At 40.8% G+C, this 576,716-nt stretch overlaps 7 protein-coding genes and 2 long non-coding RNA genes across 37 annotated transcripts in view; 3 read left to right on the top strand and 6 right to left on the bottom strand.

Annotated features, from left to right (window-relative positions):
* SH3BP2 (SH3 domain binding protein 2) overlaps positions 1-27,273 on the bottom strand; it is a 29,067-nt gene extending 1,794 nt beyond the window's left edge. The window contains exons 1-15 of one of the 5 annotated variants that reach the window (XM_054825254.1): positions 26,704-27,273; positions 22,229-22,307; positions 19,487-19,517; positions 10,825-10,964; positions 9,643-9,745; positions 7,804-7,921; positions 7,125-7,195; positions 6,649-6,737; positions 4,620-4,685; positions 3,460-4,048; positions 2,249-2,357; positions 1,837-1,892; positions 1,316-1,397; positions 1,001-1,060; positions 1-563 (exon numbers count right to left, since the gene is read on the bottom strand). The exon at positions 1-563 is cut by the window's left edge and continues 1,794 nt beyond it. In XM_054825254.1, coding sequence (XP_054681229.1) covers positions 426-563; positions 1,001-1,060; positions 1,316-1,397; positions 1,837-1,892; positions 2,249-2,357; positions 3,460-4,048; positions 4,620-4,685; positions 6,649-6,737; positions 7,125-7,195; positions 7,804-7,921; positions 9,643-9,745; positions 10,825-10,960 — 1,617 coding nt within the window. In that variant the 5' untranslated portion in view covers positions 10,961-10,964; positions 19,487-19,517; positions 22,229-22,307; positions 26,704-27,273 and the 3' untranslated portion in view covers positions 1-425. Of the gene's footprint in view, positions 564-1,000; positions 1,061-1,315; positions 1,398-1,836; positions 1,893-2,248; positions 2,358-3,459; positions 4,049-4,619; positions 4,686-6,648; positions 6,738-7,124; positions 7,196-7,803; positions 7,922-9,642; positions 9,746-10,824; positions 10,965-16,517; positions 16,787-19,482; positions 19,640-22,228; positions 22,308-26,703 lie in introns of those variants that run through there. The other 4 variants (XM_054825255.1, XM_054825251.1, XM_054825256.1 and 1 more) reach the window with 4 other exon arrangements.
* A 68,589-nt stretch (positions 27,274-95,862) lies between these two features.
* On the top strand, positions 95,863-103,994 carry TNIP2 (TNFAIP3 interacting protein 2). The gene is given in 7 exon segments (XM_054825131.1): positions 95,863-96,441; positions 98,827-99,132; positions 101,043-101,126; positions 101,687-101,968; positions 102,344-102,463; positions 102,930-103,025; positions 103,027-103,994. Coding segments are annotated over 7 exon segments (1,473 nt in total). The 5' UTR covers positions 95,863-95,961; the 3' UTR covers positions 103,132-103,994.
* On the bottom strand, positions 99,146-101,689 carry LOC129206251 (uncharacterized). Its single transcript, XR_008577069.1, has 3 exons — positions 101,551-101,689; positions 100,967-101,084; positions 99,146-100,476 (listed from the first exon to the last, which is right to left on the bottom strand). It is a non-coding gene; the product is annotated as an uncharacterized LOC129206251 (long non-coding RNA).
* Positions 103,995-154,167: 50,173 nt separating the features above from the next.
* Positions 154,168-234,628, bottom strand: FAM193A (family with sequence similarity 193 member A). Of its 5 annotated transcripts, XM_054824351.1 has the most exons (23): positions 234,129-234,628; positions 202,900-202,965; positions 199,907-200,152; positions 197,479-197,645; positions 197,099-197,266; positions 193,984-194,218; positions 190,601-190,725; positions 186,515-186,659; positions 181,345-181,422; positions 179,623-179,735; positions 179,227-179,469; positions 177,171-177,324; positions 176,906-177,085; positions 172,933-173,184; positions 170,317-170,515; positions 168,775-169,047; positions 168,120-168,402; positions 167,980-168,036; positions 165,671-165,857; positions 163,588-163,818; positions 160,907-161,750; positions 157,821-157,902; positions 154,168-154,303 (listed from the first exon to the last, which is right to left on the bottom strand). In XM_054824351.1, exons 1-23 carry the CDS (start codon positions 234,399-234,401, stop codon positions 154,210-154,212), a joined length of 4,695 nt encoding a protein of 1,564 aa, XP_054680326.1. In that variant the 5' UTR covers positions 234,402-234,628; the 3' UTR covers positions 154,168-154,209. The 5 variants fall into 5 exon arrangements, with proteins under 5 accessions (XP_054680326.1, XP_054680327.1, XP_054680330.1 ...); XM_054824352.1 differs by lacking the exon at positions 167,980-168,036; XM_054824355.1 differs by lacking the exon at positions 181,345-181,422.
* A 27,799-nt stretch (positions 234,629-262,427) lies between these two features.
* Positions 262,428-267,599, bottom strand: LOC129206376 (E3 ubiquitin-protein ligase RNF4-like). The gene is made up of 7 exons (XM_054825445.1): positions 267,397-267,599; positions 267,134-267,254; positions 266,132-266,211; positions 264,957-264,966; positions 264,360-264,462; positions 263,531-263,579; positions 262,428-263,183 (listed from the first exon to the last, which is right to left on the bottom strand). The coding sequence occupies exons 1-7, from the start codon at positions 267,403-267,405 to the stop codon at positions 263,034-263,036; spliced, it is 522 nt and encodes a 173-aa protein (XP_054681420.1). The 5' UTR covers positions 267,406-267,599; the 3' UTR covers positions 262,428-263,033.
* Positions 267,600-272,310: 4,711 nt separating this feature from the next.
* LOC129206046 (E3 ubiquitin-protein ligase RNF4-like) lies at positions 272,311-288,855 on the bottom strand. Of its 5 annotated transcripts, XM_054824663.1 has the most exons (10): positions 288,756-288,827; positions 284,002-284,193; positions 282,899-282,936; positions 282,433-282,601; positions 281,811-281,931; positions 280,809-280,888; positions 279,634-279,643; positions 277,800-277,965; positions 275,506-275,554; positions 272,311-275,158 (listed from the first exon to the last, which is right to left on the bottom strand). In XM_054824663.1, the coding sequence occupies exons 4-10, from the start codon at positions 282,439-282,441 to the stop codon at positions 275,009-275,011; spliced, it is 585 nt and encodes a 194-aa protein (XP_054680638.1). In that variant the 5' UTR covers positions 282,442-282,601; positions 282,899-282,936; positions 284,002-284,193; positions 288,756-288,827; the 3' UTR covers positions 272,311-275,008. The 5 variants fall into 5 exon arrangements, with proteins under 5 accessions (XP_054680638.1, XP_054680637.1, XP_054680634.1 ...); XM_054824662.1 differs by lacking the exon at positions 282,899-282,936; XM_054824659.1 differs by lacking the exon at positions 284,002-284,193 and having other exon boundaries at positions 282,899-283,028; positions 288,756-288,771.
* Positions 288,856-289,014: 159 nt separating this feature from the next.
* On the top strand, positions 289,015-300,172 carry LOC129206311 (uncharacterized). Of its 2 annotated transcripts, none has more exons than XR_008577089.1 (4): positions 289,015-289,148; positions 289,684-289,820; positions 293,104-293,267; positions 294,468-300,172. It is a non-coding gene; the product is annotated as an uncharacterized LOC129206311 (long non-coding RNA). The 2 variants fall into 2 exon arrangements; XR_008577090.1 differs by lacking the exon at positions 289,015-289,148 and having other exon boundaries at positions 289,626-289,820; positions 294,468-294,563; positions 299,367-300,172.
* CFAP99 (cilia and flagella associated protein 99) lies at positions 291,902-350,669 on the bottom strand. Of its 8 annotated transcripts, none has more exons than XM_054825287.1 (17): positions 350,519-350,662; positions 349,008-349,182; positions 347,531-347,658; positions 335,539-335,683; positions 332,564-332,658; positions 326,223-326,335; positions 323,871-324,045; positions 318,696-318,776; positions 316,451-316,516; positions 315,396-315,455; positions 311,372-311,460; positions 308,982-309,186; positions 307,397-307,538; positions 306,078-306,229; positions 302,647-302,852; positions 294,372-294,534; positions 291,902-292,437 (listed from the first exon to the last, which is right to left on the bottom strand). In XM_054825287.1, the coding sequence occupies exons 3-17, from the start codon at positions 347,648-347,650 to the stop codon at positions 292,270-292,272; spliced, it is 1,980 nt and encodes a 659-aa protein (XP_054681262.1). In that variant the 5' UTR covers positions 347,651-347,658; positions 349,008-349,182; positions 350,519-350,662; the 3' UTR covers positions 291,902-292,269. The 8 variants fall into 8 exon arrangements, with proteins under 8 accessions (XP_054681262.1, XP_054681263.1, XP_054681269.1 ...); XM_054825288.1 differs by lacking the exon at positions 349,008-349,182 and adding an exon at positions 347,744-347,804; XM_054825294.1 differs by lacking the exons at positions 349,008-349,182; positions 350,519-350,662 and adding exons at positions 340,943-341,061; positions 341,974-342,028 and having other exon boundaries at positions 347,531-347,660.
* A 479-nt stretch (positions 350,670-351,148) lies between these two features.
* Positions 351,149-508,263, top strand: ZFYVE28 (zinc finger FYVE-type containing 28). Of its 9 annotated transcripts, none has more exons than XM_054824997.1 (14): positions 351,149-351,502; positions 425,203-425,343; positions 446,769-446,906; positions 449,704-449,906; positions 451,617-451,706; positions 453,611-453,700; positions 456,861-456,962; positions 464,439-465,800; positions 475,445-475,549; positions 491,121-491,272; positions 491,832-491,948; positions 493,580-493,684; positions 504,921-505,024; positions 505,958-508,263. In XM_054824997.1, the coding sequence occupies exons 1-14, from the start codon at positions 351,464-351,466 to the stop codon at positions 506,087-506,089; spliced, it is 2,880 nt and encodes a 959-aa protein (XP_054680972.1). In that variant the 5' UTR covers positions 351,149-351,463; the 3' UTR covers positions 506,090-508,263. The 9 variants fall into 9 exon arrangements, with proteins under 9 accessions (XP_054680972.1, XP_054680970.1, XP_054680975.1 ...); XM_054824995.1 differs by having other exon boundaries at positions 491,118-491,272; XM_054825000.1 differs by lacking the exon at positions 425,203-425,343 and having other exon boundaries at positions 491,118-491,272.
* Positions 508,264-576,716: the final 68,453 nt, after the last annotated feature.

Below are 576,716 nucleotides of genomic sequence, written 5' to 3'. Positions count from 1 at the left end.
GTCAGAGTATTAGTATTCCCTGTTACAAGTGAGTTCTGATATACTTCCAGAAGTTTCCCTTTTCTGTATTGGTTGTATTCAGACCACTTCTTTGTTCGTGTCCATCTTCCACATTCCAAGGAGATTATTAGTAATAGCAGCAGTTTTATAAAAGGTGTAGGTATCATCGACAGCTTTCACAGCATGATCAGCTCAGATCTTTTAAAAAGAAAAGACCATAAAATTCACTGATCTGGATTGTAAGGTTTTACCAAGAGTTCATTAAATGGAGTCTATATACAATTAATGTGAGAATAAGCGTTTGAAACAGACTCAGCTTCTGTGTGCAAACAATGGGATGTCCAACAGTGGCAGGAGTCCACATTTAATTCAAGGGCAGCAGAGAACCCACTTGTCCTGTGCGTCAGTGAATTACGCCAGTCATGTCACCTTGGTTTAGAGTAACCATAAGGATACCGAAGAATCAGACTGTCATGACTAGGTAAGACATGAGTGCTGTAGTATTCGACCAAACTTCCCACGTTCAAAAACATGATGCCTGAATCCAGGTAAAACTTGCAATCCTGTTGTAGAACAAAACCATATGTAATCATTGACCGTAACTTCTCCAACTCAACATTTAAAAAATCCCACATCATCAGTTCTTTCAAACAAGCTACTACTTTGCAAACTAGTCACCTACACAAGTAAGTCCAAATTAAAGTCAGGAATTTAATATTCCTTCCTTTAGGATTTGCCTGGAGCTGAAATTTAAATGTGAACATTTACACCTAGTTTGTCCTTTGCATGATATGCCAAATCAAAAGCCCAGACCTGAGTACACAAACTTCCATCCTAGACTAGATATTCGTAAATCAGCTTATTTTTACTTTTAGGAATAGGAAGAAGTTTAGACTTTAACTTGTTAGTTCTGATACATACCTATATACAAGCACACTTTATACACATATATACATGAAATTCATACAGGCATACATGCACACACAGAGCAGCTACTGACCTTTTCAAAGATTCTGTAGTTTCTCACTTTTTCTGCAGATTCATCCCATACAACCAATACCTTTAAGAAGAAAAACGCAACATATTCAGTCTATGCTAATAAGCTCTTCTAAGTCAATGTCTTATTAATGAATTAGTTACAATCCAGTCTAAAAAAAAATAAAAATCACTGAAGTTACAATAGTGATTGTCTCAGATTTACTTGCTTTAAGGAAAAAGCACATCTAAATTCTTAAGTACTTTATTATATATTGAAGATACAGTATCTCTGAATTGAAAAGGGTTTTGGGGTGTAGATTCAGCAATTGCAAGTTACCTTTCCAGGCTTAGTAGATGAGTTCCTAATACAGTACAATCCATTTTGTGGTTGTCCTCGTGGGCTACTAGCTTTAAATGTCCTAAAAAGAATACAGCAATTATGTATGTTAGCATTTTCCAAATCAGATAAGTAAAATGACTCGATTCTTAAAATTCTTATGATGAATCTCTGTTTTGGTTGTATTAATTCATAGTACATCATAGCTAAAAGAATTTCACTGGTCTAGCATCTGAACCAGCAACACAGCACAGAAAATCTGGCTTTCTGTCCCGTCTAGTATCCTGGCAGAACAACCTTCTCCAGATGGAGTAAAATCACTTTGCAAGTAGTATTCATTTTCAATTGATACAGGAGCACTGAACTAACTCCTCTGAAGAGCGATTTCCATATTAAAGGCATTGAAATACTTTTGTTTTGTTTTTAAACAAAAATGGTACCTATCAAAATGATCTTTGGACTACTATTCAGTGCAGGTTTTTGTAGGACTTCAAATCCACTATTTTAAAGTAACACTCTACCTTTCAACTTCAAAGGATTCGGAGGTATTAAGAAATATTGAAGCAGGCAGACCAACCTGTAAAAAAAAAAAAAAAAAAGAAGACAATAAATCACTGTGTAAGTCAATGACAACTCAAAATGCTAGTGACTTATTATGCAAATAAGCTACAGCCATCGGTATCTGAAATTATTAATGGTGATTAATTTTTACTTTATGCTTCTTCCTCTATTACATCCAATATTAAATGCCAGAATTTATCAAGGCATTCTTTAAAGCTCCAAAATAAATAAATAATAATTAAAAAAAAAATCACATAGTGCTGCATTTTCAGAAAGTTATTTTTTTCCTGAAATATGCATTTAAAATGTTCCCAAAAGCATACATAAGCAAGAAAAATACTGTTTGAGAATAGATCATTTGCTTGATCTTACTTTTTCATAGTCATCATCAGAATCATCATCAGGTTGGTTTGGCTTGGAAGGTACTGCTGGTTTTTCAAATGAGAAGCTTCTAAAACTCTGTCCATCTGGTGGTGATCTCCTGGCAGAAACAGAACAAAAACTGAAGGACATCTCCTCAGGAAAATAGAACAAGCATACACAAAACACTGAAGGGATAATAAAACTAGAACTGAAGAGCAAGTTTCAGTTTAGTCCCCAAATCACATCTTAATTTAGGTTGGAAAGGACCTCTGGAGATCATTTAGTCTAAGCTCCTGCACAAAGCAGGTCCAACTAGATCAAGTAGCTCAGGAAGCAGTGTCCTGTCAAGTTTTGAGTATCTCCAAGGATGGAGATTCCATTACCTTTCTGCAGCAACTTGTTCTGTTGTTTCACCATCCACACGGTGACAAGTTTTTCCTAATACCTAGCTGTAATATCCCAGGTTGCGACTTCTGCCTGTGGCCTCTTATCCTATCACTGCAGGCCTCTGAGGTCTTGCTCTATCTTCTCCATACCCACCCATTAAGTAGTTGTAGACAGCAGTGATCTCCCATTAGCCTTCCTAAAGGTTGAACGAATCCAGTTCTCTCAGCCTTTTCTCACCTATCATGTGCTACAGCCCAAACACCTTGGTGGCCTTCCACTGGACTCACTCCAGTATATATGTCTTTCTTGGACTGTCCTTAAAGTGTTTATTACTTGTTCTTCAGAGCTGCTAAATGATCCAATGGACAAAAATATTTTCATCTGACTCAGCACCGTAACTAGTTCAACATCCCTTACTAAAGCTGATCTTAATATAAAATGAAACACTTCCTATCTCCACAAAAACCTAAAATTGTTTTTGCAGTTCACTGAGGTTCTGACATAAAGGCTTCTTATTCACTGTGATCAAAGGCTTCTAAGTCTTTAAGACAGACCTGAAAACAAATGAACTATAAAATTTTGGTATTGGGTTTTTTTTTTTTAAAAAAAGTTTCGTGTATCTACTATTTCTTTCTGAATTATTTCAGAAGCTAAACTCATTGCAAAATTTTCAAATAACAAATACAGAGGCAAAAAAGCACAACACTGAGGAAGAGAGGGATGGTGCAGGGAAGAGCAGCAGATGTCAATGTGAATCTCAGAAATATGCCTGCCAATGAGTTGACTAATCCACAATGGAAAAATGTAATAGTGCATTGTATTTTCGTACTTACTGTAACTGGGGACATGAAGACTTCTCTGGTCTAGGCTTGATTCCAGGGGGCTGGTGGCTTGGCACAGGTGGCTTTGGGAGCACTGGTGGCACAAACAGTCCAGGTTTGCCATGTTCTCTTGGCACTCTGGGCTCTATTGGTTTTTCAGTTAACTGTGACAGCTTGGGTTTACTGCTTGGTAGTGGAGGAGGGGTTCGCGGTGAAAGGTTTAAGGTTTTTAGCTTCTCGCATCCTTCTGAAGTAGCAAGAACTTGAGCTAGAGGCAGAGGCTCTGGAAGCAGCGAGCACGATTCTTTGACACACTGAGGCTTTTTGAAAAGAGGCAGAGGGGGCACAGGGGGCAGCTGTTCACTTAGTCTCCGGCTTGAGGATTGAATCTTTACATTAGGTTCAGCTCGGCACTGTAACTGATGTTCTCTCACGTTTAAGATCTCCTCTAGTTTGATATCAGGTAAGCTTCTTTTAGGAGGCGGTGGTGGTACTGGAACAGTAGATTTTCCAGCAAAGGAATTTGCCCTTGATTCTGAATAGGCAGCTTTTCTGACATGAGGAACTGGTGGAGGCGGGTAGGCTGGGGGCAGGACCATATCTACAGAAAGAAAACATCCAAAACACATGACACACTGAGGGGAAACACAGTACATCAAGAAACAAAACTTTTCAGATTTATTTTCCATGTGAATTAAGTTCGTTCTTTGTCATCTGATCTGATAGTACCCAAAATACTGAATAGGCACTTAACTTTCAGCACAATTCTGAATGTTAAGTGTAGTAAACTCCTGCAATTTTTATTCAGGCATGGCTTATGATGACTTCGCAGAGTTTTCCCTTGGCTAAAAATAAAGAGACCACATTAAAAGCATTACCCCTCCCCCAGACTGATGACCAGATACAGGTCCTTCCAGGGCAGGAGGTCTGCAAGAAAACATGCCCTTAAAGGCATGTAACACACTGTAAATTGTTACTGCTGTTACTAGGAACTTTTGACCCTAAATACCTCTCAAGATTAGATACCTGTGCATTACTTCAGTTATTTTACCACCTGCAATGCTTAAGATATGACCAAGCCAAAATAATAATCTGGCATTCTACATGAACATTGCCTTCATTGGTGGCTGTTCATGGGGCCTTTTGTGAAGGGAATGAAAGAAATCACAAACCATCTTTGACTATGTCAGAAGTATCTGGCTGCAAGTAAGACTCATCATCCTCCTCCTGGTCGTAATCTGCAGATTAAAAAAAACCCAACATTAAAAAAAATAAAATAATCAGTGTGTCAGACTCTGATAAGTACACCTGGAACCAAGAAAGAGTATTGAGTATTTATTGCTTTTTAACAAACAAATATTTTTGAGTTAATTTCTTTTTAAAAGAGGTGGAAAAAAATTTAAAAAAATTTTGGTCCACCTCTTTGCTATTTACAATAGGTGTTTCCTTAAATTTTGATGTAAATTAAGAAAGCCATCTCTTACAACAGTGGGACTACACTGCACATTACTTTCTTTCCATCTTTCAAGTTAAAATTTACTTTCTGGCGACACTTTCTAGTGTTACAGCCTTTCTGAGAAAAATTCAAATCAGTTGCAGACATACAACCAAATGGATGCACTGGCAAAACCAGTTGGAAAAAATAATTCCCAAAACCTAATCCTAACGCAGAAACACTGATGATTTTTTAAGCCTAAGCAAGCCTAGTGATCTACAAAACAATTAATTTTCCTTGCTCTGGCAACAACATGAACAAGAAAAGGACCACAAAAAGTGGCTTAAATGGTTTCAATGTTGCCTTTAACTGTAAGTCAGAATAACCAAGACATGAAAACATGCTACTTCTAGGCAATAATTTCTCATCATTAACTATGATACGAGCCTCAAGGCAATATGCAGTATTTTCCCAGAGAGCATCTGATAAAAATTAGTTTAGCTCTTCTAATTTTCCTAATGTAAACTCCTGCTAGGCCCCCTAACATAATTCATATTGTGTACAACCCTTCCCACCCATGAACACAGAAGTACTAAACTACAATCCTACATGAAATGCTGATGAGTCTGTTTTTCTCTGCTTTGCAGTAATTGAACCGGATTTCCTAAAAAGACTCACTCCTGCCTTTTTGTCCTACTCAGGAAAAATAGCCAGGAATTTCCTTACAGGAAATGAGAGTACTTGCTCTAATCAACCCTGCCCTTAGCAATCTGAAAGGACAGATGGGAAAACGCCTAGTAAAGGAACTATGTTGAACCTTGAGGCGAGGCTTTTCATGTTGGATTTTACTAACACATTTCTTGACTAGGAAGTCCGTTGCTGAAATATGCTGTGAAAGCCTATCTGACAGGCTTTCTGTAATGTCCTCACTTCTAATTAAAAAAATAAACACACTTAGCCAGGACTGTTTACTGTGAAACAACTAGAGCAGTGAACAGGTATCAAACTTTGATTAAAAAAGGCTATGCTGAGAATGAGATTTTCAGAGCCTTACTTTAAATAGTTACTCAGTTTGACAGTCATTGAAGATGTTATCCTGTGTGTTTCACATAGGCCCATCCTATGCCTAATGTAAGATCTTCCTGAACTGGAGGGATGATCAGTTCTGTTTCATACTAAACAGACTACAACACAGATGCAACAACATGCCATTATGGGTGGCTGCTTGTTTTGCAGGACAGGTGAATTAATTTTACAGTCTAGATAGGAGGTAACTAGCTCCACAGTGTTTTACTACATTGTATCTGCGTGTTTTCAGAACATACTTTTAAGTGACTAGTATCTTATTATTATAATTATATTCAATTATTGTCAATAATATTCAATTGCCATAATAAAGACCACTTTGTATTTCCACTCTAGGACCTATGGACATACTCAAAAGTTTTATCTTTTTGCTAGATCTACACTCTCTCCAACATGTAGTCTTAATAAAAATTTTAAATAATATTATTAGGGTGTCAGATACTTCCTTGAAATAATTGAATTTCTTGAGCTACCATTTATTTTTACTAATGGTTTATGGCACAGAATATCTGCTTCTGATTTAAAATTACAACTACACATCTTGTAAAAACAAGAATTTACAGTTGCAAATTAGATCGCTTTGCTTAAGCTACGGGAATAGTTCCTGCAGAATCCTAAAGAAATAGATAAGCAAATAAATCTTATTTAAAATTCTAAATCTAAAAGTCTAAATTTGTCACCTTCATTATCTGCTGAATGATGAGAATACTTGATATCGATGGGACGTTCTACTGAGCCGTAGAAACTGTCTGCATCAGAACCAGAGTCACTGCAAAAGAAAAGACAGAGTACCTTCCTTCATCACTGTGCTATGGATCTTGGGACAGTAAACATGTCTGGTAGCAGGACTGCAGCAGTGGAAAAGCAGAAGCAATCTATTCCTGTTTCCTAATTAACAGCCAGATACATTGCTACTGTCATTTTAAAGTTTTTATTTGTTTTACACAAAGCTGACGTTTAAAGTTCTCTTAGTAAAAAGATTTATTTTTGTCTTAGTATTCTTTAAACTATGTGCTAGGAAGGCCTTTGATTCTTACCTCACTGCACCTGTTTTTATGTAACAGTGAATTACTTGTAGGTGCAAAGACCCTAAAACACTATTGTCAAGAGCTAGTGCAAAAGAGATAAAAAACAAATAATGATTAATGGTTGATACCTGAATTCTGTTATTGTTTCTTTCTTCTCATGGTAGTGATCAATTTCCCTCCTCAGGGATAGCATCCAGTTCTAAATAAGAATAAAAATACAACATTCAACACAGTCATCTTTAAATCATTGAACAAAGATGCACAGTACCTGTCCTCTGTAAGAGCAGAGTAACTGTGCAAGGAACCCACACTGAAATAGTGTTTATCCGTGACTTTATATATGTGTTGAGAGGACTTATCAGTCAAAATGTTTTGACTATCTAAAATGCTATAAGAACATATTAAAATATTAAAACTTCCAGTTTGTGAATTTCAAGCTGTTATTTCTAAAGCCAGGTACTTGTTCATAGTATGTTTGTGGGTGAGAGATTTCACTAAATGGGTTTTTCATACTTTGTCAAAAAAGTTTAACATAGAAATATTTGTTCCTTGGCTAAAAATAAAACAAGAAATATGGAGAAAACCATGACATCTAGTATGTCACTTACAGCCATTCCCTAAATTGCAACTTGAACTAACGCTAACTTAATAGTTAAAACTTCAGACGTGATTTTCAGAGGAACCCAAAGAACTAGGTATACAAATTTCAGTGACAGCTGCGTGTCCAGTTCATTTAGATTTTAGGGAAGTACAAGATTCGCTTTCTGCTTCAAGGAAAATTATACTGCAAAAGAAGAAGAAAGTTACCTTTCTTTCATCTTCAGAAGAAGCTGAAAAAAACCATGTCCTGTGCTTCTTGCTAATGTGAACTAACTTGAAAGGAAACACATTGCTTGATGTTGTCTCTTCAGCTGCCCGCATAACCCTGAGAAACAGAACAACCAATACATGAAAACCTTATTCTCTAAATTAATTCTGCTCTGCAAGTCATAAAGCTCTGACAGAAAGCAGTTTTACTGGTCAGTTTTGCCTTACCAAAAATAACCCCCAAGCCCAGGAAAACGCCACCAAAATCCCCATATGTGCATTTGTTATACTTCTCCACTAAAGTGGTAGAAAGGACAACGTAAGAGTGCTGACAGGAGAAAAAGCACTAGTTAAACCATAAGCCACTTAAAAATGGATGCTTTCACCTGTACAATAGTTTTAATGAACTGCATTAATTCACAAGCTTCACACCATGGCAAGAAGGATTTAGGGTGCCTGTGGTCCTTATTTCAGAAAGGTACAGAGGAGAAATCAAAACACAGGCGGTCCATGAAAATAAATGAGAACTAATATTAAAAGTTAAATTAATTTTGACACTTTTCCTTTTTAAAATAATAAAGTGCAAGAAATGTTTATAACAAGCATAACTCAGCCTCTTTCACAAAATGCATTAGATATGTTTGTTTCGTTTTATTTTTTTCCCCCGGAGGAGTCTCAAATGAGGAAATTCCTTACACACACAAAAATTTGGTTGTAAATGCTCACTATGAGGCTTTGGAACAAATAGGGAGACTAAAACCCTAAGACTGTGGGTAATCTAAAAGTAACTTTAAGATTTATTCAGCATAAGCCACAGAGAAATCTTATTAAAGTTTTTACCATCATTCTTGTACACTATTTCCATAAGTCCTTAATATTTAGGGAAGGTGGTTTGTAAACATAGGAAAAAAAGATTGTCAGAGACATTTGGTTAGGTACCTAATCAAGATGACATTGTTTTGGCCTTTCAATACTTAAAGGGGGCTTATAAGATGGGGACAAACTTTTCAGTAGGGCCTGTTGTAAGCATTCCTATAAAATACACCATTGTTGTGGTCAGTCAGGAAGCTCTTATGTTCTAACAACAGATATTTCCTTATTCCAAAAGTCTGAGAACATTATGCAGTACAAGAATAACATACATGTTTACAAATACAATAAAATTGCAGTGGTTAGGACCAATAATGTGGTATTTCTCCAAATTCTCATCAATTACAACAGCAATTTCCCAAAGTTAGGTTGGACTTCTATTAGTAGGCCTTGTATGTAGCTGCACTCAGTCAGATTCTGATAGTGCTAGTTAACTTGAAAGTCATTATTTTTGTCTTCGACTTAAAAAGCAAATATTAAGATTTATAATGTGTAGCAAAATGAGCCAGACATTTTGCAAATGCATTCTCTCATTTTTCACTCTTGTAGTTGATTCAATTTTGACGCTAATTAGCGTTACTGAATCGGTAACTCCATAAAAATTCCTTTCTGATTCCCTTCTGGTTTTGTGAGGATCATTGAAATCACTAGAGAACAAAGATTGTTTGTGTGAAAGAACCCACGTGTATCTGCACGTGCAAAGTCTCCATTAAGTCAGTAACAAACGTAAGCCCATTGCAATTTTAACAGCTTTACTGATTAAATTACGAAAGATGAAAGCTATACCCTTGCAAAGCACAGGAAATGTCATATATACAATCTGAAAGGAATACATCTCTTGGAATCCGAAATCAGTGCTTAACCCAAACAACAGATGTAGTTGAGTTTAACTTAGTTGGAAAGGAAAGCCATAGCCCTCTGCATTAAGTAAAAGGAGCTTGGGTGTTAAATAAGTTCTTTGGCACTCACCTGTTGTAACCATTCAAAGAAAATGCACCCTGTGGAGATGCAGATGTGCTGCTCTTAAAATAGTAAATACATCCCTCATGGATAATCACAAATCTCAATGGCCCTGAAAAGATAAAGAAAAGAGTGAGCAAAATATAAATCCAAAGGCAGTACATTAATTAAAAACTCTTAACTTGGGTAGAATTATTGTTAGTAATTTTACTAATCATTACAAAAGAGCACAAACTAGTTAAGTGACAGCTTGTTGATGAGCAGCCATATTGTAAAGCTTTCCATTCACAGAGTTTCTGGAGTAAGGGTAGTATTTGCTTCCCTCATTTGAGGGGCAGCTGATCTGATAACTTGAAAAGCAGCCTATGAGACTGCAGGTCTGACCTCCACCTGTGCTCCTTTACTGGAGGAATAAGCTACTGTAAGGATGCAACCTAAAACAAAGTGGGAGAAAGGCAGCCACAGGCTACAAATACATATTTATGTGCATCCCAAAACCACGACAGTATCTCCCTCTCTTCTTTCACCGCAAGTACATAAAGCTGCCAATAAAACGTTTTCTTTTCTTTTTTTAAAGGGGCCAGTATTAATTCCTTTATCAAAGGTAGCAATCTTTGTTCTTAACTATATAAATATAGTTTAGTTATAAAGAAATAGCAAATGAACAGCATATAAATAAACTCCAAATGTTAAGTTTTCTCCATGTAAATCGATTCTGATTCCAGAAGCAATTACTGTTTTTAAGTACAGCCTAATGTTGGCAGTAAGAATGTTTCCATTTCACAACAGCAGTAGGAGATGGGGATATTTTTACAGTACAGAATAACCAACTGGAAAAAAAGCTGAGTACTAATTTATTTTAGAAAAGAATATTTGAAATTGATACATATCCTGGGAATTTGTTTCTGTCTTTAACATCTTACTTGTGAAGGACTAGACAAGAGATTTAACCAAGTAAAAGAAAATCAACCACAACATTTATCACATAAGATTTACAGTTCCAAAACAATTAAAGGAAATTCTTTCAGTATAGGTCTTTCATACATATATTCCAAAAAAATTGTAATCTATTACAGATAAAGTAAGTGGAAGAACAGCTTCATTAAACAGTCTGCTAACATGAAATGTGTTAATGGCCTCAAAGGCAAGCATTTAAAACATTTAATTTAGGTAATAACTCATTCAACTTACACTTTAAGATCTGCAGCTGGGTGCCTCCTTTTTTATGAAGATACCCTGATTTGGTCACTCCTCCAGGCATTGTCAAAAGGTTTTGTGCTCCAATTGCCTTCATTGGGACTGGCCAGACCTGCTCCTGCAAGGCCATCGTTCTGCAATGTAGAATAATTAAAAACAGTTTAAAACTTAGATTTTACTTTAAGAAATAAGTACCAAGAAACAAAGCTTGTTTCCTTAAACAAGTTTTCCAAACAACTAACACGGTTCAGCAGTCAAGTATGTAGCACAGACGGGTGTTCATAGATTCCAGGAAGTTTGTAATGTATAAAAAACATGGTTGCAAAAAGTCCCGATTTATTTTTATACAGCTCTCAAAAGTGATTGACAGTTGTTGAAACAATGGAAGAGTGCTTAGTAAATGTTAAGTATTTATGTTTTAAAAATGCCTCAGATAACACTGTGAGACTTAATCAGGCAGGTGACTAGAAAGAAAATCAGTTTCTTCTCCAAAGTTCCATGCTACACACGTGTACACAATATAATTTTCTGTATAATGAGGGAATCAATAGCCATATTTTAGTAACTGCAATATCCAATACTACTTACTCCTTATATTTACATGTTTTATTCTGAATGAAAGCATTAGCATATAATCCCATACAGGATATGTGACAGCATCCTGTGCAAATGAAGTTTAGCTCAGATTGCTGCAGACTGCTGTTTAATTTATGTATCAGTTATTAACACCATGCTTTATCAAGCAGCTTTGCAGTTACCACTCCTTCTGCTATCATCTTAAACAGGTTACCAAAAAATTAGTTTCTTAGTAGTAGTTTTTCTGTCTGATATATCACTATGATATCTTTCTTTCTTCAACTGGCAACCAAACCAGGCTAAAAATCCTGCTGTGTAATAGAGAAAAGAAATCATGCATGAACTGAATGGGAAGTCTGACCTAGACATAAAATGGTCTGTTATCCTCAGGTGAAGGGCTAGAGACCTTTGCTGGTAAGAGGCAAATTAATGACGTTCCAGTTAATTAGATTCTGATAAAGGAATGATTGTTTAGAACTGAAAAGCTTTTAGTGGAGGACTGAAATCTAGTGGATCCTGTTTGCTGCTTCTTTCCCCAAAAGGGACCGCAATGGAAGTCAACAGTGTAGCTTGGTACAGGAATCCAAGAGCCTACAGCACAACACACCTTCTCGAGCACCAGTTTCTCCAGCCTAAGATGGCAACTTGAAGTACCCATACTGAAAAGAGTAAGCAAGTGATACAGTTTTGTTGAGGGATTAATTGCAACAGTATATATCCATTGTATATGTGTTAGGAAAAACAGAAACGCAAGTCAGTTGATCTTTTCAGTGGATCAGCTTCGGATTTAGATCTAACTGCTCGCCCTTTGCTCATGATGCATGTGTGAGGAGGGGTGGAAATTACTAACAATTTCTACCAGGAGAGTTTAAACTCAATTAAATTCTCTAGGCAGCCTAGAAAACTTCATCACAAATATTAGGTTTTAGTCCCTGGTGTTCTAAAACAGGCACAAGCAGAAAAGATAGGAACCAAGGCCTAGAAAGGTTCTCACAGCAGACACTGCAAGGCACCATGGGTTCCCATTTTCCTCCAGGACCTTCCTGCTCACCAAAATGCAAGTTACTTTTAATGTATTCAGCTATATCCTTCCTTCTGCTATTTCCTCCCTGTTCTTATTATATGATTGAGATCTTTCCAAACTGAGTTGTTCCTTCCTCCTCCTCCTCCCCCACAGTAAAATTTCTAGCAACAGCAATGTGTTAACAGGTCCAAGAAGGGGCTACACACAGATATTTTAAGCTTTTAAGAATTAAAAAAGTAGTAACAAAAGTTATTCTTCCCCCCCCCCCCAACTAGAAAAAACAACCACAAAACAACCTTCAAATTATTTCCCACATCTTGCAGAAAAGTCAAAGTGAGGGAAACGGAACCAGCTGGCTGCTGACGCCAAACCACACGGCAGTACTGCTAGGAGTGATTTCCTTGAAATGAGGAATGCAAAGGCAAGTCCTGGGCTAAATTTTTCTTTTAAGAACAGGCACATCAACATTCAAACATTATAAATTCATCTATGGCTAAGTTATATCAGTCTGTTTCTAGTTACATTAAAAAAAAGATTAAGTAAAAATGGAACCTTTTTATTCAAATATACTCTGATCTCAGTTTTCTTGATCTAACTCTAACATTAGTCTCAATGCCATCCAGCAGTTTCAAGTTTATCATGGGTCTTCATATCCTGTGTGCTTTTACTACAGAGAACGGACCAAGAAAGGACTTAAGCACCCAGTCTTTGGTGTGAAACTGTTCCTGTGATATGCACTTGCATTGAAAACATATCAGAAGAGGCAGAGTTAAATGTCTCAGAGAGGTTATCCAAAACAACCAGTAAGCTGAGATTTCTAAGAAGCCAATGACAAACACTGGGGACAAGAGTTTCCCACCCTAAGTCAATACAGAAAACAGAAATATTTGACTAGGTCATGTTGGCCTGTGCTGCAATAAACTAGTTAGACTACTCACTAAAGCATGCCTGGATGGGGCACCTTCTCCTCCACCTGAAAAGCCCAAATATCAGGCAGACAGGAAAAAAAAAAAAAAAAAAAATCAATCATGGAAGCTGATGAGCAAGCAGGGGAAAAAAAATAAAATTCCAGTTCTACAGTGTGATGACTATAGGATTTAACTGAGGGGGAAGGATATTTCTGCTTCCTCTATTCACAATCATTTCTTACTTTTGACTACTCACTATAAAACAGTCCTGAGAATAGAGACTAAACCTCAGAACTTCCCCATCCCAGCTAAGTGAACAAAAGGAGATGTGGCTGAACTCCATGCAACCAAGTATATTTTATGAGCTAAAGAGCCCACCTAATATACCATGCTTTTCAATAGATTTAGAGGCTGCTATGCCTATTTTCTGGATCTCACTGTGGCTTACAGCACTCCCCATCACATCTGTATGCTCTTCAAGCACTTTCATTTGCAGACACATAGGGAGAACTTTGGCATTCTGAATTGAAATGTTTGAGTTAGGTTTCTAAAATCCATTTAAGTACTTTGAATCTAGTCCCAAGCAGATTTTCTTCTTTTCTTGACAGTACAAAACAATCCTGGAATGACAAGAGATGCTATTTTGCATCAAGCTGCTAGGAGAAAGCTGTCAAAACAATGTAACTGCAGGATCTTTATTGTAGGGGTGGGAGGAAAGAAAAATGGATGCTCTTAAAGATTTTTCTGGTCTTAGCATCTGCTATATGGTTGCCTTTAGTTCACTGAAATGGTTCCTTTCACTCCTGATATTCCTTTAATAATTTTTTAATCCATTACATGAAAAACAGATCAATAGCAAGTACTGAAGTCACTGTAGAGCCTGTTAGCTCCGTGATCATTAAGAACAGAGAGCTATTTTCAAGTTGTTTGTTATGCAGTTACATTCTTGCACTACAAGTCAGAGACCCCACTACAGATTTTCACCCCAGGTGCATAAGCAGAGTCTCTTCCATATTGCTGACAGAGAAGTTAATAGAAAGGGCCCACCAAGTGCAATCAGAGTCAAGCCATGCTCTCTTTCTGATGCCGGTCCTATGTTACAAACAGAAGGTGACGTTACTCATGGATTGTTCTGTGCAAGCTCCTAGTAATAGTTACACACTGTTCTTCCCACTCACCAAGGGACTAAATGCATATTTTTAAATTATGTTTTCAGTTAAGCCCCAAACCCCATTATAAGCGGCTATTGAATCAACCTTCTCCCCCACTGGAACAGCACTGAACTGAACCCTCTGAACCAGAAGACGATGGCAGCAGATAGTGAAAGGCCTTGCATCACTATTTCTCAGATGATCTGCACGATAATTCTATGCCTATGAGGGAGATGATAGGCCTTAAAGTGTAGTAGTAGAAATGGTGGAACAGCAGTTTACAGGATTTGCTTCATCATTCAGCAGTGCTTTTGGAAAGATAGAACAGTGCAGTTAGCACTCTGGAGCATGACAGAGCTTATACAATTACTATTGTAACTACTTCATATATATAAACGGGTCTGCCAGACTGAAAACTGAGCCAATTTGCAGTGTATTGTTAATGTATCAATAAAGTCAGTCCAAGTCTATCACATGAGGATACTTTTCTCAAACACTACCACAATCAGCTGATTTTTATTTTAAAGTACCATGAAAGTCACAACAGCATGAAAAAATATGAAATTACACACTTCTGTAACCTAGATAATGCCAGTCTGATACAGAAGTTTCTTCTGAATCATAACAATACTGTTACCAAGCTCAAACTCCAAATGGAGAGTAGACTTATGTTATTGTATAGTATGCAAATGTATACATCTGTGAAGGAATTTTAACCTATTCACTCAGTCAGCATATGTAGAATAGCTAGATAGGAGGCTGGGGCATAACTTTACAGGCTAGAAGTCCCTCCATGAGTAAAAATGAAGTTCTGCCACATTAAAAATCTGGATTACATTACAGAAGAACACTTATCCCTTTTGGCCTTAAGAGCTATTGGCATTCAGCCCAACTAAAGCAAATACAAGCTGATTCAACTAAGGATTGTATCCTGGAAGAGCCATAAGAACTCAGTTCCTGCTTAACTTCAGCAGGACATGTGGTAGATGTGATCATGTCCACATCTTACAGTATATAGGCATAAAAACACATTACCCTCATCTCTGAAACTACAGCTGCCAAAAGCTGTATTAAAAGTTCTCACTTGTAATAATAATATTTATGGTCTATTCTTGAGCCCAGTTTAGTCATGCTGAAAACAAATAAAAAACAGTCTCCAAAGTTGCAGTACAAAAATTAAGCCTGATCTGAATTTGTTACAAGAACCTCTACACCAATTATGCCTGAGAACTTTTTAAACTCCATAATCTCATAACTTCTAGTCTTTAAATTCTATTTTGAAAGTAAAACCTAGTAAAGCAAGATGCTAGTTTCCTTCTGAATATATAACTTATATATAACATTACATATATAACATATAACTTACAGAAATGAATGTATTCCTCATATAATGCAGAGGGAGACTGAAGTTTCAGTCTCTACAAAAGGCTTAACCAAAAGTGAGCAGCATTACATGCAGCAAAACTAAAATAAAAACTTCCCCAATGTGCTCTCAGCAATTCTGAACAAAAACTAGTTCTCCAATTCAACCATCTAAACATTTACCATCTTTTCTTAAAACTTCTTTCTGCAAAATTTTCAGGTCTCTTCCCTTTATTAACCATTCTCCAGTACTTCTGAAATACTCTTCCATATCTCTCCTACTTTTTTGGTTACACATTCCATTTCTTAATACTTCTAACAGCCCCTTTCACAATAGTCTCTCAGAAGGATTAATAGCACAGTACAAACTGTGTGCAATCAAATAAATCTTACAGGACAAAGAGAATGGAGAACTAAGCCCGACTGAGATACACTGTTCTAAGTAAGTTCACTCAGTTTAACTTGCTTCAACTTGCTTTTCTTTTCTGGCAAATGTTACCAACCAACGCTCGCCTCATCTCTTCCCCCTTCATTTCTTTACCCTTGAATTTTCTGCATGAGCTAAAAGTATTTTACCCCAGGTACAATATTCTACTCTTAGTATTAGTCTGCTCTCTACCTAAAAGAGAAAAGACAACAGAAATACAAGCACAAATATGCACTAACCTGGTGACCGTGCCTGATCGACACATAGTTTTTCTGCTGACAGATTCACCAAACGATTGATTCCTTTGTGATGACAAAGCCATTAATAACTTATGACCCCTCTCAGGCATGACAGGAACATCTCTGCACTTCTCCTCGTTTTGTGTAATTTACGGTTGAAAGTGACTGCGGTAGCTGCTGTACGCTCAACGCACGAAAGGAAAAGAAACCCTGCCCCAACTGCTTGTGCATCTGCACTGCACTGCGGCCAAAAGGGACGCCTAGGCAATGACTTGTTTCCTTTGTTACTTCCTGTTTCCCCCAATGTTAGTGGGCAGCACTATCTTTGTCAGATTTCCCAACTTCCCAGAGAGGTTATAAATCAAACCATGCATACCTCCGACCTCTGTCGGTTGGTGAGCCAGAAAGCAGAGGGGATTTTCCAGTGCTCACTTGTTTCCTACTCACCTTTCAACCATCTACTTTCCCTTGGAAGAAAAAGAAAGTAGCCCTTTTTTTCTTACAGTGTACTCAGGCTCTCACACCAGCAGAGGCACAGCTCAGAAATGCTGCCTGTGCTTTTGAAGAGCTTCAGGTACTGGCACTGCACCACAGAACTATGGTAAGTATTTCATCTCTCTTTTCTCTCCTGTAGCTGGAGTTTGTCCTTCCCTTCTCAACCCAAGAAATTAAAACTAGCCATTTTGAAAGACTGTGCAGCATATACCTGCTTTAGAGCAAGTCTTGCCTGTACATTTGACGCTACACAAACCACAAAAGGCAATAAAATTCAAATCCAAGAGGCTCACAGTGAAAGGGCAACAATTCTACAGGACAAGTATCACCAGCTGATGATGAACAAATGCCATTGTTTTACACTTGTTTTCATACAGAGCTCTTAAAAGGATTCAAGCATTTCACTGACTTTGTCTAGTATTAACCAACACCCTGGGCTAGAAAGTTCAAATAAGACAAAAACAACTAGCAAGTTTCAGAATGATGGACAAAACATGAATATGCCAACTAAATCTTACTTCACATATTTTTTTTTTGAAATTGACACAAATCTGTACTCCAAAATACAAGGAAGAAGTTTCTTTATAATGTCTTTTCTTTTTGTAAACTACCCAACAGTCAAAGTGCAGAAGAAAATAATGTTTCAGATACTGGACATGGCTGTATTGGCTAGAACAGCAATTCTCAGTCTTCACCATAGGGCGCCCATTTGCACTCCTTCCATAGCCAGGCTATGTAGGCAGGGGAAGCAAACCATAAATATCACACACCTGTTGTTACCTAAAGGATCAGCATAGCAACACAAAATCCTGACATTATTTAATAAAAATCAATACCCAGCTGTGTCAGTGGCTTAATTAACAGATTTTTCACACAGAAAAGATGTAAAGAGGAGTACACCTCAGCAGTTTTTTAATTAAATTCACTTGCTGTATCTGCTACAATATCAGTTACCAATTTAGACTTCAAGCATTAATACACAATGCTTTAAAGCAATCTTTCCTCCCCTAGTTCTCTGCTTTCTAAGCATGCTCTAAGTTTGCATTACCATCTTTTCAACCTTGATCTCTACCTCAGTAAAAAAGCTACAATCAAAATGACAGCAGTTGAGTATATGTAACAGTGTGTGTGTGGGGGAATCAGTGGTTCTTTCCTCTTTCTGGTCTGACACACCTAAGTCTTGGTTTTCCCCTCCAAACTCTGCAACTATAGTACTCTTTGGCCTCCACAGTCTCATTCTAATTAGGTCTCACTTATCCGACACATGTTCCTGAAGTACTGCTTTTCCATTCTAATCTTTCTGATGCTGTTCTCTCCCATTCTTCACTTAAGCACTCAGAAAAACAGAATTTTTTATTTCAAGTTCCAAGATCCTCTTTTGATTTTTCTGGTGATTTCCAACACTGTCAAGATGATCACAGAGTTAGAACAGAAGCAATTTCACAAATGCACACACACAAGCTGGTGTTCCACGGAGGAACATATAAAAAAATTTACATGTTTCACAGGTTTGGATGAATGAAAAATTTAGCTTAACTTTCTAGACCAAACATTAATCAGAAGGGTGGTATTTTAAAATTGCAAATAAAGAGTCTGAAGACACATGAAATCCTTATGGATTTAATTAACATGTCTGTCAGGGAAGTGAAAGAATATTTAATTTATCCTTCTTCACAATGCAAAATTCAGTTTTGCAAACAACTCTGGTATATGGTTTTCAGACCACTAATTTTCATTTATCTCCACAAAATCAGTGGTGAGAAGCAGCTTTGCACCAAGGTAACCTAGGGAGAATTTCATTTGGATTTAATTCCAGCAGGGCCACTGTCTGAGGAAGTCAGCCAATCATCTCTGCCATGGTTAGAAACAGTTCTTGCTCCTAGTCAAAAGCAGTCCTACTTATCTTTAGTCAATGGAAAGCAAAAACAATAAAACATACATCTAGCACTATGCTGTCCTTGCCAGTATAATTTCACTAGTCTAGGTGACGGGTTGAGTTGTCTCTGCAGCAACAGAGCTTCCTCTTGCTGACCAATTTACAGGAAACTGCAAGAATGGACTGCAAATAAAAGCAGTATGAGAAGAACACAGCAAGAGGTGAGGCAGAAAAATTAACAAAGCAACAAAAAAAAAATTACCATAGAAACTACTTTCCTTCAGCTGCAGCAAGTAGTCAGCTCAGTAGTCACATTCCAGTCAGAAATATAAGAGTTCATATACTATACATTTCCATAAAAGCCTACAGTATAGTAAGGCATTAAAGAAGGCCACATTCTGTTAACGTTTTACTGACTTTAATGAGCTTGAATCAGGAGTAGATTATTCTGAGTTCTATTATTAATTCTACCAAACTAGTTTAATCCCAAGTTTCTAGATCATAGTGGAAACACATCAACTACGCTGAGAGATGATATATCTGTCAACTGTATACTCCACAACTGCAGATTGTAAAAGAACAAGTGTAAATTACTTGCCTGAATCCTTCATCTGCTAGGTAAGGCAGTCCTGTGAAAAATATGAATAACCACGCATCAGAATTACTTCTGCTGGGTGACCTCCAGAACAACAATAATAATAATAAAAAACCCAAACAAAACAGCAACAAAGGGGAGAAATTAGGCCAGAACTTCCAAAAATCCTTTCAATGCGAAAGAATTCCTATTCTTTAAACTTCAACTATCATAGAATCACAGAGTGGTTTGGGTTGGAAGGGACCTTAAAGAACATCTAGTTCCAACCCCCCTGCTGCCATGGGCAGGGACACCCTCCACTAGACCACATTGCCCAAAGCCCCATCCAACCCGGCCTTGAACACTTCCAGGGATGGGGCATCCACAGCCTCTCTGGGCAACCTGTTCCAGTGCCTCACCACTCTCACAGTGAAGAATTTCTTCCTAACATCTAATCTAAATCGACCCTCCTTCAGCTTGAACCCATTCCCCCTTGTCCTGTCACTACACTCCCTGATAAACAGTCCCTCACCATCTTTCCTGTAGGCCCCCTTCAGGTACTGGTAAACCACAATTAGATCTCCCTGGAGCCTTCTCTTCTCCAGGCTGAACAATCCCCACACTCTCAGCCTGTCCTCATGGAAGAGGTGCTCCATCCCTCTGATCAGCTTCGTGGCCCTCCTCTGGACTATCACTCCCTCATTCAGTTTACTTAGGAAGAGCTGAAGAAGCCTTAATAATATATTTACTTATACATATTTTAAAAAGTAGCTGAAGCCTTGATAATATATATTCAATCAAAAAGTGAGAAACACTTCCGGTCAAAAAGCTTCCGAGTTGTTATTTATAACCCACTGCTTTTAAGCTCTGAACATCTATGGACATATTGTTGGCTTGGAATTTCAAAAGAGCCAGCCAGCGGTGGTGTGCAATAAATAAGCCATACTTAGGAGAAAGAGCACATCAATTTTAAAACAAAGTTGTAACTTTTCTTGGTTGTTTCACCAAACAGCTTGGCACAAGTCCTAGAAGACGATATACTGACTTTGTTTTTGGGATATGGTTAATGTCATATACTGCTCAAACATCTGTACACCAAAAGTACAACCGCAAAGTATTTGCGGTATACACATAGCTTGTAAAAAAACAAATTACGCTGTGCAGCTGGAAGAGAAGAACCTTCTGCAAACTCTCAATAAAAGAACATTATCATTTAACAGATTCCTTTACATCAGCTAGCCTTGAAAAATAACTTAAGACTTCATACTGATGTAAATAAGGGTTGAATTAAAATCAACAGTACAGCTACCTTAGCATAATTTTCTGCTGGCAATTTTATTATGACTAGCTTTTTGAGTTAAGTTTAAGGGATTTCCACTGAATCAAAAGGCCCCTCAAGACTGTATAGGAGCATTCACTCAGCAAGTTAGCTGGATGTCAAGTCATGCCAGACCAACCACACCAGTAACAAACACTTGGTATAAGTAACACTTAAAATAGAAGGCAAGTTCTTAAAAATTTTTGCTGCTTATCATGTTTCTTTAAAATAAATTCAAAAGATACATCACCAAGGCAAGTCTTCGATTCTCATTTACTATTCAAACCAGATGGAGAGGTTCTTTGTTCCTTTTAACTGTTACCTATATACATTCTTGTAAAAAGGACTGTAAATGCTATGATTAACTGATATCTTTCATCAGTACTCGTAGAACAATTTGAACTAGACCATACTTTAAAAAAAATCACGTAACTGAGCAGAAATACAAACATGATTGCCAAAGTCCTATTCCCACAGTTGTGCTGCTGACAGCTGCAAAGGGAGTTTCCCCAAATACACGTAGACACTTAAAGTGGGAGTTTCCACAAATTATTTATTTCCTTGGCAGAAGTTTTTAATTTTAAGATATTACAGTTGAAACAATTTTACTGCTAGGCTGATTTGTGATGTACTGCAAACAATTCTATCACTAATGTACTCATAGTTGATAATTTAGGAGACACTATTGGGCCACAAAATTTCTGCTTACATGTCAAAACACCTTTAAGCATTTAAGCTGGTAAACCACTGAACTTTAGTAAAAGCAACATCTAAATAAAGGCTTTTAGAAATTGACAAGAGGGATTCAAATATCCATTACCGATTATAAAGCATATCTGATTGGTACATTTAACCAACAGACGTCTTGCCATATAAAGTTAAGTCTGTTGTTAGGAAATATTTTTCTCTGTCTTCTTAGAATTTTACTTAAATCAATTTAAGGAACATCATGAGTCCAAAGGAGAAGAAGAAGAAAGGCAAAAAACCCACCTGAGAGGCCTACACTTGTGTTCACCATTTTCTAGCATTTCCGATACTGAAGCATTTTGGCAACACACACAACATCTATCAGTTCATTGTATACTGTGCTTGTACAAGACCACCAAAACTTATATCCAAGACTACTATTGCCAGTTAAGGAGAGTATTTCATGTGAGTGTACATGCAAGTCAACAGAAGAAGTACTGAGTATAAGCAATTTAAAAACATTCCTGCAGCAGGATAAGTAAAAAACAACACATCAAGCTTATAGAGAAAATCCTTTTGAACGTCTATCAGTAAAAAAACTGCAATGAGTAAATTTATAAACTATATTGCTGACCCCAATAAGAAGCTACTAACGGAATACTAAAGAAATTCAGCAAGCCCTGGTATAGAGGAAGCATTTGGTGATGTCATCCATGAGCCCTTCAAGCTTGCATGTCCCTCTTCTGGTGGACTGCACGAACCTTCTATTTAAGGAAATATACCTCTGCAGGCAAACGGCTGCAGCCAGCACCAGAGAGGAAGCTCAACTTCTGTCAGACCCTGGCAAAACAAAACGAGATAAACATTTCCTATTTTTATTTTGCTTGTAAAGAGACTATGTGATACAATTTAAAGACAAAGCATAACTGCAAAGACTCATTCTATACTGTAGTGCTGTACAACACAGTAGATGGTGCTGGCTTTTAAGTAGTGATGCAGTGAAGCATCTCAGAGTTTGCTCTTCTCATACTTGGAAACTCTGACTAGGAACCAGAATCTCAAAATAAACTAATAAGCATGAAAATGTAATTTATAGAATTAGAATGCCCAACTGGGCTGTATTGCTAATGAGTGGTCGCCACCTCCAACAGTTTTGAAGCTCCTTGTTGCTCAAAACCTCTTACAAGCAAGTAGGTGTACCAGAAACAAAGTTTCTTTATTCAGATTCCAACGACTGTTCCCTTTTAAATCACGATAGGGACTTCTCTAAAGGATGTTGTAAGGCGTAAGCATTTTGCCACTCCCACTTCCAACCACTCGAAACACTCAATCAAAGGACTGAAACAGGTAGCAGCATGGATGACAATAATCAGGATTTAAGGCTACCATATATTTCATCACTTAAAAAAGATGTAGTATTTCCCTCTTTTTTTCTTTTAGCACATACTGAAAAGAAGAATTTCTGCAAGCTCATGCTTACTTCTACAAAAGCTGAATTTAATTGTAACCACCAGATCACATGTAGTTGGGATTTTAGGTCAAGATTTTAAAATTAAAACAAATGTACTGCAAGGCTGTGCCAGAAAGACTGCAGTAAACAATTTTAATTTGGAAGACATGAGAGGGAACAGTCATTCCATGTCATGTAACCCTAAAAATGTATAATCAAATGCAATGGGTTTCTTCAACAAGACCAGTTGGACAATGCCATTTTATAATACAATTTCTTTTATGGAAACCACTACTTGCTTCAGAAATATGACCAAAAGGAAAAAAATTATTCCCCTTTAAATCCTGTTTAAATGAACTCCAACAGCAAGGGTTAGCCCAACATCGACCTACGCCTCCAAAGCTGTAGAGTTGCATTCAAAAGTGAGTTCATGCAGGTCTATTTTCAAGTACAGAAGACATACATATGGAATACTTCATAGGACATGAAATAACAATGTTGCTGTTCATTACAGATTACAGTTTGCCTAATAAAATATATTATTGGCATAGTGCCAAAGTTTGCAGAAAGATTTCACAAAAAGCCCACAACGTACTATTAGTGTAACAAACACCTCACAGTAAGATAGGCCAAAGCCAAGGAGCTAAAATACAAGTTCTAGATCCTTGCTTTGCATCTGATCTTGATGTCACTTAACTCTTTTCTTCAAATCGTCTCCTTTTCTGACCTGTCTTGAAAGTCAAGACATACTCTTACAAAAGCCTTTGTAAAGGTTAACTCATTCACACTGGGAAAAAGACTTCAGAAAACTAAAGATAATGGGGATGGATTTATTGGTACGGCACATGTAAAAACCCTTCCTGGAGCTGTGATCATTAATATTTCAGAGGAGGGAAAAAACCCAAAACAAATAAGCAAAAGAAAAAATCTGTAATGCATCTAGCCTAGTGCAGTGACTGAGAAGCTGGAAATACAGAAATCCATCTCAGACTCCAAGATCTCAGTCTCTGGCACTTCAAATGACACCAGCAAATTCTTACACTGGAAGAATATTCTATGTCTTTGTCCAGTTCTTACCCTCTTCCATAAGCACTCCTCAGATCTAACTCCATACAGCCAATCCTATTGTCCCATCAAGTGCTCAAAAAAAGTCTGTAAATGGGAACATTCACTTTAAAAGATATTTCCATTTCCTTCCCATCAAGTCTTCTTTTATAAATTAAGACCTAAGGACTTATTCCAGCCAAGGTTTGAACCTAGCAGAAGCCTGGAATTTTTTTATATATATACACACTCTATAGTCCAGTTAGATTATTTCCCTCCCTCCTCCCCATTTTAATTTGAAGATGCTTCCTGGCATCACATTAACCTATCCTATCTTAGGATTTGGAAAGAAGCAAGTTCTCTTTCTGAAACATCTAATAGCATTGTCTGTTTTTTCCATTCTTATGGTCACATCAAAGCTGGTCCAAAGAACATTTGGCTGACTCCCGGCCTCATTGACTTTTCACCTCCAAAGCTTATTTTATTTAATACACACACTATAAATAAATATATATACATTAAAAAAATAATATCTATACAGTTCTTAAAGAAATGGTGTATGTTATAAACTCCAACAACCCTACTAATCTTCTTAGCAAGATAAGCTACAAGGAATACTTTTAAGAAAGAACGGTGCACAAATGCAATGTTGTTTTTTTAAAAACTCTTTCAGAACAGTATAGCCAGACTCCTTACAGACATCAGCTGGTTATGATATAAGGGCATTCTTCTTTATGACCTTCAAAAGCTTATGTTTTGTGTACTGCCTAGAAATAACAGCCATTATCTCCAGGAAGCCTGTATAGCATTCTTTCATTTTTGGTACTCCATAAAATTCAAGTTTACTCTTACATATGGAGCACATGCCATTTCCAGAAGAAGCTTTTACAATATTTACAGATTATCTTCCTTCTATACACATCCTAGATATTCTTAAGGCATTCTAAATACAAGTCACTTGTTGTACACAATGAAGAGCTGAAGCTGGATTTCACTTGCACAAAGGAAACTGAGGAATTTGGGTCAATGGAATTAGTCCTGTTTCAACCTAACTAATCAAACCTGACATCTTCATACAGTAAATACAACAACAGTTTGCACAGACCAAAGCCAAACGACAGATCATATGTATCACAGATACACTGACTCAGCTGTGTGTGTGTTACTGGCACCACAAAATAAGAGATCTACAGAAGCTGAACTTCAAGGAAAACCTGCTGTTTCTACACACTTTTTAACTATTTAATGGTATTTGTGACTTTTTATATAGCATTTAAAACCATACAGACCGATACATTTAACATCCTCTAAAAAAACCTGCACTTATTAACTACCTCAAACATAGACATGCATTACAAACATGTTTGTATCTACAGCCACAAAAAAGAACTCTCAGCTTTAGAGATGTGCTAGAAGGTGTCAGAAGTGCACTCTGTCCAAAAAGCCTCCCCTTCCTCCAAAAAATATCAAACAATCTTTCATGCATTGTAGTCATTTAATGTTAACTAGTAAGCCATTATTTTAATGAAAAACATTTCCTGGGTTATAATGGAGTTCATTTTCAATTTCTGTCATGTACATCTCCAGCAGATCAAAACCTAACAATCCCAATGCTTCAAACTTAAATTATCTCATTACATACTTGAAAAAAAAATTGTCTACAGAATTGTATAAAACATTTCTAAATTTAGCATCATAGCAGGTTAGCAAAGATGTTGATACAATCACAAAAGCACATAGAGTTTACATGATAAACCAATGGAGATACACCACGAGTAGAATTTTTGCTCCGAAGAATCAGTTTAAGAAAAGGAAAATTACAAGAAGCAGTTTGATTGTTCAAAAGTCTTCTCATACCAGAGAAATAAAAGCATCATTATGGTTATCAAAGGCACATTCTGGAAAATAGCTTGTTTCAAGCAAAACTGCAGACTCTTTCTACCGCCCATTATTCAGGTTATATTCCATCTGTATCTGTGCAGATTTATATACATATACACATTGTATATATAGCATAACACGTGGGAATATAAATAAAAACTATTAATTGGAAAGAACCACCTTTAACAAAAAGTAGCATAATACTACCATTTTATTTAACAATGCTAATCTTTAATTTATTGCTATTTTGGTTTCTTGGAAGAACCATAACAGATGGTGGTTAAATTATGCCAGCTATAACATGGTGCCAATTTTTTTCTAACTGTACAAACAAGTACATCCATTTTTATTTCCATCTAAGCAAGAACAAATATTAAGATATCACACAAGTAGTTGTTCCCCTTCCAAAGATCTCTTGCATGGATCCTCTCCACAAGAAAAAAAAAGTAGCAAAAGCATTAACTTGCAGATTCAATAATCTTCAGTTGACCTATTTTAAAAACAACTAAGTCAAATTGTTCACAAGACATACTAAGACATGTTTACCTTTTAAGTCCAGATAAGACATTACTAACTGTTATTACAATTATAATTTTTTTTTTTTAAATGGGCCATAGGAAAGTAAGAACAAAACCATTGCGCTTCACTTTCATTGCTCCAGTGCCACTTCCTCTCCTGTGCAGTCTACCAGAGAACCAGTAGCTGGCATGGCACAATCAAAAATAATGCATGCAAGGACTGTAATATAGTTTAACTGAATGTGAAAAACTAAGCCTTAAGTCAGAAAGGATGGAGAGAATGCTAGAAAGTATTAAGACTAAAGTATACACAATTGATCTTGAAAGAGTTCTTGCTACATACTGTTGTTGTGGTTTTACCCCAGCCGTCAGCTAAGTCCCACACAGCTGCTCACTCACTCTCCCCTGTCAGGATGGGGGAGGGAATTGAAGAGTGAAAGTGAGAAAACTCATGGGTTGAGATAAAGACAGTTTAATAGGTAAAGCAAAAGCCACACGTGCAAACAAAGCAAGGCAAGGGATTAATTCACCACTTCCCATGGGCAGGCAGGTGTTCAGCCATCTCCAGGAAAACAGGGCTCCGTCACGCATAATGGTTACTTGGGAAGACAAACGCCATCACTCCAAACACCGCTGCTCCCCCTTCCTTCCTCTTTCCCAAGCTGAGCATGACATCATATGGTATGGAATATCCCTTTGGTCAGTTGAGGTCAGTTGTCCTGTCTGTGTCCCCTCCCAACTTCTTGTGCACCCCCTGCCATCCTGCTGGTAGGGCGGTGTGAGAAGCAGAAAAGGCCTTGACTCTGTGTAAGCACTGTTCAGCGATAACAAAATCATCTCTATATCATCAACACTGTTTTCAGCACAAATCCAAAACATAGCCCCATACTAGCTATTACGAAGAAAATTAACTCTATCCCAGCTGAAACCAGGACAACTGTATACCTTGAAGTCTTAAAACTTTAATTTTTTGCTGGTTTGGAATGCGATATATTTTTTCTTTATCGTTTTTCATTCCACTTTGTTAGAGATGTAACTGTTCAGTTAGAAGTCACTAGGAATCTACTCTCCAAGACTCACCATCCCTTTTGATATTCTGGCTGTTCTACAGAACACTGTCCTCAATGATTTTCGTTCTACTATCAGCTCCCTCTTCTTTTTCTAGGTGATGTTGCCAAAATATGCAACATAAAACCATCAGACCTTAGGACACAACAGTTAAATAGTGAATGGTGATATAGTTTATCTTCTTAGTACAGGATTATCAGGAATAGATCAGGTTTGTATTTGCTTTTTATGTGGACTCATGCCTGAATATCAGGCCAAGTTAATATTTTGTCTTTACCTGTGAGCTGCTCAAAAACTTAAAAACTCAACAGTAAGAAACTAAAAAAAAAAAAAAAAGGAAGACTGGCCAACATCATTGCTGTGACTAGTAAAGACTCTGTGGAAGACAGAGCTTTCTCACAACTTCTATTTCCATAAAGGCAAGAATGACACTTCACAACTCCCAATTCATGTGCAAGGTGCATTTCTTCCACACACCTTCTCAATTAACACAGACCAGCAAACACATTTAGAGTAAAATCGTACCAGACCACCAGACCATGAACTTTTCATCATCTCCTTAGGGGTACAAAAATGTCAGGGAATGAGTAACACATGGCAGACTTAACATGTTGGCCAGAATGGTAGAAATGGCATAGGCATAAATCCACTTATCTCATTTGTTTACTCCTTGCTATCTAAAATGGAAAAGAACACTCCAGGACAGAAAGGAATGGTATATGTATAAAGTTGGCAAAAGAAGAGTCTCAAGCAAAAAGACTTCCACTTGCCACATTTCATAGCAAAGACACTGCTGCAAATCCCTTCTGCTTGGCACTCTCTCAATAAACAAAGCCCGTCAACCAAGTGCCACATTCCTTGGAGTAAGATCTCCAACTCCGGACAAAGAGACCTAGCTCCCAGTTCAACAGCCCAGCAGTGAGCTTCCTACTACCAACTAATTATTAAGCAGCACAATACTGTTGCAGCCCATTAGATCAGAGGTTAGTACATCTTTAGTAATTAACAGATTTGTCACTAATCCCTTGCCACCTGCCAACCCAATTTTGCTGGGGAGCAAGCTGCAAGTGCACAAGTGGCATCAGCAACACTGTGACACCCTTCTCTTCCACTAAGATACCCTTCTACCCCCATCAGTCCTCCCATTCCTGTAGGGCCAATGAGCCACAGCATCAGCCAGCTCAGTTAAGCAGAAGAGCTGCCAGGCAGCAGGGAGGAGGAGAAACACAACTGCTCTCCAGTGCAGGAGTAGGGATGCCATGCAGCTGTGGAGAAACAGTCTGGCAGCAGAGGCGCAGCAGGCAAAATGCCAATACGGCAGATAGCTTCCAGACTTAATCACTTTGATATCATTTAGTACTGCATACATTGGGAACTACGGCATTCCCTCTTATCAGCATTGTTTCCATCATTATTAGAAAGGTTATCTGCACCTCAAAGCAAAAGAGGTGAGATTCAGCACATTCACACATTCCTCTGATAATGCTTCAATTTGCCTCTTCAGACACTCAAATCAGTGGCTTTCTGAACTACAACCATCTTCACAACAGCTGTGATATTTGCCCAGGGACAGAAATAAGGGCCAGGGAGGGGAGAAGGAAGGGGAAAGAAGAGGGGAGAAATGACTCACTGAGGCTTTGAGTTCAGAGGGGAAAAAAGAATTTCACTGTGACTTCTTCCCATAACAGCTTCCCACAAATAGAATCACAGAATCATTTTGGTTGGAAAAGACCTTTAAGATGACCAAGTCCAACCATTAACCTAGCACTGCCAAGTTCACCACCAAATCATGTCCCTAAGCACCACATCTACACATCTTTTTAAATACCTGCAGGGATGGTGACTCAGCCCCTTCCCTGGGCAGCCTGTTCCGATGATTGACAACCCTTTCGGTGATGAAATTTTTCCTAATAATAATCTAAATATAAATAATAATCTAAACCTCCCCCGGCATAACTTGAGACCATTTCCTCTTGTCCTATCACTTGTTCCTTGGGAGAAGAGACCAACACCCTCCTTTCAGGTAGCTGTAGAGAGTGAGAAGGTCTCCCCTCAGCCTCCTTTTCTCCAGGCTAAACAACCCCAGTTCCCTCAGCCGCTCCTCACAGGACTTGTTCTCTAGACCCTTCACCAGCTTTGTTGCCCTTCTTTGGACACACTCCTGCACCTCAGTGTCCTTCTTGTAGTGAGGGGCCAAAAACTGTACACAGTACTGGAGGTACGGCCTCACTAGTGCTGAGTACAGGGGGACGATCACTCCCCTACTCCTGCTGGCCACGCTATTTCTGATCCAAGCCAGGATGCTGTTGGCCTTCTTGGCCACCTGGGCACACTGCTGGCTCTTATTCAGCCAGCTGTTGAACGACACCCCCAGGTTCTTTTCCGAGCAGCTTTCCAGCCACTCTTCCCCAAGCCTGTAGCGTTGCCTGGGGTTGTTGTGACCCAAGTGCAGGATCCAGCACTGAGCCTTGTTGAATGTTATATAACTGGCCTTGGCCCATCGATCCAGCCTGTCCAGATCCCTCTGTAGAGCCTTCCTGCCCTCCAGCAGATCAACACTCCTGCCCAACTTGGTGTCATCTGCAAACTTACTGAGGGTGCACTTGACAGAATAGTTTCCTCTAAGTGGCTAGAGAACAGTTAGGTTATCTAACTCTGTTCTCCTAATTTAAACATTAAAAGTACATTTAAAATATTCCTCTTTCCCTTCCAAATTTCCCTCCCTCCCCCACCACACAGTCACACATCAAGTACTTAGCTAACATAATTCCAGTCATGGAATTCCAGTCAGCCATGCTTAATTTACTTCTGAGTAAGAGTACCCACACAAGCTTATTGATGGTGGGACTAGAATAAATTTGGGCCAGACTATTCATCATCATCTTCTTTGTTTGGGTTCTGGTAAATCCAGGATCACAATTCTGTTGCATATAATCCCATTGGTATTCTTCAAGGTAGTTTTCTATCTCCAGGGAAGAGAACTACTAATCTTACAGCAAGACACATTTGCCCCTGCTGCAATGAGTATTTTGTCTTCTCAGAACACTCTTTCTAGTTAGTGTTCTGTTGAGCATATTTACCTATTTACAGTCCTAATGCAAGTCTCCAATTAAAAATCAAAGGTAAGTACCTTTTCCTAGATACCAAACCACGGAGACTACACAGGATTGATTATCCCACGGTCCTACAGGTGGTATGCCCACTTTGCCAACAGAAAGCGTATTTCTCCACACAAAAGTCAGTATACACAAGTCCCACTCCACTCACTTAAAACTGCACAGTGCTTTGGAAACATACCTACCTGGCATGATAGTGGAGTCTGATTAACTGACTGAAAAATTACAGTGGAAAGCTTGAATGTTTAAGCCTGACTGATCAAATGCGATTAACAGCTGCAGATGCTCAGCAGCTGTGTAAGTCAGGTCACTTTTGCCCAAACATACCTCAAAGTGCCTCATTTTGATTAGTCAAGTTTACAGATCAGATCAGTCTTGAATTAGCTCATTTTAAGCCTTTCATCTGTCAATAAGACCTGTAGGCTCATAGTCTAGGTTTCTTTGTGCTAGATTTCTCTCTACATTATTATCAGGACATAAAGCAGAAAAAATGCTAATCCTTCCAGGAATACAGGAAGGTACAGAAAACAACAAAAAGGAAGAAGACTAGCTCTTACACAAGCCTATGTATCTAAAGTGTACAGTTTTATTAGTATAAGGAAAAAACAGAAGCTGACTTCAGTACATAGCCTTGGTCAAAAAAGCGCAATTGCTAGATTTGTGTAAAATGTTTAAGAGTGCATGTAATGAAAGAACAATGCTCAGTAACAGCCTATGCCATCTCTGCAATAAGATCATACCACAGCACTCTGAGATAAGAGATGCTCTCACTTGAGGAAGTAACTGTCTTGCAATTGTAATATATTGAACTTGGTCTCTTCAGAGTGTCTAACAAGTTCCAGCCTGGTCTACGAGAAACAAACAATTATGTGACATGTTGTAATAGAATTACTGTTAAGCAACATCAAGGTAATGATTTACTCTTTTTAGTAGAGTTGTCACAAGATTAGAGACTAATAATTTAAGCCTCTGCTGCTTGGTTGTAGGAACTAGCTCTTAAGGTTAACTACATTCCGGCTTGAGTGCCAACCTCAGCACTTAGATGGATGCAAGCAACTTCTGCTGAAATTAAAGAGAACTAGGTAGACTTCGAGGTGAAATTTGTAAGGATGTGGCATTTAAACCAAAACTTTAGAAAAGAGTTTTAACAAGTTTTACAAATATACCAACAGAGATTGTCCCTCACTCATACCAGAATGTTAAAAAGTACAGTAAGTCTTGTAAAAAAATGTGAGAGCTAATAAAACATGAGATGAAGGACAATTTCAAAGAAATTTTAACTTGGAATAAGATTTACATGCAGACATTGAAAGGAAATTGCAGGTTCAACAGGGCATAATCCCAAAAATCATAGTTCATGAGACTTTGAAACTCAAAGTGAGGGGTTTTTCCCCACCTCAACAGACTACCATTTATTTAATAGGAAACTATGCAAATATTTATAAAAAGGACTGTTTCCAGAATGATGATTAATGTCTATCATTACAGCAGCTGAGGTTAAAAATAGAACGAGGAAACAAAGCTTCCTACCAAACCACTTTTTTTTTTTCTCATCTTACAAGCCATATTTCACCAGACAAGACTGAGGTATTCACAACATTATCTACTTCCGTCTCTTTTCTTCCTTTTTGGTTACTAAACAGCTATTACATGAAAAAATGAAAATGAGTAACACATGCTTTTAAACTTACTAGAATCTGTTTCAGGATCTGACATGCTGCCCTGAAGTGCTGCATAAGTAAAGGTAAAGACATCTCAGTGACTGATTTCAGCAAAGTAAAGCTCTCCTGGAGAGTAGGAAGCTTACTTGTCTGGAAATGAACTGAACATGAAAGTGGAAACTGATATGTTAAGTAAGATTTCCCTCCTCCAAGGGTTCTTGGTTTTTATTTTGCGTATCTTTAAATGAAAAACTCAATGCTAATACAAGATGAAGCTGGAGTTATTTGAAGTCATCTCAAGTTAAGAACATTTAGAATTAAGACTTGCTTTTGTTTAAGGATTAATAATTAAATTGCACAGCACAAGTTCATGGTTCATCTAAATAGGAAGATTGCCAACTAAACTAGACCAGACCTTATTTCCATCTGTTAAAGTAGAATAACACCAAAACATGCAGTTCAGCTAGCAGTTCCAGGTTGGCTAACTTGAACAATGAAAAAGTACATTTATACTCAGTAACAACGGATTCAGGTCACTGAAGCCCAATCTAAATTCACATTCTTGTCCTAAGAGAGAGAAAACCCACACATGCAGACTACATTTCCATCATCCAGTATGTTTTATTTATTTATTTTTTTAACCACACAAGTACTAAGCCTAGGAACCCTAAATCCTCCTACTTCCTTCCACTATTCTCTCTCTCCTTGTTTATTTGGATACACTTCAAACTCCTGAGAAATCTTTTGCTTTTAGTCATGTCTCTGTTATGCGTAAATCACCTTTCATGATGAGTCTTGCAGCACGCTTCCCATCATCTCTCCTTCTATTTAACACTTAGACAAAGATCTCAGAGGTAGCAACAGTTCGAGACACGCACACTGGTGCCATTGGACTCTCCCAGCCTTTTCTTGCCAAGTACTGCCAGAAGCAAGAATGAGGAAAATAATTCCAACTCCAAAATGCAGGCTGTTTTTCTACAGCAAGTTAGAACTAATCATTTAATTGGAATTTAGTAACCAGTGTTAAGTCAAGGTGCTGGTAATTTACAAATTAGCTGTAAGACAGGAGGTGAACTGTAACATGGAAGACAAACAGCCAATGCTAAGAACAAGGTCCTTTAGTAAATTTCTGATCCTCCTCTGCTCTAGGTGTGAGCAGCTACTGTCTAGAAGCACTAGTCAGTCAGTGTGGGGTTTCTTATTTTAAACTCACTGAAACTATACTGAAACTAATACGGTGCCTGAATTCTAGCATCATTGCAATACTGCTCCGTATACGCAAAAGGCATATTGTGGTATTGCTGCACAGCACAGTTAAAAATAACTGCTAAGATAAATAGCTGATCCACCTCCAGTCTTTCTGTTCACACCATTGATTTTGACAAAGGAAGGAGAAAAAGAAAAAACCCATCTCTGCCTGAAGACTCAAGCCACAGACTGTTACCAGTCTCATAGGTATGCTGAAAAGAGAAAAAGACAGCGATACAGTTAGATAGGGGAAAGAGGGGCAGAGAAGGTGAACAAACAAAAGAAGGTGAACATGCTAAAGAAAGAATGACTACACCCATGTGACAGAAGGCAGCTGCTCCAGTTTGTAAAAGTTACCTCCTTTACTGGGCAAAATGATGCTCTATCTGTACAGAAATTCATAACTGAATTCAAACTCTGAGAGCTGAAATAGTTTGATGAACTGTCAACTCTGCAAAAGTGTTCACAGCCTTGGAAAGGCATCTTTAAATAGTAGTGAATGTACTACTAAATTTGAGTCTTGCTTCTTTTGAGGCTCCAGCTACTATGCTGAAGGATTTTAGCTTCTGGGTTTTTAAAACAGCATGTTATCCTTCCAATTGGTGGAAAGGCTTAAAACATACAGTACATGCACCCTGAAAAAGTGAATAATAAATGCTTGCTTAAAATATATACAACTCCTCCTTCTTAGGGACCTCATTCATGACCTTCGCATATTTGTGCCAAAAAGAAGAGAATTCTAAAGCTTCAGGGTTTTGGTGCTCACAGAAAGTTACATACTACTCAGCATGGCCACCAGATTTAAAAAACAACAACTTTTAAGGCTGATGCTTTGCTCAGTTGTTGCTGCCATATCAGTTCCAATGAAAATTCCATTTTCATATTTTGAGGAAACCATCTGGAATGAAAGATTTCCTGTTTGAAGAGCCCTTACAGGTGAGTTCATGATTAAAGGCATAAATGCGAGTTTCTCCTAGTACTCTTGTTTATGGTAAAGCTGAAGGGATAATAAAATAAAAGCCTTGGTTAAATGTGTATGGTAACTTTCCTCTTTGGGGTTGTAATATATTCCCTGCAATGAAACAATCAAGAATATCAATGAAGTGTTTTACAGTGATATACACAAGTCCTTTGTGCATGCATGTGTCAAGAGGCAATGATGTTGTACATGTAAATAAAATTTAGTTGCAATGTCTGCTACATCAAGCAACAATAATCATAATCTGTTTACATGGACCACTGTAAAGTTTTTGTGAAGTGATCTGAAATCTATGTGCAGGTATTAGTTTTCTAAATGTTCTGTGAGAGAGTGAAAGCCATTTCCATGCTGTAAAAGTCTCCATAGGCACCTAAATCCATTTGGAATTAGCAGGAATTACCAGTCATCCCTAAGTGCTCACACACTACAATGTACAGTATCACTGCCTACATAAACTAGAGTCCGTCATACTATAAAGAACAGAACCAAAACTCCTGTCTTCCTGCCCTAACATATCCAAGGAAATGGCCTACAATGACCAAAAAAAAATCTCATGTTTTTATAAGTTACAGTAGGGTGGTTGCATTTAACTATGAAAAAAGTGGTTATCTTAAAAATTTAAGGATACAGAGCTAGCTTGAATTGGAAAGTTCCTTCTTTGACAAGTTACCACTAGAAAAGCATGGGGAGGGATTAAAGACATATGCATTCCCTGGAAGACAGAACAGACCTAATGATTCAAATGTACCTACTGTTCCATTAGGACAGAAGTGATCCTGACCGTAAGTGATTAATGATGTACAGTTTGTCAGTCAATGTTGTAACTTAGCACAAATAAAATAAAAATTCAGGAAGCTTTAAGCATAATCAGTTAACAGTGAGAATTTTCAAACAGAAGGAGGATTAAACCAGGAGTTCCCTTGCCTTCTTGGAGTTTTACTTTCTTACAGTCTTATCTTCCTGGAAAAGGTACAGGTAAAGGTCTACTTTCCCTACCTCTGGGCAACCACAGCTAGGAAGATTAATCCAGCAACAAAACTCAGCAAGCAGCTATTCCTAAACTTAGCCAAAGATTTGCTTATTTCACACCAGCTATCTAGCTCAGCTCTTTACAACCATTTTAGGAGACAGATTCAGAATGTCCACTTTCCGTGACACTAAGATTTGCCAGAACTACTTTATGGAGAGCCCCAGCTACAGCTTAGGTGTCCCTGAATTAGTCTAGTTAAAACAGCCTGTGACTGCAGCAGAAAGATGCAACAGGAATCCTTACAACAGTCATGCAAGCTATTCTCTTCTTGGGTTCTAAAAAACAGAGTTTGCAGGAGCTGAAGACTTTGGCAATATTTATGTCTGATTTCTGAATGATGGTAATTCCTTCTCTGCACTGTACACCATCTTTAAATATCTTTCGGCCAAAGATATTCAGATATGCATAACCACTGCAGTAACATCACCTTGGAAGAGATAAGAACTTGGTCATTACTGGAAATGAGCTGGCACACAAGTAAAATAGATTATTTCAGTTGCTGGTATAGGGGGAGAACAACATTTAGGTTTGTTTCCACAGGAAGTCAGATCTCTGCATTCTCCCCTAACTACTGCCCTATTTAAAATTCATCCCTTAGCTCAGGAAAAATAGTTTTCAGATTCCTGCATGTGTTAAATGAAATGTGGACTCTTCAAGCCCCTTTCTTTTTAACAAAGAAATAAGAAATTCAACATAGGAGCTCATGGAGAAGAAGCAAGATAGAAAAAACCTTCAAAAATCTTCAAACAGGTCTTGGAGAAATACTGTGGAGACAGCATATTGCTCTTAAAAAGCATGGTGTACTGAGAATTCTGTTATATGCTCTAGTCTAGTCATCTATCTTAAGCAAGCAATCTGATGATACATATGCTTGCAATATATAGCATGATAAATAATTCCTTAAAGTTTACAACAATACCCAGTGTAGTTATACTGATCAAAACTTCAGTGCCTTCAATTCTTTCCTCAACACACTGCAAAAGGCTTAATTTGTCTAGACATTCTAGCATAAGATGAGTAGAAGGTGTTGATTAACAAGAGTTAGCAACTGTCAGTAAATATTAGAGGAAAAGACAGTGAGATATGTATATGTAACAATAGTATAAAAAAATGCACATTCCATTCAGTATTGTATTTACAGAAATGCATTGTGTGTCTCAGACTACCTTTAAGCCTGTCCCTCTGATTTCCAGACTCCCAGCTCCTTTCCAGATACTGTTTGTTCCACTACAGCACAGGTTCAAAAGCAAATGTGAAGCAATGTCATCAGGAAATACCTTCCTGGAATAAGCTTACCTTAAAAAAAAAAAAAAAAAAAAAAAGGCAGAAGAATGCTTAGCTACACAAGAAAGGAGTGGCCATCAAGGAGGTTATTTCCTCTCCTCCCTCAGAAATCCCCATCAGAAGACAAAACGTATTATGGAAGAATCATTGTATCATCCAACACTTTCAAATCCAAACAAAACCAAAATACTCTGGAAGTCCCCTGGTAACTGTTATGAGTCCTCACCGTTGTTTACAGAGCTATCCATCAATTCTGCTGAGAGTCTGAGCTTGTATGAACTTTCCTGGAAGGTCCGATAGATGTTATAAGCCAAGATCCCAATCCTACAGTAATACAAACTAAAGTTTTACAAATAATAGGGTTACTTACATCTGCAAGTACTTTTAAGATCAGTGCTTAAGCCAGCAACAATTAATTGACACAATACTTGCAGGGCTGCACATTCCAAACAACTTACGAAAATGCTGGATAATCTGACGAAAGCACAAGTTACCCATTGTCTAACATCTCATGTCAAACAGACTGGGAGATATACCACCACTAAGTGACTGTTGTCAAGTTAAAACTCACACTCCTCTGTCACTGCAGTCTTACTGTATTGTAATGCATAGCAATATACGTACTAACAATCTACAGGGTGAAGAGCAAACAATGTAACCACCAGGGTTTGAGTGTCAAAAGCACTTTTCCTACAGGTAAAATGACAAATATGTATGTGCCTTTTGGTCATCCATGTTTGTGTTTTAGTGTTGTGAAGAGTAAGTTAACAGTTCCTAATGCATTACCATTAGTATTACTTAGTATTAACCACCAAATTGGCTTTCATGTTTGGTTTTCTGTCAGAGACTGCTCCATGTCCACTTAAATAAAAAATTGAAGGAGGAAACTTTTCACGCCCCCAGTTTTTTTGGCTGTTATAACTAAGTTTTCTAACAATAAAATTAGATTGAAAGTCTGGTCTTAGAAGCATAGGGGTTTCATCTGCCTATGGAAGCTTTCAGATTCACTGTCAACCAATCAGATTGGCCTCAGACACAGGAATTGTCACTCTGACAGCCCGACCTGAGACGCCTGCAGGAATTTATCTTGGTGTATTCATTCTTACGGGTTTGAAAACTTTAACCCTTTTCCAGAACTGGTGTCTCTATATCTCCCTCCTTTATAATGTCAAAAAAAGCTCTTTATTTTCTGGACATTTTAACATGAAGTTTGTCAGCCTTTGTGAAGATGTTCATGGAGAGCTGGAAGATTTTAAAACAAAAAAATTACAAACAGGAAACAGCATTTAACCCACTGCTAAGCTGACCCAGTACTGACTCCTCAGTAATGGAATATTGGCAAAGGGTATCTATTAATCAGCTCTCTTGCAACAGCAAGATGTCTCCAAAATACAGTAACAGGAAGGGAAAGAAACATGTGTTATGCCTAAAAGAAAAACAGCAAGTTAATTCTACTTTTGTCTGTAGCATGAAAGAGGTACGTGAATGAAATAAACTGCAGACTCCAGCTCTACGTTTCCTGTACAATTACAACTATGAATAAACAGAAGAGGTGTATAATTATTCAGATCCAAATTTGTTTACTAACCCCTAAGACACTAACACTAAGAGAAGAGTGAAAGTGGAAATTTGCTTTTCACAGTAGGAAAGATACCAGTTTAATACAACTAATTTCACACAGGAAACTGAAGTCCTGCCTATGCACAGGCCAGCCAGAGCACATACACCAGCAGGAGAAGCTCTTTGACATCTGCTTAGCGACATCACATCATCTGTAATGATGAAGTTAGAGAAGGTACAAGGCTGATTCAGTCCCACTACTGACCTGTTCTTTGCTAGCATCAAGACCCATGGAAAAGAGGTCTTAGCAGACAGAATGGTAGGAGGGGAAACATTTATCCACCTTCTCAACTCATTCTGGGTATCAGTATCCTTAAGTTGCTAACAATTTGCACTGGGCACTCGTGGGATAAAAGCTGACAAGTTAAACAAACACATGCCAGGTGTCCTTGTCCTCTACTGATACAAGAGGTACATACATAGTTTGCACAGAGCCTACATCTGTAGATGAACAGGAACTTTAAACCTAGACAGAGGTGACAGCATGACCTAGATAAGGATGAAGAGGCTTCCAAGACTGAAGGGGCTTGAAGAGGGTGATAACACTACAGAAAATGCTGTCAAAAATGCATTTGTACTCTATATTTCATCTATAAAAAGTCTTACCTCATCCTTTAACATACATTTATATTATCACTGGAAACATGCTAGGAAATTACTGCTGATGCTCACAACTCAACACCAAAGCTGCAGCTCAGCACAGGCGGGGAAACAGTACAGCTCTTTCATGTCTTCCTGAAGGAAAGCACCTACACTTCTTTCCCCCCAGAGAGCCTTTCATTCTCACACAGGTGGACTCACACTGCCAAACTCACTCCATCCCACCTTACACCTGCAGATAACCAAAGCGGCACTGAACTGAAGGTGTCAACACGCGGGACAGAGAGACACGACACATCTTTCCCCTGCTCCCCTCACAGCAGTGGGAATGGCACCTTCCCCAGAGCCGCGGTGACAACTACCCACGTTCCCAGAGACGCGCGGCTGCCGAGGGACACGGACCGAGACCGGGGAAGCTTCCAGAAGTCCAGCGAGGGAAACTGGCGGCTCCCGGGGGCCGCCCGACCCCTCGCCTTTCCCCACGAGGCCGCAGCCCTCACACGGGGCAGGAGGGCTCTCCCGCGGGGCGGCGGCGGCGTTTCTCCCGATGACTCACCCGAGGCGCTTCCCGGCGCCCCTCGGCACCGCGCTGCGGCAGCGGGGAAGGGGGACGCGGACACGTGCGAGGCCCCTTCACGCCCCCACTCCCCCCACGAGCGAGAGGGGAAAGGAGCGCGCCGGGGCCGTGTGAGGGAGCGGGCAGGTCGGTTGCGAGGCGGTTGGGGGGAACGGGAACGCCTCCGCTCCCCCCCCGATCCTGTCAGGAGGGCGCCGTGAGGAGCGAGAGGGCGCTTACCTCAGCTCCACGAGCGGCAGCCGCCACGCCGGCCGCTCATCCCCGCTCCACAGCCCGGCCCCGCAGCGGCCGCCGCGCCCAGCGCCCGCCCCTTCCTTCACCTGCCGGGACGGTCCCGCCTCCCTCACCCGCCCTACGGCCGCCAGTACGGGGCTGCTGGCAGCCGGGGCTGCGCCGTACCTCCTGGGCCTGGCGTGGGGCGGAGGCCGCCAAGGGGAGGGCTGGGCAGGGAGTGGGCTGGGCTATACAACCGCGCCGAAACAGCGGCCGTTTGTGCCTGAGGGGGCTGCCTTGCCCTCGCAGGGTCCGGTTTAAAACCCGTAGCCACCGCTCAGCCCTTTTAGGACTGTGCGTGCTGAAAACTCTCTTGGTGGTCTCGTGAGCCCTGTTAGCGGCGGTCGCAGTCTCAGGGCTTTCAAACGCAGGGGTAAAAGTCACAGCCGCGGAGGATGTGACTTGGCAGGATCGGGTTTTATCTGACACCAGGGTCTGCCACAGGTCCTGTGACCTGGAAGGCACCAGGAGTAGGGAGAAAGCAGGTTGTAACGTACCTGAAACTGGTGAAGATGATTTGTGAGTGCCCTGTCCTCACGGGTAACTAGGTGGAGGCACTGATTCGGGTCTGGCCAGACTGCAGCAGCGTGGCCCTGCTGCCGGGATGCCCAGCTCAGGTCGGGGTATGGTGCAGCGCTAAGTTGCAGCCTGGCTCAGGTGGGCACAGGCTGGCTCTGCGTGAAGCAGCTGGGGTGCTCAGGGCCCTGCTTCTGGTACCGGGAGCGCTGCAGTTAGCCGGGGCCTGAAACAGCAACAGCCTAGGGCCCTGCCAGCCACGCTGGCTGCACAGGGATGCTGGGTTGCCTCTGCATTCAACTCTCATTTTATCCAGGTTTTCCACATATCCATGATAGCTAGACTGCCTTACTCTGAAGCTTACCTGTACCCCCCAAGAGACGTTACATGGTTGCAAAGGTATTTTTAAGTGTTCTAAAAGGTGACTTTTGATAAGATGAAGTTCATTCTCACATGTTAAATGTTAATTTAAGATATGCTTTTATTTCATTCAGTATTTTGGATTCTCTTGGGCTTTTGTTTGTTTCTGCATTTGCCTTTTCTTACTTCCCAGATTTCTTTTTCTAACTGAAAAAAGTAAAATAGTGGTGTGGTTTTTTTTAAAGAAAATGAGCAGAAAATTGAAAAAACAAAGTGACATTTAAAAATACACAGAAGCAAAATATGAAAAAATCTATCAAAAAGCTATTTAAAAATGCTCAGCAACTTAGAATGCATTTTTTTTGTATTGTAAAAATGATACACAAAGTAGTATTACCACTGTGAGAATACTGCTATGAGAGGTACAAAGTGGTCAGTTTTAACTCCGTTTACTTTTGTAATGAGAATGTAACTGGAAAAGAGCACTTAATAAAGCAATATTCCTAAAACATTGATCTTTGCATAATTCTGTGGATTCATTTGAATAAAAAGCAGCAGATTCCTTTGGTGATTAGTCATCTAATACTTCAATTTAGTTTTAAAGCCTCTAACCTTTACAATAGCATGAGAATAGTTTCTGTGGTCAGAAAATAAGGTGGTGTGATATTTCCTGTGAATGCCATTTATTAGTATTTTTCTTTGTCACTCACAGAAATTTGTAATATGAAGTAGCAAATAGAATCCCTCGTCTGAATACAGAGAGTGTGCTCGGTCTGTGAAATGAAGCCCTGAGTGTTAAGTACAACAGAGGCTAGCAAAAGCTGGTTAGGAAATGTGGTTTAGTGATGAGCTTTGATTCATTTAGAACATAAACACAGCACTGTTAACACCTGCTATTGGATTTGAAGGAGTCTCTATCTAACGAAAAAGAGTATTTCTGAGTACAAGGGAGTAATTGTCCTGACAGGGCCTAAGGAAAATGAAGTTTCTTAAACTTTCCCACAATATATATCTCAGTTGCAACCAGGAGCAGTCTTTACCCTGGCCTTTGCTTTCTGTTGCACAAAGACTGCCAGCTGTGTACAACTGTGGGCAGGCTATGTAACACAAATAAGTCCTTTATGAAGACTGCAAGCAGGAAAGCTGTTTGTATGTAGCACTGCCACTGATTTCGGTGCGACTTCTGTGTCAGAACATCCTGACTTTGTTGGTGGAAATTACAGCGTTCATTTTCCTGCCTGACTAAACCCAGAACTTTCAGTCTCCGGAGAAGACAGATTAGTGCACTGACAGCATTAAGCTAAAGCAGGTGTGGGGAAACCTTCGTTTCGTTGGCTTAATATGCCCTGTGACTTCATTTTATAGGGTACAGCCCATGATTAAAAATTAGCCTGTGTGTTATTACTGGATAGCAGAGCATGTTAACGTGCGGTCTGCCAAATGTGTTGGAAAGGCATATTTGGTTCTTAGCAAGGAAAAGGTTCCCCACCCCCAAAGTGAAGGCTCAGCTGACAAGCCTTTAAACAAACTGTACTACAGGGTAACAGGCCCTTCTCCATCTCTCTCCGGAGCTGAGTTTTCCTTTTGTACAAGCTAAGCTTTCTGTGTGACCTATATTGCACGCAGTGATCCAGCTGAGAGGACTCAAACGCTTGCTTATTCCTCCTGGAAACACTGTGCCCAGGACCTTTTAGGATCACATTTGTGTAACGTCAGGAAATCATAGTTATTTTATGAGCTTGCTCTTTCTCAGTTGTCTCAAACTGATGAACTTGTTACTTGTATCTAAAGCTTTTACCACCTCACAACTGTATTATGCACTGTTGAACTTGCATTATTCTACTCATTGAAGCCACCCAGCTATTTTGAATTGCAATAATCTTCTGTAGTAAGGAAACATTCCAACTTCATTTCATCAGTAAATGTAATATTACCTTCATCTAAAAAATCCGTGCTCTTAGCAAAGAGAATGGTCATACTAGTCTGGCATGATCTGCTTTGGGGATCCCATTTACCTCTACATCCTTAATTATTTTTTTTTCTTCAAATTTGCATATAAAAAATCAGATTGAAGGGACTAAGGCTGTAATGCTGCTTTCAACTCCATTCTTCTTAAATACATAATTTGCATAAGCCTCATTATGAAAAATAGTATGTGCTTTTAAGCTGGACAAGATACCAACCTAACAGACTTATCAAAATATTTATTTGTGATTTCATTAGCCATCTCACCCAGAATTCTGAGAAAGATGCTGTTCCTCGCTGCATTGTGGCCCTGCTTCCTCTTTCCTTGTTCTCTTTTTTTTTTATTTTTAATTATTTATTTAATGTGCCTGCAAACCCTTGGTCTATTATAATTGTCTTTGCATTTCTAATTTAGCTGGGCTTTTGGCAAGTCTCATTTCCTGACCTCGAGACATGATTTACCTTTGCTGGTCAGTCTTTCTTTCTGTTTCTTGCAGAATCCCTGCTTATACCGGATTTCCCACTTGTGACGGCTCGCTACACACTTTGAGCTCTAGCTGCCCTGCAAAAGTTTCTTTCCTTGTTTTTCATGCAGCTACGTGGCACAGAAGCTGTGAAGAGCCCAATGTAAGCTGTCTGCACCGAACCGAGGGTCATCCAAAACACAAACCTGAGGTGGGGGTAAGAGTGGGGTGGGAGGGTTGCTTGGTTTTTAGTTTTGTTTATTTGTAATTCTAACAGTTACCCTGTAAAATATGTGCTAAAACATACTCAGTGCCAAGGAACAAAAGCATTTGTGTCAAATTTCAGGAACTTGTATTCTGCTTGAAAAGCATCAGAGAATTGTATAACTACAAAAATAGAGAAGTGCCAGATTAAGAGCCGGTACTGAGATACAAGATTTCTGACTATGGGATTCAGGCCTGGGTTACCTATTTAAATATGCAACACACCTAATAGTTTAAATATGCTCAGGTATTTCTCAATCTATTGTTCTATCCCAGAATCATGGCCATGTTTGATTCTGCTTGCTGCTGTTCCTTTGAGTTGCTATCCCAGAATGCAGACTGGAAGCACACGAGGCTGGCCCCGGAGACGCTATCACAAGGGGCCCTGACGGGGGCTGCTCCATAGCACCGCAGTACACATCAGTAATAACATTTGCTCCGAGAGGTACCAGAATTCTGATTGTTCTCTCCAAAAGGCACGCATTAAACCAACAATATATTTAGGTGCAAAAAGGGTACTTATCTTTGTTAGAAGTACCAGAGAAACATGAAAAAATTTAAATTCCAATGATAGAGATCTAAAAAAGATCAAATGTTTTCATTAATGGCATTCTCTGTTGTGTTTATCGGACTCTTACCAAGCCTTTGGTAAAAACAAAGCCGCTGTTTTGGCTTTTTATGTTGTTGTTTTTTAATGCTGACAAATACTGCAATTAATTTGAGTTACATAACCTATTCCAGGGCCCAACTGTATCCCTGCAGAGACAGAACAATTCATTATGGATGGAGGAAGTATGCCAGAAAAAGCAAGGCTTCGTGAAGGCATTTTGCCTATTTCTGTCACGCTTTCCGGCTGAAGCTTTAAGGAAATAAACTCACTAATACTTCTCCAACGTATTTGGTTGACAGCTAATACTTCCCTCCTTGTCTTCAATATTACAGTCTTGCTGATGCGGAGGAGGAGAGGAAAGTGATCTGTCTGTGGTCATTACTGTTGGTGGCAACAGAGATTATTCCCTTTCTTTTTTGCTGCACTGCATTTGCAATCAAATTGTATCATTCTTCGCTACAGAAGACAACAATCTCTTCTGCCTGGTTTTCTGTGTGTTTGTGTGGAAGCAGCTATAATTTTGGTTTGGCCTCTACATTACTGAGTTCTGTCATGGCAGACGTGACATGTGATTAACATGTTTTGCAGTTGCATGCAATATCTAGGAAAAACATGAAAAGCATTTGAAAAACAGTGATTCATAAAAATTCCAAGAAAGTAATCAGTCACCCAGCTGGTCTTCAGAGGAAATATCCACACTCTGGAAAGCTGGGATTTTCAGCCTGCATGATTATACTTAAGTGAGGCGAAGGCCATTATTGAGATTAGAAGAGTACACTTTCCTTAACTTGCCTGCTGTTATTAGCAGAAAGTGTGAACTTTTCCCACATGACCTCATCTGCTAACCTGTGTTCTGATAAGATAGGTGAGAAACATCAGTTTCCATTGTATGCCAAAGGAATATTTCCTTACAATCCAGAATGCAGTAATTGGTTTCACACTAAGCGCGAGTGACAGTAAACACCAAATTTATAGTGACAGTGAAACTTGTCTCCAGACAAAGTGCTCTTTTTTTTGCTTTTGAAACTGAGTAAATGAAATCTAACCATAGCTGCAGGGGCAGAGAATCCCAAATAACACGCTGCTAAACCTCCGACATACGATTCGTGATTTGAGTGCACCACACTGTGATCTCCTCCTACTCTTTCCAGTCTCTTACAGCAAACTGCACGGTAACGGAAATCATCAGAACAATTCCAGTCTGCTACTAGTGAGTAAAATTATTTTCATCTTGTCAAAGTGATATAACTTACATGGTTGTGAAGTTTCCAGCAGGAAATTACTACTCACATAACTACAGTCTTTTTTTATGATGGCTCATACCAAAAAGAGTGAAGGGCAAGACATAAAATCCTACACAGGAATAAAACCTTTCAGAGCTGGTCAGCTCCAGACATGCTTATGAAGGTATTGATATAGGGACTTGTTAGAAAACAATATGGTAATTAATCTTAGGCTGTATCCGTAAAGTTGAATGGTTAGAATCTTAGGAATGTGCATGAGTTGTAAAATTAGTAGAACAGGAATGTGTTTATGTACGTGTTTATGACCGAACATCCTCTAAGATAACTTTGGAAAACAACTTCAAGGATGCTGATGACGCATAATGAAGAGGAAAACAGGAGAAGCTGATAACAGAAGAATGAAATCGACCTTGGACTCAAGGGAAACATTGACTAAGGGAGGAAGAGAAATTGCTATAAAAACCTTACTACGATGTAATTCGGTGTGCACATTTGGAGGAGCGATCCCCTGTGCACCCAGCGCTGTAATAAAGTGCTTTCCACTAAACCGAACGATTGCTTCACTTTGAAACAGTATGAACACTAGAAAACTTGGTGGCTAATGGTTTCATTATCACGTAGGCAGATTTAGGTACGAAATCATCATTAGAAGAATGGGGAAGCAGGCATCTCTCGGGAGCAGGGCTGATTTTAGGCACAACGAAAGGAGGGAACAGCCCAGAGTGGAAGGCGGCAGCAGCAGCGTCAAAATCCTTCTAGTGTGAGGAAGTGTGGAGCTCTTGCCTACGTCTGCCTGGTGGAGAGAGCTGAAGTTGCTGGTGTGGGTGGCAAGTATTGCTAGGGAAACCAGAGCAGTTTCCAGCTTTGCTCCCTAACAACCTGAGTCACTGAGCCTACCCTTACCCTGCCCTTTGTGCTGACATCTTTATGCCCCTCCTCAAATCTTTCTTCATATGTAGGCTATGTTTGTTCTGTTTATCCCATAGTTGTCTTTAAATCCTTGTTAAACAGCATGAAGACTATTTACCTCTCTTAACTTTGAGAAGCTTTGAGCTTCTTTCTGGCAAGAATCCTCACTGTAATCATCCTTTTGAACTGAGCAAAACTGTAGGGTATTTATTGCTTATTCATCCTGCAAGGATGAATACAGCATCCTTTAAAACTGATGCATATCCAAATGAAGAAAATTAAAAAATAAAAAAAGCTTAAAAGCAAAATAAAATAAGCTAGAACTGTTGTTCAAGAGCAATTTGCAGAAAACTATAAAAACCAACAGTAAATCCTTTTCCAAATGCATCATGAGCAGGAAGCATACCAGAGAATCAGTAGAGTCAATATGTGATTAAGGTTTAAAGGAAGCCTCAGAGAAGATAAGATCATAGCAGAGCATTACAGAAAAGCTGAATAAATGTCTGCTCGAAAAGAGTTAGGGAAATTTCCATGCAAGACCCTTTCTTTATGGAAGAGTTATTGGAGATCAGTGACACATTGAAGGATCAGTAGGAAAGGCTATGGTTTAAATGCACAAGATAAAGAGATAATCACCAGAACAAGACTGTATTATCTCAAGAGTTCTAAGTGAATATAGGTTAAACTATGGTGCATAACCTCTTGCTTAAAATCAGTATTTTATCTGAGAAGAGAAAAGCAATAAATGTGTTTATGATTTTTTTTTTAATGGTTCCAAGAGAGAGTCAGGGATCTACAGAGATGGCATCTGAACCAGGGTGAATTAATAAACAGTGTAATAAAAGAATTAGGAGAGTCAATAAAGATAACATGTTAAGGAGGAGTCAGCATAGCTCTTGGAAAGAGGACTTAAACCTCACAAGTAAATCTGTTGGAGTTCCCTAAAGGAGTCACTAGGCATGTGAAAAGGGAGATCTGGCTGATACAGCCTATACAGATTTCTAAAGTACCTTCAGTGCAGTTACTTGTCAAAGGCTTTTCAAGAAGCTGAGCACCAATGGCAAAAAAAAAAAAAAAAAAAAAAGGCTAAAAGATGGGAAAAAGAAGGCAGGAGTTAAACAGAGTTTTCACAGTGAGGGAAGGCAGCTTCCTTCCTTGGGAACTGGCATGGAAATAAAGCTGTTCAATATAGTCATACACGATATGATAAAAGTACTGTAATGCAAAACTTACTGTGAGAAGGGAGGTGATAAAATGTGCTGATATCTACTTATTTGGGGTAGTAAAGATAAGTGCTGACTGTAAGGAAGGACTTAATAATCCTGAGCAATGGAGCAAGCTGAAACACAGTGCAAATAATTGCAAAAATCTTCCCAACTTAGCAAATAAAATGATGGGTCCTAAGCTGGTTATTACCACTGAGGAATCAGTGCTTGCTTGGGCTGTAATACTTCCAAAAAGCTGGTTCAATGCTTAGCAAGAGTAAAACAGCAAACAGAACATTAGCAATTATTAGGAAAGGAACCAAGAACAAAGCGGAGAACAGCCTTATGCCACAGTGTAAATCCTTCAAGCCTCACAGCCTGGAAACCGTGTGCAGTGCTAGTTCCCCCATTGCAAAAATGGTCTAGACAAATACCACAAAAGGTGGTAGTTGGGCGATTAGGCTGCAGATCTCCTTGCCTCAGGATGCTGTGGATGCCAGGAGTTCAGATGGGTTGCAAGTGAGCCTGGACATACCTAAAGCAGCAAAACTCATCATCCGTTGTTAAAAAAACATACCACTTCTTCCTCCAGAAAGTTCACTCCTTTCTAGATGTTGGAAATAAAATACTGGGCTAGACAGAGCTTTCCTATGACCAGCACAAGTATTCTTACATTATCATCGCTGCTCTCAAAATATATTATATAAATTGTTCCCTTGTCACTGTGAGAATGCCTCAGCTGATATTTCTGCAGCCACCTGATAAACTGTACCAGCAGATGGGTTCTTAACACCTGAGCCATCATGTTATCTTTCATCAGGCTCAATCCATTGCCTGCTATGTTCAGCATGAATTTTGCTGGGACTTTCTGTAAGATCCAGGTGAAGCTAGTACAAACAGTAAAAGCTGTGCAGATGTGCACCTCTGATTTATTTTTTGTCCTTTTCATATACAGCTCCAAGTCTTGAATTAGAAATATCTGTGGACAGGATACAAGAACTGAAATATTGTGACATAGCAGCGCTATCAGGATGACAAAGTTCTATACTCAGAATTATGTAGAAAATTGCCTCGCCCTTTGGAAAGGTGGTGGAGGGGACAGCTATGTCTCAAAAGGGCACAGACAATAAAAAGGGAGCCGAACGCTCCTTAGAAACCAAACCTAACAACCCGAAGCCTCAAAACAGTCTTGCGATTGTGACCGCTGTGGACATCTGTCCAACAATTGTGCCAAGAATTCAACTAATAAGCAAAAAACAGAGCCAGAAATGAACAAAGGAGTGTTGTCTCCTGGGGAAGCTGTCTGGTACCGTGCAGTCTAGCTCTGAAGAGCACATACTCTGTGACAGACATAATACAGATGACTACAAACCCCGATAGCCCACTTTAGATTGAAGAACGTATTTGAAATGCAGTGTTTTCAAGGCAAGTTTACACACCAAACTGTAACAGTCCTGATGAAATTATGTGAGCCTTGAACCAGGAATAAAGAAGCAAGAGAGACATGGGTTGGCATTTTCTATGACTCATCACTTGAAGACAATTTTACTATTCATAAGTGAGCATAACACTTTACAAGAGACAAAGTTATTTAAATGATAAATTATATCCATGCCCCACACAGTCTTAAGGCTGAAACAGATACAATATAGGACGGATCACTATGAACAAGTACAAGAGATGCTGTGGAGTTACAGAACAGAGCTGATGCTAGGACCGTGGGTTGTGAAACACCGCAACATGAAGTAAGAATATAGGAGGAATTACTCCAGTCTGGTCTTTGAAGCCTATCAGTCATCTCTATTATAATATTTGTCCGAATATCGAGAACAGATAACAATAATGGTAAGAAAAAATAGTAGCCACAAAACATACAGTTACTTGAACAACTGAAAGTCTATAGGAAAACTTTTAGAAAACATATACGCTACCAAAACGCTGGTGAAATGAGGTAAGAAAAGTTTCAGCGCAGAATAAAATTGTCATTGCCTGCAAGGTTTCATTCCTACTGCCAAAAATCTGAAGGGTTTGAGCTGTTCACATCTCAAACTAATTTGTAAACAGTCAGTGCTCATTTTGTTTCTCCATAGGTTTTTTTTTTTAATATCATTATTATTATTTCTGTTCTTGGTACAATAATAAGGGAGCTTGCTTATTTTTCCAACCACATATTTTCAGTATGAAATGAATTTTCCTTCACCTTGCTTTACATCACCAAGTGTTATGAAGCTGATTTTCTTACTGTTTGTACTGCAATTTTAAATCTTCTCATGAAAGATATACTGTATCCAAGTAATTATTCGTTAACTTCTGACATCCCCATTCAATGCTAAATCTTCTCCAGTGCGTCAGGGCAGAGTTATCTGGTGACATATTGAATGACTCAGAAAAAAGAGGCATTTCTCCTCTGTTTCTGCTCCCACAAAACTCACTGATGCCACAAAACATTTCCAGTGATTTTTCCCTCCAGGAAAGTGGTGAGGATTTTGCCTTGATCAGAACTGATGTGTCTGCAGAAGCGGAAAGACTCTTTGCTGTGAACAGACTGGTGCCTGGAAAAGTCTTTGCAATATCCTCTTTTATCGCAAAACATCACTTTGCATTAGGAATAAAGGACAGCAAAACTGAGGTGACAGAAGCTGTTATTTATATTATAAGGGCCAATCATATAGCCTTGCAGCTTCTTCCTCACATAATTTTAATGTGCCTCCTTCGCTTCATGCCGTAGGTGTACACTGCTAGGTATGCTAATACTCTCCCCTCCCTGTCCTCACTACTGTGCATAAACACTTGAGAGACTGCTGGTCTCAGTGGCGTGAAGGACAGAAAACTGCTGGTAAATTCTGCTTCTACAAATAGAGCATCGGAGCCTATGACATATCCTGTTGGGGTTTAACCCCAGCAGGTAACTCAGCACCACGCAGCCACTTGCTCACCCCTCCCCCAAGGGGATGGAGAGGAGAATGAAAAAAAAAAAAACTCGTGGGTTGAGATAAAGACAGTTTAATAGGATAACAAAGGGAGAGAATAGTAATAGTAACTAATAGTAAAAAAAAAAAGAAGCAACCCCCCCCAAAACAACAAACAAACAAAAAAAAACCCAAACAAAAAACAAGTGATGTACAAATGCAATTACTTACAACATGCAAAAGGAAAAAAAAATCCGATGCCCAGCCTGTTTCTGAGCAGCAATCCCACCTCCCGGCTAGCTTCCCCAGTTCTATACAGAGCATGACGTGCTATGGTATGGAACGTCCCTCTGGCCAGCCTGGGTCAGCTGTCCTGGCTGTGCTCTCCCAGCTTCTTGTGCACCTGGCACGGCCTGGGAAGCTGAAAAGTCCCTGACTTAGTGTAGGCACTACAACTACCCAGCAACAACTAAACACATCGGCATGTTGTCCACAATATTCTCATACTTAATCCAAACCATGACACTATACCAGCTACTAGAAAGAAAATTAACTCTATCTCAGCCAAAACCAGGACAATAGGTTAAAAAATAAACCCCACGAAGTATTCCCTAGAGTAGCTACATTTTGACATGCAATCTAGATATGATATGTTTTGAGCCAAACTAAGCACAACATTAGGCTTATAAATAACAATTATTTTAACCTATGTGAGTCCTGTATCAAACACAGCAAGTGAGATTCAGCTCCAGATTAAGATACAGAAATTTAAACATCTATATGTCAGCTAGCTGGGTAATGTTCCCTTGCAGCCAGGGGAATTCTAGGGCTTGATTATAGCTTTCCTGTTGCCCACACATAAATGGCTAATGTTATTTAGGATGCCCTACAGTATCTGTGACATTTGCACAGGGTAGCTATTACACAGGGCCTGCACCCCGGGAGCTGCAGCCAGGGGAGATACCCCAGGCATCTAACAAGCCACGACGTGCCCCTGTTGAGGCAATAGTGACCTATCCCTGGTCGGTATTTCTGAAGAGCTACTGAGCTTATCCAAATGTATCCCCCTATTCATCAAATTACTAGAGTGCATTCACTAGATTTCCACTGGTTATGAAGGAAGCTTTATTTGCAAATAAGATACCTCCACTTAGCTACCTCATTTAAGGTGTATTAATCTGACTCTCACTCAATGGGCTTAATTCAGATGCCAAACATTTGCATTTTTTTGCCATTTGAGGTGCCTTAAGGTGTCCTGAACTTTCACACAGAGCTGCCAGGTATGACATAGGAGCTACGAGATACCCATGTCCTTGGAGCTGCAGCTGGAGACATGGCCCTACAGCCTCAAATGGCAATTGGTGCTCACATTTAGGCAACCAGAATCATAGAATCCTAGAATGATTTGGGATGGAAGGGACCTTCAAGATCATCCAGTTCCAACCCCCCTGCCATGGGCAGGGACACCCTCCACTAGACCACATTGCCCAAAGTCTCATCCAACCTGGTCTTAAACACTTCCAGGGATGGGGCATCCACAGCCTCTCTGGGCAACCTGTTCCAGTGCTTCACCACCCTCATAGTAAAAAATTTCTTCCTAATACCTAATCTAAATCTCCTCTCCTTCGGCTTAAGGCCAATCCCCCTTGTCCTGTCACTCCATGCCATTGTAAACAGTCCCTCTCCAGCTTTCCTGTAGGCCCCTTTAGGTACTGGAAGGCTGCTGTAAGGTCTCCCTGGAGCCTCCAGAGTGCTCCATGCCGTCCGATCATCTTCGTGGCCCTCCTCTGGACTCACTCCAACAGCTACATGTCTGTCTTGTACTGGGGACCCCAGAGCTGGACGCAGTACTCCAGCTGGAGTCTCACAAGAGCAGAGTAGAGGGGCAGAATCACCTCCCTTGACCTGCTGGCCACACTTCTTTTGATGCAGCCCAGGACGCCTTTCTGGGCTGCAAGCACACCTTGCTGGCTCATGTTGAGTTTCTCATCCACCAACACCCCCAAGTCCTTCTCCTCAGGGCTGCTCTCAATCCATTCTCTGCCCAGCCTGTAGTCGTGCTTGGGATTGTCCCGACCCATGTGCAGGACATTGTACTTGGCCTTGTTGAACTTCATGCAGTTTGCATGGGCCCACCTCTCCAGCCTGTCAAGGTCCCTCTGGATGGCATCCCTTCCCTCCAGCATGTTGACCGCACCACACAGCTTGGTGTCCTCAGCAAACTTGCTGAGGGTGCACTCGATCCCACTGTCCATGTCACTGACAAAGATGTTAAACAGCACCGGTCCCAGTACCAACCCCTGAGGAATGCCACTCATCACTGGTCTCCACTTGGATTTCGAGCCATTGACTACAACTCTGAGTGTGACCGTCCAGCCAATTCCCTGACCACTGAGTGGTCCATCTGTCAAATCCATGTCTCTCCAATTTAGAGACAAGGATGTCATGTGGAACAGTGTCAAATGCTTTGTACAAGTCCAGGCAGATGACGTCAGTTGCTCTGACTTATGGAAGTTCCATATGTCTGTGTGCTCTCTCTCCTTTCCCCTCTACTACAAATCAATATAGTCAGTTTACGAGAACCACATCAAGCCTAGGTTCTGCTACTGTGCTGAAGGTGTGATGTGTTAGCCATTTCCTCTCTTTTTTTTTTTTTTTAATCTCTGTGGCTTGTGCAAATGGGCCCTTCACTGCATCCTCCACTGCCACAGTAGTCAGAGACACTGAGGTGAAGGTCATGTTCTCAGGGTCTGGCAGGTTCATGAAAAATCACACCCTGACCTCAAGGCTTTCTGGAACATCAAAGGTTTGGTTACTTCCTCACTGAAGACATCTTAAGCTTGTCATGGGATCAGTCAGTATACCCAGCAGCACCCACAGGCAGTTCACTCAGATGAATATATAACATACTAAATTCCTTGAGCTCAAACGGGCACTGCTTATCATAGAAATTTTTATTCCCCACAACTGAAACCCTACATACAGGTATGGATGGTCTCAGCAAACAATTACCAAGGCTTTATGTCTTCTGGGTTGCAGGTGACTCAGGTCCTGCTATGTGTGAGCGGCCTTCTCTCCAGGAAGCACGTTCATAAGAGGATTGTTTTACAGCCTGCCAGAGACAGGTTTTCATAACAGGTTGCCTTGGGGTGGGCAACTGCTAGAGTATGGTAGAAAACTGTTAAAAGAGACTAAAGTTATGAAGAAGTTGGGAGTGAAATTAAGATAGCAAGAAGAAATTTTATACATGCATTAGGAAGAAAATAAGCCCTGGCTGTCATAGAAGTCCTGTTACTCAAAGGAAATGATAGAACTGTCAATAATGATTCAGAAAAAGCAGAAGTACATCAGGGTTTTAGTTTACATTTGGAGGAAGGGATATGATGTACCCAAATCACATGAAGATGATGAACTGCAGTCAAATTAGCAAATAAGTCAGATGATGGTAAAATACTGCAACATCAACCAGCCCGTGTTATTTGCACCTGGGAATTGTAAAAAAGCAGGCTAGGGAGTACCTCTGGCCTACTGATATTTCTTGATATATTATGGCATTAACAATATCAAATGCAACTAGAGTGAAATTCCAAAAGTCTGGAAGAGTGCAACTGTTGCAGCAACATTAAAACCAAGCAAATGCGTTGTGGTGGAGATCTGTGCAAGAAGGGATTTAGGTTTGTCAGTTTCAGGTAAAATAATGGAAAACAGATAAAGAATTAAATGAAAGCATGAGTATGTATTCAGCGTTTCAACCTTGACATCCTGATACAAATATGGCAATATAAAATACAAATAAACTAAACAGTGCCCAGATTCAGAACTGGCTGAAAGATTTCAGCATGTCCTCAGTGGCGATCATCATCGAATGGTGTGTTTCTAGCAGGGTTTTATGCTGGACTAACACTACTGAATATTTCCATCGTTGACATGGAATTAAAAAGAACATTACCATGGATAAATCTGCAGATGACACAAAGATGGGAGTCCTAAATGAAGATGAGCCGAAGATATTTATATTAATGGTATGGACCACTAATATGGACAGAGTGGAACAAACTAGCTAAGGAAGCAAATTTTCCTTCTGTTGATATCAGAAGATTAAGACCAGTTGCCTTTCTGGTAAGGTTGCCTCAGGTAAGTACAAAATATGCTCCACTCTTTGCTAGCACCAATTATCATTTAAACAAATACAAGTTATTGCTTACCCACCTTCCCGACTGAGGGCTGACATCTACACGAACATTTGCACAGAATTACAGCTATGATTGAAAACTCAGAGTAACTTCCCTAGAACACATTTTCTTATCTGCCTCCAATATTTGTTATGCTGCGTGTGACACCTGAGGTCTTGAGAAATTTCTCCGAGAATTTCCTTGTCTAAATCTAAATTCATTACCACCTCTCAGGCTATTTGCTACAAATTCCTAGAGATTTCTCTAAGCCAGATTAGGCGTCATGGAAACAAGGCTTTGGCACCAGCGTGCCCTTTTCATCGCCATATCTGACTCTAATGCTTCCATCTGGTGAACACTCTGCTGGTCAGCACAGTCCTACAGCATCCTCACGGCTGGTGAGGGTACCGCACCCTTGGCAAGTAAACAGCCAAAAGGACACATCCCCAATTTTCTGCAAAGGCATCCTTTCTCCATGATGGCAGAGGGACATCTGATGCCTCTTCTTTGACGACTGTGGTACAGATTCAGTTTCTCCACCTCCACTCCTTTAGGTTTTGAGTTCACTGACATTTATTACGGTTTTTTGTATAGATTTCAGGACAATTTGGTATACTTTATTCTTTTCCCAAGACTTTCCTATCCATTTTCACTCCAGTGCTCCATAATCTCTTTCTAAATTGTAGTTTATGTTTTTAAAGGACAGCTAGAAGCCAAAAGAAGGAAAATTATTAGTAAGTAGCTATCCTTGTTCAACCCTTAAATAATCGATCATAGCTTTAATGAATAATATTTCATTTTCTTCCCTCTATGTTTTATATCCATGTGAAGATGACCCACTTAGAAATCTCTTTCTTTTAGCCTACTTCTTAGTCTGCTTTGTACACTGCTGTGTAGACTGTTTAATCTTCACTGGAATATATGCTTGCCAACACCGACAGCTACATTAGAAATAATGAATAAAATATGCTGATGTTGCAAAATAGAAGTCATCTCACAGCAGCATTAAGGAATTTTCATATTAAAAGTCATTAAAAATCAGATGTGATCTAGATCATCTGGGGTAGGAAATACAAACTGTACCAGTAAATAACGTGGGGGAAATGGTGCCTTTTTCACTTGTAGATCCCATACAAGGGGTCCCCAGGACATATAAAGATATGAGTCAGCAATGGCATATGCGGTCAGTAAGGGTGTTAAAAAGTGATTTGATTTGCAGCATGGAGAATATATTTACACAGACAATGCTCTACTGTGTAGAAATATCAGAGCTGGCTCTGAACAAACTGGCTCAGAAAGCAGAAGCAGAGTGACTGCATTAGTATTGCTTTCCATCTGGGCTAATTAGTCCAGCTAATAGACAGGCTAAATCAGCCGGCACGCAGCTCTACAGCTCTTCATGTGGTTTGTTACTCAGCTTGTTCTCAGAGCCAGCTCTGATAGTGCTGCTTGAAAATCTGTTGGGCCGCAAAAGCACAGATTTACTGCTGCACATCAAGTCTCCATAAGGTATAGAGTGATTATGAAGATAAACCCTTGTATTGGGGGGGATACAGCATGGAGGCTTGGGTTCCTGCTGCAGGAGGATGGTGCATTTTGCACAGTGTCATACGGTGAAGTGCATGGAGAACCCCATGGGCAGAAACTGGAGTCCAGGTGGCCAGTTCCTGTTCCCAGCGTCTCCTCTCATGAGCAGCTATACAGCAGGGGTTTGCATCACGCCAGACACAAAAAACCAGATTTGAACCTGGATTTCCCACAGTGTCACTGGGAACACTGCCACCACCACTACTGGAAAAGATAATATTGGAATGAAAGCTGCTAGGTGTCTGATTTCAGAGGCGGCCATCAGATTTGTTTCCTACATGGAAGAAATTGTGTCCCAGAAATACTGACTGCAGTGCCCAAGGCCAAGTGTGATTCAGGACACACGCCTGTCGGCTAACGTGAGCAGTTCATGCACTCCCAGAGCCGTGAACTTATCCTTTACTCCCGCTCACCATCAGAGAGGTGCTGAGCCTGCCACTGAAAATATCTCCCTACAGCCTGGCATCGGGCAATCCTTTGCCCCAGGCTGACCTTGGCAAATCCTTCCTGAGATTTCCAAACTTGCAACATCACACAGACTGTCCTTGAAAGCTGCAAACTTCTTCACGGGGACACCTGGGGTTCAGGTGATGTTTCTCCTCACCTTGCCACATGCCAGAGAGCTTCCTCATTGCCATTAGGCACTGGGAAATGCTGCTGCTTCTGCTGATCTCCGCAGCACCAGCTCTCAAACTGGCCTGTGCAGTTCCTGTAGACAATATTCTCTTACCCTCAGGGAATTTCAGACCAGCATAAGAAAAGCTGAGAACTTGCTTGGGGTGTTCCAGTGTAAAGGATCTTTATAAGGAAAGTTAAGATTAGGCAGCTACTTTGAAACCACCCTTGTCTCCAGAGAGATATAGAGAAACGGGAAGTAAAAATATATGCTTACAACATTCAAGCCAGACAAGAAAATAAAAAAAATGATAAAATATTTGTGAAAAAAACAGAAAAAAATGCTTAATCAACAACAAAAATGTCTTCCCGTATCCACTCAATTGCTTGTGCATATTCCTTGACCCCCATGGTTGGGAACTCTGCTGTCCTTTACATTTCACGTTGGAGGATACATTCCTCGGAGAGACCACGAACAACGGTAGCTGTTACAATCGGTCTCTTCCCCAGACACTTACAGGAACTCCCTTCCCATGCAATTTATCTCTGCAAAATGTCTTCACTTCTAAGCCGTCAGTAGCGTTGCGCTGGGGGTGCGAGCGTGACTTTGGCAGAGAGGTGCCACCTCCTGCCAGCAGCCGACAGCGTGAAGTCAGGTTTCCCCACCTGGTGGGAGGACACGCAGGGAAGGGAGTGGAACTGGGGCTAAACCCACCTCTTTCAGCACAACAGTTAAAGACTTCCCACTCTTACGCCTTTGCCCTGCACTACGCACCGCCACGTCCATAAGTAATTCTGTACCTATACTTGCCTAAGGTTTATGAATTAACTTCATCCACTGAAAGTTAGATTTTATGCATACGTGTAACTTAAGAAATGATACAAATATATAAACAGAATTAAAGTACATGCTAATTATTGGCTTTTTTTAGTGAGACGATAAGCTGCTGTTCTGCAACAATAAGCATTAGGGGAAACCAATCCCCAAAATCTGTCTTTGAGGGATTTTGCAAGAACCCTCTGCATGCAGGGGTCTCTGATTTCACCCAGAAGATAACCTCACAGATAAAGCACAATGAGATATTTCTATCAAGAAGAAATGGTTCAGTACTTGGAGCTTTTGAAAGCTTTCTGTCTGTTGAAAATAGCACAAAATAAGATGCACTGAGGCCAGGACATTCCCTCACCTTTGAGATAAGCAGTTGTAAATCTGCGTTTTCTAGTAAGACTGGAGATACCATAGCTGCTATACCAAGAAAAGTGCATGTCCCCTGCATGGAAGCACCTGCCTTGACAGAAACCAAGAAATATTTCTATCACTGCTACCTTTTGTGTCCACTGTAGCTGTCAGTGAAATGAGCTCCCATGGCAGAGAGCTGCTGCCCCGACCCGTGTGTGCTATCTGCTGACACCAGCAGCGTGCTGAGGCCATCTTCAGACCTTTGAGCTGACGCAGCCAGCTCGAAGCCCATAGGAGCTGTAACCCGCAAACCAAGACCCCTTGGAAATCAAAAAAAAGAAAACCTGAATAAAAGTGTGAGGAAAAGCTGTGGGAGAAAATAATTCAGGACTAAATGTTGGTGACCAGGCATGACTAGCCCACCTGGTGACAAGGTATGAAATGCCATATCATTTACAGGATTTAAGAGCCACAGGTTGGGTGTTCAAAGCAACCAGACTGAATGAACAACAACCTTTCCTGAAATGACTAGAATTACGACCACCTGATAGGGGAAATTGTCTATTGTCAAACTATCTAAAAGAACAAGACATTGGGAGATGCTTTTAACAGAGTTAGGGAAAGAAACGAAAAAGAAAGGTGAAGGAGTCTGGAGACAAACTGATCTTTGGTCTAGCTGCTTAGGGCCAGGGCTTGAGTGGCTTTAGAGACTGAATTATCCTCATCTCTTAACAAATGATTCCTTCAGGTTATGCTTCAAGAACATTGGCTGGGCAGTATTTCAGTATGTGCTCTGTTCGCAGAGGCTTTGATGTCCAGAGTGTCAGCCCAATGCTTTTCAGAAGGCACTGCTATCATTAGGAAAAAAAATTGCGAAAGGAAAAAAACCCACCAACAATCCACATAAAACCCCCTCACATAGAAGAGTGACAGGAAAGCCTAGCTAAAGATGTACCTCATAAAATTATTTAGAGCAACTGAGACTGAGTTCAGTGGAGTTCTTCCACACTTCCACCATCCCAGCTGAGGTAGGAGTTCAGCCTTCAGTCTTCGGAGAATTGAAACACTATCTTGTTTCAAAGGCAAATCACTGAAACTCAAGCTGTAGGGTTTCATATCATGATGCAGATAGAAAGGCCAAACAAAACAAACATCAGAACAGTTCTTGAGAGTCAACAGAATCTAAATTATATTCTTCTCTCATTAATTCAAGTTTATTTTAACCCTCTTTCCTCCCAGCTCATTTTTCTCTAAACAAGAACACTTAGAACCAGAGACTCAGACCAGCACCTTTTAGTCTTCCTGCTGTTTCAGTACCAGTTGAGGCCAGTAACAATCCCTAATTATTTGGTGGCCTTGAACTGCTTTCCAGAAAAAACACGTAAGTCTTAAAAATGGGAAGTCCTGTGATAAGATCTTTGTAACCTACCTTCAGCTCAGACACCAGGCATTTGGGTTGGACTAGATGATCTTTAAAGGTCCCTTCCAACCCAAACCATTCTATGATTGTCTTAGCACAGAATTTCCACTTCTCTCCACCGTCTCCTTAGATTTGAAGGAGAGAAGCTGTGTTTTCCTACCATTCCAATCCACACCTAGTAGATGTGTGCCTGCATGCAGACAATATAGCAATATAAGAGCGCACACACACACAGATGTAGGTGGAAGACTACACAAACATAAACCTACAGCCATATGCAGGGATACGCAATGGGACTAAGAGTGGGGAATCGAGGCTGAGGGGTTCAGCAGGCTTTAGGGGCAGGGCTGGCAGCAGCAGTCAGCCGCTCGCCCCCACAACAGGAAAGTCAGCCTCCTCCTGCCCGGAGCAGTACAGCTGGAGCTCACTTTAGGCAAGTGCAAAAAATCCCCAGGCCAAAAAGATCCCTGCCAAGGGCTGCGGAGCAGCACGGCGTCACGGTGCAGGGGCAGGAACATCTGCTGTGCATGGGGTGGGTCATACCGGGAGAGAAAGATGGGGGCAGAAGGGAGGAAGACATTGCGACATAGCGGCTTTGCTGGACCCGGGAGGTGCCAGCTGTCCCTGCGCTGAACGGGACTCTGCTGGGAAACACAAGCCTTCGCTGAGCTGTTACTCTGAGAGGGCTTTCATTTCCTGGTAGGAATCAACAGAAACATAAAATTAGTGGTTCAATGTCAGCTAGAGTATAAAGAAACTGGTATTGAAGCTGCTTTGCACGTCAGGTTTGGGGTTTGTTTAGTTCACTGTTCACAGCGAACAGTAAACAGTTCCACTCAGGGAAATTTCCCTCTGAAGCCCCAATAGCTTTGAAGGTGCCTGGGTGCCTAAATTGATCTTAGACTAAGCCCCCAAGGTTACACAGTGTGAGGCCAAACAGAGCCTCATCTAACATCTTCACATACTAATGAGACATTTAGTACTTTTGGAGGGACTTAAACACATGGAAACGATGGTGGAGTAAGCAAGGACAAGTTCAGAGAGAACTGGCAACTTCACTCTCCATGTAAGGGTAGAAGTGTCCTCATGGGGAATGAACATGGGGTAAAGAGCAGATTATCATTTAATTCCTTAATTTACTGTGCACTAATTTTCAGTCATAAATAGTCCTTGCTGCATAAAAATATGTGCCATGCTAAACCACATTTTTAAACAAGTAATAAAGTCAAAAGAAACACTAGATCCTCCTAGGGCATCTTGAATTAAGCACCCAACATACTCTCTAAAAAATATAAAACGTAGGTGTACAGTATGTGAGCTTTACTAATATGTTCCATTCAATTGTTATTATAAAAAAGGAAATGATCAACACCTAAAGATTTTTTAATTTGTTTCCTATATTGTTCTTCATTCTCAAAAGTGACTTGCTCAAATCATCATCACAGCCCACGCACATCCACTGTTCAAAAAAAAAATAAAAAGCAAGAGCCCAGATTTGACCTGTTGGCATGACTTCTATTATTTGTAGTAACAGCCTTTTATTTTTGGCCTGTGGCTTTTAAATTTGAGACTAAAACTAGCAACCACCCCCAGAGTACCATTTGCGTAGGGGGAATGTTTTGTACACAAAACTGTCTATGTCCCTTCCTCATATCACTCACTCCACCTACACCTCTTGTCATCCAAGACTATTTTCTGTGAAGATTAGTGAGACACATAAAGCAGAAGCCCAGCTCTTGGTTAGCAGCGTTAATATGAGGAAGTTCAGTCATGCATGTTAGCTGTTGACTACTTGTTTGACATTGCAAATAACAGGATGGTGCTTTACAGCAGTTAGGTCCTGTCCTGGAAATAGGTATGCAAGTGGACAGTTTATTCATTTCAATAATATTATCTAAATCAAAGGAGTTATACATTTAGTTATATGGGAATGTCCTGACTAGATAATATGAATTTTCCACTAAGATCTCTAGCAGTACTCAGCATTAAATACTGCTGAGCAAAGTGCAACAAATCATTCAGATGGAAAACTAAAAAATAACTTCACCATAAGTAACATTTCCATTGCTAGATACTTCTTTCATGCACTGAAGTATTTGTGTATCTCTGAAAAAACCGACCGCCGTCTAATATCATGGCATTTATTCTCAGCATTATGGATTCTGAGCGCTGACTCCTAGTGTGCTACTGGCCTCAGTGAAATCTTGAGGCAGGTATGAGCACATGAACCTAAGAACACATTATTGTGATAATTTAGCATGTCACCTGCTCTGCACTATTTGCCCGTGCACACCATCCCTTGTGACTAATCATTTCCATTGCCCGCTTTATATCTTGAATTCTTTAGAAATGAGTAAAACTACAAAGAACATGCCAGCTGAAGCCACTCCCTTGAATGTGGCACTGTATTTTTCATTTTTTTAATGCATCCAAGGATTTAGGTAATTTTTCTGGCTGGTGCTCCGTACTGAGGTAGCGTTTTCCATTGTCAACCTAGGGTTACATCTGGAGTTAATTAGTAAGTGATGACAATGACTATAGGAATTAAGGGCATAAAATAATAGTTTAAATTATTCCTTCCCTTGTGATAACTTGAAAATTTCTTTGGCCATTGCATATCCCATTCATCTCAATGAGTTGGGTTCCTCGGCAGTTCTCCCCAGCATTCCAAATGGTGTTTAATCTAAACTACGTGTGTTTGTCATTTTATCTAATGCTTCTGTTCCTAAACTGCCACAAAAGAGCAAGCTAAAGAACCTGATCCATCTGAACTGTGCTTAGTGCAATATTGCATTGGGAGGCACCAACAGGACCTTGCCTACTCTGCTTTACGATCTCCCAGCACACCTGAAATGCAGGGACAATCTGCTGTGCTCCGTATCCATGGGGGAAGCATCTCCTGTTGGCAAGAGGCATTAGCTAAGCACCTCAAAAGGGTTCTCCATGAAAGGAGAATCCCATGATAGCTCTTCCGATCCACCAGAGATCAGGTAAGGAGAGAAACAGCTCATTGCTTCTAATCTGATACCACATGCTGGTAGTAGAAAAAGAGTTGGGTATTTTCCAGTGTCTTTGGCTGTATGTGAAATATGATTCAGGGGAAGTTCACAGTAAGATAACAAGGACTGATTTCTTGGGGGAATGCAATGTTTCACTATCATCCTGAGAGTGTTTTTCCTCTTCATTCGCTCTTTAAAAGAAAAAAACAACCCACACATCCCTGTCACTTTTTCATTTTATTGAAACATAAAGAGTTTGCATTTCCTTTTGAACCTGCTCTTGTTTTCTGTAACATCCTGCATGTTATTATTTGGTCCCCAAGAAATGCAAATTCCTGTGAATGTCACTTCTAGTTAGGAAGTATGAGAACTGGTTATTCAATATCTTTTTAAAATTTTTAGCCATGTTTCTTGATGAATTATATGGATTACCAGAAGGAACATTTCACTTTTGAGAAAAATGATGCAACTTTACTAATTTTCTCATGAGACCTCCTATTGTCAGCTCAAAATAAGTGCTATCTTGAAAAAGCGCATCTGAGCTGTCTATCAAAGTGTCCACGTGTGTCACGCACAAAAATAAACCCTGTCTTTGCACATTAAACAGCACTTTTTCTGGCAGTGGAAATAGGACCCACTCTGTTTCTAAACCTCTTCATTTTGAATTTTTCAGCTATAAAGGCTCTCAGCTGGAGTTTCACCAGCTGCCAGCTGCTGCCATAATGGGAACCTCCTGCTATCTGTATATGCTGGGTAACAGCTAAACCTGGTACAGGACTCCCTGAGCTTGCTGGCTCTGTGTCCTCACGTTCCCTTATGTTCAGGGAGAGCTCAGTTCCTAGGGAGCAACAATGTACGATATAAATACCTTGATTTATCTAGCTGGGCCTTGAAGCAGTATTACTGAATGTGAGCAAATAAAATCTCTAGAATTGTGCTGGCTCTGTATAATGCTTCCTAGCTTAAGACCATGACTTCAGCCACATAACTAGATCAAGAGTTGGGCTGACGAGTCACAGTAGGCTAAGGTTTAAGGTTCAGATGGACAAGAGCTATGATGTATGGTTAAGGGTGGATGCAGAAGGCTTTACTAAGGTTATGTTGTGGCCTGTTCCATATGACAACCCTATCTAATTTTAGGTCTTCATCTTACAGAAATTTGGATGTTAAGATTAATTCTAAGATTTTTGTTGGGAAAAAGTTTAGGCCAGCAGGGGCTGATGAAGAAAGAGCAGCACTGGACTGAGAAGAAGCCTCTGCTAAATTTAGGCCTGATGCTAAGAGAAGCATGGATGCAACACCAGTGCAAATCCTTCCTTAACTTTAACACAGTGAGCCCTTCCAGCCTCATAAAAACCAAAGATGCCACAACCATGATCAAACCTTGCAACCTTTGACAGATCCAGAACTAAATAAAAGTCACTGACCTTGCTTGCCTGTGCCCTCTTCCATCACCTAAACCTTAAGCCCAGCCCTCTTCCAGCAGACCCAGCCACCCTCAGCCATTCCTAGATCCAAACCTGGTTCAGATTGTCAGTCTGGGTGGCAAATTTAACTCCAGGACATGTTTTTTGTCCCATCCTGAATTATAAACACCCTTGTGATCCAAAAAACAATTTAAGTTAGTCCTAAATTTAATCTTACTGGTTCCTGCCAGCCCCAGATCCCAAGTAGGGTTGATATAACAGACTTCGCATGGTGTCTGAAAGGACTTGATAAGCTAGTTTAGAGTTGGTGCTAAAATTACAGGGTTTGGCAGCAAAGACCATGGACTTCAGTTTGTGGCCGTCTCCAGCAGAAATCTGGCTGGCATCAACATGGGCCACATCACTAATTTCAGAGCTGGGGCTGAAAAAAAGTCATTAGATTCCAATAGTCTGAAGAGTCTACAACTGCTGGAGTATCTACTCTTCCAAAATCACGCAACAAGTCCAAAAATATAGAGTCTATATATTTCTGGCCATTAACATTAAAGGCCTCTTCTGTGGTATTTGGTATACACACTTATATAAATAAACTTCACAGTGAGACAACCTAGGAATAAAATCTGAGTGACAGAATACTTTTTAATGATTACATTTTTTTAAACTACTTGGAGAAGTACAAAGATTATGAAGTCCAGGCCTCCAAAGCTGAGAAACAGAAATGAAACTTAATTAATTAAATTCATTAAGTGCATTACAATTCAGCATTTAATTGCATGACAACATAGTGGTTTTGCTTGTGTTATTGAATGCACTGGGTGAATAATCCTCCTTGGTGTAAGAAGAAACGTACCAGGGCTGGGTAGCTAATAATAGTATAATTAGTAGGGTCTCTACCTTAGATGCTGAAAAAATTGTAAAATGTCTAGTGAATGGGGAAAATTATTTCAGAAAGGAGAAATAAAAACATCCCAATTAAAGAAAATAGAGAATTTGAACACGCAAAACACTGTGCTCACTTATGTTAAAAAAAAGTATTTTAAAATGCTCCAAATCATTAAACCAAAATGATGGTCATCTGACAGTTAATATCTCCAGATTAAAGAGCCTAGCTGTAGGTCAAAGATAACAACACTACCTGAATTCAGAAGAGTGTTATGAAAACAATCCATTTTAATTAGTGAATCCAGATTAATTCAGATATCATGAAGACAGAAGCACAAGACTGCCTGCAAAGAAATACATCAATACTGAGCTAAATGTATTAAAAAAGTGTTTGCAAGACGAATATTGGAAGAAATACTGACAAAGTACACATTCTCATATTATAGGGGAAAATAGCAAATAAGAAAAGAATTTTTAAAAACCCATCTACGTGCCTTTGTGCAGGTATTCTGATATTAAAAAAAACCATAAAGACATAAAATTGTTCCAGGAAACATGTAAAGAACATTAAAAAAATCTAGATGTCAAAGTTAGCAATGAGTCACTCAAGCTTAACCAGGAAAAAAAAGATCAAAAGTAAAAATAAAGCATTGAGACTATCTGCATGCTTAAAACAAGACAGGTTCATCTTTCTGTGCTGAATTTGGACCTGAATGAGGACTCAACGGAAATAACAGAAGCTATCGCACATTTTTACACTGTAGTGACATCAGCACATACGCTGATGAAACGCTTCAGTGCCCAGCACTTGTGAGCTTGGTGTGCCTCACTTAACCCACTGGTCCAGGTCCATACGCTCATGAAATCATGAGCACTCTTGCTCACGATTCTTTCCAAAGGCATTTTATTTGCAAAAAGATCAAACGGGCACTTCAGTCATTCACATGAACAAGCTTCACCTGTAATACCTATAAGGACAAGACCAGAAGCTATGTCTGGTTTAAATAAGATTTAACTTCTCTGCTTCCTTGTGAGAGCAATAATACATTCATTGTCCCTCTCTTGAAAGTGGTGGTTGTAAGGACTAATTAATGTGTGCTATATAATTCTGCTAAGACCGAGAAAATTGTTTAATAAAACTGAATTCCTGAGAGGTTTATGACTATGACTTGCTCACTCAGGACTTTCATTAAATAACAACAAAAAGCTACAGTGTGTGTTGGATATTAAACCAGGCTTTAAGTAAGGACAGGGTCTGCAAAGTGCAGCATTGAGCATGGACAGTAGTTGTGAAAAACATAGGGAGGGATGGCTTTCCAGCTGGGCCCGGGAATTGGAGCAGTTGGGAACGTATTGGGAATTTTTACATTCTGTTTATTACAAAGCAAAACAAACTGATAGTTCCATAAATATTAAATGTATCAGTGAGAACTGTATGAGTTACTGTAATTAAATATATTCTAGACATAGACAGCTTCTTCATCCTTCCAGTCTATTGTAAGGATGAGAGTTGCATACAGTCCATGGAAAGTTCTTTACTATAAATCTCACAGAGACGACTCCGTAGCCTCATACACAAAGTGCTCTTGCAATTCTGACATGTGAGAGTATTCTCAGGCAAAAAAGCAATAGCAATTTAGTATAAGGAAAATTTGCTAAATTTTATCCTTCTCCAAACTAAGTAGAGCTTCTTTAGTCCTACCAAACACACAGATTTGATAGTTTTGACTCGGAAAACTGGAAATAACTTTCAGCAGCAATCCCACCCCAGTATGTTCAAACATAAGGCATAAAGCCTAAGGTTCTTGAACTCTGTTTCACAATGCACTGAGCTGACTTTAAATTGAAAAATCAACATGGCTGTGTGTTGGGTTTGCGTGGCAGGGTTTTGGTGGCGGGGGGGCTACAGGGGTGGCTTCTGTGAGAAGCTGCTAGAAGCTCCCCCTGTGTCTGACAGAGCCAATGCCAGCCGGCTCTAAGATGGGCCCGCCGCTGGCCAAGGCCAAGCCAATCAGCACCTCTGTGATAACATATTTAAGAAGAAAAACACTTAGGGAGAGAGCTTTTGCAGCCGGAGAGAGGAGTGAGAAGATGTAAGAAACTCTGCAGACACCAAGGTCAGTGCAGATGGAGGGGGAGGAGGAGCTCCAGGCGCCAGAGCAGAGATCCCCCTGCAGCCCGTGGTGAAGACCATGGTGAAGCAGGCTGTCCCCCTGCAGCCCATGGAGGAAGGATGAGGGGGTGTAGAGATTCTACCTGCAGCCCGTGGAGGACCCCACGCCGGAGCAGGTGGAGGCACCTGAAGGAGGCTGTGGCCCATGGGAAGCCCACGCCAGGGCAGGTTTGCTGGCAGGACTTGTGACCCCGTGGGGGACCCCACACTGGAGCAGTTTGCTCCTGAAGGTCTGCACCCCGTGAGAGGGACTCCATGCTGGAGCAGGGGAACGATGAGAGGAGTCCTCCCCCTGAGGATGAAGAAGCAGCAGAAACACCGTGAGATGAACTGACCGTAACCCCCACTCCCCGTCCCCCTGTGCCGCTGAGGGGGGGAAGGTTGAAGCCGGGAGTGAAGTTGAGCCCGGGAAGATGGGAGGGGTGGAGGGAAGTGTTTTAAGAGTTGATTTTATTTTCTCATTCCTCTACTCTCTTTTGCCTAGTAATAAATCAGATGAATTCCCTCTCTCAGTTCGGTCTGGTTTGCTCGTGACAACAACTAGCGATCTCTCCCTGTCCTTATCTCGACCTACAAGCATTTCGTTATGCCTTTTCTCCCCTGTTTGGTGAATGAGGGGAGTGAGAGAGCAGCTCTGGTGGGCACCTGGCCTCCAGCCAGGGTCAACCCACCACAGGCTGTCAAGCAAATCCTGTAATTCTTTAGTAGTAGTGTAGTAAGCCCCAAAGAACTTCATTTATAAATGTAGACATCATTATTCTAGATGCTGTACAATCAAAAATAATGGTTTCTGTGTCAGAGTTTCATGTGCAAGGGTAACGTGAAACACAGCAGAAGGATAAAGAGAGGAAATATAAGAAAATAATTAGGTTAATTGCTGCAACAGCATCATCATGCCACCATATTGACTGGTCTGCTCCTCGTGGAGCACAGAAAAGGAATGTTAATGACCAACCAGCAGAAGATGATGATGTGTCTTGGTAAGCAATTACAAGATGCCTAAAGGGTAGACTAGAAAAAAGCCATTGAAAAAGCTAATGAGTAGGCAAAGGAGACACCACGAGTCAGTTGAAATCAAGAGTCAGTTACTCATTTTTCCCTGCCTTTAACTTGCTATGTGACTTCAGACAAAGCACACCGGTCAGGATTTCCAGAAGTAGCTTCAGTGACTCAGTTTTTTAGATGTCTCGTTAGAGACCCTTTAGAAGGACCTGACTTTCAGAAAGCATGTATCATCTCACCTGCTTTGGAAAATCAGGTGTCTTCAGGTGGCTTATGTTGGACACCAAACACAGCTACTTGTCCAAAAATCTCAAGCCACTTCTGATATTCTTGGCCTATATAACACTTCAGTATTCTTATCCCTAATGCTTGCCTGAGCTGACTGTTTCGCTGCACTAGTTACTGAATGCGTGTGTGAAGTGATGGATGAAAGGCTACCAAAAAGTGAACCATCATGAACGTCTATTAAGCACTGTTTGCAAAAGGCTGGTACACTCCTCTAAACAGTTACATTCAAAAAGATAATTAATATGGTAAGACTACAGTAGATGCATAGGTGCATAGGCCAATAAGGCCAATGCCAGATAGAATATTAGGGACAAACGAAAGTGAGTCCAAAGATCACATGTAGTAAACTTTCTAGGTATATCTGAGATTTTGAATCTGTTTATCACATAAAGTAAAACATATTATTTTGCAGGGAATCAGAGAAGAACAAAACTGCAATTCTCCAGTCACATCAGGAGACAAATATAGGTGAGAGAAGATTTGGGTTTTGTAGATTGCTCTATCCTAGGGAGCCAGTGTCATGTGAACATCAGAGAAACTCTTTTCTATGTTATTTCTCTATCCTGCTTTTAAGCTAAATGCTAGAGAAGATTGCTGCACATTAGTTATGTTTCTCATGAGTAATAAGGGACTAATCATGCAAATTTACAACATTACTAGAGCAATCACACCTAAATTATAAGCAAAGTCTGTCTTATTAATGACTATGACTCAGAACAATTCCACCATCTCTTCTGCCGTGAGAGCAGCTTACAAAGACCAACTGCCTTGTAATCCGTCTGTGAACTGATAAATCCTCACACCTCAAAGGTGCCTCTGCTGCCACGTCCACGTGATGGGCAGACTAACCTCAACCCATCACTCAGACCTCTGGCTCAGGAAGGACCTACTATCCCAAATAACTGAGTGGATGATGCCTAGCAGCACATCTCCCATCACGTCGCAGATCACAGTACATACAAGAGAGGACTGCTAGCCCACAGGTCCCCGTGATGTGACTCAGTGCCATGCATTACAAGAACAAGCAACTCTTGGGGCTGGAAGAATTGTTTCACTTTGTTGAACTCTAGATGGTATTTTGCTACCACATTTTACAAGATTTGTAAATCACGCATTTTCATTTCAATAAACACTTGCACTTCAACAGCTCAGATTTTTACAAGCATTGTGAACACGTTTTCACAACAAGTGGTGCTTATAGGAAAAGATTGGTACGAAGGGGCATGAAGACTGAAAAAAGATAGTTAACTGCACTCCATGAACTTGCGGCTTTTCTGACTCAGGAATTTCCTCAGCTTGCACCTGGGATGACATTTACTTGAATTACCTTACAGAGAGGAGATGATGCACCAAATAGCTGATTGACTCACTTATAGCCACAGTGATTCAGTAAAAGGTCAGCCTCATACCATACGTAGGCAACATCAAGGCTTCGTCCTACCATTAATAAAGTCAACATCAAAAGTCCTATGGACTTCAAAGTGTCAGGGAGGAGGCTTTTACTCTAGGATGTTTAGCAATGTCTCATGAGCTATCCAAACAAATGCTCAGCTACTGAAAGACAACTCTGATGTAGCCATTGATGACATAGATGCTTGTAATGTAATTTTACTGCAAGTGGCCACAGAGCTATACCTGGTGAAACATAATAGGAGATCCAAGAGGTCCTGGAATTCTGGAGAAGGAGCTATAAAATGCCAAAGCAATGTGAAAAAAAAAAAAATCTATTGACTTTATGTCATATAGCAGTACGTTAAACAGGGGGATTAGGAGGTTTGGAAAGCAGATTGTGCAACATGAATTTTTTTTCTTTCGCTATTTTTGCCTCTTTCAGCTGCTTGTGTAATATATTGCATCAATCTGTGCGCATATTTTACTTGCATCCCTGCGGCTGAATTGACTTCATCATTATCTACAAGACGAAACGTCTGTACTGATTATTAAGTCTAGCTGCAGGGTCTGAAATCCTTAATTAAAATAGAGATGAGATAAAGGAAAACCCCGGCAATTGCATCACCATTTCTAGGAGCAATGGCTTAATGTTCAGTGCTATGAACTGGGATTCACCACCTTTATCAAGAGGTTAGGAAGCACGTGGAATGAAATAAAGATCAGGGTAGCCTTTTTACCTATTCTGCCTCAAAACAGCAGCTCTCAGTGAAAGTTTCCATGAATGTGATTAACCCACACAGAAAAATCGCCCAACCGACCTGAAATGCGTCTCTCGAGGCAATTGCACCACCTGCAGGCTGCACTTGGAGTAGCGGCGGAGTAGGGACGGAGCAGCTCCTGCTCTGGCTGTGCCGGGTGCGCAGCAGGCTCGGTTAGGGCGGTTCATTCCCTCCCGGCCTTAGAAACCCTCCTGTCTCCACCCTAGCCATGCCAGACACGATCCCCCCCATTTCCATGCCCTCCTGCATAATACTTCCCCCATCCCTTTGCTCTTCCAGCCCTTCGCGCCTGGTCCCTGCTCCTCTCCATCCAGGTTGGGACAGTAGCGCCTTCCCAGCTGCATCCCGCACCATCCCACCGGGCATCTGGGGGTGGGGGACCACGGGGTACGAGCACACTACTCCCCCCTCTGCTTTCTGGCACTTCAGAGGGACCTTGTCAAGGTCCCAAAAGGGCGAGAGGACCCTACTCAGAGAAACCAGCATTTATCAGTTTAGCTAATCAAAACCTGACTATTGTTTGCTGAACCAATAAATAGCAAATTGATGACTAATTAACAGCTGTAGACTGGTGACTGACAATTAGATTCAGTTAGAGTTAATAATTAGATTAAACACTTTCAGTCTATCAGCTGGGCATGCCCACTCTCAGGATAAAGTCTTTGTGGGTACAACATGAAAAATCAGTTTTCTTCTCCCAGGGACTGGAAGAGGAGATGAAGCCTTGCTTTTCCCAACTAGCTCCTGTATTCCTAAGTTATCTTTGCTTCCAGTTTTTATTTACTATTACTACTTTTAAGGAACACAAACGCTTTATTTCTTTTTGAAAGAAATCTGTCACGAGCTTTACTGGGATCAGGAGCATGTGCACGGGTATCTGCGGGGGGTGAGATAAGGGGAACAAGTGAACATGAAAGATTTTCTCCTTTCTTAAGGAGATCAAGCTTCAAATTTTTTTTGATGTAGGGAATCAAACTGTTCACAAATTGATTTGCTCTCAACCTGGTCAGAGCGGGGCTGGCCTTTGCTTCCATCTTTTTTTCTCCAGCCCACGGCTATTTCTTCTTTCCTTTGGGAAGAACTGAGCAATAAATGACTCTTCCTGGTTTTCAGTTGCTTCTAACAAGCATCCATGCTGTTAAATTCAAAGATAGATGACCTCATATATAAAAGTTCTGGAAGGAAAAAGGAAGATGTGGTCTGACTGTTTTTATCATGTCACTAACGTTAAAATAAAAAAGGAGGAGATGAAACAGGCACCAGCACCAGGACTGTTGCCTGGAAAGTCATTACCAGTTACCAGAAGAAAGGAATTCCTTGGAAACAACAACTTTAGAAGGCAGAAGGAAATTGCACAACTGTCAGCGGCGAAGGCGGTAGTTCTCATAACACAGCAACAGGCTAGAGACATGACCCGAGCAATAACATCTCATCAAGATGTGTCTGAAACCCTTGTTATTACAGCCCCCGGAAACCCATCAAGCTCTCCAGGCTGCAGACAGCCAAACTGCATAACTACCAGGAATGGTATCACAGGGTATTTTTATAGCGCTTAAGAGTCCTTAAAAAGGATTAACAACCCTGCGAAGAGGGTAATTATTATTTTCTCCACCTGACAAACCAGGAAAATGAGATAGGGAAACTTTAACTGACATACATAAAATACTCCATGTTATAATTAAAAGATCAGAGCTCCTACCTTCGGAGTCAAGCTGCTGAATTAGTTTATGTTTATATATTATGTAAATTGGATTATTTTTAAAGAAAGTTTAAAATTAATCTTGTCTCCTGAATTTTCCCTCTGGTTCTGTCACTGGTCTATTTAACAAAATGCAAAAGGCGTATGTAAATCAAACCACACCAGCCTTTAATCAGCTGAGGATTATGAAGCTTTCTGAGTTCCTACGATGAAAAATATTTAACAGCAAACATCCTTGCCATTATATATATGTTTATACAGAAGTATGAATGTCAAGAATTGGGAAGTTTACTCAGGAGTGACAAAGCAGAAGGAAATGGGTAAGGGACTTTACAGAGTTTCTCACTCTATTGAGATATGGTAAGTGTGGGAGATGTATTTCTGATTTTGCCTGGAAGCAAAGCGCATCCTACCCCCTACACCTATTGCACTACAAGATTTGAAGCAACATCACTGAACCTTCTGTTCTATGAGCAGCAAGAGTTTTGGGTACTACATGCACTGGGAAAGATTCACACTGCTCTAAATTCAGTTACACTTCTGATCACATGAAAATGTGGAATTTCTATTCTCTTTTATTCCGTATAAAGTGTAGAATATATGGACTACTCTGATATATTACTGTTTTCTGTAAGACCATGACAAATATCTGGTTTTTTGTAAGCTGTTTTCTCATCTTTATTAGAAGAACAAAATGAGTTTTGAACTAACATATTCAGGACAGCTGTGAGATAAATTGCTGTCAGACGGTTATAATTCTGAATGCATGATCCAAAGATCAACAGCTTCTTGATAGACAGATAGAAGTTCTGTACTAGCCCTTTTTTTGATCTACCATGTAATTAATCAGGCTGATACAGTGTATCAGCACCTGTATGTGTTATCTTCTGATGCAGTGAAAAACGTACAGCCCATGCTTCTCATGGTCTAGAGCTCCAGCACATTCATGCTTCCTGTGACCTGAGACCATCTACGGAATCTCCAGGCTCCATGAACACACATTATCGTCAGCCTGCGGAGGATTTATGAAAGAAAAAGCATCCTTCAGGCAGACCTAGGAAGAGTTGTGCACCATCAGAGACAAGGTAAAACTTGCTATGACGTGTGACTGGGATAAGCACAGCATGTGTGTGTTGGTTTTTTTCAAATCTGACAGGCAGAGTCACATTAGCAGACGCTGTGACGAGTCCCGGGATTTTACAGCATTAGCAAATGATTACCGTAGAAGTAAGCATTGGCTAACATCGAGCTCACGTATGCTCGTGAACTTTTGAACTAGTGCAGTAGACCCGCAAAGACACACAGAATGACATGTAAGGAACTGTATACTTGGGGTGATTATTTCTCACCAATCACCAAGACAAGGGTAAAGAGCCACTGTGTCCTAAGCAGTGAACACCATAACTGCAAGGTTTGCGGAGACGACTCTTACGTCCACAGACAGTCGGGGTGGCAAGCTCCATACTGATGATTATGACTCATGAGGAACTGAAATTTTTTTTTGCTGTGAGTTGGCTTAATGATAATGTAAAAGCAAATATTCTGAAGACTGAGAGAGGCAACAAAAAGATTCTTGATCTCAGGTGAGAGTCTTTTATTGTGATCGGCATCTCAAAGAGGAATTCAAAGCTCTACAGACAAGGAAAAATTCTTAGTAGAATAAAATATGAAACATCTTTTTGTCATGTTTTCTGCCCTGTAGGTAATCTGCAATGAAAATGTAAGGACCAAAGACCTTCCAACACTTGTGGGCAGATGGAGATTTCCTATCAAAAGGGCCTCTAAATGCAGTTACATTTCCCCTTGTTCTAGGACAAAAGGCATGAGCTGCTTTTGGGTGGCACACATATTGGTGAGACAGAAACTCCTGGTGCTGCATGCCCTACCATTGCCAAAAATCTGACTCTGTCTCATTTTGCAGGTCATCAGCATGATTCATGAGCATAGTATCATAGCAGGTCATCATTCCTCAGCAACAACAATATAGAGTTATGAGTAATTTATCTTATCCTGAGGGCTCCACTGCCGAGAAGCGTGATCTCTGTCCATGCAGGAGCAGGGATTGGGCTCCTCTCGCAGACAGAACATGTTGCACAGCCATGTACCTGGGGAGCACGATTGTCCATGATTACATGCAACTTAAAGTCAGAAGCTAGGGATGCCACAGGAAAATCCAGTGAAAATGAGACTATTCCTTTATCATACAAAATAAAGCCTGCAAATAAGCAACAAAAAAAGTAAAAGGGCTACAATAATCTCACTGCAGAGAAGCTGAAATCAGCTGCGGACTGGGATGCACTGTGGCTGGAGAGTGCCCACATCCCACGGCCGTGGTACGAGGCAGGCTGAAGTACGGGCACTCGCTGCACATCCGCTGTGGTTGGAGCTGGTCTCCATCCCGGGTGACTGCAAGCACATATAGCCACGCTATGAATTTGCATTCTCAGAAAAGAATGTGGTGTACTGATATAAACTCCTTTGTGGTAGTTAGTGCAGTCCAAACAGAGCAAGGATTTAAACTTTGTCTAAATTAGGGCCTGCGATTCATACTGACACAGATATCAGTCCCAGCACCGGTGTAGGTATGGTGGTATAAAAGTACTGCCTAAACCAGTGGTAAAAGTGCTAAAATTTATTTCTGAAATTCAAATAACATTGTATCAGCAAAAGCCTTTTTGCCTCCTTGTCTGACTATCAGTTGCTTCCACCTGGACTGTTATCAGTGCTGCTGAAGCTGTATTTGCAAACCATTCCTAATGAAGGCAAGAGGATAACGGGGATTTCAAACATAGCTGCTGATCCCAGCTGTCTCCCCTGTATCAGCCGTCGCAAAGGAACTCATTCTTAACATTGAAGCCATTACTGTTTTGTTACTTATTATTTCGGCAAGAATACTGTAAATATTTAGACATTACAGCGCGGGCTATCATCCAAGCAATAAAGATACCGCTTCTAACCAGCTAGTAAATTGACACTAATAAAAAAAAAAGCTTACTACAAAAGATGACCGGGGATAAACACTAAAGAAGCAGAGAGAGAGGTACATGTCTGTGTAACGATTTTTAGTTCCAAATGCTTTATTCCCCTCCCGGGCTTGTCACTAGAGGGCAGCGGAGGCTTCGAGCAGCGCGGCGGGGAGGCGGCTGCGGAGCCCGGGCTTCCCGGGAAGCGCTCGTTCGGGCTGAGCGGGAGTCGGCCAGAGCCCGCAAAGCCGGGCGGTGTCACCTTTAAATCCTTACATTGCGACATAGGCTAAACGAGACGTTACGGGGAAACGCGGCAGCGGGAAGCCGTGGGAACGCAGCTATCCTCTGCCCCCTCCTTCTCTAGCTACGCTCTTTGTATTTAAAAAATAACCAAATGCCGCTCGGTTTGGCTTTTAGCCCTGAGGTGCATGTCCCCAGCCCTCTCCAGCATCCCTGGGAACGCTTAGGCATGACTGTGCTGGCTGGGACACGGGTACATCTTGGTGGAAGGGAAGGGGCAAGCATTATCCCACTGGTAGAGGCCTTTGCTGCTCAGGTGCGATACACAGCGGGGAAGGAACAGCTGTGCGTGTAACGTCTAGGTAAATGGTGTGAAGCAGATTTCACTTTCTTTACAACCGCCAGGCAGAGACGCAATGCAGCTGCTAAGTTTTGACTTGCTGGGTGGCAGGGGGGCTCTGGGGATGGGGTTGCATCCTGCATTAAAACCCTGTGGCAGCTGCACGCTCCTCAGGTGGAGCCCGGCGCTGGGTCTCAGCCCGCAGCACGTGAACCGAGACGCTGCAGGTGCACCTCTTGCTTCCCCCCCTCTTGCCCTGCCAGTGCAAAAAACCTAGGAAACAGCAAAATTCTAGAAAGTCAATCCCCAGCGAAAGATTGCAAGCCAAAAGATTGAAAGGTCAGTTATGGCCTTAGGCAGGTTCATAATAAATTAAAAATAAATAATTTAAAAAAAAAAAGTGGGAAGAGAAAGGATGAGATCATTTGTTCTGAGCTTTCCATACAGGTGGGATGGGAGAGGGGAGGCTGGGGAGGTCTGATGGGACCTGCTGACATCCTCACCCACCGCGTGACCTCACTTCCCCTTCAGTGGTAGTTGGGCTGAAGCCAGAGAGCTGCCCGGCTGCCCTTTCCAAGCCAGATAAACAAGTGGTATTTATTTATTACTACATTATTATAATTTTTTTATATTGCAGTCAGGTCCCAAGAGAGTGAGGGACTCTGGCGAAGAGAAGGAAAGAAAAGATCATTGGTTATTTATGAAATGAGGCTTTTAATAACAATTAGAACAGATGAGATTAGAAGCATCACAAATACTGGACTTGCCATTTGTTCTGTGTTGATTTTTACATGCTCTCTATTTTTCCAAATACCATATTTATTACTTTTCCCAAAGTATCATACATAAGAATGGGAAAAGCATGTGGTCGTATCACTACTGTGTGTGTACGTATATATACATATATATGTATATTTGCACATATACGATTAGGTATATGTTTACACTGTGACTTCTAGTTCACAAACTTGGCATTTTTCCCCAGTAACTTTCTACACAAGTGTGGGAAAAGAATGGAGAAGTTGTTACCTAAATATGGTTATTCTCAAGCACTCTGTAGATATTAATTGAATAAATGGGCAGTTTAAGTAGAAAAGAAAATCTAGAAACCATTTTTCTGTAAAAGTACCTTTAATGCTGAATAGTGATGGTTTAGCTGCTTCTAATTTAAAAATACCCTTCTGCTTTTATTTGCCCTTTTCTTTATTTGGGGTTAACGGAAATATAATTTCATCTGTCCAAACAACATCAGCACAAATACTGAGGCCTTATAATCTTGCAAAACACTTTACTTACAGAAAATGTTAATTTTATGCTTGTGAGTAGCACAAACTGATTTCAAATGGGCCAATAGTACACAAATCTGTCTTTAATTTCATGAGTCATGGTCTGCAGACTTATTCAACTGGCAAAATCCCCACTGGACTCTAAAGAGGAAAATTGTTGAACAGGAGAAACATTTTATTTCAGCAAAGATAATTATTAGATCCATTAATTAATACTGTTGTGTTTATGTTGTTTTACAATAGGGCAAAGGCTTGACGAGGAGTCACAGATCTAATTTCCATTGCGCCCCAAGACCAGACAAGATAAGGTAAGATTCATCTGATAAAATAGATAAAATGGTGAAGAACTGAAAGAATGGAAGGGGATGGTAAGCCAGAGGACTAATTTTATGTCAAATCAGTGAACTTCAAAGTTGAAAATATCTAGTCTAAGAAGAAAGACATATGAGGCAAATATGTTAATAGAACGTATGAAAACTTGGAGTACATGCCTCAAAGCACAGGGCTGACAGGAGCCTGAGGGACCACAAAATATTCTGAAATCATGAAAGGTGGCATTTTTGAAGTGAGCCTTGAACACCTCCAGGGATGGGGCATCCCCAACCTCTCTGGGCAACCTGTGCCAGTGCCTCACCACCCTCACAGGGAAGAATTTCTTCCTAACATCTAATCTAAATCTCCTCTCCTTCAGCTTAAGGCCATTCTCCCTTGTCCTGTCACTCCATGCTCTTTACAGAATGATAATCCATATTCTTGCACTCCAGCCACCTAATTCGCCTGACAACCAAATCAGACTCACCAATTGCAGAGCTCTTGAGGAAACAGGCAGAGTGATTATATGAGCTAGAAGCTCACAGCTAATGACACCAGAGAAAATTGTATTGCCAGTGACACCACACACATTCACCCTGATCATATGATACTTTTATAAGCAGTTTCAAGTCAGTGCGACCACAACTAGAAGTTACGCTGATGACTGCTGTGACATACAGACGTACAGTACATGTTTCATTACATTTACATAACGTGTGTCCTGGTTTCGGCTGGGATAGAGTTGATTTTCTTCCTAGCAGCTGGCATAGTACTGTGTTTTGGATTTAGGATGAGAATCACGTTGATAACACACTGATGTTTTTAGTTGTTGCCAAGCAGTCAAGGGCTTTTCAGCTTCTCGTAATGCCCTGCCAACGAGAAGGCTGGGGGTGCCCAAGAAGCTGGGAGGGGGCACAGCCAGGACAGCTGACCCAAAGTGGCCAAAGGGATATTCCACACCATATGATGTCATGCTCCATATATAACTGGGGGACTTGGCCAGGAGGCAGTGTGGCTTAGAAACTAGCTGAGCATCAGTTCTGGGTGATGAGAAATTGTGCTGTGCATCGCTTATTTTGTATATTCTTCTATCATCATCATCTTCCTCCTTTTCTGTCCTATTAAACTGTCTTTATTTCAACCCACGAGTTCTACCTTTTTCTTTTCGATTCTCTCCCCTATCCCACTGGGTGGGGGGAGTGAGCGAACGGCCATGTGGTTGTTTCAGCTGCCAGCCGCGTTAAACCATGACATGCGCTACGTGAAACTCCCCATGCACTTCACAAGTCCTTCCCAGGACAACCCAGCGTAAGGGAAAGCAGCCACTTGATGGGGAAAAATGACAGAAAGATGATGATAAGTCATAGTGAAGAGCTGGGCCTCACAAAATATCCTAACGATTAACAAACCCAATATTCTAACAATTAACAAATCCAACTTTAAGCCTGTTCGAATCCACTAGGCAAAGTTACTAATTGTAAAGAGTGTGTCATCACAGCTATGGTTTCATGAAGATAAACCTTGGACACACAGTAGATTTCGACCAAAAATGTGCATTTGAATCAAATGAAAACTTCAGCTGAGTGACTCCGCTAACTGGGTAGGAATTCTTATCTTGTGAGGATTGATGCTCTACGTTGAGTATCAAAGGCAGCACCCAGAAAACCACACTGCAGTACATGCGAAATGCGGATGATGATGATAACAAGATCTCTGTAAGTCAGGAAAAATGACAATGTCTTTACTATTACAGTTCTGATGAATGTGTGGGAAAAGCAAATAAAGCAAAATTCAAAATACACACAAAAATGCATGTCCAGACACACATGCCTGCTACGCAGTCATGAGCTAATAACGATCACGGTTAGCAGCGTCACCACCTGGGACATACGTCGGAACCCATTTGTGACAGGGCCTGTCCTGATGTCCCAGGCAGGCAGGGTGCAGACAGGAACCACCGATGCTCCGGCCGTACGGGCAGAAGCAGCGTTACCCAGGCGGCCTGGCTACTATCAGGTGAGGGACCCACGGGTTCTTCAACAAAGCCAAACGCAGCACTTGCAGCTCTCGGCTACGGGATTGCTGGATCACCAATACCAGCTGAAAGAGCGTGTGGGCTGGGTGATGTGGTTCTCCTGGCAGGATTAAATTGTGAGAGTTCAAGGCAAGGAAAGCCTAACCAGCCTGAGCACGGCGTTCAGGCACCAGCACGCAAAAGCAGGACTGATCTGCTCAGTATTTTATGCTTTCGCTCTCCACTTGACATTTTATCAGTTTATTTTTAAAGCAACTTCTGCCTTTCACTTACCGAGTTACATTAACGAGGTGGTATTTGTATATGAGGATGTCGCACAGAATCACTTTGAACTGTCCAGGAACCACTGTGTTTGTAAAGGCCATGAGATCAAATTACTTTCCAGCTGAAGATACAAAATAGCTGTGTTCTTGCTGGGGATGAAAAAACCCGACTCCACTGAATGTCAATACCCGACAACCTGGACAAAGATCAGAACTTCCCTACACATCGGGAAAGAAATGCGTGCTATAATGTATGTGGGTTTCCAACACTGAAGAACAGAAAAATGCTGTGAAAAGGGAGTAGAAGAGTCAACATTTCCACTGTTTCCCTTTGCTACCATCCATTTCTGTAAGACCAAACAAGGAAAGCAAGAAAACTTTTTTTATATAAAAATACAGAAAAGATTTGATTTACCTCTTCAGTGTCAACCTATTATTGTAAAGGACATTTTATTAAAAATCTCACAGGTGCCTTTTGGAAATGAAGGTGGCCATGGGCTGGCAACGTTCACATACAGCGCTCAGTATTTTACTGAAACCGATGAACAGCAGCTGAGATTGTTTTTTTTACCAGCATCACTTCTCAGCTTCTTCCATAATGTTTGACTTCTCAGCAGTCAGACGGAGTTGGTTTTTTTTTCATTCTTTTTAAAATAAATCAATATTAACTCTGAATATACATCAACAGGTTTGGTACTATCATAATAATAGAAGGGAAGTGGCTGAGAACTAAAAATGAAAAAGCTCAGGACAGAAACCGAAACCTGAGCAATTGTGGGAAAGGACATCAGATTCAGGCTGCGAGTGCAAGCTCAGATGAACGATAAATTTAGTTTCAATGGCCTTCCCATGGTGAGTTTAAGTTAGCTGGTTCTGAAGCAGAGGTTAGCCTTATGTGAAACGACACCAGAAGAAGTCTGTGAGAGGAAGAACTGAATCGCTGGTACAGAATTTGCCTCCTTCTCTAGAACAAAAGTTGGAGTTTTTTTCCTACATTGGCTACAGTAAATAGCATTACTAAACCCACGGTAGCTTTTACTGGTAGTAAAGAAGGAAACTGAGAGGCAGCGTGTAAAATGTAACATACATTATGGGAAAATGATGACACAGATGAAACTTGTGAAAGAGCACATTCTCCCATTGATGTGAAAGCGTTTATTTGCTTTGTGTTTTTGATTCACCTTTATCTTCTTTCTAGAGAAAAACACACGGAAATAATATGGAAAAATGAGCAACACTGTCGGAACTGGCTTATGAGACAGAACTGTGTGTCTTTACAATGAATAGGTATTAGAACAGATTTCACTTTGTCTCATTATGTTATTTCTGACACCCCACCCCCCAACTTATATCTAGATTAAATTTCTCTATTTGGGCTCCTTTATGGTTTAATACACTTGTTTTTCTCTGCTTATGTTTTTTTTTAATTGTCTCTTAATTCGTCTTCTTCCAAGGCTTCCTATCACTAAAAGGGGAATAAAAATACTTACCTTTGTAAACTGTTTGAAAAGCAGATGAAGAGTGCTAGGTAACATTATTACTGCTAAGAAATAGCAATGTGCAGTGTATTTCTACTGAGCCAGATAAACATTCTGTATTTTTTATTAGATGTAAATCAATAATTTCAGCAAATGTTAATGTTTAAGCAATGTTAAATGAAATCTGCAGCACTTTCCTGGTAATTGGATCAGTTATGACGAATGTTTTGCTTTATTCAACATTTTATAAAGGGCTCTACTGAACACATTTGTTAATTAGGCTATAGGGATTTTTCTTCTTTTTTGTATTGAATTAGAAAATTCTTGGGAGAGCGTGGCTTCTACAAAGATGAGGCAAGTCAATTTATTAGCTGGGTGTGACAAACCTGGTAAACTCACTGTGTGCACTTCCTTTTACTTTTCTGAAAACCAACCATGTCAGAGTCCCCTATTTAGATCACAAAAAGTACAAAAATGAGACAGAGAAAAGGAACAATTGGTAATGGGGAAATGTTTACAAATCTTACTGTAAAATATGATTTGGACCTCTTTTTATTACAGCTTTCATACAGCTGTTTTAAGATGTAATAAAAATGGAAATAACATGTTTTGAGAAGGATGTCAGTTCAATAAAAACCTGTAGGTTACCAGAATTGGCTGGTTTCATTTCTTGAAGCCCACTGAGAACTTTTCTCCACTAGAACCACTATGGAAATGCTCCTGTAAATAACAAAATCCTGTTGACTGAAAGTAAACAAAGCCCACAGGCTTGCTTTCTTGTGACTAATCTACCTTGAAGATTTTTCACTGGTCATTTTCCTGCTAACCCCTACAGTAATCTTCCTATCCCTCTTGGTTTGGGGGTTTTGGGGTTTTTTTGGGTGGGTTTTTTTTTTGTTATGTTCATTTTTTAATGGAGAAACATAACCAGAAAGTGATTTTAGAACTGATTATAACGTGATCTTTTTATCTTGGCTTCCAGCCATGTGGAGTTAGAACCTTGATCTATGGTGCTTGAGTAACATGTAAAGAGCCTCTGGAGCTCTGACCTGTCAGTGAACTATCTGGGTACTAATGGAGTAAAAATTGATTAAAAAATATTAGCAGGGTGATTTCAGTTTCAGTTTCTCTGCAATGCAGTGACTCACAGGATTTCTGAAGTAAATGAGTGCCATCCATAATCTTTTGATATGAAAACTCTTTCAAACAAGACCAGACAGTTAATGGCAGGTTGAAATATACTGCCTTAGGTCAAGTTGTGACATACACAAAATAAATCTGACAGCCCAAGTTCAATAACTAAATATCGATGGTTCCACAGTAACTAAAAAAAATCACTAGCACTCTCAACAGAATGAGGGACTCAACTGAATGTACAGATTGCTGCACTTTATCATCTAGATTTCTCCAGCATGTTGTATCAGTTTTGCACTGTATTTGCAAAGACTGTACAGGATACACTGCAATGTGTGAGTGCCTACACACGCACACAAGTGTGAACTAACAATATGCTATGATTGTAATATAATTTCTATTTCTAAACAATATTTTATAATGCCATGTAAACAAAGCTTTTCCTCTGGAATGTTTATATGAAAAGGTTTTTTCTTTTAAAAGCCTTGTAAGTAACTCTCAGGGAAAATCTGTATCTACATGGAAATGACACACTGAGGCAATGGGATGTTCTGTATGCTGGAACAACCCCAGTGGGCACGTCAGTGCCTATGAAAGCCGTGTGAGCTGGACAGATCGAAGGGAATGCAAACTAACAACCTGTTCTCCCAAAGAACCCAAGTTACAGAAACACAGGACTGGCATCGCCCTGGCAAACGGCACAGGAAGAAGAAATGGCTGGACCTCGTGCCCCAAGAAATACTTGATCCCACAAAAAGGAGTAAGAAAAAAGAAAATGCTGAAAATGAGCTGTAAGTGATCTCCCCATGTTTTTTTACTTTGCTTTCTGTTTGCTGTTGGTTATGGGAAAGAAGCACTAGGTGTTCCACTGAGCGGTATTTTTCTGCAATCATCAGCTGCATCTGAGTAAGCAGAGCTATTTTTACACCACCAGCCATCTCACACAGTAAAGCAGTCGCATAACTGCAGAGTCATGACCAGCACGGGGAATCACTTCTCTTGGTTTGCAGCGTCATACAAACGGGAAAGGCATACAAACAGTATCCTATAAATTTTCAAGAGTCTGTGACTAAGTCTCAGTTTCAGACTCCATCCTTACCCACACCAAAACGTTCTCTGAAATTTTCCTATAGTTGCGTTAACATGGTTAAGTCCAGGCTCAGTCTGATTTCCTTCTGTGGAGAGAAAATTTCAGAAAGTCACGAGTACAGCTGTGACAGCCACTTTCCTGGCTGACACATCAAGGACCGGACTGGGGACCTCCAGAACAAGAAACGTGACAGTCTTGAGCACTGAACCCTGATAGTTCAAACTGCTGGGTTACAGCTTCTGCTTTTTCTTGATTGGCGCATAGACTTAAATACTCGCTCTGCTTTGTTACACAAATACAACTAAAACCAAAGTTCAGAACAATGCAAACTGAAAGAAATCAAACACCACGTCCTACAGCTATTTTCCCAGTAAGCGTCAAGGAAGTGATGTACCTGGTTCATTAAACAGATATTAAATAGCCTGACTATTGTATGTAAATCAGCACAAAACAAGAAGAGATACTCAACTAAACATTATCGTGACTCACAGATTAATATGAAAGTTGAATGCATCCAAGTAGAAATGTTCTTCACAGAGGTGTGCTAAGGGAGCCTGGCATCATTTATGGAAGGACATGCACATGGCAAGATGTCACTGCATATATTCTGACCTCCTGACGTAAGTTTATTCATGTTTGACATCAGCCTTTAGAATTTTAAATGGAAACACTAGAAGAGCGACAGTGATGAATGTTGCTGACCCTCTCAGTATACACAGGCTAATCATTTTCAAGCATATGACAAATTTTCAACTTTCACTTCTCCCAAATACAGCGCAACACACAGATTTTAAACAAAAAGCAATAGCAGCCATGTGGCAAGTAAAACAAGCCAAGCTTTTCTTAGGGAAAATATAATAGAACAAATGCCATAAGGTCATTTGTGTTACTCTGTGCTATTAGCAGCAGTTCAGATACTATGATGAGCAAGTTCTTCACAAAGATTTGTGGATTTATTCCATTATGAGGTTAGTTTGCTCCTGCACCCTGATCTCCCAGTTATCCAGTCTGCATCTGTGCCAGCATGCTCCTGGGTGTCTTTTGGGGATAAAATACGCTGTAAGAGCATAGTTCAGGGGACTATTTGCTCAATGGTCAGACAATATGCACATGACTCTGCTAATGTTTTTCCTCTTCCAGTAGCCTCACTAGCAGCCTCCTCTGAAGGAGGAGTGTGCTCAACGGAGGAGTTACATACCCAAAACCATGTGCCAGGGCATGTGCTATGTGCCTCAGGCTATAAACACAGAAATCTGGAGGATACAAATCAGTACTTTCATTATTTTGGATACTTTAACAAAACAAACAATACTCCACCCTCAACGCCTCAGGGCTGTAGGACAAGCTCTGAATCCAGGGTCTTAATTTGGTCCTGTTCTTAATACGTTTCCAACATCAGGGAGCTGTAAAGGTGTCTGGCTCGTTCATCCCTGCCCACTAACAGGAGGTGGCCGGGCAACTCAGTGCTGTGGGTGTCAGGGAGCAGCAAGAGCGAGCTGCTGCACGGAGGAAGATGCCCTGGGAACCAAGGGGGACAGCAAGGCAGGCAGGGGCAGCGTCCTTACCCACGAAAGCCATGGTCCCGCAGGACTCAAGCCAGAAGCAGAGAGCAGCTCCCCTGGCAGGAACCAGGGTCAGCTAGCAGTCGGGTATTCGCCAGATGAGTCCCTGGTGAGGCAAGCCGGGGTCCGACAGGCTGGGTCAGGATCAGCAAGGTCCACGGGTGGTGTGCCAGGCATCCCTACAGTGCTGCTCAGGCAGGGACCATGGCTGTTGGCCTGAGCTTAAAAGCAGCTCTCGCTGCAGAGCTGCTGGTCCACCCATCACTCCAACAGCAGGTTACACATACAGTACTGCTTGGAACAGAGAAAGTTAAAAGCTCCTTGCATAAAAACTAGGGATGTGAACCAAAGACTGGCTGTGTCTATGTACAGTTTTTAAGCTATGTCAGATCTGTATGCTCGATCCAACACCTGGATGCTGCATCACATGGCCTAGGAAGCAGGGCGATCTGCCAGCCCGATACACAGATGAAAGATGTGTGAGGGGGGCCTATTCTCAGCCCCTTTTGCTATGACCCCCCCATCACTACAAGCCTCCACAGTGTTGCTGGGTGGTTTTCTCTGCTTCAGTGAACGAGAAAAAATATGGAAAAGCAGCCTTTTTGACTGGTTTGCTCCATGTAAGTGGCAGGATGGCTTCTGCATGTTAACAAACTACATCACACTTTGGATCACCACCAGCCAAGAGTACGTATTTGCATCAAACACAAGCGGTGCAGGTATTTCCCAGTTTGCTTCCATACCAGTTGCTATGTGCACGTCTTCCCATCTTACCTTCTGCAAGAATCACATAACATCATATTACTTTCAAAACAGCAGTGCACATGCTGGGAAAACTAAGTACATGTCTCACGAAGATTTGAAATCAATAATCATAAATGGCAGACATTTATTCAAATTACTCAGCATAACCCTTCTGAAGTAACAGTAAGAATACACTTTTGCCACTTCCCATCATATTAAGCATGCTACACTTTGAGAAAGGTATCACTTCCCCATTCTACCACTTTGCTCCACCACATCTCATCATGTATTTAGCTAAACCTATCCGGTCTATGGACAAGCCAAATGGGGCATAGTCACTGCAAGGCTGACACTCTCAGAGGGCTGGGGAGAACTATGGACATTATCCATTTCCACACATGGGGAAGCCTCTGTATGGAAGGATAGGAGCAGAGTGATTTGGAGAGCCTGGCAGGGCCCTGTTCCCCTACCTGCCCTCACGGATCCCAAAGATTCCAGCTTTCTTCGTAAGACTAAGGCCATAGCAAGACACATACAGACCAAATCGGCATCAGGCTGACTCCTCTGGCAAGGGTCACAACATTTGTACGCTAGTAAGGAACAGCCTGTGAAATTCCAGGCAGTCCTCGCAGCACCCCAGGACAGACAGAACAGCAGCATGGGGTTCACAAGCTGCACAACAAGCAGGGATGGCACTTCACTGCTCCATGGAACAGCATCTCTTCTTTCCAGCGAGGCTCCTCAAGGAGCACAGCTCTCAAAACGCTCCCCACACAGAGCAGCCACGAAAGCCCTTTTATCATGGTGGTCCTCATACAACGCACATGAAGGTCAGTCTCTCAATTCCATTTGCCTCTGCCCAAGCTTACTAGGTCCCTGTTCTGCAGTCCCACATGCAGGCTGCTGCAGGAATAAATACCTAGGGATCACCCTGGGGATAACAGCACTTTGAATGTCATGTGCTCTGTCAGAAGAGCTACAGATAAGCCATTGACACGACAAGTATCATGGTTCCCTTGTGGCAAAACCGTCCTGTAGTTGTTATTGAGATATGCTGGCAAATTTTGAAGGTGCTGCTCTGGCAGAGACCAGTTCCATTTGGCTTATATTGCTTGTACGTACTTCTGAGAATTTTGGAGACGTTATTAATGAAGATGGAAAAAGGAGAGGCTGGAAAACATCTTCCAAGTATAATCTTCTAGTATAGATTGGCATTAATCCATGAGTGAACCTGGGAAAGAAACAAATCTTGTTTTCTGAATATTCTAAACACCATTTTTTCTATTAGCAGTCATCATAAATGAATTCTGATCCTATTATTATCAGACATTACTATCTATAAAATTGCCTATATATTTGTACTCATTTTCAAAGTCTTTTCAGTGTGTTGTAGCTCAAGCATTTTATGCTTCTTCAGCTCATAGCCTTTTGATGTTGTATGTAACTTTGAACAAATCTCATGATATCTCACTGCTTCAGGTTTCCTCATTCCAAAATAGAGAAAAAAATCCTTTCCTGCTCCTATCACATGAAAACTGGAACAAAATACTGGTGTCCTCCCCAACCTCTTTTTTGGACTAACACTTTGCCACTTACTTGTTGTACTGGGTCCGGTTGCGATGGAGATAATTCTCTTCACAGCAGCCCATACGGTGCCATGTTTTAGATTTGTGACCAAAACAGCGCTGATAACAGACCAGTGTTTTAGCTATTGCTGACCAGTGCTTGCACAGCGTCAAGGCCCTCTCTGCTTCTCGCTCTGCCCCTCTGAGGAGTAGGCTGGGGGTGGGCAGGAGGCTGGGAGGGCACACAGCCGGGACAGCTGACCCCAACTGTCCAAAGGGATATTCTATGCTATGTAACATCATGCTCAGCAATAAAACGGGGTGGGTGGTGTATCGAAAGTAGCCATCGCTCAGAGGGTGGGTGGCTATCAGTCTGCTGGTGGAAGGTGGTGAGCAATCGCCTTTGCGTCAATTGTTTGCTTTCTTTTTTTTTTCTTTTTTCCCTCTCTTCCCTTATTTAACTGTTCTTAGCCCACAAGTTCTTCCTGCATTTCCGATTCTCTCCCCTCATCCCGCTGGGGGTGGAGTGAGTGAGTGGCTGGCTGGGGGCTTACCCGCAGCTGGGGTCAACCCACCACACTCCTCCAGTTCCTCTGAAAATCAATAATGCCCAAAGCACAGTTGTCTTCTCAACTGCTAATCAAGCATTTGGCTACTCTCATTATCACGCAAGTGAACTCCTTCACTCCACTTCCTTTAAGTTTACAAGAAACCTATAATTTTGCCTACAGGAAAGAACCATGAACCAAGAGTCGGATTCATTATCTGGCAAATTCATAGCTTTTCTTTCATTCTGAGACACTTTCTGGATAGCTCACAGGAAATAAGAGACGGGGGAGATTATGTTTCATTTTTTAAGCTGTTGGGTCAGCTAATGGCCATAACCATTGTTTCAGATCTCAGATAAAAAAAATACTACAAGAAGTTGTTTTATCTGTAAGTCACAGTAGTGATGGTGCAAATGTGATGGTCTACAGATACAACAAAACCAAAGTTTGGAGGGACAGACAGACCAACTAATCGGAGAAAGTAGAGATGGTCTCAGAAGGTCTTTGTTTTTTTCCAGCTATATTCACCTAGCAAAAACATTCCCTCTCTGCCCAAGACATACCTCTCTTGTAACAGCATCTTTAAGTTTGTTAAAACAGCATAATTTCAGTAAATATGAGACTATGGCAGTATTTCAATCAGCCCTCAGAGATACAACCATATTTCCTAAGTCAGTTACATGGAAACCATGACTTTGGTGGAAATCCTTAAAGTTCAAAACCAGTGTTTCTGAAACTTGTCCTTTTAAAGGTGTCTATGTACATCCACACACTTGAACTGGAATGACACAATTATACTATATATGACTTACTCAAGACTAGCTCCCAAAGAAGCCGGTACATAGAATATTCCAGTGTAGATATCATTTGGTATTTTGTTTATGCAAAGCCTAACACAATAAACTTTCTCACAGCTCACTTCTAAGCATTTCAGTCATAAGCAGGTAAGTGTATCAATAAAAAAGTCATAATGGGTCAGATACTGATGTCATTCTGTTAACCAGTTTTAAGTCAAAACTTTGAGATTTTCTCTAAAAATTAAGTAAAAATAAGTGAAAACTGAGTATGGTCTTAATTCCATGGACCAAACACTCAATATTCTGCAGCCTTTTTGCCTTTAAACCATCTACAACAATAAGTCACTATTATCATTACTGCAAGCATAGAAGTTAAAAGACTTACTCAAAGTCAAGCCGGAAACTCAAGGGAAGAGACACTAGAAATCAGTGTCAATCAATTCTCAAATTATATTCTCAAACTCAATCTATTAGACCGTGGCCTCTCTATTTGTTCAGTTAAATATGTTGGTAGTTCTCAGCAGAAACTTTAATGAAAATCATACATCTAGGATTCCCTGTGGTTCTTCCTTTACAGTGTAGGGCAAAAAGGTAGTGTAATAATTTTGCCAAACAAACAGCCATCTGCCCTAAAATGCACATTAACCCAGCAACAATCGTAACATATTGCATAAATATAATATTATTGCATGGAGAAAGTGTTTCATTTAGAGCCAAAAAGATTTATTCCTGTTGAAACAGGAATATTTCACTGTACCACAAGTGTAAGTTCCTGTGCCACTAAGTGATATTTTCAGACAAATTTAGCCATGAAAAATAGCTGCAGTGGTTTTTTTTCAGGAGTTATCACTTTCAAGAAATATGTTATTTTTTCTTATGGTTTCCTGATTTAATCTTCTATAATCCACATATATCTGCATATCCACATTAGACTCATTTATTGTGCTAAGGCTGAAGAGATACTGGTATACAGACTCCTTGGAAATACTATTTTTTTCATGTTCCCTGAATTCTGTTTGAGAGCAGAAAGTGTCAAAATGCTTGTCCACTTCAAGTGTGACAGACAACTCTTCCACAATTAAGCATATGCTTGCTCTTGCTTACAACAAAAATATATTCAAACAAGAGCTGAAGTTTTCAGCACTTGGTATCTATATGGCATTATTTCTTCATTTCACTCTACAGAAGACTACATTAATGACTTGCATTCAAAACTTTGCTGAAAACTGCTTTTCCCTGTCCTGCCAGGAGGATTGATGGATTTTCTGATTTACAGATGGAGCTCCAGAGGAACACTGCTATACTGTTTCTTGCCTCTCAACCAGACATTAATCAGGATTTTGGTAAATGTTGTTATTTATGTGGAAATGGCATGGTGTGTGGGAGGGGAGTGAATGGTGTGGCAAGGACACTTCCACTTTCTCGTTCCATTTACTTAATTCCTCCCAATCCTTCTTCAACATTCTAGTTCTGAAAACTATTTCACCATCTAGTACCAAGGACATGCTAAGAAGCCTCCAATATTTCCTATTTCCTGATTTATATATATAGAATTTCTACTCAACTATGATTTCTTTTGAGGTTCCCAATAGTCTTAAGAAGTTACCTTGCCCAATCATCCTTTAAACACAAATATTTAAATTAAAACATTTAAATCAAACACTTCTCAACTGTAAAGGTATGTTTGATGTCTAGGTCAGAAAAGCTAAATATCAGAAATGTGTAAACTGATTTTGTTCTAGTTAGAATGAGTGGTCTGGATCAGAGACACCTCAGAGCCTGCATTAGGAAGCTTCATCACACAATATTAATTTATAAAGCAAATCCACAAACAATTAGTTTTTTACCTGCAACCTTTTGTTTCAAGTCTTGCAACCAAATGCCTGGCATTTAGTCATACTTAATAATTATCCCCCCCCCAATTTAGCTTTAAAACTGCCTGGCCTTTAAGGAAAGGTGAATAACAGAAACCAGAAAACTCACAGCACTGTAATAGTGAAAGCAGAAAATTAAATCAGTATCTATAGAATCCCTAAAGAATCTGTAATATGGATCATATGTTAAGAATGTCAGAGTTGGGGAGTGTTTCCTGCAACTCCCCAAAAAAGGTTTGTCTTGAGTACTTCAGGGCATCAGTTTTTAGGGAAAAATGTCCTATGACAAACACAAGCCGGCGTACCCTGCACTGCCCACCACGAATAAAGAGAAATGGGCAACCCCCTGAGTTTTATAAACTACAAAGAAGTAACTTGCTTCTAAGTAGGAGTGGTAGCTGTAGTAGTCTAAGGCTGTGAGTATGAAAACTGTCTCCAGTTGTTGATAACTTGTGTTCAACAGAGAGCCTTCTACATTCCTGTAAATAAAATTACAGCTCAAAAATCAGTTATGTCATGATAGAGTTTCCTAAAGGACCAAGCACACTGCTTGAACTTCTCAGATCAAGAGACAGCATCAGCAACAAATTCCAGTTTGCAAGGACAGACCCAGTGAACTGGTACTATTGTGCCATGGGCAAACAAAAGAGAAACTGCCAAAAGTAAAAATATCCGGAAGGAACTAAAGCAGGGCCTGAAATACCTAAACACTTGGGGGCGGGGTGGGGGGCAGGATGCCTGCACAGAAAGGTGAATTGCAGCACAGATCTAAAGCATTAAAGAGTAACAAGGCGTAACGGAAGGCTGCTGCCTGGCTATAGACCTGACGTGATCAAAAGACTTGTGAGAGACACATACGAGTGTATATCCTGCTTATCTACCAACAACTATAGAGATGAGACTGAACCATCCTAGTCCAAATAAATGTGAAGAAAACACTTCTTAAGGAAAAGCAAGAGGACTGCTTTGGATCTGACCAACGTCACGGCTCTTCATTCTGATTTCTGTGATTTGGAACACAGGTCCTGGGACTCTGCCCTACGCATCAAAACACTTGTGGTTTTGACATCCACCAGAATTCAAACTGTGCAAAAAAACCCCCACCAACATGTGAGGAAAAGCTTACATTAGAAATAAATAAAAACCATTCTACTTCTCCTAACTACACTAAATATTTTTATGTGTATAAACAGAAAACAAGACTGAAAGAGGAATGTTGTGATCCAAATCAGAGCCTCAATGCAGAGAGATGGCTACACACGTATGTCATAGCAATGAGTTCACCTAGTTTCGGGAATTTTGAATGCCCTTGAGCTAACCTCTCAATGAGTTTGCCATTCCAACTATAAAATATGTAGAACATCAAACTATCGGAACATCCAATATAGTAATATATATAAAGGACGTTTACCCCTTCCCATGTAAGAAGTGTAAACACGGCTGCAGCTTATAATTATTGTTAATCTATGAGTCACAGAAGCATAAACATTCTATTTGCTCTGCACGAAAATGAGATTCTCAGACGCACATAGAGCTCTAAGGCGGGCACCTGTTATAGCGGTGAGTATATCAAATGATTTCATTGGGGAAAATAAACCATTACTGGCTTTTATTCCCTTTAGCATGGTACAGTCAACAGCGAAGGAAGTGTGAACTGCTATTGATTTTTTTTCAGCCTGCAGCAGCAAGAGGATCACTTACTAATTTCTAATCAGTTCTACTTAGGTAAATCCGCTCAAGGTACAGAACATTTCGTAAATGTTATGAGCTCATGACTTACCCCCCCAGGACAATTAGTGGTGACTTAAGACATTGGGAAAAATACAGCTTGATTGGCTGAACAGCGTCTGGAGTTCACAAGTAAAAAATACAGTTTCTTACAAAATGAGCATACGTCACAGTTTGGAAAAATGACAGAACCCTCCCAAATACGTTTCATAGTCTTGTCCACACAGAATTGCACTTTTAAATATAGAGACTCGTTCTTGTATTATTTGCACTAATGTTACAGAGATGTTAACTAGTAGGTTCAGAGGAATTATTCTTACCAACTCTACAAATTACTCATGTTTTAAAATAATTTTTAAATATATCTATGCCTATGCTTAATCTAATCTAATTATACTGTTCGCTTTTCCTTTCCTAAGATCTGCTTCATCTCCTTTTTGTTTCTAGGTAGTATCTACTCACTTTTGCTCCCACACTGTATGACACTTCTCACACATTATAATAGTTGGTTGCAATGTGCATAGAATTACTTATTCAAAATAACCTTTAAGATTTAACAAAACCTAATTTGAGATTAATTTTTTCTCACATGGCTTTAATATCCTGTTACATCCTGTACTGAGAAAGAGTTAAACTGAACTTCAACTTGCATTTCAAGTTGAGACTGGTAAGGTACAGAAAATAAAGGTTTTTTTCCTTATATAAGTAGCACAGAGCATAGCTGCTGTTTATGCAATTATTTGCTGGCCAGAATTACTGTACTTAATAAGCCTTAATTTGATTGTCTAAAACCAAAAAAGGACAAACGTGCCACTCCACAGACCAGCTGCTTTATCAGCAAATCTGATGAATGGCACAGGAGAGGCAATCCAGGAAAAGCCAAGTACGCTAAGAAACACGTCTTAAGATGTGACTCATTCTCTGGCACCAGCTTCTCTTAATGAATTCCCAGGAATTCCTCCATATTTCAGAACTGACAAAAGGAAACAGTCATCTAAGGGCATTCCCGAGAACATATGGGATCAATTTCTTAGTCAAGACTTACACAGGTCAAATTTCCCTTAAGTCGGCGGTGTTTTCCTCGGGGGAGTGCTGGCTTTATCCAAAGCACTATTAATACCAAATTTTCAGTAATCAGATGCAATGCTTGATTTTAATACACTGATATGATACTACGAGAAAGCCAGAGAGGGACTTTTTACACTGGCATGGAGTGATAGGACAAGGGGGCAATGGCCTTAAGCTGAAGGAGGGTAGATTTAGATTAGATATTGGGAAGAAATTCTTCCCTGTGAGGGTGGTGAGGCACTGGAACAGGTTGCCCAGAGAAGCTGTGGATGCCCCATCCCTGGAAGTGTTCAAGGCCAGGTTGGATGGGGCTTTGGGCAACCTGGTCTAGTGGAGGGTGTCCCTGCCCATGGCAGGGGGGTTGGAACCAGATGGTCTTTGAGGTCCCTTCCAACCCAAACCATTCTGTGATTCTATGGTTCTACAAATATAACTGCATTATAAAGTATTCTGTTTGATAGCTAAGTTCCCTGATGTTTGGTCTAAGGACATCACTGCCCCATCTGCAGACACAGGATTTCTGAGTTTCCTTGCAGTTTACTATTTGAACTGGACGGAAACCAAACAGATTTCTCCATTACTAGGGCTTCATCGTATGTTTCTACAGAATATTTGACACTCAGCAAAAGCAATTTTGCTCCAAATTTTCCACTTAGCTCTGACTGTAGCATGATGATGCTGAAAATATAAAATGAAATCTGTGTAGTTTTTTTTACTTTTCCTACTAATGTATATGAAAACAATAAAGCAGGGGTATTTTAAAGCAGGAACTTTACTTTCGTCACAGCAAAACCAGTGTCTTAAGGTTGTAGGATATAACGCTCTACAAGTAAAAAGCCAAAAATTGTATTCCTTCAACTTCCACACAGATTTTTCACTGTCCTCCATCATGGGGTATTTACATTATTTATAAGATGAAATAGCAAATACACCACAGACCTGTACCTTAGGTGTTTTACACTTTTCTGTCACATAGGATCTTCTCTGCACATAAAATTCAGTTATATTTTTAGAAATAGCTAAGGTAACGGACCATTTTGAATGTATTACTCCTAATCTTTTGGATAACCCTTCCTAGCATAACTGAGGTGACAAAATAACAGCTTTCAACCTTGAAAAAGCTGAATTGAATCGTAGGATAATTCATGCTGGGAGGGACGTCAGGAGGTCTCTAGCCCAAAATCCTGCTCAAAGCGCTTCCAGTGGTTGATTACCACTACAGGGAAATAGTTTTCCATATATTTGATTGCAACCTCTCTTGTTTCAACTTACACCCACTGTCTTCATGAAAGACTGAAACGTTATATCTTGCATTTCATCCGCACCACTATCACAAGGCTTCCAATCCATCACCAGTGGAACTGAGCATCTTGACTTTGAAGTTCAGGATCTCCTTTCATCATGTTCTGGTTCCTGTAAATTCTTCCACACAAATTCTTCATCGCTCTATCTTTTTTACCCGGACTGCTACGAATAGCTAAGGTGCCAACACAGGAGGCTGCTCTCACACTGACTAAAGTCTTCTATTTTGCCCCCTCTTAACACTTGCATGCAGTGATTTTCACTTGCTCTCTAATTGGACAGACGTGCTTTTTGGTCCAGAAACATCTTCTATGATTGTGCTGAACCTAGTGCAATAAGGCTGCGTGCACATACAGAGCTCCGTGTTATATACATTATTATACACATGCATACATATATACATAATAAACATTATTACAAATAACAACCAAACGTGGCCCAGGCATTAATTTGGTACTGGTTTAAGTCTTCCTCCTCCCCAGCTATTCTACCGGGATGATAACGTAGACATAACTAAACCAATCCAAAACACACTTTACCATACTGCCTTCCTCCTACGAGAAATACTACACCAGTGCAAACTCTCGAATAGCTATATCCTTGCTTACAGGTCGCATCACTATGCTGCTACCAAAAGTCATCCGCCACAGGGATGGCTGACAGGTCTGTCCAGGGTCAGGCAGCTGGATTTACTCTCACCAGCTCTGCACATCCCCACATGCAATCCTGAGGGTATAAACACTAAGCCGTTAACATGAATTTTGATGACCAGGTCCAAAGCCTTCCCGCTGCTACCGATGCAGATCTCTTACAGGATTTTCTGGGCGTTTGTTCTCTGCTCGCCCTGGCAAAGCCAAAGCGGGACCCTGGTGCCGTGCCGCCTCGGGGGAAGGCCGGGCAGGCGGCGGCACTGCCGCGGCCAGGAGGGCGCCCCCGCCAGCCGTGGCCCGCGGCGCATGCGCCGGCCCGGCCACCTCCGGGGACTCTCGGGGAGGCGGAGTGGGGCGAGCGGCCCGGCGGCGGGGGTCGCCGCCGGCAGGGAAAGTCCCCTTCCGAGCCAGGAAATTCCCGCAGCGGCTCCTGCTGGGACGCCGCGCTACGGAGCTTTCGTAATGCGGGGCCGGCCTCGACCTCCAGCCCCTCGAAGGACCCTCGCTCCCCCGGGCCCCCTTGTCCCCCTCAGCCGCCTCCGGCCGGTCCACCTTCACCATGACGCCCTCCTCCCCGCGGCCGGTCGTCGCTCCGCTCGTTGGACCTGCAGCCCCCTCACGGCGCCTCGTGCTGCCCCCACCCCGCTCCCCCCTCAGCGGCCCCTCCTTCGGCAGTCGCCCCCCTCATACACCTCCCCTCAGCGGCCCCTCGTTCAGCCTGGACTTCCCCCGTCCCCTCAGCAACCCGTCGCTCGCCCCCAGGTTTCAGTCCGGTCTCGTTACCCCCCTGGCAGCCCTCGGCCGCCTTTCCCCCTCTTCACCGCTCCCCGGGGATCCCCCGCCAGCCTTGCCCCCGGGGCCAGCTCCCGCGCTGGCAGCGGGGAAAACGCTGCCCTCCCCCGCGGCGGGGTTCCCCCCTCCGCAAAGGCGGGGCTCGGCCCGGCCCAGCTTGCGCCGTAGCAAAGCGGCGGGGAAGGGCAACAGGCGGGTCCTGCGAGCCCTTAAAGGAGAGCGGCCATCCTCCTCCCCCGGCGGGGAAGGCGGAAGAGCGAAGCCGCAGCAAGAACAGCCCCGGCCCTGCCTGGCTCCTCTTCGGATTTATATGCACCTGGCCGGATTACTGCTCGCCCTGGAGAAGAAAGAGAAGGGCCAGCAGCGTGACCGCAGCTCACCTTCCCCGGCCATGTGCTCGGTAAGCGAGGGTAGCAGTACAGACCCCTTGGCGGCCCGCTTCAAACAGGTGGAGGAGACGCTGGAGAGGCTGCACCGGGAAAACAAGAGCTTAAAGAACAAAGTGCCTCGGTACAACGCGCTCTGCACCTTGTACCACGAATCCGCTCAGCAACTGAAGCACCTCCAGTTGCAGCTGGCTGCCAAGGAGGCGACGATCCGGGAGCTGCGGAGCAGCCTGGCCCGGCAGCAGCAGCAGCCGGCGGTGGCGGCAGGCGGCGAGGCGGGGGCGGCGGGCGCGGAGCCGGCCCCCTCGCTGGTGGAGAGCCTGCTAGAGCAGCTGGGCCAGGCCAGGGAGCAGCTCAGGGCCAGCGAGCGACTCTCGGCGCGAAGAGTGGAAGATCTGAGCCAGGTAAAACCGCGACTGCCCTCGAGATAGCGCTGCGAGGCAGCGCCTCGCCTCCCTGGGCGAAAGGGTGCATCTATACCCGAGGAGGGGGAGCAGCAGTCACCGCGGTAGCGGTGTTTCCGCACTCCTCTCTAGAAAAATGAGTAATTTAAGCTTAGTAAGTCCAGCAGTGTTGTTCTTGGATGGAGGATGCAGACGTTTTGCATTGAGACTGCTCACTCGCGTTTATGGAAGCAGACGGGGTACGCTGGCATCAGCGCTGACAAGGTGGTTTAAGTGACTTGCCGGGGGTGGCAGTGCAAGCTGGTGGTGGCAGAGCCCGGACAAGACAGCAAGTGTTTTGACCCCAACAATGTAATGCTCGTGCGTTTAACAGGACTTGCTCTAGCGCTGTGTGCCCGGGGTTGGACTGTGCCCAAAGCAACTTGGTGTCTATATGCAACAGTAGTTCCCACTGCATTAGGTTCAAGAAAGTAATCCATAAAATCTTAAACCAAAAACTTTGCATGGCATTAGAAGTCTTCATACAACTATTTTCACAAGGAGAAGAAAAAATAGTAAAACCATCTAAATTTCAAAGTTCCATATTACTTACTGAAGACCCTCCTCTTTATCAGATGCAACAGTTTTGTTCTGTAAGATAAACAACTGATGCCACCACTTTTTCTATTAAAGTATGGCTTTTTTAGAAAGTGCATTTAACAATGGATTTTTATATTGACATTAAGGGAACTTGTTAATACTTGGGGAAGTAACTGGCAAGTCTGGATTGTGAGGAGATAGATTAGGGAAATTGGCATCTTTTATGATAGAAAAAAGTCTCAAAACTGCGCCCCCTCCCATCTGCCACAAGTGCTATTTTTGTTACTGTAATTAAGATTTTCCCATGTTCAGGCTGAAATACTTAAAGAATTTTAAAGCATTTCTTTCTATATGAAGTTGCATAAAGGAATTTCCAAACTGAGCAGTAGTACTTAAAATTGAAACAAGTATTTTTGTCATAAGTAATCTCTTGACCTAATGCTTATACAAAACATTTTCCATGTATGACATTCACCTAAAATACATTTAAATAAGTTCAAGTTTGGAAATTTGTAATAAAAGAGATGATCTTACTGACACTTTGCAGACAGATGACAAACCTGTGGTATCTGAAAATATTTGAGGTCTGATGCTGAATGTCTTTATGGCGAACGGGAAATTTAGCATGATGCTAAAGAATTTAAACATCAGTAATAAGAACAAGTGCTATTTCTGCAAGTTAGATATTAATTTTATTCTTTCTAGAAGTATTTTATGCCCAATCGGAAACACTAAAGTCATTGTCACTAAAAATAACAAAAACAACAACAGACATTTTGTGAAGTCAGAGGCCTAGGAGAAGAGTGCTCCCTGTGATTTACAACTCCAACAGCACTCCCCAAGAACTGGAAGGGTAGAGTGAAGCTTGTACCTCTCTCATGGTCTACGCTGGCATCCAGGGCATCATTGATTCTGGAGGAGCAATGCTGCAGGGGTTTCTGTTACCAGCATCTGCTACTTTTTGAGGATAGCAAGCACAAGCTGTTTTTGACAAAGTGAGGACCGGTGTACTTCAGGTGCATGGTACTACAGAGTGGTTGTACCTCAGTCAGCAAGCAAACTTCTCAAAACACCTGCAGAGGCGTTAACATCATGCAGTGTGGATGATCCCAGAGAGCTTCCAATTCAACAAGAATGTGTGGCAACGAGATACAGTTTCCTAAGAATGTGTCAGCCCTCCCTTGCCTACTTTGGAGAGTCGGCTATGGCCAAGATAGCGTAATTGCTGCCACACAGATTTCATTTTCTGTTTGCTTGTCCTTACTACTCATCCTCTCCTAGGTGAGAAGGTTGCTGTGTATGCTCCCTCTGCTTTGTCCTTGCGACAGTGCCAGGCAATGAATACACTTCACAGGTTTTTGATAAGATGACTTTCCAGGTTTTTTTTTTTTTGAGGAAAATCTCTACAAACTGGTAATTTAGAATGCAGGACCAGTAAGCATTTTGCAGTCTCCATAGCTATTCCTTTTAAACTATGTTGTTTCTTGCAAGTTCCCTGTTTAATTTGTTGCTTCTGTGTATCTTTTCGGAAAATCTATCTGAATTTTTGCTTGTTGTTTCCAATTTTTTCATTCTACTGACTGGGAAGTGCTTGTCTAACTGTCTGAGCAGTTCTTGATTTTGATTGACTGATCTGTCAGGTTGAGTGATTATTTAGAAATGAATTGTATTTATTTTACTTTAAGTACTTTGCAGTGAGTATAGGAGCAATATGGAATCACTGCAATATGGAATTCAGTTTTAGGAATATTTTGGCTTTTGAGCTCACTTGGCTTTTAAATAACTTCCCCTCCCCCTTATGTTTAGGAAGTGCAGAAGTTGAATCAGCAACTAGAGGAGAAAAATGGAGAGATACAGCAGATGATAAATCAGCCTCCATATGAAAAGGAGAGAGAAATTTTACGACTTCAGAAGAGCTTGGCAGAGAGAGAAAAGGCTCAGGCCACCAGCGATGTTTTGTGCCGTTCACTCACTGATGAAACTCACCAACTTCAACGCAAATTAGCGTCCACAGCAGAAATGTGTCAACATCTGGCAAAATGTCTAGAAGAGAAGCAAAGAAAAGAGAAGGGGAATTCGGATGACCAGATACTTACTGAAAGATCTAATCAGGTATACTTACTGCTGCTATGCTTCTTTAAAGTCTTATTAACTTTTGAGCTGTTAATTACAATATGATAGTTGTAACTGGGGAGTAATAATTTAAATAATTTCACGTAGAGTGAAAAGAATACCATAGCAAGCTCTAAATAATTCAAGTACCAAAAATTTAGGATGGAACCAGTTGTCAATCACTTGCTTTTTGGCCATCTCACTTATCTCATGATGAGAGGCTTTTTCTGGAGGGGAGAGGATCTTGAGAGGTCCCTTCCAACCTCAGCAATTCCCTGATAACAATTCTTCCCTGCGTATACAAGAGACAGTACCTTCTTTATACTGCACCATGCTTCTGTGCATCACTAGATGGTGCTGTGCTTTTGAAGGTGGTATCTCCTGGTAACTTGTTTAAGCATCTAAATCACAAAACAAAGTAGAGATATTTTAAAGTAGTATTTATATTAAGAACTCTGTAGCACGTGATCTTCTCAGATCAGGATTTGGCTTTGCACACGTAGTACAGACCTACAGAAAGTTGGTTAGGGAAGAATGAGTCAAGGTGTCTTACTTTTTCTTTTTTTGCTCTGGGGTTCCCCTTAGCCTCCCAGTGCAAGGCAATGTTTCTCTCCAGCAGGGATATTTAGAAAAACTGCTTCACGATAGGCAGGTGGCAGAAATGCTGCTGAGGGGCACAAAGAAACACCTGGATTTGGGTGTACTTTGCTAATGGCTGGGTGGCTTTGCCACATCATCACCTTAGCTGAAGCTTTTCAGCATAGGGTGGAGGTAGATCATGTTGTTCTGTTGTTCCAGAAGTCATGATGGTTCAGAGTCATTAGGTAATTCATGATAATACCATAAGGAAATAACATTAGAGGTGCTGCCTCCAGTAACAGGTCCTATTGAGTAGGATGTTACAGCCAATTCTCACAAAAAAGAGTAATTCTGTCTCATGCTATTACTGCTACGTAGCGGTAATGCTGTGTTTCACATGACCACTCATCTATGCTTTTATGATAAACTCTATACATGCTCACTTCTACTTTGTAAAACATCCCAGGAGCATTTCCAAAGAAAACTTAAAGTTACCTGTAAGAAATAGAGGTTGACTAGATATAAGAAAAAAGGACATTTAAGGGACTTGAAGCATTTAGTATTATCATATTTTACATATAATTGATAGACAGGAAACCTGATTGACTTTGATATATGTAATAAGTAGCTAACCTTGTACAGTGGGGACTTCCCTGTTGAAGAAGAGAAATTTCAGATGCAATTACTAGCTGATTCTAGGGAATTTTGTACAAAAGTGTTCTATATTACTCACGTACACCGGGGTTTTTTAAGCAGATGTCACAACTGTAAAAAAAGAGGTATCATTTTAGTCAATTATTTAGCAAGCAGGGTTTTTTTTCCCCTCGGTAATTTCTTCCTAGTACTGGTCAAAATTGACAGGAATAACAAAGCAAGATGAGGGCATAACTGGGTCTTTGTCATGCATTCCCCCACTCCAGATAAATAGTTTCCAAGGAGTTCTTGTAAACTATTAAGCTCAGTTATCATCAGCATAGACCCTCATGCATGTAAAATACGTGGTATTTTTCTTGTCACCTTTAGTAGGCTCAGAAGTTGGCAGGACAGGTTTTTATGACGCCACACAGATCTATTTAAAAACAATGCTAAGTTGGTAAAGACCTGAGTACATTTTTGCTCTGGTTATTAATAATAAAAGCTGTAAGCTATATTATTAGTATTTAGAAATATACTATGTAGAAATAAGTAGACCTAGATGTATGTATTTGTTTCACTGATAGCAAATAGTTTTAGAGGAATTAAAAAAAATACTTACACAGTTTAACAGCATAACTAAGGAGCATTTGGGATTTTTATGTTAAAGTAACACTTCCTTTATCTGAAAATTACAGCTTTTAGACAATGAAACTTCACTTCAAGCTCTTATCTGCAACCTACAAGATGAAAACAGGATGTTAAAGCAAAAAGTAGCTCACGTGAGTACTTTCATTCTGTACAAGATTAAGATTTGATTAAGTATTTTGAATTACAGTAAATTTGGAATAGGTAAGGCTTGGTTAATCTAATTAAATGGCAGTTTGATGTGAGTTCAAAACTTTTCTTAGTCGTTTCAACATGTCACATAGTCTTTGTTCCCTTAGCTAAGAACAACTTATTACATTATTTTTAATGTATTGGGGTTTTGTTGTTAAAAATACACTGCAGAAGAAAGTTTTTGTGTTCCTTCCATGCATCAGTATTCCACCCCAGGAGAACAGCACTAGGCCCAGGGTGATTGCCCACCCCGTCCATTCCATATTATTTAATACTGTCCCTATAGATTGGCGAATGGGGAAGGCTGCCCATGAAGAGTCTGGCTTATGGCATGGTAATCTTCTGCTCTCCTGTAAAGTGGCTTACCCGCACTCAGTGGTTGTGTCAGCATATTATATTTATCTTTTAGAGAATTTTGGTCCTGCACGTATATACAGTCTATGAAAGCTTGGAAGTTTGTGTCTTCACATGTTCTTCATGACTCTCCTGGATAATCTTTCAGGTGGAAGACTTAAATGCAAAATGGCAGAAATATGATGCAAGTAGGGATGAGTATGTGAAGCGACTCCACTTGCAGCTAAAGGAGATGAAGTCACAACTGGAGCAGCAGCACGGTGTAATTTCCGCGCAAACGAATTCTGACCTGATGCACAAGGAGATATTCCGGTTAAACAAGCTACTGGAAGAAAAAATGAATGAATGCATAAAAACAAAGAGAGAATTAGAAGACGTGAAGAAGGCTAGTGAAGGAGATAACGAGCGCATACAAATGCTGGAGCAACAGGTGATTGTTTCTTTTTCCTAGAGGTGGGAATGCTTTGTTTCTCCCCAGACCACTGAAGTCCAAGGGAGGAAAATGAAAGTATTTCTTTTGACATTTGCCACTTGTCTTGCCACATTTGGCTATACAGATAACTAACAGAGATTTAAAGGAAACTCACTACTTAAGGAACTGCATGCAGTACTGATGGCTTTAATACAAAATACAAAAGATCTGAAAAAGAACGACAAATACCTTCAAAGTACAGATATGATTCCCAGAATCTCAGTATTATCTTCTCTATAAGAATTTACAAAAAAAAAGGAATCACAGCCTCAATATTTTAACCTATCCTGCCAATGCTCTAGTTTATAAAATATTAACATAATTCTTTTTCAGGTCCTAGTTTATAAAGATGATTTCACATCTGAGAGATCAGACAGAGAACGAGCACAGAGTAAAATACAAGAGCTTCAGGCAGAGGTTGCATGTCTACAACACCAGCTAACAAGACGACAGGTAAGAAAGCAACATGCTGCTTTTTCAATTAAAGCATGTCAACAGGATTCAGGACTAAAAGATACTTTTAAATATATTAAAAAAATATCTTAGTACTTCTAAAACCATTTCAGCTCAGTGCAGCTATCAAAAACTTATATGTGGAGATGTTTCCCAATACACATGTAATAGCCCTTCCCAGTCCATTTTCCTTCTGTTTTGGATCAATATAGTAAGGTTGAATTCTTAGAAGGACAGCCATGACTCTTGTAACAGTGGCATCTTTAAAGTAGCATACCAGCTATATTTTGTGTTTTCTACAAGCCTTTACAACTATATTAATAAACCTGCAAAAACTGATGCATATTTTATTTACAAATCTTCTGATAAAAACACGAGCAGTGTTTCAGATAAAGGTGATAAAATATTCTGTTAAATAGTATCTTTTTACTGCGTCTTTTTCAAGAGCTCTTCTTTCTCTTTTTAGGACTTAAAAGACACAAGTAGTCATTTCAGAGTTCACACTGGTAACCAAAATCGTATGTACGTACACACAAATGTCGAACATTTACGAGGCAATAGCCCACGCCAGCCAGGCAAGAGAAGAACATCTTCACAGTCTGAACAAGCTTCTCCTCCTGCGGACAATGGAAGCTCAGGATCTGAGGGCAGGGCACAGGGTGAACTAAGATGCCCTCATTGTATGAGGTTTTTCAGTGATGAACTCAGTGATGAATTCCTCAAGCATGTTACTGAATGTTGTCAGTGACCATGTGATCTGAGGCGTATAAATCAATCACTACTTTATAGACAGTAAAACTTTGCTCTATGCGTATCTCCTACAGTCCTAAACCAGAGTAATTCAAATGGACAGCTCTTAGGAATTAGGAGGATGAACAGTATCTACCTCTTATTTGATTTCATCTTCTCTTGGACTGTATGAAAGACTTCAAGATAAAGCAAAGTGTTTTTATGAAGAATTATTTTTGACAACTACAAAGAAGGCAATCATAATGCAAGTTCTGCTACAAACTAAATTGAAATTTACAGTGTTAGTTAGCTTCAGAGTGCAGCTTGACTCGTATTTGCGTCTAATTCTTTACAGCAGTCTGAAGGCTTGTGAAAAAAATTACTGAACTTGAAATTTTCCTCCTCTTCTGAAAATGTAGGCTGAAGAATGGGGGAGGAGCATTTTGGCAGAAAATAGGGAAAAGTCTAACTGTGCTTTATCTGGATTAAAAGTGAAAGTATTTTCTTGCCTATTGAGGCTGAACTTTCAGACATCTCATCTGAAAATCTTTGTGTTCAACTGAAATCAGGAGAAGAAAACAAAAGGGCTAGTTATTGACTAAAACTAGCCTGTCTTTTTGCACAGAAACAATGTACAGGGATATTTATTTTTTTCTGTGCTGTAAGCAACTATTTACACATTAGTAAATGTGTATTTTTGTAATTATTAATTGTATTCCTATTTTGCCCAAGGATTATTTTTATAATAAAAGTGATTGTGCAGTTGCTTTACTACATTAGTAAAGTGGTCAAAAAAAAAAAATCTCTTTCAGTGCAAGTATTTAAATGTGAAATAGTCCCGGTAACTATACTAAGGGCTAATTAGATGTCATGGTTTCAGATATGAGTTATTTCATTACTTCAGTGATAAACAGTGTCTCAGACTATTTTTCAAATATGTTGAAAAGTCACTCTTCATTTAGGAGAGGAAGACAGACCTTTCAGATGCACAGGAACACATTTAACGCCCTACCCTGCCACACATCTGTGATGACACCAGTGCTAACAAATTTCTTCTCATCCCATCTACACTGGAGGTAGCTTCAACAAAGAGCAGGGGGCTGTTTTGAGAAGTATCAGAAGTTGAAGTGTACAAATGTAACAGCCCCAGGTTTTTCCAGCCCTGGCTCCAGGTGTTCCTCAGCATGTGAGAGCTGGAGTTAAAGATGGGGTTAAGGCTTAGTACAACCATGACCTTTCATAATTAAAGAAAACTTACATTGTATAACAACGCTCCTGTCTTTGCTTCCTTCCCAGTACCACACTTGAGGAAGATTGTGGATATTTTCCTTGATATGTGATCCCATTACAGCCCCAAAGGAAGATGATGGTTTATGCCAATGTTGCCTTAGATGGGCTATTGCCAAAAAAAGATGCATTGCTTGCAGTGTGCAGGGGCAGTGATTCTTATTAATCTAATCTTTAACTGATTGCTAACCTGTGATTGATTACTAGCTTGTTTTTACCAACACAACATGTACAGATTTTTCTTTTTTCTTTTTTTTTTTTTGTGCGACCATTTTATACATCACCTTTTAAGGTCTCAGAGATCAGATGCAGCCTACAGAATATAGGCTGAGAAACATATGATTAAACTTCCTGTGGCATAAGCTAATCTTACTTTTTCTGACTGTTCTCATTAGACAAGCCTTGTTTACAGCTTCAGTGTACACCAGTACTATATTGCCAGTGATTGATACAGCAGAATATGGACCATTTTTTAGTGATTCACATTACAAGATAGTTACAAAGACAAACACAACAGTAAAGTAAGTTGGATCTTGGCAGTGCATTGTTCTTTACTGCATTGAGATGGTCACTGCTCTAATATAGATCAGTGAGAAGCTCAAGTCTGCTGTAGGTTTCCACTCGTGTTAATCCCTGAGGGTGTAGTTGGACAGACTGACCTACAACTGTTAGAAATAGATGCAAGAATTAGCTAAGAGTCTGCATCTGCAGTACACACAAATTATTAGTACATACTCTTGTGGTTTTAAGACCTGTGAATTAGTCCCCTTGCCAGAGCAGAGATTAGTCGGAATCCTGGGAAAGGAGGGCACTTCAGTGCTGGGAAACTGGAGAGCTCTGTAGAGGACCACACAGGACCAATAGACACGAACAGGTGAAGTTACAGGTCAAGCACGGATTACAGCTACCACCTAAAGCTATGCAATAAATGACTGGAATTTTAATGCTTGTGGCAAAAATCTAGGACAGATCTGCTGGTTTTCAGTATGAAAATACCTCACTTCAGAGCTATTTTACCATTTCCTACTGACTTTTTTTTCTTTCTGGCTGGTAAAAAGCCTTGCCTATTTCTTTCTGGTTTTGCCTTAACCAAGAAACCAGTTACACACCATATAAAGAACTACCAGTGTCTTACATGCAAATGTTTGTTTCAGATTGTAGGCCATAACCTATTCCTCCTAAAAAACCTTGTCTACTACCCAGTGCTTTGACTTTTACACCAAAGTACCTGGTAGATCTCTTGAAGAAACAGTATAAATTCTTTTCTTGCCCTCACCAGGCAAAGCACACATATCAAGGCATCCCAGGCAATTACGACCTACATTCACAATTGAGGTTCTTCAACCTGCAGACCAGAATGCATTAGAACTGTCAGCTCCGCTGCCCCAAGACTGAAGTGAAGGCAGCCACGAGTTCCCAGCATTTTTTTGAACTCTCTAAATTAAGGAAAGCTCCTTCTGGCCTCACGCTTGGATGGCCATCCAAGTAGTGCGTGTCTTTGGTTAAATGGTAAAAGCAGCCCAGCTCCTTTCCCAAAAGAAAGCAATAAAGGTATAAGAAAGTAACTCCATGAAATGAGCTTCAGCAGCACAAACTTTATGAACTTGCAATATCCATTTGTACCACACTTGGTCACTGAGACAGCATCTGTAAAACTGCAGAAACAGGTCTTCACTCAAGAGACTCTTGAAACCATACAGAAAGACCACGTGACCATATGGGGCTCTGTTCCTTACTGGCTGTATTGGTAACTAAAGGTATCCAAGATAAATAACCAAAGCCTGTTCTCAGGCAAAGTTAACACCCATTTAGGCTTCTGTAAATCTCTCATTGCTGGGGGGCAATGCCCATGCTGGAGAGGTGTGCCAATACAGGTACCTCTGTATGTCCAGGGAGGCTGGGAGGAGGCAGGATAACTGTCTCTTCCAGGACTTGTAGGAATGTGTTTTACCATATTAAGAGCTGCCAAGATATATTTGCCCAATTACCTTCGTGATCCCTTCTCCTAAAATTTGTCCTTCATTAAATTACCTTCCCTTGGTTTTGCTCTCCAAACCAGCCTGAGTTCGGACCCAGGATAAGCTCAGAGCTCCCGAGCAGCTGTCTCGCCAACAATGAGGTTCTCAGACCATATATCTTCCAAGTGCTGGCAAGCTGGTTCTTGTTACTCCTGGACCTAATTATAATGTATTTTTGCTTGGGATTTTAAAGTAAATGGTGTTTACTAATAACTATGCTGGTTGCCACGCAGAAGTAGGCCCTTAGCACACAATCACGATAGCAGCTGTAGGCAAGACTGACTCACGGAATCTCAGAAAATAGAACTGGGAGAAGCCTCAGAAGTTGGTCCCTACCCCAAAAACCCCAAGGGAGAGAAGCTCAACAACAATGCTGTCTTCTGCAGCAGGGGCTAAAAAGCTTCTCTGCAACTTTTAAGGCAATGTCTGCTTCCCCCTCCAATGATTTAGGACATCATATCTTTTAAAACAAGCCTCAAATGATGCCTCAAGATTAAGTGCTCACTAATAATAAAACTGACTGAATAAAATTTGTTCGAGAAGCAGATACCTATGCTGTATGGTATTTTTTTTTAAACTTCCATTTCCTGTGGCTACGCTGCGTGTGTATATATAGAAAGCAAGGGAAATTCCAAACAAGATGCCACACCGTTGTACTCAGAACAGCAGTGCTTCTCATTCTAAAAAAGGGAAGTCTCAAATTCTTTTTCTACAAAATCTATGTGAATTCAAAGTATGCTGTAGTAATATTTCCTAGTACCATGCTCCAGCAGCTATCAGCTGGGGGGGAGGTCAGCTAAAAACCTAAAGCATAAGAAATACTTACAAAGCACTAGGTCAACCCAGCAGGACCTCAGCAGAGGGATGGAGTACCAGATTAAGCACTCCTGCCTTCTCACCTGATACCCCAAATCGCTCACTAAGGACCAAGCACAGCCCAGAACCCTCACTGAAGCTTTCCCTGCCAAGGGCCATCCTAGCCAGGGGATAAGAGCTCCGGCAAGGTCGGGTACGGGTTTACAAGGTGCCACAGTAACTGCTGAAATGGGGTCCTGAAAGGCACCAACCGTCCCAAGTGGCACAGCCTCCACTCCCGTGGCTGCTCAGTGCTTTCTTCCCCTTTCTCTTTAGTACATCCACTTTTTCCTCCTTTTTTACATTTACTGGTAAGAAGCTGTTGGTGGAGGAACTCTTCCCAACATGCACTGGATGTATGGTGTCTATAGTGGCCAATAGCCTCCTTCAGGAGCTTGAGGTATTTTCCATAGCACGTGGAACTCCATTGTGAACAGCACTGAACCAGGTAGTGGGTTATGAGACAGCTTATTTCTAGAAGGCACCAAAAAACCCCAAACTCAACCATTTGAAGCGTGTACTTGGCTTAACCACACTTGTTCCCCTGACTGTCCTTCCCCGGGCCAGCCCTCCAGCACACCTTCTGGAGACCTGGTTGATGGATGGGCTGAGCACTCGTGAGCAGGGCAGCTCTGGCTGCTCGTGCTGATGCCCACCTTCCCGGTGTCACGTGAACTCACCTTGCCCGAGGTTTTCACGCTCTCATTTCTCAAGGAGTGGGAGGAAGGAAAGAGCAGTGGGACCTTGTTCTGCAGCGCCTGCAGATCCACCTCCATCCCTTCCCTGTCACCACTGCAACCCTCTCTCCTCCCCCCTGCCATACTGCACTCACCCAGTCTCTTTGTCAAATCTGTCTGCATACAAAAAGCATTTGATTTTGGGGGTTTTTTTGTTGTTTTTGTTTTGTTTTTTTAATCACCGATAGACACCTCCTTGGTTACATGCAAATACCACAGGCAGTTTTTACAGGAGGAGCACGAGCGTTACCAGGCAAGCCTGGCGTCTGCCCTGCCAGCTCTAGCACACCCCATGCCTTGCTGAGCTTCTTGGTTCCTGCTGCAGCCAGACTTCCTCCTGCCACATCCCAAACCTCCCCTGCACAGCCCAAAACGGCATGGCTGAATGGGACAGTGGGTTTCACCGCCCGATGTCCTGCTCCACAGCGCTCCAGGCTTGGGCGATGCCCAGGGTTCCCCTCTCTGCCAAGACAGGAGCCCACGCCAAGGGAGTAGCAGCTTGCTGGCACAGAGGGCAAGGTGCCAACCTGTGGTCTCCCTCCAGCTGTGCCCACGCAGCCCTCCCTGGGCTGGGCCAGCTGCAGCTCATGTGAGCCAGCCACCTGCACCCACCACCTGGGCCCTGGGCTGGGAGGAGAGCCACAGGCACACGTACCAGCTCTGGGAGCAGCCCCACTGTGAGCAGTCCCACTCTCAAAGCCCTGGGGCTTTTCCTGCCTGGTGTGAAGGAGGAGGCAGGACTCAGACCATGCTACAGGGCAGGGTCTCCATCTCTCTCGGGACACACAGTGGGGGAGGCGAGAGGAGCTCAGATCTCCTTGGACTAAGCAATCCCAGCTCATACGAGGGAGAAAAGGAGTAAAGAAAGGAGCTCAGACGCCCACAGAGGAATCAGCCCTCATTCTGATCATCACCACCACGTCTCAAGGAAGCTCAGGTATCCAGAGATGCATGCAAAGGTCCACAGAGATTCGAGGAAGAACATAATCTACCAAAAGAAAGGAGGACTCGGTGGGACGTGAAGTGACTCATGCACACCTCAGCTGAGCACAGTCTAGAAGAGCATCCTACTCCTTCCCACCATCTGAACTTGCCCTCAGTGATGCAGATCTAATTCAGTGGTTTCTCATCTCCTCTTCTGACAGCACTGAGCACCTGCTCCACCTTCTGCAAGGCCTGTTCTTACCTCCCCAGGTGGAAGGACAGAGTTTTCCCATGTGCCACCCCCAACAACAGCTGGCAGATGGGAACCAGACATCTCTGGAGGGAAAGGGGTCTTCCTTTGATCCTGGCTGCTGTGATAAGGGGCGCCTCTGCCCTCCACCAAAACCAGTCCTAATTTGAGCCCTAAACTCGAGTAGTGGTTGATCCTTACCAGCAGGAACATCTGTCTCCCATGAGACACACCAGGCGGGTGCATTTTAGGAACTGCTCCTTGAGCATTGGCCACTTTGTGCTGCCAGAGCCACTGAGCAAGCCCCGTACCAGACCTGGTGTACGGTCCCTGGAAAACAAGAGTGAGAGCGTTTCCCATCGCTAATGGCATCTGAGACTTGTCCAAGCACTTTGCAAAAGCCCACCTCTGCCCCTCACATGTCACAATGGGACAGTCAAAGCAAACAACCAGAGGAGCAACAGCAGCACAGAGAGGCAAGTGGGGCAGAACTCCACCAGCATCTTCCAGACCCCTCCTTACTCACAACATGGCATGATCCCCAAAACACACCATATTTTCCAGGCAGTTAAGTGATGCACTGAAACAGCACCTGTTATACACACACACGTGGTGGGCACAGGAAAGGATGTGTTGTTAAGGGGGACATCCTTCCCCGTGTTTGGCCACCTCAGTGCAGGCCCACCTGGACGCAGCAGTGGGGAAGGTCTCCTTCCCAAGCAACAGCTCTCCAGCAACACACGTCCTCTGCCACAAGGCCAGCAAACCTTCACCTGGGAGGGACAAGTTGTACCTGTAGTTAAGGATCAAACAGATACCAACTGTGAATGTACATGAGATGATTCTTAGGATGAGGGACATTTCCCTGTCACAGCAGCAATGAAGCAGAGAGGTACAGGAAGTCTGTCTGTCTGTGCTTCACTGTTGCACAACGCAGAGGAGGAGCATCACACCAAGTGCCTGGAGAGAGTATGAGGTCTAAATGTTGTTAAAACTTACATCTATCAACGGCAGGAGTGGGAAGATATAAAAGTCTCTTCATTTACTGCAATTACAAAATTCATTAATGAGGTCCATGGTGATCTACTCTGATGCTCTTAATTGCTCTTAAATGAACAGCCTCCCAGTTACCAGTATTCATTTGTCTGGGATGCTCCTTGCTGGGTGAGCACAGTGACAGAGGAAGAGATGCGGGAGTCCAGAGCATGGGAAGATCCTACACAACGCTGGCTACAGCCTGTGGGAACAGCAAGCGAAATCCAGGAGATGAACCTCGTCACCACAGAGCTGAGTCCTGACAGCAGCTTTTAAACAGGAAACTGAAGCTCACAGTACCAGGAATGGCAAGGTCAGGCCTAAAATTAGCCATGAAAAGCAACCCTCTGAAGAGGAGCTGAAGGGCTATAGATGAAGGTAACATGGCATCCCCGGGGAGCGATCGAGGAAGGCAGTGGTTTGCAGGGAGTTGGAAGTTTGGGAATAGCAGGCAATAAGCATGCGCGTGCAGCTACACACACTTTTTGTGCTGTAACAAGAAGGGATGTTAGCCTGTATTGGAGGGTGAATGATGCAAAACAAGCTCTGTCTGCCTCCGAGCTTGCACCTCTTGCTTTCTTACAAAGCAAAATTTTGACAGCTCCCCCATGACTCTAAAAGAGCTTTAAAACCACATGTAACAACTTTTACAAGGAGTGAGCAGCCCACTTACAGATCATCAGAGCCCACTTTTGCCCTATTGCAATCACACTCAAACACAAAACCAGTTCTGGGGGCAGGACCCAGGGCCCGTGACACTGGCCACCCCAGTCCAGTAGCTCTAATCACCAAGTGTGTTGGGTTTGCGTGGCAAGGTTTTGGTAGCGGGGGGGGCTACAGGGGTGGCTTCTGTGAGAAGCTGCTAGAAGCTCCCCCTGTGTCTGACAGAGCCAATGCCAGCCGGCTCTAAGACGGGCCCGCCGCTGGCCAAGGCCAAGCCAATCAGCGCCTCTGTGATAACATATTTAAGAAGAAGAAAAACACTTAGAGAGAGAGAGCTTTTGCAGCCGGAGAGAGGAGTGAGAAGATGTAAGAAACTCTGCAGACACCAAGGTCAGTGCAGAAGGAGGGGGAGGAGGAGCTCCAGGCGCCGGAGCAGAGATCCCCCTGCAGCCCGTGGTGAAGGCCATGGTGAAGCAGGCTGTCCCCCTGCAGCCCATGGAGGAAGGATGAGGGGGTGTAGAGATTCCACCTGCAGCCCGTGGAGGACCCCACGCTGGAGCAGGTGGAGGCACCTGAAGGAGGCTGCGGCCTGTGGGAAGCCCACGCTGGAGCAAGTTCCAGGCCGGACCGGTGGACCCGTGAAGAGGGGAGCCCACGCCAGGGCAGGTTTGCTGGCAGGACTTGTGGCCCCGTGGGGGACCCCACGCTGGAGCAGTTTGCTCCTGAAGGTCTGCACCCCGTGAGAGGGACTCCATGCTGGAGCAGGGGAACGATGAGAGGAGTCCTCCCCCTGAGGATGAAGAAGCGGCAGAAACACCGTGAGATGAACTGACCGTAACCCCCACTCCCCGTCCCCCTGTGCTGCTGAGGGGGGGAAGGTTGAAGCCGGGAGTGAAGTTGAGCCCGGGAAGATGGGAGGGGTGGGGGCAAGTGTTTTAAGAGTTGATTTTATTTTCTCATTCCTCTACTCTGTTTTGCCTAGTAATAAATTAGATGAATTCCCTCTCTAAGTTTGGTCTGTTTTGCTCGTGACAACAATTAGTGAGTGATCTCTCCCTGTCCTTATCTCAACCTGCAAGCATTTCGTTATGCCTTTTCTCCCCTGTTTAGTGAATGAGGGGAGTGAGAGAGCGGCTCTGGTGGGCACCTGGCCCCCAGCCAGGCTCAACCCACCACAGTCTTTTTGGCGCCCAACGTGGGGCACGAGAAAATCGAGATAAGGACAGTAATTGGAAGAGGTAACGAGCAAAACATTGACTGAACGTAGATTGAGAGTGAAATAGCGGTGAAGGGATGAGAGGTGGATTCTGTGTGTATTGTCTACTCTTGTTTAGTGTTGTGACAGTGTTGCTTTGATTCTGGTGGGGGGAATTCTTTTTCCTTGTAGATGTGATTAGTGTGTGTGTAGTTTTTCTGTTGAATATGTTTTAATAATTCTTAAATATGTGATTCACAGAGGCGAGGGGTGGAATGTGTTGGGTTTGCGTGGCAGGGTTTTGGTAGTGGGGGGGCTACAGGGGTGGCTTCTGTGAGAAGTTGCTAGAAGCTCCCCCTGTGTCTGACAGAGCCAATGCCAGCTGGCTCCAAGATGGGCCCGCCGCTGGCCAAGGCCAAGCCAATCAGCGCCTCTGTGATAACATATTTAAGAAGTAGAAAAACACTTAGAGGGAGAGAGCTTTTGCAGCCGGAGAGAGGAGTGAGAAGATGTAAGAAACTCTGCAGACACCAAGGTCAGTGCAGATGGAGGGGGAGGAGGAGCTCCAGGCGCCGGAGCAGAGATCCCCCTGCAGCCCGTGGTGAAGGCCATGGTGAAGCAGGCTGTCCCCCTGCAGCCCATGGAGGAAGGATGAGGGGGTGTAGCGATTCCACCTGCAGCCCGTGGAGGACCCCACGCTGGAGCAGGTGGAGGCACCTGAAGGAGGCTGCGGCCCGTGGGAAGCCCACGCTGGAGCAAGTTCCAGGCCGGACCGGTGGACCCGTGAAGAGGGGAGCCCACGCCAGGGCAGGTTTGCTGGCAGGACTTGTGACCCCGTGGGGGACCCCACGCTGGAGCAGTTTGCTCCTGAAGGTCTGCACCCCGTGAGAGGGACTCCATGCTGGAGCAGGGGAACGATGAGAGGAGTCCTCCCCCTGAGGATGAAGAAGCGGCAGAAACACCATGAGATGAACTGACCATAACCCCCATTCCCCGTCCCCCTGTGCCGCTGAGGGGGGGAAGGTTGAAGCCGGGAGTGAAGTTGAGCCCGGGAAGATGGGAGGGGTGGGGGGAGGTGTTTTAAGAGTTGATTTTATTTTCTCATTCCTCTACTCTGTTTTTGCCTAGTAATAAATTAGATGAATTCCCTCTCTAAGTTTGGTCTGTTTTGCTCGTGACGATAATTAGTGAGTGATCTCTCCCTGTCCTTATCTCGACCTGCAAGCATTTCGTTATGCCTTTTCTCCCCTGTTTAGTGAATGAGGGGAGTGAGAGAGAGGCTCTGGTGGGCACCTGGCCCCAGTCAGGCTCAACCCACCACAGTCTTTTTTGGAGAATTCCCCCCATTGGAGCACTGCCTGAGGAGGTAGCTCGTGCCCAAGAGGCACCACCATATAATGAGTTACCAGAAGATGAAAGGCGTTATGCTCTATTTACTGATGGATCCTGTCGTGTTGTAGGAAACCATCGGAAGTGGAAAGCTGCTGTATGGAGTCCCACACGACAAGTCGTTGAGGCCACTGAAGGAGAAGGTGAGTCAAGTCAGTTCGCAGAAGTGAAAGCCATTCAGCTAGCCCTAAAGATTGCTGAACGAGAAAAGTGGCCAGTACTCTATCTCTATACTGACTCCTGGATGGTGGCAAATGCCCTATGGGGGTGGCTACAGCAGTGGAAGAAGACCAGTTGGCAGCGCAGGGGTAAACCCATCTGGGCTGCTGCATTGTGGCAGGACATTGCTGCCCGAGTAGAAAACATGGCTGTGAAGGTACGTCATGTAGATGCTCACGTACCCAAAAGCTGTGCCACTGAAGAACATCAAAACAATGAACAGGTAGACAAGGCTGCCAAAATTGAAGTAGCTCAAGTGGACCTGGACTGGGAGCGTAAGGGTGAGCTATTTGTAGCTCGATGGGCCCACGAAACATCAGGACATCTAGGGAGAGATGCAACATACAGATGGGCTCGTGATCGAGGGGTGGACCTGACCATGGAGGCCATCACACAAGTCACTCATGAATGTGAAATATGTGCTGCGATCAAGCGAGCGACACGAGTAAAATCTCCCTGGAATAGAGGGCGGTGGCTGGGTTTTCGATACGGTGAGGCCTGGCAGATTGACTATATTGGGCCACTGCCACGAACACGCCAAGGCAAGCGCTACATACTCACCATGGTGGAAGCAACTACTGGTTGGCTAGAGACATTTCCTGTAAACCATGCCACTGCCCGAAACACCATCCTAGGCCTTGAAAGACAAATTTTATGGCGACATGGTACCCCAGAAAGGATTGAATCAGACAATGGAACTCATTTTCGAAATAACGTCATAAGCTCATGGGCAAAGAAACATGGTATTGAGTGGGTGTATCACATCCCCTATCACCCACAAGCCTCTGGAAAGATCGAGAGATATAATGGACTGTTAAAGACTATGTTGAGGGCATTAGGTAATGGGGCATGGAAGCACTGGGATACAAATTTAGCAGAAGCCACTTGGCTGATTAATACCAGAGGATCTGCTAACCGTCCTGGTCCTGCCCAAACGAAACCCCTACATACTGTGGGAGGAGACAAGGTCCCTGTAGTACACATGGGAAAGTGGCTGGGGAAGGCGGTGTGGATTGCTCCTCCCATGGGAAAAGGCAAACCCATTTCTGGGATTGTCTTCGCTCAGGGACCTGGGTGTACTTGGTGGGTAATGCGGAAGGATGGGGAGACCCGGTGTGTGCCTCAAGGAGATTTAACCTTGGGGTAAAATAATCTGTAATGTGAGTTGTACGTTTTAGGAAGTAATGTAGAAGGAATGACCCAAACCAACGAAGAGCAAGTTTCACAAGGAGCCAGATGAATGCAACAACAGCCCGAAGCAAGCCGGTGTTGGTGCCCAACAACTGAACCTGAACAGCCATCCTGACAGATTGGGCCCAAGTCATAGTCGGTTCATGAACATCTGGAGGAGCAGAGGAAGCTCATGGAACGGGAGAGTAACATCCATCTATTAAAGGACTGGAGATTATAGTTAATAAGAACTAAATACAATGAAACGGTTATAAAATATATACATATATGTATTAAAGTGTGTGGAGCGTGAGCATGACACAAATGGTATGGAATAAGGGGTGGAGATTGTATTGGGTCTAGCTGAGATGGAGTTAATTCTCCCCACAGCAGCCCTCATGGTGCTGTGCTGTGTATTGGTAGCTAGCAAACTGTTGATAACACACCAGTGTTTTGGCTACTACTGAGTAGTGCCAGCACACATCAAGGCTGTCTTTCCAACATTTCTTTTTCCCCAGCAGCACGCTGGGGGTGGGCAAGATCTTGGGAGGGGACACAGCTAGGACAGCTGACCCAAACTGACCAAAGAGATATTCCATACCATATGACGTCTGCTCAGCAATAAGAAACTGAGAATAGGGGGAGGAACAGGGCGGGGGCATTCGTTGTTTTTTTTTTACAATGTTTGTCTTCCGGAGTAAGGGGTAGGCATACTGAAGCCCTACTTCCCAGGAAGTGGCCGAACATCGCCTGCTGATGGGAAGTAGAGAATAATCTTTTGCTTTTTGCTTTGCTTCCGCGCGCGGCTTTTTTTTGCTTTAGCTACATTAAACTGCCTTTATCTCGACCCACGAGTTTGGGGTTGTTTTTTTTTCCATCCTCCTTTCTCCCCTCCCTGCCTTACTGAAGAGGGGAGTGATAGAGCGGCTCTGGTGGGCACCTGGCCCCCAGCCAGGCTCAACCCACCACACCAAGACACACAGCTTGGCCCCACAAGCACCATACAATTGCCCTTCTTGCTTCTTCGAGTACCTCTGGTATTATAGAGACGAGTGGTCATCAAAAGGCATTTCAGCTCCAGAGGTGACATCACCACCTTCCTCATGGCACCCACGAGGTTTTATACCTTTTCAAGGCCAGTCTTCTTGCAAGAGAGATACTCTAAAATATACAGGACACAGATTGTGCCCGGTGGTGTGCTGGGACCTACGGGAGGCCTTTGCCAGTCCAGAAGATCTGTGCTACATGCAAGCCAGGAATTCATCTCCCAACAGAGAGGACACCTCTGCAGCACTCGCCATCGAGCAGAGAGGGTGTGAGAAGGGGAGTAAGGTGGAATTTGTTTTAAAGAGACACTGAGGCAAAGAGGTGCACTTGACCAGGGTGTTTTAGAGACAGTTACGTGTACTAAGTCATCTTTTTAGATGAATCTCTGTGGTGGAGACAAGGAGCCAGTGTTGGGTTCAGGCAGGCTTTCCCCTCCCACACAAGATCCATCCTTTGATAACCAGACACGGAATCCCCTAAACTCTCTGCATGGTGACAGCTCCTGGGGAGGGACAATGTACAGTGGAAAAAATTGATGAGCACAACCACTTCACCACCATCGCCCAAAGAACGGGTGACAACTTATTTTGTGAACTGTTTTGAGGCTTCTTTTTTTTGCACCTACACACATGGGTCACACAGTACGGCACCCCCTCCTACAAAATGTCAAAGTCTTCAACTCCTAAGAATAACCATTGGGGGGGAAAAACAGTGTGTGCAGTGGGGATTGCAATGGTCTTGCCCTTCTCCTCAACTCAGGGTTTGTGCTCACCTTGTCCTAAGTTTCCTCCTGGTGGCATCTCCTTTGACAGGTAGTGGGCAAATATTAATTTTTACCTCTGTGGTTTCCAGGTGACTCTCTCAGGGAAAGTTTACTGGAGCTTTATCCTTCCTGAAATGGCAGCAAAGCCGAATAACCACTTCCTCTTAGCACAGCTGAGGAACTTCAAATGTGCAGCGTTGCAAAACAGTGTGAGGACACTCTCTCTCCTGCCTCTGCTGTACTCTTGCGTGCGTTAGTATCAGTTGTTACACACACTGGGCAGTGACAAGGTTGGGAAATACTTGAGTAGTAAAAGCCAAAATGATGCCTCCACTAAACGTACTTGCAAGTATTTCTGTTTTGCTGCAATAATGCAAAAAAAAAAAAATAGTGAGAACAGATAACAACTCCTAACAGATTTTCACAAAATTGATTTCTCTGGTTGCTTCCTTAACGAGAGGAGCACATGATGTCCCCACCATCTACAGAAAAGGACCCCAATGTCTGTAAGAAGCTGGGCTTGTGTAACTCTTCAGCAACTCTTCTGAATCTTTGAGCAGTTTGTCTAAAGCTGGTGTTAATACTGTTATAAGGTTTGATATCAAAGTGGCTAATGTTTGACTGGACTTCAAAAGTCAAATTCCAGCTTTCAACTCAGGGAAGACAGAGACTGTGACTCATTTAAACGCCGAGTTTCGTGGCGCTCTGCAAAACACAGGGGCATCCCTGCAGTTTTTCTAGAGGTGGTGCTAACACAAACCAGAACAAGCATTTTGCAAGCAGTGCAACTGTTTTGACATCAGTTCAATGAGACAATCCTGTGATTTCATGGAGAAAGCCCTGGGCTGAGTACACTAAAAATCTCAGCCTCAGGTCACCTGCACAGCCACTTTGTGTGGTCACAGGCTGCAGGCTCCACTGAGGCTCTTCTTTCCATAGTTTTCCACATAATTTAAATGTTTTTCCTCCCTGTGGCTGACAAAGAACGAGGAAACAGGAAGGCCTAGTTTTGTACCCGAGTTGTCTCGGCTGGTTTTTGCAAGGATCAGCAAGTTGCAACCACCTTCACTTTTAGGCAGTCACCAATCCGACACGCCAGGGTTGAAGAGGCTAACCCCGAGGCCTGGTGCACTGCTACGGTTTAAGGCTGTGCCCACATTTAGGGGTTATGTACTTAATTACAACAATCATGCAACTTTTTAAGTGCATTAAAAAACCCCCACAACTTTGAAAGCTATGCTGACTAAAAATCCCAGCTATAGAACAACGAGTGAGTCTCCAGCACAGCCACCCCATCCCATCACTTGATGTCCATGAACAGGCTGTGGTTCCAAACCTGCCTCACCCAATACGCCAACATGTCATTAACACCTATTTCCAAACAGGCATGGTTTGAATAGTGAAAGTTCAGGGAGCACCTGTAGGAGCAACACAACCTGCAACAGCCTTTCAGGCCTTCAGTGCACCAAACCAGTACAACCTGTAGCTACACAGTTGTTTGTAGTGGTGCAATCACTGCAATCATTGATGTAATTGCTCATGAGTCACTATGAGTCTGATCTACACAAGAGGCTGACAGCTGAGGCACATAAACTCAGACCCCAGTGTAAGCCAGAATCTCTTGGAAGCAAGAGCTGTGGACCACAGGTTCAGGAAATGTCAACTTGTGTTTCTGTGTCTGGAGTTTGGGACTTTCACTCCAGCTCTTTGCAAGTGAGAGGTCAAATATGAAAGAGGAGAATATAAACACATCAAAACCCCCTAAAAGCTTACTGATTTGGAAGCCAAGACTGACCAGGAAGCAAGGTACTTTTAGGAAATAAACAGTAGAATAGCTTTTAAACATGCATTAAATAAAAAATGGAAAATTCTGTATGCATGCAACAGTACTGACAGGAATTAAGCTTCACAGAAAAGGACACGGGCACGGAGCCAGCACCTAAAGGAAATACAGAAAGAAACTTACTGGAACTTCTGAATGAAGACAGCAGGTCTAGGCATGAATTATTTTTGTCTATATCAAATTTATGACTGTCACAATCAATGGCAAGTTTGCAAAAATCACTGAATAGTTGAGCTTGTGGAGAGGAAGGTCTGAAGATCGTCTAGTCCAACCTCCTCCCACTCAAAGCAGGGTCAGCTAGGGCAGGCTGCCTAGGGCTGTGGCCAGTCAGGTTTTGAACATCTCCAAGGATGAGGAGTCCACTACCTCTCTATGCGACCTGCTCCTGGGCTCAATCACACTTGAAAAGTTTTTTATTATGTTGAAACGGAATTTCATTTATTTCAACTTGTGCCCGTTGCCTCTGGTCCTGCCACTGGGCACCACTAAGAAAAGTCTGGATCAGTCTTCTGTACTGCCCCACATCAGGTGTTCATACACACTGGGAAGACCCCTCCGAGCCTTCTCCAGGTTGGACAGTCCCAGATCTCACCTCTCCTTGTTTGACGGATGCTCCAAGGTCTGAATCATCCTTGTGGCCCTTTGCTGCACTCTCTCCAGTACGTCCATGTCTCTCTCATACTGGGGAGCCCAGAACCGGACTTGTCGCTCCAGATGTGTCTCACTGGTGCTGAGCAGAGGGGAAGGATCACCTCCCTCGACCTAACAGCATCCACCTTTAGTACAAGGGACACACTGACGGCTCCCATTCAACTTGCCTACCAGGATGCTCAGGTTAAACTCAGCTTGAGCTATTTGACACCAGTCAAGCAAAAAAACCCCAAACAAAACCCAAAACACTTGTTGATTTTGATGAATTATTATTGTTAAAAAATAGACCTGTTTCTCCCTTTCTCCTGCCCCCTCGTAGTCCCCAGTCCTGAGAGGGATTTTATATATTTATTTATTAACTGTCACATTCAAAGTATTCAAGGTCTACAGGTAAATAAATACCCTATGGAAATACAGAGGAGACATCTAAAACACTAGACAAAGAAGTGACACACTTATCTCAGGAACCAGCGCTGGATATTCAGAAAAACGACGTATTTGGCATGGTCTCTAAAACAAACACTTCTTGAAGTGTTTATAAGAAAGATGACACAGTTCGTTGTTGGCAGGGATGGAAGTCGAAGAGGAAGGAAAGAAATCTTCAACATTTTTTTGGCAGCCTCTAGAAATTCCTCAATTCAAACGCACAGGCTTGTTTTGAAAACTCGGCTAACAGACTGATAGAAAGTGAGAGAGCCTTGAAAACCTGGGAGGTCTAATGCAGGTACCTCTTTTATAACTAGGTCCTCTAAATCACAGCAAGTTAAAATCCTGACAGTATGGGTCCACTATACGTACATTAGACCCTCTCCTGGCTGGCTATTGATCAGTTATCCCCTCTCTCCTGACTTCAGTCCCTGACATTTGTATTTTTTTGCAACTTGTGAAGGTTTTACAGTAAGCCTGGGGTACAGCAACTGTTTCCGTTCTTTTGTTACATCTGATTTCCTCACAGTTCAGTTGGATGAGATTTGTCAATCGCTTTCTTTGTAGCTGCTCTCCCATTTTGTGAATACGATGAATCACACCAGGCCATCTGCAAACCAGTGGGTGATAACATAAAAATCCCTCACACTTATTTTCACCACTTGTAGCATTCCCTCCTCTGTTTTACAACGCCAGTGCAGCTCCATTGCTCACAGAGGTGAGGAAACAGCGGCACTGACTAAAACCAGGCAGTCATTTTGGAAACTCTCCCATGAGTTTGTGAGTGCATCACATATGTGACCTGCAACCTCTGCGCTTTCCTAGGCTGCACAAAAGCGGCCCGGAGATGTTGATCTACATCTAGTGAAGAACTAGAGCAAGACCAAGCACAAAACAGTTCCGTTTTCTAAGCCAGGATCAAATTGCTGGTACTTACAGTGAAGAAAAGGAGGGCGTTACTCACCACCAATGTTACTGAGTTTCTGATCTTTGTATGACAGTGAATCTATATACGATTACACCGGACTCCAGCGTGTCCATCTGAATCTCACTTGCGTGCATACCACATTCAGGACCCTGATATTAAACTGAAAGAGGTAAGACAAAGGAAGGAGTTGGACTCTGACCAAAAAAAAAAAAAAAGGACTGACAGAAGTGCACAGCTCCTGCCGTCTTTACGAAAGTCAGCTGTAATAGGGCAGTTACACAACAAACACGAGTGATAACAAGGGAGCATGAACTTAAACTAGGGATTTGTTGGATACATTATGTTTTTTAAAGTGCCTGGGCTGAGGCTAATCATCACAAAGTTTATAATAAAAATAATTGGTTGAGTTTTTTGAATTCCCAAAGATACTCAGTATCATTTGGGAAGTCACAGATGAAACTCCAGAAGCCCAGAAAGGATAAACATCTTTAAAATGAAAACTGACTTCAATCCCTCCTCAAAGGAACGAGCAGATAATTTTTAAGTGCCTACCTGACAACAAGGAGGTGATTTATTCTTGACAAATCCACGCTGGCTGCTACTCATGGTCAAACTGTTTGTTTCCTCCTTTTTCAGGATAACAGCTCGTGGACAGAAGAAAAACAGTAGCTGTCATGAGAGAGACAGAGTTTCAATGCCATTTTCACATGACATTTCAGTAAGCCAACCCTGAAAAACTATTTCAAGGGATGCAAAAATCAGTCTGGAGGGGAGAATCTATCAACAAGGCTCCTCAAAGGTTGGTCCTGGACCTAATAGTCAAGTATTTTCATTATCACTTGGGGGATGGGACAGAGCAGATGTATTAAATACGCACGCAGATGCCAAATGAAAGGGTGCCAGTGCATTGGTGAAAGAAATCAGAACAGATTTGGCAAATTGGGTAGGTGGTTTGGAAAACGCTGGCAATTCAGCACGGACAAACACAAAGTTCAGTAGTTTCAGGACTAACGAATTGCACAAACGTATGACAAGGAATCACTAACAGGGCAATTCCTCAAAAAGAGGCTGGATTGAATCACAGGCTGCTGTGAATCAGCCAGACACCAAAGTGCAGAGGATAAACAGGAGAGCTGTCAGCTGGATGTGAAGAAATCCCACTGCTCTGCGTGGCGTCAACATTAAGTGCAGCTGAAGTACTGCACCATGCTTTGTAAACTGTACATCAAGAAAAACACAGGGGAAAAACAAAACGGACAAAAGACCTCAGGACTTTAACAAAAGATGATAAAATATGGTAACAGAGCAGAAGATTGAGGGAAGTCCTGCTGCATCCTTTGTCCTGGTTTTGGCTGAGATAGAGTTAATTTTCTTTCTAGTAGCTGGTACAGTGCTGTGTTTTGGATTTAGTATGAGAATAAAGTTGATAACACACTGACGTTTTAGTTGTTGCTGGGTAGTTGTAGTGCCTACACTAAGTCAGGGACTTTTCAGCTTCCCAGGCCGTGCCAGGTGCACGAGAAGCTGGGAGAGCACAGCCAGGACAGCTGACCCAGGCTGGCCAGAGGGATGTTCCCCGCCATAGAACATCATGCTCTGTATGTAACCAGGGAAGCTAGCTGGCATCGCTGTGCAGAAACAGGCTGGGCATCGGGTTGGTTTTTTTCTGCATGTGGTGAGCAACTGCATTTGTGCATCATTTGTTTATTATTATTATTACTGTTACTACTGTTATTCTCTCCCTTTGTTATCCTATTAAATTGTCTTTCCCTCAACCCATGAGATTTTTTCCATTCCCCTCCCCATCCCCTTGTGGGGTTGGGGGTGAGCAAGCAGCTGTGTGGTGCTGAGTTAGCGGCAGAAGGCAAGGAAACCATGCAGCCTGCCTTCCAGTCTTTCCAGTGCAGCAAATTTCATTAGTTTCCCTGACTGGAAAACTCCATACAGTGTCCACTTGGTCCCTACAAGAAGTTTACCCCCTTTTTCTACCACTGTGCTGTGTATTTCCCTCCTACAAGGAGATTTTGCAGCCTGGGTGAGTCTGTGGAATGGGCTGCAGCTCTCTGCCAGGCAGCAGCCCTACCCTGCTCTGTGGGAGCACCTCCAGCCCCAGCACAGGCACCCCCAGGGATGGAGCAGTCCCTCCCTCCACAGCACTTCACTTGACCCCAAGCAGCCTCTCCTGCCATCCTACCCATTTCAGTCACAATGCGCATCATGCAGTACTTCTGCAACACTGTGTACCACCTCCCACAGCTGCTCACTAGATTACCTGAAAAAAAAAAAATCACCAAAATCCATGTATGCATATAAGAGAACAGTTTACATTTGATTAAATCATGCACACATGTGCGTCTGTGTCTGATGGCAGGGCAGGAACCTTTCCTGCCACGGGGCAGTGCTCTAAGCAACAGGTTGTTCCAAGATGCCTCTTCCATTCTGTCCTGATGACCTTTTCCCACTATACCTGCAAATGCTGACAGGGGTACAGACAGACTGACCAGAAGGAGACTTGAACCTGACTTTCTCAACCTGCAGATGGGCTGACTGGTTCATAGGGCTTGCTCTTTCTGCATGTCCCTTGGAAGAGCTAACAGTTCAACTGAGGTTAAGTTCCGATAAAAGTTTTGACTCTGCTAAGGTAGCTTTCTCTAAAAACAGCTTTTCAAAACCTCCCAAGTATCTCCATGCCTGGTATTTTCAATTCTTTCAAATATCTTACCCTGTTTTAATTGATTCCTCAAATACAATTTGGAAATGACTTGGTTCCGTGCTCTGCAAAGTGCATGTCTGGGAGCTGCATCATTTACATGCTTCCTCCAATCCAAGGACACCAAATAGAGACAAAAACTTTGCATCCCCATTGCACTAGTCAGGATTACAGAAATTATAAAAGAGATTTTTTTTTTCTTCCAGCCTCCAAAAAACCTTCAGCTATGCAGACCCAAGTCATGTTTTCATGAAGCTGCACGTTTACAAGAAGCTGAATCCCCTTTGCCAGCTCTTCAGTTCCTCCTTGCGCCCACCTCTTCCCTTCTCCACTGTGGTGGGTTGACCCTGGCTGGAGGCCAGGTGCTCCCACAGCCCATCTATCAGTCCTCCTCCTTAACATGAGGGGGGAGAGAAAATGTAACGAAAGGCTCCTGGGTCGAGATAAGGACAGGGAGAGATCACTCACCAATTACTGTCATGGGCAAAACAGACTCAACTTGGGAAAATTAATTTATCACCAAGCAAAACAGAGTAGGATAACGAGAAATAAAACCAAATCTTAAAACACCTCCCCCAACCCCTCCCTTCTTCCCAGGCTCAACTTCAGTCCCAATTTTTCTTCCTCCTCCCTCCAGTGGCACAGGGGGGACGGGGAATGGGGGTTGTGGTCAGTTCATCACACATTGTCTCTGCCGCTCCTTCCTCCTCAGGGGGAGGACTCCTCACACTCCTCCCCTGCTCCAGCGTGGGGTCCCTCCCACAGGAGACAGTCCTCCACCAACTTCTCCAACATGACTCCTTCCCACAGGCTGCTGTTCTTCACGAATTGCTCCAGTGTGGGCCCTTTCTATGGGGTGCAGACCTTCAGGAGCAGACTGCTCCAGCGTGGGTCCCCCATGGGGCCACAAGTCCTGCCAGCAAACCTGCTCTGGCGTGGGCTCCTCTCTCCATGGGGCCACAGGTCCTGCCAGGAGCCTGCTCCAGTGTGGGCTTCCCACAGGGTCACAGCCTCCTTCAGAGAATCCACCTGCTCCAGCATGGGGTCCTCCACAGGCTGCAGGTGGATATCTGCTCCACCATCATCCTCCATGGGCTGCAGGGGTACAGCCTGCCTCACCATGGTCTTCTCCAGGGGCTGCAGGGGGATCTCTGCTCTGGCACCTGGAGCACCTCCTCCCCCTCCTTCTGCACTGACCTTGGTGTCTGCAGAGTTGTTCCTCTCACATCTTCCCACTCCTCTCTCCGGCTGCAGTTGCTGTTGTTTTTTTTCCCCCTTCTTAACTCTGTTATCCCAGAGGCGCTACCACCGTTGCTGATGGGCTCGGCCTTGGCCAGCGGCAGGTCCGTCTTGGAGCCGGCTGGCATTGGCTCTGTCAGATACGGGGGAAGCTTCTGGCACCCCTGTAGCACCCCCGCTACCAAAACCTTGCCACATAAACCCAATACATCCACCCTTCCAAGCTTAACCTTTTGTTCCTTTTTTCTTGGCTCTCGCACAAGCCTTTCTACTAACCACCACCACCTCAGGTGACTGACAGAGACACCTATTGTATACGTACGATTGGACTCAGTGATTGCGTCTCTCTATCAGCTTATACCTTCCTGTTCCTTGACACAGTGGTAATGGAGTCACCTTAATATATTTAATCTGGGCTGGGCTTTAATCAGCACCGGTGACTAATGCAAAACAATTGGAGACTAGGAGGCGAAAAAAAGAAAAAAAAAGAGTAAGTGCACTCGCTGTGCCACCCCCTATCTCTAACAAAAAATCCCTGATCCCAGTGAACAGAGTTCCTGGATTTGTAATGCCTCAATCCAATTTCTCAGGCTCCTCTTTCTAGATCTCACCCTCACAGCAGTGGGGCAATCCTGCTCCTATTGACAGAAACTTGTGGTTAAAGGTCCTACAGTTGCCTTAAAACACAGCTGAGAGTGGAGTGACTTAACACCCAAGTGTGACTCCGAGAAGCCCTCACTGCCAGGGACTGCCCAGTGCCTGTAACGGGTGGGGAAGGCGCAGCAGAACGTAGGCAAGCTTCAGAGCTTCCCAGTAACCCTGACTTGTCCAGTTTGGTGTTGCTAAAGGAGCACCCAGCATTGCTAAAAAAAAATAAATTTATGGACAAGATGATGATGAGTGGAAGGGCTGACATGGAAGAAATGCCAAGAAAGCAATCCTGTCTTCAGCAGCGCTGGTGAGAACTGCACGTCTGGGTTCACCTCCTGCTTCCCTGCAATGTCCCTGCACAGGTAGAGGGTGGCTGTCAGAGCAGGGAAGAGACAGGGTGCTGTGTGCACCCTGCTACAGCCACCTCCCAGCTAAGCTCTGGCTGCAGCTGGGTGCTCTGGCTTCATAAGCAGAGGTACCTTGTACCCAAAACCAAGACACATCTGCCTCCAGGCTGTCTCTTCGGCTAGAAAGAATAACCCTTGAGAGGGCTGAGAAAAGTAAATAAAAGGGGCCTGGGGATCAAAATAAAAGGCAGGAAAACAAAGGAGATTTTTGCCTGATGAAGATGAGAGGAATGCCAGGCAAAATCATCCAGGAAAAGAATAACAATCAAGTGTAACAGAAGAAAACACGATGCATACTTAATGCTGGCTTTGCATTGCAGCCCAAATACAACACAACTTCACACACAGATGCAGCAGAGGGGCTCGAAGGTAACAGTCCTGCAGGAATGGAAGTTAAACACTGTCGACTAAGGTCTGATGTCATCTTCGATGTGCTGCTTATTTCAGGACAAGAGTTTGTAGAAAGACGATATCTTTCACTAGACTGACTAATACCTTGGAAAAACAGCTAAGCCTCTATCTCAGCTTGGTCTGAAATAGCACTTCATCCTTTTCCACATAATGAACGCAGCCTGTCCCATCTTTCCGGGACAGCAGGGCCCCAGCATTGGCCTTACCACAAGTAAGGCTGAAAAATTAGTTAAATTTTTCCTCCAATTTTTGCAAGAAAGAAAAATATCAACAGTTTCAGAATAAGACTAGTGTTTCAGAACGCGTTAAGATTCTCTAAAAAAATTCATGAAAAACTGCAACAATAGCACTGCAGTTAATCTTCTCATAATATAAATTTACCAGAGCTTTCCTGAACACCTACATTTCTTAGCATACATTTGGACCTTCCAGTACACTCGAACATACATACAAAAGAGACTCGATACTTAAAGTTTCTGTAGGATCAAGGATGTATCAGCACATATCATCAGTATTTAAAGTTTCTTTATGCTTCTACTCTCCCACAAAAATGAGTAGTTCACATCAGTAAAGCCAATGACAAAATTCCGCAGTTGCTGCAAAACTCACAGCACTTTCTATCCCTTAAGTGCGAGTTTGAGAAGGTTTTTGAAATTTAACTCCTCACATGCAACACAGATCAGACTGTCAGGATCAGCTTCCTGTTTTCTTCTCAGCTCCTCTTCTTATAATCAAAAGAAGAAAGTGATTTGCTTTTGTAATCCTGTGAGTTGTTGGTATTCTGAAGCAACATTTGGGTGTTTTCCTTTGGAATCAGAAAAGGAACCAAAACAGTCTTAGGGAAGATTTTCCTTTCTGTTTCTCAGAGCTGTGTCATTTGGAAGGGGAGAGAGAAATGGAGAGAAACAGGCATGGAACTTGGAGAGGCCCAATGACTATAACTTAACAACGCAAAGCCATCCTCCTCTTCCTTTCTAGCAAGTTAGCTTTTAAAAAAAATCACAAATCCCTGTCTTAACTGATATGTATTGGCATGTCCTTCCACAGAAAGTCTGAACTAGCGCTTATAGGCAGAGCATCTTTTGTGAGTCATTCAGGAAACGTACATCCCTTGCCATTTCAATATGAGATTTAAGGTCTCTGAACATACCAGGTTCCACGACAAAGACAAAAAGAAGTTGGGAATTAGAGATAGAAACCAAAGACATTGTGCTAACTTCCAAATCCCTTTCTCATCACCACTGTACAGCTTGGGTCGCCTTCTAATAAGTGACAACATACAAAATATATAGAAAGGGAACCAGATAGAGAGATACAGAAAGGCTTCTGCACAAGGAAAGATTAAATAAGCTCAAACTTCTTAAGTAGGAAGAGAGATGACTGATGTCTGAGGTTTATAAAATTATGAGTGAACAAGGTGGTGAACAACGGATTAGTACTTGCTGGTTTTCATAATGCAAGACTTCAGTATGAAGTGGGGAATAAACCCAACCAAAGAAAAGACAAAACAAAGAGTTATTGAGTAAAAAAAGGTATATTCAGATTTGGGAACTCACTGGCATGAGATGTTTTGGACAGCAAAAGGATAAATGATTTCAAAAAAGATCAGAAGAACTGAAGGAAGAGAGGTCTGTTGGCTTTAAGCACAAGTGTGGATGCAGCATCTGGCTCAGGAAGTCCCTAAATCACTGGCTGATGAAAGCCAGCAGGGAATCCTCAAGGAAATAACGTTAGAAACAGAGCAAATATACGGTCATCACTATATTATTCACTACTGGCCTCTGTCAGAGGCTGATCCTAGACCCATTATCAAGGACTGCAGTTTTCACATTCTTGCATTAGCATGTAGAGGAAGGGAACAAAGCTCTGTACCTCTTCTTGGTTCTGGGAGATTCCTACAGAAAGTCCATCTTGGTCTGGGGGTTTGTACAATTGATTTTAGTCTTGTTCATTCTAGCTGTCTCTGAAGATCTGGAAAGCTGACAGAGAAAAGAAATCAGATTAGTAGATGATGTAATTCATTTTGATGACTGTAAATCACCTGCTGGTGCACATATAACACCATTGCAACCTAACTACCTGTAGACATACTGAAATTACGGTCTGACATTGCGTGATGTTCTTCTGGATCCAGATACCTTTTTACCCAATTTATTTCTGTAAAACACACCAAAAAGAAAATCCAGGTAGCAATCCAACTGAAAGAACAGACATCCCTATGGTACAAAGCAAGCAGAAATAGTTAGTTTCTGGCTATTCATCTACCTTGCCTCCTTCCCTCAAAATCCCTGTAAGAATTCTGATTTTTTATTTAAAAAAAACCCTAAGCCATCACCAGTTAGATTTTATTTTCAGGTCACCTTCAGCTAGTGTGTTCAACAGAAGAAACATTTTGCTTAGTGTTCGCCATTCAGTAAGAGTGGACCCCAGTTCATCAGCACAAAGCAAATAGCCCAAAACCTCCAGTTTTCCATTGTTTCTTTTAAAAGGGACCTTTTTGAGGCATCCATTTTAATAGCCTTACTATAAATGCATCATGTGGTGAAGGTACTTGGAAGTAGTGCCCTTTACAACAGATATACTTGACTACAGTCTGATTACACATCTTGATGCTGCTAAAAAGACAGGGGAGCTCTTAAAGGTATCTGTGGCACAACACATCCCGCTCCACCCACCTCACAGATTTGTTACAGAGTCTCTGAATGGACTAAAGAAACCTAAACTTGAAATTTTTAGTATCTTCCCCACATCCTCCACCCCCAGGATTTTTTCTCTGAATGCCCACTGAATAACCTGGAGGAAGACAAATGTATTGTGGTTTCCCATCTCTGCAGCAAAGTGAAATTCCCTTTGGTTAACCACCTGCTAGCTGTATAACATGGCATTTGCTTCAGAGTTAACCTTAACCAAAAGGCACGCAGACACCACAGCTGTGTCAGGTTCGCAAAACTCCACCACTGGAGATTTTTTACTTTTGAAAATCCAGACACTTTGCATCTATCTGCTGAAGAGAGAGAGTCGTTTCCCACAGTTCTTTGAACAACCTCACCCCCCCCAATTTTACCCGGGTACTTTTGACCATGACCACACAGGAGGACAGAATATTCACTTCCTTCTCCGGCTCACTGAAATTCCCTGATTTCACCATGCGCAGCACGCTGCGGTGCCCGAGGACGCGGCACAGGAAGCTGAGAAGCTTGCTTATTAAAGAGAGCCAGAGGACAACACAGCTGCCTGGGAAAGCATAGTAGACACTTCACTAATTTATTCAAACAAGTTTTGCAAGTAGCCGTGACCGGGGGCACGTGCATACACATAGGAACACACAGATTTATCATGAAACCTGGAGTGACAGCTAGAAGAAGTGTTTACTGCCACAGCTGCAAATTTTTCCTAGAACATTGTGTTTTTAAACTTTTCATGTCACAAAAACTTGTGGCAATAGGGAACACTCATCACGTCCTGCTTAACTTTTATTTGACCAGGGGCTTTCAAACCATCCCAGGAATGAAGGAGCAGCATTAGAGTCCCATTAGTCATTGCAATACCATAATGCCTTTATGTCACTTAAATTGGGACATATTTTATGCCTGTAATAAATAGGTTAAAAAAATCCTCCTAGAAGTTAGAAGAAGAGTTACCTCAGGTGACCTATTTCAGTATTGACCTGGTGAAACTACCAATAACATGAGGAACTGAAATCCTGAAATTAGGGCTGAGGAAAGCTACTTTTTTTTCATTTGAACAACTTTAAACACATCCGCAGAGTGCATCAGAAGAGCAGGAGTGAGTCTTGAGGTGTTCACTTTCAAAGCAAACTACCAGCCACACGGACCTCTTACAGAAATGACAGCTGCTTTTGTTATTACCCTGCTACCTACTGCTGGGCAGCTCTGCTCATGTCTGCTCAGAGCAAATCAGAAGCAAAATCACGGCAGCATTACTGGGAACTGCAAACGCAGAGAGTCATACACAGCTCTTCATTCCTGGAAGACAAAGCCCATCTCTGGAAGTGCTCCAAAGAGCATCTCTAAACACAGCGGGTAATGTGACATTGCAGGGGCGGTTTCATTCATTCATTCATTCAGAGAGCTAACCAAGCCCTCTCCTCTCCCCAGCCTCCTCTGACCATACAGGAACAGGAGAGGATTTCTCACGTTTCCTGGACAGGAACGTGGAAACGTCATTCAAATCCACTCCCGAGATAGCAGTGCTGATGTCCAAAATAAAATCCCTGCACGTTAAAGGCTGTTACAAAACCGTTAGCATTCAAGTAACCCCAAAGGGCTGGCGTCACTCTGCATAACCAAGAGGACCCAGAAGCAATGTGGAAATTCCATCCTTAAGTCATCAACTGCGACATCCTCCGGCAGTTTTCATCACTGGTACCTCATGTCAAAAGAAAAAAAAAAATCTTTCATCTCAGAGTGGCCTCTTTTATAGCTTGTTACTTGAACTGTTACGTGTGCAGGTTTTTTCTGGTTCAGCGTGCAGCCAGAGGGTCAAGAGCTTTTTCTTTTCAAGCAGATTTTTAAATTCTTCTGGGTTTTCCCCCCTGTCTCCCCATCCAGCAACTGAATTATGTACCTGCGGTCAGAGCTGCCATGTGCCAGACGTTATCTCGCAGTGATGCAGCCAGTCTGATATCATACAGCCATGTGGGTTGTGTCACCCCTCCCGAACAGGCTCCTGGTGCTGCTTGTCCCCCTCCGTGACCAGGGGACTGTTTGTCCAAAAATGGCAGAGGTATGAACCATAAACGGGCTTCAGGTGTTACCACAAACCATGGTATGAGCCATGAACAAAGAAAAATCTTCAGATCATCTGAGATCATCTTCAGATCATCTTCCTGAGCCCCAGGGACAGAGGTGTGAAGGCTTTGGAGATGCAGGACAGCGTTGAAGCAGTGCATGGACAAAAGAAAGACCACAGTTGCTATGTTCACTACATCTAATCACCCTTGTCCTACACAAATCTCTCTGTTCCCCTGCCCCAGGAGGCTCCTCATACTTCTAAACTGTTTTCTTTTTCATTCTGGCACAAGCCACCAGTCCAAGACAGAGATGTTCATGGTAACAATAAGCAACCCTGCAAAAACTCAAGGGGAAGGATGAGGGAAGAAAAAAATAGGAAAGACAATATGTTATCTCTCCATACATGCATCGTTGGGTTTCTCCACTCTGAAGTGTTAAATCTAACTGGTTTTGGTCCTTTTCCTTGCCAGCAGAAGAGAGGACAAAGACTTTGGAGCTCGTGGAAGATGCTGACTGCTAACTACAGTGGAGACTACAGAGCAGGTATTACACACAGGTGAGCTCCCACCTGCAGCCATGGTCACACAAGGGAAAGGGGAGGCTGCAGTCACGGCGCGTAGAGAACGTCCATCTCCAAACCTGCCCCAGCCCCCAAACAGCGAGGGCTGAGAAGGGTCCTCCAGGTCAGCAAGATCTGCCCATGGGCTCGCCTCTTATTCCTGCTCACTACTGCCCTGTGAAGGCAAACTGAATAACCACCCCATCCGAGATCCTGCCCACAACAAGCACCAGCAGGGCATCTGCAGGAAAGGCAGCTGTGCCATACCCACACAGCTTCTTTCCAAGCTCCTGGAGAGAGAGAGAGAAAAATAAAGTTTACCTTCAAGGAAGGTATAGACAAACACAGAAAAGACACTGGAGGAAAGAAAAAAAAAAACCCAAAACAAACCCTTAATGCAAATATAATTTGTTCAGCATGCTACAAAAAAAAAAAGCAGTATAGTGAAAAGACCTAAAGAGATTATAAGAAAGATATTATTTATTATAGGAAATAAATACTAATTTAAAAAGGGTAGGAAAAGTAATTTCTTATGTGGTCAAGCAACACTAGAAGCAGAATTTGGCCTTCTGCTAACTTGTTACAGATCTTGAGAATAAAGGACAGAGGTGGAATTAGTCCAGACAATGAACTGTGAAAGCTGGATGAATCAGAGGAAAGTTGGAAAATTCACATAAACTTGAGAATTCTGAGGAGACCAAATTAAACAAAAGGAATTGCAAAGGAAGAGAGCCTTCCAACGGATGAGCTGGAGTGTCATGCAAACCCACAGTTTCTTATTTTATCTAAAAGGCCTCATTGTTTTATCAGAAAAAGTTATGTTATTGTTCTATGAGGATGTTGTAATTTCTGTGCAAATGTTCCTGGATGTGAGAGAGAAAACAGGAACAGCTTCAGGTGCTCGTTAACTTCTGGACAAGACAGGGTCAAGACTTTTCAACATAAATTCCAAATTCCTGTTCTGACTTGGCGTTACTTACTATGATGCTTCTTTTGGGTTTTGTTCAAATGATTCCTTGGTACCATGAAATGGAGCTAATGAGCGACTACCATCCTTTAACAGCCCGAAAAGTGAATACAACACAACTTATGATGTCTTTCGTGCACATAAAATAGGCTATGGCACAGGTAAAACATAGACTTTTGTTTCTCCTGATCCCATGGAGAGTTACCACTTAAACAGCAGTGATGCACATTTTTTGCTAAAAAGTGGTTTTTAAAACTAGAGAGCTAATCAAATATGAAACTCTCACCATTATTGAGAAGGATATTTTCAGTGATCTTTTGTTTGTGTTCAGTACGTTACTAGCCAATATAACAGCATTATCTAAAATCAGAGATAGCATGTTAAAAAAGTGGCTGACAGGTAGCATTACCTCTTAGCAGAAAAAACCCAAACCCAACCATAAAGGCTTGTGGATGACAAAGATGAATAGAGAACACAACTACAGATAACCAGCACACACTAGTGATGCCCTGTTTTGGGAGTAAGTGAAGGAATCCCTCACTCTGTACCAATGCTAAGTGAGCTTACATCTTAGTAAAAATAAAAAGCCATCAGGCACAGGAAATAAAAGGATCATGATGGTAGGCAGCAAACGGCAACTTCAAAAAGGTTCCAGCTAGCGTCTGAATTTTTGTCCTCTCTAGGCAAAACCCAGCATGACCTCGAAGCGCAACCTCTTCAGCACATGCACAACCTGAAAAAGAGCTCCTGCTGTTTTGAAGTTCACTGTGATGAAGGTAGAAGCAATGTCCCTCCTCCCCTCACCCCAGCAAAAAACCCCACTCCAAAACCCTAAGAGGAATTGATGTGAGCCTAATGAGCGTTGGCCCTTTGAGGCAGAGACAGTGGAACATCTTGGGATTTCCTACCCAGCGTGTGCATTCCCATTGCAAAGCAGCGAAATTCTTAGGGCTGTAAAACTGTGCCACCTATGTGATCTCTCAGACAGTTTTGGGGAGGGGGGTAAATGTGATAATTCTGCTGCTGTGGTTTGGTTAAAGATGGTTTCCTGTGAGGCTGGGCCTTCAGCATATAAGTTTCAAAAGAGAGGGGAAAAAAAAATAAAAAAGACTGACAAGCAAGCTAGACACAAGCTTAGACTCTCCAGGAAACCACAAAATAACCCCTCTGAAGACTGCAGAAGGTGCTATTTCTGGGCCTCTATCATCTTTTAAGGAGACAAGAGTGGAGGAGGAAGAGAAGAGCTGAGCATGAAACCAGAGCTGAATACATGCTGAATGAACGTAGGCACGAAGAAAAGAACAACTGGGGAATGCCAAACCCTACTGAAGTCAATGGGAATTTCATCAGCAACATTATGGAGCTGGGGCTGCACCCAAAGATGAAAATCCTTCTAGACAGGAACAAAGACAGACACCCGCTGTCAGCATGGGAGCCATGCATGGGAATGCCCCTGTCGAGATGAGCAAGCTATGCATGAACGGTGGGCTGGAATTACCAAGCTGGCTAGAGCTATTGCAAGGTTAAGCCACCACAACCAGACTGTGGTTGAAGGATACTGATATTTTAAGCAGGTCTTCTGCATAGCAGGGAAGACAAATGAGGTGTGGAAATTGTTAGTGGGATACCCTTTGTGCATCATTAGCAGTACTAGCCTTAACCACGAGGGTTTAGAAATCTCATGGTCAAGAGCAGAGGTTAGCCTCAACGCTGCCTGTAGCAGAGGTGTTCTGTATTAGCTCCGGCTCAAAAGCCGTAATTGAGAAATGTGTAGCTTGCAGAAATAACACGGACCTATGGTTTGTCTGCTTCAGTCGGTTTTGACACTTAGAACTACGCAACATTTCAAAGAGATCAGCTAGAAGACGGAGAGCATTTATATCAGATTAATGGCTCTTAAATGACAACGAACTGATCTTCCCCTCTGCCATGCCTCATGGCTCAAATTCATTTTCTAGCAGTGAAAAAACACAGAACACTGCATTCATTAGGCTGAACTCCAGCTTTACATTTGCACCACTGGAAACCACAGGCACCTAACAAGCTTCAAATTATGATTGCTCTGCTAAGAACTAGAGCAGAATCAAACACTAAAAATGGAGAAATATCAGCTGGTTGAAAGACCTTCATCTGACCAGTGTTTTGCAGGAAATTTGCAGGAGAAAACTTTTCCCCATGCTGTCATTTAAGTGAGAAAAGCTTACTTAAATATTAAAATCAAAATATTAAATGAGAAAGTCTTCTGTAGCAGGTGATAGATTTATCCTGTAAGAAATGAAGTACAGAGCATTTTTCCACATAATCAGCACATTTCTTAAACATGTTTCAAACATTACAGTCTTTCAACCAAGTGACAGACCCTGTTTGACTGTAGTTCCAAATACATTCACATTTTGCATTCGAATTGCATGAAGGTTTTTTTAAACTTGTATTCTGCAACTACATTACAGTAGCAAGGTAAAGCTTTCTTTTAAAAAAATCTCTTGTTCCAAATGAAACAACAAAGCTACAAGGGGAAAGAAAAGTATCTCTTCTTCTCATAACAGGAAAACCCTTCTTAGGAATAATGATTAGCCCATACTAACACAGACCGGCGCCACTAGCTTGACAGATGAGCAACTTCTGTGTTTCACTATTGCTACAAAATTATTTAGTCTGTATTTAAATATGTCTCTCGTTTGAACACGAAAAGGATCCCATGGACAAGATAGGGATGCTCCATGATCTAACAGCGACTTTTTGTATTGCTTTCAGTGAGTCATTTAACTCCACAGTTTACCCTCCTGTTGACCTTACGAATGTCATGCATGCCCTCAGCATGAATGTGTATACAAAAAGTGCAATCCAAGTGCAAAATAATCTTATCAGAGCACTTATTTTTTTTGGTACTGGTTTACTAGCATGAGCTACAGTGAAAGGTTATTAAGGTTGCAAGTATAAGCGCACTCAAAGTTAAGAAATGACTCTCTCCAGCAAATCATCAGTTCAGCTCCCTCACATACATGCTATGGCTGCACATTTATAACAGTATCATCACTAGGAGACTGTTGCTTTACTGAAAGTGTAGGTGGACTTAGCTGGGGCCAAGATCGCTGCAGTGAAGGAGATATCGGTACACCAGGCATTCTCTACATGGAGGTATGCTACAGAGACAAGAAAGCCTAAGAAAAACCCTTCCTCCTTTGCTGGAGCTCCCAACCTTTCATCTCCTCTAATACAGGAGCTCTGTATTTGCTTCAACTGAGGATGAGCTGAGCCAAGGCTGAAGCTCAGGTGTACTGTGCCTGCAGCAGAGAGGCTGTCCGGGTTCAGGGTCCTTCTTTATTCCTTTGGCCTCCCACTGTGGCTCAGGTCTACTTTCCACAGCACACATATGCTCTCTGGTAGCTGCGTTTCCTTCCTGCTGAATGGCAGTCATAAGACAGGACAAAGCAGCAGCACGCTGAGAAGCAAGGCCCTTCCTCTGTGCACCTCTGCAGAAAGTGATGCTCCAAGAGCGGAGGTATGCAGCTGATGCACTGGGAGCTCGGAGAGCACAGGCTAGCTCAGAGGGTGAAGCTGGCTTTGCAGGACAGGGGGATAAAGCTTAACATAGCAGTGGGTGCGGAAAGGTAAGTGTGCACATGAGACTGAATGGAGTCAGACCTTGCTTTGACAGACCTTGGTATTCAAAGTTGCTTCGGACCAGACACTCTGTTACTGCAGCATACCACCATTAATGTACACGGTGACTTGTTAGATCATGTTTTAAGGAGCCTACAGGCAGGAAGAAGTCAGAGGTTTGATAAAACGGATGAAAAAGAATTAATTAAAGAAGAGGAAAGAAAAGTACAATTAGCGTGTGAAGTCTTGGCACCCGTATTGAACATGGGACAAGTAGGCAAGGACAGAGTGGCCATTACACTGCAGATCAGAAAGTGAAGTTACCCAAAAAACCAACTCTGGTAATCTTTAACAACAGAAACAAGAAAAATGTGATTTCATCAAGACATACATGCTCTCAGATAAGCGGTAGCTGAGGAAGTTACAGTAAGATATTCCTGTACTGTAAAAGCATGTGAAAAGGTCTACTCTTATTTAAAGCGATTCCACTAATAACGGACGGTTTCCATATTCACATCTGCCTAGTAACAGGCCGCATGCAATAAAATGACACAGCAAGGCACTCCATCCCAAGGTTTTACAGCTGCCATCAGTCTCCAGCCTATTTTATTGCAATGTTTTCACCACAGCCAAGCATTGCAAGACACACTCTCCCAGCTACAGGCAGATACAGTAAAGGAGAGCACAAAACTGAGCAATCTGGTCACAGCAGCTGTATAGCGCAGGGAACACAGCACAGCTATAGGTGTGACAAAGGAAATAATTACTGTGCTATAGGAGCACAGAGTTCACAATGTGTTACGGAACACAGAGACATCTCTTGAGTTTTAACCAGCATAAGAGAAATCCATTTGACAGGGTATAGAATATTTTTTTAGGGGGACGGACAGACATAGGATGCCACAATGACTGGCTAGTTTCTCTTTTGAAAGGATGTCTCGAACTGCGTACAGCAGAACTCCCTCAAAGAGAAAGGCCAAAGAGAAGTTACTGAGATATTAGAGCCATTGAGCACATAGTAACTTCCACAGCTATGGAGAAGTGCTCAGGGGAAGTGTGCACTGAGCTCCTAGCAATTGTTCTAGGACGGTTCCTCTTCAGATAGTCAGGGCACAGTTTAGGAGCTATCACAGCCTGGGTGGAATTCACCTGAAGAACCCTGGACATGAAAAAAAATGACTTATAATCATCAATAGCTGCATGCATCTGAGTAGAGATGAGGATGTGGGAGGAGGGAACTGCAGTCTTCCAGCTTCTGAGAAGTGGAGAAGGAAGTACGGAACCAATGCCAGCTGATTCTGCTCTCTTACACTGGAGAGAGGAAGAAAAAAAATTTTCCTCCGTTCTTCCTCATTGGGGACTAATTCTCAAATCCACTGTGGGACAGTTAGTGTCCACCATATGGAAAAATACTGAAGAAAAGCACAATCTGCTTTAAGAAGGCTGAACAGAAGTTCTGAGAGACAGAATACACACATATGTTTGTGCAACTGTGTTAAGTAGCTGAACAAATGTATTAGAAGTAAAGCATCTGGAATTTAGCATATTTGGAAACTGTCTTAAACAATGACCAAACCATAAGAAGTAGACCAGCATCGTTCTACAGGTACACAAACCCGCCCGATGTCATAGAAGTTGCATATGAAAGAGCCATATTAGAAATGCCTGTATCTCGGTGTGCTCATTCACTTGGTCCTAGAAAGGGGTTACGAAAAGTCTTTTCCCAGGATATAACACTACTCAGGAGCAATATTCCTGACATTTCCTACAGCAGTGGGGCAGCTCCTTTCCTTCACAAAAATATTCACACTGTCACATCAGAATCAGTTCCATGGAAAAGTAAAATTAAGGAACAAATAGCACCAGCGACCCTAACCTTTTCCCAACACTCTCCCGCTCCTGCTCTCAAGTGGGTATCACAGGGGGTCGCTCAGAAGGGCCGGCACACAAACAAATGCTGCAGAACAGAAAAAATCGGAAGTGCAGACACAAAGCTACGATATCTCCAGGACTAGAGATGCAGTGGGATAGTTTACATGACTGCAGGGCTGTGATGGATGATGGCTCTTCAGGAAGGAAAAAAGAGAAAACAGAGCTCGGGGCTGTGCTCTCTGCAAAGAAGTGACCTGAATGTGCAGAGATCTGCAAAGAAATAGGTGAGAAACTAGTCAAAAGCTTATGGGTGAGGATAAGAGAGCAGGCCAACAAGCATAATACTGTGATAGGTGTCTGCTACAGGCCACCAAAACCAAGAGAAAGTGGATGAAATCAGCTGTAATCAGCTGGGAGAAGCCTTTTGATTGCAGGCCCTGTCCCTCTCTCTGGTGGTTTTCACCATCCTGGTATCTGCTGAGAGGGCAACAAGGAAGGGCGTAAGCAATCCAAGAGAGCAATCCTGGAGAACAATGTTTTGAAAAAACCTGATAGACAAGTCAGTTAGGAGAGGCACTCTGCTCAATCTGCTACTCATTAATCAAGATCAACTAGTTAAAGCTGTGAAGCAATCATAAGATAGTAATACAAAAATCCTGAAAGAAGTGAGGTAGGCAGGTAACAGAATAGAGATCTTGAACTTTGGAAAAAGCAAATCTGGGCTTGTTCAGGGAACCGGTAGGCAGGATCCCATCTGAGGCTGAGGCAAAGGGACCTAGGAGGGCCAGTTGATCTCCAAGAACAACCACTCACAGCAGAACAGCCTGCTCTGATACGCAGGAAGTCAAGTTAACATGGCAGGGGGCCAGCTCTGCCCGAGGGGGAACTCCTGACTGAGCTCAAACTGAGCTCGAACACTAAAAGGAAGTGGACAGGAGGTGGAAGTGGGGACAGGCTGTTTAGAAGGAATATGGAGGCAATGCCTGAGTACATAGGAGGACAGGAAAGCAAAAGCTTGGCTGGAGTTGAATCATGGAAGGGGTGCAAAAGGCAACAAGAAGTATCTCAGCAGCAAGGAAGATGTTGGTCCATGGACAAAGGGCACAAAAAAAGGCCAAGGTATAAAACGTCTACTTGGTTGGGAAGGTCTGCTCTTAGACCTCCCTGAAGGCAGTGGCAGAGGCTGTGCAAGTGAAGCATGACCCAGAGTAGAGAGAGTGCATTGGGGACCACTTCAGCAGATCAGACATCACAGAAGACAGCAGGAAGCTGGACTAGATGACCTGCAAAAGGTCCCTTCTAACCTGAACTAGTCTTGATTATACATTCCCAGGGATCACCATACTCTTTTGCTATCTAAAGAAAAATCAAGGTAAAAAGTGTCATCTCAGCCTATCATCTTAGCCACAGCTGTGACAAAGCTGAAAAGCTGCTATATTTAAAGACAGAAGACATAATATAACAATGCGTACTAGAAACGGTCATTTTAAGCTCACTAACAGTTCTTATACATATACACTATAGTTCAGATGCTGACATCCCTAGAGTTATGTTTTCAGACACCTATACCTCAGGTGAGAACAAGATGAGGCCAAACATAGTGCTGCCCTCTAAACCATATCAGAAAAGCTGTTAAGATCATTGCTTCCCTCTATTACCAAGCAGTCGACATGAGAGATTTGGTGGGTGAATATTTAATCTTATAATAGTCTAATATTAAAAAGCCTCCAAGCCCTTACAGTAAGCATGTCCATTGTTTCAGCAGTAAACTCATTTAGGATGGAAAAGGCCGTAACAACTTCATGTGGAAGACACCCTATCCTGCTGTTTGTGTTTGCTAACTTTTCCAAGAGCATCTGAGCTCCTTTTAAGTATGGTTTGCAGGATGCAATTGCTAATGTATTAAGAAACCTTTTCTAGAGGTCATCATTGTCCTGCTGCATTGTCAAGTGGCATTGTTTTGATGTAATGTCAAAGCATCCATGAGGACAAAATAGGGGGAAAAAAGTCCCTACAGGGCACCTTCCAGAACTACTTGCATCACAGTAATAACTAATTTGAAAGAGCTAGCCTGCAAATACAGACAGGGATATTAGCTCTGCAAAGAGAACAAACCAGATAAATATTTAGGAAAATGAGTAAAACATGAGTCTATCAGTTCTCTCTAAAGGCCACTTCACTGAACCATCACCCAGATAACTTCTTTTACGTATTCCAAACTCATCATTACCTTGCAAAACACATAAAGCAACAGTTTTTATTATTTTTAAATAAAGCAAGGTCAAGTAATAAAGCAAGGCTGCTGCAACCGTCAAATAGCAACTACAGACTTAGTCCCAGTGCTAGAGCAGGAGGGAACTAAGCTGGAAAAGCCTGTGCCTTCAGACAATGGAAGCTTTTAAAGTTCAAGTCTTTTTCAGAGCCTCCTTAGAGGCTGAGACATTCTCAGCTGAGTACATACACTCATAGATGCTTGCTTTAATGAACTGAAAGTGTTGACTTCCCATTGGTGCGTCAGATGGACTTTTTCTCAAGCAGTGGAAACAGTTGTCTAGGCAGCACTTGCGTGGGGCTGCAGACACCACGGAGCTGCTAAAGTACCTTTTATAATAAAATTGAAACTATGAGGAGAGACCATTCATTCTTTACCTCTGAATCAGGAAGTCCACTCATTCAAGCAATCATCAGCTCGTGTAGCAAAACACATAACATTCACACCATCCTCGCTACTCCTCCTCCAAATGCTAACTCACAAAAAGCTGCTCAGAGGCTTCCTCAAGCCCACCAGGAAAATCAGCGGGGGCTTTTTGTAGATGTAGCTTATGGTAGTCTAAGGTCAACAACTAATTTCAGCCAGGGAAAGCCCATTGCCATTTATTTATTATTTCCTTAATGTAACTTACACAAAGTTAAAAAGGGAAAGGCCTGAGACAGCCATGATGTAGCCAAAATGAAACAAGGCTCCTCATCAACAAAACCAGCCTGAGACAATATTAACAGACATATCACTCCACATGCAGAGTTAATACACTATTTCACCACGAATAAACACTACAATGCTCACAACCCTGTTGTCACATAGTGGAACAACCTGCCGCAAGAACATAATGTCTACCTCAAGGCTGATGTAAGCCAGGTGTGTCACCATCCAGTGTTCAACATCTGAAATACAAATACATTATATGAATACAAATTGTCAGGAAAAGCTGCTTACTGCAGTACCTAGAAACAGGAGATTTGGATCCTCTTCTCATCTCATCGCCCCTATCCTTCAGTTCCTCAGGATTTGAGGTAATATCTAGCTTACTAGAAGAAACATCAAATGGTTTGAGATATCTACAGGTCCTACAAAGATTCTAACAGCAGCCCAAGATACATGAATAACACAGTCCTCCATCCTCTACCACTGCCATAGGGGTGGGTGGGGAACCATGTAAGGAGAAAGAAGCAGGAAAAGACAGTGGGGGTTTTAAACAAAGGGATGGAACATACTTAAAGAAATTGCCATTCCCAATTTTCCATGCTGTTTCACTTGCAAATTCTTGAAAAGAATGGCTTAATCCCCACTGTTCCCCCAGAACTGGCTTAGAAGCCATGAGATTGCTTCTACCAATACAGGGAGAAAGCATAGAGACATGAAAAACAAGCCTAAAGGCTAGAAAATAAATGAACAATAATAATTATTAATAAAATGCCAATTTATTACAACCAATAAATCAATAAACAGATTGCCCAGAGAGGTTACATTCTCCATCCTAAAAGATTTTCAAGGCCAAACGGGATAAAGACCCAAGTAACCCAATCTGATCTCAGAGCTGACCCTGCTTAGAGCAGGAGGTTGAACTGGAGACTTCCATACCGTCCTGCATTCCTGCTCTGCAGCCTTTCTTGGTTCAGCCTCTGACTAAAGACACTATCGAACTTTTCAAGCCTGGCAATACAGACATGTTCATGTGCAGCCTTCAGAACTAAAATTCCCCTTGCAGGCTTTCCAGCCTTACAATACTAAAATGAGGAAGTCATTAACCCTCCTGCCCAATAAAATGGAAACATCAACTCTGTCATCATCTATTGCCAGGTAGTGCAGCAGCTTTGAGAGCGCACCGGAGAGCTGGTCACAACCCTGGAGGTGGTACAGGGAAGATGCTAGAGAGCATCTAAAAGGATGCCGAGGCTGTAACGTGTGTTAGACTTCACTACCCTACCAGATTTCAGGGCTCACTAGAAACCACAATCACCAAGAAAATCGCAGCCCACACTTCATGTCTGCAACTGGGCTGGCATACGAACGCAGCAGGCAGGGTGGCAGGGAGGTGGCATCTTGCAAGAGGCATGGCCCGAACCTGTCTCCTTGAAGCATCAGACCAGACTAAGTCATACAGAATTGAGTCAAGTTCAAAATTTGAAAGGGAAGCCAAAACCCCTGCAAAATGCCCATTTCCTGATTATCGGTGCTGGGTGCAGACTTCCCCGATCGCCACCTCGTGTCTCCTGAAAGCACTGCCAGCAGTGGCAGGAAGCTGCACCAGGAGCCCTCTCTAGAGCATGCTATCAGTCTTCATTGGTCTGTGCTAAACATTCATTTTCTTAATTAACACAGGGAGAAATGCAATTAAAATTCCAGCCAAACTCATAAAATGACTGTTTGTCATCTGTTTTTCTCATCTGTTCCTGGCTAGCAGCACCACTGGTTAATTGCCTTAAGGAACCAGACAGAATTTGTAGCATTCTTTTTGATGCCCTGTTGGTTGTACCATTTATTTTGACAGGAATAGCATCAAACTGCATTTGCAGCTTTATTGTTACCTGAAAATTCACCACCTTCTTCCCCCCAGAGAGTGCAGCTGCTAAGTTCTGCTCAAAGAACTTACTTGTCCTTTGAGGTATGACCACTGAGACACCATGCATGGGGTAACAGGGACAAAGAACTGGAAATTATTTAAAATTTGGATGAAATTTAAGACATTCCTGATCCCTAAACATGAGAAAGCATCTAGTGTTGGCAATGGAAAACAGCAGGGGAAGATGACAGCAAACATAAAAAGGAAGCTCACTTGGCCAAGAAGCACATGAACTTCTGTACTGGCCACACCACTCTCACTATGGCCAGAGCATTTCCTTTCCTGGATGGCTTCAACAAGGGACTGCCAGAACGCCACTATAAAACGGAGCAGAAGTATTTCAGCAATTTATCCTAGAGGAAAAGCAGGACATAACTTTCACACTCCAGAAGGACAGGATCCACACAAATTAGCTTTGTGTTTTCAGCAGGTGAAATTCATACCTAGTATATTTTGAAACCCAGGTTTCCAATGTAACCAAGCATCTGCCTTGGTTACGCAGACAAAAAGGCAAACCAAATTGCACCTAAGCAGACAAAGGTTTCAGGTTAACCTTTGTGTCTCATCACCACTAAAAAAGTTACAGCTTTTGCAATACTGGCAAGTCCACTTTGGCTGAAACACAGCAACTGATATGTTTTCATCTTCTGCACAGATTATGGCAGCTCATAAGTGATCTAAAAGCATCACACACTCCTGACAGAAATGTAGCATTCAGTATCCTGTCTTGCTGGTATAAAGGGAAGATTATTTTCTCACCTGAAGGCCAAGACACTGGAAGACTTTTTTGTGTGTGTGTCAAATTTCATAGTGAATTCTCAATAAAAAGCTTTAAAAGGCAACTTTTTGTTCTATTGGAATAAGGCTATCCCACTAGACCAAGATGCTTAAACACACTTGGCCAAGCCCTTCGCATATACCGGGTCTCCTTCACCTGTGTTTGCACAGCAGTAGATGATTTCAACTCTCTCTACACTTCTCAGCAGGAAATGGCAGATTTAGCAGCTGAGTTAGATGAACTCATTCTGAGTTGATCATTGGAAATTAGCTCACTCCCATGCAAATGAGTACATCTGCTATGAGACAAGGATCCTCACTCAATGCAAAACTTTCTGCTGCTGCTGAAAGCTCTCAGTTTCTTTCTATTAAGCAAAAGTAAAGCAAACAAAATAAGTCACGTGCTTTCCTGGAAATTCATTTTTAGTGGGTAAAAACCATTGCCATTCTACATAGTAGACAATCACTGTTGGAGATCACATTTATACCATAGCTGAACTACATGAGGTCCTGTACCTTTAGAGTTTCTTAAGCATTAAACACATAAGCCAGCTGATTCACTTCTTCACACATAGGATGGTAATACTGCACCAGGTAGCCAATCCGTGCAATACTGATCTCAGAATGTAACCTACACCATTAATTAGCATTTAATGTTCCCATCACCTCACTTAATAGTTACTGCTAAACTTCTGCATGACACCTTTCAGAGGTAAATTCTCCCCATAGGCCTGTTCCATGCTCTAAAGACCAAGCACCCTTCAGGGGTATAAAAGGAGTACTTAATAATGGCTAAGCCATCTTTCAGAAGTATAAAAGTGATGCTTGGTTTTAGGGTAACTTCACAATTCCTATTCCCGCAAGGAAATGTGGTCACGTGTGATGGAAAACAGCAACCAGATTAACCTGATACCCTGACATGGTAAGACAAAAGACAAAGCTACTACAGCCAGGAGCAGGAGTTGAAAACAACCCATAAAAAACTGAGCACTAAGGGTCCGGATTGCAATCTGGCCACAGTTGTGAGGTACATGCTTCCTGATTTATGAGAATCTACCAAGACAGATTACGACAGACTAGGAAATCCGTAGCGCCTATCCATCCCAGCAATCGCCTCCTCCAGCACAGGACATGCCGTTACTATGCCAGGAATGCATGAGCTAAGAAACACCAGACCTCTCCTCCTCCTCTCATCCAATGCTGTTTAGAGAACTAGGAGGTTTACTTCATTCTGACCCCACCGCACTTACTCACAACATGGTCTGACTACAGCATGGGGGCACTCCATCCATTTTCATCCACACGGCTGTCCACACACTATAAGAAACACTGTGGTGTGATGGTGGCATTTCAGGCACCCATGAGGTAACAGTTGAACTGAACAAACCAAAACCCAGAGTATTAATTAATAAGTTCTGCTGTCAAAAAGCCTCAGGAGCACATTACCACTTACACAACACAATCGCTCCTCAGGTACTTCCAGAGAATCTCAGCCAGAAGGTCTGTAGGAGCAAGAAGGATCAATGAGATGCTCTGGGAGGTGGTAAAAGTAAACAGACAAGGAATAGAACATGTAGTGCAAAAAAATCACCGTGAAGCAAGAGTCTAATGTTTCACAGTGCTTCTCTTTTATCCAGTGATACTTCTTGTATAAATCCTCAGAATGTAAAAGGCAGGCCTGTAATTCAGTCACTGACTCAGGCCTCTGGAAAACTGGGTTCAGTTTCCAACCCCGTTTCAGACTTGCGCTGTAGCTGGGGCAAAGCTGCTTCACCTCCGTGCTGATGCTTCTTCTGTAAAATGGAGTAAAGTCTTAGTTCCCTCAAGTCTTTCCTGCCGCATTTGTTCCAGTTGTACACCAGTGTCAGCTTGGAGATAGCTTTACCACAGTTCAGATATATAGTAATAATCTTTCTAAGGAAAGACTAATTCTCAGTGCAGTGATGAGCTACTGAATTGTATGGGTAACAATAAAGCCAACATACTGTCAGCAGGTTAAGGCAAAAGCTATTTAAGAAATTAAGTGGATTAAATCAAAGTCCGTTACCAAAAGAAAGCAATACATTTCCAGAGAGTTGTAGGCCCCAAAACCTTGCATTAAAGATTTACAACAGTCTTCTTTTACGTGCTTTACAAATGAAGTTAAAACACAAAAAGAAATTGCTAAAGACCTTAGGATGAAGAACCCACTCCCCCACCTTTTTTTTTTTTTTTTTTTTAAGAACTTAAAAATAGCTTTTTATTTTCCCTTCATTTACTCACAGCTACCTAATTTTGGTTATCATACAAGATACGACTGAAGTTGTGCAGAGCACATTTGCTCACCATGGCCATGAAATCATACATCTTATAAAGTTTAGACCTATAAAAGTGTTACCACAATAAAAAAAGAAATAAAGAGGAAGTAGAATTTTAAGAAGTCATCTCTGCAATGTTAAGCCTTGCACATTTGAAATAATGTTACCTTTAAGACCAATACCATTTTAGATCATTACACATTAAAACAGAGCATCCATATTTACACACAACTAAAATAAGTAAAATACTTGGTTTTCCACACTTATGCTGCATTATCTCCTCCAATCTAACACACAAAATGCATTCCAGGCAATACCCCAAAAGAATTAGGTTTTGTGTTTTTTTTTTTTTTTTTTCTCCCAGTCATTTCAAAACATTATCACTTCCACAATTTCTCAACCAGCTGCACTGTTTCCTCATTGGGCTACTTTTGTTTGGGTGATTCTGTATTACAGCAACATTCAAGATTGCTTAAGTCACCAACGGCTAAACATTACAAAGCGTCAATTGGCATCAAAACCAAATCCAGCATATAGATGATAATCTCCCAGTTTAAATATGTGGGTTTGCTTGGTGTGGGTTTTTTGTTTGTTTTAGTTCGGTTTGTTTTTTTGTTTGTTTTTTTTTAAAGAACCTGGGCAAGAAGGAAAATCAGCCAGCCAGTCTGGAGATTGTGATCTAAAACTATTTGGGTTCCAGCTGTTTTTAATAAATGCTTCTCCTGTAATATCATACCATGTCATACTGACATATTGCTGGTATGAGAAAAGAGAACTGGTAGCAAGGTTATGCCAGACCTTATCAGTTCCTACACCACATCATTTAAAGGATTCCAACCCAAAGGACAAACATACTTTTGTATGGGTAATGACTTCAACATTTTAAGACTCCTCTTCCATGTTTAGTCTACTTGCATGCATCATAGATTACCATGTCCTCGTTCAAGGCATTGCCAAGATCTACGTCTCTGCCAATGCCTAATCCATTCAAGCCCCTGACTCCTATGCTTAAGATGTTCCAAGGCATGTAGAGATGACGCTCCTATTACACAAGTGTAGATTAGTGTCCAAAAAAGGCATCTGCACGAAGAAAGAGAAAAACAATTAGGCTATACTGGCTAACACTGACAAAAGTGAGAGACAAAGTTCAGACCTCATGAGAACATGCCAACTCTCTCCAGTAACTCAGCTGTGACCAGGTTTTGATTGCCCAATTGTTAAGAGAGGTTAAAAATGGATTTCAGAAGAGCAGTTCCATAACTATCACAGTTGGTGGTCTTTGAATGAATTGAAATAAGGAATATTTTGAAGAGACAGTAACAGTTCTGATGTGGCAAGATTATTTCTCACACCATGTAATCAGTACACTGACGTGCTTAATTCTTGCATTTCCACTCTTTCACCTCACTATCTACCATTATGTCCTCAGTTGTAGCTCCGCAGAGAATTTCAGAAACATCTGAAACCTCTTATGACTTTACATGTGCATTTACATAGCTCTTTCACCAGCACTCAACTACCATTTATGTTTCTGTACCACTTTACGAAGCAGCAAAACACAGTATGGAGAAGTTGAGTGATGTACTTACAACTTTATCTGGCAGGTTGCTTGATGAACTGCTTTTGTAGGTGTTAAACAAAAGCCCTGCGGTATCGATAAGGAGCAACATATCACATAACAGACTTAAGCCTTTTGCTTTATAATTCTGTTCTTACCCACTCAGTATATCTTCACAGACATTATGCCAGCTCTTCCCAGGATTACACTTGAAGATCACAGGCAGTCCCAGAAGTCTGTTGTTTGGGGGGGGGGGTTGATTAAAAAAAAAAAGAAAAAAAATAAGTCAATACACAATTTCATGCCTCTTGACTCAAAGATCATAACTCATAATACAGAAAGGATAGGACTTTCTGCAAGTCAGTCTTCAGAAAGTTTCCCCACCTGGTGAAATATGTAAAGTATGACCAATGTAAATGACAAAGGCTGAGAGGCAGCTGGGGAGAATGAATGACTGAAACAATTTCACTGCAGACCACAAAATGGCTTGGGCAAGTGACATGAACCACAGCCACATTACTGAAAAGGTTCATTAATTCTTTAAATGGACTTTTCAGACATGTACTCAGTCTAGAAAGGAAAGAGACAATACTGTTTAAAGCTTATAAGATAGATTGATGGGACAAAGGAATAAGTAGAAGCCTCATATAAGATAAAAGGTAGCAAACTGCACTTTCATTACTCTCTTCAAATGAAAAGTTTACTTGTTACCTAGAAGACAAAGACTTTATCTGCAGACTGTTATAGAATGTAAGAGTACACCCAATTAAGAAATTTAAGAGGGGACCTTGCATGAAAGGATAAAGGCAACAGTATTATTGCTATGTTAGATACTAGTGTACTAGGGCCCTCTCTTCCCCTCCCACTTTCAAGAAACAGTTCTAGTAATCACATCTTTCACAGTCAGCAAGACTATATAACTGTGGTCTTGCTTCCAGCCTCGAGAATTCACTCACTAGAGCAAAGAGCTCATACCCAGATATAGTCAGTATATGTAAGTGAAGAGGCTGATGTAATGTTACTTAAAACTTGTCTTTCCCTGTTAGTCTGTTAAGATTGTCCCAGAAGGACCTCTCACAAACTGACTGCTTCCAATTTTCCCTTAACTTAAAACAAACCAACCAAAAAACCCTGAAAACCTCAACTTAAATGCCCTTAGCAATACTGTAGAATCCATTTAGTGGTCAAGCAATAGATAGACAAAATCTTGTATAAGGTCTTGCAGACAGAATGTATGAGACAAGGTATAAAAGTTCAAATATCTGACTTCAAATTACTCGATTCCTGCTTTCTTCCCCTTTCGGAGGAAGAGGGCTTTGCTAATTATGTATTTCCAGTTAATATGGAACCACCCTCCCATAAGCTGATGCAGATGAGTGCTTTGCAGCATGAAGTCTACTGAAGCAACAGCAGGCAGCAATACACTCATCTGGTCTGATGAGTTCAGCATTCCAGCTTTTCCACTCCAGAGCCCTGGATTCAAATCTTGTATTTTAGTCACAAGCATAACAATCTTAGACAACATCATGCTGCTTGCATGCAAGAAAAAACAACCCCAAAACCAGCACAAACTATTGTACTAACTTGATTTGAGTAAACAGCCTGTTTAAAGGAAACCAGAATGGGAAAACAAGTCTAGACATCTTTCCCTCAGAAAAATCAAACTTGTATAAGCTGGTTGAGTGACATACTTGGTGTAGAATGCATGCTAGTTTATGCAATGTGACATAATCATTTGTGAGTACATCAGTATAGATTTTTATTTATTCTTCCATTTAATAGTAGGCACAACTTTTTCTTCCCAGATACTACATCTGCCCATTACCTCCTCTCTTCATAGATGGCAAGCTGGACATAAGTATTATTTGTAGCAAAAACATTACCTTTTCATGTACTCCTTGCCAGTTAACAAATCTGAAATTGTCAGCTTATGGGTATTACAGTATTGCCAAAGAGATGTTGTTTTTACTTTCCTGTTCAACTTCCAGAAAAACTGGTGAAGAAAATGGAGGTTAAGAGTTGACACAAGATTCCCGAACGCTCATCACTGGTGGAGGTTTATCTTTGGGTGATTTCCAGAAAACAACAGTCCAGTAGATCCCTTGACACATTGCATCTATGCATACCTGTAGATTGCTGTGCTTCTGCAACACAGACATACTGGAAGGAAAACTTAGGTTAAACAAACATCTGGACTACACACAGTCCGCTCTCCTGGCAACTCTGCCTAAAGAGCCACTAACAACACAATAAAACTACGTATTTCTGATCAAGTAATACCCAGTGAAACAGCAAAAAACCATCACTAAGACAAACATATCAGAGAAGACACAATCAATATACACCTTCTCCCCTTTTGTTTTATGTTTTCCAGAGATAGAAATTGGACACCATCCACTTTAAAATCCCATTTCTACCTATCACCTTTATAAGCGAACCAGTAAAACCCCAAGAGTACAATTATAGGAAAACATAGGTTCACCTGGCATGTTTTTCAATAGTTTATGTAGATCTAGAGTGCATCAATAGGTAGTTTCTTCCACATCTCTAAGCACTGAGCTGGGAGAGGCCCAACTGCACAGCTAAAAGCAGCAGCAAAGCCCAAACTAAACACATAAACCTGTGAAGCACAGAGATGAGGCCCACAGGTTTGGTATTGTTACTTCTTTGTTCAGTGGGGAAAATAGAAGAGAAGAGAAAAACAACCTCCTTTGAACAACACTTCACTTATCATCTGCCTGTAGCAGCAGTACAAGATACAACATTTTTATGATTCTTTAACATTTGCAGTTAATGACGAGGACAGACAAGTTGTTGGCAATTAGGAAGGCATTTACAACTTGGAAAACTGGAATTTTTTGGAAAAGTTCTGATGGACAGGAAGAGGAAGGGAGACATCCCAAATCAACACTGCTGTGACTTCAGAGAATTCCCCTACCAAAGGTTTCAGTCTTCAGATTTCCTGGAGGTTTAAATACAGAGAAAGAGCCAAAGACAACAAAGATACTACACACCTAATCCTGCTCAGATGTACATTACAACATAGCAAGCAGAGTTGGCATTTTGGTGGGGGTTTTTTTATTTGGTTGGGTTTTTTTTAATAATAGCTTCTTGAATTATAAGTTGCACACCTTCATTTGTACTGGGAGATGTTTGAAATTGTGAATATTAGTGTAAACTTTTACCCCAATAAACATTAAGCATAAATTTCTCCATCATGATACACGAGGATCCACACTAAAGGCAAGCTAACCTTTCACCAAAACAGAAAGCAACTTGCAAAACCTTTTTGAGTAGCAGTGAGCACACCGAAGGCCCATGCACCCAAGAGTCACTATGGGAATTAATTTTTAAACACAGCAATCTTCTTCTCAGGGTCTGGTGAGATTTGTGTTGCCAGCTTGCTGAACCTCAACTACACAGTTTTAAGTACCAATGATGCCACACCAAAAAAGTGTGCTGAAGACTTTTGAACAGTCAGTTACATTACCTCAGAAAGCAGCAATAGTGAATGCCAGAGATGAGACATCCCTGTCTAAGAGCTGTCTTAAGGCATCCAGTATCAACAGTGTTCAAGATGCAAACATTTTGTGCAATTACACCCTCTTCCATTAAGGAAATGTCTGAAAAAGTACTGCAGCCTCAGATTCAGCAGCACTGATAGCAGCAGACAGGCCTAAAATAGACGTATCACCAGTCACCTCCAGAGCTTAGATATTCATCTTGCACACAGGTTAAGATGAGTAAGGAATAGGGGGACAAGTTACACTGCAGTTATCAAAGTAGCCCACATTCAAAGGTGGAACTGTTCCCCCTTCCAACTCTCATGAACAACTCAAATTTACTCAGTCACGGTGTATTGTTTACAGAGGTCACCTCTACTCAAAGTTACCTTTGAACGTATTTTATCTGGATTGAACCCATCTGAACACCACAAATACCAGTGCAGAACATTGTGCTTCCAATAGGAGGTCATAGTGTTGCACCTGAACAGACTTCACATAGCTACTTATTTAGGCATTGAGCAACATGCTTCTAATTCAGAAAAGCCTTAATAAACCATTTAATGAATGGAGTAACAGTAACTAACTCATTTGCCCAAGGCCACAAAAGCGGTAGAACTGAAGCCAGTACTTTCAAATCTCCTGGGTCCCAGACTGGTCTATGCTTATCTTCACTTAATTACAAATGCAGAAAAATACGACTTGCCTTTAAGTTCTCATGAAGGCGCAACAAGAGCAGATCTATGGACACCCATTCTTCATACTTTCTGTGTAGTGTGTGGAATCATGTCAGTTGTATTGATATACCATGAGGGAGCATAAGGCAAGTATCTTTGAAGGATATTACAAATACATACATACATTCCTCAAATGCAAAAGGACTTCTTCTGTTCTCTTAACCCAGAATTTAAAGAGAAGCATGTTATTCACATATCACTCTTTGAACAGCTTTGTTAGTAGAGAATAAAGCTCACTTTCTTCCCCATTTACTAGTGAAAGCAAATGCTATAAAATTAGTTTTCTCACACCATTAAAAATCTCAGTACTTCAAAGCGTCCCTACTCTACAGGAGCTGGGATGTGCACCAATATTTGCCAATGTGACATCAACTAGTTTTTCCATCCTGTGCCCCAGTATCTTGAGAACACTGACATAGAAATTACTAGTGATGACATACAGTGCCACCTTGTGTTACAATTTAGAACTGAAAAAGCCTGAAAAGTTGGATTTCACACAAACATCCAGCTTCAGCTGTTTTAACAGCATTTTTTTCCCCACAGCCACTGTCCCACCTGAGCAGCCTCTCCACTTTTACATAACTAAGATCTAACTCAGGCTGCAAGAGATAAAAGCCCTCCATGATCTCAAGAAAAAGTTCATTTGTCTCCACTAACTGATGCAGGTACTTTCAATAGTCCATAGTTTTGCAGAGACAGTTGATGCTGAGTGGCATAGATATTACCTTTTAGGTTTGAGATGCTATTCCTCCAGCATAAGAAAATAAATACATATGTTACAATACTACATTGACAAAAAAGTGAGGCTAAGCTATTAATGCCTTCTTCAACCTGAATCTGATGAAGAATAATAGGACTTTATGTCCCTGGACTATATTTTGAGAACAGGTATTGTGTCATTTCCTCCTTTACAAGAGGAGAGTGAGGGCTCATTTACCTACAATGGCTGGGTACAAGCTGAGCAACTATATTCCATACTGGCAGCACACACTGATCCGCATAGGAGCTCCAGGACCAACAAAAGGGATGTGAAGTTGTAGATATCCCAGTGGTCTGTAGCCAACCCAATCCTCCTGCTACATCTGGGCCTCACACGGGACATAAAAGCAACCATCCATTAAAACTTCTCAAGTCCAAAGCCGAGTATAATTACACTGGGCCTTGCAAAGCAGTCCCAAGACAAGTGGGTGTATCACAGAAAAATATGTGTTAACAAGCAGAAGAAAGAAAAATGTGGAATGGTTCTGGAAAAGCACATCAGTCGGCTTTGAAGCTGTATTGTCCTTTTAAAAACACGCTGAGTGGAAGTCCTATTTTCTTAAAAAAACCCAAAACACAAACAAAACAAACCCCAAAACCAACCAAACAAAAACCCCACAAATCAAGACTGCCCTATAATTTGGGTAAGCATGGTCATCTAAAGGTGAAAAGAAAGCTTCTGTTGACTCTATTCTGAATAAATAGCACAACATCAGAAAAACTTCCACAGGTGCAGCATTTTTTACAGAGACTGAAGTTCTAAATTACCAGTTTTCTTCATGCAGGGCAAAATTATGCAACCTGTAAAATATTACTATATTGTTAACTATTTACATGATAGTAGCATTGAGCCTACCTATTTAATTTCTGCACCGACGTTAAATTGGAAATTTTTGCATTACCTTGTTTCTCACAAGTTATCTATTGGAATAGAAGCATCATCGTAATTCACAGAATTCACAAACTTAATTCTAGCATTCAGCAAGAGTCTTTCTTGCTCTAGCAGACAGCAGCTTTTCCAATCAGGTGAGCTGGCAAACAAGTGTTTGTAGAGGAATATGCTAAAGTAGCATTTACTGACCAATTCTTACACAAGATGAAATTGAGTTTAGAAGACCTTTTTTTTTTTGGTACGTTTCTTCCTTCCCTTCCCCCACCCAAGCAGAAAAAAGCAAGACACAAGTCTTCTGCCATACTAATGTATTCCATCTTTCAAAAAGAAAGACATGATTTTAATATTACTTAACAATATGTTAAAAAAGTAGCCAGTTAGGCTTCAGTGTTAATACAATTATACACTCTATAACAGATTTGATAGTGTGAGTACTGTTCTTTTTTAAATTTTCTCATTCTGCAAGTATTCTTACACAAGCTGGCTACAAGTCAGGAAAAAAAAAATCAAAACACAAATAGCGTAACTTGTACACTCTTAAACAGTAGATTGTGAAAGAACTGAGGAAATACTTGTCCCATAAGAGCCTCTTTTTCATGAAGTCATGTCAGGAGAATTCCGGAGCAGATGAAAGCACAACTGACTAGGTCCATTCCTTTGTCAGGAGTCAGAATGACAAAACATAGCTAGATGCAGAAGTGACAGGAGCCACTGCAGATGATGCAAACTAGTATTTTGGCCTCCACCCAAGCCTAAGCAATTTAAAGTCTTTGAGGCCAAGGCATTCAGAAGGAGATGGAAAAGAGCTATTGTTCCAACTCCAACGGCATACAGCTACAATCAAGTAAGTCTCACTCACAGACTACAAGCACACAAGCTAACAAATTCAGGTAGAAAGTGGCAATTTTTCAGTCCGCAAGAATTATCAGGCCAAAGGGTTCAGTGCAGATCCACACAGCACTGGGGACAAGGCAAGGCAGCACTGGCTCAAGACCAGATAAGCTCTCAGCACAGCAGGACAGATAAGTGGAGCTGTCGTTCATTAATTCCTGCAGGGTTCCCTCCCCATATTGTATCATTTCAATGTGCAGCAAAGGTGGTTTTTTTCAAGCTAAAATTGGACCAGTTGATGGAAAGTCTCTGCCTTGTTTGTCTGGCAGAATCCAAGCAGAATCTGAAAAGAAAAAAGTGATAAAATGAAACCAATATACTTAAAATCAAACCACAGGTGTTATCTCTCTTTTGAAGAGCAGCTCTCATTCAGAAAGACAAAACCTCTTAAAAAAAATCAGACCTAAAAAAATAAATCACTTGTCTATCATTCAAATACATAATAAACCAGTTACTTTAAACACCACTGCATTATCAGGAGTAACGTGAATGAAGTAGCACAGAACACTGCATATTTAGCAGCACAGAAGCTAGCTGAATGTTAACTAGAAACAGAGGTGACATTGCTGTATTTACCAAAAACCTTGTAACAGTAAGAATGAGTGGTAGGTAATGTGTAAAGCAAAAGCACCACTGGTGTGGTTCACTGTGGCTTCTCTTCTGAATACAGCAAAGTTAAGTTTGAGACAAAGACCTAGGGAAAGGAGTTTGTTTATAATACAGCAGATGAGTAGCCCACATGCCTGGTGGATTGGGTTTGCATGGCAAGGTTTTGGTAGCGGGGAGGGCTACAGGGGTGGCTTCTGTGAGGAGCTGCTAGAAGCTTCCCCCATATCTGACAGAGCCAATGCCAGCCGGCTCCAAGACGGACCTGCCGCTGGCCAAGGCCAAGCCCATCAGCAACGGTGGTAGCGCCTCTGGGATAACAGAGTTAAGAAGGGGGAAAAAAAACAACAGCAACTGCAGCCGGAGAGAGGAGTGGGAAGATGTGAGAGGAACAACTCTGCAGACACCAAGGTCAGTGCAGAAGGAGGGGGAGGAGGTGCTCCAGGTGCCAGAGCAGAGATCCCCCTGCAGCCCCTGGAGAAGACCATGGTGAGGCAGGCTGTCCCCCTGCAGCCCATGGAGGATGATGGTGGAGCAGATATCCACCTGCAGCCTGTGGAGGACCCCATGCTGGAGCAGGTGGATTCTCTGAAGGAGGCTGTGACCCTGTGGGAAGCCCACACTGGAGCAGGCTCCTGGCAGGACCTGTGGCCCCATGGGGGACCCACGCTGGAGCAGTCTGCTCCTGAAGGTCTGCACCCCATAGAAAGGGCCCACACTGGAGCAATTCGTGAAGAACTGCAGCCTGTGGGAAGGAGTCATGTTGGAGAAGTTGGTGGAGGACTGTCTCCTGTGGGAGGGACCCCACGCTGGAGCAGGGGCAGAGTGTGAGGAGTCCTCCCCCCTGAGGAGGAAGGAGCGGCAGAGACAATGTGTGATGAACTGACCGTAACCCCCATTCCCCGTCCCCCCTGTGCCACTGGAGGGAGGAGGAAGAAAAATTGGGACTGAAGTTGAGCCTGGGAAGAAGGGAGGGGTTGGGGGAGGTGTTTTAGGATTTGGTTTTATTTCTCATTGCTCTACTCTGTTTTCTTGGTAATAAATTAGATGATTTTTTTTTTCTTCTAAGTTGAGTCTGTTTTGCCCATGACAGTAATTGGTGAGAGATCTCTCCCTGTCCTTATCTCAACCCAGCAGCCTCTTGTTATATTTTGTCTCCCCTGACCAGGTAAGAAGGGGGAGTGATAGAGCTGCTTTGGTGGGCACCTGGCCTCCAGCCAAGGTTGACCCACCACACTTGGAAAAAGCACCTTTAGAGAACAAAAATCCACTTATTTGCTTTCACTGAATGCAATTTACAGAAAAAGTTTTGAAAAAGGTTGGTATGTGCAGGTATTTCAATGACAGTTAATTCATGCTGAAGAACTTTTATCGAGGCAAGGTGTAGCTTGTTTAGGCTAAAGGCTGCATGACAGCATCAAGGTAGTGCATAGCCCTCTCTGGAAGGCTATACAGCTTCTCTAACAACTGAAAGACAAAAAAAGGGGGGCAGACAGAAGGAGTGAAATAGAAAGGTACAGTGGAAGGCTAGAAGTACTAAACTTACTTTCTTCTTTCTATGCTAAAGTTAGAAGTAGCTTGCAAAATTAATTCTGAAGTCAGGGTATAATTAACGTATCTATTACGCCACTACAAAGCGGGAAGAAAAGATGATGAATTAACATGCAGTAAAAAGTATGAATTCAATACGCCTGGGCAGCTCATTGCCATGGAGGGTTATTATAACAAGCAATGGTGCTAGCCTTCCAAGTATTATGTTGGAAATTATCAAATTATAGAAAACACATGCATTGAAGGTATCTTCACATCATTAAGTAGCTAGTTTTCTCCCCTAGAACAGCACCTTTCAGGGCCTTTAAGACACCTTTTCTAAACAGGTATATATAAAAAAATTGGATGGCTACACACACTTCCTAACAGATGACAATAAAGGAATAGATTACAGCAATTACTGAATTGTTATATAGGACACTGCTTCATTCGTCCCATTGAGAGTAGAGAATTGGTGAAAAGAACTCTGTTTTCTTCTTACAGATACTGCAAACTTGAATGAAGCTAAGAATATTACATGAAGCCCATAACAAAGGCTTATGCTATACCAACACTAGCACTATCTAATATATGCCACATCTCACCAATAGAGCCTACATTTTGATTTCAAAAAATACTTTAACTGGCACCACTCAAAAATAATTTTTAAAAATAGCAAGTATATACTTTTGAAAGTTTCATCTTCTAGTACACTGTAACTCCATAAATAATCACAGACCCATGCATTTTGCATAGTAATAATAAGCAACACAGAGAAGCTGTTGTACTCTGCTCTGACCCAGACATGCATTACATCTCAGGCACATAAGACTATCAAAACTATATAAATTTAGAAAAGAACTTGAAATCCATACTGAAAGCCCTTCCTTAAAAATCCTACCCTTTAAACAAATGGCTTCAGTTGTTTTGTGAAATGCTACTGTTGATTCCTAAATTATTCAATTGCAGGAAACATTTATTTGTAACATTTCAGATTTGGCTATCGTGATAAAAGGCTTACTTGATGTATTCATGGGAAACTAGCACACCCAGCCATCATTAAAGAACACAAATTTGAGTAGATTTCAGTATTATGGAAGAACATGTGCTACTTTATTTAAATATGAGCTGTCTGCTCATATTTGAGGAATTTAAAGGTAATGAATGTGATGCATAAATATCAAAAGCAACCAAAACGCATAGAAGAAAAGTTTCACAAGCACAGGTTCATATTATCCTTTTACTGTCACTGCACTAGCATAAGCATCCCCCCCTTTTTTTTTTTAAACACTAATCAGTATTATTCAGCATGGATAATAAAGGAAATATTTCTCCAAACTTTGCTTATAGAAAAAAATGTTAACTGAGGATATTCTGAAAGCCTTGATGAGAACTTGGGGGATACATAGATGATTCTGGCACTCATTTCCGTATTTATGTTCTGTGCCCACAAATCTACAGCTTTGGTGATTGCTTAGAGTATTCAGAATGTCAGCTGTAACATGATTTGCTATGTTACAACACAGTACAACACAGGCTTTTCTGCTAGGAGTTGGTTATGAAGTTGTGGGGTTTTTTTGGGGTTTTTTTTTATTGGTTTTTTAAAACCACAGTATATAGGAAGAAGCACAACAGCTTTATATGTAAGGATTAAAGCACTTTACCTTTTAAAATACTCCACTTCTCGCTCCGTTTCATCCATTTCCACGCTGTCTAGATCAATGTCTTTGGGTAGAAACACATCATCTACAAAGGAAAAAGGATAATACTAGGTTAGATTCCATAGGGAGGAGGGAAGGAGAGGGGAAGAAGCTTGAAGAAGCTGCATTAAAGACATTTTTGGAGAACTGCCTGAACTTTGTAGACTATTGATTATTCATGTTTAGACTGAATTAATACAAACTTATAATTAGAAAGACACTTCTTAAAAACCCTGTGCTAGTACCTCTGCTCAGACTTTCAGGAGTTACACTGGGAACAAGGAAGAGATGAATCAACAGTAAATTTAGTGGTTGCATGGGTTGCAAAAGATGCCAGAAATCTGGAATACACATGAGAATGCTCAAATACAAAGGGGTCCATGAATCAGATAGCCTGAAATTTGTTGGCCTTACTACTAAAAAGGTAGCTTTAGAAACATTTTTAAAATGGCCTTTATAAAGAAAATTATTTCAAAAATTCTGGGTTTGTAGAGCTGCTGTACTCCATCTGGGACATGATCATCAGGCTGTGTCTGCAAGAGTCTAAGTCATGCTACCTACAATTAGGAATTTTTTTAAAAAATGTTTTTTAAACATATTCTAATATGGCCTGAATTTAGGCCTCAGCTATAGCAACAAAGTCTCTTTAAATTCTGTTGGTATATCGTACTGTCTCAGTGTATGGTTCTCTTTTATACTTATAGAAAAAAAAATGCTTCAGAAAGTGTAAATTTTTGCAGAAACTAAATTTGAGCATTTTCCTGTTAAAGTCTCTTTTTCTACTACATACATACTCCAATCTCATTCTTGAAGCAGCTTCAGAACCTGTTCTAAAAAGGGGGAGACAAAGAAACTGAGAACACTGAGTACGAATGAGGACTCTCTAGAATCCTTAAGATTATGAGAACAAACAACTCTCTTCTAAAGGCATTATTGGTAGTTCAAAAGTTGCACATCTTTGCCATACAACTTACTTCTGAAGAACCAGAAAGCCCTAGAAAGACAGGGCTTCCCTGTAGTCCTAGTTTTTTTCAGCCTCTTCATAACAAGGAGTTTAAATACCCTGCCAGAACAAATTTCTTTAAGAAACAGATATCATACCAAAAGCAATAATGTTCAGTGCCTTAATACTTCATGTTAAAACTCAGTTAAAAAAACCCAAACTTTGTTACCCTCTTTTCATGTTCTTTCAGTTACCCTAGTTCCAATTTTTTTTCTTAGTTCATTTTTTATGCCTTCGCTAATTTGGTACATCAGCCCTATGTCTTTAAGAAATTACAGCTAAATGAAAAATTGTGTATTGCAGTATCTTTCCGGTGGTTCTAAAGTCAGAAGTACTCAAAGTGGTGATCCAGTTCTGACTCTTCAGAGAGCAGCACAATTATCTCTTTATAAATTCAGAAACATGTCCCTACGTTTTTTCACATTTAAACATCAGGTTTCAGAAATTGTAACTACACTTGATTTAAGCAGCAGAAAACAGTGAGGGGCAGGGAGGAGGAAAAGATGCAGGCAGCTACCTAAATTCTCCTACAGTAAACACCCTACATCCCCCCCTTCAACAGTTTCTCTTTCAAATGTCTCCAGTCATCTCTCTCTGCTCCTGATTCTAGAGTTTTGTCTTACTCCAATGATTGGAGTACATTCTTCTCAGGAAATTTAAAAAAAAAATCTAACAAAAACCCTCAAAAAACCCCAACCACACCACAGTATGCACAAGAACCAAGGTATTAGAGAAAAGGGTTCAATGCTGTATTGCTGCTCGATTGACACAGAATGGAAACATGGAATGTAAGAAGAGTTAAGAAGAAAGACTGGTGGGCTGACTCAACCCAACCATGAAACCACAAAACCAAAGCTGGGCTCTACACCTAGCACTGGCAACAACTGGGAATTTGGTTTACATTTTTGTAATAGAGTTTAATAAACATAAGCATTCCAAAACACTGGCAGAGACTGCCAAGGGAGTAAGTAAGGTCTCTTATCTTGATGTGCCTACCAGACAGAACGGCAGCAAGACCTGCAATATGAAGTCATTCCGGTGAACAGACATTTAATTTATGCACCGTTACCACTCAGCTACTCATCCCAAGGGAATGATCGGGTGCTCCAGGAAGACAGATGTCCCTACCGCAAAACTGCCGACCCAACTGGTGGTCCCAGTAGGCACCAAGCACATGCAGGAATAAACTCGTGCCCGAGAATGGCAGTTAGATTAGCGTGTTGACAAAGCCAACCAGCTAGCACTGCCTGCTCTTCTCAGCTCTGGCATTAGCTGTTAGATGCTTTCAGGAAAACAAAAAAAAATAGGTTGGGAAGAAAATTATGCAAGTGCAACTTGTTTGAGTCAACTCAATCTTCTATGGTTTTATTCTTTCTATCAGATCAATTAAAAAAACCCCTAATCTGTTTACTAGCACAGACTGATATTCACATGGAGAAAACACTCAATATTATCCAACTAATTAACATCCCACTAAGTTTTCACTCTGGCAAATAAAAAAATAGTAAATTAGTTTTTGCATCTATTTCACCTGTTAATGAAATTAATAGATTAAAGGAACTACTTCCACTGAGAAAATGTACATTTATGCATGAATGATCATTCTTTGGCTGCAGAAACCCCTTATTTCCCTTGCTCAAAGAGTAAGGCCAACTCTATACTATACTCTTAATGCTGTATGAGAAACAAGCTTGCTTTTAAAGAAGTTCAAAATGGATTTCAGCATACTATTGAATTATTTTAAATATTTATTTTAAGCAAGGTAGGCTTTACAGAAGAGACTGGCTTTCTTAACTAACAAAAACCCCATACAAAACCAGCAGCATACACTAGTTTACTCATTCTTTAAGGTATTCTACACCGCTTTACTAAAATTATGATCTCCTAATTGTTATAATTACAAGGACTTGAGTGTTCCTGACACCACTTTTTCTGTTTCTCTAATTTACATTGGCAGGAACGACTGAAGATAAAGATTTCAAACTTCTGGACTTAAATGGTAACAATAAAAAACAACCCAAATTCTTCAACTTGCTTATACACTCACCAATGGAATTGTTGACTTTGTCCCCTTTTTTCTTCTTGTTTTTCTTGTTCTTGCCTTTTGGTTGAGGAGAATCTGCAAGTATTAGCTTATTATTTTGCTGCTGTTCACTGGGTGAAGGGGATTCACTTGTTACGGGTGCTTTCTCTTCCTTTACATGGTTCAACTGCTTTTTGTTGTTACTGTTTAATTTCTTCTCCTCTTTTTTAGGTTCTGCAAGTGTTGGGAGCTCTGCTGCTTTTGCTTTGGATTCTATTTGGTTTCTGGTTTTAGTCTGAATCTCAGCTGCTTTGGGGGATTCAATAGGCTTTTTCACTTGTTCAGCACATGGTTTGTTTATCTGCTTTAGTTTCTGTTTGCTGTTTCCTTCTTTATGTTGATGCATAATATCAAGCAGAAAAGAGAGGGGCTCATGCTGCTTTACACTCCCCTCTTTCTGATAAAGCAGCTTTGAGTCTCTAGTGTTTACAGGATTGGATAGTTCACAGCCTGTCTCTGAACCTGGCCTCTGTTCTGTGTGATTCACATGTCTTGACAGTGAACCGGAGGAGGTTTCTATCTTTTCTGATTGCTCAAGTGTACCATTCTGAATGTCTTCAGGTGTGTTTGGGACAGATTCCTTCACTGCCTGGCAGTTTCGAGTAAGCATGTCCACCTTCTGACAGTCTTTACTTGTTCGTTCTTTCTTCTTTTTCTTTACAGCCCGCAACTGCTGAAGTTCTTGAAGCCGTTGTAATTCTTGTTTCAGCCTCTCCTCCTCTTCTTCCTCTCGCCGCCTCTGTTCCTCAAGCAACTGGTGATGCTCCCTCTCCCTGGCTTCTGCTTCAAGTCGAGCTTTTTCTTCAAGCTACAAAATAACAATAGGTTTATTGAAAGCAACAAATATTTTGGAAATTAGAGTTTTAAGGATTATTACTACTTTTCTCTAGGAACATTATAAATCCTAGGATGTTAACATATGAGCATACTTAATCCAGAAGCCTGTGCAGCAAGCAAATAACTATACAAAAGCTACCCTTTAAAGTATATTAAAATCTTTTCTACATTTCTATTTTCTATGTTTCTGTAATGTATTTGACTGTTGTCAATACCAACTGTTGATCTTTTCTTTGCTACTGCTAAGCCTAAATCCATATCAAAAAGTTATCTACAACCACAAAAACCTGCTGAAAACAAAACATTCAACTTCATTCTCAACAACCACATGTATTACTAAGGGTAACTCAGGTTTGCATCTTGTTACATCGTTTACCCATTCTCTTGCTATGGTAGCAGAGTTGCTCTGTTTCAGCGTTCGTGAACATTAGGAAGAGCAATCATTAAAAACATTTTACAGCAAAACACTAGGCACGTTAAAGCTACATTAAAAGTTGTCAAAAATAATGATGGTAAAGTTTTCTGTTGTCAGCCATAAGTTCATTAACCACATGAAACAGAAGATGCACAGGATTTCTCCCAGCCATTACTGCAAATGCCTAAAACTTTGTGGTGCAGCATTCATCTTGCATCATTAGCAAAATGAAAGAAAGTTGGACGCTGAGAACAATCATGTCCATTTATTTTCTTGCACATTTAGAAGTGCCTGTATGGGATTACTTTTTCCACAGTTATAGAAGTCACATAAAAAACCCTATGATAATCTTCCACTTTTTATGCTCAAACTGCATCGCAAGAGCAAAGTGAATTTTGCAAAGTGAATTTTATTTATAACTAAATCACTAAGCCCCTCAAGTTGCTGACTAGTGCTACAGCATGAACATAAAGAATATAATTTGTGAACATCAGGTCTTCCAAACCCATGGAAGCATTTAAAGAATGCAGACTTAGTGCCAGCAAGCAAATCCACAAACAAGAAATATTTACAGTGTGGCCACCCAACATGCTTACCAAAATTCAAAAACATTCAGCAATCAATCTCATTGCTCCTTGAACTTTATACTTAAGACTGATATTTGAATTCAATAACAAAAGCCAATTTCCTGCTTGTTCAACTTAAATATATTTCCTCTATTAGCTCAGCAAATATTGTTTTTAAAAAATAATTTCACTGTTAAACTTTACAGTTTTTTAGAAATGTTTTTGCCATTTTCCATTTGAAAGCAACCTGTAATTTTTTCTTCCCTGCTCCCTCTCTGCAGCTTGCCACTTCATTCCAGCTTGGGATATCCCTTCCTGTCATCATGTGGCACAGTGCTTAACCTCTTTCAATCAGGACAGCAAGGTGCCCAGTGCAATCATTCTAAAAATATGAAATCTTAACTTTTCCACTCTCATAAAAGCACTTACCTTATGCTTCCCAACTTCCTATAGATACTTTATCATAACCATTATCCCAATAAGGAAACTCTAGTTTTCTAACTTCCCCCACCTTTAAATGTCAATTCTAAAAAGCAATCAAATTCATAGTATTTCTGGCACCTAGAAACAACTTTCTAATGTGTGGGAAATTCCAATATAAAGCTGACTTGCAACAAAACACATGACAATGACATTGTGAGGAACCTTACTCTTCAGGTTGCATCAGAACAGGTAAGCTAGCTGTGTATATACAAACAGGCAGGCTGCCACAAACTATGCAGAAAACAATTATACCATTATTATCAAGTCAGTATACAGTGGTATACTTAGGGAGTGCACAGATTCAAAAACATGAGGCATAGGATAAACATACTTTTATGTCTTACCTTTCTTTGCTTATGTCTGGCTCGCTTGGCTGCCCGAGAACTGCTTACTGGTTTGGTTTCAGAGCTGTTTATAAATTGTAGCAAGTCTTCCACCTTTCGGTGGTCAACAACACTTTCCCTTTCAGAGATCTGATCTGGTTTCTTCGGCTGTTCCTCTTTTCTTTTTGTTAGACGTAAACGAAGCTTTTCTCGCATCTCTGCATAATTTCTACTGGTTGGTGCAGCTGGAGGCTGAAGGACATGAGACAAATATTTAGTGACTAAATGTACAAATTTCACTGACCTAATACTTTTCAGATTCTGAAATTTTAGAGACCTTCAAATAACTTGGCAGGTCCAAATCTGAATATCAAACTCCTTATTGTTTGTATGTGTACCCAAAGGTGTATTTAGCAGGCAAAAGACCTATCAGACTAGGTACTAGCTTGTGAACTGTATTTTCCAACTGAAAGAATGACTGATCTTGTGGAAGAATGCATAAGTGAGAAGATAAAGAAATACCTTTAAAAGTGAGAAAGGAGATTTCCATATTCTCTAGTGATCGGTATACCACATTTTAAAATTTGAGAGAAGCAGACATTTACTGCTGTTTCCATTTTCTATGAAGTCTGTTTCAGAGTTTGGGCTATGTGGGCCTCTGGGCTGTAACTGTGAAGGTTTGATTACACCGCACTGAAGCATGCCAGCATACCTCCAGCAGAGTCGCATCAATAACTTGTTAACACTGCTGCAAGTTGAATCCTTGCGTCATGTTTCATATCTGTATTCCCATCCACCGCTCCTGCCTCTCAATTCCTCATTCCTCTACCCCTCCTGCACCAGACTTGGTGCCCATCTGTTTGGGGCTACACCAGTTCAACTCATTAAACCAGTAAAACAAAGCCTATTAAATTAAAAGTGCTGTAGCATTCTGCCACTTCTGCAAAATGAGTAACTTACTGTGCAATCAGATGACTATCAAAGATCAATCATGCACATGGTGGAAACATGCAACGATAAATGGGACCCCCTCCCTGCCTCTTTCAGCCACAGGGCAGGGGCTTTTAATTCCTTTCAAGCCCTAAGATAAAACTGGATCTGATCAAATACATGGCCAATATACCGAGCTTTTACTTCAAATAGGAAGAAAATGCCAGAGACTCAAATTCTACTAGTTAATAGATTATTAAAACAGGCTATACACAGATTTACAAATGAGGCCACCAGGAAAATGAAATTTTAAGTTAAGAAAAAATGTAATGGGGCAACCTAACAGCTTTTAGCATTTCATTTGTGCAAATGAAAGCTATGATTACAAGAATTCACTAGATGTTACTGCTATGAAGTTAACTTAAGGATGCTTCAAACAACGTGTTAAGTATTAAAATAAAGAACAATAGGGGAAAAGATTTTGTATAAACTGCATGCTTTAGAACTTCATAATTTCTTCAAAACACTCTCTAAAGACAAATACAAGTCAGTGCCTATCAAAATGTACCAGTAAAAAAAAGTTTGTTACAGTGAAAAAGGGATTTCTTTTGATAGAAGTATAATTTAAACTTACACTGCCAAACTTTTAGGTAAGAATGTTGGGGGGTTTTTGTAGGGTTCCCCCCCCCCTTTTTTTTTTAAAAAAAAAATCAAGTTAAAGTGAATACTTGGAGGATTGCTACTTTTACAGATGGGAGAATGGCTCAAATTGCCACCAAAATTTTAAAAAATATCCTCTGTTAAGCGTACTTTTAACCAAACTGATCACATTATTTATAATTACACTACTACAAATGAGCATGTGAATTTTGTAAAGTTATTTAAATGACTCAATACCCCTGTATGCAGTTTCAATCAAACATGGTATCTATTATCCAAGTCAGTTGCTTCCTAAATATTTTAGTCATTGTTATTGCTCTTGAATAGCTTTCAATTGGAAATGTTTGTTTCAATTCTTCATTTCAAAGAGGAAAATAACCATGCTCCTTTTACTACTTCTCTTGAGTCAGCTCCAATGCCACCCCCTCAGTTGCAGTCTGATAAATCACATGCAATCAATGATGAGTAAGTGACAAAAAAGGGAAAAAAACCAATTTAAAATCCAACAACTTACTCCTCCATGGCCGAAGAACTCACAGTAACAGCAGTCACAGTATTTTCCTTCCTTCTGATTTGTGGATGTTGAGGTACTGGAGCTATGCTCTGAACAGCTGTCTTCATCTTGGCTCTCCTCTCCATCATACTGTTGATGATCGTACGTGTTACTGTTCTCACAGCGATGGCCCTCGCAATCAGGATCACTATGTTAAATTAAGAAAGTGTTTATAAAAAAACCTCTAGATTATAATAAATAAGGTACTTGAATAAAACAGAGTTGTGTGCACATCTATGAGGAACAAAGACTCTTAAACTGGGATATCAAGCCACTAGTGATGCATCAAATCCTAAAGCCTTCATCCAGTGGCCTGCAAATGGAGATGCTCAAAGACAAGCAGCAAGATAAGATGACACATGGGAAAGTGATTTATAAAAACTCATTTAGTGACTCACTGAATGAGCAGCCTAGAGAATGAGTTTTGGAACTGCTCCTCCTGGCTTTGAACAGGTAAAATAGTTTCAGTAGTAGTGATTCTAGCTTTTTTTAATGGAATAGTTTTGATACTGCTGCTGATCTCATCACGCATGATCCAAGGAGAGCTCTGCAGTAGCAAAATACTCAACTTATTTCTAAAATCCCCTGGTTTTAGATAGATTTTCAAGCTCTTGACTTAAATAAAAAAGTCAAAGTCAGCTAAAACCAAAATGTTCCCATTACTCCATTTGCACCTTTATTTTCAAGGGGAAATACTAGCAAGTCTCTTCAAGAAGCAGGTACATAGCAGTTCATTCCCTCCAGAGCTCTGCATAACTATGTACGCAACATACCTACTGTCCAGTTCTTCAACGACTGGAGTGATCTTGCTTCGAAAGTAACAAGCATTTTAAAAAAATCCACTCATCTAGCATTAGTATTTCTTTATTCTGATGTTAGAAAGATGAAAACAGGCCATAATCTGTCTTATATACAAAACATATGTGAATATTCTTTCTAACCTCATTTCTCCCTCCCCTCCGCCCCCTTGCAACTTTTTCAAGAATTAGTGACCAGGACAGAATGAAAAATTGTTCAACTTCAGTACCCTAGGTAGGGAAAAGGCACGCAAAACTGTTTCACGTAACAGCAGACACTGCCAGTCAGTGCAAACATTCTGACCAGTCAGTTTGAGCAGCCTTGGCATCACTGTTTCTTCCCTATTGAGAGTTAGCATCACAGTGCCCAACAGTACCGTGGGACAGCACGTGCTAGGGGTAACAGACACATTTCCATAGAAATCAAGGCTTCATTAGTTCTGTCGCTCAGTCACTGGATTGAAAGGCTAGAGCATAAAGCAGTTTTTCCCATTATAGCACATCACTGATTCATATAGACTGCAATAATTGTTTCTAGGTTCTCTCCCAGTTCATTCCTTATGAACTAAAATTACTTCATCACGTTAGCATCTGGAGATGATGATAAAAGGTGGATTTGTATTGCAGTAAATAGCCTATATTCAATCCTCCCCCTGCACTAGCTAAGAAAGTTTGTTTACAAAATTGCAATAATTTCTCAAAAGCATGAAAGAACAATTACCTATTTTGTGATGTCACCAATAAAATCAGACGATAACCTAAAGGCAGGCATTTTTAGAAGCACTTCAGGTATGCTGTTATCTAACTCCGCCTAAATCTCACGTCACCTTCTGAAAACTACTGCAGTAGCCAGGAGACTACATTCATAGCAACCATGACCACAGCCCTACAGGTCACAGAGTACTTAGAGCAATGACTCAACTGCTTTTCTGTTATGCCTGCGCTCTTCAGACATATCAAAGAGTTGGCACCATTGTCAGCCTGCCGCAATACATAACACTACCCAAAGAGCTCCACCAAACTCCTCCCAACCTCCATGATCTTTGACAACCTTTGGAAATCACAAAATCCTTCCACACTACAACCACTGTACCAGTGGTGGGACTTAACTCCTATGAAGTTTTAACTGCAATCAGGAAAATCTGTTACTATGTGGCAGGTTTCAAGACCATGTATGACCCTTTTATAGTTTGAGCTAAAACTGTCTACAGACTCCGTAATTTTTCACAGCTTTTCATTCCTGCTTGCCACATAATGCCAAAATGACAGAAAACAGATACATTATACAACAGGTTTGCATCTCAGCAGCAGTAATCACTACAGAGTAAAAAAGAATAGAGCTTGACTTATTTATCTCAGGTCACATTTCTAAAAGTGAGCAAACATTTGGTTTTAAGCTTCTAAACTCAGTAACCAGATTCTGCAATAGAAATCATATTTGTAAAGTCTCACACCAAGTTACACACTAAATACCTGAACTCGGTCTTGTTTGCTGAACACAGAAGCAGCTCTTTTTTCACACTATAACCACTGGCAAAGGAGAAGAGGTATCTGTATTTTAATTCTCCTTCTATTGTAAAAAAGAACAACAACAACAATAACACCAAACTTACCTGCAGACACTTGGTGGGGCACTTACAGAGCTGTCTGTAGTTGAAGTAGGAGGTGCAACTGTAGTAGGACAAAGACCTGAATGAGGATCCACAAATCCAGGGGCTGTTGCAGCAGTTTTGGGGAAAGAAGGAGCAGCAAGATTTGGAAGATGTGGTGTAGAAGCTGGAGACAGTGCAGCAGGAGACAGTGAAGGAAGGGATGCTAAACTGGTAGGACTATTTCGTGGTGCAACTGGTGCAGAATGTCTATGGTCCTCTTTATTAATATTGTGGAACACTTCACCTAAATTGGGGAAAAAAGAAACTGCTTAGAATTAAAAATAATTAGTCTCCATTAACTACCCAATCAATCATGCAAAGTGTTGGATGTTCTCAGCTTCCGTTAAAAAAAACAAAACAAAACAAAAAACCCCCAAAAAACCCAGCAGTATCTCAACACCTTTCTATTACCAGTTCCAAACCCTAACATCAAGGTCTTTTACAAAGTTCTTTAATCCAGGAGTACAGAGACTGTAACACAAGAGTAAGAAGAACAGCAATTAACGAAAATCATCAAGATAAATAATATTACTAAAATAAATACATATAAATCTTTATGGTTAGCTAACTGGACTTGAGTCAGTTACTAAGATGTATGTGAATTACAAATCCTTACCTATCGATGAAGGTCTCTTGGATGATACTTTGAATTGGTTGCTGCTTGACTGCACTGTAGTTGCTGTGCAGGAGACAGATGAAGTGGCAGAAGAGGTTGCCATGACAACTTTATTAGCTTCCATAAAGGCATCCTGGAAATTGTACAGACATTTCTTCTTTGCAGCATTTTTTTTCTCTTTGCTGTCAGTAACTGCTGTTGCTTCATTGCTAGATGTAGCAGGAAGTGCTTCAGGTCTTATTTCTGAGAGTGCTGGTGCTAATATATCACTCCCTTTAATTGAAACACACAGTAATTAAGAATCACAGAATTACAGAATTGTCGTTGTGGCATTTAGAATTAAACATTCAATAATTTAGATGCAGATGAGCAAGTATATATCGTTAGTGTTGGTTTGGTAGGATTAGTGAAGCGATCCTCCTTTCTCCCTCCCTCCCCCCCAAATAATATAGCTGTAACAAGAAGTGCTAAGAAGTCTCAGAGCAGAAGTCACAAGAACACTACTAAATGTGTGTTAACAAGTAGCAAAGATGCTACAGAAACCTTTATCCATTTGTAATTTAAAAATTAAAACTGGACACCATTTTACATGCCGTGCTAAGCATATTAGCTTCAATATCTGAAGTCCAGGTTACCCACGCAACAATTCTAAGCAAGAACGACATATCTTTCTATCAATGTAATACAAATCTTATCTTTACTTATTGGAAATTCCAGCTAACTACAGTAATACCTTTCTGATTGACCTTCCACACAAGCTTGCCACCAACCATATGTTGGAACAGCTACCCATAACTACATTTGAAAATGGATGAGCTATCCTAGTAGGGAAGTTTTCTGGAGGTTTTTAATGCCTTTCCTTTTAAACATCACGGTAGTAGCTTCAGAAAAGTTAGCAGCAGATCAGACTGGCAAAAAGCCAATGCATGAAACCAATCTTCCTTTTTCATACAAGTCAAATAAAATAAAAAAAGGCTTTTTAATATTTGCTATGATGCAAATGGAAAGATCTCTGTGTTGTTATTTCTCTTCTATTCTCTTTCACTTTAACCATTAGTATTTCCAAAGGCTTCCTGGCTTAAATTAATATTTCGCTTGATTTATGCCTCTGTCTTTTTGAATGACAATGCAGTTATCTCCGCACGTTATAAGAAGGATGTAGTACCATGTTACCAGTGTTCTTACAACTCTGTAGAAAAAAAGCAGGTGTCTCTGGCACTAGACCAAAAGTTATTTAAATTTCCCCTTAATTCCCACTTCTTTGCAACCCTAAACTTCTAAAACCAAAAATACCTGTACAATGACCACAGGTGAAAAATAGCATAATATTCTTTTGCCTTTAGCATCCTCTCCCCAATACAGAAGAATTTATTTTTCAATTTTCAGCCCCACTGGAGTATATATGGTGGCAAATCTCTGCCAGAATCATGTCTTATAAAAAAGATGATGATGAAACCTACCACTCCTAGAAAAAAGTGCCACACTCCATTTCAAAACATAAGGCTTTTAACTAGTCAGCGTGAAGTAGCAACAAACCCTCACCAGGAATTGTATCAGGCAAAAATGTAGCAGGATTCCAGTTCTTGTCATTCATCATCTCTGATCCCCAAAGACTTATAAATTTAGAGCTATTCCAATCTGGAGTGCTCCCAAAACAGCTTGGATAAATATGATCTTGGAGAGATGCATTGAATACTTGATGTTTGTTTGTATGATTCTGAACTGGAGCTGGCGGTAATGCCTACAAAAATAAAGAGTATTTTCCTCATTAATATTCTGTTTGCTTACACAGTCACTCGAACAGCAATACTCAAATCATAGTGTTTCAATTGTGAAAGGCATTATAAAAAGTGTAATAAACAGTATTTCCCAGAATGATAGACTGGTTTGTTGATTTTAATGCAGATAATATATTACACAGATTGTACGTACATGTATATATATTATAATCACAAACATTGCTTTTAGATTCAACCAACTGATGAATACAAAAAAAAAAAACATTCTCCAAAAATACTTGGGTTAATATGAATTGGTAGGCCCTCATTTTTAATTAAAACTAGTATTTGTATGAATGTAGAACTTGTTAGGAATTATTACCTTTCAAAGCCAAAGCTGCCAAAACCAATCCTCTGTGACATGATAATCATTGCCACATAAGACAATTGTGACAAAGGGATTACAAACACTTCAGGATTGAAAATAAGAGCAGTAGAAAAAGAAATAAAGCACTTATTATTTGAAAACATAGTTTTAAAAGTTGATTATACTCTTCTGCTTTTTTCATCTCCAAGTATTAACAGGTTCCTGACTTAAAACTTAACAGGCAAGGAGTACACCCTTTTATTTTAAGAAGCAACTGGGGGAAAAAAAAAAAGGAACATACACTTTTTTTGTTTTATAGAGGCAAGTTGTTCTGGCTCATCCCATTACTTCTGGCTGAAATTGTTTATTCACATTCTACAATGCAACTTTCTCCCAGAGACCCTGTGCAATGCAAGCCTTATATTCAATTACTGCCACCTTTAAAAAAGCCAAGGAAAAGTGAGTTTGTTCTATTTTTGCACTAGATTTGATGCCATGAAAAGCTACGCAGAAGTAGATATAGATATTAAAAATATCGGCTGAGTCCAATGACATTTCAGACATGAAAGTCTAAACACTCATGACCAAGCAAACTACTTATCTCCCCAGTCTCCTTTTTTGATACAGAAGGATTTCCATTATCTGACTCATGGTGAAGGTGGGAGAGGCTGGAATACCCTGCATTAAAGAAAACTCATATACATGGGTACAAAGAAACACTTCACAGGAGAGAACAGCCTACCCATGATGAACCAAGTCTGATCCAACAGGGCTTATTAGCTCATTGACTACCAGCTCTGCTGAATTAGCTGGCCTTTCAAAAGCGAAAGCCCCCTAAAGCTTCAGCTTCCACATATGTCTTTCCAGCTCCAGCACAACACAAATACGTGGAGCCCAGCTGGTTCAGGTGCTGTGCCAGAGCTAATAGATCTGGCCTGCATTACAAAGCCACTCAGTGCTAGCAGCCTGCTACTCTACGTGGGACTTCTGGTGCAGCCTTGGCAGTGCGCTGCAGATGTTCTTCTGAAAGGAGAGACAGTGGAGATCAAGGACGGGAGCTCGAGTAGAGCTCGAGGGATGTCAAAAGAGCTCTGGAAGGATGGCATAAGGTGGGCCACAACAATTAGGGGTTTCAGAAGAATGGCAGTGGGCTGTTGAGAAATGGCAGGTTGGCACACTGCAGTTACGGAATTGGTGCAATGCAACAGAAATAAGGAAGGGACACTGATAAGACAGGAAAAAACAAAGTGGATGTTAAGAAGGATGTTAAGAGTAATAGTCATCTCAGTGAACTAATCTACTCTCCTTACAACCACAGGATCACTGGACCAGAGGAAAGGGAGACACCAGTAATATGTACCTAATGACAAAGGCTTTGCCCCTTTCAGCAACACCCACAGTTCAACTGATTTACATAGTATGTGAAATAACACCACATTAATAACAATTCTTGCTTTTGACTCATACTTCTGAAAAGCTGTCATCTGGTCCCAATCTTTGTTCCACATCTTTCTCTTGTTTATTACTTAAAAGTTTTGGGTCAAAAGAACTTGCTTTTTGCAGGTTCTGCAAAATTCCCTCAAAGCACAAAAAAGAATACAAATAGACTCCTATGCCTCATTTTTCTCAAAAAAAAAAAATCACTTAACATTTTAAAATAGAAACCTCAGGATATTACTGCCAAAATGGAATGTTAAAATTTGGAAGATTTAATTAGTCCTATCACACTGACTGAAGTCCCATCGCTGTTTCTACCATTCAAGACTCATTTGACTCCATGTGCTTTTTAATCACAGTAAGGAAATTATCAGCCTTCCTGACAAAAGCTACCTTAGCCCTACTGTATGAACCTTCCACCAGTCCTATTCCCTACCCCTCACTATTCCCTCCAAAAGGACTACTATAAACAGACCACAGTTTAAAGCAGCTTTCATTGTTTCATAGATACTCAGCCATGTTGGTTTATACATATGTACAGTATTTTTCCTGGGATAAGGATGCAATGCTGGTTTATACAGATGTACAGTATTTTTCCTGGGATAAGGATGCATCCATCTCCTTCATCAGGCTTACCTTATTGTGTGTAAAGGGAGAAGCTGTATATAAGGTGGGATGGATAAGTGGACGAGGCAGATGAGGAATTGTATGCAATGGTATATGTCCATGGATGTGAGGATAAAGATGAAGTGCGGGATGTGCAGGTTTTTCAGGATTCATAAACTGGTGGCCAGCAGGCAGGCGTCCAGCTGCAAGTGCAGAGGCCGTTAGACCTGAGGCTTCTTGTTTGCAAACGTGACATTCACAAGCATTTGGACCTTGGTCAGCCTGTAAGAAAATAAATAAGTTTTTTTTCAATCTACTCAGACAATAAAATCAACTATTTCCCCCATGCTTTTTTCTTAGCAATCATTAGTATTATTTCATTTTGCATACATCAATTAATATTTTCAGAGCATCCACAGAATTCTTTCATCTAATACCAATGGAAAAACCCTGTAGTGAAGTAAAAGCACCTGTGGATGATCTTTATCTTAGTTAAGAAAAGAACACCCTAAAAACTGACAGCATTTCATATTATACAGATATTTCACGTCTGCTATCAGTGACAACAAGCGAGATGCTGGTTCAAAGAATCAAGAACAGATAGGAATAAGAACCTTGACAGTATTTGATCATTACTAGGCAATTAATCACCTCACTATAAAAAAAAAAATCAAATTGGATGATTATTTTCCACAATTTTCCAAGCATATGGAAAAACAGTCTGCGTAGAAAGTAACAATAAGGGTTGATTAGCTGATCAAGTTGGAAGTAGTCCTGAGTTGCCTTATGCAGAGCACTTGCCAGCATGTCAAGGGAGATGATCTTTCCACTCTGCTCAGCACTGGTGAGACATCTGGAGCACTGGGTCCAGCTCTGGGCTCCCCAGTACAAGAGACACATGGACATACTGCAGTGAGTCCACTGAAGGACCACAGGGATCATTTAGGCCTTGGAGCATCTGTCATACATACAAGGAGCGGCTAAGACAGCTAAGACTTCAGCCTCAAGAGAGAAGACTCAGAGGGATCCGTGTCCTGGGCTGCATCAAAAGAGGTGTGACCAGCAGGTCGAGGGAGGTGATCCTGCCCCTCTACTCGGCTCTTGTGAGATCCCACCTGGAGTACTGCGTCCAGCTCTGGGGGCCCCAGTACAGAAGAGACATGGAGCTGTTGGAGCGAGTCCAGACGAGGGCCACAAAGCTGATCAGAGGGCTGGAGCACCTCTCCTTTGAGGACAGGCTGAGAGAGTTGGGATTGTTCAGCCTGGAGAAAAGGCGGCTCCAGGGAGATCTAATTGCGGCTTACCAGTACCTGAAGGGGCCTACAGGAAAGATGGTGAGGGACTGTTTATCAGGGAGTGTAGAGACAGCACAAGGGGTAATGGGTTCAAGCTGAAGGAGGGTCAATTTAGATTAGGTGTTAGAAAGAAATTCTTTACTGTGAGGGTGGTGAGGCACTGGAACAGGTTGCCCAGAGAGGCTGTGGATGCCCCATCCCTGGAAGTGTTTAAGACCAGGTTGGATGAGGCTTTGGGCAACGTGGTCTAGTGGAGGGTGTCCCTGCCCATGGCAGGGGGGTTGGAACTAGATGATCTTGAAGGTCCCTTCCAGCCCAAACTATTCTATGATCTTATCAGAGTGGCTGGGTGGCGAAGAGGAGAGTAAAGAGGATAGAGCCAGACTCCTCTCAGTGGTAACCCATGACAGGGCAACAGGAAATGAGCACAGATGGAAATAAGGAAAATCCACTCAAACTTAAAGCCTTTATTTGTCAGAGTGGTTGAACACTGGAATATGTTACTTACAGCAATTCTGGAGCCTCCGTCCTTGGTGATACTTAAAACCCGACTGGACACAATGCTGACCAACCGTCTCTAGATGCTTTGAGCAGGACTAGACTATCTTGCAGATGTCCCTTCCAAACTCAACTATTCTGTTATTGCGTGAAGCAGACATTTCTCATGAAGAACTTCACAATCACTTCAACCATGATAAATCCATGCCTTATTAGAACCTTTTACTGATCTCAAGGTATCATTAGCCTCTGCTGTCTCTAAAGGATTCAAGACTTTGGAAGAAAAGCAGCCCAGGAAAGAGCAGCTCCACCTTTTCTTTCTCAGCTCAGTACTTCTTCCTGCAACTGTCATGTGACATTTCACTGGAAGGTAATTTTACCAGAAGCAATACTGGGAACACTGTCCAATTGCTATTTTTCCCAGCAATGTGGCAGTACACATTTTTCCAAAAAACAACATTACTTAACTTAGCCTTCTAGAAAAGAACTGACAGGTGGTATTCTTAAATATGCCTTCCTCTCAGAAGCAAGTAACTCTTCATTATCACTTAAAAGCATTACAGCCTTTGACACAAGGTATATTTTAACAACCAAAGATTTCATAAACCAAATACAATGATTGAATTAATTAGGTGTATAGAGAAGAAAAATTAACTTTTATTAAAAAATTGGTATTATCAAGAAACAAATATTACTCTACTAACAACTGAAAATGGAAGAAAATGTCAAAGAGTATGGTGAGATTCAAAATCCAATTCTGACAAACCTTTGGGTACTGAACATGAAAAGGAATCCAAAGAGAAATAAAGATACCGAGTCAATGAGCAACCCTGACAGATAATGCCAAAAAACCTCAAATGCATATGATGTGTACCAGCGAAATCAATCACCTGAATGCAGCATTACAAGGTATATACTCAGCTCTGATTAGAAAGTTAGGCTAAAAAAAGAAAGTCATTAAGTGTTCCTCAGAATAATTCTGAGAAAACTCTTTTTCCTCAAAGAAAAAAACCAAAATGGTTAAATCCGCCTTTTTATCTTGCATTTTAGCTTGCTTCCCTAAAGCAAGTAGGCTTACATAATCTCATTTGATTTTCCACAACAAGTGCTGAATCTGTTCACCAGTTTCAAACTCGTTTGACAGAGACCTCAGCCCATATAGGTATGATGCCAGTGGTCAGCCATTAAAAAAAAAAAACCTCGGGAAAAAAATCTCAACATACTGAAAGCAAAGTAGCTTAACACTCTTAACACATGGGAAAATACTTCCAGTGGAAGGCCTTACAAACACCCTAACCACAGGGGAACATCTAATGGGAGTTCCTACCTGACTGTTGCCTAAGCTCTCAAAGGTGCCCCCTCTGATGTGGGTTCTTTTGTACAATAAGCAAAAAAAGCGACTGGTACGTTCTCTCTCAAAGCAAGGAGCCTGTGTTGTAGCTGCAGGGTAACTCAGATTGAAAGTCACACAATCAATCGGATGGTTCCCTCTGGTGTTCAGCTGTGTGGTGGGTTGACCCTGGCTAGAGGCCAGATGCCCACCAGAGCCACTCTATCACTCCCCCTCCTTAACTAGACAGGGAAGAAAAGGTATAACAAAAGGCCAAACACCACTGCCTGCTGAGCAGATAATCTAGGCATGGTTCTTTGGGTGGTGTGGTGACCTTACAGTAAAGAGCTTAATAACCTTAAACCACTAAAAAAAAAAAAAAAAAAAAAAAATCAAACACCCCAAGACCCATGCCATAAGTCATGCAATGGATTTAACTACACAAGGTTTCAACAGGGAAAGTTAGTCCTCAGATACAATATTAAAAATGCCCGTTAACTAAGTACTCATGCCCTCCCCCCCATCCCAATTAATTTCAAATAACTTAATATTAACATTTAACAAAGACCAAGCTCAAACTTCCAAGCAGAAATGCTTCTTAGTTTCTGTTTCCCATTCATACAGGCAGGAACAATTTTTTTCCCCCTTGTACTGAAGCCACCTTCAACACAACATACATATTTCAGGTTTTGACTAAAGGAAGATATTAGTGATGACAATATACAATCAACTGAAAAATATTTTAGATATTACACTTACCTACTGATAACTTAAGATATTAAAAGTTAAATATTTAATTGAAGATGTAAATGTACTATCATTCAAAAAGCCACATTTCAAAAATTAATTTACTAAAAGAGTTGGTTTTAGATTACTATACCTGCTGACTGGGGTAAGAAGGTGGTGGACTATCCATTTTTGCTTCATCTTTCCTTAATGCCCTTTTTCCTAGAGATATTTCTTCCTTTTGAGTCCCTGGTGGTTCACCACTGCTCTCCCCATCTGCTTCTTCATCATCTGCTTCTGAGGAACTGCTGCTAGTACTGCTCACCTGAGGAGACTGGAGAACATTAACTCATTAATTAACACAGGGGTGAAGGACAGGCCTTTCTCTAGAAAAAGATATGACACTGTATATGCTGTACCTCATCTTTCAATGCCATGTTTTCACCTCCGCCATTTAGCTCACTATGAATTCCATTCATGTTGGCTACCACCTCTGCATCGTCGTAATTATTCAGTGGGTAGATATCAGCAAATTTTGTTGATAATGGTGCAACATCTTCATCATCACTACCGCTGAGGGGAAAAGAGGCTTAGATAAATCACAGTGCTCAGTAACCTCAGGTATTGTGAAAGCAGGCAGAACACCAGAACAAAATGAAGTTGAGGGCATCCCTTGTCTAAGTGTTCCACTTGGAAGACAATCCTTTGACTCCTAAGTTGTTTAACTAAACTTAATTTTTCAAGCAAGTAAAATCAAGCAACCTGCTGTATAATCCTACTGAATATAGCAGTTGCATGCCCAAAGGACAGACTGGATTGAAAATAAGATTCTCTGCTATTTCTGTGTAAAATACTTTTCCACCACTCTTCTCTGACCAAGAATCTATGGAATTAATAATGACAGGATATGGATGACCTTTAATTTGGTGAAAAAAGCCTTATGCTAATGACTGACTTTACAGAAAACATGAAGTGGAAAAAAGTACAATATAAAATTCAAGTTTTTCCATACATTAAACGTCAAACCAGTAACAGCAAGTAGGGAACATTGAACACATCACAGTAACTCTTGAATTTCTCCATAGCAATTAGTTCCTAGACAACCTCACATCTACATGCTTTTCTGAATCTGCTCTGAAATACTTAATGGAATTTTTTTCCATACAGACAGCTAGTAAAGGAACATGTATGTTTAATTACCCGCTCCAGGGAAGCGTTGCAAAGATTGGTTAGTTCATGTTTCTACAGCAATCCAGAGCTCTTAAAAGAGCTCTTAAACTGTGCACTTTATCTTTTTGCATTCCATGAGATACTGCGCCAAAATTTAATTACATGATGGCACCATTAGCCATATTTCAAATGTGCAATGAGGAAATAAAACACAGCAGATATGAGACATAAAATGGCCCTTCCCCAAGGAGCAGTGGTATTTCCCTAAAAATAGGCTTCTTACAGTAAATAATACTTGGATTCTACTGAACTAGCTTCTGAAGAGACAAATTGAACAATTTTGGACATTTCAGCACCAAAACTAATGAGAGTTTATAGAAATTGCCAACCACACGTTTAAGAATATGTAGCTAAACATACCGCCACATAATCTGTTTTCAAGCACTCCCCAAATGAGTTCAGAAACTAAAGTCCTGTTATGGAAGATTAAGCCATTGATGGCAGCAGATGTAACGGAAAACGTTTAAAGGAAATTGAACTTAGTGAAGTGATATTTATCAGAAACACCCCACACATCTGCACTGTCCTTGTAGCATTCCACCAGTACTGAAGTCCTGTTTGTTTTTTTTTTTAAATATTCTTTTAGACTATCACATGACAGAAGAGACTGCTGGTTAGCTGTACCCTAAGCACATACAGAAGCGAGCCTACCAAGCAGTTTTAACCTTTCAGAATTACAAAAGGAGCAGAAGTTTACCGTTAGATTAATGCCTCAAACCTGACAGTCATTGTGACCTGAATAAAAGAGAGGGTGGCAGATACTTCTGATAGGAGCGATAATTTCTGAAGTAAGACTTGAGTTAACACAACTTCAACAATCCTAAAAGCCTCCTAATAAAGGCTTTTTTGGAACTAAGCCAATTCATATATAATGACCATCCCTCAAAGAAAAGATCATCAGTTCCCTTGCTCAGTCTAAGAAAATGTGACATAATTTTAAAATTATGCTCTAAAGTAGATCGATATCTGATGTCCTTGTAATCTCAAAGGAGGATAGTACATACTACACACACTTCTAGCAACACTGTTAAGTCAGTATCTTCAGAAACATTGAAGAATTTTACAGGAATGTTTTTTATTTTATTTATGTTTGCACAACATATAACACTGGAGTTGTGGTCTGCTGAATATAGTACCATTATTAAATAATTTTCTGAGGCAAAACTATCATTACATAGTGATAGGCAACTTGCCTGCTTAAGCTGAATTCAATACAAAATTTTAAAACAGAAAAAAAGAACTTACAAAGTTGGCGCAGAACCGTTATCTGCAAGGATCAGTCTGGGATGTTGCTGAATTGTAATAGGTGAGCTGGAACCTGACCCTGAACTTGCTGAAGACATACTGGGTGGGCGGATCTCAGATAGATAATCCGGAGCAGAATCGATTTGTAGTGGTAACTGGTTAATGTGGATATCATCCGTGATAGGAGAATCCATGATGCCACACGTTAAAATGTGTGAAAGGCTGCAGTCATCACAAGTACATCTGTTCAAGAATTAAGATTACAGATTTTATGACCTTATTTAAGTAGCATTCATTTAAAGTAACCACATTCTTTGTTCCAATAATGTATTTCTTTTTTCCTCAAACAAGAAATTAATTATTTATTATGAATTCATATTAAAAACATCAGCTCACCTTCTTCTATAATTACAGTTGGGACAGTCAGGCATGCTCAAACGTGATGACAGCATGTGTCTCATTGTGTCTGTGAAGTTGTTCTCCCCAGCTAGTGCTTTCTTGTTATTAAGCTGAAGTAAATTATAAAGGCATTGTTTTAGTAGTGCAAGTCTTTCCATTAACAATTCAATGGCACATCATCATTAACAAGTTACATAATCAAAAAGGGTTCTTTGGGCAAAATATTTTAAAAGCAGCGTAATTCAGAATAATTTCATGAAGGTGGTGTTTTGATCATGAGTGAAAAAAGGAAGAAGTTCAAAGTTACAATCGACAAACATTTGGCACTGAAACTCTTCAAAGAAAGTATGTTTCTACTATGAAATAGTGAAGTGGCCAAGTCCATCTCCTTGACTCATTTGTACATGCATCTTGCATGGTATTTCTGCTGACGCACTCTGAACTTGAGCAGCTCTTGTCTTGTTTCATGCTATGCACAAAAGGATGCTGCTGACAAATGGAGAGAGAATACAAACTCACCCTTAGCTTGCAAAACAGAATTAGGACTAACTCTGTAGCCACAATGGGATAGATTCAAGGAATGAAGTAGCTGCCCAAACCAAGACTTGTCTGCATTAGTGAAAAAAATACAATCCAAATAACCTTCACCTGGCAGAGGCCTAATCCTGAAAGTACCTAATTTCATTAGGTACCTACAAACCTTAGGTTAAAGAAGGATGTGTCTAAGCTTCCCCTTCTAGAGATACCCAGACCTGATCCTTAGAGAAGCAGTCATGGGCTTATAGCTCACTTAAGCCCAATTAGGATCAAGGAAAAAGAGGATTCTTTCTCAAGTCCTCTGAGGAGCCCTGTATACCAGATGTTCTAAAGACATGGTTAACACAGGCTTATGTTCCTTAAAGGAAAAAGTACTTACTCACAACTGCTTTGAGACATTGCCAATTTAAGCTTAAGTTTATTAAAATGTACCGTCATACTCTCTCTTTCTCTGGCTCATGACTAGCATTTCTTTCTGCACAGTGGTACAGGAATGGAGGAGAGGTTCCCCATCCAGCCTTGACTCTAGCCGAGTCACACTGTACTCTTACAGAAAGCATGATACATACTTGAACACGCCTAGGCTACAGAAGAGAGTACTGTGTCTTAAACAGCAGATAGTTTTATAGTAAGTAGGAACTTCCACTGGCCCCTCTCCGGCTACAGCTTAAAAAAAAGGCAGATAGTTCTGCTCAGCCTTTTCCCCACAAAACAGATGTAGGAGCCATCTCCAGAGTCATAACAGATGCCATCATCTGCCCTGCTACCGTGGTTCACACTTCCCAGCTTAGCACACACAAGGGAATTTGTTAAACTCTTGAAGACAATATTTCCTATCATGTACATCAAGGCAGCTCCACGCTCAATGTATTGGCTGTTTTGGATCCCACTCTAAGGCATCAAAAATTCCCCTTTTATTGCATAAAGTATTTTAACACCTGGTATTCAATCTTAAGTCTACGGTACTTATGTTTTTACCTTGTAGTAACTGAGATTACATACTATTATACACTCTTCTTGGATCTTGCTTTTCTGTATTTGAGCTGACCAAAATTCATGCCTGGCATAGTTGCAGAATTAGATCACATAGAACTAGTATAATATACTACATGCATATGTTTGCATCTTACAAATATACATGAGCCATTAGTATAACTTAGTATGGTATAAAAAAAATCCTACCTGCTCTTCAATAAAACGCCTCTGTTTAAAAAATTCCCAGTCTTCCTTTAGCATGCGTTGTTTTGTTTTCATTGCCATCTAAAACAGAATTTAAGGAAAACTCATTGATTTAATCATAGAAAACCTATGCTGTTGTCAATTGGTCTATCAGTTTCATTGAACCTAGCTTGTCTATACTATTTTTAAAGTACTTACATATTTAGTCAATACGAACTGTATTTTATTTGCTAATCATTTGAGTCACTTAAACGTAAGATTTTATATTTGTTTACACTATTTTTCAGTCAGATTTTTCCACTGTTATTCCTTACGTTAATATGTTTAATGTCTTTTCATTATATATGTTCATAGCACTTTCAATAAAATGTGATTGGCATTACATCCTCAACATCTCAGATCCACTCAAATCCATTAAAATCTAGAGATACAGGGCTTTTGGCAAGGCTTCAACACAGGCTCAAGTGCAAACTCTGATGGAACTAACCACCCAATCGTAGAGCCAAAAAAATTAGAAGTAGTGATCTAAACTAACACTATTTACCAGTTTTATTTCTCAGTGTATTTCATGCCCATGATTTATCTGTCTAGGGCTGGAAAAATATTTTGTAACTACTCATCCTCAAATCCCATCACCATAAATGCACATAGAGCCTGTAACTTTTTGTACAGAAATGGTATTTTTCTTATCTAGAAATAAATTCACTCTACAGAACTCAAAAGCTCCCATGAATTTTAACACAGCAAAACTCAAGAACAAAGCTTCTCCTGTTGTACCTTACAGCATTTTAAGAGCCCTACTTCATTAGTGAGGAAAAACAACTATCTAGGTTATCATTTATAGTTCTTTTTCATTTACCTAATTAATAATAATTAAAAAATCTATCACCTTACAGAGTATAACAAATTGTTTCATAAAGATACGTGAGCCAAAGTCCAGTAGGTTATACCACTAGCAATCTTTTTTTTTTTTCCAAAAGCATGCCTCCAGAAATTCATACTTAATCAAAAGTTTAAAGTCTTACTATTAACCTAAGTGTATTATTGCCATTATCGTTATTTAACTTGGGAAAATTAAATTCTAAGCTGGGGATTTGAAATAGTATTAAGTGGTAAAGTTTTGCCTAATGAATTTCTGAAACAATCAGCAGCATTTAATTCTAATTACTACTGTGGATTTTGATTCCCCTTGCTCCAGTGAGGTTACATTAACACCAAAAATGAGTTTATCACATGCATGTGTGTTTTTAAAAAAAATAGCATTCATGAAATATTCTTGAACCATTGGTATCATCTTTGACACACTAAAAGGTACTGCAGAGCCTACGGCCAAGAACATCAGAAATTTCATCCTGGCTGTACTATCAGCTTCTGAGAACCCTCGAGCTATATTTAAACACAGCAACACTCACTGGATTAGGTGCCCTGCAACCTAGCTGAATCCTCACCATCGAAGACAGGCACCTACATTCACTACACATTATAAGAGAAGACTTTAATGCCAGAGAATGACATTTAAAACAGCCAGTGCATTAACTGGGAGCTGCCTACTCAAGCCTGCCAAGGAACTGTCAAAGAAAACAGCATGGTTTAAGTCTTGGTGCTCTTGAGTATTAATGGGAACAGAGGCTGAAGCTAAAGTTTTCCTATTGCCAACTTCACAGCCTTTCCAATACCCCATGTCTGCAAGTATCTTAAGTTATTAATTCCATAAATGATAGGAAATCATTTCTCTCCCCTCTTTCTTTTCCCCAATGAATATTTATTTCAGCAGAGCAAAGCAGCTGCAATACAAGCCACATGATTCACGCCCAAGAATTCTGCTAGGAAGGGGGAGATAGATTCAAATGCCATCAGAAGGAAAAATTTACACTTGAGTCTTGCACATCTGCAATGAATAGGTTCCCACTGCTGCCCACTGGAGAAGAGAGGTCCACTACCACCCTCTTCCTTCCTCCCTGTTCATTTGAGTCTTAAAAGTATTTGAGATCCATCAGACAAGACATGGTAGAGTGAGATGGGCAGGTGAACAAGTGTTTTTCTATTCTGAAATAGATTTAATCATGAAACAAAGCCAGCAGTTTGGTCAGAACTAACACATACCAGTAGATCACCTGTGAGAACTCTTGATATTCATACACACATCAAAGGATGCTTGTTGCTTCTAAATTTTAAGCTCTATCAAATGTGAATAGCACATCTGAGTATCCCAAATTCCACCTGTGAATCTAATCTATTTTTCTAACCTGTTTCACTAGAAATAAAAATAATTCCTCTTATCACAAACTCTCAGCACCCAAAAATAGTGTTTCAATTATTTATGCAGCTGCCATAAAGACAAGAAATACACTATGCCCATACTTTTTTTCCCCCCTATTGACCAGGACTGTAAAAAAAAAAATTAAAAAAAAAAATCGCATATGAATGTGGGGAGACAAGCAAGAAGCTCTCCCTGGGCTCTTGTGGAGGTGGAAAAAGGCATTCCTATATTGCTTCCATAGAATCCTAGAACAGTTTGGGTTGGAAGGGACCTTCAGGATCATCTAGTTCCAAGGTCCCTGCCACGGGCAGGGACACCCTCCACTAGACCAGGTTGCCCAAAGCCCCATCCAACCTGGCCTTGAACACTTCCCGGGATGGGGCATCCACAGCTTCTCTGGGCAACCTGTTCTAGTGCCTCATCACCCTCACAGTGAAGACTTTCTTCCTAATCTAAATCTACCCTCCTCCACTTTTAAGCTTTCTTCTGTGGGAGTCAGCAGTAAAAAGAAAACTCTTTCACACAAAATACATATGAGTATCTAGCCATAACTTATGGAAGTGATCCAGATATATTGAGGACCTCCTGAGTTAGTCTAAATTTGGTAAAAAAACACCCCAGGATCTGGAGGTAAAGGCTGCATACATTCAAACTCTCCTATATTCCAGATACCCTAAACATCTTCCTCAGATTTTAACATGTGATGAATACAGGTGCTGATATGAATGAATCCTTATTGTAAATTTTATTACAGCATACACATATTATACAGCACTGTATTAAGTTACATGCCTGTGCATGACACAGCTGTCTTACAAAGTCTTTAAAAAAAAAAAGTCTTGCTTGCAAAAGCTATTAACTTCTTTCCCCCAAGAACAAGTAACATAACATACTATAGTGGAGGGTCCATTAATCGTCTCTGTTGATGTCCTGTCTGAAATTTTGGACATAGTTCCACAGTAGGTAAGTGAGGACCATTCTTAAGTTTTCCTCTGATGATCTGCGTTCTAACCTCTGATACACTAGCAATAAAACCTCACAATTTTGTTAAGCCAAGAGGCAGCAAATAATGAACACGCATTCTCTGTTAGGATCCACAGTTTCCATAGTAGCCGGGCTTTCTGATTTCTACCTTGTTGACAAAAATATCACTGCAAATTCAGGTAATGTGGTCATACTGAATGACGTATTTCTGGTCAAGAGAGTATAACCACAGGTTATCACCAACACAATGTTTAAGGCGTGATTGTGAAAATATTTTTTATACAGATATATATAAATATACATATATCAATATCTCCTTTAAAATGTGATGGTTTAAGTTTTAGGATTGTTTCCCCCACACAACTCTCTTGCAGTTTTTTTGGTCATTAGGAAATGAGAAGTCATCATATTCGGTTTCCCCAAATGGGAGAAGGGTTTCTCTTTGCATCAGGATACAGGCTTCACTAAGCAGATAAAAAAATGCTATAAAACAGTACTTGTGACAGTTGCATGGTCACTTGATACAGAGAAATATAGAAAAATCATTTAAGATTTCATTTTGAAGTGGTGCAGATCAACCAGTCAGAAGCCTGATATGAATGTGACTCTACAGAAATTCCATCTTTTGGAAAATAAGTGAATGATGAGCAGTGAACTGGGCTCCCTTTCATACTGGTGAGGCAGTATCAGACAGCCATGACACACTGACGCCACGGGGAAAATGACTGCTAGTAGCACAAAATGTGAGATGATGAAATTTTACTGAGCTGCAATCAACTATTTAGGTGCACAAAAGCAGTCAGACCATGAGAAAACTTCTTAATTGATAGCTCACAGATGCAGACCCCAAATATAGAACAATCTCTTAAAATAAATTTAGTTATGTCCTGTCTCCATCTTGAAGGTATTGAAATTAATGGTAAAAGTTCGCTTATATCTTCATCACAGGGAACAGCTTCTAAAGGACACTTACAGTGCACTATAAGACTTTAATATATGTTTGTTATCTATCGGAGTAACACAGCATTACTAAATCTCAAATTGGATCTCCATATTCCTAACGCTCATAAAAATTCAAAATACAAGAAAAATTCTATAAAATTCTGTATCTTCAGTTATTTCCAGACATATTCTTTCTCCTAATATACTTAAGATTAAACTAAACAGTATTCAAAGCCTTATCCTGAGGTGTTTTAAAAAAATTCAAGTTCTTTGAACATGAGACAAAAAGCACATGAGCAATTTTAGAAGAGTATAAACAACCACTTGCAAAATAAACAGCTATTTTTCCGAAAATTAAGCTCTTGGTAATGTAGGAGTCAGCACAACAACATGATCATTTTCTGAAGCGTAGCACAAACTCAGAAAAATCAGCTATCAGAACTTATACTTAATTAAAAAAGGAAACTTCAGAGGTCTCAAATATTTATGTAGTGAGACTGGAGTTCTGATTTTGACAGTTGTACAAAAGGTCATCACCACACTATGCAACATGCGATTGCTTTTAAAAGCAATCTCGTCCTCTGGATTTCATTTAGTGCAATTATTATTTTGGAAGCTTAGGGAGGGTTGTGGGCTGGAGTTCCCCCACCCCCTTTCTCCCTTTTCCTAGCAACATCTACAAAAGAAAGCTTCAGACTACTGTGCTATGGGTGATTTACAGGCTAAAGTCATTAAAAAAAATGTTGAAAGACCATCTCTAAACAATGGCCCAACAATCTGCTTCAACAATTTGAAGATGTTTCTGTGCAATCACCATTATGTATTGCTATGTTAGTGTTCTTTTCTATTCTGATATCAATGAAAAAGTTACATTTTGTTGCTTCAAAGCTCTGGATAAAAACACCAAAGACACTCTTCATTGAAGGCACAGCCTTACATGGGCTGCTCCTACATAATCAGTCTTGAGACTGTTTACATCATTCTTACCTGTTCATCAACATAATCATCTATTCTTTTCTGGCATTCAAGCCATGCTTCAGCAACTTGACCCATTTCCTGTTCCAGCTGATGATACCTTTGTAGCAAGGTACTATACATATCTTCACTACAGGAATCATGTGTTGTTCCAAGCCTAAAAGTTCAAATAGCACTTGTTATAGAAGAGCTGTTTCACTGAAAAAATCACGCTTTTAAGTTCTGCCAGCCAAAAGAGTGTTGTTAAAGTACAGTTATTGATATACCTAGGTCCACATAGCTGCTTGTATCCCAAAACTGAGTATTTTTAGTCATTTTTCAAAAAATACCCAACAACTACTTGTTCCAATGTTCTGTAACCAACAATAGCAAGAATGTGGGAAGTGCAACATTTCTAGAGCCTCTTTCCCACGAGTAACCAGATGTCAAGCCTACTGAGCCGTATTTATTCAAATTTTGTTGCTTGATATATTTATCCTTCCAAATTCTATGGGCTAAATATACACATTGACTATTTACTGAAGAGACATATAGTAAAAATAAAGCCAGAAGCTTGTTAATCAGAATTCTCATGATCAGTGCTAAAAAGATTACTACATGAGTTGGAGTTCCAGTGCTGTAGAATGAGGCAAATGAGATAATTTGGTTGCATGCAGTTATCTACTATCACTTGAGCAGCATCAAGTTCCAAATGTGGTTATGCTGCTCACTGATGACTGTCTCTGTAAGGAGCCCCAGAAATAGGAAACAGATTTACCTCCCTTTCTACTACTACATTTTTGTACAGCAAATTCCTTTAAAAATCTAGTAGAACACATCATCACAATTATCCTTAAGTAAATAAGCAAACTCCTGAAATATTTACTTCAGAAATAAATAAAAAGACAAAATTCTATTCAATAATGTGTTTAATGCACATTGAATTGTAATGACCTGTAAATTGACACAAATAAACTGAAGCTTTTCAACATTTCTCCCACTCGGTAATTAAGAGAAAACTGGTTAGTAGTTGACTAGGCACAGAGGTCGTGTGGTGAGTCAAAGCCAGTATCAAAAAACAAAATTCAAGCATCTCAAAATTTGATATTTAAGCCCAGTTCCAGCACTTCAGGGAGGTTTGTTATAGATTTCCATTGCAACAGGATGCTAACTCAACGTAAGAACTATAGAGGCCTCCCTATCATCCAGCAAATAGCTGGAGCACTTAGTTTTAACGTTGCAATTAACTATAACGAAGAGCTGAGCAAAAAGACAGCTCAGTAAGCATTAAGTTACAGCTGTTAGTATGACCTTGCCAACAAATTCAAGTTTGTTTTATCTTGTTGTTTTTGCCCAGAACCTGCAAAACAATCACTTTAGAAGGGTGCATAAGCAATTCTGCACATCAAAAACTTGGGAAGTCCATGCTTGGTGGAGTACAAAAAAAACAGCTTAAAGGGATACAGTGACTTTAGGATACAACACTTCCTCACTATTAGTGCAAGCACTGTCAATTCCTGTTACTACATAATGATTTACTATTTTTCTTGAAGCCTGTGTTTCTGGTGCTATGCAATTATGTGAAGTTCTGATCCCTACTGTACAGAAGTCAAGAATTTGTTCTCATAACTGCTGCTGAGTAGTACTATGCAATGCAAACACTAGTTGTGCACAAAATCATTTTAAAATACACTCTCAAGTTAGAAGCAGAAGAACACTTTAAAAAATTTGGATTAACGATGCAACAGCATTTACACTTTCAATTTTTATTGTGACTCTTGAGTAAAGGTTAACGTGCTAGTAGTAAATACACTTTCACCCCTCAAGGCAAGTATAAAGCAACAATCTAGGTAATATTTCAGTCCTGTGAACAGAGGTGGAATATATTCCTGGACTGCAGTAAAAAAAGGTAATAAAAAGCATCACATACACATAAAACTTAACAAGAATTGCTTACTTTACAGTAACTGAATCTTCCAAGGCATACCTGTTGACATAGATCCTACTGTATGCCTGTGGATCTTAATCAGGAACCCAGAATTTTTTGGCCAACAGCATGTAACTGAAGCTGTGCATATACCCTGAACAGTATCATCCCATACAGGGAAAACAAAGGGGACAGAAAAGCCCCAGGTATCAGTTAGTTACTTCATTACCAAACCCCAATAAAGCAGTCCATTGAACGTAGGAGGCATATCAGTAGCTGCATGTAATCAAAAGCATCTTATAACCCAAGAAAGATGTTTAACCTCTAAGAAACCTGTCATATAGATACCTTCATCAGGAAGTACTAGTCAGGAAAAGAAAATGATGAGGCCAATGCTCTTTTGTAAAGAAACTCTGGCAACATCTTCTCTACTGCATGCAAATGATTCTCTACTGACCAAATGATCAGAGGACTAGGCTGATCCCTGCTTCTCCATATGAGGCCTCTCTGATGAAGTGTTCCTCCATCAATTCCCCATGGAAGGCAGATTATCCTCCAGAAAAATTTCTCAGGGAAGGTTACCTAATTCTCTTACTTCAAGACCCAGAGAGCTCCTGGGAGTCCATGAAAACAGACATAATCTATGTTTACCAAAAGAAAAACAAGACACACGTGATATAAACTAGAAGCCATGGAACTGGAAACTTGTGCTGAACCTCTCCTTTCAAAAAATGCTCGCGTGAATCAATCTAGGCAAAACCATAGTTTATGTGAAACACCCTGAAAGCTATCTGGCCAACGCAGATGTACTGGAAAAGAAATTCCTGCAGCAAGAGATTCTGACTTCATCATATGTAAGCCTTGAAGGTAGCTGTCACTACAGTGAAGTTCTGCAGAGAAACATCTTCTGTTGCTCAGAATTAATTGCAGTAGCACTCAAGAACAACAGGTAAGTGAAAACAATCCAATGATTTTGTTAAGAAATGACCATAAGCTTCACTAAGACCATTCTCAGCTCTACAGATGAAGGTAATATAAACAGTCTTGAGATAGCCAGGATTGCTGGAGTAAGAGATGCAGAGAAGCCTTGTCAGAAAGTATGGAGATGACTGAGGGACACAGCGTCAATGACAGCGGTACTGGGAAGTCAAACACAGATTACTGGGAAAAATATGTGACTGAACAACATGCTGTTGAACATAGCAACAGAACTACCTGCCTGGCGAGGGGGAAAAAAAAAAAAAAAAAAAAAGGAGGGGGAGGGAGAAAGGCTTTCAATACCAACCTAGTTTCATGTAAACCAATTAGACAAGTTATTCCGAGGGACCTTAGACTTCTCGCTGAGCCCGGTGCCAATTAAGCTTTCTTGCTTTCCTTTCTAGTATTTACTAGCAAAAGGAAAACTCATCAGAAATTTCTTTATTCATTGTGAGCAACATCTCTTGTGACAGACTTAATCAAACTGCTCTTGTACCATGGAAAAATACCCAAGACAATATTTTTAAAACACATGTACACAGACCATGTTTCATCAGAAACAAGACTGAGAGGTCAACATGAACCATCCATGAATGTACCTTAAAAAATGTTTGCACTTAAGATAAAGCATAAAATTTCTATGAATTAATACCTCTTCCCTAAAAAACCCAAACACTTTGCAGGTACACAAACTACAAGCAGAGCAACCTTGCTAACAAAATATACATCCTAAAGCCCCAGGAAATGTAATATGCCATCAGACCTACAAGCATATAGCAAGAGATTTTGTTTCTTTTGCTTCTCCAATGCAAAGATTGCTTGAAACTCCAAATTAAGTTATTTATGCACTGTGGGAAGCATGAAGGCATTGAGGCTTTAATTCACTCGTAGACCTGTAAAGACATTAGTGATGCCTGATGACAACTGAAAACAGTACTATTCAGTCATACCATCAGCATTTTCATAGAATGCTTTCGTTTTACTAGGTAACCTACAAGCAAGCAAATGAGGGTAGCAATTCTTCTGACAAGCAAGTTATGACAGCGGCCTGCTCAATCAACAATACTGTTTTCAGGACAGATCAACAAGGGTTTTTACCTATTAAACTGCAGAAGCAGCAAAGATATTTTTTTTGGTGTGTGTGTTAAACACTGTGGTTGCAAACATGGGTTTTGATTTCTCCTTTAGATTACAAAAGAAAAGTTAAACTCTACCTTAGCTGTGACACCAACGTTGGCAAGCTATTCTGCAGGAGTGGCTCGGAAAATACCAGATTTTCAAACAGATGCTTATTGTGCAATTCCCATGTCACCTGAAATTTCTTCAAATGTTCGTTTTCCTATAATGAAAAAACAACCAGAAATAAGCCAGGGTTAGGAAAAAAAAAAAATTTATATCTGAGGCAAGAATATTTTTTTTAAAAATCTAGTTTCCAACCTACAGGCTAGATTATGCAAGCTCAGATCTTACCCAGTTTTAATATCCAGAAACTCAGAGTTTAAGTAATTCTTTAATGACTTAAATAATCATAGCCTCATTCCTTTTTTCTAAATTGTCATGGATTAGGAAAAAAAGAAAAATCAGCCTATGCTGTTGAAAGCTTCTCTTCATTTCTGCACTTAAAGACGTATTTTATGATCTGAACCAGTTATTCTCAGGTTTTTCCTCAAACAATTGCCTATCTCTGATTATTTTTCAGTTTTTTGAACTTATCTAGTAACAGACATACATGATGGCAAGCTATAATCTTTCTTCAAAACTGACATAACTCAAGTAAACAGTTCTCTCCAAGTACAGCTTCTAAAACAAAGTTTTCTAAACAGACAAGAGACCAAAAGCTTACTTGTCTGGTAAGCAGAATGTTTTTTCTATTTGAGGTTATTCAACACCTAGTTGTATATAATTTCAAGGCCTAAAGCTTAAATCTATTATCAAAACATATGAATCAAAGATAGGTATAATATTTTTTCCAAGTCAGTAAGTTTTCCCACATATAGGCAGCAGTACGCAGGTATTCTATACTAGGACTGCCACACACAACAAAATTAAATGCAACTGTTCTGGCTATCAGATCAGCAAGTAAGCTCTATGCACTATAACCTCAAGTACCTGGAAATACCAGAATATTCTGGACATTCAAAGTTTTTGTTAAGCAGAATGGGTTAAAAACCGAATACATATTTATATCAGACCTAAACACAAGACTACCAGTATTCAAAGAAAGAATCAAGTTTGGAGTTTTATTATTATTTAAGAAGGGTGGGTGGGGTTTTTTTCCAAGTTGCACAAGACACATGCACCTTTTCACTTTGAATGTTACGTCTTCAAATTATTTAAAATGTCTATAAATTGCTAATAACTTCTCAAGGGTCAACACTGAGAAAGGTTGATTTCCTAAGCAATTTCCATATTAAGCTGTGAACAAAACAGTCAATATTTATCTACAAAATCTTGTAGATCAGATCGCACAGAGTACAATATTTCTCACAAAGAAATACCAAGTAAGTTTTCCCTTCTAGTCTGCTGTACCGTGTACTTGAGAGCTCTTCTGTACTGACCACAGTCTTTCCAGCTTGCTCTCAGTATAATCTGTCATTCCCTGGTGGGGCACAAGACTTTAGTTCCTGCTGTTGAACTTTGCTAGTTAGCTGAATTCCTTTGAAAGGAAGGACAACTGTTCTTAATTTCATTGAGAAATTAGTTTCTCACAGGCAAAGGTTCAAAGCATTATATGCCTTTGAATAGCACGCTATGTGCAAAGGTTTTACCTTTAAAAGGAAGGCTCCACTAAGTTTAGAGATCTTGACTGCCTTTTATGTATTTCAGTTGAAAAGATGCCTTCTTCCACAGTGCACTGGTATCTTGAGAGAAAACAACCATGCACGTTGAAAAGACTAGTGACCCTACTGCCTGTACTGAAAGCTGTGACGTACTACTCCATTTAATAAGAAGGTTATTTAATAAATCTAAGAAATGTATGACAAGAGACAGTATCCTACATTCTCACATTTCAGTTTCTGAATGTCACACCTTAGTAGAAAGAAGTTTTCAGTACTTACTGGGCTGCGGAAGGAAAGTGACATGAAAAGTCTGGGGTATTTTGTGTTTTCTTAAGCTTTGTTTTTTAAAAGAGAACAGGAATTTTATTTTACTTTGAATTTTGTCAGAAAAGGGGTGAATTAGGGAGTTCAAGCATCTTCTGTCATCTCATGGCCATTATCTCAGTCTCTCATACCTGCTAAGTTTTCATGATCACAACAATAACCGGGGAAAAAAAAATATTAAAATATTATTTTCTGAACAGCTATGCAATTCTGGCACTAATGGGTTCATTATCGGCAGATCTACTTTGAGAAAGCTAACTTTTGTCCTGTAATCCACCCTTTTTTCAGCTGAACATATTTCTAAGTTCCAATGCAAATCGACCTGAGGAGCAATTTTCTCTCAAGCACCCTGTTAGAGACTTGATGACTATTAAAAGCAGCCAATAACCTGGAGATGGCAGTGACTTCAAGTCCATATCTAAGTGATAAAGCTGGGGAAGACAATACAGACAACACCAACTACAGAGCACTGACCACAGAAAAAAGCATCAGATATGCTCGAGTTTCTTAATAGAAAGATCTTGCTGCTTTGCCAATTCAATTTTACTAACAGCCCTACCTCAGTAATGACACACTGCTTCCTCTCCATTTAAATCCTTCTCACCTGTAGCCATCGTAGTCTTGTTACTGCCTATTCTTTGCCTTTCTTTATATACCTATGCACTTTCAGCTAACTGGCAATAAATCCTAAATTTACCAGTTTATCCACTTTTTTTTTTTAGCTTGCACAAAGTTTACACAAGAAAAGGGATGTACAGGATAAGGACATTAACAAAGGATGCACAGGAAAGGATTACTAACAAAACAGGATGAATAACCTTCTCGGCCCTTAAACAAATAGAATTACACAATTTGTTTACTGTATTACTCACGACAGACAGTTACTCAAGAAGAGATTTTTTTCAAGGCTATTGCTTATTTTCTACCTGACAATATAATCCCAAGTCTAACATCACAATCAGTTGACAAAAAAGCATTTAAGAATGAACAAGAACTTTAGAAATAGTAAATAACATAGCAGATTAATTCCGAGGCAAGAGATCATCTTTTCAAACAGCCATTCTTGCTTATAAGGGAAAAGAAAAATGGAACATTGAAACAGTCTAAGTTAGTGCTACATATAGTTTGTGCCCTTTAAATGTGATTGTCAAGAAACCATTAAAGATTAACAGAGAAATGTTTCACACATTTTCAAAGGCATTATCTAAAATTTTGTAGATCTGCTTAAAGATTAGTTTCAGGGTAAGTGCCACAAAGAGCATCCCATCCTTTTCTTTACAAAGGGTAATTTTACCAATTCACTGTAAGAGATGCCTAATCTACATTTCTGAAGAATTAAATTTGCATTTTCAGAATACTCCTGTCTCCAAGCATGCACACACAAAACCCCTTACATTTTACAAACTGCAGCAGACACCTGAAAGAGTCCAGAACAGCTCTGCTAGCATTACCCCTAGCAAGTAGAAGCATATAGGTTATTTTTTCAGTCTTACCAGAGTAACTAGAAAGGCGCTGATTGTACACGCTGCCTGACAGAGTGCACTGTATTCTTCAAGTAGGAGTGAGATGAACTGATGTGCCTGTGGTGGCCCTTGTATTGCTAACGTTGATGCAACTTTAGATCCCAGTGACAAGTGTCTGAGCAGACGAACCTTCATTTCAAGCACATATTCTCTAGCTTGCTGTTCCAACCGTTGGTAAAGCTGATATGGATCTCTTTCACAAAGCCTGTATTTTTAGAATATTTGTGACCAAAAACAAATAATAATGCATGTAATCAACAATTTTTACTTTCCTAAAAATATTTACCAGTTACTATCATCGTCATCTAAAAGAAATAACAGCTAGGGTTTACAGAACTACCCTAAATCCAAGAGAACACAGCCCAGATCCCTACTTTTACATTGTGGAATTGTGATCCTGTGTAGCTTTAAGACTAGGATGCTTGCACACCCAAGGAACAAATTAATGTAGGACCTTGATATTTCACTTCAACTTATGAGCTAAAAGACCTTTACTCAATTTGCATACAACCCTACAGACACTTAGACTCTTCAGACAAGCTTCTTTACTACTTCTCCATGTTCTCATATACAGCCCTAATAAATGTCTCTGGCAGAACAGCCAGACCTAGGCTTGATTAATATCCTGTGGAATGACAGGTCTTTATGTCAAGCCATTGAAGGAGCTTGAGGCAGCCAGAACATGCCTAAATACATACTAACCAGACCAGACTCAGTGACTGCTTTGGGGGACCCTTCTGTTGTTGAGCTGAACTGAAAGACGACGTTTCATACAATTACAAAACTTTTAAGACATTCATTCATGAAACTCCTTCTCACCTTCATTGAGAGTTTCTTACCCCAAGTTGCACATCTTTGTTACAAGGACATTTTTTGCACCTTTTATTGAAGCTGTGCCATTGCATAGCAGGGGTGTGAGATTCACAGGGCCACAAAGAATATCCTTCAAGGAACATGACTTAAGGCACTCTACTATCATAGTACCTAAGCTGCAATCATTACAAGTGATTGGTGTATTTTTTTTATTTTTTAAAATCTAGAATAGGGACCAGAATTTGGGACTCATTTGTCCCAGAGAAGCACACTAACATTGAAGCTCCTGAACCATGCTGCCCTCCATGCACTCTGTTCAGCCACTCAATACCTGCAAGACTTGTCACTGTAAGACACGGCTTCAAAGAGGGTCGGGGCTTCCTGCTAAGGACAGCATACAGCTGGCTAGCTCTGATACTCTCCTGGAAGTGAGAAATGGGTTTGAACCACTTCACACAGAAGAAAACTGAACGTGATGGATGCTTTGAAGCACTTTAGAGTGAAACTGTACTATTTAAAGTCCTGTGCATGGAGTCTAAGTACTTGCCTCAGTTTTTTTTACAGCATACGGAGGTAGGGAAGAAAAAAGGGATTAGATAAGTACTTAAGAGTTAGATGAATGAAAGTCTGCTGCTATCTAGCCCCTGCTCTTCCCTCATCACTTACAAAATAGAGTACTATCTTATTGCCATAAAGTGCTCCAACATACAATAGGGACAGTACTTGGCACCAGTACTTATTTTCAAGTAAGACCACCAGACAGTCTGTTTCTTGCCAGCTGTGTCTAACAGAACTGAGCATGGAATTAGGAATTTCTGCCTTTTAAACATAGATTTACTTAGCCACAGCATGATCTTTGGCATGGTTTGTTTGGGTTTTTGTTGATTTGTTTGGTTGGTTTGTTTTTACACTGTCAATACCTACATTGACTTGCTTTGTTAAAAAATGTTGCATGACATTAGCACCACAGACTGGACACCCCAGTGTCTGCTCAAACACAGCATCCTAATTTTATTTCATATTTGGAGACCATAAGGAAAGTCAAGTGAAAAATAATCATATTGACATTTAAGGTTTCCTTCTTTGAGATCCTGTTTCTGCCTTTGTATTTTAATAATCTCTCTCAAAACTGAGAAACAGTTCCAGAGAAATCGAAGCTCTTAAGTATGTAATAGTGTGTTCCAATTTCCAAAATTCTTCCATTAAAGACAAACTGCATAAAAATCAACCACCATTTTAGCTGTGATTCCGTTTTAATTACCTACACACTATGCAACATTTCAGTATCTTTGATTTCAAAACCTACAATGTATGTTTTGATCATTTAAATAAACAAAGTGTGACTAATAGGGAGGCATATTATATTACACTACATTTATACAACTCATGTTCAAAACCAAACAGTTTTTATATAACACAAGTGCAATAAGCTTATTTAATTATGTATTAAGGCTGATTCAGGAGTATGGTCATATAAACAGCAATGCCAGATGGCTAGAATCTTTCAAAAGTTTCTTCACCTCATCAGAATTTATCTTCAACTAGAAACTCCGCGTAAGAACTACAGCTTGTCAGACCTTAGTATATTAAGCAGGTACAGAACCAAGGAGAGCAACTATTCCTTGACCACACTTTCAGTTAGACAGAAACTGAGATGAACCTCCTGGAGCACTTTAAGGACAGCCACACTATTCTCAAAAGGAAAAAAACCCAGCAACTGAGGATCCATCATTAAGCACATCTTCGACTTCACACCTAGAAAAGCTACAATTTCAACTTCTTAAATGAGAAAAGTTCTGGGAATCTGCCTCATCTAGTGATCAATGGCCAATGTTACTCTTTTTTTTTTCCTTCAGAAGTCTTTTCCAGCTGTTACAACTACAGTAAGACGCAAGCACTATTATAACTCAGGTTATAATTATTTCATCTGGGGCAATTCAAATTAAACAGTGTCTTCTTAATAATAATCACCTCAAGGTCTTTTGAAGAGTAAGATTTTTGGGACCCTTCCATAATTATACATTAATATTCCAATTGCAAAAAGCAAATGAATTTAATAGCTTCCCATGCATTCAATCTAGCATTTAAATATCCTGCATGAAATAGAATTGACTGTTCTGACTTTTCATTCTAGTGGAGAGGCAATCATTCCAAGCAACCAGACTTACAGATGGTAAATAACATTCTATTAAAAAGCAATATTCCAAACTACTTAAAAACTAATTTTAAAAATCCTTTTTCCAATTAATAGATATTTTTCAAAGTGCTATACCTATCCACCAGCTCTTTCATTCCTTCTTTATCTGGTACCAAAGATTGGTCTTGGTCATCTGCCAAAGGGGTCCCAGCTTGGCGATATATACACCGAACCATGTATCTTACTTCTGACCAGTAATTTTGAAGCTGCTGAGGTTCACGTTCAGGCTCTGCTGAATTTTCTCTGCAAATAATGACAAAAATAATTACTCTCTCTTTGTACATCACATAGGTGTATTGAATCCTATTATTCTGAAGATACTCTTCATCCATAAGTTCACATTATTGTCAGATAGCCCATTTAAAGAGTTTAAGCACACATGAACAAATAAGCTACAGCACTGCCAACAGTCCGACTATAGGCATCATGCTGTTGAGTTTGAATTCAGTTCTTACCTGCGCTCATTACAGGCCTCACAGTTGCATGCTATGTCTGAAGGAGAGGAATTGCTAAGATCTGCAGCAGGCACCGTCTGTGCACCAACAGTTATTCTTCCTCCTCCTACAGATTCCTGCTGTGATCCACTGTTCCCAAGAGGCATGTGCAAAAGGAAATCTTGGCTCTGAAAGGAAAAAAACAGAGGTAGCCTTCAGTTTATAAGGTAGAAGTCTGAAATGTTAATAGGTAGGCAGTTATTCATGTGGCAATTCTTCATGCTGTGTGTATTTTGGGAGGACACTCAACCAGGCACAAAGAATTTACCTTCAAAAAGCCCAACAAATGCAAGGCTGAGAAAACCAATGATATAAATAGTTTCATTTCTAATAACCAAAGCATGTTGGTTATAATTATCACCTTTATGTACTCCAGCATAAACAATGAACTAAGCTAAAGGAAGGCTTGCATCATCCATGACTAATCATGAACTAGTAATATCTCTTCAGTCTCTCTTTGACAATATGTTTGACTTTTGTAGTTCAACAATCTCTTCTAGCAAAAAGCATAAAATCTCCTTGTTTATAACAGCCAGACATACTACTTCATTGTAATGGATGGTAGAAAGCTGCTCTCATTGGGAATGGATGCTATCTCCTGTGCTGCTCAGTCCTGGCAGATGACACAAACCTCTCTCCCAAGGCAACTGGTATTTTGGTGTTTCTCTCCCATCCCTGTGCTTCAGCCCCAGTCCATACCATGCTTCCCTCCTGCACCCTCCCCAGGTTGCCACCAGCTTTCTGTGGCACCAGGCAGAGATCTCTCCCACATTAGGAGTATGGCTTGAAGGGGTTTTGTGCTTCACCCCAGATCCTGGAGCAGGATGTAGACACAGGTTCAAAACAAACCTGTGTGCATTTGCTGCCAACAGCAAGACCAGCTACTGGTGATGGTGCAGAGGCAAACCCAGCTAGGTAATGAGAGCAAGAGCAACCTGAACACAGAAGTATCTATAGCAAACCACTTATTCTCTGGCTTGCAGTGACTCCTAATCCATTTAGTTGCACTTTTTAAGTCAAGCTTCCCAACTTGGAAAATCCTTTTGCTGTTTGCTTTTAAAAATTTCTCTTAAAATAAGAAAACAGTTGCCTAATTAAAAAAATACTGTCAGTTTTTATTTACCTGGAGTATCCATAACTTCACAAAATGTTTAGGAAACAAGTGCAAGGAAGGCAGGATTTGCAAGACACTTATTTTCTTTACTAGTTCATTAAACAGATCAAATATGTCAAAACTTTTGACTTAACTGAACAATAATGTGCTTCAGTCTTGCTGTGCTTTGAACTCTCTAGGATGTATTTACCATCAGACTACCAATATAATTCCCTCAGATGTAATCTCTTTTGATTAATTTGACTAATCCTTGTTAATAGGAAGAATATCAGTAAATACTAGTTGTACACAAGTGCTATACTCCTACATTTTCCTTACAACAACCTATGTTTAACTTTTAACATAAGTTTAACAACATATGCTATACAAAGACAATCTTTATTCACACTGATATGTTTACTGAAATAAAAATCTGTGTGTGCCTATGGGCATGCGCACAGTCTACTGGCACTCTACAAAGAGATGTCAGCTGCAATCTATAATGCTTCCAATTATCAGAAGTATGTGGTTTCCCAGATCAGTTGTGAAGATTTGATTCTGCAGTACAGCATCATAGTTTACTTCTAATGGGGTTTTGCTGGACCTGTCAATGAACTTTTTGTAGCTTTCTGCTACACTGAGCACAGCTCTTAAGTGAGGTTGAATTCTCATTTGAAAATATATTTTAACATTTAATTTAGAAAATAATCATAACTTGAAATATTAGTACCATGTATTAAATCAGTGTTTGCAGTGCTACAACAAAGAAATTGTTATATGCATACTATGCAAAGTTGTGCTTCTTTATTAAAAAAAATACAGGAAAAGACAACAAAACTCAGACACATGCAGGAATGTGGCAGTGCAAGTGCAGTGACTCAAGAACACTACTAAAAGAACAAGAAAAATTCAGATAGTTTATCTCACAAAGGGAGGAAGTACACATAGGCAGACAGAGAATACAAAAAAAGTGTAATGATTAAAGTTGCATTGGTAAAAGAAACAGAATTTAATTAAAGGGTAAAGGACAAAGTATGAGATCCAATAAGTTAAAAGGGTAAAAAAACAGCAGGAAATAAATCCAAGCTGTGCTCTACTCAAAAATCCGAAACTCAGAATCAGAACTCCTCATTTTTGGAACAACTTGCCTGTTCAGTTTAGCTCATAGGAAAACCAACTCAAAATCTCCTAAAATACTTCCTAAGTATGTACAGTTTAAGTGGTTCCAAAGCACGAAGTAGCATTCAGCCCATAACATATCTTCTTAGTCTACTGAATTGAAGTACTTCCACTTACCACAAGAGATTGCTCTATTGTAGCATGCCTTTCTTCCTTTTCGACTGTTCGTCGACAGTCTGGACACACCCACAGTGGAAGATGCAGCATATTGTTTGCTTTTGGAGATGTGGAAAGTGCTGTTTTGCTAGAATTTTTTATTCCGCTCTCTGAAAGCGAAGTATCTTTTCGTTCACTTCTACAAAGAAGACAATGCTCGCCAGTTGTATATGGTGCCCTCTGGCCCAAGCCAAAGGTAAATGGTGTCTAGAAATAAATGTTTTGATAGATAACTGGTTATTCACAGAATATGTACCAGAAAAACTTATTCTGAGATTTAGAAAAAAAATAAATACATATTTTAACAGTCATCATTAAATGGTGACTATTTGGAGTGTTCCAAGATGAAACATAGCAGTGTTAATATCCACAGCACAAACAATTCTGAGTATGAATACAATCCCATTCAAAAACCCATGTTTTCAGGGAGCATGGACTACAGCCTTCCCCTCTAAAATAATTCACCCTAGATGCAATAATCTAGTAATTAAAATCAAAAAGGGATAGTACAATTCCTTTTACTGTTGTCATTCTTAGAGATAAAAAGGAAAATAAATGCTCTGTCACCTCCTTTTTCAGTACTAACTGAAACAAAGACACATTCAGCTAAGTTTGTTACAAACCAAAAGCTTAACTCAGTTTTAACAAAATCCATCAGTAGGGTCTGAAAATCCACTATCAGATACTGAATGAAGTAGACTTGGTAACTTAAGAGGACAGAGGCAGTTCAAAACTTACTTTCTCTTCCAAGATGCTACTGGTCATGAGATTATGGTTCAGCCATGAGATGCTGATTATTCACCAAGACTGATACTCAAAAAGATGTCAAGCAGCACAAGTCAAACAAAACCCAAATTTACAAGAGATAAGCAAAGTTATAATGAATGGAACAAAACATCTTGTAATGGCAGAATCACAGATTTATCTGATTATATTACAGCTACCAGCTCTGCCTTAATTAGCTACATCTTCTATGTAAGCCTCAAAACAGTTAAATGCTTTCTCAAAGGACAGGCAAAATTTAAATAACTCATTCAAGCATTCCTCTAGATACTGCTCCAATCTCAATCCTAACAAGAATACTGCATAAAGATCCTGTAGGGCTGAACTGCACAAGCACAGGTGAAGAGTTCTTTAGGGCAAAGGACTAGTTGAAGCTATAGCACAATTCACTGTCTTCTTGTCTTCACAGCATCAACAGATCAATTCCCTATTGCTGACATCTGGAAAAAAAAAACCCAACAAACCCAAAACCAAACCCAAAACCCAGCACAGCATTACAAACTCTGATTTTTCTGTTTTTTGCATTTATAAAACTGACAGACTCAGCAATATGGAAAGAAAAACTAAGAATTCTAGACCAAAAAACTCTGACACATTGAATTCATCCCCACAAGTATCTTCTCATCTTTCAGAAGTTCATGAGAAATTTAAGTTAATAGATTTAGCAAGAACAGCTAATCTCTAAATTTACTCACTGATGCCACTTCAGGAATTCACACCTAAGCACTAAGGCAAGAAAAAGAACACAATTTCTCCAGGTGTCTACTGCAGGTTTTCAGAAAACGTTCTCATGAGGGAAGACTTGCTCTGCTGCCTGAAAGGCTGGAATGCTCCCCTGATTGGGTCTACAAGCATGAACATATTTCTCAAGTTAGACATTCCTCTTGGCTGACCTGTGCTCAACTGCAGATCTTATTAATGCCCAAAAACCTGCATACAGGAGGCCATGGCTGCTCATCCCCTTAGCCCTGAAAGTTTCCTTATTAAAATAAATTTTTTTGAAGCCAGATTAAGTCTCTGTTGAAACGATGATGACATCTTTATTGCTATTGTGGGCAAATCCTTATGAACATCATCTGCAGGACATCTTCCAACAAGTTGAAAAAGCAGTGGACAAAAATATAAAAAGGTTGGAAGTTAAGACAACCTGACACTTACTCTTTTGCAAAGGTAAGGGTCATGGCAAGCATATCCCAGCCATGCTGCAAGGACTTCTAGAAGGTAAGACTTGTGTGTGTGTGATCTGCTTAAAGTTGCATCATGATCATTAAAAAGCCTCATGGCAAATACAGCAGGAACCACGATCTTAATTCTGGCCAATTTACAGACTCAGTAAAATCCTAACTATCTCTGACCTAGGCCCATATTTACAACAGATTTGAAGTTCAAATAAAAGCACTTGGTTCCTAGGGCACGAACGATGCAAATCAACTGCTAAGAATGCAAATTTCTAAGCAGTTTATTTCTAAGCAAATTGACAGTTACAACCTGGACAAACTCTAGACCATACGCATCTCAGATTTCTGTTATGGCTTTGTCATACTAAAATGAAGATAGGAATGCAGTTTCTTATTTAAAAGATGATGAATGCAGCGACTGTTCGTGAGACCATTTCAACAGCCGCAGTAAACTCTTCCTGGATTAGATGGGCTTGGAATTAGGTCACATACACATTTGTATGTGTCTTCAGTGTAATCACAGCAAATGTACATTTTGAGAAAAGCAAGATATTTTTCCACTAGTCAAGCTTCAAAAAAAAAAAAAAAGTGTGATGTATCTCTGCAAGAAAACACTCAGTCTCACTTTGTCTCTGAAACATGTTCAGATATAATATTCATAAATGAAACCTGGAAGTAGGACAAGCCAGAACAGAAATAACTGTATCTCTGCTATGTATTTAGATTTATTTCCAAGAATAACTTTATTACCATAAAACTACATAGCTTTTTACATCTATGCCCAATTTCAAGCTTATTATAATAAAATTGTACTTTAGAAATAGTAGCTTTCACTGCTTTTTAAAGCTTGAATAGTGAAGTCATCAGAAACTGACTCCAGTTAGCCAAGTCCCAATCTCAGAGATGTATATCTTTTTGAATAGTTTTCTCTAGTACATTTAATACTGTAAATAATTCTGCTATCATACACCCACAAAATTTGACTGCACATACCTGAGAAACACCTGTGAACTCTGATCCAACAGAATTGTCTGTAAACTGTGTACCATTTAGCGAAACCTGGAAAAAATTAATACTACATTGATTACAATAGTTTAATGCTAAAAGAGCATTAAAAAAAATTGAACAACAAAACCTTCCCCTGCATCTGAGGGGTGACAAAACAGCTTTTGAAACTTGAATGATTGCTTGACTGCAGAGATGGAAAGCCCCTTTTCTTTTGTAATAAAAGTTCTACAGATGCAAAAGTTTACAATTTATGTATTTTAAACTTTTGCACTACAGCTGTTTTATTAGCAATGCAACTCAGATGAAAAAAATTGATACAGGAAAAAAAGAAAAGTCATAAGCAAAATGACATTTTCCTTCTGTATTTGATTGTTTGCATTTAGCTTTTAAACTTCTATTGTGAATCAAGACAATTACCGAAGATTCTTGCCTTTTGAAAGTTGAATACAATACTGTGAGAAAAATATGCAGTGTTAACCAGGAAAAGTCTTCCACAGCAAGCCTCCAAATGGCATTCAGCTATTCCGCTGCAGAAGCCTTCCTCCTGCCCCAGGTTATAATTTATACAGAAACCTCTCAGATCTCTTCTATACCTTGTTTCTTCACAAGACTACACTAGATATCAATAAAGTGCCTTACACAAGCCCCAAGTGTTTTCAAACAGCATTATTTGAGGACACTAAAACAAGAGTGAAGTTAAGACAGCATATAAATTCAAGTCTGTGACAATGGAAAGCCCTAGATCACACTGACTTGAAGAAAAGGCATTTGATTTTAAAAAAAAAAGGGAGAGGGGAAATAAAGTCAATTGTTTTACTCTTTATTTTCCCTCTTCTTGAGCACTGGTTTATCTCTTCAATTTCAGATATAATCTACTTCAATCCTCTGTTCCACCTTTCACATGCTTTTTCTAACCTCTTCTTGCTCTCCAGTTTTCCACCTATTATTGCCCGATATTAATATTTTTAAGACTACTCTAAAGACCGCAATAAAACCCAGCCTGTTTAATGTAGGAACCCCCACATCTTGTGTGTTGGATTTACAGAGTTCAGAAAATATTTTTACCCTGCTACCAAACCAGAAACTCAAACTGGAGCCTCCAGTACAAAGGAGCGTCCTTCAGTTTTACACATCCACAGGATTACTGGCTGCTCAGTTTACAGAGCCAGTGAGATTACTGCAAAGCCATTGTCTTCAGCCGGATTTTTCAAAGGCAAAGTAGAGGATAAAGCACAAGCTTCAAATCATTGCTAGAGAAGATACAAATAAGAAACCACACAACTTCACTTACATACCGTACGCTAACTTTCAAGAGTAGCTATTTAAGAAAAACCCCTCATATGCAAGTCAAGCTTCTTAGATCTAAAATCATGAGAGTGAAAATGCTGATGTGGAACAAGTTCTCTATTTTTATTCAGCCACTTTCCAAAAAGTGGAAAGAAGAAAAGGTCTTTTGAATTAAAGAAAGACTTCTTCACCAAGAAAAGAAATCCTCCAGTACTGGAGGGTCTGCTGGTTATTGGCATGCATATGCAGTCAAGAACAAAGAAACTAGAAAGAAAGTTTAGAATGAAATTATTATCTGCAGCACAAAAAAAAAATATTTTTTTTGAGAACATTCAAAAAAGACGAGTTTATCCAAAACCCTTACTTATTCATTAAGGGAGTACATTTACCTTCTTTAGATTCAAGACAGCGATAATGAGAAATGCATGAGCATTTAAATGTGCAGATGTTGAACGACCAAGCTGAAGGCAGTCAGAAATGTTAAAAAAGCAGAGACAAAAACAGTGGGAGGTTTCTGTTATCCACTAAATGTCACATGATGCCAAGACAACATACTGAACATCAGGAGTTACTGCTTCATGGAATGAATTGTCATGCTACTAACAAAAGAAAAAGTATCTCTTGATCTTAAGCGCTGTGCAGAATTTGGTTCAAAATATTAATGTAAAGCCTTCAGAATTTAGTAGAGACCTAAATATCTGCAGGAGCAGCAAACATCAAGGAATTTAAAGAATTAGATGAATAGGAGGAAAATTAAAAAGATTCATCAAAAATTAAGTGTCTGTATGGCAAATATAAAAAAAATCACAAAAAGGACTTAAGTGTGGGTGAATAGCGACATAACAGGCAAGGGAAGGAGATGGCTAAATAGCATATTAGAGAAAACATTGGAAAAATCTTGTAGAAGTTGTTCAAATAGGGCTCAAACAATAGCAAGCTAAAAACAGAAAAAAAATACGAGACAGTCTCACAAATAATTTAAGGAAGTGAGGAAAAAAAAGCATAAAAACTACAAACTAAATCCTTTCTCAAGGCACATGAGGAACAAGGAGGAGTAGGTAGCCTGTCAGGATCTGTAAGGCTAAAGTAAGTAAACAGATGCATTAAAAAATGCTCAGACAAGCTAAGGTCAGAAACACCAGATTTATTTTTTGCATCCTCATGTTCACTATGGAGGAGTTTAAAAATACTCTCCCAGTGAAAGGTTTCTTTATGGAAGATGCATTAAAGGAGCTGTGTCAAAGCAAAGCACTGCTAGGAAAAAAGTATGGAGCAAATGGACAGCTCAAAAATTAGCAGACCATCAAGAGTCGATGACATTCAGTCAAGAGTCCTAAAGAGGCTCAAGGACATTATAGTTGCACTAATAAATTTCAGTATGTTAATCCTGGTTTTATACTTCACCAGTACTAGAGGAGCAGAGCATGATTTAAAAAAAAAAATTTATTAAGCTTTCAAAGGAGATGTAGGAAATTGCATGCAGTTACCCAAAGTCTGTAGCAAGAAAGTGCCTGAGATGACAAAGTTAACTAATAGCACTATATTCTTCACGTTACTAAAGAGACTGGAGAATGGCAGAAGGACCTTACAAGATCTAGTTACTGGGCCATATGTTGACAGATATAATTCTGTGTGCAGAGATTTAAAGTAGAAGTGACAAGCTAGACAGCTGTCACTTCTGGACAACCCTTACTTTTTTTTTTTAATTAGACAAAACTTGTTTTTACAGTCCTGAGTGTACTTTTTAATGATTTTAAAGTTTTATGTTTTAAAAACCTATTTTGTGAAGATAAGTACCAGAAGGAAGGCTGACGTGGATCAGGAACATGGGAATCTGTGCATGCACTCTTCACCATAACGGAAAGGCGGGGGTTGGGGGGAATCTTTCTGTTCTTCCTATAATTCTTATTTACAATGGATAAGAAGTTACTGTTTTTCTTGCAAGCTGCTGTCTCACTAACACGTTAATTTTCTGGAGAATAAGGCATACGCCATCTTGGCACACTATAATTTGTACCGGAAAGTACAAAGTAAGTGAGAATCACAGCTTAAACAATACTCCTTGATTTCACCTGAATGACCTTGAAAAACCAGTTGAGCAATTAGAACATAAGCACTCAAAGACTGCCATAATTTGCTCTAATAGCCTGTCATAATCAAAATCAGACCAGTTGAAGCCTGGTGAAGTCACACAAACATCATGAAAGTGAGAGTGATGCAACGTCTCAGGAGAGCTCAGGAAAAGAAAAGAAAATTTAGATTTGACTCATTATCATTGAGCCCTAAACAGCTCAACAGAAATGTGATGCTCAAGAAAAAAATAAAATGCAGGTTTTAATCAAATTTCTCCTGGGGAAAACCAGCTAGAAAATATTGCACTGATTTTCTCAGGTGCATTAGGAAAGATATAGACCAGAAAAAAACAATGTTACCAAGAGACAATTAAGGCTACACTTTATTCTACAACGTCCTAATATAACAAAGGTATTCCATACCACTTGAATTAATTCCCTTACTTTTATATAGGGAGGTGAAAAATTAAGTTTGTTGAAACACCTGAAACAACACATATTCTGTAAGTGTCTGAGTAACACCAAAGAAACCTACTGCACTTAACCCTGGCTCCCCGCTCAAAAAACCCCCTCATCTACGTGTCTTCTCTATGCCACTTGCTCTCCTGCCTACACTTTTTTGTGCCAAAACCTGTTTGCCACAGCTGTTCTGTGCTAAGTCTTCCCTCAGGCACTTCAGTCAGTAAGCGCACTACAATATTGCTCTGCAGCTTCACGTAGCAGCTCTGCCTCGCATCCCACCACTGTCGCCCAATGCCATTTGGGAAGCAGCAGCCTCAAGTCATGCTTGCTGCTGAAGACCTCCCTCCCGGCAGCCCGAGTGAAGCTCTGACTTGGGTGCTCTCCAGTCGCAGGCTGAGCTGTTCCTCTCCTCTCCCAGGCACAGCTAAATTGGTCACAGAATTGCTGCTGGCAGATGAGTGACACTTACAAAACCCTAAGTGATTTTGAGATATGAAGAAAGATTTCTTTATGCCTTCAGATCAAGAGATAGGAAACTATCTGATTTTGGCAAGTGAAAATTTAGGATCCTTCCACCCTAACCCAAACTGATTTAAGGATAAGCCATTGTGGAAGTCAAATGCATGGATGAGGGGAAAGAATGATGATAAACACATGAGTGAGAGCTTCAACAGCAGGCAGCAAAGAAAATCTGATGCAGGACATCTCTGGACTGGTAAGACCTGGAAAGGCAAACAGGAGGAGGATTATTCCACATGCACTGTAGTTCTCTATTCATCTAGTAGCAAGCACCATCACACAGGACAGCATGCTGGCCAGACCTCTAGCACAGCAAGGTTTTGGGGCTTGTCTGCTTTAAACATTGCTCTTGAACAGTGTCAGTAGTGACCATAGTCTCTGTAGTAACAATAGCCTTTGTAGGAGGCACATTACAGCACTGAAGAGAGATTATAACGTAAAAACCAGCAGTAAACTATCAACACTCATCCCTTAATCCTTTTTTAAGTCTACATTATACCTAGTTAACATCTGGTACAGCCCAGTTTTTCAGAGGAAGAGCAAACTGAAACAGATCTACTTGGCAGTGTCATCACTCCTATGTGATTCCATGTATTTCAACATTCTGCTGCTTCTTCATCTGCTGTACTTTAAGAAATCCATGAACATTTTTAAGGCATTGGAAGTACCCATCCAAAAAACTAAGCAAAGTACTATCTGGTTTTTGACAGAAAAGGTTGTCTTTGCTACACTCTGGGCAGACCAGTTCCATGCACCACGTGAAAGAGAACACACTCACCCACCAAAACACCGTAAGCCCTGCAAGATATCAACTACTGCAAAACCAAAGCAAAACAAAGCATATGCCTAATAAAGCAGAACATTACCTGCACTACAAAAACCAGTGTATTCCATCATTTTTCCATGAAAGTAGTTGTTGTTAAGGGTAGTCCAATACTGAAAGAAATGGTCCAGGGAGGTCTTGGGATCAAATGAATGATCACCTAGAACTACATTCAGGAATCCCCTCAGAGAGGATGACCACCTTACTACTGCAGCTATGAGAATACTTATGGTCAACATCGACATGGCCAAGAAATGTAGAAGTGTCCTCTGACACAGCGTGCCTGGGCCTGTGGCACTCAGAGGGGTGGCCAGGTTGGCCCAAGGTGACTAATGGTCCCTGTCCATGGTCATGGAAGTCTGGTGCCAAAGTGACAGGTGAACAGGAATGTTTTTAATAGAAGGCAAGATAGAAGTCTAAAGATTTTTTTTTCCACTGTTAAGTAACAGCCAAAAAAGTACCAGAGGTTTTGCAGTAAGAGGACATGCCCTTTTAGAAATTAATACTAAAATTATATTTTTATAAAGATTAAAAGTAAGAGTTTTCTTCCTAGCACTGGAGTGCAGAGAATGTAAGATTAACACACACAACAACAGGCAGGAAAATAATCAGCAATACGCAACACACTACCAGGTTCATTGGCATAGCAACACTCAAGAAACTCAAGCAGCTATCAGAATTTACTGCTATTGTTTTAGGCAAAAAAAAAAAAAAATCCTTTTGACATCAGTTACACAAAATTTAATTCCAAAGAGTTTTTAAGCAGCAGCTTGCAAATTGGTACGTTTGATCGGCAACAGTGAAAAGTTTGGAGGTTCCTACTTCCAAACATAATCATGGTTTAGTGTGATGCAGTAGTGAACCTCCACTTTTTTGGGGGGGCAGGTGTGTGTATATGTATGAATGAGATCTCCAAGTAGTTTTATTAACTATAAAAGATGAACAAACTACCATAGTACTCCATCCTAATTTAGAAGCAGGAGTATTTTGCTTAAGAAATTCACGTTATAAACATCTAAATTTTTAATGTGATAATCATAAATGTCTAGTGACACTGAACAGAATGCAGTTATACTTACTAACACAAACTTGCTTGCCAAGGAGTCTCAGTATTATAGGAGAGATATTGACAGAAAAAGTGATTACTGATTAGCTGCAGATGTCACCAACAGGGAAAGTTGCAAAGGTTTTCTAAACAAAAAGATCCTTGTTTTTACTAAGGATGCCAAAGTACCAAATAGAAACCAGAAAAAGCAAAGACAAGGTGATAATAATTAAAATTCAAATATCCATATTAAGGCAGCCACCACCTGATCTGACCAGTTGATTAATTTTGCAGACTATTAATCCACTTTACCAAGCATGCTATTTTGGGCATTAATACTCCCAAACCCCTAAGTTATCCCTTCCCAGCCCAGCCTGCATTATTCTAGTGTAGTCCACGCTCTTGAGATAGGAAAATTTTTCAATGAAGAAAAACATCCATAAAGAAGTCAGTGATCCAAGAAGTCAGCCCCTTGGTACTCCTTAAAAACAGCTACTGGACTACACGCAATTTCAGAGAACCTTTAAATCTTTTCATCTATTAACAAGGATATAGAAAAGTGAAGGCTGCATAAGAACAAGCATTCCAAGGAGTGTCACAACGCTTTTGTGACTCTGAGATCCAAAATATGAAATAGAAAATGTGAATGTTACTCTCAAATATAGATAAACTATCTTTTAAATCTGAAATAATTAAGTAGCAGGAGAAAGAGAACTTGCCAGAAGTTGAACAACAGCCAAGAGTAAAGTGTTAGTGAGAAACCTGGCAGAGGTTCAGGATGGCAGAAAGCACTGCGCATCAATACAGCCAACATGTTCAGTCAATCCTTATGCTAGTATCTAATACCCAGCACATTTATGTTCAATAGCTATTGTACTTAACAGAAAGCATTAACATCATACCAGAAAGCTCAGTCAAATACACAACCTTATCAAACTGTTCTAAAGTAGACATACCTTCCAGTACCTAAAAGGGGCCTACAGGAAAGCTGCAGAGGGACTGTTTATCAGGGAGTGTAGTGACAGGACAAGGGGGAATGGATTTAAGACAAAGGAGGGGAGATTTAGGTTAGATGTCAGAAAGAAATTCTTTACTGTGAGAGTGGTGAGGCACTGGAACAGGTTGCCCAGAGAAGCTGTGGAGGCCCCCTCCCTGGAAGTGTTCGAGGACAGAGTGGATGGGGCTTTGGGCAATCTGGTCTAGTGGAGGGTGTCCTTGCCCATGGTAGTGAGGTTGGAACCAGATCATCTTGAAGGTCCCTCCCAACCCAGGCCATTCTGTGATTCTATGGTTCTACGAAGTAAACCAAAATTCCACTCAACAGCCAAGGAGGCTAAGCACAATGTGACTGCACACCCCCCTCCTCCCTCATCACAGAGGACAACTGTGGAAATGGATTTGCTGCAGAACACCATGTTATCTCTGAGGTATATCAACTAGCCATGATAACCAACGGCATGTTACTAAAACTGATTTACATACGATCTTGTGTATCTACATTAGGACAGGGCAGGTTGGAAGTCTTGTGACTGCAAAGCATGCTAGCCCATTGTGTCATGGTCACTCCATCATGCTTAGCCAGTGGCAATTAGGTACTCAAGGGCTAACCACAGCAAATAACCTATGAAGGGGGAAGGAGGAAGAGAGACAACGCTGGCATCAAGAAAAGATGATTCAAACTTGAGAATTTGCACTCGTTTTGTTTGTAAAGACAAGCAAGAGAGAGGAAAATGCCGAGCAGATTGCACCAGTGTTGCGCTCAATTACAAACCCAAATACTTGTTCAAGGAGACAACAAGGCTGTTGTCAAGGAGGCCACTCATTTAGCCCTCCAAAAGGTGAAGTATGATACTACTTTATATTAGGAGCAACATATTAAGACAAATCTATTAAAAGTTTAAGATATTTGACAGTCATCATATTAATCCAAAATTAGGTACTCGCTATCCAAGCATCTCCAAAGAAAATACTTGCGAGTAAAATGGTTTCTATCCCTTTTGACTTGTGCTACTGCTAAAATGCAGCTTGTGAGATCCCAGGTGAATATCTCTTTAGCCAATATAACAAAGTTTTCTTGTTTGTAACTTTCCTCGTATTCATATATAATCAACATTATGAGACTTCAATAATTTTGGTGACACTTTTATTGCAATTTTAATCTTTTTAATTTAATAGCATTGACTTCCAGTGTTTTCTTTATTAAAAAAAAAATCACACCATTACAGAATTTGACTAACCTGCAAGACAGGTTCTCTGAAGGCTTCCCTTCTTCAACAAGTCATATTATTAAAACTTATCATTTGGATTTACGTAAATATAACACTGTATTTCCATAGCTTAGTAAAAGCTATTCCTAAAATAAATTGTTGATGCCAAACAAGCTGACAAACTGAGGGCTGAGGAGGCTTAATCTACAAAACTCAATCTACCTTGCATACAGATAATGAAGCCAGTTTACTATGAATGACTTAAACCCCCTCCAAAATTATTTGTCTCCCTGCATCCCCAAGATCCCAAACCTCATTTGCTTCTTTTCCAGCAGTGAATTCCCTAAGTCAAAGCATCAAAGGAGTTTTCAACAGAAACAGAAATTATTTCAAAGGAAATACTTTTTCCAATTGAATCCTTTATCATTATAGATGTTCAATCTAGGGAGAGGAATTATAAAAAGTACAAGTAGTAGGCATAAACTGGACTTGTACAAAAAGACTAATACCTTCTGTTTTAGTAAAAGTTATGAGTGGTTGGGGATGGGTGGGGAGGCTGTCTGCATCTCACCCATTTTGGGAGATACCCTAAAACAGAACCAAGATGACAAGTCTCTACTACCTGCTGCTAAAACTCAAGTCTAAGTTACTTGGCCAACAAGACCCTGTGCCAAGGGATCTTCCTAAGATATAATTATTTACAGGCTCATCACAGACACAGTGGGGAGGAGGGTAAGTCACCTGTACACAGCCCTGTTTTTCAACATAAGGCATGATTTTAATAGCTGGAGAAAGTTAAAGGCATTCCCCCCCCCCACCCATGGTTTGGAAAAGTGCTGGTCATGCACTGTTAGCATCTGCTGGATCAAATACATAGATAACTTTAAAAAGTCAGTGCAAAAAGTGTACGTAATCAAGGTTTTTTCAGCATGACCAGACACATATATAAGCCTCAAAAATAGAGCAGGGAGGAAGGAAATCAGACAGCACTAAACAATGCTGAATAGGAAGAAAACCAGTCATCTTTCTCCTTCAAGTTCGTTAAGGGCTCAGGTCCTCTGAAAATAGGTAAAAGCAACGCTTCTGGTGGATTTACACAGAATTGATTATTTACCTGTTACATCTTTTTTTCCTTTGGGTCCTCAGAGCCAAGATACAACAATTCTACTCCAGCACAGTAATCAGAACAGACTATAGTCTAAACAGCTACTTGAATTCACAAACCCTTCAAACCTTGATTGACAAAAAGCTATAGTCAGAAACACAACCATCTTAAATGAAATGAGTTACACTGCAAATCAAGGTACCTGAAACTATCCTGGGAAAGTTTTTTCCAGTAGTATCTCAAACAGACAACTTTCAAGTAGTACTTTCAAAAGAATGGAGATACTGTTATTCTGTAATGAGTTTTAAGGGAGCAACATCTATATTCTGTGCCCTTCCTCCCACACATTCTCCAATAGCATGCTCGATTTTTCTTTTAGTTGAATCAATCTAAAATACATCCTACAGGAAATGAGCACCTGTTAGGAAATAAGGAGTTCACAGGTTATACTGCCACAATATGAAAATGTTAGCACAAAAAAGCTGTGATCTCTACGGGAACTAGGAAGCATTCATAAACTAAAATTAAAGAGATGAAATTCCAATTTGTAGCACATTTTAAGACAGAATGATCTACAATCACTTAACTTTTCAACTGGAAGTTAAAGCAAAGTTATACTCAAAGAAGAGGGTTTTCATCTATTTTGTTTTATTAAACAAGGACAAATGACTGGACATTAATTTGAATAATGCAGACTTAAGCTATTCATTCCATGAAATTACAGATGGGTATATTCATTCTTACTTCAACCACTGCAATGAAATACAACACCACTTTTTAAAAATAAACAAATAAAAAAAAGTCTGGTATGACAACTAATCACTATCAAATAATACCCTAAGAAAAAAATAAAAACAAACACACAATTACTTTGTAGAATGACGTTTCCAGACCCTTCCAGAAGTCCTGCTGTGCTCTGTAGACACTCTAAGTTGAATTCCACCACTAAAAACAAACCTACATGAGTCGTACTTAAAAATATCTAAGCACTGCCTGGCACGTGATCTCCTGAAATTTTATTAACAAAGGCCAAAGACTTTCCTGAATTAATTCCTGTTTGGGTGCTTTATCCAGAAGATATGATCTAGCATAATCCCTATTTAAAGATTCCAAGTAGCAAATCATGTACACCAGAATTCATCTGGGCTCAGAATCAATTAGCAAATGTCATTATATTTGTTTACTCTCCACCATCACTCTTCTTCTGTTATGTATTTGGAAGCCTCTATCTGCTGAGTAGTTTATTCCTTACCTTCTGAGAAACTGGACAGAGTGAGAAAACAGGCCCTTGGAAGTCAGGAACCCAGACAAGTAGCATGATCCTTCCTACGAGGTAGCCACAAGAACTGGTATTCAGGCAGAAGTCTCTGCCTGATACAAAATAACCTCCCTACTCCTCCATTTGATACAATTGTGAATAGATTCAGGGACCAGGCTAGTCTTTTTTTTTTTTTAAATACACAAAGTATTGTGCAGCTAGGCACAGGCCATCAGCACAGCCACTCCAAAGATCAATCTATCCAAGTCACACGACATTTGGCCACGCTTGTATGAATACTGTGTGTTTTTAGCATTATGAAAAAATACTGGTTTTCCTCAATCAGCTGAGAGCTCTTATTATCCCTTTCCAAGTCGTTACATCCTCTGGAAGCTTTATCAATAAAATTTCACGTTTTCTTCCAAGCCCACACAGAAAGGTTAACAGCATTCCCGCAATTCCGTGTGACCCACTAGCAATATACCCATTTATAATCAATAACTGAAGGTTTTCCAGGAGAAAAAGCTGGAAGATCCACATCACCTGGGAACAAAAATATTCCTATTGCATTCGAAAGCGAACAAGCTGAAGTCACCCTTTTTCAAAAGCAGCAAACACTAGATGCAGTGCTACCCCAACCCTGAAGATAAAACTCCCCAGCTGTCCCCGTGGCCCTGCATACGTTCATTCTCAAGGAAGATGTATGCTTCCAAGCAACGGTTATTAATGCCATAGTGAACCTACACTGACTGAAGTCTCCAGTGGTTAATGGTTAATTGCCTTCCAGCGGAGAAGGAGCACAACAGGAGAAATCAACAGATCCCCAATGCCATGAAAAATGCTATGCTTGCAAGTCCCATCTCGTCATTTTATCTTCCTTTGAACCTAAAACCATCTGTCTCATCTTACAAAAAACTAGAAGTATCAGAATCACCATTTATACCATGCTTAAATCTATAAACACACACTAGAAAAATATATATCATCATCTACCATACTGAAATTCACATCGTATTGCAATAAATGGAAGATACTGCACTTGAGGGGAAAAAAAAAGCTTAAAGCTGCACCTTTATCCAACTGTCAAATTTCACTTTGTAAACTACAGCATCGCTATTTGTACAAATGGGCAGCCACAGCTGATGAGCCATTTCCTCATAGCATCACGAATAGAGGAAAAATTCACTTCCAGAATAAAACAAAACATTAATTTTGGCCATTAAAAAATAATTTTAAGAATGTATATTTAAGCTTAACAGAGGGAGAGTAAATTAAAATGGGATTCAGCACAAAAATATTACAGCTTACTTAGCATACTAAACCATTCACATTTCAGTAAAGAAATGGTGAAGACAGGAAGAATCAAAGCCCTATGTTTTAAAGTAAAAAATGAAATAGAAATCAGAAGGCTGCAGACCATGACATAAGCTTGTGCTCATCTTGTTCGTAATTGTATCTTCATTCTTCTCTTAGAGAAAAATGTTTTTAAACAGAACAAAACACAAACTACAATGAGGCTCTCAGCCCTTAAATCACGTGTAATCAAGAAACTACAGCATGTCTATACTTGTGCAACCAATTACTTGGTTAAATAAGACCATTTATTTAGATTAAAGCCAACAGCAATTAATATCCTTATCTTCTTTGTATTTTGCATTGCATCGATCTGCATGCACTGCATGTAAATGGAAAAATACGTTATCAGAAATTGGTTATTTTTTTAAGATGTATCATGCATATTTAATCATTTGTACTGATAATTCTGTAACTTCTTCCCTTTCATCTTATTCAAATAATTATTCATACTTTACATTTCCAATTGTCAGAATTTTTCAATCCCCAGCTCCAAATCAAGAAATTTCACATCTTAAGGGAACATTAAAAAAAAAAAAAAGTCAGAGACACTGACAAGTGTCTCATGCTATATTTGCAACCAATCACCCTTTCTGAGATTAATTCACCATTAATACTTGGAAGGGAATGGAGAGGAGGATTTGGTTATACCAATGGCTTATGCTCATGTCTAAGACTGTGAAAAAGAAACATGATTCCATGATGCATCACACTGTTCTCAAGAGACACTGGGAAGTATTAGTGCTGCTTCACAGCCCTCTGGAGGAGACCTCATTTGGTCAACCACCTTCAAGGAACGACTAACTGGAATAGACACGGTGACAGCCAAACAGGGTCATCAGCAAGAGGCCTGGTTCGTTTAGCTTAGCGAAGCAATCAAGTTCCCTCTGAATGCGCTGGGGGTGGGTGGAAGACAAGAATTAAACTGAGGACAGGGAAAGCAGAGTAAAATGTCCTGGAATACATTAAAACTGAAGTAAAAGACTATCAGTCGCAGCATGAAGATGTGAAGCAGAATTGAAGAGAAGGATAGTGAAAATCTATTTCAAATGAAGTTAAATCAGTTAATGAAAGGCATTTTATGGCATTACCAAAAAAACCTGCCCAGATCCCTTCACATTTTTATCACCATTCACAGGAAAAAGCTTTGCAGTTGACCAAATATATTTGCAACTCAATTGCAATATGTAAGCTGTCTTTGTCTTCTGGGTGGTTTTTTTTTTTCCCTTTTTTTTTTAAATATATTTGCAGCAGGGGAGATCAAGGGAAATTTGCCTGCAGTAGTTTTTATAAGGCTCTTCTATATTTTTAAACACTGCATTTAAAATAAAAAGCAGAAAAACTTAGTATTTTGAGTTTTGTGTAAAGGTATGGACAATTTGCAAGATGAAGCAAACCGGAAAACGTGAAACAGATTTAAAATCAAATTTAATATTAAGCCATAAGGGGAGGAGGAGGAGGAAATCATGTCTTTTAGTAGGTGAAGTAATTAATTATATTTAAGGAGTTTTCTGCACAGCATTAAATGCTATTCCCTAGTTGACAAGTGAAATGGCAGCAGATATACAAAATAACAGAACTAATTTAAGCACGGACAAGCTTAGACTTGAGTGAAAAAAGACTTGGGTCTGTAATACCCACATGTGCAGCCACCAGGAACCTATGGTCTCCAGGGGAAAAAGGGAGGGAAGAAGATTTTGGTTTAATTACACACATCACAAATTCTTTAGGAGCACATATCCCACATGCAATACTTCCCCTTCTTTGTAGCCAAATATGACACAGTAGAACACAGCCAATCCACCTCCTACCAGGATTCTGCCTTTCCTGTACTAGAAAGATGTTCAACGTTTTCACAGCAATTATGCAGCCACATGTGCTAAGAAAAATACCAAAAGCTAATAATGAAGATGATTCAAGCATTTCTTTTCCCCAGTACAATGGCCAAAAGTGTTCTGAGCAGGTAGTTAAAATGCCCCAAAATTCTCTCAACTAGCCCTGACAGGTAACAACCATGCATATACATTTTTTTTCCTAGTAGAGAGTTGTTAAGAGATTTAATCTGTTGTTTATGCTTCAATCCTGAACAGAAAGATGTAAAATTAATAGAATTATGCAAAACAGAAAAACCCTAAAACGTGCCAGCACTTTCCCCATGAACAGCAAGAAGCATTCATCCAAAAGCAAGTTTAAGATGCGTAAGACAACGTTTAAGAATTAATTACTTGACTATGTAGCTTCGATGATACAAAGAGAGTAAATGCTTTATTTCAGGAATTATGTTACAAGAAAATGACCTTACCTGCTAACTGATAAAGGGTTAAACATACTCACTCTTGACAGCAAAATCTCCTAAAAATATTAAGTAAAGCCATGTATGGGAGAGGGCATTTTCAGAAGGATCCACCAAATACAATTTCTAAAACTCTTTGTTATGGGGAAAACCATGGCTAGACAGAACTGTCAGGCAAATTGCATACGCTGTACTCTGACATGACACAGATAATAGCAGGCAGAGAAATAATTCTCCAGTTCTAAACCCCTTCAAATCTGCAAAAACCAGCATCAATAAGAAGTAGAGTCCTGGTTTAATATCTAAAGAGCAATCAGGAGAAGATGCAGCAAGTAAGCTTTAACATCAGAACTGCATTCAAAGGTTATGTTTCCAACAAATCACTACAAAGTTAACAAAACCCCAAGTTAAGCTAATATCTATAGCAGATTACCTCAGTCCTTGCACTTCATTATCTACAAACTACCCAGCTCTAGATGTCCACTGTACATGCATACATCACAGAAGGTATTAAATTTCTTCTAACTATATGAAATACACTACTGAAACATAACACATGGTGTGCCTCAACTACCACTATGGGAAGGACCAGAAATTTCCTGAATTAACTGAGGAAATATGTAAAGCTTGAAGTCCTTTGACCCAAGCATCTGATTTACTGCTGCAACTTAAAAAGCAGAAATCAGATAGTCCAGGGGGAGTCTGTTCAGCTACCCCTCACCAAAAGGCAGAGGTGGTAATAGCAGGAAGCCAACCAGGACCCCAATACACATAACCCGAACAAAAAGGGAAAGTGGCATCTCCAGAACTCTCATCTCAGATGTTCCCTGACCCAAAGATGTAAGAGCTATATCCAGACAGCGAGACAAACCTAAGTCTTGGACTGGATTTGTAGGAAACAGTTGCTTATATTTCCTATACTGAGGAAGATCACAAGGAAAACATCCAATGCAGTAAATTTTTCATTACAGATTGTCTCAGAAAGCAGTTTGGGAATTTTGAGTATGGGCTTTGTTTTTTGGGGGTGGGGGGTCAGTGTTAGGGAAAAGCAGGAGGCAGCTGATCAGAGATGTCTGTGATAGTGATGTCTTTGAGGCTATGTATGAGGAGACTGCCAAAGACAAAGGCAGCTCAACAGCTGTATCAGAAAAAGCCACAGGGAACAAGCTGTCTGCAGGCCCTACCTGGGGCTGCATACTGCTCCAGTTGTTCTCTGCCTCCTTCAGACTCAAGAAAACAAAAGTGGTTGCCTGGCACAACTCCTAAGAGGAGCAGAAATCACATACATCAGGTCTAACCAACAGGCACACCACTTTGAAGGTACTGCAGAAAGCTGTTCAACGTTCATTCATCACACTAACTGCTGTTCATGGCTGCTTATCCACATGGGTACAGTTATACTGCTAACGATGACCAAGAATGAATAAGGATCTCCCAATCAGCCCTCCAAATCCTAATGCTGTCAGGAACAAACTCATCCTGCAGACAACCGCATGTGTTTGAAAATGCTATCAGAAAACAGCTTTGGCTTCTCTGATCGCGTGGTGAGGTTCCACATGGTGGTAGGTGAGAATGTAGACTATTTCAAGGAATTAACACACAAAAGCAGCTCTTCCTGCTTGTTAATCTGAGTGAAGAATATTTTACACTAGGATCATGAGCAAAACATCAAGAGTCCAAAGATGATATATCAGGACAACCCAAACGAGAGACTAAAAGTAAGAACATGTAATTATTCACACAAAGTTCATAAGAAACAAGCAATCCATCAGTCTTACAGGTGTGCATACTGATGTACGAAGCACAAGAAAAGGAGCTAGAATTCTTTGAACATCATCAAGACTATGATCTACTCCATAAGAGTCCATTCCAAGCTGGAATACTAAGAAGATACAGTCAGTTCATAGAAAAAAGACAAAAAACAAACCACCAAAACAAAACAAACATATCCAAGTGCCCAGGAGTGCTATGCCCTATATCTAAAGGATGTAAGCATCACAAATGCAGAGCGCACTATCTTGGAAGTCTACAAATAAAAGGAGGAAAGCACATGAGTGCTATCAAGCTGCAAGCTTACTACAGACCATCAAAAATAGCGAACAGACAGGTGATCACTCTTCTACTTGCTCAGAAAAGGTAAGAAAAGCATAGGACTTCTTGTTACTAAGAGATACTAAGAACTTAGGCACCTACTGGGAATGGAACATAGCAGAACTTCAGCGAGAGTTCAAGGACTTTACTTTTTTAAAATATAGAAAGCAACCAGAGACTCTTCCTTTAGCTGTAGCCAGCAAGAAAGAAGTGGTTGACAATAAACAATGAGAGACAGTTTTGTTGGAAGCGGTTACTGAAGAGGGAAAGGAAGGAAGAACAGCAAGAAACAGATTTAACATCACTAAAGAAGAACTTGCAGAAGGCAAGTCTAAGGCAAGGAAGAGCTAATTCTCAAGTGACACAATAGATGCAAACAAATTCAAGAAAACCAAGCACAGCAAGAGAATAGAAAACATAGCAAGAGAATAATGACTCAGAAAAAGCACACAGAAAAGGAATAACAAGCATAACAATGGCAAGAGAATACAGGGGACAAACTGAAAGGGCTAAAGGCACAAAATGAAATAATTCTCACAAAACAGCTTGAGGCTACTAAGAAATCATTCTATCAGTACACTACTACTACTAAGAGAATTTGTCCGTTACTTAATGAAGAGGGAAAACAGACTAATGAAGAACAAGTCCTCACTAAGAGAGCAACTACTAGCAGGCGACTAGCACAATTAGCACAAATAAATGGGTAAAAATACCCACCCAGAGCCAGCCTATTACAGGAAATAGCCATACTTAGATTTTTTTCCCAAGTTGGCTAAATCTGATAACATTCAACCAAGTTGCTCAGGAAATCCTCTGAGCCATCTCAAAATCAATAATCCTATCTTTGAAAACTCATGGAGGATGCCCGAGATATCAGAAGCTTAGAAAAAGGTGAAGTATATAAACCTTTTCTTTAAAGCAAATAAAGAACCTTACCCCTCAAAAAAAATCAACAACAAAAAACCCCAACAAAAACTGAGGGAGAGAAAAGGGATGGTGACAGGCAGAAATACCTCAGGAATAATATTGGCTTGTCTTCAGTTCATACAAAATATCATATATTAGTCAAATATATTCAAAAAAGTCTTTTTAAGCATTTAGATATGGAGAAGAGGAACAGCCACCTTGGTTTTGTCAAAAACAAGCCCTGTCAAACCAGTACAACTTTCTTCCATGACAGAGTTACACACAGGGGAGAAAGAATAAATGTCACGATTTACTTGATTAATGTTTGTGAAAGTTTTAATTACTGAGACTTTCTCATAGCCAAACTAAAAAACAAGATCTTGATAGAACTACCGTGAATTTCCAAATAGGCAGAGGTGACTATATGCAAAAGAGGAGTTAACAAGGTCAGACTGTTGGAAAAAAGCTAATGCTACCTTGGGATGTATAGCTTATGTGACACATGACATAATCCTTCCACCTAATGCTGCTCCGGTAAGTCTCAGAGGGACAACTGCAATTCATTCTAAACACAGGTCTTCAAGCCAGACAGGAACAGCTGGAGAAAAGCCACAAGAGAACAACTACCAGACATAGACAATATTACCTGCCAGGAAATGCTGAAAGAACTGGGAACACCAAGCTTACAGATCAGAATACTGAGGCAAGGAAGAGTCAGTTCTCTGTATCCACAGCAAAGAGAACAAGCAATAAAATGTTTGAATTGCAGCAAAGGAAATTTCTGTGCAATGGAAAATTAACAGCAAAGTATTTAAGGACAAAAATAGGCTGCTTGGTGAGGTTGTGGAGTCTCCATCAACTAGGTCATTTTAAGAGCAGGGTAGACAAACAAGTGACAAAAGTATAATCAGTGCTGTCTCCACTGGCCAGAAGATGGATAAAGGAATGAGATAAAATCATGGATCAAATGAAACTTGAAACCAAGAATTTATAGCACTGATAAGAGATTCTGGAATATTGCATTCAGCTCTGGTATCAAAATTAAGCAGATAGTTAAAGTGCAGAAGGAATCAAAGAACTACCGACGAGCAGCAAGTCTGACTATTTGGCTAGAATGAGATTTAAAAGGTAAAGCAAGCATAGTTAAATTGGCATGGTTATGAGTAGTAGTCTAGAAGACAGTTGCTTGGTTGCTTGGATTTATGTCTGGTTCCTAGAGTGCAATTACCAAAAAAAACACCAAAAAACCACAAAAAACCCTCAAAACCAAACAAAAATCCCCCAACCTTAAAGAAAATTAATTGTATTTTTCAGATAAATCATCCAACCTTTAATATGTATCAAGGCAGATAATTACCAATACTGTTTTCCATTAGAGCTTTTCATCATCTTTTAAAATATTAATCAGTAGAGTCCACCTAAGACAATTCACAAAGGGAAAAACCAGGGCCACAAAGCTCAACTTCCCTGGTAGCTACCCAGCTCCTGATACACCGCTGTGCTCAGGCTGCCTGCTCACCAGTTACCCAAGTGCACGCGCTCTCTCATGAATGTACAACAAGTGTGATTAGGAAGATGGAAAAAAGACAGCCTAATTAAAAGGATAAATCCACAGAGCAGCAGTGGGACACACAGCCATCCTTTATGACCTTTCCACCAGTATTTTCTGGCATTATAGTGAAGTTGTAAGCCTATCCAATGTAATTTCCTTTTGAATAGGCCAACTAGATCAGGATGTCTGACCACAGAGAGGGCTGGCTTTCCAGAAAGAGGAGCTGCAGTCATCCTCCCTGTTGATCAAATTTTGCTTAAGAAGAAATGAAAAATCACAACAACATATTGGAGGGGCAGACGTAACCAGTGCCAGAAAGACATCTTCTTCCAGTGATCCTCTCATGGTTTAATGAAAGCGATTCATGCTCCACTAAACCCCACTGCGCAGAGACACCTACAAAAGAAATAATCATCAGACGTAACATCTCCCTGACCACGTACTAACACTTATTATTAGATTATTCCTATACTTATCCAAAGTCTCTCATGTCATAGACAGCCCCCCTGCAAAATATCCATTTTGGTGAAAAAGATTAAAACAAGGACGTTAAAAATTTACTAGTCATAAATACGAAGCCTTAAAAGCATCAATAAAGGCAGACTCCATTTGTTTTGCTGCTCAGGAGTTAATATAAACACTAAAAAAATCCCTTTTGTATGTAACTTCAAAAAGTTAAATTACTCAAGCAAACTGTACAAAAGAATATATTTGCAGTAGAAGTGTCAGAGATAGGACAATGGAAGCAAAACAAAACTGAAGACTAACTTCCTGCTATAAAAAAAAGGAAATACACAAGTCATAGAAACCATAGAAAATTCTTTTCTTATCAGAAAAATTCATCCCTAACTTGGGAATACAATTAAAATGTAACAACACAATTATTTGGGAATGATTTTTTAATATTAGGGCAATACCTCAAGTATCCTCATTTTATAACACTGTACACTATGTATCAGCCATTTCACCCAGACTTTATGGAAAAACAGATGTTGACTTTCTCGGGATTATCATAAATATTAACAGGGTTGGGAGTAATTTTTAACAGATTTTTTTAGGGACTTCAGTATAAGGGAGGTCTAATGCTGGTTAGGATCCTCTAGGCTTTAACAGAAAACAGACCTGAACTACCATAGACTTTAGCAGCTTAGCTGTCAAACCATCAGAAATACCTTATTGACTGAGAGGATGAGCCAATCTAACAGGTAACATCATTAGGTGCAACCCACTGACTTCAGAGTTTGTTTCAGAACTGGCTTCACATTTAGACAAATACTCATTGCTACATCCTTAGTCAAAAGCTACAAAAGCAAGCACACATTCAGACTTACATTTGAAAGCTCTACTTGTACTTAAGGAATAAATTCCCACAGGCCATCACTAGTCATATTTTAAATTCCTGGGGACAAGAACAATCCCCTAAACCTTACACAGTCACTAGATTTTTCACCTAATTAAAAACAAAAACATAGGCTCAGAATGACTTTAAATATTGACAAAAGAATATTCTTCTTCATTATTATTATTATGAAGACATAAGACACAGCCATGCAACAAGCAGTCTAAAAAATATTCAAAGTATGTGTAATTAAGTGCCATGATTTCCCCCGTAATTTTGAAAACCAGTAAGCTAGGTCACCAATGACATCACTTCCAAAAACATTAAATAATAATTAATATTTATCTTAGTTACTATGAAATGTTCCTCAGTACAAAGTTCCTCCTCCTCCTACATAAGGTTTCAAATGTATAACTAGAGGAGGATACTGTACAAGTACGGTAGCCTGCTTTCAGTACAAAAAAAAAAGATAATGTTTTTTTCATTGAAAACATACAAGTATTTTTTAAAAGCAATGTATATCTGAAAATTATGGAAGTTTAATTTTGTCCACTTTTATTCCTGTGGTTCAGACTCTTGCCAGTTATGACACTAACAAAAAAAATCCAGTCAGCTTCAGGCTGGTGCTGCAAGCTGTCTCAAATCACAGCAGACACCAGTACGATTCCCTGCAGACTCCCTGAAAAGAAGCGGAGAATGACAGTATAATGGAGATGAATCTTGGGAGTAGCCAGGAAAAAGAAGTAAAGATAAAATAAAGATGATCACACAGATAAAACTGCAAAGTTTCTTCTGACAGTAAAGGAGTGTTCTATCTCTTGCTGAGTGACAAAATAAAACCTTAATTCGTCTGAAGCCTACTCCAGTGAAGATTTGGGTTTCAACTACACGTTATCTATAGCTATATAGATAAGTTATGGCCATTAAAATAAAGTGGTGAAAAACTTCTAGTGAACCTCAGCTAAACCACTAACTTGCCATCTGTTGTGGCAGCAGCTTATTGAAGATAAGCAGCCTGGAAGCATTACGGCAATTAAGAAATCTTTTGGTCATTAACTCCACACCAATTAAACACTAAAGGCTGGCAAAACTGTACCGTGGCTCAGAACTGCTTTTTAAGGCAAACTCTTCCGTTCCCAATGACTGGTTTCACTATGAGACCCAGTGTGGCGAAGACCCTTTAAACATTTACTCTGGCACTTCTTTGTCCATCAGCAGCCCTAACACATACGTACGTGTTCTCCTAATCCAAGACCACCGTACATGCACACATACAAAGTATTTTACTTCATGCCTACGCTTACATAGCAACATCATTAATCCGCATTCAAAAACGCCATGTTTTAAAAAGCTTGGATACATGCCCACACATGTATAAGCATGCACATACACATTCTCACTCACGCATCTGTCCACGAAAGTGTCTCTGGGCTTGCGTCAACATTAGTGTTACCCAAATTCAGAGCCTCACATCCATCTCTGTGAAATACTCCCTACAACAAGTTTGAAACAGTCAACTATTGGGTTTAATACGGTTACAGAATTTGAAAGAGGTTCCTTAACTTCTTGTAATACTCACAAACTAACCAAAGTCTGCCTATGAAAACATACTACCTCAAAGTATTTTTAAATCACACTTAGTTTCTTGCACCTAGATCAATGGAAGAAACCACTTAATATTAGAAAACAGCTGAACTACCCTTGTGTATAATTCAGTGGTAGCGCCACCTTCCTAGCTTTAGGAGAGTTCTGCTCTGAGAGTTAAAGCTACTAGTTCTGCACAACCAACCAAAAATCAGAAAACAAGCTTTGGCTTTCAATAAAAAAAAATTTAAAAAAATCTTAGTTTAAAAAGCAGAATTACTTTAGTCCAAAAGTTTGCAGTGCCCTCAGTTAGTGCACTGACTCCGACGACATCAACATACAGCTGTTTGCACTAGTTCTCTCTGAAAAAAAGCCTCAAAGAGAAGTGGGTGGCGGAGTGCATTCATGTCCGGCACCCCAGCCTAAAGCCACTTCTTTTGTCTGTACGGAGCTGTCACTGATGCAGCCTGACCGCACAAAGCTTAAAGCAGAACAGGAGTCAAGGTAGAGCCTTACAGCTCTTTGCAGAACATTACGTGTACGTTACATTTAATACAGTTTCCAACAAATTTCATCACTACACACCGTGAGATATGCCCTAATACAGAAATACATAGATTCTAAAGAGTCATGGCTTGCATTAATAGACTTCTTGCAGAAGTAGGATTCAATTGACAGTCATTGGTCAATTTCCCTCACTTTACAATGCTGATATAATTAAATTGATTTTAGATGTCACTAATGACAGACACTCAAAATCTATGAAGGACAAACTTATTCATCAAGTTTAAAAAAATTGGTTACATAATGTCATGCTCAGTTAATATGTTCAAGAGTCTTCCTTTCATGAACTTACTTGCCCATTTCAAAAGGCTAAGCATAGTTCATGTAACATCAAAATGCTTGCTCTTTTACAGCTCTTTCTCCCCTCATCCAGGTTAATTCTTCTCCTACACCATCCAAGAGGAAAGAAATAGACATTGTAGTCTTACTCTGTCCTTCCAAAGACCCCATCTTCATTCACTAACCACAGACCTCTCTTAACTTACCAGATCTGTAATAATTGCCACCTGTTTCTTCTGACAGATGGGGACAATAAAAGTAGACCAAAAAAAGACCAGTCCCTGAGAAAGCAGTATTTTGCCACATACAGAGTATACCCAGGTGCTGTTTCAGGGTCTTGTTCAGACATCAGTCTAGTTGGTAAATATCCAGGTTTACAGCTCCTAAATAGCTGGTGGTGGTACAGAAGGAATACTTGACAGACATGGCTGAATAACAACTGAGTTGTTATGCACCAGATCTGGCAGAAGCTAGACAGCCATGCTAGCACACAGCTGTGCTAAGTCTACCGGAGAAGCAGATTACTGCCATGAATCCAGATCATATATTAGCATAGATGACCAATTTTAGATGAAAACTGCCTCAGGAGATGGATGGTCCTAACATAACGTGCCATATGCATTTTCCGCCCTTCCCAATAGCTTTCTGAGTGTTATAACTAAATGAGATTCCCATGACTGTAAGCTTCCTTCAGCTTCTGACGCTGTAGAGGAATATGCCTACTACTCTACCCTTTACTCTCTAATACCCTCCTTTGGGGAATAATTTCAGTGGTTACCTCTGCTATACCTGCAGATTTCCTAAAGGAGGTGAGACCTTAAGGGGGAGGGAAAAAGAAAACTACAGAAAACCACCTCTCAATTATTTCACTGTTGTCCACAGAAGCCTAAGTCCTAAAAGCCTTAGCATAGACTTAAGTTGTCAGTGTTTACATTCCTAATTCAGAAAACTACAGATAGTTATGGGTCCATGGAGCCCTTTACACTTTTACAGGACAACTATTGGATTTAATTACTATAGCTAACATATGAACCATGTAATATTTAATAAACAGACATCAATCACTAGAGTTTTATATGCTAGTGATGCATGTATTTATATACAATCTTTAGAAAGCTTACCTCTTCAGCATGTTCACAGATTTGGGACATAAACCAACCACTGCCCAGTTCTCTACGCTATTTGGTTTTGCTTTAACTTTTAAGCAGAGAAGCTGTTATTTCCAAAAGAGCAACAACTGACTGATGGATCAAAGTGAGCAAAGCTGACATTGCAATGCAAGCCATGACTAAACTAACACTTTTGATAGCATAATTACTACCTAGAAGAATAAACATGGGCATATGAAGAATTAGATCTAGAACAGTGAAGTCCCCTGGGCTGCCAGCCGGACACCTCTATCCAGCCCGCTACCTTTCCCTGGAGAAGACAAGGAACAGCTATTTAGAGCAGCAAACACTGCCCCAACAGCTGATCACATCCTCCATCTGTTCACAGCTCAACACAGACCACTGAACTGCTGCCAAAGCAGTTAAAAAAAAAAATCCAGCAGCTTTTTCTAAGAGCAACTGCCATCCATGCACAGTCCCAGAAGTTGGTCCTTGCTGCCTATTGCAGTACAGGGTTCCCAGCCCCTCCAGCACGAGCAACAATTCACCTCCCACAGCCACATTCTAAGACGAGTAGAAGATGAGAACATAAGAAAAGCCCTAATGCCCAGATGCCGTGGCTGACAAGTCTGCTCTAGATCAAGGCAGTCCAAAGCCCTGAACTTCAAAATAATGATTTTTGTAACCATGTAAAAAATTATTTACCTGGATGATCGTGGTCTCATCTTTTTGATGTTCCTTCAGAAGCAAACACTTGACAAAGCTACTACAAACCAGTTCAACAGATCGATGTGTTAAAGGAGGACTATTGTAAAGATCTGCTGTATGCAAGGACTTAACTTTGTGACATTCCACCATAAGTAACACTACAGGGGCATCTGCAACCTATTGTGTTTTGTCTCTAGGCCTGAGAAGAGACCACGCGTACCGATATTTCATGGAAGTACCAGAGCGCTTTTCTTCTGAGAAACGCATAATGGAGTCAATCTTTTGTTTCCTCCCTATAAAAGAGCAAAGCTATTCTTTCAATTTTAAGAAATGACCAAGAAGGTCAGTCATCTCAACCCTTTTGAGCTCCAACTTTTTTTTTTTTTTTTTTTTTTTTAAAGGAAGAAGCCATAAGTGAATAGGCAAGTAGAGGTTAAGCATGGCCTCCTACAGAGATTTTCATACTATCCAGCTTTGGGCACCCAGCTTGTACTAAGGTCCCTCAAAGCTTCCTTTATTAAGGGTGGAGAGTGATGCCGAACCAGAGTGCCTCCCTCTCAGATGCCTGAGGAGTCTTGAGATGGAGAGAACATTTGTGGCTTGGCGTATTTATTTTATTGCATTCTCAGACAAGCCTCAATCTGGGCAGTTTTCATAATAACGTTAAGAGCGGCATCATAAATGTCACTTCCCAGTTGAACTCTGTATTTGCAGTGCAAGAAATTTGGAACTTGTACATCAAGATATTAACAAAGAGAAAGAAACTGCAGCATTCTTCTATCCATTTAACTCAGAATCTTCCTTCTCTTTAATTATCTTAGGGAAGTTTCGCATATGGAATACTCTTTCTCAAAACACAGAAGTCCAAAGCTGCCTTGGTCACTATTAAAACAGAAAAAGTTACCACAAGAAAAGGAAAAAGTAGAAACTGTTTTCATTACCGTCATAAAAGAGGATATACCACCTCCTTTCCCACCAGTGAAAGAGCCCCAACAAATATTAAATCTTCTCTGATTACCCAGATCCATATAAATCCTGGAACACTGCCGAGCACATCCATGAAGCCCTGTACATCCTAAGCAAAGCACGTTTATTTCCCAAGTACTTCTCCTAGTAACTTCTCCACAACACATCTTCACCAGACCTGTATTTGTTAAGGACCACCCTCGCTGCACATACATGAGGGACTAAACACTAGTCTTGTAGGCACCAAACACCACCAAATTGAATTTCCACATCCACTTAGCTCTCCTTGCCATGCAAGGAGAGTGTAAGCCTGGATCCCTTCCTTACACAAACCATAAAGGAGAAGGGATCTGAGGGCTCCCCTCAAGATGGATACCCCTACAAAAGGATAAATGCCATAACCAAGAAAACAATGTGATATTAAACACCTAAATGAAGCTTCAGATACTGTTTGGGATCAAAAAAAAAAATTTGCAGGACAAAAACTGGACAGAACCCTAAATATTCTCATCAATATGCACCTATTTCAGAACTAAGTTTTCATATTAATGTAATTTGGAATTAAATCAACAAGGCTTTGTTTTCACAGCCAGGAAACAAAAGTTTGCAGGGGAAGGGAGTCACTGTTTTTTAGAGTAAAAGATTTCTCTCTTTCAGTCTCTCTCAACCATTTTGCAACCCATACAGCAAAGAAAAAAAAAAACAAAACACTTGGCCGTCACACCCAGAATCAAATGTCTCATAAAAAAGCCACAGGAGGATACTTAGCTAATACAGATAAGACACCACTGAACTAGATGCTATATTTCTGGACACGCTTTACACATGTTCCATTTAACAATTCACAACCGATTATTCCTGTTATCAATTGACCATGATATAGCAGGTGCAGGAGGTGGGGGAGAAATGGAGCGCCCAGGGATTGGATATACATCAAGGTCATGAGTACACACAGGCATGCACTTCCCAGGAGCAGTATTACCAGATCCCAGCGAACCACTAATACATGTGCCTGCGGTCTCAGGTCTATTAGCTGAAAAATGCCTTAACTGATCACAGGAAGAAGCTAAGAAAGAGCTATTAATGTGAATATTATGCAACCATTAAGCTTGTTTTAAAGTTTGAAGTGTTCTAGTTAGATTCATTTAAGTCACAATAGATTCTCTAAATTAGCAAGTTAACTCAACCATACCACCTAAAACCAATCCTAATAGTTTCACCCTATTCTGTTATATCTCCTTTTAGTAAAAAAAAAAAAAAAAAAAAAAAAAAAAAAGCAGAGCATAAGCTCTTCAGGGCAGGGACTGCATGTGTATTAAGAAAACAGAGAGTGAACTGCATTTAGTCAAAGGAACAAATGTGCTACCACACTGTCAAAAAGACTTATTTTTCATCGAGTAAGTGTTATGAGTGTCTAGAAGTACCTGCTTCCTCAGCCTGAAGAGTAGAGGTTACAATACTGTTTTATTTATTGGAATTTATCTAGTTTACCTGAGCCTTGACAAAAATTGGCCAAAATAAGTTTGCTTTTGGAGGGGAGGAGGCCCTACATAAAAGTACAAAAGCTAGCTATTTGCTGAACTTCTGAGTTCCTGACAAAGCTCCTCTTTTGTATACGATTTCTTTTGAATGTTTGAATCATGGAGGGGGAAGAGAGAAAAGGGAAAAATCTCAAACAACGAATCAAGCACAGATATCAGTAAAATGCAATGAACTACAAAGCTGCTGAAAAAAATATGTCTAAAAGGTGGCAATGTATGGTCTGCTATGTATAGAATATCTATTTTAAAAGCACTATCTCATAATAATAGTCCAGTGAAATATTTTATGAAAATTCTAAGACAGCTCTAAAATGTAACAAGATTTAACACATTTACTACACTTGACAGATAAACAATACTTCAAAAATTGCAAAATGGCTACTAAATTATTGCCCGTAATAACACAAAATCAGTCAGGTCTGTAACAAAAAGTACTACCGTAGCTGATCAGCCACTGACATACAACTCTTCACTCCAAAGCACCTGAACATATTAAGGAACCACCGATTTTACTACAGCATATCTATGAGTTACGCAGTGGTTGATAAAGATAATCAAATGCATCTCACAGCATTAATAATCCAACTGTCAGTCAAAAATTTATAAGATCAATTATGAGGGCCTGATACAATCCATTACTGAATATTTTAAAAAAACCAACCACAACATAAAGCAAGATCTATTTCTTTAAATATATACATTAAACATCAAAGTATTTATTTTATTTTCTGGTTACAAATTACTGTTTTTTATAGGATACTTGACTCTTCACTCCATAACACTGCTGTAAATTGTTCTGCAAGGAAAAAATACAACTCCTAGGGAGACCCAGCAGTAGCACCACACAACCAAATGACTTTGTTTCCATTTCCAGTTAAAGTCGACACAGTTACAGGTTTCCAAAACTGAGATACTCCCTTGCACTGAAACACTGCCAAAGCATCCTTAATTTCACTATCATTCTAAAACATCTGACAGTGCTAAAGAGGATAAATCCGGATGCTATAAAGCATGTGCACAGGGGCAACGTAGCTTCCAGGAAGATTCCATTAGGAGTTGCCCACTTGCATCCCAGAACAAGACTTAGCATGTACTCTAATGCAGAATTTCGCCTACAGTCTTAAAGGAAACCCTCTAGATAAGACGTATAAAATCCTCAATTAAAATACATTTGTTAGCTCTAACAGTCTTAGCTAGAATTTCAATACTGACACATATGCTTTTAGTTCCAACCATAAATATGGCCATTTTAAAACTCTGTTCAACCTGTTTAATAAAGCATGTTGAAAGTATACCTCATTCTGAAGAGTCACTGGCATATAAGAAAGCAGAGCACACACAGGATCATTTCTTAAACATCTTGTTTCCTTCCATGTTTTAGACAAGTTTAAGAAGAAGCATCTGATAGAATATTAGTAGAAGGTTGTGCCCACAACATCCAGAATGGATGCCCTAAAACCAGGGAAGTGACAAAAGCTGGAAACAGAAAGCATGCTAACAAGTAGAAAACATTGTGAAACAATATGAAATTCTGCTTTTTAATATTTTCTGTATTTTCAGAGGTTAAATATTCAAGTTTGTCCAGTAGAGAATTGGTTGATGATTTCTCTTACCCACAAACAGGAACTTTACAATATTCTGTATAAGATGAAAGTAAAGCAACTCTGGTTACTACTTTACAGCTATTAGTGCATTGCTTACTCTCCATCCAGCCAAAACAAATATTGCACCTAATTTAGAAGTGATCAGTCATGTAAAATACACAGTTTTCTTTCTCAACTTCATCCAGAAACAACATATGCTAGTCTTTCACTCAAAGAACGAAGTCTTGTTTTGGCCGTGCACCCTTAACTAGCAAATTATTAACCATTAAGCAGATTGCATTTTCATTTAAGTAATAGTCAGGTAATGATGCTTTAAGATTTAATCTTTACTTTCATCTCTTAAACAAGATTATCAGTTAACTTTTAAATACTGACAACTTTCATATGTCACCACCATTGGAAAGTTATTGAAAATGTCAAGAAAAAGGTCACTGAAACCAGTATAGAGGAAGTAACACCAACTATAAAGGAGTATTATAGAGTATAAGCATTTACCTTTCAGCAACTGAGCACAGGGATTTATCTATCTTCAAAATCTGTTTACTGTTTACTTAAATAAGGTCTGTGTTGCAGGTTTATTCTAGCTTAACTAACTGATCTATTTAACTAACTTCTTAATTCCCCATTTGTCCATCAGTCTTCAGAATCACTTGTACCACACTGTTCAGTGAAATGGAAACATTTGACAAATCGCATACACATCTAAGAGTACAAGTAAAAAAGACTAATTAAGACAAAGTTACAAACGCATTCAAAATAACATGTTGTACATACTTAGAAGAGTATGAAGAATACATCAGCACATGTAATATACAGAAGTATTTTCCCAGAAATTTAGTGCTGAAACATTGTATTTAATTTTGAAGATATGACTTATGCTTTCCAAGTGAAGGCTCCTGAAGACTGACAAACTTTATTAGGAACTATCTAGTCTGAAAGAAAGAAGAAACATGAAGTAGTAAGACTAGCAGTGATGCTGCCCTTTTAAGATGAATTTCAGAAAAAGATCTGATACAGTGTGATTAGGTTAGAACCCAAGTCCTAGACTACACATAACCAGAAGATACAAACACATCAAAATATCAGGGATAGCAAGTGGAGCCTTCGCTATTTGAACCACATCAACATCCCATTCTGCATACCACTCCACTGCTTGTTTTACTTCCCTTTGCATCATCATGTTTATTCCAACAATACCTAGGAACCTGTGCCTGGAAGAGTTTGCAATCTAAGATGTAAAACAAAACAAGATGCATCTTCCTGCTAGAGGTTTAACTAGAATAGAGTTTAGTGATGACTTGCAAAGTTAGAAATAACAACTTGCACACCTCTTCGCCATTATGCACATCATTCTTCTGGATATCTAAATCATGTAAGAGCTACCGTCCCAAAAGGAAATTATGCCTGAAATAAGTGTCAGATTAGAACAGACATACAGAAATGGTTACTCTAAAGTGCTGTGGATTTTGGGTAACCAAGTATGAGAGTGTAGAAAGACAAGTTTTAAAGAGGAGGGGAGAAAGTTAATCTACAATCACCAATTTTCTTGTTGGCCTAGCAAAATAGATGGGCACAAAATTACATGGAGAACAAAAAAACCTATTTTTTACATTATGGTATTTCAAACACCCGACATCACAAAAGCCATTTCTTCTATTTCCCCCTCACATGTACAACAAGTTTATGAGAACGAGGGAGGAAACAGAGCAGGCTGTATGACATACGCGTGGAAGTCTGAAGATACTGTCAGCAGGAAATGCTTTTGTAAATATGATACCTAAACGCAAGTGTTGTGTAGATAACAAAAAATTTGGGGTAACCTTTATGAGAAAAAGGAACATAAATTTATTTACTCTCTTGTCACTTGAGCCAGTAGGATACCTTTCTAAAGGCCTAATCCTTGAGCAATTTTTCTTGAAAAAAAGATCAATTAAACCACACAATCTGCTCCCAGTAAATTCCACCATATTATGAAATAATGTAACAGAACTAAATTATTCTGAGGCACCAGAGCGCAAGCCCAAGCTACAATGAACCTTCTGTGCTTCACGAAGTTGTCTGCTGCGAAAAGGGCTCTAATACTAATGGCAGAAGATATACACAAAGGTATTTTTTTGCTTTTTCAAGGCCTGCCCACCTATTTCTTACAGCTCCTCCATTAAGGTGGGGCCCGAGTCAAACGACCCCCGAGGACAGGGACCCCGGAGGAGGCTCCAGCCGGGATTTCGGGAGAAACCCCACGCCGACACGGCCCGAGCAGCCTGCGCCGCCCTTCCCCCACAAAGGGCGGGGAGCCGGGGACACTGCCCAGCCCCACCGCCCCGCCACGCAGGGCAGCGCCGCGGCCCCCCGCCGCTGGTAGGGGCCCAGCACCCGCTCCCCCCGCCCTGCTGAGGCCCCGGGGCCCGCACCCGCCGAAAAGGGCAGGAGGAGAGGGCGGATGGCGCGGCGGCAGCCCCCGGTTGCCAGCGCCGCCCGCCCGGGTGGGTGTGTGCCGAGCCCGCCGCAGCGGGATGTCACCGCCGCCCGCCTTGGCCCCCCCCTCACCTCGCCGTGTCCCGTCGCGGCCCCGCCGCCGCCCAGGGCTCCGTTGCCGGCGGCCGTCGCCGGCGCTGTCAGCAGGCCGCCCACCGCGCTCGGCGAGGCGGCGGCCGCCTGGGTCGCAGCCCGCAGAGGGGCCGCTCCCGCCGCCGCCCCGGCCTTGCCCAGGCCGCCGGCGCCGCCGCCGCCGCTGGGTCCCGGCCCGCCGGTGCTGCTGAGGCCGCCGCCCCGCTTGTTCTTCCGGCGCTTGGCTCCGCGCTTGGCGTCGGCCGGACTCATCGTGCCTGACACCCGGGCAAGGGAGGAGGGAGCGGGGGGGGGGGGGAAGGAGGAGGAGAAGGAGGAGGGGAAGGGACGTGGGGCCGCCGCGAGCGCCCGGGAGCGGAGGGGAAGGGCAGGGCCGGGGCACGGGCCACCCCGGGCGCCGAGGAGCGGAGCGCGCCGACTGTCACGGCAACGGGGACTCCCTCGGCCCCAGCGCCGCTGACCAGAGTTACCGTCCAATATGGCGGACACAAGGGGAAAGTGATCCCCTTTACGTCGGGGGGCTCCCCCTTGCGCTGACGGGAACCCGCTCCGCGGGGCACGCTGGGATGCGTAGTTCCTTGGTCGCACCATAACCGGCCTCTGAGGGAGGCCGGAGAACTACAACTCCCGGCGTACACTGCGAGGCCCTCCTGGGCGAGGCAGGTGAGCTCATCCGTCCCCGCGGTGCCTGCTGGGAGTTGTAGTCCCTCCCGCCGCCGGTAGCCCCGCTGGCCGACGTCGCCACCCCGGTCAAGGGACTACACCACCGCCCAGGAGCCGGCGAGTACCACGTGACGCGCGCCCCCGCTTCTTAAAGGGGCCGCAGCTCCCGTTTGCTCCCGTGGGGGGAGGTTGAGGTGTTGGGGACTGCGGTCCCTCAGAGCGGAAGGGGCCGCAGCCAGCCCGCCGCTCCGAGGGAATTAGTGCAACCGGCTTTGCCCCTCACCATCACCCTCAGCACCCCCCCACATGCCACCTTCCCCAAACTCCAGGCAGGGATAGGCCAAAAATGGAGCTTACACCCCTCAACCTTTGCCTGTGAGGCCGGCAGGCCTCAGCTATGGGGGCTACTCGCTGCTGAGGTGCTGGCTGCCGCGTTAGGCTGCAAGAGGCTCCTTTGTCACCTAAGTGCCATCAGCCTCGGTAACCAGGCTACTCCTACCGTCATCACCCACCACGGATGATAAACCATGGCTGCCATCGCTTCTCTAGGTTTTTCTCCACACGGCGCAATTGCATGTGAGGGCCCAGGAAAGATGAAATGCTGTAGCGCTCTGGTTTGATGTGACTGGGTGGAGTGATGTAAAAATAATAGATACGAATGTATTAAACCTGGTGATAACTTACGGCAGTATAAAATCTTATTGCAGCGTTAAAATTTTGATGGCGTTGGGTAGTAGTGACTGTCAGTCACAATATAGTTCAGGGGCACCAGTGTATTTGCCTTTCACTCACTGATGACCATACATGCATAAAAGGTCATGGAACAGACAGCTCAGGAGTTTTGGGAGAGAAATGAAGAAGGCACTAATTACAGCATGTCCTGATGAGTGGTTGGCAGCTCCAGAAGAAGCTGCCATCCATGCTGAAGCTGTTCCAGGCTTAGTTTGCCTCGGTACACATGGAGGAGCTTTGCATGTACACACAGGCAGCTGTGAAACCAGGAGAACATGTTTGTTCGTTCTGTGGTCTAGTAAAATGGTGAGTTTTTTGGGGCAGAGCCCTAGTCTTCATAAACACGTTCAATGCTCAGCACGCACAGCACCGCGTAAACAGTAAACAACAAACAGCAGTGCTAAGAGTAGGGGCTGTGCAAAACTCGCACCATTGTATGCAGCCTTTTGCCACAAACAAATAAATTCTATGCTTTGTAGTTTAAACTGGAAGTTGACTTTATGTGACATGTCTTCTTAATATATGGCATTATTTTCAGAGCTAACATCTTTCACTTGAAATGGTGACACATCTTATTTCAGTCTTATATAGGGTCGTCTTTATCTTCCTTTCAGAATTGTATTTTCATTTGGCCCCTGTTCATTTAACACCATGCTTCTGAAAGAAAGATTACAGCTCTGTCAGTCTCTCTATCCCCTATGTATTACAGATAAAAAGCATTATTATGAGAAACTATTATAGTAAAATCACTCAACCGTACAGGAGCTAAAGTAATACTACTTAGTCTGACATCACAGCTTTTAATTCCCATACACTCATTATAGAAACATAAATGTTTTCCTTTTATACTTCAGAAAATAAAGGCCATCCAGATGATTTTTTTTTCAATCCAGTTTTCAATATTAAAGACAATTCACAGTGCGGGACAGTAAGTTTTTATAAACTGTGCAGGTGAGGGTCTTCTTTTAAATCTGCAAGTAAATACTAGTGCTCAGGGAAATGAAGTAGTTTTATGGTTTTGAACTGAACTCAGCTACCACACCTTGTTTTTAACTTACAATTAGCTGCTGAGCCAGTAGGTTGTTTTAGAAATGAACTTGCCACTTCGGTGGTGGATTTGAACGTTTGTATGAACCGGAGCAAAAGGGAGAGGAAATTAATTTGACTGCTGTGAAGACCTACAACTGAGTTTCTTGCCCTTACTTGAATCAGATTACTTAAAATGTTCCACCTCATCCCTAAGAAAATAAACTCAGTTATTTGAAGAAACTAACTTTAATTTACCTCATTGTTAATTTAAAGCATAGCATTGCACTTCAAAATCGATTGGTGGAAAAAATTATTTATACTCTGAAAATTTTTCAAATTTTCCAGGAATGACATTTATAAAAACTCGCTGCGTAAGCAGCGCAGATCACTGCAGTGCTTTCCCATGCTCTTCCTTTGAGCCAGCCCAGTTTCAGCAGCATTCTAGTTCTCCCTGTGAGCTGTAAGGTCAATAAAAGTCTGTATGGAGAGTTGTGCAGGTCACAGTTACCTTCAAGTTCTGCCTTCAAGATGCTGAGGTGGCTAGAAAAACTCAATATAGTTTTACCGCCTTGCTGGAATATTTGTGCTGGTCTCTTGTTGCACACACAATGATGTAAGGAATCTATACACTGAACTGTTGTTATAACTTCAAGTAAAAAGTAAGAGATCTGCTAATCATTACTGTTCTTGAAATAATAGTCTCTGTGCCAGGGAGGTTAAAATTTATGGTTTCTTTAGTTTCAAGGGGTTCTTAATTATGCATTTAGTTCCCAATTCTGCAAGTGCTGCTTGGTGACATTAGTAACACACTGAAGTCCAAGGAGCAACTCACATGCAAGCCAGCCCTGAGAAGAGTTTAAAGCTGTCCTTCTGTTCCCCACCATTCTGTAATTACCCTGAGTCTCGGAACTATTGTTTTATTTACATTTCCAAAACTTACTTTGGGGTCCTGGCTTCCTCTCCATTTTTCCCATATTGCTACAGTTTTACTGAGGACCTGGGGCCTTTCACTGACGTTAACATTATCCAACTCAAGCAATTTGTCAATGTAATTATTCTGCAACTAGTACTAATTTGTCTTTGCTGTCCAACAAGCTGTCATTTTAATAGCAAGTTCATTTTTCTAAAAGACTTCTCTACAGGAGAGTGAACATGCACGTGTGTGGGTATGGGGAAGGATGTATTTACACTAAGTGAAAACACTTAGAAAATATTGATCCCAGACACTTCATCTCATGTGAGTGTTGAAAGGGGCTGTGGCATTAGAGGTCCGTGTCGTTCACCTCCAGAGGTTGTTCTGTCTTTTCCCCAGGATGGGTTAAGAGGACCTACTGTACTGGACCTTGCCGCAGCACGGCATGAGGACTAGAAAGGGCTCTTTCAGCCGTGCATTTCTATCACTTCGATTTGAGGGTCATCGTAACAGTGAGAGACCCCCTCCATGGTCCATGTACCAAATGCGCATCTCACCGCTCTTTGGGAAAGCACCTGGAGGTGACCGAGGTCTCACAGAAGAGCTCTGTCTGCGGTCACTAAATGTGTGTCACGTAGATCACTAAAGCAACATCACAGCATACATCTACACAGAGTGCCTTTTAATCAGCTTGCCTCCAGTTCTCATACCCGATGACAGAGTATCTGAGCTCCTTTTACGTGCAATGAATATTGACAACAAGTTCCTGGATGGCCTTCATGGAGTCCTAGGCACTGCCTCCTTTTCAAAGAAAGAAAATGTTCTCAGGATAAGATTATCAATTTTTTGGCTTTGATTGATGGAGTTTTTGGTTGCTTGGTGGGACTAAATTGAAGAACGATGCAAGCAACGTCATTCTTCTGGCAAGGCTTTCTGTAAAGCAAAGGACTCTAGGTTTTCCTTTAGATACCCAGATTCAGTTTCACCTAATCTCCTCTGTAATTTGTTTCACAGCCTCAGCTGAGAAAACTTTGTCTAATGCTGAAGAAGTTTAGAGCAAAATAAAAGGAATCTCACATATTGTATAATAAAATTTTATTTCAGGAGTTTTATGACCCCTTTGACTTTATGCTTATTGGCTTTTTTCTAGACAATCTTCACTGGTCTTTAAGCAATGTGTTCTTTAAAGCCATAAGCATCTGCCACGGAGAACAATATCCCAGGAAACCCTGGCTCGGTACTTGCTGTAGCTGAGAAGATGTGTGATTCCTGGGTTCTTGTTCACAGTGTCAGTGCTGAAAGACTCCTGTGTTGTGCTGAGCTTATAAATAAATGCAGAAGCAGAAAAGCAAGAAAATATTACTTTTTCCTCCCGAATATCTCGGTAAGTAAACTGAACAAAGGTCTGTTTTTTACAATGGGAATGCTAGAACGTGTATGTCTACTGAACTGACCTTAATTCAGCAGCCTTTTTCCCAATATTCCTTTGATTCTCAGCTTTTTCCCCTCTCAGAGTAAACTGTTTAAGCCTATTATGAAGAATGTCTTTTGAAACATAGCCTGCATTTTATAAACCATTGCTTAATTCTGAATATGGTTTATGTCATATAATGTTGTTCTCTGCGAGGTGACATTTCACATAATGAAATATGGTGCCTTTTAGCATTAAAAAGCCACTTTGCTGTCCCTTCTTGCCTATTACCTGCAGGTTGCTGGCACACATCTGGAGGATGTCCTACCAACAATAGCAGCAGCAGTTCAAAATGAAGTGGAGCAGCTCGGACAAATCTGCCCTCAGATGCTTTCAAACCCTTGAAATAAAGTGTACGGGGAATGAAGTTTAGTCTCTCAGCTAGAGTTTTGGAAGAAAATCCAATTTCCACCTTTCAGCATAGGTGTTAACCTACACATTGAGAGCTTTGCGGGTGTGCTGGGGGAGTGAAGAGGATATTTCCATAGTGTGATCTTCTCTATTCACAGAGGCCCCGCGCAGTAGGAAAATACAGCAGCAGTTTCCCTGCTCACAGTTTCCAGTCCTGCCTGCCCAGCCAGCTCCATGCCTCAAGGAGCCCAGGCTCTCCGTTCCTTCTGAAGGCCACGATCACCGAGGATGTTCACCTTCTCTGCCTTTTCCTTCCGTCATTATTGCCAATAAAGACGGAAGGAAATTAAGTGCTGGCAGCCATGTGTTGAGAGGTATCCCAGCATTTTGGGTTGGTTCTGATTGTCAGATCAAAATTATTCTAGTAGTGTTCCTCCTGTTTCCAGCTACTGCTGTAGAGCAAGGTTTGGGGCTCTTTTGACCCTTTCATTTCACCTTTTAAAAGATAAAATCCAGACTAAATCCATCCATCAGTTTTAATCCAAAGTGTGACAGCTGAAAGATCAGAACCTGCCTCCTGGCAGCCATTAGCACCTACAAGCACGCGTCCAATTTTACTGCAAGTTCTGCCGATAGAAGCATGTTCTGCTTTTGCACTCGTTGATCTGAAGCTTTTTAACATTATCAAAATGAACAACGTGGCTTGTGAATCATTCTTACTGTTTATCTTTCTGCTTCTTTGGCTTTTAAATTTATCACCACAGGGGAAAAAAGAATATCTCATCGCTCTTCTGTCAGCTGTTTCCTCAAAATATCCTAAATCATTTATTTTTCCCTATCACTGAGTTGTGGTTGTAGTAGCAGGTTTCTTCATAACATGAGGATACTCAACAGAGCTCATGGATCACACAGGTTTCCAGTCTATGTCTGAGAAACCCAGCAGAGAAAAAGGATTAAAATTTCCAGTTTCCCTCTGCTTGTCTCTGAGCAATCAAGTTCATGAATTTTAATTGCCATTTGCAGAGGAGTTGAACCCAGAGTAACAGTGAGGGGGTTTATGGGCTTGCGGCACCTGTCTTTGATGGCAGGAGAGAGGGAGTCCTGGATGGGAACATCTCTCCACCAGCATGACACTGGGAATTAGCAGCAGTCACAGACAGCTTCTTTGGTCCATCCTGGTTGAAAAGAAAGAAGTGGAGAATTGGGGCCTTAGGATGGTGCAGGCATAGCCTTTAAGCCTAGAAAAGCCCAATTTACCTGACCACCTTCAAAATCATTCTTAAAATTTCACTTATTGGCATGCCCCCAAATCAGTTGCTGTATGACAATACATTTTCCAAAAGATCTCTGGTCTCAACCTTGAAAATACTGAGTAACGGAGAACACATGGTCACAGGAAAAGTTCAACTGAGGAAGCAAAGTACCCTCTTTGTTAAAATGTTAGTAACTCTCCTGCAGCCTCAACTTTGCTGGATGCAGCCTTGCCTGGCAGAGGGAAACGGCAGTGCTGGTGGTGCAAAGGCCAGCAGGCTGGACTAGCCACATCTGGAGCGTTGTCCTCTGCTGTCTTCAGGAAGCCCAGTGTCATTTCATGCATCTGGAACATATTCCTTCTTCACTGCACATTTTGACAGCTTCCCCACTTACTGAATGAGGAGCACGTGGGTGCTTCCCTGGGAATAACCACCCAGGAGCAGGGAAGGGACGACAGCAAAGTGAGGGCACTGCCCGTCCTTTATTATGGGGTGGGTGGAGAGTGAGCTGGAAAAGCAACACATGGATCAAGTCCAAGCAATAAAGATTCAGTGCTGGCAGTAATCGTAATTCAGCTTGGCAAGGAGCAGGGCCTGTAGGTCTTGTGGTGGGATAGAAGGGGTGGGAGTCATGTTCTGCATGTGTGCAGGCTGAGGGGAGCAAACAAGGGGCACTCACGCTGAGAAAGTTTTGAAGCCATGGCAAGGCACTGGTTTTTATGGCATTGTTTTTTATGGCACTGGTTTTTGTGGTGGCTTGCTCAAACAGACTAGCAGGAGCCCTGATGGATGAAGCCCATAGTCATTCCTGTGTGTTTCAGGTTCTTGACCTCTGCCTCTCTCTTCCCCAGGTCTTCTGCAATGTGTCAGTCCCATCCCTGTTTCTGTCCCCACCCTGAGTGGAGTCTGAGAGAGAAGTCCATCAGAAGCCTCTAGCTCCTTTACAGGAATGGAGTCAAACCCCCATGAGCCTGTCAACTTTGCACCCTAGGTTGTGGTGCAGACACCCACCATCAAACCATGATGCTTTAGCTACATGATACAGTGGAGGACAAGGCACCAAAGCTAAGTTTTACTGGTTTTGCTTCTGACACAAGGTTAATCTGAATCGCCCGATGCAGTAGACACATCCCATGTTTGGAGTGAGGTTTTTGGCTGCAGAAGAACATATCAGTTTAAGCACTAAAAAGTTTAAGCATGCTAATTTCTATAAGCTGTTTCTAGCAGTAGTGTGCAAAGAAAACCAAACCATATGCTACCACCTTGTCTCAGTGACCTGCTCAAGAATTCTTTTTATCCACTGATCACTTTTAGTCCCATTTGACAGAGGCAGAGATCACCCAGATATGCCATCCTACAAGCTTTAGGTGGGCATTAACTTTCACATCCCCAGGGCAGCCCCACAAGGGGAAAACCACTTTCAGTGTCTTATCTGTAACGAGAGGCAAGAACCCACTGGCCAGTCAGCCCATGCGTAACTTCAAGCACGACATAAAAGATGCTGCCGCTTGCCCAGCCAGGCAGAGAGGAAATGAGAGAGCCGGGAGGGGAAGGAAAGGAATGTGGAGATACAGAGTCTAACCCCATGGGAAACTTCATTTCCACTCCTCATAGGGCAGCATATTTAGTGAAGACTGAGATTCAGAGGTGGCCTCGCTGAGATGCCTCCAAGCCTGGGGCGCTGGGGGCTAGCGTTTGGTCCAAGATCAAAGATACCAAAACCAGCTGTGAAATTCCAGTCCAGACCAAATTCCTTACCACAATAAGCGTCTGTACTTCAACTTAAATATTTAGTTTGCTTGATGAGATTATTGGAACTGACTGGGCTTGCCCCTGAATTGTCGAATCATTTCCATCTTGTCTCCTAAAGTCCAAACCAAGTCTTTCAATCCTCAGAAAACTTGAGCAGTTAATATCATGATGTGATCCAAAAAGATGCTGAGCACCAGAAACCTCATAGCAGCAAGTGTAAATATGTCTGGGTTTTGGCTGCAGGTCCTTTAAAAGCTACCCGTTATTCTAACCAATTCACATCATTTGCGCAGTGGGGCTTTTTGCTGGATTGATAAGCAGTTCACTGTAAACGACCATTTCATGGTATTTATATGAATACAGGGTATCATAATTCTGAGCTTCTCTCATCCCTGTGAGAGAAAATATTCAAGGAAATTACCTGAAGGGCAAGTCACATTTGGATAAGGCTGGCATCACTCCAAGAGTGTGCAATTGCCAGAGAAAGGGAACTTACTCAATGAAGAATGAGAAATAGCATTATTTACCAGCTGAGAGCTGATCCTGCAGGGGGTAGAACATCGTCTGCCTTGGTATCGGAGGAAACTGAGGCCGCTCCACATCTCAGCCCTGAATTTAATAAACACTGACGTGTTTGCACAGTACGTGCTTGCAAGAGGCATTTCTATAAGTGCAAGGAGGTTGTACATTAGCAAGGGTGGCAGAGACATTTTCTGAGCCACTTCAGTATCAGAGTTGTTAAGTGCAACAGCAACATCAAAAGCTTCAGCAGAGCTGGGCTTGTTAATGTATGCTGTTTCTGGGCACAAACCATTAGCAAAGGGCTACGGTTGCCAGGTTTCAGGGCTTTTGCTAGTCTTATTTTATCTATCTATCTATCTACCTATCTATCTATTTATTTTGAAGTCATAAAAAGGACACATGCACCAGCTTGTTAATGTATATGAATAAAAGGAACTTAACCCCTACGGTCACATTTAGCATACACGTTTGAGCATACCTTTGTCTTTAAATGCAGAGAGAACTCAGGGCACAGTTGCACGCCACAGTTTGTTTTTAAAGCATCCACCTTCAAAGAGTGCATCATGCCATCAACCACGTGCTGTTTGTTTGGGAAAGGGGTGGAACAAGGAAAGACTGGACATTGCAAACATTTTACCACATGCAACCCTACCAGTTATACAGAACGTCAAGACAGAGCATGTAAACGCAGCTTCAAAGGCACTGTGGATCGCCTGTTTGATCCCCCTGGCAAATACTGGCAAGCTTCCTTGCTTCCTTCCTTCCTTCCTTCCTTCCTTCCTTCCTTCCTTCCTTCCTTCCTTCCTTCCTTCCATTTCTCCCAGTTCTCTCCAGGATGGCGCCCAAATTATTTTGAACAACAGTGAGAGAGCACTGCAACTTTACATAGTCAGAAATTGGGGTTTTTTCAAGGTAAATTTTCCCCATTCTGGCTAACCGGTACCTGAGTCAAGGCTGACTGAGAAATCAGAAATTTTCTCTTCCTCACTTCAAAATGTCTGCATTATTGTAGGCAATTCATGCCAACTGAAGTCAAGGGAAGCAGGGTGTATTTGGGTTTGGTTACGACAACTTTATTTACACTTATTTCTGTAACATTTCAGCTTCTACGGGCCATATAACAGCTCCCTGTCTTTGGCTAATGAAGCACTTTTAGTCCTCCCATTCAAAATGGGACATATGACATTGCTGTTGTGCCAGATAAGAGATGGGTATATTCTCCAAATTCTTTTATTTCTTGGTGACTAAATTAGAAACAGGCTGGAACAAAGAAGAGATATTTCATTACATGATTGCAAGTAAATGGTATATAAAACCGCTACATCGTGTGCTTCGTTGTGAAATAACTTGCTGCTGTGAAAAGTACTCTATGCTACAGATTTACTTGAAAATCCTGCACTTCTCAAAGAAGGGTCACCTCTCTACATTTCAAGCAACTTTATTTCCTTCAAAGTGCAAAAGAAAAAAAGTGGGAAATGTCTTTATTTAAGAGTATGTGCTAGCCAGATGCATCATCGATAAAAATAATGGTTAATAACTGGAATCCAGAAGGGGCAGCAGATTCAGCCTGAATGAATTCAAAAGCTTTGTCAAAGAGAGCAATCCATTTTTGGCAGCTTGAAAGCTTAGAAAGCTGGTAGGGGAAGGGCTGCCAGAAATGCGTTTCTTGGAAGAAGACTTTCTACTGAGAAAGTCTTTAGAGTTTAGAAATCGATCTAACCAGGGTTACCCTTTGGACATGACTTGCTGCTCGTGCTCTAGATTAGGTTGTGCAGGGTCTGGCTTGAGTTTCCTTTTCGGCCCAATGCCCTGTATGATTCTGACCATTTATTTAACCTCCTTGGGCTCAGTTTCACTTGTATAAAATAGAAATAACCACTGTGCAAATTTTCCTTCTGAGCCTCTCCAGCATGGTATCTTACTGTTTCTAGAATAAATCACTGAAGATTGCAAGGACCATATAAATATGATCTAGGTTGATCTGTAAAAAAAGCTGCCATAGCTGAACTAAACCATCACTTTCTCCTACAAAACACAACAGTAACATCATGTAAAAAGTCAGTGGAATTATATTGGCACAGGTCAAATTACCATAAAGCAATCTAAGAAGTGGTATCTAATGTCGGCAGCACTTGAAAAGCTGCGGTCTCTGTTTTGTTATCCTGTGTTAGGATGGCTTAATGTTCAGGCAATTCAGATCTGCAGGAAGGAGTTATATATCCGCTGCGTTGTCACAGTATTTGTGATAGTTGGTTAAAGCATCATCCCTCAAGCATTTCTTAAAACAGTTTAAAAACTTTTTTTTTTTAATGGCAATAAAATATAAATCCCTATCTCATAACAATTTAGTAAGTGTTCTAGTTCCACCAGTTACATGCAGTATTTCCTTAGTGCTTTCTCTGTTAAAGCCTTACAAAATGACCATAGTCCCAGTTTCCTCACCCAGGGTGAGATGCTGGAGTCTGGACACCATCATGTTAAGCCAAAGGAGCTGCAGCACTTTCCACTCTGTAAGATACTGCTCTGCCTATAACTCGGGGAAATAGATCTGTCTGAGTTCATGCTGGGCATGTTCTTAGCTGTTAAAGGAAAATCTTCTTCCCCTCCCAGGTTTTAAAATGTGACCCTGTTTTCCAGAGAATATCACTGACCATTTTTTTTTTTTTAAGTAAGTCCAGCATAAAATTGGCAAAAACTCCCGCTGTCGCAGTTAAACCGCAAGAAGTCTCATCTGTTTTGCCTAGTTAACTTGGGTGAGTTTTAACAGCATTTTTCCTCCTGTTATCCTTGGAGGTCCGGTACGATACAGGCTTTGTCTAATCCCAGCTGTAATTATTGGTAAGAACAGAAAGAAGAGGGAAAGTGGAGGAGAGATGAGAAGGGCATCCCTTCAGGCACATTGCAATTCGCCTGTGACTTTTAGGATGCGGTGCCAAACAGCTGCCTGTTGTGGAGACCTGAAGGGCTTTTGTGCTTTGGTGGAGAAACCTGGACATATTTGGATTCAGCTGTGGGCCAAGGCAGGATCGAGTTTGGGTTTCCTTGCTGCCTCATATGAAAAAACCTAATCCAAGAGAAGAAGGAGAGGAAGAAGGTGGTGATATCAAAGCTGCCACATCCTGTGTCAGAAGAAATAAGGAGAGAAGAAGCCGTTTCTACCTGGCCAAGCAGAGAAGTGAAGCAGCAGTTGGAGTGAAGAGCTGCGGGGAACCCAGCAGGGTTGGGCCAGGAGCGCAAAGTGGGCTTGGATGTGGTGAGTGAGTGAAGTGAAGGAAACACCACGGCTGTCGAAGATGTACCCCCAAAAAAGGCCGAGAAACCGACGACCTCACAGGGCTGCAAGTCCCAAAAGAACTGGGAGGTGGGCCAGGGAGAGCAGGTGAGTGTCCCATGAGTGAGTGTCGTGGGAGGGCAGGTAGCGACTGGAGGGAAGAAAGGAAGATGTGGATTTTTGGAGACATTTCTGAGACTTCAGTTGTGGTGAGGGTCTCCTGAAGAGAAGCCAGCAAGCTGCTTTGGCAGCCGAGAGGGGAAGAGGTGAGGGTGGGGAAGCAGAGACCAGCAGAAGACAGCACAGAAAATGCAGCTTGTGGGAAACAGAAGAACAAAAGGCAAAGGGGACAAGGAAAAATGTTGAGTTTTTGAGCCACTCCTTCTTCCATTTTATTAGACCCACGTGCAAAATCAGCCCGTGGGCAGAGCACCTTTGTGGGTCTGTGCACTGCGCTTACGGGTAGTAGTAATCTCAAAATGCCCCACTGCAAGATGTGTGAGCTCATCCATGTCCCCTCTGCACAAGGGATGAAAGCTTTTTCTTAAAAACAAAATTAAATTGAAGCATTTTCTTAAAAATTAATGCTTAGGGTACATCCAAATTATTGTAACCTCCTGTTCTTTCTCAGCAAGGCCAGCCTCAGAGTAATGAGTAACCATGGCAACACCAAGCACCCATTTTCTCTTCCCCCCCCCAGTTGTAACCACTCTCAGGGAAGTTAGTCCTGGCTTTGCCGCAGCACCGGGGAGGCTGTGCATGGCTGCACGTGTCTTCAAGCTCAGGCCTTCAGCTGAAAAACCTAACCATCTGTAAATAAAAAGGTTATTTTCCCCATTAAGTTATCTCTTCATATAAAAGAGTTCTGCTTTTCCCAATAATGATGCTAATTAATGGTTTTCACTTCATTCCCATTGTCACACGCGATCACTTCCCAAAGCCCGAGGCCCTGTTGGTGCCTCCATCATCTTGAGATGCCGGTGAGCTTCTTTTCCCAGACCCTCAGCCAGCATCAGAGACAGATGTTTATATTTTTTCATTTGCTTCACTCTCTGTGGATTATTTGATTTTCTCAGCCCAAGGCAGCCTGCAAGACCCAAGGTGGTAAATGGACCTGCCTGCTTTATGGTTTGTAGCCATCCTGCACGGCTGCTGAATTGCTCTGTGTGGCCACGTCTCTCTTCTGAGGCTCACGGAGGTACGGAGGGTCCACCAGCATGCACACAGCCCCGGTACATCAGCAGGTGACAGTTTCTCCTGGCTTTATCTCCATGAGATAGTGTCCCAAGTCCTGTTTGCCTCCATCCAGGATGGGAAATTGTGCATCATCGGGTTTTGCCAGTCCTTAGTGATGCCACGTGTGGCTGCTGGCTCCAGGAGGCATTGCCTCCCTCCTTCGGCAGCTGGCAGTGCTGAGTGCTGAAGGCTGCCCGATGTGAGCTCCTGGGGTGGGCAGTGAGTCATTCACCCGCAGCAAAAGCAGTAAGCCGGGAAAAACTCCATTTCCACTCCAGGGGCAGCATCTCCACCTTGGTCTAGACCAAGCATGGAGGAAAATGTCTTTTCAGTGTCAGGAGTGTTCTCAATACATTTCACTTTAAGCAAAAGTGTCCTGCCTGCAAGCTGAAGTGATCCTTATTCTTACAGCATCCCCGTATCACCTCTGGAAATAAAGGTACGTACAAATATCACAGATAGCTGGCAAGCTGAAGACGATTAGTGCTCGCTCTCTCTGACCCCCAGTCACACAATCTTTGCTGACCTTCTGCCATTTTTCTGGCTTCCCTCTCACCAGCATCCCCAATACTGCATTTTGCTGTGAAAATATTGCAAAGTAGAGCTCAGATCATGAGAAACACAACGCAGTCAGGGGGACATGTAGCTGTCATGTCACTGCAGGCTGCAACGCTCCCCCAGCATGGTGGCATCTCCCCCAGCTCTGCCATCCCTTTTGCATAGGATGGCTCTTGCAAAATTCCCCGGTAATGAGATAAAACAAGCAGGACCCCCTTGGTTTGCAGCAGGGCAAATGCTACGAGGCGGACCTACGCCACATGTGCCTTCCCAGGCCTTCGCTTTGCTTTATTTATGGTGGTGCGTTGGAAGGGATCTCTGGGGTGGTCAAAACATCACAGAGACATTGCAGCTGACCCTGTGGCAGTCAGCAGAGCTATTGCATGTGCATGGAGCGAGGGTGGATGACAAATCTGGGCTGCTTGGATAAGGTGTGATTAAAGGAAGATGGAAACAACAGCCTGACTTCATTCTGTGGCTTTGTAAGTGTCTGTGTCGCTCACCTATTTTTTTCTGCAGGGATTGCTACTGCTTTTCTGCTTTTTCTTTGATGAATAAACCCTTTCCATGAGAAGCTATGTGCATGTCCATTAGCAGCCTTAGATTTGCAGGCTATGAGGCCATTCCTTTCCACAGTGACATCAGCCAGTGGAGGACGTGATTTATTTTAGCATGATACAATTCCTTGTAATTGGAGTTACGTTGCTGCAACAGCCACAGGCTCCCTCCATGATGCAGAACATTTTGACGCAGTGCAAAGACTCCTCCTTGTGATAACAAAAGAGACGTTAAGAGATATGCTCCACAGACCTCCATTGCCGGTATTAACATGAGTCTTGGAAACTCTGTCCTGGGCCCGGGAACCGAGAACTGTGCGCCCAGCCACGCTGACCCCACCGTGCTCAAGGCTGTGGAGTCAAGGCTGACAGCCGCATGCATCAGCCCAGGTCAATTTGCATCCACCTGGGTACCGTTACCTACCGTAAACAACGGATTGAGAGCGCTTTGGAGAAGGGCGATGTCTTTCTCATTTCCCCGCAAAGCATCCCGCTCTCCTCTGGACACTGCATCAAGCCGCTCTGCCGTTTCCAAGGTGATGCCTGGAGGTGAAGCCTGTTACGTATTCTCTTGCAGGTAGCAGCAGCTGTAGCCGAGAGATGCCCTTGGATGGGCCATTGTTTGAAAGGAGGTAGGAAAAAGGCAGAAAGAAAAGATCTATTTGTAACCATTTTTTAAAGACTGGTAAGAAAAAAAGACAAATTAGGGTATATATTTTATAAGATGGTGAGTGTTTTCTAATGCAGTTCAAGTCCTTGCACCTGGGAATGAGCATTGTACCTACGTTGTAAACAACAAAATTAATCATTTCATTCTGGTTTAGCTCTGTCCTCTAAGGTGATGGTTACAAATGTTCATGCCTAACATTGCCTTGAGTGGCCTGAGGAAGACTCTGATTTTCAGGCTTCTCACTTTATAAATCAAAAGGTGTATGTTCTTTTCCATGGGCTCCTTAGAGGAAGGGCTTGCTGTGGATGAAGCACTGGGCCCCTCGCTGCCTCTGGGACCTCCTGAAATCTTGAGGAACATTGTCTAAACTTTAAAACATCTTTCTGGAATTTCTTCTCCAGAGTTTTGCCACAAACCAAACCCCACATTTATTTTAAGCTTGATTTACCCTCACTGGAGTCTTTCTGCTGACCTCCTTCAGCTCAAAATTTCATAACACCCTGTGGTTTTGCAAGCAGTGGATGCTTGGTTTAATAGATACATTTCAGTCAGTGGCCTAAGAAAACAAACAGAAAGCTGACCCCAGAAGATGCTTGTCTCCTTTTCGGTTTTCCTTATGGTAATTCGGTGGAGAAACCATAAGCATATACTGTACACACTTAGATGTAACGGGCATTTCTTTGAAACATTAAAATCCGTTCTTGCAGGATAGTCTTTGATGTCCAGCTAGGTCAGACCAACACCTCGGCTGGGCTGCCATCTGCCTCCAAGCAATCAATACCAGACGTTTTAAAGGAAAATTGATAAAATCAGACCCTGGCCTCGAATGTGGGCGATTTGTAGGACATTTTTTCCCAGGGCAGTCTTTCCTAGTCCCATAGAGTTCAAGATGAAATTAAAGGCTAGGAGATGGTGAGCAGCAATACAGCACGGACGTTTGAATTGCTGTCGGCAGCCTGTTGAAATGCACTGGAGGTCAGAACAAGGCAAGGTCAGGCCCAACCTGACCCTCCTGAAGTCCAGAAAACTGGGAAGGAGGAGGATGGATGGAGATGAAGAGAGCTCTGGTCATCTCCCCTCCTCCCTCCAGTCCTTACCAGGAGCATAGCACAGCTGTGGTCATCCAACCGAGCAACCATGAGCTGGAGGTCTTCTCAACTGCAGCCTCTGATGCAATGCTGACTTGCGGAGTCTGGACTGGTGTCTGTGGTTGTTTGGGCAGCAAAAGGAATAAGTAAGCCATCCACTACAGGAACATTTTGTTTTGATGTTAAAATACAACAGACATCAAATGTATTCATGTCTCTGTGAGCTGGGTGGTTTATTCCCCTCCTTCTCCGGCATGAACCCACGGGACCACCACCATTCCCAAGGCAGGAAGGATCTGCTTTGCAGCGAGAAGACCCATGGGGGACTCTCCTGCTTTGCAGGCAAGATACAGAGCATGACCTATACCACAAGGGAAAGACCCCAGCGCAAATTCAGCAGCTCAGGATTACTCCTGCTAGCACTGCTTAGCCTGGCACGGAGCAGAGATGGTGCGGCAGGGCTGACTGCCCCTCTCCAGCTCAGGGCTGGCCCCGTTCTGGCTCTCCCCGCGGCAGGATGGCGACCACGCAGGAGCTGCTGACAGCTGCGGCACGGTGCCTGAGCACCGGCATGGGGTGCTGCGAAACCTCTGCCTCCGCATCCAGCCGCACACCGCTGCATTAGGTCACGCATTTGTTATTTGTACCCGGAGAAACTGAGGTGTGGTGTGGTAGGGAAATAGTGGAAGTTTATCTTCCACGGAAAACGATGAAAGCCATGTGCAACATCAGAACCACACTGACCCCTGCACTGTGCAAATCCTAGGCTTACAGCAGCTCTGCTTTCTGGCTGTGAAGGAATATGTGGATTTTATTTGCTGTGCTGTGTTCCAGGCAGCGCCATGGTACATCCAGAGGGCACAATGTGTGTCTGAATTAAGGTACAAGCGTCAGTTCAGCAGCATTTTGTGTATATAGTCACTGGCAGATTATAGACCTATTATGCATTCGTTCTAACTGGCACAGGGAGCACCAGGGAGCACCAAAGCTGTTTCAAAATAAATCTCTCTTGAAGCTTATGTCTGTTCATGAAAGTTATGGCCTTTAAATCTGCCTCCGACATACTGAACTTCTGCAGCATCCTCGTTGTTACTGATTTATAATTCTTTGAAGTGCAGTCAGGGCTTGCAACGAGGTGCAAGGCAGATGAGAGCAAAGGGAAAGAGGCCGCTGCAAGCAAGGGCTGCAGTCCCCTGCCTGGGAGCAGTCATTCTCCCCAGCTTGGGCTACGTCACCTAGCGCTGTGCTCATGCAGCAGCCATGGGGGTGAGATGATGCCCTGCCCTGAGGGGCCGTTGCTGTTACCCGTCCCCCTTTGGCACCTGGCTGCCCACCCAGGAGAGGGCTGTACATCCTTATCACTGGGAAGCACTGGTGAGGCTGCACCTCCAGTACTGTGTACAGTTTTGGGCCTCTCTCTACAAGAAGGACATGGAGGTGCCGGAGCATATCCAAAGAGCAGCAATGAAACTGGTGAAGGGTCTAGAGAACAAATCCTATGAAGAGAGGCCGAGGGAACTGGGGTTGTTTAGCCTGGAGAAAAGGAGGCTGAGGGGAGACCTTCTCACTCTCTACAACTACCTGAAAGGAGGTTGTAGCCAGGTGGGTGTTGGTCTCTTCTCCCAAGTAACAAGTGATAGGACAAGAGGAAATGGCCTCAAGTTGTGCCAGCGGAGGTTTAGATTGGATATTAGGAAAAATTTCTTCACCGAAAGTGTTGTCAATCATTAGAACAGACTGCCCAGGGAAGTGGTTGAGTCACCATCCTTGGAGGTATTTAAAAGACGTGTAGATGTGGTGCTTAGGGACATGGTTTAGTGATGGACTTGGCAGTGCTAGGTTAATGGTTGGACTCAGTAATCTTAAGGGTCTTTTCCGACCTAAGTGATTCCATGATTTCGGCACTTTGCTCGGAGAGCCAGGAGGTTTGACTGGCTGTAGCATATATCACCAGCCAAACCTGGAGGCTATTTTTGAGGCTTCTAGGTGAAACTGGATCTGAACCCAGACTCCTTTTCTTCTCACCCATCAACCCTCTGGGCCATTTGATTCCCTTACCTGGTCCAGTGCTGTGTTTGCAGACAGATGCCACAGCCGACTTGTGGAGTGATCCATCATCTGGAGTGATCCATCATCTGCACCCACATCTCCTGGGAGCGCGGAGCCTCCATTCGCTGGCGGAGCAGCAGTGAACGCTGTGCTGCCGGTTGTGTTGTGTGAATCGTGAAATGCAAATCCCAGCAATTAAAAACTGTCGCAGAGTGTCCTGTTGGGAGCATCAAGGTAGAAGGAGGAAGGTGGGGAACCACAGCAGTAACCTCTCACTACATGAGTGTTTCTCCTGTAGACTATCATGAAGACCCACGTGTCCAGGCTAGGGTCAGGCTACATGCGCATTCACACTGGGCCCGTTGCTTTAAACGTGCCCCAATTATTAATTGTATTAGGCAGAGCATGTTCTTACATCACAGCTTTCTGGTTTTACATCAGTTAGTCTATGAAATCTTTGCAGCATGAAACTGGGTGCTAATTAAATTGTGGTGGCCGGTACCACCGAGGCGTGCTTGGCATCGGTGCTTTCCGGAGAGGGGATGCTAGACACAGAAATTGTGTTAGCCTTGGTGGAAGGAGGCTGAGCAAGCGTTCTGGAGTGGTCAGACTAACAACCTGTATGTATATGCGTAAGAAATGGTGATTGCATTATGTGGGGACTGAAAATGAGAGTGAGTGATTCAAGGCACCAGGGCAACATTTGAACAAGGGTCAATATTCACCTTTCGCACGGGGTTCTGGCTGCGAGTTCGGTGCAAGCGGGAGGGGATGCTGCAGGGTTGCTGCTGGCCTTAGCGGATGCCGTTAGACCCCCTCGTGTGCCTGACCCACAGCTCCGGTGCTGGAGAGGAACTGAAGGGGCTGGTGGAGCCAAGGGGCAGATCGCCAGCGCGCACCAGCACTGCGCAGGAGATGGGGCTCGGCAAAGTCGGCTCACCAGGCACAGGCGCAGCTCAGCATCCTGCGGGCGCTGTGGCCTGGCGTACAGCTACTTGTCAAACAGCTGCTCTGTTCTTAAGCTGAGCTGGGCAAGTCATTTCTCAGCAGTTTCCTTTAAAAAAAAAAATAAAAAAGCAAAAAGCAGGTTAACCAAGATACTTCACAAGTTCACACCAGTTACGCCGAACTGTTTCAGTGGTGCAAAAACTCCCACCCATGCTGGAATGGTTAATGTTAATATTTCAAAATTTTATTTTTACGTAGACCTTTAGAAAAGAATTTAAGGCTGTTAAAATTGCTTCTCTCATTCACTGAAAACATGTAAGAAACTATTTCAGATCAACGGGAAATGATTTCTTCTCTAATTTTTTGAAGCTGCAGCAGACGAGGACATTTACGCAGCTCATGTTCACCAGGATAGTGTGAGGTACGGCGTGGTCACCCTGGAGAGTTAAAAGTCACTGAAGATACGTTACAGCAACCAAGTCCTAAGAGAATATAGTGGATTCAGATGAAAAGATTTTAAATCCATGCAGGAAAAAGATGGTGTCCATTGGAGAGCCCGGCTGCCTGCAGGAGTGAAAATATTTTGCAGTGTATGTCATGTGTCAGCTAAGGCAGATACATGGCTCAGGGTTTATGGTTTTCGGGAGCTAGGTTACTTTTCAATTAATCCTATCTAGACCTGAACGGATGTGTCAGTCTGTTTCACAGATGTAAACCCGACTGAATTTCAATGTAAAAGTACCGAAAGGGCCATGTTCAAAGTTGTCTGCCAGGCTGCGTAATGCGGAGAAGCAGCCGGCTCTGATCACAGACGCCCCAAACTGCGGCTGATCCAGGTACCTGTCACTTGCAAGGAGTGGAGGTCATGGAAATAATAGTGAGCTTTCCTCTGAAACCCATCCTCCACTGCTCTCCACCCGGCTGACACCATACTGTACCTTCAGTCCCCGTCTCTAACCTGCCTGCGCAGGGATGGGTGTTCATCCCGCAGGTTTTGGCACCCATGATGATTGTACCCTCTTCTCCAGCCTGGGTGAGAGCTGCCTGCACAACGCGAGGTATCCCTGCCCTCTCCTCCGGTCTTGCACTGAAGAGCACATCTCCTCCAGCAAAATGCCGAGCGTTTTTGGGTGGGAAGCCGCAGATGCACCTGGCAGAGCAGCTCAGCAGGGCAAAAACGGGGAACCCAGCCAGAGAGCAGGGCCAAATCCCTCACTCACAGCCAAGGGACGGTGTCACAGGAGCTGCCCTCAAGGGCTTTCCTATGCCGAAGCAAAGACTTCTCCCTCTCCCCTCTCTTCAGGGAGAGTGGCAACCAAACTTTTTAATGATCTGGACTCCCAGCAGCTCCAAAACCCCCATGACTTGTACAAATTTCCCCCCTCCAGAACGGGCCCATGACTTGCTCAGCCAAGTCAGGCCAGCAAAGGCACCTGACACCTCCTCTGCGGCCGACACCAGCTTCCAGCCGTGCACAGGGACAGACCGCGGCGCTGCTGGCGGAGAGCCGGGGAAAACACCAACACATTTCATGCAAGAGTATAGACATTTTATCCTTAATCTTTAACGGCCTTAAAACATCAGGAGAACTGCGGAGGGGTTGGTTTGCAAACCCTGGCAAGGGCACAAGAAAGGTGGCAGACAGAGCGCGTTTACCTGAACTGGCATTTCTCCAGGACCTTGGGATTAACAATCAGGTTCTCATAAGAAGTGTCAGGAAACCTATTACCTGCCCATAAATACTCAACAACATTTTAGAGAGTTAATTTATTTTCCTCTCCTCCTCTCTTCTGCAATTTGCTTTATCAGTTGCTAATTATATTGCGGCATGCCTCACCCCAATTCACCGCTTCAAAGACCTCCTCGTAGCAATTGCATAACTAATTCACTACTTGATCTTATAATTCCAGTACTTATTGTCAACCACAGGAATTTTATTTCAGCCCAAATCACCATCCTTTTGAAAGTTAATATCCATTATTTTCCTCTAGTAGAGTTTCATATGCTCTACAGCAGTAGAAAGAAAATATTTTGCTCTAGCTGGAACCATTAGGTGGAGACTTGTGTAACGGAGACATCCCAATGCTGCCCGTTAATGTCTCTGCTGGAGCTGAGGTCATTTGGAAAATAGGAGTTTTCACTTTGCTCACCACTGATCTCTAATCTTAGGCATAATTTGTTCTTCCGCACAGACCCTAGAGTAAACAGAGCCGATCATCATTTAAGCACATCTGGCATCTTACCTCCAGGAATAAAATATGATGTGAATTTATAACACAGGGGTCCTCAAATCCTCACTGGCCCAGGGGCGGGCAATGCGATGGCACACACCACAGCACCAGCAACCGCCTTCTGTCACGAGCAAATCCATAAGATCCTGGCACCTATGGACAACAGCTAGCACTGGGAGATCCCTGTTCTCTTGTCTCCTGAAGACAGTCATGAAGCTCCTCTCCTACATTTTGACCCTTTTGCAATACCTGTTGGATATATATGAACCAAACGTGCTAGCCCTTGGCAGGGTTCTTGGAAAAAAATAGCTTCTGAGGTGGTTTTGTGTTCTGAATAATATATATGTATATACATGTATTCTGGTCTTTGCCTCTCCAAGTAGAAGAGCGAGCCTTTGGTTCTGCAGTGGCAATATTTTATGGTGTTGACAGACCCTTGTCCTACCTCAGCCATAGGACAAGGAAAATGGCTCGTCTGGCCTTTGCTCCTGGGCTGGTCCACACCGACAGTGCATCTGGCAAAGCCACAACTAACTCACTGGTGGTCAAACCCCAACATGCCACGGCAAGGGGAGACATTGCTTCTCACCAGTCACTGCCTTGAAGGGTGCTCAGCTATTTGACAGAGAAATTAAAATACAACAACAAAATAAATATGAATGAAAATCCACATGAATTGAAATAAATCAGAGCTAGGAGGGGAGGAATTCATCCCTGGGGCCAGGACAGGCGCTCACAAGCCCATGTGCTACAGCGTGGGGAAGTCAGCAGGAGCGAGCTGAGCGTTGTGATATCCGTGCCTGCACTGGGCTATCACAATTATTAATAAAAATGCTTTCTGACAAAATACTTAGATCTTGAAGAAAAATGTTTTTCTTTTGAATTATGATGTCTCCAAGTAGGTCTTCATTTCTAGGCTGCCCAGAAAACTCCAAGAGGTGCCTTATTTACCATCTTTACAAATATTTTCAGAGTTTTTTTCTTCAGCGAGAGGCAGGAGGATGTTCACCTCCTGGGTCAGCAGGGTCTGCAACCAAGAGGGGCATCACTGAGATCACAAGCCACCACCACTACGCTGCGAGGTTGCCAAGCCCAAGTGTCCCTTCGGGCTTGCGCCAGGCTGTGCTTCTCCTTTTCCAGCATGGGATACTTCCAGCTGGGAAGATGCCGACAGGGTCCCAGCAGACCCCACTGCTATGTTTAGTGCTAAAGTCAAACTGCCCTTCTGTGGGTTGTGTCATTCTGCTGTTCATCCGTCCACCCATGTGTTGGCCAGTCATTTCTCCTCTTATCTTACGTGTAAACCGTAAGGTAAGGTGTTGGTGTGATCCTGGCTCACAGCTGAAGAAAATAAAGAACCACAACTACATGTTTTAACATTTACCATAAACCTTGAACTATCCCTTCCCTCTCATACCGGCCCTCTTACTGCAATATACTTCAATATACTAAATACTTGTGTTAAATCCTCTGTAACAGCTCCCTCGTTAGGCTGAATAAAAGTCAGCTTTCTTCCATATGTCCCACTAAGATCCCTAATCATCTCCATTGTTTTTCTCTTGGCTTCCTTAATATCATCAGTATGCAGCTTAAACAGGAATTGCCAGCTTCATCATCTGCTTTAATAACAAGCGTTTAATAATTGCAGGTATAATTATTCATAACACTGACAAAATTTGCTATTCACCACTAATTTCTTCAAATTACTGAAGGCATAAAGCAAAAATAGACTAGTTAGAAAGACATTCATTTCTAATCAAGTTTGGTTATTGTTGTTTAATGAACAAAATCTTCAATGCAGCATTCCAACAATATTTCATTACAACATAAAAAGAAAGCCAACAGGATGCTGGGTTGCATCATCAAGGGCACCACCAGCAGAGATAAAGAAGTCATTATCCCACTCTACTCAGCACTTGTCAGGCCCCACCTGGAATACTGTGCTCAGTTTTGGTCCCCTCTATACAAAAAAAAGAGGTGGACAGGCTGGAGAGGGCCCAGAGAAGGGCCACCAGGATGATTCAAGGACTGAGAAGCCTGCCGTATGAGGAAAGGCTGAGAACTGGGTTTGTTCAGCCTTGAGAAAAGAAGGCTTAGGGACCTCAGCACCATGTCCCAGTACTTAAAGGGTGGCTACAAAGGAGATGGAGACTCCCTTTTACAAGGGGTCATGTGGAAAAGACGAGGGGTAATGGGTGCAAGTTACTCCTGGGGAGATTCCGACTGGACCCTAGAGGAAAATTGTTCACCATGAGAACAATCAGCCATTGGAATAATCTCCCCAGGGAAGTGGTGGATCCCCCAACATTGGACACTTTTAAGATTCAGCTGGATGGGGTGCTGGGCCATCTTGTCTAGGCCATGCTTTTGTCTAGACGGTGCTTTTGCCAAGAAAGGTTGCACCAGATGATCCTTGAGATCCCTTCCAACCTGGTATTCTATGATTCTATAATAAGAAAAATAAAGCTAATGGTGGCTTACATGCACACACACTTTGGATTTTGGTTAGAAACAGGGTATGTGTCCACACCAAAACAGCGTGGTACCAGCCAACAGCATATTTCCCCACCTTGGTTTTATCCTATTTATATGTTTTGATTATTCCCACAACCAAAAAATAGAGAGACATGGCACAAAACCCCGAACAAAGGATTGGCACAAAACCACATCCCCTTGTGCTGTCACCTCCTCCTGTCCATGAGGTCAGTGCCTCCGAGGGGATGTTTCCCAGGTTTTCCCTTTTCTAGAAGAAATCTGGCAGCAGGGCGCAGCTCCCCGAGCCACGTGGGACAGGTCAGCGCTGGATGGTCTCTCCGACGGGGTCCAGGGTGATGCGCCTGTGGCTCATGAGGTAGGAGCAATGTAACTCGGTTTGGGGAGGTGAGCTCCAGCCCTGGGAACGCTGCCTGTCCAGGACCAAGGCAAAGCTGTGCTGTCAAACACCAGGCTTGTCCTAGCAACAGCCCCAAACTCTTCCCACGTGTTGGATCTAAGCTAAAACAGACACACAAGAGTTTTCTGTCCTAGCGAATGGCGCTGCGTCCTGGTCTGGCTAACCATGGCTCTGGGCATCAGTGCGGTGTGGAACAGGGGATGTGGGACACAAGGCCAGGACCGCAGGTATTTCCCAGCCTATAAACACAGCACCTTGCCCCAGGGATCTCTCAGATATTAAGGGTGCGGGCTCGTGGATATTTGCTAATTCAAATGTGGAAGCGCAGAGGGATGACCGAGGAGGGTAGAGCTGATAGTCTCACTCCTGGCCAGAATATCCAAGCACTGCGAGTTCAGCTGTACAAGCGGTGTATAGCATAGGAGAGATATATAAATGCATAAACATTTGTTTGCAAAAGAATGTCAAGATAAGCTTTTTCTAGGCATCCTAACAGATATGAAACAATAATAAATCCAATAAAAACCTAGACAGTATCTAGCTAGCAATGCTGAGATATAACAAGAGTACACAGAGCTTTATTTTCCATTTCTTTAATATCAAACCCATCCTACTTCCTTTCCATTTCCAAGGAGCTGCTGCGCACCCGACACAATTATTTCATTCATCTCCTCAGATGAAGAGGTATTGCCCTGTGAAACCCCATTGCTGCCAGAGGGAGCGGCGGGTTCGCAGCAGACCCGGCAAACGGGGCGTCCAGCCTTTTCCCTCCGCGTCCCCGAACACATGGCAAACAGTAGCCCCGCTTTCGCAGGGCAGGAGGCTCCGAAACAAAGGTTCTGCCTGACTTCACGCCTGGGAACCAGGTGGCATTTCTTGAGTTGCCAGCCTCCGGCACCGCTGGAATCGCTCCCCGCTGCTCCCCTCGCACAACGCCTCCGGGGGACAATTTGCAGCTCCTGCAGACGGCTGTAGAAATTCATGGAACTGGCTGATTTTTGCTGGTCAAATAAAAATAATAATAAAATTGGTTCTAGGGTCCAAGCACCTCCAGCTGGAAGTCCCCTTTCTTTCTCGGTGATGGCGAGAGTCACACGGCCGAGCAGCGCTGCTTTCCGCGCAATGCTCTCTGCCTTCAAATACGAGAGGTTGGAGAAGGCGAAAATAAAAGGAACACTGGATGGCAAACCTGATAAACTATCTCTACTCACAGAGAGCCCTCGGTATGACAAAAGCACTTCAAATATGTTTTAGCCAGAAGTGTCAGAAAATCAGTCTTTTGCAAGCATTTCTTCTAATTAGCTCTTTGCAATTCATGAGGCCCCGCGTTGAGCAGACAGCTCTTTCCCCAGCGGAGCCCTGGCTGCTCCCGCAGCCCCACGCTCAATTTGCTCAGCTAAGGGGTGCTAATGCTTCAATATGCAGCAGGCATTTTCTTAAATGTTGAAAGACTTAAACAAATTATAACCATCCTATAATTTGGCAGGTTAGAAAAAAAGCTTTTAAAGAGCCTTGTTAAATGAATGACTGAAACCTTCACCCCAGGCTATTTTTAAAATTCATTTGTCTGTACTCGAGTGAGGAGGAAGGCACAAATATATGCATGATCCATGTCTAAAATTTTGATTGCTGAATTAGTTAGAATTAAGCTACGATCTTTGTGGCTATTAATAAATGATTTAGGGAAATGGTGTTGGAACATTGGTCACTGAAATAGCCACAGCTTCATACCCTTCCTCCACGGAGCAAGAATTGGAATGAGATTTATGGAGGAATTTATGGCAAAGGAAAGAAGCCGTAGCACACCACCTCCTTGCAGCCTAATTTACACGCACCCTTCCACTCCAATGTGTGCACTTTTAATCACACTAATTATAAAGTGCCCACTTGTCATGATGCTGCAAATCAAGATATGCAAAGAGAGCTACACAGGAGTTTGCATAAAAAAATAATGCTGCTCCGTCTACTCCATCCCACAGAGCCACAAGGCATCAACGCTATATGTCTCTGCCATCAGGAGTAGCGTGAACTCATGGAGCACAGCAAGGACCTTGCCTCAGTTGAGATCTCTGCCATAGGGAGAATATTTAACCTGGCACCTTCAGATGCTCTGCAGGAGCGGAGGGCGCTGAGCAGGGGTTGCTTCCGCTCTGCTGCCACGCGTGCCACCAGGGATTGGGAAGGGCAGAGGGTATCGGAGCAGAGATCGGAGGGATGAATGCTTGCTAAAGGAAACGAGGGATAAACTACTGGTAGAGGAAGCAGAGGTCCTTCACCTTCCCCAGGAAGCAAGGAGAATCCCTCACTAGATGTGAATGCATTTTGTGCACTCCCTGGGAAACAAGTTTCCATATAACTAACTGAAATGTGTTTTAAATGGATATCTGCAATTGCTTGCGTAGACAGACCTCTGAGACCATTAATCCCCCGACCTCTGTCACCTGTGTATTAGCTCAGTATCATAACCTGTGATTTTTCTGTGCAAGGTTTTTAATGCTAATGTCTTCTTCATGCAATTTGAGGAAGAAAGCAGGTCTAGAAATAAGCAGTTCCCCATTCACATTTTCATTCATAATGTATCTGCTTTTAACTGCCTTGCCTACAACTTTAAGGTAAGATCTGATGTGGAAAATAAAAATACACCAAGTCTGAATCCACAATATGTGGGTAGCAGAGTTACTAGTGGGAAGTAAAGCTTTCAGATTTACATTGCTGGTATAATCAAGGGCTTCACTGAATGAAAGACGTTGCAATTATTCAATATCTTTTTGAAATGGTCTTAGAGACCTGCATATCACTGTTAACAAAACCAGAAGAATACGTCACATCACCTCTGTATTCATCCTCCACCACTGGTACTGGTGGGACCCCTCTCTGAAGTGACGTCAGGATAAAGATCCCTTGGACCGTATCTGGACACAGCACTGGAGACTCTCCTTGCTACAGATGGCAATCTTCTCCTCTGGAAAGCCTCAGACGAGATATTCCTGTTCCTCTTGCCTTCCCAGAACCCTCAAAGAGAAATTGTAGGAGGACTCAGGATGTCAGAAAGAACATGAAGCAGCCTTACAGCATCTCACTGTTAGCAGGCCCCAAGTCAGCTGTAGAAACTATTGAGAATTTGGTCTTCAGCTGAAACAGAGCACCACACAACCAACCAGGCTGGGTTTCACATCATCAGGCAAAAGAGAGATAAAAAGACATAAAATATTTGGAGGTTAAAACATCCTCACAAGCCCAAAGGCTCAACTGCATGCTCTTGACCTAGAGAAAAAAATAGATTTAAACAGAACATATGAAATTAGCACTCGCTGCCACCAAGTGTAGATCAGACACAATGCAAGGACATATGTTTCTACAGTTAACAAAAGCTTCATACATAGCATTTGCATCACCTGTAAGCATGACCCAGAACTGTGTCACCACCCTGTGAGACCTAACCCAGGGAAATCAAGGTTTAAGCTCTGCAACTAGAACGCAACTGCTCCTTGCGGCAGCTACGGCCCTGCTAAGCTGAGCCATCTGGCACGCGCCAACGCCTACCCTTGGTGATTCCCCTTCGCGATTCCCCTTTGCAACCTGGCTGCTCACGCACAACTCGGCTGCATCCACTTCTCTGCACTTTGCTCTGTAGTTCCACTTTCTGGCTTATGATGCTCCAGCACTGGTCCCCACTCCATAGCATTGGTCTCCGCTCCAGCCCGCAGGACCATCGTCCCCACTCATCTCACCCTTCTCTCGAGACATTGCCGCGCTGCGAGCATCCCTCAGATTACATGTTCCACCTGGTCCCTGGACCATGCTTCCTACCTGGCTTCCTAGCCCAGGATGGGTCTTGCCTGGTCCTGGACTTCAGATTCGCAAACTTTTATATCTAGATCATATTTCATATTTATCCATTTTCCTCTCCAAAAAAGTGATCTAGAAGCAGACCCCAACTGAGAACAGATTTCTGCAACTGCTGCATGCATCATCCCGCCAAAGCGTCAAATCTGACTGCAGATCAGAGGGTAGTTCTGATGGATTTGGTATTTTGGCAGAAGAAGAAAAAGGGCTTAACTGAAGCAGCAAAGACTCACTCATCATAACAGCCTATGTGTATGAGCAGCCTTCTGCTTAAAAAAGAAGGATTGCTGGTTAACAGCAGGTTATCTTATTGCATTACCCTGGTGGTCAATTTAGTATGGATTTATGATAAAATGATCCCTCGCTACAGAACTTACTCTATTTGGCCAGAGATGGTATAGCAGAAAGCAACAGAGTCACGAGCTTCTTGCAGGATAAAACCAAAAGTGTAATGAAACGGCAAATTGTTCCTCTCCATTTTGAGAGGTAACTATTCCATATCTGTATGCGACGGTGGGAATAATTTAAAGAGTAAGAAATAACAAAAGGTTCAGACCCCTCTTAGTTAAGCATTAAAAAAGTAGAAGGAAATGGATCAGCTGCTTCCTTTCTGGTATAGGCTGCTGGTCTAGTTTAGAGACAGTCATAAGCTCAACATCATCACCAGTGACATAACAAGAAGCAGCCTGGACCATAGAAAAGCTGTCTATATAGGTAAGAAGTTATTCTCCAACAAAACCAGTTTTATTTGGATGTGTGCACAACCTGCTGCGCTTTAAATCTTCAGAGCACTGAAAGCATGACATTTTCCCCAAAAATCCGGTTGCGTCTGTCCTGAGAAACAGCAGTACTCATATATAAATGGGATGATACTGTCTGTGAGTGAGCTTCTTCCTGCAAGTTGGGCAAGAGTTAGCATTCCGAAGGGAATCGCGGAGGCACTGGCTGCAGAAGACATGGCCGCATTTGGTTGACACAATCAGTCGCCCGCTTTGCACAATCTGCAAGAGAAGAAACCGCAACAGCTATTTGGAGTAAAGAATCCAGCTTTGCTGGTCTACTGGCACCAGGCCAAGAAGACCTGGAGTACCTGTAACCAGTGCGCTACCGCGCTCATGATAAGGAACCCAGAGACCTCTCAGTGCCCTCTGGGGAAGCGTTGCTCCCTCTACGTACACCGCCAAGAAGCGACTTTGAGTCACAAGCTAGTTTCACCTTAAATCCAAGGTCTGTACTTCAAGCCAGCTGTCCGCAGCGTCCCACGTAACCCAACAGCGCCGCGCAGCTCGCCCTCTGCCCCGTCCTCCCTCCGACAACAAAGAAACGACGACGACACGTGGATCCTTACCTCCGAGTAGCCATCCATGCAAATCGGACAGCTAACGGTACCAGACGGCCTTGCGGGAGAGAGAACAAAACCAGAAAGAACACGCACCCGTTAATGTCACCGTGCACCGAGGGCTGCCGATACACAAAACGTCACGTAAATCAGCCGACCGCGCAGGCTAGCCATGGTGCATCTCATCAGAAGAGCCCTGCGTACCTTTAACTCTCTCGGCCTGTTGCATTTAAGAAGCAGTTAGGCTCTCCCTTACCCAAGGGAAGCAGCGCCATGGCTGTCACGGGGAGGGGGGGAAGATGCAGGCAGTCACCCTGCTCTGCTACTGGAAGTAACAGCAGTCTATAGCACTGAGCCATACACGTGTAGCAGTACTCATCTTCAACAGGTCATAAATAAGAGTTTTGTAACAAAAGCATCTAGCTGTCCTTTCTAGACATGAAACAGGTTGTCAGAAATTAAAACTTCCCCTATTCTGACGTAGCAACATCCCAGCTCAGTGACATATTCGTACCAAGAATTCCTTCCTTATAAAATGTGTGATTATATAAAGCGTATTTTCAGACTGTTTCGCTCTGTCTTATATGTATTGCAAGCATTTCAATGTCTCTCATGCCATACTGTGAGATACATTAGATAATGGTTTCATAAGCAACAAAAGTTCGTAATGGGGTTTTCTGGGGATTTTTTTGAATGAATTCTCCTCTAGAAATGCAATTACATTTTAATTCTGAAGTTTTTGCACAGTAATCAAAGAGACCCAAAACTTGGTAAAAAAATCAGTTTCTACAGTATATCAGAAATTAGACTTCAGAAAGACACTTTATCTGCTACATACACAACATTATCTCTTGGATCATCTTCATCATCGCTAATCAGTATACAGATGTCCCACTGCCGCTGGCCTCTTAGTCTGAGATTTCTCCTTTCTTGTTGATTCTCTGTAATTTAATTTTGGTAAGTTAGGTATCTTATAAACTATATAGCCCTGGAGCTGTCCTTGAAATGTATGATTAGAAATAGTCTGTAACTTTCTCCTTTAGTTCCTACACTGCAATACAGGATGAAAAACCCTTTTGACATTTTCTTATTCAAAGCAGATATTCCAGTGTTAAAAGTGCTCATTAAAATTAATATCAACTTTGGGCTTACAGAACTTCCGTATTTCAAAAATAAGAAAACATGTTTTGAGCAGCTTTCATGTATTTTCTTTCAGATACCTTTTACAAGCTCTGATAGCTTGTATCAAATACTATCAAACACTATCAAACACAGATTGGAGCCATTCTCTAAGACACTGGCCAGATACTTTAGCACTGTCCTTTGCCTTTTGGTAAATGCAGTTTCAGTCCAAGCTGCTCAGGTTGGTGGGAAAAGAAAGAAAGAAAATTAAACTTAGGACAATTCCATTATCAATTGTAAAACATCAACTCACCTTCAACAATCTTGCATCCATATATATGGGAAGGGAGAGAAAAGAAAACACAATTAGAGTTTGGTGTGCCCCCCCCCCCCCAAGTCTTGCATACAAACACCAGATAAGCAAAGCAATTTCAACAAAACAAGCTAAGAATGGTAGGATAGCACTCTTGTTTTGATTAAGAATATTAAAAGTAGTAGTCAGTCAGCTGCTGCTCAGAAAACAAGTGGCAGCTTCTGGTTCTGCTCAGGCTGCAGCAAAGGGATAGAAATGGAGGCAGCTTAGGAACCACCTGAACACCCTTGGCCCTGCTCCCCAGGTTCAGTGCCCTGATTTGATTCAGGCCAGAGGAGATTCCTTCCCTCTTTCTCCCTCAAACAGACAAATTAGCTGTGATATCCATAAGCGCGTCACATTAGATTAACAGCCGCTGAAGAAAAAAAAACCCAAACCCCAAACCTGAACCCGCTGTTGTCTTTGGTGGAACTAGAGCTGGAGCAATGCAGATTACGTTGTAAAGTACCAGGCCTTGCCTTTGCAAAGGCTCAGGAACAACCTCAGCAGGAGATACCCCCCTGCTATTCCTAGTCCTGCTTTCTGGTTCAGCACAGCAGCGGTGGCATCCCAAAACCAAGGTTATAAACTACACTGTGGACTGGCTCAAATACTATTCCAGCTTTAAAATAACAGTTAAAAAAAAAGTGGATTTTTTTTAAGACTTCTTGGAGCAATAAACTGAACTAGTTTGTACCATGGTCAGCTACAGTTGCGCTTGGCATCTCTGTGACAAGAGTACCTCCAACTGATGTTGCAGCTAAACTCTTTGTATTTGTGAACAAAAAAAACCTTACTATTGTCTCCTTTACTTTTTATTTAAATCATTGGCCTATGCCTTTGATACATCGGGAAGAGCTTCAACTTTAAATTGCATCTCCTTATGTTACATTACCCACGAATGGTCTATATTCTCCCCAAGTTCTAGAGCACCAAGCTATTTTAGATTACCCTCTAACTGTCTGCAAGCACACCTCCAGAGCAGCTTCTGTGTTGACCCATAACACATGGTTTTCATGCGCTGGTGAGTCAACTTTGAACTTACGACTTATACTTAAAGCAAGATCCTATCAGGGAGCACAATACAGAACTCATTTGACCACAAGATTTAGATAAGTGTGCCATTCACTACTTACCACAACAGAATCATTGTGAGTGAGATCAACGACTACAGGTTCAGAAGATTCACATGTGAGATCTACTACTTCTTCACCAGCTTCAAAACACAATGTTAGAATCAAGATCAGGGATTGCAGAGTAATAAAAGTGCCCACCACTATGTAACAGGCTGAGGTATGATTCAGCCTTGCCCTATGCCTCTTCTCTTCGGGAACGTGTCCAACAGCTCACTCAAGCAGTGAACAGTCAACGTAGAGCATTACCACCGCTGTCTTCTGCAAGTTGCAATGCAAGAGGAACGGCAGCCGAGCTCCTCGCACAGTTCTGTTGTATGACAACAGCTTGTGGGAGGTACACAGCAACAGATTATTCATCTAACATAGAGAATGTTTGTCACACCGAGTAAAACATGAATCATACGGGATATAATAATTTTACGGTACCAGGCTGTAAACGTTCCTATCTCATGCGTCTTCCAACTTTTCACAGGCAAATGCACAGCAAAAACTGACAAAGCCATATAATTACGTGGAGACCAACAGCTGCTTGAATCGTAAGAGGCCAAGGAGGCTTTTTTAATTCTGATACATTTTGTAAAAAAGCACTGACAAAGTACTGCCTCTCCTTGAGGGATGAGGCACAACTAACGACAAACTTTCAATTATCTCCTTAAAACCTAGGAGTTCCCAAACTCAAGTTGCCACTCTCCACAGTGGTAGCTGCAGCGACTCCCGGCTCATCTGACTAGACATTCACATGTTGGAGCAGCACTTGAGTACCTTTCTTACACAACTCATCTGTCACTCGTGGTGAATGTTATCACACCTCGGGAACAAACTAAACCAGTTGTCAGCAGGCTTGCTGTTTAGGGATGCCATGCTAGATGCTGTCTAAAATCAAAGGTTTCCCTTCCTCCCCAGTAAAACTGGGCAGAGACACTGCCAAAGATACACGTCAAGTGGGACCACAACCCTCCAGAAGCACTTCAGGTTCTTCCCGAGTTAAAAAGAAAAGCTTACCACTTTCTTCAAGTTCTATTGGCTCTGCTTCTGAAGCCATTTCTGCGGTAGAAGCCATCAGCCTGTTTCGTTTCCGACCTTGCCTAGAATTAACTGCTCCTCCACGGCGCTTTCGCTGAGTCTAAGAGAGAACAAAGCCTTAGCATTTTCTTTAGGAGTAATATTAACGTGGCTCTCATCTGTGCAGCACCAATGAAAGCACACAAGGAGACACTAAACTCTGTTCTAAGAATCAGGTTTGCATTGAGTAGTGAAATACTTACTGTGCTCATGGTGTTTCTTGATCTAAAGCCACAGAAAAAGCAAGAGGTACAAATGCCAAAGAAGTAATGGCGAGGAAGCTACGACTTATCAATTCCTTATGTTCCTTCAGGTAGTACACTGTTATAAAGTCCAGATTTCAGAGTGTCTGAGAACGATGTTCTTTCAAACCTGTAAGCAAAGAAGAGAGAACATTACCTATCTGCAATGCTTGCTCTCTTAAATACACCCCCTCTCCAAGATTCCCATCCCTGAGTCACCAGTTTCTGCCCAAAGCCAGAGGGGAAGCCCCAGTTTGGTATCTGAGCCTCAGACACCTGCAGCTGGGCTGAAGCCTCAGTCCTTCTTATCCATTTCCTAAACTAAATGCCAGAATAAGCTCATTTGTTAGCAAGCTATAAAAATTCTACAGAATCCCAATTAAGTTAAACTGAAAACCAACTGATTGACTCTCGAGGCAATGTTTGTGTGTGGTACTGAAGTTCGTATCTCAAAGCTTGCTCATGGTGAAATTATTCTGAGTCCAACAGACAATGAGGAGCTGGGAGGAGGCAGCGGGCAGACCCCAAACAAGTCAAATAACGAATTTTAAAAGACAAAGCATTACAAATTAGTAGGGAAAATATTTTATTTAATAGAAGTAGTGAAGTGTTGATAAAGCCTAAGAATTAAGCCTGCCAGACAACTTGCACATTACTGCACAAGTCTGAATAAAGGCCTTAGACATCTCAGTGTCCAATGACCAAGCCTACAGAAAGCTTTGTTACAAATCCATCTTAAAAAAAAAAAATCCCCTCTTGACACACAGCTGCTTTTTCCTCCAAGGGTCTGAACCATCTAGAATTCCCTGCCCCCATATGTTTTTTTTCAGGTCTGACGGCACGGAAGCCCTGGCAAGCCTTCGAACTGTAATGTAATCCAAAGATCAGTCTTAGTAGAAGGCCCATTCCACTGCAGTCAATCAAAACAAAAAGGCAAGGCAGAAATCCACCTGCTCCAGACACTGACCTTGACCTGTGCTGCAAAGACCAGCACACGGTTCTTCAGAAAAAGGGCACAGCCAGGAACAGCCAGAGGTGCTCCCTGAGCTGGGAGAAAGCAAACCTTGGCGAACAAGTGGGAAGAAAAGCATATGCAGGATAATCCGCTGCTGCTGCCACAAAGCAGCTTGACCACCGAGTCCTCCACAGTTCTGAACAATCTAGAAGATTTAGCTCACTGCTCTGGATTATTACATTAGCTAAGAAGGCGCAAATTCCTGCAGGTGGTATAGGCCCTTGTTGACTCAATGTAGACCACAAACATTGTTGTCTCAGAAAAGGGATGGTATGGGGCCACTGTTGAGGTGTAGACATCATGCTCAAAGGCAAAATGAAATAATGCCTAATGCCTTATTTCTGGAGTTGGCAGCTTCCAGGTAATTACTCTTCTCTAAACAAGAGTTGTAGGGACTTCAGGCGAGACAAGACAAGAGAACCAATGGACACACAAAGACATCTTCTAAAAGCATGAAATAAATCCATAACTAGTCTCTATAGTTCTCCTAAATACACAGATCAGGATACATCTGAGCACTGCTGAGTTTCCTCTGGCTTCCACAAACTTCACCCTCTATACTGAAGTCAGAAACAAGGGATTTAGAAAAGGCCAAGAGGACTTGCAGGAATGTTAGGTTTGAGCTAGGTGCATATCCTCGTGAGTTAAAAAGTCATCTTACCAAAGCTGGGATGACCTTTGAAATCTCCTCATCACAATTAGCAGATTAAGAAACACTGAGACTGTGCAGTGGGATGGAATGGCACTGGTAGTCACCTATAACCTTGAGTGAAAGGAAGCCTGACTGATTTTTTTTCCTCTTAAACTTTCTCTCTGTATTTCTTAAATCACAAATCTTCAAGCCCAAAGATACATTTACGTACAGAAGCTACATGATATGCCACTCATCAATTTTCTCCCATTTTTTTCATTTTAAAACTGGCACTGGATTGCAAAACCTAAGGAGGTCTAAAGAAAACATTGGGCCAATACTTGTTGAAGATGGTCACCTGACTAATAGGGATGAAGAAAAAGCAAAGGCATTCAATGCTTTTATTTCTTTTTTTCTCCTCAATCTTTAATAATACTGATAGACCGTGGGCTGCCAGGTCCCCTGATTCAGAGGACCACAAGTGTGAGAACAGAGACTTTCCATTTGTAGACAGCAAAATTGTCAGGGACCTGCTGTATCAGCTGAATGTTCACAAGTCCCTGGGGCCTGATGGGATTCAACCCAGAGTACTGAGGGAGCTAGCCAATGTTATGGCAGGACCCTTCTCGATTGTCTACCAAAGGTATGGGGAACCTGGGGAGGGCCCTGCTGACTGGAAGCTCACCAGTGTCATTCCAGTTTACAAGAAGTGTGTGAGGGAAGACCCGGGAAACTGCAGACCTGTTAGTCCAACCTCAGTTCCTGGAAAAATTATGGAGAAGATTATACTGGCTGCTATTGAAAGGCATTTAAAGAATAATGCAATCATCATCAGGCACTGTCAACATGGGTTCAGAAAGGAAAAGTCCTGTTTAATCTGATATCCTTCCACAATAGGGTCACCTGCCATGGGGATGAAGGGAAGGCAGTAAATGTAGGTTTTTTGGATCTTAGTAAGGCTTTTGATACTGTCCCTCACAGCATACTTCTGGACAAGTCGTCCAGCTGTGGGATGGGTGGGATCACAGTGCGCTGGATGAAGAACTGGTTGAAGGGCAGAGCTCAAAGGGTTGCAGTGAATGGGGCTGCATCTGGCTGGCAACCACTCACCAGTGGTGTTCCTCAGGGCTCAATCCTAGGGCTGGTTCTGGTCAATATTGTTATCAGTGACCTGGATGCAGGAGTTGAATGCACCATTAGCAAGTTTGGTAACGATACCAAACTGGGAGGTGCTGTTGACTCTCTTGAAGGACAGAAGGCTTTCAGATGGATCCAGATAGATTATTGGAGCATTGGACTATGATTAATGGGATGAAATTTAATAAGTCCAAATGCTGGATTCTGCATGTAGGACAGAGTAATACCAGACGCAGGTATAAATGAGGAGCGGCTGGGGAGCAGCCCTGCAGAAAGGGATCTGGGGGTGCTGGTTGACAGCAGCTCAATACAAGTCAGCAGTGTGCCCTGGCAGCCAAGAGGGCAAACCGCATCCTGGGGTGCATCAAACACAGGGTAACCAGCCGGGCAACAGAGGGGATTGTCCTGCTGTATTCAGCGTTGGTGCAGCCTTGAGTGCTGTGTGCAGTTCTGGGCCCCAGAGTTTAAGAAGGCTGTTCAGGTACTCAAACGTGTCCAGAGGGCAACAAAGCTAGTGAAAGGGCTGAAAGGCACATCCTGTGAGGAGAAGCTGAGGGCTTTGGGTTTGTCTAGTTTGGAGAAGAGGAGGCTGAGGGGCAACCTCATGGCTCTCTGCAGCTTCCTGGAAGAGGCTTCCTAGAGAGGTGGTTGATGCCCCAGGCCTGTCAGTGTTGAAGAGTCATTTAGACAATGCCCTTAACAACATGCTTTAACTTTTGGTCAGCCCTGAAGTGGTTGGGCATTTAGACTAGATGATCATTGGAGGTCCTTTACAACTGAAATACTCTTAAGATAAAAATCAATGTGCTTTTTTTTTTTTTCTTAGACTACCTGTTATGTGCTGGACTCAAGAATCAGTGAGCCCACAGGCAGATTCTGGTCACAGCAGATGAAATTTTCAGAACTGTTATGTGTAAACCCCTCCCCCAATACAAACCTAATCAGTTTTGATAGTTTTAAAATTTCAGCTACACATGACAGGAAATGCTTATTAAAAAACCCAACCTAAACTTAGAAGCACAGTTATCCCAGAGCTTTCCTAGCAATTGTGAGCAACAACCTTATGTTCTCACCTGGGGTAGAAGACTGAGGCTCACAGTTTGCTTCCCAGCAGAGAAAGCCGGGAACTGACTTTCAGTCTCCAGCATCCTCAGCGCAGGACATGCCTAGGCAACCATTTCCGTAACATTCTGTGCCGAGGCAATGCGAGTTCTCTTTGCACACTTCATTTTGAAATACTGCAAAATAGGTAGGCTTGCTCTTCCCAGAAAGTGAAACTGTTTCCCAGCATAGCCAGAACGAGGGCAGGCAAGGCAGGGCAGAAGGCAGCAGCTAGGAGATGCAGAAAGGCATCGGTCTGCTGTGAACGGGCATCAACAGAAAACAGACACGCTCGATGAGTGCTATTAGCCACAACGGAACTCAGTAATACACGTTCACCCACATGGCAGCTCTTCAGGTCCCTCATAAAACATTTGTTTTGAGGCCAATTGAATAAGTACGATTTTAAGCAGACCTCTAACGCAGTGCATTTGCATATGGAAACGATCCTGCTGAATATAAACTGCTTATACACACATAAATGGGCAGCCTGAACAGAAACTTAAAATAGAACCTAAAGAGAAACTTAAGTTCTCCCTGAAGTGAAGAAATTTCTTAAAAAATGACAAAGGAAAGGAAGTTAGAGAAGAAAAGAACTTTGGGGGAACAGCATCTATTCAGTTTGTTTGGAGAACTCAGTAAGCTTTATAGTGACTTTCAAACCAAAACATGGCTGTTCTTGGCATTCCTCATCGCCCCCTCTCCAGCCCTGTGCTTCATACACAACGTGTGCACACAACTGACAACATGAGCTTCATCAACAACGTAACAGCAGTGAGATACCCCAACACCCTGCCGGCCCTCAATGTGAATGCTCCCAGCCCCACGCTCCCCCTGCTCCCAAGCGGGGCTGCACCCCTCACCCCTCCTCGCTCAGCCCCAGACAGCACCCCTCTTCTGGCCAAAGGAATTAAAAGGTTTGGGGATGTCGGATTCACCCCCGACCCCAAATCGATTAATACAGCAGAACTAAAAGAACGAGCACTTCCAATTGATCAAATTGATAGTTTTATTTCCACCTGTTAAAAGAACGGTTTGCCTACCAGCAGAGTCCAACATAGATGGGACAGACAGACAGGAATACAATTAAATACAGGAAAAATTGAACTATATACAACAAGACATACATTTACATAATGAAAAAAACTTGATATTATCAGTTCTTGCCAATGGGAAACATCACTGGAACGCAAATATATTGGGGTTTGGGTTTTTTTTTTTTCCCTAAAAAAGTGTGTAGCACAATTTAGTATTTTCCCATGTACTGAGACTTAAAATTCATTTTGAGATGCACAAAATTTGTGGCACTTCACAGGGTACACAAAAGCTAAAAACTTCTTTGTTAAATATTTTATAGTTTGCGGTACCTAAATTTCAATCAGATCTATTTATTGACACACAAACTATAAAGTAATATTTACATGGAGGGAGTTGTGCAAAGTCATTTAGGCTATGGCTAGTACACTGTGAAAGATGCAGGGAGACGTGACTCACCCTCATCCCCAGAGGTAATCCCTTCAATCCTCTCTGTATCGTCCCTCTCGCACAGTAGCCACCCAAGGAAAACTGGCCGTAATTTTTCTTTTTTTTTTTTTTTTTTTTTTCTCCTCCTTTAAGCTATTGGGAGAAAGCTGATTCTGTGGCCCTGAAGCATCTTGACAGTTTTAATGTTGGGCCGCTTCTCTTCACACAATTCATGCTTTAAGCGATCTTTTCTACTGTTTCATCATTTCTATGCTTCCTGGGACATGAATGCCAGCTGTTGTTGTCACCACACTACACTAAGGTGGCTGTAGTCCTTGCTTGTAGTTTACATCACCAATGGGAGCACACAGTAACTAAAGGTGTGTAACTTTTTAGTAGTTACCGTATTGCCACACTGCAGAAACTGCACATTCCTGGAACAGGACTGAAACAAAGCTGTTCCAAACCAGGGTGGGGAAGGTATTGCATTTCTTAAGCTAGCCTTTATGGAACAAAACTCTGTCTGTATTACTACATCCAGAAACATCCCTAAACATCCTAATAAAAAACCCTTTACTTTTGGGTTGCAATCTTCAATACAAAACTTGAGACAGCTAATCAGAAGAGCTGCTTTAATTAAAGGCTTCCTACAGATCCCTAGGACAGGTTAGAAAGACACATCAATGTTAACTAAATGCATCCTACAATCATGCTGCACCGAAACATGGAACGCTGCTTCCAAGGGTTTATCAGAATCAACCAACTGCCAAAAGGTATCTGAGTTTGATTTTGGACTTTTTTTTTTTATAGACCGAAATTCAACCTTCAAAATACTGGTTTTAATAATCTCATCTACATTTAATTACTATAATCCTGTTTGTATCAGCTCATCTGGGATTCCACATCAGCTTACAGATTTTCACTGTAACAGGTTTAAAACAGACATTTATAACTCAGTCCTGGAAAAAAAAAAAATGTGACTGGGTAACAGTGCATAAACCTGTGTATTCCTGCCTTAAAGAGAGGAATTCTCTCTTGGACATGTATTTGACTTCTCTTCCTTATAAAAAATGCACATTTAAGGAAAGCTGGACAACCCACAGGGCAAAGGGAGATTATACTTCTCTCTCAAAAAGCTGCCAAGTCAAGATTGCTACCAAACATCTTTTAAAACCTCCACTTCTTAAATCCATGGCAAAACAATTATCATTTAATTTTTAATCCTATGCACCAGGCTAAGACCAGTCAGGTGTCAGGATAACAACTGAAGAGAACAGCGAAGTGAACGCGCTGAACTTTAAGCATTACGCTGCGTACACTCGATACAGTAAGAAGATCTGTAGGTAGTTTGGTATTCAGCTGACAAGAGGAAAGCATACTATTTGCTTCTTATTCATCGCTAGCAAGCCTAGAGAAGACTATACTCTCCTTAGCTATCAGGAGAAAGCGCTACAGAACAGTAGTAAAACCAAGAGACCATCTCATCCTGGTAGAAAAGAAATTCAGTGTTGTGATTCAAACACAGGAATTCTTGGCAGTTAAAACATCCTAAGAAGTATTTTCACATTGTACATCTTGCAATTTGTCTACATACTTTAGATCTCATGGAGTTCATAAAGACATCTATACGTTCAAGCCTTCTGCTTAAAAAAGAAGGATTGCTGGTTAACAGCAGGTTATCTTATTGCATTACCCTGGTGGTCAATTTAGTATGGATTTATGATAAAATGATCCCTCGCTACAGAACTTACTCTATTTGGCCAGAGATGGTATAGCAGAAAGCAACAGAGTCACGAGCTTCTTGCAGGATAAAACCAAAAGTGTAATGAAACGGCAAATTGTTCCTCTCCATTTTGAGAGGTAACTATTCCATATCTGTATGCGACGGTGGGAATAATTTAAAGAGTAAGAAATAACAAAAGGTTCAGACCCCTCTTAGTTAAGCATTAAAAAAGTAGAAGGAAATGGATCAGCTGCTTCCTTTCTGGTATAGGCTGCTGGTCTAGTTTAGAGACAGTCATAAGCTCAACATCATCACCAGTGACATAACAAGAAGCAGCCTGGACCATAGAAAAGCTGTCTATATAGGTAAGAAGTTATTCTCCAACAAAACCAGTTTTATTTGGATGTGTGCACAACCTGCTGCGCTTTAAATCTTCAGAGCACTGAAAGCATGACATTTTCCCCAAAAATCCGGTTGCGTCTGTCCTGAGAAACAGCAGTACTCATATATAAATGGGATGATACTGTCTGTGAGTGAGCTTCTTCCTGCAAGTTGGGCAAGAGTTAGCATTCCGAAGGGAATCGCGGAGGCACTGGCTGCAGAAGACATGGCCGCATTTGGTTGACACAATCAGTCGCCCGCTTTGCACAATCTGCAAGAGAAGAAACCGCAACAGCTATTTGGAGTAAAGAATCCAGCTTTGCTGGTCTACTGGCACCAGGCCAAGAAGACCTGGAGTACCTGTAACCAGTGCGCTACCGCGCTCATGATAAGGAACCCAGAGACCTCTCAGTGCCCTCTGGGGAAGCGTTGCTCCCTCTACGTACACCGCCAAGAAGCGACTTTGAGTCACAAGCTAGTTTCACCTTAAATCCAAGGTCTGTACTTCAAGCCAGCTGTCCGCAGCGTCCCACGTAACCCAACAGCGCCGCGCAGCTCGCCCTCTGCCCCGTCCTCCCTCCGACAACAAAGAAACGACGACGACACGTGGATCCTTACCTCCGAGTAGCCATCCATGCAAATCGGACAGCTAACGGTACCAGACGGCCTTGCGGGAGAGAGAACAAAACCAGAAAGAACACGCACCCGTTAATGTCACCGTGCACCGAGGGCTGCCGATACACAAAACGTCACGTAAATCAGCCGACCGCGCAGGCTAGCCATGGTGCATCTCATCAGAAGAGCCCTGCGTACCTTTAACTCTCTCGGCCTGTTGCATTTAAGAAGCAGTTAGGCTCTCCCTTACCCAAGGGAAGCAGCGCCATGGCTGTCACGGGGAGGGGGGGAAGATGCAGGCAGTCACCCTGCTCTGCTACTGGAAGTAACAGCAGTCTATAGCACTGAGCCATACACGTGTAGCAGTACTCATCTTCAACAGGTCATAAATAAGAGTTTTGTAACAAAAGCATCTAGCTGTCCTTTCTAGACATGAAACAGGTTGTCAGAAATTAAAACTTCCCCTATTCTGACGTAGCAACATCCCAGCCCAGTGACATATTCGTACCAAGAATTCCTTCCTTATAAAATATAGGGCAGGAACACACTAATATGAGGAAACATTCAAAAATAAATTTCTAGTTCAGAGAAAGAAAGTCCAACTCAATGGCTGCTAGCAAGCTGTGGTTATAGATGTTCCTCTCCTGCCTTGAGCCGCCAGGACAGCTGTATTGCGCACACACTTACTAACAGACATTGCTATTCTGCATAAGGAACACGCTATACCATAAGTGCTGAATATTCTCTATCAAAGAGAGAAGTTGTTTCCTGTCACTTTTATTTACAAGTTAATCTGGATTTTAAATGATCACAGTAAGGTGCTTTCGTAAGTCTTTACCACAAACACTTGGCTTTATTACGTCACCATCCATGCTAAGCAAGTTTGTAATTTATTAAACAGGAACAGAAGTCATGAGATATCCTTTGTCGTGTAATCTTAAATTCAAGCAGTGAGCACTAACACCTACCCCTAATTTCACATACATAATTTAACTCCACTAATTTTCCCATTTTTACTACTTAAATTCTTTATGCAGCAACTATAATAGCAACTCAGTAATTAACTACAACTGATGATAACCTTCATATAAGCAAGGGTATTCTAACACTACAGAGTAACACCGTAGATGGCTCTGTGCAATCTCCAGCATCAATACCTTTTGGAAAGTGTTAAACACTGCAGCACTGAGTTGTTTCAGTCTTATCTAAACCAAGCAGGAAGGCACGTTCTTTAACAGAGAAACTTGAGATTGAAGGAACAAAACATTTAATTTTTTGTATTAACTAGTTAGTGGGATTTATTCATCTACATATTTAACAACCAAAATTCAAAAAAAATCTACAAATCCATTGGCAAAATGCACTATGTTTTAGAATAGCATAAGCCCTTTAAGTGGCATATTTAAGGTCTGACACCCAAAATTTCCATATTCAAGTTCTCATTGCCTTCCAGTACTCTAAAAGTTTCAAAGCACATCAGCTTCATTAAAACCTGTATTTTTTTCCCTTCAGACACTTTAGAAAACATTTACACCGTAATTCTCATGTTCTTTGTCTTCCCTAGTCACGTGGACACCTGATTTCACTTAATTAGTCCAATACATTGCATCTTAACACAAGAGAGTGCTCCTACAGCAAGAGTTCACTGTTTCTCCACAGAATGGGGCCTTTACTGTGCAGGCACCTGACCCAAACAGTGAGATCGCCATCTCCCATGCAAACATACATGCTCCATGGCATACATGGGACAGAACAGAAACTGGCCATAACAGTATTACCTCCACAATTGCCTTGTAAATATACCTTGGGAAGAGCAGTTACCCCTCCGAGAGAAAAAGGCATTCAACTGGCAATGTGTAAAAAAGCAGTGAATGAGTAATAGTTTTGACTGGAATTTGCCAGGCTGCTGCATGCCTGTCTTCTGATACCAAGCCTCATCGACACCAATGAAAATATTTCCATATCTGACATCGCTGCTAGAGCTTTACATGAAAGGTAAATGCAATAGGTTATGTGTTATTGCCTGTGACTAATCCTCCTTCCTTGCCATACCCCCACACTTAACTTTAAGGTTGTAAGAAAAGTTGTACATCTGTCTTGGGCTGGCTTTTTATCCTTAAGTGCAAATGGTATTGTTTGGTCATCGTGTGGAATGGGATGTTGTACTCATCAAAAGAGGGAGCTTACTAGATTAAGTTAAGAATTCACAGATAAGCCAGGCTATAGCGATGTAACTTAGTCCTGTATGTATAAGAAAAGCAAAATTCAATGTTTGGTAGGTCATAAGGCATACATACTTTGAACTTGCAGTTTCATCTTCCAGTGGTCCCAATTCTCGGGACACTTTATCTGTCACATACACATCATTATCTCTTGTTTCATCTTCATCATCGCTACTCAGTACACAGCTGTCCGACTGTCGCTGGCTTCTTAATCTAAGATTTCTCCTTTGTCGTTGATTCTCTGTAATTCAAATTTGGTAAGTTAAATTATACATATAAGATATATATATATATTATCTCTCTCTCTCCCCCCTGTCCCAGAACTATCCTTGAAGCACCTTATTAAAAATAGTCTGTAATGGTTCATATTTTAAACGGACCATATTCAGCTTGGTTAAAAGCAATCTTGAACAAACTAGTTTCCTAAATTTTCAGGTTGAACATTTCCAGACATTGTAAATATTCTCCTATGTATCGACACAAAACATTTGCTCTATTCACCCTACAAACAGCTAAACCATGATCTTAAAGATTTGCTGTGTCATAAGTTTCATACAATTACACTACCACTACCTGTGAATAATTCTCCTCTATAAAGGGAAGCTACCTCTCCCAATTCTTACTAACAGAGAATGCTACCATACTATGTTGAGAGTTGCAACAACTGGTGCGTGATACAAGAGAGAGGACTGAAGTTGTTTCCAATTAGCATGGCAAGGTAGCACACACACAACACGAAGACCTGGTAAAACAGAGTGCTTTGCTTAGAAAGTTTCAGAAGTGATGGAAGAGATGCTTAAATCTTAAAGTGTAAGTTATGGAACTGCTGTGGTTCCTCACTACTCTATCCAGGTACGATGCTAAACTGTTCCACTCTTTCTGTCTGTGCTAAGCCAAACCTCCTCACTCAAAGGCAGTTTCTATAAAATAAGTCTTTAAGAACAGTACTTGGAAATTATAAAAATACTTTAAACAGTATTTTCTTAGAAATCCTTGTAATCTTCCTCCTGAGTTAAGGTAACTTGAAAATGAAATTATATTGCCCAAGATAAAAGGACATAAAAAATTAATTGCCTAGTTGTAACATCCAAAGGTTAAAGAACTTCTGTTTGCTTTTTAACAATTAGAAACTGCATGCAATAATTATCTCCACAACTCCAGTGTACACGTAACAATAATCAAACACTAAATGACATAAATAGCCACAAAATTAAAGTTCCTTCCTGTATAAGTATTCAGCTAAACTTTATTGCAAGTATTTTTCACTTGCTCTCACATCCTTCAGAGCACAGAACAGATGACATTCTAAGTAAGCAGCTAACAACATACTAATACATCTCATGTTATAATCAGAACAAGGTCTGAAAGGTGTAAAGGATTAACTTCTTTATAACTATTTAACACCTAAAGTAGAAAAAATCCCACACTTGGTAATGCTTCTCAGTACTATGTTTGAGGTGTGCTAGACTAGATAATGAAAGCGAATACTAGACCACAAATAACTTTTAGTTCCTTCACTGCAATACAGGCTAAAAAAACCTCCAAACCTTTTGACATTTTCTTATTCAAAGCAGATATTCCAGTGTTAAAAGTGCTCATTAAAATTAATATCAACTTTGGGCTTACAGAACTTCCGTATTTCAAAAATAAGAAAACATGTTTTGAGCAGCTTTCATGTATTTTCTTTCAGATACCTTTTACAAGCTCTGACAGCTTGTATCAAATACTATCAAACACTATCAAACACAGATTGGAGCCATTCTCTAAGACACTGGCCAGATACTTTAGCACTGTCCTTTGCCTTTTGGTAAATGCAGTTTCAGTCCAAGCTGCTCAGGTTGGTGGGAAAAGAAAGAAAGAAAATTAAACTTAGGACAATTCCATTATCAATTGTAAAACATCAACTCACCTTCAACAATCTTGCATCCATATATATGGGAAGGGAGAGAAAAGAAAACACAATTAGAGTTTGGTGTGCCCCCCCCCCCCCAAGTCTTGCATACAAACACCAGATAAGCAAAGCAATTTCAACAAAACAAGCTAAGAATGGTAGGATAGCACTCTTGTTTTGATTAAGAATATTAAAAGTAGTAGTCAGTCAGCTGCTGCTCAGAAAACAAGTGGCAGCTTCTGGTTCTGCTCAGGCTGCAGCAAAGGGATAGAAATGGAGGCAGCTTAGGAACCACCTGAACACCCTTGGCCCTGCTCCCCAGGTTCAGTGCCCTGATTTGATTCAGGCCAGAGGAGATTCCTTCCCTCTTTCTCCCTCAAACAGACAAATTAGCTGTGATATCCATAAGCGCGTCACATTAGATTAACAGCCGCTGAAGAAAAAAAAACCCAAACCCCAAACCTGAACCCGCTGTTGTCTTTGGTGGAACTAGAGCTGGAGCAATGCAGATTACGTTGTAAAGTACCAGGCCTTGCCTTTGCAAAGGCTCAGGAACAACCTCAGCAGGAGATACCCCCCTGCTATTCCTAGTCCTGCTTTCTGGTTCAGCACAGCAGCGGTGGCATCCCAAAACCAAGGTTATAAACTACACTGTGGACTGGCTCAAATACTATTCCAGCTTTAAAATAACAGTTAAAAAAAAAGTGGATTTTTTTTAAGACTTCTTGGAGCAATAAACTGAACTAGTTTGTACCATGGTCAGCTACAGTTGCGCTTGGCATCTCTGTGACAAGAGTACCTCCAACTGATGTTGCAGCTAAACTCTTTGTATTTGTGAACAAAAAAAACCTTACTATTGTCTCCTTTACTTTTTATTTAAATCATTGGCCTATGCCTTTGATACATCGGGAAGAGCTTCAACTTTAAATTGCATCTCCTTATGTTACATTACCCACGAATGGTCTATATTCTCCCCAAGTTCTAGAGCACCAAGCTATTTTAGATTACCCTCTAACTGTCTGCAAGCACACCTCCAGAGCAGCTTCTGTGTTGACCCATAACACATGGTTTTCATGCGCTGGTGAGTCAACTTTGAACTTACGACTTATACTTAAAGCAAGATCCTATCAGGGAGCACAATACAGAACTCATTTGACCACAAGATTTAGATAAGTGTGCCATTCACTACTTACCACAACAGAATCATTGTGAGTGAGATCAACGACTACAGGTTCAGAAGATTCACATGTGAGATCTACTACTTCTTCACCAGCTTCAAAACACAATGTTAGAATCAAGATCAGGGATTGCAGAGTAATAAAAGTGCCCACCACTATGTAACAGGCTGAGGTATGATTCAGCCTTGCCCTATGCCTCTTCTCTTCGGGAACGTGTCCAACAGCTCACTCAAGCAGTGAACAGTCAACGTAGAGCATTACCACCGCTGTCTTCTGCAAGTTGCAATGCAAGAGGAACGGCAGCCGAGCTCCTCGCACAGTTCTGTTGTATGACAACAGCTTGTGGGAGGTACACAGCAACAGATTATTCATCTAACATAGAGAATGTTTGTCACACCGAGTAAAACATGAATCATACGGGATATAATAATTTTACGGTACCAGGCTGTAAACGTTCCTATCTCATGCGTCTTCCAACTTTTCACAGGCAAATGCACAGCAAAAACTGACAAAGCCATATAATTACGTGGAGACCAACAGCTGCTTGAATCGTAAGAGGCCAAGGAGGCTTTTTTAATTCTGATACATTTTGTAAAAAAGCACTGACAAAGTACTGCCTCTCCTTGAGGGATGAGGCACAACTAACGACAAACTTTCAATTATCTCCTTAAAACCTAGGAGTTCCCAAACTCAAGTTGCCACTCTCCACAGTGGTAGCTGCAGCGACTCCCGGCTCATCTGACTAGACATTCACATGTTGGAGCAGCACTTGAGTACCTTTCTTACACAACTCATCTGTCACTCGTGGTGAATGTTATCACACCTCGGGAACAAACTAAACCAGTTGTCAGCAGGCTTGCTGTTTAGGGATGCCATGCTAGATGCTGTCTAAAATCAAAGGTTTCCCTTCCTCCCCAGTAAAACTGGGCAGAGACACTGCCAAAGATACACGTCAAGTGGGACCACAACCCTCCAGAAGCACTTCAGGTTCTTCCCGAGTTAAAAAGAAAAGCTTACCACTTTCTTCAAGTTCTATTGGCTCTGCTTCTGAAGCCATTTCTGCGGTAGAAGCCATCAGCCTGTTTCGTTTCCGACCTTGCCTAGAATTAACTGCTCCTCCACGGCGCTTTCGCTGAGTCTAAGAGAGAACAAAGCCTTAGCGTTTTCTTTAGGAGTAATATTAACGTGGCTCTCATCTGTGCAGCACCAATGAAAGCACACAAGGAGACACTAAACACTCCCCTGTAGTATGGAAAGAATGGTAGTATGGGTCATTCCTATCTGAACACATCTATTCAAGGAAAAGACATCACCCCAGATCTCTTACGAGTTGGGTCACAAAGAAAAAACACATTGGCAAACCATCACAATGAGAAGATTAGTTCACAGTTAGATCAGATGCTAGCTTCCAGCCAACCACTGGAATTGGTCTGACTTAAGGTTTCTGCTCACATTGTAAGCATGTCTGAACTATTGGTAGTACCTAGAGAGATTAAAAATCTTAAGTATCACAGAATATGATGTTATACGAAGTTTTAATATGCTTATGTTCCAGTGCATTTATTACAAACTCTTAAAAATGTTTATAAAACCAGCATGTTTTAAGAATCAGGTTTGCATTGAGTAGTGAAATACTTACTGTGCTCATGGTGTTTCTTGATCTAAAGCCACAGAAAAAGCAAGAGGTACAAATGCCAAAGAAGTAATGGCGAGGAAGCTACGACTTATCAATTCCTTATGTTCCTTCAGGTAGTACACTGTTATAAAGTCCAGATTTCAGAGTGTCTGAGAACGATGTTCTTTCAAACCTGTAAGCAAAGAAGAGAGAACATTACCTATCTGCAATGCTTGCTCTCTTAAATACACCCCCTCTCCAAGATTCCCATCCCTGAGTCACCAGTTTCTGCCCAAAGCCAGAGGGGAAGCCCCAGTTTGGTATCTGAGCCTCAGACACCTGCAGCTGGGCTGAAGCCTCAGTCCTTCTTATCCATTTCCTAAACTAAATGCCAGAATAAGCTCATTTGTTAGCAAGCTATAAAAATTCTACAGAATCCCAATTAAGTTAAACTGAAAACCAACTGACTGACTCTCGAGGCACCACACACCTGGGCAGGAATCACCAGGAATTGTCATAAGCAGCCATCTGCAGAGAACACAAAATTCCAGATAAGCAGTTCTCTTCTCCAACCCATCTCCAGATTCCAACAGCTGGGAAGTGAACAGCTTGAGAGGAATCTGAAGCAAGTGGAGCAGAGAAATTTCAGTTCAGAAACACTCATGGATCTGCAAGAGCATACAAGCATACTGTAGCTACTCTGTGGTAACTGTAGGTGTGCGTGTCTCCACCCACTAGACAGCAAACTGCTAAGTGGGAAGAGGTAAAAAGCAAGCATAGAGGCAGTTGTGAGTATCTGTCACGGTACTAAAGTTTGCATCTTAAAGCTTGCTCATGGTAAAATTATCCTGTGTCCAACAGACAATGAGGAGCTGGGGGAGGAGACAGTGGGGGAACCAGGAAAAAAACCAATCATGTTAATTAAGAACTGCAGAACTGCCTTCCCAATACTGCACTTGACCTATGCTTCAAAGATGAGCACACAGGCTATTCACCTACTGTCAGATTAAGAAACACTGAGAGCATGCAGTGGAATGGAATGGCACTGAGAGTCAATCATAACCTTGAGTTAAAACAAGTCTTACTGATTTTTCCCCCCCTCTTCCTCTGTATTTCTTAAATCAATTACTTTAAGAAACCCATTAACACTGAATTGTGACATTATTAAAACAAAATACACTTGAGAAAAATCCTTACACTAAATTCGGTACTTTTCTAAGCACAAAGATGTATTTATGCACAGTTTTAAGCAGCACAATATGCCACTCATCCCATTTTTTCATTTTAAAACTGGTACTGGATTGCAAAAGCTAAAATGAAAGTCAACATGCTTTTCGTGCCTTTTTTTTGTTTGTTTTTAAGTTGACCACTTGCTATATGCCAGACTTAACCATCAGTGAGTCCATAGGCAGATTCTGGTCACAGCAGATGGAATTTTCAGAACTGTTATGCATAACTCCTTCTCCCAATACAAACCTAATCAGTTTTGATAGTTTTAAGATTTTAAAATGCTTTTTAAAAATCTAAACTTACATGCATAGTTTAAACCCAGTGTTTTTCTTGCAAATATGAGCAACAGCCTTATGTTCTCACCTGGGATGTTGAAGACTAAGGCTCACAGTTTGCTCCCTAGCAGAGAAAGCCAGGAACTGACTTTCAGTCTCCCGTTTCCTCAGTACGGGATTCACCTACACAGCCATTTTCATAATGATCTGCATCCAGGTAGTCTTGAGTTCTCTTTGCACACTTCACTCTACTATTCTTAAGGCCTAGATTTCATTTCACCTGTTAAGGAAGAAAGTTTTTCTGGCAGCCTTACCAACATTCTTTGGAAGATCCTATTTTGCTCCACTGAATTTTTGGAATAGGGAACAAGAACTTTTAAAACAAGACCATGCCTAATTCTGCACTCATACTAAACAAACCAGATAGAAGATGTGCTCACAGAACAGTCTAGGTGCTATAGGACTTCCTCTCTCCATATGATTATTATTCATAGGTTTTGTTTTGAAGCTTTTTGGAGACAAGGGGAAGAGGGAGGTGAAGCAAGAAGGACACGCAGCACGAGGGGTGAGGGAAAGGGAGAGAAGCAGCCCTAAACCCAGCACATCTGCACTTTCAAACTAGTTGCTCAAAGACAAGCTACCATCTTCATCTAACGGCTACAACGGAAAAATAACTTAGGCAAAACAGTTTTCTGCACGTAGCAGGAAGATGAACAGGACTGAACAACACATGAGGTATATTAAGAAGTTATGCCATTAGTTCTTTATAAGTTATTTCATCAAGAAAGCCAAGAAACATTTTCCTTGATTCTCCTCAGATATGGAATTGGAAAAAATACTTTGACATTAAAAAGCTGAGAAATGTTAGTTGGTACAGACATCTGAGGATTATAAAGACATAAACTTTATATAAGCTTACTTTAAATTAGAAGTTGTTAGAACTGTTTTTAAATAGAACCTGTTAGAGCAATCTGATACACAGACATATCTGCACTGCTGAAAGACAGCAAAACCACAAGTCTGTTTTATTCACTAGACAGCAGAGTTGTGGATGTAAAACACCCAGAAAGTTTCACAAGGCTTGGTGCTTTTCAGATTTAACACTGAATACAACCCAGTGCAACAGTATGTTGACAAAGTATCTTTAGAAAGGGTTAAAAATACAGGAGAGAGCAACCACCTGGGATGACTCCAAATATAAAATGTTGCACAGATTCTCTTTGGCCACAAGTGGCTTAAGTGCCAAAGAACAGCTACCACAGAAGAAAAAAAGACCCAACCCAAACCGAAAAAAACCCAACCAAACAAAAAAAACTTTAAAAATTATGGTGAAAACTAAAGTAATACACAAGAAGACTTGTCATGCTAAGACCACCTTACCTACATTAAATATTCACACACTTCTTTACAAGATACCAAGGAACAGAATATTTATAGGATTACTAGGACATGTCTCAGAGGATCTAATATCAGACCTCAAAGGCACCACAGGACAGAGCCACTTCTTGAACTATGTGACAGAAAGCACCACTGCTATTTAGATAGTTTAATTTTCAGAATCTTACATCAGCAGTAGGCTTTCTTTATACTTAATACAGAGAGTATACATAAGGCACAAACGTTCTAGCTGCTAATGGCTCACATCTTAATCTCTTCAGAAGATTCTTCTGAAGAAAGAAGTTGAGAATGGATACTCATAGGGACACCCATCACTGTAAAACAACCTTTAAATAAATCATCATAGGCAGCTTCACCAGTATCAACATGACCCAACTCAGGAAAGTCATGTTCATTAAGAAATTCCAGACTGCTTGAATTTATTAAGACTATGGAAGGAGTCTCATGATCCAGCAACTTTTTTTTTTTTCCCCTCTTCCTCTATAAGAACAAACCTCTTCCGTGGAGCTATAGATTTTCACACAGTATTGGCTCACTTGGGAAACTTAACTGAAAGTCAATTACCTGAGCTGTAGGAATAGGTAGCAAAAATAAAGCAAAGTTTACTTTCTTGAATCCACCACAGATCAAGTTAGCAGTGCACAAGAACAGAGGTAAACAAAACAGTTCCAAGCTCTGCACATTTAGAGAGCTACTCATTAATAAGAATTCCTTAAAGATTTTTAAAACCTCAAGACCACTCAATTTAATAATATGACTTGTCACACAGGACTGGATAGCCCAAATTAAATAAGGTCTATATGCTCCTCCTCCAGCAGTCACTATGAAGCCAAGCCCCAAGACTGAATAACACAGAATTACTGCATCAACCTCCCCCCCCCCATCAACCTATAAGCATCAAATAACTCCAGCTGAGGCTGTTAGTGAGCTCATCTGTTACACCTGTAGCAAGATGCATTCAGACAGCAATTCAAAATTCTAGATTTTTTTTTTAAAAAAGTTTTAAATACTTTTTTTTAATGTGAAAACTTAGCAAATCAACTTAGTAAGCCGATAAATACTTTTAACTTTTACAGACTTTTTATTGCATCACTGCAGGATGATACCATACCAGAAAAAGCCACTCCCCCTTCCTCTCATACGCAGAGCTCTGCACATGCAGTTATTGTTCCTATCATTTAGCTCTCCCAAGGGCGTAAGTAGTGTTGTCCTCATAACAACAAAGTTCAAGGTTTATTCTAGCTAACTCATTTGCATTTTAAGGACTATATCCACCAACCTTGCTCCGTACAGGCAGATACTTGATAAAAATAAAGGTAAAGTCATCTAAATTAAGAATGTTTACACTAGGAGTTAAAGAATATTGATGCCCATATTCATGGCCTAAGTCTCCTGTTAGATTTCTTCCTCTATAAAAAAGTTAACATTTTCACTGAATTCAGGCTGACCTAATTTAACATGTTTAAATGACAATTCCAGAAAAATGGATTCTCTACAGAACAAACTGAAAACTTTTCTTACACCACTCTGAAAACAAAGTTTTGGTCTCCTACATGCTTAGCATGAATTGAGGCAAATTAGCCTTCAGCAAGTAGACATTTTTACCATGTCTGACACCAACAAGACTGTATTTCATAATCTTCCTAAACATTACAAATACACTACAGTAACTACTTGAAGAAAACAATAATGTCAGTCTGAATGTTTGGTGTGTGCAAGGCACAGGTGACAAAACCAGTATACATTTTATTTGTCAAAACATGATATGCAGTGTCTTTAAGACTTTGCTTCTCATTTCTATTCTTAAGACCTCTCTTTGCACTCCTAACAACAGGAAACACAGTATCAAAGATGCAGCATATATAAAAAAGTTTTCTGTGGTCAGAAGACACACATACCAATCACAAAGTGCTAATCTTTTTATTTTATCACGAGGAACAGTAACCTGTCATTTTACTCTTTCAAAACTTTCCTATCATGTTTATTTCCAGTACCTTTAAAGATATTCTCATTTTTTCAGATGTGCTACACCAACGTTAGTGAAAACAGAAGCTGAGTCTATTTGGTTTTATCCAAATTAGGTCAAGCAGTCTCATACTACAAAAGCTTGGTGAAAGGCACTATAAAAAAAGTAAAGATGAGAGATAAACAGCCTACCATAGAGATATACTAGCGTGCCTGCTCTAAGTGGTCAGTTATATCTACAGACAAATAAGACATATGTTTAGTAGCAGCCTAACAAAAAAACCCACAAAAACCCCAAACAACAAAAACCCCAAATCCAAAACAAAACAAAGAAGCTAAGACCCAGAGAACAAAACACGTCCAAAACTTTCAGTTGGCCAGATGTCCTATTTCAGAAACAACAAAAAAAAGATGGACACTGGCCAGAAGAAAAGCTCCTCATTGCTCTTAGGGTCAGAAGTTTCTCTGAGAGAGGCTGCAGCTTACTTTTGATAGTCCCAAAATCAGATACAGAAGAAGGAAAAAGAAGTTGAGTCTTTCCAAGTTCTGTAATGGAGGTGTAAAGGGACGCTGAGATAGGAGAGAAGTGTTCCCTCCGCTCCCGCTGTCACACAAAATGGGAGGACAGACCAACACCTTCACGCAGCTACATCTACTGCAGATGCTGAGCCACCCCTCTGCCTCCAGAGGCGAGAGGGAAGGCCATCGCCCCCTCCCCAGCACTCGTGTCCCTCAGCCACTTCAGGACACCCTCTGAACGGCCCCCGCAGCCAGGGCGGTTTATGACCCAGCGAGCACCACAAGAGGCTGAGCAGCCTGCCTGCGATCACCGGCTAGGCTCGCCTTCGAGGGAATATGGGGCAGAAAACGGCCGCAGGCCTAGCTGGCCCCCGGACCCCAGCGCTGCCGGCCGCCCAGCGATGAGGGGAGCCGCCGCGCCCAACCAGGAGGGCTGGAGCGGCCGGGGCCGGCCCTGGGGGCCGTGCAGCGGCGGTCGCAGGCCCCGGAGCCCCCCCAGAGCGGCGGAGAGGAAAAAATAAAACCGACACACGGCCGGGGGAGGGGGGCAGGACACGCCACACGGAGCGAGGGCAGGCCGGGAGCACCTGAGAGGGAAGCCCCTTATGGCTGCCACAGCGGAGAACTGGGCCGCGCCCCTGCTCCGCGCCCGGGGAAAGGGGCTCGGGTCCCCGTCCCCATCACAGAGAAAGGGGCAGCGCCGGCCCGGCCCCGCCGCGCAGGGCCCAGCTCCGCGCACCGGCTGAAGGAGCCCTGTCTTCCCCCGCTCCCCTCAGCGCCGGCCCGCCCCTCCCCCACCGCGGCCGGGCGCGGCTGCCTCCCCTCGTCCCCCCGCTCCCCTCACCTGTCGCCCGCCGCCCCGGACGCCCCAGAAAGGCAGGGCGGGCCCGGCGGCGCCGGTGCCGCTCCCGGGCACCGCTCCCACCCCCACGACGGAGCCCCCCGGCCTGCAGCACTCACCCTCAATGCCCGGCCCGGCAGCGGCGTAAGGCAACGCCCGCCTCCGCTTTCCTGCCATTGGGGGGGCAGCGATCTTGCGGCTCGCGGAGTGGCCACCGCGCACGTCAATTAGGAAGCGCTGAGGCGAGCGACCCCGCCTCTTATCCGGCCTCGGGGTGTGCTGGGAGTTGTAGTTTCGTGCGCGCCCGGGGGCGGAGCGGGCGTGCGGCCTGCGCGGGGCTGCCGGGGCCTGCTGCCCCCTCACGGCGGGGCGCCCGGTCGCGGAGGTGCGGTGGGTGGCTGCCTGCCCTTCGGGAGCTTTTCCGCGGGCCCAGGGTTAGTTCGGCCCTGACGGAGCCTGAAACGGGCGGCTGAAGCAGGACTTTTGCTGTGTTCTGCAATGTTGCTGTACTGGTGCGTGTCCATATGAGCCTTGGGGATTCCCCCTGATGCACCCCATGCCACTTTTCTGGAAGTGTTTCCAATGCACTGAGCAAAATTCATCCGAGCCATCAACTTGAGAGATCATTACCTGTTGGCTGTGGCAGAATTACTCCAGGTCCTCTATGTCACTCGCTACAAACACTGCAGAGGTGTTTCGATGCCCTCACCTCACTGTGGAAAAGGGTTTTTCCCAACCGCTTTGCCCCAAAGCAAGGACCGTCTGGCCTTTCCTGGATCTTACTGCCCCATGCCCAGCCACTTTGCTGTTTATAGATAAACTCGTAGCTTTTCCTGCTGACTTTTCTTGCCTTCTCCTCCCCGGGTGAACAGCGCTTGAGATTTGTACTACGGTTTTGTTTTGTTTGGGGTTTTTTTGCTCATCATTCCAACATATCTGTCTCTGTGTCTTTGCTTTCATTTAAATAGTAAAATATCTGTGCCCTCTAGGGCAGGTGGGATTACCTGTCCAGGCAGTCACTGAGTGTGGGCTTTGCCTCATTACCAGGGCTGATTTGGAAGAGGGAGCCAAGTGCCACCCAGCAGCAACTGTGTTACAAGAGGTGCAAGACTGCGCTACACGAGGTGTGAGCACCCTGCGTCCGATGCTCATCGCAAGGCTGAAACCCCTCCCGTCTTCCTCAGGTACTCTGGGCCTCCTCACTAAAGGGGTTTCTTAATGAGTCTGTCAGTAAGATGAGACAGGTGAAAGCTCTGATTTTGTAAGTCTGTTTTGTTAGATGATTTAAGAGTCAGCCTTGTTCACTTACCGTCGTCTTCTTGGCTGCAGATAGCGTAACAAATGTTTTAATGAATGAATCATGAATTATTCATCTACCTGTGTTTCCGTGAGGCGTGATGAACGTAGAGGCATTGCTGACTCCCAATTATCCGTGTGTGGATTAACCAGGTTGTGGGTGGTCTGTACCACAGACACTAGCTGAGGCAGCAGTGTGAATGCAGCTGTATTGCTTCAAAGCTCACCTGGCTCCAATGGCATTAACAGCTGCTTTTGTAATATAACACTAACAAGTCCTACCAGACCTTTGCTGGCTCTGCACTGGATCACCTCAGGTTGCTGTGTACCACACTGCTGGAACAGGAATACTACAGAAGGTGCTCTAGTGGCCAGGGGCAGAGTGGTTCTGGGTAGGATCTGCTGCCTCCAACATCAAGTTATCCACGTTTGTCAGGAGGAATGTGGTATTTTTATTGTTATTCTGTGTATTCTGTTGCAAGACCTGCCATCACTGAAAAATCGATAGGCTATATTGATGTAAAAATATCAATATAGGAATATATTTCTATTTTTCCTTAAAGACTTACATTCTTTTACATTTCCTAAAAACATTGATTCTGAAGATGACTTTATGCATCAGAGCCTAAAGCAGCAATAGGGCTATTTGTGACTTCTGAAGGTAAAAATTCCACAGCTGGATTGTTGAGATTCCTCTATTCCTCAGTCCTTTCATTTGAGAGCAGAGAAAATATGGAGAAGGAAATAGTTATGAATCAGCTTGATTGCAATTCAGTAGGAATTTTGAAAACTGGGTCCAGCATCACAGGGGAAGAAGCATGCAGTGTGATGGGGTTTTGAAATTTCCATGTTACCTACCTACATACAACTGCCTATCTATTTGCTTAATGATGATTTTTTTTTTTTAAATTCTCAAAATGCAAGACACATCAAAAAATTTAAGAGAAACTATTCAGCTATGCAGTACACCAGACTGTGATGTCAACCCTGTGAATTGCTAGCTTCTGGAAAGCCAAGGTGTTACAGTCACCACTTGGCTTTGTTGTTCTGGAATACAATGCAACAGAATTGAACAACCACAAACAACTCCCCGCCACCAAGGGGTTGCTGTTGTAAGCTATTACAATCCTCTACTAGACATAGTGTTGTAGTTCCCTCTTCTCTGTAGTTCTCCTGCTATGATTCCTTCTTTTCACTCTCCTATGTTCCTTAACTTTTCCTGCGGAGCATCAGCCCTACGTTGCTTTCGTGGACTACTGTAGCATTTACTTTGAATGAAAAATACAGCACGTTTTATCAGCTTGCAAACTGTGGAAGTGATCTTCGCAGCTAGATGGCAACAAAAGAACTCCATTAGGCTTCCTTCAGTAAAAAGTGAGAAGTGTAATGTTGTGAGAGTATTAAAAGCAGCTGCCTGACTTGAATGTCAGTGACAGTCTCCTTCAATTTAAATATTTGCAATAGCCATAATTAAACACTTAGTAACTGGCACTGAGTTAAAATAGAACCACATTACATAGTCTTACTGCTGTGCAGATTTTAATTCAGATTTATATCCTCCTTGGCTTTGTGCCTAGAGTAAGCCTTGTGATTTAAAGGCTGTTTTACACAGTATAGAAATTGTCATAAAGGGCAAATTATTTTCTAGGTGAGCAACAGAATTTTGACTTTTTCTGGAAGCAGTTCCCTAAAGAGATCAAACAATGTTCTCCTTCCACTGTTTAAAGACTGAAGAGATTCACATCTGCAAATAGAGGGATGGGCTGTCTGGGTCACTGAGGCTATCACATCTCTGGCTTCTGGAGGCTATCACATCATCTAAACCTTCTGAACAGTTTTTTCCTCATCCTCCGAAACCTTTGCTGAAACTGGTGAACCTCTTATACACATTTACTGTCATATAAGAAGACATGTTAGAACTTGGACTGACCATGCCTTCGGAAAAGATTCACATGTCAACAAATGTTGCTTGGGTTTTGTCCTCATTTTTATTCTTTTGGAAGATGAGCATAGCAAACCATTGCATAGTATACAATGATAACAGAAATATAGATCTCAACATTTTTACCCAGATATTTGCTATTCTGCTGTAGGAGCTTTGATGGTAAGGGTTCAGTTTCTTAAAGCTTTTGATTCTAACAAAAAAAAAAGTATCATTATAGCTTAAAAAGTAAAATTCTATTACAAACACCCCCCCCATTTTTATTCTATTGTGCCTGTATGACCTATATTTTTCTAATCACACTGTAAAGGTGAAATAAAGATTAAAATTCAACCTTGTAGTAAACAGGCACACTGGGAGATTTCCAGCAGGCCTGAATTTGTTCCAAATGTATTTTATTTTACTTCAGAGCGCAATATACAGACTGTGGCTCCGCTTCTTGCTGCCTCATAGGCAGCCATTTTCTGAGCTGTTTCTCTGGCCATGAAGCCACGTTGAAGGATCTTGAACTGTCGTTCCCGACTCTCTTCCAGTTCTTTCCAGTGGTTCCATAGCAACGAATCCTGCAGAAAAGACACACAGATGCAGAGATGATAGTGGTTCTCATTAGAGGATACACTCAACTTCTATTTGATAATCTGGCTAGTTGGCAGCACAGTTTATTTGCTAACATGATTGGGAAACTTGTTCACATCAAACTGGGCAGGATGAATAGAAAGGTAACTTGAGTGGGTTGCCCAGTTTAAGGTGAATTAAACACAGCTGCAACATTCCACAAAATGTTAAATCAAGATAAAACTACATCTCAATGGTTTGCTCCAGTGCTGCTACCTTGTGTTCTTTCTTTGCCAATAGTTTATTCTTGAAGCCATAAATGAACAGTTGCACAAATCCTGTCAGACTCTACTGGTTTGCTGATTCAAAAGCTGAGTTCACAAAGGAGCATTCCCAAAAAAGCTCAGAACAAACAGAAAACTGCTACTTTTTCATCTACTTCTTTGCTTAAAATGATAGAAAATGAGTCACACTAGCACCATTTTCAGCAATTTGCAGTTCAACTCGAATAAAAGTCTGACCAGAATTGAGCCACTTTGCCGTAGTAACATTTGGATAGGGTCATGCAGAGCTGAACAGCACTGATGGAAGATACACCAAAACAGCTAAATAATTTATAGTAACCTTGAATCTTTTTTCTTTTCTTTTCTTTTCTTTTCTTTTCTTTTCTACAGATGTCTTAACATTTGAGCGGAACATAAAACCACTGTGGCATCTTTAGAGACTTACTATGTAAAGCTAAGATCAAGAAAAACACAAAATCTAACTTCAACTTTCAAACCCTGGCTTTTTTTGCTCATGTATATGACACCAGAGCACTCATACAGACCCACATCAGGTAGTTAAAAGTTTTAGTTGTGAATTTATAATTTCTCTTTGTTTATTTTAAAAATGTCTTGCATTTATAATTATATGGCTGCTTTCCTTTGAAGTCTTTATTGCTTCTACTTTACTCTGGACTCCATTCAGCAAAGTGTTTAAGCATGTGTTAAAGACGTCAGTTCAGAAAGCCATTCCAATTTAGGAAATGCTTTCTTCAAATAGATCTTCAATGTTTTCTTTGCTGAAAGGGATAGACCTAGTTGCCTACATAAGCACCTACAGGTTTTGCTTGCCTGAAACAGGGATTCTGAAGGCAGCAAACATTGATACTCTGAAAGATTGCACTATTTTGATTTTTAAACTATATACACTCAGAAAACGTAGTTTTCCTCTTCATTGAATTCAGCTTCATCTAACGTTCTCCCAAATAGGAAAAGAGTTATTATTATTTTAATGGATCGGGAGATTTAGTTCTAATTTTACATTGGGCTAGTATAGCTTTTAAAAAGTGTTCCCATCGTGACCGTTCACTGCAGCGTTCCATATGCTCTGGTACATGTACTGTTACTGGTATATGAACCGCTTGGAAATGTTACACATGCATGAAGCAATGGCAGAGGCGGCAGCAGGTGTAGCAGTTCCTCACTGCTTGTCTTTAGACCCTTGCCAAGGAAACACAACCAGTGTGAACCAGTATAAAGCCTATGGGCCTGTTGGTGCTTCATCTGATGTTGCGGGACCTGAGGGAAGGCGAGGTAAAAACCATGGGAATGCTAAACTGGAATATGCCTTGGGTGAGAGGGGGTGAGCATCCCAGTTTGGTGGAATGGGATGTGCGTGGGGGTGAGATGCTGTTTCGATGGAATGAGAGCGTGTGGTAATGAGTGGGAAGCTAGATGTACAGATGAGCCCTGCTCTGTGGCAGCAGAATGTGTGACAAGAAGGTGAGGTCAAGGCCATGGTTTGGGAAAATTGTGCCTACGCAGGAAGCGGGGCATTGCTGTTGCCAGTCATGTATGGCACCATCTGCCTCTGCCCCCCTGCCAGCGCTGGCAGTTGAGCAAAGGTCTGTGAACAGCAGGTCTACTGCAAAGCTTTTCTCCTTATGTAACTCCCAGACCTTCCTTGATGCAATGCTGGTTTTCTGGGGGATAATCTTTAAGAGTCCTGTTTGCTTTTTACGCTCCATTTTTTTTTCTACAATCTTTTTCTGCAGATTTAAAATGCGTTCATCTTTCATCGGCCTTTCACCAGACTGGGATTTTCTTTTCTTCTCTTCTTGCCTGCAAAATCAAAAAGAAGCAGTGAGAAGGTAAAATAATATCAACCCACAGAATAAATCCATCTGAGCATATATTACCTTGAACATAATGAATTTTCTCTTGCTTCTGGGAACCAGCTAGACTCAAAACAGGTTTAAATCACATAGCTTGATGAATGCGGTATTCACAACTTGCTTCTTGTTTACAGAACAGCATTACTAAACAGTATAGAGCAATTTCTTCCCACAGGATGCCATGATGACAATATCTGAAGTATTTCAAGCCTGACATGACATTCTTTAGCAAAAGCATGTGCAAAACCTGTGATAATACTGCAGCTTTTTGCTTGTGAGGACTATGGAGTTTTCCTTATCTGATCATTAGTATTCATCTCGATTGCTGTATTCCTTGGCAAATGAAAGATACTCTTTCCTGTGTAATCTCAATGCCCAGATTCAGAATCTATGAGATAGTGATGTATTAATTAAGGTTAGCGGGTCTAGGTGAGCGTAAATTGATAGCACCATGTGCAGCATAAAATTTAGGCATAAAAGAGAGGTTATCGGATAGTCTTCCTTTTTTTTTCCTTCTATTGTACCTATTTTTCTGTCCTCTGGAGTTTACATTTTATCTGGTTTGGCTTACTTTCACCCAGCTGGTGCAATTTACTCAAAACTTCTTCATGTAGGTTACACCACCTTGCATAGTGATTCACTTAACATCCAACTTTCTCTCGTCTTCAGCATTGCCCTTGAATTGGGCTCAGTATGATGAAGCTGTAGTATTAATATTATGTCATGAGCAGCTGTGATTCTCTAGCCAAATTCAGAGCTAAAGTAAGTGTCAGATCTACCAGAGAATATACATAATTTTATACTATATAGCCAGGTTAGATCTGATGCCTTCTCTCAGCTGGCAAGGATAGTTTTGTAAAAGGTTATTTTGTATTGTGGTGGTACAACATTACAATTGCTTTTATTGGAAACCAGATTAACACCCCAGATGACCCAGAGCAGAGCGCACTGGGACATCATTCGCAACAGACAGGTTGCCCCCTAGAAAGGTTTTACAACAGAACTCTTCCCTTATCTCTTGGGTCTTATAGCACAGTGTTTTCAGTATAAGACACACTCTTCTCAAGGAGCTGGAGGAAGGGGAAGAAGGAAGAAGTTCCTTCTGATGCTAAAACCACCAATTTGCCTTAAAAAGTGCCTGTATCAAGATTCCAGGGATCTGAACACTTCTTTCATCTTGGGAGAGATGGCTTTTGTCTGCTGTGTTAGATTCATCTTTTCTGATAGAAAACTCCAGTAATAGCAGGTATTCTTCAGCACAGCCATTCTGGACTACAGTTCCCAAAGTCCTCAGGAGTAGATGAAGAGATTTGGCCTGTGTTATATTCTGAAATGTGACTGTGAACTCTGAGTAAGGGGCACAGTTTAGCTTGGCTTCTCATTTCCAATTGCTTTCCTGAGACGCTTCCTGAACCTCTCTGCTGTTTGTGTCACGCTGTCTGATTAGGGTAACACTTCCTTATCCTCTTTAATATTGTGACATACTCTGCTACACTGAGATTAATTTTTAACACTATTCTGTAAATCTAAAAATTACGTACTATCATTTAATCTAATTGAGAACACAGATTATGTCTATTTGCATTGTAACAAGGCATTGCATTCCAAGGCATATAGGAGAATATAACAATAAGGTTTTATGTAAACACTTGATGATTAAATATTGTCAGTGGAAATAAGCAACAAAACCTTTCATTACATGCAAATCCAGATTCTTGTAAATACAATTACAGGAAATACAGCAAGAGGTTTAACATCATGAAACAGCAGCAGCTGCTTCTGAATTAACATTGTAAATAGTTGCTTATCCTCAGACTGATATTCAGTCCTCTTCCACATGAAGTCATGTGCCGGTCATCTACGCTATTCCAAAAAGCCTTCGATCCCATGGATTTTCCAATGCCACACCACATCATTACAGAAACTCAAAGAGAGGAAGGAATGAAAAAAGAAATTTTAAACTTCTGATTTTCTGTGATGGTCAGTTGAGAACTTCCAGGACTCAAGATAGAAAAAACTAATAGGATCTTTGTCACCCCATATCACGTATTTCCTAAGGAAGTAAGGTAATAGCCAGTCAGAATGGGGTAGTACATAGTTAGGAAAATCCTCTCCAGATTCAGTAGAAAATTATTTGATAATTTATGAAAAAATAAATATGCAGAACCCATTTTAATTTTACTTTTAAGTTTATTTACCAGCTACTGGTATTGAATGAGCACATCGAATGAAAACCAATCTTTAAGAATCATACTAGTTCCTAAAATGTAATGTCAAACCTTTGGTCCAAAAGAAAATTTGTTAATTTTCTTTTCTTTTGGTCTCAGATAAGTCTTCCATCCCTTTGTGAGTTTGCCATAATTAAAAGAAACATTTCCCTACCAAAGACTTTGGAAAAAATTGTAGTATTTTTGAAGTCTGTATGTATTTGAAATGGTTTAATGAACTCTAGTTTTTGCTTAGTGACCGTGTCAGAAAGGATCTTTTAGTGTTGAGGAATAGATGAGATTCTTGAATGTGCTCAGTGTGGGGTGTACGTATAAACTACTCAAAGGAGAAAAAGTAAGAGATTAATGAAAGATTGAACAGAATACGGATATAAAAGCAAACAGTGAAAATTTCTTCATCTACCACTGATTTTGTTCTTGATTCACTTGTGGTGTAAGCTATGTGTACAGTCAACAGCAGAAAGATATTGGCTCACTATGATCAAGTACAGAATAATTCCATCAACGATGGGTGAAATGTGTCTTTCTACTTAAAATAATATTCCAGGCATAGTAAACTGCAGTTGACATCCCATATTTGTTGTCTCAATGATTTCCTTGATGAAGATAATGAATTTGAAAAATATGTATTTTTTTACTTCACATTTCACAAACTTGTCATGGAGTTTGGCAGTCCAGTGCCTTCTTATTTACATATCCCTTGTAATTATTTAACTACCTGCCCTGCAATTTTAGCATCTGGCCAAATGGACTCTAGGTCCAGTAGGTCATCTGGCCTGGAACTGAAGGAGCAGCAATTCAGCGTTAAAGGTTTTCCTGTAGGAAGTGAAAACACCTGGAACAGTTGGATTAGGTGTTCTCAGCTGTGTTTAAAAAATGGAGAATCTGAAGATTTGCACAGAGAGTTCCTCCCATAAACCACATTTTGCTCTTCCTTTACATTTTCAAACTCCACCTGTGCATCAAAAGTATAAGGAGATAGATGTATGAGAGCTCTCAGCTGACTCAATACTTGTAGGAGATGGAGTAAAAATAGTTACTTGACCATTCTAGGCACCAAAATATTAACTTAAGCAGCTAGGACTGTATTTATAAGCTCACCTTACAAAATGGAGTCTTGTGCAATAAACACAAATATATTTTTAAAAGCAGAAGTAGGATTGCCTTATAGTGCAATGAACATTTTTTTAATTATTTCTTCATACTCTGTGTCTCAGTGACTAGGGCTGTCTGTACTTCACAGTACTGTGCCTTTTTTCTGTCCTGCACTATATGTTCTTAGTTATTGCAGTGAGGAAAATGAATGTATCTAACTGTTAACAGTTCACTGTTAAGGGAGTCATTATTTTGACATTTAAGAACACTACACTATTAGATTGATTACTATTTATATTAATGTGAGGGATTTAAGCACTCAAAATCTGACTCCCTTCCAAAACAATTAACTTTTTGATCACCTAATTTTAGGTGTGGAAGTGATTGTTATTCATAACAGTGTTTTCCTCATTTGAAATAAAAATGATGAAGCTGTATAATCAAAGTTCATTCACAGAATCACAGAATGGTTGAGGTTGGAAGGGACTCAGTCACCTTCACAGTAAAAAAGTATTTCCTGATGTTCAGAGGGACCCTCCCTCTGTTTCCTCTTGTACCCCTTGTCCTCTCATGGGTCATCACTGAGAAAAGCCTGTCTTCTCTACAGCCTCTCTTCCCATATTTAAATTTCCTCCTTCCATTTCAATGCTAGTGAAGAACTCATTACCAGCAGTAGGGACTGAGAAACCAAATCTTACTCCTTTATTGCAAACACATACTTCAGTATTTATGAAATTTGTGAAATTAACGAAATCAGAAATATTACGAAGTACCAAACCAAAGTGCCTTATATTATTCAGCTTTTTTCATTATTCTAGGCTATGTTTTCAAAGATCTGATGCAACAGCCATGTATAAAGATAGCATGGCACATGTTCCCCTGTTACATCTTTCCACCTCCGCGTGCTGTCTGCCCCTTTCCTCAGTTGTGTGCTGCACCACAGGCTTGTGCTGCCAGGGTGCCTTACAGTTTTTTGAGGATGGGGCTCCATTCTCCCCTCCTCAACCAGAAAAGGACTTTGACCCCAAAGTCAGGCCTGAACACTCCAAGGAGCTTGTTCTACTTGGAAAGGACCGTCACAGTCATCCATCCAGAACCCTCTCTTCTGCTTGTTCTCCTCTGCCTCCTCATAACCAACCTTCCCCCTTGTCCTCCTGCTATGGCTGCCCTCACACTACTTCCCACCGCTCCTCACTTCAGGCCAAGAGAGAGGTGTTACACTCACTTGCAGTGCCCCTCATCTAGGAGTGTTGGAGCACCGGCAAGTGGCAGGGTGAGAAAGCAGTGCTTTGCCACCTTGGCAAACACACCATCGTCTGTAATCCAGTACTGCGACCCCAGCATGCTACACCATTGCCACAGTGGGAGATGGGGATGTGGTGAACTTTTGTGTTGGTGGGAGTCTGTGCATCTTGCTCCTCATAACAATTTTCTGATTCTTCTTCCTCACATACAGGGAAGTCAAGGAGGATTAGTGTCAGTTCAGAGTGTTGCCCTGGAACAGCAGCTGCTACCTTCATCTGGATGGTGCCCTGACTTGGAGAGGGGAGGAGGCTGTGGCAGCTGGTGCCCTCATATCACTTGAAAATGAGCAGGAAAACAAACAAGACACATGAGCAAGAACAGAAATAAGGTTGGCTTCTGCATACCTTACATTTATGCCAGTGGCTCGTGGGGCATGGATGTGCTACTGTGTGAGACAAACAAAAGGCTGGTGTGGTGTTCACTAGACAGGCTTGCAGAGGAGCCACGAATTGAGAATGTGAAGTTTTGTGAGGTAACTTTCCTCTGGACAGCTTTAAACCACACGAATGATGAGAGCATGCAGTCCCAAGGCCACACTAAATCTAAGCCAAAGTAAAACCGCCTACACCACAGATAATGTGGATGGAGGGAGCCTCAGCACCAACTGGGCTGATCTGTTGCTTGGTTCTTAGTGTGTTAAATTACTTGCAGTAATAGATGTGGCCTCACTGGAATAAAAGGGAATTGTACCTGCAGTATACAAGCACGTACTTTAGTATATTATTAGCATGTATTCAAACACTCATAAATCTTTTGGTGCTCATGTTCAAAAGCTGAGAACTCACGTTTGTCCACTTCATATGCCAGTGCTGATTTTCAAACTGTGTGAAATTCTAGCAATTAAAGGGACGTGCTGCCTATGTACTGAATTGATTCTTAAGCGTTCTGCAAGCACTCACAAAGCCACTGCTGTGATGGATGTCATGGCTTGCAGTCTATTAAAGGCTGATTTCTCTGTAATTTTTCATGTTCCGTTTCCTATTTTGTTTAATATAGCTCATTATATGCTTGCTCAATGTGCTGCTTTTGTGTTGATGTATGTCTGTTTGTAAATGATATTGAAAAGAACCTGCTTGGTAGGGACCCAATTAAACTCCAGTTGACACTAACTAAACCACGTTAGTGTAGCAAAGCTTTGCCACCATACTTTAGCTGATTAGCAGTAGCCTTCAAGATAATGCAATTTAAGATATGATGTGTAATTTTATATTGATGCATAAGGCTATCTTACGAGGAGCATTGGTAGGATTTGCTATTCTATCACTATAATTATGAATTTATTCTGTAAACATAAAAACTTGCTTTTTACATCTCCTGTGCAGTGTATCAATAATACAACCCAAGCAATTAATCACTCACACTGACTCAATAGATATTTCAGGATTCAGGATCTGTAAATCAGGTTTAACACACAAAGCCTATAGTTTGTTTAAAGAAAAATAAAAGCTGCAGCAAAGTGTCTAGCATTTGTAAATAGGCCAGCAAGCCGTACTCCTATATTAACAGAAATAACACCATAGATTTGCATTTTAGATGAAAATGCATTAAATACACTCCCAAAGAACAACATTTCTGGTATAGTTTGATGATACCTCTTTATAGTAGATGATCCCAAGTTACATACATAGATTGCCTAGGAGCCACGAAAGGAAATGTCTTATAACATCTATAATAAAAGTTTATATTTTGTTTATAGGGAGAGCAAACAGGGCTCTGTTACAATTACTGTATTACTTACGATGAGTCTGAATAGAAGGTTGTAAATTAAGTGTTTAATTTCATTTGGATTCTACCATCTTTGGCATGCTGGTCTGTTCTAAAAAAACATTTCAAGTGTCAGGACAAAAAGTGAGTCAAAGTTAGCTTCTCATTCAGGCATAGCTTATTTCAGGTTCAGAACAGTTTTAGATCCGAATTAAGCCAGAGAGTCTATTTTAAAGAAACCCAGCACTATACAAAATTCACAGGCTGCACATCTAGCATAACAAATGATTCTTTAAGTGAAACAGGTTTTATGTAGTATACAAGTTCTTAATGCCTAGTTTGCATCTAGCGGAAAGTGGTGGCTTGAGTTGCTCCCACAGGCTTTCACAACACTGAATGTTTAGCGATGAGAGTGTATTTATTTCCAGCTCCAACTCTATTTCAGGTTCTTTAGTCTTAAAATCTTTCCTCTATATATGCCATAGAAGAGAGGGTCACTGATCTATGCAGTCAATCCAGTTATCAATTCATTAAATTCATTAAACTATCTTCTTAAGCACTAACATAGTAAACCCCCAGTCTTTGGAGATTAACTATCAGCAACAAACCAAATTAGAGCTGGCACTAGTGAAAACTAGTTAAATGAATACATCAATACAGCCTTCTGTAATTGAGATTTAGAACTGAATGATAAATCAATAACATGAATTGAACTCTAAGAAGCCACCTTTGGTATCTCAGCAATAAACACAAATCTAAGACATGTCTAAAGACGTGTGCTTTTAGCCTGATAGAATATGTCTTCAGAATGTCAGCCTGAACATCTGTTTGCAAAATAAATACGGCAAGGCAAGGACCAACCTCTCAACCTCAAAAAAGGAAAAGGTGAAAGACAACTTGCAAGAAAACAATGGCAAATAGTCAAGATGCAGTAAAACTGGCAGAAGATCAAGAGGTGTGCCATATTTTACATGTTTACACAGGCTTTTTTCCTGCTCAGCTTTACTTGTAAACAGCTTTAACTTCGATTCTGGAAGGGGCCTGTCTTCTGCATATGTGAAGCATCTATGATGGTCATGGATCCTTTATGACAATGAATAATAAATATGATAATGAATAATAAATATGAATAATGAATACAAAATTTGATCAGAGAGCCTGTAAGCAAAGATTTTTCTCTTTGATCTACTGCTATAAAATATTTAATTTATAACTTACTATTGTTATCAGAAAATCTCCTTCCTAAAATATTTTTAACTTCTAAAATAAGGCCTGCCTTTTCACATAACAAATGAAGTTTAAGGAAGAAAACTATAGCCCAAATTTATTGATTTAGATGAAAATGAGAAACCACTTTAAGTAGCAAGCTAGAATGATTCTAATAAAATCAAATTAGTTCTGATTAGGTGAAAAGGAACAGAAGAAAGGCAGAGCTTCTTTCTTAATATATAATATTGGTTCTGACTCCTGGGGCAATACTGTCAACATTAGCCTACAGAGTGTCTTCATCCATAAATTCAAAATGATGAAAAAGATTTGTTAAATCTGATGCAAATTATTTTCAAGAATAAAAAGGAAATTCTGGCCCCAGTGTAATCCTTGACAAAAGTCATACTAATTTATAAAAGGCCACTATTTTGCTTTCTACTTGTGTTTCTCCTCAAGGGGCTAGCAAAATTTTAACAAAGTTGCAACGTCTTAAATACCACATGCTGTTTTATACTGACTTTAAAGCAGCTGCTCGTCCAAGTTCTGCTCTGAAAAGGGAAATCTGGTCCAGTTTGTCTAGAAGAAGTTGTTCCTTAGCTTGTTTTTCATGAATTATCTGGTCTCTCTTCTCTTCCTCTGCTGCCTTCTGTGCTTCTCTGAGTAGAGCGAGGCGTTCACGTAGTTCCACTATTGACATTTCACAAATTAAACCATGGCCACCGGTCTAGAGAACATGAAATATAGGTTTAAATAACACTGTAAATACCAAGGGGAGAGTAGATGAGTAAAACCAGAATATTTTGATTGTGTTCCAAATCATGCTGAATATATTTTGACTTCAAGAAATGTAGGGATGGCCCTAACCTATTTACCGGCTGTTTTTAAGGTGTAGAGCTCATCTTTCGTATGTGTAAAAACACAAGGCTTATAGAACATTTCATGAACAAGCACTGAAATAGACAGTAGATTAATCATAAATACAATGTATTTGCTAAATACAAAAATTCTAGTTGACTTATCTTTTAGTTTTAATTAGACTTTTGAAGTTGTAAAATGTGTAAAACTGCATTTTTTTTAGTTTGTAAAACCAGAACGGACTTTACACTAAAAAATATGCACTTTTTTGTATTTATCTATTTCCAAAGTATGGATTTGATCTATGATGGCATCTACTATTTTTACCTGAAAAGACTAGGACTAAAAAATGCTTTGCACTCAGGAAATTCAGATCTCAATGCCCAAAGTTAAAATATTCAAACTGGTATGTTTAATGATTGCTTTTTAAAATCCACCTCACAATGACAGTGATAAACAGACTGATTCTGAGATGTAGTGAGAGACTTCTGCACCTTAGTTTGCATATGAAGACAGATAATTTCTAAACAGATTTGTGAGCACTTGAAGTTTTCAGCCCTTGCTCTTACATATACTCTTTCTTTCCCTATGTCTACACATATATACATCTGCATATATGGAAAATTTGCATAAACCCACACAAATACTGAGCTTCTGTGTAGCTTTCTTTGCAAAATTTAATCAATTTCACACCAACTAATATTCTATTGCCCATTTAACATACATTTGGTACGCATCTTTGGTTTGTATCTTGCACCATGGCATGTTATAATGGAATATATGGGTGCAGGAAGTCAAGATACTAACCTGGCTCTTGCTATACAGTTGTATAACATTAAGAGTGAAACACTGGTTAGGAATTTAATCACAAGGACCTTGGTCTACTTAGTTCCATAGAACTAGTGATAGAAAATTAATGGCAAAGTTTGGAAAGGATGAAGGGGATGGGGTGTGGAATTCAAAAGAACAACCACTCCTCCAAATTGTATTTCTCAGACTGATATTAAGTCGTAATGATAAACATATGTAAGTAGAACTCATTCCAATCCTTTTAATGGAGATACATTTTTCAGTTAAAGAGCCTTCATTTTTTCAAGCAATCCTTTTTAGCAGGGAGAAAAAAAGCCTTTGTATTGAATACTGAGCAAGTTGTTGACTGAACAGTAGCCACCTTTCTGCTTTTGAGCTTTTCACAAAACAGAACATGAAGGGGAAGGAAAAAAACCAAACAGGAAAAGAGAAGGATGCTGTGTCGTAGATAGATGCTCAGATTGTCAGTTTGGCTGCAAAGAACTGACCTGGGTCCAGTCCCTCTTCCCTGGCCTGGGATGCCATCTAAGCAGTCTAGTTGGGTACTTATCCTCCAGTGATCCTTCTCTGGCTGTTCAGAGCAGTGAGTCCATGAAAGGGCCGGGGGGCAGGGGCAATAAAACCGCAAAATAGAGTATGACAAATAACCAGGCTTGGCTTTTTCCTGCTACAACATTGGTGCTTAAGAGGGATTATTTTCGAGTAAATCTGGAGAATTTAATGATACAAGCTTGTCAGTGAAGGAGCATGTGTCTTGGGTGACCATCCCTGGGGACTCCTCCAAGATTTCCTAGAGTCTCTCCTGCAGTTTTGGTCCCCATAGCTTCTTTTTCTACAGCTTCAAAAGTTGGGTCAGTAAGAAGAGATCATCACCGTTTTTTCACCTAAAGTCTGACTCTTCAATTTTGGCTCAGTGGTTTCTGCTTCCATGCTTCTTGTGTACTAAGTGTGACCTAAACAATGGTCACCAGTAGCATCAGTAGAAGATTGATAGGAGAGTTCAATATTAGGCAGTCTTTATTTTTGCATCTCTTCAAAAAATATGTACTACCATAGGTTACTGGAACAGTAAATGATCATTTATCTCCTTCTCAGATTTCAATTTAGAGTAAATTTGCAAATAGCAAGTGCTATAATACCTGGCCTCTAATTTAAGCTAGTCAATGACCATCAAGTTTATTCACAGGAAGTGAAGGAAAATGTTTTGCAACAGAGCATATATGCCAGTGGTAGTGTTTGAGCATGGCAAGCAGACACTGAAAAGGTATGGGAGAGAGAATTTCATAGAAACATAGAATGGTAGAGGCTGAATATTTTGAGTGTCTGCATTTCAAAAATATTCAGTGAAGATGGTGAAGTGGTTCCTAAAATATGAGAAGTTGTATACTCGTGAAGTAGATAATGGTGGTCTTCAGGCAACTTAAGTGCCATCAGGGGAAGAACTGGGTACTTCAAAAATTAGGAGAAGGAATGAGAATTTTATGGACACATACTTAATTTCACTAAGCCTGAAAAAGCCTTTTGTAGAAAGAAAAAAACAGGGCAAGCTATCACCAAAAGTGTATTAATTCACTCAGAGTACTATTGTAATAGTGAGTATAAGGGAACTGTGAAGGTGATATAGAATCATAGAATGATGGAACAATTTGGGTTGGAAGAGACCTTCAAGATCCATGGTCAGGGACACCCTCCACTAGACCAGGTTGCCCAAAGCCCCATCCAAGCTGGCCTTGAACACTTCCAGGGATGGGACATCCACAACCTCTCTGGGCAACCTGTGCCAGTGTCTTGCCACCCTCACAGTAAAGAATTTCTTCCTAATATCTAATCTAAATCTACTCTTTTAGTTTAAAACCATTACCCCTTGTCCTATCACTACAGGCCTTGGTAAAACATCTTTCTTCGTCTTTCCTATAAGGCCCTTTATATTTCACAGACAAATCTGTGAACTTGTGAGGATGGATAGAACATGTTGTAATCACTTGTCAGTCTCTTTTTGAAAGATGTCAGAAAACCCAGATCCTATTGGCAAAATTCAAAGAAAGTTCAAGGGGACTCAGATTTCACTTACCATCAGAATATTCTTCCTGGTAAAATTTTCATTTTATAAACTTTGTGAAAGTTCCAGTTCAGATCTAACCGTTGTGTCATGGGGTCACTTTGTACTTAATGCTGTGCATCTAGACTCCGTTATATCTGCATGCAGTACACAATTCCTCTGTATGTGTGAAACATATACAATATACATTTATGTAAAACCACTAGTTTTTCCTTTTGAGCTCACCTCAGTTAAATCAACAAACTTTTGTCTGACGCTTGGTAAAGACTCAATAGCTCGTATTTGTTGAATTAGTTCATATCTTTTCCTAAGCTTTTCCTCCTCTTCTTCTAAAGCTTGCCGAAGAAGTTCTCGATTTTCTTCACAAACTTCCTGAACTGAAAGAAAAGAAGTAGCCTCTCTTAGCTGGTTGCATATTTTAGCAAGTAGTCCATCTGGAGGAAAATTCATATGCATTTGTGGATAACAATAATAATAGTGATCTAAAGTACCTGAGGGAAGAGTCTGGCATCGGTGGGAGGAATGATTAGAGAAACAAATGAGTACTTCCCACCTCCACTATCATTCTATTCAACACATAAACATACTGTATACATATATAAAGTAGATGCTTTGAATTACTGCTTTGTTATGTCTGTTCTAATTAGTGCATACTGTTTCATTATTTAATAAAAGGATATTATACAATAGCATTCATAGTTTTTCCAGCTATATATATGACAGAAATCATTGAATTGCAAAGGCTGGTAGGCTTTGCGAGGCCATTTCAGAGTGGCTAACACCCCCTGCCCGCCTCAGCCTTTACTGATACAAGTATGGAGCTCCACAAGCAGAGAAAAGTCTGCTCACCAAAATACGCACAACTAGATGTACTGTATTCATACAGTAGATTTTAACATGGTGTTGCATTAGAATATGTACAGCCATGCCAGTCAGAACAGCATTCTCCCTGGACTTCATTAGTTCATGTATTAACTGAAGAATTTCCTTTAAGAATAATGGAGGATGAGTAACATTATTTCCCTTCATCCTAACGGCTGGTCTGTCTTGGAGGTGTTACATCCTTCTCCTTTGCGTCCTTCTAGGAGATGGCGTTTCTTTCCTTAGCTACAGTCGTCTTCTCTGGAGAAGACAATAATCTTGAGCCATGATTTTTTCACAGTGGTTGCTAGGCAAATCCTCTCTTAATGATATGAATCACAAGAAGCTGAGCTTCATAACTTGATTTGACAAAAAGTACAGTCATTCACATATGCTACTTTTAGATGGAAGGGACGGAAGGGAAGCTAGTTGCAGAACATTAGTGCTGTATTTCTCCCTTTTAAACAAAGAGTAATTCCCGTAACCAGATGCTTAGAATTTCTGATCTACCCATTACCAACTTATTCCTGGAATTCATATTCATACATTCATGGGAATGTATAGCCTGGATCCTTCACTCAACTTCCCTTTCCTTTCTGTAAAAATTGTAATTGGCCCACTAAAATAAAGTAATTTGGGGACATTTGGCATCATCTCTCATTTTTCTGGCAATATGTAAATACCTATCTGCTGTTTGTATTTCTGGAGCTTTATTTTTGCTTGTTGTGCATTCTTGTGTCCTTCCACGACCTGTTCCACCAGCTCTCTCATTTCTTTCTGTTCCTGTAGACGTTTTTCTGCATACTGGTGCATCAGTTCCGCTTTCTAAATCCCAAACAAACAGGTGAATAAAATTCCTGATAACTGGTGATCTGAGTGCCTCAAATCATTAAATTGTACAAGGACAAATGGATTCAAAGTATTACATCATCCACAAAAGTAGCAAAGGACATTGGCTGGGGAAAACATAGAGACCCAGATTTAAGCTCCTCTCTTTGTGTTTTATTTACCCACAACAGCCCTCCATAACATTTGCACTGCCATTTTCCAGGATTCCTTCTCACGTTTCTAAAAGTGGACAAAAAAAGCCATCTCTGGGTCTGGCTGTGAGACACTGAGAAGAATGACAATCTAATACACAGCTGGTTGGGTACCTGCAGGATCTTCTTGGGCCTAAGTCATATCTCTGTAACATACAGAAAGTCCACTTTCGGCTATCACGTTCCTTTCTTTGTCAGAAGAAATGAACAGGAAGCAGGAAACTGGATGTTCCCAGACTAGATTCCTTACTGTACTTTTTGTTTTAGATGGAAAATTAGAGTTTTAAAAGAAGGAGAGGGTCAGCATGACAGCTGTTGGTGAATGGAGAACTGGTGCTCTGCTAAAGGACAGAAAAGGAACTCATTAAGTAAGTTTCCTTTCTGCAGCGTGGCCTTTATGAAAATCTTGTACATTTGTGGTTGCATCTTAAGTTGCTGAGACACTGCAGAGACATCTGTGAGTTGTGGCCAAGAGAAAAGTACTGGCTGGCCTACAGGGCATAGCAGTGAACTAGGCTAATAGAAAAGAAAAGCCTGTGATATTTACTATGAAAATTTTAAAATCTATAGTATTAGTTATTTCTTGATCACTTGTTTAGTTTATAGGAAAAGCACTGGAAAAATGTAATGTGAGTTTGGGAAAAAATGAAAAGATCTAACAATGTTTTTGGGAAACTGTGATTTGCCACATTGGAAACTGTGAAAATATTTCTTGGCATAGATATTCTGTTTTCCATATATAGAGATCCAAAGAGGGTTCTCTGCCTGAATTTTCCCCTAACGGAGATCTAGACATGTCATATAAAATGAAGTAAATTGAATTATATCAGTTTAAGAAAACAAATTCTTTCATATTTGTGGCTCTCATTTTAACAAAATAATGACATTAGTCATATATTGGTGATTTTGTTGCAAATGGTGCTTAGTATCTCAGTATCTGCTCAAAAAGGATATTCACAATGACATGAATATAGAGGAGGATGCCTTAACCTTCTGTTTTATTCAATTTACTTCGTAAGTGCTATCAATCAAATTAAACTCTTGTAAAAAGTACTTTATAAGAATTGCGGTGTCTGGAAGTTATAGCACTATTTTTCCATTGTTTGCAGACTCCAGTGAGTCGAGACACTGTACAGAACTTTTACACCTTCTTATAGTAGGTACCATCTGTGGTATGTTTTGCACTGATTGAATGTAAGCAAAATTTGAGCAATGCTGTATGTATTACCTCTTCTCTCATTAGATCAGCTTTCTTCTTATTTTCTTGAATTACATTCTGATGGGCTAGAACTGCCTCTTCATGACTCAGTTTCCCTTGCAGCCTCCTACACTCTATTTCAGCCAGCTGCTCTTCCAAATCTTTTCCACGCATCTGCTTTTGCCATTCCAAGAATTCAGATGGGTCTCCAGCCCCTCGCAGCAAATTTTCAATTCTGCAAGAGAGAAGAAAGAGTATACGATTCTAGGAATCTGGCTCTGCAGCTCTGCCTTGGTTCATAAAACATTTCTAGTAGTTTGTTGTGATATAAAGTGTTTGATCTCTGCAGAGAAAAAAGGCGGTCATCGCAAAGTCATTCCATAGATATATTTATTTCCAGTCTAAGAGATGTTCCTACTGTGTGGAAAGCCTGGGAAAGCCAGGCTGGAAGAAGGTGTGTGAGGGCATGGACCCGAAAGTTTTCAGTAAAACAAAGCCCCAAGAGAGGGCAAACTTTAGCTACATATGGATTCTCATAAGGAGCAAGGAGAATCAGGCTGAAGGTATGTACATTTTCTCAGAGGATTACATTGCTTAGAGTTAGAAAGAACAAATAACTTTTCTCTTTGGTAGTGTTCTTGATCACTTTAACACAGAGAACTAAAAATTTTTCTGCTTAATTCTAGTTCTGTTTTGTATTTTGTCAATTAAATAATATTGCTGCAATGAGGCAAAGAAGTATTCAACTATTAAGGAAACCTACATTCTTATTTTTTGTGCTCGGCTGAGAGAGAAAAGCATAGCAAAGCCCTGGGGCAGGCCCATCAAAGTCCTGCAGCAGAGGATTGAACGAGCCAAGAATTGGGGCAGACACACAAAAATACAGTGAATTGTGCCTTACTGCTGCTCCCCAATGCATACATATAGATGTATCTGTTGTGTGTTAAATGCAGCTGAAGATTAAAACTCATTAATATAAAATAATGTTAAGTTATGGGGAAAATCTATTCCTTTGCTGAGTGGAACAACATTCTGCCACATAGAGTGAACAGTATCATATGTAATATAAAAAAACCTCAATATACATACATAGCTGATAACAGAACCTGAGTGATGCATAATATCGTACTGCTAAAATCCTCATCCATATACCAAGATTTGCTAGGTCCAAAGACCAAATCCAACCTTAGGCAGTCATTCCAGGACTTAAAATACTAACAATATGTAGTCCTTAGCCTGCTAAGTCAGGTCGATTAGAAGTAATACTAAATCAAGATGACATGATATAGGTTTTATCTTTGTTAAAATTTTTAGTGAAAATGTTCTGTGATTCTAGTTATAGAATACAACCTGCAGTGGCCATTCAGGAGTCAGCCTCTCCCTAGTTACTGTCAGCTGAAAACCTGTGCTGCTGAATAAGAATTCCTTATGTCAGAGCAATCCTTGTATCAGGATTCCTTGTGTTCAAAGACAGCTCTGTTGCAGTGCAACCGTGTAACATTGGATCAGAGTGCAGTGAAAAGAGCTGTGTGAGGAAGAGCTATGAAAAGTCCTATTGTGTGTGTAGTTTCTTCCTGGGAGCCACATTTAAGCTGATGTTAACAGCCTTTGTCCTTGCCTGAGCTACGCTGAAGGTATGCCTGCACCCAGGCTAGTACCCTGTTGACCCTGCCTTGTTGACGTGGCTTCCTGGCTTGACCTCGGCCCTGACTCGTCACTGCAGACTCCTACAGCAATCACTGGACCGCTGGCTGACCCTGCTGTCTGTGCCTGGATCTGCTCCGCTGCCTTGCCAGGGTACTGTGGAACTGAGCTGCTGTCAGTGAGGACATTGTCCTTGCATGCCTTGCCATCACCCTCAGCTCCTGGCTCATCTTGCCTTGTGGAGCAGCACACTCTTAGTCCTCCATATCTTACTGTGATAGAAATGGGCAGGTATTTTTATATACATATAAACAAGTTTTATATACATATAAACAAGTTCAAGTATCAAATTTGGCATGCAGTTGGCCACAAACCATTTAAAAAAATGGAGGTATATGAAATGATTGGGCTTGATATATATGCATCTTTTATAATGGACACAGAAATAGATGTGTATTTGGGTTATTATTTATTCTGGAGAATTGGAATAAATATAACAAGTAATCCTTACTGGAATTTGCAAGTGGATAGTAGCCAGAGTGCTAAATCAGGATACAGCTACACTGTATAGCATCTACAGTAAAACAATGACTTTCATTTCAGTCCACTTTTCTCTTTATTTGTCAATTGTGATTATAGAATAACTTCCAAATGCTGTACAACAGATCCATTATTTTAGTTTACCTGGAATTTACTTAGTTATTTTTAATGTGTTTAATTATTCTATATCCAGAAATGTGAAAAGTAATCTGAGAAAGAAACGTGATTATACATACCTCTTGAGCTCCTGTTCCATTTTCCGCTGATAGAGGGCACCCTCTCTTAAAATAGCTGCAGCATTTAATTTAATAGGTATATTGTCAATCTGTCAGGAAAGGGAATGTATATACTATAGTTAGTAATGTAAACCATAAAACAGAGTATAAAAACATTCCAATGGGTTAAATAAATCGACCTAAGACAGCATAAATTTTGCTTAAAGCATTCATCTAGCATTAATCTGACATTCACAATAAAATTGCATGCTGTTCATAAACCACTCAAGCTGCTTAAGAAATCAGCAAAGTCCCCCAAGTGGATTATAAATTTGTAATCACTCTTGGACCATGTCAAATCCCATAGAATGTGTTCACTTCCTTTCATTTTTTTCAGTGCTCATATACATAGTGTGCAGGGATTCCATCTGCTTTGGACAAAGAAAATAAACTGCTTCTCTGACAGACAGCAAGTTAGCCCAAACCATTCAAGTAAAACATAAGCAGTCCTTTCACAGGAAGGCATCAGAAGTGTTTTACAAATAATCACTATTATAACTTCAAAATATTTCTAAGACAACTGGCATCACCAATTGCCATATCCATTTTCTAGATAGTAGAAGTGAAGTACAGTTCTTAGTGACTTGCAGGCCTCATGGTGTAACTTGGACTAGATCCCGTGGCTGCTTTGCAGTTCTTCAAAGTATTGCCTTAGGACTACCTCCCAGACAACCTCTAAATACTGAGGGAGGAAGGGAACAACTTCTCTGTCAGTTAAAAATGATCCCTGCACAAGTAGGCTATTCAGAAAAAATAGATCACCTTTGCAGACACATACAAGAGACCTGATCTGAACCGAGGCAGAGCAGCGCTGGTGGGATAAGAACTGAGATCATTCCTGCAGAAAACAAAGCTTAGTCATGACATGTTTGGCCTAAATCCAGTCAAGTTCTGTGTTCAGAATCCAAACATGTAGTTAAATTACAAATTAACAGCTTAATGAGTGGCTGAGAAACAGATGCACAGAATCACCCAAGCTCTATACTGCAAATATTGTACGCACAAATATGTACTGCAGTCTCCTGAAATACATAAGCTAAATGGAAAAAGGATGTTTTATAATTGGTATTAATTAGGTAGGTTGAGGATAACAAACACTGCTATCACCTAGAAATTCACTAAGTAGAATAACTGTGTTTTCCACACAGATGGCACATTTTAATGGACAAAAATTAATTACCTGCCTGTTTCTTGACAAAATGATGATAACTTGAAGAATTTAGGAAAAGAACCCAAAACAATGCATTTTATTTCTTTTGTCTGACTCGGTATGGTTACTCTTCTTAATGCCTAATGGTGTCCTTCCTTTCTTTTGGTTTATTTCTCAACTCTTCTCAAAGTCTTCTCCATTGTATGAACATTCCCTCCCTAGCCTGTATTTTATACACTACAGTGTGTATAAAATGTCTACTTAGACATTTCCTCTGACACATGTGGAAACTTTCATATTTTTTGCAATTACCTGTGTATACAGATTTCACGTTCTGTATTTACTAACTATAATTTGGATAGAGAACTGAACTAAGAATTATTATGGATATACCTTTAACTTCAGTTTCCCGGTTTTTTAAACAGAAATATGACTGTATGACAATGAAACAGAAATATGACAGCCCATATAGTCAAAATAACTAAGAAGTCCCAGAAAGATGCAGACAGATATAAGTAAAATAACTGAATAGATTCTTCTATGTCATGTGGTATCAAGGAAGTTTTGAATTTTACTCGTTCTCTTCCTGTCGTGAGATATCTTCCCTTTTTTCAAGATGAGAAAATGGAAATAATCGGAAAATTGCAGAACATTGTAATTATTGTGGAAAGAAATTGTATCCACTATTTCCACCTACTGAACACACAATAGCTCACCAAAACCAATAAATATGTAAAGAGCAAGGCCTGATATGAGCAAGAGGCAGGTTGAGACAGAGTGATGATGCATTTGTTCTGTCTCATTCTTCCAGTGAAAAGGACAAATGGATATTTTGTAACAGCAATGAGAAATAATTGCTGCTGCACATAATAAATGTGTCTGAAATGAAAAAAAGTATTTCATATACTGTGGGTGTTCTAAAAAGAGGAAAGGAAAATACTAGTTGGTTAAAACATTATATAATTTCATTAATTTGAGGGCAGATTATGATCTTATTTATACATCTTGGATAAACCTTCCTCTTAGGATTTGTCTACTCACAGAGTTGCACAGGCAGGAAGGCAATAGGAATAGAAAGCATTTCAAAAGTCAATAACAATATGCCTATCTCAGCTTAAAAGTTATAGCAGCATCTTGAGTATCACCTAACCAACATTTGAGGCAAATGTGTTCAGATGAGATAAAATTGATTGTGCTCCTAGAGGAGATACTAGCAGGTGTTGGAAGTGGCCCTGATCAATGCCAGAAGATGCCAGATCCATATTTTTCTTCATGCAGTTTAGGCAGATGGTTTGCCTCTCACTAGTCCGCACTAAGGTTTCAGTATTTTAAATTATCAGAAAAGGAAGTGGACTGTATATACTCTTGAACAAAGTCCACATAATTACAGGTCACGTGTGTTTGGGTTAACTATGTAAATGTTCCCTAGTTTGGGTTTTTTCCCCTCTCTTGAGTACAGAAGGAACTGGGATCTTACTTCCCTGTAATTAAAATGCTGCTGGATTGTAAGCAAGCAGACTGAGTAGGTGATACTGTTATTAAAGATAACTTCATTAGGTGATAAATGCCAGATATGCTTTAGGAATAGTTGCCAGATGCCCAGTCCTCCAAGCAGGGAATCAGTTTTTCCAAAGTGTATATGAGTAGGTAGACCTGCTCACAAGGTATTTGAGGTCACAGTACAAGCACAGCTTCCACATGAAATTATTCTGCATATGAACTTGAAACAAATGAAAGGTGACAGATTGAATGATGTAAGACTGAAAATTATCTGTAGTACAGTTATCACAGAAATAGCAATGTGAGTTTTCATGCGTTATAGCGTTAAGGCTGAAGAGCCCATTTTCCATGTTTACACTTCTCTGACCCTTGGAAATCCTAGCAGAGAAGCAATCAGTATAGTGGATTTTATGACCTCAGTATGTCTCTAAAGGCAACAAGACAAACATCTGGACTGATTGTATACTGTGTATCACAGTCATTAGCTGGAACGATTGCTCAGCATTCTTTAGGATCTCATTTTGGAACAGTGATTTACAGACACAAGATTCTTCTGTCCCTATGCCGAGTTCTTAAACCATGGGTTCACAATTCTTTTTTGTTTTTCCTGTGGACTATTCTCAATCCTTATCATTTTACATACAAACTTGTCTCTTTGGAATTGAACACACTGTTAAGGCAATATGGTTACAGTGTGCAACTGCACACAACTTACCCATCAGGGCCTTGAGGGAACCAAGAGGTCTTAATCGCCCTGACCAGCCTTACGTAGGACCTCCTCTCAGACCTTCTGCTCACTGGTCCAGGAGCCCCACTTCAGCTCAGATAGGGGCTTCAGTCCTTTCCCATTATGCTGGAGGTAATTCTGCTCCCAGTTGTCTCTCCAGTTCTGTCTCCTGCTGTCATGGACCTGGGTTGTTGTTGTAGCCTTGTCTCCTGACTGGACCCCAGACCTGACTTGTTATGTTGCTTTGTCTAAGGATGACTTGCTGTCAGCAGAACCTGTCACTACCACCAACCTTGTCATGTTCAGAACGGTGGCCTGGTTCGTGAGGGCACTGCCTATGCTTTCATTACTTTTGGCTCCTTGTTTCTCTTCCCTCCTGGCGTAGCCACACTCTTGTTGCTCCCTGACCATTTCTTTGTTTATTTGTTAATGGTGCACGGGCCAAAATTTATGACCTGTAGACCCAATCCATCCTATTCTCCTGGCCACACACCTTGGTGTAAAACCATAGATTCCAGTAGACTTTGCATCTCACAGAATTTGCACGTGTGTTTTTCACTCCAAAGTTTTCAAGTACATCTGACAACAGTACCTTAAAGGTTACTCACCTTGCTTGGGATCTTTTGAGCCTGGAATGTTGGTTTACTCTTCACACTGTCATGTGCGTTCTGCAGTTCAAACCAAAAATACATGATTTCATTTCAGTGACAAATTTTTCAAGTACTTAGCAAAAGATATTAGATATTTACTAAAAATCACTCTTGAATATTCATCTAGAGAACACATACAATCATAGGGGATGTAATTTGGAATTGTTATATCCACAAAAACTAGCTGTGAACACTCAACTTAGTTGGGATATTTCATATCAAATGACCATACTAAGGTAGGTCCAAATATTGACTAAAATAATTTTTTTACTATAATAATCAAAATAAAATAAAATAATTATTGACTAAAATTTATTGACTAAAATAATGCTAAAAAAAGTAACAGTGATATTTTTACTATGAATTATTACCTGTATATATGAATATATTCACCTCTTAACTGCAATACATGTTGGGAAGACAAAATAGGGTGTCAAAGCACACTTCATGAAATTATTAAATGGTGGTAGAATTCTACTGATGCCTATTAATTTAGTTTTATGGTGTTAGCACTAGATACTGATGTGAAAGTGTCTGGTATCATGGGGATGAACACAGTGAATAGAATATGCAGATGTGATGCTGAAATGAATATATTGCATACATAGTTTGGTGACAGAGTTGTGAACTGGGAATCAACCAAAGCAGGAATTCTGTATGAATGGGACCATTATTCCCTCAGCTTGGCTGCTCTGTGGCATAAAAGTTAATGGAAAAATAATATGTGGGTTTAGAGAAATATTGCCAGTTTGCAGACTTGGAGTAGTGTCACAGGAAGGCTGCTTGTCTTAAAATTGGGAGAATAATAAAGCAGCACCAGAAGTATAAGAAAAGGGGGTTGTGCATTATGCATCCAAAAAGGCAAATGACAGTACAGCTATAAATGATGGCACATAATTCCTAATCCCAAATAAACAAAATTTTCAAATACTTTGAGATATCTTTAAATACTCCAGTCATTTTTCATCTTCATACTGAGGGATTTTAATGTAATAAAGTATTTTGTAGCATACCTCTCCCTTTTCAGGCTTCATGGTTGCACACCTGAACTGGTTAACATTTGCTTTCAGGAGCAGATCCTACAATTAAAGCAATTAGCTTAAAGATCATGATACATTTAAATTTTCTAATAAGAATTTTCTGTCTTGAAAAGCCTTGTGGCCCAGACCAGTATATTAATTTGTTTCCAATGAATGAAATCTTGACTTACTATTTACATGAATTTTCATTCCTGATTAAAGTCTTGCAGTAGGCAAGCCTTGATTTTCTACCTAGTTCTGCCTGGTTGTATCTTTTGCATAGGGCATCAGGCCTTTGATATCTGCCCATATGAAACATGTTGCTCATCCAGAATTCAACTTAAAAGCCTCATAATTATCTATGCCACATCAGTACCATAGGTAGTAATGGTTTCCACATAGTCAAAAACCATAGCTAAAGACCAATGTCTTTGCTTTTGAGTTAAATTAGAAGACTATGATCAGGGGATGTGAGCACCAAGGGTTGCTCCAACAGGCACACCCCTAACAGTAATTCCACCTGTCATTTTAAAGGGGAACATACAGGCAGCCACATTTCTAGTTTTTGGATATTTCTTTTGGTTGTAAACAGTAATCTCTAATCAAAGCTGTGAAACACAGACTAGATTTTCTAATGGTCTTCTAGACAGTAGCTGTCCATAACATCAATGCTTCCATAACTGTCTAGAGCATGGCCACCAGTGTTCTCTCTCCTCCTTACAGATGCTCTGACATGGTACTTATAATGACAGCGATAGCTTCTGCAAAAATGCTATGAAACAAATGGCATTTTTAATGCATATTTCTTTTAGGACCCAGCATTTCAGCTTGTTTAGCAAACAGTCTAGGGAACTGACCTTTGTGAATGCTTTGGATGCCTTTTATAACATTCCAGAGGCAACAAAACCCGCTGTTATTGCAGCTATAATTTCTGTAGCATTTTTCATTTGTTCCTTGTATTCCTGCATTGTCTCCACTGAAGAATGTGGCTGGTAGTTAAGTGATTTTATAGTTGTCATACATTTTTGACACTATAGGCTCTGTGATATCTTGTTTTTGCTCCCCAGTTTTTCTAGGAAGTTTGTACGTACAAAGAAGGACACAAATAGGCGTGTACTTTCTCCACGATATGGAAATAATAAAAGGATAACAAGTAAGGTTGTATTGTTTTATAATTAAATACCAAGCATAGGGAATGTGATGGCCCAGCAAAAGGCATGCAAAGTTCATCCCCCTAGAACCTATCACACATTAAAGCATTTACTATAGTTTAGGAACAGAATCCAGTGCCCCTTTCACAAGGACATGAGGAGAGCCCAGAACAGTGATAAATGGACTTGTACTGGCTAGTGAAAGCTAGAGTAAGGCATTTTCAGAATGGGAGTGGGAGAGTGCAGATAAAAAGGAGTCAAATAGCATGCCTTTTATCAAGCTTATACTGTTATTCGATTGGATATGGTGATTGCAGTGTCGGGTGGAAGAAAGAAAGTGCAAACTGACATTTAATTAATTCCCTTCCAAGGAGAAGACAACAACAATCTGCTTTAACTATGATAGGAGCTAACTCATTGAACAGCGTTCATATCAAAGTTTGGATCAAATAACTAGATCTGTTTTTTTGTTTTTCCAGGCCCTCCCTTCTCCTGCTCTCTTAACACACAGACCATGTACTCAGCTTCTTTACAAATCATGATGATTTCCTGCTCAGCCTGCTGAAGAAAAGAGAATAGAGCCTGCACAAAAAAGAAGTAAGAATCTGCTAATGTTTTAAAACAGTGGGTGATGACATGTGGTTATTTATCAGTTACTACAGAAAACAAATAACATTGAACGTATTTTTTATTTTGAAGCCTTAATAATTAAGTGAATACCTTAAATATCCATGTCCTGTGGGAGTGAAAGAGCCGTCAAACTATTTCAAGTTTTTGAAGAGAAGAAAGTAATCATGTTTCTGCTGCCTGACATGGCTACTTCCATAATTTCTCACATAGTACTTGTACAGTGAATAAAAGCTGGACCTTGTCTCAGACAATTAATAATAAAATAAGGAAGATGGAAAAAGGGTGATAGAACAGAACAGAGGATACAAACTTCATGACTCTGGAGAAAGAGCCAGGAGCTATTAGGTGCAAAAGCAAATATGTTTCAGATAAAGTTCTAAGACTTGTGAAAATGGAATATTACAGAAGAAACAGTTTAGAAGAAAGAAAATACTAGAACAAGAACATAATACACTTACTTCTGCTTTTTGGCGATTTTTTGTTTTCATTTCCTCTAGCTGCTTTTTTTCCTTTGGAGGTTTGTAGGTGGTTGGAGGAACCTATATTAAAAGGCAATAATCTCCACAATATGGGGTATAAAACATTCCAAGTGACACATTCTTGCAGGAAAAAAACACATTCACTTTTACCATAGAACAGCTGCAGTTATTTTTTAAATATTGATTCTTTTCTGTTAGTGCCAGTGTAGAAGACATGGACAGATTCCAACTAGCTGGGACTACCCAGGCTTTTCAGTCCTGTCCAATGTAATATAACCCCTGGACAAAAGACCAGAAAGAAAGAAAAATCTGAAACTAGTACAAGAAAAGCTGAAGAAATAATAAATCCTATAGGCCCTATAGGATTTTTCTCCCTATAGGATTTTTCCCCTTATATGCGAAAAAGAAGTTGCCAAAGGGGAAAAGTTCTGTTTGGCATCTCATAAACTTCATCTTCACGGCACTGACAGCCAGATAGGGCAGCTGAATAAAGTTCAGCTCTGGAGCTCTTTGGTACAGTGTGTGGTAGTAGCAACAACTTACAGATACTCCCAAGAAGTTTGGGGAAGAGAAATCCTTTGAAATGTATTAAATACCTGGGAACATCATTGTAACTAAGGAAGTCTTTGAGATGAAATGGTGGGAGACTGAGAAGGCAGTTGGAGAAAGCAAGCAGCTGTGTTTGCCCTGTTCCTGTAGTCTTCCTGGACATCTGTGTTTGGCCACTACTGGAGAAAATACACTGGGCAAAATGGGCCTTTGTTCTGGTCTGCTATGGCTGTCCTAACATCATAGAATCATAGAATCATAGAATGGTTTGGGTTGGAAGGGACCTCAAAGACCATCTAGTTCCAACCACCCTGCCATGGGCAGGGACACCCTCCACTAGACCAAAGCCCCATCCAACCTGGGTTTGAACACTTCCCGGGATGGGGCATCCACAACTTCTCTGGGCAACCTGTTCCAGTGCCTCACCACCCTCACAGGGAAGAATTTCTTTCTAACATCTAATATAAATCTACCCTCCTTTAGCTTAAACCCATTCCCCCTTGTCCTGTCACTCCATGCCCTTGTAACCAGTCCCTCCCCATCTTTCCTGTAGGCCCCTTCAGGCACTGGAAGGCTGCTGTAAGGTCTCCCTGGAGCCTTCTCTTCTCCAGGCTGAACAACCCCAACTCTCAGCCTGTAGGGAATTCCTTGTAAGGGAATACCGTTGGAGGTGTAGATGAAATGTTTGAGGTAGAGGACTGAGAGGGCCCTCCTAGCATTACTCAAAGAGTTGGAAAAGCATTCGCATGTCAGAAAGGGCTACAGATACAATGGCCAGACAAGACATCGTCTGGCTGTCATATGGATTCAACAGGAGACTGGGGACTTCATGGTCTTGAGTTGGGCTGAAACTTCTGGGGCATTTCAATATTTGCTTGAGCAAATAAAAACTCTGAAAAGATTGGATGTCTCCTGCCTATGTGGGTGAGATAGTCGCCAGTTTACTGGACATCTGCTTAAATATTTATCTTGCTAAAAATGTTCTAGCTCAATTAGAAGTTACAGAATTAATTCAAGAATTAATGAGAAAAATCTATAATAGGTATAGTGGAGGTCAGTTTAGGGAACATGGGGATCCCATCTAGCTTTATTGGACTATATAAAGAGCTATGCTTAGAAAAACTCATGAATCTGATGTACTTTCCACTGTCTTTGCTATTTGACATCATTATCTACAGGCAAAACAAATGCACAAACAGAAGCAGCTAGCAATTAATACACTGGCGAGAGTGCTGAAGTATTTTTGTGAGCTTTTTAAGTGAAGTAGAACTGAAAGTATTTCCCAGCAGTATCTAAGAATTTTTATTATGCTTTTATGGATGGAGAATTTAAAGCCCAGAGGATTTGCAAAGGGTTGCACAGGCAGTGAGTATCAGTTTATTTCACTCTTCTTCCTAGTCATGCACTTTACCTGCAAAACTGTACTCATCTGCCAGTGTAAGCTGAAAATCTCTCCTCAGAAACTGCTATGCTTATTCCAAGTAATTTAAGGAGCAGACTTTTCAATCAGTTCTGTTTCAAAATGATCTTAGCCTTGTAATTTAGCCCTCAGATATCACAATGATGAGTACCAATCAGACAGACAGACAGACAGACAATGCAGCAATTACCCAGTTGCCGGAAGAGGATGAATAAGTAACTGTAAGTAAATTGTAAATTCCAGCAACAGAGAGAGATCAAAAAGGCCAGATTGTACCTACTTAATCCTAATGTTAAAAAAAGGGGGGCTGGGAGTAAGAGACACCAACCTTGCTTTTCCTCTCCAGCCAGTGGTCAGGCTTACTTATGCTTTCTGGATATCCTTTTACCAGAGGTTTATTTAGGGAGTAGGTACCACAAGAAGTTTAAGGAAGAACAAAATGAATAATCACGTGAACTTTGGTAGTCATCACTCTTCTATTCCTTTAAAGTTACTGTCATAAGATGGACAAGGGCAGGCTAATGCAATGCTATTGTATTAAGAGCTTCTATTTTTATACATGAGATCATAAAGATAAATATATTGTTGGGTCTATATATTTGCAAACAAAATCCTCTGTATTGGCCAAATTAATTCACCCATTTAATTATTTTAAACAATCAAGCAACTCCATTCATAAAGCACAGCTGAAATAATAAGGAAAATATCTAAAAAATGCACTAAATTTGGCTGAATGGTGTTACAATAATATCTCAGTGCAGCCTTTTTATTTTTTAACTACATTATTGGTTTACAGAACATCTGAAATTAAAATAATTGCATAATCTTATTATTCTAGTACAGTGGTGACATTAAAAGTGAAATTTGTCCAAATAATTTTGCTTGTTAGCAGGTCTAAGCACCTGTCTCCATTTGATTCTTTTGCAAACTTTAAGCTAAAGCACTCATTTTTCTTTGTAGAATTGTATTTTTGAATGTGTGTATGCATATGTGCATGCTTGTGTGTGCATCCATGTGCTTGTCTGCAAAGGACAGTGAAGAGAAGAATTTATATTCTTTAGACCAAATATTTAGAGTGAAAAGTTTCATTATGAAATTTCAAAATTAAAGTGTTTTTTCCTTTTAACTTAGTGTCCTCCACTTCTGATGAATGTTTATGACGATTAATGTTCATGACGATGAATGATTATCCTAACCTTCTAGGCCTATGTTACTCCAATGCAACTTTCCAAGGTGAGTGGAGAGTCCCATTTCAATAGAGATGACTAAGACAACTACCCTGCCTTCTGCAACAACTCACATCTCCAGTCCTCCCCTGCAAAGGAAGCATGTATTCAGTGTACAGGACAGCAGTGCCATCCCAGCTCCTGAACTCAATGTATGTGATACTTCTCATCTTACTTTGCATTTTATCTTTACTATAGAATATAATGCAACCTAGCAAAAATACCTAAAATAATAATCCAATTAATCAGAATGAACTAATTTCACTATAGGGATGCAATAACTTATCAGTAGTCATTGCTCAAAATCCAGACGCCTCCATATGAATTCATACAGCTGTATCAAAGTCGAGCAGTAACTATGCCTATAGCTATTATGACTACAATAGTCCCTGCTAATATGCCACACGACAATTCTTTGACAGATGCATGAGAAAAAATGGATATCTCACAAAACTAACAACTTTGTGAGAAAATAGATGAGAACATTTCTGCAGCAGATTATGGGACATAATCTGGAAGAGTTTATTTCCATGCATTCCTCTCAATTACATACAACTCTCCACCATACTGTAGCCAAAACTATGGCCTGCTCTGACTTTACTCTTTCTTGCCATCTGGGCTGTCTTTTCAGTCTCTATTCATTTCAGGATCTAAAATAGGGATACTGGCAACAATATGGCAAATTAAAGCAAAACTTAATTTGCTGAGATAGGTACAGAAATGAGCACAACATATGTCACTACTACGCTAATGGTTTTAGGTTCGTACAAGCTTTTAAATTTGCAGACTTGGCCAGAATGTAAACCAAACTTAGTATAAACCTAACACCACAAATGAACTTCAGTAAATGCATCCGCATTAAAGCAAATTTATTCTAAGAGGGGCTGCACAGCATAAAGGTACTAAAATGACAGCAATATGACTCATTCCTATACTGATTAAGTAGTTATTAAATGCAGTTTTTCAGCGCCTGGTATTAAGCTGTTTCAATGTAAAATCCCATTAACTGTATAACACACTACCATTAAATTACTCTGCCATCCTAAGATGTAAATGGTTTCAAAGAGCATTCAACACATGTATTATTTAAAACCTGAAGTGCTAATACAAGGTGGCAGATAATGCCCAAAACTATGACTTCCAAGCTCACTTCCCACTGCATTTAAATATAGATGATTCTGGAGTCTTTATTAAGTTAGTCATAGCAGCTTGATCCCAAATCCTGTTTGCCTTACCCCTGTGAGCTAACTTAAAACCAATTCTAAATCTCCTATTTGTACCCATGTAACTGAATCACAATCTTAGGCAATGAGTAAAACAAAAGCGTAGCATTTCAAAGATAAATCTAGTCTCATTTATATGTGAGCAATAAATTTAAACTGAAAAACCTTAATTTTACAGATTCAACATTAATAAAAATAGGAATAAAATTCCACCCTCAAGGAGGAGCTGCAAACCTAGAGTCCATCTCATCTCTAGTGAAATTGCTTTGCCATTTATTTTAATGAGAGTTTGTCTACAAAAAATCTGTCTAAGTTTATAAAAATTTGTCATTTGAATGTTCTTTTCTTACCAGCTTCAGTGCATTATCCAAAGCAAACATCTTACAAATCCAAGGACTACCAGAAACACCTGTATCAATGCTGAAATCAATTTGTACCCATTGTATAGTTCTATCTCTAAAAGTCACAAAACAGCTACAGGAACCAACCTTTTCCCTTTCCTTTGTTTGGCTTACAATTTTCTTACACAACATTCACTGAAATGAAAAGAATTAGTCTGGTTTGTTTTAGAAATCTGACCTTCAGTAACACAGAATATTACAGAAATCCTTGTTGACTTGTCAAAGGTTGTAGATTTTCTACAGTTATTTTGAAAGAGACTATTAACTCCCCTACTATGATTTTGTGCACAAGCATACATAAAATGTAGTATCTCTCAAAGCACAAAAAAACTCACAGGTGGCCTTTTTTCCAGCACCGGTATTGGCAGAGGCATAGGAATGGCACGTGGTTTGGGTACAGTCAAATTAAATTCCTTTGGCTGAGTGACCGTCGAAGTCTTGACAGTGGTAGTACGATTACTTAATTTATCTGTGAGCTGTTCAATCAGTTGCTGTACTTTTGGCTGCCACCTTCAAATAAAAACAGATTTTTCAATTTTATTTCATTTTTTTCTTTGATACAAACTTACATGCAGTATACGAGGTTGGCATTGGTGCAAATTCTGTAATGCTTTCAGCCATTCGATTTTAATAAAATTGACCTATGAATTTGTACTCATGATTTAGTTGGACTTTGTTACTTCACCTGAATAGATGCTTGTCCATTCAGACTACTAGCAGAGAAATAGCCAGTTTTTACTGAAAAAGCAACTATGTCACCAGTTTGTTTCACAGCAGGACCAGACTATGACTCAGCAAAGCAGCTGTCATAAGCTAAGTGCACGCTTAACTTACTTAGCTGAAGAAACTATGAACAGTGGCCTGAGTATTGCCGCTTTTACCTACTGACAGAGCTCAGATAAATCCATCTCATAGCACAGGCAGTTCTAATAAAAAATTAGAAAGATATAAGGAGTTTGGTGAGTTAGCAAATGAACCCTGTGGGGCAGTCAAGATGATTTTGATTTCTCTGTGTTTGGATTTTGGCTTGTATGAAGGTTCAGACTTCTTCCAAGGCATGACAGGAAGGTGTGGAATTCAAGGTAAGGCACAAACAGGTTATCACAGGGCTAAGGATGGTGACAGCCTCATGTCAGTTATCCCTCCTCTATATGTGTTCTATCCTTAAGTATTACACATGCAATGGACCTTTCCCAGAACTTAAAAAGCAGCTGACAATGCAAATTTACCGTAACTTCTTTACTGTCACCTTAGCTAGTAATGGCATTGTGGGCTGAAGCTTGCAAGTAACTTCTGCAAGTAATGCAGCACCATTAAAATAAATAGAACTGTTTATATTAACCTCATTGACATTAGAAAGAGGAATACAAAGGCATATTTAAAAGAATTTCAGTTACTGAACTGATTAAACTGATCAATGCATCCTCAGCCCACTGAAGGAAGTTTCAAACCCAGTAACCGAATATGGCCTTCAGCATTCTCGTACAACTTACATTTACTACTTCTAGGCAAAACATGTGTTCATTACATTGAATGTAATTGACTGCGAAAGACAGCTCCAATAAGCTTAGTGTTAATGAAACAAGCCATAGATTAAGCATCTGCCTGCATGCATATGTACATATAAAAAGTGTGTGGATATATGTGTATACCTCCATCTATACATCTCTATCTGTATCTTTATACTATTCTAAGCATATGTTAGAATTAGAATTACTACAGTGGAATGCATTGAGTCAACTTCTGACTTCAAATATATCCCTGCAGTTCCTGTAGAACTGAGTGGAATTTGGAGTGTTGCAAGCCAAATCTATACATTTGCTAATTTGGCATAATCTACATAGTATGAAAGAATTAATTCTACTGACTTTGATATGACAGTTAGAACTAGATGCAAACTCTTTTTCAGCTGATGTTGTAACATATTTTAGTCTAACAGTGTTTGCCATCATCTGGGTTAATCTATACTGCAGTGAGGAGGATGTGTGATTGCAGCCACATAGGTGTGCCAATGCAAGCGCTAATTTATGTGTCCTGGGTGAAAATGAGAGTGAAAAAGTGGCACAATAGGCTGCAGAGCTGCTGTTTCTCCACATGAAAATGTTCCAGTTTGGCAAGGGTAGTCATGCTACTGTATCACCACCTAACCAATGTGTGGACACACCTGGCACCTCAGAGCATTTAAACTGTTAAACGATGCTGCACTCGTGTAAATAAACAATAATTTTAAAAGACTTGTTTACATGCTTATCTGATGCGCTCAGAAGGGATTTTATGACCATCAGCATAAACAAGTCTATGCATAAAGCCAAACTCAGGGAAGTCAAACATGTTTTTTCATACGCTTAATGTCATACAGATGTTGAAGTGACTTATGAGGCACAAGTCTAAATCTGTAAGGTAATTTGAACCTTCTAGGATTTTGGTTTTGGTTTTTTTTTCTTCAGAGTATAATGTTTGATCTATTCAGGGGCACTGAGAAACAAACTTAAAAACAGCTGCGAAAGGACTTTTCTATGAGAGACCCTTTGGGTAAGTAAAAGGATTACTATAGTCTCATCAAGACAAGAAGTGTTCCTAGAGACTTCAATAGGAGAGACACTTGAACAGCAAATTGAACTTTCAGGGGAAGCTTTCCTCAGCTTTTCAACTTTGAGGTAGCCACAGGCTACTTAAGTACTGCTTACCTTAGCAGTGGATCAATCCAGTTCTCTTTTACATACAGTGAATCGTAGAACTGACTCCATTCATCTTTTATCCATGTGTTCAAATACAAGGCATTGAAGAAGAATCTAAGAAACTAATAATAAGTGATTTCTTTTAAATATGACTACTGAAAGTGTGATGTACATAAGACTACAAAAAGATAGTTGCTTTTACTATAAACACTGCTGAAGAACTTGCTTGTATTGTACCCTGTAACTATAATCACAGGTGCTCGCTATGTGTAGGTTCTTAATTCCGTTAGGACAGCCCCATGTCTTTCAGCCCTATGTTGTGAAACACTAATAGATACTAAAATATTTTTAGTGGCCTCTAGGGACTACAACATGGGGATGTGTTGATGCATCTTTAATTTGTTTCAAACATCATGAAACAGAAGTTTTTATTCAAAATCAAAGTAATTACTACTGCAACACACTGATTTTAGTATAATTATACAATAGAGTTTCACAGTCTAATATACCCACAATCAACTCCTGATTATCTATAGTGAGATCATCCATGGTGTCCAGAAACATCTCAGGCCTGGCACGGCACCTAAATTACTTAAATTGCTTTCAGCTCCCTGGGATTTAGGCAGGGAGACCTGCTGAGAACTACAGTAACTGCAATACAATATGGTTTCTTCTTTTATTGAAATATAATTAATTGGCATATACCCATTAAACTAGAAAACTGAAATTTGGCACACTTACACACTGCAGCGCTCTATGTGCTGGAGAAATAGCAACTTTTGTTTCCCACTGGAGTTCACCAGGTCAAGAGTCTTTCTTTAAAACTTGAACTGCTCAAACAGCCTTTTGAAACAGACTCTTGAAAAATAGCACTCAGATCTGGCGTGTATCATTTACAGCAATATAAATTCCAAACTTGAATCTGAACTTTTCCATTAAAATTCTTGGAAATGAAAGTACAAGCAAGTATCACGCTGAAATAAATCCCAGTAATAGAAAAAAACACACTAAATAATATTGACATTGTGAGACATACTGGAAAGCAGTGTGCAGTCACTTGACAAGCTTCAAATGGAGACTCCAGAGCTTATTAGTTCAGACTTGGCATCAGCCCCATCTTGGGTTGGTTTCCACAGAGCCATACAGGTCTTTGCATTGAGTTTTTAGTTTTGGAGAGCTTCTTAATTCACATGTGGTGCCAGGCCCAAGGTGGCTCACAGCTTAGTGAATAATTTGGCTATAAACAATTCAGATTTGACTCAAGGTGTTTGCTGCAGATGTTCAGCAGGTGTAGAAAGCCTGCTACTTGAAATGTATAGTCTTGATGTGACCATTTCCAAGGAATAAAGCTGTAAATTTAGTCTTATTTTAATCTATTGTGCTTTTGGTAGAGTCAAAAGACTGATCAACAACTGAAGGACTAAATGAATATTACCCCCTTGGATTCTCATTCTTGTCTAGAAACTACTCCTCTTCCCCAAAATTGCAGATGCTGACATATCAACACACCATCTGAAAGAAGACATTTCATCCCTAAAAGCATGACTATAAACTAAGTGTTGAACTGTGAAGAAGTTGGCTTTTTGGTGCTTCCAGATTCAGTGGAGTTTGCTAAGTATATGGTAAGGGATGCATTTCATCCCATTGGTCTGGAAACTCATTCATTCTCCTTAAGGAGGATCTTTCTCTGCAGTGCATGCATGTTGGATTACCTTTTTCACCTAACATAGTAATTTGTACTTATGCAATGTATAAATAAAATGCTAGAAGTGTAGACAGAGTTCATACTCTCCAGAACTGATGCACTGTATATACACTACTTCTACCAGTTGTAACAAAATTTTACTACCAGGTATCCCAGCTGTATATGATTATAGATCCAGTGAACATGTCCCCTGCCAAAGTACTCTTCTTACCTTATAGAAGGCCCTGACTATACACAAAGTTTATAAAAAATGCGGTTTTAAACCCATGTAAGCAAGTGTGTATACAGTGGTGGATTGAATATGAGCTGATATTCTTGAAATGAGACAGACCCTGATGGGTGAAGCTGGTTTCAAATTTCTAGATATTTAGAGCTCGCAGAAGCAGCTGATGTAGAAATACTGCAGGTGATGATTTGTAAATTCTCCAGTTTTCCTTCACTAGCTTTCATTACGCTGAACTCCTCCCTCTCTGTGCCCTCAGTATTCCTCTTTTATAGCCTAGTCTGTCCTCAGGGGCTTCAGTCAGCTGTTTACTACATTGCCACGTGAAACGAAGCCTCTGAACTGTTGTTTCAGCTCTCCCTGACTGACTGATCTCCATCTAGTCTTCTAAATATTTGCTGTAACTATCTTTTACAAAGTACTTGCAACTCAACTACCTCTTCAAGGGAGATGAAACTATAATAAAGGCACGCACTTAGTGATTTCTAGCTGTTGTATTTAACAGCTGGCTATCACCCCTTGAGGCCTCCTACTGCAAGACCAGTTATGTACTGGTTGTTAACATTTCACACTGTATTAAGACAAATGGGTAATTATGTGATTGATAAATGCCATGATGTACTCCTATGAGGTGCAGAGAATGGTTAACACTGTGATGTTGCTATCTGAAAAGATGCACTGTGAACACTTGCAAATGGCAATGAAGCATTACCAGGCGTCATTTCTGACCAGAGTCTGCCTGGGCTAAGTCCACAATCTTGATTTTGATGATCCATACCACACATGGCGAATGTGGGCAGAGTAAGACCCATGAAGCCATAGTACATTTCATTTCTTAACAATAGAAACTTTTGTGTTTTCTGAAATGAATTGCTAGGAAAAATCCTATATATTTCTGTTTTGTCTCTGGCCACAAGTGACACAGGTGGCAACCCCAATATCAACAGTTTTATAGCAGCAAAATGTGGCTTGAAGTTCTCACAGATTTCTGTTTGGATGTTACCAGCATCTGCCTCGTTAGAGAAGTCACTGGACAGTCATTTTGGTAACAGCATTATTCTGCTTACTGCTCTCTCTTGAACGTTCCAAGAGTTTCACTACTCACAGAGCATGATAACCAAGATTTATTTCCCTTCTAGAAGTGGTGAAATTACACCAGAAATGAATTGTACACATTTTTACTATTCTAATGTACTCTGGCTGCAGTAAGACAAGTGTGTATAATTAAAGACTGTTTTCTAATGCATTTTTCCAGGTGGGCTGAATTAATACCTTGCTTTTGAGAATGTGAACGTGCCCTGCTAATATCCTTAATGTATTTTTACACAGTGGGATTGTACAGATTTCTAAAAAGCAAATAAAAAATGGAAAGTTTCCTCATCTGGTATTATCTTTACATCCGTGTAGTCGTTTGCAGAGCTGTAGTCCTTATATTGACAACATAAGCTTTTGACTCTTAAGGAAGTAACTGCAAGAAACAGCAGATTCTGTTTCCCTGAGAATGCTATTATTTTGGCTGTACACACCCACAACTATTAGCTGTAGTAGGAAATGCAATCAAGGAGGTTCCTGTCCACTCCTCTCTTCATCTGCTGAGTCTTTCCCTCTTATTAAACTACTTATAGTAGTTTAGTTCTTCAGCTGTGCCAGCTCAACTACTTGTAGGATTGTACCTTTCAGCTGCACCAGAGAAATGAAGGGGAAGGCAAGAAGCTCTTAAGAAGGCTTTCCTATGAATAAATTGTAATCAGCAACTCAGTTTTGAGGATAAAGGTGTAGAGAAAAGCATACCAGCATGGTCTCAGGTCCTTCTGCCATTGTATGACCCAACTTGGACATTTTTTATCCCCATGTCCACCATGAGGCTGATCTTGTCCTACTATTTCTACCTCATCATAATAGCAATTACAACAACCAGTTCTTATATAGTGATTTTCCTTTGCGGATCTCAGAATTTCTTTATAAAGGACATTACTGGTGTTAGAAACAATCAGAACATGAAACAGAACAAAACAGGTTCTTGAATGCTAGAAAGAAAATGCTAGTTATTTTGCAATTATGAAATTATGAAGCTGTTTACTTCAACTTTTTATTTCAACAGTGTATTTTCTCTAACATACAAACACATTTTACAATGAATATAAAAGAATAACATGTATGAATAATAGAACAGAAAAATAGGCTTGAGCTAGCACTGCATATCTCGGCTCTTAGAAGAACAATCACACTGAAGTTACAAAATTGGGGTTTATCCTATGGTTCTGTAATTATACAACCATAAGGAATTTTTGCATGTGTCCTTAACATTACAGAATGAGAGCTTATGATTTTCTGTTCAAGTAGATGAACATGTGTTAGTGAGGTAGTATTATTATTCTGCCTGGATTTTCTGCCTAAATGAATATATCACAGGGAAACACTGACTTTGAGTGGATGCCATCATGCAGTCCTTTAAAAGAAAGGTCTGCTCACACAAGTTGATCTCATTCAACCGAATAGTCCATTTAATTTCATGAAGACTACTCATTTGAGTAGTTTATCTGCATGATTAAGAAAATTCCATTTAGCCCGTGATGTGCAGCAAAATTTATTTTTTAATTAAAGTAAATCAATTCTAAGTAAATATAGGTGAGTAATTTTTCTGCATCTCAACCGAACTCAAACACAATAGTCATCAGGCAAAATCTACAGGTCAGCATCCTGAAGGAGAATCCCGAATTTCTGACAACTTCTGTTACTAAGGCTGCAGATTTGCCTTCTGCTGTTTTTGTCTCTGTTGCTGGGGGGACCAAATACTGCTTCTAAATCTTCTGCTGCAGGTGCATTAATATAATCTACCATCACTTTGGAGACAAAGAACCTCTTCTAATGCAAGAGAAGAAAACCTAGGTACCATGGTGATGAGGATCTGGTAAGATACTTAAGCAAACAAAGTTACATCTACAGGAAAAAAAGTAGCAGGTGCAGACCATTGCACAATGCAGCACTTCCCTATCAGAAAAGAGTTATTCCAGACAAGGAAGAAGAAATTATCTGAAACAGAACATCAGGGCACTGATGCTTAAGCCATATAAAGCTAGGTGAATGGAATCAACAAGAGATAAATGGCATGAAGTGGGAAAATTGTGTTGCTAGCTGAATGACCTCAAGATGCATCCAATCCAGTGGCTTGTGTCTAAGATGTTTACCAAAGAAGGGGCTGGAAGAGCATTTTAGACAAAGTGATTTGTCTGTCTACCAGATTATGATAATTCTTCCAGCCACTTCTCTGTTCTTTCTAACAGTTAATGAAATACATCTTTTTTGTCTCTGAATGGAATTAATAAAAACCATTCCATAGTAAGCTCATCAAAACAAAGTGTTTCTAAAAACATTACGCAGACAACCTAACCTACTCTCTTTACAAAGCAACTATACTCATTACAGAGACACTGGCATCCACATGAACATTCAAAGTAACCCGTATAAGGATAAACCTTAGCCTTTTGAGTATTAAGTACTAAAATTTGCCTATTTCTTGAATTCCACATTTGTTATTCAAACGTGGTGTTTGGACTATGCTTTGAAACATCTGGATGATCAAAGTTTACATATGCTGTGTCACCAATAATTTAATTTTTAGCCTATTTTCCTAAGAAAACAGGGCTTATGAAAAAGCATTGCCACTCAGTTTATCCCTCTGCCCTTCTTTACAACGTAGCTTTTAAGATAATCAGCACTTTCAACCATCTTGAAAGAGACGCAGAAGATATTTATATTTCTTCAAATTTCATGAAAATTAGCAAACAAGTAGCAGAGTGAAACCCAAATTTGTGACTCCAGAGAGGAAAAGGCAGGCAGAACTTTGTTGCCATGCTTTCTATTTGGAAGCAATGGTGTGGTCAATTGCAGGTATGTTCTAAGGGGGTAATTGGTACATGCATAGCTCTAAACGAGCAATTGTTTTTTAGGAAGGAGAAAAGGTGATGGAAGGACAATAGGCTTGATCATGGAAGTGGTAGTGGGTTGTTCAGGGTAAAAAGAACACTAATCAGCAGTTTCAATAGATTCATTGTGTATGGAAAAAAATTCTTCTCCTGCCTAAATTCAAAGAAAGAAGCAGAGCCAAGAGTGAATATGGAAATTAGAGGGACAACTGTAAATCACGTGAACTGTAAATCATGTGATTATTCTACCTTCTCAGATTATATAAAATACATTTAAAATTGATCTTTGAGTGAATATGAGATAGTCACTGCATAAGTATAGAAATTGTAGGGTTTTGTAATAACAAAATACTAATTTAATTTCTGAATTTAAACAGAAAATAACATGAAGTTCTCAATTTAAATTATCCTGAAAGTTGAGAAAAGTAAGCCGATTAATTAAACACAATGAACAGATCATTAATTATTTTTAAAAAATGTTTTGTACATTCATTACCTTTTGCATTTTTGCAGTGTCCAGAGATTTTACAATTCTGCTGAAACGCTGAAGACCAAGCTCTTCTAGTTGAAAAGTAGCCAGATAACAAATAACTATCAAAAGATACATAAATTTAAAATGCAGCAGGAAGTTCTAATAAACCTATATCCTATCCTCAGCATACTCTGAGATTTAGACTGTTACATTAATTTTAAATGATCTACAATATTGTTTATCTAACTGGGCAATATAATGTTTGAAAATAAGAAATTGTAATATGAAGTTATAATGTTAACCCTATGTTCATTATTAGCACCATGACTCTGTGCTATGGTTCATATAGATTAGTTACCTCTTTTGTGAGTCAGATCCAAACTAGTGCAAATCTACACAACTTTATGGAATTCAAACAGCTGAGGATCTAACCACTTACACAACAAATGTAAAACAATTGTAGTTGTCTGCAGTCATTCATAGAGGTCCTTTTGATGCCTGCAAATATCTGTTTGCAAAACTGGGAGATCTACCATAGCAGTGTTTGGAATCCTGTAAGGCCGAAGGTAAGATCTTGCCATGATTTCACAGTCATTTTGTTATGCTTACATCACCACTAAAAAAAGCAGTTCTGTCAACCCCTAATTGCTTGTTCTCATCCCCTCCTTTTACTTCCTGGTGTTTCTTCTCTTGGGCAAGTACAGTCACCCACATAGCCAAGTTAAAACAGATTATGAATTTTAACCTGAAGCATTTTCTTGATCAGTTCACTGGATGGCTGCTAAACACAAGATTTAACTCAAGAGAAGATGTGACATAGGGGTGAGAATGAGTAGCCAGTGATGAGAAAAAGGGCGGCTTGTATCTTTGGGTAGTAATACCAGATTATACAACAAATATCTGCATATTCCATCTGTGAAATTCTGTGTTAGTCTGGCAACAAGCCAAGGACAATAGGAGTCAGATGGATCCTGAGAGACATGACTGAAAAAGTTTCTGGCAGTATTACATTGCTGGAAACAGCACTTTTTTAGTGTAACCAAACTTTTCAGTGTAAGCAAGCTTACTGTGAGAAAATTCAATGTGAACAGGAGACATAAAAGAAAGTTTTGATAGTGAATTTCTCAACATACTCTGTTTTTAATGTTTTCAGAGAGGATAGCTCTTCTGTTGCAAAATCACAGTTTATTATACATAATATTATACATTAAAAATTTAAACATAAAATTTCATATTTCTAGTATTCTTTTTTTTTTTTTTTGCAAGTGACCATTTTGCAGAAAGTGTTTGCAGAAAGTGTTTTTATTCTGAATTAGAATAAAACCAAGTTTTTAAATTGTGAATTTCTCTGGGAAATCCAAACCTGATTCTTGCACCCCCCTCTGGCAAGTATGCAGTTCAATACAGGAAGAGGCACAGCCAGTGCTGAGAGATTTTTGCAGACCTGTAAAGTTCATGAGCTCCTGTATCAGCTTTCATTTGATCATATTCACTTTGATCAATCAGGCTTCACTTGTACTGCAGTATTTTAGCTGCCACCAAACAGTAAAGATAAAATCAGTAAATTCTGACCAATGTGCTGCAGCCAACTCAGTGTACCGTTAGGCTTCAATCTTGTGCTTTAGCATAGCAACATATTTAAGCAGTCTTAGCAGAATATACATTTATCTCCTACAAGCTTTATTAAATTCAGATCTGCTCACACGTAGCAACAGCCTTTATAAGCAGCTTTGATAATTTAAGTGTCAATGCAGCTTGGCAAAGGGAATCACAAGCAGCTTAAAAAAATGTAAGCCAATGACCTTAGACTCTCAACTTGTTGATAAAGGAAAATTTTCCGGGGTCTACCCTCTGCCTATGATTAATGGAGGCTTTTGAGTGGACCAGTCCTGACAATCCAATTATAGCAACACTCAGCTTAAAGGTATAATTTATGTGCCCCAGACACTGAAAAACATGGCTTTGGAGAAATGGAGACAATGAAGCATTACCATTTAGAATAAACTCAATATACTATTAATTTCATCCTTGACAGTTTAGGTTCCTTTTCGTTTCTTATTTGATTTAGATTTCTATACCTTTCTAGATTGTGACAGAGGCAACCAGAATTGCCATAAAAAATTAATAGCTTTTAAAACATAAAATGTAGATATATTTATATTAGATAACCACTTTGAATTAAATTGACTGGACTTTTCAAAGTACCCACAAAGCTTCAGAACATATCTGACTTAGAGAACCAATGCTAGTGAATTTGTGATTCCAGTTTATCTAAGGACTTAATAAATCAACCTCGGTATATGTGTATTAAATGCATAGCATAAAAATATTTTTTAAATTACTTTTTAATGTACCTCTCAATGCCTGAAATAACTTTGGGAGTAGTAACTACTCTGATTAACTAGCTCACACTACCAGATAGAGTTGTATTGTAACTGATTCTAACCAAGTAACTAATGAAAGGAAAATAATTGACCTCACTTGTGGAGACAGACAGAAATCTATTTATGTCATTGTGATCATCAGTAACAAAGAAATCCATGTACAGATAGAGACAATCGCATCCTCATACTGAGACATGCAGTGCTCCTCAGCAGGCAGAGCTTTGTTAGACAGTTTCATATCTGGCAGAGGTACTAGGTTGCATAGAAGGGAAAAAAGGGAAATCACTGAAGAACATTTTTTAAAGTGATGGTTAAACTTCCAAGATACTTCTTCTAATCACCAATGCTATTTTCCTTCTGCATGTTACCTAATCTGCAAGAATATTCTGCAGAATTTTCTTAGGTAAAATTCTGTTAACAGCTGCAAGAGTCCAGATTAAATAACAATTTCAGGATTTAGGCTTTACATCATAAGGCCATTGGAAAAGATCCTGTATTTCATACTGCACTGGGCACAACGACAATGCTTCAAATGTAATATACGACCTACACTGGTAAAATAACATTTTTTAAATTTTTGTGGTAAACACATTTGGTGTTTTAAAATAAACTTACCTATATAGAGATTACGCTCAGAAATCAGGCAGTATCTCCCATCCTGAACAAAAAAGGCATTGACTACAACATCCAATAAGGGTTTATATTCCATGCATCCAGCTAGTGTATCCAACACAAATTTTTCTTCTGTCACATTAAGAGTCTGTACAGATACAAAATTAATAATGGTTAACGTGTTCTGGAAATAAAATGTTAGTTGTGTACAAAAAGAAGTACAATCATTCTGAAGTAATTGGAAAGCATGAACAATGAACAGCAGTGCCTTTGGTAGGGCTGATGCACTTCTAATGCTATCAAAGATGGGCCGTCCTAACAAATTAATGGCCCATGTTAAGTAAAATGTAACCTTCCCCAATGTTAAACTTTCAGTTTATCTGCTGACATACACATTTAGTTAAAAGGCCTTGATGTGTGAATGTCAACAGTTAATGCAAAGAAAATTTGAAGTTGCTGAGCTATGAACAGTGACTAATTTAGTCAACAGTATGTGACAGTTTCAGTAACTGTTTTTCCAGTAGGAAACCTGTTCTTTGCGGGTGAAGTCTGTGCTCCTTGGGGAAACTAAATTGAGGGGAGAAGCTGGACAGGGATTCTGGAGAAGACTCTTAACTGCTACTGCAACCTAATATTGGAGAATATGACTAAACCTGTGAGTGCCGGGATTCTTTTAATGCAGACTGTGTGTTTCTTATCCAGCTGTGTTCTCGGTCACTCTCAATGTTCGTGCAAAACCACAAGAGAACAGCAATTTGGATCCTACCTCATAATCCCTTTAAAAAGTCTGAGTGCTCCTGAACATTACAGAGAGTTTCAATCATAATAAAGAACCTGTGGAATATCTGTTACTACATGAGATAAACTTCTACTATGAACCACCTTTAAACATTGCGATAAAATCTGAGGCCCAGCACAGTTTGTTATTACATATAACTGAAAAAGGACAGACACTCTATAACAAAATGACAAACAATAATGATTCTTTGACTTAAGCAGGTTAGCCAAGAAGTCAAGAAAAAAGCTAAGTGCATCTTCTGAAAACACGTAGTCCACATTTGATAAATGATCTCTCCCACAGCTCTGAGATGTGGGAACAATTGAACTGCAATAATATATCAGATCAGAGGTTCACCTTGCCTAGTAGGCTAACTGCTAGCATCTTGATCATTTTATTTCCCTAATGTGGTTAATTTCTAGTTTAAAGGTATTATTAGAGGCTGCTGGAAGGAACTGTGTGAGTTTTCTGACGTATGGTACTATATAGGGCTCTGAGACTGGGAAAATACAAGGCAAAACTTTAAAATTATAGTTCTAATTTTTAAATGTAAAAAATTATGCAGAAGCATTGCAAGTGTATTTTCTCAGGTTGTCATTCAGAGTAAGCATAATTCTTTTTCACTACTCCTGCTCCAAAGCCAGGTTTCTTTCCTTCCAATTTGTGTATCATCACTAGAAAAAAATAGTGCCTCCATATAATTGTCCCCATATCCATATGTTTATATATGCATATACACATACACATGTAAGCAGGCAAAATTATACCTACATACATTCTTGTAATTTCTTTACTGCTGTTGGGATCACACTAATGCATCTGACTACCTCTCTAGCAGAACTGTAATAGACAATATTACTAACAATACAAATACAGAAACAGAATCAAGCTCAGTTTGTGGCTTAAGTCCATAAGGCTAACAATAGTTAAAATGATAGAAAAGCTTTATTGCTATAACTGAAGTAATAAGATATGACCCTGAATATATGCTGTGACCCAGATATGTTGGGTAAGAAGAAACAGAGTGTAACCAAACATTACATGGAGACATGGAAGCTTCACAATGTATGTTGGGCAGCACTAGAGACTGAGTGTGAATAAACAGGATATCACCTACATTCTTAATTAGGGCTCAAGAGAAAGAACAGGTTGTGGTTGAGACGGGAGAAAGATAAAGTGGAATGCATTCGGGAAAATGGAGCCAACAAGAGTGAGGTGGCAAAGAAGGAGCACAGAGAAAGGAGTGAAAAGGAAGGCAGTGGGAAAACAGGAGACAGAGAATGGCTTAGATGAAGGATGGACACAAGTGGAAGAGCAGAGGAAAGAGACTGAACACATCTGAAAATCTGAAAAAAAAAAAAATTTGGTGGGAAGCATGGACTCCATCTTGCTAAGCACTGAGAATTCTTGTGAGGCACACACAGTCCATTCCAAATATACCTTTTCTGGATGAAGATTTATGGAAGTTCTTTCATAAAACTGACAAAGAAAATCCAGAAATCTAACCCCCCATAAATGTTCGAATATATATCCCATATTTGAAATATCTGAGAATTCACCACAAAAGGCAAAAGCAAACCTGAATAAGTGAATGGCAAAGTGAGAAAGCATGACGTAGTTCCAGTAAAAGTAGGATTGTGACATTTTGAATCTGAAACAATTGGTCCCCTTGAACAAATGCTGTTGTTCATGAACAAATCAATCTACAAACAGTAGCTCTGATGATAAACAGGAAGTCCATAGTAAAACAGGAGAAGCCTGCTGGAAACAAGCCCAGCAACAACTCTCACAACTGTCTCTGCTGGAAAGCCAGAATATAAATTGTTTCCAAGATTTTTAGTAGATTAGAACCTTTGCATTCACCTTCTGAGTACTTTGGTATATCATACATGTATAAAGTGCTACAAAAACGCAGTGTTTTTCAGATGTACTTTAGACAGATGACCAAAAGTAGACAGATAACAACACGATGACAACAGTGCCCAAATCATATCTCCTATACAGTTCAAATGCAATTGTATATTTATATTTACTCTACTTCTTTTACTGTTCTGAGTTAACAAGTCAGAAGTTAGTTGTTAGGACAAACACAGAAACGAGTGCTTACTCCTGCTTAATCTCTGAGCAAGTAAGTACACAACAACTACACGGCCTCAAGCTAAGCAACAAGGTGACAGGAGGTGCATCCTGGGGACAACTGTGTCCCAGAACATCCGTACTGATTGGTAATTCTGTGGACCACAGGCCAAAAAGTCTTCTCATGAAATATTATCAACTGAATCTGCTTTCAATTACAAATAGTACTAAGTGTTCTGTTTCTACCTATAAAAATTGAGAATAGTTAAGCAGCCTGCAGCTGTGTCATCTAAGGAAGTGATCTCATCAGAACTCACACTAAACAAGAGCAGGATCAGTACTTGGATAAGAAATCACAAAGGTGAGCCAGTTGTTGGCTCAGTCTTGCTGATAATCTAGTGAATCAAAACCCGAGCCAATGCTTTAAAACAGTAAGGATACTCTCTGCATAGAAAGTGCATTATGTCCTCAACAAATTTCATCAAGGATATTTACAGTTTGTCTGCATATCTGAAATCATAATTGCTTTGGGAAAGTAATATGTTGGGTAGGTGTCACTTCTAGCTCTATTTCCTAAGTGCATTCTTTCTGTGTGGCTTTATGTTGCATTTTATGTCAGCGGGATGTGTTTCAGGAGTGGGTCAAAGGATCCTGAAACAGTACAATATGATGACAGATTGTGCATTTATAGCACCTTTTGTATGATGTTCTCAAAACACTTTACTAACATTAATTGTGTTTAATGAGATTCCTTTTGGCTAATATTATTTTGCAAATGCAGGGATTACGGTATGGAGCAGATAAGAGATTTGCCCCAGGCGACACACTAAGTCACTGGTGGCAACAAGAAAAGAATTAATAAACGCTAATTTGTGAGCCTTTGTTCTGTCCATCAGACCATCTTCCTACCTTTTCAAGTATACTTTACCTCATGGATTTCTCTGAAACAACTAGCAGTTAGCTATGTTTGCAAGTATGTTGTCCGAGTCCTTCAGCATAAGGAAGGCCAGATAATTTACAGGTGAAAGTAACACATGCAGCTATCATCTTCTGTTGCACTGAATATTGAAATATATCAGAAGACAAAACAGATGTTGAACAATATGCCCATTCTATGCTCAGAAGACAACCTCTCTATATCTAATGTTACAGCTTATTATTTTTTTGGTTTGTTGTGTAAAGCATAGTAAGTAGTAGATGAATACTGGATGGTCCTGTATTTTTAATGTTTGGAAGCCTATATATTACTGTGTTGACCAATGGCTGCACTGGATCTAAGTAAAATACAGTTATATGTGTTCACAATGTCATTCCCATACAACACATCTGAAAGTGTTCTCTTTATGGCATTGAATTTCAGCTTTTTCTGATTCTCAAGTGTTTAAGATGTAAAAGAATGATCCTGTCCGAAATTACCCTAAATGATCCTGCAAAAAAATGCGACTCTTGGCTGAAAATGTGCTGATTGGCATTATCTAGCCCTTAGCCTGCTTCCATGGACATATTTTCCTTTCTCCCTGACACTTAGCTGTAGCAGGGAACCAGTCAAGTTTCTTCAAGGAGAGCAGAGACTGTGTAAAAAAGCTTAAGCATAGGACTTTTATACACACACAACTTTCAACATGTGTTAGTACCAGAAATAGCATGAATTAAGTGGAAAACTATCTGCAAAAAGCAAGTTTTGCCACCGTGGGTGTATGGTAATAAGGATGGTTACAATGGCACCTGTTTAAGGGCCAGAGAGATCAGATAAGGACGGGTAAGGAGAGAAAGAAAAGTTCTTGTTTCTGGAGAGGAGGAAGGAAAGGGAAGGGAACATCAGCCATGCCCTGTTTGAGATTTCTGAGGATGAGGATTTAGTTTAAGGTAAAACAAACATTTTAGATAGAAGATAATATTTGATGAAAAGATAAAATAGCTTTCACCTCCTGAGAGAACTGAGTAATAGTATGTACTGAACTTGTCTACTTCTAGGCAGAATATACACATTTTGCAGATTCAATCTGATTAATTTACAGTGCTTCAGATATCAGTGCTAGTCCTCTCCAAGGGCCTAATCAAAATGCTGTGGAAATGAAAGAAAATATTCCTATTGACTTCACTGGGTTTTGAATCAGTCACCAGAACCAGTCCTCTTTCCCTCTGAAGTCAGTGAAAATGCTTCCAGTAATTTCGATGGGGGAAAAAACCCTGGGATCTTAGGATATAAGGAGGAGAATGCCCTGCTTCTACTATTTACAGTCTATGTTGCAGTCAGAAGCTAGTATTCTCATCTTCATGTGATAATGCTGACCATCTTCAAGATGTACAGTTAACATAATTTTCCCTTGTACTTAATACTAAATCACGAGAAGGACATTGCAGAAAAATCAGATTCCGTCCTTTCCTTAGAAAGATCCTAATCTGCATTTATGTCAGTAACTAATAACACTAATTAGACTTGTACAATTTAGTAGGATTTTTTTCACCACATGTATCAAAATAATCTTCCATTACATTATTTTCATATTTAAAACTAAATCTATGACTTTTGACATTTGGGATTTTACTCACAGTTGAGTGGGCATGTGTGAGACACACAGCTGAACCAACTCAAATGAGAACTCTGAAGAGTTATGCCAAATTACACCACGTTCTTGCGAAATTGAAAGCTCATAAACAGGTTCATCTTGCTATCAACATAAGAGAGATAAAGGAGTAAAACAGTGAAATTTGGGTGGCTGTTCTGCTTTTACAGTAGTAAGCTCTTCAGTAGATGGGATTTATAAAGGTCAATATGATGGGTCTGATCCTGCAACTCTAATTGAAGCAAATAATTCCACTGAAAATAAAGTGAGTTATTTGCATAGAGAAAGGCACAAACATTGCATGGTAACTTCTGTGTTAAAATCTGTCTCTTGTTATCATAGCAAAAGCTTGATTCTAACAGTCACAAGGAAGGAAAAATGCCTGGAATGCTGCAGTTAGGTACAAAACTCAATCTTTTTTTCAAAATGAACAGATGCAGTCCATTTCTATAAATGGCCTGATGAAACGATATCCTCATGTACAGTATACACTGGGTGAAGGATCACTGTGGCTATGGATAATTTTTGATAGATTTAATTGAAGAATACTTAATAAAAAGAAGGAGATTTAGTACACAAGAACAAAAATATTATCTGGAGGGTATCAGTCTGATGAAAGAAGTATTAAAAAGCATTTAGGAAGATAAACAAGGAGAAGTAGTCTGGGTATTCAAATGAATAACAATAGAGAGATGTAAATTTGAATGTGAATACAAATTAAAGAACCGAGATAGACTTATAGAATTATTTTTAAGTTAATGTGTTATTCAGGATAATTCAAACTGAATTCTGTTTTAATAGCAACAAGGTCACAACATTGAAGCAAAAGCATTTATTTGCACTTAGTAGTTTTTAGGAGGTTTGAGGGGCATAATAGGATTCTTCATGACTGAAGGTGAAGGCTTGTTTGTTGCAACTAGGAATCACCCATCATATTACTAATGAACCTATGTTCTTATTGAAAATATTTGCAGTGAAAAACAAGTCCAATATTATGTTACAAACATCAAAACTTACAATAAACATGAAGACTGTAAATAACTGAATTACAAGTCAAAGTGTAGTTTTCTTCCTGGAAGAAAATCAAGTCAGATCATTCATTGAGAACAACAAATAGAAACTATTTCTGTGATGTAAGATTCACATGTTGCAGAAATACAATGTATGGAGTTTAACACAGAATCACCTCTAGACTAATTTTGATCATAACACTCTAATTAAAGGAAAGCATGTTATTTATCTCCCACTATTCAAGGATTAAAAATCCTTACCATATTTCATCTTTATTTCTCTAAAACTAGGAAGCTAATAATCAGTGAGTTTCCCTAACTCCGCTTGTATATAGGAGCATGAACTAGGAGTTGGAAGATAGGAACTGAGACTGGAGTGTGTCTTTCTCTCTTGCTTCTTGAGTGGCCTTGTAGGGATTATGTTCTCTCTTGACACCTTGGTTTTAAACACCTGACACTCTGGCAATTTATTTATACATTTCCATCACACCAAAAGAAGATTCTATCTTTATACATACAGTGGTTCAGACAGACCTGAACTACTGTCAAAGTAATGGTTTACCTCTGCTCTTTATTCCTTTGGTACCAATTTTCTGATTCCCTATTTGTATCTTGAAATACTGAGTGGTTGCAAAGTGCAATACGTGAAAAAGAAAAATGTATCCCAACGGTTATTGGATAAGTTATCTGCTTGATCCACCTCAATTACAAAAATGCAGGGAAAGATGGTTGCTTTTTCAAAGCAGTACACAGGGATTAGATGTGTGGCTGCCGTTACTTTAAATGGACTATGTAAAGCTAAATCCCGTATACAGCTAGAAAAACATGACTCTTGATAGCAGTATCTAATGCCATCATTTCTCTATAAATAAAGATGGCCAACCACTTATCTCTTTACGTCAATATATGCACAGAGTAATACTTCTGATTTTGGGCAGTCACTCTGGAATACACTTGGAAGCAGACTGTACACCCAAATGTTTTCCAAACAGATTTCTATCTCAAAGCTTGAGACACGATTTCCTACAATGAAAGAATATGTTCAGATGGGAGCACTGATATTTAAATAACAGAATAAAGATGCATTAAGAAATAAAAATAATAACAATCAAGAGGTTGCTTCTGCTCCTGTTGAAGTTAATGGATACCCTCCCATGCTATTCACGAGGAACAATATGAGTGGCTCACATGGTCTGATACAAGGAACTTATATTTGATAGCAAGTTGTCAAATTTTCAGGTTTTTTAACTAAGTGGAAATAGTAAGTAGTTACAAATCAAATGCAAGGAAACAGCTAGGGATGTATGTGGCACACAGGGGTCAAGCAGTGCCTTGCAAATTTGGCCTTTTGGTTTTCTTATAAAAATCCACGCACATTTTGCCAAATGAAAACTATCCATTTGCAAGTGTTTTGTGTGCATGTATTCTGTAGCAGTAAGCTTTCCTAAAGATCCTGTGTGCCCTTACCACGCCCAGCCCAGGGCAAGCAGAGCTTTCACTACCATACAGGATGAGACTGGGATAAACCACGCTGGGTCAGTCTGCGAGCTCAATCTGATAGAAGAGAGTCTGTCTCACCTATCTTCTCTGTGACATCTGCCTCTTGTGAGCTTCAGTTTGAAGAGAGAGATATTTCTGATTCAACTTAGGTACAGTAGAAACTGGAACTGAATGTGCAAGAACTTTGAGGTGAGCACTCAGAACAAAACCAAAGAGGCGATGAGGATTTGCTGGACAGTGACAATAGCACTCGAATGAACAATTTGAAGAGATGGAATTGGGACAGGTTAAATGAAGAGACCTGGGCAAGTAAGTTTGAAGGTGAGTAAGAGAAAGGACAGGGATAGAAAGATGATGGAGCTTAGAATAGAACCCAGATTGTCTTTGTCTTCCATCTGCCCAATATTTGACTAGTAGAGTATTCCAACCCTCTACAGTACAGCCATTTCCCAACCACTGCCAAAATGCAAAAATTTCTACAGTCTTTATGAAAGAGCAAAATATACTATTGTTATTTCACACAATCATGTATTTTGGGTTTTGTTTTAATCATTTATCTAACTTTACACATAAGTAAAATTAGAGCATCTAGAAATTAAGCATAAAATCTTGCTGAAGAGTTATTGCATGAACCTCTGGACTGTGTCATCTCCACAGCAGCACAGTGAAACCAACGGAAATACTGTGTTGGATTTTGAGCAGAATATTCAACAAAGACTGATTCTATTCTTAGTAAAAGATCCAACATGGATCTGGTTACTCCTTGCTATCATTTGCAGAGCAAGTATATTTTCACCCTACAGATTTGATCCTTTGGATTTTATGCCTTTCTTTTTTTATATATATTCATATTGTAAAGTCCTTCATTTTAACATATATTTTCTTGCCCACTTTCACTTCTTTTCCTGTGCCTCACTTCACAAACCATTTTTACAGCTTTAATTTGCAAGGATTCCCACAGGAATGGTCTTATGCCCCTGGTAGACGGCTGACAGGGCTATATTGATCAAGACAGATTGTGCCTTCCAGACTCACCCTCTTAGGACTAAACGCAACTTCCTTTCATAACATATTCACATTTATCATGTACACAAATAAGAACCCTGAACTACAGTCTAAAGTGCTGGCCTCTCTCTGCGACATTTCCTTGTTGTTGTCAGCTTAATTTCAACAATGCTAAAACAAAACTTCAGTGCTCTAATGCTACTTCTTTCCTCAATTATTGGTACTATTGCCACTCTGCATGTCAGTCAGTCCCATAACTTCAGAGGTCATTTTTCACGTAGATTACTCTCCAGGATATCATAACCAGTTTATATGCACATCTTCTTCACTCTTTTTGAACAGCAGGTTTCAAGTAGTATTTTGTATCGCTTCATAGCTAAAAATCTAAGGTACTGTCTCAAAAATGTCTGTTTTACTGTAATAAACATCTCTTTCCTGGGTTTAACTAATCCGATCTTTCTCTAGCAAATCAACTATTTGGAATGCTATCATTAAGGCTGTTCTGCTGGTCCATTGTTTTGACCCACTTACTCCACCTAGCATCTCACAGTTGATTCTAGCACATAAAACGAAAGCTGCCGTCTTTGCTGTCAAGATGCTTCACAACTCAGTTCCACTCCACCTGTTATCTTTTATTCTTTACTGATGTCATCCTCCATTTCTGATCAGCCAAGGATGCCCATTTCCTTATTTCATTTATTAGAAGTCATTTTATTTACTTTCAATCAGCTCCTACAAGCATTTATATTGCTCTTCAAACCCTACCTCATTCTGGCAGAGATTTTGCTCTGCAAAACATCCTTTGCTATCTGCTACTTGCACTTCAGATGAGGATGTGTGGCTGTCAGAGGTACTTATCTCCGGGATCTGGCACTTGACAATACTGGCATCCGTAGTGGCTCCCACAGCCTGGCAGAGACACTGGTGTGGAACTCCCTTGAACGTATTTGGGAATGACCTGTGCGTGCTGTCTTTTTATTTTGAGAGAAAGAATCTAGCCCAAAATTGTTGGTTTCACCAGGAACAATGACATACAGGTGGGCACTAGGCTAACAAACATTTTTTTATGTAGGTCACCAATAGGTTATCAAAGAACTAAACAACACACCTCAGGTATCATTATTACAAGGACACAAAGACTATAAAACATCCAAATACAATAAAGATATATAATATGAATGAAACATACAGTGTTCATAATGACTGGAATCTGAGTGTACTTTTAGGGGATGGAAAACTAATTAACCAATTAGAAAAGTCTAATAGAATAGAAGATAGTAACTTGTAGAAAAGTCAAGTCTGCTACACTGCATACCTAATAAATATAGAGAGCTGCGTCTTGCAATTATTTAGATTTGTGCTCTTGGAATCTGACCCTCCTGGTTTTTGTCCAGTCTGTAGTATACAACACTAAGTTTGATACTTGTCATGCTGCTAGCGTGAGACATACAGGCTTGAATATAGTCTGTGATTTAAAGTGATGGCATTAATCAGGATACAAACTGGACGAAGTTTCTGCATGAGTCAGTTCATATTGGTTAATCGGTAAGTGGCCAAGCCTGGAAATTGTGCATCCAAGAACGCTACAATAATTTTAGGATCATATGCCTATTATAAAATAGAAAAGAAAGATGTGAAGTGAATTTTCCATGATGAATTATAATAATTCATTTGGTACTAAAACAAAGCTGAATTTTATATAAACATAGATTACTTTTCAGCAAAAATATTATGTAGTAAGTGAACTGAAACTATCCCAGAGAAAGATTTCTGCCTTATCTTTGGCATCAGCTATCCTCCCTGTCCTTCCCCTTTTGAAAGGGTTTATTATGAAACTTAAGATTCATGTTTCTCTAATGGAGTTACTGCTTCTTTTTTCTTTCACCTTTCCTGGGCTGAGAAGAACAATAATCTGAATATTAATTTTTACAAGTATTTATTTTGGCAGCAGTGGCAGCTGAATTTACCTGCTCTCTGCCCAGTGAAGAATGATTATTTTGAAACTGGATCAGTTCCCTGATGTAATTCAGCATATGAATGCACAAAGAGTTATGCCAGTACTACAAGGCAGGAGGGCAGTGGCAGAAACTAGGAGTCTGAGTGGAAACTGTTTAAGAAAGCAAACTCCCAAGATATGCGTATGGATCCACTGCCTCAACCTCTGATTTTCATATCACACCTCCATAGTTTTATATTCTTGTAGTCATTTGTATCTATGCAAAATCAATGTAAAGGACTATCTAGCTGGAATAGCAGTGATTTAGACCTTTTTGTCAAAAGTGGCAATGAGCACTTGAGCTACATGGCAGTGTGGAATCAGGGCTCTGGCAATGCAGTTTGATAATACATGGCCCGCACAGACAATAGCAGTCTAAACAATATTACTGTCTTCCCTTACTGATTTTCTAAAGCTGATTCAATCCAGCAGCTGCATCAGCACAAGTCAGGGTGGCACTCAGGACAAAAAGATGGGAAGAGATGACAGACTATGGTCAGGAAAGGATGGGGACTGCTTCAGCCAGTATAGCTACATACTGGCAAATCTTGGTTTGGTTCCTTGCAGTGTTAGATTAAAATCCACTACTTGATTTACTGTTACTTGCCTTCTGTCCCACTGTTCCGATGGTCACTTATGTCCTCAAAGCAACAATACCTGATCCTATGAGTCAGCTTCTGAACTGTATTCGTATATACAAAATGGGTGCTGCTGACAGAAACTTCCATTTGGAAGGAGGAAAGGAGACAGGACACTACAAAAGAGCTTAGTCAGAAGTGGAAGAGAAGCTTTTCCTACCAATGTCAGGTCCATTTTAGGAAGTTGTTGCTTTCCCCGTCTTTTGTTGCTACCCAAACAGTTACTCACCGCCTCTGATCTTTACTTCCTTGTTTTCTGGTGATAACCGTGAAAAATTTGGACTTTAGTCATGAATGAAAAATGTCACTGTAAGAAAAATCTATGAAAGTTACAACAGTATGTTAGAAAACAGATCTCTTTTTATATATAAAATCACCTAGTAAAACACAGTAAGCTATGTAAGACCAACTGAAACTTAATATACCTGCAACATCTTAGCTGATTCATTCAAGAAATCCTCCACGCTCTGATTTTCGGGGTTAAATTTGTTAAGCTGTTGGACTATTATTGCAATATGTTTTCCATGGCTGACCATCTTCACCATGGAGAATCCTATAAATATAGTAAATCATTAATTTTTCATGCCTCCTTCAGTTGTAGCATAATGTATGTTGATAGGCTCATAGAGAAGATATACCGCAGTAATGTAGAAGAGAACATTTAGGTCAAGCTTTCAAAATCACAGTTACTCAGAACAGCTAACAGGAGAAATGAGAAAACAGAACAAACGTCAATAAAATAGAACACATAATTACATATTTCTTATTCTGCAAATGTCTCAAAAGATCCTTACCTAAGGATCCTTACCTAAGGATCCATACCTAAAATGGTTTCTGTATCAGGTTATTTGATGAAAATAAAGATAATACAAGCGAAAAGCATGAATTTTTGCATGTGTGCTATACAAGTCCTATTTAATACATTACTCTTCCTGGTGAGATGCAACTGAAAGTAAAATTTTAGTCTTAAATCTTATCACATATTGTTAATAACAGCCAATGTTTCCAAAACAACACAGGAATAGGAACAGAGAGGTGGAGAATATAAGGAGGCAATGAGACAGTGTCAGTCAGCAAAGTGGGCAGCGATCATAACAGATCAGTAGTCTAGGCCACCATCAAGGCTTCTGAAGGAACCGCAGTTGGGTACTTCTTATGCTTGATGCTTTGTTTGTGAAATGACTGGATTAGATCTATTTCAAATGATGTCTTACTCATACACATGAGAGTCTGCAGAACTGGATACCTAGATTTTAATGTTTGCATGACAAGAACTATAATTCATTTGTTTATACACGTGCACATGTTGTTGTGCATGAAAGACCAATGATAGTAATGATCAGGGCTGAAAGTCATTAATTTGGTTTAGCACTAGGAAAAAAATGAGCACAGAAGTAATTTTCCATGGTGAGTATAAAAGTATATATTAAAATCATTCTTGCATTTTATATATCATCATATTCTGACGTTAGAAAAGAATGCTTGATCAAGATGATTCATTCCCACTGTGGTAAAGATAATTTATTTCTTGTCGTAAAAGGCTATTGTAACATTTCCTGATACAGTATTTTTGTACCCTGCCTCTCAGCGCTATGATACTCAATTGCCTAAGCAGCACATTTAATTACTAATCTCAAAACACTGGAAAAAAAGAGTTTGTCTATGTTTATGTTCAATACAGCCATTTAGCAACCTAGTATGATCAAGACAAAATGTCCAATTAAAAAAATGTCCAGCCAAACAGTGCTGGATCATGACAAGTGATGGTAAATAAAAAAGAGGTACTACTGTGTCTCTGGCACAGAGGGAATCTCTGTTTCTCCACTCCTCCTGATCTGTTTCTCTGTACCTGCCAAGGTTCATACACTCACAATGGATTTTGGATAAGGGAGAGAGAAATACCTCTGCACTCATTCAGGCTGAATCATAATTCAGGCTTCAACAGCTCTACTAGTGACAAATATTTTTTCTTCTAGCATATTAGAAATAAGTTTGAGCCCTCATGCTCTGTACATGTTGATATTCACCCCTCTCCTTCAAATAACAATCATTAAAACCAAAACCTGCAATATGAAAACTGAGACATACAGTAACACATTGAGAACTCTGGACATACAGAGGTTCATAATAGAAAGAACTTCATTTGTGATTGTATTTAAATAAACCGCTATTATTATCATCATCAATATTATAAAACATACACATCAGGAATAAAATGCTTTGTGTTATGACATGCACCCTTATTTTCACGCAGCCATTTAGGAGAATATTCTAATTTCTATGTATAAATATGATATAAATTTATACTATGTACAAAATGGTAGAAATTTTCTTCCATTATCAGATGTAGAATTTCAGCTAAAGGAGGTAAGAACCTGACTTAGCCTTATTTTACAATGGAGCCTGGAGATATTTTGAAAGCAATTACATAGGATAAGACTAGCCACAATTGTAGGGACTAGTTTCAATGACCTGAAAGATTCCTTCAGGTTTTACATTTGCCCCTATGTTCCTAGCCTAGAAAGACTGCAATTGCATTTCCTCTGATGAAAGCCGTCCTTCTTAAGCAGAGGGCTGAACTAAGCCTCCCTGCAAAATTCAGTCAGATCAAGTAGCTACTGCTCAAAATGGAATAGGTGTTTCTCTCAGCTGTGTGCTAGAAAAACTCACTGAATACAAGGTACCGTTGTCCCAATGGTTACATCCTGCCATTCTCATTTACTCTGGACTTTTCCGCATCACTGACTGTCACCTGAGCGTAGCAGAGAGTAGTTCTGGGCACAGGTCCTCTTTTCAGCAGATTCCTCCCTTAAGGTAGCAAAGCATCAGATGGAAAACATTCACCCTGAGCAGCTATAGCCTGGGTCTTATGTGTATTTTTAATTTGCATATATTTCAATGTTTTGTATACCTATTAGAAGTATTTTACTTGACACAGTATTTTTTTAACCTAATATCTTGCAGAACTTTACAATAAAATATTCATTGTACAAAACCTTCTGCAAATAAGTTTTATTATATTTACAAGATAGGTAAGCCAAAGGACACCAAGGCTGGCTACTTGCCCGAAATCACAACAGTTAATGAAAGCTCCGGGAGCAAAGCCCAACCGCCCTGTCCACAGTATGACATAGGCCCCGTTGATCTGTATTTATAAACACATAATAAAGGAGTGAAGTAGTTATCAGCCTGCCCAGGGTACCTGACACTGTCACACATCAAGCATTTTACCCATTTTTGTTTGCGGAGGTGCAGCTACAGCTACCCGGCGGCCAACCGACGCCCGTGAGGCCGCAGGGGTGCAACACCCCGGGCCCCAGGGCGGCCGCCGCCGCCTGAGGTAAATGCGCGAACGCGCAGCGGCCCCTGCCCCCACGGGCGGCCCCTCAGCCCGGCGCTGCCCGGTCCTGTACCTGACTGCTCCCGCCAGCCCGGCCGGCCGCCTGCGTCCCCGCCGGAGCGCGGCGCCCCTCTCTCAGCGTTACGGGACCCTCCAGCCGCAGAGACCCCGCTGCGGCTGCCGGCGGCTCGGCCCGGCCCGGCTCGGCGCGGTTGCTAAGGGGCGCAGGGGCTGCTGGGAGCTGTAGTTCTCCCGCGCGCCCGCCTTCGTGTTGCGGAACGGCCCGATCGGGGGCGAAGAACTACCTGGGCGGGAAAAAAGATGGCGGCGATTGTTTGCCTCCGTTGCCAAGCAACTGGTTCTGCCCCTCCCCTGTTTTTGTGCTCACGGGCCGCTAGAAATCAACGAGCCTATTACCACGCATTCGTGTGGGGCTGATGTCACAAGCAGAGGCTTGCTAATCTGAAACGGACGCGCTCAGCGTTGCTCGGGAGGACTACAAGTCCCGGCATCCACCGGATCACGGCGCTTTGTGCGGCGGGGCGTGGCATGCTGGGACACGTAGTCTCTCCGCCCCGTTCCCGTGTTACGCAAATGAGCAGCCGAGTGGGCGGGGCGAGTCGGCCGCGGGGCCGCCCTCGGCCGCCATCCGATTGGTCGCGGGAGCTAGCGGGGAGGGAGAACGTGGGCCTGCCCCTGCGCATGCGCTGGGGGGGTGCTTCTGCCGGCCGCGCAATGTTTTGGGGGCTGTCAGCGAGGCGCTCAGCCCTCGGTGCCGGCGGCCGGTCCCTGCGCTGAGGGCAGCGCGCTCGCGCTCCGCAGCGGCTGGTGGTCTCTGCTCTGAGGAGAAGAAGAAGAAGGAGGAGGAAGAGCGGCGGCAGCAGAGGAGGAGGAGGCGGCTGCGGCGACCCGGCGGAGGGGCAGGGCTCGCCCCGGTTCCCCGAGCGGCACGGGCGGGGAGCCGGCAGCCCCTGTGGCAGCGGCAGGCGGCGGCGGCGGGGTGGCAGCGGCCGCGGTGATGATGAACAGGTTCAGAAAGTGGCTCTACAAACCCAAGGTAAGTTATGAGGAGCCGCCGGTGCCGGGTGGCCGCCGCTGTCCGGCGGCACCGCCGCTCGCCACGTCCCTGGGTCACCCTCACCCCGCGGTTGGGAAGTTGAGGGGCGGCGGGGGGGACGCGGAGCCGGGCGCGCAGCTGCGGCGCTGGCGGCCGTGGGTCGTTTCGCGCTGGTACCTCAGCCCGGAGCCGCCGCCGCGGAGGTGGCGTGGGGTCGGCGCGGAACGGGAATAGTTCCGTTTGCTTTCGGACGGGTCCTGCCGGACACGGTCTGCGGCGGTTTCGCGGGGGAAGGCGGGAGGAGCTGGGGCGTGCGAGGCACCGGAGCGGGCGTGCAGCTTTCACCGGCGTGCGCGGAGCGGCTCGCCCGCTGCGGGGGGAGAGATGACAAAGCAGAGCGTGTGCCGTGGTGCTGCTTGGACCTGCCGAGAGCACGGCCCGGGGCGGGGGGGGCAGCGGGCTTTGCCCGGCTCCGGTGGCGCTCCCGGGGGGATGCCAGCACCGGGGAGGCTCCGGAGGGGCTGCGGAGCTGCCGGCGCGCCCCGCGGTGGGCACCGCAGCTGGGAGGCGGCTGTGCCTGACCTCTGCCTGGGTAGTCCTCCTCGGCTGAACTCCTGGCGGCTGTTCTCTGTGGTTTGCGGGTAGCCTGAACCCGGGGAGAGACGGTTCGGGTGCTCCTGTTTGCTGTTATCGCCATCTGCGTGCACCTGAGAACTTTTTAAGTAAAAAAAAAAGCCGAATGGTGCTCTGTAGATGTATATTTTCTGCCCTTTTCGTCTTGCTTTTAAATTCTTGGAAGGAATCCAAGAATCATAGCTTGCTTAGTAATGAAACTATCATCTTCCGGCACAAGTAAAATAACTGGAGAGTGATCTCCTCTCACGTGTGATGTTCAGATCGTATATGAAGGGCGTTACTGGTTTTGAACATCTACAGCATCCTTTTCGGTCCAGGCATTACAGCAGTCAGTATAGTTATTTGCTTTTTTAAGCACTTGATTTAATTTTTGTCCCTGTCTGTTACTACCATCCATTTTTTCAGTAATAGTGTTAAGCCTCATTTTTGTAAATCTTCCATGCACACAGTTCTTTTGCCTGAATTACAGGCAGTATGCTGAGGTTTAGGAAAAAAAATCGAGGTGATACTGCAAAATAAAAGTTCAGATTATGCTGGCTTCATGGATTTTATATGTAGTCATAACCCTGGTGAGTACTATTGAAGAACACGTACTTGTCTGATATTGCTGCTAATAACTGAAAGGAAATAATTTACAGATTAAGTAACTGAAAGTACAGTAACAAATTACGGATAGCTTTCAATAAACTTTGTTATTTGTTTATGTCTTATACCAAGGAACAACTAAGAGAAACAGTTAATGAACCAAAACAAATATTGGTAATCTTAAATGCAGAAGAAATTATTGCAAATATAGCTTTTTATCACTATTTTTATCAAAGCCAATTAGATTTCCCATTAATTTCCTTTCTAATGGAGATTTCATCTTTTTATGATAAAACTTACTTACTAATATACTGTTTCTTTTTTGTATGCTGTATGTTCAGCATCCAAGGTCTGCATCAAACAGGGCGTGCTTATATTTCTGTAGGACTTCTCTGTGGTAAAGGAACTTTCCAAGCCTGTCGCATGACACTGGGCCTGATAAATCAGTAACATCTATTGCTGTTAGTTTAAAACCAGCACCGTGTCCTCTTTGTGGTATATTTATACTACTTTTGCAAATATTTTTTGTTAGTTTCAGTAGCTTACTACATCATTTTTGTATTTGTTTTTGGAATGGGTTACCAGTGAATTGTAATGAAGTGTGTTCTTTCAGAAACAAGTGTTTTTTCTGATGTGCCTATTGAATTGGTATGGATAACATAATTCAATATGCAGAGGTTTGAGTAGCACTTTTTTGGTGGAAAGTAAGATGGAGGCGCTCACGTTTAGAGACTGTAACTTTCTTGGTTATACTACTTGCTTTCCTATTTCATCAAGGAATCCTTAGGATTCCTTCATGTGAGGTTAGTGGGTTCCACAGTCTTTTTTGAAATGGTTTTGAATATAAAGTATTTTGAAGATGACTTTTTGGAATATTTATTCTGGTGAGGGCTATTGCCACTAGTGACTTATGTTGCTTAGCTATAATCCTCTGTTAGGTACTTTGGGTGCAAGGTACATTTTTATCAGTTAGATTTTGCTACTACCAATTATGGGGAATGCTGCTTCTGAAGTATTCCAGATCCTGCTACCATATAATAGGACTTCTGCATGGCAGCACATTTTTATGGTACTGGCATTTGGCCTACAGCTTTGATTGCCATTCAGAGATACTTCTGAAGGCGAGGAGGAATGACATCAGAGTGCAGCAAATTCATAGTACAGCCCGTTCAGAAACCTGAAGATACGGTTTAGCTTAATCCCAGGGGAACCATTTCATAATTCTTCCTAAAAAAAAAAAAAGACAACTTCAAAATATGTAAATTAATTCAGCTTAATCTTTGTCAATAGGGGGGGACGAGGAAATGAAATAGAACAGATACTGCTTAACAAGATGGAATTACAAAACTATCAGGGTATTCAAATTACTGTAAGATGCAGGGACCTGCATCTAGGCAGAGGTGTTTACTTGGTAACTGCTGCTTCTCTTTGCATGTACCAAGGATAGGAAAGAAAACGTGGATGTAGGAAATGGAGAGTCTTAACTAATGTCGTGAGCATGTCACATGAACAGCACCACTTTCCTAGGTCTTTGTGCAGTCAGTGCTCTTCCTGTCCAGCCCTATTCTTCAGGTATGCTGATATACCAGATCTTAATAACCCAGATCAAATGCCGATGGTAGAGGTAACCAGAGAATGGAATAAATAGCAGTGACATGATCTGTATAGCTGGTAGGAGGCAGACTTTTAACTGATGTATTAGAGATGGAGCAGAGATGAGATTTTGTTTCTGACATTGTGTGCCACATTGATTGTTATTTGATTTTTTTTTTACATGTCTGTAAGATGTGTTTTTTCTTTTGGGGACTGCAGATTCAATGCATTAAGTTTTTGGAGGGGGGCTGGTGTTTGCTTTTGAACCAGGAGAAAATGCAGAAGAGTAATTTGAAGCAATAGTGTTCTTGAATTGCAGCACACTGGTGGAACAGTAGTTACTCTGACCTCTTCAGGACACTGCAGGCTTCCCAGGCACTGCCACCTTTCTGAGAGAAAGGATGATCCCTAAATCAAAATATTTGGCTGTATGCAGAGATATAATACAAATATTTCCTGTCACTTCAGGGAATTTCTTATCATGTACCTTCTGCTGTTGGAACATTCCACAGGTGTCAGGTCAGAACCTGCTCCCAGGCAGATCCGAGCATCCAGCGAAAATACGGAACAGGACTGGTTTTGCAGTTTTGAAATGCTTTTGATATCCAAAGTATTCAGAATAATTTCTGTGAATATTGCTGCTTAAATCTAGAGACTAGCTTGAAAAAAGCATGGGTAACTAGCTTACCCAGGTAGCTCTTTTGAATTGAGCTCAAGTTTATTGATATTTTGAAAGAACTGTTTAGGGTTTGACGGGGAGGGGGAAGTCTGTGCCTAACCACAACTTTAAGATGTTTTTGATCTGTTCAGCATAAGACTGAAATGTCTTCGGTGTATGTTTATTTTGTGTTTACATCTATGAATCTGAATACATTTTTACCTGGGGAACAAAAGCCAAGGAACAGGTTTTTTTTGAGACCTTACCTTCTTTTTTTGATATTTCAGTTGTGCATTCACTAACCTAATTTTTTGCTCCTAGTTTCTTTTACATAGTAAAAGAATGAAAACTTACTGTGGTAAATGTTGAAGAACTTCTGACGTTCCTATAATTCACACAAAATTCATAGTCATTGGTAGTAAAGATATTGCTTTGTGAATGCTTTGTGCCAGTTAAATGATGCTCACAAGGCTTGCATAAGCCTGGAGGTTTTGTATGATTTTTTTTTAACACTCTTTTCCTCTAAGATTGACCAAGGTACAGCTGTGCCCTTAATGTCTGTTTTAAATAAAAGGCTGTCTAACTCCCATGGAGATGTGAAGATAGGTTTACGGAAATGCCCCCAACTTGTTGCTAGGAGTGAGCACTTGCTGACAAGTGGGTACTCAGCAGGCCTCTTTAACATGCTTCAGAGGTTATGCATCTTCTCCCCCAGAGTGCTTGGAGATGCTCAGAACTGTAGTTGCTATCTTTCTGGGTGTTTGTTTTGAAATACTTTTCATTGGTTTCCTTTTTAAATCTGATCATTACTTTCTGCAGCTGGATTAGCAGGTACATCTTCAAGACAAGGTTCTTGGTGCCTGTTACCATGTTTCTGCAATGGTGCTCTGTTCAGGAATGACATTTAGGGATAAGTGGAACAGCTGGTACTTGGAGAAGGTTTGTTTCTGGGTTTGTGCATAGTGCCTTTCTCTAACCTTTTAAAGGGTTTTCTTACTAAGCTATATTTTATGAAAGTAAGCCATAGCTAGTAATAAGAGTTGCTAATAATAGTTGTCAAAGGCCTTGGAACAAAAGATAGGTATGCTAATTTTAAAAAAAGGCTTTAAAACGAGATAGTAAATGGATATCTTGGAAGAAGATCCCATGCAAGTAAGAGGAAGAGAGAGCATTCCTATGGGATCAAGAGCAATCCCCTAAAGTAGAAAAGTGAGAGCCAATGGCAAAAAAAAAATCAAATGACCTCTAGGAGTTTCTGCATTACTTTGCACAAGGAGAAGTGCTTAAAAAAAGTCCTAGGTGAGTGTTGAACATTAAAAGCTGCACATAAAATAATTTTTCTTAGCAGCATTGTCAGGGTTGCTTAGTGGCAGAGCTGACTCGAAGTAAAAGATTGGAAATACAATAGGAAATAGTGAAAACTGAAAATTTTTTTTTAAAGGAAGAGAGGAAACATGTTTGTAGGAATTCTTGTAGGAAAAATTGTAAGTAGAAAAAGAGGAAGGTATCTTTAAATTTTAATAGAAGCTTGAACTTTAGGAGAATGGAAGATAGAAAAAATTAGTTGACTGTGTCCTCAAACATACTGCAAAGAGTGTTTTTTAAAGTTGGGTCAGTAGAATGAGATGAAGAAAGAGGGAGCATTATTTTAATCAGTGTTTTGATGAATGGAAATGGTCAGAAATGAAAAAGGATGAAGTTACTAGAGTGGCCAAGCAACTATTGAGACTAGTTTTGGGGGAGTGAATGAAAAAGGAAGGATGATTTTACAGAGTGACAGGTAGAAAGCAGTTAGCATCTTATTTTAGCTGTGATTTCACATCTTAAAAGTGAAGTGTTTGCTCTTCACAGAAGAGAACTGGAGTGAGTTCAGTCTTGGGAAAAATGTCTTGTAGAAAACTACCTCAGTGAAGAGTGAAAGTAAAGGTAAATGCTATTTGTAGCATAAAGCTTCATTTTACTGGTGCCATACAGTAATCCAAGCCTTTGAGCACAGCAGTTTGAACAAAACTTATTTAATGCTATTTTTATATTAACATCTAATGAATTTCAAAGACAGAAGAATGAGGAGTTTTTTCTTACTTGAGGAAACAGCAGTTACTGGGTTTTTGGCAATCTTCGCTATTTCCATGATCAGCTTTTTGCTCTCAATTTTCTGCTTAATTATTCTGGTTGCTACTGTCTGATCGGAGGCTGCAGCTATTGAACCATGTTAATCAGTGTTATTGATAACAATCCCAAGGAAGACAACTTATAAATCAGTATACATTATTCAGTTTTAGAGTTTTGCATACTGAATTGCTTCATTTTAGAAGCACCATCTAGTGGTTTGAATACAAGTGTGGAAACTAATAATTCTTCACTGTTTTATTCTAGCTCTGCAGCTGACTGAAGAGAATTGCTTGCAGTCATATTGTTTCTTAGCCTTGATTTTTACCTGTATCTGAAAAAGGGAAGTAGGTAACTATTGCAGATCTCTATTAAGATAATTGCTTGGCTGTTCTTAATTACTCTGAGAGAAATACATACACCTTGCAAAATTATTTTTGATGTGGATTACTGTGAGCAGAGTCATAGTATATCAGATCAAAGGTCCATCTAGCCTGGTATGATGTCTGGTGGTTATCTCTCTTTCTCAGTGTCCTGTAACAGATGCCTAGGGAAAAAAAAAAGATGAGATGAATAGAAACTGATATTTCCCCTGGGCTTTCTTTTAAACTTACAGTAGTCTGCAGCATAGGAGTTTGCTGAGCTGCAGATCGTACCCTTATAATTCAATAGCTCATGAACATTTTTCCTTAAAATGTCTAGTCAGTCTTCAATTCATTTATACTTCTGGTCTCCATAATGACTACTGACTTCTCAGAGCTTAAAGTTGAGTTTCATTCTAGTGAGGTAAGCATTTTCTCTATAAACTTTCTCAAGCAGCCATTGCTGTGACCTAATGTGTCCCTTGTCCTGCAGACTATCTTCTGCTCTTTCTCTTGGAAACCTGATGTTTAGATTCTGTTCCCCTTCTACCCCCACATGGTGGTACTTATCAGAACTTAGAAAAAAATTGCTTTTTAAAGATCACAATGCATTCTTCCTAGGTTACTTAGAAGAATGACAAAACAAAACAAACCCCCAGAAACCCTGTGAAAAATACCTACTGCATTGGACCACAGAAGAATATTTTCTTACTGAACTAATTGAAAAATAAACAGTGTGAATACTTTTGACAAGCTTCATTTAACTGCTTTAATAGTTATGATGATCTACTTTCATGGCAGTTGTGCTGGCAATATTAATTTAAATTAATTCAGTAAAACTATTTTTAAATAATGATGTTAAAAATAAATTAGTTGAAGGCAGAGTATGTTTGTTTGTCTCACGTTTGAAGACTGACCAACTTTCATAGTGCACGTGAAAGAGCAAGTTTCTCAAGCTTGGTCATTTTACTGGAAGATGCTGCTAAATTGGAGTCTGTCTTGCCTGTTCTCAGCTAAGTCTTTGTTTTCATCTTGACAAGTACAAAATATTCCAACTCCTTATTGTATCTAAAATTACAAGCTGGGGATCGTTGGTATAACGCCCATGTGCCCCCTGCTTGCACTCAGGAAGTGAATTGTTACATTCTGTGCTAGCCAAAGCTGTTGAATCCTGTTAACTAAAGCTATCCCTAAGTCGGCTAAAGCAGAGCACTTAACCTGTGTCTGATGGATAGTTCAGTGTAACAGAACACGGGTTTCCTTTGGGGCTGTGTCAGCTGCCTGCTGTTTGAAAACAGGTGAGTGACAAAAGTTGTGATGCATTTTATAGAGGTCTAGATTTAGGATATAGGAAAGAGTCAGTTTTGGGGGAAATAGAATGTTTGGACAACTTAAAGATGCAGCCTTCTCCTCTCACTGTATCTTGCTGCTGTAATTGGAAGGTCTTGCTCTTGTTTACTTTGATGATGTGGGTCTGACTTACTACATCCTGTCTATATTTCTGTTCTCCCCTGCAGGCTGTAGGATTTTCCTTCTTGTCCCCCCACTAAGCAGTGATTTTTTTGCATTATTTCCTTAGGCCTCTAGCCTGGCAAATCTTCTTGATCTTTCTGATCCCGTCGATGATGGTTCTTATTCTGATTCCTCCACATTCACCACCCTCTCCTCCCTGTGGTATTAATGCTGTTTAGGAACAAGATACCCTGAAGAGCTGATCGACAGGAACTGAGTTATGAAAGGAAATAAGATTCTGCAGTCAAGCTATGGGAGTGCGTAACAATCTACAGCGAGGACAGTTGACCTCTGAGAGCGTCATGTAGGGACTGCCTCTACTTTGCTCTTTGTAGGCCATAAGTTATTTTTTCTTTTATCCTGCAGGGCCTTTATCCATACTCGATAGCTGTTCAGAATGAGTAATGTAAGAGTGAGCATCGTGTCAGTTCCGTGTACACCATGCTGGGTGAATGAATAAAAGGAAAGCAAATGGGGAAAAGGACACTGAAGGCGAGACAGGTGAAGAAGATAGGTTCGAAGAAAATGCTTGACATAAAATTGTGAGAAAAATACTTTGAGGAAGCAAAAAGGGAGGATTACTCTTCTACTCTTTCAAAATGCCTGCTTTTTATTTTCAAATGGGTCACAGGTTAATTTAAATCGAGGTGATGTTTATGCTGGAATGTGTTAATTCCTGTCATTGACTGGCACTTTGATCTCTGAGAATTACAGGTGGTTGAAGCTAAACTAACCGGATGCTCAGGGCGTTCTGCATTTCTGCTTTGCATTCTTCCAATTCTCACCTTCCTCTGTAAACCTTTTAATGTAGGAAACATTTCCTGACATTCCGAGGTTCATCAGATGTTAAAACCCCCACTTTATTGAGGTCATTGTTTCCTCCCATTAAGGGAGCTGAGCATGAAAGGGGTCTTGCATTTTTGTCTAAAGGTGGCTTTTGGATGTTTGTCATCTAGGAATATTTTTTAGGAATGGTATGGGCTCTCATATCAGTGCCTCTTCTCCTAATTCTCCTTCTGTAAGCACCAATCTCCTGGCAGAAATTTCCCCCTCCTGTCTTAGTCCAGTTGCTGGAAAATGTGTGCTCTTACCATAGAAATGAGAACATATCAGCATTCTTCCTATAAAACCTTCCAAATCCTCTCAAAGCATTGACTGCTTCTACTTTATTTTCAAGATTCATATATATGGAGTGCCTGTACTGTTGAACTTATTTAATGTTTTCTTAGTGTGGTTTTTTAATAAAACTGGACCAGTATACCTGAGCTAGTTGACAGCCTTACAAAAATATCCTGAAGCAATTGAAATGATGTTATTTTATGGTGCAAGATGGATGGAAGCCCTTGTAGAATGAGGAAGAGTTAATATGATGTAAGGAGTAGGAAAAACTGTAAACGGCCATCAAACAAATCTCATCTCGAACCCATGGTTGATTTTCCTTTGTACATTAAGGAATCTTGCAGTTCTTCACTGAGGTGTAAGAGATGAAGTGGAAATGGTAACTAGTTTTTTCTGTGTTCCTCGGTGATGACTGGTGCATGTTCATCCTTGAAAACATGGTGGTTGCGTGGTTACGTGAGTGTACATCCTATAAGGACATGTGGCACCATCAGCGAAATGTATTGCATTCTTGTAAGTGTACGCATAGGCTCTGTTGCGTGGTTGTAGAGTTTTTAGCAAGTTTTGCATTGATTTTTCTGTAATCTGTTTCTATTTGGTATGTATGCTTCTGGTGGTGAGTTTGGTCAGATCTGGAGGTCGGTTTTGAGGACTGTAGGTAGCAGTGGGTTCTCCAAGGAATGATCTTCCCGGGCACCTCATAGCTGTCCTACATTTTCTGTATAAAATTGAGCATGAGAATGTTATGTCATGATCTGCAGCAAATAAATGGAAGAGGGCAGGTTATTTGATGTGCCTTAGGTTTTAAAAGTGCACATTGTTTACTGACGGGTGTTCACTGGTGTAATTGTTAATTTGGCTAATATTTTCTTCATATTGAAGTGATTATTGAGTATTTTCTTCAGAACTGATGTGTTCATGTTGGAGAATTTGGTTTCAGATATTATAGGGATGTTTTGGAAGTATTTTATGGAAGGGTGTTGACTGTAGTTTTACTGTATTTTGATAATTTTTTTGCTAATTGTTATGTCTAAGCAATTAATTGAGTATATTTGAGGAAGAAAAATTATATCCAGAGCAAATGTCCTCAGCTTCCAGTGGGACTAGTTTTTGATTTTGTGGGGTTTTTTATTGTTGTTAGGGTTTTGTGTGGTGGTGGTTTTTTTTTTTTTTTTAACTTGGGCTATATCATACCTCTCTGTGTCCAAAAGTTTTGTTCACTGTTTGTGTTAACTTCTGTTTCCCTAAAAAAGGCATTACTTCCCCCTATAATTTTTTGGGGAGGTTTTGTATATAATTGCAGATTTGCTACAAATTTTTGCCCTTGTGATTTCAGTCAGGATACTTGACAAATACCACACCTGACAGTAGGAAGACAGGTACTGAAGTAGAAAGGCAGCAGGCTTTTTTTTCCCACTACTCTCATGAGAAGAGGCAAGGAAGCAAAGCTTCTTATTGAGCATTTGTCTTTATTTCAGAGCATATATTCCCTTGACACTTTAATTTTTTTGTCCAGTTATTTTTAAAGATATATTTTCTCAATGAATTGGCCACAGTATTTCCTTTGATAATTAGTTTATTTAAGAAAGCTTTGTATCTGTTGTTGTATCTGTTTTTCAGTTGATTTCTTCTTTTCTTATTGAACTTTGAGAGTTACTATTTGGCAGTTTGATAGTAGACAGTGCTGTGTATAGTTGATAACAAGAAACCAGTAAGTTAATGTTAAAATAACTCATACCTCTGAATTTTAAAGTATTTTTAGATACAGAACTGGGATGCAACTTTTTAACAAAATGAATGCATCTTTAAAAAGCCGTGATGTACTTTTCAGTGTAAAAAAAAAAAAAATTTTTTTTACTCAACATTACAAATGTTCCGTTAATTTTTTTATGTAATGTGTATATCAATCTATATGTACATATATATAATCTACTGTTAACAAATAAATGTAGGTGAATTGAAGATGCCTAGCTGCTTTTGTTTCTGAAGTGAAACAAAGAGGTAGTTCATTATTTAAATTTAGCTGACTTGATTGATGCTTAATAAACTTTTTAATAGGTTTAGAAAAAATGTGTATCTGATAGTTTATCTTTTTTCAAAAAACATGAATTAATATCTATGTAAGATGAATAATGCTTCATGAGTGCTCTGAAGAGTTAATAGATGACAACCTTTCTCCTGGAAAGGTTAGTTTTAATGTAAGAAAGCTAAGCACAATTTTTGCTTAAGCCCAGAGTCATTTGTTATCAGTCAGGTCAAGCAGTGAAATGCTGTGAGGTTGGTTCCAGCTCTTTTTATAGTTATTTCTCTCTCTCTCTGTCTATATATATCTGTCTGTGCCTGTGTGTTGTGTGTGGTCCAAAACTTGTGTATCATCTGTGCATCTTTCAAATACAAAGAGTCATTCTTCCTAGCTTTCAAGTGGGGGACTGAGGCATGAAGGTGAGATGAGGTTATTCAGTGTCCTTAAATATAACCCAATAGCCAAACTAGCCAGAAAAAGCTTAATTTGGTGGTTTCTTAACCATTTTATTACTCATTTGCCATTTCTCCCAGTCCACTACTTCATATGAGATTATTTCTCTTTTTAGGTTACACTGCGATAACATTTTACGGCTGAAGCAGTGGACCAGATTGTATGTACTTTGCTATTCAAAGATTGGAGTGCAACTTACTGTTGCCATATGTTAAGATTCACTGCCCAACTCTTGCTTACAAATGAGAACATATGGGAGATAGGTAATGGTGATTTTCAACTGTTAATTAGTCATGTTTAAACCAATGCCTCACTAACCATGCCTCCAGTCAGATCGGTTTGTCTTTCTCATCTCCCCCTTGTGGTAAAATCACTGGTGTATGTTGACATGCAATGCGGGGGGTGGGTGGGGTGGGGTGCAAAAAAAAAGGTTTCCTTCCACCGAAATGCTTCTGTAATTTGGAGCGTGGGGTGTGTCTTCTGAGTCAATAGCTGTGCATGAGTCCTAAGTGCAAAGTACAGACAACTCATTTCATTGAGGTGAGGTATTTTACTTACGGATGTTATGTTTAGTTTGGTTTGTGTAAAATAAAGTTGATGATGTGATAAATGTCACATAATAGGAATTAGAAGGGTCTCATAAATGCTGGCTTCTGTGATAGTGTTGAATAAAAGTTTTATCAAGAATAACTAAACTTAACCTTTGAACCTGTTTGCTGCAAACTGTTCTGATAGAATATGAGTCTGTTTTGTAGTTACTCCATATCACGACTCTGGTTACTTACTCTGTTACTATATACTGTTTATGACTCCTTTCTTTTACTGCTTATTAGGCAACTTTTGTAATGACCTGAATCTTCTGCACTAATACATCTGACCATATCTTACAGTACTTTACAGTAGCAATCCCTTAAGAGCAAAGGGAGATGTATTCACTTTTCTCCACTGTTCACAGTATATGACTCCTATCAAGAATCTCTGTGTGCTCCGCTTCTGAATTTTAAGTCAGCCAAAACAGTACAGAAAGTGCAGAAATGCTGCTAGTGCACTGCTGGTGCTTCACCTTAGGGCCATGTGCTCCTGTCTTAACTCCCTGCTGTTAGTATTGCCAATTGTGTGGCCCTGTTTTGTGTTGGATCCATTTTCTAATGCAGGTGGAAACTTACTTGCTTTGTCTATATAATTTTGCAGTTAGTTGTTGGCTTAATGGGGGAGTGGGGCAGCACGAACTCCTCTTTTGGTGGCAGCATGGTCTTTATATTACCTTATACCAACTATGGAGTTGCATCTGGAGTGTTTTTAGTGCTTGTGTCTTATGTTGTATTCATAATGTAAATACTGGTAAAATGAAACCCTAATCCAAGTAGTACCTATTCTATTGCTCTTTCTTTTGTGTGAAAGATGCTAATTCCTGTAATGCATAGAGCAGTCTGAAACCCAGGTGAAGTCATATGGAACTAAGAGTTGGACTTGTGATTCCACTCTTTACCATGAAATGGGCTCACCCAAAGTTATTTTTAGGTGACATTAAGGTGCAGACCTTGTATAAAATGTTAATGCAAGTAATCTTGCAGTGACAAAGGCACAGATAGCATTTGCTGGAAGCGAAACTCTGCAGAGGTAGCAAGGCAAGACAGTGGGCTATGTAAAGGGCAGGGTTTTCATTCTTGAACTACGTGATGCTTTGAGCTAGCTGTTCTTTCCAAAAATAATTGTGAAGATATTTGGTTAATGTTCTATTGTGTGTTTGGCATATCTGTTCTCTGCTGTAAGTTCAATATATGAATTGTCAAACCTAGAACTTGCTAATTTGGGGCTTGGAGCCACTAAAGTGAAGGATCAGCTAATTACACTATTTCAAGATTTTTTTTTTTAAATTAATTTCAAAGCCTTTAAAAACCTTTCCTCTATTTAATTTTCATTAACTAGCTCAGAATTAATACATTTAAGTGGCAGTATTGTCAGATAATCTTTTTTCACTGTGTGCTTACTGGAATGAAATTGAAAAATGTAAGAAATGGGAGAAGTACAAATTCCTGTTATTTAATTTTAACTGAAATAAGTTGTTTTGGCTTTTTTTTTAATCTGCACTTTGCTTACTTGAAATCTAGCAAATAAAACTTCTGCAGTGCTAAATACAAAAGTAAGATCTGGGATAAACAAGTAGATGTACTCTTATTTTGTTGATTCCTGCCCCCCACCCCCACCCCCCCCCCCCCAAGAGTAAAAGCACTATCTGCACAAGCCACTGCATTCTGCACTGAGCGTGCTTTACAGTGGTGTTGAGTGGTGACAAAAAGAGCTAAAAGCTTTGCTATTTTTGAGGAGCTACTCTTAAAGTAGCAGAAGTTTCTTCTAGGGAGGTTATTTGCTAAGCAACTTAGGAGCATCATGCTCCTCATATGTATGTGTTTCTATATCTATGTGCCTGCTTTCCACAGTCCATTAGATCGGTATGGAGCAATTGGGTATTTCATATCTTAGGTGCAGGGAAAAGGCAACGTTATCAAGAAGTGCTGCCTTCCTAGATGTCTTTTCCACTCAGAACACTTTCTGTTGGTGGAGGGAAGAGAATTTTTTCGTTTCATATTACCTTTCTGCATAAAACAAGGTGTTAGGAGAAGTCTAATCTTATCCTGCCTTCAAATCTTTTTTCCAAATTCTAATTACTTCTGAAAATTCAATGAGCGATTTGCTGAGGAATGTGGGGTTTGAATAGAAACGGTCTATAAGCAGTGTTGGAGCACCCTCTGCAGCCTCATAATAATATTTAAATGAGCTTTGTACGTTTCTGGTGACAGATTAGTGGTATGAATATCCAAAAAAGTAGATTAAGTATCCAGGTGCTTTATAGTCCTCTACAGGCCCATCAAAGCACAATGGTAGATCCTTAGGGAAAATAATTAGGATGTTGTAGACCTTTTGTGACTATTATCCTACTGTACCTCTCCTGAAAAGAAAACTCTCAGCAGTTGCTGTAGGGTCACTGCAGTTCAGTCTGGGAAGTAAAGAACGGCATGTCCAATGGGAATTGAGTGAGAATTAGTTCTGTATGATAGGCAAATTATAATGCTGTTTATAAGCTGGGGAGAAGAGCTTAAGACGTATTCCCCTGTTGAACTGCCAGTTTACTGCCTCATGATCACAAGTTCTAGGATTTGGTAACCTACACGTCATTTGAGAGTTCTGTGTTCGGCAACAGACTAATCACTGGTGTCATGCTGGGACATTGGTTCAGGTCAGGTTGGGAAAGTGTGTGGCCAAGTGTATTTCCAATGCTATGGGCTTTTTGCAAACATCTGGGTTTCTTCTAATCTGCTGTTGAGCAGCCTGACCTTCCTTAATTTGAGCCACGCTAGGTTGCAGAATGTGTTGAAAGGTGTTCAAGACTGCACAACTGAGCCATGAACATCTTGTGACTTGTTTCCATAAGTGAATGCTGTTCTGAACATGCAACACTAATTTATTTTCCTAGAATGTCTTATTAAATCAATGACACTGTGTATATACCAGGATTGTGTCAAACCTTCTTTGTTTTTCTTCAGTATCTTTTAAGTGATTTGTTCAGAATATTGTAATGATAACTAATGACAACTAATGAAGCACATGGGAATTTTCTCTGCTGTATTTATGTAGAATTGTCTGGCTCTGAGTGATGCTATTATAGCTTTCTGTACATCACAGCTGAATTTGCAGCTGTGCAAAAAATCACAGAATTGTGGAGAGGATGAGGTTGGAAGGGACCTGTGGAGACTGTCTAGTCCACCCTGGTTTCTCAGAACCGTGTCTAGTCAGGTTTTGAATGCCTCCAAGGATAGAGACTCCACAACTTCTCTGGGCAACCTGTGCCAGTGCTCAATCACCCTTACAGTGAAAAAGTGTTTCCTGATGTTCAGATGGAATTTCCTGTATCTCAGTTTGTATCCCCTACCTCTTTTGCTCTCACTGTATATCACTTAGACAAGTCTTATAGTCATCTTTCCACCCTCCCATCAGCTATTTATACATGTTGATAAGATTCACTCTGAGCCTTCTTCTCCAGGCTAAACAGTTGCTGCTCTGTCCTAGTACGAGAAATGTTCCAAGGTGTGAATCTTTGTGGCTCTTTGCTGCACTCTCTCCAGTATGTTCATGCCTGTCTTGTACTGGGAAGTCTAGAACTGGACCCAGCACTCCACATGTCTCACCAGTGCTGACTAGAAAGGAAGGATCACCTCCCTTGACCCGCTGGCATCTCTCTACCTAATGCAGCCCAGGATGCTGTTTGTCTTCTTTGGTAAAAGGGCTCGTTGCTGGCCTTTTCTTCAAATTTGGCAAAATGGTTTTCACCATCTCTTTGGACAATCTATTGCTCTTCCTTCATAATTAGTTCCCTTCCAACTCTCAACACCAATCACTCTTTTTTTCCCTGCAAATTAATCTAGTTTCTTCCTCTCTTAATCCCAAAGAGACATGGAAAAAAAATCTATTTTCGAACTTTTTCCATACCAGAAAGATGGTGTTTCTGCATTTGTGTGCTCTTGTTTTGTGGGGTTTTTTTCCACCTCCCTGCCCTAAATAAGCTCTCTTTTTAAAAAAAATAATCTTAATAAGCTGTGTTTTTTAAACCTCCTATTTTTGTTTCTTTTCTGCTCCTTATCTAGTTTGAGTTGTAGATCTTCTATAAAGCTTGATAGGCAGGGCTTCAACTAAGCAAGATTGTGGTATGTACTAGAATGCACATGTGTAGCAGTTTGCATGTGATCTTGGTTTTATTGGTGTTATGACATTGATTTACATTCAGTTGATGATATATTGTAATTAGCTGATCCTTCTTTGCGTTCCTCATTCATTAGAACCTGTTGTTCTTGAGTACTTTCCACTTCGCAATTTTGTAGACTATCATCCTATTGTTTTTTTGGATCATGCCTGTTAAGACAGTGAACTTGATGTGATGATGCAGTTGACCCAATCTTGCAGCGGGCTGTGACCATTTCTCACCCTCTGTCTTGGTCCCACTGCTTCCCCAGCTTTGACTTGGGCATTTATTGGAGCCCTTGCTGACCTGACTCGGATGAGAAGAACAGTTCAGGGATGTGTAAGGAGACCTGAACTGACCTCTTTTCCATGCTCCTTCCTGCCCCTTAGAAAGCTTTTTGGTTTTTTTTTTTTTTTTTTTTTTTTTTCCCCTCCAGATTTGCTGATTAAATCAGTTTGACAATGAAAGGCCAGTGAGCTGTAGTGTCTGAATAGCAGCCAGCCAGGTATGCAAGAATGGAGGAGGATTCAGAGAAATGGGATTACTCTTTTGGCAACAGCAAGTCATTAAAGTTCATCAGTGAAATTGAGTCAGTTTATTCCAATGTAAATTCTCTTCCTGCTTTCCAAAGCATTTTTCATGCCTTAATGCAATTCATGTATAAGTGGACTATATCCACACTTCATTTTTTAAAGAACTGGGCCCATGGCAGCACTTAAAACATGCTCGGATTTTAACAGCAAATAGTGTGTACTTTAAAGTTATACAAGAAGTTAAACAGTCTATCTCAGGGCAGCTTTATCTAGATTGTGTTCCTTTAGTTTGTTAATAAGAATGTCACATTGTTATGTGAAGAGTTTGTGAGGTAAAGAGGTTGTTCTTCTGTCTTCATTAGACGAGTCTTGTGGTAGAAGAAAGGAGTGGAACTTTTGTCCTTAATGGAAGAAAATAATATCAGTAGTTTATTAACTTATTGTCCTTTCCAAGCTTACAAACTTATGCTTTGTGTGTGTCCCCATCCTGTATCTTTCTAAGCTTCTTTGAATCCTTCTTGCTTCCTCATCTCGGTAAAACAGGTTTTTTTTACTTCTGATCTTGGTCGTTGTACTGTTCTCTACTCTTCCATGAGGTGGTCTCTGGCTCATTGCTGAAGTATTGTAAGAGAAATTTTATTTTGTACTACTGATAGGAATAATATTTAGTTTTTAACATTTTATTTGATAGATCTGTGTTTATTTCAGTACCAGAAATGCACCTTTTCCAGGACTTTGTTTCTTGTTAGAGGTAACTTGTTAGTACTGTTCCATTGTAATATTGGAGAAATGAATATTTCTAAGCCTATGGATTAATAAACTACCTCTAAAGCACAATTAAAACCTTCACATTCTTCTGTATTGAATGCGGTTGCCTGAGGCCAAAAATGGAAGACAAATGAAGATCTGAGAGGTACCCTAAATACACATGAAGTAACCAAAGCTATTTAATGAGGCAGTAAAATTAATATAATTTCTTTTTCTTTTCAAAAATGTCAGAAAATAAAAAGGCCAATTGTGCTGGGTTTTTTTCAGATCCTTTATTGAGGAAGGGCAGGTTTTGACAGATAACTTATCATATTCAGTGGCTGATACTTGATTATTGGAGCATATACCTTGCAAAAGTGTTGATTTTGTTTCATTCTAAGACTTATTGCCAGGTTTATGTGGTGTGGGTTTTTTGTGTATGTTTCTTATGATGAGCATGAGGAATCATCAGTTTTGGTAGGGAAAATTCTTCTGGGAAAATACCTTTTTTTTTTTTTTTTTTTTACTCAGAAGCTTTGACTCAGGATACTTTGAATGTAGCTGCATTTGCTGATTTAGTTTGTGGTCTGCTTTGGATTCTAATATTATTTGCAGCAGCTTCTTGAAGGGTTTTCTTTTCATGAGAAGTTGCACAGGCTTTAGGCTATTTTTAAAAAAGTTTTTAAAGAGAAAGTTTTTCCCTGAAGAGGAAGTTATGGCTTGCTTTCTATCATGAAAGTAGCCAAAGTCCAGAATGGAGCTATTTATTCTTATGAATTATTGCAGTAGAGGTTTCCAGAAGGGAGCCATAGATTGATGAAGAGGGAATACAAGAATTCAGCCTCTTTGTAGATATTTCCTTTTGAGATGTTTGCATGTGCGGAGAGCCTGGGGCAGGGTTGCTGTTGCCTCTGCCAGACTCATGTTTAATGTTGGTGTGCTGCTGCCATAGATCATACCTTGAACATCCTTATTTTCTAAAACCATAAAGCTTTAGAACAAAACTATATTGACTTTTTCTGTCTCTTCCATTTACAAACAGTTTGAGTGTTGAGCGCAATTATGTAGGCTTTACAAGAGTTGCAGGGAGGGAGGAATATTGCCCCCTTTTCCTAAGGGAAGAGGTATTGCAAAGCTTTTCAAAGGCTAACTTTAGCCTAGTGAAGCTAGTCTGCTTCCCACATCAAGGAAGTGAAAGACGCTTCTGCGGGAGACAGTCTGTAGCATCTGTAGTTAGTTTGTAGTGTGACTTGCCACCTAGAAGAGCTCTTCTGTTCTCTCTGACTCCTAAGCAGGGCAAGTCACATTCCTGCAAGTCTGGCTTCTGTGAATACTCTTGGAATTCCTGAAGTGAGCTGAGGAATCTGCTCTCAGCACTTGAAGTAGTATTATTTTCTCCTTAAGAGGTACTTTTGGGTTTTGCACATAAAATAATTTAAAATTTTAGAGATGTTGGAGAATGGAAATGAATCATAGCAATCAGTTAAGAGTCTGTATATGCTATATAGGATTCCTCCAGTTGCTGACCTTTCCTAAAGTCATATTCTTCTGTAAGAAAAATTTCAAATAAGTGGAAGACACTAGAGGACATTGACAATACTGATCATGTTATTTTAGTCTGTTTTTCTTTTGTGACTTTGTCCTTTTATCTCATGAGAACAGCATCGGCTACCCTGAATCTTTGTTTTCAAGGTATTATGGCTTCCAAGAATAAAAAGAAAAGATTTGTTAGGAGAGCTTTTTTAGTAAGATTTGCCACAACTTGGATCATTTGAGTGTTCTCATACAGCTTTTGTAAATGGAATTTTTGTTGGTGCCAGAATGCTGCTAATGGTAGCAACTGCCTCAAGATGAAATCCAATTACTGTCTCAGAAAATTCATGCTTTTATGGCTTATTTTTTATTTGAGGACTGGAAAATATTGTGTCTATTTTAAAGTAACTTCTTGTTTTAGTTGGATGATTGGAAGAAAAATAACTTTCCAGGGTTGGAATATTATATTTTAAACATAATACTTACAATATATTTTGACATTTAATTTTGCAGGTATTAATTGGTATAATTTTGTTGGTAATTTTGTGATGTCTGCAGAGAAAGTTTGAGAAAGGATCATTATCTTTGTTTTCTGTCTCTATGCATTGTTTATCACCTGAACTACAGAACCACAGGATGGTTGAGGTTGGAAGGGATCTTTGGAGGTCACCTGGTCCAAACCCGCTGCTTACCAGGGCCATCTAGAACCAGTTGCCCAGGACCATGTCCAGACAGCTTTTGAGTATCTCCAAGGACAGAGATTCCACAACTTCTGTGGGCAACCTGTGCCAGTGCTTGGTCACCCTCACAGTAAAAAAGTGCTTCCTGATGTTCAGAGGACCCTCCTGTGTTTCATTTTGTGCCTGTTGCCTCTGGTCCTGTCACTGGGCACCACTGGAAAGAGCCTGGCTCTGTCCTCTTTGCACTCTCCCTTCAGGTATTTATATACATTGATGAGGCTCCCCCAAGCCTTCTCTTCTCCAGGCTGAACAGGAGAAATGGTTTCCAGGTTTAGGATTAGCTGCTTGATCATTAAATTAAAATGGCTTGTCACAGGTTCTTCTCAATACCAGGAACTAGCTGAAGTAACTTTTTGAGGAAAACAGGGTTTCAGGCCCCATTGAACATACTCTTGATTGTCATCTCTGAGCTCTCAGCCAGAGGAAAGGGATCGTTGTAGTACGTTTTACATTATAGCATGAATGTTGACTTGATGCGGGTTAAACTAGTTACTAGGATTTTGTCGGGCTTCTCCTGGGGTTTCTAGTCCTCAATATCTTCATTTCCATTGCCTGTGCCAGTTTGGCTAAAGCTAGCAAGGATCTACCAATCTATTGCACTTATCTTTTGACCGTTGTCTGTGTAGATGGATGTCACATGAAAGGCACTTTCGGATGTGGCCAGCTCAAGACTCCTGCATGATTTAGGCCTTTTCCTAAAAACAAAGTGACCTAAGGCTGTCTTGATTTCAATATTCTACAGCACTTTGCACTCATGTATTTAATTTTTAACCCTTGAGGGTAAAGTAAGCACCCTAGAGAGTATTTCAGACTATGCGAACCTGATGGGGGTGGATTAGCCCCTGTTGTATCCCCACCAAATCACTCTTCTAAACATCAGCAATGTTTGACTTTTAACTGATATTTCTAGTATCTTTTTTGTAAAGAATTGATGAACTCAAGCAAAAAGTTTCATGAGAACGAGACACAAAACTTAAGCTACAGCTTGAATTAACAATATGGTAAGTCAGAGCACTGAATTTGTCATATGAAAAATGCAGAGGTGTACCTCTTAGATATGAATTAATCTGATTATAGACTACTAATCCCAAATTTGAATACCTGTGGGTGCTGTACAGGTAGCAAAGGCTGCAGGGAATTAGATACAGATTATCTGTATACTAAAAAAAACCCCGTATACTGCGTTGCTTACACAGTGCATAAAAGAAAGGTAAACAATAAGCATGACCAGCAGGTTGAGGGAGGTGATTCTGCCCCTCTATTCTGCGCTCGTGAGACCTCACCTGGAGTACTGTGTCAAGCTCTGGGGTCCCCAGTACAAGAGAGACGTTGAGCTGTTGGAGTGGGTCCAGAGGAGGCCACGAAGATGATCAGAGGGCTGGAGCACCTCTCCTATGAAAGCAGGCTGAGAGAGTTGGGGTTGTTCAGCCTGGAGAAGAGAAGGCTCCAGGGAGACTTTATAGCAGCCTTCCAGTGCCTAAAGGAGGCCTACAGGAAAGCTGGAGAAGAAGTGTTTGCAAGGGCATGGGGTGACAGGACAAGGGGGGAATGGCCTTAAGCCGAAGGAGGGGAGATTTAGATTAGATATTAGGAAGAATTTCTTCCCTGTGAGGGTGGTGAGGCACTGGAACAGGTTGCCCAGAGAGGTTCTGGAAGTGTTCAAGGCCAGGTTGGATGGGGCTTTGGGCAACGTGGTCTAGTGGAGGCTGTCCCTGCCCATGGCAGGGGGTTTGGAACTAGATGATCTTTGAGGTCCCTTCTGACCCAAACCATTCTAGGGTTCTATGAAATTAAGGTTTGTAAATATCTAAACTTATGATGAAACTGATTTCTACTAATTTCTCCTGGAATTATTCTTTCTTGCTGAAATGTTTAGCTGAGCAGCAGATGGAGATAAAGAGTACTCATAAAGATAAATTGTATATTTTTTCTAGATTTTTTCTGTCTATTTAAATAAGTAGCACATATTTTTATAGCTGGTTAGGATCAAAGACCTGATATATGTGCAGTATTAAATGCCAGCTGTTGACAAGGTCAGTCACTGTAGAATGTATTTTTGTGTGTTACTTTCTCATCTTGCATGATGTTTTCTGTAGTGAAATTATACCGAAACATCAACACTACACTACCCCAAATCCTGTAGTTGCAATCTTTTCTCCCTCATTGTCTTCCTTTAGAGAAAGAAATCTAACCTCCTGAGCATTCCAACCAAGCTCTACAAAGCTTCATTATAGGCCTGACTGGGCCCTGAAGCCTAGAAAACTGCTGCCGCTAAGATAAATATGCAAGATCACAAATGACTAAAATTACACCTTATTTTCTGTTGTTTGAGGGACCACAGCATGGCTGAAATTTCCAAGCACACGGACACTGTGTACCTTGTAGCAAATGTGAGGATGGATGCATCAATCATGGCACACAGCGACTTGGTCACTGTGAGGTGTATAATGTGAAGTACACGTAATAAGCAAAACCTGCTAATATGTGGTGCTGTCCACTGAATGCCAATGTTTTTTTTGCTGGAAAAGCACTTGGCTTTGTGTTGTTTAGACAGTTAGCATACTGTTGATACATGTTTTGTGCTAATTCCTGAATGGGTTTTTGTTGCTGTTGGCACATACAAGGTGGGCAACAGTTCTGAAAACTAGCTGGAAATGCTGCAAGAGGGTATGGCATCAACAGCTTTTCTGTATAATGAGTAACTAACTGTTAGAGTTGCCACATAAGTTTCAAGTAATGGGTTTAGGGATTGAAAGGATTTGTAGCTTCTTCTTAAAGGGAGAGTGCATTCTTCAACATCAGTCTTTTATGCTCTTTTCTCTAGCAAAGAGCTGAAGCTAGCGCTGTGGCAGAGCTTAAAACACTACTGAATTTGTATGTGGGACTAGAAACCAGAAATTCCTGAACTCTGGTGTTGGGTCTTGTAACAGATTTCAGTACTTGTAGGTGAATCACCAACTCATTTATAGGGATGATGATCAAGCACTTTGGGGAAAATATTTTAGTAAAAACCCAAACCAGATGAGTTGTTTGGACTTCTCCTTGATGTTTTCTAAAAGTCTTTGTTGAGGAACCCTAGAAATAAGATCTGCCTTACCAAAATACGTACTAGTGAATAGTAGGAAAAAAAATTATCAGTTTTGTTGAGATATGTTGGCCCAATTTTTTTCTTTATGCTTTCTGACTTTGTTCTTTTTGGTATTCTCTGTCCTTGCTTATTAGTAATTAAAGCTTCTACCTGTTGATGGTTGGTGTTGCACAAAAAATAATTTTGATATTATTAAGTGATAACCACTGAAAATGTTCACAGCATTATCAAAGCTATTATTCTTTGAATCCTAGTTTAGGCATTTGTTTTGGGGGATCAAAACCACTTGCCATCTATTCAAAGGCATGTCTCTTTTACTTCTGATAGCAAAGAAAATTATAATTTTCTCATTCATTGTTCCATTTTTCCTTTGGATTTAAGGTCAGATTATCTTTCTGTGCTTTGTGAAGCACATTCAGAAAATGATAATTAGTTGTAATTTAGTAATGGGCTATATTTTTGGCACAGTATACAGGAACTGTGTGTGCCACATGAAACAGCTTGTGGGAATTTGTATTTCAAAGCACCTAATAGAGCTCCTGTTTGAGCCTGTGCTTAGCAGAACTGCTTCATGTGTGACTGACAAACTTCTAGAATATCTTCATATGTTTTTAAGGCTTACAAAATTGTTATTTGGGAAATGTCCAAGTTACTACTAAAAATATGCATTTTCTTAACTTTGATTTTAATCTGGAAAGTTGATTTTTACTTTAACGTAGGAAAGTTGGTAACAGGATGATAGATTTAAAATTATATTGGTGAAAGAATGAGAAATGTGAAAGTTCAAATTTATTTATATTTACTAAGTTACTATATTCTTTCAAAGAAGGGATTGTCCCAATCAAAATGCTGTGGTGGGGTGTGTGTGGAAATAAAGCAATCAAATTCAAAATACTGTGGCTATCTGGGAAGTGGAAGCAAGTGGCTATGAGATATTGATGTGTCTCTGCATTTTTCTGAACAATTTTCTTAAATCCTGAAGGTGGGGGGTTTTTTTTTTGACTACATAGTAAAAAAGTTACAAGGGATCAGAGTGCAAGGTGCTTTACAAAATAAGCCATGGGCTATTTTGGATCTTAAACTTCTATGAACAATTTTAAATATTACATTAAATATGGACTAACATAATTTCACTGAGAAATTTGTAATGTCTTATGTGACAACACTTTTAGCCTGGAGAAAAGGAGGCTCAGGGGAGACCTTATTGCTATCTACAACTTCTTGAAAGGAGGCTCGGGAACTAACTGGGCATCGGTCAGCAGGCAGTGAGCAATTGTGCTGTGCATCACTTGTTCATTATTATTATCATCTTCCTTTTCTGTCCTATTAAGCTGTTCTTATCTTGACCCACAAGTATTACTTTTTTGATTCTCTTCCCCATCCCACTGTGGGGGGAGTGAGTGAGTGGCTGTGTGGTTGTTTTAGCTGCCTGACGGGTTAAATCAAGGCAGTTAATACTGTATTGAGTAGTCTAGGAGATGGTCAGTCATCTTTACTAGTTAAAGAAAAATATATTGTCAATTCTGCTGCCCAAAGGGAAATAAATGAGTCCAAGTAAGTTTATAAATCTTAAACCTCTGAATGCTCCAAGAGGCCATGGTTAAACTTGTTTTTAAATCTGTTTTTGTTAGAAATGTGCACTATATGGTGCACTGAAGTCTTGTATCAGTTGTTCATCTGCGGTTTTACAGTGCTGCAAAGGGTGTTGGGTGGGGGCTTCTAGGGGGAAGGAAAGTTACAGTTCTTGAATAATGTGTAGTAAAAACCACAGGAGAAAGAGCCTGCGTGCAGCTACCAGCAGGCAGGGTCTTGCTTGCAGGCATTTGAGGAGGATGCTGTGTTATCCCTTACAGAGGTTTTCAGTGCTGTTCTTCCTAGAAGAAAAGTGCTGAAGCTTCGTCTCTCTCAAATCTTGTATTTTTACATCTTCTACAGTTTTGCCAATTATTAGGTAGCTTTTTATGAGATGTTAGTGCTCTTTTTTTTTCTTTTATGCCATTTAGTATGTCTAAGGGATTGCCTATCCAGTCACATTCAGGAGAGTTGATACAATTAACTAAAGATGAGAAATTAATGCCTGTAAGTTAAAGTGCATTATGGCCATTTGCTGAGGAGGAGATGGCCTTTGATTTTCAGGTTGATCTTCCTGGAGGGAATGTCCTTATAAGAGTTTAATATGCTTTAATTTATGTGTGCTGATGTTATGCCTTTGGCTAGCTTGTCTTCTTTCTCTTGACTGTCCCTGTGTAGGTAATCCATTAGTCATGTCCTCTCAAGGCCAAACTTCGGAAAATAACTGCTTGTCTATCAGATATTTCTTGTATTTCAGTTTGTGTTATTCTTGAAACAAACATTTTGTACCTTTTCATTTACACTTAGGAGTTTCTATGCTGTTCTGTTCATTTCCAGCTCTACTCAACATGAAGGGAGTGTGGGGAAAGATGTAATACTTTCATATGTTGGTCATTTATACTGTAATATAATTTCTGATCTTTTTTTGTTCTCGCATTTGTACAAGTTGGTCTTCATGGCAAGAAGTGGTGTGGTGGAAAAACAATTCCCCAAACCAGGAATCAACAGCCATGGCTGTTATTTGATGTGGGAAGCTCTTTGTGGGTGTGACTGTGTGGTTCCAAGTGCTGCCTGTGTTCTGTAACACCCCACAAGCCCAAGATGTGCAACTTCTCCCCGGAGCTGCTTCTCTTGGTTGCAACTGGGATATGGGTTCCCCTGCAGAGCTCCTTCTCCTGAAGGCTGTGCTCTCCAGGGAGGGACCCTGCCTTTGGGAAAATCCCTGTGTGTGCAGACAAGGATGCTTGAGGTGTGATTTCAGTCTCCTCTGTTGCTGCAGGAGAGGTACCATGTCTCACCAGCTAGTTGAAATCTCTTGATTGTTGTTGTGCTCTTGACTCTGTAGCATACCTTGTCTCTGTAACTCTCACCAGAGGTCCATTCTGGAGTGAGAGAGCTTGGATGGGATGCATTCCATGGAAGAATTTGCTGACATGCTTAGCTAAATATTGTCAACAGCTAAACTCAAAAGACTTATATGTTAATCATTGCCAGGAAAAAACACATAAGCAGAATTTCATTCAGAGCTGTGGAGGTGATTGCTGAAGCTGCTGAGTGACAGCACTAGGAAAAGGATGTAGATACTTTGGCTTCAAGCTCTGTGTTTTGCTCAGTAGATTTCTTATGTTAAGTAGGATTAGAAGTGGCAGAATATCTGTGCCCATAAGCTATGTAATCTGAAAACACTGCTCTTTCTGCCTTTTTTCCCTAAATTTTTAAAAGAAAAAAAAAAACTTGTACTAAGAAATACATGCAAACTATAGATGTATGACCAAAAAGAAAAAAAAAAAGAAAATAAGTGATAGTTTGTCATGAACTTTGAGCACCGCACACTTGTAGTGACAGCCAGGAAGGGAGATGGTGAGTAGGGTCACAGTCACGTTCCTCATGCTGCTATCTTGCTGTCTGATGGGGAGTATGTTTAGCAAAGTCATATCAAAACAATGTTGATCTGCACAGTTTGAGAAGTTCAGAGCTGCTGAACTTTGTGTTCTCTTCCTTCCATGGATACAAGTTTGAAACAGCAACTTCAGAGAATGTGTGCGTGTCAACCCCTGGTACCAGTAGTGGAGAGCAGAAAAATAAGTGGCATAGGTGGTGTGCTGTTATACTCCTGTGTTACTGTCATTTAGTCTTAGGGTATAATGTGACACATTCAGTATTGTATTCTCTGAAAGCGACCGGATTTTTTTAAAAAAAACAGGAGTTAGTTGTTATTTATTAACATGCTAATAACATACCCTGTTTTTCATACTTTATCAAAAGGTAAAATAGAATGCTTATTCAATATTTCAATACAAGGTAGGATTGAGACAGCTATCGAATAGTATGCTGCCATCAAATATATGTTCTTTGTTTTCTCATTGCCATCTTACCACTGTGAACAAATATAGGATTGGTAGGGAAGGCAAGGGAGAATAGTTGTGTGGGGAAATGATTATCTTTTTTGAGAAGAACTGAACCTGAAGGTTAGTTGTACAGGGTTTGTAAATTTTAAATCTAGTTGCAAATATTCCTTGAGGTTAACGCACTATCATTTTCATTTTAACACATACTGAACTTTTTACTTACTTTACTAAGGTTGTACTGACTTGTTTTGAGTGGTCAGTTTTTGTCATTGTTTATTCTAGTTTTAGGAGTAGTAATAATTTAAGCTGAATTTAGTGACACTGCTAAACTAGTCACTCTAGAAAGTAATCTATCCAGGAACTGAGACAATAAAACTAGTAGGTAATGTTCACAGGAGTTGATTGCGTTGTCCTTTCTTTTACCGAAGAGTAAGTTAAATTAGTAGTACAGTGTAGTTCTGCAGTAGATTTTCTGATACTGCGTAGCTTTTAAAAAAAGTGTGATAATAGTAAATTCTGTAATTTGGAATTTTGAATCTATCATATGCTAGCTGTGCGTAGTTTATTTAAATCTACATATGGCACTCTCAATTTGATCTGAAGTAACAAATTCTACATGCTGATGGACTGTAGAGTGAGGGCTGCCCTTTCTAGAGCTTGTCTCCTGTTCTTTAGTGACTATTAATACAGGTCTGTTAGCTATCTCTCAGACCTCTTTTTGTACACCAAGGAACTTGAGTTCAGTGCTTTGTGTGACACTGGTCATTTTAGACGATCAGAAGTGACGTTAATTTTGCTAGATTGCTATACTGAAATGAGTACTGCCTATTTCCCTGAACGTAGTCTAGAGCTAGGTCACTTCATCCCAACCATTTGTTCATTGGTTTAACACTGCTTCCTAGTGGAAGGAAGCTGAACTCTTGTACCAGCAAGTTCGAGTTTAGGATGTTGTTGGCTAATGCTCATATGGTTGTTCAGGGTAGGGGAAAGAGTTGGTCTTTCTGCTATGTGGAAGAGTGTTGGAGAGTTATGAAGTCTGGATTATTTTTGGTTCGGATATGATTATATCTTCAGACATATTCAGAATTTCTGTCCCTAAGGCAGGGTCAGGGTCTCATGTTAATCATGACTATTTAACCTCATATTTTTATCTTCCCTGCACCTCACATCTCTCCAGTGCTGTTGCAATTGAACTGTGCTGGAACTGAAGTTGCAGAGCAAAAAGCAAGGGGTGGGGGTTGAGGAAGAAACCAAGCAAGAAAAGTGAGCAGGAATGTTCCTTAACCTGTTACTAATTTTGAAATCATAAATTCATGTTAGAATGCAAAGAGCATCTCACTAGCTTTTCATCTGTGTTCTGGTTACAATAAAAGGTTATAATGTCTGCTGAAGTCTTAGTTTAGAAAAAAATAAAGTAAATTATGCCTAGAAATGTGGGGATCTCCTCAAAATTCGATGCAGTCAACATACTGAAGATAAGTACTCGAGTACTGCAATTACTACTATTCACAATAATTTTATATGTATTCATAACTTATTTTTGTTGGGGTTACATTTGCATGACTGATGTCATACTTTATTTACAAGGTGCTAATACTGTTGTCAGAGCTGAGTTCTGACACATACCACCGCTTGCTGTTTTTTTCACTGGTTTTGGCTCAATTGCAATAGAAGCTTGGATGTGAAAAATTGTAATATTTGACCAAAAAGCCACCCTTCAATTTTATACTTGTATATTACAAATTAAATGATTAACAGTAGTTAACAACAATGTATTTCATCACAAAGCAGCACTTTCTTGAAGAAACAATTTCTTTTCATAGCCTAGAATGTCACATGTCTTTCAGGATGGCCTTATCAGAAATCACGTGAACACAGCTGAGAAATGCGAAATTGCTAAATTTCCAAAATAGACTAAGTAGAAACAAGAATAAAACTATTTCTACAACATATAGCACCATCACTATTTATCAGAGATGATCCAATATACATAGATAACATTTTTAGCTTTTGCTTCAGTGGTAAAAGGCAAGACCTTTATAGATAGTGACACTGGAAATCAAAAGAGGAATGGTGACCTTGCTCCAATTGGAAGTACTCCCCTTGAAGAAGGAAAAGGATGAAAATGTGTTAGAACATTTTTGCCCAGAGAAGCTGTGGCTGCCCCTGGCTCTCTGGCAGTGTTCAAGGCCAGGTTGGATGGGGCTTTGGGCAACCTGGTCGAGTGGAGGGTGTCCCTGCCCGTGGCAGGGGGGTTGGAACTAGATGGTCTTTGAGGTCCCTTCCAACCCAAACCATTCTGTGATTCTATGAACATCTTTTTGATTGAATGTTTGTGCTGTTACTATATACTTCTAAAATGATCCCTGGAGGAGAATAAATTCAGACAGTAGTAACCACTTCATTAGTGCTGCTTCTCTGCTCTGAGTCCTTACATGTAGAGATGTGCTTTGTGCACACCAGTTCCTCTTATGGCAAAAGGTGACAGAAATAGCTTCCTAGGAAAGAAAATTCCATTGTCTTATGTTGAGATTTACTTCTTCCAGTGGAGCATCATCTCTCGTTTGTGCTATATCACTCAGTTCTGTGGGTTTGGGATGATCCGTGGCATCTGCTTGCTTTTCCGTTTGCAGAGCTCCTTCAGTTGGTCTGGGCATCCTTTCACTTTCTCATTGTTCGGAAATACCGTCCAAAATGTTGCCTTTCTTGTGTGACTTTCTTGGATGCATTTCATAGAATCATGGAATGGTTTGGGTTTTAACGGACTGTTTATAGACTTATATGTATGTCCATATAGGTGTACACATTTATGTATACAGATATATTGACATTGTTACAGTTTTGTAATAACAGAGTAATACTTAGAAATTGTGATGTATACTTTAGGTGGACTATCTACTTAGGAGATTTTTCTAAACCTTACTCACTGCTAGCTTATCAGCTATTTAATTTACAGCTGTATATATAATGTAGTTATAGAACTTTTTTTTTTTCTCCTGAACTAGAGCAGTTGCGCTACTGTCAGACTTCGCCATGCTACATACAGTACTTGCACTCTTCCCAGTATATGTTCTCAGAGTCTGTATTTTTGGGGATGCTTAGGCAGGTAATTAATGAGAAGATTAAAAGCTTTGCTAGATTAACTTCAGTGGTGATTTTTTTTTTTTAAAAGTGGACAGTATGACTTCCAGGAAACATTTTTTTTTAAAAGAAGGAGTTCTTGTCACTACTAACAAGTCAAGAAATCATACGAATCTGGGTGGGCACCTAACTGGACTATTGCAACAGTGGCCTCTCAGTGGTGGGCTCTTCGTGGCCCACATCTACAACATTTGTTGCCTGGGCTGAAGGAGATGTCTGGCTGGTAGTAAATCAATATCACATGCAGGTGTGTGTACAGTTCATGTGGATAGGGCGTGTAAGTGCTTGAAACTGAGAAAGAATTTCCCATTGATGAAGTCGTCACCAGTCAAGAAGGGATGATTGTTTCCTGAGCAAGAGTAACTTTAATTTTTTTTTTCCATTCAAATAAGTGGGTTTGCCCTCTTCTGATTTTTCAGGGCCAAGAAAGACCAGCAGATTATTACACATGATCAGATGTCTAGTAATTCTGGCAACAGTGAAGCTATTTTATTTAGCTTAACTGTCTTCTTTTGATTGAATCCTTACCTCAGATTGCTTGGCATTTACCGCTTACAAACAGCCTGCACGGCAGTCACCGTAAGCCAGATGACAGGCAGTAACTTGTTCGTGTGCCTGAACTTTCAGATGCTCTGACCCTCTTTTGATGTGTTTCCCCCCCCCCCCCATTTTCTGTTACAGATCATGGAACCACACCACAAATTCACTGTACAAATCCTGAAAAAGAAATTAGCAAAGATACAATATTAACATTTCATTGGAGACTTGGGTTTTTTCTTAGCATGTGCTTCCCCCCTCCTTTTTTTTTAAAAAAAAAAAGCTTAAAAAATAAAGCCTGGGAAATATTTGCATTTTGACTTAAAGGAGATGTATGCATTGTTTAGAATCTTTCATTTCTGCTTGTAGAGGTTATTTTCTCCTGACTGACAAAGTTACAGTTTGCTGTTGGGAACTGAGGATGCTTTGTTAGAAGCAAGACAGGAGAAACCACTTTAGGGTTTATTCACGACTTAAAAGAATGTGGCTTGTGTGGTGTGTTGGAGGCTTTGAAGTGGTGACTCATATTATGCATCATCAGTATCAGGAAAGAGTGCTTTATATAACATTGATTTTTGTATCTTGGTTAAAAATTTCAGACAAGCAGACTACATTTAGAAACAGTGAATGTGATGTTTGAAGAAACACCAAGTTGGAAGCTTGAATGATGCACATTACAAGTAACTTCAATAAGCAGCTTTGCAGCAAGAGGAGTGAGGATTTCATATATTTATTCTAGCTTTGACTATTATAAGCATTTTGTACTTTCATGATTAGTATAATTTTGGAATGGTATAAGTACAAAATGATGGCCAATAAAATTATGTGCTATGTCAGATTCTGTATTGGATTTATCATGACTGTTACAGTGACTACCTTTTAGCTTTCTGTATAGCATGAATAGCATAAAGCTTCATTAGCTGGAGCTATTTTCATAAACAAAAACGTTTCATAAAGAAACTTGTCTGGTCTCAAGCAGATATAGGAGGATAGTGCAGGAGCTGTATGGCCTGAAAGGGAATCCACATGCTGCGGTGTAATGTTTATACCTGTACTTTCCTGTCTTTGTCATCTGCAGTTTATGTAGTTGTTAACAAGGACTCCCAGGAACAACTTCTAGAATAAAAATGGATTGCATTGTAGTTGTAATAGTATTTAAACTTTGGTCTGATTGGTCAGAAATTACATATTTTGAGTATTTCCTGTTTCTTCTGACCTTCCAGCATTACTCTTAGGAGCATTTAAACTCTGATGCTTGGGAGCAGATCATGTGAGGTATTATCTCATGCTTTTCTTTGCATTTTACGTCTTGGGAAAGTCCGGTGTGGTTCAGCGTGAGTTATACCTTTCTCTGCATCTTGTTCTGGTTTTGGCTTCCATGTCACCACTGAAGCCTTCTGCTGCCTTTGTTAAGGGTTCAGAGGATTAAAAAATTGTTATTACTTACATAAACTATTCATAGTCTTAAACTTTTAAGGGAAAATTTCTCTTTCTCAAGAGAAATGAATATGTAAACCCCTTAGTTTTAAAAGATGAGTCTGCAGTAGAAGCAAGCAGTTATACAAAATACCTGAAGTTGAATGGTCTTTTTTCAGGATTGATGTTAGCCTGCTGGCTTAATTCATTGTTTTTGTGCGTGCTTCAAGGAAGAATGAAGTAGTTCTTTATTTTTCTCTTTCCTTAGTTAGTGCTCTGATTTAGTAGGCTCTGCTTGTTAGGTAAGAGAGAAGTCAGCAGTCTTTTTATAAAATTCTATTTTGTGTATTGAGACTTGAGCTTGGAGTACAAATGCATGCAATTAGATTGGAAGAACTGAATCCCCTTTCTTGTGCTTTCATAATGTACTTTGGAGGAATTAAGTTTTAAATTGCATTTTATTGATTAAAACCTATGCAGCATGTCTCCTCTCAAGTGCTTTCATATCTACAGGTGAAGATAAACCTAATCTTCAGTGAAAAATTGAAATGGAGGATGGAGGACTTGCAAAAAGCTGAACTGAGGCTGTAACCTGCTTCTCTTAACCCAGTCTTGCTCAGTAGTTACTCTTCGAAATTGACTAGCAATCTAACCTTCTCCTCTGTGCGTTGACTGATGGAAGCACTTTTTGGCTAAAATCTTGTGTGTTGCTTGATAAGAAAAAACCCTTTGATAAGGAAAGCTCTTTGCCTTGGAATTTCATGTTCATATCTTATGAGTTCTATGAACATTAAGCTTTTTGTGGAACATACACATTGAAATTATAGCAATCTCTTTACAATAATGTTGCACAATATGATGTTTTACATTACATCTGAGACCATTTTTATAGTTACCTTTAAGGTGTGCAGAGTTTTGAATGCTGAATAAAAAGTAAGTACAAAGAATTGACCCTCATTTTAGGAAGCAGGCTGGTAAAAGATGGCCAACTCGGAGAACGTCTTAAAGTTCCTGACATTACTGTGGCCTTAGGAAATAAAGATAGAATTATGGTTCCACTGTGAGTTTTTAATAATGTTTAGAATCATTCTAAGGCAGTACACTGAAAGGTTTGAAAATCCTTTTTTTTTTCTCATTATCTTTCTAAAAACTGGCAATTGTCACTTTTGTCAGGAAATAAGATGACTTCTGAATGTTAGTTTTATGTTTGCTTTTGTTTATAATTAACTGTGAGAGGGTCTAGAAAGGAAACATTTGGTCCAGTGAATAGGCACGGAGATAACAAAGGATTGTGAAAATTCAGGTATATTAGTATATTACATGTCTGACTTGCTCTTAAAAAGATCCTGTTCTCTAGATGGAAATGTTCATCTTGATTTGAAATAAAGTCCTTTTAAAGACATGAGAAGTTGATCATCTAAAAATACAGGCTTCCCAAGTTGCCTCTTCTGAAAACCTTTGCTCAATGTGTTGAGGCTTCCATTTTCTTTGTTCCTTTATCGATTAAAGGTAGTTCTCTAAAGTATTCAGGAGTTCATTCTCATTCTTATATATGTTGATTTTTGTATTGTGACAAAATAACCTGTATTCGTTACTGTTTAAAGGGTTTGAATTTCATAGAAATATATCTGTAAGGAAACTGGAATCTCTAACAGAAACAGTACCCTAAAAGTGAACCTTGAAATGTGGTTTTGGTAAAGTCCAAGTGCCAGGCAGGTTTTCCCTTGCAGGTGCAATGTGACTATGAAAGTTGCAAAATTCTGTAAATATTACTGTAAAATAAAGCTCAGCTTCATGGTAGCTTCTGCTCTGTGCTTTTTAAAAAGCATAGTTACAATAAGTTGTCATAAAATCGTCATAGCTAGCACTAAGTTGGATATGTTTGTGGAGCAATTTGCTTGTCTCTTGGCTTTCCCAGAGGTGGGTATTAACATACCAGACTTCATCTCTCGGAGTTCAGAACTGCTTGTCATTGGTTTACATTTCAAGAATTATTTTTGTTTGAGAAAAGGTTATTTTTTTCTCACTTGCTTTAACATAACTGAACTCCCTCCATTTAAACTTTTTATTTTTGAGGGGTGGGGGAAGATTGCTTACTGTGAGAGATGCTGTCTGGAAAATATTGATTTGAAAGCTTGCTCTGGAGAGTTGTGATAAATTGAAAACATTGGTATTATAATGGAATTATTCCTGAAATTCCCTTAACGCTAGCAGATAACATGGTAGGTACTCTGTAGTGTAAGGTAGTGTTATTCTTTTTGAACAGTCAAATTTCTCTCCCAATATAAAATAATGTTATCTTCTGTGATTTTTTCATTTGTGGCTTCTGATACTACATAGCTTCTTGTATGCACCTTTAAAGGAACTAGTGGTATTCTCATCTGCAAAGCTCTATTTTCTGAAGTTCACCCCTGAAGGCATTTTAAAAATCACCTGGCACGCTACACCTGGCTGTAAGGAGGAAATTTCATTGTATTTAAAAAAAAAAAAAAAACACAAAACCAAACAAAAACCCCTCTTATCTTTCAGCTTTTTTTTTCTTTTCACTCTTATATTTGACAGCTCAATTCAATGAAAAGATGCAGTTCAATTGCTTGATACTTGATTGTAGGCGAAATGCTGGGGAGAACCTGCTCTGCAGGAGAATGTGGTGCTGGCACGCCTGCCCCGAGCTCTGAGCCGCTGGGAAAGGCTTTGGCCAGCCCCTTCCCATCCAGGGCTTCGGCCAGCCCAGGGAGGTTGGTGTGAGATGTGTCCCTGCTATCTAGTGGTGGGTTTTTTGCAGGTGTGAGCACCATTGCTGAAAAGGTGACACAGGCAGCTGTGCCACTTTCAGAAAGATCTAGAGCTCGGATTTAGGAGGTAAGTCTACAAGTGTTGTGTAGCTGCACCAAGGTGATGCTGTGCTGAATGTGAATGCTGGCGATGACCTAGAAAGGAAGAGGATGTCCTTGCTCTAGCTGTCTGTTGCCTGTAGCTGTTCTGTCCTGGGAAGAGGAGTAGTAAAGAAACTCACTATACTGAAAAAAGTTTCTTGAGCATTGCAGTTGAAGTTGACCATGTGTCCAGTACCTCACAGTGTTTTTCTGTTAGCTCTTGCTTACCATATTTCTCAATCTTTCTTTGGATAGTCCCACCGTCCTGATTTTTCCCTTGATTCTCTCTGCTGTGCCATTTCAGACTCTGAGTAGACTTTGCCTCTAATCTGTGTGTCTTTTTTGCAAATGCTTTTTTGCATCAATATGATAGAGCCTTTCTGTACATCCATGGATATAAAACACTTTGAGCAGACAGCTGTTACTTTTTTCTCTTAATTAGTGCTTTCATTGACTGTACCAAATAAATTATATTTCCCTTTGCGTTTAGATTCATATGATCACTCAAAGTAATACCCTAATTGGTTACTGTGACTATGTATACTTATTTGTCACCATTTTCCACTGTCTCCCTTTCCCTGATTGTAACAGATACATAAGCTATTTCCATCTTTTGTTTGTTTTCCTGCCTGAGCCATGTACCCCAGAATATGTAGGAGGTTTTGTTTAATATTGAAAGGTCAGTGCTCTGCAGTTGGACAGTAATACCCAGCTTGTGTTGTTTGCTTTCCTCTCTGCTGCTCCCTGATGGGAATGCCTGGTTGTTCTTGGGTTTTTTCTTTTTTCTTTTTTTCCTGCTATGTAATCATAAAAAAAAAAACCCCAAACAAACAAAAAAACCCCCCAAAAAAACAACAAAACCAAACAACAAACCAACACCTTGGCTGCAGCTAACCTGCTCATGGGATTAATTAGCATGCTGGGCGTATCTTTTCGCCCTATTTATGAGTAAAAATCCTAAAGCTCTTTCTCTCCAAATATTTAGGATGTTCAGAGCAATGTACAACAGCCCTGAGGTGGACAGTAGGTTGGGAGAGAAAAGGACATCCCGGAGAGGTGAAAGATGAGCACAGCACTGAGTTGAGACAAGTACTGTTAGCTAGGAGAGGGAATTTATTCTGTGTTTTCTTAACCTGAGTTATAAAACATCACCTGAGTGATGTAGAGGGCAAAGGGGACTCTGCAGTTGCTGGCTGACCTCTTGAGAAAAAGAAGAGACCTCACTTGTTTTGTGTATTTCCTTTTCCTTAAATAAACACAAAACCCTTGTGAAACTCAGGTGTCTGAGTAGGAACTTCATCTTAGCCCTCCTCATCTCCCCCAGTGTAGCTACAAATACTTATAAAGTTTTGTGGTTTGGGTTTTGTGGGGTTTTTTTAAACAGTAAGATTCTGTAGCATCTTGTATCATACTAGTAACACTGATATTAAGATATTACCATTATGATAGTTGCTAGAAGCCACACACATTGTCCAAGTCCTTTTGTTTAATGCCATTTAAAAAAAAAAAAAACAAAAAACAAAAAACCAAAAAACTCCCTGCTTTGCAGTATTACCAGCACATGTATTGATTTGTATCAAGTGTTGGAGGCTGGGAGATGATGATCGATGGTGATAGTTGTTCATCATCGTGTTTCACACAAAGACAAGAATTTAGATCTTGTAACAGGTAAATACATAAGTCATAAGTTCCCAACAGCATTTTGCTGATAATGTGTAAACATATAGAAAGATAGGAAAGTGAGGCAGCTGAGCATTAGCTCTTTGTGTACATTGCAGATTGTTTATTCTGAGTATCCTTATCCCTAGTTATTCTGTGTGGCACACCTGTATGTTTTTAATTAAGTTTGTCTTCCAAATATTTTTTTGGTGGTTTGTGCTTGCTCTGTCAGCCACTCCTGACACCACTCCCTGACGCCCAATACATAATTTCTAAAGCCAGCAGCACGATGGTTTGTAGGAAATTAGTCCTTTTTTAAATCTTGGATGAGTAGTTATTTGTGATGATAATTACTAGGTTTGTAGAGTTTAATATTTCAATCATTTCATGTTCCTTTGGGACGGTGTTTGAATAATTTAATTTTATAAGTTGCTTTAGAAGGTTAAAAATATATTACTGTAATTTCAGTTAGATGTAAAAGAAAACCATAATTTTTACATCATAGATACAATTGAAGTATCACATTGCATGTAGCTGCCATTAGGGGAAAATGTGCCATTTAAATCTTATTTGGCCAAAGAAGCTTGTGGTATGAATTCTGGCTTCTTTTCATTAAGTCTTTAAATGATGACAACTTGTGTTTTCTTTGAGCAGGATTGAACACTGCCTGTTGTGACTTAAATGTTTCTCAGCGTTAGTATAGGCCTGGTTCTTAGGTCAATAGAAGATACAAAATAGATTCAGTGCAAACCTGTGAAGATTAATGGAAAAAATTAGTTTGTCAATATCTGCTCTATTAGGGGGAAAGCTATGGATGCTATTTTTATTTTTACTGTGGCACTTCAAGGCTGTATTGTTTCCCATGGCACTCCAACTAAAATAATTTGTCTTGAAAGTGAATGACGTTCAGAAGAGTATTCTCCAGTACTTCATTGCATGGTAGCCACAAGTTAAATTAGATGATCCTTATTTTTAATGTGAAATCACCACTTTACTTCCTTCCCATCACTCTTGCATCCCTCCGATAAACTAGCAGTTCTGTTTTCCTCCAAGCTGTCAGCTCGGATAAGCCTTTCCTTTTATATTTTAAATGAAAACTAGTTAAATTTTATTTATGCCATTTACTTAAATATCAAGACAAGAGTATACATGAAGTTTTCAATGACAAACTGTCCTTTTCATGACCAAAATAAAACCAAGGAAGAATATTCAGAACAACAGCGGAGCAGCCTTTTAAAATACCACCTAAACTTAAAAACCAGAAGGTAACAATAACAACAAACAAAAAGGTTGGTGGGCTTGTACAATTTTTGAAAGATTATGCTTGACTTGTTTTAGACTGACAGGGAAGGTAATTACTGTATGCAGGTTCCTCCTGAGCATGTTGCCTGTCACTAGGCATTTGTATTTTGGAAGCTCCAGGTTGACACCTCACTTCACCCTATTACTGCAGCATGGTGCAAGAGCAGTAGTAGTAATGGTACAGGGCTTTGAAAGCACCAGGAAATAAATAGGAAGTCAGGATGTGTATCTGAGAAGTACCTTATTACGTGGTTCTTGTAATGAAGGTTGCCAGACCTGTTCAGCTGCACTTGTCCACAGCCCAGCCTTGCAGGGGTCTCGTTCAGTTCATCATCAGCTCTTCCCACATCTCATGGCATTGAGCTTCTTCCACAGAGTGAGGTTTGTGTACTTTGCAGGCTTTCTGCGTCACACGCTTTGAGTGTGTTCACGCAGGTGGCTTCTGCATTGCATTCCCATTTGGCTGGGCTGCGATACCTGTTCCTCTCTTAAACTTTGGGTGATGCCAACCAACACATCTGGCCTGCAGGGCTGCAGTGCAGGGAAGGGTCAGTTGCACGGTGGCACAGCCCCAGTAGCCCAAAAGCTTACACTGAATCTTTCCCATGCATCAGCCCTTGACTGTCATACAGCCTAACATAGGATATCACACATTAAAAGAGAAGGCAATTGAAGATTGTGTGATTTATTTATTTATTTTTATTTTCCCCTTGACTTTGATCTTGTATGATTTGGCAGCCTTCTGGCAGAAGGCAGAAAAAGAAGTATGTAGTTAAATCTATTATATAGAAGAAAAAGTCTGATAGATGAACACTGTTTTGAGGGACTGAAAACATAGGACTGTGCATGTTTAAGCAGAATTTTGCTCAAGGTTTATTTTGTAGCTCAAAAATTCATGTTTTGAGACTTTATTTTTCAATGCAACATGTTCAAAAACATTTTACTTGTTAGTGCTAGAAAAAGCCTTTTGAGTTTTCCTCTTGATATTGAAAGAGGTGATACTTTCATTCTCTTCTTGAAACACACTAGCTTTCTTTTAAGTAATAAAAGCAGGCTATTTTTATTGTTCATTTTTTTTCCTTCTGCTTTCACTAGGAGTTAAACATCTTTTAGAATTTCCTTTTAGAATTCCACTTCCAGAATTTCCTTTACCTTTCTTCCACATCCTTGCCCCTCTGCTTATCTCTGACCTTATAAGCCTTTTTCACTCTATTCTGTAGTTCATTGTTGTAATATCACTTTTATTCTTGTTTCCTTAAGAGCAAAACAAACCCCCAAAAGACAGTTGAAATCTCTGGGAAGGCTCAAGATACGGCCCTAGTGGACAAAAGCATCCTAAAGTCTAACTTGCGTGGTCCTTTTTTCTTCTACAGGTTTGCTCTATTTTTTTTTCTGTTGTGAATTTGCATAGTGAACTCCTCGGAGGAGGATCAATTTAGTTTTGCAAAGCGATGAAGCCCTCCCTGTATTTTAAATCTAATGTAATTTTAAAAGATATATTTTTATCTTTGGTAAAATAGTAATAAGCTGTAGTATATTGATATGGACTAGATAAGTTGTGTGCCTCTTATTTCTTTGGTAAACTTCAAGGAGCATCTGCTATATGCTTATCGCAAGCTTTTATATTTCTTTGATTTAAAGTTTAAAAGCAGTTCTTGCTTTACTGTTTACAGCTGTTCAAGATTGTCTGATTTTGCTGGGCTGGAACTTCGGGGAGTGCTTGGCTTGCTGCCTGGTTTTCAGCAGCTTGTCATGGACAGATGTTGTGCTGTCTCCTTCTGAGTATTTTAAAGCTGCTCAAGTGAATTCTTCAGACAGCACTTATAAATCCACACGCAGGCTTTTGAAGGCTAATAATTTAAACTGTAAGGCTAAAAATTTAAAATCTCAAATGACGTACTTGACATGCTATTCAGTGAGAGCACACACAAAAAACCCAACAGTGTCAGCCTTTGCTATCTTAAAAATATACTTAGAAAAAAATAAATACAAATTCTAATAAAGTTTGGGGATTATGTAAGATTATGAAACAGGAGAATATATAACTCCCCAGTGAGAGGCATGTAGCTCTATTTTCTAATGTGTCTGTAAGATATAACTTTGAAATTCATGTTTTGAATGTGCAAGTGATTGTCATGGATTCACTATGCCTAGTTCACATAAATCCAGATTCATGTATGTAATTGAAGAAGTAAAATGATTTGCATGTCCATAACTACTAGGAGAAATTTGGAATATAAATCAAGTCTGACTGCCATGTCAATTGTAAAAGCTGTCAATGTTTCATGTAATTATAACTTTGGAAATATATAGAGTATATTTGTTTAAAAATTGCTTGAGTCTACTGTTCTATACCATACTGTCATATGGATAATTTCAAACCAGTAGTAAGAACTCTGGTTATTACTGGGCTAAAAGAAATTCCAAATAGGACCAAATGTATTTTTTATTTTGTATCCAAAACTTTGTCAAGACACTAAGTTGAACACAGGTGTGCATGATACTCAGTTTTTTCTTAACCTTTTGTATTCTGCTCATATAGAGAAGTTCCTGTGTGAGAGAAGAGGTAAGATGTATAAGGAGGAATTTGAAATGGTGGTTTAAAGAATGTAAAATTTCAATTAGCCAGTTCTGGTACTAAATTGTTTAGAAATATTTTCCTCTTCTATCTGTCTCCTCCTATTTTACTTCAATGGCATTTACCATCCTGATAGGTTTGTTTTATTCTGGAGGTGGCTTGTAGCTGCATGTCAGTCGCTAAAGCGGGGCTCTTGTCAAGTTGTGGATTGAATGGACCAGACCGTTTAAACTGATCTAAGTGCAGGAGCTCTGAGAGAACAGAAGATACTTTCATCAGAAGTTAGAGCTTTTTTGTTTTTCTTCTCTCAGTATGCTGCTTGAATACATCTTATTTTCTGTAGTTGTCCCTTTCTCTGATATTTTTTTTTCCATGATAGGAGGGATGGGGATTTTGTGTAAATGTGCTGTGTGTTCTTTAGTGTCCACTGCAAGCCGCAGGAAAAGACAACAGAAGTGATCTCAACCATCTTCTGTTTAGCTTTTTGCCTGTGAATAGACATGAAGGATGATCCTCAAGTTGAACTAAACTGAGTCATATGAATTTGTATTTTGTGTGGTCCCTTAGGAGATTTAAAGGTGTTTAGTTTTTTGAAAATGCATTTATCCTCACAGCAGTTTTCTTAGTGGGCTTTTATTGCCACTGTTGCCTGTGAAGAACTGAAAGCAGCACAATATTTTAGCTTACCTCTTCCCAAGTTTTGGCAGAGTGTATGGAGTTGCAAGGTTAAGCTTTGTGTTGCTTACTAAGAGCGAGCTGGAAGTTCAGCAACCACTTGTGCAGAGACCATGATGTACAGTAGCCTGCAAACAAAAGAAGTGTTGATCACCCATTCACACTGAATTAGCCTCTTTCTGTGTGATTGTGGTTTGTTTCGTTTGTGTTTGTTTCATTATACCTAAGACTTAGGTCAGTATACTCAAATACCGAATACTTGATGGTTTAGAAATGAGATGTAGATACTTTTATAACTGAAATTGGGTAACAACGCTGTTGATGCACGAGGTGGAAGAACATCCTGCTTCCTATGTCATAACTATTACTTTCTAAATTCTGTGATAACACAGAATAAATTTATTCAGTTAACATGTTCCTTGTAGATATGCCCATGGATCTATATGTGGAGCTGAGGAGGGAGATGTGAAATTTTTAATTTTTTTTTTTTTTAAATGCATGTGATGTGCTTGTGGGAGTCACAGTCTACGCAGGGTGCATGAAGGGGAGTTTGGCGCTGCTCCTGCCCCAGAGCTGGGTGAAATTAGATGGCGGGGACTCAGCCTCCTGTGGGGATGGTATGACAAAATGTTCTGTAAACCTACCTTGTTTCAATTCTTAATGAGTTTCTCTGTAGTACTTTATGGAATTTACAGAGCTTTTATCTTTCAATATACAAACGCAGGTCTGGGGTTACGCTATTAGTTATGTGAAGATTTGTCTCTTCTATACAACCTAGAACCTTTATAGTACTTTCACAGTTTGCAAGTAGGCCTGGCTAGGATAGGGAACTGTTGTTATGGACAAAATCTGAATTTTCTCTTTTAATTTATACATAAGAAGAAAGTTATAAATCTGAGTTCATCAGTTTGAGTCATCCTCCATTCATTTCTTGATTTCCCGTAAGAAATCCCTTTCCCTTATGTACTTCTTTCTGCCTTCAAACTTGTACAATTACAAATGACGTTGATGCACAATGAGATGTATTAATGCAGCAGTACATTTTCCTTTCCAAATGTAATCCATGTAGAGTAATGAAAAGCACAGGCTGATCTTATTTGTGATACATATTTGTGTACAGCAAGAGATCATTTCTTCTCCTGTCCTTGATGAAAATTAGGCTGTCAAAGAAACTAGCTGTCCATGTGTTAGCAGATGGGTTTCCTTGGCTCTAAATGTCATGAAGTTTTATGGTAATGACTCAAGGAAGAAATTGTGGAGAATAGGTTGTCATTAGCTAAGCAGAATTTAACAATGAAAAAGCATCCTGACAAAGTTTATTTAGAAAAATGTTCCATCATCTTATAGTTTGTCATCTTTAGGGTTTCACAGTTCTGTGGAAGGAAACAAAGGTACAAAGATGCATTTTGAAAAAGTAAAAGCCCCCCCCTTGTACTTCATCTTTCAAGTCCATTATTTTATAATGAAACCTGCCTAAAGTTGGTTAGTTTGTGTAGCAGGTAACTGATAGTTTTGATTAAAGAATTTTATTCCAAATCCACTTTAATTAAAAATCCTTGGATTAACTATATGCCAACTGATTGCAAAATTGTTTGTAATTGTTGTGGTTTAACTTGAATATTGGCAATAAACAGTGTGGTTCACTTTAAATTTGATTCTATCCCAGATTCATAGTAAAATGGTCACTAATTCTGCTCTCAGGTGGTGCATAGTCTTCCAAGTTTTGTGTTGATTTTTTTGTATTAACTTATGAATATAATCACAATAAGGTGGCTCTTTGAAATATATGCAGAACTCTGAATCTGAATGTGACATGTGGTTGAGTGTCTCCGCTTTCCTCCCATCATGAAGTAAGCATTAATACGTCGCTTTAGTATTGAATACAAGTTTTGTGTATCTTCTATTGAACTCCTTCGAGACAGTAACTGCACGCAGGGTAATTGAATCTGAGTAACCAAATTTTTTGAGCGCAAACTGTGCTTGATCAAGTAAGACTGAATGTGTACATCAGACTGTCAAATATATACCTCTGCCAGCTCAGGAATGCCTGTACAAACTTTTTTCAGCATTTTGAGTGCAGCACCAGTGAACCCCTAAACTGGCAAGCAGGTTAATACACATCTGGGGTACCCTTGCTCCCCAGAGAAGGAGCATTAACATTAAAAAAAAAAAAAGTTTCTGTAGTTTCATAACTGTGGAAAGCAAGGGGACAATAGTACAAAGCCCAAAATAGAACCCCAAAGTTGTCTGAACAGACTTGCACAAAAGTGGTAGAACTGAAGGGAATGAATAATGAAAACAGTACTAAGGAGTATCTTGCATTCCTCTTGCTTTCTGCCTAGTAATGCCTAAGTATCTGGTGATGAATTTGCTTTATAGTTTTTTGGCTGTAGATTTCTGTGTGGTTTTTTTTTAAACCAAACAACTCCTCCTCCAACAAAACAAAATGCGCGCATTACAAATCGCATGTCACTGTTGCAAGCCTGCTTTTTCTCTGAAGCCTGCTCTTGCTGTTCTTGGTCCTCTGGTCTGTTGTAGGCAGGACATGAAGTGACTTCAGGAAACTGTCACTGACTTTTAGCCAAGGAAGTTATGCACAATTAACATGGTAAATTTCTGAAAATGCCCATTTGAAGATGGGGAGACCCTTTTAAAGATTCTCATCCCCCCCTCCTATTTTTCCGGACAGTGATGGAAAGTCATTTTGTAGTCAGGATCCTGGGACTGAAGAAACAAGTATTACACTGGTATTTGGGACCGTGGAGATATCTTGTACTAACTCTGCACTGGGTCTGGCTGGGATGGAGTTTGGAAGTTAACTTTCTGCTTATCAGCCCGTATGGTGCTGTGCTCTGCACTGGTGGCTAATGCAGTGCTGGTAACACGGCAAAAAAGGCAAGTGGGCTGGTTGGGAGGGGACCCAGCTGGGACAGCTGACCCCAGCTGACCAAAGTGATATTTCACGCTCTATGACACTACTCAGCAGTGAAAGTTCAGGCGAAGGAGGAGGAAGGGGCAGGGGGATGTTTGTGATTATGGCATTTGTCTCCACAAGCAGGCGTTAACCGTGCTGAGGCCCCACTTCCCAGGAAGAGACTGGACATCTGCTTGCTGATGAGGAGCAGTGAATGCATTCCTTTTTGCTTTTCTCATTAAACTGTCATTATCTCAATCCATGAGTCTTTTTGTTTTCCTTCTATTTTTTCCCCCCATCCCCTGGGAGAGGAGAGTGGGCAAAGGGCAGGGTGGGTGCTTGGCTGCTGGCTGGTCGCAACCCACTGCAAACTCTTTCACGGGACAGCTGATACTGGATAGGCTCAAAAAGCCATTGCAGATGAAGGATGAGTGTGAGGCCAGACCTCTTTTATGAAGTAAGAAGACCTAGTCTGCCCCTCAGAGGGAGGGATTTACCAAGAGAGTTGCAAGGTAAAGGATTCACAGATGCTTAAGCATCTTCAAGGGCTTCATTCAGCTAGTTAAGATGCTGGTGATAGAAACCAGTTTGTGTGATAGCTTGTTCTGTGCTCTCTAGCCCCTAGTCCTGGTCAGGCTGGTGGTGTCAAAAGCACAAGATGGGCTTTAAACTAAGTTTTGGACCTCTCTGGGGGGAAAAAAAAACAAAGGGAGATTGTATTTGGTTTTGTGGTTTGTTTTTAAAGCAACATAAAAATGGGCTGCTGATTCTAGTGGTATCTGCTGTTGCTGTTTAGAAAGGGGTTGTGTGATGAGCTAATGGCACTCTGTCAGCCTGTGCTTGTGCTCAGCTGAATGGATAAGCTGTCAGAGAGACTATGTTGGAGGATTTGGAAACTTGTGTCTTTGGAATATTGGGTCTGTGTAACCCGTATTAACAGAGTGAGAGTTACAGAATGAATTAATTAATATTATGTTTTAATTACTATTATATGTATTAATTTGCCAGTGGAGGGTATTATTAATTACAGACTATCTCTCATGAGCAAATTGATATAATCTGACTGTGGAGCTCTTTTTCTGCATGGGTAAGTAGATGCCTTAAACTAAACAGAGATGTGTCAGGGCTTCTATTTTAACATGAGAAAAAATTAATGTTGAACCTGCTCACCAACTTTAACTTTTAAGTAAAATTAGCAGACAATCAGATAAATGTTTAATGCAGATCATCTTAACACGTTCTGAGATAAATAGGATACTTGATGCATTTTAGTGCTCTGTTCAAGTTCCCTTTAAAATGAACCAGATGTAACTTCATCAGTTTTTACTTGAGGGAGTTATGGTACCATATTGCTACATATCAGCATAATTAGAGATGTACACTTAGTGAAGTTAAAATTGCATATTTACAAGACGTAAATGCAATTCTGTAGTCATGGAGTCTAGGAATTACATAGCTGAATTAATCTGGCAGAAGCAGAGTCAAAAGAAATTATCGAAAGCCAGAAAAGGAAGTCTGCAGTATGGGGTGGTTTTTTTATTGCTTTAGTATTGTATTTTGTGTTACTGATTGGCAAACAGGGCAGTTACAAAGACTCTGATTAGACATGGGAAGGGCCGAGAGGTATGGTGAACAAATCTGCTCATCAAATGAGTCTGTAATAGCTAAACAATAGCACAAACATTTTTTTGTTTCTGTTGTTTACTGTCAATACCTTTTATATATTGATGAAAAAAGTCACTTTGCAATCTATAATTGCTGGCAAGTTTGTTAATGCTGTAATTTTTTTTTAAAGGTGTGTGTAATGAAGCTCCTTAGGATGCTGGGTAGAATGTTAATAGTCAGCCTTGACAAAATATCCAGTGTCAAGTGCAGTGTTCAAAATATGATGTTGGTTTTATGGATGTGAATGATGACCTCGAATTTTTCAGTAACAATCAATTCATGAAGCAAAGAAAAAAATTCTTATTAGACTGCAGTCACAGGTAATACTTTAGCATAGTCTCAAATGAATCTTGTGACACTTGTTCAGACTCGGACTGTTTTGGCCATCCTAATAGCACTCAGAATTTAAATGTTTACTGTGAATTAGAATGATTGTCCCATCTGCTCTTGATCTTTCTCTTTCAAAACAGTATTTATGCCACCAGTCAGCATTAGTTCTCCCTCTCTCAAAGGGTTCCGCTTGAGACTGCATGGTGACCTGCTTGAGAGACTGTATCTTCAGTTTTATATTTCAATTCAGAACTAGTTTTGAGAAATGTCATGTCAACGAGTTTGGATGGGTTGTTCTAAGTTGAAAGCCTTTGAAATGCACAGTAAGTACCTAAGCCCTATTTGACCTTAGGAAGGTACTAACAGCAAGGGTCATGAACTGATATAAAGAAGGTTTAGTTTGCTTAGACGATTATAGTGGGAGAAAAATCATAGAAGGTGTAAAAATTAAGATAACGTGGGAATGAGTTGTAAAGTGTCTGAAACTTTTTAGGCTCAAAACAATCTATCCTAAAAAGCGGTAAAGGAACCTTTACATTTAGTGATGCATCTATGTACATAGTGACTCTTAAAATGCAGCGGCCTGCTTTCTCTCCTACCTGTTTTTTCTCCTCCTCTTGAAGTAAACAGTGTTTCTGTAAACTTCATGCTGTTGTCTTAAAAATATTTTCATTAGTTTCTGTGGTTTGTTGTAAACAGGTCAAAATGAGATGCTTTTTGTGGCATATTTGTAACTTTAAAGGTTTTAAAAGGTGTTGTGTGTCTGTGCCATACAGCTGAATTTCTAATTATATAATGGTTTCTAAATTCTAATTATAGAATGCTTTTGTAGATGCTGTACAAAGATACAAGAAGATAGCAAGAAGGTGCTGGTCTTGGTTGTCCAGATTGAGACTTGGAGCTGCATTTTGTCATAGCCACCCTTGTTTAACACGTCTCCCCGAAGCTTCAGATGGGTTGTGAGCTCTTGGTGTTCCCCTGCTGTACCTAGTAATTGTGCTGTTTGACCATGAGCAGGATGCTTAATGATTGTGTGCTGTTACTTGTCTGAATTTGATAGTTCTGTTTTGTCTTTAAACTAAGACCTGTAGATACCAAAAGTGCAAAATATTATTTTTTCAAGCTTTCATTATGCAGATGCTCTTCATTTTCAGAGTTGGTTGTTGGTTTTTTTTTTGAACTTTAAAGTCATTAACCAATTACAACAGAGCTTGTTACAGTTTGGCTCATTTAGCGTGTTCCCAAGGAAAAAAAAACAAATTGCTGCTCATGCATTCAGCTGTAGTTGAGTGTGCATTAAACTCTGCCTCACCTCCGGTGTGCTATTCTGAGCTTCTGCGTGCAGACACACACTGAGTTCAGCCAGGTACACCTGCAAAGCCTTTGTGTCCTGGGGATGTTGGCTGCCATGGGATGAAATCACACACCTTGCTGTTAGAATAAACATCAGAAAAAACTTCTGAGTTTGGGGTGGGTTTCAGGGGAAGAGTTGTGCTGGCACAGCGTATGGCCTTCAGCCTGGCAAACAGAAACAGGGCAAAGAACGTTTTTTGCCAATGTAACTTGCACTTTTATTACAGGAATTAGCAAAGGCTGAAGTATAAACTGTGTTAGAATTACTGTTTGTGAATCACTTCTAACTCCAATTCCAGCCAACAGCCCTACTGGCAGATGTTACCATGCCACTTACAGCCACAATTCAGGAGCTTGTTTCTCTCGGCAGAGAGTGCCGGTTGAACTCCGCTGCTGGATTGCCTTAAGTCTCACAGGAACTGAGGAAAGCATGTTCACAGACACGGGAAAGCCCATTCCTAGTGTTAAACAAATTTGAATCTAGGAATAGGAGTTTCTTCATTACAGAATCCTTTCCAGGTATTCTGGACTACTCCTATGGTGGCTGCAGGTTTCTATGACTTTAATATGAGGTTTTGTTTTTAATAGCATTTTGCTAAACTTTGTTAGATGAGAATTGGTTTCCTTTCTGAAAGCTCCTAGAAGAAATGCTCAGCAAATAAAACCAAGTGCCGCAAAAATATGCCACGTGAGTACTGGATTACAAGATTTGATTTTTATGGCCAAATGCCAATTATCCTGAAATCAGATAATTAGATCAAGTATTTTCTAGTACTCCATGTGCCTGGCAGTGAGTATGTAGTATTTGTAGGTAAAAGAAAACAAGTGATGAGATAGGAACCAAGTATGTGTATTTCCATAGCCTCTGTTCTATTATATTTTGTTGTTTATCATCTAACATAGTTTTTTAGTCAGTTTTTTAGTCAGTTTTTCTAGAAGTTGTAAATTGCGTACCTAGTGTTTATATTTTGTACATGCTTTAACTATTTCCTTGTTTCTAAGTACATGTAGCACTTGAATGTGTAAATATTTAAGGCAGTTTGAGAGGCAGAAGTACTTAAGCTAAACAAGTGACTTGGTCTTTAAGATGTAATACAGGGAAATATCTTTAGCAAGTCTGCTTTTATGAGAAGTACAATGAGAGACTATATGAATGTTTGGAAAACATACTTGTCTGACTGAAGGGGTAACATTCAATAATAAAATGTCCAAACAGATGCTTTATGGGGTAGATAATCACATACTGAGCATCCTTTGCTATAATATTATGTAGTTTGGCTGTTGTAAACTCTGTACCTGAGGGAAAGATATTGTAAGAGTAAACACCAACCAAAACTTTTAAGATCCCTAATCCTGCAGTCTTTAGCCAGGCTTCCTCCAGCAGAGGTGGTTTGGGTGAGGTGGCTGTTAACGCTCTGTGATTTAGTGGCACCCAGTGAACATGCACCTGAAGTGATACACAGTAAAAAAAAGCGAGAAACGAGCCTTTAGATTTACTGCAACAAGGAATATAAACTCTCTGACTAGTGGAGACAGTAGCACTGAAAAGCTGGTATTTTTTTACTGTCACTGTGGGTGTGTTTTAGGAAAATGCAAAACTGCAAGTTGCTGCCGGCAGTTTGAGTGCAATGGGATTGTGTCATGTTTCCGACAAAAGCTTTGCTGTGCAACCACATGACTGCGGCATCCAGAAATAATCACATAATCTTGCTGCTAGAGGGCCTGCGTTAGACTCACAGCAGAACTCTGTATTTGGAGCCTAACTGATCTTTTTTTTTTTAGCTGAAGATGGAAGGAACTTTCCAAATGCACCAGACTCCTTATATTAATTGTCTGTTTTTAATCTGTTAGACATTGTAGAAAGTGAGTTGTGTATTTACAGATAATTGAAATTGTACAAATGCATAATAATTTTTTAAAATGGATTTTTGCTTTAGAGGGAGCATCTTAAACATAATTCCAGGTTATTGCTTGTGAAAAATAATGTATCAGGGAAAAGTTGAATTTCCATTTTGTTCCTAGTGTTATGGTTTTTTACTTCTGGTGGCATTTCTGAAAATCTCAGTAATTCTCTTATGCAACCACTGGCAGCAATAATGTGCTCTGAAAAAGCACGACCGGCCCAGTCAAGGCCAGGACAGAATTTAATGCTTTAAATAGGGAAATCTATTGAGCAATCTGATCTAGTGAAAGATGCCGGGGCCCACAGCAGGGTGGTTGGATAAGATGTCCTTTAAAGGTCCCTTCCAAACCAACCTATTCTACGATTCTGTGAAATGTTAATATGTTTGAGCTTTTACCTATTTTAAAACAATTGCTATACCTTTGCTAGTTGGTTTTCCTATTTAAATAGCAAAAGAAGGAAGAAGTTATTTGTAAGATCTACCAAGTTTTTACCTGAAGTGTTGGGTTTGGGTTTTTTTTTGGATGCTGAATGTAATGTTATGTAATTCTAATACTTATATATTGTTTTGGTTTGGTTTTTTTAGTTCTGTATTCAGCATGCCAACTTAGTTTCCCTGTTATATGCAACCTGTAGAAGACTGTTGGGGAGGGATGCTTTAGCTTTTGTCAGGGTAGGTTTCTCTTGTCAATAGAGATAGGCAGTTCTCTTGTTTTGGGTAGCCAAAAAAGCAGAGGGGGAGACTGGCTACCCAGAACTTGGCTGTGTAAAAGCTGAAGGTGGTTCTGCAAGTCTTGCATGTTCAGTTGAGGGGATAAAAAAAGTTATAGTGTAAGGCTGGTTAGAGTTCACACAGATTTATATGGTCCAGTCTTACTGGCTGACTGATGTAAACTTGTATCTTCTGTCCTGGGTGGATTTTCTGACTTTTAGCATCTAGCTAGCCCATGTCAAACACGCATTTATGAACACTTACTGCTTGAACGATCTAGCCGCTGTTGAAGGATGCTTCGTAACCAGGTATCCAATGCAGTTAACTAACTCTGGTGTGGCATATGTAGCTATCACTCCCTAGGTATCGTATTATAATTTTGCCATCTTGTTGCTCTGGCTTCAGGCTTCTAATAAAAGTGTGGAAGGTCAACTAACTTCCCTGTTCATATCTGTAGTTGCCTGTAATGTCTTCATCAAACTCATCACTGAAGTTACTATTTTTCAGACACCTCTTTTGATGATAAAGACAAGTTAGGGATAAATTTTGATGCTACCAAATTATGCAGTAGCTGATGTGTGTAACTTATTTTTTGGTTATCACTATCCTTCCCATATTCAGTAATACCAAGAATCTAATTTTAAATAAAGTTGTAGTCTTTACAGGACAAAAGCTAACATACATATGGATTGTTGCACAATAAATTCTTGATGTCAGTGCCTCCTTATAGTCATTTTTCTTTCAGTATGGAGACCATTACAGTGCACTTGTAGAGTTTCAGATGTAGTGGACTTTAAAATGTGAAATATAACCTTCTGTTTTAAGAAATTATTGCTGTATACATGAAAAATTATTTCAGCAAAGCTGGCTGGGCTTTTTTAAGTTGGCTCACAAGTAATAAAAAAGCCAGATGATAATAAAAATTTTGTGAAGAGATTTTCACAGTTTCTTTATTTGAATGTCTCAGTAACCTTTCTAACTGCTTAGTCATGATTTTTTTTCCCCTGCAAGTATTGATTGTTTAAAACTATAAAAAGTTATGGTGGCAATACCTTTTATGCTCACTGAAGGGTTACTGTATTGATTCCTAACCTAAGTGAGGCTGAAAGCTTCAGATTTAGTGTGTCTCAACCTTAGTTAAATAAAAAAAAGTTGAATTTCCTCAGCTGCAATAGTTTCCAATTTGTAACTTCAGACAGGGTTTAACTTTGGAATTAACTTGGATTCTGTCCCTGCAGGCCCCATGGAAGCAGGGAGCACTGTAGCCGTGGTGCTGTGCTTGGGGGTATGAGCTCTGTTAGGGAAGGATGCAAAATGCCTCCCACAAGTTTAGAGTAATTTAATTTTTAATTATAATATCTTTTATCCAAGAATCTCCCAAGTGCTTTGTAAACACTTACGGCTTCGTTCTCCCAATGTTCTTCTGTATTGCAATGCTTTGCAATAAGGGAATGCTGTGAGAGTGAAATGTTACCTTAATTTTCCATGTGTGAGACGGGCATGTTATGGGTCTAGTGCAGCAAGTGTTCATGATGACTTCTTGTGTGAGTCACAGGGCGGACCACGCTTTTATTAAACTTAATCATACAGTTGCAGGCTAAAATTCAAGGCCGTAACCATATTGTTAAAGGCGTAAAACTGTTCCACAGTCACAGAGGGTTTTAGTGCTAATGTTGGTGACAGATATTCATACAGCAGTCAGTAGTGTTGCCAGGCCCAAAGCTGGTAGTTTTCTTATCACTCACAAGACATGAAAGTTAAAGTAGAATGAAGATCAGGGAGGTCTGTTCCTTATTTAATCCATTTGTTGGCTCCATCTGCTTTTTCATCTTACTTTGATTTTTTTTTTTTAATACTATTTTGTACAGCTCCTGAGTAATGAAAAAGTTTAAAATGGCTTTTTAAGAGCTACAGTGTTTAATCACCTGAATAGAAATGAGAAAACTGAAAAACCCAGTAAGAGAAAACACACTAATTGAATGAGGCTACAAATCTCAGCTGCAAGAGTTAAGAGGATGCAAGTTCTGCTGTTTCCTCGGGGACCTCCTTGTTTCTCTTTCTATTTTCTTTTTATTTCCTTGTCTTATTTAATCAATATAGTTTTCCGCTTAGTGCTTCTTCATATCATGGTTCCTTAGCAAAATGTCACCAGCCTAGCAATGCTTCAGGTTACAATCTGTATCACAGCAGCAGCCTAAAACTGTAGCTGGAGTTACTTGGTTTTGCTCATATGTCCCCAACATGGCCATTTAATAATGGATTTGTAAAAAGCAGAGAACTTAAAACATAGTAAATGTTTCCATATTAATGACCTTTTTCTTTTTTTTCCAAAACTGGGCAGGCTTTGGTGGAAGACGAATTTTTTTAAAAATAAGAAATCATTAGAGTAAGTTTCTTGGAGACATGGTTTCAGCAAAGCGGAGATCATGTGTAGTAAAGCTGAAAACTGTGAAATGCAGTAATTTATAAGCAAGCTTTTATGCAAAGGGTAAACAATAAGAAAGCTTCCCATCAAATATTCTCGATTGAGAGGTTCTCCTTTCCCTTAGATGCACATGAACGCTTCTATACAAATAGGGAAAACCAATACAAATATGAAGACTTCTTTTCTGGATATCATATTTGTTGTGTTGGTGGTGTTTTCTCTAGTCTTCATGCTGTATCAGCAGTTGTATATCTGTGAAGATCTGTGAAGTTGACTCTAGTAAAGAATTCAAGAAAGGAGAAAAACATGCCAGCGCTGCCAACATCAAAATCTTTCTCTGAGGATCCAGTGGAGGTTCCATGTGGTCTTAGGTAGCCTGGATTGTTTTCACTTTGCAAAGAGGAAAAAGTTACTTGTGAAACTTGAATTTATCCAGATTACCTATATAGATGGCATACCGTTATTTGGGTGGGTTTTTTTTACTTTTATGAGTAAATAATTGAGGAAACTTGTGTGTAACATGTTGTAAAGATGAATTGTTAATTTGATTGGTTCCATGTTTCCACTTTGGCTGGATAGTGACACCTCTAGATGAATCTGAAAATAAGTTTTATAGCATAACAAAAAGTAACTTAATTTAAAAAAATGGCAAAACCCAGTTTGGATTATGACTTCCTTCTCCAGGTCTGGGGTTTGGCTCCTCTTCTGCCTTTATTTTCCAAATGTGTATGCAGACTTCTGTTACCCATTTTGCCCAAAGTGTTTTCTTTTTCTTAATTCCTCCTTTATAGTCACATCCCTCAGAACAAGTCCATTTTTTTCTGTTTTCACCTACAGTGAGGAAAATGGGACTTTCCAATTCTGCAGTTTGGCAGTAATTCTCAGTTCCATTGGTTTCTGTGCTAAAAATGCAAATTTCTTAGAATGTGAGTTATCTTGAAGGTTCATTTCAATTCAAATACGTGATCATGAACCAAGATTATCGTGCATTAAATTACCACAAAAAGTCCATTCTTACCTCATTTTCCTGAGTCATGTTTTTTATTTTGTGTTTTGAAGCATATAACAAATGCTACTGCAAAACACTCAGTATGATTGCTAATAAATTGTGTAAGTGCTACTCAGCTCTCGGGTAAAATAACCAAGGTGTTAGGTTCACGGTGGTGCTTTCTGGTGGTTCCTGCAGCCCTTGTCCATGTCTTTCTGTGGGGTAACAGTCCAGCTGTGACTACTCTGAAGGCTCCAGTGGAGTTAGGCTCAATGAGCATCATTTCTCTGCTAAGGCCCTTGGACTTGTCCTGGATTAAACAAGGTTTGTGCATCGTGTGCCTTTGACTTAACTCAGAGTTGATGTATGTGATGGTCCTTTGAGTCATGAAGTTGTTCTTAACGTAGATAAAAAAATCTTAATGGGTTCTATGCTTTGTATGCTGTAGTTTGTTGTCTTCATTTCTTGGGGGTTTTTCCAGTTTTTAGTCTGCAAGTAAAAATGGAAAGTGTCAGTGTATATTGTAAAGTTATTTATATTTACGTCTGCCTCTGATGGAAACAATATGCAACAGCATCCTTTCAGTGTCCTCTTAGCAGAGGTCATTAGTAAAGATTGGTTGTTAAAAGATACATTCTTTTCTTAATTTTCTTCATTATTTGCTGGAGAGGGCCAACTGCCACTGTGTTGTGCATGTTGTCCCCTCAGCATTTCTAGTATGTACGTGTTTACAGAATATTTGTGACAAACTTCTGGAGGAAACCTTGAGGCTCAAGGATGCTTGCTGACATCCTGAGCGTGCCAGAGAGCATTCTTGGCTATCATTAGTCACAGGAAGATGCACCTTCCTGAGCAAGCATTGCTTCTTTATACCTTCCTCCCATCCCATCTGGTGCTCATTGTTTCAGTTTGAAATGTCCCTTCTTGTAGATCCTGTATGGTAACAGGCAAACCTACTGTGAACACCTAGGTGAGGCTAATCTGTTTAGCTTCTTACTGGCTCTAAGATTTGAGACAAAACACAGAGAAGCGATGTAATAGATGCTTAGTACTGTGGTGAGCAGGGAAGAGATTCACATTTTTTCTCATAGTACAAAAAGGGGCCACTGTATGAAGCAGGGTCAGAACAAAGAAAAGGTTCACCATTCTTCTTCAGCACGTGACTGACCTGTGGAGCACCTTGTCCCAGGATGCTGGAGATGCCTGGTGTTTACAGTATTTTTGGGAAGCAACTGGACAAATGGAATAAGTGAAGTCCTAGCATCATTCTAGTTCAGAAAGTTGCTTAACTACAGGTAATGCTTGCCAAATTCCAGCTATCCTTGTAGTCTTTGGGTATCTGCTATGATCCAGAAGTGAAAATGGGACCCTGGGCTAGATAGACCCTTGTTCTGTCCTCAGGTCACTGTTCCTTATGGGACCAAGGCTTGTCCATAGCATTTGGAATGGGAACACGCTTGAGTTCTCATTTACAATGCTTTAAAAATTCTGTCACCATACAGGTTTGAGTGAACCTGTAAGAAGATGCTGAATATGTTGGCAGAGTTCTTACTGATTGTGTAGAGAGAGCCTGTTAGCAGTGAATTTTTTCTCCTCTTGCTGTGTGAGCTGGATTCCGTCGTTGTACTGTTGTCTTGTACATTGAACCTATGAACCTGACATCAAGCATGTGCTGAATGCAACAGGAATACAATGTTATATTTTTTTGTTTGTTTTCTGGACAAGTTTGAGAAGAAACAGAGGTGATTAACTCTAGGCTGTCTTTTTTGGCTTGTTCTGCTTTGCTGTTGCATGTTGAAAGAATAACATGCCTGTAGCCACTTGACGTTAAAGTCAAATCCAAGTATTACTTGTTGCTCTGCAACAAATCGTTTCGAAGACTACACACACAAGCAGAAGCCAGCTTCTGAAAACAAAAGCTCTTATTAGGTCTCAAAATATGCTCCTACACCTTAGATTTATATGTCATGCAGGAAAAAAAGTATTTCTGAAAAGGAGATGAGTAAGAGCAAAACTGAACAGCTGAGCAAGTAAACAAGGACTTCAGCCAGTATTACAGAAAGGGAAGGGAGGAAAAGCTGTGTGGGGCTAACGCCCCGTACAGGTCTACCCAGCCAGTCTGCTGCTTGCCTTTGGTTTGGGGGGGGGTTCTGGTCTTTTCTTTAAAGGTTGCTGTGAAGTTGAAGTCTTGAGGCTAGAGATGGTTTCTCAGGATGATTGGGGAACACTGCAGCATAACCAGATCATAATGAAGCCTGTTGAGAACTATGGTAATATAAATATTATATTAAGGTTGATTATTAAACTGTAGAAAGGGACACAGCAGTTTTTTGAAAACTCTTAATTACTTAGATTATTGCCAAGCTGAAATGAAATTAGTTTTGTTTGCTAATAACCAAAAGATGGAAGATAGGAAGTATGAGGAATGACATAAAACCCATGAATAACCACTTCTTAGCTATTAAGAATTTGTTGGCATGTCAGCTGCCACTGTTGCGCATGTTGTCCCCTCAGCATTTCTGGTATGTACGTGTTTCCAGAATATTTACACCTTAATAATACACCTTAAATGTATTGAGAGAATTGTTTTTATTGCCGGTGACTCTTGTCACTTTCTCAAGATGCCACTGAAAAAGTGGATGTTACAAAATAATTGTTTTCTGTATGTGAGATAAATAAGGTAAACAAAGAGTTAAGAAGAAGTTTTATTTCAACTTTGTAAGACGATGCATTCTGTTTTATCAGTTCGTTATCAGCAACTAGCTCAATCTGTCAGTTTGGTGCTTTATGTGAACTTTTCCAATGGCAACCAGAAAAGATTTTTTTTTTTCCCTTTGTATATAAATCTCTAAATCTGTCAAAGTCTGCCTTCAGCCTGGCTGTTCATCCATATGCTGCAGAATGCTTAAAGAACAGGAATGCAGCTATTAGACAGAAGTATTGTACTGTGCTCTGGAATGCTGGATGTGGAAGGTAATTAGCATTTTTTGGGAACGTTCTTTGTAGTTTATTATTACTCAGTGCAAAATTTCGCCTGTGTAGGACCAAACAAGTTCATATTTATCTTAGCAGGGTAGTATGATGTTTGAATGGCAATGGCGAACAATAAATAGTATCTTACAAAAAGTTTCTCTAAGCAGTTTAACCTTTCCTCTGTGAAGCAAACAGTCACTGGGGAACCCTATGTATAATTCTACATTATAGTATGTTCTTACGTGTAAACCAACTTCAAACATATTTTTTCCAGTGTGCTGCAGTGGTTGAGTAGTTTGTTTTTAAACTAAGCCAAAATAACTGTAACAGCTCTTCATGGTTATAGAAACCAGATGTCAAGATTCTCAGAAATGTCTAGATGCCCTAATACCGGTATTTGAACTTCTGTTGGTGCTGATATGAACTGTGTAGGATTAGAAGGTCATCTGGTTCTCTAAAACTATTTTGAAGCTATTGTATTAGAAATTTATGTTAAAATACTTCTGCTTTTTATGACCATGTACATTCTGATGAGACTCTACTAGAATTTTGGTTTTAAGGAAAAAATTTTTGGACCACCAAAAGAATAAAGCTGATGGTATGTGAAAACTTTCTTCCCTGTTAAACAGAGTCCATGCATTTCTCCTTCCTTCTCAGTCCTCTGAATTTGCTGCACCATAACTTTTGCCACTATGCCCAGGAGACTTGGTCATTTCAAGGCATTAAGAAAAATAAATCCATTGGTGTATACACTCAAATGAATGCAGCCTGCAATATGTTACCACTAAACCTACTTGCACTTAGTAGAAATAATTAAAGTCCACTGACTAGATTATTTTTCTCTCCTTGATGGGAAGTGTCCTTTTCACTTTTCTGACTTTCTGATGATCAAAGCAACATATGTTCTAACTGCTGGTTTCTTGATGAATCCATAGTAATAATCATGACCTGTTGGGTTTTTTTAGCTTGATGTGAGAACATTGGTATTGTCTTGAATGAGGTATTGCCAACATACAAGTAAGGATTAGTTTTTTCGGAATTTGTTTAGTATATTCAATGAAGCTATATTACAAGCAGAATGGAGTTTTAATCCAAGGTTTTGCCATCAGTTGTAGGAAAAAAAAAAATAGGTAATTCTTAGCTTACCCCAGTAATAGATGCAGTTTCCAGGAGATCCTTCTGTCTTATTCTGCCAATTTCTCTCTGTATCACCGTCCTGCCAGTGTTTTAATCTTGATTGGTTTGATCTCAGTTCATGGACATCTTATATTTGGTTCAAAGTTCTCAGGGCAAGTTTATGGCACTGGCCAACAAAAGCAGCACGTACATTTCTCTAGGAAGTGACTAATAATTTTTCTTGAAATTAATCTTGGTTCTTTACTTCTTACCTGTTTCCTGTGTAAGCTTGTTTGGGGATAAGCCAAGGCTGCTAATCCTTGTGTAGTTTGGAGCCATATCAGGTATGATGTCAACTTTTCCCCTTGAGACATGTCAGCAGGGGGCTGCCTCAGCACCCTGGTCCCGGAGGATGAATGGAGGAATCAAATGGCAAGAGCTTCCATGAATAAACACATCTTGCATTTCAGCAGTATTTTGGCATAGCTAAGCCATCCACTGCACAGAACTGAAAAGTTTTGAAGGCTATATTTGTGTATGTTGGCTTCTAGCTATATTTTGCCCTTGCGCAACTGGTCCTTTTACTTGGCGTCCATGGTCTCATGTGTGGCTGGGCAGCCTTTCTTTTGCAGAGGGGTAGAGTCTTTGGATATGACACTTTAAAACTAGAGCAGATCTGTAATGCTCAGTTCTCAGGGGAACATGGTGTGATATGACTGTACCAAACTTTGTTTTTCCTTTGGACTGCTTGGCGTTATGCTTTTTCCTCTCTCTTCCTGGGGTGCTGGGGCTGTTGATGCCTAAGTGAGATTTTTTTCTTGGCACAAGCTGACAGAGAAACCTAAGAAATAGTCTGGAAAAACTGCTACTTTTGACTCTCTTCCCAGTTAGGAACTGCGCTGATTTTATGAATGGGGAGAAAATCCTCAGAGCGCGTTATCCCAGTCTAGGTGGTGTTTCTGGTTAGGCTGGATATAAGAGTCTAGAAACCTCTGCTTGGAGTCACTAAGTCAAGTGGGAATATGAAGCAATAAACTACCAGCTTAGGAGACCCAGAAAGATTCAATTTCTCACTACCAAGCATGTATATGCATATCTCTTCAAAGTATATAAAAGAATATTAGTGACTGGGATGGTAAATTTGTGATAACCTGTGATTGAGAAGCAAGAGCTTTGTAGAGCACTGAATCCAGACTTTGTTTTGGCTTAAGGGAAAGGGGCACCCCATGTTCATTACGCAACTGAAGTGTAGATACTCAAATTTTAACAGTACACTGCTGGCTAATCTCTGTATGTCAGTGGTGCTCTGACACTTAGGATGTATCTCTCCCAGTGAACCTCTTATTTATCAGTTCCTGTACAAGACATGTACTTGGTGGAAGGCCACTTTTTTGAGTATGTAACTTTCTGATTGTATTTTATGGGATTGTGCAAGCTGCTATGTCTAGTTAGGGTTGTGTCTCCCTTGAGAGTCAATTCATATCTTGTTTGCTTGCTTGTTTCTATTGAGCCTTTTTAGTAATTTTGAGATAACTGGAGAGAATAATACAAAGCTTGATAAAATCATACGTAGTATGATGTGATGGAAAATGAAGAGAACTATACTGCTTTTTGGTTTGGGGTTTTTTAAATTGCCTACTATTGTGTTTCATCCAGCTAAAATGCTGACAGGGTCTAAGACAACCTCTTGTAGCTGAGGTCTTGCCATGATACTAGACTCTTAAAGTCTTTATTGAAGAGGATCCTGATATGATAAGAGACTTGAACTTTGTGTGTGTGTGTGTGTTTGCTGTAGGATTTCCATCCCCCAGCTGTGAGCTGGCAAGGAGGGGGTTATCCTTAATATGAAAATTCTTTATGCATAAAAACATTGTTCATGATCAGATACAGTGAATACATACTGTGTCTTATTATGGTTTTATTCCTTTACTTTTTCTTCAGGTAAATGTAACTTATTTCTCTCCAGGCTAAGCATGCCAGTAACAAAACAGCCTTGGGGATAATAGCAGGTTTTGGAGTGAATATCCTAAACGTGGCTAGATTACTGTGAATACAGAACATTAACCTTGACTACACTTCTGGGTTTGAGCCTGATTTTAAAAATTGACACAGAGAAAATACTTGTTTGACATTAAGTAATTAATTGTAAAGTGTCTAGTGTATCTTATTCCCTCTGAAATTAATCTGATGTTCTAGGTCCCATCCTCAGTTGGCACATTGCTCTTCATGAACTGTTGCTCTCAAAGTAAGTACTGTTTTTCAGGAACCAACTTACCTCCAGCTAAAAGTACTCGCTGGAGTGTCTCTCTGTATTTTACTTTGTCAAATCCTTTACAACACGAATGCCTTGGCTCTTTGAGGAGTAATGTGCTTTGTATTGGCAGGGTGAAGAAGTTTGGAAAATGGAAGAGTGCTGTAGAAAGAGTTTGGAGGTACAATGCAGGCAGATGTGCTTCATATGTGTGGAGAGAGATGGTTCAGTGAAGAAGACCAGTTTGCCAAAACAAATTCAGCTGCATGGCGTCTAGTTGCATCTGGCTTCTAGCAGCCTGAGAGAGGCTTTGGCGTCTTCCAGAGAATGAGTGAAAGCCTTCCTATGTATAGTTTCCACTGTTTTGCTATAGTGTTACTGTTAAGCAGTAAGTTTTTGATAACTGTATTCTGGCTCTAGTGGTTTTTTGGAAGCTGTCAACGTTGAGTTGGTTTGGTAAGGGCAATGTCTTATACCAAAGTGCAGTCTCTTGTATTGAGTGATGCGTGTGGTGAGGTACATTAAGGCCAGGCTTTATTGTAGCATCATCCATTGCAAGTTAGAAAATTGCTTGGCATGTGAAGTGAAATGTATGAGAGTCATGTTGTCTTCTGCTACAATTCATTGCTGCAGTGCGTAACCCTGGGAGAGTTTTCCCATCTGTTGCAAAGGATGATACATGGTTAAAAATATTGAATCAGTGTGGGCCTGGGCAGAATGAAGAAAAAAGGAATTATGATTTTCTTTTTAATTTTTTTTCTCATGCAATGTATCTTGCTGTAAGTGCTGTACAACAAATTTTTATGTAGCAATATGTCCAAACAGAAATTAAATGTATAAGAGTTTTTTCCATTTGCTCTCTGTTGGGAGTAATAAGGCTCTGTGGGGCCACCTGGAATACTGGGCTGAGTTGGGCCAGCTGGGGCAGAAACACGGAGCCATGTATGTACTACATGAGAGGGGGGAGTGAATGGCACCCTGGTAATGCTGGGGTGGCAGGCCTTGGCCTTGTTAGGCTCCTTTGTAGAAATTTGGGGTATAAGGCTCTTTAGGTACACATCTGCTCTTCACAAGTGCTAGCAGCTTTGTGGTGAGAAACATATATAATCAATTAGGAACTCTAGCCATCTCCTGGTTTTTCATGTTTTGTCTAATGAAATTATTTCCTGGGAAATGCAGATGTTTGTAATGGCTCTTCTGGTAATTTGGCAAATCTCACTTCACAGGTAATGTAGTTTTTCCTTTATGGAATAAAATAACTTGCATAGCTGTCTCGCAGTTGTCTTTTACGAAGACAATTATATATATACAAGAGCTGTTAATGTAATTTTCATAATTCAAGTTGCTTCATTTACTCCAGGATTTATCTTGTTAGGAGGCCTGTATTCATCATAGCTTTAGAAGTTAGCTTTGGGATTTGATGCTCAGAAGTTACTAGTAAGGAGAAGGGCAGGGTTTACTATGGAATCTGAAGATGCTTTTCAAAGAAGTGAGGTTTATTGGGCTTATAAATCCATCTTTTCAGTTACATTTTTCCTATATTTGTCCTGTTCTTAACATTAGTACTGGGTTTAACTTCTGTCTCAGCCTGGGTGCTTTCGTTTGTGCTTTTTTGTATCCTGTACTTCAGATTTTATCATTGCCTTCCTTGTTGCAGTACTTAAGCATTCAGTGACGTGTTAAACAATGACTACTGTATTTCACATGTGGATTTTGTGTAATTTAAATGCAGAAACTGCCTGTCTCAAACTGGTTCTTCCTGAAATGATCTGCATTCATATACCTCCTGGAAATTAATTTTTGCCATAATTTTCTGATAGATTATTTTGCTATATATGGAATAAATATATAAATGTGTATCCTCAAAATGCATCATCTCGTGTTGTAATCAGTGGGTACTCTTACATCTTCCTGCAATTATACGCCCACATACCTGTATTAATGCCTCTTCCTTTGTCTTAGGTTGTACTGGAACCTGACCAGTCCTTAGACTGTTGTAGGTAGTAACATGAACAATCGAGCAGTAGCTGCTTGGAGAGTAGAAGTATAATGCCAGCTTGATTTACATTGCTATCTTTTCAGTCCATTTCAAAAACATAATTGCATTTTGTTGAATATAAATAATCTTTGATACTCCTCCAAAATATATGCATATCCCCAAACTTAATCAATTCCAGGCTATATTCTTCTGCCTGTCATCTCCAGTTGATAAATTCTGGACTTCCTTTTTCTCTCAAATAAATCAACAAAAAAGTAAATGAATAAAAATTGTTTCTGAACACATACTATAATTATGGATGTTAGTCATGATTTTGAATGGTGTTTGTGTTCACAGCACAATTTTGGGATGCGATAACATCATCCTCTGAAGTTAATGTGTTTTCCTGAACAGAGTCTTTAACTGGATATATTCTATTTTAACCTAACTTGTAATGATTTTCTATGTATATTGTTGATAATTACAAATAATATAAAAATTATATCAAGGAAAAAAAATCTGAGTTATGTTATATTGACAGGTATATTTGCAGTTTAAAAAATCCCTATCAGTCTCCAAAACATTTTCTTTGAAAGGGAATGCTTTATTTCACCTATATTTCGATAAGGAAAAGCAATGTAGCTTTAGAAGTCGTAAAATATTCAGTACATCAGGAAACTGTTGCCTGACTAGATAAGCTAACTGCTTGGAGGAATAGCCTAAAGCATTTTACTGTAAGACTTTTTAATTAATTGCTTTGATTGTGTTTGCAAATCACCACAGAAGTTCAAAATATGGTTCTCTTATGGTTTTTTTCTGCAGTTGCTTGGGTCATATGTTTTAAAAGTGCGTGTGTGTGTGGGTATGTTTAATAATGCCTTGAGATTTTTTTTTTAGATCTTCATTGGTAGTCCCTGAAGTTCTGCAGGCATTTGCAGTCTGCAGGCTTGCCCACTTCATACATACTGGGTATTGAAAATTAAAGCAGAGCTGTGGCTCAGGTCCGGTGTAACAGTAACCACTGCTGGAGGGAGCAAAACTGCAAAGGCTTTCAGGTACATAGAGCTAAATTCAGATGTAAGGAAGCTTGTCTCAAAGGCAGCAAGTAAGGGCAAAAAAGATTTTTAGTTCAGTAGGTTTGAACAGATGTCTCTCACCTTCAGAAGGAAATTGTACCACCATGCCCGTGGCAAACCTAGAGGGGTCTTTCTACAGCTCTCAGCTTTGAACCTGAGAGTGGAACAACACAGTATTGATTGGGCTGGAGGGAAACTTGTCTGGTTCAAGCAAAGACCGTGATGGGAAAGTACTTCCAAGTTCTGACCTCCACTTCACATTTGTTACACAAAACAGAAAGGCTTGAGCAGGGAAAAACTGAGGAATGGGAAATGACAACTGTCATTTTTGCCTGTTTTGGAGCAAATTCCCATGTTTTAGGCAAGTAATATGATCGTGTGACTGTAGGCCGGACAGCTGCGTAAGTCAGGCTGGATGTGGCTATTGCCATCTATTTGCAGAGTAGTCTTGAAATTATGGGGAATAATTAAGAACTTTGATTTCAGAAATGTCAGAAAATTTTTCTGACACTTTGATTTTTATGTCAATTATTTTCTTCAGAGAAAAATATTTGCTGTTTCAGTTGAAAAGCAATGCATAACTTTGATCCAGGACTGCATGTAAACTGAACCTTCTGTTGAAATGCAATATTCATAGTAAAACCAATTGAACTTTTTAACCTGTTATGCCATTGAAATGTAAGCTATAGCTACTCCAGCAGGTGTTCTTCCCTAAGGTTTTGGAAGTGCTGGAATTCTTTGCCCCATTACATGGGAAAAAAGTCATGAGTCTGCCTCTGATTTTGATATAGTCCCTAGTTATTGTTCATTTCTGTAGTCTAACTGGGGTGTAGAGCAGTGGTGGTAGAGAAGGAAGTTCAGCTGTGGTGGAACATAAAGGTTACTGTTGTCTCCTGATAAACACCTGCAGTAGGTGTCTACATTGAAATTAAAGTGAATTGTACATGTATGAATTGATATTTTTGCATTGCATAAGCATGCTTCATTTTTCAAAGATCAGATTTCTCTTTTTTTTGGTGTCTGTTTTTTGATGCCGCTATCCAATATAACAAAGGAAAACTAGTTTGAATCATATTCTTGCCAAAACATTTTAAATGTTACAATAAGCATTACTGGTAATGTATTTTATTGTTTTTAATGGCAGTTCTGCAATTCCTTTCCCTCTTTTGTCATTCAGCATACTAGAAAAAATACTTGACAACCAGAAGTTTGCAGAATGTGTTTGGGGAAAACCTGAACTTGTATGGTTATAATGTGAAAGTGATATTGCTGATCAGTGAAGAGTAATAGGCAATAGGCTATATGTATCATAGCTTTTCTGAAAGCTGTTTTTTGGGAACATAGGAGAAGAAGCATCTTTTCATTAAATAGGTAGTACCATGGTTGCATTGGTTTTTTATATTTATCTAAAGAGGTCTGAGAAACTTGATCTTGCCAGAAGAGACAATATGTGATTTTTAAATCCTTGTATGAATCACTAATATGTAGTGACTACAGGTTTTTTGTTGTTTTGTTTTTCAATTTTCCCTCTCAATAAATGCATATAGAACTGTCCATTTTAAGAAAATAGCAGAAAAGTATTAATTTTTTTACTTCTGTTTATTTTTTGTGCTTTCTATGTCTTGATGTAAAAGGAACCAGTTTGGAGGGGCAGGGGGAATAGCTGACAACTGATACAGCTTATCTAACGTGCGTGCTGATGAGGAGAAATGGTCAAACTAAAACTGTATGCTGAGCTAGCACAGAAAACAGGAATAGCTGTACAAACCCATTTGTTTCCCAGGAGAAGAGATTTTCTGCGTGACTAGGAGACCAAGGACAGACCTTGAGGATATTGTCTGAAAAGACCCAGGAATGCTTAATTGAGCAAAAAGATTCAATTCAGCAGGGGGTGGGAGCAGGGACGCAGGTGAGCCTTTCTCCAGTTAGTTTACTGTCTTCCAGCAAATACATGCTTTTATCTACTTGACGGACTGTTTCAAAAGTTTTTAGCATGGTTTAAAGTCCTATGCAGTCCTGCTGTTGGTCAGTCTGGTGCCTTTCTCCTCTCTCTCTCCTTGCCCATCTTCTGTTAATTTTAAAAGCCACTATTCATGTTCAAGGATGCTTGGAAAAGGGGTACTAGTCTCAGTATCAAGTCCTTAAAAGCAATGAAGTTCCTGAAAGTTCCCTAAAACTTTAGATAGGTCCCTGCATAGGAGGAGGTGAGGACTTTCTGCAGAGAGGGATGGTGTTAAATGCTCCAGCTGAAGGACTTGAGTGCATTCGTTACTAGATGTGGATGAATCTCCACAGATTGGTGCTGTGGTGAGCCCAGGACAAACATCAACTCAGGCTTGCTGTTGTCTGGAAAACAGAATAGAAACCCCAGTTTGACTGATGATGGCACTCAGAAAGCTACTTGTTTATATGATTTAGCTGAAATAGTAGAAATAAGATCAAAGGATTTACTTACGCAGACATTCATTTGAAGTTATTGTCAGAAGGCAGAAGCTGGGAAAAGTTTCTGTGCTGAGGGCCGTAAGAGCGGTTTCTTTCATCACTGGGCTTGAACAAATGCATTTCGGAACAAAGTTCTGATGAAATCTTTTTGTTGCAATGATTGATTGTGCTAGTGATATGATGCCAAGGTAGTTAAATCCTGAACATCTGGCGAGGTGTTCAACCTGAGCTTATTGAAAACCTCCTACAAGGCAAATGAGGTTATATATGAGCAACTTCACACAGATGATTGTGCTTTTATTAAAATATGATACAGAACACCTCAGACTCATCATAAGCAAGTTTGCTGAGGCAGAGAAAAATAAAAATGCGCTTTCAAGATGAAGAAACCTAAGGAATGTGCTATGCCTGTTACTACCTGAGAGAGACTATGGAGTAACTCTTTTATCATCAGCAGGCCTGAACTCATTGCTGGGTCAGGTTTCCCTCTTGTTAGAGTTTTGTCTATGCCCTGATTAACTAAGACATTTATTTCATGATCCAGAAATAAAATGCCGTATATAGCAGACTGTTCAAAACAGGTTGGTACTGAACAGCGAGGCAAAATTGGCATTCTACCAGGTCTGCTAAGCATGAGCAAAATACTGGAACTACGGACCTGGAGGAGAAAAAAAAAAATCCTATTAGTATAAGCGCATGCTAAAACATGATAGAGCTGAAAAGAAGCTGCAATGCAATCCTTCAACTGCACAAAGTGGTGGTTTTGTTTGGGTTTTTGTTGTGGTGTTTTTTGGTTTGTCTTTTTAATTGTTTTGTTTTGGGGGTTTATTTTGTTTTGGTTTTTTAGAATAGTCTGATCCTGAAAGGAAAAAAGGACATAGCAAACTAAGAGACACATTAACATTGAGGACGTGCCCAAGAAGAGATCATTGTTTGCCTTGATGTTTAGGAATTTTTATAAATACTTAGATGCATCGTAAAAGATGTAACAAAGTAACATTTTATTTGTGTTTATGTTATCTTAAGGTCAAACTCAGGGAGATGAGGTGCAGGAGGAGGCTTTTGGTAAGTGTTTTACAAGTTCAGCGGGGTGGGTTGACCTTGGCTGGCTGCTGGGTGCCAACCCAGCTGTGCTCTCGCTCCCCTTCTCAATAGGCTGGGGAGAAAATATTGATGAAAAAGATAAAGACCGAGAGATCGCTCACCAATTACCACCATGGGCAAAACAGACTCAATTTGGAGGAGATTAATTTCTTGCTAGTTAAAAATAGCCTGCCATAGCCTGGGCGCAGAGGTAACATGGGTTACCCACTCTTCACAGCGAAGAATTGGCTGCTCCGTCACTTCTCACGCCGGCTTAGCGTGTTGGCTTCCCCATGGCAAACCCCTTTTCTCTTCCTGGAGTCTTACCTTCTTTCCTAGCAATTGAAGCTGCAGTTCAGCCACAGGGCACTCCTGTTCAGTGGAGTACATGTCCAAAAGCTTCAGTAACGTGTTCAGCATATGCTTATGTACTTCCCCCAGAAAATATGGATTTGAGCACATGCTTTTGTAGATTAGTATTATGAACACCTAAAAATAGAAACTCTGTGTGGTGACTTAATCCATCATGAGTGAAAGCTGACTGCGTGGCAGTCTCAAATATTTGCTACTCCAGTTTAGTGTAACCACCATCAGATTTTCTTTTTTGAGGGGTTGCTATTATACCATTCCATAGAGGAAACAAAGCACTTAAATGTGTTTGAGGAGAGTGTGCTAGTATTGCAAAAACTCATCCACCTGATTTTTGTTGTCCAGTAAATCATTATTTCACTGATTTTTTAAAATTTTTTTTTGCTTAAGGTGCTGCCAGCATTTTATTGTGTTAACAACCTGTTCACCTTTCTCGCTTGTGCAATGATATTCTGTAGATAAACACAGAGCAGCTGTCAAAGCTTTTACCAGGCTGTAGCTTTTCTCACATTGCTTGTTTTTTTAATAAATCCTCATGACCCATTACCAATCATTGTATTCATCTTGCAGTCCTTTTTCTTTTTATGCATGTGCAACACCAGTTTAAGACTTCATTACATTCTACAAAATATGTATGTTGAGGGATTTTTTTCCCTTTTTTCCTTAACAGATAGCACTTCAGGTAGTCAGTAGATTAAAAAACCCCCAAACAACGAAAACCAAACAAAAAAGCCCCCAAAACAACTGTGCGCTTGGAGTAGCAGAGCTCCTCTTTCATTTAATGTGAAGAAATATTTTTGCTATGAAAAAAGTATAACATTTGACTTTATCAGAAATTTTGGCTCACCTGCCTGTTAGAAAATGATTGTTTCTTATTGTTATTTATTAGCATTTGGAAATCAATGAAAAATTCAAAGGACCTGTCCAAAGGAAGGATGTTAGTACATTTGCTTACATGGAAGGTGAAAAATGAACTGATGTAAGAACTTGCTGGTATCCTTTTCTGAAGAAATACCTTGAACTAGTCATCTGCTAGTTAAGCTTACTAGTGCAAATGTGACTGGTGTAGTTAGTTTTCAATTGGATAAGTTCCTGTCGCTGTAAGTCTGTTATTTTTCGCGCTGGCAATGAATAAACTTGAGACTTTGCACCTAAATCCTATTAGTTTTCAGTAAAACACTTTTTTTTCCTTCTGATGATGGTTATGTAAGTCTTATTTAAGTCTAATTAGCTTAAAACCAGTTGCATGCAACATCAGTAATAAGCTTTAAAAATACATTGCCTCATCCCTGGCTATATTTAAAATGCTTAGGACCTAATTCTGCTTTGTGGTGCACAGAGCATGTGGTCATCTCATACATGAGTTGTTTCCCAAAATGTTAGCTGGTATTTTCTGTACACTGCACAGTAGGAGCAAGTTCTTAGCTTTTAGCTTTTCCAAATTCCCACCTCAAAGGGAACGTGCTTTCACTTGTGAAGTCCCTTTTCCAATTTCTGTGCTATGCAGTGATTGTTTGTATTTGGCACTGTCTGATAACGGCAGCGTTTATTTCAGGGAATGGAACGTTTGAGGTTGATCCTCTTTGGGCATGTGACGATGCACTGCTTTCCTTTCCCCGAAAATACAGCAGTCAACAGATTTAGCCTGAGAACAACTGGGTCCTCAGTAATAGAGACGATTATACCACCTCTTCCCTTCCAAAACAGGGAATCAAAGAAGCTACATAAATGAAAGACAGGTCCACTGATGTGAATGCTACGGCCTTTCTCTGAAACTTTTCACTTTGGCCATTAGAGTTGTAGCATCGCTTGTATCAGAATAGAAATTGTTGAGCGGGCAGTTGATATTTGTTAACCTTCCTGGCTAAGGAAAAGTAGTGTCATGGGGCACCTGCAGCAATTGAAACTATTGCACATAAACTAATGCCCAATATTGTCCTGCAATTTGTTTGTGGATGCAGTTGCTGCAGAGCGTAATAATATATGTACTTGTGTAAAAAAAAATTACACCTTTTACCATTTCCAAGTACTACTTGAAAAGTTACCCCCATGGATGTAAATTTAGTTTGTTCCCTTGTCAAAAAACAATCTGGATTTACCACTGACAAAAATGCATATAACTAATGGTTTTCTGTAGTTTCTTTCTGTAGGGTCAGGGTTTCTGAGCGTGTGGGAGAGACGTAAATGCTTAGTGCTGAAAGAGTGCCAATGAATAAGGGAGATGTGGAGCCTTTCATCTCAGGTCTATGGATTTTATTTTAAGCAGGGTTGGGGTTTAGCTGTTGTTCTGAGCCTTCAGATAAGCAATTCAAAAATTATGAATATTATTTTCCAGAGGATAACTGACAGGCATCAGAAGATAATTATCACTAGCTGGGATCTTGCTCATCTGCACGGTTCCCTTGCTTCAGTCTATTCTTTGGCTGATCTGGGACGATGACGTCTGTGTGGTGGTGGTGGTGGGGGCTCCGTTCCTATTGCAATGTCAGTGGAAGAAAAAGCCTGAACAATATCTTTACTTCCCTACAAAGGATCACAGAAACCTGCAGGAAACGTTCCCTTTAGTGTTCAAATTATGGGCTGCTGTCATTTATGATTATAAGATGATGCATATTTTGTGTTAGTTGAAAAAGCAGCAGTATTGATACTTGAAAGCTGCTGTTAAAAATCATGCAAAAGTCACTTGAAATTTTGTTTCAAAAGGAGAAAATCCTCCCCTTGTTTATTTCTGGAAATCTGTTTTTTTTAAAGGCAATTCTTAAATTCCAGAATTACTGAATGGTTTGAGATTGATCTCTCTGCATCCTGGCTTCTCGCTTGTAGTATCAATTTTCGGTCTAGCGGTTTGCTTCTGTCGTGTGTTGAGAAGTCTGTGCTAGAATTTCTTTCTTTCCCAGTTAGTTGACACTTTTAGTGACAGCTGCTGGTTTTGATAGGCCAGCATGTTTACAAGATGTGAGAATAGCATCTTTTCATCTGATAACATGCAATAAGTAATCTTAGACCTGTCATTTCTCTAATAACCTATAGCTAACAGGGCTCTTAATTTAAGATGCTTTCCTTTTGACAGTCTCTTATAGTCCATATAAATCCTGTTTGAAAAGTCAAATGTGAATTCATTATGCAACAACCTGAACTACTCTAATCCTGGTCGCTATTCATTGGCAGGACTTTACGGGCAAAAATCGAGTGTAACCATTTCAATAGTTAATACAGCTTTTTCATGTGGACAGTTTTAAACTGACCTTGTGGATGGCAGGCAGTTGTTTTCTGATTTTGATCTCTGACCTAATGAGTGGTACCTAATGTAAAGTAAAAATCATTAAAAGAACTATTCTGTGAGTGATCTTTCATAAAAAAGATGAATGATGTGGTATTACATGACATGGCTAAATGTTTTTTAAAAAAAAAAGTAACTGATGTTGTGCTGATTCCTGTCTTTTGACTATCACTTCAGTCAGTACATGCATGTCATACAAATTGGGATAATAAGTCATGACCCACGTATGAACTCATGATTTCAAATCTGTGGAGAATGTGCTCTGTGGTATGGTAAATTATGTGCTGGCAATATAGCTGCAGAGAATAACCTGGACTATTTGGTGGGCTGAATCCTTTTGAATGTTAGATGTGGAATGTAAAGAAATGTTAGACAGGAGGACTGCAGGGTGTATAGAATGAGACTCCTACCTGGATAGCTCACACCCAGGAGGGTGTTGGGATGTTAACAGATTTAAAATAAAAACAATACTACCACACACACAAACCCCCTCCCCAAACCAAAGAAACAAAATCCCCCCCCTCCATCCTCCCAATAATAATAAAAAAAAAATCCTCAAAACATATGTGCAACCTACAGCGGTGATGTGGCACAATGTGCTGCTGCACTCTGGATGCAGAAATAGGTGAAGTAACATAAGCACGCGATGCTTTAGTGGAAAAAGGCAAAGCAAGAGCAGTGTCTAGAAATTGAAGTCCAGCAAATCAAAACAAGAGATTAGATGCAGTAATTTGAGGGAAAGTGTGATTAATTCCTGAAACAAGCTACCAGGATAAGTGGTAGGTTATCTGTTAGGTGCTTTCAAATGAAGTCTTTCTATTAATTTGAGCAGGTGAGGATAGGAATTAGTAACTCTTATTCTGCCAAAGAAGAATAAGGAATTCAGATAAAATTATTTGAACCATATTTTACATAAACTGAAAGTAAAATCTGGTATAGAGCGTGATGCTGTCTTTTATTTTCTGCTACCAATTGGAATGAATGTAATTTAGAAAGTTGTGGTTATTTGCTTTAAATGGCCCCCTGCTAAGAGAGTTAGTTTCATGCAGGATTGGCTTGCCAGGGACCACATATGATTGACACAGTTAATCAAAGATCACGCTACTAATCTGTACTAAACATAACACAGTCGAGAGAACTCAATTAAAACTTTTGTTCCTCCAATTTGAAAAATCAGCCATGTGGGAGCTAAATATCTCAGCCTTACTTATTTTGCTTGAGACCAGTCTTAATAAATGGCCATATTTTGCTTCTGCAGTGCAATTTAGATGCTTATAAATCAGCAGTCACACTTTGCCACAATTCCATATGTGAACTCCTGCATCTTTGGTGGACAACTTTCTAGACAAAGTTTTAATGAAGGTAGATAAGTGCTGAAGGAAAATGTAAGAATTGGAAATAATAAAAATAATTGGATGGGGGGAAGTGCTGAAAGAAATACTTTACTAAGCCTTATTTTGTAAATGCAGAAACTTAGAACTAAAATTTAGTGGATACATTATAGGCTCTCCTTCTCATTATTGTTAATTTTGAATTTTGTTTGTTTCCCTGGCTGTATATTGCAAGCTTTTTCCTTCTCCCTGGGCATCTTTATATCAAGGCTATAGCGAAGACATTATTTAAGACTGTAAATTTTTGACAGCTTACACTTAGGGTACTGCTGAATAAAAGACAATATTGAAAGGATTAAGAGGAAGAAGCTTATGATTGGAAAGGCTCTCTACTTTCTACAAAGTGGCTGTTTAAAGAAGAAAAAAGCCCTAACAGTTTCATTACTACATTTCAACCAATTGAAAAGATATCTCATTTCTGGCTTGCCTCAGAATTTGAATGGTGTGACCTGGTGATGTAGAAAGCCGCTGGGCAGTGTGATGGCTCACGGCAATGCTAGTTAGCCTTAAATTCGTTATAGTAATGCTCAAATAAGGTATGTAGGAGCTGGAGTTGGTGCCTCTGTTTTCAGGGAGGGCTATTGTAGTCTCATTAAATTGCTGAGAACCAATTCAGCATGTAATGCTGAGGACACATTTAGCATCATTTATACGACTATATCTTTTTCCGTAAGTCTTACAGCAATAAAAATACTTGTAGTAGTTAACTCTCTGATTCTGTCAAGTGTGGAGAATGTATACTGTTCTCTTCAAAAGGTATTAATACTCTGTTCTTCCTTTTCAGGGGCTGTACAGCTGTGCAGGTTTTAATGTTGTACTGTGAAGGCCTAAAAGGATTTTTCTGCAGGTTGTGAATCTTGTGGAGACTAAAATAGGGAATTGAACAATATGTTGTGGTACTCTCTGTTGAATGACTTTTTGGAAGTACGAAGCAAAAATAACTGCACTTCCCCCCCGCCAAGTGTTCCTGATGGGCATTTATTGTGCTTTCACCACTTTCTGAACCTGTTGGCAGAGGTTTCCCACTGATCTTTTTGCATGATAGCAAGCAGTTCGTGGATGCGTGCTGCAGGACTGGGTGTATGTGAAGCACGAGATTCAGCTCCCCAATATGCCTTCATCACCTCTGTTAGTGCTTTAAACCCATGGTTTGCTTAGTAGCAGCATTTCTGATCCCACTGCATCCATATGCCCATCCCTTAAGAACTTTGGTATTTTATCCTTTTACAACAGTGGACGTGTTTTGTTTCAGATAGAAAATATTGTGGTTGGCAACATATACTTTCTTATACCCTCAGTGTTTTTGTCTTTTGCCATTTGTTGCATTTGGTGATGTTGTCTTTTCAAGTGATGTTATCTTCTGTTTTGCTGTTGACTAATTTCTTCACTGTATTACACTTGTTTCTGTTGGTACATGTTTTGCTCTGATGTACTTATCTTGTGCATCTTCATTAGCTGTCATTTCAAATGTGGTGCTTCTTAGTAATTTCTATGCTTTTGCTATTTTTTTTTTTTTTTAGTTTATAAAAACAATGTTTTCTTTTTAAATAATGGTTTTCTTTACTTGGAAGTTCTTCCCGATGTTAATTTTTGTCCTCCAATATTTGAGTCTCTTTAGATTGCTTCCATGCATCTTAGTCTTTGTTTTCACTGGTTGTATATGTAACCTCGTCCTTCTAAAAGTATTTTGGTATTGCTTCATTCTTCAGTGCATTAAGAATCAACTTGAGATACTTAGCAGCTGTTTGCTGTAGTATCAGGCATTTTTTCTTTCATCTAGTGACAACTAATTCTAATTCCCAGTCTACACTTAGTATAGCCTTAATGTTTCTTACACTGTGATTAAAACCAACTATGTTCATTTTTATACACATCTCCCACAAACCTTGTGTATGTTTTACTGACTACTACTTTAGAATGGTAAGAGGTTGTGCTTTTCTGAGCCCATGAATCTTTCACCACGTTACTTGCACGTACAAAAAGCTACTCCCTCTCTCCTCCTACTTGTATCTCCACTCTCTTTTAACAGTCAAAGTTCTTACCTTCTCTCTCACACCCCTCCCTGATTTCTGTTATTTTTCCAATATTTTGATGAAAGCTTTCATATGGATCAGAATTTCCAGTTGCTAATGTTAAAAAAAAAAATCCCTTTTCATGGGGCAAACTTAATTTTTTATTAATATTTCTCAATATTTTTTGATTATGAATTCCATTCTTCTTCTTTCAATTATAACTGCTGTTTAGTTTTAATATGGCCAAAAAATCCATTGTGATAATTCTGTTGCCACTTGGAAGACTTGTAGTGTAGCTTTCTCTCTGTAATGCCTTGCTTACTCATGTTGTTTGCTTTGTGATTTTTTTTTTTTTTACATCTGTTTGGCCCTGGTAATGTATCTAGTAGATTCAGTACTTTTTCCCTTCTGTGACTTGATTTTTCTAATCCTCAAAGGGAGGGTTCTGACCAGATAGCACTGTGCATCTTGTTACAGGGGTTACTACAGTGCTTGATAGACTGTCGCATTGCTTGGTAGATTTTGGGGATTTTGTTTGGTTTTAACTTGGAAGGAAACTTTGTCTTGTTTTGCCTAGAACTGAAGTGTTCTTTTGTTTAATAAACAAAACTTGTGACTCAAGTTGTTTGCTCCACCAGATAATTATGCCACAAGTAGTGAGAATGCCGGGATGGTTTTGGAGATAACGGTAGCTGAGTAATACCCCATTTGTTACAGTAGAGATTTTTTTCTTCAAGGTAGAAAAAATTTGTAAATGTCTCAAGATCATTATTTTCTGTGCTGCTACACTACTTATATAGCTTAATTTTTTTAAAAAAAAAAATCGCAATAAATATAATTAGCTGAAGTGGGTTTTTTATTTGCAATAATAATGTAATATTGTATATGTCTCTGTCTTGAATGCAGAGAACAGACCCGCAGCTCCTTGCTCAGTTCTACTATGCTGATGAGGAACTAAATCAAGTAGCAGCTGAACTGGACAGTTTGGATGGAAGAAAAGACCCCCAGAGATGTACACTTCTAGTCAACCAGTTTCGCTCTTGTCAGGTAATCAAAATGGCACCTTCCTGATTTCATTGATATTTTTGTGTACATTAAATGTAATACATTATTATTTATTCTATTAAATAGTTTTTATTTTCAAATTCCTTTAAAATGAACCTTTGGTAGATATATGCCTTTCCTTATTGTAAAGGGTATCTACTTTAAAACACTATTCATAAATTAAATCTACTACATCTCGTTTAAGAGTGTGTTGATGCTTTCCCTTAAATAAGAACATACATTAAAGACTTTGTTTCCTTTATATAAAATAAGCATATAGAGCTTACTAGAATATGAGAAATGTTTCAAAATTTCAGGCAGTGTAAAGTAGCTATGTCTTTTGTAGCTGCTCAGCTTTCATACCTCATGAATTTGGTCACTTTTCGTTAGTAAATAAACTATGTGAAGACAGACAGTAGCCTTGCTGATTTTTGGAAAGAATATTATCTGCTTCGTGTAAATAGTCTTGAAGATGAGAGGAACTACTGAGGAGACAAGCAAAAAAGGGGTTTTATCTGTAAATTATTTCAAAAGTATGAATCTGTTTCTAAGGTTGTGTTGTATAATGTAGTTTACCTAAAAAAACCAAAAACAAACCATTCGTGAGAGAATTTGCTGAAACTATGGCTATACTTTTGAGTGAGACTCGAAGGGAGAAGAACCAGGCTGCAAAGACCAATTCAGCCAAGTCTGGCACTCTAACTTGGATGGTTTTGTGACTTAAGAAAAACAATTCAGAAATTTAAAAACAATTGAGAAAATACAACTTTCCCTGTTATGCTGTATACCATTCTACACAAAGCTTTCCAATAATAAAATTCAAATTTTGAGGTTGAAACTACTTCTGTGGTACACTTGGTACTTGCACAGGTGCTTTGATACTTCTATCCCAGTCACACCCAAGAAAAACACTTTAAACCGAAGTGGGCTGATGTCCAGAACACACCATGCTCAGGTGGTGGGAGGATTTCTGTATGAAAAGTAAATACTTGCTGTCAACTCAGGAGAATTGTAAGTGGAAAGACTATAGTAAATAAATTCCTTTACCTCTCCACCAAGTGAAAAATGGCAGTTAAGCATAAAGGATGTATTTTGATTCACCCCTTGCTAGAATTTCTTACTGTTACTAATAGTAAAATGTACCAAACCTCTTTATGTGGAAAAATTTCATCACTAATCAAGTTAAGATGAGTTTGAAGAACAGTGCTGATCATCGTAGCAAATGTTCACGTTAAGTTAGCTGAGTCTGAAAATAAAAAAATCAGCTACTATGTGCTTGCTTGCAAGAAAACTAAATTTAAAAAGTGCAGTTTATTTGAAGAGCACTTGCAGAGAAAGAGTTGACAGTCAATGTATTGTTATGTCAGAAACAATTTTAATACTTTTGTCTACTTTGAATATCTTTGATTTACTACTGTACTGTCACTAGAGAAAAACGTGGAGTTTAAGGGTTTACCAACCCAGAAACTGAGTTTAGTAACAGTCAAAATTCAGTGACCTGGAGAGAAAAAAATAGGGGTGAGAGTTATCCTGAAAGGTCACTGACTTCAGTCTTCTATGCGATGGATTGGCTGTACCTAGATCACTTCACAAATATTTATCTGACTTGTTCTTATAAACCTCCAGTAATGGACATTGCACAAAATTTCTAGGCAAATTCTTTCCAGACTCTTTATTTAGGAAGGGTTTTCTGATAATAAGGATGGATGAACAATATAATGGTGCAAGATAAAACCACAAACAAGGCGGTTATCCCTGGAGATGACGATTTAGTCCGTGTTTCTCTGTAGGTCCACAGGCTTTGCAATTTGTTTCTTGTGGTATAGGCAGACCTGAGGAGCTGTTCTGTTCCACTAGTAGCTTCTCTGAATGTTTCACCTGTAGGAATTCAAGAAACACAGACTCCAACAGATCCTTGGTCAGTTTGCTTGGCTTGTTATATAGTGACTCACTACCTTGTGACTCTTAATACCTTCTGATGCCTGGTAATTTCTTCTTTTCATTTGTCAAACAGATTGCTGTTACTAAAACAATCTGTTGCTAGAGCTGAAAGAAATGATGGAGATGGGGGGTTTTTTCATGTAGCTATTTTTGTAATTTCTAATTTTCAAAATTTCTGCGGAATAGGTCATATCATTATCAAATGTCATGTTGAAAATGGCTTTGGTAATCAGGACTTAGATTGTTTTGTAGTACTTTGTGTAAAAGCAATGCTTTTTGGTTTTTCCTTTTAAGAATTTGTCATGTAAATGCCAAACAAGAGAAGGAGCAGTGTTTTAGTAAGTACTCAGAATGTAGGTATTTACTAACCAAATATTGCATGGTAAGTGGAAGAATCAGTTTTAGCCTAAGGAATGGTGGAATTTGAGGAATCTGGAGAACCAGCAGCCACCCCTGGGGTCAGAATGGTTGTAATGGAAGGTTGTGCATGTGAAAGGATAGCAGCTACATTGTGCAATACCTCTGTGATATCTGCAACAACAATCACGCAATTCTGAGACCTTATTTATGAAGAAATGTGCTCTTTCTGACTCTTCAAGCAATGCTTTTGGAAGGGAACTTGGGACCACAGAACATAACTAACTAGACTCCCAGTCTTTACGTGATTTCTTTTTTTTTCTGATTTTGTCCTTGTTTTTCCATGTATTATTAAGGTTTCCAAAATTATTCCCAATTTTTATCTTCATAAAGTTTACAGAGGGATAGTCTTTCTATCAGACTTTAGTGTTTTCTAGGGACAAAGATTTCTAAAATCCTTTGACCTTCTGCCTGTTCATCTGGTTTTGGAATTAATTCATTGTTCCTGGGTTGCTTATTTTCAGATGATGTACTGATAGTGTCTGCTTGATTAACAGGTGATGTTTTGAAATTTTATTTTGTTTTATTAACTAGAGAAAAGGAATGTCTTTAAGTTAGTGTGATTTTTCTGAAAGACCAACAAGTCTTACAAACTGTGATTCTTGTTAGAGAGGTTATATTCTGTTGGATCTTAACCGTATCTGAAGAGCGAAGTTTTAGATCTCTGTCTACATTTTCAATTTTTGGTACTGTTGTTAGAGAGCTCCAAGTTTAGTTACTACAGCGTGTGCAGGCAAAACAAAATGTGTCTGCTTAAAGGATGTGATGCTTGATAGTGGACATATTTAATGTTTTCTACCTTAAAAATGGCAATATTAGTCAAGGCAAGTTGAAGGTATTGTGCATTGTGGTGTTCCCATGGATGTGCAGAGAACTCCAGTCATCAGGACTGTTGACACTTCCTTAGTAAAGAACTGCAACTCTGAATGTTGTCTTACACTGTTTTGCCTTAGTACTACTTGATGATAAAAATTACACTTTTTACAGTAAATTAACCTTTCAAAAACTTCTGAACATCTTGCAACTTGGATTTCACGTGCTGTGAGATGACTGTATAGCACAATGCTGAGTGGCGTATATCTAGAGTATGAATCAAGGTAATGTTTTTTAAAGCTTCACTCTTCACTTTCACATTAATGAGAGATAACACTTTTTTCAAGTTATGGTAACCTATGATAAAAAAGACATCCCTTGTTTTGCTTTGCATGTCAATGGTAGAATATTATAAGAACATAATATCTCTTAATACAGTATCTTGCATTTATTGTGCAGTTAATACCTATCTAGCAGTGTAAAACACTTCTTCCTCTACTAGTTTCTATTAAAATTAACAATAAATTAAATGTGCAGGGATGCAAGATGAAAAGCTATATAAGTTTTTCTTAAGAGAAAAAAGATAGGTAGGATGTCGTATTGGGTTTGTTGAACTTGATTGACAGTAATAGAGGGAAGGTAGTTTTTTTCCTTAAAAACATGTTTGCATCAGTGAATCTTGAGTAACATGCAGTGCTGGTTCATCTGAGGGGTTTTTCCCTGCAACACAAATAATTCATTGAAGTATTTTTTTATTAGTGGTATAATAAGATGTCTTTTTGTATGTTGCTTCCAGCATCACACAGTATTTAATTTCATAAGTAGTAATGGTACTTTTTTGTACACTTTTCAATTAATCACTCGTGCATTTGTAATCATTCTCAAAATTAATTTGCCTTGATCATTGCTATTGTCACATTGATTAATATCTTGTTACTTGAGTTGATAAACTGATTTAAAACAATTTCTCAGCCATTTAAATAGATTTAAGTTCATTGTTACATATCACAGAACTTCACTGGTTTTGTTTAAGAGGAAAGAGTAGAAACTCCCTTTGTTTCTAACTCAGAGATTTTGCTAGGACTTGACAGGTAAGCGTTGAACCTGTGCATAAGTACTTTACATTATGAAAATGTTTTCAGGATCATAGTACTTGCTTACTGTTTCAGTATGCTGAGAATTATTTCTGTGTACAGTAGTGAGGTCTCAGAATACCATATGAGACAGTTCCCAGTGTGGTTTTATCAAAATTATTCCTTGAGCTGCAGATTGTGTCTCAGCAATGTGTAATTTGATCTACTAAAGTACACTAGGAGGGAATTTCCCCCTGCAAGGGCACTGACCTGAAGCAAACCGTAGACTTGCCTGGCTCTGTTACCGCTCGCACTGCACCATAGAATAGTAAAACGGGGAATTTATAGTATTTGTGAAACATGACTGTTTCTGGCTTACTGGTAGGATTGAGTGACGCTGCATTCACTGGTAGCATATTATACTGGCTTTTCACTCCTTTCCTGCTATTTGCCTGCTTGGGAAGTGCTTCTTGAATTACTGCAATTGGCAGTCCAGAATTGTCGAGTCAGCTATCAGCAGTTTCAGTTTGCTGTAACATTAGGCTTTAAAATGTAGCCTTTAGTGGGCTGCGTCATGCGTAGGTCACCCTTCTGTGTAGTGGGTGAGAAACAGACACCTATGAATCTGAACCTCATTATCTATCACGGTATAAGTTAATGTTGCTGAGGAATCGGAGCCCTTAGAGAAAGCTGAAGCATATTTCAGTGTTGTGTTATCACTTTTCTGTCTCAATTTATGTAGCAATATAAAATACACGGTGAATGTTATCAAAAATGCTGTGTTTCAGCCACACTTATCTCCGTATTTCTTCTAGCTCAATTTAACAACTGAAGGCATCAGTATGAGATGAGTTGAGATTCAAGTGTCAGTGAAAACAAAGCTTTGCCCTTATCGTAAAGAAGTATGTGTTAGAGTGGTTCGAATCTACAGGGTGAATGAACAAGCTTACTGTAGAGTGTGGAAAGAGGGTAAAAATGGGTTGTGGGAAACAATGAGTAAGATGATGTTAGAGGGTAAAATGCTGGCTGGAGCCCATCTGGGGAATCTCCATTGTCACGGAGTGGCATGCTAAAAATCATAGAGTCATAGAATGGTTTAGGTTGGAAGAGACCTTAAAGATGATCGGGTTCCATCCCCCTGCCATGGGCAGGGACACCCTCCACTAGACCAGGTTGCCCAAAGCCTCATCCAACCTGGTCTTAAACACTTCCCGGGATGGGGCATCCACAACTTCTCTGGGCAACCTGTTCCAGTGCTTCACCACCCTTGCAGTGAAAAAATTTCTTCCTGATACCTAATCTAAATCTACCCTCCTTCAGCTTAAGGCCATTACCCCTTGTCCTATCACTCCATCTCTTCATCTGATACTCTAGTGTGTCATCAAAGCAGTCATGATGTTTCATAATGGATCACTTTAGGAGGTAGTTACCAATTTCTGCCTGATACAGGGAAACCTGTCCAGTTGCCTTTCACCTCAGGTTGCACCATGTATGTGGGCAGATTTCTAGATTGCTTTTTAAAAAACAAAACAAAACAGAACCCCTAACCACAAACAACACCACTGCAGCACACAATGCTGAAGTTGTTGCAGGGTTTGCAAAATGCCTAGTAGAGTCTCCCAAGTGGAGGAGAACCATTACTGAGCTGCAATGAAGCAGCTGTCAGAAAGCATGAGTGGATTTTTCTGTAGTGGAAAATGGAAAGGATCTTCAGAGTGTGACTTTTAATTTTTTTTTAATATATGTATGTATATTTAAAATAAAAGTTGGTATAGCATGGAGTGACAACACAGGTGACAATAATTTACAAGGGAGAAACTGAAGTTAGATTGACAGGTTGCTAAATAATGAAGAGGGAACTTATCTTTGTATACAAAATACAATTAATTTTTTATCAGTGAAAAAAGGGATGTAATTATATGAAATAGTGCATGCTGGGGAAGCCATTGGTTGTTGTTGAAGGGACTGTGATTGCACCATCTGCTTATAATGACCACATTCACTGCATGCAAACTCCTATGGAAAAACCCTGTCTTTGGAAGATGATGTAGTCATCCATTTAAAACATGAGAATAAGATTAATATTTTATGTGTACTTCAATTAGAACAGTATTCTTTTTTTTAGTCTAGGTGTCACAAGTTTTTTTTCAATTTAAAAAATACAGCATTTTCTTCTTTGTGAAAGAGAACCTAGCCTAGAAGGCTCTTAATTTCTGAGGTTATGAAATCTTCTATCATTATATTTAAAAAGATAAGATGAGGTTTCATTTCTTAATGCATGATTATCTGCCCTAAGTCATATATTAAGAAAAATTGACATGTTAGTATCTTGATTGAATACTGAGACAGTAGACATGGGAGACACTGGTGTAACTCCCAAAGCATTTGAAGGTTAAATGAGGACAGTGGAGCCAGATCATTTTAACTGACTTTTCACAGCATTTGTGAAGTATGAGACTATACCAGATCCAGTTCTGTAGGAATTAATGTAATGTGACATGTCTGACTATCAGGGGCCTTATAGTTCTTCCACATTCTTCAGCAGTGCCATCAGAGGATTGATGTCAGCTCTGCTGTATTTCTCCTTTTTATTTTTATTTTTTTACTGTTCCAAAGAAGGATAAATTCTAGTATCAGCCACTGAATTTTTTATGTAGTCTCATGACTTAAATATGCCACTGTTTGCCTTTTTTCCTCCACATACACATGGTAGCACCGTGTTAGCAAGATTAACAATATGTGCAAATTATTTATTTGGTGTTATTCCTGTACTTGGGAATTACATCTGTTTTCTTCTGTTAAAAGCTTTTTCACTTAATCATCTAGGAAAAACCCCTTTCATTTTTTTTTTCTTTAATGCTGAGGAAGTATGGTAAGAAAGACAAGGCAAATTATTTTTTAAAGACAATTAGCAGTGGAATTTAGTTTTCACTGTCATCTTAACGTGAAAATTAAAATAAAGGGTGGCTTTTTCTATAGGAAGTAATTAATAAATCACTATTTCATCTATTTTCAAGGGATATAACACCAATACTATAACACTGTTTATATAATTTTGAATATGAATAATGGATTATTATGAAGAATATTTTGTGGAATATTGTGCAACATTGTTTTCTCATGTGTCAAGTTGTCATAAGTTTTCATTAAACAAAAGGAAGCCTTTAAATGTTTATCTACATATCTTATGCATTGGACTTCTGCATACTAGAGGGAGGGATTAAAAATATTTTGGAGTTTGAGAGCATAGGTGAATTTCAGACTGCCCTATTATTATTAGTGTATAATTTAACAGTAATCTACTCACTGAATGGCTGCAGTTCAAGGTGATGGGAAGAAAAACTGTTACCTGTTTTTGTAGCTTGATCAGACATTGTAACTTTATAATTAAAGAGAAGGAGAAGCTTAAATAGTTCAGTCATAATTCCAAGTTCTTTTTGTGGTGTAAAGATACAGCTTCTGCCTCAAACTTGTGCTTTGGAAAGAATTTGTGTTAGCTCATTGCAGCATAATTTTCTTGGTGGAAAAAATGCAGACTTTAAGGCAGTCATTTACAAAAATTGTTCATTTTTGAAAGAATTACATGTATTAGTAAGTATTGCTTCAGAGAAGTTTGAAATGGTTGATATGAAAACAGCTTGTGATAAGGAAAAGTTTGATGTCAGAGAGCAGGCATGGGATGGTAGGCTGTGTTACTGCATGCTTTTGTATGACTTGCACACAGAAAAACTTCCTATTTTAAAGTCTTTGGGGAAATTAAATAAACACTTGTGTGAAATGAATTAGGTAGAACGGTGTGCTGTGTTGGTTAAGAATGCTTACCTTTTTGCTTATACCATCTATTCTCTCCTGCTGGATTTTCAGTTTTTACAGAGTGGTGATATTTTTTCAACACTTTAAAAAGTAGCATTGAGCTGAGCAGCAGCAGTATTACCCCAAGTACATGGTTCTTCCCACTGCAAAGCAAATAGAGCTAACTTCATTTATATGCCTATACTGCTCCTTGTTCCATAGTTCAGGAAAAAGCCCAGACTTTAGTTTTATAAATATAGTGCTCCTGATACTATCGAATGATGTACACAATATAAATTCTTGGTTTTACCCTGAGAATACATTTTTCAGTTCTCAAGGTTTCTGTCATGAAGATTACTTCAGCAAATACCAACCAACAGATAGTTGTATTCTTTGATTTCTCAGGTGCCCCAGGATATGTGTAACTACTGCTAAAGTCGTTGTTGTTCCAGTTATATAGTGCTCATAATAAAACAGTGCAGTAGTTCATGTAGAAGCATAAGAGATCATCTTTATGCTGCAAAGCTTGTTGAATATATTTGTGCAACAGAGGCATTGAGATAAAAGCTTACGTCAGTAAGACAGTTTATAATTTTTGCTTCAGAATTGTTCTGATACTGTCAAAGGTCTCTCTTTGTTTTTCTTGGTTTTTTCTGGTTAAGTTGGATGTAGTCTTATAAATAAGGATGAATTCTAGCAGGCTTGTGGAGTCATGTCTACTTTTGACTTGTGTGATAACTGGGATTAAAAAAAACATTTTCCATTTTCACACATACCTACAAACCTCTGGACTCAGTGTCAACCATGTTAATAATTTGTACTATTGTCCTCTGGAGGGATATTGCAAATTTGATTGGAAAAAATTTAACCCTGTAGCTGGAATGTGAAGAGTTCTCTCAGTTGATCTAATTAACCTATTTGTGGTTGTCTGGCTTATTCCACAATGCAAATAAGAGTCTAAAAGTACATCATATTTTATAATTGTGAAAATAAAAGTTTGAGGGCCTTCCTCAACAAGGAAGCATTATCTTTACGTAAACTTTTTAGGAGATCCTTAAATCAGTCATTTAAAATAAACAGCTGGTAGAAATGATCCTAGGCCTGAATGCTCTGGGTTAGAATAGAGGTCTCTAAAGATTTGGACTCTGCAGTTTTGAGTTGAAATATTGTTGGATGTAGCTCTACAGTTTACTGGCGGCATACCACCATATTGGCCTTTGTATTTTGTCTACAGCTGCAGAACTTCAACATACCTCTCTCAATTAACTCTGTATTCACTGAAATCAGATTTTCCATTGGTTTTTTTAATGCAAAGTGTGTTCTTTCTCTTCTAGCAGGTAAAGGCTTTTAAACTTAGCAGTGCTGTGGGTTAGCACTGCTACGTTTTATAACTGTATTAATGGAAATGCACAGAGTGATTTCAGGAAAAAAAAAGTAAATTTGAGTGGTTTTGGTTAGAGTCCTATGATAACTTTAGCAGCTGTACATGTGGGATTGCCCAGTCTTTGATTCAAGTAAGCCCTTGGGCACTTGGTAGAAATGTTATAAACATTTTCATTTCACTAAATCTCTTAGCTTTATTGCTTGGCTCTGTGGTTGAGTGTGGGCAAAGATAAATACACTTTGATTTAACAACAAATCTACAGAAACATGTATTTCTGTGTTACCACACGTAGTTCCTTAAGTGTAATTCCAAGGTCCGTTGGCAGTGTCAACTTAAAGGTTTTCCATTCCCAACTTACGCTATTCTTGTTCCTATCCCCAAACATGAGCCAGGGTTCCGCGGTGAGTGAACAGCCACGGAGCGGGTGGGAACACCTGGAAACCTGGTTGTAGCGGAGGGTTTGGTGGGGTTGCTATATCTCGGCCAAGCGGTCACATTGATTCACTGCCCATGTGAATGCATGATGGCATGGAAGTACAGCTGGAGCAGTGTCCACAGATAGGAGTGGAGAGAGGGGTGGGTGTATAGATCCATAGCCAGTTTAACTAAGCTATGGTCAGCTTTAGACCTCTAAGAAACCACATCCTCAGCTGTACCGATATATGTATTTGCAGAGTCATTCTGTGAATAACAGCAAAATGACCTGGGTTACCGTGGCTCAGCGCACTGAAACCATCCACATATGCCCCCTGTCCAAGTAAGCTGAGAGTGCTGGTGAGACAGCCTGGAGATAGGAAGCAAAGCTGCAAAGTAGGTGAGATAAGGGGCTGACTTCTCAAGCTGGCCTTGCTGCCTAATGCTTACACTGCAAAATGGCCATACGTATTTGCAGCCAGTCTTTGCTGAAAAGTGGCTTTCTATTTCAGGTGTAAAAGACACTTATCTGAAGGTGTCTCCTATTATCAGATAATTTTAAGTAGTATGAGAATAAGGAATCTCTAGGAAAAAAAATGCCCTTTTTTTCTGTGCTTTATCTGAATCGTATCTGTGCTGAAGAGAAAACATTTTTTAAAAAGAAAGTCAGCATTAATTAGCATCCTTGATGAAGGTATCTGTGAAGAGCTGTTAAATAACTCATAGGACAATGCTGGTGTCATAGTGGATTGGCAGTGAATTATCTAAGAAGTACTAATTGTATTCGTTAACATTCTTGACAAGAGCAAACTGGGAGTATGTACCATAATCATTGCGAACAATGAGGCAGTTCAGAGGTGTGACATTTTCATGTTTGATTGCATCTGTCCATCGAAGAACATTTTTGTGTAGAATTAGGCAGAAATAGATCTCATTAAATGAGACAAGTTAGACTAAAGCTGTAAGAAACTCCCTGCTGGATTCGGAAACCTAATGATTGGTTAGAAGTTGGCAAGAATCTATTCCTGATGTTAATTTTGCTAATTGATATAAAGGTTAAACAGCAAGGATTGAGCCAGGAGTACTTTTAGCTAAAGTAATGGCCAAGTCTTTCTAGCCTGCTTAATGTGCAACCCTCAAGACGTTGTATCAGTTATGTTAGTGGAGGTCAGTGAAGGAGAGACAGCAGGGTAGTTATTGGGATCAAGGGAAGAAGTTGACTGAAAGAAACCTTCGTGTTCCCCAAGTTTAGAAACTGTAGTAGACAAAAATATTTTTAACAGTAGGGGGAAGAAGTAGGAACCAAAAGCACAGATCTTCTCCAGCCCATTCAGTCGTACTGGAAAGCTTGGGAGTTACTCATTGATCTGTGGTGAGGAAGGAATCATGCACGTTTTCTGAACTGTACCTGTTGGTGAGGCTTTTTCTAAATTACAACGGAGCTGGTGGGCTCTAGAGAAATTCTAGTAAGGTCTATAGTTAAGAGACTTGACGCAGATGTGGGAAAGCTAGAAATTTGTGCCAGAAAAATTGGGCAGTTGACTGATGGGATAGTGAGCCAAGCCTTGTTCAGAGAAAATTATTCTCTCTTACACAATATCTTCCAATTTAATTTAAGTGGGGACAGTGCCAGTTTAGGAAACTGAGAAGAAAAGCATTTAAGTGATGTCTTGATTAACCTTTAAATTCCAGACAATGCACACTTCTGCTGTATGGTTTATCTGTGATCATAGAGCTTTTAAAGTTTTTTTTCCTATAGCTTCCTCTCCATTTCAGTTGTTTTATAATTGATTATAACAGTTGGCATTTCATTACTCCTAGTAATGATTACCTGTGTGAGTCTTCTCCATGCTGCCTGACATCTTCAAGCAGTTGATGTCAGGTACCAGTTTGCTGTTTTAGGTATGTGACTGAGTGAGAGCTGGTAAGGTTGCTTTTGAAAACATGCAGGCTTGTCGATCCTTTCCTATGTTTTTACTGTACTTCAAAGCACTGGGAATGAAGAAAAAGAACTTCAGTATAATTGTGCTAAATACACTACATAGCCTATACATATCAGAAAAGTTGCTATTTTTTTCTGTTGGGACTCAAGCTACAACTACAGATTTTAAAGTTACCTTTTTCCCCAAAAATTAAGTGATCAATGGAATAATATAGCTAAGTAGAAAACAAAATGTGCAGCAAAAAACACTTCTAACTAGTAAATAAAGTAATTGTGTCTTTTTCAATCTTGTCTGCTTAACAGCTTTCCATTATCATTGGGAAACTTTTAGTCACTTGTGTTCTTTTTCACTATAGAATGTTTAACACTGTGGCTAGAAAAGATGAAACGCTTGGCCATAAGTTGGGCCATCAGTACAACTCTATCAACTAACCAAGATTTTTATTTTCTTTCTGAGTTTTGATTTATAATTGATCTTATCTAGGGAATGATTAATATTGTAAGATATTTTTTCTTTGAAAAAAAGGATCATAATTGTCTGTAGTCCTGTAGTCTTAAATTGCAGTATCCTATGTTAACAAGCTTTTTCATGTGTTTCCACTTGCTCATATGGATCAAATAGGTCATTCGGAGAAACTGCCTGTTATCTGAGACTGTGGGCAGGGTGGATTGAAAATGCTGTGCACTGCAGGTCAGGGAATTAATTTGCAGCAGAGACCCATAGGGAGGAGAACTGGCTCCATGCCAGCTCAGCACTGAATTTGTTGGGGATGCAGGATGCTTTCCCTCTGCAGGAGGGGAAGGCAAAGCAGAAGCGGCAGTAAGGCATGATTATGTTGCCTCCGTTCTGCTCATGGCCTCATCTGCAGAGCAGCTTTGGAGTGATACGAAGAAGGTGCTGCCAGTTCCGTGCCAGGCTGAAATTCTTTCATGCTTGGGAAATCTTGAAGTATATTTTAGGGTGGTTTTGGGGTCACTGTACCGTGGTAGGAAGGCAGTCCCTGGTACTCTTGGAAGAGAAAGCTCATTTTATGTTTATTGCAGCAGATACTCTGTTCAAAACAGATGTCTCTTATTCTTCTGTTGCTATGAAACTATGTAAAAGGGGATGTTAGTGTACCAGGTTACTTACTGGTTTATTTTCACATGTCTTTTAATATAAGACAAACATTTTACAGTCTTTATAGAAAAGGATTAAATGTGTATACATTGCTGTAAGAGCATGTCTGTATCCGCAATGTTTATCTAGTAATATTTCGAGTCACTGTGGACAAAGTTCTTAAGTTATCTCTTACTGATAAAGGGAAACTTGGCTGAAAAGCTTTCTACTGCTAACGGTCTTTCAGTATGAGTTTGGGTATACTCCATTTCAGTAGACAGTCATGCCTAATGTTAGTTAATGGCTTTTTGATGTAGAGGAGTAAACCTTTTTTTTCTTTGTTTTTTTCTTATGGTAGCATCAGATAGCACTTAGATTTGAGATCTGAAAATACTCTTTTCTGCAGAGAGGATGATGCCCTGTAACAATGCTGTACTTAATGTAGTCTCTCAAGTTGGTGTCAGTTATAAACAGCCCTTCTGTAAGTGGGGATTCCTCTTTTATTTACTGAGACGTATATTTGGGCAGGTAGTAAAGAAAAGAGGGAAATGAATTCCATGATGAGATCTTTGTTAGACACAGAGATGCTCAGAACAGATGTAAGTTAAATTTAAATGTAATTTGTCAAAAAGAGTGCACACTGGCTTAGTGAATAAGGTCATTTTAGCCAATAAAGAAATACTATATCTTTGTCAAAGAAACATTTTTATTGCAAACTGCTCAAATATCTGTGACCTCTTTTGTTTGAAAATTGGTGTGCCAGTGTTCACCACTTCATATGTAACAATCACTCCACTTGGGGAGACGTAATTATTCAGTATATGCATAATAAATTTTGAATATATGCAGGAGGTAAGATCAAAATTTCTGTTAATAAATCAGTGATATTTGAAGTTTTTAGTGCCGTCATGAGGGTAGACTAGCAAGACAGTTCAGGAAGAGAAGCTTTGACTCTGCAGTTCCACACAATCATTGTTTCTGGGCTGGGGCGAGACAGCATTTAAATTGCTAGAGATCCAAGCTGCCTTTAATGATGAATTTTGGTACCACTCTATAGAGGGCTAGGTTAAACTAGCAGCTACTGCCCAGAGTTCATACACAGAAAAATCCTAAATTGGTGTTAGAAAGTGGGGCATCTAGAAGTTGACAGTGGGAACTAGTCAAATAGCTGGTCAGGCAAGAAAGAGAGAGACTGAAGGTATGGCCTTTGGGAACTGTGCCAGATGGGCTGGAGGGAAAGCGGTGGAACCTGCTCCTATTTGGAGAGAGACTTTGGATCTCTGGGTTAAACAGCTGTCTGCAGAGACCCTGCTGGGTTCTGAAGCCAGGACTTTTGGGTGTCCTTACATCAAAGAGTATGTCACCTTATTATTGGCTTCTTCTGTTAAAGTAACACATAAAAATCTGAATACTATCTAATTGCTGTAATCGCAGCAAAATCTTCCTTATGGTTGGCCTTAATTTGTGTTCATCAATTGCTTCCGTTTGTCATAAACATGATGTTGAAGGAGGTCTGCAACTTAACATTAAGCCAGAAAAAGAAATGAAAAATGTGAAAGATAAATTTAAACGAAGAGGCTAAAATATCATCTATTAAGCTTATGGTGATATTATCAGAGACTGTGTTACCTTGGCTAGATTTTACTGATAATTCAAAAAATGGGTATTAAAGAGGTACTGAACAACACAGGAAGCTATCTTCTTCTGAAGAAATCTTGCAAAAGACCTCAGGAAGGTCATGTTAAGTTTAATAGCCTGGAAGAGCAGCATAGATTTCATCAAGGACATGTACAAAAGGCTAGGTAAGCCTGCCTTTTGTTGATCTAAACATATGTTCTAGAGCATAAGATGAAGTTACTGGCTTTTCTTTTTGTACCTATTCAGGAAGCTAATGCGGTGGTTGCTGTTAGCTTCATGCTCTGATTACTGAGTATATGGCCAATTACTGCTGGGCCAAAAATAAACCAACTTTTTGTCATCTACTGTGGCGAACTACATGCATTGTCTCACTACCATTCATTATCATAGAATACTAGAATGGTTGGGGTTGGAAGCGACCTTCAAGATCGTCTAATTCTAACCTCCCTGCATGGGCAGGGACATCTTCCACTAGACCATGTTGCCCAAAGCCCCGTCCAACCTAGCCTTGAACACTTCCAGGGAGGGGGCATCCACAGCTTCTCTGGGCAACGTGTTCCAGTGCCTCACCACCCTCACAGGGAAGAAATTCTTCCTAACATCTAATCTAAATCTCCCCTCCTTCAGCTGAAAGCATTCCCTCTTTTCCTATCACTCCATGTCCCTGATAAACAGTCCCTCTCCAGCTTTCCTGTAGGCCCCTTCAGGCACTGGAAGGCTGCTGTAAGGTCTCCCTGGAGCCTTCTCTTCTTCAGGCTGAACCACCCCAACTGTCTCAGCCTGTCTTCATAGGAGAGGTGCTCCAGCCCTCTCATCATCTTCATGGCCCTACTCTGAACTTGCTCTGACAGCTCCATGTCCTCCTTGTACTGGGAACCCCAGAGCTGGGTGCAATACTCCAGGTGGGGTCTCATGAGAGCAGAGTAGAGGGGCAGAATCACCTCCCTTGACCTGCTGGTCACACTTTTTTTGATGTGACCCAGGATATGGTTGGCTTTCCGGGCTGCAAGCATTCATTGCTGACTCATGTAGAGCTTCTCATTCACCAACACCCCCAAGTCCTTCTCAGGGCTGCTCTCAATCCATTCTCCACCCAGCCTGTAGTTGTGCTCGGGATTGCCTTGACCCGTGTCAGTCAGGGCCTTGCACTTGGCCTTGTTGAACTTCATGCGGTTCACATGGGCCCACCTCTCAAGCCTGTCAAGATCCCTGTGGATGACATCCCTTCCCTCCAGCCTGTTGACTGCACCACACAGACTGACTAGCCTGCAGTTCCCTGAGTCTTTCTTTTTTCCCTTTTTAAAAATAGGGGCTATGTTTCCCCTTTTCTAGTCAGTGAGAACTTCACTGGACCACCACATCTTCTCAGATATGATGGATAGTGGCTTAGCAACTTTGCCCACCAGTTCCCTCAGGACATGCAGATGCATCTCCTCAGGTCCCATGGACTTGTGTGCTTTCAGATTCCTTAGATGGTCTTGAACCTGATCTTCTCCTACAGTGGGTGGTTCTTCATTCTCCCAGTCCCTGCCTTTGCCTTCTGAGGCTTGGGCGGTGTGGCTCGAGTGCTTGATGGTGAAGACTGAGGCAAAAAAGTCATTGAGTACCTCAGCCTTCTCCATATCCCAGGTAACCAGGTCTCCTGTTCCCTTCTGGAGAGGGCCCATGTTTTCCCTGGTCTTCCTTTTATCACTGACATACTTATAGAAGCTTTTCTTGTTGACCTTGATGTCCCTGACCAGACTGAATTCTATCAGGGCTTTAGCTTTCCTAACCTGATCCCCGGCTGCTTGGACAGTTTCTCTGTGTTTCTCCCAGGCTACCTGCCCTTACTTCCACCTTCTGCAGACTTTTTGTGTTTGACTTTGCCCAGGAGCTCCTTGCTCAACTATGCATGTCTGACTTCCTCTGTGTTGGGATGCATTGCTCCTGAGCTTGGAGGAGGTGATCCTTGAATACTAACCAGCTTTCTTGGGCCCCTCTTCCCTCCAGGGCTTTGTCCCATGGTACACTCTATCAAGCAGATGCCTGAAGAAGCCAACCTCTGCTCTCCTGAAGTCCAGGGTAGCGAGCTTGCTGTGCGCCCTCGCTGTTGCCCTGAGGATCTTGAACTCCACCATTTCATGGTCACTGCAGCCAAGGCTGCCCTTGAGCTTCACATTCCCCACCAGCCCCTCCTTGTTGGTGAGAACAAGGTCCACCATGGCACTTGTCCTCGCTGGCTTCTCTATCACTTGAGGAAGGAAGTTACCATCAATGCATTCCAGGAACCTCCTGGATTGCTTATGCCCTGCTGTGTTGTCCCTCCAACAGATATTGGGGTGGTTGAAGTCCCCTGTGAGGACCAGGGCTTGTGAACATGAGGCTGCTCCTTGCCTGTCTATGGAGGGCCTCATCTGCTTGGTCTTCTGGTCGAGTGGCCTGTAGCAGACCCCCACTATAGTGTCCCCTGCCCTCCCTATAATCCTGACCCATAAGCTCTTGGTCAGCTCCTCACCCATACCCAGGTGGAGCTCCATGCAGTCCAGCTGGTCATTGGCATAGAGGGTAACACCCCCTCCTCATCTGCCCTGCCTGTCCTTCCTAAAGAGCCTGTATCCTTCCATCCCAACACTCCAGTCATAGCAGCCATCCCACCACATCTCCGTGATGCCAATGAGATCACAACCCTGCAGGCGTGCACACGTCTTCATCTCCTCTTGTGTATTCCCCACGCTACGTGCATTTGCGTAGAGGCATTAAAGTTGGGCCCATGATGAAGCTGACTGACTGGCTGGAACTCCTTTGTGCTGCACTTCAGGTGCTCTCCTGCTGACCTGTGATCCTTGTCCTGGCTCTGGGCATCAAACTGGGAAGAGTGGGATGGATTGAGGTTCTCCTCCCCTGGCAACTTTAGTTTAAAGCCCTCTTCACCAGCTTATCTTTTCTATCAAAATAAAATACAAGTGTTCTCTGTTACATGAAAGACTGAACTTTATTTTCCAGGAAATGAGGAACTGGGAGTAAATCTCAAAGCAGAATCGTTGCAGTGGCTGCCTGTTGTGCTTCTGGAGAACCTAAACAGAGCAGCTGAAACAAAACTGTGCTCATCCCGGTATGCAAATGAACCAAAAAATAACAGATAAAGCCACCAAAGGATACATTAAAATCCAGAGGCTTTTATGTAGAAAGATGGATCATGTGAAAGATTTACTACTTCAATTCCAACTAATTGATTTCTGTTGCTTAAATTAGAGCAAAACCTCAATGCTACCATGTATCCGAACCCATTCGTTCTTAGCTTACAAAGCAGAATGCTGTAATTAACTAAATTGAATGTTTCTTGAAGCTCTTCTAAAGAAAAGACTAATTTGCTTACAATGCATTGGATAGTCTGTCTAAATTGGCTGGCATCCTTCCAGCTTCAAAGCAGCTGAGATTTGAAATCGTTATGGGAGGAAGTATTCCAGATTTCCTATTTTGGTTACTCTGCTCTGGGTGTCATAAAAGAAGGAAAGAAAGTGATAGAGAATTGTGGTGATTTTTCTGTAGTAAGATAAAATAAACCCTGTAAAAAATCAGAGAATTTGGGAAATTGCACATCTTGAAACAGCAAAAACAATTCCCCTTGTAGAATTCTTTCAGCATTTATACGCTAAATGGCAAAGTTCCATCAACTATTCTTTCCTTAATCTTCCAGTATCTCCACTACATGTGCTGGAAAAGATGCTCCTCTTTGTACTGGTCTTTTTCACAGAATGACCAGCTGCCTGTGTGAAGCCACATAACTGCTGCTGGTCCAGAGATTGAGCTATTGTGATTTATCTCCATTGGAAAGTGAATATTAAAATTGTAATTACCTATGGTTTAACTTACTAGTACTGAGCAAGTAACAAGTAACTTTTTTTTTTTAAACTGACTCATGAATTGTGGCCTACATAGAGATGTGTTGGTAGGTCTTGGGTGCTGTGGAGCAGAAGCATCTAGAGATTATAGGAATATTGAAGAAATGAAGAATATTAAACGTCATTTAGGTGGCAAACAAATGATATACTGAAAAACCAGTATTTACTTTTTTGTAAAAAGTTTAATCATCTTTATTATATCCTACTGCCTTCAGTTACAATATTTAAATGCATTAAGGTACAAAATTTCATTATGCTTATAGTAATTACCTCTTGAGATGATTTAGTCAGAATCTTAGTACTTTTTTACAGGTGTAATGATTAGAAAACCAGAATGAAAATACAGAACAGTTATTTGGCCGAGTATGAGTCCTGTTGCTTTATTCCATTTGCATAAAACTTTCTGTGATGTATCAGGAATTTTGAGTGTGTATGTAGATGATTATAAAAATGGATTTCTATCTGTCTTGTAGTTGCTATAAAATAAAATTTCATTTTGAAAAATAATGCATTAAAGTAAAAAAAAATTAGGGAGGGAAGCTTTTCAATATGGGTCTAATGCTATTCTGTGTAGCTTTTTAGGGGAAAAAAAGTGAGAGATTGAAAATTGCATTTTCCCATATTCAAGTTTGGTGGTAAGTAAAATAAATTGGAATATCATGTCCTAAAATGAAATGGAATTGGATTATTTAAAATGTGATATAATCAGCTTCAAATATAATTATTCTCAGAGTTCCCTGCCTTAGTATTTCTTTGTATTTCTTGCAGCTTTTTTAAAATTTAACTGCTAGGATTACTTTTTACCACTGCATCTCTCCAATGCTAAAAGATCTTTGCAAACTTTTATTAATTCCCTGAAAACAGGAATCTGGCTTTTTCATCCTAATGTGCCAACCTGTATCGCTCTGGTGATGAAGTGGGAGCTACAAGCAAGGCACCTGGTCTCAAAATAGAACAGTAATAACTTATTTGGAATACATCATGAGTGACTCATGCCCTTCTACACTTTAAATCCTTTAATCCTCAAGTTTCATTCTTTGCTTTGTAACTTTGGGTAGGAGCTAAGTATTTTAGGAGTTGATTTCTGTATGGGACCTACCTTCAAAATATTTTGGTTCCCCAGCTAGATCTAGCTAAATAATGATGTGAGAAGTATACTCAATAGCTAGAATTAAGAAATGGAAGGAAGGAAAATAGGAAACTTGTTATTAGTCTGCTTTTTCTCACCATAAAGTGTCATAATAATTTGCATGTGATTCCTTGCCTGTCTCCGTTTTATCCTGGAGAGGGGAGAGGGTGGCAGTCTGGCTTGTTCTGCAGCTCAGGATGGCAGTGCTGAAACAAGAGGTGGACATCTTTGCTCTGTTCTGTCTTCTTCCAGGACTGGAACTTGAGTTCCCCTTGCAGTTACTCTAGGGAATGTTGTGATGTTGGCTTTTCCCTCAATGTTGACAATGGGCATCTCTTTGGATTCCTAGAGATCCAAATGCCCCACTAATCCTCGCAGTGTGTTATGCTCAGCAGAGTAAGGGATGTATCTCTAAAATTAAGTTTTTTATATGTTGGTGAATCTGGCTTAATTTTCTTGTCTCTTCTCATACCTGCTGGCCATGGTCTCTGTTGTGATGCGATGGAGGAGCTACAGAGCACTTGGTTTTCAGATTTGTTTGTAGAGAAGGTGGTTGAATATTATGTGTGCCAGTGTGTTTTAAATGTTCGGGGTATTGTTTGTTTTTAACAACTTTATTGAAATGAAATGTTTTACCTTGTGACAGACTTGCAAAAAATACATTTATGTAAAAATGTTTTAATTGTTAACACAAAGCACCTTATACCAAAGCGTAATAGATGATGCCAATGCTTATTTATTTTGGATGAAGGTAACTGTGGTTATGGCATTAATATTAAGATTATTTTGTAGCAACAGCAGTTACAGCAGTCTGCACTGAAATTACAGGAAATATGAATCTCTTTTTGTACCTGAAGTAGGCTTTGTCTTTCGCAGTGGGGAACATACAAGGTTTCTTCAAAATTCCTGCCTTCTATTATTTTTTTAAATGCAGAGCAAAATAAAACAGTAAAGTGTAGACTTAAACCAATTCTGTCTGTTAAACAGTTCAATACAGAAGGATTTGGGTTTATTTGTTTGAAAAATAAATATATTAAATAGAACATGAATTCTGTAAATAGTGGAAAAAGTAAGAAACAGACAAAACATTCTTATTGAAAGCACTCAGCCTTTTTCATGCTCTGAATCTACCTTTATTATGTTAATCAAATTCCATGCAGTTCCCAGCAGGAGTATGTGAAAATTATCTTTTCCATTAAATGAATACAGAATATTTGCTGCATATCAAGAAGCTGTTATAGGTCTTTGATCTTTGTCCTGGTCCAGAGGTAGATCAGAGCAGTTATTAAGATTCTCTAGCCTATGGGGTGTCCCCTTGTCCTCCTGGATGGCTGGGGGTGAGATGGCAGGCAGATGTGCCAGCCCTGGCCCACTGGGGACTCAAGTGTGGAAACCACTCGCTTTCCATTCCCACTGTGAATGTAAGTCTCTTCAGCCCCAATGGTCCCAATATAACTCAACTTCTAACGCCTCCAGGGTACCCTGTCAGGCGTTCTTTTGGGAAAGAATGAAGTGCATATCGTTGGGCTGGTGAGAGGAAATGAGAGAAGTCTAATTTACTTCTAGTTTATTTACTGATATTTTACAGATAGATAGCTGGAGGTAACGAGCTCTTTAAATCAAGCCTCCTCTTCAGAAGCCCCACTAAAGTAGTCAAAGTTAAGTGCAGTGGATCTCTATAGGAAACAGTCTCTAGGAAAACTAGAAAAAGTGACGTTTGCCACTCTTCTTTCTATACAATATGCTCCTCTGTTTTCGCCGCGTGTCTGATGACCATAAGAGTTAAATATTGCATTTTCTGTCTTAGTTGGTGCCTCACTAATAATTTCTATTAAAAGTTAGAAAAAATTTTGTGGGATTTCTGTGGGAACAGTATATATGCTATCCTATATTTTGCTTCAGGATAATGTTTTGAACATCATAAATCAAATCATGGATGAATGCATTCCACATGAACGAGCCAACCGAGACTTTTGTGTTAAGTTTCCAGAGGAAATACGCCATGACAACCTTGCAGGACAGCTTTGGTTTGGAGCAGAAGTAAGTATCTCATATTTCTATTACTTGGGGTTAAACGACAATTTTTTTGTGGTGTAAAGCCAGAAGTTTAATGTACAGCTTGAGCCTTTTCTGAAAATGGTACGTATAATTACAGAGGAAGGGGATTTTTTAACTATGGTTTTGGTATTGGTTGGGCTAAGAGCATACCAGTTTTTTTCATAATTGTTTGCTGTTATTATCACTACCTCTTAAAAACTATTGCGAATTAGCATATCATTAATATTCTTGATTAATTATTTTATCCTGATGGGCCAGCTTGCATCTCATGCTTTGAAAAAATCTTAGAAACAAAGATATATAAGGGAATTTTATCAGGATAAGTTTATCTCCAACAAATATAAGTGCTTCCTGTCACTTTATTTTAGTGGCTATATTATGTTATAACTCATATTAAACATACATAACCTGATTTGTTGCACATAATTCGCTTGTTTCATGTGTATGCTAAAACTATAATGGTTTCTGTGTGAAACATTGAAGTCCATTTTTCTTCTTTTACCTGTTTTGTCTCAAAGACCTGCTTCTACAGCAACCTGTAGGAACAAGGGATTTTTGTAGTGAATAAACTTTAATTGTTTTACCCAAGAGAAGCCTGAAGTGTCAGAAAAAAGGATGTGATATGCAAGATACTTATTCATTAGTCCTGATGTCTGTTGGCTAAAAAAAATTTAAAAAAAAATCATTATGGCATCTTTAATGATAAATTTAGTGTCTTCAGGTCTGAAGGTGACTTTAAGCACCACGGATTTGTTGAGATTTGGGGGGAGTAGTCTACATATCCCCTCACACAATGCGCATTGTGGTCGTGTTTCCAGCTTTGCCTCTGCTGTATTTGAAGCAATCCTTCGGCTCCTGCTATTATCCAATCTTCCCTACCAGTTCCGCCTTTCTTTTTGAAGTGCATGCTCTCCATCAGTAGTTCCTATCTTGGTCAGTCCAATAGGCCTCCGCATGTTCTGGTTTTGACAGTTTTTCATTGTAGTTGCGTCTGAGTCAGGGAAGTCTCGGGTAGAATTTACAAAATGAATTTGATCTGTCAGTGCTTTATAATCCTGTCCTCAGCAAAAGCAGTAGGAATTTTTCTTCTGGTTATCATGTGACCTTCACCGCTGTCATCCAGGTGACACCATGCTCAGTTTTAAAGTGCTGAGTGTCTGACATGTTGGCTTCATGGTGCTTCCTTGGCAGTGAGGTGGGAGAAGATGGGGTAGTTCTTTCTTCAGCCATCCATAATGAATCTCGCAATCCTGTTATCCTTTCTTACTCTAAGGGACTAACAACCTGGGAGTACAGCAACAAACAAACAGGAAAAATGCCAGTCAATGTACTAACTTCTCCTTGCATTGTGGAAAATGCTTGAGGGAGTCGCTGAGACAGCCAGTGTCTTCTAGGAGGAAAAAAGATCTCCCTTATACACTGTTTGTATTACATTAGCTAATGCCTTTACTCTTTCCAAATCAAACTTTTGCTGTCTCCAAATTGAACCAACAGGCTGAAGAGACCTGTTGGTTTCCGAGAAAGTAACATATGCAGTGATGAAGTAATGCTAAGTCGTAAGACTGTAGTCACTGTCCTCCTGTAAGTTGCTGTAGTAAGGAAGACTCTATGGACTGTTGCGAATATACACTTACGTGTCCTTGTCAGTGCAATCGCTCTGAGTTATCAGACTAAGAGTACCCATCAACAGGTAAGACTTGCCTTATCCATGCTTTCCCACAAATACTGCTTTGGCTGATAAGAGGTAAGACCACGATCTTCTCTGAGTGCCCTTAAATCACGAATCGATGCATCAGGCTGCTGAGCAAGGGCTGGGATTGCAGGTCCCCCATACAGAGCTGCACAAATGCCTTCCGTCCAGGGGAGAGGGACACAGAGCTGCAAATGGAGATTAAAAAAAAAAAGAAAATAAGAGAAGTTTGAGACTAGAACAACCTTATATATTTTCAGTTAATAAAAATATTTCCATTAATACAGCAAGTATGACTTGTATCAGTATTTGTTGTCTTCTGAATGTTTCCATAGAGGAATAAAGCCAGCAGCAGAGATTACGAATTAGCTTGGTTTTAATAGCAAGATTTAAAAAAAGATTTATTAATGTGTTAGAGTAAAAGTCTACTTTTAATGTCTTTGTGAGCTAGTCAGAAGGAATCCATGTATAATTCTTGGGGCAAGGAGTCTCTTAAATACTTGCTTTCCAGAAACTGAAAGGGAAGAATCACTCTGTGACCTGGTTTTTATGTTCTTTCCTATAAAATATTTTAATGGCTTCTGTGGGAGGCAGGGTACTGGTCTAGCTGGATCCCTGGTCTGACAGCCAGTGTGACCAGTTTTGCTCCAAAAGTCATCACAATTGCAGAATTTCTGTCCTTTTTGTAAGGAATAGATTTATTTTACAAAATCAAGCTGTCTAGCCTGAATCAACACAGTCCATTGATCATACTCTAGCTAAATTCACATCTCTTTATGCTTGCAATCCTTGTGTACGTAGAGTATATATCCTACCAATACTTATTGCCTAACTAGTGGGAGAAGAACTTTTTAAAGTTCTTGTCAGCTCTGCAGTTCTTGCACTTGAACCTTCCTCCGTTCTTGTGTCTCCCTGACTGAGCTGCTCCCAAGGCTTATGACTCTCAGCATACTTGTTTAATAATTTGCAACAAATTGGGGCTAAGTATTGCCCCCATTCAAAGTATTAAATATCACATTTTATGGGAGTTTTTTTAAACAGAACAGTAACTTTGTAAAAACTAATATTTTCTCTCAATGTATTTCGTAGTGTTTGGCTGCTGGTTCTATTATTATGAATCGTGAAATTGAGAGTATGGCTATGAGGCCGTTGGCCAAGGATCTGACCCGAAGTCTAGAGGAAGTCAGAAATATCATTCGTGACCAGGCCTTAAGGGATTTGAACCTCTACACAGAAAAAATGAAAGATTCGCTCAAGCATTTTGACGTCCTTTTTGCTGAATTTGAATTAAGGTAAAAGATCTAAAGTAAATGTGTTGTGAGTATTGGCTTAGCTACTACAGCTGTTGTGTGGCTTGTTGGGTTTTGGAAGTTGACTGTTTTGTTCTGTTCTCATGGAAAAAGTACATACCTTTTTTTTTATCGTGGTATTTGAATTTTTCAGTAATTTGTTGTTTTGTCAGATATTTTTCCTTTCAGTGTAGCAATAATGAAAAGAAAATTAAATAGCTTTTGAGCAATCAACATTTGCTCTCTTCTACTGAGCTATAATCTTCCATTTGCATACTGGCACATGGCATTTGAGGTATGTTTTCCAAGACAGAAAAGAAAGCCATAGATCTCTTCCCTCTAGTGTTTTCTTTGTCAGAGGAAAGGTGACAAATAAGAGACATTAAAAACAAAAAAGATAACAAATAATCTAGAGATTGAGGTTTTGTTCTCTTGTGCTTAGAGATACAAGCAATATGCACCCAGTGAATTTAAGAAGGCAAATTGAAATCTGATGAGGGAAGTTCTTTTACCCAAGCCATAATTAACCATAGGAACTCACTGATTTAAAAACTTGTGATTGAAAAATGGCTTAGAGATTTATATAAAAAATAACTACTTTTGGGGTAAGAAAAGTAATTGCTTATTGCATCAAAGGTCACAATGACCAAATTTTGCGTTGTGCTTCAGAATTTAAGCCAGCTTCCTGCATGTCTGTTAGATGTTTGTGGTGCTGGACATAGTTACAGACAGTATACTGGACAAGATTATCTATGGATTTAATGTAATACAACCCTTCCTACCCTCAGCAGAACAGATTTCTTAGAGTTGGGCAGTGTTTTAAATGTTTCTGGGGAATAATCCCTAGACTCTCTTGTCTCCCGTTACTGATTGCCCTTCCTCAGTATTCATATTCTCTTGCATGATTTTACTCAGGTAAGCAATTTTTTCTGATTCAAAAAAGTATCATTATACTGTTGCATTGAAAATCATTTTAATTGATAACATTGGCTAAAAATGTGGTTTTAAGTGTGGCTTTGAGTGCAGACACTGATGGTAATCAGTAACTGGTTCTTCACAGTGCCTGCGCACAGTTTCTGGCCTCTCCATACCAACTCTCTACATACAGTGTTTGTCTTTGCTGTTGTTTTGCAAACAACTTTTTCCCTTCCTGGGTTACCAAATAGTACCCTGTAGTCTACAGATGACTGATTAAGCAATACATTGACAGAAAACCAATGTTTCTTGCCTTGTGAATTAGTGCTTTTGCATGTAATTCCACATAAAAATGATGCCAACTTTTAAGTCTCCTAAATTGTCTCTGGCTGACTGAATTTCACTAATACAACTTCAGGTAAAACCTTTCTAGATAAAATGTGCTTTTTTGTATTTCCTTAAGAAAAAAACCTGAGTAAACCATCAAGATGTGGCAATAAAGATCCATCTAGGACCTACCTCCCTGTGCCACACAGTGTGGAGTTCCAATTGCTAAATGTGTGTAGTTATAAATTACTACTGAGTTCCACTGCCTCAATCTGCAATAAGTAAATTGGCTGCATTTCTTACAGATTTGTACACTATACAATTTTCATAGTGAGTGCTGTCAAAATAAATACAAAATTATACAGGAAAGCTTATGTTTGTAAGATGATCTGTCCTAGGTTTGTTTTTAACAAATCAGATTATAAAATAAAGTGTGTAAGACAGTAGTACTTTATTTTATAATATTTGCAGTTATGTGTCGGCCATGGTACCTGTGAAGTCTCCAAAAGAATATTATGTACAGCAAGAGGTAATCGTACTTTTCTGTGAAACTGTGGAGAGGTAAGCATTGTAGTTAAGTACTAGACTTTCATTTCTGTGTTTACTTTCAGTCTGAGCTTTTGTAGAAATACTTTAACTGTAGTCTTTAAGAAGCATCATAAAACACCAGGTATTTTGTTTTTCTATTAAGTATCCAAGTGCAAAGTTAAAAAGCACTAAGCATGCTTGCTGGGCACAAGCTTATGCTTTCTTGTTTTCTAGACCAAAAAACCCCCAAAAGTTAATAATTCAACAATAACAATACTGTTGGTATGCCTAGTTTTAGATGTGTAAATGAAGACTAAGCATTTAAATAAGCTAAATCTGTTCAAGGCATCAAGACTTAATGATATTTCATGCAAGAATACATGGGGAGATGATTCAAATCACCTGTGAACCTCTAATGGTTATCATAAAGAACTTACAAAAGCTCTTTAAAGTCTTAGAGGACTGGAGCTTAACTCTATATGTATGAAGAGATGATGTTAAAAAGACCTCAAACAACAATCAATTCAAATTCATTTAGGAGTATAAAATGGTAACAAAAATTGAATTTGTTTGGAATGTGTGTTGAACCACTTTTCTTTTTTTCTTTTTCCCCCCTGTCCTGTGACAGAGCGAGTAGCCTAGCAGGTGCCCAGCTTTAGTGAGGTTTTGAGCAGTGCAACACTCTTCTCAAAAGGAAACTAGTGAACTGTAGTCTGTGTGGAATTATTAGAGACTAATTGACTATAAAACGCACAAACCGACAAAAGTGTTGGGTTTACTGACATATTAGGAGAGCTTGTGAAATAGGACCCAGGGTCTGGTGTGGTCTGTACTTTCGTTGTGGAATGAAGGAGGACAGAGCACACTGCCACAATCTGTAGATGACGTTGAGATCAGAGGCATTTCAAGCATCTTAAAAGACAGTATTACAACTGAAAATTGTCACAAGTAGGAGGAATTACTTTGATCAGTCAGAGAGCTACTACATATGCATGTATTTGCCCAGTAAGAGGAATAAAAAGGCTTCTCACTTGCAGCTTTGGATAACCTGGCAGTGGACTGTAGGAAAGATCAGGGGATGAGAGTGGGCCACGCACCCATGAGTCCATCTACCGCTGGTGCAAAGCAGTGTTTGCTTTGTGGTCGTTTTGGTGTCCACACACAGCAGTATTGGCAAGACAAGTTCTGACAAGGAATAAAACCAAGTTATTTCTATTTGATTTAGGCCAGTAGGGTCTCAGCAGAACTAGTGTGCAGTTTTGAGCATTATCTCTACGCGCTGATATGGACAAATTGGAGAAGAAATTTGAGGAAGTTATGAAACTTATAAGGAAATTGTGAAGAAACTTGGAAAACTTAGCCAAGTGAAAAGCCTAAACAAATTGGGTTTTAGTCTAAAACGGGCATAAAATATTTGAAAAGCTATTGGAGGACAATGAAATGTCCCCCAAATATTAAATCCTCAGACTTCAATAACAGTTGCTGTATAGAACTGGGTTATTTTAGTTTGGTTTCTTAGTTTAGGGGGGAGTTGACCTAGAAGATTATAGCAAGTTTTACGTGAAAGTGAAATCAAATACTTTCCCCTATTACTTTAAAAATGTTTCTTGTAGCTGAAAAACTCTAAGCACCAGTGGTTTTCAGTAACAAGCTGGAGCTTGGCATGAAATAGTAAATAAAAAAGGAAAATGGCATGAAAATTATTTTGGGTTTGGATGGCTATAAAAGCTTTAAGTGTTCAAAGATTTTTTTCTTTTTTTTAAAGCAGTGACTACAGCAGTCAGTTGTATACATAGTGGTTTAGATTGTGCAAAAATAGTTCATGAGTTAAATACTATCAATTTGGTTTGCCTTAATATTTTTTCAAATTTTTTCCTATTGAAATATATTCTTTGAGAGTTTGATCTCTTACTAAACAATTTTATTCTTCTGCTTAGAGCCTTAAGGCTTGGATACCTCACTCAAGATATGATAGATGACTATGAACCAGCTTTAATGTTTACAATTCCACGATTAGCCATTGTATGGTAAGTAAATTTTTTTTTAAAACTTGCCACTCTGCCTCACTTAAAGACTTATTGAAGATTTTAAAAAAAATTGTTCAGAACTTTATTTTTTCACCTGAGTTTGCTTGTACTTTTTTTTAAAAAAAAAAAGGATTATGTTTTGTTTTGTTTTTTTAAAATCATTACCAGTTTCCTGTAGAATACAAAGGGTAAAAAAGAAAAGAGAAGGTGGGACTCTAAGTACAGAAGGCAGGAACCTGAAACAATTGATCAGTCATCCTCCAGAAAGAAACAAAAAAATTAAGAATATCAGTCTATAGAATGTCACGTTGTCAGAAATTTCTTGAAAGCAGATATTTTGTGTCACTCAAAATAATATGACCTAAGGATATAAGTTTTGAAAACCAAAAATTTTCAGTAGGAATTGAGTCTTTTTCTTAGTGACTCTAGGTTCAAAAGGAACTGTCATGACAAACTACATTGTGACCACTGAGTTAAGCTTAAATCTTTTTCAAGAAAAGTATTAACATGTATACCTTATGTAGGTTTTGTGCCCTGTATTGACCACTCAAGACGACTAAATTAAAACCGGTTGTATGCTTCATGCAGTTTTGGCAATATTGAACAAATTAGATGCATTTTTCATAATGAGTCTTTGTGATTTAATAAGACAGCAGTTTCTCTGGAGTAAAGCCAGCGTATTTTTAATATTTTACCATTGCGAATGTTTTAAAGTTACTAATATAAGTAGTATAATTGAGGGAAATAAGAAACCTCAAATCCTGAGTGTAATATGCTTCTCCTCAGGAAATCCCTGTGGCCCATTGTTACTGTTAAATAGGATATTGTCTGTAACTGTCATTCTAAAAATAACAGTAGTAATCTGGTTATCAAAAGACAACGGGAATGTGAGAACTCAGATTGAAGCTGCTGGAAGACACAATGAAGAAGAATACATCATGACTAACTGGAAAACCAAGGGCTCTCTGGAAAACACATCATATCAATCCCCAATTACAAAGAAGGACAGAGGGCAGAAAAGTTTAACTGTTCCAAAGTATCCGGTGATTTGAAAATAAATCACTGCCATGTGAAGTTCCACAGAAAAGCTGCACCATCCAGACAGGGTGTTGTCTGGAAGAAATGCAAGCCTTTTATTTGGACTGTGAAAGGAGAAGCACAAGACAGGTGCAACTCCAAGTTGCCACGCTGTTGCTCCATTGTGTCTTAATGAGAAGAATGGCTCTGGAGCAAGAAGTGTTGGATCTCTTAATAGCAAAGACTTAAAGAATACTTTTCAGAGTAATTTTTGTCTAAGATTTCTTTTCAGATATTGGTTTACTATGCACGTGATACAGTGTATGTTGCCTAGTGTGTTAACAGGTGTCAGTGAACTTTGAACCTAGCAGAAAATATTAAGACACACTTTTTTCCAATTTTTAATTCTTTCCATGGTAGAGCAATACTCAAATTTTGATTCAGAGCTCTTTCAAAGGTCATATATATATATATATATACACACAGAGAGAGAAGCCATTTCATAATCTTTTTTTGCAGTGCTCTAGCCCTCTTCTATTTTTTAATTTCTTCTGCAAGTTGAACTCTATGGAAAGTGAACTGTACCTGTAAATTGTCAAGGGAATGGTGATTCTGCATCAGGTACAAGTTTAGTGTGAGCAGTCTCAAGCTGCCACTCAGCAAAGAAGTAACATTTTTTTTTTTTAGGCAGAACATTAGTACATGAGTCAGCAATAACTACTTGCTTCATGGCAGCTTGCTTGTTGAAGCTCCGAAAGCTTGGGGGGTGGGGAATGTAACCTTGGTAACAGGATAATTTGTCTTAAGCCACAAAAAAAAGTGACTCGCAAAAGAGGCAACTTTTTTTTTCCTCTCTCCACTTCTTCCCTTTCCTTGCTTCTGTCCTGAAAACCCCAGTCCCTAAAGCAGTGTTGATTGAGTTTAGTTGTCGAATTTCTTGCACCCTCGGTTATATTGACAATTCTGAACTTTCTGATGGCCATCTTCCAGCCTGATGGGAGACCACGGTACTATCCTGGTACCAGTGCATGAGCCAGACTCTGGGTTTAGAAACAGAAGAGCAGTATTTCCCAGATGGTAAACAGTGTGTAAGTGGTCCTTTTTTTAAATACTTCAGTGGGATTCATATAACTTGTGATACCAGCGTTGCTGCTCTGTCTCAGAGCCTTCAGCAGTCATGCAGGACACTTGCAAGTGAACAGCCGGTGAGCAAAAGACACAACAGTCTTGTTAGTCAGCCGAGGGTCCCCGTTACTCTGAATGATTTGGATGCAAAGTAGCTACAATACTCTCTGAAGCAACATATAATTTGAGTGAAAGAAAAGGAACACAGTTTTGAAATACAGGCAGCTCTCAGTTACCCAAGGTAAGGGGTAACTGAGCTTGAGAACACACGATCCATTTGCCTCTGAGAATCATACATTGTTTTTGCAGTGGGCAGAGGATTAAACCTCTGAGTTTTAAGCAGAGCGATGCCTGATGTGGGTGGAATCCACTCGCAGTCACAGTGGAATATGATGCAGCAGATAATGGTGAAGAAAGTGAATTTTGTTTAACCCCTAACGCACAGACAGGTTCGGGCAGTCATGATTCAGTTAGGAGGAGCTATTGAGATATCTACAGTGAAGCGCATGGAGACTTTCAGGATCCCAATCCTCTTTCCAGGGAAATTTATACAAGTGCTGCGTTGATTTAGAAGCATACTATTATCGAAATGTGTTTTATGTGATTTAGCAAATATGTTTTCTTTTTTCCTACAGGTTGTATTTATCTTAGAGTTAGAAAAACAGGAGCTCAAGAGTCAACTATCTTACCTAGAAATTATTGAGACTGGAAAGAAAAGCCATTTGCAATCTCTCTCAAGTCAGCGGACTTTCCCCAATTTACCTGATAATCACTTTCTTGGTTTTTTTTCTCCCATGCTTTAGGGGGGGTGGACAGAGAGGAAGGGATCTCTTTCCTGTTGCTTTAAATAGCATTTATTTCTAACTGTGAGTGAATAAGACAAAAATAAGATAATATGTAATTTGAGTGTAGTTCTAATGTTTGTGTACAGTTGCTTTTCTGACTCCTTATCAAGTAGTTGCTCTGTGTAATGAAATTTTCATTTTTTGTGTGTGTTCGTGATGTGCTTGAACTACAGTGGCCTTGTCGTCTACTCTGAGGGACCATTAAACTTGGACCATAAACCAGAAGATATGTCTGAACTCTTCAGACCTTTTCACACTCTGCTAAGAAAAATAAGGTAAGTAATAAAAAATGGTTCTAACTGCTTGTTTTCTGAAGTGAAAATTGGGAGCCTAAAAAAGAACACATAAATGCCTAGAAAAGTGTTTCTGTTTGCTATGTTAACCATAAACTGCATTTTGCTCTCATCTGCCTGATATACCTGTGAAATAACTAAATGTAGTTTTTCATTTCATGGGAGTTTTCTGAACTTATAGTTTCTTTTTTTTCTGGATATCATTTTGTTATATTTCAGGTTTTCCTTATGGTTGGATGATGCCTGAAATACTAAAGTTGCAGTTTATTTTGGGAGATCCTGTTTCTAATTAACATCAATGTTTCTGTTTAACTAGGCTTATTACATTGTCTCGGTATGTTATGATGCAATACTCGGGTAATTCTTAATCTAATAGAAGTGACTATCAGTTTGTTCATATTGTGGATCTGTTTTTACAGGATGGATCATTTTATATATACCTCTTTTCACAGTGCTTCAGTCTTGGTAACCATTGGAGATGTGGGCTTTGGCTCAACTTAAGTATAAAGGGCATTAAAATATTTTTTTTCTTAGTTGGGGTCTTTAGAAGACTGGTCTGTTACATTGAAGAAACCAAGCTGTATCTTTAAAGGATCTTTATCTTCAGTTTTTTGTGTTCACCCTTAAGGTATATTATCTGGGTGTTAAAAGAAACTGTTTTCTAAATCCGTAAGTCCTATTATTTTCTTAGAATTCATTTTTGTATATCAACTGCAAATTTTGTTCCTAGAAATCTCTAGAGACAATTTAGCAGAAGGTTTTTCTTTCCTGTGTCCAATTTTCACCTGTTTATCGCCTTCCCTGTACGTCATGGTGATGGTTTGATGTAAGAATAGTTTTCACGTAGATAAATTTATCCAGATTAATCTCCTCTCACCCATTAGAGGTGAGGCATCTCCTGAGGGAGAATGCAAGCTCTGTCAGGGATGGTTCGGAGAGGAGCCTATTTCTGAAGTTAGCTTTTATGAATATTCAGACCACATCCTTTTGTGTCCCTTGAAGATTTCTTAGTTTTTCTGTCTAGAAGTGATACAGTTTTATTTTTTAGGTAAATTAATTATATTCATATTGAAATCTCAGAATTGTCAAATCAAATGTTCTGGGGTTGGGTTTTTTTTAGTGATTATAGTTTTACAAAACACTGAGTAAAGTCGAAGAACATGAATTGAGGAGCAAAACTAAAGTTAGATGAGGGGAAAAAAACCCCTTTAATTATACTGAAGCTTAAAAAGTCTATTAAAATAATTTAAAATCCTTATTCCTACTATGTGGCTATCACAAAAATTTTTACCAGCACTCTACTGGTTGACTAAAGCCAAAAGTATTTAAAAGCTAATATACTTGTCATAATCTGTACTTTCTGCTTACTCCTTACATTTCACAACACAAAAAATGAAAATCAATCAAGTCAGTTTATTGCTTAGTCCATTTAATTTTCAGTTACTCTGAATTTATTGCTTGGGTTGAAAACACATTAGTAAAATGCTTGTTTATTCAATAACTACAATTTTCAGTGCAAACTTCAAAAACGGAAAAGACTCTCTCAGGTATGTTTCTGGAAAAAGTTCTGATATACTTTAAGACTTACGTCATATTTATTCTTTCAAGTGAGCATTGAGAAATGTGATTTCAGTTGTCCAGCAGACAAAGTTTGTGAAGTGCTCTTAGTATCTATCAGAGCAAAAATTTAAGCAACTTAAGATGTAATGTGAAATTTTATCTGTGTCAGTCTCTGAATTGAAGGAATGTCAAGGAATTTGAATATCTGAAAGAACTGGGCTCAAAAAGATCTTTTAGTAATATTCTTGAATGATAAATATATTGAATGAAAATAACAGGTACAAGTAAGTGTGCAGTTCATGCAGGGTAATTAAATTACTTTTTAAAGTACCTAAGCTGTCTAGATTTTTTTGTTATCACAGATTTTTTTAACTCATCAGGCTGCAATTCCTACTCGGTGAGAATGTTCACAGAAACCTATTAGGGAAGATGGAATGAGATACTTGAGCTAGTCCTCAGTGAAAGGGAGCATTTTTTTTTCCAGGAGTCTTTCTCCGGTCTCCATCACCAATAGTTAAGGCATGAAAATAGATTCAAGTAGTTTCCTGTTAAAACGTGGCGCATCTTGTGTTGCAGTTGTGTGTCTGTTGTAAGAATATCTAACATCTTACTGCAGAATATGATCACATCCCAGTAAATATCTCCATAAGGTTCTATAACTTTTTAGCCTACTAAATATTTTAACTCATGGAATAACACCAAATATACAGCTGATTTTGTACAATTACAGGTAATTTTTAAGCTGTATTATCCTAAACCATCCCTTCTGTTAAAGGCAATGATAAGCACTGTATTTATGTGGATACACATAATTAGAACTAGCAGAGAAAAATATCTATTGGCTAGGAAAATTTTTGGTGGCCTATTGGTGGCTGGCAACTTTGAAAATAGAGATTGTGGAGACTCTGAGCACAAGCAGTAAGTGTTCTTGTTTAGCTTTTGGTAAGGTTGAGCAGCAAATGATGACTTTGAATGTTTTAATTAATACCTAAGCAAGATGCTTGTGTTGACTTTTATTTTAGATATAGCATCTACCAAGGCATAATTATATAGTAGTGTTGTCTCTGTTCCTTTTGAACTATGACATTTGGACCATTTCTGCCAAAGTACTGTAATCTGCCTAGTAAGTATACGAAGCATATCATCTGCTATATGCATAGATATTTTAGTTGCCTGTGACAGTGAACATTCTTGCGATTAAAATATTACTCCTACTATATATACATTTGAGACTGCTATATGGAGATTTTCAGAGGTGAGCAAACTTGGGATTTTGCAGTACTCCTTAATTCTGCCCTTTTTTCCAAGCCCTCTGCTTGCCTGGTGCTTGTTTCTGGGCCATTACAATTGATGGCAGCATCCCCATGGATTTTGGTGGTGCAGAATCAAGCAAATTGCAGATGAAGTAGTGCAGAATCAGAGGATCATACCATTTTCAGTATACCAAAACCTTTCTGTATCATCGACTAGAAATCAATGCAGTATACCTGTTGTCAGAGTGTTAAAGAATGGAGGAGGGCTTGTGAGACTCATATGCTTTTAAAGTGTGCACAGTGATTGAGGGAAAACTGGTTAGTTTTTCCAAGCTAGCTGTGTTTAAAACTTTGAGTTGATTTAAAACTCTTGCACTAAAGGACTACCACTGATATCTGTTACGTATCAGTGTTGGTTTCTCAGAGCTGCGGACTTTGGCGTGCTGAACTCAGTGCAGCACTGCGGAAGCCGGAGGATGCAAATTGCATTCCCGTACCTGCGTCGCATTGTTGTGGTGGCAGCTCCATAAAGGCAGCTGTTTATGCTCTGTTCAGCGCGTGAACCGAACCACAGGCTGACTGTAACAACGATGCTGTTCTCTGAAAACAGACAATTTAAAATTCTAGTCAGAATAGGAGCAAAGTTAATGAAGGAGGCTTGGAGAATGTGAGATGAGTGTACTTGGGGTTTTGTGGCCCTGTCCTCTATTCAGCCAAATTTGTCTTTAAATGGACATCTGGCCTCAGATCTTTGAAGAAGTAATTCCTGCACCCTGGATATTGGCAGCAGAGTAAAATATGGTTATTGGTTTTGCAATAGGCAGAGTAAATTTCTACTACTGCTTGTAACAAGCAGAGTACATCTTGAGAACTTGCCTTGTTTTTCTGCCAGTGGCTGTAGCCACTGAAAGAAAAATGTTCCTTGTATTTTCAAGGCTAGGTTGCCTTCCTGTGATACTATGCCAAAAAGAGTAACAGCAGGTGAAACCCCAACATGCACCTTTTTTAAATTCAGTGTTTTCTAAAGCCTCTGTGAGGAGGAAGCGCACCGCTGCTGTCAGGGTGGATTGCAGAACCTCTCTTTACCTGCGGCTTCTGAATAATGAAAGCAGGAGAAAATCTCTTTTCCATCTGAGCACAGCACTTGCCTGGATCCAGTGATGAGTTACAGACGCTTTAGCAGAAAGGAAATGAACCGTGGAACTAGCTACAGTTTAATTAAACCTTATGGTTTAATAATGATGCCTGATGTTTAGTTATAACTTTCAGTAGTGATTTCACATTTCTTTCCATACACTGCTTGAGGTTAATTTTATTCACAATATCTACATAGGCACTTTAAAACATGCCATGTTTCTAATGTTGGCAGTGAGTTCTGTATAATCTAATACACAGTGTATCAAAAACATAACTGTTGATCAAACATTTGTCACCTTGCAAGGAAATTTGTATTTGAAACAGCCCAAGGAGTCTAAGGGCTTCTTTATGCAGAGAAGTGAAGATAATTGTCCAAACCTCTTTTAGTACAAGCTGAATTTCTTAATAGCAAAATTTCTGGTGTTTGAATTGGGAAATCGAGCATATTTTCTTTGAATTTAGAGCAGGATTATTTCTCTACTGAAATAACAGGGTTGGTGGACTACCACACGTAATCCAACTGATTATGTATAGCAACTCTGCGAGGCAGCATGGATCTGACTCACCTAAAAAGACAAGACGACTGTCAGCTGATTGCACTGACTTTTTTTAATCAAGCTTTATTTACTTATGCTCAAAACTGCACACAGTTGTTCTTAAATTTTGAGGTGGTGTTATTGGCAGAAACAAAGAATTCATGAAGTCAATGAAGCTAGGCAGTATAAACTAAATATGTCTTTCCAGCACTTCACCATGCATGTGTGAAACCTGTATCGGATAGGTCTGAGCAGCCAGGCTCTCTGTGCCTGCAGAAAGGAAGCAGAGTGGCTCTGGGCACCCAGACATCCAGGAATCCTGGGTGCTGCCATGCGATGCTCTGGAGGCTGAATAAAACGCCAGACTAGATGCTGAAAGTTAGAAGACTTGCTCTTTGCTTTTCCCTGGGCATATTTCATTCCCAGTTATGCAGACAAGCTTGGATGGAAAGCAAATTGCTTTGAATGTTGCTGGCATAGTCAATATTTGTAGAATTGCTAATTCTTATCTCGTGTGATTTGAGAAGAGGGTATGACTCTGGTGTGCGGAGAAGCGTAGCAGATGTTTAAGTGGTTGACTGTTGATCAGTTCGCGACATGCATATTTTCATCCAAGGAAGAACAGTTCACCGAGGGTTACTGAACACAGGGATGCCACCTTGGCTCGGAAATCCCCAAGCTACAGGCTGCTGGAAGCCAGCAGGATGCACTCGGCCGAGTTCACTGTGTGCTCGTCCTGTTCTTATGCTGTTCTTCAGAGAATCTGTATCAGAGACAGGCTTCTGTACTTTATGGACCCTGGCCTGACCCAGAAATATCTTATGGTTTTAATATCTTTGCATGGGTGAGGGATAAGCTTAAACCCTTCACTGCTGCGTTTGTGTCCTTACTCTGTTGTGGGTTTTTAAATTAAAACCCCAACTGTTTCTAAAATCCCACATTACTTTGTTTCTGGTTATTAAATTCTACCTCACAGCATTTCTGTAAAAATCGACAAACTGAAAATTCATAATACAAAGCCTCATGGCAAAAATCACGTTAATTCTGTTTTTATTGATTATATTGGTACAATTCTTTAAAAAACTAACAATAACAATACAGCTATTTTTATGTTTACCTTAAAACTTAAACCATTCTCTGTCAGTTTGTTTTTATGGTAAGTTAAAATGCTTAATCTCTTAGAGACTGATTACTGTTTAAATAAAAGATCTGAGTAATAAGATGGTATCATTATACAATGTTTAGGCAAAAAGGAATGTACAGGTCTTTTAAAATGTTCTAGTGTGCCAGATAGCAATACTGGTTTATAGCTTTATCAGGTAAGTGGCTCTAACAAAGATTGCCCATTTCCCTTTCTTACTTATTTATGACTGAAAAAATTGTCAAACTTCAGAGTCGAAGATGCATATGGAATGATTTAAATACTGACTTCTCTAATAGAGAATGTGGAAACAAGTGAAAAGGGGAGGATACAATGGTGCAATTGTTCTTATAAGGTACTTCTGTAAGCTTAGAATTGTTTTTCAGTCTCATATAACTCTTCTATAAAAGCATGATTTTTTTTTTAAATAAAGATGTTAATTGTACGGAATGTATATAACCATAAAAATGTATATTCTATACTTATTCTGACTTCGGTATACTTATCTAAACTGTTGCCTTCTTTTGTAGGCAATTGTAGGGTAGCTGATATACAAGTCAGATACCAGTGATGTATTTTTTGGGCAATTTGATCTTTTAGTGATAGTACTTGAAAAAATATTTGGTCTTTGAGTTAACAAGTTAAGAATGCAAACCATTGACTGGAAATCAAGATGTGAGATGTGTCGAATGTTTCTTTGGCATTTTTTTGGTCCTCTAGACTGAAATTACTTCTTTAAGGGAATACTTTTAAGATGTGCATTTTATTGTTATTGTTGTTCTTGTTAAAGTTGTTATGCCAGCTGTATGTCACGTGCTAGTCAATGATTTCTAAACACATGAGGAATAATGGACTCCTACCCTCTGTTTAAGCAGAAAATCTTGCTTTTCCATCCATTCATTTATGCTAAAATATACTTGCTGGTCTTTGAAAATGTTGACAGCAGCTCTTGACAGAGGGTATTTTTATATGTAGTTTCTAATTGAGAAGCACAGTAAAATCAAATTCAGACTTAAAATCAAGTGCTGCTGTGTCTATGGATTTGTTTTAAAGTTATAAAGCACTTAAGCATAGCAGCCTCAAATAACACTTTGTTTTTAGGTGCTCGTAGTCCTAAATTGCAATACTGAGGGTAATTGATAAGATTGGGGATGCTGCATGTCTCTAGAAAACATAATTTAGTAAATACCTAAATGTTTGTTTTCAGGCCTGCCTGATTCTTAACATTATGCAGAGGCTTAGCTCCCCAATGACTGAGTTATGTGTTTGAGGCAGGAAAGCACCAACTTCCAATCCTTGTTTCAGTGAACAGTCTTCTAAGACATCAGTGTTGCATAAGCGATATTACTATTTTTAATGAATTTTCTTTATCTGACAATATCATGGTGTGAAACTTCTGCAATACTCTCTTGCAGAAAAATTTTCAGAACCTAGTATGAAGGATGACAAATTAGTTAATCAAAGTCAAATTTGTGAATTAAAAAATTAAAATGACAAAACATATCTAATTGTGGGTAACAGTTTTACTATAAGTAGGTGGGGAGAGGGAAAGATCGATTTATGGGTGTGTTTGATTTATTTTGTGGCTTCCTGCAAGGATGTAAATAATTTGGTACCCTGAATTTGCATGAGTAATCTCAAATTCAGGCATCAGCAATCATATCTTTTGAATATGAATGCCAAATGCACCTTGCATTACACAGCTAAAAGTACTCTGTGCCTCCAAGTTCTGGATTTCTGTACTAACAGTAAAAGCTTTTCTAAAATCTGTAACATCGGTGCCTCCTATGATTGTAAATGCCAAGTGATGTGCATATTCCTTCATTTTCAGGGATCTACTTCAGACATTAACTGAGGATGAACTGCACACTCTGGAACGTAACCTCTGCATCTCTCAAGATGTGGATTTTCCTGTCAGAGCGGATCCTGAAGTACCCTCTGTCATTGCACCAGGCATAACTGCGACTTTACCTGCTAAGGAGCTTTCAGCAAAAGCTGAAAACACAGAGGCTGAGCTGGCTTGTTCTATGCAGTATGATGAACAGGAGCTGGAACAGCTGAATAGGATGGTACACAGAGTCGGAGATGAAATGTCATCTCTGCTTTCCCCTCCAAGCATCTGTCAGTCTCCAGCTCACAGACCTACCCTAAGAAATAGTTCTAGCACAGAAGCTTCACCAACAAGACACCATCTCGACAATTTAACTGATGAAGAGGACAGAGTGTTTTTTATGGATGACCTAGATGGAGCAGGAGAAGCTCTTGCCGGGTTGGACTCAGTAAGTGATACTTTTGCTTGGGTGAATAACCCTTGCCACGATTCAAAACAGAACCTGCAATACAGAGACGCTTTGCTGTACGAGAACGGCCATCAGACAGAGGAAACTTTGCTTTTAAAAGATGCTGAAAGTGACTTAAGCAATAATAACAATATTGAAGATAGCAAACAGATGTCTGGCATCTCAGTTCAGAATTCATGCAGCTGTCTAGAAGGTCCGGACTCACAGTTATACCTCAATGGCTGGGATGCATACGCTGATGATGCAGAAATGGCAGAAGTGATAGCTCACAGGACAGGGGGAATGAAAATATCTGCTACTGTAATATTCAATCCTAAATCTCCCTCTAGCTCAGAATCCCCAGTAACAACTCCAGAAGCAGCTATTAGTTGTGTTCCTGGATCTGCTAATCCATTAGCAAATGAGGAGGAAGATGAATCCCATAAACTGAGTATAGCTGCCACAAACTGTCTAATTAATTCCTGTGTGTGTTGTGGCAGCTGTGAAGACAGCAGGGAGGACAGTGTTGAAGGTTTAAAGACTAAACATTCTGCAGGAGGTGTTGTAAATGCTTCATACACGTTAGTAAAGTCTAAGGAAATAGACCATGTAGATAACTTGGACAATTCAGTCCCTGCACAGGAAACATTAAAACCTGAAACTTCTGCTTTGTTAGCAGAAAGAGACTTGGGCAGAGAAGAGCAAAAACTGCCACTCTCCTCTAAGTGCCTGGCACATTCCTCAGGTTCACAGGTAGGAGCAGAAAATGACTCGCAAGGAGAAGCAGAAAGCATCTCAAATCAGCAGAAGTGGGAGAAAAGAAAACAACTATGTGAGAAAAAACAGGACAACAATGAAGATGCTGGTGGTGAAAGGACAGCAAAGGAAGATGTCAAGTCAAGATCTAGTTCAAGGTAAGAGCAACTTGATGTTTTGGTAGTAACGTGCATGAAAATCAATTCCTATAACTTTAGTGATTGGTGTATAATTAATGTCGATTTTAAAGAAAACAGTGTTTTGCAGGATTAAAGAATTTTTCAATATACTTTTTTTTTTAAAGAAAGTAGCTTTGTTGGACTTCATCATCTTTTTTGGAAAACATTTGGAGTGCACCTGAATTTTAATCATACAATGTCTCTATCATTGAAATCTAATCTTACCAGTTTAATGTAACAAAGGGTGCATTGCTGCTAAACATTACCTGGGTCATTACCTCTGTTGTACTCTGCTGTTTTGCAGGAAAAGTGTGTCTGGCAGATACTAAAAAGTTGACTTCTGCATCAGTACACGGGATTAAATTGGGATCTGAACACATCTCACCTTAGCTTCATTTGAGGGAACAGGGTCGATCTGATATGTTGCCTGTGGGCATGAGTGTATTTGAATTTCTGTGTGCTGAAGGAGCCCAATAAAGTGCAGAAATAGCTTTTAAACCTACTGGACCATTTCAGCCAAAGCTGATAACAAAATAGAGGTCATGGATTAAGGTTCTGCATATTTAATGACAGTAAGGAACTAGATAAGAGAGACACGGTAATAATAGTTGTGTTAAAGAAAATGCTATGTTTCAGCCCAACTTAGATTAGACATTAGGGATCCTACACACATCAGTAGGAAACCAGACTTCATTTTGGTTTACTACTTAGAGGATAATCTGGTTTGTAGTGAATAATGCCCTCAGTTCTATGAAGTATTAACATCATAAAGCAGAGGGAAGAAATTAAATACAAGTTCTTGTTTTCTGTATTTCTGTGACAGTTTTCTTCCTTTGTGCCTTACTGTGTCAGTACTGCGGAGATGGTGTGTGTGATGCAGGATCTCTGTTACATGTGTATAGAGTTCAGGGTAGTGCAATGGGGGTAGCTTGAACCATGAAGCATTACCACAATATAAGGGCTACAGAAATAAACATTTGTTTAATAACATACCACTTGATTTACGAAATATTTTACTGGTATTGGAAATAGAATCAAGAATTCTTTGGGCCAGAGTTAATTCATAACAGGTAAAACACAACTTACCATGCACAGAACTCAACTTTTGAGAAAGTAATTTTATCTTCCTCATTATTCTGAGTATTTGCCATCTTGGGCTTGCATGTATGATCATATTCAAGGCCTTGCAACAGAAATTGAGTGGGCTTCATTTTAGGAAGCAAATCACAAATCCCTTTGACATTTCATGCTTTTATAACACTTTAAGTGGAATATTGGTTAAGAGTAATTACTGTATGGTTAATTTACAATGTCCTGATAAATCATACATTGTTTACAAAACTCAGACAACTAGTCTACTAATTTTTTCCTTGTGTATGATATTAAGTAAAATTTGTGAGAACAAGTCTGCAAAATATAATAGAATTATATATAAGCTTCTTTTTCAGCCTCCCATCGTTTGTGTATGTAATAACCTTGTGTCCAGCCTCCATTAATATTGTGTAAAAACTTTGTATGAGAATTGTCCTTTTACACAGTTCTGTAGGTCCATGTTCCTCTCTGTCCTGTTGTTTACTCTTGACCTAGTTCTTAAAAGCTTCTTTGAATAGGTCCTAGATCCTGCCTGGCCTCTCTGCACCAATTGTGATTTTGTAGACCTCAGTCACACTTTGTCTATGTGGTTGCTTTTTTTCAGGTTGGAAAAGTCACAGCCTACTTGATTGTTCTTTGTCCAGAAGTTGTCCATAGCTTTGATCATATCTTTTGTCTTTCTCTAAACCTTTTTCAGTTATACTCTTTAGATTAGATGTTAGGAAGAAATTCTTTACTGTGAGGGTGGTGAGGCACTGGAACAGGTTGCTCAGAGAGGTTGTAGATGCCCCATCCCTGGAAGTGTTCAAGGCCAGGCTGGATGGGGCTTTGGGCAACCTGGTCTAGTGGAGGGTGTCCCTGCCCATGGCAGGGGGGTTGGAACTAGATGGTCTTTAAGGTTTCTTCCAACCCAAACCATTCTGTGATTCTATGATTCTCTTAGCATTAAGTGAATCTGAACTATGCTTACTCAAGATATGAGTAAACCATGGATTTGCACAGTGGCATAATTATTTTCTGTTGTTTTTCCAATGGCTCCCAATATTTGACTTTGAATTTTTTTGCCAAGTGGTGAACTGATGTTTTTTTGAAGTTGTCTGCCAAAGACCCAAGCTCCTGCTTGTGAGCTCAGAGGCTGTCATTCTATATCTGATGCTAAAATTGTTCTCCCTGTGTTTACTAGTTGAATCTCATCTTGCCATTTTATTATCTGTTCTTCAGACTCTAAGATTCTGTGCAGTTTTTCAGTCTGCTCTTGTTATTACCCTGAATAATTTTGCTCTGGTAGCAACCTTTCAGACCTCATTGCTCTCCCCATTTTTGCAGATCATATATGAAAACAAACCCCCAGGGTCCTACAGAACTTAAGCAATGCCATCCTGCTCATGTGAGAAATGGTTGTTTAACAGCCCCTCCCTATTTATTTTAAGAATTATTTATATATTTTGGGCCCCTTCCTCTTATGCTATTGCTCCTTAGTTTTCTTAAATGCCTTTAGTTGAGGTATTTTGACAGGACCTATATGGAAATCCAGAGGCTGCCTACCATTCTTCCCAAGCTTCTTGACCCCTTCAGAGAGCTCCCAAGAGGTTCCCTCTGCAGAAGCCATGTTAATTCTTCCCAGTCAGGTCTTCCTATTATGGTGTACCTATTTTAGCTTTGCATATATTCTGTTAAGTTTCTTGGTACAAACATCAGGCTGACAGAATAAGAGTTGTTTGAATCCCCTTGGAGTCCTTTTTATTTTTAGAGATTGCCATCTTTAAACTCCAGGCATCACAGAGGTTTTAAATGAGAGGTTAATAATTCATCTGATAACTCATTCTTGAGTTCTCCTAAAACTCTTGGGTGAATATTTTTTTAATATTTTGTTAACAAGTTAGTGGGTTTTATCTGTTTTAACCATAGCCTCTTCCACAGTTACTTTGATTCCATCTAATTCTCTCTATTCGTTATTGAGACTACAGTACATCTGTTATTGGCAAATATTCCATCTTTGCAGAAGTGAAGATGGAGGTATTTTGTTACTAGGTGGTCATTCCTTTATTTGGAAATGTTCCGCTATTAACTTCAGTATATTCTGTGAGAGACAGAAATGCTGGGGATCTGCTGAGGACTAGATTAAAAAACTATATGTGTGTAGATCCTTAGTTTTCTCATATATCTATATATAGTTCTTGCCTCTGAATCACTAGTCATGTTATCAGTAAAAGAGAGAATTCAGTTACAAAACTGAACTTTGTGGACCTTTTCTTACTCATGCTGCCTGGGCGGTGACTAATCACTGCTCTTCAATGGTATTTTTAAATTGGAAGATCACATTAGGCTTCTGCGACTGCTCCCTATTACATGCTTGTCAATGCCAACTTAACCATAGGGGAAACGTTGGAGACAGTAGATTATTTTCAGAATGATGGACCCATTAGCTAGAACAATAAGCAATCTAATATACATGGAATAGCTGCAGGATATGCTTATTCATCAAATTGATAAATGTATTTACTTTCTAGTTACTATAAGTCACCAACTAGGAGAAGAAAATTTTCTTTCCCTTGTCTGAATCAAGCAGCTGTCAAATGTGTACACTTTGACACAAACTTTCTTTTAGTAAATCAGTTCTTAAGCTATGCAATGACATTATTTATAGGTGTAATTTCAATGAGCCAGTCAGGTTTACTGTAATTAATCCTGTAAGTCTGAAATATGTGCTATTTCAGGCTTCTCTGTCTAGCCTCGATATTCAGTGGAGTTTAAAAATCAGATGAAATACTCTTCTACTTAAGATTTGTCTATTGACATGTCTTTACAGCTTTGGTTTTTAAGTCATAGCTGATGTCTCGCTCCATTATTTGCTTGTAAGTACCTTGAAGACATAAAACACAAAGGGCACAGAGAGTCTTGGGCAGTAGCATTAATAAGATGTAAATGATGAGAAAAGCACTAGCAAAGTTGTAGTCAGGATCTGATCTGCTACAGGGACAATGTGATAAGTAAAGGCTGTCATGTAGCAAACCAAACTGTTAAAGTAGGGAAATAATGTAAGAATAATAGGGAAGATGATAAAAGTATGACAAAGCAGCATTTGGTGGTTTGGGGTAAAAAAGGACGTAAGTTAACAACAAAACCAAGCTGTAGACCTGTATCTAGTATTCTTTCTTTTTCCACTGGAAGCAAGTAATACAGATCTTTAAAATGCTCATTCTGTCATATTCTGCTTGCTTCTAAGGGGAAAGAAAATTACAGAGAGTGAAGATCATGGGTTTTTTGGTGTTTTGGAAATACTTGGCTTTCTGTTCCTTCCAGAGTTGAAGAGTCCTTGTGAAACTGCTAATTCTACATGTTTTATGAAGTTTGGCAGCTTGTTTCATATTTTCATGCAATGCTAGTGTTTTCATGTCTTAGTCTCAAATACCTGGTTCTGTTGCATGTTTGTTTACCTACATGCTGTCGTTAAAATAGCTCTGATATAAGAAAGGATTCTTAAGTGTAGTTTCTCTCCTTTCTGCTGCAGGTTTATTATGTCTAGCTTAAATTATACTACTTTTGTTGTTGCTGCTGCTGCTGCTATTTTCCTTGATATATATGGTGAGTATACTCTTGAGGAAGCCTTTTACAGTGCACCTGAGAATTGGCAAAAGGAGCTGAAATTGGTACTGAGAACTTACCATCTTCACACTTTCTGCAAGCTCTAGCTGTGTCCGTCGGCTGTTAGATGCTGGCGCTGTTCACGTTTATTTGTGGGGGCTTAGAAAATAGAATATTGTGCCATATGCTTTTGCAGTGTAAAGAGGAGGAATGAGGCATCCTTTGAAAACCATGTTTTGCTGTTTGCTGATCTGTATTGCAATTCTAGAATAAGATGAATAATTTAATATTCTCCAGCTTGATATTCAAGTTGTCCCATTTCTTAGTGTTGCAATTCTGTAGTCTGAAATTGTCTATATTGTAATATATTTAAAATTTCATTTCCTCAGCATATTAGAATGACTTTGTAAAAAGATGAACACCTGTTTTATACAGTTGGTTTCTAATTTTGATTTTTCTGCCTGTATTTTATTTTATTCACTGCTTAGCAACATGTGACATCTGTGCACAATTTCAGTACAGCAACTTTAAGATAAGTCATTCCACCTTTATAAATGCATGGAAAAGAAGCATTTGTATTTTGGGGATGGCTAGCATTTACATTTAAAAAAAACAGCCAAACAACAAAAAACAAAAACAAGCCCATGAAAATTACCTTTCTAGCTTGTCTTTTGGATTATAGCATTTGATTCTATAAGTGCTCTTTTATCAAAACTGGATTGATATTGCAATGCAAATTAACCTTATTAAATGCCTTAAATTCATGCTTTCCCTATAATACTCTCATCACAATAAGACTTAAGAAAATTGTGTGTGTCTTTACATGATAAAGTTGCCTTTTCCATAATAATTAATGGAGAGCTGTGCATGTTCACATAAACAAAACCATTTCAGCTTAGTGCCTTGTATTGATTATTCTTTTAACCAGCTACTCAGGAGTAAGACAACTTCTGATCAGCAAGAAGGAAATAGTAGTTGATTGGGAACAAAATATCAGCCTTTCAACTGCAGAACTTCCCTTAAGCAATCCTTTTCCTGACTGTTGATTGAAATTCCTCTGTTCCCCTTCTGGTATTCTGTTTCTTTGTGCAACTGGCCAAATTCAGATTCAGTATAAATGAATTTTTTCAATCCTTCTTCCTCTTCTTTTTAACAACGCAAGTCTCAAATTAAAAGTGACAGTGTTTGACCTTGTCTATTGAACACTGATTTTGTGTGGTAACCTGTAATGTGACCGCTGTTATGAAGCCTTGGCATGCAAATAAAAGGTGTCAGTGTTTTGTACCAGCTTCCCTTTTACTAGGTCCATATATCAAATGCAGTAACAGTGAACTGCATTAACTCTCAACGTAGATGCCTGAAATGAGTGTAGTAGGTAAAACAGAGTCTTAAAAGCCACTTATTTAAGTGGATTTGGTATAGCTGACATATGAGGCTTTACAGCTGGCCCTCATGTAGTGCAAGATAGAGAAGATCTGTGCCAATTAACTAATGTAACATGGAATGTAATTGTAACTCAAATAACAACATTCATGAAGAAACCATCCCCTGAAACAAGGAGAGGTTTAATTAAAAGTAGGTGGCTGGAAACACATTGCAGTAGAAAAGAGCACACAAAGCAGGATGAAAGTGGCTTTCAATTTGTTTTTAGCTTAGAATAGTTACTTAAAGCTGTTGGCCATTTTTTGTAAATGGTTCGTTAATTCAGTCTGCCAGCATTCCATGTAAAGAGGCAGCCACATCACCCTGTGTCACTTTGCTCTGCTGCCTCAAATCTTTACTCAATATTTTTATCAGAAGTGCTGAAGAAATCTATTTTGATGAGCGTGGATGGTGGTTTTATCCCATGCTAGAATGTAATTTTTAAAATAGCACTGTAGGCGTTTAAGACCTCACAAATGAAACAAACTTTTGCCACCTTACACAACTTGAACAGTCCTATGAATCCCAATCCAACACAACATTAGTTTCAAATGAGCATAAGGTGTGGTGACGTTCAGGTCACCTGTGGGCTGGTGTGGGAAGAAAGGGTTAGCTCTGATCAGCTACAGAATGTGTCTATATGCACATACCTCCTTCTCTTCTTATAATTGTGCTAATGAACACGCACTCCGAGCTGCCATCAGCTGATAACAGGAATCATGAGTTGGGAAAAGCAGGTCAATTCACCTCAGGAACTACCTGCATCTTAGAAAAGCTGAGCAAATCTTCAGGCAGACACTACTGAGAAGAACATTCTACAAAGAGGTATCCTGAATCTGGGTGTACTGCAAAAGAATGCAGTGAGTATGTCAGGAGACAGGTTTTTTAAGGTTTTTTAGAAGAAAAAAGTGGTTATTTAGTATACACTGAGAAGGTATAAAACAGAGTTATTACTGGAATCCCATTTCTTGGTACTAAACAAACACAGAATTTCTCATCTGAAGAGTTACAGCTTGAATATGAACCAGAACTAAACATTGTAAATAATAAATATTATTTCTGGTAGAAAAATGCAATCTGTATTGGTACACAGGAGTGGGAAAAAATGTTTACACATAATAATTGTCAAAACTGCACATCCTTTACTACAACCAACTAACTTCTGTGAGCGTGATTTGTTTCAAGTGTGTGCAGGCAGTTTATGTTGCCAAATGATGACTGACCAGGTGGATATCTAATCCTGAAATCAGCGGATGCCTCAGCATGGCCAGCTTTGTGTACCAAGTAAAAGATGGAGTAGTAGAAAATTTATGGAGCATTTTACAATGGCAAATGGTGTTAAGACAAGGCTTAAAAAAGGTGAGATAGTGGAGCTGATGAGAAAAAGTTATTCTGATAGCGACTGGTTAGAGGTGAGAGGATTCAAATGTGGGGGCGGGAAAAGTGTGGGGAAAAGGTATGCGATGAGGCTTGTAAGCTGATCAGAGAAACATCCGTGTCCACAAAGTTAGCTCAGGATAGAAATTGATTTTGTGACTTGGGACAATGTTGACAATAAATATTATCTACTCTTAAGAGAATTGGATTTCAAATATATCAGGCAGAGCATCACAGAAAGCACTGAAGGACAGCAAACCTGACTTCTTTCAGAAGAAGTGTTACTACCCAAATCAGCTGGCAGGAGAAATTTGGAGATGGCAAGGAGGTGAGAGAGAATAAAAGAAGGTGCTGACTTTGCTACTTGTTCTTGCTTCCTGGTTCTGCGGTTCAAAGATAACTTCATTCCGAACAATACATTTCATCTGTGCAAGACAGCCTCTCCTGCTCAATCGTGCTGTGAAATCACATGCTAATGGCTTTTTAATATCATTTAGCTGCCATAAAACAGATAGTAAAAGTACATTTTAGTAGCATGACCATATTGTCAGATTGGATGGGTAAAGGTGATGAGCTATAAAAGAGTAAGCCTTTGTTTAAAAGCATATATCTCCTCATAATGAGCAGAATTAGCAAGGGAAATTATATAAGACGGATGAAAGTTAAATAGATTTTTGTTCAAGTCTGATAAAATTATTTTCCAGTTGTGACGGCTCTTCTTTCAACTAAAGCATAGTACACTTGGGATTTATTTTCAAATTGGCAATCAGAAATGAGGAACATGAAGGGGTACATTTTCCAAGAGATTAGTGGGAGGTATGCAAACAAATCCTATTATTTCTCAGTGGGATTAGAGCACATACCTTCCGTACACTGCTTTGAAGAATTCCCCTTAAGCATTCTTCCAGACTTCTAGCTGCAAAAATAGCTACAATAGTAAATTTCGTAGAAGAAAAGAATTTGAAACGGAGCTGGTTTGAATATATACCCCGCATATGCCTACAAATCAAAAGAACATAAAAAAAAATTGCTAGTAATTGTGGAGAAGTAAAGTAAAATAATCCTGACCTATATAATTACATGTCTTTTAACTGAAGATTTTTCTTAGGTTTCTCTGTGTTGTCCAAAGATTTCTGTTGACTGAACATTTGAGTTCAGCAGGCTCAAATGGTTGTTCGGTACCGCCTAGAGCCAATACAACTTTGATACCTTTGCTCTAGATCACATATTTTCTTATCTAGTATAATTTATTTTTTTTCTAGCTTGTGGAATTTCCAGTACCTGAGCAGTAAATTGTTACTGAAACAAAAAAATTGGTCTTTAAGATAGTTCTGTAGTGCTTATGAAACTATATTTAATCTTCTAGTTTATGTTGATAATATGATGATCTAAACCGATGTGTTATTTAAAGGTTTCTCATTAGCCCGGGGATGCCAGAGAGAAGTTGTGTACCATTCATTTAAATTATTCATATCCTTTTACTTAGTAGCTAGTGGGTTTCCTCTAAGGAAGTGTCAGTGGTTTGCCGTGGGACTCCTTCCTGCTCACCTGTTGGTGTACAGCACAAAATTTGAGGTACATATATGGCAGTTATAGGAGCTGAGCAAATTTAGGGGTAGGTGTATTATCTGCATCTCCTTCACTGAAGAGTCAGCATTCTGCTCTCACACGGACTTTTTCCTTCCCACTGGAAGGAAACGTAGATCAACCTTGTCATGATACTTCAGAAGTCCTTGACACTAATTGTTTAGGGTGTTTTGGCCTGGAACACACGGTAACTTTATGAACTTTCCCTTTTGTTATGTCTTCATTATAAGGTTAACCGATGCTTCAGCAGCATGGGCACGCTATTCCCTCTACACCCTATGAAAATGTAAGAGCCTTGGTTCTTTCCTGAATGTTTTAACTGTATGACGTGAATTAAATTGAAGTTTTTTATAAAATGTGTGCCCCTGACTTTGCCAAATTGTCTGTCCTTTCGGGGAGAAAACAGAATAGGTTGGTATCGTTTTCTGAAGAGCAAAAATATAACTGCCAGTTTACTCTTATTTCTGTGTAATCCGTGACAAGCCTTGAGTTATCACAGTGCTCTGTTTTTTACCTTTGTTCGCTTCAGCAGTTCATTTTGTTTCCGTATGTTTTTTCAGTTCTCAGGATGGCTTACGTGATTCCCCCCTCAGCTCCATCTCCAGCAGTGACTATGAGAGTGTTTCTGTCACTACATGTAGTCTCTCCAGCATATACGCTCTGAGGTAATAACATCACTTCGCAGTCAGATTTGACAAATGGTATTGGGTTATGCTTGGTTAAAAATTTTCATTGAATTAACAATCAAGTGACAGCAACACTTCTGAGTTTTCTTCCTTTGGAACAGCAGGTGCTTTTTTTTTTTTTTCCTAGCAGTTTTCTTTAGTGCTGTGGCAATTGAGAGGCAACTATTTCCAGAAAAGTTTTAATGCATACAGCAATGAATGATATATGTCTATGATTGCCCTTTTATTTGCCCATATAGTATTTCTTGAGAGACTTCAGGTTTTAGCTTGAAAAGTACCAAATGTTTGTCTTACCTAGGTCTTGGCTTTCTAGAAAACATAGGGGTTTTTTTCCATTTTGTTTCAGCTAGTAAAATGAGGGAACATTCCAGTTAATAATTTAACTTCCACAGTGGTGTTGGCCAAAATTGGTAAGAATATTAATTTATATTCTCATCTTCTGAAACTGCATGAGAGTTTTAACTTTGTTCAGAGCATTTAATGAGAATAATAGAGTAATAAAGTTTAGGGCAGAAAAATGTAACTAAAGCAGAACTATGAGTTCTTTGCTTTTTTCAGTGTTTGCATAATGTGTGCAATGTATTGCATACATTGTATGTGATAATGTGTTTACTCTGGTACAGGCAGATTAAAATAACACTATTTCAGTCGAGGTAGATCATCTTCCACTGCTTCTTGTCCTCCCTTTTTCATCTGTTTATCTCTAGCCAGCACTTCATCTGAACTTAAGGAATTCCAAATTTTGTCTAGGTTTGGGGATAGAAAGAGGGGTAAAATGTCTTTTCTAATAGTGATAGAGGAAATACTACATATAATAATTTTATTTCTTTTAGAATGTGCCCATCTTCAGGTTCAATTTTTTGTTTCATATTTTCAAAATAAGGGCATAAAGATGCAAATAAAATTGTTTTTCATTATTTTCATTTTGAAATACATTTCCTTTCAACTGTTTTTCAAACAAAACCCAGTTTACCTGCATGTGACAGTTGCCCTCTTTTGAATACTGTATACATCAGACTGCTTCACACAGGGCTGTCTGAACGGACAACAAAAGTAACCTGAGTTACTCCTGAGGAATAACTGGAGCAGTGAGAATAAGTAAGTCTTCATTAGTTGCACCACCTCTTTTCAAGGCCTTGTTGTACTGCCTTTGTATGTTAGTATTGTGGTTGCTGCTACATTGATGCTTAGGTAAATTAGATCTGTCTTTTCCCTTTTTTCAAATTTTGTTTTGCTTGCGGTTTGTTTTCTAAAGCAGTATTTTTACATCTGCATTTGTGCTCTTGGCCACTGACTTATAGCATTGTATCATCCCTGGGTGTCATGCAAGAAATCCAAGTCACCTATTTTTCTCTATCTGATTGATATTACTAGAGATCTAGCTATTGTAGTTTATGGTCCAATAAAAAAAGAAAAGCTAAGTGCCTGCTTGAATATACTAATATGAATTTCCCCTTTCGAAATACTTAATTTAAAAAAAGTTTAAACTCCTTTTAACAACTTAATTTAATAAAATAAAGGGAAAAAAACTCCTCAGAAGTCTGTTTCACAGTAGTAGGTTCCTAGATCTGTGTTGCTTTGAAATGTAATATTTAGTACATCTATATGTATTATGTTATTTTTCAGGGGCTCCCCTGTTCTTTTATCTTGTATTACCTAACGAGTTTTATTTGGCTATTAAACAACTTCTCTAAAGTTGCAGTATTTGTTTACTACAACAAGCATGATCCTCGCAGAGACAATCTCTACAAAATGTTATTTTCTGAAATAACTAAGTTCTCCCTGATGTCATGTGCCTATCCAAAATAATACCTAAACTTTTTTATTGTTTTTTTCCTCTGAAATATGCCATTTTAATGTACTTAATTTCTTGCTGTTTTCACTTAACAACAATTAGAAGTTTAAATTTGCAATTTTATCTGAAAAAAAAATTATCTAAACACAGAATTCTTGAAATGCATTTATTTGGCCTTTCAACCTCCTGTGAATCATAAACAATCCCTTTGTGCTGTTGGATAACCAATACTGAGGCTGAAAGTCGTGTTGTCAGATTGTGGCGTGTTTTGGAAATATCCAAGTGCCTTCAAACAATTCTGCTCTGGTAGCAAAACCAGCTTAACTGGAATAGCACGGTCTTGAATGAACTGCTAGTGTATTAAATTGCACAGACTGAATGGATTTGAAACGATGAAGATGGAATTCTATATTGTTTTCCAAATGGAGAACCAGGGAGAAAATTCCCGCTGCTTGGATCCCAGAGCACCCACAGGCTGTTGTTTGCCCTTTTGGTTTTTATTGGGAGGAAAAAGCTGTTAGGACTGTAGGAACCATTTGGGACCTGTTATGAGGCTGCTTTGAATCAGCCTGTGATTTCTTGCCTTAGACTTTTTCCATCATCAGCCAGTGCTGTGTAATTTTTTTGAGCTATATTCATCCCACCTAATTTTAGGCACCAAACTGGTACACCTAAATTAGGTTTGCTGCTGTAGGTTCCCTGTTCAGTCAATGGAGAAAAGTGGAAACCTTGGTTAAGCATGTAATTTGTTGAAATGCATCTAGGCCAAAGATTTTCAGTCTTAAATCAGAACTATGATTGCATACTTTGATTACTGACTGTGCTCACACAGTAATTTGAAAAACACTTTAAAACCTTGCTTGATATTTCCAGAACATTGAAAAAAAGATACAGAGGGCTTCTCAAATGGTTTTGCTAAGGAAAGTTTGATTATTTCATTGGTACCCGATCTGTGTAAAAGGTTCCTCCTTCTAGTCTCAGAGGTCTGATGGTCAAGAAGTTAAATGTTTAGCCCAGTTTGGAAGATGCTTGTTCATTAAGCAGTATCTAGACTTTAGGTTGATCAGTAGTCAACTTTCTCAGCAAAGAATAAGTGTATTCCATGTATTTCAGAAGATTTCAGAGAAATTGTACTTTCACGCAGACTCAGAAGAGAATGCAGAATTTTTTTGTTACATCAATGTGACTGTAGAATAATACTGCTGACTTGCGTGAAAATGAGATGTTTATAACTACAGCAGGGAAGTGGCAATTGATCCATTGGTTATATTAGCTCCAGGAAACAATCCATCCAGTTTTTAATTTTTAATGGCTTCTTTTTTATAAATGTAATTTTTAAGATAATTTTTAATATAACTGTAACTTACTGAATTGTAAATAGGCAGCTAATAAAATATACAACTGGAATCTTATCAATTTCAGTGTTGGAAGTAATAAAGTCAGTTGCTTTTAAAAATAAACTGTTTGCGGGGAATTTGTCTGTCAGCTTTCAACCTGCATTAGAATTACTGGGCAAGATCCTGAGAGAACCATTAATTTGAGTGGAAACCTAAGTGAAGGCTATTCATATGCTAACAGAATGAGATGACTTGATATGCTTAAAGCCAAGAATGAACCCAAGTTCTTTGAAGGACTGGAGCTAGGAAATGGCAAGAAAAATGTTTTGGGAATGATGAGAAAAAATAGGTGGGACAACAGAAGAATAACAACTTTTAAAGCTAACCTTAATGATACAACAGATGCTTTCTCTGGTCAGCAGTCACTTTTTTTTTAGATCCATCATTGTGGCTTAAATATTGGTGTGTTGTATTATATTTTTTCCTACAGTTTTAGAAATTTGCAGAAATTTGTGGTGAAGTTTTAGCCTGTTATTGACAGGCTGTACAAAGAGGTATCTGAAATGTATTGTGTCTCAAGTCTACGCCAAAACAGCAAGAGCTTGCCAGCGAATAGAGTGGGATATTTATCTGGCTATTTCTGTTAGAATATCTGTATTTGCGTACATGTGGGTGGAGCCCAAGGTCGTTGGCTTGCTGGATATAGTCAAAGGATATTGCTTACTTTATTGCCTATTTTGAGTATATCCCTGTTAGTATAAACACACATGTGAAACAAGGCAGGGTAGGTTATCTGAGTATATAAATGAGATGAAATTTTGATTGCACGCTTCAGGGTGTTTTGCAGGAGACTGTTTTGAAGCTACCTTGCCAGTCAGTTCATAGAATCATAGAATACCCCAGGTTGTAAGGAACTTCAAAAGATCATCTGGTCTAGCCTGTTGTGGGAAGGGAAGCCTAGATGAGATTATCTAGCACCCTTTTCAATTGAATCTTGAAAATGTCCAGCAATGGGGACTCTACCACCTCCTTGGTCAGGTTGTTCCAGCGATTGACTGTTCTCAGTGTAAAAATGTTTCTTTTCTATATCACGATAAAATCTCTCCTGGAGCAACTTGTTCTCTCCATGTGGCTCCTTGTGAAGAGAGAGCCTCCATCCTCTTTGTAGCCACCCTTTACGTACTCGAATACAGTGATGAGGTCCCCCTGAGCCTTCTCTTTCTTCTCCAGGGAGAAAAGACCTAACTCCTTCAGTCTGTCCTTGTAGGACAGGTTCTACATCATCTTCATGGCCTTTCTTTGGACCTTCTCCAGTCTGTGCCTTTTCTTGAATTGTGGAGACTAGAACTGGACACAGTACCCCAGGTGTGGCCTGACAAGCGCTTGGTAGTGGGATGATCACATCTCTATCTCTGCTAGTAATGCCCCTGTGGATGCAGCCCAGGATCCGATCTGCCTTTGCCGCTTTAGCGGCACGCTGCCGACTCCTGTTCAGGTTGTTGTCCACCAGGACTGCCAAGTCCCTTTCAGCAAGGCTGCTCCCCACCCCACAGATCCCATCCTGCGCTGGGCTCTTTGCTGATGTCGTCCACAGTGCAGGATCTTGCACTTGTGTCTGTTCAACTCCCTTTGTTCTTGCCAGCTCACTCTTCCAGCCTGTCGAGGTCTTTCTGGTGCATTCATCTCACCACCCAGTTGGGTGTCATCAGCGAACTTGGTGATGGTGCTCTCAGTCCCATCATCCAGATCGCTTACGATGATGTTGAACAGCATTGATCCCTGGGGGACCCCGCTTGTGACAGGCTGGCAGCCTGTCTAAAAACCACTCTGAGTGCAACCTGGGAGTCAGTTGCCTGCCCATCTCACAGACCAAGCACAGTTCTTCTGGGTGGACAGTCTCTTACAAAACCAGGTTTTATACTGTGCTTTTTCATCAGTAGAACTCAGTGAATCGAAAAGGATGCAAGAAGGAAAAATAGCTTGGCCATTCACCAGGACTGTGAATTACACTAGGAGAACTCAGTTTGTTCATCTCATGGTCCAGAGCTATGCTACCAAAGCTACAGCACAAATCACATGCTCACAAGTTTCAGTAAAGACATCACAGCTACCCTGGGGATCTTGTAGAGACGATAGTGTGTAGGACAACCAATATGTTAACCATGTATTTTAGCTGATGTGTCACAGTCTTCCTGATCAGCTGTGTCTCCAGATCTCCTGCCTTGCAGTTCTACCATTGTTAACTTGGTCAGTTTATATTTTTTTAAGCTATGCAAAATGACAGATTAACTCTGCATTAATGTTCGGAGCTGTCATTTTTGCTTTAATCAATGCGTTACTGTAGATTTTTCCCCTTTTTTTTCTATAGAACTGCTTTTTATGGAAAAGACTGCTTGTAACCAGAAAAAGGCTGGTGGTAATGGCTTTACACATACTGTACTGGAATCATGGAAATAAAGAGCTCAGTGAGAAGAGTTGTGGGAAGAGAAAGAGGCTTATACCTTGAGCAAATCAGAATGATTTCCGGTATAGATGCTATTCCTGCCTAATGATTTTGAGCTGCAAACCGTCTGTGTATGTTTTAGGCACTGTGTCTGCTATTTTGTACAGCTCTGTCACTCAAGCAGTGTGAGGGCAATTAATACGCATATTAATACAGTCATAAACAGGCTGCTATGTACCATCTCCTTGCCTTGCTGCTAAATCCCTTGCCCCAACAACCAGCTGAGCAGTACCAGCAAAACAAAAAAGTCAGCGTTGATGAGGTCTGTCAGCTTTTGCTTGTGATTTTAGTCAGCGAGACATATGTGACTGAAGCAGATGTCTCTAGTTTTTCACCGCCAGGACTCTTCTTGATGTGTTTCATGCCTATCTTGTTCTTCACCCCGCAAGACAAAAAAAAAAAAATCAAATCTCCAAACGGTGCAGCATTTTCTAAGCTTAGTGTTCCCTTTTAGGAAATTCCACAAGGTATTTTTGGGTATATTATATGTGTATCTTTGTCTTCAGTAACAAGTGAGTGATGCAGATTTTGTTTTCTCAAGGAATAACCCAGGCAGCTTGTGTGAACTACTTGTTAACAAGTGCTTGTTACAGTGGGAAGGTGAAAATTCAGTTGTTGGAAGTTTTTTGGTCTTTCCCTATTAAAATTATAAACCTCATATTTTAGAGGTATTAAAATGTCTGTTATGGTTCAAGTAAATTAAATATAAAATAAGTTGCTCTCTCTGTATATCAAGTGAAATAGGGCAATATTTTAAGCTGACTAGCATCAGTGGCAGAGGCAATAAGTCTGTTCTAGCAAAACTGGTAGACACCCCAAAATTTGCCATTTGGGGGCTGTATTCCAGGTGGCATGTCAAGCATATCATCTGGCTGGGGACTGATGCAAAGTGATCATAATGGGTTTGTGTTCTTGTTTCTACATAGCTCACTTGTAATTTTCATTTTTAGTAATTTAGCCACATTTATAATCATGTTCCTTTTAATGATGTGTAAAAATCTGTTCTTGAATGTCACTTGGTGTTCCCTGTGCTACTAATAGAACAAAAATTACTGGCATTCAGAAATCAGACTTTATTTTACAGATTGGGTTTTTCCCCCAAAAAAACCCCCTTAGAATAGGAGTTTTGAGATTATGTGTAATTAACTAAAATCACTATAGTAACTGTGGTTTTTGCAGAGTTTTTGGCAATGTCTAAAACCAAGATACATTGTAAAACCACAATTATATTGGAGGGAAAAAGAGAGGATTTCCTCATACTTACAGTGGCACTGAAGGTGAAAAATGAAGAGAAAGCTTTCTTTTCTAATTGTAATTTTAAGGCTCCACCCAATACTTTAATTAGCTTTTCTCAGCTTTGACTCCCATGGCTGGATGCTGAATTCCTAGGGGATTCTCCTAGACCCTAGGATGCTTTAATGCTTCAGCTGGTTGTTCTGTATTATTTTTTGAGGGAACTGATGGAGGTGATATGAAAGCGTTGTGCTAAAAAGTTTCCCTATCCCTCAGAGTTCCTCTTGCTAGAAAACAGTTTTCAGTGCTGCTTCTCCATCTCCATTTCTGCCACACACAGGAGTTGCAACTCAAGCGAGTATCTGCTGGAATTGGATGCTAAATTAATTCACTTCTTACTGTGCCATACAGAATAGTTGCTTGTGTATTGCAGAGGACATTGTTGCCGAGCTATATGAAATTGCTCTCTGCCCTTGGAAGTATTTGTATCCAGCATCAGGTATCCAGGTTCTGTCTGTCCTGTGTCAAGTTCTGGATAAGGCGTAAAAGCTGGAACCAATGCGTTTGTATCCCTGTATCAGATACTAGAGCTGATAATTACATACCATTTCTTCATAAGTGCTGTACTATCTCTGTTTTTCACTTTCAGTTCATGATTATTTTTGACATTTAAATATTTCTGTGCTCTAACTTTGTATTATTTGTCTTTTTGCAATATGATTGAATGTTTCAGATTTTTAAATGCATGTTTGATTACAAGGAAGTGTTCAAAAAACCATCGTGGTGGAATTGAGAAAATCTTAGTAGAACCTAAGCAATATTCTGACTTCTTATATTTTCAGTTCTGTTTTTTCTTGAATTTTACAATATCCTTTTCTTGCAGGTTTTATCCCTTTTTGGTTTAAATTTTAAGAAAAACAGTAAATGTAGTACCTCGCAAGTATCTCACATTAAATTTGATGGTTAGAAAGTAGCCCTGTTGATTAGTAATGCTCTGAAGTTATTTGCTCATATGCAGTCTTACAGAAGTTTTATCTATAATGACCAAAAAAAGCTATTTCGGAGAGAGCACTGTTAAAGTTGACAAATCCTGTGCTGGCAATGTTGTTTATTTTAATTCTCATCTGAAATACAGGATCTTTGCGTTCTTCTGAAAACCCAGGCCAGAGTGGTAATGAGTTTGAAATAAGCCAGTTGTCTAGGTAGAGTATCTTATGGTGGCTCTATTTAACAATATGTTGCTTCAACAGCTGTGGTTTTTGAAAAGTCCGACATGGTAAGTACAAGAATGTTCCGCAGTTTGAGGTGTGAAGAGCTGAGGAAGGATTCAAGATGTTCTTCCAACAGAGTGGGCAGCAGTGGAAGCTGCCAGGACGTAGAGCAGAAGTTGTTGCTGTTGATTTCAAATTCAGTAGTCTTCAAGGCTCAGGAATTTTTCCTAAGATATCATTTAGGAAACATGGCTAATCCCATTAGCCAAATTACTTATTTTAATCAGCTGACCTCAGATTGCCCACCTCTTCTGGAGCAAAAGATGCTAAGAAGGGGCTTCTGCAAATCTTGCAGTGTGTGAAAAATAATTCCCCTACTGTGGAATTCAAAAGGTTGACAGCAGATGGGGCTTTTAGCATGTCCTACCATGTATGGCACTGGGCGTCCCTAATCTAATACATGTGATAATGCTGTAGCCTAGTCAGGTCCACTCCTTCTGTTGGTGCCTGGCTAGATTGTTCCTGATAGAGGGATTTGCATGCAGTTGTATTATTTGTTTCTCAAGACAAAGTTCTGAAGCCTTGGGAACACTTTATGGCTTGGGTTTTTTCCCTCTTTAGCCTTTTCTCTTAAAGTACAAAATACCTGACGGATTGCATTTTAAAACCCTCTTGATTTAATAAAATATTAGGGTTAAAAAGTCAAGAAATAAATTTCTGGATTAAAGCTTTTTTTTCAGTCTACTTTAAATGTAACTCCTGGGGTCATTCCTTAAAATATATTCCTTAGCTAAATAACTGTGCTATTACTCAAGTAATAAGACATGTTCTGGATTTGGTTTAAATGAGACTAAAATTGAGTGTGTAGCCACCCCCTTCACTTAAAATAATTGTGAGAAACCATTAATCTTACAATTTTCCTCCCAACCATATCAAAACTAGTACATGTTAGAAACCAGAGGGTTTTAACCTGCTGTTTGTTGTCTGTCTTGTGAGAGTATCCAAAAAGAAATGCCAGAGGTACTACAAAAAGCAGAATGAGAAGTAGTAATTTTTTCTTTTCACTGCCATGGAGTCGTACTTCTCTTACCAAACCCCTATCATTTTTCTCTTGTCCTTCCTCCTGTATACAACCTTTGCCTTTCCCCAACTATTGTCTGATCTTTTAGATGGTCTTTGGAGCAGTCGATTGTTCTTTTTTTTTTTTTTTTTTGCAAATTGGAACCCAGAGTTGAATACAGCCTGACGAAGTATATGAGTAGTAGCTTGGGAAAGACAGGTTGACAGGTTAGTGGTAGGGTTTCCACTTAGAGCCTACGTGAGTATCGGTGGGATGAACGTACCAGTTACTTGACGTAGTTTTAGAAATTGTGTGCATACAATAACATAGATTTGCCTGCAAAAGTTTTGGTTTGTTTTTTTTTAATTTATTTACTTCAAGTATGAAAAAATTCAGATGAGAGAGAAAAGACCCCTTAAATATCATAGTTTGGATAAAAAGTTTGGTATTGATATTGTACACAGGACATAAGGTGGCCATTGTGCTAAATTTTGTATGAACCAAAATGAAAGCCAGGGAGCTCCTGGTAATGTTTTATGAGAAATATTGTAAGAACTAGAATAGTCAAAATATATATATGAAAATTTATGTCCATGATATAGCTATACATGTAGATATCTTTGTCTTAGTTATTTAAAACGTAGCATTTTGAGAAATGGACGTGAGAGATTCATAAAGGCCAACTAGTGCAAATGAATTGATGTCATTTAAGTCCAAGGAACTGTACTGTTTAATACTTTGTGGGCAGTCTGTCATCAATTTTTTAATGAACTATAACTGATATTTAAGAATCAGACTACTGTTCCTTTATAAAAACTTTCAGCATGGTTTAGAGTTGCAGTGTCCTTTTGTGTAAATAGGAATGTGTAAAATCATAAAAAACTTTGTGAAATTGTCACATTTTCTTACTGTAGAAGGCATCTCACCTGCTTCCATATGGCACGTATGAAATTTTGAAGAGCAACTTTGTCTCAAAGTTTATCACTCCGGTTTTGCAAAGTGGGTAAACCTCTGTATCAGAATAGTACCATTTAATATATGGATTTTGAATTTACTATAAAGTGAATTCACAAGCTTTGAATTCACACAACTGCAGGAAGGTGTTACTTGTTGTTGCAAATAGTAGCATCCTACTTCAACCTATGCTTGTGTAGTTTGCTGGAGATTTCTAGAGCCAGTGAACAGGAATCACTGATGTCACAGGTATTTCTATAACATAGGAAATGAATTCTGTTCACACTTTTCTGCTAAACATTTGTAGTATTGTTCATAGAACTTCTAAGTGGTTTGCTCTTAGACTTCGTTGGGATGAGTTTGTCTTGTTGGAACTTGAGCCCTCTTGGTTTAACGGCACCACGGACAATCTTTTCAAATCTGTATCTGAAAATCAGTTGTAATCAAAGACCTTGCCTGAAATCAGAGACTTAGGGTGAACTTACTTTCCTTTTAAATTTGGTAACATAATTGCATGATCTATAGTAGAATAGATATCTTGGGTTTTCTCCTTTGCAAGTAGTGATGACGTTTTGCTTTTGATCAAAGATTTCTAAACCCAAACAAACCATTTAACCACTTCAAAAGCTTTTTGTGATACTTTTGAAAATATAATAGTTCGGTTGATTTCTTTGTATTTGTTATATTCAATACAGTGAGCTTTTAAATTATTTTGATCTGCCATTGCTCAATATTTAATGTATACTTAAGATGCTCTGAGGGTTTGTTTGTGAGTGTTGAGGAATTCTTGGAGAGAATCTCATACACACTGCATTCAGTTCAGAGCAGAATTCAGGTTTCATGAACCAAATACTTCTAGACAAATTTGGAAGGAAGCATATCTTAGAGTGGTTTGGGTTGGAAGTGACCTTCAAGATCATCTAGTTCCAACCCCCTGCCATGGACAGGGACACCCTCCACTAGACCAGGTTACCCAAAGCCCCATCCACTCTGTCCTCGAACGCTTCCAGGGATGGGGCATCCACAACTTTTCTGGGCAACCTGTTCCAGTGCCTCACCACCCTCACAGGGAAGAATTTCTTCCTAATACCTAATCTAAATCTCCCCTTCTTCAGCTTAAGGCCATTCCCCCTTGTCCTGTCACTCCACGCCCTTGTAACCAGTCCCTCTCCAGCTTTCCTGTAGGCCCCTTTAGGCACTGGAAGGCTGCTATAAGGTCTCCCTGGAGCCTTCTCTTCTCCAGGCTGAACAACCCCAGCTCTCTCAGCTTGTCTTCATAGGACATCTATGAGTGGTTACAGATTTTACTGCTATTGATTATTTTTTGAGCAGAAATGTAAAATATTTAAATTTGGACCAACTTTGAATCTACTTTGGCTATTCAGTTTTAGACTTTGCTGCTTTTACTGTTTTTGGATGAGTGTCAATGCCGAACAAATAGAGCACAAAGCTGTCATCACAGATTGTTACCTAAAATGACTGGCCACTTCTGAAAGTGTCAGTCATAATCTTGTTTCACAGTCCTGTTTTCCATTATGTTTGGATACTACTGCTTAACCTGGCTCACAAAGTTCCAAAGGATACTTAAAGCTATAAAGCAATGTGATTCTACGGGTGAAAGATGATAGTTTACAATTACATTACCGAGTTTTGTTTGCTTGTACGTATTTGTCTAAATTTCACAGTCAAGCTTTGACACCAGGCAACTGTTATAGAGATACATCTTTAAATTGTTTGAACAAGTCTTGCTAGTCTTCTAACATGACAAATGGAGAGTAATTTTAAAATTGCTGGGTAAACGCTAGCCAAGTTAGGTAAAAAGGCTAATTCGTTATATCTGCCAAAGGGTATCTTTTCCTTCATAACATGTAAGCAGGGAATCAACCTTTCACATAATGTCTTATTTCTTGATATTTGCCTTCAGACATGATAACTTTGAAATTATTTTACAATATGAAAAATAAATACATGATAAGCGTTGTTTATACAATAAATATTTTGCAAAGGGAATTCCATGCTTATTTTGGTCTTATCTCTTAACATAATTCCTTGGGTAATACAGGGTTCTCTTCAACCAAGAAGTTGAGAAAATGAGGACTTGTTTCTAACTACTTAGTGTGGCTATTTATATTCTGCAGTGGTACTTGATTCTGCAGATATGGGCAGTGAAACATTCCAGATCTGAGTGTAGTCTGACGTTAATGAAATGCTTCCTACGCGTCTGGTATCAGCTGAGAATTTTGAGCCAAATTATGCATGTTAGATAAGCCAAGTAGGAATGGTATTCCTTATAGAACTAAAAAAATAACTTCTCTGAAAGAATAATTTGGCAAACAGGTAAGCTAAACTTTGTAGATCAAAATTCAGGTTTATTTTCTATAATATTAATTTAAAAAATCAAGAGAGTCTTTAATATTTGCATAGATGCAAGCATTGCTATTTGGGATACCCTGTTATAAGAAAAGGTGGCTCTTTGCTCTTTATCTGAAACAATTGCTATGTTTCTGTTTTTACAGTATTTCTGACTGCCTCTACAGTATTAATTTTCTGGCTCCATTCTTTAACAATAAGATATGCTTTAAAGTAAAGAACAGATGGTCATTAGTCATTCTTTGAGAGTAATTTTCATCTAAATCTGACTTGGTCCTGTTGGTAAAGGTAGAGTAATTGTTTCTATCTCTGTAGGTGATTCTTAGGTCCAGTTTTAAATTATTCTGGAACATTCACTTTTCTCTTTTCCATGGCACAAGCAATCCTGAATAAAAAAATTCTCTTTTCTGAACCTCTTGGATATGGATATTCCACTTTACATGTAACTGTGCGTAGGAAGGTGTGTTATAAATGGGAGCATGCATACGTGCTGACCTTGCATCCCACAGTGCTGAAGCAATTTGTATGTGCTCTGTGCCAGGGATTTTTAGGACAAAAAAGTTCGATCCAGTATTGTGGTGTTACATGACCAGTGTTAATGATGCACCACAAAATCTAACACAGAATAGCCTGGAACAGAAGTAGGTCAAACCACGTTCCTTGGAGGAATTAGGAAGTAGGTAAAACTTCATTCCTCCCAGTTGGAGGAGACTGGGAAAGGCAAACATTGTTATTAAAATTGGTCAGAGCTTGGTCAGAATTGTGGAATAAGCCTTTCTTCCTTTCTGCAAAATGGGAAAGGACAGAGTAGCTCATAATCTTGAAAAGCATTCTTCACAGCTCTCTGACCACTTAACACCTTACTTTGAATATTTATTCAGCTGTGATTTGGAGGGAAGAGTCATCCTTGAATCAACACCCCTGTTTTCCCCTGCACCAAGGCTTCTGCTTATTGGGAATTTCAAAGAGACCGTTGTGTTGGGGTTATATAATTACACAGGCTGCGTTTGTCTCTGTCATGAGGCCCGCACTTGCATGGGAGAGCAATCGCTCTATTATATCACTATATAATATCTATGTCTATAGTATATCACTGTAAGATCAATTCTTTGAAAAACAAAGAAAAAAATTAGACCTTATTTGGCCATGTTATGAGGCGGACAAGCTCCTTTTATCTGTATACGCGAGCATTTGTGCAAATAGGCAATCATCTGCCGTATACCATTACGAATCGGGGATCACCTCCTGGCTCTTACTACCTTTCCATTTACACCTTTGTAAGCCATGTTCTTAATGACAGTTTCATTGTCTTGAACACAGACCTTTCCACATTGACAGGTATAGATAGATACAGATATATATACTATCCCCAATGGAAAAGCAAAGGAAAAATTCAGAGAATTCTCACTCGCTTCTCAGTGTCTTTAATAAACCTAGTCAGTCGTGGTGCTGAGGGAACTGTAAGCATAGAACTAACAGCTTTTTATGAGAATTTGCTTTTGTTAATAGCAATAGATAACATGAACAAAATGAGTCTTCTTGCAAGCCTGTTCTTTACTCTGTCTTTGAAAGAATGGGAAGCCAGTTAAGGTACTTGTGCTACACATTTTCTATTGTTATTTCCATCAATAACTAATCTCCAGTAACTATTTGTTTTCACTTCTGTTTTTACTAGGGCTTTTAAGATTGTATGGTCTAATAAATTCATTTTTACATTTTAAAGGATTACCTGTATAGCCTACAGGCAGAATTTCAAAACTGTATCCCATAAAATTTTGTTATAAATAATGATGTTACCTGGGTGTCTCATCCTGCAATAACTGTTCATGTGTACTGCCATAGGGATGGGATCTGCAAGGTGCTGAATGTTTCAGCACCTAATAAAAGCAGATTGAACTCGGAAAGTGTTAGAAACTACTTCCTTCATTATGCATGCTATTTATGCAGTCAGTAACTTTTTTTTTAACATAGTAGTTGTCTGCGTAGTAGAGTGTGCTGGAGTGTTGGACAGCCAAAGTATGATTGTAAGTAAAATACTCTAGTTTTTTGTAATCCTTAGGGAGATAATTTCTTTCCAGTATGTGGGGAAATGGTTTAGTGTTCCTCTCTCTCTGAATATGTCTCTGAATAGATGTCTTCTTCGCTCAACACAGTGAATCCTTAGGACTTCAGTGTAATTACATCCTGTGCTCTACTTCCAGTTAAGGGTTTGTCCATTGGCAAAGTGCTGCTTTTTCCCCTGAGTACTTCTTTTTTTAAAAAAAATACGTCTTGATTTACAAATACTTTAGGAAATTTCTGATATTTGAAGAAGTTGGATTCCCACCATAGTTTCCCTGCAGTCTCAGGTTGTTTCAAGCTTCCTCTCCATCAAGTGGGAGGGGGATGAGGGGCTGGAAATGTCTGGCAACTGTACATCTGGTTTTTAAAAGAAAATTTAAATCTCTACTAGACATTTGGTGACACATTTTAATCTCTTTGGAGTTGATGATCCATTCTTTTACAATAGTTTGACATTTCATCAGTTTCTAGTTAGGTATATAAGGGGACTAATCTACCTGTACTGTGTAAATTATATTTTATCACTCTTCTCTCCAGTTTTCATGTAAGGTTATATTTAGATTCTATTCTCACTATTTTAAGGTAACATAATTCAGAAATTCTTTTTTTCAAATTAACCTCCACATTAACAAATTTCTAAGTTGACTTCAGAACTGACCTTCTCATTTTTAGGTTGATATTCCCCTTTCGGATTTTTGGTGGAGTTATGGTCTCAGGACTGAGCTTTTAGAAGAAGTTAATGTGACAAATGGCACAGCACTTTGTAATAGCTAAGGAAAATGCAATAAAATACAGACAAATGATTTTCTGCTTAAAAGTTTTTTGCAGCTATGTCACAGAGCGAAAATGAAATGTGATGGTGATTGGTTGCATGTTCATGAACTTCAACAAGAATTTACAGCAATTAGTTCCGGTTTGCAATCGTCTTGCCTGAGTCATAAATCCTTTAGGATTTGCAGAACATCCTGAACAACTGAGTAAAGATTTACATTACTTTTCTTTACATTTTTTTCCCTCTGACAGCAGTTTAATGACGAGTTCTTGTTCATCTGATGACATCGATCAGGAAGAAATCCAGCTCGCTCTGCAGGCTGCTAAAATTGCCACACGAGAAAAGATCAGATCCAGATTTCATGGCAGTAATGATCTTATTCACCGCCTTTTTGTCTGTATCTCAGGTATAAGAGCAGCCTTTTGTTCTGAATGTAAAAACTATTATTCTTTTTTCTTTTTTTGTGGTGAACATAAAGTTATGGTAGAACAGACTAGAGATGATGTTGCAGGAAGACACTGTTTTGCAGTTGTAGTCGCAGACTGGTCTAGGAAGATCTGTTACCTGATGGGAACTTGCAGAATCAGAGATGCAGACATCTTAGACCTGTAGTGGTGACAACTTTGGGCATGCAACAGGTTTGACTTCAAAGTGCTTCCTTTTGCTTGGTGATGCCCTACATGTTCAAGGGAAGAAATTTGATGCAAAAGGAATCTCTGGGTGTTTCCTGCCAAAGGACAAGGAAGATGTGTATCAAATTGCAGGTAGCATAAAGGCCAGAATGTAACTTGGCCATTATGGAAAATTAGTTTGTTTAAATGTTCAATTTTTATTCCTAACACGCGCAAGTGATCCCCTCAAAAATAATTATGAGGCCATTACTGGTAGCAACAGGCAATTTAAATACTTTTTGAAGGGTGGTATAATAGTCTAGTAATGGTTTACCCGTTTTCTCAAACTCCTAGGTGTTGCTGACCAGCTGCAGACAAACTATGCTAGTGATCTGAGAAGTATCTTAAAGACCTTGTTTGAAGTTATGGCAACCAAACCCGAAACAGAAGACAAGGAAAAGCAAAAGAAAGGTAAAGAGATCTAAACATTTGTTTTGTATAGTGAATTTCTGCTGGTAGCCCCATGGGGATCCATGAACTGTTTGACAAGAATTTCCTTAACATTTTGTTAGCTTTTCAACTGGACTCGCTATATAGTGATTTGACCTAAGTTTTAAAAAAAAGCCATGGAAGCAGACTGTAAACAGGTTGAAGTCACTGGAAGTATAGGTACACAGGAGTATAACTTGGAGGCAAATTTGAAAGAGTTAAAGCCTTCAGAGTGCATCTGCTCATTTCCATATTCTGATGTATGACAGAAAAGTGTTTGTAGCCCATATAGTCATAATATAATGTATGCAGGGTTTGGACTTCATAGGGTTTTTTTTTTCCCCCCCCGGTATTGTTTCACACTAGACACACTTTAATTTACCAAAATGAGTAACTTTGATTCTGAAGCTTAAATAGTTGTGTAAAAAGAGCAGACTCTAAGATGAGAATGCTCAGTAAGATGCTGAAATCTGGCCTGTCTTGAAGAAATTGCAGAATGCTGAATTTGACTTCAAAATAGAAAAATACCTACTTCTGAATTCTAGATAATTAAGGTAGTGGAACCAGGACTAGATCATGAGCCAATGCAAGATTTTTTTTTCTCTGTCACATTTTGATTATTTCTTTTTCAAAGAGGCAAGTCTGCTAACTTATCTAAAAATAACCATGTCATCCCAGCAAGACTGCAATTACCTTTGTCCTTTGTTATGATTAGAACTATCAGCATCTGAAGGTGATCAGAGCATGCTCTTTTTTTTTCCTCCCTTTCCTCATGATTGAAAACTTTTGCTTTTCCTTTCTTCCAGTTTCATTTAAAAACATTGAGGATCTTATGTGAAACACTAAGTTAAAAGTTGGTTCAAGTTAGCAGAAAAACCTCAAATTCAACCCAACTCTGCAGTGGGATAAGGCACAAAATGCATTACAGTCCTCTATTACTTGTGGTTGAAACTTCCACAACATTTTTATGGTGGCAGGATGTCATGATGTGAAAAGAGACTGGTTTTTTCATTGGCAAAGAAAAAAATGGTGTTAGACAGAATTGCTAAAGAGAGGATCAAAGAGCTCCTGAACATTCAAATAAGAGTAATAAAGAAACTGGAGCAGTAAAGAATTGTCACTAGGAGATACATGTTAGTCAACAGTACTTGGCTGGAATAATTTTTAATGGATGAACTATTACATTAAAAAAAAAGTGTTGGCAAAAATAAGTGTGAACAAAATGAGTGAGTACAGAGACTCTGGGGATGAAGTTTCTCTGATATATGTGATTTGATGTGTGTGATTCACCTAGGGAATCTCTGGTTGTTCTCATAATCTACTTTGTAAAGCAGCCAAGTTAAGAATTGGGAAATAAAATATAGGATGCAGCTAAACTGCTAGAAGTAAGAGGACTGTGTGTCCTGTAATAACAGCATCTTTCATTTCTGCTGTCATTCCAAAGAAGAGTAGAAGAGACTTTTAAATCACTGTGTCAGGATAAAGAAAAAACAAGCAGTCTAAGAGGGTACATAGACATGCTACTGTAATCTAATCCCCGAAGTCCCAACATGAGTTTTTTAAGTACAAATTAGAAAAATATGAATTTGAGTACTTTTTGGTTTGTTTTACAGTTAATCAGGGTTTAAGGAATGCAGCGTTGGAAGACTGTGCTTTATGTCAAGAAAGTATATCATCCTCAGAACTTGCAGCAAAAGCCAGAGATGGGGACTTTGAAGGTACTTCCTTTTTTCTGAGAATTAAAATGAGAACACTGTGTATTAAAACAAAAAAAAAAGTCATTAAAATGAAAAGAAAACTCAGTTTGGCTCTGGGAAGTGACTATAAAATGTTGTCCTGGTATGGTTTAGAAACAAAGCCAGATGATAAACTGAGCATATTTCTTTTAGATTTTTTTAACAACCTTATAAAACTCTGATCTACAAATTGTCATAGCCAGTATGAATTCCTTTGTATCAGTGGAGAGAGGTTCTGTATAGTAAAGGCTTTAATATAGCATATGGCATTACATCTGACAAGTTTCAGAGGGCTGTGTAAGATGCAAAGCCCTAAGAAAGATCTTCTCAGCAAAACCTTTTATATCTTTTGCTATATGTAGAGGTGCTACTTCTTCCTGCCTTTCATATTGTCTTCATTTTTGTCTTTGATCAAAATATTTTGGTTATTGTTTCCATATTCTTCACCATATTTCTTCAAAGAAAAAGTTAGTTTTAGTTAAGTCTGAGGTTACTTCAATCTCACTGAATATATGGTAAGAGTGAAAAGTGCGTATGTAAGTCTCAAAGTTTTGGTAGGGATTCAAGCATTCTGAGAGCTCAAAAGTTTTTATTACTTTTTTTTTTTAAAGAAATCTGAGCTGCTATGGGAGTACTTAGGAGTCAATTATGGACTATAGTCCTAGTATGGTAAATGTATTAAAAATTGATTAAAAGATACTGGAGCCCTTGCAGTCAAAGAATAAGGAAAGAGAAAGTAGGTGTATGCGATGGAGCAAACAAGAAAGCAATCAGCTTTGATCTTCAGGGCTAAGTGGTGGTTTCAGCACACCAGGACCTCAGTCGTTGGAGCAGTGACATCTCTGTGGCCAAGTGAGAAATACAAGACAACCATCAACTGTGAAACTGTATCTGAGCTTCCCAGAAATTCAAGTGTGCAGTAATTTCCCTGTGCTCTAAAAATTTTATCTGTTGCCGTCTCTTTGTCCACATACTTGTTTTTGTCCTGTTCTTCCAGTGAGAGGTTTTGAATGTAGGATGACTGAGAACTGAGTGATAAGCAGTGTACGTCTCTGCCTGTATGCAGAGGGGGGTGACCAACAGAAAAGAGATGTTGGTTCATGTCATTTGTAATAAAGATCAGAAGTCACGGGGTGGGGGGGGGGGAAACCCTCTTAAAGATTAGGTTTTAGAGTAATACTATGTATTTATAAGTTATTTTGTGCTTATATAAAACCTATGGTTTTGTATTGTCATTCTTCTGAAGCTGTAGGCTGAAGGATCTCTAATCTATTTAGAACAGCAGGGCTAATTCATGTATAATGCACTGTAGAAATATTATTTCTTCTGGAGGAAGATGATTTGGTGGCAGATAAAGAACTATTCAGTAGTCATTTTAATTGATTTTTCTATTGCACCATAATTCAGAATATCACAGAAGGTGCAGTAAAGAACAAATCTTTAAACAAAATCCTTACCACGTATCGGCTGTATTAGAAAAGAATGCAAGAGATTACTCATTTTCTGTTATTTCAGTTCATATTCTTTTGTTTCGAATCAATGCCTGATGCTGTCAGTGAATTTGACTTACAGAAGTTGAAAGCAAGTTATTCTGAACCGCAGGATGCTGAATAACCTTCTCACAGTGGATATACATTTTCTCACAGCAAAGTCACTTTACTTCCCTGGCACATTATTCAGCTTTTAAGGTTCTTCAGCTTTTCGTGGCATCTTCTATTGGCACGGGGAAGGTTTTATGTTTGAAGTGCAGCCTATGGCTTGGGACGTTATTTATTGAAATAGAGGACAACAGTCTGAGTGCTTAGGTGATGTTAAGGCTGCATAGGAGTGCAGTAACAGGAAATCTTTGGAGTTACAAGGGCCCCTGCAGCACCCAGGCAGCGTGAATTGGTGATGTCCCTGCCCTAAGCGAATGGTAAAACCCAAGCTGTAGTATTAATAGCATATGCAGATAACTACAGCAAAAACAGCCCCATGCCTGCACCTTTGTTCCAAAATAGCAGGTGTTTCACGTATGCCTGCGTGACGGAAAGTGCAGCCTTGTGGGATAACCAAGTCCCTTCTGCATAAGTAGACTTGGATGCCAGAATGAGCTTGGCTGCCTTGGCACGATGTTTTCCCATGCTAACACATCCTCTGGAGCCAGTTAGCCAATGCTCCTGCGAGTACTCTGCTTTTGCTACCTGTGCTTGCTCACTGGGAAGGCTTGGGCATGTCTGAATTGGTCTCCTTGCAGACTTGCTCTGGGAGTCTTACTTGGCTTGGATGTAAGTGTTTACGCTGTAAATACCTGCTTGTACAAATCAATGCAGCTCCGCTGACTGTGTAAACTAACTGGCGTAGTCTCCTGGTAGTTGGCCTTCAGATTTGCTGATGGGCAGGAATTTTCTGTATCCGAGACACAGAGTGTGCTGGGGAGCATGGAGATGAGCTCCACCTTCCAAACCAGAACAAACCACAAAAGGTCTACAAAAAGGAGCATCTGAAATGGGTCAGTCTGAATTTGTGGGAACTGTAGAAACACCCGTTCTGTCCCCTCACCTCCAGTACCTTCCAGGCCCCTGTCTCTTCAGGTCACAAGTTGTCATTGCTGGCAACACTGTACAGACTTTTTTCTGCTGAGGTGTATGCAGTGATAGCTAATGGGATACATGGTTTTGCTATCCCTGAGGCATCCAGCATGAGTCATAAACTTACAGCAGTATTTTAACTTCAGCAGCCATGTGCCTTCTCCCCCTTTATAACACCTCCCCACCTACCTCATTGTTGCTGGCCACTGTGGAAGCAACAGCCCCGACTTTGGGTGGTGTTTGGGTGCAGACGAAGGTGTTTGGTGGTTAAGGCAACCTTTGCTGCATGAGCATTGTGCCCTATTTCTTGCAGCAAGCTTGATGGGTTTGTCCTCCAGGCCAAATCTGGGCCACAGGCTAGTGACAGGAGTACGCCGCAGTTATTGCTGTTAATGGACTCAAGGCAAAGTCTGGGAGTGTTGCACCAATCTGCTGACAGCACTGCACCAAAGTTAATTACATCCTTTTTTGTACATCATTTCTACGCTTCAGGTGACTCAATGATTTCAACTGAAATGTGAAAGTGAAAAATGTGCAAATGAGCACATCAGTAGCTCCTCCCTTCTGCCATCGTGGCAGAAGATAAGCATGTATCAAATTGAGAAAGTCCAGCAAGCTACCTGCCAGGAAAGCTTTTTCCAATTATCAAATAAATCTGTCTTACCGAAAGTACCAAATGTTTAAGACTACATCCAATCAACAGTAATTAAAAAAAAAAAAAGCCAAGAAGCCCAGCAAGTTGAACAAATAAATGGTTTTAAGATTCTACTGGAAGTTCCAGCCTCCACTCAGATTATGAAGATGAATCACTTGTTTTTGTCAGATTTCTCATTCTTACTGTATATAAAACCCACCAGCTGGTCTGGGTCGTAAAACAAATATGAATGTTTATTATGAGCCAAATGACATTGGCAAGGGTATAAGAGTTAAATCCTGTGACCTTCTGAAGGTTGAAATACAATAAACTACAGATTAATTGGCATTCCAAAACAAAAGCATTTTCAAAAGTACACATGAGCCTGTGGTGTATATGTTCATCTTTGCTGTCCTGATGCTCTAAAACTTTTTTTTCAAGGAAGCATATGTATTTATACTTCATAGGGTATAAAAAGCACTATATTTTTATAGGGAGAGAATGTAAAGCAAATACATTTCTATTTTCCTAGAATACAAGATGAATTTATATGATAATCCATAAATAAGTTTTAAATACAGTAAAATTTCATGCCCCGGTTGTACAATGGAGAAGATGGACAGTGGAGACAACGTTCTGTGTATAAACTCAAAGTAAATTGCAGTGGCAGCTGCTCAGAAAAAAACAGGTTGGGCTCTTTGTTACCAGTGCCGCTTGCTCTGAATTGCGGTAACAGCAGAAGGAGCTTGTGGCCTGGGACCTTTTGTGGCACTGCCTTTCTCCCTGTGTCCTGGTGAGCTACCTGCCAGCACGGGGAGAAGATTATTGGGAAGTTCCTGAGCTCCAGCTTGGGACAAACCACTGTTGGATAATAAGCTGAGCAAGAGGGTTGCATGGGACTGAGATTGGGCAGCATAGGTCACACATGAATTAAAGCAAATCTCCACATTTGAAAATGTAAGAAAATTACTCTTGGTTAATCTTGTATAAATGTATCCCTGCCGGGACAGAGCTGTGTCACTTTAAAAAACCCAAACATCAGAGAAGTAGGAGTTTGTCTTTCTGCCGTTATGTGTCTGGGATCTTGTTTCCAGCCCTAGCACAAAACTTGCTTTGTATCAGCCAACAGTTTCCCATATACATATGCACACAGAATAACTTTTTTTTGTCTGTAAAGATTTTTATGTATTCATTTCTTTATCAGTCTGTAAATGTGATCAAGCATAACTCCCTGCTCACCATATTCAGGAGCATTATGTTTATCCTTGTGAGCTTGATGATTTTAATAGTGAACTTCGGAAAATCTGAGTTTTGACCATACGTGTATTTGGGGGTACCTTATTACTCAGATTCAACTGTTGCGACTGAGGGAGAATGAATGTTTTTAATTGTCAATGTCATGAAGTGACAAGCTGGCTAAGAAAGTGAGTTACACTTCTTGTCTAGGAATAAGCATGAGACATCTAGAAATCAGAAGATTTTCTCAAAGAAAACCAGAAAGCATTGTGAAGCTGTTGGTGCTCCATGAAAATATTTGCTGTAGCATCTCAACTGTCTCTGCAAGCATACATTTATTTTCACTACTTATTACTCTAGCATCTGTACAGAGCTGCCTTTCTCGTTGCCACCTAGTTATAACTCAGCCATAATGGATTTGCTGTGGCTGCCAGTACAAATAACTGTTTGTGCCAAATGGTGTCAGCATCTGTTTGCTGCACAACGGCACACTATTTCTCCTTGATCCCTTTCCATCTCATAATATTCCAGCCCACCCACTTTTGTCTAGCCACAAGCCCTCACCGCTCTCCAACCAGCAACATGAGCACAATTTGGTAATTTATGGTCCCAAGGCTCCAGCTCTTGTTCTTCTTGCAGTAAGAAGTCACAAGGTCAAGAAAACCCACCCGTGCTACTGTATGTGCAGTATCTCATCACTGTGACTCTAGAATTAGCTGTCAACTCTAGCTGAATGCTTCAATTTTTCTTTTGTCTTCTACCTGCCTGTGGCTACTCTATTATTTATAATGATGACCAGCAACACTTTCTAAATGAAAGAAGTTAAATTGCATGGTTCAGTGGCCAAACATATTCTGTCCACGTAACTTTTTACTTTTTCCTTATTCAGCAGCTCTGCTCGCACTATGCGAGAGAAGAATTTAACATCAAGTTTTCCATATTGAGGCAATGTTTTATGATCAACTGAGCATATTTAATCATGCATGTAAAATTACAGGATTTTGTACAGGTTTTAGGTTGTATTGCGATGATTTGATCTGACTTGTGTTTTAAGAACTTGCTCAGAGCCTTTTACCTTTTCAAAGACTATCCCTCTCTGTCAGCACAATGTACAATTTGCTGGGTCTTCATTGCAGGAGGAGAAAACATTCCGTAAGTACTATAAAGCACAGGCTTACTCAGCTCCCCAGTAACATAACTGGGATTTTTATTAGGTTTGAAATTTTTTGTCCTAAAACCACACATATTTAGTGTTCTTCTGGCATGTAGTATGTAGATCAATCTATATTATCGGCTTGCTTCTAATTTATAACTGTTGGTAACTCTTACAGAGAAAGACTCCTAGTAACGGTTGTATGGAAGATCCAAGCCTCTGGTCCATCTGATTTAAAGCGAAGATTTGAACCATATCCCAGTGGAAGTCATTGTTTTCTATTAGAGTTGTTCCATTTTATATAAATAATTACTTTGCCCAAAGAATGACTTGCTGATCGCGTACCTGTACAGAATGGACACAGGACGTCATCGTTCAAGGTTGTGTTGAATCAGAGCAGAGGCTTGAGCCCAAGTCTGCAGAGCTCCATGCTCTGGTGAGAGCTTTCTAGATTTGCACAGGAACTGCATCCAAGAAAGCTGTTTGATAAGAGCTGTCCTTGAAGCTAAGAAGTCCGTACCTCTGTGTTCTTCCTCACCCCCAAAATTTTCATCAAATAATATTGTTGAAGCAGAGAATTTATTTTTATTGAAAAATTCCAAGCCAGCTGTAATCAACAGTGAATCTACTGAGCATGGGTACAGATTACTTTGGTACAGCTGCATCCCAGGAATCTCATATAAAAGTCAGAGATGGCCCAGAATGATGTGCGGAAAATTATTTGTGATAAGGGACAAAAAGGTTCATCTTACTGTGGTAGTTGAATTGAGGGATAAAATCACGTCACCCTAGTTCTCTACTTTCCATACTTAAAACTGTGAGAATTTACAGTTCCTGCTTTCATCAGAGGAGCTACAGCTAGCCCATCTGACTTTTATTGCAGCTGTGAGGGTAATGCATTTTGATGGCTGCAGCGGTGTAAGTTCCACAGGCTGCTGTGGGAACAGCCCTCTTAAGGTTAGTTTGGTAAAAGTATCATCAGGGTTATGCATGATGTACTCTAAAATCTAATACACATCGATGCAGGAGGAACTTTCAGTTTGAGTTTAGGAATGTTTGATAAAAACAAGAGACGCAGAAAGGGTCTTTTCGCTGAATTGTCTGGCCATAATGCAAACACTGCCATAAGCTTAGGGTTTAGTAGCTGTTCGACTGGGAGTCCCAGTGTGCATGTCTTCTGACTTGCTTTCTTACCAGAGTATAGATTTGCTAAATTAGGCCTTCTGCAAGCTCCAACAGCTTTTGGGATTGTTTCCATCCTTCACCCTGCAACCCACTCTCTTGTGTCTCAGTGCCACTGGATGAACTTTCTGGTCTAACGTGATTTGAATCAACACTGCTGATGGATCCGGGTCCAGGCTCTCTTCTCCTTGTGTTCTGGGATGCAGAGATGTTCTTGGGTTTGTAAGATTAGACGGGACTGCAGTAGATCTATTGCATATACTTAAGCAAAATGAATTTGCATGTGCTTTTTGACAGTGTTTACAGCGTCTGTGATTTTATCATGATTGAGGTTTTCTTAAAACTCCAGCATCTTACATTTATGTGAGATTTTTGGCTTTTATAGAACAGAAAACTTTTTTAGCTAATGAGGTTGCAGAGACATGTAAAGGTGAATTCTAAAAGCTGCAGCATAAAATGAATAAAAAGGCTATAAAATGTAATGATTTATGGGAGATGGTAATGCAAGATGTTTGAATGCTTAAGAGTTGGGAATACTGTTTCTCCTTTTTTAAATGTCTTTTTCAGTCTTCACACTATTTAATTTTATCTTGTGCCTTTTCCTTTCTCTAAACTTCTTACTCATTTAAATACTTGCTTCTCTTCCTTCTTCTCTGTACATGCTTTTAATGTTTTCTTCTAAAATTTATTTCTCTGGTCTTTCTGTCTCGTTAATCCCTTCCCTCCCTTCCTCCTCCTCTTTGATGTTTGTGCTGTGGTCTTCAGCCGTTTCCCAACAGACTTCTCTTAGCTCTCATTGCATGATAAAGCAGTGGGCCAATTAGCCCACGAACAAGGTTTTTCCCTCCATTCCTTGTACAAATCCCCGAAGCGCAGGCAGATAGTGCTTTAGAGACTGGATGTTTCCATTTCCTACTGCATGCAGAGCTAATGGAGCAGCGTAGCCCGGGGAAGGACTACAACATAAAAAGCCTAGGGGTGCAGTGCTGCTGCTGCCCTGCTTCCAGCACGTCTTCAGCCTAGTGCCGGGGGTTTAATCTGTATAACTCACTCTGCTCTTAGTCTCTGAAGAGCAGTCTCACAAGGGGATATAGCTTCGATACGATTTCAAAAAAACCCCTGTTCTATAAAAAGCCTGATGACTCAATCATTAATATACGTAAGTGAGAAAGGCTGCTCCCAAGGTTGAGCGAGACGAGGGTTGTGAAGAAGGGGACCTCGGGGTGTGATCCCGTGGCCATGGGGGATTGCACGGGCTCAAAAGACTGAGTCACTCAGGGCTTCGTGCTCCCTGCTAGTGCGAGCACTTTGGCTTCAACCTAGGATTGCGTTTAATTTCTAAGTGCTTACTCTCAAAATGAAGCCTCTGTGTATTCAGCGTAAGGACTATTTCAGTCACAACTGGAAGCGAAGGCACGGGGCTAATGGCCCACAGATCCTTATTTTGAATGTTATTTCAAGACTGCACCACTGCATGATTTTGGACGATTCTCTCCTGATTTCTCCCCACACAGACTTACTGACTGTAGCTGGTGATAAGGATTAAAGCAATTAATGTTTGTACAGCATTTTGAATGTTAAAAGCCGTTACATAACGAAGTGTTACTATTTGGGGGTGTGCTGCAGTGCAGCAGATCTTGGTGCAAGCAATTGGGATATTCGGAGGGCACGAAAACCCAGAAGCAACGGGGCACGGGGCTGGCCGTGTAGCCCTGTCCAAGGGCCTTACTCTTCCTGGGTAAGTCTGGGGGAAAATATGCCCTTTAGCTCATTCTACTGATCTGTTAATTTAGTGAATCAGCTGATGTGACACCAGTGTGGAGGTAAAGAGAGTCCCTCTTCTGTGGGAGAAAGTTTTGTAGAGAAAGTTACATATACAGAATGTTTCTGTACATTGAGTAGCGCTAAGGTGTGATTTTTTTTTTTTTAATACAATTATAAAAACAAAGTTTGCAGATGAATTCTTCTGGCAGTCAAGTAATTCTGTAACCATGAGCTATGGATTATATGACTATAAGGTGGTGGTTTATCAAAGTAAATTTGCTGTTTCTCATGGGGGTTTTTTTGCGATTTTTGTTTAGCACTGGACACAATTAAATCCATACATGGTCAATTAAAAAATACCATTTTCAACATTGCACTTCAAGGGCAACAACAGAAAAAAAACAAAACCAAACCCAACCCAGATGATAAACTCCTGATAGAAAGCTGCTTTCTGCCAGTGAGCTCCAGAGTCTCTGTGGTGGGATTGCGTTAGCTCGTAATGTGTCTGGACTAATCACGCTCTAAGGGAAGGAGTGGTTATGGTACTAGCAACTGCAGAAGTCATAGTTCATGTTGGCATGCTGCAGTTTGTACAAAAAGAGCCCGTGTTTTGTGGCTTTTCTGTGAATATTAAAATTAGTAACTAGCTGAATGTGGTAGCCCACATTATAATGCAGTTGATAAAGCGTCGGTAGCGAAGTAGGCATCTTGCTAAAATGCTTCTACCAGCTCTGTGTTCATTTGGGAGGGAGACCTGGTGGCACAGAGCTTGGATAACTTCCTAAATTTTGCTATCTTTAAAATTAGTGAGAATCAACAGGATGGTTAAATGCCCTGAAAACATAATCAAGGGTATGGCAAGGTTTAAACAGGAATATTGTTATTGGCTTGGTTATTTTGTCTGGAATATATGTGAAAACCCAAGGGACCTCCTGGATGGAGAACATGGAGCCGCTCCAAGGTTGGCACACTTGCCATGGTTTCGGGTGGAGATTCCTGTGAAAGTGATACAAAGTTTTCAAAATCGCCATTGTGTTAGGAATAAGTTTAGTGGGCAAGTTACATGTAGTAGCTGGGGAGGTTGCAGAGAAGAACAGCTGCGAAGGAAAATCCCTGGATTTCATTGCTATTAATGCTTTGACTTAGGCTGGCAGTCCTGCATCTCCTGCTGCCGTAGGAAAGCCTGCTTTTGAAGTAGGATTTTGTAGCCTTGTGTCCCCCACAGAACATTTTCTGGTGAACTGTTCCCAGGATGAGGTGAAGGCTGCTATGTGCAGTCTCCTCTTCTTCACCACATCGGTCATTTCTCTGCATGCAGACTTTGGGTTTGGTTGCTGTCTCTGTAATTGTGACCTTTATCAGACCAGTTTGTTCATTCAATGAAAGACTGCTTCCTTAAGCTAGGTTAACTTCCAAAATGGTTTAGAGGAGCCCCTAAAAGCTGACTCAGGATTTGAAGTTCTCTTTGCTTTTATTAATCTGCTTTTTGAACATTTTCTGCAGTGAATGCTATATCCTTTTTACTTTTGACAAATGTTGCAATGTGACAAACACATGAAAATTGGTCACGGTTATGTTTGAAGAATACAGTGGATTTTTCATATAATTATGGTCTGCCTGTAGCTGTAGCCCTCTTGACCTCTGCATTAACTGCACCATATATTTTGTTGTTGGATAATATGCTCCTTGAGGCAGGGATCTGGCTTGTCAGGTTTATAAATCAGCAATTGCATGGGTTGCGTACTGTAAGTAATACTTGGAGAGAAGCTGCATACAGGGAACTCGGGTAAATACGTCCAGCGGTTCATGTTCACCGTGTCCATGGATTCCTTCTGGGTAGAACTTGCTTGACCCTTCATTAGATTTTTACCAACTTTAATTAAGCAATCAGCTACATCATTTCTACACTTGTAATTTTAGACTCTGAGGGTCATGTCAGCCTGTCACTAGCAGAAGCAGCTCATCAGAAGTGAGTCTAATACCTTCCGCTTTGCCAAAACCAAATCATTTCCCTGCTTGGCTTTTGTGAGGAGGTAGAGAGCTCACAGGAGAAATAACTGACTGAAACATGCTGTTAGGGATAATGGTCGAATTCTTCCTCTGCTAAGTCTTGTACACTTGATTTTGTGGTTTTGCTGTAGTTACTGGTGACTTCCAGTAAGAGTCCTAATAGTTTAGCAGACAGTAGTCAGGTTTTGAGTTTATTATCTGTAGAGTCACTTGCTTAATTGCAGAAAAGCAGTCAGCCTTTCTGTAGGGAGGGCTGGAGAGGCTGGGAATGATCTCGGCTCTAAGTGTGTTTTGGTGGCTGGTTGCATTTACAAAAACACCTGTGTTCCAGCTCTGCTTTAATAGTCTCTTGTCTTCGTGCTTTATTTTGCTTATCTCCTTTTCCCTGCCACTTTCATTTGAACGGGATATATTTCATTTCGAGTCCAGAGCTGCCGTGTGCTGTTGCAGTGCCCGGAGGTGGGTGCCTGGCAGAAAAGGGGGGCGTTGAGCCCCCGCCAGCACCCTGAACTCCCCTAGCTGCCTGTTCGCAAAGCACCTTGAGAAACTCAGATGAAAGCAGCTGCTGTTATATTTTATTCTTCCTACTCCCTTGAGGATCTGATAATTGTGTGTTTGTTTTTATTCCTTTTTGATTTATGTTCCCTTTTGTTGCTGTGTTTCTGACAGATCCTCCTGACTGGGTTCCAGATGAAGTCTGCAGCTACTGCACGGCGTGCAAGGCTCCTTTCACAGTCATTCGCAGGAAACACCACTGTCGGAGCTGTGGCAAGGTAATGACTCAGTCAAACATGTGAGAAACCATCCGCCAAAGAGATCAGCAAATTTAAGTGTACCACAAACTCAGCTGCACAGCAAAATGTGTGTGCTTGGCCAGGGCTTCCAAGTCACAAGTGGTTTTGTAGGTCTTGGCTATCAACTGCTGAGCTTATGTTCAGAAAGTGTGGGGAGGAGGGTTTTGACTTTAATACAGCAATAAGTATTTGTCTGCTAAAAAGCAGAACTCCCTGCTAAGATCGTGGAGCAAACACCCCAAATCCAGAGTCACTCTGGACTGCTGCTCTAAGCTTTCGTGAGCCGCAGCAGCCTGCGCTGCGAGGGGCGATGCATGGCGCAGCTGCAGGGACGGCATGTCCCTTTGCTTGCTTTCCAAACCTTTGCAGGAGGACTGCGGTGTGGAGGGCTGCTGCTTTGCAAGTTTGTGGGGGAGGAAGAGGGAGCAAGAGGAGAATAAAGCAGCCATGTGCCTCAGGAAGCCAGAAATCTGCTGTCCCATTTCACTTGCTAGTGTGTAAGTTAAAAACAAAGAGGGTAGAGAAGCTGGTTTTGTTAACTTTATAGTGGACTTGCAGGAGTAGGAACTTTGGAGATACAGATATTCGCCTAGTCTTTCTTTAAAGCCAGTGGAGAGAGATGCTTCTTTTTGTCTCTGGAGCCGCCTTCCCCTGTGACCTGCAGAGTAGCCAGCCTGCCTTGGGTAATGGCTTGGGCACCCACGTCAGAGAGGCTGCGCACAGTCGGATTAGCTTGTCGTCAGGCTATGAATTGCCTTGCCGAGGCCTTTCACGTGCTGTGCTGAGGAGGGTGGTGGTGCTGATAACACGAGAGTCCAGCGCGTACAATCTTCTCTCCCCTGTCTTGAAATCAATCTTTTCCCACCCAGTTCTTCAAAGGAACTAAAGTGAAATCTCCCTCTTGTTTTTCAGATCTTCTGTTCCCGCTGTTCCTCCCACTCTGCTCCATTACCTCGTTATGGTCAGATGAAGCCTGTCCGTGTTTGCACTCACTGTTACATGTTCCACGTCACTCCTTTCTATAGTGACAAAGCTGGTATCTGACATATTAAACTACTGGTGTGTCTTCTGGAGTCTTACACGGACTGATATATTTGACCTAAGCCAAGAATTAACTTGAAAGAGGGACCCCGTGAGGGCGTGTAGGCTTTGACATCCATTATTATAAATTTTGTACAGACAGTTTTTATTGCATTTTACTAAGCTGCTAAAGGGAAGTATGAAGCGTCTGTAGCTCTAAGGCTACAGTACAGTCTTCCATAAATTTCTAACATTAACGTTACGATGCCATATGCAGAACAAATGCACTGTGTGGAAGGAAATAGGGCTCAGAGAATTGAACAAGCATTGCTGCTTATCTTACATGGTAGGAACAGAGTAGCCAGTTAACTAGTCCATCCCAGCAAATCAGTCCCAAAGCTCGGACACTTCTGTGCTCACCACAATACCAGCATGGCTGTGGATGTCAGCGCTTGCCCTGCTGCTGCGGTTTAACTTTTCCACCGCTAGATTTTTTGCTACCTATGCTAGGATTAATTAAAGCAAACCTATTTCAAGTCCATATTTGATATTTACAAAGGCAAAATTTTCTTTGACTCACGTAGGAAGCAGTGAATGTCCTGAAGCAGTCTATTTCTGTTGCCTTTAATTTACCAAGCAGAGCAATAACTCCAAGTCGTCTTCTAAAAATTAAGTTTTACAACTTCCAATTCCATATTTTGGAGTTTTGGAAGTATTTATAATCTGCATCATTTATGCTAAATCCTGTTAATAAAAGTATAACACAGAGCTTTGGTTTCTATATCAGCATTTAAAACTTAAACTTCAGAGGAAATGGTTACCAAATGAATGAATAAATATTAAAATACATATTTTTGAAAGAGTTCAGCAGCAAAATTCAGTAGATGTGACAAATTATTTCTCCCATCCTGAGTTTTTTTTAAATGGTTTTTAAAAGGGCAAATATGTAATGATACATTCAAAAGGTCCTACAGAACGGTCAACCAGAGAAGGGTACTTGTTGTCCACATTTGGCAGAGTAACCATGTAAAATATTGCATACTGTTACTTCACTCATGCTAACAACTCCGAAGACGTTTGTATTTATTTGAAACACCAGGGATTAATTTTTATCTCCACTTGGAGACAAAAGAAACAAAACTCACATGGATTCGTGCTATGATCTTGCACAAACTATTTGCAGTAAGAGCTCCCTGAGCACTGAGGTTTCAAAGGTGTTTGGACACGCTTTGAGTTAGCCACATGAAAAGCAAGGCGGTCTGTGCTGTGGGCGCAGAGGAAGCGACATCGAGAGCTCTTCGCTGTATCCCCTTCCCTGACTCGCAGTGTTACACACTGTGTTTCAAAGTGATAAATACAAAAAAGGATGAGGAAGTTGTTTGCGGTATCATGCTCGAGAAAGGTCATCGTTCAGAATGATGAAGCAAAACTGGCCAGTGTTGATTTTTTTTTTTTAATTTCTTTTTGGGGTGGACATACCCTTTAAGTGGTTTAATAATCAGTGTTAATGAGCCATATAAGGGTACAACAGTTTGGCACTACTGTCATTTTTGAATCAGATGAAACAGCTTCACTTTGTTTATGTGTAATTCATGAGCCTTATGATGCTGTTTGTAGACAATGTCAGCAATGATGTGTTATCCTCACCTTAATTTTTTTTTTAGTAGTATTATTATTATTTCCCTGAAATCCTCCCCATGGAATCCTTGAGTTGGAGTGTTGGCGTTCACCAGAGTTTGGAAAGGCATGGGGTTGGGCAATTGGTGGGAGGTGGGTAATGTGGTGCAAGCAATGATACTTATTCAGGCTTAAATCTCAGGCTTCACATTGCAATGATTATTGCAGTTTTATTTTTAGAAAAAAAACCCAACAAATTTAATGCTTCTTTTATAGGATAAAAAAATACAACAAACTTCAATTGTGAAATAAATATGCACAAAATGTTGCTTCTGTGAAAAGAAAATCTTATTTAATGGACTGAATATTTATTCAAGCTTGTTTTTATTTTGTAAATGCTGTAATTCAGAATCATTTCCATAAATATGATATTTAAAGATCTCAGACACTATAGTTTCTTATGTAAATACAGACTCTTATTTCTCTTACTGAAAAGCACAATGACTATATCAATACTAATATACATTTGCCTCAAGGAAAACTTTCATCTTGTAATCTCTTCAGATAATTAAAGTGTCAGGACTTTCTACTTCCACGTGCTGGATTGCTCTTTCATTTTGGGGTCTGTTTACATGGAGTGACAGCTGCCAGCCTGTCAAACAAACTGGCCTTAAGTCTTTCTCACTTTGCAAATAACGTGAAAGAAATGAGTTTAAATTTGGGAATGGAAGTTGTCGGGACAGAGAAGGGGTGGTAAATCGAAGCTGGAGTACTAGCGTGTCCCTTGACATTGCTTTGTGCTATCCCTTGCCACCAGCTGAAAATCTTCCTTCCCAAAATCTCGTGTCAGTGGCCGCTTGATGCGTTAGGCATATTGGATCTGCCGTGTCACATCAGAATAAGCTTTTCTGGGGGGGGCGGATACATATCTGCAATGAAAAATAATGCTCCATGGATCCACCTGCACAGTTATTCTTCCAAAGCATAAATGCCTGGTGCTGATTTGCTCTGCTTCTTGTATGAGATAGAACTGTTGTAGGTTTTATAAGAATTAATTTTATTTGCTGGAGGACTCAATGCATGGCCTTGGGATGCCATTTCACTTGAAGAAAAACCGTGTTGCAGCTCTGTGACGTTTGGGTCTCAGCTTCAGTGGTGCAACAGCAGGAAAATGTTATGGCAAGCCTGCACGCAATTTTAAGATTCCATTTGAATTAACATACATAATAGTTATGGGCAAATAATGCTGCTTTAAGGTGTGTATAAATAAATGAGCAGTAGAAATTTATCCTAAAGGGACTCTTTAAATGAAATTTACATTGCTTCAGGGTTTTGAGGGAGGAAATAGGGATCTCTTTCCTCCAAACAACGTGTTCCACAGCAGTTTTTTTGTGGGATGCCACAACGGGAGCCATGCACAATAAGGTAAGAGTACCATTGCCAAAGGTGGCAGTAATTCACCTGGTGTTGGACTCTCCCGTATGACAGGTTCCCTCTGAACCAGGGCTGTTTTCAGAAGAAAGAAAAAAAAAAAATGCAGTAATCTCTGAAGTGATCCTTTCCAGATCTGTACAAATAGTACAGCGTGTCCTGCCCTCTCCAGGTTTGTAAAGGGAGGTGGGATAGCAGGGCTCCCTCTGCAATGAAAGGAACTTCAATAAGAAACCCCTCTGCTTCCAGAGAACACCCCTGTCCAGAAAACAAAAATACTTAAAAGCTGCCACACAGCAGCTCAGTGAGGAGGAACCTGGATGGGAGCAGCGGGGGAGGAAAATGACCTTTGTGTGTTGTCTGACCTGGGAGGAAGGAGGAGGAAAATGGGGTGCACGCGTGTGTGGCTGTGTCCGTATGTGGAGGTGGAGGGGACACGGAAGGTGGTGGGCTGTGGAAGTGGTGGAAGCAGGAGACTTGACTGTAGGACACCTTTAAACAGAGCCCCATCGCAATCCTGCCTGCGAGCGGGAGGAAACCACCAGTGTTCTCAGTGTCTCGTCCCCGGCTGAACTCGCTGTCAGTTTATGCAAAGTCAAAGCTGCTGGGTCTGCATCCTCCGGTTTCCGTGGCAACCCCCAATAGCATCTCTCCACCCAGTGCCAAGACTGCAGCACTCCGTTTCCCGCACAGGCAGGCACGGAGGCTTCTGCTTTCTGCTTCGTCAGAGGGATTGTGATTGCTCAAACATCTTTATTTGTAATGAAGATTTATGCTGCAGAGTCAGATGCTTACTGTGAACTCTATTTTCTGATGATAACGTTTTACTGAATTATGCTTTATTTATGTTGCTTGTCTGGAAGAAATCTTCCCTGTGGGCATCCTTTTGACTACTTTTGAGGGTTCTTTAGCTATTTTCCCTTCCCCTCTTTCACCCTTTACCCCACCCTATCACCCAGCTTTCAGTTTCTGCTGTGTATAAACTAGATGTCTCATGTAGCCTCCCTGGGTCTCTTCCAGATAGTGAAATATTAGAGGCAATATAAGACAACTGAAGGAGCTTTCATCCCTATTTCTTCCTGATCTTGCCCTTCAATTTCCAAGGCACAGGCTCATTTCAAACCCTCATTTAGTGTTCTTGTACCTGCAAGAGCATCCTGCCACACAGGTCCCTCCTGACCTCCATGGGGTTTGCACCAAGGCGTTTGAAGTCCTGCAGTATTCCTTTACTTCATGGAGGAGAAAGGATGGATCTGAAATCCCAGGTTTTAATAGCTGTTAGTAGATTACAGATACTGCAAAGACTGATTTATTTTATTTGGCTCTCCTTTGGTCTTAAACCAAAAAATGGCAAAATACTAGGCCAGAAGGATGAAGAGGAGAAGACTTGTTATAGCAAATCTAGAAGTGTGAAGGTGGTGTTTTAATGAAATAATTGGTCTCTTTGAAAACAAGCTGTAACTGCATGTGCTAGGAATGCTGGGGCTCATGCATAAAACAGACCGGGCAATTAGTCTTTCGTGAACTCATTTCACTTTTTGTTTTCACTAAACATGAAGGCTCTGAAGTGTGAAGTATGACTTTCCCTCATGTTTTACTCAAAGGTACGAAGCTGATTTGTCCTCTCAGTTTTTCTCTGCAAACAACCACCAACCTGTTAAAACTCTTGACTGAGCTCATCTGCAAAAGGGAGAATTCTGCTGCGTCCAAAGCGATGCAGCCAACAGCGGGGCCTCCAGCCCTCCTGCCTGCCGCTTCGGACACTCCTGAGCATCGGCGAGGGGGGTGGTGGGCGAGGGGGGTTGTGGGCACCCGTGGGCACAAGGCAGCTGTAAATGGTCCCAGTTGCTGAGCGATGCTGCCAGCTGCTCTTTGCTGTGAGCATGAGGTGCTGGGGTGCAAGGGACCACTCTGCCTGGGAACGGCAGAGCCAGCCAGGCTTTAGCTGTGGCTATCTCAGATGTTACAGAGATTTCATTTTCTGGAAATAACCCCATGCCAGGTACTCATACCACTTAAGCAAGCACTGAACTCTTGTCTTATTCTAGAAAATAGAGGAGGGCCTTGAAGGTGATCAGAGAGCTGGAACACCTCTCCTGTGAAGACAGGCTGAGACAGTTGGGGTGGTTCAGCCTGGAGAAGAGAAGGCTCCGGGGAGACCTTACAGCAGCCTTCCAGTGCCTGAAGGGGCCTACAGGAAAGCTGGGGAGGGACTGGTTACATGAGCATGGAGTGACAGGACAAGGGGGAATGGCTCTAAACTGAAGGAGGGGAGATTCAGATTAGGTATTAGGAAGAAATTCTTCCCTGTGAGGGTGGTGAGACACTGGCACAGGTTGCCCAGAGAAGCTGTGGATGCCCCATCCCTGGAAGTGTTCAAGGCCAGGTTGGATGGGGCTTTGGGCAACCTGGTCTAGTGGAGGGTGTCCCTGTCCATGGCAGGGGGGCTGGAACTGGATGATCTTGAAGGTCGCTTCCAACCCAAACCATTCTAGGATTCTGTTCTATGATAAAATCTTATTTACGTATTTTTGCAGTTTTACATAGCTCTTCACAGGGCAATAAAACGTTGTTACCACCATGACATTTTTATTTGCTGAGTTAATAAAAAAGAAATAAAAGAGCAGCAGGGATGGTGTTTGAGGTGACTGCTTTCTAGGGAATACTTCAGCAGGGGCCAGCTTACAGGTTTTTAGCTGGAATTAGGCTGTGGTACCCATGGGCCTGTCAGTACGGGGGAAGATACTGAGAAGAAATATGAGTAACATTTGTACTGATAACTTCTCTGTGATGATGTCCCACAAACGGTGCTGAAAATGTCTGCTTTTCTGAAAAGATGTGTCTGAAAATGACTCTGAAGTGCCTTCCGTTTGGAGAAAGCAGTCCCTCATCCTTCACAGGTTGGGATGGTGGCTCCACCTTGGGCTGTCCCAGAGATCCTCGGTTGTGAGAAGCTGTGTCTCAGCCATGTTAAAAGCAGTGAGACCGTCCTGGCTTTGTTAGTGAAGGACTTGTACCATGCCATCTTCCCGTGCATTTGGGAAGCCTCCGAGATCAAATTTTGAGGTGCTTGATAGATAATTATTTTTCCTGGCCAAGAGCATTTGTGCTTGTCACTTCATTAGCAGCTTTTCTGTTTATTACGCAGCTGTAAAGCCTGCTGGTCTGGGGTTGTTTTGGTTTGGTTTTTCTTTAAATTAATTTCACTTTCTTTGGCTTATCTGCAGAAAGCTGGAAATTAGTAATTGAAGATGTAAACAGAAAAATAATCACTTCTGCAAGTTCATAAATGTATTTTAAAGGGAACTACCCTGTAATCGTTTTACTCTCAAACATTGGGAGATGGTGCAGAAAAAAGTGAACCCCAAATAGTTCAAAAGCCCTGGATGTTGGTCTCTGAATGGTCTGCTTTTTGTCTAGGAGGACCTCTTGTAGCTACTGAAAAGGGTAATGTGGATGGCTGATCTCTGGGTAAATGGTCTCTTTAGCAGGCAACAAAAACGAAAGGTTTGAATCAGTGATTGTAACCTATCTTTGCCTAGAAATAACTCTGCCCTAATTTTTAAAAAATAGTGAAGAAAATTGCTATGCTCCCCATGTAAAGAAGCTCTCTGTTCAAATAAGAAAACTCAACTAATTTGGTCCAAGTGTGTTGGAACAGCATATAAAGTTACCACAAACCGATTCAGTGACCAATTTTATAGCCTCAAATTGCCATGCTTTTGGGAGTTTGTTTCAGGACAGGACATTTGCCTTGCTTGGAGAAGAAAGTAGGAAAACGTTGCCCGTGCGTACTCCTGAAAGGAGGTTTTCTCCATCATGCTTGCTCGTCACACTCTACTTACTGCCTTTTCTCTTTCTTTTTTCTCTTTAAAGGAATAATGTTGGAGTCTCAGGGAAAATAATTCCATATTTCTTTCCCATAGGCAGCATTTGAAACATGGCTATTTTTCTGTGACTAGTGTCCACCTCAAACTTATATTGCAAAAAGTTGAGGTTTTGGATGTGAACTTATATTTAGATGCTGCCTCCATTGCAACTTTTATCTTACTGTGGAACAAAAGCAAAGTAGTTGCTGCAGTACAGAAACCGAAAGTCAACTGGTGTAACATGTGAAGGCTTAAGGCTTCCTAGGAAGACACTCTTGATGGTGCTGGCTAAAAATACCTGAGTAATGAGCCAGCCTGGCTCACCAAAAGGCAGAAGCCCACAGGTGATGCAGCCCTGAGTCATGGAAGAACTAATTGTGGTCTTCCAGTACCTAAAGGGACCTACAGGAAAGCTGGAGAGGGACTGGTTACAGGGAGTGGAGTGACAGGACAAGGGGGAATGGGTTTAAGCTGAAGGAGAGGAGATTTAGATTAGATATTGGGAAGAAATTCTTCCCTGTGAGGGTGGTGAGGCACTGGTACAGGTTGCCCAGAGAAGCTGTGGATGCCCCATCCCTGGAAGTGTTCAAGGCCAGGTTGGATGGGGCTTTGGGCAACCTGGTCTAGTGGAGGGTGTCCCTGTCCATGGCAGGGGGGTTGGAACTAGATGATCTTTGAGGTCTCTTCCAACCCAAACCATTCTATGGTCCTATGGTTCTATGACCTGGCCAGGCTGAAGGGGGAAGCCAAGGAGCAGCCAGCCCCAGGGACACAGCTGGGGAGGGATTTTTTTTCCTGTTTTTTTCCTAAAATCAAATCCCATAAGGAGCTCTGGGTTGGTTTACCTACCACGTTAAGGGTGTTTTCAAGCAGCTTGGAGAAAAATCTGCTCAAGCACTTTGCGTGTGCTACTCTATATTCCCACCCAGTGCTAACAGAAATATTTGTCCTTGGCAGGTGGAGGGGGACAGAGAGAGGCTGTTGTCTTTACGCTCATTGATTCTATTTTTAAATTTTTTTTCTGCTTGTTTGCTGTGGTAAGAAATGAAAGAAGGGGGAAAAAAAAGAAAAAATGTTCACTTGTTAAAAATCTCAAATTCCCATTTATGTAGCAAATAATTCTCATAATGTGATACAATTGCAAAGTGCAAATAAATACCAATCATTAAATAATATCAGTTTGGTTTAAACAGAAAAATCATTAACGCCAAATCAAGCAATTACAACAGCGCTTCCTCTAAGTACAAATACCTCAGAAGCCATGGAGAATACCAGCGCAGTGCGATAGAACCCTCTCTGCCCGGCGTGCTGCTCTGGACGCTTTCCAACGCTCTCCCAAGGTTCAGATGTTGTCACGGCATTCGCTGCCGGAGGAAATCGGTTCTTGCCAAATCGTATCTTCATTGCCGCTCTGCGTGCCGCTGGGGTTCAGCGCTGATGGCTCTGCAAGCCGCTGCAGGGTTGCTGCTATTTGTGATATTTGTAACATGGCTTAAGCACCTGGCAAAAAGGACAACGTAGCTGAACGGGGGAAGGCGTTGAGCTAACGTACTGCTAAACCCAACGTTTCAGGGGGGTTTTGCTGAGGGAAAAGCCATGGGAATGACTAAGGGATTGGAAAGTGTGCCTTATAGTGAAATCCTCAGGGTTGCAATCTATTGAATGTGTCAAAGAGAAGATTAATTGCACACGCAATCGACTACCCTGTAAACGCCCGCAGTGGGCGCACAGATCTGATAACCAGCGCTTCTCCATCTAGCTGGCAGGCGTCTAATGGGGACCAGTGGCCAAAAGTTGAGCCAACATGAACAAATCCACATGAGAAAGAGGAGGTTAATTCTTGTGTGGATAATCAGCTGTTGAAAGAGTGAACTAATAGTTGTAGTGAACTCTCTACTTGTGATCACCAGAATTTTTAACACGACATCAGGGGCTTCCTACAGGCTCAGTGATGCAGCCACTCGTATTGGGACTAAGGCAGAAATATGAATGTTCTGTGGGGCTGGCATGCGCTGGAGGTCAGGGGAGGTGCTGGCCAGAGTGGTCTCAAGTTCATATATCAGTTTGGGAATTACCAAGAAGAGGGATTCCTCTGTGGGTTTATGTGCGGGAGGGATGCAGCAGCACAGGCGGAGCCACCCGACGCTCCCCATCTCCCCGATTCACCCTGGAGTTAATCCTGTGCCAGGCAGGAGTCACACTGGCGTTGGACCGTTATAAGGACAGGAGAAGAAAAGTAATGGATCAAACACAAGGAAGAAGGAAGTGGGGAAAATATGCTGCCATTTGGGAGTCCAGTGTCTAAGGGAGAGGAAGGAAAATCCCTGACCACAAAAATCTCCCTGTGTGCAATTCATAATCAGCTAAAGGAACCGCTTCCCAGTTTGCCAAGAGCAGTTCTCCTGTCTTTGTGAGCTGGCTGTGATTTCCCGCAGCACTCGTCAGTGCTGGTGTGGGGCCGAAAGCATCGCTCCTGCTAGGACCGAGCTAGGCTGTGGGTACCATCAGCGTGCCACCCATGGGAACCAAGCAGGGCTGGGTGTGTAAAATCACTGCTCTCCCCAACCCAGCCTGCAGCTACAGAAGAAATTATTCTTCCGCTTTGTTTTCCTTCACAACTGCTGGCTGTGACTTTGCTCCGTAGCTGAGCCAGCCCTTGTAGCTGGGCCCTGGGTAGTGGAGGCAGCAAGGTGGGATTTGGGGAGCGGGGACTCGTGCCCCTGCTCTGGGATTTGGGATTCAGGCAGAGCCTTTGCAACCACTTCCAGGGGTGCTGCATCAGTCCCCACAATCATCTCTGTGCCTCAGTTTCCCCACCACAGAGCAAGGAAAATGCTTGTTTGCCTGAGGAACCAGACATGGATCACAGTGGCTGACCCTCCAGAGGTGCTACAGTGAGGTACACCAGAGGATGCAGGTAAATACCATGCACCAAAGGGATTTATTCAGATTCTCACCCAGCAGAGCACGTCGGCCCTGATGGACTGGAGGGGGGAACCATGCCTTTCCCCTGTCTGAGCGTGGGGAGCGGGCTGCTGGCCCCTCGCCGCTTCTGCCGAGCCCCCGTCCCAGCCCACGGGCTCTTCTCTTCCCCTCAGAGATGTTCAGGCCGAAGGGACTGTTGTGAGCGTTCGTTTGGGCACCCCCATCAGAGGTGTTGCAATACTGCGCTGTAGTAGAGTCTATAGGAGATTGTATTGTAATTCCTTCCTCAACCCTGCAAACCGCACAGTGCCCTTATCTTGCCCTGCTAGCCACAGTATCACCATGCTAACGTGCCATCGCACGGGTCCTGCTTATGTCACCACTGCAGGTACGTTATCTCCATCCTACAGAAGAGTTTATTAAAAGACTTGGGAACACAAGATTGGATCGTCCCGTCTTGCTATCTCAACCAACCACGAATAATCCCTTTCATAAGTTGCTCATACCTCGTCCTGGAGGTAAGTGCAGTTTTCTTTACTGTACTCAGACCTTAATCTCAGTAGACTGAGGGTCTTAGAGATGCTGAAGTCTCTGGACTCTGATGTTTTAGTGGCCCTTTGAAGCTTAACCTTGAATCTTGCAGTCAGTCTCTGTTCCTCCTGCATGCCAGGGGACCTTTTGCTCTCCGCCTGTCACCTGGACCTTATCTAGAGATGTGTCTGGCGGGAAGCAGAGAGCTTGTGGAAAACGGCTACGCTGTTGTAAAAGAAGGGTCTTGTGCTGTGTAAATTGAGGTCTGTGGTAGCTCTGGGCTCCAGCCTGAAAATCACAGCTTCTCCTGGTTCTCTGAAAGCGATTGGTGTGCCATAGGTTGCCTTTCCCTTTAGCAGGCTGCTCTCATCCTAAAAGCAGCCTCTGGCCTTTATTTGGCTCGTTAAAACTTCCCAGTTTTTCCAGCTGGACACACCAAGCACAGGCACCAGTGGTGAAGGTAGACCTGTAAAGATAATTTTGTTCTCATCTCCATCGCTCCATCTGGGTCTATAGGAGCAGCTCCGTCTCAGCAGGTATTTACCAGCATCGGAGGGTTGCTCAGCACATGAGGGTGCTGAGTGCTGGCTTGCTGGTGTGGTGTGAGCGTGCCTGAAACAGCGGAGGACCTCTAAATCAGCTGCCAGGGACTGGGCTGGGGAGCAGGGCCACCATGCCGGGCTGGGGGGTGTGGGCCATGGCCGCTTTGTAACTGACCGAGTCTGGAGGACGATGTTTGTGTCTCGAATTAATCTCTTCTCTGGCTAAACACAGCAGAGACTGATTGGTTTGTTTTGTTTAGATGGTAATGAAGCAGTTAATTGCACATGGTGATGGTTGGTTCTGCCTGCTCAGGGAAGCATCTTAGAGGCTTTCCCCACAGTGCCCGGGCTGTGTAAGCACATCCGAGCCGTCTCCCGCTTCCCAGGCTGCTCAGCTGTCCCAGCTCCCTTGTCGGCTTGTTTTGTTCTTTCAAAACACGTGTTTTACCTCCTCATCTCACCAGCCCTCCGTGATAAACATCTGCACCAAAATGCAGCTGGAGAGGTGCCTGTGCCAGCACGGGCTCCTCCTGGGGCTGCCCAGGCACTGGAGCTGCTGGCACCATGCTCTGGTGGTCCCGTACCCGCGGGAGCCGGTGGTTGTGCCGCTGAGTCAGCATATTATTGCTGTGGTGTGTGATTCCCACCACGGCTCCTTGCTGTCCTCGGATGTTTCAGGTGTGCGGAGGCTCTGCACTGCACTGATAAATCTGCACGAGCTCTTCCAAGTCTGCCACATGCTGAAATGTTTCCCCTCCTTCCCACATCCATTGATAGCTCTCTGTCCCCCTGTTCTGCTGGGGCATGACCTGCTGCTCTTGCATTGCACCCAACGGCTACTAGGTTTATTTCTTTTGTATTTTCTCCACTGGGGCCTTTGAGTATTTTTAAGGCCTGGCCTGGCCTCCCAGTCATCTCCCAACAAAACACACATTTCATATTCAAAATGCAGCAGAGCTATTCTTTCCAGGTCGTCTTGCCAAATTGTAATTTCTCCTCCTTTAATGGCCCCGGAGCTCAGGGCGGGGAGAAGGCAGTGCTTTCACCGATGAGCCTGCTCTACCTGCTGCCGCAGCACCAGGGTTTGGCTGTGCGGAGTCAATTATACTTGTAGGTCGAGCGCTTGAGCTGCGTGGAAGCTGATCGCGTTGGGGGCAAGTACCAAGTCCTACTGTTGTCTGCTTAACTTTTATGCAGGAGCGTTAAAGCCTCCATACTCTAACATAAAGCACAGTATTTGGGTCAAATGCAAGCAGTTCAAGTCCTGAAAGCTTTCCCACCTTGCATGCTAGCAGGGGTGATGCCATCCTCTCGGGGCTCTCACCAGCCCTCATCCCTGGGGCCGCGGGGCTGTTGGCACCGGAGCCGTGTCGTTGCAGGGTTTGGCAGGAGCACCAGCGCCTCAGAGGCCTCTGCTCACCCGACGATGCCACCGAAGGAAGCCCCGGCTCTGCAGGGCTCCGCTGTGCTCCTGCCTCGCTGCTCGAGCGAGAAGTTCAATAAGATTTCCAATGCTCCACGAACCCTTCGGAGACGACGAGCTGCAGCGTCCCTTTGGGGAAGGAGCAGCTTCCTCAGGTGGGATAAAAGCTGCAATTCTAATTTTCATTTCTAACCCCTCTGGAACAAAACACAGCCAATCCTTGTCCCCTCTGCCCAGCCCCTGCCACCACCTCCGCATCGCCCCGCTCCCCAGCTGCATCGCCCCGGTCCGGGCTCCCTCAGCCCGGGAGATGGACACGGCTGGTTCGTCCCTATAAATAGCAGCTGCCGGTGACCCAAGCGGCTGATCTGCGGCGGGAGAGGCAGGCAGGCAGGCAGCAGGCAGGCAGGCAGCAGGCAGGCAGCAGGCAGGCTCGGTGTGACACCGTGCGGCCGCCCGGCGCAGTGCCGGGCCGGGGGAGCAGCGCGGCGGCGGGCGAGCGGTGCTTCTGTCCCCGGGGGTGCAGCCGAGGTAACCGTTCCTAAATATTACAGCTTTCAGCCCATTACAGCCCAGTTAACCTCCAGCCTTCGGAAAAAATCCTCCCTATTTTTCTATTCTGTGAATTCAGACACCAGGGCTGGGTTGATGTCCCCTAAATGATCACAACCCGCTTAGCGCAGGGACGCTAGTGCCCAGATCTGAGAACTCGGCCCTCAGGTTGGTCCTTCCCAACAGCCCCCAAACCTGTGTAGCCACGAGCGAGTGCCTCTCCGTCAGCTGAGGTTCCAGCACCATTTGACCTGCTGTCCCCTGTGCTGGCTGTGACATTTAATGGGGGAAAACAGAGACAAGTCCTGTAAGCAGCCAGGCCTCCAGATTCCCTTGGAATTACAGCTGGAGAGAGGGGCGTTTGAGTGGGTTCCCAGTCTCAAAAAGTCTTGAAATGGAAATCGGCGGTTGAGGTTGTTCAGCCAAGACCCAGTGCCCAAAGCGATTGTTCTTTGGTTTCCACGGCCTGGCTGTACACAGCCAGCGGCAGCGGGGCCGCCTCATCTCCTTGCTGGCTACATAAGGACGAGGGCAGGAGCTTTGTGCTTCGCTTTCTCAAAGACGATGGCCGTGCCCACCTGGGCTGATGCGGGAACCTGCTGGAGACTTCGGGCTGGAAAACCACTCAGTCACCAAAAATACCCAAGCGGCTTGTGAATATCTGCTCCGACAGCAGCGCGTACGAGGCAGGTTTTGGAAGTGTGTGGAGCAGGACAGCCTGGGCCAGTGCAGCTCCTGCGGAGTTGTGACAGCTGAGAACAGAAACCAGCTCTGAATGTTTTGCAGTTCAGTCCTCTGAGGCCCAATGTAGAGCCTGGAGAGCGCAGAATGAGTAAGTGTCTGCTGTGCTGTCCTTGCCTGGGCTAGCATTTAACGTCCTCCTCTGTGGTGAGGAGCAGGAGAAAGGTCTGTTTTTCTGTTGCCCTGCCACAAACGCTTGGTCTAGGCCTTTTTTTCCTTTCAGTTCTCCGCTTGTTTCTCTTACCACACTTGTCAGTGGTCTACCTTACGGCTTTTGGTTAGTAGGTTCAGGGAGCAATAGGGCAAGGTGTTCCTCTCAGAGGGCTTCCCCAGCCTGGCGAGGAGCAGGAGCCGTGCAGAACCAGCATGTGCATGATACTTGCGACCATCTTTGCATGGCTTCTACCAAAACTCAGTGTGACATTTTATACCCACCTCATGTGAAATTCACCACATGGCTGGGTGATACCAGGAGAAACTGTAAGGATGGGACTTCTCAGAAGAATGACATTTCAAAGCATCTCATGCTGCTTGTTTGTTAATTTACACTGACAAGTATTTACAAAAATTTCGTGCATCCAGCCCAGAACGTCCTGCTCTCTCCAAATACACCATACGGCGCGGTGCTCAGCTTCTGTTCCAGAAGCATCTGTGCCACCGGGCACAACACATGGGACCAAGGCGCTGACCATGAAAACCTGGTGAGCAGCTGACATGGCAGAGCGGAGCCAGGCTGCTCCACAGGGCTCCTGCTCCCACATGCTGCTGATTAAATACCTCAGCTCTTCCTTCCCCTCCACTTGGAAATCTCACCGTTAACTTGACTTAAGGCCTCCCTGTGGGTTTGCAAACTTGGAGGAAACTTTTTTTTCTTTCAGAGATGAGTTCTCCTTGCCAAGAAGGTTTTAATAACTCACCATGAAATTTATAGCGTTTAAATTTAAACCACACGTGGGAAAGTGGAGCTGTAACAGTTTAATCCAATTTAACCTTGAGCGATCTGTTCCACAGCATTCAGGCAAACAGTTCGCACCACAAGCGAAAATCCTCTGTGGGGTGGCAGACAACTGCTCTCTCATCGTGTCTGTGTCCTTTCCGAAGCACAGAGGACTGAGGTCAGCCATCTATGTCCCTTTGACCAGACTTTTTCATCCTCCTGCTGGTCTATCCCTGTGAAATAGTAAAAGTCTGCTGCAGCTTGGAGCTGGGCATACCCCTGTGAGGAGGCAGAGATAAGTCTTGTTCTAGATGTCATATTTTCCTTCCTATGTTAAAGAATACCCTTTGGATGTCCCAGTTGCATGCCACCTCCTTTCCCTGTCCCATTGCAAGAGGAAGGCACATCTCATGGGTGACCATATAAATGCACCTCCCTGGGGAAGCAATCTCCTGGGGATGTCTTCGATACCCTCCAAGGAGAGAAGGTGGGAAAAATCTCATTGGCAAGTAAATGCTATGGATTGTAAAAAAAATTAAAAATAATTTTAAAAAAAAGCTATGTTACAGTGCAAAGAAAAGAGTTGGGCTGTTTCTGAGCAGTGCTCAAGACTTAATGATGTTTAAAGAGGCAGCTAGCACAGCAGGCAGGCCTGTGTCATTGGTGAGGCAAAGCGGCACACGCTAAGAAGCTCTGACCTGGACAGCATCATCACATCTGCAAATAAATGATCCCTTGATCCTGGTAGGGACTGTGGTAAGGCTATGGAGCTCACTGTAGCCAGCGGTGGTGGAAACCATATCATGGCATAAAATTCAGGTGCTGCCTTGTAGCAATTGTATCCTCCTGAGTGCAGCGCTCAGGGGACCACCACTGCTGGTGCTGGGATCTCTAGAATAACAGTGTTGAAGTTTTACAGCCTTTGACTCCGCAGCCATCCACAACCAGCGAGAGTCAGCCGTATCGTGATTCCTATCCAGTTCTGCCACTGGATGGGCCAAAGTAGTGATGCTGAGCCGAACTGGGAGAGTCCTGGTGTGTTGAGCTCCCCTGACTATTCAGGGTTCTGTCATCTTGGTTGTATGTTTTGGTGCTCACATAAGCAGTTCTGCTGGACGATCAGAAGCTCCTGTATTATGGAAATGGACACCTGTGATTGTGTCTCACGGAAACTAAGGCAATAGTTACGCTGATGGGCTGGTCTCTTCTCCACAGTGTGTGGGTCGTATCCCTTGGCTCACAGAAATGCAACAGTTACAAATCATGATTAGTGTGCATTAAGACAGGTAAGTGTTGAAAGTTTTATTTCCACTGATGTGCTTTGTCTTTTATAGCAAAGTCAGTTTTATGTCAACACTGTTCAGGTGTGGGGACCTGAAAGATCGAATGTACATTCGCAGCACAAGTGGGACATGGACTTGGCAAAAGCCCGCAGAGTGGGGATGTAAAATGGTCGCTGATGCCTGGATGCTCCAGCCGTGGGGAGGATGCACTGGCTGCATACAGAGATGTGTTGGTGGGTTAAACCTGGGAAGGCTGAAGTTCTTGCATGGTGTCCAGCTAAGGCAAGCAAAGTCAGCACTAAGCAGTCACAGCTGTAAGATACACAGCAGTCATGGTCGTTCTAGTGATGAGAACTACGCTGCTTAGCTTTCCATTGCAGTCCATAGGAGGCTATGCCTGCTGGAAATGGGCAGACCTGATGATTTTCTGGGATGGCCAGGTGGAGAATAGAGATCTAGGCTAGACCTGTCATGACTGACTTTAAAGCTTGGAGGAACTGTGTGAATAGCAATGCTGTCTGATCCAACTGAACCAACACTACCTGTGCTTGGTGTGTTTCTGCAGAACCACCCTTGGTGCTGCCTTTCTTGGAGATACCCCAGCGAAAAATGGGTAGACAGCAAATTCTACTTTTCAGACTTTTTTTTTTCCTTTCCCTTGGGCTTGTGCATTTAACAGAAGATCATAAAATAACTTGCTTTGGTGAGATTTGCTTGTTTGCTGTTTTTCTGGAGAGAGGGAACTCATCAGCCAAATATTCTTTAGACATGTTAGATATGACATTCTGAGATCAGAAATGGATTTCATGTTGTGTTCCCTGCCGAGTAGTTTCCCAGGGAGGCTGACTGCTGCCAGGGCAGCTCCAGTTGGAAAATTTGGAGTGGTGGAAAAAAAAATTATCCCAAAACCAGATTCCCTTCCAGCTTGCCAGGTATGCCAGGTGCCTCGGCTGACTCACCAAGGTGGAGGTTTCCAGAATGACTAATGACCAAGCAGGCATTGATTTCTGCCTGTCTAATGGGACATGTCTTACAAGGTCTCCAGCTTCCAGACTGGGTGGGGTGCTTGCCTTTTGAATATCAGATTCATCTATTGTGTATTGAGTTGGCTGCCCCAAAAAAGAAACCGTAACCTTGAGATCAGGTAAGTGTGTCAGCGGTAGGCTCCAGGCTGCCAACAGTCATGCAAAGTGCTGAGGTAGCTACTAAAGCTGCCCTCGTGTGCTCCCATGCCTCACTGTTGACATAAGCAGGGCCTGAATTACACACCAGACTTTTCAAAGCCTTGTATCCTCATGTAACGGGTTAATACACTCCCTAAAATGGAGTTCCCTTCAACCTTTTTTTTCCTGGAAGAATAATACTTGCTTTCTTATTGCCACCTCTCTGCTCTTGCTGAACACACAAAATCTCTACATGCGTAGGCCTGGCCATTCAGTAAGGCTTGAAGTTGTTCTTGGTAGCTCCATGTCAGCTCCACAGGAGACCAGAGCAGACCCTAAGGCTATTGTGAAAACAAGAGCATTGCAACATGCTATGTTATTTCTCATCATAGCTGTGACTGTTTTTTCCTGACTCAGTGTAACAGAAGAAATACAGAAGTTAATTAGACATCTTCTGACACAGAACTTGCCGTTGAGCACCTGGTTAACAGCAGTGGCTTCACGCCTGATCCAGGATGAGGTCTTCAGCTGATGCACAAGTGGGGAAAGTCCAGGTCTGGCTTGTGAATCTGTCAAGTGAATCTGCTGTACCAGACAAAGTTATCTCCCCTAAAGAACACCCACTGGGTGCAAGGAGACATGGGTTTGGGTTATTTTTGGCCCTTCTTGTATTCTGCTTCATTAGTCTCTGAAATTGATTGCGCAGCATCACGCGTGTGTATTTTCCCTGCTCTTTGGGGACAGCCGTCAGCACAGATGCAGCACGTTGTCCCTCTTCCATGCTGTTTCAGAGGGCACGCCAGCGCTGGGCTGCCGTGGGCCTGATGGATGCCGTCCTGGGAGATGCACGGGGAGGCGAGTGGTTTTCCAGCCCCATCTGGGTACCTGTGTCCCACTTGTGAGGTAGATCCGTGGGGCTGGGTGCTGCTCCTGGTTTAACTCTTTGGGGCATCCACAGCTACTCGGCCCCAAAACATGGGACTGTCTCCCTGCGGAGGAGAAATGAAGGCCACTGCTATAATCCAACAAAGGGTCTTTCCACTCCTCCTCTGGACTCGCAGTCACCCCTGCAACTGGCCATCCTTTGGACTCCAGTGTCAAGACCTTTACGGGTGTTTTAAGGCTAATTTTGACTGGGGAGGGGCATCAGGGAGAGTTGAGTACTGTCCCTGTGGACTGATGATAGAAAAGACTTCCAAGCAGCTTTGATAAATATGACTATGATCAAACCAAGCAGTGTTTTGTGGTCTCTGCGCTACACTGGCTACACACACATCGTTCATCAAGCTCACCTTTTCCTAGGAATAAAACTCCAGTCTAAGGCAACAAAGGAAGGAGGGAGCATTAGGCTTTTAAGAAGCTGATTTCAGAGACTGTATCCTCAAATTTTCTGCCATTTAAAATGTTTCCCTAAGGTTTTACCACACGTAAATGAAATGATAATTACAATATTTTAATCCAATTAGCTCCCTTCATGATCTGGCAGGTGCAAATTGGAGATGGATCAAACTTCTCCTTACCGTGGATTTTGCCTGGAGCCTCCTTAAAGCTGCTGTCTGGCCCTGTGTGTACACGCTGTACAACGTGTGTTACACGGGGGACTGCAGCAAGGTCCTAAATTATGTATAGCGTATGAATTATTGCTGAAATGCATCACGAAGACTTCACTCATCAAACATTTCCAGCTCCATGCGAGCAGCATGGGAAAAGCAAAGAATTTGCCTGTGGCGTGGGCAAGGTTTTCATTTGCATGGATTTAAATGCTGTGTGTCACTGACAGAGTCACAGGTCACCCGGAGTTAACTTAATACATGCCCCTACATCTTGAAGGAAATGTATTTTGCAAGCTTTCATCTGATTAGCATGGAAATTACACTGGGACTTCTTTTTAAAATGGGGACAGAGTTGAAAAAAAATACATCTTGATGTGTTATTCAAAAAAAGAAAAGTCTTTGAAGGCCAGTGCAGCTGCCTTTCCTCAGGCAAATGTCCAACTCACTTCTGGGAGAGCATCCCCTCTTCCTTCAACCCATCGAAACCCAGAGCTGCAAGCCCACCCTCTGCAAGGACAACGGCAGAGGGGCATCACAGCCAGAGCAACAAACATGGCCTAAGTGGGCAGCATCCTACAGAGGACAGTTTCATGCTGGTTTTCCTAACACCTGTGGATATGGGTAAGCTAAAAATGGTGGAAAACTGCCTGGCAAAACCCCAGGTCCAGGCAGGGCGTTGGTGTGGTAGTTGGATTTTTGTCTCCCAGTGCTGTCCTGATGTGGGCGTCTTGCCCAGGGATCCCCACAGTGCACTGAAAGGATGGAGAAATTCTCTCTCGACAAAAACCCAATGGAGATGTTTTGACAGCGTTACATTGCCCATCCCTCAAACTGACGCAGGAATAGAATGATACTTTTTCTTTTACTATTTTTTTTTTTTTTATGGAAGTGACTGCATTTGCTGAGAAATGACTAAATCTCCAGATTGGCCACGTTAAATGTCACAACTGTCCCCTACAGGTCTGTACTGGCTGGGCACCCGCCTTTACCGCATGGATGCGATGAAGGAAAATTTTCTTATCTTTGCCCCATTTTGAGTGGAGAAACATTTATTTTGCAGTTTACATTCTGATTTCCCCTCGGAGGACTGCTGCCAGTCTGCCCTGAATGAAAGCTCCCTGCCTTACAGGATGGGAAATCTTGACTCCTTTTAAAAGAAGAAAGACTTTATTTCAGAATAAAGTTTCTTTCAATAGTTGCATTTGAAATCTCTGTATGCTGAGTGTACTGTACCCCCTTTATGTTTCTGTACCTCCATAATCTCCCATCTTCAGGGCAGGTGGAAAGGGAATTCAAACCTGCCTCTCCTTTAGCGTTAGCACCAAGACCCTGGCTGCAAAGAGAGCGCTGGCCACGGAAGGGAGAGGATCCAACCCCACTGAGATGCTGGACCTGAGTTGTGAGGAGTAAGCCACAAATCACGTGAGGTAATAATAATAAAAAAAAGAGAGAGGCACTGAATGTTTTCAAACAAACTGGAGAAAATTGGTTTTTGCACATTAACAGTCTGTGAACATAAGGTGGTAGAATCCTGCCGGCAGTGGTTTACTCTGCTGTCGGGTGTAGAGACGCAGCTGCTTGGTGTGAGTGGGACTGTGATGGCGTTGAGGCGAGAGAGGAAGAGGTGTGTGTTTGAACAAGAGCTGTACCATTAGCACTAGCAGTGGAAATGCTGCGTAAACCCTGGGACAGATGGGAAGAGCCATGCCGTAAAGGCTGTGTATAAAATTGTGGCTCAGCAGAACTGTGCGTGTAGGAATGTGTATTAAGAGCGTAGGGAAGTACCAGCTGGGAAGGATACTTTGGTGGGCAAAGCAAGCTCTTTAATGCTCTGTGGTGCAATACGGTTCTACCTTTCATTTCCAGGGGATGGAGAAATGCTGTCACCTCGAGCTAAGACTGAGATGGAGGTAGTCTGTTACCTGGTTTGACCCTGTGATACGACAGCCTCTGCTTCAGGTGAAGCTCCCCCATTTAATGTGGGGCCAGGTTGACCCCTGCTCTGACCTTCCACAGATGAGGTGCAAAGTGGGGACGTCAGGAAGCAATTTTGGCTGAGAAGGTCTTTGCTTCTGCAGGAAGAGGTGTGGAGGTGAATATTCAAATGAAGATTTAGGTTTAGAGTCCTCAACCACCCCGTGAGATCATTTAGTTTGAGTTCAGCTCTGTTTCTCCACATGAATTTTTTAGTACAGAAGTGCAGAGCACAAGAAGCAAAGCCTTCGCAAGCTGAGGAAACCCACCTAGAGAGAGAGGGAAAATTTTCCATGGTTGGTGAAACTGGAGCTGACAGAAAACTAGGAGCAAGGCAAGGGGCAGGGGACGCGAAAGGTAAGATTTGCTCTAGGTAAGACAAGTAAAATAGTCAAATTCACCAGTTTAGTGAATTTACTTGATAGCTGCCTGAAAAAATCATGTCTTTCATAATTTTTACTGAAAAATGAAAATGAAGTGGGTTTGGAAAAAGGTCTTTTATTTTCTCTGTTTTTACTAACATCATGGTGGTCTACCCCAGGCCTCCTGCTTGGAGAGCTTCCTATTGCCAGGCTAGGAGGAGGTGGGTTACAACAGCTTCTCCTCTGGGAATGGGTCCCTGTCAAGTCATGCTAACTGTGAGGCTTGAGGGAAACCTTTTACTCATCTGTTATTTTGGGAGTGGGGGGATAAATCTGTTCTTTGGGCAAAGAAAGAAGCAGATGCTCATCTGTTTCCCAGGTGATGGCTTGCCACACCTCTGCTCATTTGGAGCATCTCCTTACAGACAGTGCCTGAAATGTCACCTGGGAGTAAGGCATAGCCCAAAAGGTGTGAAGGTATCGGGGTCTGTCTTCTTCACGCTGCACATGAAACAGAACTGGATGCTCAAATGGTGGTGTTTCCATGGACCCTGGAAATCCCCCAGTGATGCTTGCCTTTTCCCCACATTAGTTATTTAGGAAAGAAAAACAACCCCTCAGAGCTATGTTTCTGTGGGAACAGCCCGTTCCTAGAGGCGGCTGCACCGGCTGCATCTCCCAGTGATGTTCTCTGAATGGCAGAGGCTGGCCGTGACCTTCTGGTGGAATGTGAATGTTTGAAGGGTTTCTCGTTCCCATCACAGACCTCCTGTGTTCTGCCAGGAGGCTCCCTCCTTTCCTTGCCCTTCTCCTTTCTGCTGCTGAACTGTGCTTCCACGCATCACAAAAGGACCAGAACACAGCTGTGGTCACAGAGGTGGAGAAAACACTCCAGCCGCCACACCAAGGGAGGTGGCAGGAGGAGCAAGCCCCACCACAACTCCCCTCCACCTCCTTTCTCTGCTACTTTGCTGCCCAGAACGTCATGCAAAACAAAACAAAACAAAGCTGCTCTTGCATGGCAAAGCTAACCATCATCCAGTCTGGGCAGGAGAGGGGTGGTGGGCTGAAGGTAGCTATATGCTGACAGGGCAAATTTCTGGGTACTTGGTCACATCTTTTGTTTCTGCCTCACCACTAACTTCTCAAGAAATTTGCAGCAGTTTAATGTTTTTGAGACTGCTTCCTCTTGCTCAAACCACCCGACGTTGGCCAGTGCAGGCTGTGACGCAGCACGGCGGTGCCACAAGCCCTGTCGCAACCCTGCTGTGCTCATTGCCGGTCCTCGTGGGAACCTGGCACTGTTGGGTAACGCCGAGGCTTCCGCAAGGCTTGTGCTGAAAAAGAAACCAGAATCTGGGACTGCCCAGAGAAAAGTCAGGTAAGCATGAGGGTTTTTGTGATGTGCCTGTGGTCACTGGGGAAGATGGAAGGGCTTTAGGTCCTTGTTTATTTAACAGTGTTACATCGGTGGGGAGGTTGGATTTAGGGTCCTGCCTGAACCTGGGCCTTGGAGAGAAAAATCCCTGAGAGTACTTTGGCTGAGTTGGGGAGCAATAACCACCCTGCTCCCTGATGAAATCCTTAACCCCAGAGAGGCCTCTAGCATAGAGCCTTTGCTTAACTGAGGTGTCAAAATTGCCATCTCCTGACCGTGGCAGAAGGAGATGACCATCTGTTCACAACATGGCTGCATAAATGTCCTACGTGACTGGTCAGACGTCTCTGGAGTCTGCAGTCTGTCTCTTCTCTCCACTGACTATGTAGGGAAACCGGGGTGCCTCCAGGTGGCAGCCCTGTCCACTCAAAACAGGGGTTTGGTTTTCCCTTGTGATGATAAAGAGACATTGGTAGTGGAATTAACTTGTGATTCAGCCCACCTTAGCAGCGCGGTGGTAGGACGGTGCCATGTGTGCTGGTGGTGATGCTCTCTGCATTCATACATTGGTCCAGCACCTGCAGGACTCATCCCAAACCTGAAGACGTGGGCTCTGAGCCCTGCTAGACCACAGACAGGGTTGGAGGGTTGCAGGTCTGACCCCACAGCCTCCGCGGCAGCCTTTGTCCTGCCCAGGACCAGGCTGGCAAGAATCATGGGGACAGAAGGATGAGCATGAAACCAAGCACAGAACTTGGTGATTGTGGCATTCAGTTCACTGGTTATGGACAGAAACCTGGAAATATAACATAAAAATGAAATTAGATTAAAAAACCCCAACCAAACAATCCAAGAAGTATATATTTGAGTCCTACGTAGAAGTGACCGCCACCAGCAGCAAAAACTCTTCTTCTGGCACTGGGTGGTAAAGTCACCATCTTCAGCCCTCTGTGCTTGGGGCATCCCTTACAGCTATTGGGAAGAGAGGTGGAAAGCTCAGGTTCCAGCCAGCTCTGCACCACCAGGATTTAGGTGGTCAGGCACCCACAAGCATGTTCTTGGTAAGAAGTCAGAAATCTGTGGGTAGCAGCTGAGAGGCTCTTTGCAAAACTTGAGCTTGATCCCTTTGTCGATCCAATAAATAACACCTTGAAGGACTTCCTAAAGGAGTTTAAAATAGTAATAAACCATTTACAAGTTCACAGCAGTAATTAAATTTTGATGTTCACAAAATTTGCAGCTCAGTTTCTCAGTTTCCCAAAAGAAGGATCAAAATGTTTCAAGGATCCGGCTAGCTCATTGCTCACAGGTGCTTTATGGCGTTCAGGAAAATGCCCTGTTTTCTCACCAGAAAGGAAACTTGGTAGGCTGATCATGCAGAACTCGAAATTTTTCTTTAATGGAGTGAAAAAGCAATGCAAAAAGCTGGTGTCTGAATTCTGATTAGTCTAAGGGTAGAAATCTCTTTTATTTATACTTTTAATTAAGGATGAGGTTTTGTTTCTGTCACAATGCGCAGAATTATTTCTAAATCATATTTAAGATTTCCAGCAGAAAAGGTTAACTAATATGGTGAACTCACCCACCCGGGGGAGCTCAGAATTAATGTGGTATTTGAGTGGGGAGATCAAAGCACTGATACCAAATGAAATGCCGTTAACAGTTTTGCACAAGCAAAGATCTTCAAGAAATTTCAATGCAAGACATTGGAACTGAGCAACGGCTGTGGATGGGGAAAAGGTGGATTTATCCCAGTGCTGACTTTATTTGACGGTCAAAGCAGGGACTGACGGTAGCAAATCATTCTCTGATAGTTGTGGATGCATCGGCCATGGTCAAGAATGTAACGTACCATCTGAGAGGCTGCAGGGCAGAAGCAAAGGCAGCACTCTGCTGACCTGCACTGTCTTCTCCCAGGTTCCTTGACAAAGACAAACACCAAGGTGTGTTGCTGTAGTTTGGATGGTTCAGCATCCCAGCTTGCACTATGAGCTACCTGCTGCTTTTCCCACATCATATCCCAGTACGTGGTTCAGGAAGCTGCTCTACCCAGTGCCTTTTTCTTCTTTCCTCTTTTTAACTAGAAAGCAGCCCAATTCCCAATGTTCCCATCCAGATGGCAGTTCTGCCACTGGTAGTAAAAGTCAAATTTGTTGAATAAATCAGAATTTGGTTGCCATCCTTTCATCCCTTGTCATTTTGCTAAAAAGAAAAAAAAAAAGTATTGCAGAGAGACTCTGTATTTTTGAAAGCCTCCATAGCTATCTTACAGCAATATTTTCCTAACTCTGCAACTGCAGTCAAGTCAACAACTTATAAGGGTAGGGTTAGGCCACTAATTAAGTGAACACTGTAGGAAAGATTTAAGTGGGATCTACGGGGTTGACCTGTCCTTTTCCAAATGCCAGGTTTATATACGTGACCGTGCATTTCAAATGGGTCAAGAGATCCTGGCTGTAAGTACCCAACACGTTGCTGTGAATTAATATTTAATCAAATGAACAACATAGGGCTGAATATTCAAACTTATCTTTGATTTTGACTTCTATGATTTTCTTGGGTTTCTAAACCCCTCTGAGAATACTTCAGCATTTCATAATAGTGTTACTCATATGATATATTTCTTAGCTGTGATTAAAGCTAGTGAGAATGTAAATCTACAAAGGGAAATCTAAGCATGACCTCATCAGCATAAAGTATGTGGGAGACTAATTTAGTTACATCCCTATTAGTAATGACAAATCAAATTGTTCCTTCTGTTAAATCACTAATATAGCAAGGTTTTGCAACTCAGCATGTAACACACACGATAAATCAGTTCAGTCTGTACACAAATACTGATGACCGCGTTAAATCTGGGTTCACTTCTGATTCCAAAGTTCAGCTGAGCCATCCTAGTTCCCTTAATACCTGGGGGGGAAGTTAATCTCTACTCCTATGTACCTTATATTAAGCACTCAGCATTTATAACCCTGCAGCTGATTGCTTAGCAACACCTGTGGGAGGAACCGCTCACCTGATGCGCTATCGGGTGCTCCTCTCTTGCAGGGGAAGAGGACGGACGAAATGAGGTCAGGCAGCGTAAGCTTATCCCGTGCTGAGTGGCGTTCGCTCTTCTCCATAATGAAATTAATTAAGGTCATTAATTTGATCCTGGTTTATTGTTATAATTTGAAGCTATAATTGGAGATGGCTCAAAGAGGCACAGTCTTATCTGTAATTATACCTTTATAATTACATTTATATTTTAAAGTAAACATTTTCATGTATTGCTGTAAATAGACTGTGTATGATAGCGAATAATACTGTCTCGTACTGCTTTTCAGCTAGACCTGCAGTATTGAAAACATGGACTGTAAATGGGATGGGAGAGCTATTGACATCAGTCATTTGTGTGCTATTTAATTTGGTTTTATGGGAGTGTTTTACATATCTTACATCTTAATGTTAAAACTGAGCCTAAACCCCTATACAGGCCCAAAATCAAAGGCTAAGGCGATTGAAAGACATAAAGAAGAATTGCTGTTTAGTCACATTAACTTTTAAAAATTGCAGAGCCAAGGCATAAAGATTGTCCTCATCAGGCACAGCTCTAGGCGTTCACAGCAGCTGAAAAACCACGTGCCCGAGACACCTCCAGACCGGTGGTAGTGACAGCAGTGGACAAGCAGCGCGGGACCAGCCCCACCGATCCTGCGGGTGATGGCGAGGAAAGATCGCATTACTCGTTCTGTGTTCAGCATCTCGCTCGGTGAGACCACAACGGGGGTATGAAAGCACCTTTTGTCTGCACAGCCAATTTGGCTGCCTGTGTTCCCCCCCAGGCTCTGCTCACTGGCTGTCTCCGCAGCATGCATATGAGCTCCCTCCTGTCTCTGCTCTGGAGCGAACCAACTGGTTTCTCCCAAAGAGAAACCTCAACAGGACTGACAATGCTTTTTTCCAGGGTTGCCCAGAGAGAGAGAAGAACCTGTCATGAGCTGGACCAACCTCTACCCTGGATGGTCCTCCAACCATCCCAGGAGACCTCATGCCCACTGACCTCCATGCCATGCTGCAGAATCCAAAACGCCTTCACATCCTGCTCCAAAACTGGGACTGCCACCCAGTCCTTTCATCATTTGGAGAATTTTAAACTTAAAGAAAAAAAAAAGGTCCCTGATACAATAATTGTTGACCCAGGGTCCATGAGGTTCTGCAGGGAGCTCAGAGGTGACCCAGGCCAAGTGCTGCACAGCATGACGGTAACCATTGCCCTTCAGAGAGTGCTGGTCCTTAGCGGTGTAGACACAAGCCAGCCCGTAGCAATGAGCAATGAGTTAATGGTGCCCCCAAGCATTTTCCACAGTGGCAGTGAACACGCAGCCTTTGCCAGGTAGCCAACACTCAGCATTTCCTTTCTTCTCCCTAAGATTATTTCTGAACTTTGCAAACCTCTTCTTCCATGTGGCTTAATGCTCTGGCTGCAAAGCGGTGGGGACTCTCTGGAGCTGTAGAAGTGGGTGACGCAGAAGGTCCATGGAGATGGGTCTCCAGAGGCAGAATGAGGACACCGAGCGTGGGGAGCCCAGAACGAGGGAAGCAACGAGCCAGTGCAGGAACAAGAAAAATACAGGGATGTTGCTGGAAGAAACCAGCTCGGAAATTAATCCCAACCCTACTCCATTTTGGAGGAAATCTCCTGAAGCATGTAAGAAATCTGGCAATTTATGTTAAATAGTTGAAAATAAAAAGTTGAGATGTTTTTAGTGTAGGAAAAACTGAATTCACAGATTTAGTGAGAAAGGAGTGAAAGGGTCCTGAGTTCTTTACTTACCAATAACCTTGATGCAGCTACCAGCAATATCTTGAATGTATGTCCTCCTCAGAAAACTAGTGCCAAAATTGGGAGCTGAAATCTAAAGGGCACAGTTGACATTGCCTTCGAGCACCTGGCTCAGCTCTCAGCAAATAGACGTTTTCTGTTTCTCATCTATATTTACCTCATAGTATATATATAATATATTTGTAACCAAGCATCTGTCTATACTTGGCATATTCCCTTCTCTATTTAAACACACACCTGAGAAGAATCATGAACAATTTGCAGTGAAGCCGATCGCCCGTCACCAGCAATAAAAGCATTTATAGAAAATGTTCCAGTCCATCTCTGCAAAATGAATATGTGAACATGGATTTGTAAAAGATGAGTTAGAATTGAATGACAAGAGACCTGGCAGCCACTGCATGAATAAGCCACACAAGAACCTCAAGGCCCAGCCATCAGGTCAGCGTGCTTTATTTTAGTTTGCCACAATTTTTAGAAGTGATGTGATATTTTTGCAACTTTAATTTTTCAGTTTCTTGTTTGAGATGGCTTTATACAAGACTGCTGCTGTGAAAAAGCTTCCTTACCTCCAGATTAAAAAAAAAAGAATTGTCTTCTCAAGATGTTTCAGTTTCAGCACCCAAAACCAACGGCCATTCCTGAAAATTTTGGCTATGGAAACTATATCAGGGCTGGGAGAGAGGGGCCATAAAAGCACTGCGCTCTTCATGCAAGTACTTGTTCCAGGAGGAGACCAACCAGGTACCTTTGGGGCTGGTTTCTCAAGCAGGACAGGGGATTTTTTAAGCAATTCAGGAATATTCTGTTAAATTCAGGAAGTGTGACCGAAATGGGTGCAAGTTCACTTTGACTACTTTAGTCTCCTTCACTTGCTGTGTTGTCTCAGAATCCTTCAGAGCAGGTATCCCCCCTCCAAAAAGTTGTGTAAATTTGTAAAGCCAAGTGATGGGGAACTGGATTCAATCAGGTGAAGCTGGAAAGACTGGAAAAACTTTTTGTGCCTCTTTTCATACAAAGTCTGGGCTGCTGGGGTGATACCAGTGGCTTCACCAGCATGACCTCCAAAACTAAACACCCCATGGTCTCCTGGTCCCTCTTATCCTTCTCCAGCATCTCTAGTAACAACACAGCAGCAGCAACCTTGGCTGTTTGAACCGAACTCTCCCCTGTGCAGTCCGTTATTAAATTCTCTTATGTCTTTATTAGATACCAGATGTCATGAAAGAAGGTGACGTCTCCAGGGAAATCCTGCATGAAGTGTGGGGATGGGATGTTAATGGACTGGGGAAGACGGAAAGTCTACAAGTGTAATGATCTTCTAATGTCCCTGTAAGAGTATTAAGAACCAGATCTCTTTTTTTTTTTTTTTTATTTTCCTCCCCAAAAGAAAAGGCACTTGAAGAATATATAGAACAATGTACTTATCTCTTCCCTACCTAATACTGCTCCCTTCTGTTTTAAGGATGCTTTTGGTGTCTTTTTTTAATTATTATTATTTTGCTGGTCTACGATCTCCATCCCTTTTATCTCACCTGTTGGTACAACCCATAAGTTCTCCTTTCCATGTGACAGTTTCGTTTCAGAGAAAAATGGCAAAATAACTGCAGAATCAGCATTTAAAAAAAATGTTTTTTTAACAGGAGAGGGGAAGACGGATGCACACTGCAGGACTAAAGCCCGAGGAGCTGGTGTGCGGATGCCAGGCAGCATGGCAGGAGGCTGCCCAAGGCAGGAGGCAGCAAACCCAGGGGCCCGGGTAAAGAAATAAATAGGTAAAAATATTGGACTGTATTACATTAGTATTCCTTAATTTAAAAAATGTTAAAATAGAGGTAGAGTTGAAAGAAAGTGGTTTGAATTATTTAAAGGCAGGTGCTTAAAAGCTCAGGAAAAGCAGAGATATAGTTAAACCTACATAGGAGTGTTGCGTTTACGTTAGCCTCAGCCCCCGTCCCTCCTGGCGTGCCCTGGACGTGTGCACGCATCCTGCTCCTTCCCAACAGGCATCTTGTGAGGGGCTGCAGACATATTGACGATACCAGCAGTATTCATAAAGGTCGGTTTTCACATCAGAAACCCTCCTTTCTTTCACCACGGCCACGGGCTCCCGCCGTGCTGGCAGAGTTCACACCAGGTAGCTCCTGCCTGGGCACAGAGCTGGAGGAGGGCTGTTCCTGTAGCCATCTTCTTAACGAACCCTTGTATTCTGCAGCCTGGGCCGAAAGATGCTATTTCGGTCAGGATGAACATTAGGCAATGGGTCTTTTTCCTAGAAGTCTGGGATATATTTAATATATCCCCAGAAACACCCCAGAAGTTTACACTGGGTTTCTCTTTTATTAAATTTCCAGAGGACCAAAGGAAGGAAAAAAAAAAAGACATCTTAAAATCTCTTTAAACTCATTTTTAGCTGTTAGCTAATTAGAAATTTATGGCTAGTTTGAGTAGGAATGCATTCCACACTGCAAGTGCTGCAGCCTGCTGAAGGATGCGCTCTGTCTTCTGCATACGACAGGAAAAGGACCTTCCCTTTCAGTGGAAATCCCAGCCAGCGCTACACGGGGCGAGAACGGCTGGTTCTGCAAGAGAAGTCCACGTGCTCCCGGGTCTCGACTCACACCCCTCTTGTCATGGTTTCAGGTCTGGCTCCAGTTCGCTCTTTGTAAGCAGATTTCCCTCGCACGTCTCTGGACGAGGTGTACGCGCTCGCACTGCGGTCAGACACTATGCGCACCCCCTCTTTTTGGGAAAGTAAGTCGAAGCGCCGTTTGCTCCCAGAGCACATCTCCATTGCAGCTGCATTATTAGTTGGCGCTCGGGCTCTTCTGAGCTCAGCGGTCAGATGCAGCTGCTCGTTAACTGCACAAAAACCTGCGTCTTTACGAGGAAGGTGTGTTGTCGTTGGCCGGGTGGGCTGTGTTTCTTGGATTGCCTCAAAAATAGTTTTCTGCTTTAATGGACCTGAGTGGCTGATGATCTTAACATTTGCTCTAATTGCTGTTTAACTTCAGAGCTGGTTTAATGCGTATAGCAGTAGTAGTTACAAAGAAAATACTCTACCAGAATTTAAATAATTAAAAAAATAATAATCTGAAGCTTTCATATATGTAGGGAGAGATTTTCACATGTGCGGAGCTTTCTAGGCACTGGGTTTAAAACAGTGTAATCACAGAAACTGCACAATTGCCCATAAGGGCAAGAGAGTGGTGTCCTGCAAACCACTAAGCAAGCGACTGTGCAAATTGCTTTCTCATAGATTTCTTAAGGTGATGAAGGCGACTTGTTGGTTAATCTAAGCTACATCGAAGTTTAATTTTTGTTTTGTTACAGTCTATTACTATGATGATCTAGAACTGGTGTAGGATTGCTGGAAAGAGATAAAGTGCTACTAAAGTGCTATTTTATCTTTGATCTGCCTAAGTACGGTATCAGCACATTAACAGCTGAGCTGCAGTGAGGACCTGGTTGTCCTCTTGCAGGAACCAGGGTAAATCTCTGATTCAGCACAGTATTTTGGCAGGAGCCGAGCACTAAGTGTGCAAGAAGGACAGCACAGCCTCTTAACCCCTTTTTAGCCCCCTCACGCTGCCCGGAGCCCTGTGCAAACCTCTCCACAACTGTCCCTTACGGACGAGGCTTTGTCCTCCTGCCCTCGGACCTGTGAAGAGCCGGGAGATGCAGGAGGGATGGCAGCCTCGCGGAAAGCCTGGTCCTCCCTCCTGTCCCGAAAAGGAGAGGGAGCAGCTCTGATGGGGGTGACTGATGTTATAACCCAGCCGAACTGTGGTCCTGCACTTTGGGGAAGCAGAGGAGTTCAGGTCGGTCTCAGCCTGGCTTACAGCTTTTTTGCACTACCAAATATGCGTATTCAAATCTTCTATACTCGGATGTCTACCAAAAAATAATGCAACACCCCTCCTCTGCTCAGTATGTCTTTTCTAAGCACTGAAGAACAGCATAAAGTAAACAACTACCTCGTAACCACCATGAATAATGCCACAGCCGTCCCCTTGCAGTGATACAGGTAAGTGCTCCTGCCACCACCCCTGCACACAATTTATCAGCAGAGTTTCTCTCCATTGGTACGACCCTTTGCGATATCACACGTGAGCCAAATTAGTATTCTCAGGATGGCAGGAAGCACTTTTTCCTCCAAGAGCAGACAAGTTCTGGTGGTGCAGCCAACCTCACTGAGCCCTGAGCACAAGGAACAGTTTTTTTCCCCATCTCCTGCATCTGCAGCTTGGCTGAAGGCTGGAGCATGCTATTACAGGCATTTTATGCCTCTTTTTTTTTTTTTTTTTTTTTTTTCTGCTGGAAGAGCTGATTTGGGATCTTGCTTCTGTGATTTCAGGGTCCCCACATGCCCTTCCCTTTCTGGCCATTGGCCGTCAGCGTGGCTGCAGGAGCTGCTGGAGTTGAAGCTGTCTGAGACACGGGCTCCTTCAAAGACAGAGCAGAAAGGTTTATTTTTTTTCTTAAGCGAAAACTTGCTGTATAAAGTGAGACTTAGCTTCTGAGTTCCCTTGTGTTTTGACTGGCTTTTTAATGTCCTGAGATGTGTATCTTTATTTGCAAATTATTTTCACTGAGAAATGACTGAGGGCCTCTGGATACAGCTGTTCTCTAAAATCAATGACACTTTTAAGCCATCACTGCCTCCATCCCAACTGTAACTCAGCTGTACTCCAGCGGTTAAATACAACCAGGAATTAAAATACTGGATTTGGGGGGTTTTGTGTGTTTTGGGTTTTTTTGGTGGTGTTTTTTTTTTTAATTCTCATTGTGAATCGAGACTTTATGTCTTTCTATCTAATGCTAAGGGAATCATTCAGTGAATGCTACCAAATATTTGTTCAGGATGAGAACCTCCAGCACTGCTTCAGCTGAAAGATTTTCTGCTGTGCACTCCTGACTGACAGAGTTTTCCTCTCCCTTTGTAAAAAGCAGATTTCCATGCTGTTGTTTCAATGAGACTTGAAGGTTTGCACCCCTGGGGCCATTGCGTAGCTGCTGGAGCTCTGCTCTACTGGCAAACTTTGCTTAGAGGTTATTAATACTTTCTTCATTAGCAATTTAACATTGCAAAATGAAAACTGCTTACATCAGCCACAGACTCGCTGGAGATAAGTTTGTGAATGTAAAACATGATCATGTCATGACCATGAGCAGGTAGCAACTGTCTGCTCTCTGCTCCCCCACAAGCAGTTGCAGATCGTCCAGCTTTTTTATCAGCCTGGTTTATAAAGAACCAGGTAGTGGTATCAGCCCAAAAAGTCCTTCATCATCGCGTTTAAGATCCTTCCTCAGATGTTTCCACCCTTTTCCTTTGTCACCCGACCCCCTCCCCTGATCTGTGTGCGTCTGTAAAAGTGTTAATATGGTGACTCATATAAAAATGCCCACGGCTTTAGATAAAAATATTTAACTGCCCTTAAGATGCTGGCCTTGTCCTTCGGGGGAATTGCCTTTTTTCAACTTCCTCTGGTCTGTAATTACCCTGCATGGGCTCACCAAAACCTGGTGAGGTTCACCAGCCATCAGCTGAACCATCAGCTCAGGAACAGGGGCACAGAGACCCATAACCACAGCCGAACATCTGGCAGAACCTCTGGTGCCAGCTGTGCCAGCTCCCAGCTCCTTCCCCTCTGATGGCCGAGCCTTATGGGGCTGGCACAGCCAGCAGCGTCGGGTGAGGGATGTAGGAGATTAAAGGGGAACAAAAAGGAGCTAAATGCCTTGCAGGTGTGAAGCAGAGCGATCGGAGCGTGTCTTTGTGGGGCTGTATCCATGGGTACCGCAGGTCAGTGTGAGCAAGTGTTTCCATTTCTCCGCTGGTGCGTCTGATGTTCTGATAGATCTCGTGCAGTGCAATGTCTGCGACACTGGCGCAGGCACCTACGTCTTTCAACAGAGGCGTTTCATTAAGTTTGAGAACACTAATTGCTTAGGCTGAGCAGGGAGGGTAAGACACCCTTTTGCTTGGGAACCATAGAAAAGTTACAGTCTGGGGCTGTGCAAGCTGAGAACTGTGTAAACAGAACAGATAAATTATCCCCTAAGTTACAAATGGGCTCAGAAGTAGAGCTACAGCCAACCTTTGCATTAGATGGGAACAGCTGCATACACCATAGCCTCCAAATTTCCATAGAAACTTGGATCAGCCATAGATTATCTTCATTTTGTAAATGTTTTAATTATTATGCTATAATATTGTTCTGTAGGGATTGCAATGCGAAAGCCAAGGCTCTGTGGAAGCCACATTTTAAAAGTAGTTTCCCTAGACCATATTTTAAGAAAAGCAAAGCTGGTTTAGGATTAAGACTTATGATTTCTGATAGATTTCATTTTTTTTCCATGCTACTGCATGCACTCTTTTAAATAAACAAACTCCCACTGAGCTTGCTACTCCAGCGGGACTGGATTGAACTTCCCAGGCATGCATGAATTATAAAGTCAGATATATGTTCCTGCAGAGAGGAGAATTACTCGCAGAAACCATCTACTGATGCACGTAGCCTGCCTCAGTCACTTGAAAAATAAAACCCCGGGTGCGTGTGGGTGCAAAGAGCCGGCACCACACCCCAATGGGAACCAGCCCTGCATTGCCCCACGCAGACATGTTGCTCCCTGGGTGTCGCAACCCCTCTGCGTTGTGGCCACAGAGATGGCCCTGCAGATTGCAAAAAGGGGTAACAGGATGTGGCTTCTGTGTGTGTGGCGGCTGCGCCGGCACCGATGTTTACAAGATCAGGTACCGAAGTGGAAGTGGAGTCCGGCAGGCGGCCCTGGGAGATCTGGTTAGATCAAAGGCTTTCCCACGGCGGCAACGTGCCTCGTGCGGCAGCGGTGAGCAGTGAGCATGTCACTGTGCCGTCGCCATCCCCTGGGGTCCATGCATGTCCCAGCGCAGCTGGGCTGGAGAGCTCTTCTTAGGCTTAGCTTTCCTAAAACCAGCTGGAGGATCCAAGCTGCAGGAGTTGCTGTCGCTTGATGCCGCAGGCATCATATAGGTGTATATAGGTTCCCAGCGTGGTACAGAGGCGGGTGTGTGTGTGAAGCTGCCCCGCGCGGCTGGGAGCCTGCCCGCAGACAGCCCTGCCACCAGCCCTGCCACCAGCCCTGCCACGCTGCTGCTCTGCCCCTGCCAGGCTCCTCTCCCTGCCCTTTCTCTGCCTGTCTCCCAGAAAGACAAGGACCCAAGAAACAAACCTACCCTCTGCGCTCAATGAAATGTCCCTTAAATAAGGAATCTGCCTGGGATAGAGTCGGTCAAGTCACTCAGATAAGGTGAATTATTTTTTTTTCCCTTACAGGGGAAGTTCTACTTGCCCTTCCCTGTGGGGCAGGCGGGCAAGGGGCAGCTGAGCACCCAACCCCAAACCTGTCAGCTTTTTGTGGGCACTGGGCCAGCCACAACTCCATGGTTTTTATGTACTTTCTCTATAAAATGCAGTGTCTTGCTGCCCTGCATTACAAGGAGCAGAGATGCCAGTGGGTGGGGGACAGTGCAGCCGAGGAGTCACACCAACGTTCCCGCGAGGCTTAAGTCAACAGAAGATATTTACCCAAGCCCAGCAAACTGTGAATCAGAATACAGCTCCTAACAAAACAGAAATCCTCCTAGCCCGTGCTTTGCTAGTCATTGATCGAGGCAGACTGATGAAATACTCGGCCCTTCTCGCCCTGATAAAAGTGCCTTATTTTTAGAGCACCTTTTAGCATCGCTTCGGCAGCAGGTCCTGCAGGCTGGGCCGTCACCTCCGGCTCCCGATGTGCACGCAGACCCCGCTGTCAGCATGTGCTGGGCTGTCGCTGAGTCCTTCCAGCTCCTAATTTACACTCCAGGAAAACGTGTCACTGCAAAACATGTGCTTTGTCGTGCCTTCATCTCCTTCTCACCTTTTGCTGCCGTTCAGATCATGCCACGACTTTTTGCAGAAACAAACCAGTTTTCCGGTCAGCTGAGCAAGCAGCATACTCCATCTTCACATTTCTCCAATTCCTTCCAGCAAACTGAATATTTTAGGGGCACTTCAGGGGTAATTTGTTAAGACAAGGAAATGCCTGTCAGGATATTGTTGTGTGCAGAGGCAGCTGTGTGCGCAGTGCCCTACGGCTCTGCCTGCGGTGACAGAAACCAGCCGGCCGCGTGCGCCTCGCTGACAGGGCTTTGCGGGAATGCTTAGGTGGCTGGTTTGGGGATCCCAGTGTATCCCAGCCAGCGCCCACGTCGGTGCATGGGGACCGTCCCTGAAAGCTGCCGCCAGCGCAGGCGGCTGCAGGTCCCCGGCTGCTCCAGCTTTGGATGCTTTGGGGCTTTTCTGGCAGCGGTGCGATAACAGCGCCAGGGATGGGAAACTTCGGTATCGGAGTTGTTCTGCTTGGAAATGCCAGTGTTGAGAAATGAATTCTCTTGTAGAAATGCTTTGAATTGGACAAAATTTCATTTAAATAGAAAAACTGGTAACAAGAAAGAGAAATTTTAGTTTCCATTTTGGAATGTTTTGGTTCAATGTTCTTCAGTCTTATAGAAAAATATAATGTATCATTTTAAAGGCCTGTATCAGATTTCGTAGAAACCAAACACTTAGATCTACCTGAAGTTAAACAATTTTGGAATTGCAATCCACAAAAAAAATGATTACCTGCTTTGGAGTGGAAAACAAATTCCAAAATTGCAGATTTTCCCCATAAAACAAAAAACTCCATCCCTGGCTCCCTCCCAGCTCTCCTTTCTGAATGAAATATGTAGCTCAGTTCCCTGCAAAAACACAGAGCTATATTTATGACCAGGATAGTCCCTTTTGCCCCATGTCTCAGGCTGCTGGATCCCCATGTGGGCTTTCTTAGCTGCGTCAGGTCGACTGGCCATGTGCTGGGCAGATGCTTTGCACCGGTGCGATAAATCGGAGGGTTTGAGGACCTGGCAGATCTCCTGCGCCTGCCCTTACCCCCTGCACATCCTGTTTCCTTCTCCTGGCCTTTCCCGATGGCACGGCAGTCCCTGCACCTTTGCTACCCCGTGATTTCTGCCGGCACTTTGGAGCATTTCCAGGTGCACACCAGCCTGCGGAAATCCCTCGGCAGCAGCAAAGGACCTCAAAGTCCACCCAGACGAACTTTCCTGGCAGAAAAAAAGGGGTTACTCTGGGGTGATACCTTAAAGGTCTTTAGTCACAGCATCTTCATTAAGCACAGTTGAGGACAGCAAGTTTACCTTGTAAAACACTCACTTTTTCTCCCACATGCTTTTCCCTCTTCCCTTGCTATAGCTGGTCTTCCTCCACCCTCCTCTTCACGGGTAATTAGATGGCAGACTGCAAAGCTGCTCATGGTAGGGCTCTCTCCCTGCACACTGTGCGCACTGGGAATCATGCTCATTATTATTATTATTTTTATAGTAGCATCTAGAGGGCTCAGGCATTGTGCAGGCGGTTTGCAGACATCGAAGATGTGATGCCGTAAAATCACAGGAAGTGGAAATGAGTTTATCTCAGTAGGTGGGTATTCTTCATGCGTCTAAAAGTATGACATGAGAGCTTTGCAGAATTGCAATCCTGAAGAAGCTTGACTACTCCTGTTCAGAGGCAATAAATAAGATTTTTTTTATTTTTTTTTTTTTACTCTGTTTTTACCACTGATAAAGGGCTGGTGTGCCCCAGGGAAAGCAAGCTGAGGGAGAAGGAGCAGAGGGAGGAGCACTTGAAAATTTGGCTTCAGTAAATAGTTCCTTAAATTCAATGACTCATGATTTTCTTTCAGTGCATGTGGCTGTCTGTGTATAAACTCCAGCCCAGTCAGAAAAATATCCCTCGGTCATTTGTGAGAGCTAGTAATGGTTTCCTAAGGATTAATTCCTCCTAAAAGATACCGTCTGCATTCCTTTGGAAGATGCCCTCCCACAGGCCCTCTCTTACAGCGCTGCACTAAAAATAGTGCTCAGAGCTTCGTTGCGACAGCTCCGTGTTGCAATTTTTATGGCTAGGTAGGTGAAGTCACTTTAATTCACCCTGCTCAATCCACTTACATTTGCATGATAATGTTGTTAATTATCCATATATTTCAAACCAAATAATGATTTCACAAAAAGATAAGACAAGGTCCTGTTTTTCTTTCCTTATATTTTAAAAATGCACATACAGTTTGCATAATTAAAATGTATTTTCTCCGGAATGGAGATTCATATCTATTGCAGGTTGAAGCGCAAGCTCGTCCGCACGCTGAGATGCCGATCTGTGCGCTGAGATGCCTCCCTCCAGCCGCTCGCTTGGCACCCACACTCCAGCAGACCTGACTTGTCGTAGTTTGCTGCCACGTCAGTGCTGACCAAAGGAAGCTGCTGGGAACGTGACTCCAATCCGGGTTAATAATCACAGAAAAAGGCTGTGCAAAACGAGCTGCTGCCCGGCTCTTCCCCGGGTGGCAGCGGTGGTTGGGAAGAGCAGCAGTTCGCTGCCCTGGGAGCAGACCCTTCCTCTTATCTCCGCGCAGATAAAGTGGCCAGTGGCAAAGGGCACTTCCTCCCCATCAGCAAATTTGGTTGGTCTTGGCAGCACGTTTAGTCCTTGACCTTTCCTGCGGTCTGTACAGATGCAGAAATCAGGGCGGGCTGCAGCGCCGGGGCGGGAGCGAGCACCCTCGACAGGCACGAGGTGGGCAGCACCAGGTATCCCACAGCTGCTGCAGATGTTCAGCCCTCACCTAACCCTACACCTCTGGAGCAGGGCACTTCCTTAGAGAGCCCCAAAACCCTTCCTGGCCTGAAGAAATAATAAATATAGGGGATATTTTCCCACTCACCTTCCCTTACATCACTTTTTTAGTGCGTCAGCCCAGTTCTTCAGAAAAACGTAAGGCACTCTGTCTCTTCTGGGTGAGAACAGAAGCTTCTTTCTCCCATTTTAAAAATTACCTGTGGAGATGAGGTTGTGCTCCTGCTTTTCTGTTGTCTGGCTTGGTCTGAAGTGCTCTTCTTGTCCCTTCTCCAAAAAGCATACGAGGTGGCCAAGGACAGAGGAGCACTCCCTGTGCCCATGCGGGAGCAGGAGGGTGCCTGGTCTGGATGTCGGATAGACGGTTAATGAGATTATGGCACTGGGGAACTGAAACTACAGCCTTTGAAAGGGAAAAGATGATCCCTGCTGCTCCCTTTACACCGTTGACTTTGTTTGCTTTGCATGAATGATTACTGGGCTGGCATGTGGTTGGGTAAAAAAATATCTCTTGGCCCTTTGAGATGAGGAAACTCATCGGGTGTTAAAAGGCGGTTGTGAGGAGGTTCAAGACACATCCTTCCCCTGGGAGAGGGGAATGATGCTCCTGTGGGGACCTGAGCGGTGCCCACCACCCCTGATGTATCTGAGACACACAAAGCTCCGTGTCTGCTAGTATTTGAACCAATATTAATTAAAGCATTTTAACGAGGATGTTTTGAGAACTGTGTGTTAGTCTGTGCGTGCCCTTCATGAAATATTAAATATCTCTGCCTTTCAGCGGCATCCTCCTCCCAAGAAGGTCTTCCTGCAAATGGGGTTTGACACTCCTGATAATTTTGGAGCTAAAGCAACCCAGAGAAATAATCTTCTACAAAAATCTTAATGTGATCTTTGATGTTGCAGTCAAAGGAGCACATGCCAGAAAATGTTTTGCTTTCTTCAGTTCATCCTCTGGTTGTGTTTGTTGTTATTTTCCCATCAGGCGCGACAACTAGCAGCTGATTAACTCATTAGCTGAGAGCATCAAAGCACAAGGCAAGAGCATGAAATCTGCTCCCGTATCCTCCAGCCACTCCTTGCAGCTCGGCATTTTCTGCAGGGCCCATCTGAGGTACAAAAAGTTGTCTCAGTTACTTGTGGACAGAAGCGTGCCCTGTCTTTCTTGAGCCCTGTCCCCACACTCAGGGACTGTGGCTGTGCCAGAGCATCAGGTACCCAATGTGTCTCTTGTTTTCCATCTCCTCTCACTCCTACCCCAAGGTCATGATCTCCTGCCCTCTCTCCTCTTCACTTCCAACATGTATCTCCATTTACACCCCACCAGCTTCTGCCTCCTCCTTGCTTGCGCCCCTTGACCTGGTGCCTTGGCCCCAGATGCATGTGGAGCCCAACAGAACTGAGCCATCTCTACTCAGGGGCCTCACCACGCTCTGCCAAAGCTTCTTACTTTGGCTTTAGCAGCCTTCTAGAACTTCCACCACTCATTAAGCGTTAAATGTCCACCCCACCCACAACAATCCACAACTGTGGTTCACCTGACTTCCTTGAACACTTCTAAGGGGAACTGCTGCAACCCACCTCCATCTTGCAGCTACACACACAGGAGCCTTCTAAGTTGAATGGGTAATGGGTTTAAGCTAAAGGAGGGTAGATTTAGATTAGATGTTAGAAAGAAATTCTTCCCTGTGAGGGTGGTGAGGCACTGGAACAGGTTGCCCAGAGAAGCTGTGGATGCCCCATCCCTGGAAGTGTTCAAGGCCAGGTTGGATGGGGCTTTGGGCAACGTGGTCTAGTGGAGGGTGTCCCTGCCCATGGCAGTGGGGCTGGAACTAGATGATCTTTGAGGTCCCTTCCAACCCAAACCATTCTGTGATTCTATGATTCTATGAAGAATGGTCGGTGTTTATGGGCAATACTGGCTTCAGGTCCATTATGCATGGCACTGTCACAAAGGGAAAAGACCAGATTTTGCACCTGCAGAGGTGAAAAGGGCTCACAGAGTAGCTCCTTGTTTTTCTCCTAGAGCAAAGGTCTTTGCAAGGAGGCTGCTCGCACTGGCAGCACTGGGGGATTGAAGCCATTCCTGGAGAACTCATCAGAAAGGTTGATGGGTTGGTAGCATAACCAATGGCAAAATGAAGGAGAGGAGCCTGGCAGGATTAAAGTGTTTTTATATTGCTGAATCTCCCGAGTGCCAGCCCTGGCAGCGGTGTTGCTGCTGAGCTCCTGGGTCTGCGGTGATCCCCTCTCTCCTGCGGCCCAGCCGGCCTGCGGTTCATTTAGCGCCGAGCAAAAAATCAAACACTGAGGCCCTTTGTTTTGCAAATCTGCAACACAAACAGGCCTCTTTGCAAAGACCAGTGTGCACACCCACCACGGGCTTTGTTAGCACCTGAAACCCTCTCTTGACACGGTGCTCCACAGAAGGAGATGTAAGGAGACTTAATCCCAAATGAAGTCATGTGAGGAAATGGTTATATTTTTTTCCTTTACATAAGGAGCCGCCACAGTGCTCCTGAGAAATAGATATCCAACAGCAAGCCGCAGGCAGTGTGAGATGACAGATACATGTTTAAATAATGTCTTTATTCCAGTTCAGCTGAAAAAATAATTATTGAATTTGGGTCTTCAGCCAAAAAGTACCTTTGTTTCTGAGTGCTCATTGATTAAAACATCTTGTGCTTTCAGCTGGGTTCTAATAAAGACATTACATTACCCTTCACACAGAGTATTAAAAAATATCTTTATTTGGGAGGAGAGAGGAATTTAGAGAGTGACCTTAATGTTTCTTGAGATTTGAAGAATTTCACCCAGCCTAGAGAAACTCCTACTTCTAAATGCAGGGATTTCTGCTAGAACAGGAAGTTTCTCTCTCATTGTTATCCAGCAAAACGAGCTCTGGATTATATTTAGCTCCATTCATCCAGCACAATGAAAAGTAAGGCTCCAGCCAGTTTCCTTAAGCAAGTTTATTAATAAGCACTAGTTGGTGGCTGGTCATTTCTAGGCGGCTGAAGAGGACGATATACGCAGCACAACCTCCCTCCCTCTTCTGCCAGTGGATCCAACCACTCGAAGCACTTTATAACCTTTACTGGGTACCTGTGCAAGCCTGGCAGCCTAAACATTGTCCCAGGGACAGCTTCCAACCCTGCTCTGGTCGCTCATGTTTGCTGGCCCATGCTTCACTGGAGCTGCAAACAAACCATCAAGGGCAGTTTAGCAGCTTTTAAGCTATAGCTAAATAATCTTTCAGGGGCTCCTCACTACGGGCTCGAGGCAGCTCAGTGTAAAACTGCTAATGCTGCAACTGCTGAGCTGGAGGAAGCCACACACTGCAGATACTGCAGCAAAGACTGGGAGCACGTGTTGAAGCCACACGCAAGTCAGGAGCTTGGGTCAGTGAGGGCAGCTGTAGCCTGGCTGTAAATCCTGTTCATCCATTGCTTTCTGTGTATCTAAAGACAAATCGCTTGGGGTGTGCGTCTGCTGAGGGCTAGAAAACAGACTTACAGTGGTTTTATGCACAACAAACTTCGAGGCCCATAACTTTTCATCCATTTTGCTGGCTTTCACTTGGTCTCAAAGTATCTGTAGCGTGTTCAGGATATGCTGAGCTCAAAATATCTCCTGCCTGTGCCCAACTAATTTAGACTATATGACTTGAAGTTCGGGCTTGCCCTAAAGGAGCGAGGTCCCTACCACCCACGTCCATTTGTAGTCATCAGGGGGAGAGGTCTGGAGCTGTGTCCCTGCAACACTTCCAGCAGTGCGATATACTTCCCTTGAGGCCTCAAGCAAAATTCAGGCAATATGATGTCTTGGCTTTGCTTGGACAGGAAAAACTCGTTGCTTTCCTCCCACTGGGAGTGATGGTGGGGAAGGGAGTGGAGGCGATCTCTGTGCAGCAATATGTGGCTGTCCTCTCTCGATCTAGGAGCCATGGTAGGATGTCTTCACAGGCTATGGTTGCAAGGGAAGAAAAGACCCAGGAAGCAACTGGGGCAACCACAAACCATCACAGTTGGGGTTCAAATGTAGAGGAATGAGTAATGTTAGCCTAACTTCTCCCTACAAATTGTAGCTGTCTATGTACAAGAAAGAAAAATTATCTGGCACTCTGGAAACCAAATACCAGTCCTGGGAAGGTGGTGGTCAGCACAGTCAGGGGTCCTTTACTGGAACAGCTGGAGCAGTTTTCCCTCAGTGCCCACCTTGCCTCCTTCAGTGCCCATCACATCAGCAGTCATGGCACCGAGACTTCCCAAAACTCAGCAGTTTGTGCCTTTCAGCCTGCAAACTCAGGCATCGCTGCGAGGCACATGTCTCAGCCAGATCTGGAAGATCTCAGCCAAAAGGACTGCAAATGGACTTAACTTTTTCTAAGGCCAGCTGAGACTGTGTGCCACCAGAGCATGGCATCTTCACAGCAGGCACAAAGGAGGTAGGTAAGGCCACCGAAGCCAGCCAAACATCTTATAAAAGCAAGTTATAAAATATTAAGCCACATAATTTCTTCAAATTTTAGCAACTTTTATGTATGTGTACGGTTGGCAGTGCTCTGTTATTCCTGCCAAGCACTCAATTAGCACTTGAGTTAATAAGATGTTTTAATGGCTGTTAAATTAATCAACAACTCTGACACTGCTTTCAGCCCAATTCCTATGTTATCATTGTCACTAATTATTTGTGTTTATTCTCTTTACTACGCCTATTTGATTTCATTTGAAATTAGATACAGTGATAGGGGACGTAATTTGGTATTTTTCTCTAATGTGCTGAATAGATGAGGATTAGAGCTCCACAGCTATGAGAAAATGAGTCCTTATAAGCATTTGCTCAAACAGAAATCACAGAGCCTTTTTTGATGGCTGTCATACCCCCTTTGATTTGCTCTTCGTCAGTGCTTTAGTAAGTTTGTTCACAGAAAGCTTTGCCAAAATGAAAGTATTGCTAAGAGGGGTGAAAACATGTAGTAGTCCAGGAATACCTGTGAAAATGTTTGGACTGACCTGTACCACAGCTGTTTTTTTCTGGTGGTCTGACAGTGATCCAGGCAGGGAAAAAAACAATATTTTGGGGGTTAGCTCATCAGTCACTCAAAACAGCTAGTGTACTATAAATAGAAGGAAAACATCAAGTAAAAGCAATATGCAATATGTCCCCCTAAACCAAGGATTTTAGAATTGTTTCATCCTGAAAAATTAAAAGAACAAAAGAAAACACATGATCTGTGAGCAGTTCACAGCTCTGCCCCGGCTGGGGCGGTGAGGATGACGGTCTCCCACCCAGGCTGGGAGCGGGGTCGGGTTGTTGTAGGTCTCGGTGTGAGATATCTCCCTGGCTTCGTTCAAAGTGATGCTTTTGCTGTGGTGGAATAGCCTAGGGCTGGAGCTGTGCTGAGAGAAATGAAAAGCTTTCATAAAATTATGTCATGTGCTGAATGTGCCAGCCTGTCGTGTAATAATAGCTAAAACTTTCTGTAATTAAAACAAGTAGCTAGTTATGGTGTCTGACTATGATCAAAGCTCTTTTGTCTGCTTTGACAGTTGGCACATGTGAAAGATTTTGGCTCACATGGAAAATACTGTTGTGGTTTTCTCTTGGTTTTAAATGGCAAGAAACATACATCTCGGATTATCCCTAAACTGAAAGAAAACAGTAACGGGAAACTGAGAACCAGAATGTGCATGACGTAAAATGTCTACGATGTCTGGCAGAAGCAGCTCCTCTACCCAGCCATCATGCCTTCGGAGCGGCTGACCCTTTGCTGCAATGCAAACGGTTCTATCGGATCCTTTTATACTTCTGCAGAGATGGGAATAAAGCTCTTGAGAACATTCCCAAATGTCCTGCACTGCCTTTTTAAAGTAAGAATTGTTTTTGCATAACAAATATTTGTCTGAATTGTGACAAACCAGTTGTCTCCCTTTAGAGGATTTTTTTTTTCATTACTTGGATCGTAATTGTTTTGAGACATTTTATGGATAAAAGCTACCTTTCTGTTCACAAGAGAAACCTGCATTATTTTTTCATATTCATGTCTGGTATCCATATTACAAAATAAAGGGCTTGTTGAGTAAATATAAACTGCTTTTGCCCTCAAATTCCTCTTCATCTCTGAAAAAAAAACCCAAACTAATCCAGAATTCCTTTTGCATCTCTGCAAACATCTACTTCCGCTTAGAAGTCTCTGGGAGGATAAATATGAAGAAGTTTTACAAAAAAACAGATGTGAACTGATTGGCTGAGGAACAGCAGCCAATAATATTATGTTTTAAATGTTATATTAGGCAACAAAACATCATCTGAGGGAAGAAGCCAGCAGAGTGTATTGCTGAGCATCAGGATTTTTCTGTCCCTTCTCCTGAAATTGTGAGGTATGTTGTGTGACAATTTGCTTCTTCCACATCATGCGTGCAATCATGTCTTTTTGTTTTTCCTGTGAACTCAGTGGTTACACGATTATGACCTGTGAACTCGGTGACAGGCTGAATATTCCCCCGAATTCAGCTATGTTTGGTGTGGGTCATCTTCTTATCTTGGTCGTCACTGGCAGAATGGGTTCTACCTTCAAGTGTCACTCTGCATGCAAGTGCACCTACACCCTGTCACTTCTAACCAGAGATTTTTCTAGCTTTGCGGCTTATCAGAGATGACAGGAAATCTTTATTCCTCCTTATTTGGATATCTGGCTAATGAACTGATCTTCAATTGTCTTGGGCCACCTCTGCTTCAGAAGGCAGGACTACACTGTGAATGGTTAGAGTCCACCTCTTCGGTCTCTGTGGTCCTTGGAGCAACTCCAACCCCATGTCTGGCCCTTTTGGACCTTCAGCAGACTGCAGAGAACACAGGACCCACTTGTCCCTAGAGCTACTCCCAAATCCTGCTGACCTCTGTGAGAATCTCCAGCAGTTTGTATCTTAGTAATGCCACATGTCAGACTGCACCTTCTCCACTTGTAATCTTGGCTCCATATATTATTGTCTACAGAACGGCCCATCCTTATCTCCTCTGACAATTGTTCTTCTGGTATATGAGGAGGAGATGCTTTCCAAGCGTAGAGACAGCCAACCAGGGTGCTAGTATGATGTGCTCATGTGGCCATTTCAGTAGCACCAGATCTTTGGTCATTACAGAAACAAACCTTTGGCTCAAACATGATGAATCACAGAACCATGCAGGCTGCTGGCAAAGGTGTCATTAACAAACCCAGGGACATTGCCTCCAGGTGACAATGGTCTGTATTACCATCATGTGCAATGCCAACAAGCAATGTGCTGTGACATTCCCCTGTCCCTGGCAGGAAACCATTGACCTATGGAGCTTTCCTATTAGATTAATTTATCCACAGCTCACCTTCAGCAAGTGCTTTTAATTGACAACCTAACTTATCTACCTCTCATGGAAGATGAGCACTGGCATCTCGTAGACTTGTTTCTTGGACTGGAGACATTTGTAAATAACATATTTGCTGCAGATGTCAATGCAGAAGAGTCGAACTTGCTGTCCTCAGAAAGGAAGTGGTGAAAGGCTGTGGCTGGGCCTGTTTCTGCTCCTATGCTCAGTCTGATTGCCTGAATGTGGCCGCCTTGGTCCTGTTACTGGGATTTCCACTGCCTATTTCGAAGAGGTCTGTGGGATGCCACCTCCCTTTGCTGCTCTCTCTGTGCAGAGCTCTGGATCCAGGCTGTCCCCAGCTCCTGATGGCATTTGCGCCAGGCAGCTCTCACCATCAGGACATGCCTGCTCCTCTTTGTTAAGGAACTTTTCACCAGCAGCAGAAAGGGACAAGAAGCATTTACCTGGCACAAGATACTTGACTTTCAGTTGGCGATCTTATGTGCTAAAGGTGAAAGACTTTGGTCTCTGCTGTGGCTCATTCAGGGCCCATATGCAGCCTCAAATGGGTGGAGCATTGATATGTTTACATCACTCCATCCTGAGATTTCGTAAACGGTGATGGATGTTATCCCTTTGTGTCTGGGTACAGGCAAGAGGGAAGGGTCCCTCACCCAAATCCCCATCATAGTGGGTGTTTGCCTACTCATTGCGTGAACGTGCATGTTGACTATACACATACCTCTACCTTTGCTTACCATAACCAGCCTCTCTTTTTGCATACATAGGCTTCTGTGGAGTTATCTCAAGTCCTCAGAGATTCATTCCACTTAATGATAAAACAAAAGATTTGTGTTACTACTATAGCATGAAGTGTTTCTCAATATTGTATTGTCTCACACCAAAATATGGTTAAGTAGGAGAAGATAGAAGCTGTATTTCAAGCTGGCCATGAGAAAACTAGACTGCAATTTGCATGGTTGCATAAGGTACAGGAATTCACTGTGCAGTTTAGCACTTTCTCAAGCTGAGAAACTCAAGAGCAGAAAGGTTCCTTGAAATCCAAAAGCTGAAAAAAATGTTGCTATTTTGCACCATTTAAATTCCTAGGTGATGCGAGCATTGCGCAGACGGTTAGGGTGATGCAGTTCTAGTGGGCAGGACTAGAAAAATGGTATCTTCTGTGATGGTAGCTGGATTTTTTTCTATGATATTATTTCCTATACTGACCATTACCTCTCTCGCCAGAATGCAGCATAAACATTTTTTCATTCATGCCTGTGCGTGTGTATAAATGCAGACACACATATGTACATATGTATGTGTTTATATATACATACACACACACATGGCCTGGGGGACCTGCCTATGTCTGCACAAACGCCATTTGAATTCTAGACTCTGCTTTTATTAACTTTAACTTTCAGTGCTGATTACAATGTCCATTTCACAGCACAATAACGATCTTAGCTCCACTGCAAGGCATCAAGGACCATCAGCGCTGTTCTTGGAGCACTTGGATTTTCATCGGTCTGTTCTAAAGATGCTACTTGAAAAAAAAAAAAAAGAATAGAAAATCTCCAAAAATGAGAGGCATAAAGAGATCACATCCTACTGCAGAAGGGACATATAGCCCCAAGAAAAGACAAGACTAGAACCAGAAGACTGAGAATCATAGAATCATAGAAACATTAAGGTTGGAAAAGATCTCTGAGATCATCAAGTCCAACCATCAACCCAACACCACCATGCCTACTAAGCCATGTCCCGAAGTGCCACGTCCACAAGTTTTTTTTAACACCTCCAGGGATGGTGACTCCACCACCTCTCTGGGCAGCCTGTGCCAATGCTTAAAGGACGAGAGGAGACGGATGGGCCAGAGCTACATGCTGTTTCTTGAAAGACACCAGTCAAACCTCAAAGGACTCAGGAAACAGTAAGTACTCCCAGAAAGGGAAAGACATTCAGCTGTTTACTGTTTTTCAGAGATGGTTTTATTATTTACTTGACTTTTTAAGTATAAAGCAAAGGGGACTTTAAGAAGTTCCTCTGCAAAGCCTTCATGTACATTGATGTGTCACACACGTGCGTTCCCAGTTCCAGAAACTGGAAGAATTCAGATGTTTGAAAACACGTTGGCTCAGGTGGAACTGCTGGTAATATCCACAGCCTGAGAGTTAGATGGACCTGTAATAAAGGACCCAGTAAAGAAAGGATTTCTGAAATGAGTAACATTACTTTTAAACACGACCAGATGCATGACATTAGGGGAATATACATTTAAATAAAAGCTTAATCTTTAAACCTCAAGAGCATACTCCCATGGCAGTCAGTAAAGCGAATGCAAGCTAAAACCCCAAGATAATATAATAAACATGAAGGATTCCTGCAGAGAGGGATCCTGAGGTGCTTTGCAACTGTAAAATGATACCGAGAAGACTAATAATTATCAGTTAGCTGTGAACTGGTGTCTCGTCTTCTGGAAACCCCTGCAGAGAGGAATGAGTAGGTTTCCCATATAAACATGAAGTAATGCTGGTTCGATATTCCTCTCCTCCTGGGCATGAGCAGCTTGAGAATCTTCTACCAGCTTTTTCAGTAAATCTTTCTTCTACTACACGTGTAGTTCAGTCTCTCCTGCTCCTGAGCCGAGCATGGTCCTACTTGCCTGTACCCTGCAGAATCACTGAAGGTGGCTCAGACGGCATTGCTTACACTGTAAGGATTTTTTTTTTTTTTAATTTTTTGATCAAAGTGTATACAATCTGCCCAGATAAAATGATGAGTCAATGGCATAAGCACCTGCAATGAACGTGGTGGAAAATGCTGAGAAGGTGCTGTGGCCTGTGTTACCACGTTAGAGAAAAAGCAGAGTAAAGAAGCCCGGTTGTGTCCTTCCACCTCTGCCTTCCTCAGCCAGCTGTACCATGGCATCGCTCCAGCTCCTGGCAAAACATCTCCCGCCCGGACAATCGTGAATATGTTTCATGTGGTCAGAGAGCGCTAGAGAGACGGGCCAGAAATTCAACCTGTTACGCTAAATCCAACAAATAGGAAATTATCTGCATATAAATATAGTTTATGCTTTTCCACTTGAAAGGAAATCCCCTTATCAGCTCAGTCTCAGATGAAAACAAGCATGAACACTGTCAGCCAAGCCAAGTGCCCTTGCTGAGAGGCATCGGTGGCCTTCCCTGGCAACAGCGTCCATGCCTTTACGGCCCTTTGGGGAAGGACTTTTACCATATTGTGTAAAATAAGTTGCCAGACAGAGCTGTTGAAGGGGAAAATGGAGCATGGAGACAGCACATGGCTGTTTTGCTCAGCCAGATACTGGGAAGTGATGCAAAAGCAGGGAAGGAGATGTGAGGTTGGAACAGATTTCTTGGGTCAAATGCCATTTTTTTTTCCCTTTTAAGTAGACTGCAGCCCGGCTGCCACTGAAATCAATGAAAATGTTGCTATTAAATTTAACGAAAGTAAGCAATACTAGGCCTTAGAATCAGTGAAAACTTTTCCTCATTGCGTGAATGTTCAGATCATAGTCCTTCCTCCATTCTCTCTTTCTATGTTTTTTCATCTCAAAATGCACTGGGTCAAACTCATTAAGTCCTATACAGCTGAAGAATATGCAGGTACAGGTGGGATAAAGCATATTATTTAAAAAAAAAAACAAACCACAACTGCAGTTCCCTGCTGCAGTAGCACAAAGCTACCTTAAAAATGAAAAAAAACCTGCAAACCCTAACCAAAACCCCTCCAAAACCAATTACAAGGATTACAGGGTGGCATGAAGCCCTGGTTAAATACAGTGCTCAGAAATTCAGCACAGCCACATACAGAAGTAGACAGTTCTCCACATGTTCGTCAGGAAGCACAGCAACCCCCTTTAAACTATCCTACGTAACCTCCAGGAAAGACACATTTTTCTGTGTTATCTGATGGCCAGAAAGGTGGGGTTTTTTTACCCCAGAAGCGCAGTGATGTGGCTGATACAGATAGAATTTGGCAACACCTGCTAGTGGGCTCTATGCACATCTCATACAGGGCTTCAAACGTAAATTTTCTCTGCAGCCAGGCTGGTCTGATGGAGCAGAAAGCGGGAGCTTGGTCTTGCTCTCCGGGAGCTGTTCTGAACCGCTGAGCCTCCTCCTTCTCTGCGAGGGCCGGGCAAGCACAGGTGAAGAGCAAGACTTGCTACTCATACAAATTCCCTCCGGCCCCATCAGCATGGTTTTTATGATCAGCTGTGGGGAGTCCCTGTGTCTTTCCGGGGTGACTCACACGCTTCACAGTGGTCCCAAAGACCCTGCAGCGGGCAGAGCAGCCCTGCACCAAGAGCAGCTGAGCAGGAGCAGGGACTGAACTGGACTGGGAGGAAAAATGAGCTGATTGCATGTTCAGGTTTCCCTTCAGCTGTCGCCTATGGTGGAGTTACAAGCAGCATCCGTCGAGCAGGAACGTTGCTTTTCCCAAGCAAGGGGAGATGGTTCCCGGCTCCCCAGGGGACTCCAGCGAGAGCCATGGCCCAGCAGCACTGCCTGCCCTGGACATCGACCTGCCTGCCTCCAGGTAAGAACAAGGCTTGCATGGCATTTTAAGCATCCCTAGGTCCCTGACAAACACTCTGGTCTGTCAGAGCATCGCTCTCCCACCCTTATCCTGCCCTGAAGCCAGAATTTGTTTTCCCCAGTTGCAGGGGAGAGCATCCTACCGCATGAATCCAAAGAAACAATTTTTATCTGGTTTCCACTGAAACATAGCATCATTTTCCTGATTGCGTGGGGTCGGTTAAAGTTCTTGAGTTGTGTTGTGGAGGTTTTCTCCACAAAAGCGGGGGTGTTAACCACGGTGGCATGGCACAGCTCCAGCTCCGCTCGCACCACTCGGCTCTCCCCCTGCTCTGGCAGCCGGGGCAGAGCAGCCCAGCGCTGTTTAAACAGCTGCCTTGTTTCATCTGGGAGGTGGCTGCCCTTCAGTCCTGGGAGAAGAGCTCATCTTCTGGATAGTTTGCATAACAATTAACATTTGTCAGCTGAGATCTGCCTAGTGAAAGATCACTATTTACAAGTAGGCGGTGAGTCTTTTGAGGCTGGAATACTTCTTGAACCACAAAAAAACTAAGCTGAGAGTGGGAGCGAGCCTGAAGGTGAGCTGATTTCACACGGCAGGTTTAGGAGTTTCTTTTGCATTCAGCTCAGAGGTAGAAAAGCAGAGCTGCCGTGAAAGGGGGGATTCTTTAGCTCTTACAGATTTCATTCAGTTGTTCCAATGAAATAAATACATCCGCCTTAAACAATTGAAAGAGGTATTTACTGCCTGTGGTTTAACAACTGTACTAAGTCAAAGGGACCAGTCAACTAGAGCCTTATAATTCTTTTCTAAAGAGAGGATGAGAGAAAAGAATGAGACGACAATGCAGTATTTATAATAAAGATGAAATGAGTGGAACTCAATGGCGCCAGCAGCCCCGGAGCTCCTGCTGCTTGGGCTAATGCATTTTGCATTAGCACGTCTGGATAGCTGGCACTGGAAGGTCCTGAAAATGCTTTTACAAAATAGCGGCATTCTTACAGCAGCGGCGTTTCTTCCAAGCACCACCACCGACTTCAGGCGACTGAGGCCTGCTTTCCAATCACCTCCTTGCAGCCAGGTTGCTTTCTGCCTTGCTCACCTCCGCAGGTTTACGAGTGGCTGCACCAAAAGGGCTGACACCCCCCCATGGGGCACCTGCTTGAGCAGGGGTGGGTATATACAGCGTACCCGTCCCTGCCTGGGAGCGGGGGGCTTGGCCCACAAAGGCAGGATCCCTGCCTTCTCAGGTTATAGTGGGGGCTGCTGGGCAGCTAGACATCACGGTGAATGTACAAACACAAAATTACATCTGTAAGTAGATTTGCTCTGCATTGGCTAAATAAATAACATCTGTGTTACAAGAACCCCTGGATCTGTATCCCACACCACTCTGCCACTCCAACAGCTAACCTTACGTTTGCCTTGGAAGCAATACAAAACCCTCCAAGGAATTAATAGCCAGCAACTGCATGTCACCAGAACGGTTTATTTCTCATTCTTTCCCCCAACAGACTGGAGACATACGTGTCTCTCATTTCTTTCTGAAACCTGGATTTGAAAACCTTGTGTTCCGGCACCTTGCTGTAACCCTGCAGAATGACAACATGAGCAGTAATGAGCAAAGCCCAGCAGCAACCCAGGACAAACTCTGGGGCAGGGGGAAAGCCTGCCTGGGTGTAGGTGTCCTCAGAAGCAGATGGTAAATGGCACCTTCTTTTTAGTAACTATGATCATAGAAAGGGGAAACTCAGCACTTCAAGGTTTTCTTTTGGTTTTGACGTATACAAATGATTTCTTGGCCTAAGAAATATGTGATGTCAGAATCTGTTTCAATAATTCTTAATATATTGATTTGGATATTTGGTTTTCTTTTTGCCTAAGCCTCTCTTACATGAGCTTATTGCTGTACAGAAGCAGCACATCAGTCTGAGGGGGAAAACGAAAATGGTGTTAGAGGCTCCCAAAAAGCATGGGAACAAGTCAATGAGGAGCGAGGCAGGGAGAACAAAATAAATTGATGATGTTGTAGTCCTGGTTGCTGTATGCTCGAGTCTAACTAAGCACAGGACTTCTTCCTTCCAAAAATAAGGCTGATCTCAGCCTCTGACCCCCAAACGCTAGAGCAGCGGGATGGGGTAGCAGCTATGAGCTCTGGCACTCTGATCCCAGCTGAACCTTGAGATCATGGACTTTGGGCTTGATTTTTTCAGAAACACCTCTTGTTCTCAGTAGGACATGTTGGTGCTGAACTCTTTGAAATCTGCTCTTAATATCTTGACCTCATATATGGAAAATACTTCTTAGATCCATAGGATGTGGGCAGGGTTGTTTAGTTATCATAGCACAGTGCCTAGAAGCTGTTCAGCAATGAAAAGTCCAAGCCACGCTACTTTTCTCTGCTAATCTGCTCTTGTACCGAAAGAGAATGGGCATGTTGACTTCACCCAAACTGGAGGGTGAAAAGAACCCAACACCTGCGTATGCTTTAAGACAACCCCGATGAGATGTGTCTCACAAAGGGCAGGCAGAGACTTTCAGAGAGAAGGACAGCATCACAACAGAAGCCTGAGCTATGGAGGTAAATCAGTAAAAAGACCTTTAAATACCACATGTGGCAATAGCTCAATGCCTGGGATATCGAGCCAAAGGGAAGTCTCCAAAGCAGGCAGGGGCCGCAGGCCGTGGCTCCCCACATTTAGGCTGTAGAGGCTGGTCAGGATATGGTTTGGATTCAGAGGTGAGGTCTGGACTGAGGTTTTGACTTGACTTGTTGCTAGTCAGAAGAGTTCCCTGGGGAAAATGTCTTACGCGGAGTAACCTCTGTGTTAGCTCTTCAGTACATCTTAGAGTCTGGATTGGTGTCTGAGAGGAATCTGAAGTATTCAACAGCACGGATGTTGCCGGCTTCAGGAGGATGTGCCGCTGGCCTCGCTCCACAGCTTCCCTGGGGATGGGCTGAGCTTTAACTGAAAGCTGCTCTAAGTTTTGCAGACTGTTTCAGAGGAAGACTGGACACCCTGGGTCTGCAGAAGGTGCATGTCAGGGCAGAGTCCTCCACTTCTTCATAGAGAAAAGCCAAAACGTTGACTCCGAAAGTGATGCTAAAGAAAGCAGCTCTCAGAGCTAGTTCTGTGCTCTCAGGAAGCAGGAAAGCCCCTCGTGTCCCTGCCCTAACACAATCTTGGCACAACTTTCTAGTGGGATGCATTTCAACATTTTTTTCAAGCATCGGTGCCTTCTTACCATCTCCCCATTCCATCTCACGCATTGCTACTTCCTTGCCTTCTTTCTAGCGCAACCACTGGCTCAGAGAGTCTGAGCTGCCGCTCAGCCTGAATGGAGAAATGGCCGTGGAGGGCTACGATTTGTGACAGGTAATTCTGATTTATGCCACTTGGTGCTATCACACAGGCATTTGAAAACGTGTCCCAGTGCAGCCGCATGTATTTTGCTGTCTGCTGTTCTGTGAAGCCTGGAACAGCTTAAGGCTTGGTATGTATCCTCCTCCGCTCGGAGCAGAGAGTATCCTGCTATTGCTAAAAGGCATTTTAACAACATGCATAAAGTATTATCCTTCCTGCAGGGGATCTCAGCAGCAAAATGGACAGAGTTACTGGTCCAGGCTGAGTAGATGTGGCAACAGGCTGTGCTGTGGGAGTTTTAGTTTCCCACCTTTGCTGTTCATGGTTTACTGGGTGAGCTGGGGGCAGCTGGTTTCTCTTCCAGGTGGTGCCTGGAAGCAGCAACAGATCTGGGAATGAAAGGTCTTAGGTGTCACTTGCTGTCCCCTCAGTTTGAAGAACAGTAACTTGTCGCTTTGGTAAAGAACCAGTCCCAAATAACCCTCTGTTACTGAATTGGCCTCAAGGCGGGACAGCAGGAAACCCAGCGGTGCGATGGATCTTCACTGCCCTCAGAAAGGACCCATGTGGATCCCACCAGGGAATGGACATTGCGCAGGAAGGGAAATCTCTGACATGCAGCTCCCTCGGGAGATTTGAGAATCACCTGAGGAAGCATTCTGAAGAAAGCCTTGGAGAGCAGGAGTGGTGGGAAATCTGCATGGGTGAGATCCTGGCGATAGGGCAGAGAGGGGAAAGGAGAGGTGCGAGATGACCTCATGCAGATGCGCACCCCTGCGAAGGAGACCCAAAACAGAGCTCCTAGCTGCATGACATGACTGTACGCAGCTGTACCCCAGGAGCAGGGGAGCGCCGCGCTGACCCCCAGCACTGCCATGCTGTTGGGGTGCTGCCCGGTAAAGTGGCCACTTTGTGAAGCTTTGGCAAGCCAGCAGACCCCGCGTCCCGAATCCTGAGCACTGAGGCAGGGACTCTGCCCTCCTGAGCATGCTGCACGTGACGTGATCTGACCGTCAGAGGACACATTCAGCTGTGGGTCAGTGCCGGCTGCAAGGGCAACCCCGGCTTGAGGTTTCTCTGCTTTGGGGTACGTCACTGTGTTACCTGATTTGTCTCTTTTTATGTTTTTTTTAGGGTTTTTTTGCACATGTTATCATTGTGATGTGCTTTGCTAGTGCAGTCATGTGTAAAAAGCAGTCAGGATACACTACATAAAACCAAGAAAGATTTTGAATCTTAGGGTCATGAGAATCACACTTGACCTAGCAAAGCTACTCGTCCAGTTGCTTTACTCGTACTTGTTTGTTCTTCAGTACTGACAGTGCTTCAAGCCTCTGGATTTCAGCAGCGTCTCCAGCTATGAAGTTTTAGACAAGCGATGGGTCAAGGTAGGTCTTGAGAGGACTGCAGTGAACTAACAAATGACACCATCCCAGAGGAGCTCAGGACTTGCTTTTGCTCTTTCCATCCATTTCTTCTTTTGTCTTGAAATATGTACAAGGGTCCCTTAAAAAAAAATGGTGGTTTCTGGTTCATTGCTTGATTTTCTTCAGCTAGTGAATATTAATTCCCCTATTGGGTGAAATAATAGGAATAATGCAAATAGATCCAAATAACAGTTGCAAATTAGATGATGTTCTAAGTACTTTATTATAAACAGAGCAAGAAGAATACATTCATTTTAACACCTGAATTCATTGTATAAACCAAATCAAGAGGCTGAAGACCAGAAGGAATGTTAAAAGTTGCAATGGCCCTAAATCTAAGGTCATACAATTTGTGCTCTGCTGTTGGAAAACTGCTGCACATATGCACTGTGTTTTAAAAATGACACTGATGACCCTGCAAGAACACTCAATGGATCAACTTCCCAAAATTACATGGTAAAGTCTCTGATCAAAATGTATCACTGTGGCTACAAGTCACAGACATCACTTACGGAAGTCTCCAAACCTAGGTTGAACTTTATAATGGTGCCTAGCCTTTACGAATGCTTTCACTTTTCATTTACAGGATGGGATCACCCTTGCACAGGGTTGTTCACCCCACTTTGGCAGTGGACCAAGCCAGCTTGCATTTGGCATGAACAGGAAATGGGTATGGGAGAGGAAAAACATCTACACCCTGCTCTGCTGCCTCCTACCTACCCTGTCTCACCAAACTCCAAGAATGCCACTTTGCAGCATCGGACCACGGGGAGCTTTTCTAAAGTTGCGTTGCAAGGAAGGAGCAGAAATCCCTTGTTTCAAAATCCCATGTTATCAGAAAACTTCTAGAGTTTCTCAGGCATTCATCGCAAACCCACAATCTGTGGATCGAGTGAGAATGCCTTGCAGCGAGATCGGGTTTTACCCAGCACCAGGTACGCTGATAACCCTCCCTAATCAGTTGCCAATCTCTGCTCAGTGAAAGCACTCCCCGCGGTCTTTTTACTGGAGCTATTTTTAAATGACAGTGTGATATTTTGTTTTCTTTTGCTCGTTTGTCAATGGAAGAACTGGCTGTGCTGTGCGTCTGCTCTGACAAGAAACTTCCAGTTATTTTTCAGCCCATTCCAGCTGGGATGGAGGGAGGGCCGGAGAAAGTGCTGGCTGCAGGCAGGGTGAGCCCTCTGGGGAGCAGCGACCCCACGAACCCCTGCCTGTCGGGATCCCCCCGGGTCCGGCTGTGGGAAAAGCCTTTTAGGTTTCTTCTGACCCTGGCGTTGATGCTGATTTGGGTTGGTTTTCACAGTTCAGGTTGGTTTATGTTTAGCTGAGCTGCTATTTGCATGAATGTTGGGGGTTTTGTTTTGTTAGGGTTGGGTTTTTTTCACTTGAATTGCTCTAGATTTTCAAGGAATTCTATTTTTAGGTTTAGGTTCTGAATGGCCTTAAAGCATGAGCATCTAAAATTTCAAAATGAAACCCAGAAATGTCCAAATGGTGTTACTGTGTGGACGATTCACATTTCACTTCGTCCAACAGCTTTCCCAAACAGACACTGCTGCATGTTCGACAATGGGCTTTACATTTCATTTGTCTCAAGAATGCATTACAGGGTGACAGCAGCCACTTTCAGTCCCCTGGGGGTTTCTTCTGGATGAAGGAAATATAAAATGCCTGCTGGAATTTTCCTGATTCCCAAGGTCTCCACCCTTAAGCACTGTTGGATGACAGTTGGCCCACAGTTTTATACCAAGATTTTCTAGCCCATGAATTCCGACACGAATGGCTCACAGTAGATAAAACCCTACTGAGAAATATGGATTGTCTATGTGTGTGCAGCTATTGGACATAAAACATGCCTAATTAAATCCTGGAAAATTACATTCTCTAGTTTTAAGTCCTCTCTTTGTACATGGGCCCAAGATTTCTGCTTTTGCGCCTCGGAGTAATCCCAAGATTCTTTCTACCACTTTCTCTTACATGTAATACGTACAAAACTGCCTCCTCACACAGCTAATCCCATAGACCTCAGCAAGATTACTGCGCTGGTAGCTCCAACACCTTTCCATCTAAGAAAGGGTGGTGGACCCAGTCTCAGGAGAGGTGCCAGTCTCTGGGGTCAGTCCTAGGAGCAGAACTAGATCTTTACTAAAATTTTCTGCCCTGCTCCGGCAGCTCCAGCAGCTGGACCAAGAGGGAGAACTACATCCCTGCTTAGCTTGAGCTCTGCCAATTCCCACCAGTCATCGAGGCTGGTTTTTCATCGCAGAATCCAGTAGAACTGGATTGAAACCAACACGCTTACTTGGGAATCTGACTGATATTCTAAAACCTCTTAAATTTTCTAGTTTCTAATCTGAAAGCTTTTGGGAAGACCAGATATAGTTTGATGGCCTAGATTTTAAAGATATGTTGGACCCTAATAATTTCTGCTGCGTTTGGTTTTCTGAGGATTCCTGAGGCAATAATAACAAAAGCTGTAAAAATATGTCCCTTATTCATCATGGCTTTACGTCAGGAGTTTGCTGCTCTAATCATTAACTAGCCTGCTGCATTATCTATGAGAATTGCTCTGTAATATTTATGAAATGTGACCTTTGTTAAGTCAATGTTACAAAGTGTTGGATTCATTCTGTTTGCAAGTGGAACAGATTTCCAAATCACTCTGCAATTAGTACAGTTTGATCTCACCAGCCTATCTCTGCATGGGGTAGCCTTCTACTGAAACAGCAGGACTGCTGTCAGAAATGAAATGTATTTTCCATACGGCTGAAAGTAAGGCTGTAACACCTGCTTGCACTACATCATCTTTGGCAAAGGTAATTGCTGAATGAATATTCCCAATAAGGGGAAACAGTAACCAGACTTAGAAAGCTTTCTGTTATGAGAAATACCATAATTAAAAAAAAAAAAAATAGTACGCAGCCAAAAGAGTTTGCTATGTGTAATATCGTAAGGGGAAACCAAAAGCAAACAGGACGATCTCAGGCTGCAGTGGGCACCGTGAGCCATTCCGCAATAGATACAGATAAAGCGATTGCAAGTGACAACAGGAAGATACAGGAGCCCAGTGGAGTTGAGATGCTTTGGTACATGACCCTCCAAATTGCTCCCAAGGCCACCGTTAGGAGGGGATGGTAAGGTCCCTCCCCACCTAAAAAGCCCATCCTCCTGACCTAGCTAACGCTACCATGAATTCCTGATTCTCACAGTCATACAGGACAACGTGTACCGCTTCAGCGTATGTGGTGTGCTGGAGGAACGAAGTTTCATTGGAGCGACAAATGTGCCGGACGAGCATCACGCAGTGCTGCCATGTGGCACCGTTCAATAGCAGATCACCAAGTCTGCAGCATCCCTACCATTCAAATCATATTTTTCCATCCCCAGAGCTCTGTGTGGTCAGTGGCAGCACTCCATTTTCAACACAGGGTAACCAATGCTCACCCCGACTGGGACTGCCTCATGTGACGCACAACGTCATGAACAGAGTTTTCCTGTCCCCATGTTACTCCTCTGAGCTTGTCCACTAGCGATGGACAAAATTAGAGTTTGGTTTCACGAGCCAAGTTAAGCTCTGATGAAATCTCTACGCAGAATCGTAAAAGATACCCATTTGGCCCCTTGTAGATCTGTTTTATTTTCCTCTAGCGTGACATCCGACCGTGCCTTCCTTTGCAGGAAACAAACATCCTCTTGGATAAAGCAGGGACTGGAAAGCCACAGAGACACCACCCGCACACTCTGCTCCCTGCGTGGGAACGCAGAGGGAGGCTGGGGCAGAGCTGGGACGGGACGGGACGGGCGGCAGGTCCTCACCCAGGACAAACCGGTGTGGCTCTGCCAGACTTGCAGCCGCTCCAGCCCGCAAGTCACAGACCCGTCACAGGTCAAGGACGCTTCTCAGGAGAAAGGTGCTCAGGTCTTCACGATGGTCCTGCCTTTCAAACTGGTATTTTAGCACAGTTTTCCCACATATGAAATGGAAACAATATTAACCTACCGGACACAAGCGGTTTGATGGAGAAGGCAGCAGCACAGGCTGCAAAGAGAAAGTCCTGCCCGTGCTCCGCTACCAAAGCCAACCCTCCGCAGTTTGTGATTCGGTCCTAAAATTCAAAGCTGCCTGCAAGCCTAGCCAACAGTGCCTGATGAACCTCCCCTCTCCCTGTGACCTTGACAATGTGCCGGCGAACAAAGGAGCTGCTAAGGAAACGATTGCGAGTTGCGCCTGTGAATGCCATGAGTTTCTTGGCATCTGGCCGAAAATTGTGGCACTCGTTCCCAGAACTCACCAGAATCGGGGAATCCTCCTTCCTCCACGTCACTCCACTGTCCCCCAAGGGAAAGGAAAAAATACAGATGTCTGAGCCGGGAGAGTGCAAGAGAGAAGCTAGAGACACGTACTGGCTGCTGTGATATGGGAAGTGGGAAAAAAACCCGGCTCTGTAAGCACCGGTACCATAAGCATTGCCTGCTAGCGGCAGCGGGGAGAGGGACCCTCTGACAGGCTCCACTCGCCACCAGCCCACCCCAACCTGCAGGTGCATTTCTTTGGATGACCTTCCCATCTCTCAAAATTGTTTCTGAACGCAGGAACATTTGGAAGGGGTTAAATCACGTGCTGTGAACCAACTGGCAAGGAGGAGAAGATTGGAGAGCGAACATGTGAAACCAGGAAGAAGGGGAACGAGCAGCTGCTCTGATGGGATGAGCTCAGCCTCTCCAGGTGTCCCAGGAACACAAACACGTACCCAGCCAGCCACGGCGAACGCAGCGGGTCAGGCAGTGACTGCGGCACTCAGAAGCGGGGCAGCAACAGCACGGGCATAGCTGCCCTCCGGCTTCTTACTGGGGCCCCATCGCATGCATTTATTGCAGTTGCATGTGCCTGCACTGGTGCAGACTGGGTCAGGTCCTGGGAGGGTCTGGTTATCCCACAGCTCCGAGGCAGGCACAGATCCAGGGAACGAGGGAGGCTGAGAGAGAAGCAGTGGTCTGGGCAAAAACGTGTCTAGAAATCCCCGGGCTCCCGCTGGAGAGCAGTGCTAGAGCCAGGTTCCTCCCCGCCGAGCTGAGCGAGTTTCTCTCTGCAGCAACTGAACACAATGTTTTCTCTTTTCGGGATCATGGATTGCTCCATCAGACAAAAGATTTTCCTGCTACTGTGTACTTCCTCAAAGATGAGGCTATCTCTACCATGCACTGCTATCCTCTTCAAGCAAGCACCTAAGAGTAAGTGTGCTGTGAGAGCACCACGCATCTTTGTAATCTCTATGAGATCCCAACATCCCCGGTGTGAAATCCCCATTTGGTTTCAAATCGTCTTTGCCTTTTTTTTCAACCACTTCAGCATTTTTGAGCTTCTGAAGGTTTAGGAGTTTCTACTTTTTTTCATAATTAGGAAATTGAGAGCTGTGGTTTATCTACTTGTTTCCTGTGAAACACAAAGGGCCTGAGAGAGTGTGTGTGCGTGTGTGCGCACACGCGTGCAAGTTGGGGGGTAGGTAAGGCTGCCTAGAGAGTAGCAGGGTGAGTTTGCAGTATCATGAGGAGACATTTTCTCCAGGTCCCACTGGCATAAAGAGAGGACCGCAGCCACGTCCATCTGTGAGTTCTGGAAAGCGCCGCTCACACCCAAGGTGATGTGCTGCAGCTTGCTGTTGCTGCAGCTCTCAGCCTGAGGTTCAATGGCCACAGCAGTCCTCCTCTCTTGCCAAAGGGCACCGCAGTGCTTGCCCTCTCTTCCTCACCAACATCAGTGACATTTTCCACCATTCAAATCCTTTCCTGCATTGCAATGTCTGCCACAGAAGTGTTTTGTTGGTTAGGAGGCGTTTCAAACAGCTGTGACAAGGAAAGGGCACAGTGGGTGTGAGGGATGGTCCGTCCATGAAGATGCGGGCAGCGCTGATGGAAGTTGGTGGCCCCGTCCAAGCTGCCCCTTCCCATCAGCCCTGGTCCTGCTGCTGGGCTGGGGCTGCCCAGCTGGGGAAATGACAAGCAGGCGGAAGGCACGCCATGATTCAGCAGTGTTCGTTTTTGCAACCAGCTTTCCAGCTGCCAGAAGAAGGCGAAGTTCCTGTATGAAAATGTTTTCAGTTGAATATATCATAAAAAGTAATAATAGATATTTCAAGATGTAAACAGTAGCTTTTTTCCTCCAGAAAAAAAAAAAAAAAATCACAATTACAGCCTTTGCGTGTCATGTAGCTGTTTACTAACATAACATAAGATAACTCTGGGGATCAAAAGTGGGGGAAAGAAACTGGATTAAAGGAAATGTGTTTTTTTTAACCTAAAGTGTTCTCCATAAAACTATTATGCTGATAGGATGACTAATGTAACCAGTGTGTGTTTTGAAGCGTGTCATGAACACTTTTTATGCTTTCTGAACACACAAAGAGAAACCCCAGGAGAGAATTAATTTACAAATCTGATTAAGCATAGTGCCTAAGTGGCAAAAAGCATCATACAATAAATAGTAGGCTCCACAGGTAAGCAAAGATTTAAAAAAATAAAACAAACATACCCTACAAAGAGCCCAGTTGTGTGCATTTTGGGTGGTTTGATGTGTTTGATTAGATGTCAAAGGTACGGACAATGAAAGCAGAGGTCACGCTGAGGTATTACTTCCAACCTCTTCTTCATTAAGCCATCATACCGCCTGCCTAGCGTACAGCATGTATCTTAATTTGGGAAGCAAAGGCAAGCCTGTAAACAGAGGAATGAGTCACAAGACAGGGGTTTTCTGCCTGATGTCAAGACAGACTTATAGCGTGGCCCTCGGCCAGTCACAGCGGAATAAGTTGGGGTGGACCCAGAACCTGTCATCCCCCGGGGGTTTTGTCCCCCAGCAGGCAGAACCTATTCCCCCACCGCTGACCCACACAGTGGGGCCAAAGTACCCCAGCACCGACTCTGTCCCCTTGGGTGCAAGATCTGCGCTGCTTCGCACAAGGCCATGGTGAGGTCCTGCCCCAGTCTCCTCTGGCACAGGTCCCAGCTACCCGAGGCTCCACAAAAATCTACCTTTTGTATGGGTTGTGTCAGCCTTCATTCGCTCATATTTATAGAGCAGTTGATGACAGCGTTTCAGAAGTGAGCAGTGCTATTGCTCAGCAATCGGAGTTGACCTGCCTTCAGGGACTTTCTGAGTTCAAGGGAGTTTGGATGTTAATTACAATCCCTTATAGCTGTAGATCAGGGGTGCCTTCAGACTCCAGATAGATGTTTATTAGAAGTTAAAGCTTTAAGTCTCATCAGTGAACCTCTGAATATTACAGCTATCTCTTTATATATGGGAATATATCTTCTCACTCCTGGGATAACTGCCAATATACATAACACTTTTAAACAACCCTCATCGTTTTTCATTCAAAACCAGAGAGGTGACAGAGTGACTTGGCATGACTTAGACATGAGCGAGTGAGTGAGTGATGAAATGCCCTGTCCCAGTGCAGTCGTGGCAGCCATCTGATACGGGTCCACCTTCCACCATCCTTACAACATTCGAATGGGAGGCAAAAGTGAAAATCCATCCCTGTATTACACTGGTCCCAGTGAAGAGAAGGAGGATCATTTTGTCGTGAAAGCCCTGAACTGGACTCAGGGTATCCAAGTTACTAGAGGTATCTCATTACCTCTAGTAACGAGATCCAAGGATTTCCCTGTGTTTCTACTTCCCTCTGCATAGGGAAGATTTATTCATAACAACTTTCTCATGCATTTGTCCATTTTCTCTGTGTTGGCTGTAATGTTTTCACATTAAAAAAACCTCTCTCACTGTGTGTAGATCATCTAAGCTAGTGGGACCTTGGTCTCCTGTAGATACCAAGAGACCAGCAACAATGAAGAAGAGGTGAAGAGCTGTCAGCGACCTGACAAGATAGAAAAAGGAGAATCCATTAAGTAATGCCCTGAAACTTCTTTTCTGTGGGCTGGTAAAACATATGCTCACTTACACAATGCAGACACTGTCAGTGAAGCAGGAAGTCGTGTCCTCGGCATCGAGTCTCTGTGCCGTAACCGCAGGGAGTCCAACACCTTGGACATGGCTCGGGCGGAGAATCTGTGTCACACGAAAGGAGAGGAATGGAACCAGCGTGAAACCATCAGCAACAAAGGAAGGCGAACAAAAACAGGACAGACGGGATCAGAGACACAGAGCCAAGTACAAGGCGAAAAAATAGACCTGTGGAAAGCTGGAAAGAAAGCAAATAAACCACCAGCAATTCTCCATCCTGCCCCCCAGTTCCTTCCACCCCACTTGCACCTCGTTACTGAAGTTTTCTCCCAGTGCTAAAATCAGTGCATCGACACAAAGGATGTGGCGCCCCACATGACACTCGCGTGGTAAACATCTGCCTGAGGATGAAGAGTGCCCTTTGTAATTTTTGCATTTTGCAGACACCACATTTAGCAAACCAGTGCTGTGTGGGTCCCATAAGGCTGGGTCCTAACCACTATGTGCTACAACATCTTAGATTCTGATCCCCCAAAAAACAGAGCAACCTAAGTGTTTGTTGGGGTTTTTTTTGCACAAGGTTGCTTTCAGCATGTTGTGCCTTTTGGAGGCCATTCCTTTTCCCCTTCACGCTGTCACAAAAGTGTTTGGGGGTTGTTGAGCAAAGATCTTCCCTTTGCTGGAATTCAGTGCCTCAAGCAAAGCACCAAAACCAACACTCACCTTGAAGGTTTAGCTGGAAAGTATCACAGGAAAGCACCACATACGATCGTTGTTGGCCAGACCTATGCAGCCTCCCACCCGCAATCCCTGAGAAAAGTGTTCACTAAATCAATTCCATCCACCCAGCGATAGTTAGTCTGCCAACACGTACATACTCATTAGCATGACTGATTTCCCATTATCTAATTAATTACTGTAGATTTCACATTTTCACGTTACCTGCTTTGCCATTTGTTTAAGAACAGCAAATGGCCCGTCACCACAAGGTGATGGCACTGAATTTGTCTTTGTCACATACTTTGTATTTCTCTCCAAACTGATGCAAAACTCCAATGGGGCACCGGCAAGAGCAGTCCGGGAGGTCTCTGGCTGCTCCATCCCCTGCCTGAGGCTGGAGCCAAACCTCTCGCAGGCTTCTCATGCTGGAGGTGCCAAAGGTCCCCCAGCTCAGTGCCTCGCTGTCCTCACTGTCAGAACATTTTGCTGATATCCGACCTCCTTGCTGCAATTTAAATGCATTGCTTCTTCCTCTCCTGGATGCTGAAAGCCGATGATTTCCTGCTTGCACTGGCTTTTATTTTTTCACATAAGGAAGGGAGCTTGTTACAGTCATTCTGCCTGACTCTTCACTTGGTTTCCATACTTAAACCAATAAAAGAGAGTGGGAAATTGTGCTTGCTTTATGTGGAATAAGAGACTACATAAGACAGTGTGAAATCAAGCCCATAATTTTTTATTCGAAACCATACGTCACAGATACAGTTCCTGTAGAGTACTCATTTAACATTGTTTCATTTCTCCATAGGAGTAATTAGCTTGCAATGAGGAAAATCATTTAATTAGGCCCACAACTGATTAGAGCCTGGTGCAGAGTCTATCAAAATAAAGGAGAAGATACAAATTGATTTCAACATGTTCTGGGTCAGACCCAATCTTCCAAAGCAAATAGAGAGATAAGACAGCATCTGCTGACTATTCACCTGCCAAGTCTTTGTGCTGATCTCTAATTTTAGGTCCTGCAGGCAATTGTCCAGGTTATTTACCACCTGGGCTGTTTTGATCTTCTCTCAAACGTGTGTATTGATGTACAAGCTCTCTTATCTCTACCACGGTAATATTGGCCCAACTATATTAGCAGTATGATGTTCAGGATCAATACTGATTCCTCCCTCATTCATAGAATCATAGAATCGTTTTGGTTGGAAAAGACCTTTAAGATCATCAAGGCCAACCGTTCAGCAGAACAGCATTTTATTTACCTAATTACCAATATCTATTAAGGGCCTGAACTGGAAAATCTTGAAATGCGTGAGTTGGACACACTACAGAAATGCAGAGTATTATCATTATCATACAATATGGGTCACACCTCTTGTCTTCCTGTCACAGATTCACTTGGATCCATCACAGCTAATACAAGTAAGTGACAGAATCCTATGGCTGGTAGTAGATTTCCATCAGCCACATTAGACATTAATTTTTCCCTACTGGGAACAGAACTCAACAATTTGCTTATAAATATGTTATAGATATCTGTTCTTTGATAAACAAAAATCTGTTCTCCCATATATGTACGCACATAGCTTGGCTCCTGGAGAATGGTTATAGGAAAAGACTTGAGGAGACCATCTCTAATTTCCTTCTCATCTCAAAATCTGATTTACCCAGCTTACGACTCAGTTGATTTTGGATGTCCAAGCACGCAGGTGAGCAATCTCCATGCTTAAATTTGTAAATATAACTTTTTTTTTTTCTTGGTTCATCATCTGTAATAAATATTCTATAAACTAATGGCTGCTAACTGCTTTATTGGTCTCCACAGGACACATGAACTCATTCTTCCATATTGAGATGGATTTTCAGACCAAAGAGCAATAAAAATTTGTTGGAGCTTCTTCCTATAAACTCATCAGACATGATTCACAGATACACAGAAAGCAGATCCCTTCGGTAAGAAAATGCTATTTTTTTTATGTTCAGAGGATAGACGCCATTGGGAATCAAGCACTGACTGATTTTATTCATAAAGCCCACAGTTGCCTCCCTGTCCTCTGAAAGCGGACGTTCTGTTCGCCAAAGGCAGACTGGTTTCAGCTCCGTTTGCTACCACGTGTGCACAACCCCGCTCCGTTTCTCTCTCTGTCCTGGACTGCAGCACTGGTGCGAAGCATCAAGGCAGCTTAGAAGATGATCACAGCGAGGTAGAATATGCTTTTACTGCATGATGTGTTTACAGCAGTTACCTAACAAGAAGGCCTGACTGCAAATTTTATTGGATAAAGGAGAAATGTTTAATTTATCAGCTCATTCAAGCAGTGACCTCAGACAGATGCCCATGCCCCCCAAAATCACTCTAACCCAAAGTGGATCTGTGTCATGGTTTCTTCAAAGCCTCTTTGCACTGGACTAGTCTATATATTTTGTGGAAGCTTAATGCAATACAAATGTACACAAGGCCCTTTTCCTATGCCAGGGGAAAGTAATAAGGCCACAACATGTCTGAGAATCAGATCCATAGTCATATAACTAATCCCTCCTCTGCAGTGTATCATAATGCCGACCATGCCGGACTGGGGACTGGGACACCTGGTCATCCTCCCAGCTCTTCCCCTGCCTTTGCCGAGTGACATTGGCCAGTGGTTTCGCCTACGTCTCGTTTCTTTTTCGTCTTTTAAAATGAAAGCAGTGATACCACTGCCTTTTGTAAAGTGCTTTGAGTGTGGCAGCATCAGTGAAGATTTTTAGGATGATGCTATCCAAAATTGCCAGGCATGGTTTAGGCGAAACAGAGTCAAGGCGGAGCAGGATGATGGAGTCAATCAGTGTCTCTCGAGCTTTTCAGTCTATGCCTCACTTCAATCAGTTAAGAATAATTACACGCCTGATCACAGAAATGGCTGCAGGGCCTGGCAGCAGGGTACTGCACGTCTCGCTGGTCGGGGAGTGCTGGCGGAGAGGGGCGGCCGAAGTCCCTGCAGCCAAACTCTCAAGGACGCTAAGATACAAATGTTGTCTTTCATAATACAGCAATTAACAAGAAATGAATGTTACAAGGGACTGGCATTCAGTTTGAAGTACTATTTTTTCCAGATTTGACCTTCGAGCATGTCTGTTCCATGGCATAAACCCTCACCAGGAGAAATTCAATTGTTTTGGGAAAGCCAGTGACTCAAACAACTGGTCAAGAGTGGGCAGCAAGCTGGGCTAGCAAGCATCAAACCAAAGCTAGCAAAGGACCACAACAAAGGCTAGCAAGCCCCCCAAACCAAATGTGTGGGAGCCACTCAGGTCCATAGGACCCCACAGTATCTCTAGTGTTTATTTGTTGCCGTGGTCCTTGGGCCAAGCTACTATGCAAGCCTGCGCTTGGGTACAGTTCAGGGGGTATGACAGGTCAAGGACCAATCCAGAAGGCACATCGAATGAGTTTACACAGACATGATCCCCCCCCCACTACACTGTCTCTCAACATTGTAGCAGCAACTCATTAACCCCTATACCTCACACACCTTCATGTCACATAATCTCAGCTTTAAGCTCTGAAAGCAGCTCTCCGATGGGCTGCCACGCTTCTTCAGGCACTTTGAACTTAAAAAACTCACCCCAAACTAAAAGCAAACCACACGTAAAATCAAGGGATGACTAAAAGCCGCATGTGCACCTGTAGCAGCCCAGAGGAGATGCAAGGCCAAGCAGCTGCAGTGACATCTGCCATTTGAGATCAGGGATGGAGAACGGTCTTTGGCTCTGCTTTATTTGGCAGGGTGGATATCATCAGAGCATCTCAAATTGGGCTTGGGCACTGACAAAATTGTTACTTCCGAAACTTCTTTCTGTTCAGCTTTCAGGTGTTTTGGCTTCTGCATCTAGGAACCAGAGTTAATGATCTGAATCACAGGTGAGATGAGAAATGGGATTTGAGATGCTGAGACAGGGAGCTGAAACTTGTCAGTGCCAGCTCTGAGGGCAGATCCCCTCCTGTGTGGGAAGACAACTAACTCTTTGCTAATTACTTAAGCCTTGCAAACAGGGGGATGGACCCCAAGGCACAGTGAAGGAGGTTATTTCTGGACGTAGGGATAAGACACAGTAAGGAATTTAAAAGATGGAAGAAAGAAACATGTAGTAGCTGCGATGAGCCAAGTCTGAAAAGCATGGAAGGCCTAATTATTTCTCTAAGGCCACACGTGGGGAATAGTGAAGTTGCTTGAATTATGGATCCTCAACTTCAGAGCTCTGCCCACACCACAGCTCAGGGCAGTCAGTGGTTCTGATGTCACTGATCTCACACACCATGTCACGCCACAGGATGGACTTTGGAAAAGAGAGGCATTATAACATTTAAAAGTGTAAATACTACCACTCCAATCACAAAGTGCAGGCAGTGAAGGAACTGTAAACAGTGCAGGTTGCAGGGTGTGGCTGCTGATGGCTCTCCCTTCTGCTTCTAAATATAAAGTTTTTTAAACTTCACCGTGAAGTGACAGCTATCCCTTATCACTGAAGGCCAGCTGTTTCTTCAGCACTCAGCTGTTCCTGCTGCTTGCTCGTAGAAATGGAAAAAAGCTATTTAGAGACACAAATCTGCAAAGCCTTTGAGCACGTGTATATCTTAGAGCTTGTCCTTCAGTTCTTAAAGTAATTCAGCTGATCTTCTTTCACACCCATTTTACACCTCCACACCCATGCTGACACCAGTCCTGGTTCACTGGCACAAATAAAACCAGATCCAGAACAATTCATTCTAAGTATTTTAAAAGTTTTTTATGGTGCCTCCTGAGAAGGACTCAGCTGAATTCACTCCAGGAGAAACAATCTTGGTAAAACTACTCAACGCTCTCCAACACATTGTTGCACGCTGTACAGAAAGCACCTTTGATGCTACTACGGGTAAATGTGTGTCAGCGCTTGTTTGGTACGAGCCAACTCATGTGCTGTCCTTCCTAAATGCATGTGGATTTCATCAGCAGGGGCTCTGTGTGTGGGGTGGGGGGGGTGGGGGGGGGGGTGGTGGTCACACACACTTACAGTTCAAGCAGATTAATATAGTTTATGACTCCTGAGGCCAAGAGCCACCATGAACAGAAATCAGCTCTGGCTTTTGTGACCGCACTGGTCCCTATTTTGCAGTTCTTAAGACCATTGCATGACATATAGTCCAGCTGGCTTCAGTGGGCCCCCCACTTCCCAAAGCAGGGCAGGGTGGAAGCATAGGGCCCTGCAAAGTGCCAATATCGATGTGAAACCGTGCTCAATCACCTTAAAACAACCATCTTCAAAATACTTCTGTCCACGTTTAAAAGCAGAAAGAGCAATCATGCCGAGTCTGATGGTTTTTACCCCAGGAGTGGTTAGAGGTGCTGGCTGGGGTCCCAGGGAGTGCAGAGGAGGGTGAGGGCAGCTTCATCCCAGCAGTCGGACCGGACAGATCGCCAGGGTGTCCAGGGAAGGCAGAGCTCGGTGGGCTGTGCAGCGCAGGCTATGCACCCTCCTGAAGCACTGCCCCTGCGCACTGCTACCCTTGTGTTTCTAAAGGCAGTGGGTGTGTGCTCGTAGTGTGGTGGGGAGGAGTGGGACGAGCCTCAAGCCTTCAGAGCCTCAGTAAACCCATACCTCAGTCTTGGCCTTTCATGCAAGCGTATCCCACTTTTGCCCAGGTGCATTTATATACCTAGCATGTTCATCTTCTTTTCTGGACATACGATGGATTCCACAGCATGTGTACAAAACAGTTTAAGATCTATTTAGACACATATATGAAAAAATACAGGTGCTCTGAAAATGAGGTACTGCTAGATCGCTAGATTGCTGTGGCTACGGCAGACAGCAACCGTGTCTTATCTGTACATCTCTGCATTTTCTTTACTACGTGCCCTATGCACATGGTCAGGCGAAGGGAACTTTCTTTCCTGTGCGGACAACGCAGATCTATGCATATATGGTTTCATGCTATTTCGTAAGAGAAAGCAACATCAACTAGTGTCTAAACCTACTCTCGGTTAAGTCAACAGCAAAACTGCCATAAATTTCAAGGGGTTTACAGTGAAAACTATACTGTCTCACCCACGTGCGGCAGAATTTCAAGAGTTCAAGCAGCAAGTATAAAATGTTACAGCAATTTTTTTTTACCATTGCAATCTATCCACCAAATTCTCTTCTGCCTTGTAATTCATGGAGTCAGACTTCTTCCAAGAAGATACAAAATTCTCTTGAATTACAATTGCAATGCTGCTTTCTTCACAGCCTTGTATTTTGTCTTATCCCTGATGCCTGGACGAAACGGCAGTAAAATGTCATCTGTGTTTCAGCAATGTTCGAGAGCCATGTTACACTTGTGTATCCGAGGCAACAAGATACAGACTAATAAGTTATCAGGTGTAATGTATATGTAGCTTTACCACAATCCTGTAAAAAAGTAAAGCATAATCCTTATTTTAGTCTGAATCGCTATTATCCTCTAAAAGGGAAACTGTAGCAGACATCTTTTGCCAAGGAATAAACATGTAGGACAATATTCTGCAACCCTCCTATATGCTGAATAGCTCTTACTCAAATAGTTCAATTAAAATCAGGGGGACCATTTGTGCGCGTAAGTGCTATTCTGCAGGAGAACTGATTACAGGCTTCAGTACTTTTGGCCTGAAGATGTACCAATGTGTGATCACAGCACAGCTTCAAATGTGCCTATTTTAAAACTACTTGCTTGTGTTAAAACCAACCAGTTTTAGGCAACAGCTGTGCAGCAGCTATCTGAGATAAGGATGCAAAGTTAGTGCAAATAGGATGGCGTGGACAGGAAAGGTGCTGAGCTCCTTCCTGTTCAGCCTGTACACCAGAAGCCAGGCTATTCTGGTAGATGGCTTCTGTGTATCCAGATGACGAAAGGCAGCTGAATATGCTGGCAAGGGTTGGAAAGCTGGCAGTAACTCTTGACTGCATTTCTGAGAGCTTTCCACTGTTTCTTTTTTCAGTAGGTTAGACTATTGTGCAGAGTTTAGTAATTCTTTTAAATCTCTGTGTGTGTTTTTGCAGTACTGCTGTATTCCTCTCTTGCCTGTGCACTGTAAGGGGTCACGGATGTATGTGCCAGACACATTTTTACAGCACCTCTAGCATCCCATTTGTATCGTCTTTTTCATTCCAATTCATTTCTTGCCATACTTTCCACTAGGCGAGCAGGAGGCTTTTCCTTCAGTTGTAGTCATATGCCAACATTCTTCTGACTTACAGCCCTGGTGGTAAGGAGAAACAGAACTGAAATCCACTTGAAATGCCAGGTAGCCTTACGAAACCCCCCACACACTGGTGGTGGTGAGAAATCCCACAGCGGGCACACCAAGAGCCCAAGATGCACACGGGCCCAACCCAAGGGCCTGGTGATGCCCAGGGACCCATTTGCTGACGCCTGGGGAGGAGGTTGGTTTTTG

This window comes from Grus americana, chromosome 4 (assembly GCF_028858705.1).
Source record: "Grus americana isolate bGruAme1 chromosome 4, bGruAme1.mat, whole genome shotgun sequence".
NCBI classification, from domain to species: domain Eukaryota; kingdom Metazoa; phylum Chordata; class Aves; order Gruiformes; family Gruidae; genus Grus; species Grus americana.
Note: the sequence above shows the minus strand (reverse complement) of the source record. Positions and strands in the feature narration are given on the sequence as shown.

Bases quoted from the DNA above. Each gene is read 5' to 3' on its own strand.
- FAM193A (XM_054824351.1), bottom strand. From the start codon at position 234,401: ATGAGTCCGGCCGACGCCAAGCGCGGAGCCAAGCGCCGGAAGAACAAG. The intron at 163,819-165,670 runs GTAAGTTGTTGG...CATGTCCTTCAG, and splicing joins AGTTCTTCGGCCATGGAGGA to CCTCCAGCTGCACCAACCAG. The intron at 157,903-160,906 runs GTGAGTGTATAA...TTTCCTTTGTAG, and splicing joins CAAAGTCAACAATTCCATTG to ATGATGTGTTTCTACCCAAA.
- LOC129206376 (XM_054825445.1), bottom strand. The intron at 266,212-267,133 runs GTAAGCTTTTCT...TGTGTTTTGAAG, and splicing joins AATAGAACTTGAAGAAAGTG to CTGGTGAAGAAGTAGTAGAT. The intron at 263,580-264,359 runs GTATGTAGCAGA...CTCTCCCGCAAG, and splicing joins GATCCAAGAGATAATGTTGT to GCCGTCTGGTACCGTTAGCT.
- LOC129206046 (XM_054824658.1), bottom strand. The intron at 275,555-277,799 runs GTATGTATGCCT...CTCTCCCGCAAG, and splicing joins GATGAAACTGCAAGTTCAAA to GCCGTCTGGTACCGTTAGCT. The intron at 275,159-275,505 runs GTAAGGATCCAC...CTTCTCTTGCAG, and splicing joins GCATGGATGGCTACTCGGAG to ATTGTGCAAAGCGGGCGACT.
- CFAP99 (XM_054825286.1), bottom strand. From the start codon at position 347,650: ATGGTGAAGATGGTCAGCCATGGAAAACATATTGCAATAATAGTCCAA. The intron at 324,046-326,222 runs GTAAGCAGTACT...TTTTATTTGAAG, and splicing joins TGGATTGATCCACTGCTAAG to GTGGCAGCCAAAAGTACAGC. The intron at 311,461-315,395 runs GTGAGTAACCTT...CTTTCCTGACAG, and splicing joins CTCAAAAGATCCCAAGCAAG to ATTGACAATATACCTATTAA.
- ZFYVE28 (XM_054824995.1), top strand. From the start codon at position 351,464: ATGATGAACAGGTTCAGAAAGTGGCTCTACAAACCCAAG. The intron at 465,801-475,444 runs GTAAGAGCAACT...ATGTTTTTTCAG, and splicing joins AAGTCAAGATCTAGTTCAAG to TTCTCAGGATGGCTTACGTG. The intron at 491,273-491,831 runs GTATAAGAGCAG...TCAAACTCCTAG, and splicing joins CCTTTTTGTCTGTATCTCAG to GTGTTGCTGACCAGCTGCAG.